This window comes from Misgurnus anguillicaudatus, chromosome 4, assembly GCF_027580225.2.
Source record: "Misgurnus anguillicaudatus chromosome 4, ASM2758022v2, whole genome shotgun sequence".
Lineage (NCBI taxonomy): Eukaryota > Metazoa > Chordata > Actinopteri > Cypriniformes > Cobitidae > Misgurnus > Misgurnus anguillicaudatus.
The window spans coordinates 13,463,761-14,039,214 of record NC_073340.2 but is presented as its reverse complement, the minus strand read 5'-3'; the positions used below and the strand labels follow the sequence as shown (position 1 = coordinate 14,039,214).

Genomic DNA, 575,454 nt, shown 5'->3' with positions numbered 1-575,454 from the left:
TAGCAGCTCAAAAATTGTAAATATGCAATGTCTATTAACTGTATTGTCAAAATTGCCAAGTTTATGGGACCATAACTTTAAAATGCTGCTGTAAATAAGTCTGATGTTTGGTATATTGATAGACAGGAGCACCGACTGTGACCCTGCATTGAAATATTAAACGCACCCCAGAGGACAACTGAGATATAGCACCACAAATATGGTTAAAATGCAATGTCTGTAACCGTATTGTCAAAAATGCCCAAGTTTATGGGACCATAACTTAAAAATGCTGTGGTAAATTATTCTGATTTTTGGTATATTGATAGACAGGAGCACTGAGTGTGACGCTGCATTGAAATATAGCACCTCAAATTTGGTTAAAATGCAATGCCTGTAACTGTATTGTCAAAAAATGGCAAATTTATGTGACCATAACTTTAAAATGCTGCAGTAAATATGGCTGATTTTTGGGGTGGTGATAGATGGGGGACTTAGTGTGAGGCTGCATTGAAATATTAAACGCACCCCAGAAAGCAACTGAGATATAGTGGCTCAAAATTGTAAATATGCAATGTCTATTAACTGTATTGTCAAAATTGCCAAGTTTATGGGACCATAACTTTAAAATGCTGCTATAAATAAGTCTGATGTTTGGCATGGTGATAGACAGGAGCACTGACTGTGACCCTGCATGAAATATTAAACGCACCCCAGAGGACAACTGAGATATAGCACCTCAAATATGGTTAAAATGCAATGTCTATTAACTGTATTGTCAAAAATGCCAAGTTTATGGGACCATAACTTTAAAATGCTGCTGTAAATAAGTCTGATGTTTGGCATGGTGATAGACAGGAGCACTGACTGTGACCCTGCATTGACATATTAAACGCACCCCAGAGGACAACTGAGATATAGCACCACAAATATGGTTAAAATGCAATGTCTGTAACTGTGTTGTCAAAAATGCCAAGTTTATGGGACCATAACTTTAAAATGCTGCTGTAAATAAGTCTGATGTTTGGGATGGTGATAGACAGGAGCACTGACTGTGATGCTGCATTGAAATATTAAACGCACCCCAGAGGACAACTGAGATATAGCAGCTCAAAAATTGTAAATATGCAATGTCTATTAACTGTATTGTCAAAATTGCCAAGTTTATGGGACCATAACTTTAAAATGCTGCTGTAAATAAGTCTGATGTTTGGTATATTGATAGACAGGAGCACCGACTGTGACCCTGCATTGAAATATTAAACGCACCCCAGAGGACAACTGAGATATAGCACCACAAATATGGTTAAAATGCAATGTCTGTAACCGTATTGTCAAAAATGCCCAAGTTTATGGGACCATAACTTAAAAATGCTGTGGTAAATTATTCTGATTATTGGTATATTGATAGACAGGAGCACTGAGTGTGACGCTGCATTGAAATATTAAACGCACCCCAGAGGACAACTGAGATATAGCACCTCAAATTTGGTTAAAATGCAATGTCTGTAACTGTATTGTCAAAAAATGGCAAGTTTGTGTGACCATAACTTTAAAATGCTGCTGTAAATAGGTCTGATTTTTGGCGTGTTGATAGAGGGGGAGACTTAGTGTGAGGCTGCATTGAAATATTAAACGCACCCCAGAGGGCAACTGAGATATAGCAGCTCAAAAATTGTAAATATGCAATGTCTATTAACTGTATTGTCAAAATTGCCAAGTTTATGGGACCATAACTTTAAAATGCTGCTGTAAATAAGTCTGATGTTTGGCATGGTGATAGACAGGAGCAGTGACTGTGACTGTGATTCTGCATTGAAATATTAAACGCACCCCAGAGGGCAACTGAGATATAGCAGCTCAAAAATTGTAAATATGCAATGTCTATTAACTGCATTGTCAAAAATGCCAAGTTTATGGGACCATAACTTTAAAATGCTGCTGTAAATAGGTCTGATTTTTGGCGTGTTGATAGAGGGGGAGACTTAGTGTTACGCTGCATTGAAATATTAAACGCACCCCAGAGGGCAACTGAGATATAGCAGCTCAAAAATTGTAAATATGCAATGTCTATTAACTGTATTGTCAAAAATGCCAAGTTTATGGGACCATAACTTTAAAATGCTGCTGTAAATAAGTCTGATGTTTGGCATGGTGATAGACAGGAGCAGTGACTGTGACTCTGCATTGAAATATTAAACGCACCCCAGAGGACAACTGAGATATAGCACCACAAATATGGTTAAAATGCAATGTCTGTAACCGTATTGTCAAAAATGCCCAAGTCCACGGGACCACAACTCAAAAATGCCGCGGCAAATTATTCCGATCACTGGCATACTGATAGACAGGAGCACCGAGTGCGACGCTGCACCGAAACACCAAACGCACCCCAGAGGACAACCGAGACACAGCACCTCAAATTTGGTTAAAATGCAATGTCTGTAACTGTATTGTCAAAAAATGGCAAGTTTATGGGACCATAACTTTAAAATGCTGCAGTAAATAGGTCTGATTTTTGGCGTGGTGATAGACTGGGGGACTTAGTGTGAGGCTGCATTGAAATATTAAACGCACCCCAGAGGGCAACTGAGATATAGCAGCTCAAAAATTGTAAATATGCAATGTCTATTAACTGTATTGTCAAAATTGCCAAGTTTATGGGACCATAACTTTAAAATGCTGCTGTAAATAAGTCTGATGTTTGGCATGGTGATAGACAGGAGCAGTGACTGTGATTCTGCATTGAAATATTAAACGCACCCCAGAGGGCAACTGAGATATAGCAGCTCAAAAATTGTAAATATGCAATGTCTATTAACTGTATTGTCAAAATTGCCAAGTTTATGGGACCATAACTTTAAAATGCTGCAGTAAATAGGTCTGATTTTTGGCGTGGTGATAGACTGGGGGACTTAGTGTGAGGCTGCATTGAAATATTAAACGCACCCCAGAGGGCAACTGAGATATAGCAGCTCAAAAATTGTAAATATGCAATGTCTATTAACTGTATTGTCAAAATTGCCAAGTTTATGGGACCATAACTTTAAAATGCTGCTGTAAATAAGTCTGATGTTTGGCATGGTGATAGACAGGAGCAGTGACTGTGACTGTGATTCTGCATTGAAATATTAAACGCACCCCAGAGGGCAACTGAGATATAGCAGCTCAAAAATTGTAAATATGCAATGTCTATTAACTGTATTGTCAAAATTGCCAAGTTTATGGGACCATAACTTTAAAATGCTGCAGTAAATAGGTCTGATTTTTGGCGTGGTGATAGACTGGGGGACTTAGTGTGAGGCTGCATTGAAATATTAAACGCACCCCAGAGGGCAACTGAGATATAGCAGCTCAAAAATTGTAAATATGCAATGTCTATTAACTGTATTGTCAAAAATGCCAAGTTTATGGGACCATAACTTTAAAATGCTGCTGTAAATAAGTCTGATGTTTGGCATGGTGATAGACAGGAGCAGTGACTGTGACTCTGCATTGAAATATTAAACGCACCCCAGAGGACAACTGAGATATAGCACCACAAATATGGTTAAAATGCAATGTCTGTAACCGTATTGTCAAAAATGCCCAAGTTTATGGGACCATAACTTAAAAATGCTGTGGTAAATTATTCTGATTATTGGTATATTGATAGACAGGAGCACTGAGTGTGACGCTGCATTGAAATATTAAACGCACCCCAGAGGACAACTGAGATATAGCACCTCAAATTTGGTTAAAATGCAATGTCTGTAACTGTATTGTCAAAAAATGGCAAGTTTATGGGACCATAACTTTAAAATGCTGCAGTAAATAGGTCTGATTTTTGGCGTGGTGATAGACTGGGGGACTTAGTGTGAGGCTGCATTGAAATATTAAACGCACCCCAGAGGGCAACTGAGATATAGCAGCTCAAAAATTGTAAATATGCAATGTCTATTAACTGTATTGTCAAAATTGCCAAGTTTATGGGACCATAACTTTAAAATGCTGCTGTAAATAAGTCTGATGTTTGGCATGGTGATAGACAGGAGCAGTGACTGTGATTCTGCATTGAAATATTAAACGCACCCCAGAGGGCAACTGAGATATAGCAGCTCAAAAATTGTAAATATGCAATGTCTATTAACTGTATTGTCAAAATTGCCAAGTTTATGGGACCATAACTTTAAAATGCTGCAGTAAATAGGTCTGATTTTTGGCGTGGTGATAGACTGGGGGACTTAGTGTGAGGCTGCATTGAAATATTAAACGCACCCCAGAGGGCAACTGAGATATAGCAGCTCAAAAATTGTAAATATGCAATGTCTATTAACTGTATTGTCAAAAATGCCAAGTTTATGGGACCATAACTTTAAAATGCTGCTGTAAATAAGTCTGATGTTTGGCATGGTGATAGACAGGAGCAGTGACTGTGACTCTGCATTGAAATATTAAACGCACCCCAGAGGACTACTGAGATATAGCACATCAAATATGGTTAAAATGCAATGTCTATTAACTGTATTGTCAAAAATGCCAAGTTTATGGGACCATAGCTTTAAAATGCTGCTGTAAATAAGTCTGATGTTTGGCATAGTGATAGACAGGAGCACTGACTGTGAACCTGCATTGAAATATTAAACGCACCCCAGAGGACAACTGAGATATAGCACCACAAATATGGTTAAAATGCAATGTCTGTAACTGTATTGTCAAAATTGCCAAGTTTATGGGACCATAACTTTAAAATGCTGCTGTAAATAAGTCTGATCTTTGGTATATTGATAGACAGGAGCACCGACTGTGACCCTGCATTGAAATATTAAACGCACCCCAGAGGACAACTGAGATATAGCACCTCAAATTTGGTTAAAATGCAATGCCTGTAACTGTATTGTCAAAAAATGGCAAGTTTATGGGACCATAACTTTAAAATGCTGCAGTAAATAGGTCTGATTTTTGGCGTGGTGATAGAGTAGGGTACTTAGTGTGAGGCTGCATTGAAATATTAAACGCACCCCAGAGGACAACTGAGATATAGCACCTCAAATATGGTTAAAATGCAATGTCTATTAACTGTATTGTCAAAAATGCCAAGTTTATGGGACCATAACTTTAAAATGCTGCTGTAAATAAGTCTGATGTTTGGCATGGTGATAGACAGGAGCAGTGACTGTGACTCTGCATTGAAATATTAAACGCACCCCAGAGGACTACTGAGATATAGCACATCAAATATGGTTAAAATGCAATGTCTATTAACTGTATTGTCAAAAATGCCAAGTTTATGGGACCATAACTTTAAAATGCTGCTGTAAATAAGTCTGATGTTTGGGATGGTGATAGACAGGAGCACTGACTGTGATGCTGCATTGAAATATTAAACGCACCCCAGAGGACAACTGAGATATAGCACCACAAATATGGTTAAAATGCAATGTCTGTAACTGTATTGTCAAAAATGCCCAAGTTTATGGGACCATAACTTTAAAATGCTGTTGTAAATTATTCTGATTTTTGGTATATTGATAGACAGGAGCACTGAGTGTGACGCTGCATTGAAATATTAAACGCACCCCAGAGGGCAACTGAGATATAGCAGCTCAAAAATTGTAAATATGCAATGTCTATTAACTGTATTGTCAAAATTGCCAAGTTTATGGGACCATAACTTTAAAATGCTGTTGTAAATAAGTGTGATCTTTGGTATGGTGATCGACAGGAGCACTGACTGTGACCCTGCTTTGAAAAATTAAACGCACCCCAGAGGTCAACTGGGATATAGCACCTCAATTTAGGTTAAAATGCAGTGTTTGTAACTATTTTCAAAAATTCTAAGTTTATAAGACCATAACATTAAAATGCTGCTGTAAATAAGTCTGATGTTTGGTATGGTGATAGACAGGGGCATTGACTGTGACCCTTTAGTGTAATATTATACGCACCCAAGAGGACAACTGAGATATAGCACCTCAAATATGGTTAAAATGCAATGTCCGTACTTGTATTGTCAAAAATGGCAAGTTTATGGGACCATAACTTTAAGATTTTTTCATGAGGATAGACAAGAGCATTGAGTGTGATCCTTCAGTGAAAGTTTAAACGCACCGCAAAAATCAGCTCAGATATAGTGCCTTAGAACTGAGCTGACTATGCACTGAGTCTTTAAAATAAATCCAGAGTGCTATGTAATAAGCAATAATTTGTATAATGAATGGACATTAAAAATTGAGTTTTTGTTGTGTCATAACGTCTTGTAAAGTATAAATTCAATTCAATTCAATTCGTCTTACGTCTTGTATAACGTCTTGTAAAGTATAAACAGCTACAATAAGTATCAGAACCAGAATCAGAATCAAAATTAGCTTTATTGGCCAATTGTGCACACATGCACAAGAAATTCATTTTAGTTTCGTACTTACAGACATACAGTAAACTTAAATGGCAAAAAAGCAAAATTTCATGGAAAATTGAAAATTAAAACAAATAATATAGATAAGAAGCAAGTGAGAGAGTTATTTACAGATATCCAACATACAGATATCTTTTTACAGAACTACTGTCTATAAAACTGCATATAATGTACATTATACAAAATGTATTTAAAGAGTTACCCTGTTAAACCCCATGGGACATTGCAATATTCAATACTTTAAAACAGCAAGGTCGGAGCAAATGCGCCACTGCAACTGCCCAAGGCGAAGACGTCCCGCGGGAAAAATTTTCCGGCACAGCAAACCCGAGAATGGTGAGAGGGAGTAATAGGGGCTCTTCAGGAAATCTACTCTCATCTTTACAGTTTGAAGCAGCCAGCCTCACTTCTGTAGTAGATTCATCATTTCTAGAGTCATCTGCAAACATCAAACACACACACACACACGCAAGCAAGCACACACGCACCCGTGCGCCCGCACACATACACGCACACTCGCGCGCGCGCGCACACACACACACGCACGCACACACGCAAGCAAGCACACACGCACCCGTGCGCCCGCACACATACACGCACACTCGCGCGCGCGCACGCACACACACACACACTCGCGCGCGCGCGCGCGCACGCACGCACGCACACACACACACACACACACACACGTGCGCCCGCACACATACACACTCGCGCGCGCGCACACACACACACACACACACACACAAGCACGCCCCGCGCGCGCTCACACACACACACACACACACACACGCAAACATCACAAAGACATACATACATATCGGGATCATTCACCAATGCAACACAAAGATGACACGTTTAACAATTTAATTTTACATTAACATATTTAGTGTATCTTTACATTCTGACACTATATTTTCTTTCATAACTCTGTTCTTCTGTTTATTTTCAAATGTATATTACTCTCAAAGTAACAAAATAAACATAATCACTCAAAACAGCACGAATAAGAGATAATGGGCTACGGTCCCTAAGCTGTGCGTGAAAAAGAAACTGCTAACGCGGAAGCGTCGCGTCTTTTAAGGTGGAACGAAAAGCGTCAATAAGAAGCTGCGAATAAGAAGCTAGATTCAGCCTCGTCAGAGAGACTGTGATTAAAAGCACCACTAATATTGCATCAGAAATGACACAACAGTATACAGTAAGTTACTACATTTTACTTTTGCTTAGTAAGAGATCGCTTGATATGTCCTGTTGTAACATCAGTGTCTAAACACGTATATTTGACTGTTTTAATTTATTAAAAACATTAAACGATTAATAAAGGTGCAACACTTAACAATACGACTGTAATATAATGATAGAAATATACAAAATTAACAATAAAGAAGGACTTATCAGGCGCAATTTAGATTCTGATGCCCGCTTGCGTTGTTGTATACAGTTGAGATTAAAGTTTTGTATCTACTTTACTATACGTATTGTCATTTATGTGTATCATCTTTAGCACGCAGAATCTTTTCGTGGCTCAAACATATTTGTTTTCGGCTGCTATTTTTACAAATATGTTTTTAAAACATTTCACCACATGTAATTATGGGGAATGAAGCCATCCAATCATAGTAGTGGCCGTTTACGGCCAGGTTTCAATGCGGCCCACTCCTTTAAGCGAAACTTTTCTCCAGACAGCATCAGAACTATGTTACAAAATAGCCTATTACTTGTTGCTTTTGATGTTTTGATTGTTAAAACCACGCGAACATCATAAGTAGACCTCAGACAACAGTATAAAACAATAAAATTAACAGATTCATAGCCCCTTTAAACTCAACTCCAATATATAAAACACATAGTTTGCAGTCAAAATACTTTATTAAATCATTGAATAAAATTTTAAAGTTAATAAGAATTAAGAATGCTGAAAATGTTTGTAATATTAATGTGCCTTCACATCATTCATAGGTCGTGTGCGCTGGGCATTTGTGCTCAATGTCCTCTCTTCTTTTTCTCTGGTACCTGGGGATTAAAGAGAGACATTATTTTGTGATGCCTGTGCGTTTTACACAATACATTAAAGCTGCAATCTCTAACTTTTGCCTTTAAATTACCAAATCTTCTTGAAACTAAGTTCAGGTTAATTGGGAGTCGTTTTTTGCTTGCATAGAAGTCAAATGAAGATTTAATATTGACTGATTTATTCAAATGTATTTCTCTGGCGCCATTACTGTAGCATTTGCACATTTAGAATAAAATACTACTATTTTACGCTGTATTACACTTCAATTGGGTTGAGGTTTGGGTATAAGGATGTACAGGTTACATTGTGTAACACACACACACTTATTTTGTCTTACCTTTCTGTGGTCTCTGCGGAGGTTCTCTCAATCTCAGTGATGCACAGTGATCTCCCTCAATCTGTTCACAAACACCTCGTCCACATTCATCACATCTATTAAAAGCAGAACTGGCATGAAGGCATCTACAATTTTCACATAGGTCAGGTTGTTCTCCTAGTCTAGCCTGATGATATTTTGCTAAATGATTTCCCAAAATCCTCTTTTGGGTATCGTGGGCTCTCATGACATCCTGCTTAGCCTTGTGTTTGTCAAATGTCTTCACTACAGCGTCCTCTTCTCTTCTGCAGCAAAGAGTGTCTGAAACTTTATGATGATCTTTTCCTCTGGTCTCGTTTTTACAAGAGTAGCGTGAGATTTTTTCCTCCAGCGAGAAATGAGAAACCCAGTCAGACCTCACGCCTGGCGCCAGACGTCTTGGGCTGCAGTGTGCTGCTGTGCTCTTGCACGAATGAATGTGATCCGAGGTGCCAATCCTGACTTCTGGTCTTTGGTTCATCATCTTCATCTTATGTCCGAGCAGAGCTAACTCGGGACCGATGGCCTGCTTACCTTCAGGCAAAGGACTTTCAAGGGCCGACTTATGTCGCTTCTTCTCTGGAGAAAAAAGCTTTTGCTTTAAAGCAGGTAATTTACTGTAGTAGTATACATTACCAAAATCAGCCAGCCAGCTGGTCGAAGGGCGATATGGCGTGCGTGACTCACGGCAGATAGACGAGTTTCGACTGCGAGGCCGACTGGACCTGCAAATGTGTAGATTGTCCCCTACAGGAACAGCATCATGTTGACTTTTCTGAGGGGTCACGAGACCATTCTTGATCAGCTCCTCTTTGGATGGCACATAAGGCATCAGAGACTCTACCGACCAGACCGATGCCTCTAGCTGACATGTCTGCGTGTCGAAGGGAAGCCGAAGATCTTTCTGTGGACTTTTCTGAGGAGTCACAAGACCATTCTTGATCAGATGCTCTCTGGATGGCACATAAGGCATTAGAGACTCTACAGACCAGATGGATGCCTCTAGCTGACACTTCTGTGTGTCAAAGGGATGCCCAAGATCTTTCTGTGGACTTTTCTGAGGGGTCACAAGACCATTCTTGATCAGATGCTCTCTGGATGGCACATAAGGCATCAGAGACTCCACTGACCAGATGGATGCCTCTAGCTGACATGTCTGTGGGTCAAAGGGAAGCTGAAGAGCCTTTTGTGGACTTTTCTGAGGGGTCACAAGACCATTCTTGACGAGCTGCTCTCTGGATGGCACATAAGGCATCAGAGACTCCACTGACCAGATGGATGCCTCTAGCCGACACGTCTGCATGTCGAAGGGCAGCCGAAGGATCTTAAAGCAAACATTATGGGAAGAGTTTCCATCGGGCTTGCCCTTTGACGAGTCGGAGGCTCTCTGAAACTTCGAGCTTCTGTGTGCTTCAAAACTCTCAGCAACATTTGATCTGCTTGGTTTAGGACAAGATTCAAAAGCACCACAAGATGGAGACATCCTAACCTTGGCCATTTCCTTACAAGGAGGAAGGCAATGCTTTGAGTACCTGAGGTTTCTAGCTTTAACTCCCTGTTTCTCTTTTCTAAAAGCTAATGACTGATAGGAGCATGAAACTACATCCTCGGAGCGTATTGAGCCCAAACTGCTTTGCAAAAGGTCACCAGCATCTTGACTAGCTAGCTCAGAGTTCTCATTGCCGCCAACAAATTTGAACCTTGGAGTTTCGCTGAATTTCATTTGGACCCGTTCTGTCTGAAGGAGGATTTCGCTTTTGTGAACCGCAGACCTACCAGAAGTGTTGATAGTATTGGTGGCGACAACTCGGTTACGAGTGAACACAGGCGTATGTTCAGGGCAAGCTACAGATTTGTTTTCAGAGAAGCTGGCCGACACAGAGATTGGAGAGTCGCAGCCCGTTCCTCTGCCCGATTCGGAGCCCGCATTGGAATTCTGTGTAGAACTACGACCCAGGGGCTCGGTTTGGACCTCCGAGTTGACCATCACCCGATTGGCGGGCACAGCGTTGTGAAAGCGGAAGCGATGGGCCTGGAGGGCGATATTTGGAGCCGTGATGGGGTTCGTCACACGTCTGTAGTCCAACATGTTCAGCGGGGCATGAGGAAACATGTACCCAGGGACTTCCAGACAGGGAGGGAAGAGTATTGGTGGCGGCATCACCATACCATAACCTTAAAAACAAAGAATACTGTAGTTTACCGTGTTATTTTCACTTATGTGATTTAGTCTGTAAAAACCCAGCAAAAGTCATTGGGGCGGTTTCCCGGACAGGGGAACTAAGACCAGCCTTACTTGTATATTAGGAGATTTAAGTAGTTTTTACAACAAACCATACAAACAAACAAGAATACTGGTGTGCATCTTAAGACAAAACAATGGCACTGAAATATGTTTAGATAGATCATTACAAGATGTATTTAAAAAAAACATGCATTTTAGTCTGGGACTAGGATAAGCCCTGTCCGGGAAACCGCCCCATTGTGTTTTTGTGCCTTTCTCTTCTACATAAAGTCATACTACATTTTTTTTGTTCAATAAAACACCATATTATTGGGTTTTGCACACTTAAAGCAACTTTAAACAGCCAGAATGAATTTACATGCCATACATTCAACAGATGGACTAACAGTTGTAAAAAAATCAATATGCCACAGTGGTTATTATTGACCTCATAAATAGGCAAATAATACTACTATCCTATTGTATAACAGAGATGGAAGAGTTTGCAGTGTCAATTTCTGATGTTGACAAAATTATCAGCAATAGTGAGAAAGAAAGCTAAATTACACAGAAAAGAGGCTCTAAAAACCAAGTTTAAAAAACTACCTGCAGAAGTGTAATGCAGGTGTCTCAGGACAATAATCAATGATAAAAACTATGAGTAGATTCTTCTATTGCTGAAAATGCATTGCATTAGACAACATACCCAAGCCAGTGTAGGGCATGTAGGGAGCAGACAAGGGCCACTGCTGTGGCAGGACAGGCTGAGGATTGGGAAAATAAAAGGGCTGGTGCCGTTGAAACTGTTCATCGTGTTGTAAAACTCTGGAGGTAGGAGGAACAGTGTGACGTGGTGCCTGTGAATGCAGATCTGACAAACCTCTGGTGGACTCTTGAGCAGCCATGACTGCAATACGACACAGAATTCAATTTTAGTACCATACAATAATAAAGCAAATAAGCCAAGATCAGTTTATAAATCTTAATACAGCTGAACTTCAAAGTCAAAGGGTTGGGCTAAAATAACCTCAACAACTGCAATAATACATGTTAGTGAAGTGAACACACAATCAGCATGAGCCCATTACATTACAGGCCTGTCACAATCTAAAAACATTGATCCACACACACATCATTAGATTTATGATTTGCTAACATTACACCAAATAAATACAAAAGAAAGTTTGAAGACTGATTTGAAGCTACAATAAAGACTGATATCATTGATCAAATGTTTTGTGTAATTAATTGATTTGATTAAACTACCACAATTCCAACTAAATGAACTTGATCTTATTTGAATTATTATTGTGTTGATGTTGTTGCTTATCTTACCAAGCTGTATTCAACAAAAAGAAAGTATTTTACCAATCAGAAAAACAACCAATACGATTTCCCCTTTAAGTTTTAAATCAAGAGTGTGTTGTGAACCCACAGGAAACCACACCCATATAATTAGACAAGTTAATTAGGATGAGGCATTGCCTGATTAGGCACTACTAGCTTAAACATAATGAGAAATGAGATCCAATGCAGTTAGAGAGATCACATATATATCATGTCAGCTCCTTTATGTATAAATGTGTTGACATTAGTAAAGTTTGTACTTCATGTAATAATAAAAATGATGATAATGAAGAAACTTATGATTTATTTATTTTATGATTTGTGTAAAATTCTGATGTATGTGTCATGCATGCTAATGAAATCTTTGATGATTCAAGGTCAGTTGAATTGGACAACAGCACCCTTTGTGGTTGTTCTGCTGTCTTAAAGGGGTCATAGCGTAAAATTTTACTTTTTCCATGTTTAAGTTTTATAATTGGGTCTCCAGTGCTTCTATAGTAGTAAATATAGGGGCCATATTGTCACATAAAAATGATTGATGGTGCCCTTTGACCTTAGGGGAGGGGCTAACCTTTTGACCTCAGGGGAGGGGCTGACCTTTTGACCTGCGAGGGAGGGGTGACCTTTGACCGGACCTCCCACGTCGTGAACCTTTGACCTCCGGGGAGGGGCTAACCTTTGACCGGACCTCCCACGTCGTGAACTTTTGAACCGACCGCCCACGCAGCGTTGAACTTTTGAACCGACCGCCCACGCTGCGCTGAACTTTTTACCGGACCGCCCACGTAGCGTTGAACTTTTAACCGGACCGCCCACGTCACGTTGAACTTTTAACAGGTACGCCCACGTCACGTTGACATGTTTACGTCCGGGGTTATCTCCGGGGCACGTTAAATCATGTCCTCCTACGATAAAACAATAAAAACAGTGTTTACACAAGTGGTCTTCATTAAAACACATTCCATGCTCCCATCATAATTTATATAAGGTGGGGCCCGATATGTCTAATAAAAGCCGGGAAAATCACAGTTACGAAAATCACAAACATGGATAGGCCATGATATGGCGCCGAAGAAATTTGACTTTTGGCATGCATTGGAGTTTTGACATGCACCGTTTTGGAATGCGTGGCATCGTTGTGGTCTGCCATGCTGGCGTTGAAGTGTTGCGAGGTCCTCTCATTGATTGGCTTCATTGGGCACAGTTTTTTGTGTGAAGTGATCAGGTGGGTTGAGTGTTCTTTCTTTTCTTTTGGACGTCATCCTGGCTTATAAGGCTATATTCATGGCGAGAACAAGCTGCAACTATACAAAGCAAGATTAGAAAAGATGCCCAAAATGAACCCTCTCCAACAATCCCAGCACCATGCATGGACACGACCGACCAAAAAACATGTTCAAAAGTATCAACACAATAAAAAAGGCTTCTCACAGCGGCAGATGAAACACAATCCAAAAGAATAAAGAACAATGAATTCTGTCAAGATGAACATTTTGTAGGATTTTCTCTAGAGAGTAAAAATTGATGTGTAATTTTTAAATGTCCTATTCGGCATTTTGTATAGATGACCTGATTTTCAAAACAGAAATTATGTTTTTACAAATAAACTGTTCAATACAAAGATATGGTCTTCTGCCACTTACACAGATCGTAGTCCTTTCCTTGAAGTTCCATTCCTGAGAGATGCTTCCACTCCGAATCGTAAATCGTTTTGGCAGTGCCCGTGTGAGGACCGAGATATTTTGTTTTTTAACTCGTAAAGCATGTCCAGTCCTCCTGCGATAGCAGGACAATGTTTATACAAGGGGCCTGCATTAATGCAGCTTGCGTTGCTTTCATCATACTAATAAGTACAGCATAAGTAAAGACAAAAAGACACATATTACAAAACATTACCTGTCTAAAAACTGAGACTTTTAACTTTAGGTTATTAGTATATTAGGTTTAGTATAGTTTTCAGACTTTCAGAAAGAACTCATCAACTTAAAGTATAAAGCACTTATCAATTACATTTATTTTAATCTCAAAAACTCAAGTTTTCGTCTAGTATTTATTATTGCACCTGAAATACAATTACCTGAGACATGCTCACACTCCTTAGCCAAAACACTAAAACTTTTAGTGCTTTTGTATTTAATATAATATTTAATAATATTTGACAAATTACTCCATACAAGACAATCAAATTATATACATTCAATGAACACAACATACAAAGTCTAACTTCATCACATGCTTTGATGCACTCATTTCTCTGTCTCTGTTGTTCTCAGTTCTCAGTTATATGTTTTTTTTTTTTATAAAGTGTATTAAACTCACACTACTCTTTACCCAGAATAACATGTACTTCTTCCGTGGTGACAAAGCGAGGTACATGATTTATTCAATTTATAAAAACACAAGTAAACTTTTTATTTGAAAATAGTCAAATAAAATAGTAAGACATAGGCTAACTGAGGATCCTTACATATGAAATACCCGCACAAAATCATCTAGGTATATTCTTAAAGCGACGTTGGTTTTATTACACCATAATATAAGAATAATAAATCAGTATAAAGATTCACTTTCCTATCATTTCCAACTAATGTTGATTTATTGTGTTGTACTCAAAACATCTGAACTTCAGTCAGCTTTTTGGGGGGCTGAGCATTAATTTACTTTTTAAAGATTCCAACATCTAGTTGATTTTTAACCCTTACCTATACATGTTGCTTGGCTCACTGTAAACCCGGCATGCTTACCGTTATGTTTACCTTTAAATGACAGAGAATATAACAGCACCTACCCCACAAAAACAAAAAATGTCACCACAGAAAACAGCAACAAACCATCTGGTCAATCGAGTGTTGTAGAACAACGAGTGAAATCTATGTGTTAGTTCAGATTAAAAATACCTCGCTTCACTATACACAGCTCCACAAGGCAAAACAAAGATCCCACGCAGTCCATCATGTTACACCGGCAGTTTGATTATTGTGACTTCCGTGTCCTTTAGTGCACTAGGGGCATTATGGGAAATGTAGTCATTTTCACAAGGCGAATCGAACGCTGTATATGTTAAAGGTGCATTGTGCTACTTTAAAAAAAAGACAAAAATGCTAAATAATATACATAACTATATTATCAGTGGTGTATAAGGACCTTACATAATGAACTGAATTGTTTCTATTACCTAAGAACGAGCCATTTTCATCTCCATACACCGCGGGTCCCCTTATACGGAAGTCACCGTCATATCTCTACAGTAGACCTAAACGTACAAACTGGTCTAAAGAGCACGTTTCTTCCCTACGTTGTCTCAGACGATGACATGTTTGTCGTGCGACAGCTACCATATGCGTTTTAAAATTGAAGAGTGAGTTGTCTGTGGCAATTCACAATCTCACCACTAGATACCGCTAAATTCTACACACACCGCCTTTAACTGACTACTGTTTCCAAGATGCATTACGATCTAAGCCATCGCACTGGGAGAGAGAGTACATAGTGAGACATATTATTTACCATTTTATTTGTTGTTGACACAATTTAATGTAGGGTGGAAGATCTTATTAATTTATAAAAAAATAACAGCTTAAAGATAACTATTAGGGCTAAACTAAAAAAAAAAAAACCCTCATATTAGCTGTGTACATTATGAAACTGATTTTATTTCACCTGTTTTACAAGTTAAGAAAAATTTAAGCGTTCCACATAAGAAGCAAAAATTCCTTTTCCTACGGGTGCGTAGAGCGGAGAGGATGATAGAGAAAATACGTGGAAAGACTTTTCCCACTGACACTTTAATATTCTATAGCTTCATAACTCACACCGATGACTATGTGATGAGGGGCGTGTGAATTGCTATGTTTAGAGGGGACGGGTCAGGATTTTTAGGTTACAAATCAGAGCCTGAAACTCAGCGCTCTCACACCTCAGATACGACGCTCTGGCATGTTCATTTAGCGGCAAATTTGAAGGCTACTTTCAGGAATTCTCCATTAAATTGTTTAAAGCAAAGTTTTTAACACGGCATAGCTCAACTGTGCAGGATTCAAGGAGTTGCAGACGCTATTTTTGAGGACGGTGCAAGCACGACCGGAAGCTTAACAAAATCAGGGAGAGACTTGTGGACATACATCGTGTAAAGTTGTCTACTACGCTGCAGATTCTTGAAATGTCACTTGAGCGTGATCACAAACGCAAGATGCCGTACGTGTGCGGACCTCCAGTTTTTAAAGAAATGCTTTCAGAACACTGCAGGAGTGAGCTGGTTAATATTTTTTATGCGGTAATATCTGCAAATGCTGATGTGTGCTTGCCGCAAAATTACCGCGAAACTGATGCCGTGCGCGTAACCAACCTCAAGAAAAAAACAGATGTCGTGAAAAGTCTGGACAAATCTTTTGATAAGATGGTTCAAGTGTCTGTTAACGCCGATGAACCGATCAATGTGTTCATCAAAAAAGCCCTAGATGCTATGTATGAATGTGATGATGAGGAGGAGTTTGACATTGCTAACATCCTCCTCATGTCTGCATATGTAATAGATGTATGTGTTGCCATAGCGACAAAGAAGGACCAGATCAATGTGCGTGAAATTGTTGAAATTGCTGCTGACTTTCTGATCGACAAGAGTCTTGGCACATGCCTACACTTTCTATTGTATCTAGACAACATCATAACCTTTGGTGATGATTGAAAACAATGCGAGTTCCTGGGACACCTCGTACACATGAAAAACATTCACTTTTTTCACGACCCACCTTTAAACATTTGAACATGGTCTTTTAATTTTTCTTCACCTTCTCTCCATCTATAGCCTGCTTATTTGATAAGTTCTGGTTTCAGCTCTTAGAAAGTTCGTGATAAACGTTTGTGTGAAATGTTACCACTACATTCGGTCATTTGGACTTGTAAACATCTTGTTCATACAAAGTGTGACACTTATTATGTTATGTAAAAATAAAAGTGACTTGCATCAGTATGAAAAGCTAAATCCGTATGCATGACCTGATACAAATTTGGTGATTTTGTAACTTAGTGATTTTTACATAGACACGTCAGTTACTTTGCATAACCTGTACAACTCCACGAAACGCGTCCCTCAACAACTGAATCATGCCAACATTTTTACTCAAGAATTTCAATACTTATCAGGACCATTTTAAGCACATTACAATATACCAGCATTTATTTACCATTCGTAAAACATGCGTAGTTGCAACACTACCATTCAGTTAGACTTTACATTTCTAGACTGTGTTTTTTCTCAAAGGCGGCTTATAATTACAGACAACACACTACACCTAAGTGTATCTTAACAATGGCAAACAGGAATACCAACGTTTGCAAACAAGCGTAGTTAAGCACTTTGATTTTCGACACAATTCACATAAATCAACAGTGAATCACCAAAACGTTGCTAGTTTTTTTAGTTTCCGAAAGTTTACATTTTTACTTGCAAACAAACCAGGAACATTATTCATCTGAACACTTTCACCAAACCTATGTCTTTGTTGTTTTTATTTAGACAATCTTTTGTTTTCATAGTTTTGATCTGTTCATGTCAACTTTCTTCTGTATATCTTTCTCAGATTTCATAAAATCACGCATTTACCTTTAAAACCTTCTTAATGCCATCAATGTATTTATTACTTATCCGCTATTTGTTATACTGTATGTCATATTTTTGAGTTTATACCATTCATTTTTATAGAAAGTTTCAGAAACTCACATTTACATGGAATTATGATACATTTTACTTTTAATGATCTCCGGGAGTCAGTGCTGGTTTAACAGGGGTAAACTGTTATCATGCCACAATCCTGAAGTTTTATAATCCAAACAAGAGCCCTTCAACACCTCAAACACTATACTGATTTCGTTTAACTGAAAACTGTAAAATGATGTACAGACGAGTTCAAATTATAAAAACAGTAGTAAGAAAACTAATAATGTTTAACTAGTACAATCGTCACTTATAGTTTTGGCATATCATGATGATATGATGTTTCATCTTTCAGGTGTTTGTTGGAGTATTTTGGCACAACTGTTTATTCCAATCTTTAATCAGCCATACATGGCAAAAGTTTTTTGTTTTGGTTTATTTTAGTTTAACTCATCACACTAATTTATGCAAACAGAAATTGTCAGATTTCACGTTTTCAGGATTCAAGTGCACAACACATTGCGATTACTGTCTCAACTCGTTCTCTGATTTATCTAGAATATCTACAAAGTAACGATTGTTAAGATCTTCATGCACAGAGTGTTTGCTCTGGTCTCATAAAAACAACCATTTACACTCAAAACCTATGGCTTCTCTGTCTTAATGTCATCAATTTATTCTTTTGTCTACATCATCACCAAAATGTTTCGCTATAAGAGTGTGCAAACTGTTTTACTTCGGTCTAGATTTTTATAGAAAGCTTCAGAAAATGTCGGGATGCTAACATTTACAAGAATGATGAAGCATTTTACCTTTAAATGGTCCAAAGAGTATGCGTTGGTGTACAAGCACTATCTTTGTTGCAACCATCAAGAATATTATGTTCGTAACAAGAATTATATCAACTATATGTTGCGCGTGTTCTAAACGATGATATTGCAGAGAAACTATTCAAAAGAGAACCAACTTTAACGTAAATTGTATATGGCCCCTCGATTTTTAAAAACAGCAAGCTGTACCCAGTGTTTCTAACAAACAGTTATAATCACATCACAAGCCTAAATGTTTAGAAACATAAATCTTTTTGAAGACCTCACACAATAGGGATTTCATCTATCTGGAAAACTTTAAAAAATATACGCACATGAGCTCAAATAGTAAAAACAGTTGCAAGATATACTATTAATGCTCAACTAGTACATTGTATAAACTGTTAGTTTGTATAAATGACATGTCACGTTTGTAGGGGTTGTTGACGTATATCGGCATTAAGGAACGGTACTGAAATGCTAAAACTAGGTAGATACAACTTCAACAGAATATAGATGTTTTTAATCTATTGGTACCTATTTTAAATGTGTCCAAACTATTTCAAACATTACTAAGTTGTAGATGTTTGCATCTTAATTTACAAGGTTTTTAACAAACCAACACACGTTCCTGTTTCGTCATGCTCTGTTTCATAGCATTGCAACTACATACTTAGGTACACCGCATTATGTTGAAAGGATTACTAAGTTAAAGCTAAACAATCTTTATTATGCTGTAGACGTTTGGCGTATATTTTCTATGGAATTGATGAATTTACATATTCAAACATTAAATTTTTCCTATATTTACTGTATCACGGTGAAGGTTTTAGTAAGTAAATCTAAAACACACTTCACTGTGTTGCTGTGTTCCCTTAATCGTCTAGCAACAATTTTCAAGAGATTACCAACATGTATGATGTGCTAACTGTCAGGGGATCTGAGATGTACTTTATTATTTTCTGAAGTAATAAAAAGTTAACTATCTAACACTTAACTGCACAATAACTTAAGCGATAAAGAGTTTGACAAATGTTACTTAACCTATAGAAACGAAACCAACTGAATTACAAAGTCACTGACATAAAGTTTACACTTACAAAGAAAATAATAAAGTACATCTCAGATCCCCTGACAGTTAGCACATCATACATGTTGGTAATCTCTTGAAAATTGTTGCTAGACGATCAAGGGAACACAGCAACACAGCGAAGTGTGTTTTAGATTTACTTACTAAAACCTTCACCGTGATACAGTAAATATAGGAAAAATTTAATGTTTGAATATGTAAATTCATCAATTCCATAGAAAATACACGCCAAACGTCCACAGCATAACAAAGATTGTTTAGCTTTAACTTAGTAATCCTTTCAACATAATGCGGTGTACCTAAGTATGTAGTTGCAATGCTATGAAACAGAGCATGACGAAACAGGAACGTGTGTTGGTTTGTTAAAAACCTTGTAAATTAAGATGCAAACATCTACAACTTAGTAATGTTTGAAATAGTTTGGACACATTTAAAATAGGTACCAATAGATTAAAAACATCTATATTCTGTTGAAGTTGTATCTACCTAGTTTTAGCATTTCAGTACCGTTCCTTAATGCCGATATACGTCAACAACCCCTACAAACGTGACATGTCATTTATACAAACTAACAGTTTATACAATGTACTAGTTGAGCATTAATAGTATATCTTGCAACTGTTTTTACTATTTGAGCTCATGTGCGTATATTTTTTAAAGTTTTCCAGATAGATGAAATCCCTATTGTGTGAGGTCTTCAAAAAGATTTATGTTTCTAAACATTTAGGCTTGTGATGTGATTATAACTGTTTGTTAGAAACACTGGGTACAGCTTGCTGTTTTTAAAAATCGAGGGGCCATATACAATTTACGTTAAAGTTGGTTCTCTTTTGAATAGTTTCTCTGCAATATCATCGTTTAGAACACGCGCAACATATAGTTGATATAATTCTTGTTACGAACATAATATTCTTGATGGTTGCAACAAAGATAGTGCTTGTACACCAACGCATACTCTTTGGACCATTTAAAGGTAAAATGCTTCATCATTCTTGTAAATGTTAGCATCCCGACATTTTCTGAAGCTTTCTATAAAAATCTAGACCGAAGTAAAACAGTTTGCACACTCTTATAGCGAAACATTTTGGTGATGATGTAGACAAAAGAATAAATTGATGACATTAAGACAGAGAAGCCATAGGTTTTGAGTGTAAATGGTTGTTTTTATGAGACCAGAGCAAACACTCTGTGCATGAAGATCTTAACAATCGTTACTTTGTAGATATTCTAGATAAATCAGAGAACGAGTTGAGACAGTAATCGCAATGTGTTGTGCACTTGAATCCTGAAAACGTGAAATCTGACAATTTCTGTTTGCATAAATTAGTGTGATGAGTTAAACTAAAATAAACCAAAACAAAAAACTTTTGCCATGTATGGCTGATTAAAGATTGGAATAAACAGTTGTGCCAAAATACTTCAACAAACACCTGAAAGATGAAACATCATATCATCATCATATGACAAAACTATAAGTGACGATTGTACTAGTAAAACATTATTAGTTTTCTTACTACTGTTTTTACAATTTGAACTCGTCTGTACATCATTTTACAGTTTTCAGTTAAACGAAATCAGTATAGTGTTTGAGGTGTTGAAGGGCTCTTGTTTGGATTATAAAACTTCAGGATTGTGGCATGATAACAGTTTACCCCTGTTAAACCAGCACTGACTCCCGGAGATCATTAAAAGTAAAATGTATCATAATTCCATGTAAATGTGAGTTTCTGAAACTTTCTATAAAAATGAATGGTATAAACTCAAAAATATGACATACAGTATAACAAATAGCGGATAAGTAATAAATACATTGATGGCATTAAGAAGGTTTTAAAGGTAAATGCGTGATTTTATGAAATCTGAGAAAGATATACAGAAGAAAGTTGACATGAACAGATCAAAACTATGAAAACAAAAGATTGTCTAAATAAAAACAACAAAGACATAGGTTTGGTGAAAGTGTTCAGATGAATAATGTTCCTGGTTTGTTTGCAAGTAAAAATGTAAACTTTCGGAAACTAAAAAAACTAGCAACGTTTTGATGATTCACTGTTGCTTTCTGTGAATCGTGTCGAAAATCAAAGTGCTTAACTACGCTTGTTTGCAAACGTTGGTATTCCTGTTTGCCATTGTTAAGATACACTTAGGTGTAGTGTGTTGTCTGTAATTATAAGCCGCCTTTGAGAAAAAACACAGTCTAGAAATGTAAAGTCTAACTGAATGGTAGTGTTGCAACTACGCATGTTTTACGAATGGTAAATAAATGCTGGTATATTGTAATGTGCTTAAAATGGTCCTGATAAGTATTGAAATTCTTGAGTAAAAATGTTGGCATGATTCAGTTATTGAAGGACACGTTTCATAGAGTTATACAGGTTATGCAAAGTAACTGACGTGTCTATGTAAAAATCACTAAGTTACAAAATCACCAAATTTGTATCAGGTCATGCATACGGATTTAGCTTTTCATACTGATGCAAGTCACTTTTATTTTTACATAACATAATAAGTGTCACACTTTGTATGAACAAGATGTTTACAAGTCCAAATGACCGAATGTAGTGGTAACATTTCACACAAACGTTTATCACGAACTTTCTAAGAGCTGAAACCAGAACTTATCAAATAAGCAGGCTATAGATGGAGAGAAGGTGAAGAAAAATTAAAAGACCATGTTCAAATGTTTAAAGGTGGGTCGTGAAAAAAGTGAATGTTTTTCATGTGTACGAGGTGTCCCAGGAACTCGCATTGTTTTCAATCATCACCAAAGGTTATGATGTTGTCTAGATACAATAGAAAGTGTAGGCATGTGCCAAGACTCTTGTCGATCAGAAAGTCAGCAGCAATTTCAACAATTTCACGCACATTGATCTGGTCCTTCTTTGTCGCTATGGCAACACATACATCTATTACATATGCAGACATGAGGAGGATGTTAGCAATGTCAAACTCCTCCTCATCATCACATTCATACATAGCATCTAGGGCTTTTTTGATGAACACATTGATCGGTTCATCGGCGTTAACAGACACTTGAACCATCTTATCAAAAGATTTGTCCAGACTTTTCACGACATCTGTTTTTTTCTTGAGGTTGGTTACGCGCACGGCATCAGTTTCGCAGTAATTTTGCGGCAAGCACACATCAGCATTTGCAGATATTACTGCATAAAAAATATTAACAAGCTCACTCCTGCAGTGTTCTGAAAGCATTTCTTTAAAAACTGGAGGTCCGCACACGTACGGCATCTTGCGTTTGTGATCACGCTCAAGTGACATTTCAAGAATCTGCAGCGTAGTAGACAACTTTACACGATGTATGTCCACAAGTCTCTCCCTGATTTTGTTAAGCTTCCGGTCGTGCTTGCACCGTCCTCAAAAATAGCGTCTGCAACTCCTTGAATCCTGCACAGTTGAGCTATGCCGTGTTAAAAACTTTGCTTTAAACAATTTAATGGAGAATTCCTGAAAGTAGCCTTCAAATTTGCCGCTAAATGAACATGCCAGAGCGTCGTATCTGAGGTGTGAGAGCGCTGAGTTTCAGGCTCTGATTTGTAACCTAAAAATCCTGACCCGTCCCCTCTAAACATAGCAATTCACACGCCCCTCATCACATAGTCATCGGTGTGAGTTATGAAGCTATAGAATATTAAAGTGTCAGTGGGAAAAGTCTTTCCCCGTATTTTCTCTATCATCCTCTCCGCTCTACGCACCCGTAGGAAAAGGAATTTTTGCTTCTTATGTGGAACGCTTAAATTTTTCTTAACTTGTAAAACAGGTGAAATAAAATCAGTTTCATAATGTACACAGCTAATATGAGGGTTTTTTTTTTTTAGTTTAGCCCTAATAGTTATCTTTAAGCTGTTATTTTTTTATAAATTAATAAGATCTTCCACCCTACATTAAATTGTGTCAACAACAAATAAAATGGTAAATAATATGTCTCACTATGTACTCTCTCTCCCAGTGCGATGGCTTAGATCGTAATGCATCTTGGAAACAGTAGCCAGTTAAAGGTGGTGTGTGTAGAATTTAGCGGTATCTAGTGGTGAGATTGTGAATTGCCACAGACAACTCACTCTTCAATTTTAAAACGCATATGGTAGCTGTCGCACGACAAACATGTCATCGTCTGAGACAACGTAGGGAAGAAACGTGCTCTTTAGACCAGTTTGTACGTTTAGGTCTACTGTAGAGATATGACGGTGACTTCCGTATAAGGGGACCCGCGGTGTATGGAGATGAAAATGGCTCGTTCTTAGGTAATAGAAACAATTCAGTTCATTATGTAAGGTCCTTATACACCACTGATAATATAGTTATGTATATTATTTAGCATTTTTGTCTTTTTTTTAAAGTAGCACAATGCACCTTTAACATATACAGCGTTCGATTCGCCTTGTGAAAATGACTACATTTCCCATAATGCCCCTAGTGCACTAAAGGACACGGAAGTCACAATAATCAAACTGCCGGTGTAACATGATGGACTACGTGAGATCTTTGTTTTGCCTTGTGGAGCTGTATATAATAAAGCGAGGTATTTTTAATCTGAACTAACACATAGATTTCACTCGTTGTTCTACAACACTCGATTTACCAGATGGTTTGTTACTGTTTTCTGTGATGACATTTTTTGTTTTTATGGGGTAAGTGCTATTATATTCTCTGTCATTTAAAGGTAAACATAACGGTAAGCATGCCGGGTTTACAGTGAGCCAAGCAACATGTATAGGTAAGGGTTAAAAATCAACTAGATGTTGGAATCTTTAAAAAGTAAATTAATGCTCAGCCCCCCAAAAAGCTGACTGAAGTTCAGATGTTTTGAGTACAACACAATAAATCAACATTAGTTGGAAATGATAGGAAAGTGAATCTTTATACTGATTTATTATTCTTATATTATGGTGTAATAAAACCAACGTCGCTTTAAGAATATACCTAGATGATTTTGTGCGGGTATTTCATATGTAAGGATCCTCAGTTAGCCTATGTCTTACTATTTTATTTGACTATTTTCAAATAAAAAGTTTACTTGTGTTTTTATAAATTGAATAAATCATGTACCTCGCTTTGTCACCACGGAAGAAGTACATGTTATTCTGGGTAAAGAGTAGTGTGAGTTTAATACACTTTATAAAAAAAAAAAACATATAACTGAGAACTGAGAACAACAGAGACAGAGAAATGAGTGCATCAAAGCATGTGATGAAGTTAGACTTTGTATGTTGTGTTCATTGAATGTATATAATTTGATTGTCTTGTATGGAGTAATTTGTCAAATATTATTAAATATTATATTAAATACAAAAGCACTAAAAGTTTTAGTGTTTTGGCTAAGGAGTGTGAGCATGTCTCAGGTAATTGTATTTCAGGTGCAATAATAAATACTAGACGAAAACTTGAGTTTTTGAGATTAAAATAAATGTAATTGATAAGTGCTTTATACTTTAAGTTGATGAGTTCTTTCTGAAAGTCTGAAAACTATACTAAACCTAATATACTAATAACCTAAAGTTAAAAGTCTCAGTTTTTAGACAGGTAATGTTTTGTAATATGTGTCTTTTTGTCTTTACTTATGCTGTACTTATTAGTATGATGAAAGCAACGCAAGCTGCATTAATGCAGGCCCCTTGTATAAACATTGTCCTGCTATCGCAGGAGGACTGGACATGCTTTACGAGTTAAAAAACAAAATATCTCGGTCCTCACACGGGCACTGCCAAAACGATTTACGATTCGGAGTGGAAGCATCTCTCAGGAATGGAACTTCAAGGAAAGGACTACGATCTGTGTAAGTGGCAGAAGACCATATCTTTGTATTGAACAGTTTATTTGTAAAAACATAATTTCTGTTTTGAAAATCAGGTCATCTATACAAAATGCCGAATAGGACATTTAAAAATTACACATCAATTTTTACTCTCTAGAGAAAATCCTACAAAATGTTCATCTTGGCGGAGTTCATTGTTCTTTGTTCTTTTGGATTGTGTTTCATCTGCCGCTGTGAGGGGCCTTTTTTGTTGTGTTGATGCTTTTGAACATGTTTTTTAATCAGTCGTATCCATACATAGTGCTAAGATTATTAGAGAAAGTTCATTTTGAACATCTTTTCTAATCTTGCTTTATATAATTACAGCTTATTCTCACCATGAATATAGCCTTATAAGCCAGGATGACGTTTAAAAGAAAAGAAAGAACACTTAATTTATTTGATCATTTCACATAAAAAATTGTGTTTAATGAAGCTAATCAATGAGAGGATTTCACAATATTTCAATGCCAGCATGGCAGATTATAACGATGTCACGCATTCTAAAATGGTGCATGTTAAAATTTCAATGCATGTTAAAAGTTAAATTTTTTCGGCGCCATATCATGGCCTATCCATGTTTGTGATTTTCGTAACTGTGATTTTCCCGGCTTTTATTAGACATATCGGGCCCCACCTTATATAAATTATGATGGGAGCATGGAATGTGTTTTAATGAAGACCACTTGTGTAAACACTGTTTTTATTGTTTTATCGTAGGAGGACATGATTTAACGTGCCCCGGAGATAACCCCGGACGTAAACATGTCAACGTGACGTGGGCGTACCTGTTAAAAGTTCAACGTGACGTGGGCGGACCGGTTAAAAGTTCAACGCGACGTGGGCGGTCCGGTTAAAAGTTCAGCGCAGCGTGGGCGGTCGGTTCAAAAGTTCAACGCTACGTGGGCGGTCGGTTCAAAAGTTCACGACGTGGGAGGTCCGGTCAAAGGTTAGACCCTCCCCGGAGGTCAAAGGTTCACGACGTGGGAGGTCCGGTCAAAGGTCACCCCTCCCTCGCAGGTCAAAAGGTCAGCCCCTCCCCTGAGGTCAAAAGGTTAGCCCCTCCCCTAAGGTCAAAGGGCACCATCAATCATTTTTATGTGACAATATGGCCCCTATATTTACTACTTTCTATCAACCTAGAAAATGTGATAAAGACCAACCCAGTAACTTAATTTGAGTAAGCCATTTTCTGCAAGCATGTGAAAAATTAGGTCATTCAGATTTCGCCTGTTTTGTGAGGTAAGTAGCAAGGTGAATTACAATAATACCGCCCCCTTTATCTGCAATATCCAACCACAGCACTGCCATTTAGTGCAGAGAGAAAGAGGGAGAAAAGAAGAGGTGTGTTCAACTTCATGCGGCGCTGCGCAGACCGATCGGCGGCCGACCTGAAGCAGTGCACTCCGGTTAGCATTTTTGTCCGACTCCAGCTGGCGCCGCAGGCATGTGACTGTGTCATGTGGTTTTTAAGTCCCGCGAGAGCGATTCGAGATCAGCCGCCTGAGTTAGCCAGCGCAGCTCGCGAAGAGGAGCTGCACAGGCTGTAACGACGACACAGCTGTTTCGCCATTGGTCGGATTCACCACATGACAACAATCACGTGGGTTTCGTGCTTATTTTCACGCCCTCATTTCCACAAATGCTCACAAATCTGTATTTTTATAACAGTTAAAGCTCTTTTCATGTAGTCGCAATGTTATATTGTGTCATCTTCATCAAAATAAAATGGAAATACAAATGAAAAAAGGTAGACCCCACTTCATTGGTATTTAAATAATTTATGCTTATTTTTAACTTTATTCTTGTAAAAACAGATGCTGTAAGCCTCTTCAGTTCCACTCATGCTCATACACGGGCATTCAAAACAGTATAATTCACTTTTTATGTAGTTTACATCTTACAAATCATGTTTATTGCGATAAAGCAAGCAAACGGCATGTGATCAGCCATGCATGACGTAGATGCCGCAAACTACGGGAACCACAGCGCGTTCGACTTCACGTCTCCGTTTTCAGCTCCTCCTCGCCTGCACGCGGCTAATCTCGCCGATCGGTTACATCCAGCCGCAGCCGATGTCGAACACACCTAAGGACTTGACAGTTGGTTTTTAATTACAACAAACCACCATTATTGTGATCAGTGTTTGCATTTCATCTGCTCACTTGCATTTTAAACGACACAACCAAAAACGGCACACTTTTGCTCAGGCCTACAAATTTTAACATACTATAATAAATTATCTGTGGGGTATTTTGAGCTAAAACTTCACATACACACTCTGGGGACACCAATGATTAACAGGTTTGACCTACTGAAAAACAACTTGCACTGACAGCTTTTCAGTGCCATTGGTTTGTCTAAAGATAAACACCAGTAACATCTTTTTCTAAGGCATGTTTATAAAAGATGCGTAAACCTCTTTATTTAACCAAGGAGATTTAATTTAACCATTCAACTATGTTCTTCGACCATTGCGACACGATCTGCTGACTCTGTAGTAGTCTTTAAGAAAAGGCTAAAAAAAACATCTCTTCCGCCAACACCTCACTTGCTAATACCTTTTCTTTTTTCTATCTTTATCTTTACATTCTCTGTCAAAATAAATAAATAAATACTAATCCTTGGCTATGTATACTGTGTAAGACTTGATGAGACTAGTTCTAGTGCACTTATGTATTGCTGTTCTTGTGCCCAAATTGCTTCTATTGTTACCTCATTTGTAAGTCGCTTTGGACCAAATGTAAGGCCTAGTCCTGGCTTTAGCTAAGGCTTTAGTGAATCCAGGCCATAGTCAGTTAATATGATATTGCAGAGGATTTGTGTATGTTCAGACTAAAAGGAACTGCAAATGGAAATGTACTTGCATAAAGCAGCGCATAAAGCTTGGATGATATTATGTTTCATGTGCACAGCTGATTTTTGTAACATTTGCTCTTGTTTATTTTTATTTCATGTTATAGAGCAGATTCTTTATAGACGGTTTCATCGGACGCAAGCACGCTGTTTCAGTTTCACAAGTGACCTTGAACTTCTGGTCTGTATTTATTTATCAGTCTGGCTAGTGGCTAAACTGATCTCTGAAACAAATGCCTTGTTGAAAATAAAATATTTTGTTTGGCTAAAGATTAAGGGAGATGGCTTTGAGGAGAGGTTTGGCAGCCAGGCAATATTTCAAGGACCTGTAATTAACATCGTATACATTCATTTTGCACAGTTATGTTAGTTCGGTCTACTTGATACGTGTTATATGATATATGAACTAAGGTAATCTACTTGTCATTTATGTCCCTTGTTGTCAGAAATAACCTACTGTAAAGGACTCTGTTGTTATTGATTCATGTGGAAGTCTACCGGAAGTTGCGTTCAGTCCACAAAAGCCATTTGTTTATGTTGTTGCTTCTGAGACCGTCTATATCTGTCACACATCTTTACATCTACATTCGGGTGATTCTCACGAAAACTTGGTTTTAAAAATGTCAAGCATGAAAATGTAAAAATTGCTTAATTTTTTTTTCCACCAGACATTGAAAAACAAAGTCTGGAGTAAATGGGAGCATTAATTTAAAAACTTTTACTTATCATTTAACACTTTTTGTAACATAATTTAAAAAATTAGTCCTAAAAAATCTCATTACCGCAACAGTCAGAAAACATCAACACTGACATATTTTCAAAATGACATGACAAACCTGAAAGAACATAATTTGGAGATTCCGCACATGCATTTAAAATCAAAGTATTATGCTTCTATTAATTAAATTAACATTTAATAAGCATCTGTTGCGGTAATGATAATCAAAATGTCGTGTAAGCATTCTGACAAGACAATATTTCAAATTAACTGTAAAAAATGATCTTACCTGGTAGCCATCTTGAAGTAACTGGTCCATGTGCTTGGTCACTCAAAATCAAACTTTATTAAAATTCTGTATGTGTGCTTAAACTGTTCTCAAAAAGTGTTGCGGAGGATGAGAACATCAGGCATGGACACATCATTTTTCTAATTTTTCTTCATTATAATTATACATGAATATTCAGTAAATATTTTTTCTCTAGTAGTCTAGCAAAACATCCATTTATTTTTTTCTTAATATTTTTGTGTTAATTTGATTAAATTACAACATAACGCATGTTCAAACACAGCCGGACACATTGCGGTAATGAGAATTTCAGCAGAAAATGAGGTAAAATTTCCAATTAAAAATTCTTATGTTGAAATCACACATTGTGCAAGGTAGAACACAGTATTGTGTTTGATGCTTTTTAATGTAACTATATTACACATTTTAAAGCTAAAATCATTAGTGCCGTGGTGTTTCAATGGTTTCGTGAGAATCACCCATTCACTGTGGCCTCTTAACATGATAGTCTTGCTTTCTCAACTCTTTTTCTGTAAACATAAACATAAAATACTAGTTTATATTTTGCAGTAATACAGGTTTGTCAGTAGCACTGGATTGTGTAAGGAATGCTAAGGCAAAAAACGAATATACCACATATAGATAGATAGATAGATAGATAGATAGATAGATAGATAGATAGATAGATAGATAGATAGATAGATAGATAGATAGATAGATAGATAGATAGATAGATAGATAGATAGGTCTTCTTTTTGTGTTTTTTTAGTATTGTGTTTCTTTTTTTACTTAGCTGTTTATTTATTATTATTATTATTATTTGTATCATTTTCATGATCATTGTTTCTTTATTGTTTTTAATGTTGTTGTTACTTTGCATGTTGTGTAATTTGCCGGTCCGCGTCATCTCCGGTGACCAATTATAGGCAAACCGGAAGTGTCCTGGCTACGTCCCTTTCGGCGTCTGCTGCTCTCGCGTTTACTGCTGCTCAAATTCTCGCACTGTTAGCATTCGGCTACTTTGGCTGAACGAAGCAACTTCTTAAATTAGTGTCCCTCGGTCGTCGCATGTGTGTATATTCTTAACTAGTCACATCGCTGTCAGGTACATATTGTTCGTGCTTTATTTCTAAAGTGGACGCGCGGTTCTGTTGGATGTATTTATATCGTTCTGTTACGTTACAGTGAAGTTTTGCTGTTAGGATGCGCGCAACCGCGGCTAGCAGCTTCGCCATGTGTCATATGTGCTTATGCAGGTATATTTAAAGCATAAAGCAACAGTGATCAGGAGGTAACATGCTTTTGAGTTGAAGTAACACGTTGGGATCAAGATCAGGACATCGGCCTCTTTGACCTGAGCGAGTAAAGTATCGGGGCCGAGCGTTGCTAACCGCCAGCGGTGTTCGTGAACGCGCTTCGGCTTTGTGTGTTTTGATCGAGGAGAAACACAGCAGCAGCTCATCGGAGGTAAGGTGACCTCTAACAACAACACTGTCTACACGAGCACCACGGTCAGTTTTACTGACATCATCACATATCAATATGATGCATTGATTCAGGTTGAGATCAAGTTAGGCCGATAAATATGACAAATTCACTAACATTAACTCTTCAACGTTTCCTACTGCTGGCACAGAAAATGATATGACTAATGATGAGTTTCACCGGAAACGACTGCTGTCCCGCCAATTTAAATACCTCATAGGATGACGCGTGTAAATGCATTTATAAGATCCGCTATGTCACGGTCTGTGGATTGTGCTCGCCCGTGTTTTAGAGCAGAATTGTCGCTGTGAGTTTTTTTGCTTCCGTGTGTTTGACGCGATTTCTGTCACTGCTCTAAAGATACGAAAACATCTGCTGAATCATGTTTTGAATCGGTTTAGTGAAGTGATTCAGACTTGGCTAGTTTGCATCTGATCTAGAAAATTATTTATGGGGTGGCATGAGAACTAGAGGGGTGGCAATGAAGTAAGCATCCTTGCATGGTTTTCGTGGATTTAAGAAATTATATACTGTATATACTATACTCTGTGTATACACTGGAAATCAAATTTTTATAACATAAATAAACGCAACAACAAATGTTTCTATAAGTAACGTACCCAAGCAGCTACCTTTAGCATCTCTACTGTAGCCATAGACATTATATACGTAGACACCTCATGACGTGCTGGAACGCATCAAGCGTCGGCGCCATATTGGATGGGTCTCCTCACTGTACGCCATAGATATGTACACTATTGCTGAGTCCCAATTCGCCTACTTATACTACGACCTAAAAGTATGTACTATTTTTATGAGGAAAACGTACATACTTTTGAGTGTGTAGCAAAAAATTATGCACGTTCTGGGTCTGGGACATACTTCGAAGACGTTATGCAACGTGAACGATAACGTGGTTGCCTAGTTACGCGCACCACGACTGTTAACAATATTTAATTCATTCTTATAACTTATGTCCAATATAATTTTATTTACTATTCCCATCTTTTTCTAATTGTTTTTTTCCACAATACATTTTACAATGTGTTCTACCAAGTTGAGGAGTAAACGGTGGCGGTCCTGGCTAGATTTACGCCCTGGGCGAACCATCCCTTCGCCGCCCCCAGAAAAAAAAATTACCCCCAAATCCCGCCACCAACATGTATTATTTTATTTTATACAACAGTTCTCTCTGGCTCTCGAATCTGATTGGCTAAGAGCTATACGATATTGTACTGATAACGGCACTGTAGCCGCTTCACCTTTCGTATTATTCCGCCACCTAGTGAATGGAGGTCCTAAGCAGGCTCATCTCTGAATGGAAAAACACAGACGCGCTGTTTGAATCACTCTCCGTGTGTGTGTCTCATTAGTTTACTAGCTCATAAATCAGTCTGTGAATCCCCAATCAGAAGTATTATTCCGTCAAAGATCAGCGCTCTTGGATGTTACGTTACAGTTAATGGGAGAAATGTCTTGTCACATCGTGTGGACGCTTAACACTTGGAAAGAGGAATATAAACACTCGTTTTTTTCTGGAGCTATATCTTTTATCAGAACGCGAAAACACCGTGGAACTGCAGGTAAGCCCCGCAGCTTTTAAATGTGGACATTGATCATTTACTTTATCGTGACGTGACTATTAAAACATGTTATGAGATATCGCCACTGGTATATTTATAAGCAGCATGCAAAAACATCTCTCTGACACTTATAAAAAACCGTTTTGTATAGTACTGACAAGAACAAAGTTTAATAATAATAATCAAGTGCTCGTATCGCGTTAAGAATACATGAGAAAGCAATAGTAACGTTTCACAAGTATAGTTTTATTAACTTTTACCTCGCGCCAAAACAATAACAACACAAAAGACACTAAATATGAATAAAAAAACAAGTACAAGTTTGATCATGACACCAAATACTGCTGATTTGATCTCATTTTGACGATCATCATAAACAAACAAGGCCAACATGAGAGCCAGGGAATCCCTTTCAGAAATGTAGCCCAGAGAGGGCGGTGGTCAGCGGGGCGAGTGAACACTGATGTCCGCTCATGCTTTGGTTCTCATTTGTACCGAATCTCACTAAGCAAACGTTCAAACAGGCGCTATCTTTACTAATCGACTGCAGATTTAAATATAATACAGATACATTCTCGACTGAACTAATCTTAAAACTACACTTTGTGACCAAGAAACAGTAATATAAAGAAACGGCTTTTCCGTCCATTGAGTTGTTATGAGCTTCAAAGCAGCCGAAAGTTTTACCTGTCATTCTGGCCGCCCTCAAATCCGTGGCGGAAGAAGTAGTTCTCAAACAAAGAGGCTTTTAAAATAACTCCGTTGTTGTTTTCTAGTTTTCGTTTTTCAAACGTGTGCCGTCGAACTGTTGTATAAAAGCGATATCGCTCTCGGAGTCGTGTGATATAGCTCTATATCATCACGGCTGTGATTGCCTCCGGCACTCGGCCTGCGGCCTCGTGCCTCTGGCCTAATCACAGCCGTGATGATATAGAGCTATATCACACTCCTACTCGAGCGATATTGCTTAAATATATAATCTTAAATACAAAAAGGTAACAAGAACAGAGAAAAACAAGATAAATAAATGTAATACAGTATATAAACACACACACACACACCTCATCAGACTACACAACCATGTCTGTTGGCCATGGCTGCTGCGGAAGTATCTGACTCCTAATTTTTGCCAGTGGGTGCTCTTACTCCAAAATATTTCAGAAGTGCCCCTGAATTTACAATTAAGATACAATATGTAAGTTAGATACACTTACATCACACATGCATCAGTTACCCAATTAAAATGACCATAACACACATTTTATTAGTTTATAGGATGTTAACAAATGCTAAGCTTACACTACAAATTATTTAAAAAGCTATATAGCGTATATAGCAATAAAAAAGGACAAAGTCAGGAGGTCTGTGTGAGTTTGCACTTGTTGTTCGCCTGTCAATCAACCTGTGTCACGTGACGTGAGTCACGTAGATGACTCTACAGATTTTTTTTCACAAAATCCAATTGATAACATGTTCGTAGGTATATGGGTCTATGTTAATTTTAGGAATGAAAAATACAATTTATTTGGAAGCAGACGCAGCAGTTTGTGTTGTGTGGCCTCTGGCCTGGGATCAGTCTATCCCTCGCTCGCCCCCTATATGGCGAGCGAGCGATTTGCAGTCACAAGTTGGCCCGCCCCTTTCTCCCGTGCCTCTTCTGACACGCACACAACCTGTGTATGACTCTCAGCACTAACTTGACATGGAAATGAGCGTTAGTCTAAAAAAACGCTTTGATGTTGTTGTTGTTTTTTTAATGCGCTCGTGCGCCCTCACATAGATTGCGCCCTGGGCGTTCGCCCACATTGCCCATAGCAAAAACCGGCCCTGGGAGTAAAGCACAGAACTCACAAACACAGGTCGTTTGGGAGGCGAGTGGTTCTGACGTTCATGTGCATGTGTGTAACGAAAGCTACTTATTTTAAAGTCAAAATATTTAAAGTGTAAAGTATAACTATTGTTTAACGTATTTATATTTCATTTTATACTTATGTTATGTATATAACTCAAAAATACCCAGATGAAAATGAACCATGCTTTTACTATAGTAAAAGTGTAGTAACCATGTTTCTTTCGTTGGACTAATAAAGTTAACATTTGTACAGCCACAGTATTACTACAAATAAGTCAGTGTGGTTAAGCTCCTCCCTCCCGCACGCAATGGGTTGTGGGCAATATTAGCCGTTAGAGTGTGCATTGATCTGCACTTCGAATTCTAACCGGAAATAGTGGACCATCCGGGTATCTTTGGCATACTCATTTCAACATACTACGATTTGGGACGTACTAATTCTAGTTTCGAATACTATTTAGGACGGATAGTATGCGAATTGGGACTCAGCATAGATGTCGCCTTGGCTACGGCAGTTCATTGGACCAAATGCGTCAACTAGAGCCGCCATCTTGAAACAGGGGAATCCCGCATCAGCGTCATTGTAGGCAATGGTGTAACCGAAATAAAATCACCATATATCGTCATGAAAGCGATTTTCTTTTGGTTCGTTTCAACAGTCAGACATGTATTTAGCATTTAGTACAGGAAAAAATAAAAGTTTTGATTTGATGAAAATTTACTTTTTCTAACTGTAATGCATAGTGCTAGTAGCCCTAACATCCATACGCAGCACAAAAGTCCAGTATCGTTCATGAATTCGAAGTACAGGCGGAGATAGCAGCTTTACCTAGATACTTCCTATGACAAGACCCCTGTTCTAAGTTGGTGGCGGTTTTGACGCATGCTCAGAGTCCCAAGGGCGACATCTATATATCTACCGGTATGTCTGTAAGCAAGCACCAGAGTCAATCGGAGTTAACGGAAAGAAAGCAACTATGCCCGTATTTTGTGCAGCTTCCGGTTGCAATAACCGGCGCAGTATTGATTCCAGATCACATGGGATTACATTCACAAGTTAGATTGAACAATCATTTTGGTTATTTTACGTTATTATTGGTGCCGGGCAAAGATTAATCGCGATTAATCGCATACAAAATAAAAGTGATTTTTGGCATAATATATGAGTATGTGCTGTGTGTAATTATTATGTACAAATAAATACACACACATTCATGTATGTATTTAAGAAACATTTACATGTTTAGATATATTTATTTATATTTTTATATATTCTATATTAAAAATAAATTTTAAAAAATTATATATAAGTAAAACAATTCTGAAATGAATATATGAATGTGTGTGTGGTTAAATATACACAATAATTAGACACAGTACACGCACATATATTATGCAAATAAATCACTTTTATTTTGTATGCGATTAATCGCGATTAATCTTTGCCCAGCACTAGTTATTATTTATAATATTATGTCAATGTTCAGCAGGAACTTGAACTCTCTTCCCAGTGATACAGGCATGAGGAGGCAATGGGAAGTTGCTATAAAACGGGAGGGTTTTGTTGTGACAGAGTCTTCAAAGCTCTGTAGCAACGAGTATAGAACAGGGATGGGCAACTTCGGTCCTGGAGGGCCGGTGCCCTGCAGAGTTTAGCTCCAACCATAATTAAACACACCTGAAGCAGCCAATTAAGGTCTTACTAGGCATACTAAAAACCTTTAGGTCCCTCCAGGACCGAAGTTGCCCATCCCTGGTATAGAAGAACAAGAGGGGAAACTCTGATTCGTTTTTGGCAACAGCCACTACATGGCGCTTCAGTAGCGCGACCGCCATTTAGGAATGAAAACGCTCACAGCCAATTCATTCTCAATTCATTCATATTAAAATTAATTTAATACCTAATTACATAAAATACCTAATTATGTAAAAATTACATAAAAATTGTGTACTAAAGTACTTTTTGCTTAAGTAAAAGTAAAAAAGTAGATGTTTAATGTACTTAAATATTAAATATAAACCAAAAACTTGAAATTATGAAATGTAGTGGAGTAAAAATTATGATAATATGCTATTACAAGTTTTCCAGAATTAATACTGATAAAATAGAGATACTTGAAAATTTACTTTTATGTAGAAAGTAAAATACTTAAGTAGTGTCTGCTTCTGTCAATATGCCATACTTAAAGAGCATAATACAAAGTATTTTAGCATGAAAGCAGTATTTTTCAATGTGTGACATCGTCCTGTATCATAACTAAATCTCTGCCGCTTATAACAACTCAAACCGTGTGAAAATCCGGTAAAAATTAGGGGAGTTATGATTATTTCTCATTAGAAATGAATGCAAGGGAGCGCACTGGAGACCCATCCAAGATGGCGGCCGCACGATGCGTCAGCTCCAATAGGCAGCTCTACGAGGTGTCTACGTATATAATGTCTATGACTGTAGCACCCTTTGTCTTACTAAGTTAATACATAGCTTACATCTTACCAATATCTATAAACACTGACTGTAACCACGATGAGCAAGGTTGAACATAATGGTATAAAGACTCTTATATAAATAAAATAGGTTTGCCTAGTTTATATTAATGTAAAACATATTTGAAAGGCACACATCTCTTTCTCTCATAAACCTCTTCTTTAATCCTTTCACTCACTTCATGATGGAGTTCTGTCTCTTCACTTCTTTTGAGCTCTTTGGCATCCATTTCTATGTTTCTTTCTTTAATGACTTGATCTACTCCTTTCCCTTCCACAACATATTTTTCTGTTTTATTTGTACCTTCCACTCCCATAGTATTTGATTTTTCTATTATTTTTTGTTAAAAAAAATGAATATCAGCCTTTCTTTTCATAGTATCCTGGAAAATGCAGCATTAAGTTGTCTTTCAAGCTTTCTAAACATACACAACACTGAAGTTTTGTCTCCTTAATGAAGACAAATAAAAACATTAGGCAATATCATAACGAGCGATTTCATATGGAATATTTTGATTGCTGCAGTAGCTAACAAGACATGACAGGCGGCTAACACTAGAAAGAACTGCTTAAAAGATATTTACTGCTTACACTAACCTGCAGTTCAGTTGTTTTAACTACCAAGCAACTACCTCAGGCAATATTAAACAATCAACAGTTTAATTTTTGTATTTTTATCCTGATGCAACATTTATCTGTAAAATATGACCGTATTCAGTACTCTGATTTGCTGATGATGTGATGCTCAACTTAATCACTTAAAGACACTAAAGAGAAACCACTAATTTTTTGCCAGCATGTGATGATGTGAGGTGCTTTATTGGATCAGAATCACTTGCTACAGACATGAAGAGACTCTTTCTTCATGCACATAAGTTTGCACGTTACATAAATATTCTTGCCTTTCACCTCAACGATGGAAAACTTTTTTTACACTGTAAAAGACTCTGCTCGGACTGACTGTGCCAATCATCATCCGCTATGTTGTTGTCCCACCCCCTCTAAGACACACACACACACAAATCTTCGTCAGGTATGTCACCAACCCCCAAACACACGCAGAGAAAAACTACATTGCCTTTCTGGCTAAAAGAGCCTACTCGGGTATATATTATATATATTGGGATACCAGCACCTGGGTGCCATATGGGGTGGGCAATGCTTTTATTTAGGGTGGCAACTGCCACCCCGGTAGATCCGCCCCTGATCTGATGAGTCATAGTGAAGCGAACCAGATTAAAATGATTTGCACAATTCAAGAGTCCCTGATGGCCCAGGGTTGACAGAACCGTCACTTGCCCGATTGGCCAGTGCTGCATCGTCACAAAAGATTCTCATGTGAACATGATCTAGATCAGGGGTGGCGAACGTTGGTCCTGGAGAGCCGCAGTCCTGCAGAGTTTAGCTCCAGCTCTAATCAAACACACCTGAACAGGTAATCAAGGTCTAAAGAGTTACTAGAAACCTTCAGACAGGTGAGGTTTAATCAGGGTTGGAGCTAAAAACTGCAGGGCTGCGGCTCTCCAGGACCGACGTTCGCCACCCCTGATTTAGATATTTAAGGGTGTTTTCACACCTAGTTCGTTTGAGCCCTCCAAACGCTCTCAGAGCAGTTCAGGGTGTATATGTGAACAAACCAATGGCGCTTTTCCATTGCACAGCACCCCACGGTCCGGTCCAGTCCGGGTCGGGTCAGCTCACTTTTGGGAGCTTTTCCATTGGGATCACTTCGTAGTACCCGATACTTTTTTTCGTACCACCTCGGTTGGGGTTCCAAGCGACCCGAGCTGATACCAAACGTGACGCGTAAAGACTGTAGATCACTGATTGGTCTGAGAGAATCGTCATCGGCGTCATCCTATTATGTAAAATATTAGCTTTAGCTTACTGCTAGCTTGCGCTGTCTCGAGCAAACAGGTAGTCATCTGTGCTCTGCTATAAGTTTCCAAACACCCTTTTAGCGATGAAAAACATCCACAGGTTGTGAATCAGGAACACATAACAGTTTTTTCCAGACTTGCAGTTTGTGGCGGCACATTCGGGACGTGCACGTCAGTATTATTTATGCTTTAATGCAACTTCATTGAGGCTCAGCGGAGCGCCGTCGACTGACGCCACGGGTGTTTGAACAGAAACTGTCATGTGAGACAGAGGTAACGTTAGTGATAAACGCGATGTGCAAACATCTATTTGTGGTGGCCAATTTTAATTTTGTGGCGGACTGATAAATAAATAAATGTATGGGAATGTACAAGGACGCTCTCACTTGTATGATGTCACAGCCTTATGCAGCGCAAATATAACGACACGCCTATAATCCCTTCCACTGCGAAGTGATACTAAACTCAATGGAAAAGCTAACCACGCCAAAGTGAGGTGAGCTGACCCGACCCAAACTAAACTAAACCGTGGGGTACTATGCAATGGAAAAGCGCCACAAGTGATCTCAGACCCCCCTAAAAGGACCCAAAAGCGAACCGAACTCAGACCACATCCAGAGGTGGTCTGAGTACGGTTTGCTTTTGGGTTCTTTTGTGGTTCGATTTCTTTTTGATATGTGAAATCAATGAGGTCCCGGTCCGCTTTACGTGTCGTTTTGACATTGTATCAAATCAGCTGTTGCACAGAAAGCTGGGATCTAAGTTCTTATGAAGTTGTGATGTGAACAAGAAAGGGTCTGAGATCACTTCAGTTCTGAAGAGGACCAAAAAAAGAACTGGGTCCTCTTTTGAGTCCACTATATTGTGAACACCAAAAGGACTGAGGTCACATTGGACTAGTTCCTTTTCTGGTTCACTTTAAGTGAACTGGGTTTGGTTCTTTTAAAATGAACTATATGTGAAAACACCCTATATTAAAGAGCAAGAAGAACCCATAAAGATTTCAATGCGCTGCTTTGGCCCTGATAAGTTCTGTGTGTAGTGTGTACGCACATCCAATGCCCGCTCCCGGAAAGCCGCATATTAAATCTTCAAAGTTCAGATAACGTGCAAATATGCACAAATTATTTAGACACTGCGATAATACTGAGGGCTTGTTTAACATTATAAGAGCATTTCGTTTTGAATAAAAACAATTGTCAACGGACAATTGTCCGTTTCAATTGTCATGTTTAAAATGTTTCACGCAGATTTTGATAATGACAAATAAGCATATCTAAATGCCAGGGTGAACAAAGACAACTGTCAGGCCGCATCCAAAGGAAAAACCCTGGCACCAGTATTACCAAAACAACTAGGGCTTACAGGACTGCATTTGTGCTGCTCTAGATACTGGGTTTATTAATGCTTCTCCAAAAAGTGTACTAAATTTTGTCGCTTTTTAATCCAGGATAACGTGTAGTAATAAACCAACCTCATTATAGGTACGGTGCTGCAGGATGTTGAACACATCTAGCTTAACATCGAATCTGCCTTTATAGAGACTAAACGTTTATTCATCAATAATGATTGCCACCTGAGCACCCTTAGAATTGAATGTAATCCATGTGTCCATTTGTTTCACAGGTACACTGGAGTACAGATGCTGTGACGTAAACACCTCTTCCTCTACTGTACACTTTACATTCTTTACGTCAGCAGAACTCTGGACGACTTCTGTAAACCCTGTCATTCAGAGAGGTTAAGGATCATCCTTCATCTCTAAGCAGTAACCAATACGCTCTGGTCGCAAACTCATGGGATACGATGTCGGAGGTCGTAGAACGCCGGCCAGTCAACACGGACTATGCTGTTTCTGTGTTGGAACAGCTAAAGTTCTTCTATGAGCAAAAGTTGTTGACTGACATCACCCTGCTGGTTGAGGACAGTGAGTTTCCCTGCCATAAGATGGTGCTGGCCACCTGTAGCTCTTACTTCAGGTATGTGGAGCACATGTTGCTGTTTAATTTGTTTTAAAGGGGACATTTCACAATACTTTTTTTTTAAAGATGTCAAATAAAACTTTGGTGTTCCCAGAGTACGTATATTATTATATTTATTTCAGCATATTAAAATTTGACACTTTGTAGGTGTGAGCAAAAATGAGCCGTTTTGGGTGTGTCCTGTTAATGCAAATGAAATGGCAGTGCAGTGGTTGGATAGTGCAGATTAAGATGCGGTATTAGCCACCTGCCACACCCAGGTGCCAACCTTTGCCCAGACATAATGGCCGACGACTCTGACGTATGTGTACCAACTTTCAAGGGTTTTTGAGCATGTTTACGGCCCCAAAAAACATGAAACCGTGAAATCTTATTTTTTTCGCTTACTCCTACACCAAACATTGCATAATAAAATGAGTCTCTTCACAGGAACTGTGGCCATGCATTTCTTTATAATATTCCAGGATAGGGGATCATTCTTCCCCACATCTTTTTGCATAAAAGTTTTAATCCATGAAATTGGTGCATTTTCCTTTCAGTGAGGTTTGTTTTGATCAGGATATGTATTGTGCTCTCGTAGGGCCATGTTTATGAGTGGACTCAGTGAAAGCAAACAGACGCATGTTCATCTTAGAAATGTTGACCCTACCACGCTGCAGACCATCATAACCTACGCTTACACCGGCAACCTTCTTATCAGCGACAGCACCGTCGAGCCTCTCTACGAGACGGCCTGTTTCCTTCAGGTTGGAAAGCCATGTTTGCACTGACATTTATTTATTTTTGTTACAATAAAAGATGACTGTTCAGAAAAAATCGTAATGTACCTTTCTTAGTAGCAAAACTATTTATTCATGATAAAACTGACTTAATTCTACATTTTGAATTCCATTGAAAACATACTTTTAAGAACCACTCATCAAATTTGGCTTAGATTATCTTTGGACCATGATGGCTGAAAATTATTAATTTCTTTGATAAAGGCAAGTTCTTGTGATGCACAATAATGTCAGACTGCGTTCCTGCCAACTTTTTTTTACCCTTTCAGGTAGAAGACGTTTTGCTGCAGTGTCGAGATTACTTAGTCAAGAAGATCACGGCCGAAAACTGTGTGCGGATGCTGAGCATCGGTGACTTATTCAGCTGCAACGAGCTTAAGCAGAGCGCCAAGCGCATGGTGGAGCACAAATTCCCCGTTGTGTACCGACAGGACGCCTTCCTGCAGCTCTCACACGAGCTACTGCTGGACCTCCTGAGCAGCGATAATCTCAACGTGGAGAAAGAGGAAACGGTACGCGAAGCAGCCATGCTGTGGCTGGAATACAACATGGAGGCGCGTTCGCAGTATCTCTCCTCGGTCCTCAGCCAGATTCGTATCGATGCTCTCTCTGAAGTGACCCAACGGGCCTGGTTTCAAGGACTTCCTCCCAATGACAAGTCAGTGGTGGTACAAGGTCTGTATAAGTCCATGCCAAAGTTTTTTAAGCCCAGACTGGGCATGACCAAGGAAGAAATGCTGATTTTCGTAGAGGCCGAGGCGCCGGCCGAAAGCCACCCGGTCGTGATCGGGCCACGGCACGCGGTAGTCTGTTACAGCCCACAGGCAGAGAAGGTCTATAAGCTGAGCAGCCCGCCTGGAGACTTGCAGAAGTTTGGTACGTTGGTCACCCCGGACAATGATATCTTCATTGCTGGTGGTCAGATACCGCTGAAGAGCGCTCTGGCCAGTCACGGAAGCAAAAGCGGCAAGCTGCAGGCCGCCTACTGTTCAGTGGACAGCTTCTACTGGCTGGATGCCCAGCAGAACGCCTGGGTAAGCAAAACGCCCATGTTGTGTGCCCGCACAAAGCCATCGTTGGTCTACTGCCAGGGCTTCATCTACGCCATCGGTGGCGATAACGTCGGTGGCGAGTTGAATAAGCGCACAGTGGAGCGATATGATTGTGAGCGAGACGAATGGAGCATGACCAGCCCTCTTCCCTGCGCGTGGAGTTGGAGTACAGCAGTGATGGCCCGCGACTGCATCTACGTTATGACCCACGACCTCATGTACTGTTACCTTCCCCGAGCGGACGCTTGGGTGGAAATGGCCATGCGGCAAACCAGTCGCTGTTTTGCCTCTGCCGCCGCCTTAGGAGATCTCATCTTTTATATCGGCGGTCTGCACGTGGTGGGCAACTCAGGCTTGCGTCTGCCGACAAGCACCATCGACGGCTCATCTGTGACTGTGGAGATCTACGATGTTAACAAAAATGAATGGCGCCTCGCCGCCGACATCCCAGCCAAGAGATACTCAGACCCGTGCGTGCGTGCGGTGGTGCTGCTCAACGCGCTGTGCATCTTTATTCGCGAGACGCACTTGAACGAACGGGCCAAGTATGCTTTGTATCAGTATGATCTGGAGCTTGACCGCTGGTGCTTGCGGCAGGCCGTGTCCGAGCGAGTTCTCTGGGACCTCGGTAAAGATTTCCGCTGTGCTGTGGGAAAACTTTATCCATCCTGCCTCGAGGAGTCGCCTTGGAAGCCTCCGACCTATCTGTTCTCCAATGACGGAGCTGAGGAGTTTGAGGTGGAGGACGACATGGTGTCATTGCCTCACGTATAACTGATAGCATCTAGTCAGAAGCAAACCTGTAATTTATTCATTTGTTCTAGAATAATGATCTTCTATATTATTGGACCTATCAGAAAGGTGAATGAACTGGTGGATGTTCTGGACAACTCAAACCTGGCCATAGAGATCAAAAATGTTGAATATGACCCACCTCAATAAGCCACTGTGCATGTAGAGTTATGGCCTCTTCTGAGCTCGAGTGATTGTGCACACACACAAGCGTTGTACATCATAGATCGCTAACGGTTTTTACCCGTCTCTTTTTACTGTAAGTTGAATGATGTAAACTGATGACAATGTGACGGTATGATTAAACCTTCATTGGTTCAAAATGGCAACTGTACACACATGCCCTTATATTCTTCTCTATTCCAGGAACGACATGTATGGGTGGGTCGAGGGTTGCTCCTCTTTCTTACTGGGTGTGTGTCATTTGACGTTTAGGTTGTCCGCTGGTCCGGTAACTTGCTTGACTCTTTTTGTTTTTGTACATAACTCTGTATTATCATAGTCGTTCTTGTTCTCTTAATTGACCCTTGATTGATCTGGTATCTTCTGACCATCAGAAGTTTCAAATACACAACCGTAAACCCTCTATAATTAGCTCAGGGTGCCTTCAGTCTGGTTTCTTACTCAATAAAAAAGTCTTGAATGAGTGGTTTGAAAGTGCTTCTGTATTCTGTACTATGACTATGGCTGGATTTACACTGCATAACTCTGATATGTTGACTATATGCTTTTTTTGGACGACCCACTTGTATCCGATATCAACCTTTACATAAAACACTTGGTGAAGCAATTCAAGGTAGACACAATGACCTGGAGCAGCTTTAACCGCAAAGTTAAAGGTCACAATAAGCAATCGACAGAGACGAAATGATTGTACGATATTTAAATATAAGATTATAGAGCTTTATAATACGGGTCTTTATTCTGATTGGCTGAGAAATGTTCTATGGGTGTTTCTGGAAACCGCACACCTAACTTGTCAAATGTCTTAAAATAGGCACCAGAGCAATATTTGTGGTAACCGTGGTATAAGCGGAATAATCGACTCCGGTCCTTTGAATTATTTGGAGAATATTGGAGTCTTTTTGCTTTTTCCTCTTCCTGTGTCATATCTGATCTGTGCCATGTGAGGGAAATAAATGTGAATTTGTTTCACTTAAAATGTGCATTGTAAATTCGGTCAAAGTGGCCAGACTGTAATGGACAATCTTTTTCTGTTTGTTTTTCATAAGAAATGTGATTTTGCTATCATTCTTTGTTTTTCTCTTGGAGAGGATTGCGATGTTTGTTAGAAAACTAATTTGATTGAATAATTATATTTGTAGGGCCAGTGTAGGCATGCTAAATTTTATCCAGAAGGGCACTACAACTAAAAATGTGTTAAAAGAATAGTTCACTAGAAAATTCTCTCATAATAGGCTTTATGCCCAGCTGCACTACTTCCTGAACTTCAGCCAGCTCCTTGTTTCCTGACTGCCATTATTGGACAAACTGACCAATCCAGGTGTGCCTGACCTCAGTAGTCACAACAACAATAATCAGACACATCTGGATTAATCAGTTTGTCCAACAAGGGCAGACAGGAAACAAGGAGCTGGCTGGGGTTCGGGAGGTAGTGCAGCTGGGCATAAAGCCTATTGATTTACCATGATGCCAGTTGAGGTGTAGATGGCTGATTTTACTTCAGTTGAACACAATCTTCTTGTGTTATGCCAGTGCATACATTATACAGTAAAGGTTTTGTGCAACAGAAAGGTTCTGTGGATGTCAAAAGTTTTTCAACAAATAACCTCTTATGAACCTTAATTTTTAAGAGTGTACGGTCAGAAAGTATTATGAGAACATACAGTACTGTGCAAAAGTCTTAGGCCACCATGCCAGAATTAGATTCGTTGTTTTTGCAATGTTATAGTGATCATATATAATTGTTTCTTAATCTCTTTAATAGAATACATCCAGAAAATATAGGAAATGTGTATATAGTATTAAAAACTGGATAAAAATGTAAACTGATGTGTCAAGTTTTTAGGGTAAACTCCCCTTCCACTTGAGCAATAGCAGGAAACGCTCTTAAACCTAAATAAAATTAAATCCTAATTTCTCATTTCAAAGAAATAAGTCTTTTTACTTCATTCTGCTCAAAAACCCTTAAGATGTGTTCAGTGCCAAGAGAGGTCACATTAAACAAGACGATGCCTAAAGACGACATTTAGTCCTAACATTTTTTTGTACATAATTTCCTGTATTTTCTGTTTGTATTTTAATAAAATGTATTGAAAAATAAAAATGGATGGACATTAAAACTTCTAAAACAAGTCTGGTAGTGGCGGCCTAAGACATTTGCATACTACTGTATATTTTAAATAAATGACACCATTTAATGAGAGAGATATGCGTGATATTACTTGCATAAAGCCTTAGTATCAGCAGAACGACCCAATCTGGTTTATTTCCTCAAAGCTTCCAGCGACAGTGAGCATCGGTGACAGGAAGTGGGTGTGTCCAAGCGATGCAACAAAGTTGAGAAAAGTCAACTTTATGCAAATGATGAGTGACTTTCAAGACCGACTACCAACGAGAGTGAAACGGTGGAGCTGACATCATCATCCATCTCTCATCAGTAACTGCAGTTGATGGTTACTCGTTTGTTTATAAGAGTAGGACAACCAGATTTAGGAACGCCGCATTTTTTTACCTTCATGAAAGCTAAATGTGATGTGCACTTCAATGGTGATATGAGCAATATTCCCACCACTTTAAAATAATAAGAACAAATTCATGAAAACTTTGACTGGTACAATTTTAATCCCATTTTCACTTATGAAAGTGAACCATTGGTTTATCACAGTACATGTGTATTTTATGCATATCGATGATTATCATTTATAAAATGTTTTACTACACGACTCAACCTCTCGATTGTTCAGGGCTGTTAATCGATTTCATATGTTTCTCTGTGCGCGAATGGTCACGTCTATTTATCGATGTCACATGATCATCTGTCAGCGATTATTTGGGTCTATTAAAATGGCGGCAACCGCAACAACGAATCCTTCCCAGCTCCTACCACTCGGTATGTGTGAGTTTTTATTAAATGAATCATTTAGACAGCCGAATGAGTCCTATATCAGGTTTTAATCATGCAAGTAGACAATAACGAGTTTCCGAAAGCTTCTGAGGATTGAGACCGCTTTCAGCTATGAAGCTTTAGATCTCCAGCGAGGTTCACAGTCCTGTATAGTTTGGCTCCAAATTCAATTAAACACACCTGAAGTCAAGAGCTCATCACGATCTTTGACACTGCTTGAAACATCCAGGTAGATGTGTTTAGAGATGAATTGTAAAGGACTGCAAACCTCAAACGTGGACTGGAAACATCTATCTTAGTTAGTAACCATAGTAACGCGAAGATAATAGTTATTTTGAATTGGAGACACTAATGCTTAGTCCTGGTTAAAGTCTCATCATCTAATGAGATATTTTTACAGAAATATTACACTTTAAAAATACTTTATAGTTAATTTTATTTTCTTTATAATTTCTTTATATTTAAAACAAAAACACTGGTATTTAAATAATTACATCACATCGATTCATTAATGGCGCTTTATTTGTTTTTTAATTAATTATAGAGAACTCTAACCACCACCAAATTGCTTACAGTATGTACAGAGGGAAAGTGTTTTATTTTGAAGTCAAAAACAGTTTTTCCTACAATTTAAAATCTGATAAAGAATACATAACTATCAAATATATGATGTAAATGAAAAAAAAATGATAAATAGATATTATAAATTATATAATGAAAGTAGTTGCACTTCAGAGTTGTCACTGGTGTTACCGTTTTAAAAAATGTTTTATTTTGATATAAAAATCACACTGATGACATCACCTGACCTAACCTAACCACCTTCTTCCCATTTCCTGAAGATGTTAAGTCCACTGTCTCTTTTTAGTTATGAGAAATTCTCATGATTTCATTTGAAGCTTTTAGTTAAAGTCACTAGTATAACATACTTTATTGTAAATATATATATATATATATATATTATACCAATTGGTTAAACAGCTTAATTTGGTGAGTATACCATGATTGACAACATGTGGTTTGATACCTTGCAGCAGCCATTTTGTACACTGATTTTTTTTATTGTCTCTTCCACTAACATATTAACTTTATTCATTTAGTTATTTTGCAATATTATTATTTTTTAGCACACCTAGTCATAATTACAGAAAAATATTTTATTTCATATTGCCATAAAAGTAACACCAATGACAAAAAAGAAAGGGTACATGTGGTCTTTAAATAAATGCACCAAAAATGTATGTGTTAATAAACTATGGACCGATTTACAATAAGCAGATAACGCATGAATGAGCCATAAAAGAGCAATGCCATTGATCACCGCTGTTTCATGGGAACCAATCAGAGAAGTCCCACGGCTGTAAGCAAGTTTGCCTTTCTGAATTATTGAATTGTCTGAAATTCATAAATATTTGTATTCCCTTTATTGTATTATTTATATCTAATGTTCAAGGGATTGTTTGTTATTGAGACTATAATACTGAAGTTTAACACCGTGATAATACCAGCGTCTATCGTAATAAAAGCTTTATCAATTACCACAACATGCCATCAGCATCCTAATCCAGAGCTCCAGAGTTGAGTTGAGCAGAAACATGAAGAGCCCTGATAGAGATGTACATGACAGTCTGCTTATAAACAGCCCATGTGTCACACTTGAACATCACTGACCAGTGTGATTTCACTTCAGTATTCCCCATACCATCAGCAAAATCCCCTTTTGTTATATTTTCTTTATTATGATCTAATAAAAATCAATCTATAAAGGTAAGTAGTGTCAGGTATGTTCAGATTAGTGTCAGGGAATCCAGATGTTATCATGAATACAGAAGATTGAAAGATTTCACACATATACAGAAGAGGTAATATATGTTAGATTATCAGATGTCATGCTATCATTTTGCGTCATGGTTTCTTTAATGTTTTTCAGAGCTGGTAGATAAATGCATCGGCTCACGGATTCACATCGTCATGAAGAATGATAAAGAGATTGTTGGAACTCTGCTCGGGTTTGATGATTTTGTCAGTATCCTTTAAGAGTGATGTCAGCGCCAACAGGCAATGATGTCATTTAGTTTGATGACGTCATTGATGATAAAGCATTCTGTGTGACATAATCTTAAGGTTTCTTAATCAGTTAATCAGACATGGTCCTTGAGGATGTGACAGAGTTGTAAGTATCTTTGCTATTACACATGTCAAATATATATCTCATATAGTGTATTTGGTTATAAGTGCAGCACACATGGCAACACTAAACACACACATATTGATTTTTTTACTAAGAAATGTTTGAGGGAGTAATCGTGTAATATTTTGTTTCTTGCTGACTAACAGTGAAATCACTCCAGAGGGAAGACGGATCACAAAACTGGATCAGATTCTACTCAATGGCAATAACATCACAATGGTAAAACAACCATAGCTCTTCACAACTCATCCTACTTTACAATTATTTATATGTTCTGAGAAAATTTTCTTGGTTATAGATTTTGTTAAAGGGATAGTTCACACAAAAACTGTTAATTTACTCACCCTCATGTCACGTAAGTCAGTTTTTTAACTTTAGTAGAGCAGGTGTTTTTAATGGGCTATGATGATTTCATAAATTTTAACCCTTATGTGTTGTTGGGGATGTTTTCATCCACTAGAGGGTTTTTTACTCTTAATTTGGCCACAACTTTCTGTTTCAGAAAATTTAATGATTTTTGGTGACAAATATATTTACATATATTTTAAGAAATTGCTTTTTTTTCAAAAACTCAACGATATACCGTGGGCAAATTTACAACACTTTCGTGTTGTTAGTAGATGAAAACATTCACTGAATTTAACGGCTATAAAAATGTATCGGCTGAATATTTTTTTCCAAATTTTTTCAGAAATCTGTTAATCAACCTCAGTACTGATCAAAACTACGAAATCTTCACAAAATGACAGATTTTCAATATATAAAGTGATTGTAAACTGGATTTTTGTTGACCTTTTTCACAGTCTTGTAACATGTCAAAGATTGGTAAAAGCATTGGCTTTTATGCATTTTTAGTTTTTGTGTAGCATCAGTTTTTATTTGTCTCCCTCATTTATTGTTAGTGGCTGTTTTCGCCCCATTGACTTCCATTATAACCACATTTTTTATTGCAGAGCTATGACAGCTTTTTATCATGCATTTTTTGAATGTTGGTGTTTTTTCCTTTTGCTAAGGGGTCAAATTTGTCATTTTTACTGTGTTTACCATGTGGCATTATTAACCCTTTAGTAGGCCTATTCAAAAACAGAGCTTAATTTCTGGCTTGTACATTGTTATATGAAGTATAACTTCATAATAAAAGCATATTATTGCGTGTGTATGTGAAAAAAGATTTTCTGTAAAAATCTTCTCTGCATTAGATTTATGAACATCATTTATTATGAACATAAGTTTTTTTTAATGAAAAAAATGTGAAAAAAAAATTTATCTGATACATCTTTGTAGCCGTTTAATTTGGTGTGTGTTTTTATCCACTAACAGCACGAAAGCGTAGTAAATTTGAACAATGCACAAGGGTTAAGTCAGTGGTAATTTATAGTTCTGCGTAGGGTCTAAGTAGCGCAATCTTTCTGTCATACCCGTGATCAGATCATGCAGGTGTCACGTCTCTTACCCAAATACTTGAGATCAGATCACATGAAATGGATCTTCATACCAGCTCAGAATGAGGACACGGTCATGTCATCTCTCACTATCGTTTACTTTCTTTACTAGAAAACAGCTTTGAGTTATTTTGTGTCATCTGAATACATGTCTGAATGCATCTTTTATGATGAGTAATGAAGATCTGAGCGATAAAGCCTTCAGAATTTCATTACAGCTTATAAAAGCTTTTGTCGTGTATTTCTTGTGTATTGTTAACATTGATGTTTTGCTCTTTTATAGTTGATCCCAGGAGGAGAAGGACCAGAAGTCTGAGAAATGTGAAACACCTTCCAGAATAAAGACATCATTTACGTTCTTGTATTTCATGGCAGATTCCTGTGCTTTAAAGATTGTTTTTATTTTATAAGGATGTTGGTTTTTGTTTTTACAATCTGTTTATTCTTTAAATCTAAAAGGTTTTTGTAAACACTTGTTCTGTGTTACAATAAAACAAAATCAGTTGCTCTGTGATGTTATTTGTTATAACACCATTAAGTCTTTCACATTTGAATATTTCACATTTGACATTAATAAGGATTTGACACGCCATGTGAAACAAATTGAAAATATTTATTATTGTTTTAATATGATATTCACCATTTTAAGAATGTTTCCTTTAAAGTATTGTCAAACATGTGAATGTGTTATTGATAGCTGCTCCAGAGTATCCACATTGAACGTCTCAGTACATGGACGGTTTCTCTTCTCCTTTGGGATTCACCACCTTTTCCAGATTCTTACTGATGACATCATAGAGCTCAGCCTGAACACAGACCAAACAAATGGGGATTTCAAAATAAAAGCACAAATAAATCAAATCAGTGTATTTATAGTAAACCTCACATCCCAAAAGGACTGTTTAAGTAAGTCCTCTTAAATATATAACACTTGATACGGTAGTGACCTTACTGATTTAAAAACATCTTTATCAGTGCAGTGCACACACTGTTAGTTGGTTTTCGTTTTGTCATTGGACATTAAACAGTCCCCCATGATATAAATGCCATGTTATAAACTGCTTTAGGAGCGGTGTTGTTTTTAGTAACGTTTTATTCTGCGTATTAAACATTTAGCACAAAACGTGGTGATGTATCTGTGACAGAGCAGATGTTTTTATCCTCTATCTTTATAGCTTGTAGCATTGTTTTATTAAAAGCTTTCTGCTTAATGAATGAAGGTAAATGACTCACATAAAACCCACGTATATCAAGGACCATAACTCGAATCTCAGAATAAATCGCTTCATCCTTCTCGTGTACTAGAGAGCGATAATCCATCTGTAAAAGAAAAACACACTTTATGACGTATACTGTAAGAAAACTGTGATCAGTATACTGTATAAAATCCATGCAATGATACTAACAATCCATTTACACAAACAATGTAATGTTGTATGACAGTAAATAAGTGATTGGGTTTGTGCCTCTCACCACATGAGTTTCTTTAGAGGCTTTGGCCACTGCATCGCCCCTCTCAGAGAAATATCTGTCAGTAAATACACAAACTCTTATCAGCGCACGTTTACGCTTTAATAAAGAGCAGCTGAACTCATGAGACTTTCTCATACTTATTAATGTTGGTCTGAAAGGTCTCCAGCTTTGTCTTCACAGCTGTAATTCTCTCAAGGATTTTCTCCTAAAACAAGATTTAACAGAATGAAACATCATGTTAGATGACATTTCTGTCATTGTAAAAAATAAGACTCGTGCAAGTTACCTGAATTGCGACTCCAAAGTCATTTCCATCCTCTATTTTTGGAATTAGATGAGAAATCCAGCAAGAAACCTAAAAAGAAAAGAGTGCCAGACTCTCATCATTTGACTGTTTATAGAAAAAAATTTGACATTTGCTTTAAATTCATTTATGTCCACCTACAGTGATACAGGTCTCCTTCAGAGCAACGATCTCTGGTTTCACAACATCCAGCAACTTCACGATTCGCTCATTCCCTTTGATGAAGCCACACTTGGGAGCTGGCACAAGAGAAAAATCCTTTAATAATTTGTCTCAAAATCTAAAGTGAGTGCAAGTAGATGACTAAATAACCTTTTTTCTTTTTCTCATCATCTTCATTCTTGTCCGTCTCCATCTCCTGTATTACAATATAAAATGAGTATCAATCCAGAAGTGAGGAAAAATCCAGAAGCGTTATGATGACATGCTCACCTCATCTTCAGGAGCAGGTGGATCAGGGATGGGAATGTCCAGAGGTGCATGAAGAGACTGAAGATCAGTAACGCTCAACTCATCACTCTTAAAGTAAAACAGACTGAAGTGTCATCTGCTTCTCTCACACACACTGAAAGATGTGTTTATATCAAAGTATCATATATTTATTTCCTTTACATTATAATGTCGTGTAAAGCATCATGAAATGAATTAACGTAAATGTACCTTAAGCAGATTGTCAAACTGACATATCTTCAGAGGAATGTAATTGGAGAAAAGCTCTTCTGCCTACAAATACACACACATTATTTACAACAATAGCAAATATACACATACATTTAATACAACAATAGCAAATATAAACACATTAATTATTATTACAAATACAAAGAATTTATATACCTGCTTATATAGAGACTGTCGGTAGTTTTCAATCTGGATGTCGATCACAAACAAAACAAAATACATGATCAAACCGTGACATATGTTTACTTTCACTTTAAAACACAGAAGGAGGAAGAGTGACTCAGGTATTTATATTTCTATACAAACAGACTTTTCACCAAACAACCGACATCATGCATTTGATAAACGTTTAAAAAAACACCACAAACTTTCTGAAACACATATAAATAAAAAATGAGGGTTAAGTTTGTAAAAACTCATGTTGGCTTTATCAACAGCGTGTCGTCAAAGCTGAAACAGTGAGCGCACACGGTCGGTAAGATTGATATTTTACCGGTATTTACAGATTATAGTGCAGTATAAATAGAGTAATGTTATCTTACCCGGACTGCATTATCAGTGTTTATCTTCAGTACTTTTGTTTTGGACATTTTGATTGCAACAGCAGCAGCACAATGTTCAGCGGTCGTTTTAACGAAACACTTCACCTACACTTTCGATTTCATCTGTTGACGCCCACAATTCATGACACAATAAAAGTAAAGCTTTATTTCGTTATATATTTGTTTAAAAAAAAAAAAGGTTAATGCTCGTTGCATGTTGTCTGCTGAGAGAAACCCTAAACTCACTCGCCCACCATGAGGCTTTTAACAAGTGCGCGTCCACGAGACCGAGCACAAACCCTATTCTTTAATTCTGTTATCATTATTATTAATTTAATTTGTTGTGAAGTGCAGTCAAAGGTAATTTTTCAAATGATCCGCTCTGCTATATTCATGTCAACTATTAAACTGACACAAATAATAAAATTATATTAAGTATAATGACCAGACCTTATTGTCTCTCTGACTCTGACACAAACTGACTGAATTCAATTAATCTCTTCTTAAACCGAAGGCTCACATTTTAACTCAGATTTTCAACAGTGTGTTGCAGATGAAGGAACGTGTTGTCATCGTTTTTATTAGTATTTTTGAGGTGTGCTCAGTGAATATTAACACACCATCACATAAAATAAAGATGGAAATTATCACTTTAATTTATTATGATACATTTTATATAAAATGTATTATAATTAATTATATATTAAATATTACATTTGTATTCATTAAATTGTTATGAGGAACACATAAGCAGGAGTTAGATGTTTGTTTTATTTAAGTTTTGTGTAAAATCCTTTTAAATAACAGGTTAGGAATAAAAGCTGTCCAAATAAGAAAAAATAGTAAAATGGGTTTAATGTCTTAGGTGGGCAAATATAATTTATTTAGAGTTTGATGTTTCTAATTGGGTTTAGAATTATTCTGAATAATTCTGTGGTCACCTTGGTAAAATTATTTTTCAGGTTTGTTCATTTTGCTTTAGCAATATAGTTTGCTGTAACACATTTATTTTGAGCTCAACGCGTAATGCTGACAAAAACAAGTCTTCATTCTTCAAAACAATGTTTTTTCTGCTAGTTGCTCTGATGACTTAGTGATTGACAGTAAATATTCAGATTAAGTGCTAAACTTACTGTATGTGTATTTTGAGCAGACATTGTTTATCATAATGTGATGTTGAAGTTCAGAGGGTTTCTGTTAGGGTATGTATGAGTTTTTGGGGATTACCATATAGTGGTGAAGGTTTCACTCAGGATGTTGGCTTTCTGTCATGAACACAGCTTTACTCAGTAAGGAATGAGGTAATACTGTGCAAATACTCATGCAGTAAACTCTTAATGCTTTAGTCTGACAAATGTTTAAAAATAATAATAGTTTTTTACATGTGCAATAAATGGTGATGTTAGGAAGCAGTAAAGTGAATTGCCTCCACACAAATGAATGTTATTCTTTTAAAAATCAACAAAATAAGTTGAGTATTATACTTACTTTTATTATATTTACTTGTACAATTCACCCCGTTTATGTTCAGAAACCAGAAAATGCCAAGCTCAACAAAATATTCCGTATTTAATGTTTCCTCTCACTCCTGTCCAGTAGGTGGCAGTGTGCACGTGTACACGGATGCAGTTCATTTATAACCCGACAATAAATCCACAGAAGAAGAAACCTGAGTCTTGCCTGTATGCTGCTTTATTCACTGCTTAACTCAGACTGATGATATAAAGTCATATTTATTGTGTTTTTCACGTTGTTCTAAGGAAAACAAAGGTAAATATTTTTTCTGTTAGTTTATGGCGTTTATTGTTGATTAAAGCGACAGTATTGATAGATGTTGTATTCAATGGAGTTGTCACTTCTGTGTTTCGCGTTTATGCATTGCTTTCGACGTAACGTTATAGTATTTAAACAATGGGAAATCGTGATGTGATGTTCAGTTATGATTTGTTTGACGACGAAAGGTTTTAGGACAGTCATGGTTCTTGTGCAGAGTTACAACACTCGTCTCCAGTTCTCCATTAAGGGTTTTATTTAAGGATAAATACTCCAGTGTTGTATATCACAATAATATATACTGTTTACTATTTTATATGTTTATTTTACATATAATTTACTTCCTTTGTATCATGTATAATGTCACTGTTAATTTATGTATAAACTGTAGATTTGATTTACAAATTGATTTACATATGCAAAATCTCACATTTGTCCTCTACCAGCTCATAAAGGTCTTTATCACAGGCACATCAAGATACCAAAGATTTTCCAGTATGTGTTGTTGTGTTCAGGTTATAATCTATAGTGTGTGTTTTGTGTGTGTTTTTTGTGAGATGGGTGAGGTGGAGTTATCATGTCTGGCCTATGTGAAGATGTATCTGCACGCCAGTCAGTTTCCCCGCAGCAGTGTTAATGGAGTGCTGTTGTCCTCCAATCCTGCAGGAGGCGCTGCTCTCTCGATTACAGACTGTGTGCCACTGCTACACACTCACCTGTCTCTCACACCCATCACACAGCTCGCCCTCACACAGGTATTACATCAGTCAGCTCAACTTTATTAATACAGCATTTTTTATTATGGCCACAAAACTGGATAAAAGAGGAATACCTGACACTTTATTCAGAGCTGTATATGTTCATATATATATATATATATATATATATATATATATATATACAGCTCTGATTCTGAATAAAGTGTTTCTTTACATTCATTTAGTTTCAGCTGACTTGCCAGTTTTGCGGCCACACATCCGGTTTATAGAATTATGAACCTTATTTTGATGTTATTTTGATCAAATGTGTCTCTTTTATCTCTTTTAGGTGGATGTTTGGTGTTCACAAACGCAGCAGAGGATTGTGGGGTATTATCAGGCGAATGCTTGTGTATCGGACAGCAGGTATTCCTTTATTTTTTATTATTTTCTTAATTTCATTCTAGTCTGTATTGACTTACATAAACTGTGATTGTTTTTCAGTCCAACACCTTGTGCTTTAAAGATCGCAGACAAGATCTCAGAGCAGTGTAACAATGCTGTGCTACTCATGGTAAATTTGAAGTTTATGACACATTTGCACAAAAACTTAATTTATTAAGTGATTTAATTAATATTAAAGAAAACGTGCATTTTAGATTGATGGAGAAAAGATGTTTCCGGACTGTCGCGTGCCTCCGATCATCATGTATGAGCGTAAAGACTCTCGCTGGGCTCTGAAAGACAAACATACGTAAGTGAATCTCCATAGGTCCATTTGTGTTTCTGTGTATAAATGTTTCACATTCAGATGTTAATATATCACATGTTTGTGTTAGAATAATGCTTCGACAGTGGGAGGAAACTTGTTCAGTAGCTCGCCAGCTCTTTAGTTCTGGCGATCAGAAGCTCTTGGTGGATTTTGACAGTCATTTGGACGACATCACAAAAGACTGGACCAATCAGAAACTCAATGCCAAGGTCATGGAACTGGTCTCTCCAGCCAATGGAGTTGTGTAAATACATGTGTGTAACAATAGACTCGATCATTTTTTGTTAAGCAGCTAATGTTATAGGTGTGTTAAGATTATTTGACACGCAGTATAGATGTGAACGTTCATGATCGGGTTCTAGATGATAAATAACTAAAAGTACCTAACAGCATAAATACTGTACATGCTACAGCAACATTCCCAGAAATGCACAAACAAGTCTTTCAGTTTTATTATTTAATGAATTCATTTAATTGAACTATTTTAAACTATTTTTCTATCTAACTATTTTTTTTACTAACATTTAGGTATTCCCATAGTCTGATAAATCATGTTACATTTCATTTTGGGTTTATTTATTCTATTGGAAGACATGTTACATTAATGTTTTTGCTCATGAAAACAAAATGAAGGCGCGCACACACATGCAAACTATAACTTGTTACACTAGGAAAATATATTAGAAGTCTAACACTGAGACTGGGTTAGGTTTGTTTATCAGTTGTCAAAAGATGCAGTGGATTGATCAACTCAATAGATTTATTTGTTTTTGGTACAGTAACAACAATGAAGACAAATCTGCTCTGTTGTATAAAAGGAAAATCAAAATGTGATTCAGTTTTCCACACAATTCATTTATTCGGATGTTCACACCCACTTTGACTTTACTGTGAATAATTGAAATAATAAATGGCTGCTGATCAGTAATTCAGTTCTAATAAACTCTGATAATAACTTGTATGATCTTGTTTAATATTTCTGGTTAGCTGCTGGTTAGAAACTGTAATCATTTTAGAGAATAATTAAAATGATTTTGAGAAGTGTTATCATCCTCCTTAGGTATCAAGTGTCATGTGAATATTGTTGTCGTCTCTTTATTCTTTTAGTCACTGCTTCAGACTCACGCCATAATATCAAATGTGTGTTTTTGTTAAAGGGGACATTTCACAAGACTTTTTTAAGATATCAAATAAATCTTTGGTGTCCCTAGAGTGCGTATGTGAATTTTGCTCAGACTACCATGTAGATCATTTATTATAGCATGTTAAAATTGCCACTTTGTAGGTGTGAGCAAAAATGTGCCGCTTTTGGGTGTGTCCTTAAAATGCAAGTGAGTTGATATCTGCACTAAATGGTAGTGCTGTGGGTGGATAGTGCAGATTAAAGGGCGGTATTATTCCCTTCTGACATCACAAGGGGAGCCAAATTTCAATGATGCTTGCAGAGAATGGCTTACCAAAACTTAGTTATTGGGTTGATCTTTTTTTTGTACATTTTATAGGTTGATACAATCACTGGGGACAAGCACTTAAACATAGAAAAAGTCAGATTATCATGATATATCCCCTTTAATATTTAAAAGCTCTTTTTAACAAAAGATCACAAACATAATGACACAACGCAAGTAACAACATTTAAGGTTTATTTCCATTAATTAATGCAATCTTACAGAACATATAATACAAAAGCATTAAATACGAGTCAAGCATATAATATTAGCGTTTTATTTAAATTCTCTATGTAAACAGGCTAGATTTTATGGATAAAAACAAGCATCAGAATTTAACTTTCCATGTGTAGTTAACCATGGTTTGTCGTTAATGCATATTATGAATTTGATATAGTGATTATTTTAAATGAATGACACATTTAGAGGACACATTTGACTTGACCGTATCTGAATAAATCCAGCGGCCTGACTGATAGAAAAACAGAGCAGGTGCCTTGATGCTTTACGTCATTTTTAAAGCTAACAGCTATAGAAGTATAATTCAAGGAACTGCTGATGATTATGATGTTTTTTCCATTAACTACTTACTGGTTACATGTATATTGTAAAGTCACAGATAATCCAGTTATGTTGTCGTTGTTTACAGAGCAAACTCTTTTCTCAGGGGTTTGTTATGTGTTGTTCTAATACATCCACAATGTTGAGCGTAACCTCTCCTGTAGATGATTGGCTGGCCAAGCTTATAAAGTCTCTTATGGCCTGGATCTCCCCTATCTGTGACTTAGCCCACGGGAGGCTGATCTGGAGAAAAGAAAGCAAAAATAAATGAAAGAGTGGTTAACCCAAAAAAATGAATGTCCTGACCACAACTTGCATCCACCTGAATGAGACCAGTTTGTCTTTACCTTAATGATAATGTGTTTCTCAGACAGATCATCTCCATCCAGCAGCTCTTCTCCAAAACAAAGTGTGATGTCACTCTCAGGTGGATCTCCTCCTTGGCGGAAAGAGTCTAACTCTGTGAGGAAGACAACAACTCGAAATATTTGAAATCTATCATTTCAACAGCATCTGATTCTTGACATGTTGTATAGATGCTCTCATTGGATGCATGCACGTCTGACGGGAACTTAACTTCTGGGGCCTTATTTATAAAATGCTGCGTAGAAACCATCCTAAAATTGATCTTACGATCATTTATCAAAAATGCGTACGTGTGATTCAAAAACCGAACTTATGCACAGAAAATGCGCGTACTCCTTTCTTTCAGATGTGAAATTTATAAATTGCAGATGATCTTGAACTTGTGCCCAGTTGAGCAGTTTCAGACCTCTGCCTTTAAACAATGCCTAATTAATGTCATAGACATATAAAAGAGCGCTAGTCAAAGTTTTAACCCAATTTCGAGCAGCAAGAATGGCTTATATATCCAAAAACCTGCAGCAATCGGACAAGCAAAAGTGCGTACGTATGCTCAGACCCTGACGCAGCACTTTTCCACGTTAAAGACAATTTTTATAAATATGGACTTTGCCGTTGATTTTTGCGTACGCACGCTTTATAAATGAGGCCCAAGTTTTCTGTTTGTTTTGTTTATTGGTTTGGTTAGTGGCTAAACTCAACTCTGGAACAAATACCTCGTCGAAAATAACACATGTTTTGTTTTCCTAAAGCCGAGGGGAGATGGCAATCATGGATCACCCCTATGTGAAGCGAGGTTTGGCAACCGATCTGTAGTTAAGATTGTTAACATTATATAGTACACATTTTACACAGTAACGTTAGCTCAGTGTAGTCTTGCTGGCCCCCTCACAGTTTTAACTTGAATCTATTGAAGTAAGAGAGTTATGCAGGGCTAGTCAACTGGGGTCCCGCGGGCCAAATGCCAAATCATTATATGGCCCGCCGGTCATCTTTGTATGATTTAAAATCAGTGTGTTTACTTTAATGCCGCCTTTCCACCTATCATGACAAATAACGTCCGATAAACAGGAAGGAGAGTCGGAAAGGGACTGCGTAGGTATCAACCCTATGTGGTGCGCAAGTGTTTTCAGTTTGTGTTGTTTTCACTACCAAAGGATGAAGATATGAAGAATCAGTGGTTAAAATTACTTTTTCAAGGAGAAAAGATACCCATATGGTACAGTACCCACTTTATTTGGAACAACATGCGTCTCCTAACCACAACCTGTAAGTTGCATACTTGTTTAAATGAGTGTAAATGTTAGTTTCTATCATCGTTTTTATTGGTTGGGTTAATGATGAATGATGTGTATTGATGTCGATAATGTCTTTTCAGTAAATCATTGTTAGCACTGGGTCAATAAATGTTGCACTATTGTTTGTCTGTGCCACTGATCTGCGGTCTGTGCGGAGACTCTGCCAGTTAACCAATCAGAGCAGGCTACTGAAAGTTCGGGTTTAGGCAGACTGAGTCATTGAACAGCTTCACACGAATCGTTTGGGGATCTCTAAGAAATGGGGTAATTTTAAATGTATACTTTGAAAAAATTACAGTGTTTTTTGACCTCGCATGCATTTAAACCTGTTGTCCGGGACTTATAAACAGTGATGGGACGCTTAAAATTTGCATCTTACTAGCTCTTTAAAATATTAAAAAATATATATGGTTTTTATAGTAATTAAAAAGCAGAATACTGCTTACAAGATGTGTGCATCTCTTTTTGAAAATGCATGTTTTTAATATATGACCTATAACAAAAAGTATAACAAAAATAATAAAAAATAAAAATTATTTATAAAAGATATATAAAAGGTAAAAATAGGGGTAAAAGTTTGGCCCGCATAATATTTACAATTTTAATATCTGGCACTTGAGTAGTTGAAGACCTCTGGAGTAATGAATGCAATAGACAATAAATGAATTGATTTCTGAATGTAATTATTAACCTTTCACAACTCATGAACAGAACAGAAACATGATTGCTCTCATTTCATTCCACAGCGTGAATGTAAGTTATGCTTGTGAAACACTCACCCTGTCTGAACAGGTCATTATTAAACAGTAGGGTGGGGTCGCCTGCGCGCTCCATTTTACACGGCTCTGTGGTGACGTTATGAGGTCCTCTCCAGAACACTCTGCCCTGACAGAAGCGTTTGGCGTATATGCCTGCTCTCGTCGAGGTGAGCACCACTCCACGCTCCATGAAGGGCAGCAGTTTAGAAAGGGCGAGCATGCGCGGGGCAAGGTCGGGGTCGGAGGTCATGTCCGAGGGAGGGTCCGGGAGAGGGATCCGAGGAAAACCGGTGCCGTTCAGAGACGGTTGGGAAGGGGGGACGGGCGAGGGTGGGAGGTAAGCGATCCGAACGTCTTTACCCACGATCTCTCGCCTCAAAACCTCCTGACCGATGTACTGCACGCTCACAGAGAACGAATGAAGATCTGAGGAGAGAAGCAGAGAGAGTCAGTGAGTCAACTGTTAGTTCATCCAATAAATCAGCTGAACCTAGTTTAAATACCTGTACTGGCTACTGACAAAGGCACCGCCTCGATGGTGACGTTTAACTGAATATCTGAAAGACACACAAAGAATAATACATCAAACATCAGATCCAGTACTGTTCTACCAATGTGTGAACCCTAACTGGAAAATTAATAAGAAATTTCCCAAAAACAGCTCACAGTCAAACACAATGTTTACTTCAGGAAAATTAACGTGGCTCACATACAGTTGCTATAAGAAATTATTTTTTATATAGAAGAAATGAGACATTATTAGCGTTGCAAACATCTCTCTCAATCTACAAAATTCTCTCATCAATAACCTTTCAGAAATATGATTAATATCTTCACAATTTCTTATTAGATCACTCAGTGGTCACCAAACCTGTTCCTTGAGATCTGCCCTCCTGCTTACTTTATATCAGCACACCTGCCTCTCATTCTTAGTTTGCAATGAAAAGCTTGATCAGCAGGTTCAGGTGTGTTTGATTGGGGTTGGAGGTGAACTCTGCAGCAAAGTAGATCTTTAGGAACAGGGTTGGTGACCACTGGTTTAGTTATCTTCTTCAGAGGAAGAAAAGTCCAATCATGAATTGACCTCTTGTCTCAATCAATCAACATCAGTGATCAACTTAAACAAGACAATCAAATCAATCACTATAACTATCCACCTTTTTCTCGAACGAGAAAAGTAAGTGATGTGACGTATTTCCTTTTCGGTACGAGACTTCCGGTTCAATAGCCAGCCGGTAGAAAGCAGTGTCGTGGGAGCACGCATAAAACATAATTTAAACAGTTAATATTTACTACACCTGTCATGTATGAACCAGTGTGAGGATGAAATTAAGAAGTGGCTTGATATATGAAGATATATTCAATCATTTTGTGTTGTTAATTAAGGTGACGAGTCTTAAAGGTGCAAATATAAAAGCACAGAAACATACCAGTATCTTTACAATGGGAAAGTCAGTCGAGAGTTTGTACATGTAATTTACCAAGACTTTGTGTTTTTAACTTTTCAGGGGCTGGTTTAAAATGTCACAACTGTCCCTCTGGTATGAGGTTTTTTTAAACGGGAAATTTTAATAGACTTGTTTATGGCGACACGTCGAGCTTCACGCAGTCCAACACAGTCAGCAGTATCATTCAACACATTGTAAGTTATTTGAACAAACCATAATAAACATATTAAACTACTCCATGTACTGAGTATTGTTTTCGTTTTATGAAAATATTATTACATCGCTTCTTACGCACTAGGTGGAAGACATGAGCTTATGAAATTATTTGCTTACTTTTCAAAGTATTAAAACATAACAAAAGTACGCGCAAACACATTACAAACTATTATAAACATTAACTAAGCAGATTATGTCGTATATATTCTGTACTGTAATCGCATTTTTGTAATAATATATAGTAGCAGAATAAATAAATCAGTTAAATCAGCATATTTATATCAACATAATATTAGTTGTTTTTAAACAATTATTGTATTTATTGTTTACTGGTAGTTTCTATGAAACGTTTTACTGGATGGATTTGTAAATGCAGATCATAAGTGCATGTGCGCCACATACACATTCAGTTTTTGTGAATGGATTATGGTTAAAACAAATGTTTTTTAGATTTACTGAGTTTGTATTAGCTATTATGGCAACCCCTAACTGCACAAATTATGTCGGTCTTCCTGGATTTCATATAACATTAAACAGCCAGTCAAAACGGCACACTTGTGTCCTTCGCAATAGACTAACATTAGCTTTAGTGGCTCACCGGAAGTCATAAGCAGGAAAGCTCAAAGATGGCGGCACCCACATTTACGTCAAGAAACAGGTTGATAAGTCCAAAGGTTTCTTGAGACCTCTTCGAATGAAATGTTTCCATCACACAGGTTTTAACAGCATTTTGTATCGCATGATGGAAACTATATGGGGCTCGATGTAGTCTTAATGCCCTTGCTGCTAATGCCTGCATCAAAAATTCTGTATTCCTTCTTCTGTGCACAGCATTCATTTTGGCAATTACAAGCTGCACTGCTACTGCTAGTAAATGTATAACTTGCTTAATCATAACTAAATGCAGTCCTGTCTCCATTGTCCAAGCGTGCCTTGATTTATTTACTGTTGGTTACTGAGTTACTAGTCTCGCGTAGCCAGACCTTCAATACTGAAGGTCTGGTGTTTTTCGCTGCTTTTTCTGGACAAAGCCCGCCCACGAGGTGTTTGATCAACATGTCAAACAACCAATCACAGTTTGTTTCGTCTAGCGTCACGTTTCGGACTCCCCACAATAATGAGCCGGCTGGCAACAAGTCAGTTATTGAAATAACCAGCTGCAATCGAATAGCATCTAAATAAACAACATTACTCACCATAGAACAACGTTGTGCACTTCATCAACAGCCACACCAATGAGACGCTCTGAAGCATATCTCTCCACTTTTTAACACATACAAGCAATTCAGGTGAACCAAACTTTTTGACTCCACTAACTGCCTCAAGCAAAACTCTTGGACGTCTTTTAGAGAGTCTATGCGGCGAACTTTGCATATTTTTTAGAATCCAATGTTTAGCTGATCATGATAACTGGTCATTATTATCCACGTGAACACGACTGATTCTCTTCCTCAATGGAACGTCAGAGCTTTGTTTTCCAGGGACCGAAACTAATCGCGACACTCGCGTCTCCTGGAAATCCGGTTTATTTTAACCAATCAAAGACGACTTTGACATTCTCACAGGGTTTCCAGAAAAGTGTACGAAAAACATCAGACGTTTAGCCAACAGTCTGTGGGCGTGACGTCTGGGGCTGAGACTACTGAGTTACCAATATCACTGTCATTCATTGATGAAAATGCACCTAATTTGCATTTGTTTGTTTTTCTTTTTCTTGTGAAGTTTGAAAATATTAGCTTCGCTTTTGGATTGAATTCCAGTTACTGATATGTCGAGTGATGAATGTCTGGCTAATTGTGCTTTGTGCAGGTCAGAGCAGAACTAAAGTAGAGCAGGCAAACCCATGAAATCAAAGGGGCTGTCCGCCAAATCTAGTTTGTGTTAAGCACGTAAGATTCAGAAAGTAAAATCAAACATTACTGTTGTCACTTTTTGAGGGCATTGTCTCCACTTCTGCATGAAGTGTAATCTCATGCGCTGTATGTGGAATTGCTGGCATCTCCTGTAAACACAAAAGACAGAACTTCAGATGAATAGATGAAGCTGTCTATCATATACTGAACACACATACACTTCTCATCTCAGTGCTTATGTAATGTATGCATTTATTTACTGTTAGCCTAATCATAAGCTATGATTTGTTGTTAGTGTTTACCGTAGTGATTGGCTGGGGTGTATCAAGCTCCTCTTTAATCTTTTTGCATGCAATCTGTTCTTCATTCTCGGTTTGGCTGCGTCTCCTCCTGGTGCTCCTAACTGATTTCTGACCAACTTCATTTTTTACTTTCACAACTCCTATGACAGAAAGGAAAGGTTTGCATTATCTTAACTAAATTTTACAAAACAAGTTATTCCCTGTAATGATATTACAAATCAGATCTGTCCTGTAATGAAGGTGTTATTTTTTTTACCTTGTTCTTCTAGCGGTATGAGACGGTAAACCTTATAAGGTTCTGAGATGTCCAGCTGTGACCTCTCAGTGACTTCACCGAACTCTGGACTTTTGTTAAGGGCGCATCGAAGTCGAGTTTTCCAGGACGCAGGGTCAGAACTTCCATTCTCCGCAAGTTTCCCTTTGAACTCAGCCCAAGCCTATTAACCGGCAATGTAAATAAAATCAATAAATCCTCAGTGAATAATCCTAAACCTGTTTAAATATTTAGGCATGAACACGTCTGTTATTTTATGTGACTATATTGAATGGTGCACGTAAATGTATCAAACGAGAGAAAGACTCATGAGGACTCTTAAAAATAGCGGCATCTTCTTCACTCCGGAAATCCTGTTTTCCCGCATGTTTCCATGGAATACGGAACATGGTCTTTTCAGGGTTGTCCCACTCCAGTCCCCGATATTTCCCACTGTTCACCTACATCCCAAAACACAAACATCATAGTCAACACAACAGGAAACAGCAACTGTATGAAACACAACACTGGGTCTGTGTTGATCCATTTTCAGATTTGAGTTTTTGTCTGTATTTTACCATGAAGGTGCTGGCAGTAAGTAAACTGAACTGTTGGGAGAATTAAATTAATTGTTTTTTTATGTTTTTATTTTACATTAATGTACAGTAGTGTCTCTGCCTTGTGTGACATGCATGTGAATATTTATGAATTTCTTTATATGATTGTTATTCAAAGAAAAATAGTACAACATAATTGTGTCTGCATATTGTTAATGTAAATGTGTATTGTATTAATCTTTCTATTTGAATGTGGGTTAAGTTGAAACGAAATATTTCTTATAGGAATAATCCAGATAATTTACTCACCACCATGTCATCCAAAATGTTGATGTCTTTCTTTGTCCAGTCCAGAAGAAATTATGTTTTTTGAGGAAAACATTGCAGGATTTTTCTCATTTTAATGGACTTTAATGGACACCAACACCTAACACCTAACTCAACACGTAACAGTTAATAAACAATCCCAAACGAGGAATTAGGGTCCCCTCCAGCGAAACGACTGTCCTCCCTGACAAGAAAAACAACAAATATACACCTTCAAACAACAACTTCTCGTCTTTGTCCGGTCCTGAAAGCGTCAGCGCGACCTCACGCAATACGCCATGACGTCAAGAGGTCACAGAGGACAAACGCGAAACTCTGCCCCAGTGTTTACAAGTGTGTTGAAAGAGGACCGTTCCGACGTTGTTGTATGTGGAATGATACTTATTAATGTCTTTGTGTCAGTTTATTGTTTACAATGGTCCGCAAACACGTGACCTCCCTACGTCACCACGCATTTACGTTAGGTCGCGCTGGACCGGACCTAGACGAAAAGTTGTGGCTCAAACGTGCAGAATTTTTATTCTTCTTGTCAAAACTGACAATCGCTTCGCTAGACAAGACCCCTATGCCCCGTTAGGGATCGTTTATAGTCCTTTGAAACTCTGTTGAAAAAAACTTTTACGTGTTGAGTTAGGTGTTAAGTGTTGGTGTCCATCAAAATGAGAAAAATCCTGCAATGCCCTCCCCAAAAAACACAACCTCCTCTCAACTGAACAAAAAAACACATCAACACCTCGGATGTCATGGTGGTGAGCAAACCACCCGGACTCTTCCCCCAAGAAAATTGACCATTCCTTTAATAAATCAAATTCAAACAACATAAATGAGAATCAAATCAAACTATTGTCAATAGCCAGCCCTACTTTCAGACAAATATTATCAGTATAATAAAGTCAACAAGTACTGATTCCACTACAGACATATTAATCCTAATTTATTCTATTCTACTTGAATCTGCTCTATTTTACAACTTGCAGTGCACCATTACAGATACATATAAACACATGAACATTGAACAGAGGAACATATAAACACACGAACATATCAACCCATGAACATTGAACAGAGGAATAAACACATGAACATATAAACATGAACATTGAACTGAACATATAAACACATTAACACATGAACATATAAACACACGAACATTGAACTGAACATATAAACACATTAACACACACAGACCTGTTCCACTATCCATGAGCGGAGGCGGCGCGTAGAGCGAATTTTGCCGGACGTCATCTAAAAAATCAATTTCATTCGGAAAGTCACATATAACTTCACATCCTGAACAATGCTATACAGAGGCGGTAGTTTAGAGTAGTTATCTCGAACTGTCACAAGCTGGTCTTTATTGAAAATTGGTATTACTACGTTTTAAATCATGGCACAATAACACAGAATGTGGTAACTATCAGTCTATAATACCACCAAAGTATTTTCTTTAAGTTTTATACATTTATTATCTGCTAGAATCAAATCCGAAATGGGAACAGAGGCTTTGGTCTTCTGTAGATGTCAGAGGTGTGCAGGTAAGTTTGTTTATGGTTTTATTTGCCTTCAGTTTCGTGTGTGTTGAGTTCCGCGGGGAAGCTCGTGTCAAAGTGAAGAGAATCCTTCACGCCTGCGTGCGGCGCTCGACGGCTCAGAGATGCACTTTACTTTACTCATGTAAACATTAAAATCATCATCTGTGTTATAATATATCAACGTCTATTTGATGAACTTCAAATTAATCGAGACAGACATAATAAATGATGTGTTGCTGTCTGTCACACTTTACTAGAGACGCGGCATGTCACGTGAGTACTCATGTTTTTAACTTATTAAATACATGCAACTTAGCAGAGCGTTAATGAATAAAAACACGTTTAAAGCACTTTAAAATATGAAACTATCAACTTCTGCGTCGATCGCGTAACCGGTTTATGACGCGCTCAAGGGTTAGCGTATTCATATCCGACCAATCAGAAAAACGTCCGGGACGCCAAACCCCGCCCACAGCGTCTCTTCCGTCATCGCTTCGGTCTCTTCTGTCAGTTTCATTTCCGCGAGAGAAACGATCCCGTTTCCCAGAAATAACGTGATATCACTGATGAGATTTACAGATGTTTTTAATAATACATTTTTTTACATATTAATAGTATATATGCTTTTTACTTAAACATTTTGTATAAAAAATGAATTATTTAATTATCACTGCAAGACGACTGCTTTTTTCTGACGTCACCAAATGAATCACGACAGCCATAATAAATTCCTAGATATACTTGTATGTTTTGCTGTTTAGAAGTAGAATCCATAAAACGTCTATTTTATCAATGTATATTAACTCAGTCTTTTTGGATATATGTGGAATATATGTGAGCAAATAACAAACCTAACATCATATTATTTAAAAACAGAACTAAGACATTATGTTGAGAGTGAGAATCTTGGAAATAAAAAGGCAAAACGAAGTTTAACATTTTCAAACCTTTTCTTTTATTGATTTATTGTAAAATATCCTCTATGTTATGATTTGTCTAATTTCTTCCTTCGTTTTTATCCTTTTGTTGCTATTATAATTATAATACTATAGTAAGAACATTGTGATCTATTTATGTATGTTTAGGATTCTGTGTGTTTATTTATTTCATATGTAATCAACACATGTGTCTGTACTCTGTACTAGGTGTGAACCAGTGCCTCATACAGATGTATGGCCTATAGGAACTGATCAGTGCAAATAACACCATTCCTCAGGGTAGACCAATCTCATGTATCCTAACAGGTTTGTATTGTTGTTTGTAGCACTTTTGTCATCACATGTAAAGGTCTGTCACACACACAGGACTTGGGGTTAAGATCGAGAGGAAGGCAATGCTACTTTAAATGACTCTCATCAATAAACTCTTTTCCCATTAACTTTTTCTCAGATCACAAATTAAATCTTTAAAACTTTGTTCAACCTCCACATCATCAAGTCAGTTGTGCAAATTTTGCACCCGGAATTTGAATGATTTGTAGATTTTAAAGAAGTTGGTCATTCATTCATCAGGCTATCACATATCAACCTTAGCTGACTCCACAGTAGGCAGGCCAGGATGACCGCAAGCCACCTGCAAATGTTGGCACGTGCTTCCATAGATAATCAATATTAGCACAGCAATTCCAGTTTTAGCATAAAACAACCCAAACAGGGACCGGACATCATCTTTGACTGAAATAACCACTCGTTACAACCGAGGTATGCAGCAAAGCATTTGTGAAGCCACAACACGCACAACCTTGAGGCGGGTGGGCTACAACAGCAGAAGACCCCATCGGGTACCACTCATCTCTACTACAAATAAAAAAAGCTCCCCAAAATTGGACAGTTGAAGACTGGAAAATGTTGCCTTGTCTGATGAGTCTCGATTTCTATTGAGACCTTCAAATGGTAGAGTCAGAATTTGGCGAAAACAGAATGAGAACATGGATCCATCATGCCTTGTTACCACTGTGCAGGCTGGTGGTGGTGTAATGGTGTGGGGGATGTTTTCTTGGCACACTTTAGGCTCCTTAGTGCCAATTGGGCATCGTTTAAATGCCACGGCCTACCTGAGCATTGTTTCTGACCATGTCCATCCCTTTATGACCAACAGTGCCCATCCTCTGATGGCTACTTCCAGCAGGATAATGCACCATGTCACGAAGCACGAATCATTTTAAATTGGTTCCTTGAACATGACAGAGGCTGAATCCGAAATCGCATACTCACTTTGTAGGTACTGAATTTCACTGAGAACCTACTTAACGTGCGCTAAGACAGTACGTACGTTCACATTAAGTATGGACAGCATCCGCCATGTTGACGTTATCATGCGACCTATGAGTAGACTTGTTTGAGTTCATGCGGAACCACAAGAACCGACAGAAGATTGACATCACAATACCGCAAGAGCGACTCGAAATCAGACTTCTCCATATGATTTCTGGAATCGCTCTCACGGTACTTTGATGTCATCCACCTGTTGTTTCTTACAGCGGTGCAAGAACTCGAACAAACCTAATAACAGACATGAAAACGTATGCGTATGTATGAGGGACAGGTGCACTAACACCTGATCACATCAGTAACTTGACAACTCTACTACAGTCTCTGTCAGTGTTACAGATATATTACACATTAATTTTTAGTGGACAAAAATAAGTAAAACAAGCAGATTGTAACATAATATCTATTGTCAGACAACAGCTGTGCTTGAATATAAACTAGACAATGCAGGCCATGTGATTATATACATTTTAGTGAAGCAATCTTTTGTATTTACTTAAAACAACAGGAAGAATGAATAAAACCATCACAATAAATGAAAACGTATAGAAGTGAATCCCATATGAAACAAAACTTTATTCAAATGTATTTTTCTAACAAACCATCACATATTTACTGTCATCTCAACACAGCTGTGATAATTCTACAGCTTTATTTTCATGAATCAGCTGAGCACTTTGTGGTATATCCTGACCGGTCTGTGCGTGAAGTCAAGGTGCTGAGGAACAGCCCTGTGTGTGTATCAAAATCACCCGATTGGCTGGTCTCCGGTCGATTGCTTTGCTCTCCCGTGGCATCATGGGATAGAAGTGTCCATCCGATGCACGCCTCAGAATCTGGGCGGACTCTATAGGGCATCCGGGGATTTCTCGCCTACTGATTTTATTGATACTGAGTATTCGGACATACTACTCTGTTCACGTACTGTTTCTCCTACTACATTTTCAGTAAGTAGGCGGTTTCGGACAATACTTAAGTACACGTGAAGTGCACTTCTGAATCTCGAGAGCAATAGTCCAAAATCCCGCTAATTCTCGCCTACCCTTTTACGTATACTGAGGTTTCGGACATACTATTCGTTCGCCTACTGCTTTTTGCCTACTATATAGTATGGCAGTATGCGGTTTCGGATTCAGCCAATGAGTTCACTGTACTAAAATGGCCCCCACAGTCACCAGATCGCTACCCAATAGAGCATCTTTGGGATGTGGTGGAACGGGAGCTTCATGCCCTTGATGTGCATCCCACAAATCTCCATCAACTGCAAGATGCTATCCTATCAAAATGGGCCAAAATTTCTAAAGAATGCTTTGGGGACCTTGTTGAATCAATGCCATGTTGAATTAAGGCAGTTCTGAAGGCGAAAGGGGGTCAAACACAGTATTAGTATGGTGTTCCTAATAATCCTTTAGGTGAGTGTAGTGGCAATGGTTGACTTGAAAGGAGAAAGCTATGAAACAGAAAGAGGATACACAAATGTCTTTATTTCATTTGTAATCCAAGATGATCTTATATTCAAGAATGCTTATATCTCTCGTAGAGCACGTAATGATACAGTACTAATCAAAGACATAGTGCTCACATACAGTAGTGTACATTTTTCCCAATTTTTACAAGACTACATTTGTTTCGTTGAATAACTACAAACTTCCATTTACTCTCAACATACAACGACTCAAATTTAAAGGAACAGTATGTAGGATTGTGGCCAAAACTGGTACTGCAATCACAAAACTTGTGTCTGAAACTGGTACTGCAATCACACAGCTGGTGGCCAATACACAACATGACAACATAAACATCAGTTGAGGGCTGCAACTCCACTTTTTAAATGACAATATCCTGGCCAGACCACTGTTGTCAGTAATATAAGTATTTGAAATGAAAATGATTTCTTAATGTCTAGTGACATATCAGGGCCATTTTATGACTAATTGATATAAATTTCTTACATACTGTTCCTTTAACAAAACAAAAATCTCCTTTAGGTAAAATTAGATTCAACCCTACTAACACTTCAACAGAAGATTAGCTTTTCTATGATTCTGCAGATTTATTGATGACCAAAAACTTCTTCAAAAGTTTCTCTCCAGTGTGCACTCTCTAGTGTACTTCAGCTGCCCTAACACAGTACAAGTCTTTCTACGGAACGAACACCTAAGGTTTCTCTCCCGTGTGAATTCTCATATGCAGCTTAAGGTGACCACTTTGGATAAAACACTTTTCACACTGTTGGCATGCGAATGGTTTCTCTCCGGTGTGAATTCTCATGTGTCTCCTAAGATTACCTGTAATTGTAAAACTCTTTCCACACTGTTGGCATGCGAAAGGTTTCTCTCCGGTGTGAATTCTCATGTGGATCTTAAGGTTAGCTTTATCTGAAAAACTCTTTACACAATAATGGCATACGAATGGTTTCTCTCCTGTGTGAACTCTCATGTGGATCTCAAGGTTTTGTTTAAATAGAAAATCCTTTCCACACTGACTGCATGTGAAGAGATTATCTCCAGTGTGAACCCTCATGTGCATCTGAAGGTACCCTTCACTTTTGAAACTCTTTTTGCAATGATGGCACGTGAAAGCTTCCTCGCCCGTGTGAATTCTCATATGCAGCTTAAGGTGACCACTTTGGATAAAACACTTTTCACACTGTTGGCATGCGAATGGTTTCTCTCCGGTGTGAATTCTCATGAGTCTCCTAAGATTACTTGTAATAGTAAAACTCTTTCCACACTGTTGGCATGAGAAAGGTTTCTCTCAGGTGTGAATTCTCATGTGGATATTAAGGTTAGCTTTATCTGAAAAAATCTTTCCACACTGTTGGCACGCAAAAGGTTTCTCTCCTGTGTGAACTCTCTTGTGGTTCTCAATGTTTTGTTTAAATAGAAAATCCTTTCCACTCTGACTGCATGTGAAGAGATTATCTCCAGTGTGAACCCTCATGTGCTTCTGAAGGTACCCTTCACTTCCGAAACTCTTTTTGCAATGATGGCACGTGAAAGCTTTCTCACCCGTGTGAATTCTCATATCCAGCTTAAGGTGACCACTTTGTTGGCATGTGAATGGTTTCTCTCCGGTGTGAATCCTTATGTGAGCCTTAAGGCTGCTTATAGATGTAAAACTCTTTCCGCACTGGTGGCATATGAAAGCTTGATCTCCATTGTTAATATTTATGTGCGTCTTAAGATAACCCTCGCTTGTGAAACTCTTTTGGCAATGATGGCACGTGAATGGTTTCGCTCCATTATGAAGTCTCACATGTCTCTTAAGGTAATTTTTACTTTTGAAACTCTTTAGGCAGAGATGGCACATAAATGTTTTCTCTCCGGTGTGAATTCTGGTGTGCTTCCTGAGGTCTGTTTGATCAGAGAAACTCATTCCACATTGATGGCACGTGAATGTTCTCTCTCCAATGTGAATGTTCATGTGTCTCTGAAGGAGTGATGGTTTTGGGAAACTCTTTCCACACTCAGCAGAATTGAAAGACATCCTGGCTTCTTTTCTTTTGTGCGAAACGCGCTGTACTTTCACCTTTTGGTGTTTCTCATCAACTTCTGTTGCATCTAAATGAATAGAGTAATTTATTAAAAGGCTCAATTCAGGGGCAACTAATCAAAGTGAAAGATTACCAATTGAAAAGCATGGTTTAACTTAAAAGTGTTGTTTACCATGCGTTTAAGTACAATTCCACTAAATCTATTGCACATAAGGGCTATTATTTACATGCATTTTTGTTCATTTTTAAAATTTGATTACGATCGGTTAATTGAATGAAAAAAGATTTAGACGGTTTCAGCAGTAGGCTAACAACATAAACAAGCGGCTTTCGTGGTCAACACGTAACTTTCGGTAAACTCCGCTAAGAATAAATAACAACAAAGTACTTTAAACGTAGTTTATTTAACGTTATATAAGAAGCAAAATAAACAACACGTAGATTACATAGGAAACCAAAACATTCGTTATTTTCGACGAGGTATTTGTTCAAGGGTTCAGTTTAGCACCTAGTCAGACCATTAAATTTAAAAAACTGAAACCGGAAGTTCGAACCAGACGCGTATCGCGTCACCGCACGTGCGTTCGATGAAAACATCTGAAACACACGTTTGAGCTGTCTCAATTGAAAATAACTTGCACGTTCAGATCTTAAAAAATGCAAGTGTCTTTGATTTGTCTCAAGATACATTTATACACCAGTAATGTCTTTTTCTGAGGCATGTTTATAAAATATGCAGACATATCTTAATTTAGGCCTAGTACCAGCTGCGCCTTGTCTGTGAAGGCCTATAATAATAAAACCAACCTATGAAGATTGAAAAACAGACACAAACCTCTTTGTTCCTTAGCACCTTTATTTTCTAATCTGCATGGCTCTGAATCCCTCATGTCTTCAAGTTTCTCTTCCATCAACAACAGCCGGTCATGAAGATTTCAGCTGGATTCACTTCTGTTTGTCTCCAGTATTTATTGGTGAATGGCTGTGTGGGAGGAGCTTGAATAAAGGTGTGAATTATTTTCACTGTTTGGGCATGATGAAGATGTTAGGGAGGTAAACATTGTCATTAAAACATTCATACTATAAGCATCTGTTTAAGACCATTTAATGTTACACCAACAGTATTTGGTTTATTTATGAGCAATAAATATTCACTAACCATGCAGCTTACATTCAAAGAAGATTTTACTTCTAACTTTAACCAGCTGATGTTATGCTAAGATTGACTGTGTGCTATTAATGTATTTAGATGAGTTTCAACTATTGTAACACAAAGTAGTGATGCACTTTACAGAAAGACAGAAATGTGCTTTGTATTCATTAATGTAACAATACAAAAATAATCAGTATAAACCATTAGTTGGAGGACTTAACTGTACACAGAATCTTCTTATGGGGAAATTCACTGCATTTATGCATGCTTTTATTCTGTAAGGTACCTGCTCAAAACAGTTCATGACGCCTTTACACTAAAGCATAAGTTTGATCTCATTTGAAAGCAAGCACTTGGAAGTTTATTGTAAAGTCAGAATTTTTGTCACAATGAAAAAAAATATTAAATGGCTTAAAATGCATTTCTAATAATGTGATATGTACACTGTTAAAATTTCTGTAGAAATTAATACAGTATTACTGGCAGCTGTTTGCCAGTAACTTACTGCAGATTTAAATTTATATTATTTACAGTTTGTTCAAAGTTAAACGAACATTAAACATTAACAAGTCTTTACAGAATAAAACTAAAACAACAGCCTCATGCAAAGCATTCGGGGAACCAAAATCTGAAGGAAAAAACAGAAAAAGGTCTGGTTCCCAGATTGCTTTGCATGAGGCTGTTATTTTATAGTTCTATTTTATAAAGACAAAGACTTGTTAATGTTTAATTAACATCGAACAAACTGCTGCCAGTAAAAAGCATTCATTTAAATCTACAGCACATTTTTTACAGTGCATTTATGACTCTTATGAAAATTAACCATGGTTCCAAAAAACATGGTTAGTGTAGTTAAACCATAGTTTTGCCAATAGTAATCAATACATTAAAAAAACATGGTTACTACACTTTTATCACCAAAATACACAAGGGGAAAATTAATTTGATACTGGCCCTGTATTAATCTAAAAATGCACAGCAGCTAAAGCCACAAGTCCGTTTTAAATCTAAAGATGATACCTAGTATAATTATGTGAATTTATTTAGAGTTGACTTTAAATTGCTAATGTTCATTTATTTACATCCAAGCATCCATTTAGTGCATTTTCTCTATTGTTTTGTGGCTCAAACAGCCCCATTCAAGTTTTAATGTCCCCGGCAGCAAACATTCACACCTCTTGAGTCTGGTAATGGATGTCTAATTATTATTCTTTTGTCTTAGAAGTACTGAAAACGATCTATTCACAGTGTTTTAATCCCTCTTTTCTTTGATCAAACATCTCACTTCACCTTCTTTGACTTTGTGTCAAATGCCTCTCTTACAAAAAGAAAGATTTTAATGAGCTTTTCACGTTAAAATCATTTCTAAAATATATTTTTTATATCTCAAGACAGTAAATCTACTTTTTTATGGTATTCTGCACAAGTCGATTAGCATTACATTATAAATGTACTGTATTATGAAGAACATACACTCTAAAAAAAAAAAGGTTCTATATAGCACCAAAACTGTTGCTTTGGATCGTAACGATAGAAGAACCATTTTTAGTGCCATATAGCACCAGTGAAGAACCAGTGAAGCACCAGTGAAGAACCAGTGAAGCACCAGTGAAGCACCTGTGTAGAACCATATAGTGCTATGTAGAACCATATGTGGTGCTATATGGCCCCTATATGGTTCTACACTGGTGCTTCACTGGTGCTTCACTGGTTCTTCACTGGTGCTTCACTGGTTCTTCACCGGTGCTATATGGCACTAAATGGTTCTTCTATCGTTACGATTGAAAGCAACAGTTTTGGTGCTATATAGAACCGTTTGTTTTTTTAGAGTGTACTGATTTTGAGCAGGACAATTTCCTTATCACAGCATTAAAAATACAATGGGTAGCGTATGAGCTGTCTGAAATGTGGACGTATCTCACGATCATAACCCTGCTTTTACTGAACCCCAGTAACACAAACACAGTAAACAGATATTATTACATTAGAGATGAGAAATAAATCTATGCTTAAACCCTTCAATTCTTTCGACAATATAAAAAGCAGAATGACATCATAAAGTCACAGCCATATTTCCATTGAAGCCATTTTTAAAAACAGAAAGTTTGTTACTCACACATACAGGAAGATGAAAAACCATTCACACACACTGGATCACTTTTCAGTCATTTACCAAATATAACAACAGTGACTGTGTGTGTGTTTGTTTTTGTGTCTGTTTGTATGGCTTCTAACACAGTGTTATAAAATGATGTATTTACAAATGCAACCTAGTAGTCATCAAAAAAGATGTTTATGATGACTAGTTAAGACAATGTTTTTAAATTGCTTATAATGTGTGAACAGATTTAATGAACATATAATACAAGTTTACATCGTTTTAAGCATCTCAGTTTTTATTTACATAAAAACAATTCTGAATGAAAGACACGCACGCACGCAAACAAATATAAAAATGGAGCTCTATTCCTGATGGTGCTGTTGTAAGATTAGCCTTCATCACTTTCTCTCTCCTGTCGCTCTCGTTCTTGTCTCATCTCTCTCAGCTCTTGTCGGTACTTCCGCTCGATGAAGCGTTTCTGATGAGCCATCTGAGGAAAGTTATCTGCAGAAGACCAGAGGGACATCATCTTATTTCACATTGAGCTTCAGTTATTGTCAGTGCAACTTTAGGTAGATGATGGAGAAACTTTGTGAGATATTGAGATATTGTTTTGTCCCCTCCATTCAGAAATGCCTCATTTAAAAAAAAAAAAATTATTTGTGTTTTTACTGTCTTCATTGTCAACATGCTATTCTATATACTTGAAAACTTTTAAAACGGTAAACCTCGATATAATTGTATTTTAATGTAAGGTATTTAAATGTTCAGTTAATACACTTCTTGATATAAAAAAGAACACAGTGAAAGGTGTTTAGAGTTTATAGCTGCTATAAGCTTGAAGAAATGATTGATCATTTTACAGCAAAAAAAAAATAAATATATATATTATCACGTCTTACATTTCTCCAGAGCATCCATAGCTGCACCCATCTCTGCCTGTTGAATGCTGTTTGGATAAATAAATGCTCATTTCAACTCATCATCAAGATTAAATCTAGCCAATGAAGTTTAACATTTGATAAAGGTTTAACTCTTCAACTCTCAGACATTAGTAAGCTGATATTTAGTCAGGTTGTAAATATGCACTTAGTGTATTACTACCTGGGCCCTTTTCCACAGCCGATTCGTTCACCTTTGAAGTACACGGCCACTGTGTATGTCCGGGCGTGAGACGGTCCCACTGTCTGAAGTGTCCTGTATAACAAGATGAACAAGTGTGAAAAAGTCATGGATGGAGCAAATCTTCATTTCACTGGATTGATTCACTAACAGTAATAAAATAAAACACAAACATTCTCAACATGAAAACAATATATGCACTTATTTCTAAACACAAACACACTGGGAAGAAAGAGTTATGATGAGTGACAAGTCAATGCCTCACTAAAAGAGCCACGCCTCCTGAGGGGAGGAGCCTGAAGATACAGGAAGTGGGTGACATGGGAGACATAACTACCCAGTCTCCTGAGGATGCGTATAAATAGCACAAAGTGTAAAACTCGTGCAATACAAACGCCAAATTCCACTTTGGCGTGCATATGATACGCAAGTCCTTCCCATTCACTTAAACGGGGCATCTTTTTTGTCGTTTTATTTATTGGTTTCTCAATTTTTTTCTGTTTTTTAAACCATTTTCGCTTGGGTTTAGGGTAAGATTTTAGATTTGCTTAATGAGGTTATTTAATATACAGGTTTCTCCATGTTTTTGTCCATATTTAAGCCATGGTCGCTTGGAGTTGGGGTTAGAGTTGGGGTTTGGATGTCATTTTTATATAACAAAAAGTTATTCTAACCCTAAACCCAAGCGAAAATGGCAAAAAAATTGCTAAAAAATTGAGAAACCAATAAATAAAACAACAAAAAAAGATGTACCGTTTAAGTGAATGGGAAGGACTTGCGTATCATATGCACGCCAAAGTGGAATTTGGCGTATGTATTGCATGAGTTTTACACTTCGTGCTATTTATACGCATCCTCAGGAGACTGGGCTCGACATAATGATAACTGATGAGTGTCTGAATAGCTGGTATAATGAATAAACAGTGAAAGTATATTGTGTACGGTGGAATACAGGTAGGCTTTAAACTGTGGGATGCAGTCACGGGTATGTCCCAACATTATATCAATATTTCACTGATTATAAACCAGCATAGACTGAAGCAGACGTGACTGACGCATTAAAACAAACCAGAGAGTAAGTGTGAAGCTACGTCACTGTACTATAAAGAAAACAAACCCTGTCTTTATTGGTTTGTAAACATGAACGAGAGACTGTTCTTACTTACTTATAGAGAGGAATATCAGGCTCTTTACCCTCCGTTCTCAAAGTGAGACAGCACTGCTGAAGCTGAGATTTAGGATCATTCCAGTCCTGATTCAAAATAAACTCCTGAAAGAAGAATTCAACTCATCAGAGAGTTTTACTCTATAGTCTACACGCCAGTGAATCTATTCAATATACAGTCAATGTCATCAGGACACAAACAGACAGTAAAGGGTGGCGCTTTTCTACTGTGTGGTACGACACGGCACGGTTTAGTTCGCTATACTTTGGCTTGGTTTGCTTTTTCATTGCAGTTTAGTGCCGCTACAAATAAAGTGGGATTATAGACTAAAACCCCGTCCACACATACACAGGTATTTTCAAAACTGTACCTTTTTCAATGCCGTTTGGCTGTTCGTCCAAACAGGTGACTAAAAACAAACATTTATAAAAACCTTTTAAAAACTCCGGTTGCAGCGCTGTCGTGTGAGTTTTTGGCCTGTGATTTGCTGAGGGAAAGCTCTGCAATGGCTTCTGATTGGCCAACATGGCTTTATGGTTAGGGATATATCACCATCTGTTGGTCTTGAAAGTGCTTCATCATAGAAGGTTATTGCTTGTTTATGTGGACGCAGAGATTTTTTAACGAGAGACGGAATATACCCGTGTACGTGTGTGGACTAGGCCTAATAAAGTTATATAAAAAAAGCGCACAACACCGGAGCAATGGATCATGTTGATGTAACAGTGATCTTGATTTTTAGCATGTGAATGTTTTTCACAGATATATGTTTTGGGAACTCGTATGACAAAGAGCAGAAGATGACATCACTTGGTTTCCTCGACAGTGCATGAGGGAGATAATAATAATAATAACTTAGACTTATATAGCGCCTTTCATGATACCCAAGGTCGCTTAACAAATTGGGGGGGGGGGTTAGGGGACAAAGTCAGTGCAAAGAAATAAAACAAATATTAAAGGCTATTGAAAGAAGGTTTTTTATAACATAAAACTTGATAAAGACTTTAATAATAATAATTTTGGTACTGAATTGGTAGCCAGTTTAAAGAGATCGGAATGGGCGTAGCGTGATCGAACCTTCATTTGCCCGTTAGCAACCTAGCATCGCAATTTTGAATGATTTGTAAGTGTCTTAAACAAGTCTGGCTTATGCCATAGTATAAAGAATTGTAGTAGTCAAGATGAGATTAGATGAACAGATGAATAATCGGTTTAAAATGTTTTGCTGAAAGGAGACTTATTAACAGCTTGCTCCAGTGCAATCGCCTCGATTGCTGTTAAAAAAAACGAATGTCAGGATTGCCCCTCCAGATACGGATTTTAACACCTCTGATTCAATAATGGCGCAAATAAATACCAGTAAATTGATTGTGCACAAACATTTCACCCTTCCTACAGTCTTCCCAAGTCCCATTTTTACTGTCGCAAAGAAGTCTGCTGCAAACCCAGAAAAAGTGTGCATCAAGGGTGCATATCAACTGAAAAGGGGGTGCTCATGAGCACATTTTTGAAACCTAAAATGAAAAACGGGACACTCTACAATCTTGTGGTATAATAGACGTCGGCCACTGTAAGTCCATGTGAAGTGCACCAATTGGAACTAGGGCCAGTAAATCACATTGCGTGATTCATTTAAAGAATGCGCCTGAAAGGGAAACGCCTACAAAGGCAAGTACAATAGTCACAGTTGTTAAAATTACTATGTCCACCCATACTGAGCGCTATTTTTTCACTGTGTGTCTTAAGTTAATCCTGACAGTAGTTTTAATGGCAAAAGATTTTAGTAAATCTGGCCCTAAGTGTGAATATCGGTAAAAGAAAATATCAGTCCAGTGAATTATCAGTCAATCGCTGTTAAGCTTGACTTTACCTTGAGTCGTGGAAAGAAGCAGACATTCATAAATGCGTGGACGTAGACCAGGTCTTTATCTATGTACAGAGCTGCAATAAATGCTGGAATAAAAAAGAATAAAGGTTAAAGTTTGATGAGTAAGACAAAAACACGCATACGTACGCACGCACGCACGCACATAAACACGCATGCATATGCACACACTTACACTCTAACAGATCAGCCAGAGTTTTGGTCCGTAGGGCAACAGGTCGTTTGGTTTTGTCATTGGTGATGGCGTATTCCTGCATGCCCAACTCTTCTGCAACCTTCGCCTGAGTGCGATTATTCACCAAAGAGCTGCGCAGAAGCTGAAAACACAACATCTTTTAAATATGACAACTAGGTCTTTCACAATTAACACGTTAATAACTTGTTAACGTAAATTATTAAAAGACAATAATTTTATTAACGGGTGATTAACTCAATGTGCAATTTCTTTATGACCCTTGGCCTAGCCCATAGTTTAACAAATTCAGACGCATCCTTAGAAAGTAAATAGTCTTCAAACGTCTAAGATGGTCTTTATTTGTACGTTTTCTGAAAGGTGTACGTCCTAACCACTGATCTATATAAATGACTGGATTGCGCATAGAACGCTTAAAGTAACAGCGTGAGGTGAAGTCAGCGCAGAGTTCGAGCCGCCATCTTGGTATACCCAACCGGCAGAGAGCGTCATTGACTTCCATTCAAAATCATGTTTTAAATTCACCCGCTTTACAGCGTATCAGTCACGCAAGATTAATTTTTAGGATATGTGTACGTAAATTAACTGTTAATTCTGGTGTTATTTGCAATGTTTATGTTTTAATCGGGCAGGAAAATGAATTTATAAAAAAACGTTAAGGTGAGTGTGTCTGCTGCATTCTGTTAATGACACGGGTATAAATAAAGTTTTTTTTGACATTCAGCTACACGGTCAGCGTTATTTCTCTAAATAAGTTTAGGTAACTTGTAAGTTTAAATAACATAATACAAAACCAGGAAATTATTGCATACATATATACGGTACAAAGTATGATTATTTAATTAGATTTCAGAATGAGCACGTTTGTCAAACTAAATATGCTGCGTTCTGTCTGCTGATCTGATACTGTAATGAAGATGAATGTATAATAACTGATTAAACTAAAATGTACAACTTTCAGTAAATAACTATGTACATGTATAGGACGTTTGTGTTGTAATAATGTACAGGGTAATTTCAGATATAAAAACGAAGACAAGTAAAGTGGTGTTTTATCATTAAAATCTGATCGCGTCCATTGATTTAATAGAATGTTTGGGTATACCAACATGGGGGCGCGGTGGCTTCACAGTTGTGACGTCATGCGCAATCCAGTCATTTATATAGATCAGTGGTCCTAACTAATACAAACAATGTGAGTACATCCACATGCGCGTCTGACATTTTGGTTTGGGTTTTAGGAATTAGAAAATAAAGTGCAGGACTTGTTTGATGTTAAAAGAATTATTAAGAGCGACAAGACTCGAAAACATTGTAAAACTATATTAGATCCTTGCATTACAGTAGATCTTAAACCTGTCTGTTTCTCAATGTCAATCAAACAATAAAAGAAAGAAAAAAGTTGAACATTGAATTTTGTTTTAGATTTTATGTGTGCCAATTCTATTAGTTTTACCAGTAATTTTAAGGTATGGATGCAGTGATTTTGTTTTTGGACCAAGCTTAACTATTAATAAACATACATTTGCATAAAGAATCCATATTTGTCACATACACGCAAACTGAGACACTCACTTTCTCTTTACTTTTAAACGAAAGGCAAGAAAAAACAATGTCCAAAGCAATACGGACTACACATCCGGGAACTTGACTGTAAATTTCGTCACCGCCCCTTTTGGGGGGGGGGGGGGATAAACCAGACCTTCCATTGACTTCCATTCAAAATAGCGGAACAAAGCAACGTTTTTACACAGCCGGCAGGCGTAAATAACTTATGAAATCACTCAGATTAAACATGTTGAGTAATTATCTGTCCACACTGCCTGCCATAGAGCGCGAAAGATACATTGACACATTTGGATTGGTCAATATAAAGACATGTCCCTTTCATTTTCCCAACGTCAAATTTGTGTAACAACTTTATCCAGTGATTGCTGGAAATTTCACTAAGGCTAGTTGTATGGCTAGACAGAAAAGTGCACTCAGTACTATATAGAGACATAATATATAAACACGAAGTAACTTTCAATACGAAGTAAAATAATTCACTGGCTTCTCTGTTGACTCGATGAGGTACGAGTAGATGTCCGGGTAAGACACCTCTGGCCAATGGGGAGCATTGTTGCACAAATTTGACGCTGTGAGAATGAAAGGGACATGTTTTTATATTGACCAAATTAAATGTGTTGGTGTATCTTTCGTGCTCTGTGGCGGGCAGGATGGACAGATAGTTGCTCAACATGTTTAATCTGAGAGATTTCATGGGTTGTTTGCGCCTGCCGGCTGTGTGCGAGCGTTGCTGTGTTCCGCTATTTTGAATGGAGGTCAATGGAAGGTCTAGTCTGTTTTCCCCCAAAAGTGGGCGTGAACCTGTTCAGAGACATTCTATGACGTTGCGCCGGTTGTGCGTATTTAATATGCACATGTACGTATGCACAGCAAGTTATATGCTTATATCGTTTAAGTTGAACGTTGTGATGAAATGGAGGTGTAATGAAAGATCTACTCACGGTAAGATGTCCTTCATGATGATCTGGAAAATGAATGAACAAATATTCGGTTGCCACCAACTGCATGATAGAATCTCCCAAAAACTCCATCCGCTGATTGTGGCCACTGCAGACAAATGCACATGACACACGCATGATACACGCATGACAGACACCAGCAGCACACACTGGACTGAAAACAGCAGCGGTTCAACAATTTATTATCTTGTAGAACTAAAAATTTAGTAAAAAGCAATGATCCATTCAGGGTGAATGGTATGTTTTGTCTGTTTGAGATTTGTTGTCATTCTGTACTTACAGGGTGAGGTGATTGAAGCCCACTGTCCTCAGAGTAAAGGCTCGGGCCAAGAGACGCACATGAGTGAACAGCACTCCAATAGAATCCTCGAAACTGGTGAGTTTCTGCAGGACTGGAGACGACTCGATCAACTGTCTGTCTGTCAGAGGCTCTTGAATCTGAAAATACAGCAGAACTCAACATTCACACCAACGTATAGCAGAACTAAACAACACTTTTTCAGTAATTCATCTTCAATCTCTGATAAAAACACTTCTCATTTATTTACAACACAACCTGCCACAGGGGCTCTTCAGTTCTTCATAGTTATATTTTAGGAGCTTATATGTGTTTATTTGGATAGAATAGTAGGAGAGCGTTAACAGGAAAGTGTTGGGTGGAGATAGGGAAGCGGGATCGGAAAAAGGACCGCAGGGACCGGAATCGAACTCAGGTTGCCGTGAGCGCAATGTCGGGCGCACTAACGACAGGACTATCACAGCAGATGGCTCTTCAGTTCTTTTTCATACATGACTGATGTTGTCCATATCTATAGCTAATATCTGCAAAAATGTTTTTGTAAATAATTAAATTAAGTAATACATGACAGCATTAGTACAGTATGTGCTCATACCTGTAAAGGATGAGGTGGATAGTTGAGCCAAACCTCCCTCAGGTCCTGTAAGAAACAGAGAAACCGAATGAAATATGAGATAAAGTTCATCTTCTGTGGGACAGATTACACATGAGCACAATTTACAGACCAAACCCTGATCTCTCAGAATTATATCAGATCATTCATCTCGCAAATAACGGTGTGTTATCAAAATGAGTTTTAACAAACAAAGTGCTCAACTGTCTTTTGAGTGAATCAAAAAAATGGCATGCACGTATCACGTAGCAAATCTTTTCTTTTTACATCAGTTTTTCTTAACTGCATGCATGATTCTGATGATGTGAGATATGTAATCATCACAAAGTAGACCTGGTCATCTGATAGCAAGTGCAAACTTAATCAAGATTAAGTGCCGAGACACAAATCAGACTCACGTCAATGTTAAACAACAGTCTGCCAAACAGCTGCTTGGCTTCCTCTAATCCTCCTTCAAGATAAACTGCCCCTGAACCAAAGAAAGAAAAAATATCACAGCCACATACATAACACATACAGACCCCATAAACAATAGTGTTAGATTATAAAGGGCCGTGTACACCAAAGTGTTTTAACACCGCTGAAAATGCAGACGCCAACCGTGTTACGTTGTTGTGATATTTGTCCCGCGACCTCCAATGTGACTGGACGGCTGAGTGAAAAGTGACATTGACGAGCGGAGCGTTTCAACCCAATTTTTCAATTCTGGGCACTCAGCACTGAATGCAAAAAAAAACTTTGTATGCAAAACAAAAAACTGGCAGCTGCTGGTGTTTTTTTTAAAGTGCGGTACATTTATTTACTGTACATGAGTGAGGATGTATAAAGTGGACCAGGTGCAAAAGCACACAGTTGAGGAAGTAAAGTTTTATAGTATGAGAGTGTTGTTTGCATATGAACACTAACAGAAAACCTCCAGAGAAATACCATAAGTTTATTCTACATTAAAAAGTCATCATATTCAACTGTGCACCCGTCATTATCATAAAGAAATACAGAAATGAATACAAAAACTGGATGAATTTATTTTTGTTGTCATGTCTCAGTGAATGTCAGCATGCATGTTTTATGGTTACAGGTATGGTGTAGTGGCAATAAAGTTGAAGTTTCTCAAAGTTGTAGCTTTATAAGAGGTGTGTTGTTCGTCTTCATGTGGCGCTGTGCAGACTGAAGCAGTGAATGCCGGTTAAAAATATCGTCTAACTCAAGATGGTGCAGACGCTCGGAATTTTAGCCCGAACCCAGAGTACTCCCTCCTCTTTAACTGGGATAGATGAAACTAGCTGAGTCTTAAGGTGATGGGGTGGAAGAGGGATGCTGCAAAAAACTGTAACGGGACAGAGGTGAATGACGGCTATTTATAGGCACATCTTCGTGCTGATTGGTTGGATCACACGATCATGCTCCTCCCAAACTTAGTTAAATAAACAATTTAATCAATATTTAATGTTTCTTACTTTACTTATGAGGTTAATATCCGTGTAATAAGTGGGATAATGTACAGGAAGCAGGTTGTTATAAGACCCTTCAGTGTGATACAAGACCTGACACGAAGTACACACTGTCCGGGATTATTTCTGCGATAACAAATGGCTGCCTGTACATTATACCTTACCTTACATTTCACAATAAATTTAAAATTGTGCAGGTTTGGCTTCTCTGTATTGAACTACTAAAGCAAGATTAACTCAAGATGAATAACACAGCACTCACCTATCAGAGCTTCAAAGCAGTTGGCCATTGCATGTCTGAGGTCTGATTCTCTGCACAGATCCGGCCCGTGAGCGTACAGCATAAACCGATCTAACTCCAGTTTCTTAAACAAAAAAACTGTGATCAGTTACTAACATATACCACATTAAGTGATATTACGCAGCAGCTGAAAGTAGTCCCCTTAGTAACTTTCAATAGCAGGGGACTATTATCGGGCACTGCGTAATATCATTGCGCCTCCTGCAGCTATATTACGGCAGCAAAGTCCTTGATTATTACGCCAGAATAAGCGTATAGTTCTTAGTCATATCTGCCTAGAAAATCGTAACTTTTAATTTTCCGTCGGTCTTAGTACACAATGTAACTACAGAAGAGTCAACTTTTAAATAGGAAAAATATCAAAACTCTTTGGTTATTTTTTAGCACAATGCTATAATCAGATTCAATGGATTATGCTAAGCTATGCTAAAAGTGGTACAGCCAGAAACGGAGATCAGCTGAATGGATTCCAAAATGGTAAAAATCAAATGTTTATGATGTGTCCATATAAAACTGACTGGGAAGACGAACTCGTGAAATGAACGTTTAGGACGAATTATAGACGATACTACAGTTTAAAAAAAAATACAGTGGCATCGGCAGTATTTTGAAACCTTGGCATCGCAATGCTACCGCAACACCGGTAGACCGTACAACCCTAGTCATGTGGACACAGAAGTGAAGTAAATTAAAAGACACAAGACATGAGAACAAATATACTGAGTGAATATATTATGTAGCCAAACATTCACCTTCGCAAGCATAGCAAGATGTTGGTTTTGAACGATCGCTGTACGATATGTGGCGAGTCCGCCCTCCTCCAGGCTTGGAAACAGATAATAGAGATGCACGCTGGTAAAAAAAAGACAACACAACAAGCCTGTGACTCATGTTTTCTCATGTTTGAACTGTACATCATCATCATCATGTGTTCTTCAACAATGCTTAGCTGCTTGCAGATGTGCCTGCCTATTAATCGGCCTAATTTGCAGCACAATTGGCCAAAGCCGTTTTTTTTAGTTATCGACCGGTCGATCAATCAGTTGAACTCTATTTGTTTCGTCAAAGTAAACATGAATGCTAAGTGTCATACCTGGTCAGAAACTCAACGACTGCATCACCAAGAAACTCCAGGCGCTCATTATGATTAATTCTGGTAAAGAGACAAGAATCAAACCTTTTATTGGTCATTGTAGTTATTGTTATATGAGAACCGTTATCATTTACAGCAAACACAGACAAATGACTTTACTAGATAAAAAAAAAGACAAACCTGGAGGGAGATGGGTCATCCTGCCCCAGACGTGACATAATATTGATTAAAGTGTTTATTCCTTAAAAAAAAAAAAAAAAGAAGAGAGATGTTAGAGGTGTACATCTATGTTTGTCTTTAACTGTCAGATTGGCTCTGATATGAAGAATAATGCTTCGAACCCTTCTTCCTCATGTACATGTGATGCACTTTCCGGTCTCCATACTTGGGCTGCCGTATGCCGCAGTTGGACAGAGAATTCCGGGCATGATCGGGATTCATCCCGAAATTCAGATGATGGCTGGGGTGAGTCATGGCCAACTGAAGCAAAAAGAGGAGAATAAAGTGAGACTCACAGCTGCCAGAACACACAGAAGTTTAAGCTTTATTCAGTTCAGTATAAAACAGTGTTAATCAGTGCTTCAATGCTAAAATGCATTTCATTACATCAAAATACTTTCATAGACATCTGAATTAGATAATGTATATAAGCCATAGTTTTGTGATGGAGGAGGATCTTATTATTATTCAGAGATGTTATGATATTATGCTGTGATTCTGAAACAGAGTGGACTATAATTTACCTGCAGCAGGCAGCGTTCTTTAAATGTGTATCCGATCAGTTTGTCCAGATGCATCAGACACCGATGGTACCGGATGTGATGGGTGAGAACCGGCAGCATCATGGCGTGCTGTAAACACAAACACTTGTGAGCATGTGCAGAAGAATCACACAACCACACAAAAATACAAATACAGGCAACACAAAATTATAAGGGAACATCAGGCAGTCAGTCAGTCTGTGTGTGTGTGTGTATTGACCTGGCAGATATCGGATCGGATACCGGTTCTCCAGAATCCCTGACTGCTGAGCTCCACCGTGACCTCTCGTCTCATTGTATTCTTTTGACGGATCTTTTGCAGAGCTTCCTGTAACAATTGTGTAATAAAACACAGTTAAGACACTGAAACTAGTTTCACTTATCTTATTGTCATGCAACATTTTAAGACATATTGACACTTACAACAGCATTTATTAATCTTACTTAATATTAATTTTAGTATTTACTAACGTATTTTATATATAAAGGTTGTATCTGTTAACATTATATAATGCACTATAAAATAACATGTTATTACGCAGCGCCTAAAAATAGTCCCTTTGGTAACTTTCAATAGCAGGGGACTATTTTCGGCCACTGTATAATATAATTGCGCCTGCTGCAGCTATGTTACGGCAGCAAAGTCCTGGATTATTACACAAGAATGAGACTATAGTTCCTAACCAAATCTGCCTAGAAAATCACAACTTTTAATTTTCTGTCGGTCTTAGTACACGATGCAACTACAGAAGAGTCGAGTCTAAAATATGAAAAATATAGAAACTCTTTGGTTATTTTTGAGCGGCATGCTAATGGTCTAATCAGATTCAATGGATTGTGCTAAGCTATGCTAAAAGTGGGAGCGCCAAACCCAGAGATCAGCTGAATGGATTCTAAAACGGTAAAAAATCTGTGGAAAAAAAAGTGGAGTGTCCCTTTAAAAGTTAATATGGTATAAATAAATTCAGGCATTTGGCAGATGCTTTAATCCAAGTGACTATTTTTTATTCATATGTGCTGTCTGGGAAATTGAACACATGATCCTTGCATTGCTTACACATTGCTTTACCAGTCGAGCTACAAGAACACATTAGTTTGTCACATTGGCTCTATGTATATATATATAAATATAAAGCACATACACACTTACCTCTCGTTGTGTTAACTTCTGTTTGTCAATCTGTTTCACCTTTGGGCTGTTGGCCAGCAGGTGGCGCAATTTCACATAACTCTTCCACAACTTCTGATATCTGCAATCAAAGTTCATAGTTAATAGTTAATAGTTAATAAGTGAAAAATAGAGGCTCGATGAAGTTTGACTAACTTTATTAGCATTTCAAATGTGTTCATTTACACACAGCAATTGGTTGATGATAAAAACCAAAAACCACCAACACGATAATACACTGGACCGATGAGTTGGGTACAGATGTAACTCAAGTCACCGCTGGACTCAAATGACTTTCACACTTACTGCGGGTCTCCAGCGTAGCTGAGCTGAGCAGGCCGGATCCCGAAATGAACGATGATGGGGAAAGTGATAACACTGGAGTTAAACTGCTCACGATCTAACTGGTCGATCCTCACCGAGCTTGGTTTCTGTGAGTACAGTGTGAGACACAGACACAAACCTTTAGTCACATATTTAAAAAATCATGTTTCTCTTGACAGTAAAATTATTCACGATGTACACTGAATGTTGCTGATGCATTGCTTGATGAAACATTCTGCCCCATACTTATATTCATGTAACATTAAATAAATCAACAGCATTAAGGTGTTTCAGTGTCACGTTTGTGTATTTTACCATGCCAGGGTTGGTGACGATCATGCCCTTGCACTCCTCAGCATATTTCTGCCACTCCAGTTCCTCCCACTGTAGCATGTTAGCAATCTCCTCTGCGGGAACCAACGGCTTACTGCTGCGCAGCAGATAAAGCAACACCTGGTGCATGGACAGCACCTCCTTACCACCATCTGACACACATCACATCAAATACTCACATCAACTCTCAGACTTTTGTTTTTTAGAAAAGTTTTTAGACACAAATTAAATCTAATTAAAACTGATTAGCTTTTCAAGCCATGTGATATTCCACCCATATCACCAGGGGAACATAAGTACTGTATCTATAGTACAGTAGTAACAGAGAGTGATTTAGATTAAATAAGTGTTTAATTTATTAATGTTTTATGAGCAGATAAAAAGTTAATGTTACCTGGGAGGAAACGAACGAACCGTGGCATGAAATGAAATCTCTGACAACCTTGAGGTGTCTCTTCATCAGGATCTAAAGGAAAGCACACAGTATTACTGCGGATAGAAGGTAATGCTTGTGTCCACCATACGTGTTAGAGATGTATATTCTTTTCAATGTTTCATTTCGAGTACTCCATATATCTTACAAATGAGTCCTCAGGGGTGGGCATGCACATGGGGCGGGGTGTACAGATGTTAAAACACGTTATAAATGTAATACTGACTAAATTATGACAGAAAAATGAACACTGCTAGATCATTAATGATCAATTATTTTGAATAAATAAGCCTCTAGCAGGAATAGATGAGTGAGATGAAACTAAAGAGTTAAATCAACTGAACACATTCTACATAATAGCCTCGATACACAATAGAAATGTTACATTACAATGTTCATCCGTATGCACAAAAAGCAAGGCAACAAAGTTACATGCTGTTTTTTTACAGCCTAATAATCTTGCACTTGATTGCATTTTTACATTACAATGCCTAGTATGTCTATTTAGTTGTCACGGGTGCAGGGGAAGTTGTAAAAATAGATACGGTGCAGGACAGGCTAGGGCTTGCCAAATAATTTTATAAAAGCGTGACCCGCGGGTTGGAAAAAACCCAGACCCGTGCATCACTAATCCCTAATCTACGTGTGTTACCTGTAAGGTTCCAGTCATAGAGCTCCAGGATGTCTTTGAAGAGATACGAGGAGAAGAGCTCCAGACCTTTCACACAGTAGTTCTGTAAATACACAACAGAGATCATCATGTCTATCACTCACTCTTGAGTTTACACCATCTGTGGGTCTCACTAACTTAATGCTCAAGATTTTTTTATCAAAAATATCAATAAAAACATGTGATATTTCTTCTTAAGTTATTCATTTAATAATCTTTATAGCAATTAATGCACAATAACAAAATCCATTTATAAAAAAATTAAATAATGTTTCGGATGAAACTGAATCAGCAGATTGTTTTGAGTTGATATTTGACACAGGTCTGATAATGATTTTGAATGTCGCTGACCTCAGGTGACATCTCTTCTATAAAGTGAATGGTGTAATCAATGTTAAAACGAATAACTCGACACAAAGGAATCTGAAAGAGAAAATAAAGAGACATTAACAGTTATCAAGATAATTCTGCTCTTTGAATCGTTTTAACACCACAAAGTTTTTTACATAATTAAAAATGTTTCAATTGAAACATTAAATCTTTGTAAGATAAAGCTCGGTGGATGACCACTACAACAGGTTGATGACACCTGATGATTTCCATGGTAGGACAAACAAATACAATGGAAGTCATTAGGTAGAGGTGAGAAAAAACGCTGGGTTAATTGTAACACGGTTACTTTACATATTTATACTGCATGCAAATTATCACACATCCCTAGTGTGTAATGTTGCTGTTAGAGCACAAATAATACCTGTAAAATGATAAAGCTCAAAGTTCACTGCCAGGCGATACATTTTTTTTAACAGAATTCCCCTTTTAAAGCCTACAGCGAACGGCCAGTTTGGACTACACCCCTCTACTTCCCGGTTGAATGACGTCAATATAAGAGTTTTTGACTAATCTCCGTGCACAGGAATACGTCAGTCGCCAGCTAAGCTCAAACAGCTCTGCTAAGCTACTGTCGAATCAACAAACTACACAATCAGAACTTGTTACATATTTCTGAAGGAGGGACTTCATAGGACAAGTAAGACATCAGCCCGTTTTTTTGGACAGTAAAAGCAGCAGTACAGAGATAAGTAACTTTTTTTACACGTGTTTGAAAAAACAAAAACAAAAAAGTGTATTTGCACAACTTTCATGAAGTGAAATCACTAAAAGTATTCCTTCCACTGTAAAAAAAAAAGAAGAAAACACTACCTAAGCTACTGTGAACAGTTTCACATATTTTATATTGCTAAGAGTGCTGTGCAATCAGCAAAATTAGATTTTATAACAAAAAAATGTGTATCTCACTTTTAGAAATTCCTAAAACACTGGAGTGGAATGAGGTTATTTGTTTTGAATAGACTTATGAAAGGTTGACCCACACTTACATTGGTGAGAGGTGTATGAGAGAACAGTGAGAAACCTTCAAACAGGTACTCATGATCGTCATATTCAATCACTGTTGGTCTGTCCGTCTAAAAGAGACACAACAACTTTCATAGACAGTAAGAATACAACACAAACAAACAAACAAACAAACAAACATGCACGCAAGCGCGCACATAGACACACTCAGTCAGAAGAGATATGTACCAGGAAGTTGGTGGGTGGAGACACAGTGATTCTGTAGTGGAATAGTTTGCCAGCGTTGTTGTTCATTGGCCGACACTGTTTCACCGGCTATGAGGAAAATACAAACATGGTTTAAACATTAAAATGTTTCGGAGACTGTCTGCTTTTTAAAACATCCCTAGATAGATGACGCGATTAAATAAAACTATACCTCTTCACCAGGGTAAATACTGTGACGGATTCCAGTACGTCTGGCTTTAGCGCTGCATTTACACAATGGACCATCATTCATCTGAGTTTTACACAAATGACAAAAGAAATAAATAACATTAGAATATAACATAATATAATAAAACAAAGAACACAAGCAATAAATCAATAAGACCGTGCCATAATGACTTTAGGACTATACAGAAGTCCATTAGTAGTCTTGTTAGGGCTGCAACAACTAATCAATAAAAATCAATAATGAAATTTGTTGTCAATGGATTTCATTATCGATTAGTTGGTCTGTGACAATACATGCTCACGCACCACCATCAGACTTTAAAATAAGTGAGTTTGGGGACATTTCAAAAGACTTTTTAAGATGTCAAATAAATCTTTGATGTCCCCAGAGTACATAAAGTTCTAGTATAAAATATCATATACATTTATTATAGCATGTTAAATATGCCACTTTGTAGGAGTGAGCAAAATGTGCTGTTTTGGGTGTGTCCTCTAAAATGCAAATGAGCTGATCTCTGCACTAAATGGCAGTGCTGTGGTTGGATAGCGCAGATTAAGGGGCATGATTATTATAAGATCCCCTTCTGACATCACAAGGAAAGACAGATTTCAATGACCTATTTTTCACATGGTTGCAGAGAATGATTTACCAAAACTAAGTTACTGGGTTGTTCTTTTTCGTGTTTTCTAGGTTGATAGAAGCACCGGGAACCCAATTATAACATGGAAAAGTCAGATTTTCATGATTGATGTGAAAATCTAAATGAGTAATAGTTATGTTTTTTCTCTGTTAAATTGATTAATCTGAAAAAATAACCAACCGATTAATCGATTATAAAATAATCTTTAGTTGCAGCATTAAAGGATTACTCCACTTTCTTAAAAAATCCTGATAATTTACTCAGCCCCATGTCATCCAAAATGTTTATGTCTCTGTTCAGTCGAGAATAAATTAAGTTTTATTAGAAAGACATTCCAAGATTTTTCTTAATTTAATAGACTTTATTGGATAACAACAGTTTACAGTTTAAATGCAGTTTAAAATTCCAGTTTCAATGCAGCTTCAAAGGGCTCTAAACGATCCCAAACGAGGCATAAGGGTCTTATCTAGCAATAAGATTATACCCCATCATCACTGAGGACCATCATTTCATCTAAACCTGTTCTTTAGAGGTCTACTGAAGAAACAATAGCCTCTTTCACACAGTAATTCTGGTAAATTACCATGAATTTACCAGAATGAATTTACCAGTAAATACAAAAATGTGCTGTTCACACACGCAGTGGCGTTCCGTTATTTTACCAGTAAGATATCATTCACACATCAGTATCAAAATACCGGTAAATTCGTTGAGAAAGCGGAAGTACCTGTAGCAAGCGCCGCGGCGAGCTCAGTGTTGTATTTGTAAACAATCCACGTCGTTCATATCCACGGTCCGTATTTTGCTGTTTTCACGTCTGTGGTAAACAGTCGCGAAGTTGCTCATGACCAAACAACATTGAATGAGACGACGTCAAACCGAAAATGCGTTTTTAACAACACTACTGTTTGCACGTTAGGCTTCACAGTGGGCGTGCTAAGGACGTCGGCAATTCGGCGGTAAGCTGTTTTAAACAACTTTGGTAAAGAAATGTGGACGTAAACTTCAGGTGTGCTCATCTTTCAAGCAGCATGTGTGTGAAAACGTCCGTAAACAGTGCGGGGGTAAACGCGTCATCTGTATTAAAACGCTATGATTGGCCCGAAGCTGTCAGCACAGTCTGTCGTCGTCCGTTCTAAATGCCGGTAATCCTATAATTTTCGTTCACACATAGCGCTTACCGGTAAATTACTGGTAATCTTACAACCTGTCTTACTGGTAAATTGGGAGCACAGATTTACCGGAAAGGTTTTGTTCACACATGATCTGTTAACTGCAATTTACCAGTAAATTACCAGTAAAGACTGTATGTGTGAAAGGGACTAATGTCATCTACATCCTGACTGTACTAAGGATGGATAAATTAACAACAAATTTTGTTTTATTTCAGGGCTTTTTTGTGGTGGGGCCAGAGAAAATTTCGGCTGAGCAAGTAAAAAATCTCAACCACTGGCCTAACTGAACAATAGTAGATTTTTTTTGCATTCTTCGTCTGTTTTTGTTTTTCACATCATTGCTGAAATATGAAAATGGGAAAAGTGAAGATGAAAGTTACCTGTCCTGGGTCATTGTACCACAGTTCCTCATGCAGACGATCAGGATGAGCTTTCTTCCTCTTGATCTCAGCGATGACATCAAACACCTCAGAGTCTGAGCTGCTAGAGCAACTGCTACCACCTTCATCAGACTCACAATCTGATTCACTGGAGCTCTCATCTGTGCACAAACACACACACACACACAAAAACACACACATCTTCACTCAGACTAAACACTGAGACACTGGAGATCTTATGTGTACACAAAATCCCTTTTCACACAGACATTCCGAAAAATACACGAAATATGCATCCTGGATTTTTCCGGGATCGTTAGATTTTTTGTTCATTCACACCGCCATGATTTGCCTGCATCTGCAAGGTCCTGGAAAGACACGTGACCTGTTGAAAGTCCTGCCCTCTCTTCTACGCAGCGTCTGAAGTTTGTATATTATTTATTATTTCTCCCTCCAGAAACCACTCGCATGCATTTTGGTTTATGATAAGACTATAAAGGAGACATTTCTCATCGTGACTGTTTATATGCATTTAAAACCCACATTTTGAGGAGCTGAATGATATCTTGTTAGGATGACGGGCGGGCATTTTTGTTTATTATAAGCTCAAATGAGCATGTAACGCTATATTCTTTATGCTGCTGAATGATCTCCGTTTCAACGCAGTAAGTGACGAGCTAACTTACCTGATATCTGCTTCAGTCCAGTTTGCTGACATTTCTTGTCGTGAATGTTGTAAATCCCTCATTTTTAAGAGTTGAACCAACTTCATGTTGCCATGACACGCGCGTCCTCACTACGGCATGCGCGTCATTGTTTATGCGTCTCATTTATCATTTCCTGATAACTGCATCAATATAGTTTGCAACATTTCTCATGGTGAATGTTTATATGCATGTTATCTCTCGTTTTAAGGAGCTGAACTATAACTTTGGTTGTGATGACACGCGCGTCCTCACTACGACACGCCCATTACAACATTGTTTCGGCTTCTTGTTCACACAGAGGGGTTTCCGTGTATCTGACTAGGTCCTCTTTCCGGCAACGATCCCAGAAGGTTTACGGGACGTGTTTGCGTTCACACAGATGCTTGTCTGGCAATTTTACGGGTATTTTCTGGGACCAAAGGTCTGTGTGAATGGGGTTAAAAACACACAGACACTCCTCTGTACACAAATATAAAGACCTTAAGAGAAGTAGACATGATACCTTCATCCTGGTCCAGTTTGGTTTTAGGCGGCTCCCATTTTGGTCGGCTGGATTTGGCGCATTCTTGTCTCCGGCCGAGTTCCTCTTCAAACCGCTCATACAGATCTCTCAACTTGCTGGTACCCACAACAGTAGAGTCACCCTATAGACACATTCAGTGTTGATCAAACAGATCAAATAAACCAGAACACATCTGATAGGCTTTGGTTATCATGACTCAGAAATGTACAAAACTCATATTCAGTACGTTGATGTGAGCACAGTTTTGTGGACAAGCCACAGGATGATTCAAAACTTCTCTTTTAATTCAATGGATCACATTTAAAACAAACAACATTATACACATATACATATATATATACACATACATATATACATATATAATTATAGCACTTAAAGTTGGGGTGCACAATTTTTGAAAAAACGCTTTGGAAAATGGAGTCAGGCCGACTACTAATACACACGTGTAGCCAATCAGCTGTAACTCAGGGGTGTGTCTACTAACCAACATCGTTGCCTGGGTTGCGTATGTGTGGGGCGGGTTTATCAAAAGAAGGTCCAGATTCTATTGGGGTGATATTGTGCATGATAAAATAACGCATTGTAACCTCCATATTTTATTATTTCTTTATTATTTAGAAATAATAAATAATCTATGGATGTCTATGGATGTTAAATAAATCCTCACATTTTTTGGATGTTAAAGTGCTTCTTGTTTCTCTGTTTAATATGCAGAGTAAAGTGTAAATTAGTTGCATAATTCTGGGGCATGGGTAGCTGTTTGTCTGACCAATGGCAGATGGGGAGGTGTTTATGTTCATGACGGTCATACCACTTGGTCCATGGGATCATTGGAGTAGTAGCTCTCTGCATGCGTGCAGCGGATCCAAACGGGTTTCAGCATCTCCTCCTCTCCTTTCTCCTCCACATGGCATTCACTGGACGTTGTCTCTTCGGAGTCTCTGCTCCTGCTGACGCTCACAGTTCTCTCTCTACTGCTCGCTGCTTCACTTGTTCTCCTCTCTTTCTCTGGCTCCACGCGCCGGCGTTTCCTCTCCCGACTTCTGGAGCGAGTTCGAGCGTGCTTCCTGTGTCTGTCTGAGGAGGGAGAACCTCTCTCGTCTCTATGGCGATAATGCTCTCTGAAAGATGAAGAAAGTGGTACTTTGGTAAAAATTCCAGAATGCACATCACGTGGGCATCATGTTACATCGACACACTTAATAAATGTGATTTCTACATTCTGGAATATTGACAAAGCGAAGAGTAAACTTCAGGTGCACAGGGTAAAAATCCACTGTGTCAAGAGTCACATTTCGGTCTATTCATTTGATGAGCTTGGCTTGAACTCATTCTTACTGTTTGAATGTTGAGTGTAAATAAGTTCTTTGTGATTACTAAACACTGCATTTCAAAGTACATATTAAAGTCATTTCAAGCTTGTAATGGATGGGTCTGTAATGTTATAATGCCATATAAAAGGTATTAAAGCCAGTTCTAACAGTACAGAAGTTTAGAATTTCACAAGATTCACGTTTTTAATGTCCCGTCCCAGGCGAGTCTGAATATTTAAAACTTCTGCTGTTTCACGACTTAGTATGATGTAGGGTTGCTTGATTTGGTGACATAATCAAATAACCTTTCATATGACACTTTATAGAAAAACATCAGAAGTAAATGTATTACCTGCTGCGATGCCTCTGTGACCCGCAGCTCCTGTCATAGTCTCCTTTATACCTTGGGCTGCCTGACCGTCTGCGCTCAGGACTGCGCCCTCTGTCCCTCTTCTCTGATCCAAATTCTGCATTGTATCGGCCTCCATAAGCTCCGTAGCTGTGCCCCCCGTGACGGTGGCCCTCATGGTGACGGACCCTCTCTGGCGAGCGGGGGCAGCTGTCTGACTTGTAATGCGGAGGCGGCCGGGTGGTGTGCTCGGGTTTGAACGAGCCCCCAGGCTGAGCGTAAGTGGGATTGAAGGTGGGTGGAGGAGGGACTTGGGTTTGTGGAGGGTAGCTCATCGGATATGAAGGCGGGTAGGACATGGGGGGTAAGGGTGGGGGTGGCATCCGCGTCAGGGCCATTGGGGTGACCGGGGGCATCATGTAGGGGTAGGTGTTCTGAGGGGGCACCGAAGTAGAGGAGTCCGAACCATGAAGAGCAGGTGGGGGGAAAGGCGGAGGCTCTGGGAACATGGGAGGTCGCATAGGACACTGGGGCATGGCATTTGAGCCTTGTTGTGGCACAGGAAAGTGAAAAGGAGGAGGAGGCATGTAGCCGCTGGTGCCTGGATGGTTGTATACAGGAGCAGGGGTGTTTGTCATATCATAGTGATACCGCGGAGGACTGGGACGGTACATCTGCCCTGGCGCTGCTGGTCTCCCCCTCGGACTTCCCCGACCATGATATGACATCTGTAAGGAAAATTATAAAAAATCCAGTCAGAGGATTTTTCATCAGGAAAAACTCTGATACTGTGTGTGATGAATCCACATAAGAGTGAGAGGTATTCAGTTCTCATTATAATGTCTCTCACAAAAGATTCATTTTAATAATTAATGGTACAACAGAACCAGGAATCCGAGACAATTCAAACCTGATAATCAACCAAGCTTTATTTAGAGATATTTAAAAAGATGTCATGAAGAGCTTAACTTGAGTATACAAATACAATTTATTATTGCTCGCACTAAATTAATTCCATGCCAACCCAACAGCGCTGTACCTACGCAGACAAAATGTGTTTTCTGGATAATCAAACTCACCTTTAGAAGCCTTTAAATAACACGCAGGCATATAGAGCGGAGATTGAACACTAAAACATGCAGTTTGTTTATAAGATTAAGGTTTACCGAGGTAAATAAAATGCTCCGTTTCTCGAGAACAAGGGCTCTACTGATGCCGTGTGTGCTGCAGCCAATCAGATTCAAGCATAATATCATGTAGCCAATCAGAACGGGAGAAATAATGCATCGCTGAAATAGTCCCCCAGAAACATGAGCGGCAACCTCAAGTACCATACGCAATACAAATCGACATAAAACACCTTAATAAATAAAAACTGCATATTTGCAAGGTTCTGATATGGCGAACTAAACTCTAATCTGGTAAGTGTGGACGAGCAAAGTATAATGAATTAATTGAACAATACGGAAAAACACACATTTTATTAAACATACACATTTGTTTTGTACTATTCAATTTCAATTTCATTTTGTACTATTTAACATAAATGTAATTTATTGCTTAAAGCCTTTAAGATAACTATATAAGATAAATAATACATTTCATGTGACGTGATCAATCCATCAGGGTTTCTGAAGTTCAAAATAAAATGGATATAACGTAACAGGTCCCGAACAGAAAACATGCTGACGTCGTTTTGTCACAACTTCCCTTCAGTTTGTTAACACTGTGATAATAATTGAGTACACAATCACGCAAACATCACATTTGATAGTGTATTCTCAATCAAAATATACAGCAGCCACTTATACCACACTTAAAATGGCATTTTAATACATTTATTTAACTTATAACAATAATGTCATTGCGTGACAGATAATAAACCTAGTGGATATAATGTGACTAAAACCACAGATTTTCTTATGGCCGTTTATTAATCCGACCGCTGCCTGCGGAGGTTGCATATGCAGGCTGCATACGTCATCAAGCCTGGTTTATTTCTGTTAACTAAGCATTACATTCGCGAGTCATGAGCATATTATAACAACTTATAATTAACTTAGAATAATAGTCAACTTTATAATTGTTAATATTCTGAAATAAGACAATCTTGATGACGTATGCAGCCTGGAAATCCGACCTCCGGAGGCTGCAGCCTTCGAAACGAGGCCTATGTACTATGACTGAAACGTTTATGCTATTAAATGAAGCCAGATGCCGCTATGCATCCATACACCCAGTCCAGTGACCCAGTCTCATCGATATCGGCACATTAAAAAAAAATTGGGACAGACGACGTACAGGTAGCTTTGTGAAACGCGCCCATTTTCTGCTGTTGTTGAAATTTGTGTTGAAAGTGTGTTTTAATCTTTGAAAAGGTTTCTCATCTGAATGTCATGTAAGTGTCAGCATGTTGTTCAACCCTTCCAGGAAATTTGCAACATTACTATGTGTGTTTTAAGTGTATTACATTTCTGTTCAGCTGTCTGGTCTAGTACAGCGACCGTGTGCATGCGTGCGTGCGTGTGTGTGTGTGTGAAAAAGAAAATATTGTAGATTTCTAAGATTTTTTATGATAAACGGTTATTATTAAACGAACACATTAAAAATTAATTAAACCCTTATTAATGAATACATGATTAAAAATCGACCCAAAAGTTAATTTGAAAGAACTTTTAAACGCGTTAGCTCGCGAGTCCACGCCCGAAAATTAACCAAACTTTCACTACAGTTAAAACCAAACTGGTTTTGCTAATAGTAATCCACCAAAAAAACATGGTTACTAAACTTTTACAAAAAAAGTAAAGTGTGGGCGTTTTTTATATTCTTTAGTGATTATTAAAATTTGCTATCCTTGCTGAGCTGGTGTATGTTTTTGTTAACCATAATAATTTCTCAAAGCTAAAATTATTTGCATTTTGTTTTTGAATGCTACTGCTTTAGGGAATGTATGTTAAAAAATTAGCTTTAAAACTCTTTCTGTTACAGGCATGTGCTTAAACTAACAAAATTATTATTATTCATTGTGCGTGCGTGCGTGCGTGTGAACGGAGGTTCTCGTACCTGCGGCAGAATCTAAGGTTTCATTGAGCGCATGCGCAACAGCAGCACTCGCACTAGAGCTCGCGCTCTCTGTGCTGAAACACACAGCACAGCAGCACACAGTGAACCTGGAGGAAAAGTCTTAACAAAGCAGATCTTGTGGAAATATTGATCTCACAAGGTAAAGCTGTGCTTTACAGCACTGCATGATGCAGGTGATTGTCTGTATCTGTGAAGGTGCTTTTGTTCCCTGTTGAATGTTGAAGTTGATCTTTGCTGACTCAGTGTTGACTTAATTCTTTATGGGGCGGTTTCCCAGACAGGGCTTAAGTCTAGTCCCAGACTAAAATTCATGTTTGAGCTGCCTTAATTTAAAAAAAACTTTGCACTGACGTATCTTAACATTTATCAGTGTCATTGTTTTGTCTCAAGATGCACACCAGTAATGTTTTTTGTAAGGCATGTTTGTAAAACTACTAACGTGTCATAATATAACTAAGGCTTAGTCCTGGATAAATCTAAACCCTGTTTAACTACCCCAACATGTCCTTCTGTTAATGGTCATGTGTCAATGTCCTGAGCACAGTTTTTGGCTTGCTGAGATATTTGATATGGATAGATAATAAAATATGGATATATTTGTATTTATAAATTAATCGCTGACGACTTTATCTTAGGAACAGAAAAGCTACTGGAAATAAATTAATGTAGAGGCTTAGCTGAGAATGCAAAAGCTCCATTTAAGTGTTCAGTAGCAGAAAGGCAGATGAGTTGGATTTCATGACCATTTAAAATAAAAATGCCATAAAAAGAATACGTTGTATAGATCACTCTTAATGGTGAACTGTTAAATGCCTTGTGTATTTTATCCCATATATCATGTATTGTTGCGGCAGATGCTGACTGTGCAGTAGTGTATGGAGTCTGGGATAAATATAGTTTGTGTCTTCATTTCAGTGCTGGGCTGATGATGCGAGCAGCGCTCACTTGTACCCCACCATTCCTTCAAAGTTAATCCGTGTGTCCCAGAGCAGAGGTGTAGGATAGTAAGAGTCCCGAGGCGCTCATCACAAGCACAGAGATCAGGTTTTGCTTAACTCCTTACTCATAAGCCTCCTTTACTTTATCACAGAGATGCATACAGTAAATGCCTAATTCCTTCATTCAATTAGTTTGAAACTGGTTATTTCTCTACTGTTCTCGTCCCCAGGTTATATAAGTTTGGCCTGAACTGGTTACCCGCTGAGTATGTAGCTTTGCTAAATAGTCACAGCGTCACGTACAGTGTATGATACTGTAATCGATATGGATATTTGAACGGAAGAGCTATTTGTCATGTCTTACAGTGACATTAGCCTACTGATGTTTTGGGTGGAGGTTTAGTTGAAATAAAGGGTTCTGTGTCGACGGTGTGTCTGTATGTGTGTGTGTCTGTGAGTGAGTTCTCAGCATCACATGTTCTTGGACGCAGAAGGTGTTGGTTTTAAATTTCTTTCACCGATGAAATCATGTGATCTTTTGGCGATCCCCCTACCAGCAGTCTTACTAATGTGTGCAAAAGGGATCTTACTTTTGCAGGTGCAAAGTAAAATTTTGTGTTTTATAGACACAATCCATTTTGTGTATACTTTGTTGGAATTTAGGTTTGATATGTGGTGTATGCATCAAACTGCACAATATGTGAATGATCAATGAATTTTCTTTGAGGTCATAAAAGTCCTCAAAGAGATGTTCCTGTGGAGATGATCACTTACTTACTCTCGTGTTGATCTAAAAACCTCATAATCCGTCACAGGAGGTTGACATACACAAATATGTTAATTTTATTTCAGAGCAGAGTGGAAAGATTTTCAGCTAGTCAAAATTCCCCTTCTGTTCTTCACACAAATCATCCATGTACTCTACACTGTTTTGGGTCGCATATAAATTTTCCACATTTTTAAGTAACACTTATGGATAACTATGATATGTAAAACTATGGAATAACACTGGCAATTTTTCACCCATCCATTCTCCAAACTCTCTTGACCTCTGCCGGATCTCAATGGGGCTAGAGTCCATCTCAGTATCACACACACACACTGGTTTACATTATTTGTGGGGACATTCCATAGATGTAATGGTTTTTATAATGCACAAACTGTATATTTTATTCTCTTCGCCTAACCCAAACCCTAAACCAAGCCATCACAGAAAACTTTCTGCTATTTCAGATTTTCAAGAAACATCATTCTGTTTGATGCTTGTTTCCTCATGAGAACCTCAAAATATTCCCAAGAGGTCAAAAATTTACTGGTATTCCTATCTTGATAGTGATAATTACAAGATACACACAAACACCTTTACCTAATATCAGTTTATATAATCCTGATCAGCTCATGAATGTCTGTGGACTGTGAGGGAAATATTCATTTGGAATTTGCAGAAATGTTCTCCTGTCATTTTATTTTCTAAATTTGAGTAATTTCAAACATTCAGACACATGGCTTTAGATCTTCAAACATTTATTGAAATTTGATAAGAACTGAAATGAAAAATTTTTAGTCAATTAAGCCTACACTGTAATGGAGGGATTGGAGAGGGGGCGGGGCTTGGAGGTGTTGGAGAGGGGGCGTGGTTCAGAGATATTGGAGAGGGGCGTGGTTTTGGAGGTATTGGAGATGGGGTGCGGTTCGAAAAGGCTTATAGTTGTGCATACGTCTTACAAGCCGCAACGGCGTAGGATACGCGCCGGGCCGCGTTTTGGAGGTCAAGGACATAGATATGTATAATAAACAGGGTTCCCATGGGTCCTTGAAATCCTTGAAAGTTTGTAAATAAGGGGAAAAAATTTAAGGCCCTGGGAAGTTTTTGAAAATATACATACATAGATACAGGTCATTGAAAGTGCTTGAATCTATTTAATGCAAGTTTTATGGAAAAAATCCATATTATTCCCTGTGTAGTGTAGGATAATATCATAAAAATTCTAGACTTTTTAAGCACACGTGCTAAACTGTTCGCTTTAAATGGTTATATCTTTTGTATGCGAATGTTGATTCATACCAAAATGCTTTTTTGCATAGTTGTGTTTGACACATGAAAACATCTCGGGTTACGTATGTAACAGTTTTTTTCTGAGAAGGGAACGAGACGCTGCATCTCCCTTTGCCATACTTCCTGCGTCCCTGTAACGCCATCTTTGGCAGTATTTCAGATAGCGATATACTTCCGTGTCACCCTGTCTTTGGTTGAATTTGATATACACACTCAGACGAACTTACCTTTGGACTCGGAGGCGTCCCCAAAGTGTCACCGCAATGACGCAGCGTGAGTTCCCTCGAAAGGGAACTGTAACAATGTATCTTAAAAGGTAACACAATGTAACCTTGCCCTCACTTAAAATGTGTCCCCACATTAAGTCTTTGAATTTAAGGGTATTGGACCTGGATAGTCCTTGAAAGGTCCTTGAATTTGAAGTTAAGGTGTGGGAACCCTGAATAAAGGCTAGATGTCTTACAGCGGAGTCTCTAACGTCATCACCGGCAGCCATCTTGTCTCAGTTAGCTCACTCACTCCAGAGCACGTCTGAAACAAATGGCATTGTTTTTTTTATATTGTGCTTTGTCAGTATTAAAATACCTTTGGTATAATGTCATATTCATGTAACTGAAGATAGTTTATAAACACGAGGCCGAAATGAAATAAATGCTACGAAATGGCGGCCTGACACATGAATATTTCTGTGTGAACTCTTTTGAGAGCTGCAGTATGTGAGTTAACTTGAGTTACTGTGAGGTACTAGAGTAATCCTCACAAGTTTGTCTTCATGGACACAGTTGTTCATTGCTCTGACACATTTATTCATGTCTTATGGGCTGGAGCTGACAGGGGTCGGTGTGTCTGACTGATGTTTTGATGCTAGCTGAAACATGAATCTGCCAAACCTACTTTCAAAGTCAACTTATAATGTGACCTTAACAGATACTGAAAGCCTCAGGTGTGTTTTATAGTTGAATAGAGGAATTACAATCAGTAAATGTTGAACATGGGTTTATATAAAAATACTTGTGATTAGATATTACAGATTTTATGAATTTTTTTGTTTAAATATAATATATAGATCACATAAGTCTCACTGTTCAGTGTGTGTATGTTTCTAATTGTTTTCATCTACCTGAAACAGATCAATCTCCAGCAGATCTGAAGTACTGTATATCATAGTGTACATGTGTGTTTTTAATAATTATATTTACATTATATTCTTGTCTATCAGGAGAATCCCCGTGAGGTGGCGTCTCCTCGCGATGCCAAGATGGCAAGCCTGCTCCCTCGCACAGGAGTCAACGCGTTCCGTCGCTTCACACCGGAGTCGCTGGCAGAGATCGAAAGGCTCATCCAGGAGAAGAGCGGCAGGGAGGAAGTAGATGGAGATGAGGAGGAACAACCGGTGCCCAGCAGTGACCTGGAGGCAGGGAAGAACCTCCCCATGATCTATGGTGACCCACCAGACGAGTTCCTCAACACCCCTTTGGAGGACATAGACCCTTTCTACAAAGCCCAGAAAGTCAGTCTCTATCTCACATGTGTTATTCAAGTGCTGTTTGTCTGTGAGTGTGTATTAACCTTTTATCATGATGTGTAACCCCTGCGTTTATCTTGTCCTCTGCAGACGTTTATTGTCATAAGCAAAGGAAACACAATCTTCAGGTTTTCTGCTGAACCAGCACTTTACTTTATCAGTCCATTTAATCCCGTCAGAAGAGGAGCCATCAAAATCCTCATACATTCATATCCTTCCTCATGATGCCAGCATGACAATCAATATTATTAAGGCTTATACACACTCACCTAAAGAATTATTAGGAACACCATTCTAATACCCCTTTCGCCTTCAGAACTGCCTTTATTATATGTGGTATTGATTCAACAATGTGCTGAAAGCATTCTTTAGAAATGTTGGCCCATATTGATAGGATAGCATCTTGCAGTTGATGTAGATTTGTGGGATGCACATCCAGGGCATGAAGCTCCCGTTCCACCACATCCCAAATATGCTCCTTTGGGTTGAGATCTGGTGACTGTGGGGGCCATTTATTACAGTGAACTCATTGTCATGTTCAAGAAACCAATTTGAAATGATCCGAGCTTTGTGACATGGTGTATTATCCTGCTGGAAGTAGCCATCAGAGGATGGGAACATGGTGGTCATAAAGGGATGGGCATGGTCAGAAACAATGCTTAGGTAGGCTGTGGCATTTAATCGATGCTCAATTGGCACTAAGGGGCCTGAAGTGTGCCAAGAAAACATCCTCCACACCATTACACCACCACCACCAGCCTGCACGGTGGTTACAAGGCATGATGGATCCATGTTCTCATTCTGTTTACGCCAAATTCTGACTCTACTATCTAAATGTCACAACAGAAATTGAGACTCATCAGACCAGGCAACATTTTTCTAGTCTTCAACTGTCCAATTTTGGTGAGCTCATTCAAATTGTAGCCTTTTTTCCTATTTGTAGTTGAGATGAGTGGTACCCAGTGGGGTCTTCTGCTGTTGTAGCCCATACGCCTCAACGTTGTGCGTGTTGTGGCTTCATAAATGCTTTGCTGCATACCTCGGTTGTAACGAGTGGTTATTTCAGTCAAAGTTGCTCTTCTATCAGCTTGAATCAGTCGGCTCATTCTCCTCTGACCTCTAGCATCAACGAAGCATTTTCGCCCACAGGACTGCCGCATACTGGATGTTTTTCCCTTTTCACACCATTCTTTGTAAACCCTAGAAATGGTTGTACGTGAAAATCCCAGTAACTGAGCAGATTGTGAAATACTCAGACCGGCCCGTCTGGCACCAACAAACGTGCAACGCTCAAAATTGCTTAAATCACCTTTCTTTCCCATTCTGACATTTAGTTTGGAGTTCAGGAGATTGTCTTGACCAGAACCACACTCCTAAAGGCATTGAAGCAACTGCCATGTGATTGGTTGATTAGATAATTGCATTAATGAGAAATTAAACAGGCGTTCTTAATAATCCTTTAGGTGAGTGTATTTTCCAGCTGAAAAAAGCGGATTTGAAGCGAAGGTATTTGAGGAACGTATATTACATGCAGAGAGCATTCAGTGAATATCATTATCTCATTTTTGATGAAGGTGGCGGTTAAAGGCTTTTGAGTTCTTCATTTATTTGATGATAGTCATAATCAAACTGAATTGTTAGAGTAATGAGATATATGCTGTATAAACCTTGACATGACTTTAGAGTTTTCAGCATGTTCATTATGATCACCATCCTGTCCAATTGTGTCTTCATGACCATGAGTAATCCTCCAGCTTGGAGTAAAACTGTGGAATAAGAGTGTTTTACTCTCGTTTTAATATACATTTACATAAGACATTTCCTTGTCAGATATATTGATACTGAGTGATATGTTGTTGTAGATATGTCTTTACTGGGATCTACACCTTTGAAGCATCCATCAAAGTTGTGTCGCGAGGTTTCTGCATTGGACCTTTTACATTCCTCCGTGACCCGTGGAACTGGCTCGATTTCATGGTCATCAGCATGGCGTGAGTACTCCTCATGTTTGTCAAAAAATAACATTGATTTGATTTCTGATGGAAATGTCTGTTTGGAGTCATTCAGATGTATTCTCAGTGATTGACAGCTAACTCTGTCCACAGTGCATCATAATTAGCACATATAAAAACTTAACAAACAATACATTATAAACATTGTGTAGCTTGAACGCTTTGGATAAAGACACCTGTTAAATGTGCAAATGTAAATGAATATTTTCGATTGGTATATGTTATGATGTTTTGGTTTATCTGTGTTTCCAGGTACGTCACAGAGTTTGTAGATCTTGGTAATGTTTCAGCACTGAGAACCTTTCGTGTACTTCGAGCTCTCAAAACCATCACTGTTATTCCTGGTATGTAATAGTAGTGTGTAATACCTAATAGGGTGGTTTCCCGGACAGGGATTAGACTAAAATAAATGTAAGAGCTGTCCAAACTGAAAACAACTTGGGTAACACTTTACTTGAAGGGGTGTTCATATGACTGACATGACACATTCATAGTCATGACATGACACAAGCTATGAACTTGAAGAAGATTTTATTCACGTTTATGACAACTGTCATTAAAGGACAACGCCCAGATCTTGGGAATTTAGCTTATTCACCGCATCCCCCAGAGCTAGACAAGTCCACACATACCTTTCTAATCTCTGTGTGGGCTGTAACTCTGTCTGACGGAGCCCCCGCTAGCAAAGCTTAGCACAAAGTCTGGAAGCGAATGGCTCCAGCTAGCAAACTGCTCCCAACAAGCGACAAAACAACGCAAACATTCTCCCACTTATGTGTTGTGACCTGCACAGTCACACCGTGTACAAACAACAAGGTGATATGAGAGACAGTGATCTTTTAACAGTAAACATACTGGGAACTAAATTCGCAGCACCCGAGAAGCTCCTAGTGAGGAGCAGAGAGTTCGCTCAGAGTTGTGCAAATCACTCCGCCCATGTAGCGGTTCTTCGCCTTCTGAGAATATAGTTCCCAGTATGTATACTGTTAAAAGTTTGCTGTGTCTCATATCACCTTGTTATTTGTACACGGTGTGATTATACAAATCACAACACATAAATAGGAAAATGTTCGCGTTATTGGGAGCCGTATGCCAGCTGGAGCCATTCACTTCCAGTCTTTGTGCTAAGCTAAGCTAGCGGGGGCTGCGTCAGACAGAGTTACAGCCCGCACGGAGATGAGAAAGGTATGTATGGACTTATCTAACTCTGGGGGATACGGTGAATAAGCTAAATTCCCAAAATCTGGGCGTGTTCCTTTAAGTGTAATTTATTCAATTATGTAATTTTTAATGCGAAGATGACATTGTTTGACATGTCTTTGTTATGACAACTTGACATTACCAGGACAACATAACTGAACACTTTTTACCAGTGATACAAATTGAATTTGTCATTAAAATGTCATTAATTGTTAATACTCAAAATAGTGTCACATAGTTGTATAACAACATCATGAATATTTTTCAGTTCATAATATTTTTTTCAATGTTTCCTCCATGTATTTAACAAATAAAATAATTCAATAATAATAATAATAATATAAAAATTTTATAAAATTATATTTTATTGCATTTGAAGACTGATTCCCATAAAATTAAATGAAACCAGTACAATAATGGGTTAAGCCATGCAGCGTTGGGTCCATATAACTGCAAAGTTAATTAAATTAAATTGATTAAATGTTTTGTTTGCTTTTCTTCTATGTCAGAAAATTTCAGAACCCTCTGTGTGAGGAAGAACAAGTTCTGTTAGTTGTCAGTTTTTATGTATTGTTAAGTATAATATTTTGACATGTCTGTTGCATTGTTAAGGTATTTAAAATTATTTGACAGTATTACCACTTAATGACATTTAAAGGTGCAGTGTGTAATTTTTAGAAGGATCTCTTGACAGAAATGCAAAATAATATACAAAACTACAGGGAGTGCAGAATTATTAGGCAAGTTGTATTTTTGAGGATTACTTTTGTTATTGTATAACTACAGTGCTCTTGGTCAATTCAAAATGTTAACAAACCCTCAAACCTGAACATTTAAGTAGTAAAAGTGAAACTTTGGCTTTATTAAGAGAATATTTCTATGTACATCATTATTAGGCAACTATTAGTGTGCAGAATTGTTGGGCAACTGGATGAAAAACAAAGATTTGCCATCTCACTTGTTTTTTTTTCGCCTGTTGAAGTGAGAATAATAAACAGACTCTATATTTACAAAAAAAATTAATAAAACAATAAAAAATAAAAAAAGATATAGACTCAGTGACCAGTATAGCCACCCTTCTTTTCGATAACAGTCACAAGCCTTCCATTCACGGATTCAGTCCGTTTCTTGATCTGATCTGAACCAACATTTTGTGCAGACGCAACCACAGCCCCCCAGACACTGTTCAGAGAGGTGTAAGGTTTACCTTCACTGAAAATGTCCTGTTTAAGAAGGGATCAAAAGGTCTTAATAGGGTTTAAGTCAGGTGAATAAGGGGGCCATGTCATTAGTTTTTCATCTCTAAGGCCTTTACAGGCCAGCCATGCAGTGGAGTACTTGTGATGTATGTGCTGAAGCGTTGTCTTACAAAATAATCAGTCTTCTTGAAAGATGCAAACTTTTTCCTGTACCACTGCTTGAAGAAAGTGTCTTCTACATTACAGACAGGCAGGCACAGACAGGTATTATTAAACATGAGCTTGTTGGACCTTTTTTTAGGTTGAAAATGGAAATAAAAAACAACTCTCAGACCTACTGCCAATTTTTAGAGGACACTTTCTTCAAGCAGTGGTGCAGGAAAAAATCTGCATCTTTCAAGAAGACTTTTTTATGCAAGACAACGCTTCAGCACATGCATCAAAGTACTCCACTGCATGGCTGGCCAGTAAAGGCCTTAAAGGTGAAAAACGAATGACATGGCCCCTTCTTCACCTGACTTGGACCCTGTTGGGACCTTTTGGTCCCTTCTTGGGCAGGACATTTTCAGTGAAGGTAAACAGTACACCTCTCTGAACAGTGTCTGGGAGGCTGTGGTTGCGTCTGCACAAAATGTTGGTTCAGACCAGATCAAGAAACTGACTGAATCCGTGAATGGAAGGCTTGTGACTGTTATCGAAAAGAAGGGTGGCTATACTGGTCACTGAGTCTATATCTTTTTTATTTTTTATTGTTTTATAATTTTTTTGTAAATGTAGAGTTTGTTTATTATTCTCACTTTAACAGGTGAAAAAAAAACATGTGAGATGGTAAAATCTTTGTTTTTCATTTAGTTGCCTAATAATTCTGCACACTAATAGTTGCCTAATAATGATGTACATAGAAATATTCTCTTAATAAAGCCAAAATTTCACTTTTACTACTTAAATGTTCAGGTTTGAGGGTTTGTTAACATTTTGAATTGACCAAGAGCACTGTAGTTGTACAATAACAAAAGTAATCCTCAAAAATACAACTTGCCTAATAATTCTGCACTCCCTGTATATTATCAGTGGTGAATAAAGACCTTTTTATAATGAACCGTTATGTTTTTATTACCTTAGAATGAGACGTTTTTATCTACATATATCGAGGGTCCCCTTACGTGGAAGTCGCCATTTTGTGCCGCCATGTTTCTACAGAAGCCCTTAACGGACAAACTTTTTAACTAAGTTGTCTCCGTTGATGACATGTTTTTACACTGGCGGCTACCATCGTTTAAAAAGCGAGGGGTGAGCAGTGGATTGAGCCGTTGGTTGCAATTTTCAACCACACCACTAGATGCCGCTAAAATTTACACACTGCACCTTTAAATGACGTTTAATGTAATGTTAACCCATAAAGCTAGGTAGTTTCTTAAAGGTGCAGTGTGTAGTTTTTAGAAGGATCTCTTGACAGAAATGCTAAATGATATATAAAACTATATTATCAGGGGTGTATAAAGACCTTTCACAATAAACCGTTATGTGTTTATTACCTTAGAACGAGACCTTTTTATCTACATAGAAAGAGGGTCCCCTTACATGGAAGTCGCAATTTTGTGCCGCCATTTTTCTACAGAAGCCCTAAACGGATAAGTTTTTTTACTAAGCTGTCTACGACAATGACATGTTTGTCCGGTGGCAGCTTCTCTGTGTTTCAAAAGCAAGGGGTGAGCAGTGGACTAAGAGCATACGCAAACCTCACCACTAGATGCAGGTAAAATTTACACACTGCACCTTTAAGTTTAATAATTATTCTGCTATGTCATGTTTACGACAGATTTATGACAAGTTATGATGTATTGGTTAATGTCAAGTAGTCATAACAAAGACAATTCAAACAATGTCATCTTTGCATTAAAAATGACATAGTTGAACAAATGACACTTAATGACAATTGTCATAAATGTGCATAAAATCTCCTTTATGTTCATGGCACGTGTCATGTCATGCTTATAAAGGTGTCATGTCAGTCTTATAAACACCCCTTCAAGTAAAGTGTTTCCACAACTTGCACTGACATATCTTCAAATTCATCAGTGCTCTTTCTTTTGCCTCAAACTGCACACAAGTAATCTTTTTAGTAAGGCATGTTTGTTAAAACTAGCTGGCTTAAGCTAATCCATGTCCGGGAAACCACCCCTATATTAAAGATCTTGTAAAATCAATCGACAGTCATTTGTTCTTTTTTTTCTTTTTATATTTGCGTATGCTCTTTACAACATGTTTATTATCATTATAATAAAACACACCTGTGTTGGACATTGCAGCATGTTTTATGTAAGATAAACACAGCTAGAGATCAGCAAGTATCTGTCTTTATTTTTTTAATTTTAAATGAGGATGATAGTATCATATTCTCTTCCCCTTACAGCTACTTTAAAAAAGTGTTTGGACACTTAAGTCACACTTTAAAAATGTCTCAGTGATACTAAATATTATATTTTTAAATAACAAAATATTACACACATATGAAGTGCATATATTGTGTGTGAGAATGTGCGTCCGTGTGTGCATGCGTGTGTGCTTGCATATGTCATATGTGGGTTTTTTTTGGGGGGGAGGCGTGTTTTGTTTAAAGTTTACTTTTCTATATTTCTTTCAAATAAAGGCACCTTGGTTTAATATTATGAAGACATTCATAGATTGTAAAATGTGGAGTAAGTGCCCAGATCAAAGTATATCCATACAAAACAAGAATTCATGTACAATATGAAAAATTATTTAAATATTTGTCAATGTCTTAAAAAGTTTTATTGTCTCGTCTCAGGTTTAAAAACCATTGTGGGGGCTCTGATCCAGTCTGTGAAGAAGATGGTGAACGTGATGATTCTCACCGTTTTTGCGTTGGCCGTTTTCGCACTCATCGGTCTGCAGTTGTTCATGGGCAATCTACGACAAAAGTGCATTCGCTGGCCGATCGACAACAGCACCATCTTTAATGATGACTACAACTTTACCATGACCAATGTCACCAGCTTCAACCAGACTTTTGATTTTAACGCTTACATAAACAATGAAGGTGAAGTCAGGTCAAGGTTATTAAACATTTTCCATCTTCACATAACATGCATGGTTTTTCATTGTTGCATGAGAATGATATGAATGATGATGATAAGATATTATGATGATATAAGAAGATTGACATTGGCACTGTTTTGTACGGTTGTATTACCGAAGTGTAAATCAGTGGAAGTGTTTATATATTGTACTGTACGTTGTGACCTTTTATTGGTTTGTGTTACTTTTTGCAGATAACCAATACTTTCTAGATGGAAGTTTAGATGCTTTATTGTGTGGTAACAGCTCTGACGCTGGGTAAGTTTATCAGAAATGTTGATACTGAGATTCATAAATGACAGAAAGTTAAAGGTGAATGTTGTGGTAATAGGAAGTGTCCAGAAGGATACACGTGTATGAAGGCCGGCAGGAACCCAAACTACGGCTACACCAGCTACGACAACTTCGGCTGGGCATTTCTGGCTCTCTTTAGACTCATGACCCAGGACTATTGGGAGAATCTCTTCCAGCTAGTCAGTTATCTTGTCTTTCATGTCTTGTTATCAGTTTCATAGTTTAAGTGAATTCACTTCAGCCCGTCTTTCTCCTGCTCAGACTCTTCGTGCTGCTGGAAAGGGCTACATGATCTTCTTCGTTGTGGTCATCTTCTTGGGCTCTTTCTACCTCATCAATCTGATCTTGGCTGTTGTCGCCATGGCTTACGATGAGCAGAACGAAGCCACAATTACTGAAGCTCGTGAGAAAGAAGAGGAGTTTCAGAGATTGCTGGAGCAGCTCAGGAACCAAGAGCAAGAGGTCAGGTGATGTTAAAATAACCCTATCACTTGCTTTCTGTTTAAATCTATTTATATGCGGATAATCACATGGGACAGCAAAAACAAAAGCAAAGAAATTGTTTGTCCTCCCTTATTTGCTCAGATTCTAAAGTAATTTCACACGTAGCCTACCTTTGGATCCATTAATAGAGCATTGCAAGGTCATGCACACATAATGAAAAGACACAGTGATAATTTGTGATCTGTGCTGGCAAAATGAGTCAGAATGCTAGAGCTAGAAGCAAAAGAAAGTATAAATGTATAAATTTTGGTTGAAATTGAGATTTTCATAAAAATAAGTACATTAACTCTTTCCCCACCAGCGTTTTATTTTAAAGTTGCCAGCCAGCGGCAGCATTTTTTTGTGATTTTCACAAAAGTTTAATGCCTTCCAGATTTTTTTTTTTTTTAGAACTTTTTATTTGTATTTTTTTATCTTCGCACAACAAAACCACAAAAATATTATCTGAGGCAAGTGATAAAATAAAAATAATAGATTTCCCTGGCAGGGAAGCGTTTTCTCTTAATTGACGAGTTAAGCCATCATCTAGGGATCTAAATGCTCTATATTTATTTGTCCATATATTTATAAATATAGAGGAACTATATTTATGGCGTAATAGCACTTTTGGGAGTGCTTCGACTCGCCTAAAAAGTCCGCTCCCCTTCTCCCTCTCATAATGGGAGAGGGAGGGTGTTACTGCGCCGAGTCGAAGTGCTCCCAAAAGTGCTATTACGCTATAAAATGTAGCTCCTCTTTTAAATCCACTTAGAAAAGGGCTACGTTTTATTTTGTACCACCAAACTTGCTCGTATAACTACTCGTCTTAAATAGGAAAAACGTTGATGTGTTTGGTCACTTCTAACTTTATCTCTAAATGGTACCATTGAATGAATGGGGCTAAGCTAAATGCTATCGAAGCGTCGCGGCGCGCTCCAGTGCTTGCGTGCACGCACACAGATGATAGAGGGATATATCAACAATTTTTAGTTAAGGTAATAACATATTTTAATATTTATAATGAGTAGACTATTCCTTTAACCTAATACAAATAATGCGTGTACATTAGGCATGGGCTGTTATAAGATTCTGGCAGTATGATAACCATTAGCAAAAATACCTTGGTTTCATGGTGTTGCGGTATTGCCATTGCAACACTAAAATGTGTATATATATAATATATAATATATATAATATTAATATATAATATTTTCGTAATGTATATTACATTTAAACATCAAATCAATCACATGACTTAATGATTTAACCCTGGAGAACCCAAATTTGGCCAATGTTAATTGCTGCTAAGAGGGGTTCTGGGTTCTCCAGGGTTAATGAATTTTGTATAAACACAGCTCATACCTTGGAGACGATATCACAGAACATTTTAGTGGTTTCAAACCTTGACTGTTTAAAACCTCGGAATATCTCGAAACAGGTAACCGGCCCATGCCTAGTGTACATCCACATGTGCGTCTGACATTTTGGTTTGGGTTTTAAAACATGCAGGAATTAGAAAATAAATTGCAGGACTTGCTTGGTATTAACCATTGTGCATTGTTCTAATTCACTACCCTTTCTTGTAAAATGGCCACTAAATTAAACGGCTGTAAAAGTTTATCAGATGAATATGTTTTTCACTTTTTTTGCATAAATCTGTTAATCAACCTCAGTACTGATCAAAATTACCAAATGTTTACAAAAATGTCATGATTTTAACTAATTGCCAAGTTCATAAGTGATGCCACTGATTTGAGGGGGAAAAAAAACACAAAATGAGTTATTTTCCATATAAAAAGTGATTGTGGACTGGATTTTTTTCACAGTCTTGGGCCTGCCAAAGATTAGTAAAAACATTGCCTTTGATGCATTTTTAGTTTTTGTGCAGCTTCAGATTTTATTTTTTTCTCCCTCATTTATTGTTTGTGGCCATTTTTGTCCCATTGACTTCCATTATAACAAAAGTTTTTGATTGCAGAGCCATGACACCTTATTATCATGCATTCTTGATTCTTTGTGGTTTTTCCTTTTGCAAAGAGGTAAAATTTGTCATTTTTACTGTTGAACACCACGTGGCACCATTAACCCTTTAGTAGCCTGTGCAAAAAACAGAGCTTAATTTCTAGTTTGTACATTGAGTTTTATGCGTTTTATATCCAGATTTATGCAAAAAAATTGGATACATCTGTTACATTTTTACTGCAGTTTAATTTAGTGGCCATTTTTGAAATATAGACATCTAAACAGAATTACACTTTTAAAAATATCTGTTTTGACAAGAATTCATGCAGATATAATCTGTTATGTCTTTAGTGAATGTTTGGTTAACTGTTGGGAATAAATCTCTCATGTGTAACATTATATTAGATCCTTGCATTACAGTAGATCTTAAAGCTTTTCACAAAACTGTCTGTAGTGGAGATAATGGGTAAACACTCAGTATAGGTGCTAATTCTGGGTTTATCACCAGGTTCACACAGGTGTGTCGGCCAGAACACTCCTTAAGGCCAAATATTCCAGAGTATGCAATAAAGAGCTGAGAGATATTCTTAATGTTCTGTTTATTCTCCTTTGAGCGAGTTTAAATGCAATTTTGAATATGTGTGTGGTTTCTATAAAGAGAGAAACAAAATACAAATGAATAAGGGAAACATACATATACTCATTCCCCTCTACATTATAATATAAAATAAACAATAATCAGAAAACATGACTATATATCTCTAAAACTTAAGAAAAGTATGCAAAGAGAAAGGATTTAAACACTTCTAATATTATCTACCATACATTAAGTTACCAATAACGTAACTATAACATACTGTCATTTATAACATACTTTAAAGCCTTAATAGCAGTCCAGATAATAATATTTAACACCACATAAAACTTTACTCAGCCACAATAATGAACATTTATAACAACAAGTGTTAAATAAAGCAAACATGTCTCAACCCGATATGAAATATTCGATCCGACGTATTGAATCAGGTAGATATAATTAACACAACGGTCGTGTAGCGACCCCTAAAAACTCTTAATTAACATATCAAATAACAGAAATAACAGCGCCAAAAGTACAATATCACGAGTAATGCAGCAGATATAACTTTACTTACTTTTCACATTCACGCACACTCTGAGGAAAAATGACACCCGCCATTATGTCCGAACCGACAGACAATCTCTGTAGTACTGAATATTAACTGTAATGACGAACGCCTATCTCTATCATACTGCATACTAACTGCGTGACATCAGATAAAATACACAAACCAGTGCGCACTTTCCTACTCTGTTACAAGCACTGAATAAACGGCAGAAAACATGAAACATAAAGCATGATTGAATAAATAATAACAACTCTAGCATAACTTTGGGGCCTTTTCTACAGCCGCCCCCAAATGTATGTGATACATTTGCTCATCACTAAAGACAACAAAGTTCTATGACTGGGGCGTAGTAGCAGGAGCGGAACCGTCTTCTTCTCCAGAAGGGAGTGCAGGGAGGACAACCAGCCTGGCAACTGGCCGGGTGTAGATTTTCTCCTTCACCTTTACATCAGCGGACCTGATGTGCCCATCAGGACTGGGATAGGTCTTGACTACTTTCCCAATGGGCCAGAGGGCCCTCGGAAGATGTGGATCAGCAATCATCACTACACAGTCCCCTGCAATATCAGCTGGTGTAGTCTGCCACTTCTGGCGAGCTTGCAAACTCGGCACATAGAGTCGGATAAAACGGGCCCAAAAGTGATCAGCCAAAATTTGGGAGTGTCTCCAACGGCGGCGACAGATGAGCTCACTTTCGGGGTAGACTACCTGAGGTAGTGAACCATCAGGCCGCCCCATAAGAAGAACACTGGGAGTCACTGGATCTGGGTCCCTGGCATCTGAAGACACATAACCCAAGGGCTTACTATTAAGGATCCCTTCAACCTCAGTAAGTACGGTCCGAAGCACTTCTTCTGGAACGGGCTGAGCACCAACTGTGGCATAGAGTGCACTCTTAACTGAGCGGATCTCCCTCTCCCACACCCCTCCGAAGTGTGGAGCTGCTGGGGGGTTAAAGTGGAAGGAGATCTTCTGTGGTGCAAGGAGATGTTGTAGTTCTTCAGACATTCCAAGGAAGGTCTCACGAAGTTCTCGCTCACCTCCCTTGAAATTCGTCCCCTGATCGGAGAACAGTTCTGCGGGCATTCCTCTACGGGCAATAAACCGACGAAGGGACATCAGAAAAGCATCCGTATCGATAGAGGTTAGGAGATCCAAGTGCACTGCCCTGGTTGTGAGGCACTTGAAAATGATCCCCCATCCCTTCTCACGGCGCCGGCCCACTTTAATCTCAAATGGCCCAAAGCAGTCCATGCCCGTAGAATAGAAGGCAGGCTTGAAAAAACGCAGACGGGCTGATGGCAGGTCTGCCATCTTCGGTACTGCAGGTTTTGCCCTCCATCGCCGACAGTCAGCGCAGTTATACTGGTAACGCCGGATGGCCTCACGCCCTCGCAGGATCCAAAAGGAGCGTCGAAGCTCAGCGAACACCCGTTCTGGGCCTGGGTGACGGAGGCGATTATCAAAGTCTTGAATCAAAAGCGTTGTCACTCGATGACCTGGGTCTAAGATGACTGGATGAAGAGGGGTCAGTTCCAGGCCTTCTGCTCGACGGAGTCGTCCTCCAACACGAATGAGCTCTCCCTTTTCATCCAGCTCAGGAGACAGCGTACGAAGTCGACTGCTGCTGGGAACAGGTTTACCAGCTTTCAGGAGGCTGTACTCCTGCTGAAAACTATCCCTCTGAGCTCTCTGAAGTATTAACTGTTCAGCCTGTCGGTAGTCTTCAGCTGTAGGCTTATCATTAGAATTGGCCGCCCCATGCAGCTCCTGCACTGTCCCTTCCAAAAGCTCCTTCCACGAGCCATATTGGGCCAGGTCCAAAGTTGACTGGCTGGATACAACAGCAGCGACCCCACAGAAGATAGACTTACGCAGCTCTGAGGTATCTTCTGTTTGGTCAACAGTGGGGTCCTCTGGCCATGAGTCTGGACTGGTCAGGAGGAAGGCAGGTCCCAGGCTCCATCTATTTGGCTGAACAAGCTCTTGCAGCTTCTTTCCCCGTGTTACATCATCAGCAGGGTTTCTGGCGGTATCAACATATCTCCAGACATGCCCGTCTGTCAGCTCCTGTATCTCGGCCACGCGGGTGCCAACAAAGACCTTGAACCGGCAGGATTCAGACTTCAGCCATGTCAACACCGTTGTGGAATCTGACCAAAGGGTTGTCCGATCAATGTGGATGGTAAGTTCTCTCTTCAGCACCTGTGAGAGCTGTGCACCAGTAAGGGCAGCACAGAGTTCCAATCGGGGCATAGAGTGAAACCGCTTAGGTGCAACTCTGGAACGGGCCATCAGGAATGACAGATACACTTCACCGTGTCTGTCAGTGGTTCGCAGATAAGCCACCGAACCATAAGCCTCTTCTGAGGCGTCGCAAAATACATGCACCTCTCTCTGAAGACCGGAGATGTCCACAGACTTCGACAAGTACGGTCGGGGCAGGGTGACTTGAGGTAAGACTTGTAATTCTTCCTCCCAGTCTTTCCACTGTTGCAGAAGCTCCTGCGGTAGTAGTGGATCATCCCATCCCCTGTGTTTGTCCCAAAGGTGTCGGACGATTATCTTAGCCCTGGTGGTGTAGGGTAGGATGAAGCCCAAGGGGTCGTACTGACTCGCCAGCACCTTGTAGATATTACGCATCGTGAGGACACCGTACTCCACATGACGATGCTTATAACCAAGAACATCAGTGTGAAAGAGCCAGCTTAGCCCTAGAGTAGATTCTGGGGTATCTGTCTTGTTCTGAGCCAGCCATAGATCAACACCAGCAGAGCAGCTTTCTTTTGGTAGATGACTTATTACACCTGGTTCATTGCTTGCCCACTGACGTAGATCGAAGCCTGCAGACGCAAGAAGGGCTCGCAGTTTGTCAACCAGATGCCTCGCCTCAGCAATTGTGGGAACACTCTGTAGGCAGTTATCCACATAAAAGCATTTCTGAACTGATGTCCTCACATCTTCATCTGGCTGGCTGTTGTCAGAGACATGGCGTTGTAAGGCGAATGTGGCGCAGCAAGGGCTACATGTTGTATCAAATGGTAGCACCTGCCACTCATACACTGCAGGAGGTCCTTCTTGACTGATGTCACGCCAAAGAAATCTGAGCAGAGCACGATCCTCTGGGAGGAGGCGAATTTGGTGGAACATGCCTCTGATGTCTCCACTAACCGCAACTGCATGCTCTCGTAATCTTAGCAGAACTCCCAGAAGTGATGCTCCTAAGGTTGGCCCAGGCAGTAGATAATCATTGAGGTTCTGCCCTCGACACTGATAGGAGCAGTTAAACACCAGCCTATTCTTGCCATTATGATTCACCATATGGTGAGGGATATACCATTCCTCACAACCTTCCTTGTCTGAAGCTTTCGGTTCACACTTGATGACAAAACCCGCATTTATAAGCTTCTGCATCTCCACTCTGTAGGCTTCTGCCTTTGCAGGATCTTTGGCAAGTCGCCTCTCTACACTCCGTAAACTGGGCATGACGGCTTCTCTGGTAGCCTGTAAGAGCGGCATGTCTTTCTGGCGGAGCAGCGGGGTGGCGTAACGGAGAATGCCATCAACCTCTACCCTGATGGTTTTGGTCTCCAGGATACTGATAGCCTCTTGGTCCTGCCTTGAACGAGTAACTAGTTTCTCGCTTCTGAACGGAACAGTGTCGACCTGCCATAATCTCTCAACGTGTTTCATCAGCTCGCTCATCTGGGGTGTTACTGTTGTAAATAGACACTGCTGTGGTTGGGCGAGGTGACGGACTACACTCGCTGGGCCCTGCAGAGTCCAGCCTAGTCTGGTGCGGATGGCAGCAGGTCCACCTGGAGGTCCCAATCTGACAGGTTCAATGGGAGTGACAAGATGGGGATGGTCACTTCCAATGAGAAGCAGGGGTTTGACATTCATTAAAGTCTGTATGGGAAGGCCAGTGAGATGCTTATAGGTGTTTCGGAGTTGCTCCATGGGGTAAGTATGAGCCGCTAGTCCAATACGACCACTGGTAAATGCACCTATAATCTTGTACTTGGTCTTTGGCTTTGATGGCGAAGAAATGAAGAACGACACTGATGCACCATGGAGGGTTTGCACTTCCTCTCTAATTGTGCGTAGTGGTAGGTCCTCTGGAGTCCCCTGCACCCCTAGCTTCTCTGCAGCATCTGACAACAGCATAGTTCTCTCTGAACCGTCATCAAGTATGGCATAGGTGTTGATTGATTTATCACCATGGTGAATGCGGACTTTGACAACTTTCAGAAGTACCCGACTGCCTTGAGTAGGTCTGTCTAGATACAGGACCTCTGTTGTGCCCCTTATACCTTCACTCTCCGCTGCCGGTGTTGACACTGCCTCCTTGGGTGACCTCTTATTCACCTCATGCAGAACCTGGAGGTGTTTCCCTTGGCAGAGGCTGCATAGTTTCCTTAAGTTGCACTGAGCCGCCTGATGTGGCCGTGCACATCGCCAACACCTCTTGTTACTTTTTATCCATTCGATCAGCTGATCCTTTGTTAACCTGGATACCTTTGTACACTGGCTAAGGTAGTGTTCCTCATTGCAGAATGGACAATATGGCTTGTTCTTGTTTCCTTTAAAGGAGCTGCTTGGCACTGGAGCCTCAGATCTCTTTGCAGTGTCCTTCACACCATGGAGGACAGTAGTAGGCTGCTTACTTTTCCTACCTTCATGCCTGAACACCGGCTTCTCTCGAGCTCCTCTCACAGCTAACTGTCCTTCAGAGTCCTGGCACCAAGACTCGTATTTCAACCAATCGGAAAGATTAGTTAATGTGTGGGTTTGCGTGCCCTGATGGTACATGCAGCGGCGAAACTCTGCTCTCTGTTCAGGCGGCAGCTTGCTCAGCAGACGAGCAACATGTGAGCCACACTGTAGTTCCACTTCACCCTCGTGGCCTATTGTCTTCAGCATCCCAACCAGTGACTGTATCTGGAGTGCAAACTTCTCAAATGCAGCAAAGTCTCCCCGCCTTATGTCAGGTGAGTCCATCACAGCAGCAATACGCCTCAGCGCTATCTGATGTGGCTGGCCGAACTTGTCATTTAGGGCAACCATTGTGTCTGAGAAGGGTGTTGGGGAGTTAAGGTAAGCATCTGCTATTAACCTGGCTTCTTCTAGTTGCAGGTGATCAACCAACACTTGGTATTTGAACAGCTCAGATGCATCATGTGGTAAGAGGTTCTCCAATGAGATCTTGAGCCGCGCGAACTCACTTGGGTCCCGACTTGAGAAGCTGCGGATTGTTGGGTGTGGCCCACGGTAACTTGGCTCTGGGACGCTGTAGTTATGACCTTGAGGTGAGCTAAAGGGCGGGGCCTGTGTCCATGCCATGCCTGGAGGTCGCTGTTGGGGCGTTAGGTTGTAGCCAAGCTCATTTCTTTGACCACCATAAGCCGTAGTATACTTAGGCTCAGCTGGAGGTAATCCATGTGACTGCTGCGGCAACTGAACGGGTTTGAACCAGGGCGGTGGATGACATGCAGTGTCTTCCCATGGCCTGGCAGGAGGAAGGGCCCCACGTCCTGAGTGATTAACTTGTGGCTGACCCACAGACAAATCATGAGCTGGGGCTGACAGTGCTTCTTTCTTAATCTTTGGAACCTCATCTATTCTACTGATAAGCGAATGTGCCATAGGCGGATCACGAGGGATAAGCTTATCCATTTCTGGGTCTGGCCATGGTGGTGGTGCAGGCCAATCATCCTCTTCCTCAGCTTTAGGTTCCTTTTCAACATGTGTCAGTGGCGACATCACCGTTAACTCTGGCTTTCTGGTATGAATAGAGGTTGGACTCTGCAGGTTGCGAACAGCATCTATTAACTGTTTCATGTCTGATCGCAATTCTCTTAGCTCTACTAAATCTGATGCCATGTGCCGCTGTGTCTGCTGCAGAAGGTGTCTTTCATGACGAATGTCATCTAAATCTACTCGGTTCTTCTCCTGTGTATGTATGGGGTGCAGCGATGACGGTAGAGGAGTAGAGTAATCTCGTGGCTGTTCCCTAAACTCTCTATCTGGCAACCGCTGGGGGGCTAGCTGATTCTCCTGGCTGTGCTGTTGGCTCTCTGCCCTATAGCTCAGGTCCATCTCCTGAAGAATAGCATCCCGCCTCTGCGGGCGAAGGGGAGAGTCATAAGGGGAGGTGAGGGTTGTCTTCCTGGCATTTCCCTCCTGGTGAGTACTCTCTAATTGGTGTCTGTACCTCTCACCGCTGTAGCCTCTATAATCGACCTCATAGTCTGCATAGCGGACAGGTGGGCGAATGTGCCGTTTGGGACGTGCACCGCAAGCATCATACTCTGGATGTAATTCCATCTCTGACGTAAACCCAGTGATCCGGCTCGAAGGACCATCAATGTAGTGGAGATAATGGGTAAACACTCAGTATAGGTGCCAATTCTGGGTTTATCACCAGGTTCACACAGGTGTGTCGGCCAGAACACTCCTTAAGGCCAAATATTCCAGAGTATGCAATAAAGAGCCGAGATATATTCTTAATGTTCTATTTATTCTCCTTTGAGCGAGTTTAAATGCAATTTTGAATATGGGTGTGGTTTCTATAAAGAGAGAAACAAAATACAAATGAATAAGGGAAACATACATATACTCATTCCCCTCTACATTATAATATAAAATAAACAATAATCAGAAAACATGACTATATATCTCTAAAACTTAAGAAAAGTATGCAAAGAGAAAGGATTTAAACACTTCTAATATTATCTACCATACATTAAGTTACCAATAACGTAACTATAACATACTGTCATTTATAACATACTTTAAAGCCTTAATAGCAGTCCAGATAATAATATTTAACACCACATAAAACTTTACTCAGCCACAATAATGAACATTTATAACAACAAGTGTTAAATAAAGCAAACATGTCTCAACCCGATATTGTTATGATTTCGGTCTTGTTGGCTGCTTTGTCTTTGTTTCGCTGTGTGTTGTGTTTTTGTTTTGGCAGCTCCGCGCGTGCGCGTCTTCCACCTGGTGGTTTCATTGCCTCTGGCTTCTCTCGCCTGCGGCCCGCACCTGATTCTCATTGTTGTCCGGTCCGGTTTGGTTTGGATTCCCCTCGTTTCCTTTGTTCTTTGCGGGTTCGTCTTTGTGTGTTCCTGCCCGCTAGCTCTGTCTAGTTCTTGTCGAGTCTAGTTCTTGTTGTGTCTAAGTTTATTCAAGTTTATTTCCACCGTGCTCTCTGCTGCCTTTGCCCCGTTAGATTTCCCGCCCTGCTGTCAGTCTCTCCCGGTTGGTGTGGCATCTGTCGAGTCTTCGGATACTCCCGGTCAGAGGAAACTCCTAGCAATATCTACATCTTACGTTGTCCAGCCGCAGTGCGCTCATGAGCGCGTAATTCTGCTGAAGACGCTGACAGCCGCAGTGCGCTCTAGCGCGTAATTCTGCTCTACTCCCTGACTGCCGCCGTGCGCTGTCCAGCGCGCGTACTGCTGAAGATTCTGACCGTCTCTCTCTCTCTCATGGTCCCGCCAAGAAGCTCTCTCTGTGTCCTGTGAAGATATTCAAGTGTTTTTCAAGTGGATGTCCTTTAGTGTTTCCCACTTTGTGACTTTTGCATTTACACATACACACACACACCATTACATGAAGACATAGTTTGTTTGTTTGATTATACATACCCACTGATTTATTCATTAAAAAAACCCTCTGCATTGGGATCCTTGACTTTTGTGGTTCCTAACAGGACGAACTTGCCAGTATGGATCCCGCGGAGGTTGAGGACTTATCTGCCCGCATGTCGGATCTTTCCTCACGTTTGGACCAGCTCAGTGCCGATGCCACCCAACTCAGCCTGCCATCGCAGACGGAGCCTTATGTTACAGCCCCACCTCCATATGATGGTAATCCTACCTCCTGTCGGGCTTTTCTTACACAATGCTCTTTGGTTTTTGCCCTCCAGCCCTGCCGCTACTTCTCTGAGATCACCCGGGTTGCGTTTGTGATCACCCTTCTGATTGGCAAGGCACGCGAGTGGGCTACGGCCGTGTGGGATGCCCGCGATCCTTGCTGTCGGACGTTTCATGAGTTTCGTAAGGAGATGGAGAAGCTCTTCGACCGTTCGGTGCGTGGGGACGCCGCTGCGGCTCGGTTGGCACATCTGGTTCAGGGAAGACACACAGTCACCGAGTACGCCATTGAGTTTAAGACACTAGCGGCCGCCTGCCAATGGAATGAAGCGGCTCTCCGAGCGCAGTTTGTCGAGGGGTTGTCAGATGTTCTCCAGGACGAGATCGCTGTCCATGATCTGCCTCCCTCACTTGATGCCATCATTGGTCTCGCTCTCCGGATCGAAGCCCGGAGATTGCTTTACAATCAGCGACGCTCCATTCGCCAGCGAGCGTTTTCGGACGAGACCACCACTTCTCCCTCCTCATCATCTTTACCTTCTGCCGTGCCTGAGCCCATGCAGCTGGGGCGCATGCGCCTGTCACAGAGAGAGAGAGAAAGACGCTTGCAGAAGGCTCTGTGTTTGTATTGCGGTAAGCCCGGACATTTTGCAAAGGCTTGCCCGTTAAAAGGTCGCTGCCCATCAGTGAATACGGGAGTCCTGGTGGGCGCCACTTCCTCTAAACTCTCCCCTGTTTCCAGTACCCAACTCCCCGTCATGTTGTCCTTCGCTGGGCGTGATCATCCGTCCACCGCCCTTCTCGACTCTGGTGCGGAGGGCAACTTCATTGATGAAGGTCTGGTTCGCGCCTGGGGTATCCCGATTGTCCCTCTCCAATCCCCTTTGGATGTCTGGTCCCTTAAGGGGCAGCAGATGGCGCGGATTACACATTGCACTTCTCCTGTGAGTCTTTCTGTGTCTGGTAATCATCGTGAGGAGAGTGTGGTGCATATCCTTCATGATTCTCTATCTCGTATTATTTTATGTCATGGATGGTTAGCTCAACACAATCCTCACGTTGATTGGCAGCATAGTATTATTTTGTCTTGGTCTCAGTCTTGTCATGTGTCATGTCTTGGTTCTGCTGTTTCTGGTTCTGTTCTTTCTCTTCCTCAGGTTCCGGCGGTCGATCTGACCGGGGTCCCGGCGGAGTATGCGGATATCGCTCAGGTGTTTAGTAAAGCCCGGGCCACCTCCCTTCCTCCTCACCGGCCATATGATTGCGCTATTGAACTCCTCCCCGGCACTTCTCCGCCTAAGGGTAGACTTTATTCTTTATCGGGTCCTGAGAGAGAGGCTATGGACCAGTATATTAATGATGCTCTGCGTGCCGGTCTCATCCGTCCCTCCACATCGCCCGCAGGGGCGGGGTTTTTCTTTGTTGAAAAGAAGGACGGCTCCCTGCGTCCTTGTATTGACTATAGGGGATTAAATGACATTACTGTTAAGAATAGGTACCCCCTTCCTTTAATGTCTACTGCGTTTGAGCTTTTGCAGGGAGCGCAGGTCTTTACTAAACTAGATCTACGCAATGCCTATCATCTGGTGCGTATAAGAGAGGGAGATGAGTGGAAGACAGCATTTAATACCCCTACTGGACACTTTGAGTACTGCGTTCTGCCTTTCGGGCTTTGTAACGCTCCCTCAGTCTTCCAAACTCTGGTGAATGATGTGCTGAGAGACATGATTAACAAGTTTGTCTTTGTGTACATAGATGATATTCTCATCTTTTCCCCCTCTATGCAGGAACACACTCAGCATGTCCGCCGAGTCTTACGCCGGTTGTTAGAGAATAAGTTGTTTGTTAAGGCGGAGAAGTGCGAATTCCATCGTAAGTCAGTTTCATTCTTGGGTTTTGTTGTTGCCCCAGGTGAGATCCGTCCCGACCCAGCCAAGATCAAAGCGGTTGCCGAATGGCCAGTCCCCGAGTCCCGTAAGGATTTATTAAGATTTCTGGGTTTCGCCAATTTTTACCGGCGATTTATCAGAAATTATGGTCAGGTTGCTCAGCCTCTTACTGCTCTCACTTCCACTAAGGAGAGGTTTGTCTGGAATTCTAGTGCTCAGGAGGCCTTTGATAATTTAAAGTCCCGGTTTATCTCTGCTCCTGTTCTCTCTATTCCAGATCCGGCTGCTCAATTTATTGTGGAGGTGGATGCTTCGGATGTCGGGGTAGGCGCCGTTTTGTCTCAGCGGTCTGCTAAGGATGGCAAGGTGCATCCCTGTGCCTTTTTCTCCCATCGGTTAAACCCAGCAGAGCGAAATTATGACATAGGTAATCGGGAGCTGCTGGCGGTCAGACTGGCTTTGGGTGAGTGGCGTCACTGGTTGGAGGGGACCTCGGAGCCCTTCCTGGTCTGGACGGATCATAAGAATCTCGAATACATCCGTTCAGCCAGGAGGTTATCTTCTCGTCAGGCTCGTTGGGCACTCTTCTTTGACAGATTTAACTTCACCCTCTCGTACCGGCCCGGTTCAAAGAATACCAAGCCCGACGCTCTCTCTCGTTTGTTCGAAAGTCCCGGTTCTGATAGGGACGAAACCATCCTCCCTGAGGGGCGGGTGGTGGGTGCCCTGCGCTGGGGAATAGAACAACGGGTGAGACGGGCCGGCCGGGAGGGGGAAGTGCCAGAGGGGTGCCCAGCGGGTCGATTGTGGGTGCCGAATGCGCTTCGCTCCGAGGTCATCCGGTGGGGTCACGAGTCCAAGTTTGTTTGCCATCCGGGGGTTCGGAGAACGTTGGCTACCGTACGTCAGCGTTTCTGGTGGCCCTCTATGGGTCCTGATGTCAGACAGTTTGTGTTAGCCTGTCAGGTTTGTGCCCGCAATAAGGCCTCTCATCAAGCCCCTATTGGTCTGCTTAAACCGTTACCCATCCCCTCTCGTCCTTGGTCACATATCGCCATCGATTTTGTAACCAATTTGCCTAGTTCTAAGGGAAACACTGTTGTTTTGACCATTGTGGACCGCTTCTCCAAGGCGGTTCATTTTGTCCCTTTGCCCAAATTACCCACTGCCAAGGAAACTGCCCAGGTAATGATCGAACACGTCTTTCGCTTACATGGTCTGCCCACAGACGTTGTTTCAGATAGGGGTCCTCAGTTTATTTCTCGTTTCTGGCAGGAATTTTGTAGACAAATAGGCTCCACAGCTAGCTTGTCTTCAGGGTATCATCCTCAGACCAACGGGCAATGTGAACGGGCTAACCAAGATTTAGGTAGAGCTCTCCGCTGTCTGACATCGCAATATCCGAGCTCCTGGTGCCAACAGTTACCTTGGGTTGAATACGCCCACAATTCTCTTCCTGTTTCGTCCCTTAACATGTCCCCATTTGAAGCGTCCATGGGGTTTCAGCCCCCTTTATTCCCGTCACAAGAACCTGATGCGGTGGTTCCGTCTGCACTAGCTTTTGTCCGTCGTTGCAAACGCACCTGGAGAAAGGCTAGATTTACGTTGCGTCAGGTTTCCAGACGAACCAAAGCCGCGGCCGATCGTCACCGTAGAACCGCGCCCCGCTTTATCTGTGGGCAGAAAGTATGGCTTTCGTCCAAGGATTTACCTCTCCGTGAGCCTTCTCGCAAGCTGGCTCCACGATTCCTTGGGCCATACAGCATTGTTAAGGTCATTAATCCCGTGACGGTCAGGCTCAGATTGCCCCCAGCACTCGGTCGGGTTCACCCAGTTTTTCATGTGTCTAAACTGAAGCCTGTGTATTTTTCCCACCTTAATCCTGTTCCCTCTGCCCCCACCCCTCCCACCCCTCAGCTTATCGATGGTGCCCCTGTGTATTCAGTTAAGTCTTTACTGGATGTGCGTCGCCGGGGAAGGGGATTTCAATATCTCGTAGACTGGGAAGGATATGGTCCGGAGGAGAGGTGTTGGGTACCGGCCCGGGACATTCTGGACCCTGGGCTGATAGAGGATCTCCGCCGGCGACGGGGTGAGCCTCCTCATGGACCGCCCGGTGGCGGTCGTGGGGGGGGAGTCCTGTTATGATTTCGGTCTTATTGGCTGCTTTGTCTTTGTTTCACTATGTGTTGTGTTTTTGTTTTGACAGCTCCACGCGTGCGCGTCTTCCACCTGGTGTTCTCATTACCTCTGACTTCTCTCACCTGCGACCCGCACCTGATTCTCATTATTGTCCAATCCGGTTTGATTTAAATTCCCCTCGTTTCCTTTGTTCTTTGCAAGTTCGTCTTTGTGTGTTCCTGCCCGCTAGCTCTGTCTAGTTCTTGTCGAGTCTAGTTCTTGTTGTGTCTAAGTTTATTCAAGTTTATTTCCACCGTGATCTCTGCTGCCTTTGCCCCGTTAGATTTCCCGCCCTGCTGTCAGTCTCTCCCGGTTGGTGTGGCATCTGTCGAGTCTTCGGATACTCCCGGTCAGAGGAAACTCCTAGCAATATCTACATCTTACGTTGTCCAGCCGCAGTGCGCTCATGAGCGCGTAATTCTGCTGAAGACGCTGACAGCCGCAGTGCGCTCTAGCGCGTAATTCTGCTCTACTCCCTGACTGCCGCCATGCGCTGTCCAGCGCGCGTACTGCTGAAGATTCTGACCGTCTCTCTCTCTCTCATGGTCCCGCCAGGAAGCTCTCTCTGTGTCCTGTGAAGATATTCAAGTGTTTTTCAAGTGGATGTCCTTTAGTGTTTCCCACTTTGTGACTTTTGCATTTACACATACACACACACACCATTACATGAAGACATAGTTTGTTTGTTTGATTATACATACCCACTGATTTATTCATTAAAAAAACCCTCTGCATTGGGATCCTTGACTTTTGTGGTTCCTAACAGGTATGAAATATTCGATCCGACGTATTGAATCAGGTAGATATAATTAACACAACGGTCGTGTAGCGACCCCTAAAAACTCTTAATTAACATATCAAATAACAGAAATAACAGCGCCAAAAATACAATATCACGAGTAATGCAGCAGATATAACTTTACTTACTTTTCACATTCACGCACACTCTGAGGAAAAATGACACCCGCCATTATGTCCGAACCGACAGACAATCTCTGTAGTACTGAATATTAACTGTAATGACGAACGCCTATCTCTATCATACTGCATACTAACTGCGTGACATCAGATAAAATACACAAACCAGTGCGCACTTTCCTACTCTGTTACAAGCACTGAATAAACGGCAGAAAACATGAAACATAAAGCATGATTGAATAAATAATAACAACTCTAGCATAACTTTGGGGCCTTTTCTACACTGTCTTTGCTGACTCTATCAACTTTAAACAGGTGTAGCTCTGTCATTTTTTGTCAGATTCCAACAAATTATACATCACTTTAAAGTTTTCTTAATAGAGAATGTCAAAATATACTATATAACTATCCTCTATATATAACTCATGTTTAGCTTATTCCTACTCAATTTGCACAATTTGGGTCACAGATGTATAACAGTAAATGCACTTTAAAGGAGCATTTCACCCGTAGAAACATTAATCTTACATGAAAGTGTGTCATATTTGTAGTCGAAATATAACATACATTTTGAATTTGGTGCCTATTTGACAGAGAAAAGGAGTGTTTGTAGTCTCACTCCCTCAACAAAGATATTGGACTTCCTGCTTTCAATGATGCAAAATGATGATTTTTACATCATTGAAAGAAGGAAGTGCAACACTAAAATCTGTATTTCTCCTGTCTCAGTGGCAACTGGGGAAATGATGCACGACCATTCAAAAACATGACTGGGGTTCTAACTATACAAAGCTTAATGCAAATGGGTGAAGTGTCCCTTTAAGCCGCTCTGCCAAATGTGTAAACTCAAAAACTTTCTGTTATGCATGGCATTAAGTTGAAAATATTACATTGATACATATTTATCTCTGCCACAAATTACAGGCAGGCAGTAAAGCATCTTTGGCCAGCCAGACGACACAAAGTCGAGGTTCAAACAGGACAGGTTCACTACAGAGTCTTCGAGACTGTAATGGCAAAATAATTCCTCAAGTCAACAGTGTCCATCCTGACAAAGAGGTGATTACATGAAATCAATGTGATTAAACAGTCTGAAAACCCTGAGTCTCAGTTATATTGGACTGTAACTAATAAAAACACTTTTTGGTTTCAATGACATCAGCTGATGATCTGTGTTTTACAGTCTGATGTGAGCATAGTTCAAACAGCAGCTTATGTGACTCAATGGAAACAAGAAAGCTTCTGAGCTTGTGTGGTTTCAGACGTTTGGACCCTTCATCTGCACCATACATGTCCAGTTTCATTATGTTTATTATGCTTCAGCTGTGTAAAAGGAGCTTTTAGTTTTCATACTAGTGCTGTTTTCTGATCTCCGTCTTTATTTTTCAGATATCGGCTGAAGATGAGCACAGGTCTGTGAGTATACAGGATGAAGATCAGTGGAAACTCTCTAAAAGAGCAGCCAGTGCTGTCAGTGTACTCACGGGGACCATGGAAGGTACGGTACAGTCTCGCTTTATTATTATCATCATTCTTCATCTGCCTTCATTATTTATGAGGACTAAACTGTCTTTCATACAGTAGCACTTTTAGTTTTTCCTCTTATCTCTTGAAGTATGTGAGAGGATATCCAGGCAACTTGTCTGTGTTAAAATTTACTTACAGATTCCCTAGAACTGTGTTTTCTTCATGTTTATAAGTCAATTTGCACGACTCATTGGAATACTTACTGTAATTTTAAAGCGACACCATGTAATTTTTCAACCTTCATAATACATTTTCAAGACCCTTGTGATAGTACATCGACTTTAAATAGGTTGAATGACATGTCTACCATAGCCTGGCGGGGTCTGTATCGTTTTTACTCGTACTTTAAAACTTAGGGTTTCAAAAAAAACTACAAAATTCGACTGCTTTATGGCATACGTCACTTCCTCCACACAATTTTTTTTACGTAAATTTTGCTGGAGGCTACTTAAGGAGTGTAGAGAGCAACTTCTAATATGTGACTCTGTGGCACCGTGTTAGTGCCACGGACCTATGACATGGGCGACCCAGGTTCAATTCCCCTTTAAGGCAATTTTTTATATAAACTCACGATCTTGATTCATACATAAATGCGATCTTCTTTATAAATGACAGCGATTATCTTGCATATATTTACCTGTATTTAGATGCTGCATTCACGTGTTCACATATTTACCTTTCTTTTACTGTCTATGGTATTTACATTACAATCTAGGATGCTATAGCAGTCAAACTTGCTCAAACTCACACAGTGTAAAACCAAACCCTATTCATTCACCAATCCCTATTTATTCACTAATCAGATCCGAGCGTTTCTCTCTTCTCTCTTCCTCATTTGCTGCGTTCCGCTGTCACTCACGTGAGTGACGTATTACAAAGCGGCAGACCTAAACACATCGGTTTACTTGGATTTGGAGCGACAATTTTCACATAAAAGAGAGGAAATACGAGTGCCATTGCGGAAAATCCTGGTGGCGAGGGAGAGAGAGACGATGCAACAATATTTGTTTGGAAAAAGGCAAGGAAATACTTCTGGTCGTTTCTCAATTGGAAGGCTGCAGCCTCCGGAGGTCAAATATGTTTATTAAGGTAAATGAGCATTAAATTCGCAAGTCATAAGCATACTGCAACAATTTACGATTAACTTAGTTAATTTACGATTCTAATTTACGATTAACTAAGTTATCGTAAAGTTATCGTAAAGTTAACTAAGTTAACTAAGTATAACAGTCAACTTTATAATTGTTAATATTCTGAAATAAGACAGTCTTGATGACGTATGCAGCTTAGAAATACGACATCCGGAGGCTGCAACCTTCAGATTGAGAAATGGCTTCTGCCACGAGTTCCTCATCAGATAGTTGTAACATGACTGCGTTTCTCTCTGATGCCTCAAAATGTTGATCGTTTAGCGTTTGAAAGGTTTAGTTTAGTTTTAAGGTTGGCCAGTTCTTTTCCTTTGCGACAGTGCTGCGGCGCTTGTGGCCTCTAGGGGCGCTAGGCGTGAAAAATACATGTCTAGCGCCCCCTAGTGGCCAAAAAGGTTCCGCGGTGTGCCTTTAATTGGCCAGTCATGACATTTGCAGACTTGTTATTCTCAGATAACAACCGCCTGAAACTAATAACACATGGCTGCAAATCATTTTGACGGGCACAGTTTAATATTACACAAAATTAAATATAAATATGTATTTTAATAACATATATGACATTATGGGCCAGATTTACTAACAGCTTGCGCCAGGGCAAACTATCATCTTGGCAATAAAGAAAAGGTGTTGTCTAGTTATTTTTGCGACTGACCTTATGACATATGCATTTCTTGGAGTTTCCCTTCAGACGCAAAATTTATTGGAGGAGATTATTTAAATGATTCACGCAATGCAATTTAATAATTTTCTAATATAACAGATATTTTGCACCATTATTTTATGCTGAAAAATAAAAAACTAGGAGAAGTCACACAATACCAGATGTTTTAACATTTCTTGTAAACCTTCATTTTTTTGTCGTCCAGTTCTTTTCAGTGTACTATGGCTTAATTAGCTGTGATGTCAACGGTGCTGAACTCAAGCACATCAGGCGTTAGTAGATCCTCTGCACCTCATCAGCTCTGCTTATTTGCGACCCTGAACTAATTTGCGCTGCTCTTAGTAGATTGTGTTGGTCATTGTGGAAATCAGCTGTTGTACCTGTGTTATTTAATCTGCGTCTTTTTAGTAAATAACCCGCAGATATTACCACTCCCATTGGCTTTTTTTTGGAATTGCGCTCTCGCGCTAACTTTCCCCGTTTAGTAAATCTGGCCCTATATTTACAAATGATTAAAACAAATAGTGTGTTTGTGACATTTGAACGTCTCGTCTTATCTTAAAATCGAAAGTAAACGGGTGTTCCTTGCGGAAGGTCTGCATTTGTTAAAAATTAACAAAACAAATATATATCAAATCAATATTTAATGTTACTTACCTTACTTATGAGGTAAATAGCCATGTATCAAGTGAGACAATGTATAGGCAGCAGGTTGTTATGGCAAAATAAGCCCCTTTAGTGTGATATAAGACTGTGTTTGTGCATGTGTTTATTTATCTCTCTCTTTCTGTTGGTCTCCACAGATATAGAAGATGCTCAGAGGCCTTGTCCTCCTGGCTGGTATAAGTTTGCTGACATTTTCCTTAAATGGGACTGCTGCCCTCCATGGCTCATTTTTAAGAAGTGGGTCCATTTTATAGTGATGGACCCATTTGCCGATCTAGGTATCACCATCTGCATTGTGCTCAACACGCTTTTCATGGCCATGGAGCACTACCCAATGAGTGAGGATTTCGAACACGTTCTCTCAGTGGGCAACTTGGTTAGTGTTACACCCATACACTTCTGGAGGATTTACTCTGTTGATAAGAGCAGCATCACCAGTATATGTTATGTTTTGTATTTTGGTCTTCAGTGTGGTATGCTGAGATATGCTGGCATCTCTGCAGGGCTTTTACATGGGCTTACCCAGCATGTTTCCCCCGGTCTATCAGCATTGCTTCACTAAACTAGCATCAATGCATCTACATCATAAGTCAGTATGGAGTGAAACATGGATGCTGCTTTTAGCTGATCTGAGTAATCCATTAGATTAATAAATTACAGCTTAAGCACTTCACATTACGGTTGCAAAATTCTGGGAATTTTTAAGGCTGGAAACTTTCCATGGGAACTAATGGGAATATATGGGAATTAACATGAATATAAGGGAATTTATGGGAATAAACTGGGAATTTGCAATCCTACTTCATATTCAGTCAAACCAAGCTGGATTTGTGATATTGACACATAGCACAGTACAGGAGATTTGATTTCATTCACTTTTTTTTCATCTACAGATATTTACAGGAATCTTCACGGCAGAAATGGTCCTCAAGCTTATTGCACTGGACCCTTATTATTACTTCCAGGTGGGCTGGAACATTTTTGACAGCATCATCGTCACGCTCAGTCTGGTGGAGTTAGGACTGGCCAATGTTCAGGGTCTCTCTGTTCTCCGCTCTTTTCGTTTGGTAAGCTCGAATCTCAACAGCTCACTTCTTCTCTATCATCTTTAATAGCTTTGTAAACTTGTTTAACTTTCTCTTTCTCTGAGTAAACTTTGGACTTTGTTTAAATGGAGGTTATTTTGTGTTTCCGGTCATATTCGTGTTTGTTGGACGTGCTGAAAGTAGCTGCGTGTCTTCAAGCTGGCAAAATCTTGGCCCACCCTTAACATGCTGATCAAGATCATCGGAAACTCGGTGGGTGCTCTGGGGAACTTGACTCTCGTCCTGGCCATCATCGTCTTCATTTTCGCCGTGGTGGGCATGCAGCTGTTTGGCAAGAGCTACAAGGACTGCGTGTGTAAGATCTCTGAGGACTGCGTACTGCCTCGCTGGCACATGACCGACTTCTTCCACTCGTTCCTCATCGTCTTCCGAATCCTGTGTGGAGAGTGGATTGAGACCATGTGGGACTGCATGGAGGTCGCTGGAACCGGGATGTGTTTGGTGGTCTTCATGATGGTCATGGTCATTGGTAACCTGGTGGTAAGTGAAGCGGAGATTGTATCACACACACTGTGAGACTGTAACCCTGCTAAAGTCCTCGCTATCGCATGGGTGTCTTGTTTGGTATTGACCACAGTGAAAATGCTGTGCACGTAATAGCTTCGTGATTCATCATTGTTGTCTTTAATATTGCATTTGTAAAACCAAATGAAGCATTGGAACAGTGCGTGATGCATCAGGCACAGTTTAGCTGCAGAAACCATGGATGTGGAAAGCTTATATTTAAATCCTGTAGCTCAGCATGAAGGTTGTGAGGGTTTGATTCCAACAAACACATTCCCCTAGTTTCACAGACAAGGCTTAAGTCTAGGCCTGTTTAGAAAGGATGCTTAAACTAGAGGTCTTCACGGGTCCACTTAGATTCGAAAACCCAAGGTCCGACCTGAGACTTGAGCGGGTTTGTGTCTAAAAGTTTCACGTGTGCCTCGGACCAACCCATCCTCTGTTTGCCAAGAGTTCTTGTGACATTGTGTGCCTGGTGGTAGGTTCATTTTCATAGAGCCAGACCTGCCAATCAATTCTGAATTTTAGCGGTGACCTTGATGTTGTTGTCACATAACAAATGACAATAAATAAAGCAGTGGGTCAAATTGGTTGCGATTGATGCATGTGGGGCTGCAGACTACACATATGTCTGTGTTGTTTACATATGTGTCCGGGTCCGACTCGGGTCTAATTTTCTTGTGTTTGTCTCGGGTGGGTTTTTTTTTGTAAAAAGGCTTAAACAGTGACATTTCCACAAACTGTCCTGGGCGTCGGGCAATTCGGACCCTATGTGGGATTTTTATGCAAAATAAGTAGTAGTTGCTTATGCATCCGATCCATTAGTAAACTGTAATACATGTACTTACGTTGTGTTGCGGACTCATGTGTAGGCGTAACACCTGTGAGACCAGCCGGCCCTGTTGTATGCTACTGCATTTTATTATGACGGCCATCTGTTGTCACTGCTAAGCTGTTAATCTGTATAAATGCTATTGTTAAGCTTTAGTGATCTGAAGCTATGGCACGACAAGTCAAGTTGTTGAGCACAGCTGAAGTCTGTTGTTGACACGCACAACTGTTAGCAGCAGAGCTCTGCAAATATCCAACATCTAAATCAGGTGTTAATATACAGTAGGTGAGAACATTGCCAAATGTCAGACACTAGTCTATGTTTAAATCTTTATAATGTACACACGTGTGATGTATTTTTTGTAAGACCATCGGAGTGAGGAAAAACTGAGTGAGGACAGGTCTTCATTTTTTGGCAACTCTTGAAAGGACTGTTTGATGCAGTGATGTGGTAGTGATGCACCGATCTGATACACGCGGAGGTGAAAAGATTAATAAAATATTGTACTCAAGTAAAAGTACAGTTACTTTAATGATATTTTACTTTAGTACAGTAAAGTTACTGGTCTAAAATTCGACTTAAGTAAAAGTAAAAAGTAGGTCATTTAAAATGTACAGAGTTACATACATTATTTCAATAAACTATATGTACATATATTCCTTTATCCTTTACACGTTTATATTGTTCTATCTAGTTCTCTCTCTTGCTCTCTCTCGCTCTCATCTTTCTTATCCTTTCATCTCTCTCTATCTGATCTTTGCAATGTCTAATGACCTGTGCATTCTCAAGGATGTTATAAAGTTGTACTTGACTTCACACAAAGCTGCATAGACCTCGAAAGATAATGCGTATGGTGTAAAAAACGATTAACGTGTTGTGCAAATGAGCGGTAAAAACCCAATCAGCAATTCCATTTTTGTCACACATGCACTGTATTCACGAGTGTGAAACCTACCTTCAATAGAAATGAAAAAAAAAAAGAAATGAACACTCGCTTCGCATCAGTGCACACGCACCAGCGGGCACACTGGCGCTGAGCAGAAACAGACCTTCAGCCTTTGTGCCCCGCCCAATTTAAACCCTGAGTATCCCTAACTTACCTGAACATGCTTGTGCAGTTTTGATGTTGAGTTTTTATAAGATGCAAGTTTAGTCACCTTGGGCATACACAGATAACACTGCATAATAAAGCTTTTGCCTTTCTTGCACTTGTAGTCAAAGTGTTTGCATAAATATGGCCAGGGGTTTCTCTCATGTCTTCTTCGTCTGTCTTGTCCATGGTTCTTTTTGTGAGTTTAGTGCGTACCTCCGCCCATCAATCAATCAGGATCCGTGGCGCACCTTTATAACCTTGCATTATTTTTTGTATATTTTTTTAATTCAGTAACAGATATGATTGAATTTGTAGCGAAGTACAATACTTTACACAAAACAAACTTAAGTAAAAGTAAAATTACAGATTTTAAAAACTACTTCAAAAAGTAGAAGTACACAAAAAACGACTCAATTACAGTAACGTGAGTAAATGGATACTCAATAAATTTGCTGAATATTCAGAAACAGTTTTGGGTCCAAACCAGAACTTTTTGCTGGATTGGGTATTGGGACCAATCCAAATTCAATACTGTGCGTTACCCTTGGTTGATACTGTCAAGCTATTAAAAGCATAGGTGTAGAATACACGGGGGACATGGGGGACAAGTAGGGATGTGGGGGACATGTGGGGATGTAGGGGGCATGTCTAAAATAAAGACGATTCTGTCCCCCGCACCTTTTCAACTCACCACCACCATTCCAGCTTATGTTCTTTGGTTTATTACTTAGATTTAATTGAATTAACATTAAGCCAAACACAGGTAAATGTTATCATCTTTTCATCAGTGTCAAAGCTCATGCAGCTGTGGCTAAAAACAGGGCTTATGATATTAACCCTATACATCCATAAGGATATGTGTTAGAAACAAGCTGGTATAGTCTCGATAATCTATCACAAATTTACAGGGGGGGCGCTAATTTAAAATAAGTGTTCGGAGTATCATGTGTGTGGTTCCTTTTTTCAAAATATGTGTTTGTTGTGTCATGTGAACCATGTGCATCACGTATTTTGTCAAAATAAGTGTCTGCTGCACACGAGTGAAAACGTTTATGATAAAAGAGACGCTTACGTTCACAAAATACACACAAGACACTCCCTTAACAGAAAACTTTGATTACGCATGAGGTTATGCGAGTATCTGGCAAACGTGAGGTGTGAGCATCTCTTTTATCATAAACCCTTTAGACGCATCTGCACTTATTTTGACAAAACACGTGATGCACACAGGATCTCTCGAGGCGCAGAACACATATTCAAAAAAGGAACCACACACATGATGGGCTACATGCATGTTGTGATGAACTTCGCATCGAGCGCCCTTGAAAAAAGAAGTCACCGTCCGCCACTGCATTTTATATACTTTATTTTTTATATATAAAGTACAGTATATGTAAGGAATAATAGATGATGGGCTGTTGAATTATTCAAAAATGATGCACAACGTTAATGGTTACACTGCGGGTGTGCATTATTTTTATATGATTAAACGGACTGGAAACAATTATTTAGTTACCACACAAAGACATTGTTTGAATGCTATTATGAGTAGTATGGAGGACGAGAAGTGCAAAAATTATAAATAAATAAATAAATACATGTACAAATACATGTACAAACATAAATAAATAAATACAAAAATAAATAAATAAATGTGGAAATAAATGCATGCCATAATAAATAAATGTAAAAATAAATTAACAAATAAATAAATAAATGTAAATATAAAATAAATAAATTAACAAATAAATAATAAAAAAGACAAAATTAGGACTTAAGCTGTTAAAAATTAATTATATTTGTTTTGTCAAATTTATTTTTGTTCACATTATTACATTTGTTTATTAATATATTTATTTATTTTTATATTTTTTTACATAATTACATTTATTTATTAATATATTTATATATTTGTACATGTATTTATTTATTTATTTTTAATTTTTGCACTCCCAGTCCTCCAAAGAGTAGGACTCTTTTCTTACACATCTTATATAAAGCCTCCATCGCTATTTTCAAAACATAATTTTACAGTGAGAGAAAGAGAGAGAGAGAGGAGGGAAGAGAGAGAGACTGTAGCACTACTTACCCGCGCACATTGCTTTTGATGTAAAGTGTTTGCACGTGATGTGTGTTGACCTATCAATATTTCTATAATATTTTTTCTTTAGCATTTATGTATTTATTTATTCTAGTTTTCTATATAATTAGGAATGGCGCAAAAACAAAACTGAACATTCAGGCAATCAGTGTTTATTTACTGTATACATTTTCTTCTCTTTTGAATTTTTTTTTTTTGCTACACTAAATAGTGCTAAAAGCTCGTAATCATAGGGGAACCATTTTAAGTGCTATTTAGCACCTATGAAGCCCCTATGAAGAACCATCTGGGGATGATATAGCACCACTATAGCACCAGATATGGTTCTATATAGCACAATATGGTTCTACACAGGTGCTACCAGGTACTACATAGGTACTATATGGCATTTAAAATGATTCCTCTATGATTACAAGCCAGTGAACCACTTTTAGTTTGTTTTTAGAGTGTACCACACATACATGTATGCTTTATTTGTTGAATGCAGTAGTATTGGTAGTAATTGCATCGATTGATAATCAGAAGTCTGGTATTAAAATCGGATCGGTAATGGAAAAAGTGCTTTTGGTGCATCCCTAGTTTAAAGGTGATGACTTGGTTTAGAGAAGCATTAGTAATCAACAAGGTTAACAAACACTTTGTGTGCTTGTCTTCAAGACAAACCTCATTGTGAAGCACATGTCGTCTACTGTATTTACGTCAGATGATTATAGACAGCAAACGGTGGTTCTGATCCGGCCTGCGTGCAAACATGAAACAAACATGAACAGCTGAAGTACTCTGATCTCTGCCAGCTTCTTATCATTTCTTTGCTTTTCATTCGGTTAAGAATTTCATTGTGCAGAATAATCAGATTTGTCAAAGGCTTTAAACGCAATGCTTTTTATATTCACTCACAAAATTGTGCAAGGCGACCCATGAAACACATGAATTATGTTTGTGTTAATGTATGTTAACATGTAAAACGATATTAGATGCAGACTTCGTTTATTTTTTGATGAGGCAAGCGTGCTGTTTATTCACCGTAGTGTTTTTTTATAAATATAAAAGAACAATTGTCTTCAGCATTATATATTTTTATTTACTTGAGTGTGATAAACACATGTGGCCATTACTTTGGTGTCTGGAGCAAATCAGCAGAAGTCTCAGATGATAAATGACAGACACGAGCTGCCCAACTGAGATTATAGCACAGGAAACCAAATATCTGTGGCCTCATTTAGTGTGTATGAAGATCTGATATGCTGTTTGAAGATCACAGCACCTGCTGCTTCTGCTTCATATCTGTGTGTTTCTCTTCTATAAGACTGATCTGAGGCCAGCTGCTCTGGCTATATGACAGATACTGTAATGGAGAGGGTAAATAATGAGACAAAATGAATTTGTGAATACGTTTTCTTGTTTTGGTCAACGGGTGTCCATGTAAAATAAGAAATGAATGCACTGGTGGCAGATTTCCTCTGTATTGCTTAATGTTAACACCTCCCAACAGTGGTCTTATTAAAATCTGCCATTACAGCACAGTTATATGTTGTTGATAGAGAGTTACAGCATGAGTAGTTTAGTGCTCTTAGACACTAAAGATAGCAGCAGTCATCTAGACAACGTTATATTTATTAATGCTGCGTTATGACAGGGCCACATAAACCTGATACTGCCTATCTATAGAAGGGAAACCGAATATTTGTGTGACAAAGATGAGCTTTTATTACTCATGTTGGACAATTTTTCCAAATGCGGACATTTTGCACATATACATATATATGCACACGTGTCATTGTCATTAAACATTAAATTCTTTGCAAAAACACAAAAACATTTTAAAGTCCCCCTGTGGTCAATCATGTTATCAGTTAAAATGCGTATTTGAGCATCATAATAGCATTTTAGGGTTGTGCCAATAGACGATGCTATTGATGATAGTCAAACATATGGACGATAGTGAGCCTTCATGATGATAGTTGGCATGTTTGCCAATTATAGTTTTAAATTAATATTATGCTATTATTATTATTATTGTTATTTCACAGTAATATTCATTGCACTAGAGAGGTTGTTAGGCCCGCAGGGGGTTAAAATCAGTTTGTAAGTTGTAACCACTCCTTGGCACGCAAGTGTTTTGTACCTGGGCATCAATGATGCGCTCGGATTAATGGCATCATGTTTAAGAAGGTTGCTCATGTGTTGCCAGCTGCCCTTAGAGTTAAGGCTGTCACAAAGATTAAATAATCGTCTTATCGGGAATGTTTAACCTCATCGCGGTGATTTCAAATCACCGCAATGATTACATATCTTTTAAAAAAACACAAGGGGGAGCTGCAGCGGCTGTATAAATGAGAGACGCTCTGACAGTGTAACGCAATACATTGAGATAAACTGCAAAGAATGCCCACAATGAATATCTGTACCTACAAACTCCTAAACAAATGAATTTGCAAGTCTATGAAACCTTCTCCTATAACATAATATAATATTTAAAAAATGGTATACATTTTTAATTTGTATTTAGCCTTCATACAAAATGAATGGTAAGCTCACTGTCAAATAAACATAGGTGTGGGATGTTGTATTATTATTTATCTACAGTAGTGCTTTATTGTCATAGTGCTAAGTGTTGTGTGTTCATCATTCAGGTGTTAAATCTCTTCTTGGCCCTGCTGTTGAGCTCATTCAGCGGAGATAACCTGTCTGCTACTGAAGAAGACGGTGAAATGAACAATCTTCAGATCGCCATCGCTCGCATCACCAGGGCTTTCGATTGGCTCAAAGCCTTCATTGCCAGAAAGGTGCTGCAGATTTTTGGGAAGAAACCTCCTGATGTGAAAGAAGAGGAAGCGGAGAAAGACACAGAACTGTACTCAATAAATCACCTGCAGAAAGAAACAACGACAGATGCCCAGACAAACTGTTTAACATCTTCTGTACCTATTGCCCACTGTGAGTCTGATGTTGAAGAGGACGAGGAGGAATCTTCTGATGAAGATGACATAAAGGTAAATGAGCAGCTCTGGCTTTCTCTTTTGTTGTCTAACTCTGAGGGCTCGTTAAATTGTTAGCTATCAGTTGATTGAAGTATTTAAAGGAAAACACAACCGTTTTTCAATATTTTACTATGTTCGTACCTCAACTTAGATGAATTAATACATACCTATCTTTTTTCAATGTGTGCACTTAATCTTTGTACAGCACGTCGTGAATGTGTTAGCATTTAGCCTAGCCCCATTCATTCCTTAGGATCCAATCAGGGATGAATTTAGAAGCCACTAAACACTTCCATGTTTTCCCTATTTAAAGGCCTCGTACACACTGCAAACTTTCAGGAGTGAAAACCGCATTTAAATGCGGGAGTGAATCCCCTAAATGTGATGATTGACACAGAGATAACCATAGCAACGTTCTGCCATCTCGCATGCTTATCACTCATAGCTTTGACCAAAGTGATTTAACAGCATTATGTTTTTTTTGCAATTAACCTCTGTCTTGGTGTTGTGTATTGTATGCATTTTCTAAGGCTGCCCCACAGCACACTGTTTTGCAGTGTTGCCAGGTCCTCATCTTTTTGTACTTACATACTATATCATTGTGGTGCTTGACAGTTTATGTCTTTTGGCTAATGAAGTGATCAAGTTTTTGGTGTTATTAAAGTCAGAAGGTAACGGTCCCAATAATTTGATCTTTGAGGTAAAGCATTTGGATTTATTTCGGTTTATTATTGGATTTTTCTTGTTCGCTGTTTTTTTTTTGGTGATCTGGCAACACTAGTCAGCAAACGTTCGTGCTTCTGTCATTTTCTGCACTGCACATACAGAACACTTTCCCCCCTTCTAAGCATTTATTTTTTCAGAAGAGAGACCTGTCATGTCCACGATGCACGCTTAAACACTTTTTTATCTAATAGTTGTTCAGTTCGTTTATGTAGGCTACACACTATGGAGAGTTTCTGTAAATGCGGTTGTCAATACCTGCATTTTGCGGGAGTTAATTAGGTTGTAGAATGCGGTTGGGTGATTCTCACGAAATCCAGATTTAGGTGTCAGCATCAGAATTTTTAACAAGCCCTTGAAGCCAATTTTTTTGCACATATAAGATTAAGGTCTGAACTTAACCATTATTTTTAGAGGATTTAAAAAATATTTCCTATAGAATTATTTACATTTATAGATCATTATCAAAAATGATCATTACCGCAACATGATATTACATTAAATATATGCATTTACAAACTCATGTTTCGGTAATGAGAACTAAAAAGTTGTCTAGGCACTATGACATACAAAATTTCAACTTTTATCTGGAGAGAAAAAATAAAAACTGCTTACCTGGTAGCCATCTTGAGTGTCACAGTCACATTTTTTTTGGGGGGGGGGGGAAATGTTAGTTCATTGAGGGCTTAAAATGATTGAAAATCGTTGAGGAGGATGAGAAAATTTCTTTGGACACATTTATATGCCTTATTATTGTCTATTTACCAATGATCACCAAATACCATATGTTTCTTTACTGTAAATGTTTATAGTATAACATGCACTTTTTATTTTTTAGATTTTTTAATTATAAATAATTCCATGTCAAAGAACCCAAATACAGTCATGGACACTTTGTGGTAATGAAGATTTCCCCTTAAATGTGGAAAAAACAACAAAATTGGTATGATGTCATTTGAAATCATGTGCAAAATAGTACATGAATAGATGTTTGTAACTGTATACTTCTTATTTTGATACTTTTCTTATCCAAATGTTTCATGACATCTCATAAGTCTAATTTCGCGAGAATCACCTGGTTGTCAGTCCCGTAAATTACTGAACTGTGTGTGTACAGTACAGGTTTAAGCATTTAAAGGTAAAGTGACAACCGAATTAATATGCAGTGTGTACGGGACCAAAGACAGTTACATGAGTAGTTACACGAGTAAGTATGGTGGCACAAAATAAAACGTGGCGATGAGAACTATATTGTACAAGTAATATTGAAGGAAGTTTGAGCGAGGGGGGGAGTAATCAGGAGTGATGATGTTACTGAGGTCGAAGTGCTGCAAACTAAGTGCTCTTCCTCCATACAATATAGTTCTCATTTTTTATTCGCTTAAAAAATCGTCACGTTTTATTTTGTGCCACCATACTCGTGCAACTACTCATGTAACGGTCTTTAAATAGGGAAAACATGGAAGTGTTTGGTGGCTTCTAAATTCATCCCTGTTTGGATCCTAAGGAATGAATGGGGCTAGGCTAAATGCTAAAACATTCACGACGCACTGTACAAAGATTAAGTGCACGTATTGAAAAAAGATAGGGATGTATCAATTGGTCCAACTTGAGGTAAAAACACAGTAAAACATTGAAAAACGGTGGTGTTTTCTTATAATGAAATATCTGTATAATTAATGAAGTTTAAAGTTGTGTTTATGTCTTTTGTTAGTGTTTCATCCTTTGTTTAAGAATAAAATGAGCTGAAAGCTTTTAAAAGTACAACATCAGGTATCTGACAGCTGTGTTACTATAGTCCTTTTCACAAAATACACGGAAAATGCGCCCAGGATCGGTTAATTTTGGCTTATCCACACTGCCCATGTGACGTATTTAAAGTCCTGCACTTGGCTTCTCTCTGGAGGAACCACGCACATGCATTTTAGTTTACGACAAGATTATAAGGAGCGTGTGATGCACTGTTCTGTCATGCTGGTGAATGATCTCAGATTCAGTGCTGATAGTGACAAGCTCCCTGATCTCTGCTTCAGTCCAGTTTGCCGATATTTTTTCGTCGTGAATGTTAATCTGCGTTCAAAGAGCTGAAACATATCTTCTTGTTGCGATTATACGAGCATCCTCACTGCGGCACGCCCCTTACAATATTATTTCTGTGTCTTGTTCACACAGAACAATTTTTTTGTGTGAATGTTTTGGCAATGTTACTAGATTCTCTTTCCAGGAGCGATCCCAGAACATTTAAGTTTGTGTTCACACAGAAGCCAAATTTACGAAAATTTTGTGCTGTGTGAATGAGGTTTCTGTCATGTTTTCAGGTGGGTCTTGATGATGACTTGTCAGTGTGCAGTACGGCGGACTATCAGCCTCCAGAACCTGAGCCTGAACCTGAGGAAGAAGAGGAACTGGAACCGGAGGAGCCACAGCCCTGTTTCACAGAAGGTCCCGTTCATTCAGCAATCATAAGCAGTGTTAATGTTTCTGAAGGACCTCACTCAGTCTTACTCTGATTGATTTCTGCCTAGGTTGCATTAGACAATGTCCGTGTTTGAATGTGGACACCACAGAAGGATGGGGGAAAAGGTGGTGGAACCTCCGGAGAACTTGCTTCACCATTGTTGAGCATGACTACTTTGAGACCTTCATCATCTTCATGATCCTCCTGAGCAGTGGAGCTCTGGTGTGTGTCTCAGTACCATCTCACTCCAGTCACGTGACGTTTATATTTACTGCATTATTAAAGTTTCACTCACATTCAGGCTTTTGAAGACATCAACATTGAGCGCCGTCGAGTCATCAAGATCGTCCTGGAGTTTGCTGATAAAGTCTTCACATACATCTTCATCTTGGAGATGTTATTGAAGTGGGTGGCATATGGTTTCAAGACCTACTTTACCAATGCATGGTGCTGGCTAGACTTCCTTATTGTTGATGTAAGTTGACTTTTGCCCAAACAAAATATTTCAGTGACTCTTTCAACTCAACAGCAGACATCTGTTGAAGGTTTTTCACCTGTGGTTTTGTTTAAGGTGTCGATCGTGAGCTTAGTCGCCAATTTATTGGGTTATTCTGAGCTGGGAGCGATCAAATCTCTCCGAACGCTCAGAGCTCTTCGTCCGCTTCGAGCCCTGTCAAGATTTGAGGGAATGAGGGTATGTATTTATTTGTGGGGGTTTTATAGTGATCAAGATTAAGTTTTGTTCTGAGTTCAACACTAGAAGGTTGAATTGATGAGAGGGATTTGATATGTTTGTGTCTCTGTGATTCGCATCAATTTATACATTAAGTCATTACAACCACACTATAAATATACAAACAACTGACAAATACCACCAAATTTATTCAAGTTTAAATTCATGTTCACTCACAATGCGATGCATGGAGATGCATTTAGCTGTGTACGTACAAATTTTTTATCGAATCGTTTTTTTTTTTTATCATGCTTATTCTCTTATTGTGTGTTTATTTCTTTATACAGGTTGTGGTGAATGCACTCATTGGTGCCATCCCATCTATTTTTAATGTGCTGCTGGTGTGTCTGATATTTTGGCTGATCTTCAGCATCATGGGAGTCAATCTGTTTGCTGGGAAGTTTTATTACTGCATTAACACCACCAGCGAAGAACGCTTTCCTATGGATGTTGTGAACAACAAGAGCGACTGCATGAATCTGGTGTACACCAATGAGGCGCGCTGGGTCAACGTTAAAGTCAACTATGACAACGTGGGGATGGGTTACCTCTCTCTACTGCAAATCGTACGTTTTCAATCTGCACATACAGAAATATAAATGTAAAACATGCGATGAGTTTACTGTAGACACACATTACACATGAAGCCTATTTACAGTCAGACAATTTCATTTAATGTCATTTTATTTAACTGCTTCAGAGGAACCACAGGTAATGGCGTATATGACCATCCATCAGTATAAAAATATTTAGACTTGGTTGAATATTCTGATGTTCAAAGAGTCTGTCTGTCACACAGGCCACATTTAAAGGTTGGATGGACATCATGTATGCAGCAGTGGATTCAAGAGAGGTACATCATCCCTCATGAACTATCATCGATGCAGATTCTTCAGAAAGTTGTTTCATAAAAATATTTTAGATTACCTCATGTGACTGTACCGGTAAGCTGAAGGGTTTGACTGAAAAAAAAACTTGTTTTTGATTGTTTTGTGTCAGGTGGAGGATCAGCCATCCTATGAGATCAACCTCTACATGTACCTGTATTTTGTTATCTTCATCATTTTTGGCTCATTTTTCACCCTCAACCTCTTCATTGGTGTCATTATTGATAACTTCAATCAACAGAAGGCCAAGATAAGCATCAGAACTTTTTCTATTAACATCCAATAAATTTCTAGCGTTTATGTCTGTCCTGATGAATTATATATCATCTGTTTGTTTCTCTTCTGCACTTTGGAGGTAAGGACATCTTCATGACAGAGGAACAGAAGAAATACTACAATGCCATGAAGAAGCTGGGAAACAAGAAACCCGCTAAACCCATCCCTCGTCCAGCAGTATGACACGTTTCACTTCACCTCGTGCTTTTAATATGTGAGAATGTTTTATGGGTCGCTGTATATAAGCTGTGTTGTGTTTTCAACAGAATAAGATCCAGGGCCTGGTGTTTGATTTAATATCACAACAGTTCTTTGATATCTTCATCATGGTCCTCATCTGCCTCAATATGGTGACCATGATGGTGGAGACGGATGACCAGAGTGCTGAGAAAGAGGAGATTTTGTACCTGATCAACCTGATCTTCGTGGTGGTCTTCACAGGAGAATGTACGCTCAAGCTGTTGGCGCTCAGACAGTATTTTTTCACCAACGGCTGGAACGTCTTTGATTTTGTTGTTGTGATTCTGTCTATAGCAGGTAGGTGCAAGATGAGAGTTTGGATAAAGTTGAATCAGTGGTTCTCAACTGGTGCCAAATATGCCTTGGAGACAAAAAGGAAACGTAATTGTGTGTTTGTTAAACTAGTTGAGGGCCGCTGAACTACACTATTCGCACTTGTCTGTTTACAAGACCACCAATCTGCATCACATCAGTACATCACACCAGAGGCTTTATCAGTGTGACATCACAATAAAAGAGAATCAAAACAACGTGTCTAATGAGACTGGTCTAATAGGGATTAAAAAAGAAGGAGAGGGTGGATTTTTTCCATTGTAGGGTTGTTGTGTTCACACACTGATATCACAAATGTATGTCCAAACACCTTAAAAAAAGTGGATTTTGCATAATATGTGCCCTGTAACGCTAACAGTGTCCGAATGCTTCATAATAGTCTGTGTCTCATCTTATTCCAGGTCTAATGTTATCAGACATCATCGAGAAGTACTTTGTGTCTCCCACCCTGTTTCGCGTCATCCGACTGGCTCGAATCGGTCGTGTGCTTCGTCTGATAAGAGGGGCGAAAGGCATCAGGACTCTTTTGTTTGCCTTGATGATGTCACTTCCTGCTCTCTTTAACATCGGACTGCTTCTGTTCCTCATTATGTTCATCTTCTCCATCTTTGGAATGTCTAACTTTGCCTACGTGAAAAAGCAGGCGGGCATCGACGACCTCTTTAACTTCGAAACGTTCGGCAGCAGCATCATCTGCCTGTTCGAGATCACGACCTCGGCGGGCTGGGACGGCCTTCTGCTGCCCATTCTGAACAACGGCCCTCCGGACTGCGACCCCAACGCCGAGAACCCCGGGACTGAGGTCAAGGGTAACTGCGGCAGTCCCGCCATTGGCATTGTGTTCTTCAGCAGTTACATCATCATGTCCTTCCTAGTGGTGGTGAACATGTACATTGCCATCATTCTGGAGAACTTTAACGTCGCCCAGGAGGAGAGCGGTGACCTGCTGTGCGAGGACGACTTTGAGATGTTTAACGAGACGTGGGAAAGGTACGACTTGGAAGCGACGCAGTTCATCGATTACGACCACTTGTTCGACTTTGCCGACGCCTTGCTTGAACCGCTACGGGTGGCCAAACCCAACCGCCTGAAGCTGATCGCCATGGATTTGCCCGTGGTGACGGGCGACAAAATCCACTGTCTGGATATTCTTTCGGCAGTGACCCGAGAGGTTCTGGGCGATACCATAGAGATGGTCGCCATGCAGAGCAGCATCGAGACTAAGTTCAAAACCAACAACCCCACCTCCGCCTCTTTTGCACCCATCGTCACCACGGTCAGAAGGAAAGAGGAGGAGCGTGCCGCTATCATAATTCAGCAGACGTACCGCAGACATCTGCTCAGACGCGCCGTCCGTCACGCCTGCTTCATGCACCGGTCAAAGAGCGAAATCAGGAGTCGGGAAGATGAAGAAGCGCCCGAAACCGAGGGCTTGATCGCCCGGAAAATGGGCGCCCTGTACGGCAGCAACCCCGAACTAGCCATGGCTCTCGAGCTGCGCGTTAGACCGATGCCAGCTGATGCTGAGCGGCTGCCCAAAACGACCTCGGTCGTACAACACGGGGCTTCAGCGACTTACCCTCGACCTCAGGGACAACTCGTAGTGCCGGTTGAGCTCACGAGTGAGGCTGTCCTTCGCTCCGTGCCCACATCTGTACGTGCTTCAGAAAAGCTTTACATTAAAGAGTCAGTTGTGTAACTGCTGGACAGACGACTATAATAATCACTCTTACATGTGATGTGAGCCGTTTATAACTGAAGGATTATGTGTAACAACAGGACAGCACTGGAATGCTATTCATTGGGATTAAGCTTCTTTTTATAAACTTTTAAAAAGACCTGATCTCAGTTGAGTTCTTCTGATCCTATGTTAGTCACATCATAATAAAGATAAATGAATGATATTGAAGGATAACTCTACACTTCCTTCTGAATTCAGCTTTATGTGTCCAGTGAGCATTCTTGGGCAAAATATTGGAAATGTCCTGAATGATTGACACAAAACTACAACCCACCGAACAGCTGTTTGTCAGATTAATATTGATTCATGTTAACAATGAAATGTGCGGGCCACTTCTGTGTGATTAAATATTGACATCTTCAGCTCTTTTTAATGCACAGATTCTCATTTTACAGCTTTATCATACTTTTTATTACTAATCTCTTTGTGCACTTGTTAGGAAGGACATCAGTCTGTTTAGCTTCAGCCTGTAAGTATTTTAGACTTTCTCCATTGAAGGGATGGTTCAGCCAAAAATGAAAATTACTCCATGATTTACCCTAAAGCCATCTCAGATACATACATGTATGTTCATGATATATTATTGCAATTATCGACTATTGCAATTGACCCTTCGCTAAGCCACGCCCGAAAACCACCACAGGCCAATCGTGGTTTAGCAACCGTAACTAGGTGCGCGGGTCTTGTTTTGAGCGAGGAAAACATGCCGAAGCGTTGTGAATACGGATTGTGTAAATCTGATACCCGGTATCCTAAGAGTTTGGACGGGGTGGTGGATTTTTTCCCTTCCTGAAACATAAAACCCAATGGGAGAAATGTCAGACGTGGATCAAGCAGTGTAGAATTCACAACTAAATATCGACAGGATTAACAAAAACACATACGTTTGCTCCAATGTAAGAGCATGCTAATGTTAGCTAGCTAGCTAACTCAGTACATTATTGCTTGCAAATAATGACGGTTCTTTGTTCATAATGCATATATTTAAATGTAAAATAAGACGATTAAAGGAGGCTGACTGACATACTTTAAAAAATATTTTAGCATTTTGTGAGTACCCCGATCCGGTCGCGGCTCTCCCAGGGTTAGTTCTATAAGTGGGGGAATGTTATCATTGCAACGTGGTCAGACGTGTCTTGTGTTTATTCCACTGTTTGATTTATAATTATTAAATTATTTTCACAAATTTGACTTACCCTGCTGTGCATGAACAAAGCTGTTCCTCAATTTGTGTGTTTCCCATTCGAATAGTCAGTTTATAAGGTGGCTGCTGCTTGCACTGAGACCTAACATTTTAGGCTTTAGCTTAAATTTTGATCAAATTATTCTCTAATCGGTTGCATATTTTGTCGTAGATATATCCCTTGAATGCATAATGCAATCCCTTTTTTCTTGCTCTCTCAGATTTTTTACCGTTTCGCCTGGTGACTAATATCCCCTTTGGAATGTCTGACACCGGTGCATACATACTGCCAGGTGCAAAAGCTTGACAGGCGTAGCAACAGTAACTAAGGAGGGCGGGGTTTAGCAAAGGCTCAATTCTCTTCTCATTAAGACGCAGATTCTTTTCTGCTGCAAGACTAGAAAATTCGAACACATTACCCCATTTCTGCATGAATTACACTGACTACCTGTCTCAGTTCGTATAAAATACAAAATAATTCTGTTGACTTTTAAATGTCTTAATGGTCTTGCCCCTCACTATCTGTCAGATTTATTGGTCCCCTACACTGGTCATTCGCTTCGGTCATCCGACTCCAAACTGCTTAAAGGTGCAGTGTGTAATTTTTAGAAGGATCTTTTGACAGAAATGCAAAATAATATACAAAACTATATTATCAGGGGTGTATAAAGACCTTTCATAATAACCCGTTATATTTATGTTTATTACCTTAGAACGAGACCTTTTTATCTACATACACCGAGGGTCCCCTTACATGGAAGTCGCCATTTTGTGCTGCCATTTTTCTACAAAAGCCCTTAAAGGACAATTTTTTTACTAAGTTGTCTCCGACGATGACATGTTTGTCCAGTGGTGGCTACCGTAGCTTCTCTATGTGTTTCAAAAGCGAGGGGTGAGCCGTGGACTAAGCCTTTGGTTGCAATTCGCAACCTCACCACTAGATGCAGCTAAAATTTACACACCGCACCTTTAAAGGACAAGTTTGGTGTTTTGCACTTGGAGCCCTGTTTTCGGATTGTTTGTGGTGAGGTGGAGCGGTTGAGACTGAGATTTGGATATGTGGTGCTGTCCCGAGTATTTTCGGGTGTTTCTTGTGTCGCCCCCGACCTCTGCAGTGGGTTTGTGGGTGCACGGGAACGGTCCTTTCTGGAATGCATTGAACTTTTGTTTGCAGGGACGTGGGGGTCACCGAGTGGTCGGGGATGTTCACTGGTGTGCTCACGCAGGGGTCGCTGCAAACGATGCTTTCCAACAGGTTTTATCGTAGTTTTTGTCCAACTCCATTGACTTGTATTAGATGTGCTGTGTAGGGATGGCTGACGCGAAACAGTCGTTCCGAAGCTTTGCGAGATCCCGAAGCGCAGATGTGTCGAAACATTGATTTGAAGTGTGATTCAAAACACCCATGTCACGTGACTATAACACCACGTTTCACTAAGTGTTTCATCAGGTGTGGTGTGCCGAATCAGCGTTTGATTGGCACGGTCGGGAACAGACAACACAATCGCACATCTGTATAAAAGTGAAATAAATGCATATTGACCTTGTGGGTTTTGTGAGAGGAGTTTTTCAAAGGCTGGAGAAATTATCTGTAAAAAAAGAAGTAGGCTAAGTCCTTCCACACACAGCAGATATTTATATATGACATGGTGGCTTGATATATTTTATTAATTTCTTATTGTTTATGTGGTATTTATCTCTATTCAATTTATTTATTAAATAGACCAGCTTATATTGACAATGATGAGCCTAAAAGCTCATGTAGTTGTCAAACAGATGTTAAAACAACAACAAAAAATATGTAACTTCATTGTGACGACGGTAATAGTAATGCGTTTCGCGGGGTTCGATCCAAAGGGTTAATGTATGAGAGTCGACGACACTATCCACTCTCCCACCTGATTACTTGTGTCAATCAAATCAACATGTGGGATACAATTTGTCAGCGATCGTCTAAAACCTTGTCAAGGCTGCGCTATGGCTATACATGCAAATGACCACTAGGTGTCACTGTGGAGGATGTTTCGAACTATGTTTCGAAGCCTCGACACAATTGATTCAACTGTTTCAGTGTTTCACGAAGCCTCGCTCTGCCCATCACTAGTGCTGTGATGTACGGTATCACTCCACGCCGGGAACTTTGTTTGCATTCTTGCAATTGGCAAAGGTTGATTATCGCCACCAACTGGGCTGGAGTGTCTATTATTCAAGCTCTCAATGGAAGAATATACGGGTGTGAGGCGTTTGGAAAAATAGGTCCACAAGTTTACAACGAATGCTAAAACACCTGTTGGAGGGCATCTTTTGCGGCGATTTTTGTGTGGGCGTGTCGGTGGGCGCCCCTGGCCGCTCGGTGAGTTTCACGTCTTTGTGGGCGAAGGTTTGGTGCATTTTATGAGGGATTGTTTCAGTGCACCTGTGGACCCATTGTGGAGGTGGGAGGTGAAACGCAAGCACCCGAGGGTTCTCGGGGCCGCACCGTGTGTCCGGGTTTCAGTCAAAACCATTCTATTTCATCATAAACAATCTGAAAACAGGGCTTTAAGTGTAAAATACCGAACTTGTCCTTTAATGTCCCTCATTTCTGCATGGCACCTATCATCATAAAGCTTGGAAGAGCAAGGAGATTTTCTAATTTAACTCAGATCGTGTTCGTCTGAATAAAGATAATCATGTACATGGAGAATGGCTTGAGGGTGAGTAAATCATGGGGTAATTTTCATTTTTTGCTGAACTATCCCTTTAATGCCCAAAATCAAACCTTTTCAAACCTGTATGATTTATACTCACACATGTAGTGTTAACATGGCTGTCTTCTGATCTATTTATAATCTGAGTTCACAGTAGAAATATGAAGGGGTAAATAAGAGACATGAGCTCAATGCCATCCTCTCTGTGCTTTATTATAACAGAGGATTTCTCCTGAATTCTGTAGCAACATTGTATTTGTGCATCTTGTAAAGTACAGTTAGTAACCTGATTCTGCCATAAATTTAAATCACTTTCATACAAACATAACAAATGCTGAACCTGTTTGTTTTTAAAACACCCACATAATTCATTTAAACCTCACGATGATCCGCTCATCTTAAGAGAAATGGTTTTGAAACCACCTTTAAATTCTTATTTGAAAATATATATATTATTGCCATGTCAAGACATAGTCAAATTAATTTTACTCTTAATCTATAAATAGCTGTCATGTTGTTAGTGATATAGCAGCTGTATTTATGTATTCAGATATATTTCATACATGATTTGGTGTTCAGCTGTAAGTCTTAATGTGACCTCAAATGTCTTATTTCAAAAAATGTGTAATTTATAAATGAAGCACTTTTGGTTTTTATAATTGACCTCTTTTAGATGTGATTATACAGTGAATGTGTCATTGTGCTTTTATCAAATGTTTGCAGACTAATCCTTTGCTTTCAAATCTCTGAAAATCATTTTTTTATGTTTACATTTTTATTCTTCAGTGCTGAAGTATGCGTGATTGTTTCTTTATTGCCCGTTTGTACATTTGACTGAATGTTGAGGTGTCAGATGTGTTTCACCACTTAAAAACATTTGATGTTGATGTTAAGAGAATAAATGTGATTATATTAAAGTGTCTGCGTGCGTCTGAATGTGACTCTGTGAGTGAGAGTAAAGATATGGTGTGTTGTCATCTGTTTATCTGGAAGTCATTTTTCCATCTGACGACTTTTGTGTGTCACAGCAAATCTCTCTTCTGAGCAGATCGCTCTTCTTGTTTCACACTTTCTATTTTTACCACAGCCTTGAGATGTTTTTACCTCAGGTAACCACCCCTCTAAAGAGCTCTTTACATTGACATTTGTGCTGTAATCGTTTTTAATTGCAAGTTACATAAAAAAATCATTAGAAATGTTATTGTGAAACTGATGGTGGATTAGGTGCACTCACTGTGCCATTGTATTACACATGTTTTACAGAGATGCATCAGTTTAGTCACATTATTCATTGCATTATTGAACATTTAAGGTGAATTGAAGTGAAGTGTTTTGGGCTATGTCATGTAAATGAGCTGTTTCTGATTGACAAGAATGTTCACTGATGGAATTGAACACATAAAGGATGATGCTGTTTATTTTGTCTTTAGACCGTTAAGTTCTCGACATGTGTTAAATTTTAGAGTTTACAATGTGCTGAGTTTTATGGGTCAGGCTGAAGTCTCATCTCTTTAGACCAGTTGTCTCCAACATGGTGCCCATGGGCACCAGGTTGCCCGCACAGAGTCTGTGAGCACATTCTATTAATAGTCTCAATTGTAATATTTATTTATTGCACATTTTTTAATATTAGCTTGGATTCTTTTATGTATGTTAGCATTTTAAACAACAATAAAACATATCTACAAGTAAAATAAAGTAGAGTAGACTATATCAAAAAGTAGCCCTCCAGATTGTTTTATCCATTGAGATAGCCCTTGCTCACAAAAAGGTTGGAGACCCCTGCTTTAGACCACACCTCCTTACCCTCCCCTCCTCAGGCCACACCCCTCACCTTTATACACTGACTGGCGAAGTGCTACACAAAGCCCTTACACTTTTGCTTCCATGAAGAATAGGAACTAAATGCAAAAGTAATGACACATTTGAGGTGAGAAGTGTTATCTGTGTGTCACAGCATTCAGGGTTTCCAGTTGACTGATGTTTCTGCACCCACTTTTATTGGGTGACTGCACAACACAATGTTTGTCTACATGAGGGTTGCTTCTTAATATGCTTCCTCATTTCCTCACTCTTACGTCCTACATCCTACGACCCGGAAACCAGTCGAGCTCTGCCATCTTGTAAGACATCTCAATTCTTTACAGTTTTTCTGAATTGCTAAAACACTAAAGGCCATTCTCTGAATATCCAGTGCCCTTACACCCATTTGTCAAATCATTCACTCTTTTGGCTGGACCTTAAACAAGTTTAGGTAGTTAGACACTGTTAAAGGAAAACACCACCGTTTTTCAATATTTTACTATGTTCTTACCTCAACTTAGACGATTAATACACACCTATCTTTTTTCAATGCGTGAACTTAATCTTTGCACAGCGCATCGTGAATGTGTTAGCATTTAGCCTAGCCCTATTCATTCCTTAGGATCCAAACAGGGATGAATTTAGAAGCTACCAAACACCTTCATTTTAAAGACTGTTACATGAGTAGTTACACTAGTAAGTATGGTGGCACAAAATAAAACATGGCAATTTTTTAAGCGGATAATAAAATTAGAACTGAATTGTATGGTGGAAGAGCACTTAATTTGCAGTACTTCACCCTCAGCATGCAGTAACATCATCACTCCTGACTACTCCCCTCTCGCTTAAACTTCCTTCAATATTACTGCACCCGAGGTTGAAGTGCTGCAAAGTGCGTGCTCTTCCGTCGTACAATATACTTCTCATTTTTTATCTGCTTAAAAAATCACGTTTTGTGCCACCCTATACTAACTCGTTACTTACACTGCACTTTTTTTGAAAATATACTAATTTTCCAGCTCCTCTAGAGTTAAACATTTGATTTAGCTGATCTCAGGTGGCGCTACCACTTTTAGCATAGCTTACCAAAATCCATTGAATCTGATTAGACCATTAGCATTGCGCTAAAAAATAACCAAAGAGTTTCGATATTTTTCCTATTTAAAATTTGACTTTTCTGTAGTTACATCGTGTACTAAGAAGAACGAGAGAAATTTAAAAGTTGCGAGTATAGTTCCTAGTCTTATCTGAGTAGAAAATCACAAATTTAAATTTTCTGTCATTCTTAGTAGGCCTACACAATGTAACTACAGAAGAGTCAAGTTTTAAAAAGGAAAAATATCCAAACTCTTTGGTTAGTTTTTAGCGTGATGCTAATGGTCTAATCAGATTCAATGGATTTTGGTAAGCTATGCTAAAAGTGGAAGCGCCACCTGAGATCAGCTAAATCAAATCTTTAACTCTAGAGGAGCTGGAAAATTAGTATATTTTCAAAAAAAGTGCAGTGTATAGGGTGGCACAAAACTTTAAGCAGATAAAAAATGAGAACTATATTGTATGCCAGACCCGGAGATCAGCTAAATCGAGCATATTTTCAAAAAAGTGTAGTGTCCCTTTAACACTTTGTTTTAATGATGTTTATTAAGCAGTTGTACACAATATAAGCTATCTCAGTGTGTGTGTGTGTGTCGTATGTTTATACCAAAAATGAATGAAAACAATCTGAGAGGCAGATGATGAAGAGTATGATGAAGAGCAGAAGAAAATGCAGTTGACCTGTTTTCTGTGTTGTCAAAAGCGTTTATCCTCTGTTTACTGTACTGGCAAGGGACAAAAAGTTGCCTGCGATGTGGATGAAGGCTTATAGTCAAAACTGATGGTAAGGATGCTTAGACAGAATGATTTTTTTCATTGACTTGGTTTTGCAGTTGCACATTTGTTGAGTCCTGTAACATCATCTTCATTTTGAGTTCTTTGATATTTGGGATTGTGCAGTTGGACCGCTGAATCGTTACTGGATACAAATAATGCATAAAGACATTCAAAACTTATTATTACTGTACTTATAGTATAGCCTACACTATATTTACTAAACTAAACATGGTTGTTCTTTATAAACCAAATCATGCTTCATTTAAAACATTGTGGATGTGGCATTAGATGAAAATGCACCCATGAACTTTGTGTATATGAAATATTAATGAACAATCATTTTGTATTTTTTAGGCTTGAGAACCGAGGTGCGAGAGGACCTTATTGTTCTTCAAGGAGTTATTATTATTAATAACATTATATTTACTTCTGTTGTGTTATTCTTAAATAAGAAAGCTGAGATCTTTCAGCAGAGAGTAGTGTGTATGTACAGCAATGGTAAATTGTGTTGTTCTGTCTATAATGCAGCTCTTCTGGTGGTGTGTTATTGTGTCGAGTTGTGGGTTGTGTGTGTTTTGATTTGCATGTTTCTTTGAAGATGAGCAGAAGTGTGAAGTTTAGTGAAGCTTCTTCTTTCTTCTCTTCTCTCTGCCGTTGATCTCTGATGTTCTGGCGTCATGATTTACTTTCTGCTGAGCTGCTCTGTCATTGCATTGATGGTTATCACAGGTAAAATAATGGTTAAAATTTTGTTTGACTATGTTTGTTCTTTCTGGATTCGTATAAAAGACTCTGGAGTAGATCTGCTCGATGACATGCTTTATAACAATGGCTTTAAATGAAGAAAAGAGAAAAAGCTTTTTTACAGATTCACTTTGAAAATGTTTGTAAACGTTTGTCGTTTAACAGTTAGTGTACACTAGACTTGTTTTCAGTGTTGTTTTTTATTTCCATCTGTGAGTGAAAGAGGAAGTCTCATCACTTCATAACAGCAAATAATATTCAGTCAAACACATGAAGTTTATAATAACACTTTATTCGTTTCATTCATCTGATATGTTTTAGCTGAAGGACAGATCCAGGTGTTTCAAAAACCACGTTTCTATGGTGTTAAAACCGGTCGGACCGTGATGATTTATTGTGTGGCATCAGATCCATCTCTGCCTGCTCGAGTGGAATGGCTGAAAGCTGACAATTACCTAGATACACAAAAAACACTGAAACCAAATGAGAGGACCGTTATGATGGAGAAGACGTCCAAGAGAAACGCCTCCATTACCATAAAGAAAGTAGTTATTGATGACAGCGGCGTTTACTTCTGTAAGCTGAACGAGACGCAGGGACCAGGGACTGAACTGCGGGTGTCCAGTGAGTATCAATTTGTTATAAATGTTAGAGATGATTGATGTCCTCAATACTTATATGATATTTATTCTTCATGCAGGACACGGTGATCCCCAAGCTGTCATGAACAGATCTCGAGTTAAAGATGTTATCATCTTTCTTCAGGGCTTTCTGCTGATTTTGTGCATCGTTGTTCCTCTGGTCCAATTTTTCAAACTGGTAAGAGTCACACAAAGAGTGAATTGTGTCATGAATCATCAGCTGGGTTTTGTTAAAGGAATCATTTCATGTTCTCTATATATAAACTAAACTGAATTAGAAACAAACTCTATGTGATCCGCTTCAGTTGGGTAACAAAATGTTGTCCGGTTGATTCTTTCAAATCAAATGAAAACAGATGTAAGCACATAAAGGCCAATTTTTAAAGGAATGGTTCACCCAGAGCCCATATTTGACTCAAGCCATCCTACTGTAAGTGTTTATGACGTCATTTCGTCGGCTGAAAACATTTAGAGTTTATGTATTCTGACTCTTTGTTATTTACCTCTTAATGTGTTCAGCTGAAAAAAAATGAAGTCATAGGAAGGCTTTAGACTTTTCAAGGACATTATGGGCCCATTTTAATGTGTAGGTGAACTATTTAGAAAACAACATTTTTACATTGTTGACTTTTTTGTTATTGGCACATAATACAAACATTCCTCTCTTGTGTTTGATCTCAGGAGAAGAAAGAAGATGCAGATTATGAAGAACCTAAGGACGATCACACATATGAAGTGAGTGTTGGAGTTAGTTTGGTTAGGTTTGCAGGTTTACGGTTGGTTGGACACTGCAGTTATTGTAGCAGATAAATAACAGGAAGTGAAATCGCACATCCTCTACACAGTTTAATACTTGTGTTGTTTTTCTGATGGGGTTCAGTCTCTCAATTAACATTGTTTGAGAAATGCTTGAATGCTTTATATTCAATATTAATGTGATGAATACTACAGAAGACGTGATAACGGTTATAGAGATGATACACTGATTATGTGGCTCTTTTTTTTAAAGGGGACATATCATAAAAATTTTATTGACTTTTTGCATGTTTAAATGCTATAATTGGGTCCCCATTGCTTCTATCAACCTAGAAAATGTGGAATCCAGTAGGTTTGTTTTGGTAAACCATTCTTTGCAAGCGTATGAAAAATTTGGCTCCCCTTGTGATGTCAGAAGTGGATAATACTGCCCCTTAAAGGGATAGTTCACCCAAAAATGAAAACTCTGTCATCATTTACCCACTTTCATGTTGTTACAAACCTGTACACATTTCTTTGTTTTGATGAACACAAAGGAAGAAATTTTGAGAAATGTTTGTAACCAAACCGTTTGTGGACCCCATTTGCTTTCATAGTAGGGTCATTCTACAGAAAAGGTGGAATTCGGGTGATGAAAATCTGCTTAAATGAACTTCTTTCAACATACCCAAAACTTCTTTAATAGCATTAATTAACTTGTCAAATCTATGAATCCGCAAAACGGTGAGCTTAATTTATTTTTAACGTTTTAATACATTTTAATAAAGAATCCATGAGTCATTTATTTGTCATTTGTGTTACCTGTGATTTAAACAACATTAATGTTGATACTAAATATTTTTTCTCACTATAGCTTGTGTATTTAGTTAAAGGTTGAGTAGAGGAATGATAACAGCAAGAAAAATTATTGATTATTATTATTGGTTTAATTAAATTCTTAATCTTTACCCAGCATTGTATGAAATTATTTGATTCTCAGTTTGACTTTTTTCTTTAAAACCAACAAAACATAAATATTCAACCAAAAAGGCTTTGATGCAAAGACTGAAATATCAACAATGTCTTACATCCCATAACAACAACAAAATATTACTAGAAAGTACAAGAAAATACATTCATAACACCAAAACTTGGTTTAACACCAATGACACAATGTAACACCAATGACAAAATTAGAATATAATAATAGATAATGAATATGATAAAACTTAAAAAATGTTCCATCTTGTTTTGTTTTTATGCTTTTATGTTGGTCAGTTAAAGGAATAGTGCTTAGGAAGTACTCATTAGAGAAGTAACACCAATTACGGTAACACCAATGACGGCAACACCAATGACAATTTACAAAAAAAATTATATTTTAACAAAATGGCTGCCATTAGCCATGTGCTATTTCATCAGAGATGTAACAATCACATACTTATTCAGTATAATGTATTTTTAATGTAAAGATTAACACTCCCAGCTATAAAAAAAAAAGTAACACTAATGACATCCAAAAAAACTTATCTCAAAATTCTTAGATATATCATGATATTTTAGACAAATAAGGTAAGACATCTCACAAACCTTTTGCCTTCCTCCACTGCACTTCTTTCACTGACCTCTTGACCCATGAAAAACTTCAAAGAGCTGATGCATTGTTTCAAAATAAAAGTGCTTTGGGTAGGGTAACACCAATGACATAAATTTGGTGGACAAATATTTATTTGATATTATTCATATTAATAGTGTATTTTTTACCATTTCAGTGTTGTAGTAAATTCATACAGGGTTAAAGGTAAATGTAAATTAGGTTTGTTTTATAAAAAAACATGGTTTTAAATAATAAGTACACAGTTCAACTTCCATGTTTGATCAAAGAGACAGGGCAATTTTCAGGACCAGACATTTAAAAAAAAGGAAAAAAAAGGAAAAAAAAAGAAATTTAAATAAATAAACTCTCTCATCGTTTTAAGGATATATTTATTAAATATATATCATTATGGGATTATTGGGTCAAATTAAATGATTAAGGCGTCTGCAAAAGCAAGGGACAAGCATTTCCACCTTTTTTGTAGAATGACCCAGTAGGAATAAAGCATACTATGGGGTCCACAAACGGTTTGGTCATAAACATTTCTCAAAATATCTTAATTTCTGTTCATCATAACAAATATATTTATGCAGGTTTGTAACAACATGAGAGTGAGTAAATGATGACAGAATTTTTATTTTTGGGTGAACTATCCCTTTAATCTGCACTATCCAACCACGGCACTGCCATTTAGTGCAGAGATCAGCTCATTTGCATTTAAAAGGGCAACAACCAAAAATGGCACATAGTGGCAATTTCAACATGCTATAATAAATTATCTGTGGGGTATTTTTAGCTAAAACTTCACATACGTACTCTGGGGACACCAAAGATTTATTTTAAATCTTAAAAAAGTATTTTATGAAATATCCCCTTTTGAATATGTTACGTGGCTTATTGTTTCAATGTGTAGCTTTGAAGAAACATCATGTGGTTTAAATGTGTTCTTCCAGGGTTTGGAAATTGAACATTGTGGTGATGTGTATGAGGAAATCAATGCTGTGGCGGCTCAAGATGCAGATGCAGATGCAGATGCAGTCTGGGAAGTTGAGTCTCCAGACCAAGAGTGAGAAACAGAATTTATTGATCCACAACCGCCAGCACCTATAGGACTTTTTATTATTTTTACACAAGCCCAATTCTTATACATTTATATGCTAATACATGCAATGCATTCAACTTTTTTTTGTATAGGAAATGTTTTTACTGTTTTATTCTTTGTGTACTGTATGATGATTTGTGTCTGTTAATGTGTCATTATGAATGGTGCTCTTTGCTTAAATCACTATAGAGGATTATAGAGTTTGTGTGTGTTTAACATCTCTACTTTCATGTTACATAACTGTTAAAATAAAGAGAATCATAGACTCAGATGTTCATCATATAAATCCAGTTATTAGCACTGATAATACTGAATCTGTTTTGCATGATAGTGACTCCTTCTCAGGTTTGTGCCGATGATCTCTGTTTATCTGAGTGAACCAGAAACAGTGAAGAGTTGCAATAAATATTCCTAGATTAGAAGATGTAAACGTACAAAGTGATAAATATGAAGAGGAAATAGGCATAAAGTGAAGTAAAATGAAAGAGCGCCATCTAATGACGATTTAGACAAAGCGACAGTGGTGATCATAATCACCTCTTTAAATTTCCTAAAGAAATCTCAAAAGAAGATATTAAAAAATGTAAATGTTTATTAAATGCCAGCATTTTTTAAAACATTATTAATATATGACAAAATATTGTTAGTACATTTATACAACAAAGCTAAAATAAATAAAAATTGAAATAAATAGACATAAATAACATGAAATTATTGCACAAATAAATGAATAAATACAAATAAATAATTTGCATAAATATAAAGTTTAAATTATTTGAAATGTTAATTATTAACAAATTATTAATACGAATAAAACTAAAAAATAAGACAATAAACAACAACATGTAACAATAAATAAAAGTAAACAATGCATAAAAGTATTTTTGATGAAATGTTCCTATTAAACAAACTACTGCATCATAATAAAGAGAAAAGTAAAACCACTGAAATTATTGTTTTTTTTTCTTTAAGTTATCTTAAAGTGTGTGTAAAGAGAAAAACTCCAGCTGTTTTAGGAGGCTTATAACTCTCCTTCTGATGATCTCCCAGCTTTTATCTGAATCCTCCTGATAGAGTAAAACAACATCATTAACATCACTTTAACTGTACATGAGCTGATCATTCATGCTAGATACTACACTTACCGTCTTCACTTCAGTCATTTGTCTCAGTCTTATAAAATACAGATGCAACTTTTTGTTCCTCTTCATTTTAAAAGTGCCCTGCATAAAGGAGAAACATTCAGACATATGGTGAGCTATACTTGAACTAGTGTCGCTGATATAACACCTATGGATTAAAAAAGAAGACATTTTTACATGAATGTTTATTTCATACTCACACATGATCTCAGTCCATTAATCTGCTCATTAATGATATTTAAGAAATCATCTATTATTTTATGATCCCAGGGTGCAGATTCAGCATCCTCAAAAAGACCAGCGATCTCCTCTAAAGTCTGAATAATGAAGAGAAGCTGTTTGTCGGGCTGAGGAGAAAAAAACAACAATTCTCAGGATTTGTCCACTGATCATAATTCATTTATTCAGTCTTATTAAAGCCAAAAGTTTTACTGACCTCTGCAGTCTTTTGGTTGTTCAACAGTTCATGTGGGATGGGGTTAATGCCTATATGGCCCTTAATGATCCTCTCCCCCTACAAAACATTTAGAAATGTAATGATGAACTTCAAATGAAAGTATTTAATGCAGACAGTATCATACAGTTTCTTACAGTAAATCCCATTGGGAATGTATGAGTTACTGACAACTTCTAGACTTTTTCAACACTTTTTCAACATACTGTAAAGAGTTTTAAATGCATATGACCACATACTCAGCTTGGACTTTTTGACATTTCATGACAATTCCCTTTAATCTAATATTGATAAGAAATTGAAATCTATTAAAGTTAGAGTAACACTCACCATCTTTTCAATCAGATGTAAAGAGACTGTTTGATGCTGGAGGTATTTGTGTTTAATCCACATACAGCTCATCACAGGACAGATGATGCACACTGACAGCATGAGACACAAGAGCATTGAATGAGGAGACATCCTGAATCCACTACACTTCACTCGATACTCCTAAATACATGCTACTGTCTTTTTATGCTGTCTGACAGCAGTTTGGGATTTGCACCTGAGATTTCGCTTTTCAATTATAAGGTCATTAGGCTATAGCTACTAGAAACTGAAGCGTGCGGTCACACCTGAGTGACCACGTTGCGCAACACCCTTCTTCAATACTGCTCAAATGTGTACAGTTTAGTATAAAATGCGCAACACTTCATTTCTTTATTGATGCATTGTAAACAAAATACGAAATGGTTATATTTATTTTCCTTAAATCTAATAGATATCGTGTCTCGCGAGATATAAAATACAAAATACTGTCATGCTGTACACAACTTATTGGTACATACATTGTATTGTGGATATTTATTTTTTGCAGCCTTATACTGTTGTTGTTGTTTTTTTATTGAATATCATTAACAAGTATAAAACACATTTTTGTTCAATGCCACATGAACATGAGGTATTGCTCACACATTGTTCACAAGTTATCAGAAAAGAAAATAGAAAAAAAATTACAAAAAAATGAGTATTTTTAAAATATTATATGTTTTCTGAGCTTTTTTGTTCTTAACTTTTTTCAAAGCGGTACTGTATAATTTGAAATCATTTATAAAATGTGACAGGTTTGGTTTACAGAGGGCCCATTTTGTATGATACTTTCCTAATACAATAAATAGCTGTATAATATATTGTTTATTACTTTCCAGATGATCTCTCTCAAAATAAAAAAAACACATCAAACACATCAATTTCTACCACACGACCCAATTTTCTGCTAATATCATTTTCCACATCTTTCCAGAAAAGTCTTGAGTAGATACAATGCCATACTGTTGTTTCAGTGTGTGTGCGTGCGTGGGAACGTAAATTCCAAAGCTGGAAACGAGAGAAAGTGAAATCGAAAGAAATGACGTAGATCAGTGACGACATATTTTTTTACAACTTTATGGTAAGCTGTTTCTCTAAGACTTAAACAACATAAAAAATGTACGCTACAAAATGTTTTAGATGTTTTTTAAAGGTGCGACTCAAAATTACGTGCTTTTAATATGTTTTACTGAGTTAATATTTCAATGTGTGCAAACCAAATAGTGTTCTTTCTTTTTGTTTTGTCATTGTGATTATTTATCAATGATATGTTTTTCCCTGAATTTATATGTAGGCCTAATACGTTCCCCAATAAAAAAGTTGTAGCATTAAAATTAGAAAATGTAAATAATAAAACACACATGAATTAGATATGCCTCAAATTCTTTACATTTAAGGAATGTTGCTGAGTCTGTTGTTGGAAATCGGCGACAAAATAAAGAAATTAATAAAAAACATAAGAGAGTTTTTTTTAACATAAGAATGTCTGAACATAAGAATAAAAACTGAATGTATTTAAATTAAAAACTGATGACTATATGGCCAACATTCCTGATATGGTCAAGCACCTGATTATAACAAAAAATGCTGTATTTAATAGATTTATGGACTTATGGACACACACACGCACACACACACATTTATATTTATTTTAATCCCACACGCATTAAACATTACGATATGCATAATAGTGTCTTTAAAATAAATAGAGGGTATACATGACCGTCGGCGAAAGGGACTGCGGTAACGCCCACTGAGTGGCAAAAGACAGAGCGGCAGCATTTGAGTACAGCGTGACATCAACAAAAACACGGTGAAAACGCGTCTAAATGGGGAAAAGTTGTTGTGCGATATACTGTACTAACAGATTAACAAGAATTCGGAGCTATCGTTTTACAGACTGCCAAAAAACACCGAAAGGAGAAGTAAATTGATCGTTCATTCCAACATCCACAGACCACAGGTGGGTTGACAAGTTGCTAGCGTCACTATCAAGCAGAGGTTTTACTTTCTACTTAAACGTATTTTTTTCAAGTATTAGTTTTTTATACGTGTTTTTCTTTGGAAAACATACATTCCAAAGCATATTATCATAATTTTTACTCTATTACATTTCATAAATAATACGTTTTTGTTTTACATTTAATATTTAAGTACATTAACGTACTTTACACAATTTAAATGTAATTAGGTATTAAATAAATTTTAATATGCAATATTAAAGAATACACAGTATGATTCTATGCTTTAGAATATAGTGAAGTAATGTTTTCCCAATACAAACACCCTAATAAAGCACAGATGCTTGGTAAATGTAACTAAGTATTGTCCACCTCTGCTATCAAGTCCAACTAAATTCAATTTAAGCTGATAATAGTCAGTTTTACTGGCATTTTCGCTGCACCCGATATGAAAACCAGCCATTTTGTTGAACGTTTGCCACTCAACAGGGCAATTTCCGGGCTGGTCACGTGGATAAGATTTACTCCTCCCACTCTTGTGTCAGTTCTGTACAGTCAATACTGCGTAAGAGTTGCGCAGTGATCTGTTCGTCTTGCGCTATTTCCCGTCATGCCTTTCGCGTCAGCTGATCTGAAAACATTGATAGCGCAGCGGGTGGCAGAGGGTGACAGCTTCAGCTTCACAAATCACACGAATAGAAATGATTTCATAATACAGACGACACACAAACAGATCAAACATGGTGAGTGTGCGAGTTTATAAGGAACGTGTTTATTGATTATTGAGTCAATGCAGTTTAGTTTTATAGTTCGATGGTTTACTAGAGACCGAGTAATAAATAATTTGTAAACACCAGTCTGACACACAGTGTATGTTGTCGAGTAACATTGTAAAGAAGTAAATGTCATAACATGAATGTGCGTGTGTAACAAACACACACGCGCAGTCTTCAGTGGACTGTAATGAAGTTTCTCGTTGGTTTAGTGCAATTTCAGGAAGTTTTGTCATGCCAGATCCGCCTGATCTCTCTTCTACAGTGAACGACACAAATGACTGAGGTTTGTGAAAACTGCTGTTACAACATGAGCTGTGACCTGTATCACTTCCACTATTTCTCCTTAACAAAGATTGATTTGTAAAGCATTTCTTACTCTCACGATATAACCTCTCTTATTATATTTTAGTCTGTTTGTCTTTTGCAGTGTGTAAAGTGGGAAAAACACAAAGCTGAAGAGTCATGCTGGCCACCCAAACAACTGACAACAACCCAGAGACCAAAGATATTAAACAGGTTAGTAACTTCCTTGTCTTTAAAATGTTAGTTTGACGGACATTGGATCAGGGATATCTTCCCGTTCAGCAGGTTTGTAAAGCTGTAGTTTGACTTTGGCGTTGACAGCTGGCGTGTAAATAATTTAATTGTTGTTTCCATGTCTGAGATGAAATGAACCCTTTGTAATCTTTATATATCTATTGTTTAAAATCTTTATTTCATCATTCTTTGTTAACCAATCAATTCCTCATGCAGTAAATCAATAAATGTTTTGTTGAATACTATCCTGTTTTCTTCTGAAGTCACCTTATGAAGTTAAATGGGTTGTAAATTACCATTCAGTTTGTGATGAGAAGCCATCATGAGTGATTATTTATAGATGTGAAGACTCCCATTAAAAGCTGTTGTAAGAAAAGAGATTCGTGTCGGCACTAAACTGCAGTTCTTCAATATAATACAGTATTTTTAAAATATATCACATAGTGTAGATTCAGAAAACTGAGTTAAATGAAGAAGTGGATGAGGAGAAGTAGAGTAGTTAAGTTCTTTCTTCTTTGGTTATATACAAGTTGTTTGATTTGTTGTTGTAGATAATAATGTAATATAGTTTCTAACTGGTTGGCTGATGGCCTTTATAAGCATGGGTTCATAGCACTGGAAGACATGAGTAATAACACCTGACTTGACTCATTACACAGTTGCCATAGTGAATTTCCAGAGCTTTGATTGGCAGCTGTTTTGATCAGTCAGCTGATATCAGGTGACAGTCTGAAGGATTGGCTCATGTACACATGATGTAGACGCTAAATGTTGAAGTGTGTTTCTCTCAAATATTGCATGAAGTTGTTTTATTCGTCGTCTTTTGCTCGGGTTTGCCAAAAAAACCTTGATGTCAGATCTGATTTTCATTACCTCATACTGTATGAATGATGCCTTGTGATTCCTGGTACAGAATATGGTTGTAATGATAAGATTATCATACCATAGAGGTTTGCTTATCCAAGATTCAGGGCTGGGTATCGATTCAGATGTTCCAGATCGATTCGATTTTGATTCACAAGCTATCAAATCGATTTGATTTCGGTTCTCGATTCAATTCCGATTCTCGGGCCGACTTTTATACTCAATTTTCGATTCAACTCAATGAATATAGATTATATAGAATAGAATATTTTATTATATTAGAATATTATAATATATTATATTATATTATATTATATTAGAATAAAGACTGAATGAATGAATGAGAGGCTCGCCTCTCGTTCCTTGGTAACATCGCACATGGAAAAAAGAGGGTGACATCTAGTGGAGAAGACTAGTAATTAGATTAACGTTAATCTTACGTTCAATAGACCCCTTCACGGTTCACATCACCGGCGGTTCCCACTGCGCATGTCGGGGTCAGAAAAGTCATTACAGCAGATTGAGTAGCGTATTATTCGGTATAGTCAAAAATGCCTACTCACGTCGTGGGCTGTGAAAATCGGACCAGGTCTTCCGTTAAGTTTTCGTGATTCATGCAGAATCTCAAAATCAAAAAATACAACATCTGCGTCTGCAAGCAATTAACGTGCAGACTGGAACAATGCAAATATCGAAGAGGCTTGTGTTTGTAGTGCTCACTTCATTTGAGGTAAGTCATCATTTTTCAGCCCTGTTAGATTAAATTAGAAAGCCTGGATGGTATGAACAGTTTGACCCCATGCTGCGCGCGCAAGGTTTGTTAATACTGAATGACTATCGGGTGCGCGCGCAGCATGGGGTCAAACAGATGTTGTATTTTTTGTTTTTGAGATTCTGCATGAATCGCGAAAGCTTAACGGAAGACCTGGTGCGATTTTTACAGCCCACGTCGTAAGTAGGCATTTTTGACGATACCGAATAATACGCAACTCAATCTGCTGTAATGGCTTTTCTTACCCCGACATGCGCAGTGGGAACCGCCTGTGACGTGAACCGTGAAGGGGTCTATAAAGTTAAAATCTTCAGTATGGGAATGGGAATACTAGTTTGGGTGTCCGAAAATGGCCCTGCACCTTTTTTCTCCCATTCATGCTGTTCATTAGGAAGGACTGTTTGGTTTTTTCTTGTCTAATCTAAAGATAAATAACTTATTCCTTATTTTGTTCAAATGTCAGCTTTATTTTTTCTTTATTTTTTTTAAATGGTAGACTCATACTTCCATGAAAAGATGTATTTTTCGTTTGATAAATATCAAAAACCCCTTTTCTGTTTTCATTTATTTAAAGGTCAGTTTAGCTGATGTTTATAAAAATAATGATTGTTTTATAGTGTATAGCTTGAAACCGTGAAACGATAATCATGCCATGCAAATCTCATACCGTTACAACCCTAGTACAGAAGTTAAGCTGCTGATTTTGCCAAGCAAGCACCCATCAGGATGTCTAAATACATGCTGAATTCAGCGCATACTTTACAGAAACGCTAACCCATTTTGTGCTTCACAGTGGATCAAGGAAAAGATTGCACGGACGCTAAAGATCCTGCAGAAGCGTTACATTACCACAGAGACGGTGGTCACCAGTGAGGACCTGGAGGCAAACCTTCTGTGTTGTGCTCTAGAAGCTGTCTTTATTCACGGCATTAAGAGCAAGTTCATTCGATTGGATGGAGGGCGTAAGGCAGGGTCACGAGGCGCTCTTCCTCAGCCTGTTTTCTGGAACCTGCTTAAGACTGTCACCCACAGGTGAGTGCCGAATTCAGCCTTTTAAACTTAAACTAAATGTATTGCAACAATGATTCATGCCGAATGATTAATTTTAACCGCCGTTTCACACCCTACTGTCAGTTTTTCTGTCACTTGAAATGGATTAACCAATTCTTCTGAAATTTCATAGCTGGATCAATGTGACACTACACAGACCAATGAGCAGGTATCTGAACACGATATACGCTAGATTAAGGCCGGGGTATACCTTTTTTCCGTGTCCGCGTCCGAGCAGCTTTCCAAGTATACTCCCCACGGCTACACGCAGATGGCCGCGGTCGACACTATACGCAATACTAATGATTTCTTATTCAAATCTTATTCAAGTCTAACAGGCCGTCAGGGCAGCACTGATTTTGCGACATTTACAGTACAATAAAACAGTAGGATAGGTGAAGAAAAGTAACCGATCCACCATTGCAAACACAGTTTAGAACAAACAACAAGACAACAAAGAAAATGCTGTCTATTTCCGGTGTATAATTGTTTGTAGTGGAGTGCACTGTCCGCGTAGTCTCAAATTTTGGGTTGCACGCGGACGGGCCGACCGCGGACCCTCTTGATGACGAAAATGACGTCATACGGAAGGCGCGCATACGCGGACGTCCCTAGTATATTTACGGCTTTAGACTGCTCTGTATGCTTTCAAAATGCTCTTGCGGTACTTTATCATGTGCTGATCGGTTTGCAATGCGATTGTTATGGGGGAAACTGCTCGACATTTATTAAAAATAATATACGTTTAAAATGTTAATTTGAACAAAATTCAGGTCCTCTCTGAGGACATAGAGGGCCATGACGGTTCGCTACTGGTTGAAAAGCAGCTTAAAGGGGCCATGGCACAAGACTTTTTTAAGATGTCAAATAAATCTGTGGTGTCCCCAGAGCACATATGTGAAGTTTTAGCTCAAAATACCTTACAGATAATTTATTATAGCATGTTAAAATTGCCACTTTGTAGGTGTGTGCAAAAATGTGCCGTTTTGGGTGTGTCCTTATTAAATGCAAATGAGCGGTTTGTTTCAATTGAAACTCAATTGTGCTGTGAATTATTTTCTCTCTCTCTTTTTCTCTGCACTTAATGGCAGTGCTGTGATTGGATAGTGCAGATTAAGGGGCGGTATTATTATAATAAGAGCTCCTTATGACATCACAAGGAGAGCCAAGTTTTAACTACTTATTTTCTCATGTGCTTGTAGAGAATGGTTTACCAAAACTAAGTTACTGGGTTGAACTTTTTCACATTTTCTAGGTTGATAGAAGCACTGGGGACCCAATCAAAGCACTTAAACATGGAAAAAGTCAGATTTTCATGCCATGGCCCCTTTAAGAGTAAATTCGGAGTAGTATAGGCAGCCTAGTCATATAATAAAGAGGCTTATAAAATATTGAATATACAAAATAGATGTACATAATCAGGACCAACTGCGTGGACATCACTTAAAGGCCGTTTACCTTATTTTAACAATAACTATAGTTATGAACAATAACTATACAGCCAGTCAAATCTATTTGAATTGTGCTCTGTTTAGACTTTAAAGTTTAAAGTGCTCGCGTATCTGAAATGGCAGATGGCACTGTGGAGAATCTGTTCACTGAGGTCCAGAAAAACCCAGCAGCAGTGTGTGATAAAACAAATCCTTTTTTTTTTCAAAGATGGTTTAAAGAAAATCGATATCTAGAAAACCGATTGAACCATTGGAATGAATGGTGTGCATTACACAAACTAGATTCACAGTTTAGAGATACACGAAAAGCCACTGTATATGCGACATGAACAGCATATTTACATGTTCAGTGATATGTAAACAATTGCAAAAGTTTTTATTAGAGAAAATTCACAATATCAGTTAATGCCATTAAAGCTATTTGCAAGAATACTGTGGTGCATGAGTGAATTAATAGTATAACGTTATCGTTGTCATCAGGTGGTGTGGACTTTAATGATAACAATAATAGAATTAGCTATATTAATGTATGAACAACCCTTTATGCTGCAAGTCACTTATGTTTCTGAAAAGGTTACTTTTTAAGCTATAAACTCAAACGGGTTTCCTGTTCTAAATCCCTAAAAATCTTTCCAAATGAGCAACTAATCACTGTGGAAAAATGTCTCATGGAAAGGAAACTGTGTGTGAGGATTGGGGCAGGATTAGTAGGATCATGTGAGTTTGTAAGGAACATAAGTCAAGTGACACTTACTCTGATATTTGAGGATTTCCTGACCCTTAACCTGGTGTTGACCACCATGTGTTTCAACCATTATATTGACGTTTGCAGAAAATTTGGCCAAGATTCACAATGAAATTTTTTGTGTATTCATATGCACTCATATTTACTCTTACAGGATGTTTTTAAAGTCTTTTGTTATTTATGCCTACAGAGATGTTGTTCAGGAACTAGAACGTCTAAGCTTTATAAACACAGACATTGGCCGCTGTAGAGCATGGGTTCGACTAGCGTTGAATGATGGCCTTCTGGAATGTTACCTGACTTCACTGCTCCGTGAGGGGTCCAACCTGGGATCCCACTACCAGCCCGGAGCTCTTCTTCTGGACCCAGAGGACCGTGAAGTTCTGCTCACTCTGCTGCAGGGGTTGTCCTCACTGACCTTTCAGCTGTCTTACAAATCAGCTGTGCTAAATGAGTGGACAAACACGCCATTGGTCCTCGCAGGTCTTTGCCCCCCTACACCCGCTGACGAGCACCAACTGTGCCCCAAGCGCAAGGAGTCTTGGGACACGGTCTCCCAGTCATCTGGAGGGTCTGGAAGCTCAGATTGGGCTCAGGAAGTGCTTCACATTGAGCCAAGAAAAGAGCAAAATGAAGGTGGTTATGCTAGTACCCCCCCAATGTCATGGAACCAGAGCCTGGATACATCAGGATCATCACAGCTGTCCACAAGCTTGAGCTCTGATAGTCTCTTGCAGGGTCAGGATCCCAAAAGTCCTGAGAAGGAACGGTGGATTAATGATGCTGATATCAACTGTAATGCAGAAAAAAAGAACTCACTGACAAAGTGAGTAAACTGTGCTATAGCCTGTAGAGGAATAGCCTGGATAAATAGAGTAGATGGGTCTAGCCTGAAAGAGGAATAGCCTGGATGAATAGAATAGAGAGGTCTTTCCTGAAAGAGGAATAGAGTGAAGGGGTCTAGCCTGATAGAAGATTAGCCTGGATGAATAGAGTAGAGCAGGGTTTCTCAAATCTTACCCTGGAGTGCCGGAGCACTGCTGAGTTAAGCTTCAACCCTAATCAAACACACCTGAGCAAGCTAATCAAGGTCTTCATGATAACTAGAAAATCACAGGTGGGGAAGTTTGATTAAGGTTGAAGCTAAACTTTGTAGTGCTCCGGCCCTCCAGGGTAAGATTTGAGGAGCCCTGGAGTAGTGGGATCTAGCCTGATAGAGGAATATCCTGGAGAAATAGAGTATAGGGGTCTTTCCTGAAAGAGAGCTAACCTGGATGAATAGAGTGGAAGGGTTCAATCCTAAAAGAGGAAGAATAGCCTGTATGAATAGAGTGGAGGGGTCTATCCTGATAGAGGAATAACCTGGATGAATAAAATAGAGGGGTCTCGCCTGATAGAGGAATTGGATGGATGAATAGAGGGATCAAGCCTGATAGAGGAATAGTGTAGAGGGGTCTATCCTGAAAGATTAATAGCCTGGAAGAATTGATTGGAGGGGTCTAGCCTGTTAAAGTGGCAGTGTGGGAGAATAGAGTACAAGGGTCTGTTCTGCTTGAAGTCCAGATGTCATGGTTAGCCCCCTTTAGCAGAGGTCTTCAACCATTCTCCTTGGGACCCATTGTCATGCAAAGTTTGGTTCCAACCCTGCTCCAAGACACTTGTCTGAGTCATCCGATGGACCTTGATTAGATAATTCAGGTGTGCTTGATTAGGTTTGGAGCTAAACTCCGCAGGACATTGGGTGCCCAGAGGCAGGGTTGAAGATCTTTGCTCTATAGCACTACTGTTAATATGCTAACTCACTCTAATTTTCCCCCTCAGTTCTCCTACATTTAGATAAATTCTAGTGAATGTAATTAACTAGTCTGTTAATAATCCAGAGCAATCCATAGTTTTTATGTTATTCTGAATTGCCAAAGAAACATCTTCTTCTAGGAGTTTGTAGGTGTTTTTTTAAGGTCATTGTTTAATTGTAATTCATATTTTTGGTTGTTTGTTTCAGAGAGAACAGCTCCTCTAGTCAGAACATGATACAAGAGGGATTTGATGAGTTCATACCTGTTCCACATGATCTGAGCATAACTGCCACACATGGCGTTACAGATACCAACATGCACACTCCTGATTCAGAGGACATGCACCAAACCCTTGCATGTTTTACAGAGGCTTCTGAACTGTCAGAAGAGAAATCAGAACAGAAGTTGCGGGCTACAGACAAAGAAATATCAACAGTATCTGAGACTCTAGTTAAAACCACAAGACTTAAAGTTAAAAATACAGTCCATGAGACTTCAGAAAGGGAGATAAAGAGCAAGAATACAAATTCCTCCTTTATGCCCTCTGGAGTTTGCAATCTTAATGAGACTGCTGAGAAGACCTCTTACCTTCATTGTCTGACTTCAGAGACCTCCGACCTTAAAGAGCTTCATCCTTCAACTACTAAAACCTCTGACCTTAAAGAGCTTCATCCTTCAACTACTAAAACCTCTGACCTTAAAGAGCTTCATCCTTCAACTACTAAAACCTCTGACCTTAAAGAGCTTCATCCTTCAACTTCAGAGACCTCTGGCCTTGAAGAGGTTCATGCTCCTACTTCAGAGACCTCTGACCTCAGAGAGGTTTGTGCTCTTTCTTCAGAGTCCTCTTTTGGACATTGTCCAAATGAACATGGCAGAAACGCAATGCTCAAACACTCCACAAGTGTTGTGAGCAGGAGAACATCCACAGACTCCTGTGTGAGTGTTTCATAGATTCTTTTCACAGATTTTTGTGTTGCATTTTATCATATAAACCTTGAATTGGTCCACTGAAACTGTAATTGTATTAAAACATCTACACAAAATACTAGATATTAACATACAGGAGATTTCTCCAATAGGTTTATTTATAAAAGAGTGTTTATAAAGATTTGATATGTAAGTGTGTTGATGATAAACTTTTTCAAGTATAAAGCAAACTGCCAAGCAATACAGTACCGTTGTGGCATGTGTGTAGTTAGTTATTTTACAACAGCTAATTAACTTCAGAGTCAGAACTAGTCATTTAAATATGTCCTTTTATGCCTTTTAGAAAGCCACATCTTGGATTTCACCGGAAGACTTCTACGAACCTGAAACAAATGGATATTCTGAAGAAAATACCAGTGTTAACACCATGCAAATAAATGCGCAGATGCTGGCCACACCTATACCGGACAGCCTCCAGTTACCACCTAGTGTCGTTCATCGGAGACCAAATGGTATAGAGATATATACTGTACATAGAAGCTGCCTATTTTTTATTGACTTAATTGTCTTAATATTTTAACATTTAATTTTTGGCTTGTTTTCTGAACTCTGGCCCACGAGGTTCATGTTCCTGCAGAGTGGCAGTGCACAGACCAATCAGCGCATGATTTTACATTACCACAATAGCAATTTGAAAGCATAGGGAGCAGTCTGCATTGGAATCGTTCTCACTGTGTATTTTAATGTCATACAGTGATTGGTCTGCGTGGCTGAACACACTTATTACTATAAAGTTAGAGACAGGTGAGTTTGATCAGGGTTAAAGCTAAACTCTGCAGGAAAAACAGACCTCACAGGCCACTGTTGAGAACCTCAGCACTAATTAGCATTTACCTTAATTCCAGTCAGGTATTACTGTGAACAATAGTCAGTTCTTCCTCATGTGACCTGAATTTTAAATCGGAGTTCTGGCACCTTTCACTGTCCAAGCCCTGATCTGCAGAGTTGTAGATTAAAATAAGGCTGCATTTGTTGCCGTTTTACTTTGTTGTTGACGACTTCCTATTTGGTGCCATGCAGAATAACCACCTTTATTTGCTGACTTCCCTTTTCTTGGTTTCACACACTTGTCTGCTTGAATATAATTATTAACATTTTAACTGTCAGTATGTGTTCTGAGTCAAGGTATGCTTGTGTTTACAACTGCAAAGCTTTTCGAAGGGATGAAAATGCTTTCATTTTTTGTTGATGTCAGAAGTTAGACTTTGTGGTACTTTGGCTTAAAATGCCCTGTCACTTGTTAGATGCTACCCAAATTAGGTAGACACCAAGCCTGACATTTTGTATGTCCGGACTGCATTCATTTCAAGTTTGGTTTTGGATCATAACCTCTGGTTTCCGAGACGAAAACTTAAAAGATTACTGCATATGATAACGTGAAGTATTGTTTTCAAAAAAGATTGTTGAGATTCACGCAAGTGAAACTTTGTCTGTCTCTGTAAGGTCTGTCTAACCCGTTCAGGGGTCTTCTGAAGATGGGTCAGCTTGAGAGACGCAGAGCCGTGGGCATGTGGTGGGATTATTACTGCGAGCTCTCCCCATTTGAATTACGGCTTTATGTGAACGCAGAGGAGCGCATCTGCTACGAAAACATGTCCCTGCTGCGCTGCGAGGACGTCCACCTCTCCTCTGGTTCTGAGGGATGTTTCCGGCTCTCCTTCCAAGGCAAGAAACTTTACCTGCGCGCATCATCTCGAGGGGAGGCCGAAGACTGGGTCGATCGCATTGTGGAGGCCATCTCAAAACTACGACCCCTGGTGAAAGACGAGGTGTGGGAGGTGCTACAGCCATCGTCTTCAGACTCCCCATCATCTCCAGCTCCTTCAAGCCTGGAGCACGCCATCCCAGAACTTCCAGATCCTCTTCAATTAGACTGGAGTCGTCACGCAGACCCAGAGCCGGATGCCATAAAGGAAGCCGTGGTCTATCAGAGCATGGAGGAGAAAGGTTGGAGGTCTCTGGTGCTCTCGCTGTCCCTGGAGGCCCTCAGGGCTTACAGGGTTCAAGAAAACATCAAAATGCCCCTCTTCTCACACTCTATAGGGACCATCAGAGATGTAGTTCCACATGTTTCTCTAGGTAGCCCTGCATTTTTTAAGGTCCTGACTGCACGAGAGACTCTAATTATGAGGGCAGAAAGTGGCGAGGAAGCTCGAGGATGGCGGAGGCTGATTAGAGAAGCTCTGGATTCGTATCTGGAGACTGAGGATGATGGAGGACTTGAGGATGTCTCGTCGTCCAGCGGAGGGCAGGGTGGCAGTGTTCACAAGCTAGTCCAACACAGACTAAAAGGTGATGGCGCGCTGCTGTCTTACCTGTCTGTCGTCCCCAAAGAGAGAGGATTAGATGCTCAAAATTACAAATGTGCAGGTACGAGATTCTTGTTTACAACTATATAACTTTTGTGTATTTTACACATAAAGAAAATATGAAGAGCTCACATGCAAAACCCAAGTTTTCCTGTATTTGAGCATTTTTATGAATTTCTTAATGGATTCAACAACAAACTTGAGATTTAGAGATTAAGTGGATTTCAAACACAAAAGTATTTGATGAACGTATAATACGTGCCGAGAGCATTCGGTTAATAATATTGTTAATATCATAGCAAAAAATAAATGGTATAATATGTATTTGCTATATATTATTATAAATAAATATATATAATTTTTTTCCATGGAATCATGATAGCTATGTCTATCATTGACTCATGAGCCACATATAAAGGTATGAGATCAGTGAAGCGCTGTATACTTCTGTGTTCATTAAGAGATGTTGTTTGTTCAATGTGTTTGTAGGTTGCTCACGACAGATGAGTGTATCTCACGGCAGACCTCGACTCTGTGAGTTCTCGGCTAAGTACTACTGTGAGTCCTGTCACCATGGAGACATGAGCATCATCCCATCACGCATGCTGCACAACTGGGACCTAACAACACGTGAGGTCAGTGCTTCTCATGTGAATTAGTTTCTTCTGAAACTGTAGAAATCAAGCAGCAAATAGTGTGATCAAAGAATTGTAATACATTTTTATGAGAAAACGCAACAAATAAAGGAACAGTATGTAGGATTGTGGCCAAAACTGGTACTGCAATCACAAAACTTGTGGCTAAAACTGGTACTACACACAACTGGTGGCCAATACACAACATGACAACATAAACATCAGTTGAGGGCTGCAACTCCACTTTTTAAATGACAATATCCTGACCGGACCACTGTTGTCAGTGATATAAATATTTGAAATGAAAATGATTTCTTAATGCCTAGTGACATATCAGGGTCCTTTTATGATTAATTGATATACATTTCTTACATACTGTTCCTTTAAGTTCCAAATACGAAAGGGGAAGTCATAGCTAGTATTTAGGTAACAATACCTGTGCTGATCTGTAAAAACACAACACACACTCACACTAACATACTGACAGACACACTAGGGCTGGGCGATTTTCCAGATTTTTTTCTTCGATAAATTCGAATTTACGTTTTACGCGATTTTATTTAAATCAGGGAATGGAGATTTTGAATGGAAGTTCATTACAGTCTATTATAAATATATACCTATATAATTTTTGCCAAATCGCCAAGCCCGCACACAAACGCAGACAGATAGCACACATACATGCACAGGGCTCGCAGAATTTTAAAATCCCTGGTAGCCCTTTTAACATGCAATCTTTAATTTTTGGTAGCATGAAATGAATGCAAGTAACTCAAATAAAAAATTTAATTTGTTATTAATGTAGAATATTGAGACAAAACATCTATCAAAACACAAATAATAGTCATTTACAACTGAACTAAACATTTCTATACACTTTATTCTGAATCTGAGATATCAACTGAAGTCACAGATAAGATAGCACATGGTTCCTCAATTAGTTTTCACCACAAGCCAAATTTTGCCAACAATACAAAGCCAAAGGCCACTAACCGCAATGTTTGCTCTGCTACTCTTGTAGTTGTTTTTGGTGTGGGAAAAATCTAAATTAAAATGCAAGCCAACTGTTCCCTGCTCTTCTCCACACTGGATCTCCTCACAACTTAAAACTTTTTTAAAAACTTTTTAGGAGCAAGTTCTGCACGGAGCCACATGTCCTAATGTCTCTAATCTGAATTTTTAACTTAATGTTCGCTTCAAGACATAAATAATTGTTTTTTAATAGAATACATGTCGCTGAGTTTGTTTTGTGTGTATCTTTCTGGTAAAGACATGGAATAGAAAGACATTACGAATGGAAAGTGAAACTAATAAGCGAGCACGCTTTCAAGCGTGATTTTAATAAACGATGCACAAATTGCATAAAACATACCCAACCTAATCTGTGAGAGAATGCAAAAGCATTAAAATATATTTTTCCTTCCTAAGATAGCCGACGAGCAGGGCAGAGATTAGATTTTGGTAGCCAGACTACAAGGTACAATAGCCCTGGGACGTCAGGTTAGCGAATTTGCAAGCCTGATGCATATACACAGACACACTCTGATGGTTGTTTTGATTCTGGTTGATCTGCTTGTTCTTCTACATTTTTTTTATCTGGCTTGAGTTGATAAGAAGAAACTGATGGCATTGTTAGTGTTTACATCTTAGAATCTGAAACTTGCAGTTGCAGTAAAAGGGTGGGACATTTCAGTGTGTGACCAATCACAACAGACTGGAAGAGCTTGACCAGTCAGTGTATAGCGAGTGTTTCAGAAGAGACGGGAGCTATAGCAGAGCGAGTAATGAGAATCATTTTAATCATATCAGGTGTAATCTAATAGATCCCATCTTAAATTATTAACTGTAAATAAGTGTGTTGTGGGCTCTTTAACCATTTTTTTTGTAATGTGTAAAATATAAAAAGATGTGATTTTGTGATTTATATTCTTTAACCATGTGTGTGTTCAGGTATCAAGAGAAGCTTTGCGCTTCATGGATCAAATCGAAGCCGAGCCGCTCCTCAACATCAACGCTTTAAATCCTAAACTGTTTGATCACAGTGATGTCATGTCAAAAGTACACAAACTCAGACAACAACTGCGTTTCATTGGTGACTACATTCTCATCTGTCGCAGTGAAGTCAACAAACAGATACAGCCCAGGTGTGTGTGTGTATGTGTGTGTGTGTATGTATGCATGTGTGTGTGTGTGTGTGTGTGTGTGTGTGTGTGTGTGTGTGTGTGTGTGTGTGTGCGTGTGTGTGTGCGCGTGTGTGTGTGTGCGTGTGTGTTTGTGCATGCGTGTTTGTGCATGCGTGTTTGTGCATGCGTGTTTGTGCATGCGTGTTTGTGCATGCATCTGTGTGTGTGTGTATGCCAGGGTTCCCACAGGTCCTTGAAATCCTTGAAAGTTTGTGAATCTGGGGGGAAAAATTCAAGGCCCTGGGAAGTTTTTGAAAATATACATGCATAGATACAGGTCATTGAAAGTGCTTAAATCTATTTTATGCAAGATGTTTTCTGAAAAAAATCCATATTCCCTGTGTAGTGTAGGATAATATCATAAACTTTCTAGACTTTTTAAGCACACGTGCTAAACTGTTCACTTTAAATGCTTATATCTTCTGTATGCGAGTGTTGATTCATACCAAAATGCTTTTTTGCATAGTTGTGTTTGACACATGAAAACGTCTTGGGTTACGTATGTAACAGGGCGCTGCGTCTCCTTGCCATACTTCCTGCGTCCCTGTAACGCCACCTTTGGCAATATTTCAGATAGCGATATACCTTCTGGCTCCCGCGTCACCCTGTCTTTGTTGTTAAGCCTCACCATTTGTTGAATTTGAGATACACATTCAGACGCACTTACCCCTGAAGGCGTCCCCAAAGTCTTACCGCAGTGACACAGCGTCAGTTCCCTCAAAAGGAAACTGTAACAATGTATCTTAAAAGGTAACACGATGTAACTTTGCTCTCACTTGAAATGTGTCCCCACATTTAGTACTTGAATTTGAGGATATTGGACCTGGAAAGTCCTTGAAAGGTCCTTGAATTTGAAGTTAACTAAGGCAGTGGTTCTCAAACTTTTTCAGCGTGCGGCCCTCTTTGTGTATTGTGCATTCTTTCACGGCCCCCCCAAAGAAAATTTATGACAAAAAATAGTTCTAAAACTTCACGTTTAAATTAAACAAAACATTAAATTATACAAAGTAGTGCTGCCTTATTTTTTTTAGGTTTAATTTCACAGAATTCATGATAAATTAATGTATTTTATAAAATGTCATAAAACTGGGGCCCCCCTGGCACCATGTCGAGGCCCCCCTGGGGGCCCCGGACCCCAGTTTGAGAACCACTGAACTAAGGTGTTTGGGAACCCTGGTATGCGTGCGTGCCTGTGTGTGCATGCGTGTGTGTGTTTATTGTCTGGTTGCAATAGTTGTGTAGTAATGATGAAGGTTTCTATGTTTCAGGCTTCAGCAGAGGTTTTATTTACTGGAGAGCAGTGATGTGTTCAGTGTACTGGACCTGCAGCAGGTGTCTTCCCATTACATCTGTCTTTTCTTCATGTTTATTAGTTATAAAACAAACTTTAGGTTACTCATATTGAGACTCTGATATTATAAAATCTTATCTCTCTCTCTCTCAGATAGCAGATGGACATTATGAGTCTTACCTTCAGTCTCTGGTTCAGCTCGGCTCAAAGCATGTACTTCACTGTCATGTCTGCACTCAGAGAGGTTTTATCTGTCAGATCTGTAATGCTGATGATATCATCTTCCCCTTTCAGTATGACAGCACGTGCAGGTCATTACATTTCAGATCCTCATACTCTTTCTGAGCTTCTGTTTCTGATGTCTGAATGTGAATGCACAGCATGAAATTCAGTCAGATGTTGCTGTGGTCATAAACTACAACATCACTATATTCTCATGTATGACTTCCTTTCTTGCTTGATGCATAAAATAACTCACTCTGTCTGTCTCTCAGGTGTGGCATGTGTAAGACGGTCTTCCACTCGTCCTGTAAGGCTCAGTGTCCAGATTGTCCACGCTGTGTGAGAATACAGAAATACATGGAGAGGGATTTGGAGGATTGACTTTCATAAGGGTCCTGTTTGCAAAAATCTCTTTCTTCATTAGCATTGTTCTCTTGTTTTATACATGTATAGATATTTTTACTTGGCTAAAGCTAAATTGTGTAAGATAAAAGCCTTGATATTATTTACAAGAAATTATTTTTTTGTTTGTTTTTGGTGTACAGGTTTTAATGGAGTAAAAATAAACTAATTCAAGAGATGACATCTGAAAACAAGCCTTAATATTTTATGCAATTTTGATACTAAAGTTTTTACTGTAAAGCAAGAAAAAACTAGTGATCAGGATTTTTTTTTTTTTTTTTTGCTGTGTAGATTGAAAGTTTAATGTTGTTGTGTAATGTTCAGTGTTTATTAACTCTAGCTGTACCACTGTAAATAACATTACTAAAGTCATTTCTCTTTTATTGGACTTTATTGGAAGAAACCTTAAGTGCCCTTGTTTACATGAATGTTGAAATTGTGTACTGTACATACAGATGTGTGTGTTGATTTCACAGAAAGTGTTGAGTCAGGTTAGGTTGGGTTATATTTATAATTACCATTGGACAACTGAATGCTGAGGATTTTTTTTTTTTAATTAATAGACTCATGTGTAATATTATTTTTCTTATGAATGTCATGCGCCAAGTTTTTTTTATGAAGTATTACAAGTTTACAAAGCGAATGAATCGTATGCATTCATAGTAAAGTAATAAAATCATTATTAAACTTATGCAATCTGAAGACACTTACGATGTACTTAAATCATTTTGTAATCCTGTTTCTGTAAACTGTGCCTTTATTTTTATTCTGCGGATTTATTTCATCACTAACATGAATCATGCCAAATATATCTTATTAAGATATTGTGAATTTAATTCTTATTTTTACAGAGCAGCTTTCATCTTATGGTTGTACTATTATGTTTTTTAACACATGTTTCTATCTAGCCTATGACATCCTTTTTTTTAAAAGAGTTTTTAAGTACTGGACATAATTTTTGCAATTGTAAAGTGTGAAATAAGCTAAATGAGTCAAAAGTCAACTGGTTTCATTTATAGACGGTTTCAGCATAAACAGCTTTTGTGGACTAAACATAACTTCTGGTAAACTTGCGCACAGAATCAATAACAACAGAGTAGATTATTTATGATAACAAGCAAAATAAATGACCATGACCACAATTTTTTTTTTATTCTTGCCTGGCTGCCAAACCTCTCTAGTCAGACCGATAACGTTACTTCTGGCCAGTCGCGTAACCGAGGCAACGCGCGTGCGGCCGATAAAACCGTTTGCATCTGTCCTGAATTCGGTCTGCGTTGGTTTTTATCTGCTAAAGTGACCTCTGGAACAAAAACGTGCTAAAGACGAGGAGAGACAGCTAGTGAGCATCTATAAACGCTGTGAAGAGAGGTTTGGCAGCCAGGCAAGAATTTAAGAATCTGTAACGTATCTAGATTAATTTTACACAGTGACGTTAGCTCAGTGAAATGGTCGATACGCTTGGACTTTTTAATTTATATTAGAAATAGTTTACTTTTTATTGATTCTGTGTGGAAGGAAGTCAACCCAGAAGTTAACTAACTTACGTTTGTTTGTGTTGTTGCTGCTGAAACCGTCTATGCTACACCAGTGGTTCTCAAACTGGGGGTCACGAGGCAAGGTTTATGACATATTTTAAAATATATTAATTTATCATAAATTCTGTGTAATAACCAACAGCAATACGTTGTATAATTTAATATGTTTTAATAAAAAAATATATTGGATTCACGCCGATAAAGTCTGAGAACCACTGCTTTTTACTGCTTATTTATTTATTATTTATCTGGGTTTGGACATTGACATGACACAGCTTATATATGCATCAAGTATCAGTTTTTCATGACAAAATCTGTTTATTTATATTGCCAAAGCATTTGCAGAAAATAAAAATAAAAAGATATGAGATGTATGAAGTTCAAAATTAAAAGTGAAATACCAGTTTTTTGAAAACATGTTAAACATATATAAGAGTACAGCGTAAACAAAGATTTACAAAACCAAAATACAAAGTTAAAGAACAGAATAAGGTAACACTTTACAATAATGTTGTATTAGTAAACATTAGTAAATGCATTAACTAACATGAACAAACAATATATTATTACGGCCAATCAGCAGTAAATATACATTCACATTATAAGCGACTTTGGGGCTGTTTACACTTGGTATTAAGATGTTTTTTCGTCGATCGGATCACAAGTGGACGGGTAGACACATTACGTTTACACCTGGTATTTAAATCCATCTCTTTTGTCCACTTTCAACCGCTTCTGTCCTGAATCCTTTGAGGGTGTGGTTTGTGGAGACTGTGGGCGAGTCTCTCTGCTGTCATTTAAACGCAAGCGGGAGTAATTAAGAGTTTATATGGACGCAAACTAATATTATGTCGGAGTCCACTGCTTGTGTAGTAAGTAAACATGCTGCACAGTGTTTTGTACATGAATATGTATATTTCTCTTATATTTCAGTGCAATTGATGAAATAAAATTGCACATCTTTCACACGCTAGCTAAATGAAACTATGCGGAAATCAGTCACTTTAGTTTGATCAATGAAGGGCTAAAAATAGCGCTGTTCATTGTGTGTTCGCGCCAGAAGTCAGAAAAGACGTAAAACGTTGTGCTCAGTACCTCTGATTAGATAAATGGGCGGAGAGAAGGCGGTCCGTGTGGCTGTTCGAACACATTCAACCACATGTGCGTTTACACTACAAAAGCAATCCGATCGAAAGGGTTTTCAACTACCTCTGAAAGTGGTCGAAAGGGGACGAGCTCTTTTCGTTTTGAACACTGTTTACATTAACGTCGTCCACTTGTGATTCGATCGACGAAAATGCATGTTAATGCCAAGTGTAAACAGCATCTTTTTGCTATGTGTCGCTTGTCTCTTTTAAATGAGGCATTTCTAAATCTGGTTGGCATTAACAAATGAGTAACGTCCACTCCAGTAACTGACGAGAGACGGATGACGTAAACTCCACTGCTTCGTTTTCATTGGTAGTCGCTGCCGAAAGTCGCTCATAATTTGCATAAAGTTAAAAATTTCTCAACTTTGTCGCGTGACTGGACATGCCCTATCCAGTCGCAAACGGTCACTGTTGCTCGTGTTGCCAAGCTTTCATTGAAATCAATGACATTGCGTCTCTCTGCTACTACTAGTCGCTGCTAGTCTGAATGCAACTTAAGGGGCGTGTCTACTAAGCAACATCGTTGCCTGGGTTGCGTATGGTCTATCAAAAGAAGGTCCAGATTCTATTAGGGTAGGGACGTGTTTGTTTAGGTGATTTCAAATGTCAACATTGGCTTTCAGAGATCATACACCCTGCCTTTAATGTCAATACAGTTACTCATGTTAGTTCATGGTGCATTAACTAATGTTAACAGATACAGTGCTTGATTTTTTTTTAAATGTACTCGTAAATGGTAAAAATGAACTAAGATTAGTAAATTCTTGTAAGAATTTATAGACAGATTCCACTCCAACTTAGATGTTAAAATAAGCTCATCCCCCTAAAAGGCTTGATAATTATAGAGGTAATCTCAGTCCATGAAATACAGTACGTGAGCAGAAGTGAGACTTGAGAACTAACACAGGCCAATAAGGGTCTGTGATAATTAAAGATATCTGTATACACATTATCCAATCACTTTGGTGAGCACTGTAGTCTAATCAGATCAATCCGACCATTTGATTAAGCACACCTTTGGTGAATGAATGTTTTCATAGATTATCTGTAAGATGTTTGTTTGTTTGTTTGTCAGTGTCTTAAACATCTGACTTGTTCTTCCTGTTTCTAGAGCTCCTGGCGCTCTTTTCTGACTCCCTTTCATCTTCTGTATGAATTCACACAAACAAGTTTATATCTTCGGAACAATGCAAACACAAATGTTAATTCAGTTCTTCAGTTTATTGATGATACTCTAGGTATAGCCTATATTATCACATGTATATATTATTATATTCAATGTAACCAAACTGAACAAACACTCAAATATTACATGAAATGTGTTTTACATTTTGATTTTGATTTTCTCTTCAATAATGTCGTTTTCTATCTTGTAATGGTGACATTTCCTGCAGATTGCACAGAAAGTAAAAGCAAAACTAAGTTTTGGATGAAGCTGACAGCTTTCTTCAGTATACGGTCAGAGACAACACCCTTATATTGACGCATGTAGACAGAATAACTCAAGAGTCACATGGCTGAAAAAATAACATTGAATGAAAGAAGTGCAGCATTCATCGCATCTGTTTTTTCATGTTTTCTTCTTCTGTTTTTCCATCTCTAACAGTTCCTCTTGACGGTTTACTGAATATCCTCTGTTTTTTTTTTTTAGTGTGTGTGTTTATTATCAGACACAGCACCTGTCTGTCACGCCTCACACAAACTCGTCGAGCAACACAAATCTGGGCACATTTTTCTCTTGCGAAGACAACAACACGAGAGATGTGCAGTGGATGAGATTGAGATCTGCTGGATTCATAGAAGAGGTGATGAGTTTGCTCTTAAAGTAAGTGAATGAATTTGCTGACAGCGTGTAGATGAAGGACTCGAGGCTTTATGCTGTTTATATATGGTAAGTGTCTTTCAGATGATCTCATCCGGTCTGTGCGTTAACTTTAATTACAGTAAGTGTCTCTGCTGGTAAACATTTGCATGAACTTTGTTATTAATATTGCCGTTGGCATCATTTATTGTACTTCAGAATTGATTAAATTAGTAATTAAGTTGTGGATTGATGTGGTAGAACGTGTTCTGCGCAGATGAAACTTTCCAAGAAAAATACTGAGTCAGTTTTCAGTTATACAGTATGTATACAGTACAGTACAGTACATTGATTTCTGTAGGCGTACAACACGGCTATAAAGCACTTAGCTCACATAAATTATTCACATAATTTAAATGATCTAAGCTGCACATGCTTAATGAAACAAAATAACGATGTATGAATCCAAATTAATGATTGAATATTTTGTGCATGATTTCATACTGTATGAGGTAGATCACATGCGTGACCCAAACCCTAAACAACATTAAACTAAATAAAGCAACAGACTGTGTTGTTTTCTGCCATGAAGCTACAGACGCTCAATGTTTTCCATTCACACAATCAACAGTTTATAGTTTAAATGTCAATGATTGCAATAATAGCAGTGATGATGAAGATATCAATGACTATTATTTTTGCTTTGTTGTCTGAGCTTTACTAATGGCAACATAATGTTTAATAAACCCAACACGTTCACCAGTGGTTTGGACAGATTTTTCTTGCTGTAACAGAAACTTACCACGCGTGGTCAATTTAATTTAAGCAGATTTAACACACGAGTGCTGAATCCAAACACATGTTGTATTGCAGGGGCTGTGGACGTTTTCGTGATGTATTAATGAAGACTCCTGCACACAAACATTATGAGTATTTTGTAAAAAGGAAATAGAGATTGACTGTTAGCTGACTGCTTAGGGTTTCCTCTATTTTACTGTTTCATTTCTTCCTTTGTAGGTCTGAGGTTTGTATCGTCACTTCCCGTCATATCGGTGTTGTGCCTCATGCTCATGATGTAGTTTGTAGTCTGGTGTTTTCTCTATCTTCACATCTGTATCTTATGAAACCCTTTATGCTCTCATGAAAGCAGACAGCAGATGTGATCGGACGTGTGTGTGCATTTAATCTGATTGGCCATCGTGATCAGTGTCTCATTACTGACGCACCGCTGCTGTTCTTCTTGTCTGTCTTCATTCCTCAGCATCACAGATATTTGATGTGTTGTAAATGTGACAGAAACAAACGTCCACCCTTGCGAAAGTGTCTGCAAACATATGAGCAACATTTCATCTGTATTCATCATCAGATCCTTCACTTTAATGACCTCAATCTGACAGTCTGATGTGAGAATATGCAAAACAGCATTCAGTGGACTTCAATGGTTTTTTTTTGTCTTAACACTTTCTGTTCAGACTGTCAGTTTGTTTATAGTCTTTTGATACCTGCTATATAAACTGATTTAATCTTTGCATTTTTACAGACCTGCTCAATGATTTATTATACATATAAATATTCTGTTTAGTGTTTCTCGGAAGTGTCCTGTGAAGAGCCTGACATTATTATGTTGAAGTGAAGCTATAAATGAGATGTTATGTAGCTGTGCAATATAAAAAATAATTCAAACAAACATCACTAATGATCTAAAGTTTAGTTTTTCGTTCCTTGTTTTCAGATCTCATGATGGTTATTTCAGAACCGTGATCATCTGAGAACCGGCTGAGGCTTCATCAGAACCGAGTCAACATGTCTGTACCACAGCAGGTTTTGGTAAACTTTGAATATAATTATACAGCTCGAGACGGCAGCACGGTGTCCATCAAACCCAATGAACACTACATCCTGGTGTCCAAGACTAATGATGCCTGGTGGCAAGTTCGTCGGGATGAGACGGCCAAACCTTTCTACATCCCAGCCACGTATGTGACAGAACTTTTACCTGAGAACAGCCAGACTCCGTTAGATCCTCCAGAGGAGTTCAGTGGATTTGACTTCCCACAATTGGAAACCCCAGACAGATCCGAGTCTGCTGAGATCCTGACCACTATAAAAAGAGACACTGAGAAAGACGGACACAGAATATCAACGTACATTATTCCAAAGGAATTATTTGAACCGAAGGTTTCGAAAGCAAAGTCCATACAGCCTGAGAACGAACTTAAGGTCTACAACACAGAAAGAGGCATAAACCATGAAACATCTTCTGATCATTCTCCTTCATCACACTTTATGTTATCGCCTCATATCAACACAGTTAACGCACAATCTGATACAAACACGAGTATGAATAAGTCAAATCTTCAGGTGGACTTAAAAAGTTTGGATGAAGATCTGCAGATGTTCATAGGATCTGAGCAGAGACTCCCAGATAAAGACAGCACAGATATCCAGAAAAGCCCAGAATCTCCAGAAACTGACAAAGGTCCGGCAGAGATGATGAAGTCGTCATGTCCTGCTACAGGTCCAGCCTCTCATCCAGCTCATGAAGTCACAGTAAGCATCAACATTCAAACTTACAATCCTATTATATATTAACCCCTTCAGACCCCCACTGGAATTGACATCATCTCAATTGTGTTGTTTTGTGGTTCAAACCAATAAATCAAACCAATCAAAATAAGTCACACTGATTAAAAACTGGAAAAATCAGGTCTGAAGGGGTTAAACCCTTAAAGACCAACAGGTTCCTGTTTTATTTTAATATCTAATAAGGATATCACCCAATTTCATTCATTGCTTTCATTCACCACATGAGGGCGCTGTATGCAAATGGTTTTCCAGTGTAGCCATTCCTAAAAAAAACCCTGGTCTAAGTATGGATATGTACAATCACATCACAGGTTTACCTATTTACATACCTTTTATGTATGTAAATAGAGCCAGAGGAGGCTGAGATAAACAGACAGACACTAGTTGCCATACAGTATATGTGTTTTGTCATGAGATACACAAGAATCAATGAGGTTAAATGTTATCTTTGAACCGACCGCGCTGTATTTTGTCATGGATATGATGTATCATTAACTAAAGAAGTTTATAATATTAATAGGTTTCTTTCACAAACATATCTAAAGTCATTTATTCATGCACTGGATTCATTAGCTTCACCATGCTGAGTCCAAGCATATAAGAAGATAACAGGAATGGCATGTTAGTTTGTGTTTAGCTGAAGAAAGGAAAGTTGTATATGCTTGATTATGAGAGAATTTGTATTTTCATATTTGGTTGAATTATTTCTTTAAGGACCTGAGAGGCGTGTGTGCATTTCTACACAATTTTGCACCTGTGAATGCTGATATGTGACAGTATAATTAAGTGAGATGGACCTTTAGTGTGCATGCAGCCGACAGAGTGAGGAAATGTCCTGTTTCGACAACTTAAACCCCACAAATTCATACAGCAAAGACACATTTTTACCATTTAGAGTTAGCTTGTTATTAGTTACTTACTGTAAAACCTTGAGGCGCTCATCATGAGCATTGTGGTCTGCTGCATGACAATCTCATCACAGTGATGGCAATGTCATGATCTTCTGATAATAGGATAAGGTTGAGCTGAGTCTAAATAACATCTTAATATTTAGAGACAACTCCCTCATTTGTTAATCTTTCTTGAGCTGTGAGTTTCTCCATTATTGGCAGAATTTACTCATCATTATTAATAATGAATCACTGCAAGTCCACGCACATACAAAAGAGTTTTAGGGTGTTTTCAGACCTGTAGACGGTTTGCTTTATTGCGAAACAAGGATTAAAATTGTTACAATGAAACCCTTTTTACTTGGTTCAGTACATGGCAAAGTATCAAAAATTGACCAGAATTTGACACGGTTGATAATAGCAGGACTGACTGGTTTGTGGCCTATATGAAGCAGAACGCTGGCAAAATTGTTTTCCTTTATATTATGACATATACAGAAACCAAAAGCTTTGTCATAAATAAACTGGTGTGCACAGCGGTGGAGGTTAAAAATAGAAATACTCATCATAGTGTTGAATGAATGTGACAAGGCCAGAAATGTAGTGAACAATAGTTTGTTTCCAGCTCACATTCAGATTCACATTCATTATACAGTAATGATGACAGACCAGCGCTACACCCTCAAGTGGGCACAACACGCGCGCGCGCGCACACACGCACGCACTCAATACAAATACATCCACTGTAAACCCACATAAAAATACTATAGTACACTACAGTACTACAGTAATGTGTGTAGAGTTTACTGTCGAGTACCTGAACGTGAAGACAACAAAAATTAACCATTGGAATCAATACATGAAACTCGTGCGGTACACCATAATTCTGTATTTGTGAGGGGAACAGAGAGCGAGCGAGCAAGCGAGAGAGAGAGAGAGCTGCCTTGGACTGAACCTGAATCTAATATAATCGTGTTTATTTGAATGTGAATGAGAGGGGAATCAACAGGTTAGGCGAGTCGATGCGCCCTACTGTAAATGAGTGTGACTCTTTACTGTTTAAACTCCTCCTGTCTAAAACACAACACCTGCTTTTATCATAAAGATCTGTGGATTATCGTCATATCGTCATCAGTTATGCGGCTGGATGTTTCGTTTGAAGACGGAAGATTATGAAGTGAGGTATGAATAATCGATGACATTTCTGACAGAATAACACTTAATTTATTATTACATAAAGTAAAACACAAGAAAATTTTGATGTTATATGACTTTTTAGCCATTTATCTGTATTTAAGTAGCTAAACTGGCAAGTTATAACCTGTTTATAAACTTCGCTAACACGCAATGTTTTCTAAATGAATATGTCCCAGTTCTATGGTTTATAAACAAGATTTTCATTACGGTGTCGAACCATAGCATCTCCAAATCATCACCACAGGACTGTAATGTGTTAACATTAGTGCACGAGACATTTATATCTATTAACATAAACTTACATTATAACTAACATCAACTTTTCTCTACTATACGTTTATACAAGAGATATTAGAGGAGAGAGAGAGAGAGAGAGAGAGAGAGTATGTGTGTATTGTGTTTGGTGGGACAGCAGTAGTGATGTTGGATATCTGCCAGTGGTTTCCACAGTGATGTCAGGTTCAGCAGTGCTATGGACTCTCAGTGTTCAGATTCTTATGTGTAGTTTATGTGCAGGAGTAATAGTTTAAGAAGATCTGACTCCATTTAAGTACTATTTGATATCAGAACTTTGGAAAGTGTACTGTGGATCAGAAGTGTTCTGTACTGTACACTTGTCTAGACACACACACACACACATGAACATCAATGTGTTTTATTTTTATGTTGTATTATGAGTTTGGCGTTTTTATGTTAAGTCACATATAAACGGAAGTGTTTGATCCACAACAGATCTGGAATATTTAACCAGGGAAATAACTGGAAAATAAAGATCTGGTTTGTTCTCGGTCTAGATCTGTTAACTAATAGTAAATACTTAACACGACCTTTAGTTGTGTTATTGGACTCTGCTATTCAAACTGTTTTTGAATCATAATAAAGTTCATACTCTGTTGTTTTAAAGTTTTGTTACTGTAGCCTAATACAGCTGTGGTTTCTACACATTTCTAAAATTGAAGATGAATTCTGCGACTTGACTTGTGTGTTGTGTGGTATACTGTAGTCTATCTACACTAAGAGTCCAGTGTTTTATATAGTTTCTGTATTCTGTTAAGTTTAGTATCTCATCATCACTCACATATCCTTTAATACATCAGCTGGTTTAACTAGACAGATATAAGACATAGAAGAAGAAGTTTTATTTATATACCCCTTCCCATAGTTCAAGGTCGCTTTACATAGCAATACAAGAAATTAACAACTTCCAAGTTGGAAAACATCTCGTACGACACAAATAAAATTATATTACAGAGTTTGTTCAAAATGCAAGTTAAAGAGATACGTTTTCAGCTAAGTTAACGTGGGGACAGACAAAAAAATGCTGTCCCACCAAACACACACAATGCAAAACACAGGAGAGTAGATGTGAAGTCATTCAGAAAGATAAGGAGGTGCAAGACTATTTAATGCCTTTAATGTAAGTAGTAAGATCTTAAAACTGTATACGTGATGCCACGGTAACCAGTGAAGATCATGGAGAAGTTATGTGGTCCATGCGCTTAAACTGGACCACAGAACTTTAACTGCTGGGTTTTGAACACACTGTAACCTAGCAATACAGTTTTTGTGGAGACCAGAGAATAGAGCATTACAGTAATCCAGACGTGATGTGATAAAGGCATGAATAAGGATTTCAGTATCGGTTACTGTTAGAGTTAAAGAAGATCGAAGACGTGCAATATTTCGAAGATGAAAACATAAGTTTAACAACAGCAGAAATGTGAGAGGTAAAAGAATGAGATAATTTTTCAGAGCCAATCAACAATATTTCAGTCTTGTTTAATTTAAGAAAGTTCAAAGACAGACAGTGCTTGTCCCTGTTGCAGGAAATAAATAATTCAAGAAGATGTGGCTGATAGGAATTGATAGTTAGATAAATGTGGATATCATCAGCATAGCAATTGAAGTCCATGCCTGCGTAGTATGTCACCAAGTGGATATTTGTATATGATAAACAGTAGTGGTCCAAGGGCCGAACCTTGAGGAACACCATGTGAAACTGGAGTTGTGTCAGATTCATACCCCTGTATGGTGATAATGTGTGTAATCTTAGAGTTATAGAGGAACATCTTAACAAATCTCAAACTATGATATTTTTTCTTAAACAACTTCTTAAATCAAAAGTCAAAGATTTCAGTCTTTTTTCAGAGTTGATTATCTGGTGTATGGCATGATGTCTTGAGCTAAGATTTAAAGGCATTCATGTTTTCCTCTGGCCATTTCCTCCATGGTTAATTTCCTTGACCAAATATCATCTTTAAAGTTGTCTTCTCTTCTCTGTTCATGTTTTTAAATCAAATATTATTTTGACAGATCTTTACTATCCTTGTGTTAAGCAGAATTAGGAATGTTTTGACTCCACAAAATGAAACCTGCTTGTCAACGCTCGCTGTAGTCAGTCATTCACAATAGATTTAGATAACAAAGCGTCTGCTTATTGATTCAAAAGTCAAACAAATGAAAACAGTGGGTGGAGTTTGTAAGCCTTCATTCTATAGTGATTTACATTTTTATTAAATGACCAATACAGATTCATTTCAAATGAATCAAACACACACACACACACACACACACACACACACACACACACACACACACACTCCATTTGTAGTTCTCTTTAGGTTCTGCCATAGATCTCTTCAGGTTCTGCCGTAGGTCTTCTTATGTTCTCTTTAGGTTCTGCCGTAGTTCTCTTTAGGTTCTCTTTAGGTTCTGCCGTAGTTTTCTTCAGGTTCTGCCAAAGGTCTCTTCAGGTTCTGCCGTAGGTCTCTTTAGGTTCTGCTGTAGATCTTTTTAGGTTCCGCCGTAGATCTCTTCAGGTTCTGCCGTAGTTCTCTTTAGGTTCTCTTCAGGTTCTGCCGTAGGTCTCTTTAGCTTCTGACAAAGGTCTTTTCAGGTTCTGCTGTAGTTTTCTTCAGGTTCTGCCGAAGGTCTCTTCAAGTTCTGCTGTAGGTCTCTTTAGGTTTTGCCATTGGTCTCTTCAGGTTCTACCGAAGGTCTCTTCAGGTTCTGTCGTAGGTCTCTTCAGGTTCTGCCGTAGGTCTCTTTAGGTTCTGCATTAGGTCTTTTCAGGTTCTGGCATAGGTCTCTAGGTTCTGCAGTTGTTTTCTTCAGGTTCTACCGAAGGTCTCTTCAGGTTCTGCCGTAGGTCTCTTCAGGTTCTGCCGTAGGTCTCTTTAGGTTCTGTAGGTCTCTTTAGGTTCTGCTGTAGGTCTCTTTAGGTTCTGCTGTAGGTCTCATTAGATTCTGCCTTTGGCCTCTTCAGGTTCTGCCATAGGTCTCTAGGTTCTGCCATAGGTGTCTTTAGGTTCTGCCGTAGTTCTCTTTAGGTTCTACCTTTGGTCTCTTTAGGTTCTGCCATAGGTCTCTTTAGGTTCTGCCTTAGGTCTTTTTAGGTTCTGCCATAGGTCTTTTTAGGTTCTGCTGTAGGTGTCTTTAGGTTCTGCCATGGTCTTTAGGTTCTGCCATAGGTCTTTTTAGGTTCTGCCGTAATTCTCTTTAGGTTCTGCCGTAATTCTCTTTAGGTTCTGCCATAGTTCTCTTTAGGTTAAGCCTTTGTTCTCTTTAGGTTATGCCGTAGTTCTCTTCAGGTTCTGCCTTTGGTCTCTTTAGGTACTGCCGTAAGTCTTTTGGGTTCTGCCATAGGTCTCTTTAGGTTCTGCCTTTGGTCTCTTTAGGTCCTGCCTTTGGTCTCTTTAGGTCCTGCCTTTGGTCTCTTTAGGTCCTGCCTTTGGTCTCTTTAGGTCCTGCCGTAGGTCTCTTTAGGTCCTGCCGTAGTTTTTTTTTAGGTTCTGCCGTAGGTCTCTAGGTTCTGCCGTAGGTCTCTTTATGTTCTGCCATAGATCTCTTTATATTCTGATGTAGGTCTCTTCAGGTTCTGCCATAGTTTTTTAGGTTCTGCTGTAGTTCTCTTTAGGTTCTGCCGTAATTCTCTTTAGGTTCTGCCTTTGGTCTCTTTAGGTTCTGCCATAGGTATTTTCAGGTCCTGCCATAGGTCTCTTTATGTTCTACCTTTGGTCTCCTTAGGTTCTGCCGTAGGTCTCTTCAGGTCCTGCCATTGGTCTCATCAAATATCAGTCACACTGAGGATGAAATAATTCAGTAAATTGGATCTGTCCTCAGTGTAATATAGACACATATAGATAATGCAGCTGTCTATGTTTCAGAAACTATTGTACAAAAGTAACAGCCCAAATCCATATTTTTTTGCCTAGAACAGTTGTTCCCAAAATGTGGGACGGGGAAGATGATTAATTAATGTATTTTATAAAATGTCATAAAATTCAAAAAGTCATATAACACACACCAACCATTGAAAACCATTGGCCTAGAAGTTTCTCCTTTTGAGTGCATACTCTATAAAACATTTAAGTAAGCATGATGGACTAAAAATGTCATGATAATTCTTTGTATTAAAGGGTCTGGAGATAGATGGAAAAACACATTTTAAACATGTGTATCAGTGCCTGGCCAATCACCCAAAAACCATCCAGAAGGCTTTATAAAGCACATAACAATACTCTATACTTGAGTTCTGTACAGCTCACAATCTTATTAGTGTTTGGTATCGAGAGAAACATTTATCATTTCTTGAGAGTTCAGATGAGTTTTAGTACAGTTGAATAAGAGTTTTAACAATTCAGAGGAGTGAAAGAGATTCCTCAAGGCTGAGAGTCTTCTGTTCACACACATTCAGACCTTTAGTATTCAATGAACTCATCCTGGATTCCAGACCATTAGTGATGATGTAACAAAGACGAGAGAAGAGGAGAGGAGGGGTACACCCAATCCTGTGAATGAACCCTCTGTGTGTGTGTGTGTGTGTGTGTGTGTGTGTGTGTGTGTGTGTGTGTGTGTGTGTGTGTGTGTGTGTGTGTGTGTCTGTATCTTTGTGAGAACCAGTGTTTTGTATGACCATCGGAGTGAGGACGAATAAAGTGAGGACATTTTGCCTGGCACCCCTTAAAAAGGACTGTTTGAAGGTTAAGGTTTAGAATTAGGTTAAGGTTGGTGTTACGTTAAGTTTAGGTTAGGGTTAAGCACTTAGTTGTGATGGTTGGGTTTAGGGTAATGTGGTATGGATTGCATTACTGTCTATGAGTGTCCTCACAAATATAACTCTGTGTGTGTGCGTGCGTGCGTGTGTGTGTGTTGCGTAATGTCATTGATTGAACAGTAATGAGGTTTAGATAATGAACAGTCTGTTGTCTCCTCAGTCCCACAGTCATATCTCTCTGATTCATTATAGCTGTGAATTTATTCCCTGTCAGATAGAGATAGACATTTTGTATCTAACCTTCGCATTAACATGTAATCAATAGGAAATGAGATAAAGCATATTTGGTGTGCTGTCCAAGGGAAGGGCTCTAAATTTTAGCCTAAACCCAGAGCACTCCCCCTCTGTAACTGGGATACAGTGTTTCCCGCAGAAAATTTGTTAGTTAAGGTGGTAGGGTTGGGGGGGTGGTTGGGGCCGGGGGATGGCAATCAAAGGGGAGTCATGATGAAAATATTTTATTAAAAACACTCAAATAAAACTTAATTTTAAAGAAATTATCACAGAAAATGAACACATACTAGATTATTAATGAATTATACCACGGGTCTGTTGAATGCTGCATTCTGATTGGCTGAGAAATGTTCTATGGGTGTTGATTATTTTTCTGTAAACCGCACACCTATCTTTTCAAATGTCTTAAAAATAGGCACCAGAGCAATGTTTGTGGTAACCGTGGTATAAGCGGAATAATTGACTCCGGTCCTTTGAGTTATTTGAAAATAATGCACACCTGCGGTGTAACGGCACTCCGCTTCGCGTCGTGCCGCATTACCACCTTGGTGTGCATTATTTTCTTATAATTCAGTGGCCCGTCGTCAATTATTCCTTACTTAAATGTTTTTAACAGATACCTCTAATGGGAAGTGAAAGGGTTAATTAACACAAACTGAAGCAGATGTTGTAGGCCTTTTGTGCAGCAATTATTATTATTTTTTTTGGATGACCTAGTTAAGGTGGTAGGGTTTCCCAACATAGGTGGGCCGCCCGAACTGCAAAGTGCTGCGGGAAACCCTGGGATAGATTTACTAGCAAAGAATGAAGGATGCTGCAAAAACTATCATGGGACAGAAATGAGGAACGGCTATACATAGAGCAGGGGTGGGCAACTCCTGGTCCTGAGGGCCGGTGTCCCTGCGGAGTTTGGCTCCAACCCTAGTCAAACACAGCTGAAAAATCTAATTGAAGTCTTCAGGACTGTTTGGAAATGACATTCAGGTGTGTTTGATTGGGGTTGAAGCTGGGCTCTGCAGGACTGTGGCCCTCGATGCCCACCCCTGACATAGAGAGACTTCTGCACGCTGATTGGTTGAATTGCATGACCATGCTCCTCCCGAACTTAGTTAAATAAACTTCATTTAAAGTGTAATTTGTGAAAAATCTGTTAACACATGTAAAATAATATTTTTAAATAAAATAATAATTGGCACATGTATTGTGTTCATAAGTTGTGTTGTTTTCATGAGCATCAGTGAATGTTTGTATCTATCGTAGTGATTGTGTATGAGTCTCTCATTTCAACATTCTGACCCCTGTTTAAATGTTTATGTAAACGTATGACCACAGCTATGTATAGAGTAGTTGTTTAGAAGAATCCTTTAACTCGGTCACACGCTCACCTCAGCTCTCTAGACTATCATACGAAAGATTTGAATAACAAAACATGTTGTGAATAATAATTTGTATGGCTTGTGTGTCTATGTCTTTCCAGCTTGTTCCAGGAACTTTAAAATTCCTCTCTGTGTCATTGTGTGCTAAAATGAGGAGAAACCAATGATAGCCGATGTACTGTATGATGTTCAGCGCTGAGGATAAAAGCAGAATTTAAGTGAAATGTCACAGGAGGAAGCTGTTGTGTGGATGTGTTGAGTAATTCCTCCTTTCCTGAAGATGCAAATGTTGCTAACCTTAAACTCAAGCCTTCAGATAGATGTTGTTTTACCATCAAACTGAGGTTTGTTAACGTGTGTCGAGTATCAAATGCTATGAACCGGCAAATGATCTGATCTTTATTTCTTTCACTTTTACTGTAGAAATTACAGTATTACTGGCAGCTGTTTGCCATTAACATACTGTAGATTTAAATGTATGTTATTAGCCTCATACAAAGCATTCTGGGAACCAAAAACTCAAGGAAAAAACAGAAAGAGGTTGATAAGGATTTCTGGTTCCCAATATGCTTTGCATGAAGCTCTTATAGTTTAATTCTGTAAAGACAAAGACTTGTTCATGTTTAATGTTCATTTAGCTTTGAACATACTGTTGCCAGTAAATAACATTAATTTAAATCTACAGTAAGTTGTAGTTTTACAGGAGAAAACCGATATATAACTAAAACATTATGAAGTTATGAAGGGTCAGCTAAATGACAACCATCATTTCTGGTTTGTTTCGGAAAAAAATGTCCCTTTAGAGGTGTAAAAGTGAAAATGAGCGATCGAGAGGTAAATGAGGAAATGAGATAAAGTCTGTTGGCTCTGTTTCAGTGATGGAGTGAAAAAGAGGAAGTTGTTTACACTTTTCAGTTGTACACATAGACTGTGTTTGTGTGCTATATTAAAGCTCATATGAGTCTCAGTTTGTGTGTCTCCACCCTCAGCGCAGCAGCACGTTCATGAGTCGCAGTATCAGCTGCAGAGGTGTTGATGCGCGCGCACATGCGTGTGTGTTCCGCTGGGTCAGTCTGTTAACCAGCATGATCTCTGTTAGATAAGTTGTTTGACTGCAGCTGTAATGCCGTGTCGACCGGTCAACACAGAAACATGATGGATTTTTACTCTAAGATTCAGTCCAACCATCGACCTCGGAGCGCCATGCCTCTCACACTGAACACACAGGTATGGAGACGCCTCAGACTGAATCTGATATATAAATAAATACTGTGAGGTTTATATGACTCGAGTTAAGACTTGTTGTTGTGTTAGTTTGGGTTAGTTTGGGCTTGATCTTGTTGTGTGTTGTTCTCAGATAGGATGTCAGCTCTTCCTGTTTAGAAACTCCCTGAATGAGCTCTAATATCACTTTGAACTTCATTATGATCAAGTGTTTGTTTGTCAAAAAAATGTTGCACGAAAATGATCTTTATCTTCAGTAAGAGCAGGAAACAGCAGCGCTCTTTTTAGATGTTTATCAGGGTCACAGCGTGAAATGCTCAAAATAACCTCTACTAGTCTAGCTTTCATTACAAACTAATTCTCCTGTGTTTTACTTTAATCATGGCTCCTCGTCTCAGTGGATGTATGGGGTCAGTCGGTCTCCATCAAGGTGTCACACGTGTACATCATTGCATTTCAAACTCTATCTGTAGGAATTATTTTCTGATTTCTGTGTCTTTTATCACGTAAGCCTGTTTTGTACCTAATGTAAATGCATTTTTTTAAGAGCTGCATATCATTTACGGGCATCTTCAGATCGTGTCTCAGTTAGCCTACTTGTCTTATAATGGTTGTCTCTGTTGGCCAGCGCATTCAGATCACCTAATTTTATCTCACGAAAGAATGACATAGATTTAAGTCTGTGGACGTCATTGCTCCCTCACTTAAGTGATCTTAAACTTTCTGTGTCGCTGTTATTATTGATCATAATAATAATTATGATACAAACCCAACTTCCTGTCAGTTGGTGCCTTTTGGCATTTGAGGTTCATTGACACAGTTGGTTTGTTTAAATATAGCCACAGGATATAAAGCAGCAGTGAGACTCGATTGTTTCTCTTTGTCTTCTTTTGTCTCTCTCGCTCTCAGACGTTTCTCAGGAGAGGCGTTTCGGCTCACAGGCCTCTCATGAGGATTCAGGTGAGCCGAGACTCAGGTCCATGTCTTGATCCAGGTCTTCATTGTACTGTTTGCAACTCAAACAAATACAAAACACTAACACACAAGTGCTCACATTCACATGCAGTTCTTCAGAATCACTGATGGCTTTGGAAACGAAAAGTTCACTCATAATGAAAGTTTTGAACTCTCCAGGGAATATTTATATGAATTGTCCATCAGCTCTTTTGCTATAAAAGCATACATACTGATATAGCTGTTATGTAAGGAATATTTGACAACGGAAATATTTGAAAATAATGCACACCCAAGGTGGTAATGCAGCACGACGTGAGGCGGAGTTACACCGTGGGTGAATGCAAACATCAACACTTCAAAACCATCACAACACAATTTGTGTCGCACCTGTGTTTGTACATTCATACATATTTCAGATGCTTTTATCCAATGTGACTTGCAGTGCATTGAAGCTATACATGAATGTGTGTGTGTGTGCATGTGTGTGTATGTGTGGGTGTGCGTGTGTGTGCCAGAGAGAGAGAGACAGTGTGTGTGTTTCCTGAACTCATGCACAGGAAGTTGTGTTTCTTTGCACTGAAGTCCACATTAACCTTATTACTTTGAAGACAGATATTTTTGCAAAAGGGCAGATGACAGTGTAATGTGAAGTTACTCAAGTGTTTGTTTTGTTCTTTTGTATAAACGTTTTGTAACATCATTTACATCTACCCTTTACACATAAACGTTTCATTTAAAGCATGAATAAGCATCATGTCATCAATAACATTATTACGTTTTTTCATTTGGCTAATATAAGTTTTTGTTAATGTTTGCTTATAAGAACACACAGACACACACGCACACACAAAAAAACCACATCATTTAAAAATACAATTAATTGAAACCAAAAAAGTTTGCTCCAAATCACCACTTGAGGTTAAAATGGTCATGAATGAATATATTTAGTTACTTGTGTCTACTGTAGATTTATATAGTGTGTTTTAAAATAAAAAGCACAAAGTTAGTAAAAAGCAGAATATATACCTTGTTTTCTCCAAACAAAAGTGTTGACAGTTGTTATGAAATGATTACAGAAGTCATATATACGAATACTGCAGGCACATTGATGATGGTTTTGCTAATAGTGAATGGGTTACAGATGCGTGAGGTGAACTTAACCACAAATGAAGGTAAAGACTGAAATATGAATCATGTGTGCATGGGCTTATTATATGCATATGATTCAGATTTCATGCTGTTTTAGCACAGTAACATTGTGCATGCATATTTGACAGATAAAGTAAACAATGGAGAATATATCAAAACTTTTCATATTCATTTCTCTAAATCCTCTACAATGCTTATATAGCAGTTTAACACTGTTCTTTAGAGTAACTTCATCACACCGTGGGCTCTGTATACAAACATATCAGTTTTGAATCTTTTGGAGTAAGTTCATGAACATGTGAATTTGTCATGTATTTGTTTACATGCGAGTTTATGACGTGTTCATGTGTGTTTTTATTCTCATCATCAGGTGGAGGATGACAACCCACTCACATCTGTGTATGTGAACATCCCTCGCTTACGTCGCAATACCATCGACACATCCCCTCCTTTGGTTTCTCCACCGCGTGAGCTCGTGCCGGATCCTCCTGATACTTTGCTTCTTGATTCGGCAGGATGGGAGATTCACACTGACGACCAGAGCGGTCAGGAGTTTTATTATCAGCCTTCAACGGGCCGCAGCACCTGGGAATATCCGCTCAGTACGTCTATGGAGTCATCGGTGAGGACAGAAGAGACTCTGCCATCACCGCCTTCATTCTCACAATCCCCCACCTGCTCACCTATGGGTTCATCTCCAAGGAGATTGAGCTCAGACTGGGAGAAAGTGTTGGATGAGAATTCAGGGAGACATTATTTCTTCAACACTGTGTCAGGACAGAGTTCATGGGATGCTCCGGAGGATAACGACAAATCGGATAGCGGGGATTTTCTGAAAGATTGTCCGGTGGGTGGAAGTTTTTTTCATATTTAAATTATGCTTTTAATGGAAACAAGAAAATCTGAGCTTTTTTATAAAGTTCAGTTGTTTAATATCACAAATGTACTTAGATTTGATAAATGACCTAGAAATAGTCTATTTTCAATTTTCAAGAAAACATTTTCTTAGTATTTTTGTCTTCTTTTCAGTAAAAATATCTAAAAATTCTTAAATTAAGATGCTTTGTCTTGATGAGCAAAATGACCCAACAAAATAAGTCTAGTTTTTAGACCAAAAATATCAAATTTAAGTGATTTTGTGCATGAAACAAGCAAAAAAAATCTGCCAATGGGGTAAGCAAATTTTTCTTGAATTTTTCTTGAATTTTGTGTTTGAATTTAAGGTGTTTTTGCTTACCCCATTGGCAGATTTTTTTTTGCTTGTTTCATGCACAAAATCACTTTAATCTGATATTTTTGGTCTAAAAACTAATTTGATTTTAATTTGATATTTTTGGTCTAAAAACTAGACTTATTTTCTTGGTTAGTTTTGCTCATCAAGAAAAACCATCCTAATTTAAGAATTTTTAGATATTTTTACTGAAAACAAGACAAAAATACTAAGAAAATGTTTTCTTGAAAATCATTTTTTGCAGTGTATATATTTAATTTTTAGATGATACCATAACTTTCTTAACTTTTTATTTGTTAGGCTTAAATACAACAAAAGTATTCTTAATTTGGTCTCAGACTTTTGGATCTCGCAGTGTTAATGAGTGATGCATAGCATATCTGATAAAAATAATATCATCGTAGTTATTTGTTAGATCAGATCTCAGGCAAACTGTCAACACTGCAAAAAAATGACTTTATTCTAGGATTTTTGTCTTGTTTTCAGTACAAATATCTAAAAATTAAGATGCATTTTCTTGATGAGCAAAATGATCTAAGAAAAAAGTATAGTTTTTAGACAAAAATAGACCTTTTAAGTAAATTTGTGCTTAAAGGAATAGTCTACTCATTTTCAATATTAAAATATGTTATTACCTTAACTAAGAATTGTTGATACATCCCTCTATCATCTGTGTGCGTGCATGTAAGCGCTGGAGCGCGCTGCGACGCTTCGATAGCATTTAGCTTAGCCCCATTCATTCAATGGTACCATTTAGAGATAAAGTTAGAAGTGACCAAACACATCAACGTTTTTCCTATTTAAGACGAGTAGTTATACGAGCAAGTTTGGTGGTACAAAATAAAACGTAGCGCTTTTCTAAGCGGATTTAAAAGAGGAACTACATTTTATGGCGCAATAGCACTTTTGGGAGTACTTCGACTCGCCTGAAAAGTCCGCTCCCCTTCTTCCTCTCATAATGGGAGAGGGAGGGTGTTACTGCGCAGAGTCGAAGTACTCCCAAAAGTGCTATTACGCCATAAAATGTAGCTCCTCTTTTAAATCCGCTACGTTTTATTTTGTACCACCAAACTTGCTCGTGTAACTGCTCGTCTTAAATAGGAAAAGCGTTGATGTGTTTGGTCACTTCTAACTTTATCTCTAAATGGTACCATTGAATGAATGGGGCTAAGCTAAATGCTATCGAAGCGTCGCAGCTCGCTCCAGCGCTTACGTGCACGCACACAGATGATAGAGGGATGTATCAACAATTCTTAGTTAAGGTAATAACATATTTTAATATTGAAAATGAGTAGACTATTCCTTTAAAACAAGCAAAAAAATCTGCCAATGGGGTAAGAAAATAAATGTACTTTTATCTTAAACACTTAATTCAAGAAAAAAAACTATTTTTTAAAATGCATCTTGATTTAAGAATTTTGAAATATGTGTACTGAAAACAAGTCAAAAATTCTAGGTAAGAAAGTAATTTTTGCAGTGAAAAATTATCCATTCTGCACTGTAAAAAATACTTTGCTGCCTTAAAAATTTTTGTTAAATCAACTCAGATTTACAAGTCATGTCAACAGAGATGAGTTGTCACAACTTATAAAATATAGTTTAGAAAAGTCAACTTATTTTATAAGTTATAACAACTCACCTGTAGTTATAACAACTCATTTCTAGACAAGATAAATAATAGTAAGTTAAATCCGAGTTGATTCAACGAAAAATTATTTTACAGTGTGTGAGATCCAGGTTAAAGGGGTGGTTTCCTGGACATGGCTTACCCTAGTCCCAGACTAAAATGTATTTTGAGTTGCGCCTTAATTTAAAAACATCTTGCTCTGACATATCTTAAAATATATCGGTGCCACTGTTTTGTCTCAAGATGCACACCAGTAATGTTTTTTGCAGGGTATGTTTGTAAAAACCACTTGAATGTCCGAAAATAAATAAGACCTAGTCCTGGATTAATCTAAACCCAGTCTGGGAACCTGCCCCATTGTCTTATAATCTTATGATGAGGTTGATTGCCCTCGCTGATTTCAATCTTTGACATGATCTCACTCAGTCAATATTAAACATATCAAGACTATATTTTCACAGAATGTTTCACAGAGTTGATGTATAGGTTTTCAGAGGCAGGGTCACAAATAGGAAATTATCAAATGATTATGATGATCATAGATCTTGTACAGTAATATATCTTTAAATTGTCAGTAATCTGAAGCATCAACAATGTTGCGCTTATGTGAATCTTTTCTTTTTCAATTAGTTGACTAGTTACCATTAGTTCTTATTATGACATAATGTGAATTTCAATGCTCATCCGAATTGGTTTGTGCTGTGCTGGTCTGTGTGTCAACATAAAAATTGTCATGCGGCAGGCATGATCCTTCTCATGAAGCTGGTCATTCATGCTGGTTAAGAACTCAAACAGTCGAAATAACATCATTTTTTCTGTAATAAATCAGCCTCTTCCTGAGGAAGATTATCCTTCATATCCTGCAGAGTATTCACTGATCCATGTGAAGAAGGTTTCTATACCCAGAGGAAATCTGGATCAAAGCAGTCCACACGGCTGGACCCTCAACATTGATCCTGATGGAGTTTGGGTATTCACGAATGATTACACACAGGAACAGGTACAGACCGCTGAACCTCACAATGTCCTCTTTATTATTTAAGCGTATTAACTGTCTATTATTATCTGGGTCATTTCTTTAACTCATTGAAGTGTTTTGTTAACAGTGGATTAAATCACTGGATGATGCGGGACGTACATACTACTATACGAGAGACGGTACAAAGTCCCAGTGGAACTTACCGGAGGTTAGAAAACTTTTTCAGTATTTGTCAGATGCTGCACAGTTCATTTTTTCATGTGATGATTGAGTGATGGGAATGATTTAAAGTCGCAATAAAAGTTAAATTAAAAACTGTAATTTGTTTTGGAATATTGTGGTATTTTTACAAATGAGCTTCATTATAAATAAATGTGCTCTCATAATCTTTAATCAAAACGCAAATCTCCTCCCCTTCTGGAAACGATCTCTCTTTAGTTCTGGTCATATGGTATGGCAGGTGGGCGGGGGTCCGGGAAAAAATCGCAGAGATTAGTAAATAGTAACATGACCCAACTTCAAACAATCCAATAAGTTCTCGATGGAAGAATTCAAGTCCAGCCCTGCCTTATTTCATTTCAGAAGCTGTTTCTCTCGGATATACGTCACGACAGGGAAAATAAGACAATCCCTACTTCCGTTTCATGGCGACTTTACCTGTCTTACTATAAACTGTTCGACTAACAGATTATGGGTCAAATTTACTAAATGGGACGAATTCCAAAATTCGTCTGTGGGTTATTTACATTTAAAAAGGCGCAAATTAAATAACACAGGCGCATCAGCTGATTTCCATAATGACCAACGCAATCTGCTAAGAGCAGCGCAAATAAGTTCAGGGTCACAAAAAGCGGAGGTGATCCTCCTCAGGTGTGGGTGATCTACTAACACCTGATGTGCTTGAGTTCAGCACCACGGATATCTCAGCTAATGAAGCCATAGTACACTGAAAAGAACTGGAGGACAAAGAAATAAAGGTTTACAAAAAGTTTTGAAAAACATCTGTTATTGGGTGACTTCTAGCAAATAAAAATAGATCTCTTAGATTTCCTCCAGCAAATAAAAAATAACATGGCTTGGCATACAATATTTTCAAATAGGGCTGGGCGATTAATCGAAAAATAACCGAAACCGAAATTCAGAACCTCTAACCGACATTATTTTATCATGTCGATTATTTCGGTTTTTAATCCTGTTAATACTTTCCCTTTAAAAACAAACTGCTGCGTGTGATGTTGCGTAACTCCGCCCCGTCCTGTCAGTGGCACAGCGAAACATGGAGGAGAACTCACTGTTTAACTGAGCAGCAGGATCATCTAGTGCCCAAAAGAAGCACAGTACTTTTTTTTAAGAAGTACTCGCGAATGTGCAGGCACCTGTGAAAAAATACGGAATGCGCGATCGGGTTTTTACCGCACACGCGCTCAGTTTAATCTACCGATGGGTCTCTAAGCAGCCCGGGTAATGTCATCACATCTCACTCACTCAAAACCGCGAAAAGACGCGCCCGCGTGAGTTTAATTAGACACTTCAGAGATGACGGAGAGAGAGAACGGGAGAACTTCTAGTCTACATTAACACCAAAAGCATTACAGATGAGAATAAATGTCTTAGACATCAGTGCCCAGTTAAGAAAAAATGGATTGAATACAAGAAACGTGTAAAGGATACAGTCCAAGTTTGTATTTTGCCCTACTCATCTCATTACAATATGCTATCTGGATACAACTTATTATGTATGTATCTTATGTCTATAATTAGTCATGGGGGTTGTATGATTCTTTGGTTCATAACTTCCCATTCTGAAAGTTTCATCAATTGTACATAATGACATGCAACATCTGCATAGAGTTAAGTCTAATTAATATTTTTCAGTAATGCAGTTATTTTGGGAAAAATGTGAATAATTGCATTGCAGGCTGATTTAAGGTGTGCCCTAAACTTTCCAACCTTGTCAGTGAACTATGAGGCAAAAAAATAATCGTTTATTAATCGTAACCGATGTCAAATGTTAGATTAACCGAGGTTTTGATTTTAGGTCAAATCGCCCAGCCCTATTTTCAAATAATATGTTCCTCTGGGATTCCAAATAAACTGTTATGTGTGGAAAAATCCTCCACCATGTACCACACCCTTTCTGATCTCTGTGATGCCTCTTTCTATCAGTAGCAATTGCAGCCATTTCAAACACAAAATGATTTAAAGCTCATGTAACACACGCTGTTTCTGCATTTCTGATGTTAATCTGAAGTATCTATAGAGTAGTATGACATACTTTATATCTCCGAAGAGTCTTTAGTTTAATCAGATTTATCAAAGAAAGATTAGCTTTACCGAATCTTTCCGATAACGTACGAAAAACTGAAGAAGGAGGAGTTACTACCGCGGGAGGAGCGAGTACGAGTCATGTAACACTATACAACACTTATAACTTATGATTCACTACATGTTCGTGTCATTTATGTAATATGCACGCGCCTATTTCCAACATAAGACAGAAGTCTTACTTACCGCATGCAACTCGTGACCCGGTTGGGAAAATCCAGCTCATCAAACACACACGCAAAACTCCGCTACTACCCCGGATAATAAACTATATCCATTGTTTTCTTAAGGCTGTATTTTTTCTCCTTACATCCAAAAACAAACTTCTTCTTTCGTGCCATTGTTGAGTTTTGAAATTAAACAAAGCTGTGTCGCGTGGTTAAGATGTTTGCAAGTGCTAGCGTCTCCCGCTGATTGACGGGTGGGCGGGGTTTTCCGGGGGGAGGGGCCATATAAAGAATTGATACATATAGAAAACCCCTGAAACGTCAGTTGGACCTGTAATCAAAAAAAACTTTCCGAAACTTGTACGAACCCTGGCGAAGTGCATTCGGCAAGAAATACTCTGTTACACACCCGACTGCTTTTTTGACACTTTGCCTACGTTTAGCATGAGGAAACAACTCTATAACTGTGTTAATAAGTCAGAATGCTTGAAATACCATTAAACCCCCCCTTTAAGACATGTTTTTTTTTGGAGTTAAATAATGGCGCAAATACCAGTAATATCACACTTGCAAATATTAGTAAATCGCATTGCGTGAATCTCCTCCCATAAATTTTGGTCTGAAAGGGAAACTCCTAGAATATGCATATGCAAGAAGGTCATTCGAAAAAATTACTAGACAACACCTTTTCAGCGCTAATTATCCACTGCGCGTCTTTAGTATATCCCGACATTGTTATTTAACGCCAAAATGATAGTTTGCGCTGGCGCAAGCTGTTAGTAAATCAGGCCCTAAATTTAGTCTGAGATGTAATTTACTGAACTGCTTAACGGTGAAATTATTGTATAAAAGCATAAAAAGCCAACTCAGAATCATATTAATGTTGTGAATATCAGCACAGCTTTTACTGTCACAGAGTCATGTTGATATTCCTGACATAAAACATGCATACAATGATTTTCTGTCTGTCTGTCTAGAACACTGACGATGTAGGACCATATGCACTGGGAAACGGGGCTTTTGATGAACTGGAGGGAACTGGATCAATGCAGAACTGGAGACACAGTTTGGGACACCAGGAGGAAGTACGTACTCCAAATTATAAAGTCACTACATGTTTTTTAGTAAAAAGCAAGGGAAGTAACACAAGGTATTTTTTACACTTCTCATCAGTATGTGATGACCTAAGGCACAATAATATTGACAGAAGTTTGAGTGAGAGTAGTCAGGAGTGATGATGTTACTGCGTGCTGAGGTCGCAGGGCTGCAAACTAAGTGCTCTTCAGCCATTGGTAGCTTCTAAATTCATCCCTGTTTGGATCCTAAGGAATGAATGGGGCTAGGCTAAATGCTAACACATTCACGATGCGCTGTACAAAGATTAAGTGCATGCATTGGAAAAAGATAGGTATGTATTAATTCGTCTAAGTTGAGGTAAAAAGATAGTAAAATATTGAAAAACTGTGGTGTTTTCCTTTAATCTAGATTTAAAAGTGTCTACTGTTGAAGATGCACAACTTATCTTTTCTGGATGCTGATTCCAGCTACAGGTGGCATAATAGCTAAATGCAGATGCACCTTGTTTTAAGTGAACCCTTGGTATTTCTAACTGACCTGATCATAATGATCTGAGTAATCTGTTTGGTTTATATTCAGTTAGCATATAAACCAAACAAGTCAGTGTAAGGACCTGAGGACTGGAGTGATGTGCTTAGATTTTTTGGTTGTGGTCAGCAGCAGCGTTCTGTATGAGCTGCAGTTGTCTAATGGTCTTTTTGGGGATCCCAGGAAGGAGTCCATTGCAATAATCTACCCTGCTGGTGATGAAAGCGTGAACAAGTTTCTCTAAGTCCTGTCTTGAGACAAAACATCTAATTCTGGCTATATTTTAGTAAGCAGATTTGCTTATTGCTTTCACATGACTACTGAAATTAAGATCAGACTCTTAAGATTACACCCAGATTTCTGACTTTATTTTATGTCAGGCCCCTAGAGTCAAGGTGTGTGTTAACCTTGAGAGTTTCACCTTTATTTCCAAATACAACAACTTCAGTTTTGTCTTTGTTTAACTGGAGGAAGTTTTGACTCATCCAACTGTTCATTTCATCAATGCACTGACATAGAGAGTCAGTTAGGGCTGTAGTCATTGGGTGTATCTGGGTGATTCTCACGAAATCCAGACTTAAAAGGTGTCCAGCATCAGATTTTTTTAAAAAGCCCTTGAAGCCAATATTTTTGCACATTTAAGATTAAGGTCTGAACTTACTATTACAATTATTTTTAAATTTTTTAGATTATCATTATAAAAAATTATCATTACCGCAACATGATATTACATTAAATATATGCATTTACAATCTCATGTTTTGGTAATGAGAACTAAAAAGTTGTCTAGGTACTATGACAAACAAAATTTTAACTTTTATGTGGAGAGAAAAAATAAGAACTGCTTACCTGGTAGCCATCTTGAGTGTCACAGTCAATTATGTCCCTTCCAACATTTTTTTTTTGAAAATTTTAGTTACTTGAGGACTTAAACAATGATTAAAAATTGGTGCGGAGGATGAGAAAATTGGCCTTGGACACATTTATATTCCTTATTATTGTCCCTACATTTACCAATGATCACCAAATACCACATGTTTCTACTGTTAATGTTTATAGTAAAACATGCTTTTTATTTTTTTTATTTTTTAATTATAAATATTTCCATGTCAAAAAACCCAAATCCAGTCATGGACACGTTGTGGAAATGAAAATTTCCCCTCAAATGTGGAAAATACAACAAAATTTGTTTGTATGATGGCATTTGAAATCATGTGCAAAACTGTATGCTTCTTATTTTGATACTCTTAGTTTGCATTTACTTTTTTTATCAAAATGTTTCATGACACCTTATGACAAGTCTAATTTCGCAAGAATCACCCATCTGGGTGTCATCTGTATAGCTGTGGTAAGCGATGCAGGTGTTGGGTGTTGATTCACAATCCAGCTGTAGCGAGGTCTGTGGGCTAAGCCTGAGCTGTGTTCGTGAACAGTAGTTTTTGTGGCTGCAGAGTTTTATCCTTGTCTTCTGAATGTCCATCCCAGTGCTGATTTGAAATCCTGTGGTCATTTAGGCCGTTCATAAGTGGACTGCCACACTCAGTTGATGAATGTCTTTAAGCAAGCTAGCACCTAGTTTGTTTGGGTGGAGACCATCTGACCTCAGGCTGGGAGAGGTCCACTGATGAATGACTGAACTTTCAGTCTTCCAAGTGTTTCAAAAAGTTCATTGAAATCACCAGCCTTATGTTAAGGGGCACCACAATGAAGCTCTGCTGTATGTTCTGGCAGTGTTGGCAGCACCACTAACTTTGTTTGGAGAACTGCAATCTTGTGTAGAAGTCTGTGGCAGTTTAAGCAGGCATTTTCTCTTCTCTTTGACTGTGGGCAGTTGTGTTGTCCTGTTTTAGGAATTCAAGATTCAATATATGTATGTATACTGTTTTCTTATATGTAAGTATAGAGTGGGAAGTTAGAAATATAGACTATGTACAAGATGTCTATATATGCAAATGTGCAGTATTAACAGTTTAATAACAGTATTTAAAGTATTAACATGTGTGCAAAAGAAAAACAGTAGTGCAGTATCAAGTACAGAGTAGGAGTAAGGATCTGGAAATAAAAGTAACACTATGCATGATATCTATATAGGTGATAGACAGTATTAACTTGTGCAAAACAGAAGTGCAGTGATGTGCAAGTGAGTGCAAATATAATATGGCAATGGCAACAAGGTATTTAAAGCAGAAATAACATTAATAGATGTGCAAAAATTGAGATGGAGTGCAAATATAATATAATATTGCAAGGTAGTGCAAATAAATATAGCAATGGCAGAAATAATATTAACAGATGTGCAAAATTGAGATCATGGGGCTATGAATAACATTAGCAGTACATAATGGTAGTGGCAATAGCAGCAATAAAAATGACAGACTATTCACTAAAATGGGTGGCTGTTTAAGAGTCTGATAGCTAAAGGGAAAAAGGAGTTCTTTAGTCCGGTTCACTCCTGTAGGAATGTCAACTGCCAGGAATATCAAACTGGTAGACTGCTATGACAAATTCCCCAGATGGTTGAATATTCCAAATATCAATATAGTTCCAAGAATTTGTAGTTTTAGTGTAAGTGTCCAATTGTTTAGTTTAAGCACTGTGCTGAACTGCTTGTAGTTAAATCAAAAGATGAAAGCAAAAAAGCAAATGTGCAAAGTACAGAGCGCAAGTAAAGGCATCTCTGAACAGTAGCGAAGCAGGAAGTTAAGGGATACACCCATGGATATGTATAATAAAGGCTAGATGTCTTACGGCGGAGTCTCTAACTTCATCACCTGGGTCATTCTACAGAAAAGGTGAAATTCGGGTGATGGAAATCTGCTTAAATGAACTTCTTTCAAAACACCCAAAACTTCTATAATAGCATTAATTAACTTGTCAAATCTATGAATCCGCAAAACGGGGAGCTTAATCTATGTTTAATTTTCAATACATTTTAATAAGGAGTCCATGACGTTGTATCTTCAATACCTGACAAAATGAGAATATAATAATAGATAATGAATATGATAAAACTTATAAACTTAAACATTTTTCCATCTTGTTTTGTTTGTATGCTTTTATGTTGGTCAGTTAAAGGAATAGTGCTTAGGAAGTACTCATTAGAGAAGACGGTAACACCAATGATGGTAACACCAATGACGGTAACACCAATGACGGTAACACTAATGACAATTTACAGAAAAAAACAAACATTTTAACAAAATGGCTGCCATTAGCCATGTGTTATTTCATCAGAGATGTAACAATCACATACTTATTCAGTATGATGTATTTTTATGTAAAGATCTTGACACTCCCAGCTATAAAAAAAGAGTAACACTAATGGCATCCAAAAATGTTAGATATATCATGATATTTAAGACAAATAAGGTAAGACATCTCACAAACCTTTTGCCTTCCTCCACTGCACTTCTTTCACTGACCTCTTGACCCATGAAAAACTTCAAAGAGCTGATGCATTGTTTCAAAATAAAGGGGCTTTGGGTAGGGTAACACCAATGACATAAATTTGGGGGACAAATATTTATTTGATATTATTCATATTAGTAGTGTATTTTTTACCATTTCGGTGTTGTAGTAAATTCATACAGGGTTAAAGGTAAATTTAAATTAGATTTGTTTTATAAAAAACATGGTTTTAAATAATAAGTACACAGTTCAACTTCCATGTATGATCAAAGGGACAGGGCAATTTTTAGAAAATTACATAAATAAACTATCTCATCATGTTAAGGACAGTCTATATTTATTAAATATATATCATTATGGGAATATTGGGTCAAATTAAATGATTAAGGGGTCTGCAAAAGCAAGGGACAAGCATTTTCACCTTTTTTGTAGAATGATAATTCTGGATCCTTTAACATGTTTCATGAAAATTATTCATAAGTATGCAGCGTCATAGGTACATCTCTAACGTTTATAACAAAGCAAACCGTTTGAAAATCAATAGAAAATTTAGCAAGTCATGGCCATCTAAAAGTACCTGCACCATTAAAACACAATGCTACGAGTGAACGAGCTGTCTGTGGTAAGATGGCCGCCAGATGTTGATGTCGACCTCTATTGGCCAGCAGCGCGGGCGAGACATCTAGCCTTTATTCTACATATCTATGGATACTCCAGCCAAATATCAAAATATCAGATTTACTTAACCGACATTGTTCGTGCTTAGATGAGACTGATGCAATGGCTTCTGATTGGCCAACATGGCTTAACGGTTAGGGTTATATTGCCATCTGTTGGTTTTGCATGCTATTGATAGCGCTTCATACTGTGTTTTTTGCGTTTATGTGGACGCAGCGATTTTATTTAAAGAAGGAGGAAAAAAACCTGTGTATGTGTGGACTAGGCTGAAAACTGTCATCATTTACTCACCTTTATTTTAATGTGAACAGTGTCTTTAAATGTTCATGTTTGGCTCATAATTCATCCCACATTGTTTGTGCTTCATGACATTTGACATGCTTGATTCTCAAATCACATGTGTTGTGTGATCAAATATTGAATGTTTTTACTGCGTATGATGAAATAAAGACCTGAGCCATATCTAATGAAGTATCATAGAGACTCGGTATGGGCCGCTTTTGACCTGGGCCTTATAACAATCACCCAGAACACGCTCACTGCAAAAATGACTTTCTTCCTTAGTATTTTTATCTTGTTTTCAGTACAAATATCTAAAAATTCTTAATTCAAGATGCATTCCTTGATGAGCAAAATGATCTAGAAAAATAAGTCTAGTTTTTACACAAAAAATACACAATTTAAGTGAATGTGCGCCTAAAACAATCAAATAAATCTGCCAATGGAATAGGACAAATTTTTTGACATAAATTGACTTTTTTCCAGAAGTAAGATGTAAGTTACAAAATGTTAATGTCCCCACAAAACATGGAAACCCGAATGTGTGTGTGCGTTTGTGTATCTATGTGCGCGTGCGTGTGTTTGCGTGCATGTGTGTAAAATTTGCAGGAATGTTATGTTACCTGATGACTGGTGTTGTGTGCATTTGTCATTTCACACTGAGACTGTTAACATTATGTGTTGTCTTTCCTCTTCTTCTTCTCTGTGGCTTCAGCATTCATTATTTGTTCATGTGTGTTTGTGTGCTGTAACAGAAGATTCATTCATCATCATACGGTCAGAATGTATCAGACAGCGAATCCTCCGGCTCTCATGAGATCTCAAACAATGTAAGATCTTCTGCTTCACATCATTTTATGTAATGATAAACAAAGACAAACACCAGGTCCAAGTGTTCTCATTTACATTGAACTAAAAGCTCACAGATATGACTTCTACATGTTTCAGCCTTTTATTTATTTATTCATTACAGGGACAATGCATATTAATAAACATTTCAATGTCATATTAATAAACATGTCAATATGCCAGAGTTTGCCAGATGGCTATTTTTCACCTGTAGTCCCTAGACAGACGGTAATAGACACCCTAAAAGAAGATAAAAGTACATAAAGCAACTAAAATAGTATGATTTAGTAGTATTTACATTTATTTATTTCAAAACTTTTTTATAAAATGAAACCATTATAGTGTTAGTTATAGTTATAAGGAAAGGGCCAGTTGAATGAACACTGCGGGATCTTGCTGGAGGTAGTAGGCCATTTGGTTACTTTTTGCCTACTGTTTTTGTAATACTATGAATTCAGACATACTACTCGCCTCGCCTACTACTTTTTGCCTGCTGTATAGTATGGAAGTAGGTGGTTTTGGACGCAGCGAGAGTCTGTAGTGATGTTATGTGTCAGATCAAATCTCTGTTGTTGTGTGCTCAAACACATGAAGAAACATTTGATTCAATATTATAATCTTACATTCAGTCTGTCTGCAGTCGTGCTACACAAATAGTTTGGACTGATATTATGAAAACATCTTACTTTATTATTTATTTTGAACAATAATTATATAAATTTCAAATTTATAAGAATCACTGTACTGTATTAGCACTGCTGTGGGTTTCTGTACAGGTTTTGTCGTACAGATATACACACCTGTTTTATTTCATATTTATCACATAGTTCTATGTTACTTAACAATTGTAAATACATAGTGTAACATGGAAGTTACACCCATGGTACAACTGCTTGTGTTCATTGCTTTATTAAAAATGATTTTCAAGAAAAAGATTTCTTAGTATTTTTGTCTCGTTTTCAGTAAAAATATCTAAATTTCTCTTAAATCAAGATGTCTTTTCGTAATGAGCAAAACGACTCGAGAATATAAATCTAGTTTTTAGACCAAAAATATCAAATTTAAGTGATGTTGTGCTTAAACAACCAAAAAAATCTGCCAATGGGGTAAGCAAATTTTTCTTAAATTTTTCTTGAATTTAGTGTTTAAGAAAAAATGTTCAAGATTTTTTTGCTTACCCCATTGGCAGATTTTTTTTTGCTTGTTTTGTGCACTGAATCACTTAAATTTGATATTTTTGGTCTAAAAACTAGACTTATTTTTTGGGCGTTTTGCTTATCAAGAAAAAACATCTTAATTTAAGAATTTGTAGATATTTTTACTAGTTAACACACTGCAAAAAATGACTTTCTTACTTAGTGTTTGTGTTTTGTTTTCAGTAAAAATAAAAATTCTTAAATTAAGATGTATTTTCTTGATAAGCAAAATGACCTAAGTCTAGTTTTTAGACCAAAAAATATAAACTTTAAGTACATTAGTGCTTAAAACAAGCAAAAAATATCTGCCAATAGAATAAGATTTTTTTTTAAATAAGTTTACTTAAGAAAAAATGCAAGAAATTCAAGAAAAATTGTCTTATACCATTGGCAGATACAAAGTAAGAAAGTCATTTTTTGCAGTGGAAGCAGCAGTTAAATGTTTATATTAAAAGGTTTCAAGTGATAAATTAATATTATACATCTGGCTTATTCTGCACCTCAAAGCTTCAGATTTATTGCAGTGAGATGTTATTCTTTCTCTTTCTGATTTTAACAGACGCTTTATTAACCCTATTCATCATCTTCTCAGGTTTCCAACTTGGAGAAAGCAGGAATCCTGAACAAAACAAAGGTGTCTGAAAATGGCAAGAAAGTGAGGTAAAGATGATCTTCATGAGTTTTGGAGCTGTTATAACTCAAGTTTGTAAACTGATGTCAATCCTTCTGCAGAAAGAATTGGGCTCAATCCTGGACGGTTCTCCATGGAGGAGTTCTGACGTTCCATAAAGACCCAAAATCTGCACCAGGCAGTGCATCGGTTAGAATCAGATCGCGTATAAAACATTATTGCAATTATGAAATCTGATTTCATTGTGTTCTTAACACTCAACCTTTGATATTATATAGAGCAAGACCAATCAAATAGTCCCAGAATTCAAAGTGGATTTAAAAGGAGCAACAATTGGCTGGGCAACAAAAGAAAAATCCAGCAAGAAGAATGTTTTAGAGGTATGACGGACACTTCCTTAAAAATACATTCACTTTTAGTGCTGATATTTGATTCACTTTGTTTGTGTTCAGCTGAAGAGTCGATCTGGAGCTGAGTTCCTGATCCAGTATGATACTGAGAGCATTATTAGTGACTGGCATAAAGTTATTATAGACACCATACGTCAGCTGGTGAGTCATACATCACACATACTCTCTAACTGTGTCCTGATTCAAAAGATGGATCCTTCAAAGGTTGCATCCTTTCAAAGCGAGGACTCGCTCTTTGAAGGATGCAGTCTCTGATGTCCAAGATTCAGCCTACGGAGGATCCTCAGCTGCATGGGTGTCAGAACCATTATATGTGGGAACAAAACCCACCCACTTTTTAAGACCAATGATATTGGACCCACTCACTTTTTCTTTGATTTAGCGCATATATCTGTTTACTTGTCAGAGCCCCGTCAGTCAAATCCATTGCAGACGAATGCCCTAATAAGTTAAACACTTTTAGCTACAGCCTTGACTTTTACGCTGCTGCTTCCTCAAATCAATTCAATTTAAATCAATTTTATTTTTATATCGCTTTTTTAGGGCTATATGGTATTGAAAAAAATGTGATTTTGCTGTTGTTGCGGTAACAATATTTCTTGAAATCTATACTATACACACTTGAGAAATGTTATTTTTATTAGCTATTTTTTAAGTAATTTAGATTTGTAATTATTATACTGAACTAAACTGCTGATGTAATAAAATCTAAAAAAAAATTTTAATTTAATAAAAATCGAATTAAATTATTTTTAGGAACAAGTTTGTTGTCCTTGCTCGTGTCTATTCCTGCCATATTTATTTTCTACTCCCTACTTTTAGCCACTAGGTTCACCTTTGCGCACACGGTCTAGCCAAATACAATTACAAAACATTTTTAAAAAGTAGAGAAATTATAATTAAAAAGAAGAATTAACGATAAAACGTTCACTTAGAATAAAGTAAGAAGTACAATAAAAATAGTCCCTAAATAGTGCAAGCAATTTACTATGAAAGAAAACCCGTATTAAATATAGACATTTATGTACCAACTGCAACATTTCAGTGGCAACACTGTAGTGCAATTTTGCAAATAAAGTGATAGTATTTTTTAAATGATAAAGTGACATAGTAGTATGTCTAAAACTGTACTAAAGCTTTCTAGTCCAATGAATATGAAGTTGGGTAAGAAGCATCTTTACATTAATAAGAACAAGAGAAAACATGGAAAAATCAGAGGATAACAAAAGTAGCAAAATACATCGCCTAAGTCAGTGGTTCCCAAACTTTTTCAGCGTGCGGCCCCCCTTGTGTACGGTGCATTCCTTCGCGGCCCCCCAAAGAAAATTTGTGACAAAAAAGTGGTCTAAAACTTAACATTTTAATAAAAAAAAAAACATTAAATTATACAAAAAGTAGTGCCTTTGGTTAGTAGCCTTATTTTTTTAGGTTAAATTGCACAGAATTCATGATAAATTAATTTATTTCATAAAATGTCATAAAACTGGGGCCCCCCTGGCACCATCTCGCGCTCCCCCTGGGGGCCCCGGCCCCCAGTTTGAAAACTACTGGCCTAAGTAATAATATATTAAGTATATATGATATAAGGGGAGTAATAATATATAAGTAACATATAGAAGAAAATTGTAAGTCAAGCCAATATCAGTAGACTCCCAATGGGTTAAAAAAACTTATAGGAAAAAACACTGTGGAAAAAAACCCTGAGAGAAAGACAGACATAGCTGATCCTATTGAAGATATACTATATATTAAATACTATATTTTACAATTTAGGGGAATAAAATTTTTTGGTTGTCGCTGGGCAGACTTTGGCGATTCAGTAGCAATATATATATATATATATATATATATATAAAATTAATAAATATATATAATACTATATATTAAAAAATACTATACTATAAGATTTAATAACAATAAACATTTGTAGAAATTATTCCACAATAAATTAAACTCCATTTCGTGTTTTCACTACTTTCCGCAACTCTACTCCGGCGACTCCACAAGGCTAAAAGCAATTGTTTAATTAAATAATAATTGATGCCCATGCATAGCTGCGTTACGTGCTGTTCCCTCCCACCGTGCCTGTCAGTGGGTCACAGCAGAGACCTTTGTGACTTATTCAAGTAAATATGGAACCAGAAAAAAAATTATAATTATGTTGTTACAAACCTGTATACATTTCTTTGTTCTGATGAACATGAAGGAAGGTTTTCTTTTTTCCTACTATGAAAGTGAATGGGCCTCATAATCGGTTTGGTTACAAACATTCCTCAAAATATCTTCCTTTGTCTTCATCAGATCAAAGAAATTTCTTCAGGTTCATAACAACATGAGAGTCAGAAAATGATTACAGAATTTGCATGTTTGAGTGAACTATCGCTTTAAGCATCCTTCGAATTGGGACACAGCTTATATCTTGTGATGTCATTGAGCTGATGTCATCTGTCTGTCTGAATGTTTGTGGTCTGTCAGGATTTGGATCAGCAGCACTCTGAAGATGAGGAGGAGATGGGTGAGAAGGCAGATAAAGAGGAGAGATTTCTTGAAAAAAGGACTATGAGCAATGGTAAATATTCACAACAAATATTCAGAAGAGAAAAGTCCTTTCATTGCCCTTAAACATCAGCAAATAACTCATTCACTCTGTTCTTTACTTAACCATATAGTGTGACATCAAACATTCACCATAAATTCAGTAATTTGACTGATTCTTGAAAGTGTTTGTCTTAGTGCTCTTCAGCTGAACATCAGATTTACTTTTAACCATCAGATCTGATAAATATACTAAATTAATGGAAGAAACAACACAAGTTAATGTTGATAGAATGAACAGTTTCATACTCATAGTAAATTTTTTCAACAACTTCTTTGTTTCTGAGCTTTGTATGTTAATGTGTCGAAACCCTTCTTACTCTTTCATCAGCAACTCGACAGTCCGTATCCAGCTCAACATCTGAGGCCGATCAGAAAAAGGCCCGCACCAAACTAATGAAGTTTCTCCTCAAGCGGCCGACGCTTCAGTCTGTCAAAGACAAGGGCTACATTCGAGGTGTGATTGGAATGCTTTTACAACCTTTTCATAGTGTTGATAGCAATTTTAATAATGGGGTGGCCAAGGCTACATTGGGGGGTCCATAGTCCTTATAAAAAACGATGTGTAACAAAAAAGCAAATGGGAAGTGAATTACTGAGGGAGTGAAAGTATAGCACATTAAATTTGGAGTGGCCAGTCAGATGTCGGGGGTCCAGTGCCACCTCACACACCCCTCTGGCTCTGCCACTGGCTGATAGTCGGAATTGATTTGGGAAATGATCTGACACTTTGCCTTTTCTCCATCAGAAAATGTCTTTGGATGTCACTTGCACAATCTCTGCACTCAGGAAAAGGCCACAGTGCCAAGCTTTGTGGAAAAATGCATTCGTACAGTAGAGAAAAAAGGTACAATACTGAACACTGAACATGTTGTTTGTTGTCATAGTAAAATATTCCTTACGTCTTCTGATCTCTTATGTCAGGTTTGGGGATTGATGGACTCTACAGAGTGAGTGGAAATCTGGCTGTCATTCAGAAACTGCGTTTTAAAGCTGATCATGGTAAATCTCAGCAGCATTTATATATTGTGAATGAATCATGTGTGTGTCACTGAGTCATGTGTGTGTCTCACTGAATCATGTGTGTGTGTGTCACTGAATCGCGTGTGTGTCAATGAATTGTGTGTGTCTCACTGAATCTCATGCGTGTATCACTGAATCATGTGCGTGTTTCACTGAATCATGTGTGTTTCTCACTGAATCATGTGTGTTTCTCACTGAATCTTGTGTGTGTGTGTCTCACAGAATCTTGTGCGTGTCTCACTGAATCATGTGCGTGTCTCACTGTATCATGTGCGTGTCTCACTGAATCATGTGCGTGTCTCACTAAATCATGTGCGTGTCTCACTGAATCGTGTGTGTGTCTCACTGAATCGTGTGTGTTTCACAGAATCTTGTGCGTGTCTCACTGAATCATGTGCGTGTCTCACTGAATCGTTTGTGTATCTCACTGAATCATGTGTGTATCTCACTGAATCATGTGTGTGTCTCACTGAATCATGTGTGTGTGTGTCACTGAATCATGTGTGTGTGTGTCACTGAATCGTGTGTGTTTCACAGAATCTTGTGCGTGTCTCACTGAATCATGTGCGTGTCTCACTAAATCGTGTGTGTATCTCACTGAATCATGTGTGTATCTCACTGAATCATGTGTGTATCTCACTGAATCATGTGTGTGTCTCACTGAATCATGTGTGTGTGTGTCACTGAATCGCGTGTGTGTCAATGAATTGTGTGTGTCTCACTGAATCTCGTGCGTGTATCACTGAATCATGTGCGTGTTTCACTGAATCATGCGTGTTTCTCACTGAATCATGTGTGTTTCACACTGAATCTTGTGTGTGTGTCTCACAGAATCTTGTGCGTGTCTCACTGAATCATGTGCGTGTCTCACTGTATCATGTGCGTGTCTCACTGAATCATGTGCGTGTCTCACTAAATCATGTGCGTGTCTCACTGAATCTTGTGTGTGTCTCACTGAATCGTGTGTGTTTCACAGAATCTTGTAAGTGTCTCACTGAATCATGTGCGTGTCTCACTGAATCGTGTGTGTATCTCACTGAATCATGTGTGTATCTCACTGAATCATGTGTGTGTCTCACTGAATCATGTGTGTGTGTGTGTCACTGAATCGCGTGTGTGTCAATGAATTGCGTGTGTCTCACTGAATCTCGTGCGTGTATCACTGAATCATGTGTGTGTTTCACTGAATCATGTGTGTTTCTCACTGAATCGTGTGTGTGTCTCACTAAATCGTGTGTGTGTCTCACTGAATCTTGTGTGTGTCTCACTGAATCGAGTGTGTGTCTCACTGAATCGTGTGTGTATCTCACTGAATCATGTGTGTATCTCACTGAATCATGTGTGTGTGTGTCACTGAATCATGTGTGTGTGTGTCACTGAATCGTGTGTGTTTCACAGAATCTTGTGCGTGTCTCACTGAATCATGTGCGTGTCTCACTGAATCGTGTGTGTATCTCACTGAATCATGTGTGTATCTCACTGAATCATGTGTGTATCTCACTGAATCATGTGTGTGTCTCACTGAATCATGTGTGTGTGTGTCACTGAATCGCGTGTGTGTCAATGAATTGTGTGTGTCTCACTGAATCTCATGCGTGTATCACTGAATCATGTGCGTGTTTCACTGAATCATGTGTGTTTCTCACTGAATCATGTGTGTTTCTCACTGAATCTTGTGTGTGTGTCTCACAGAATCTTGTGCGTGTCTCACTGAATCGTGTGCGTGTCTCACTTTATCATGTGCGTGTCTCACTGAATCATGTGTGTGTCTCACTAAATCATGTGCGTGTCTCACTGAATCATGTGTGTGTCTCACTGAATCGTGTGTGTTTCACAGAATCTTGTGCGTGTCTCACTGAATCATGTGCGTGTCTCACTGAATCGTTTGTGTATCTCACTGAATCATGTGTGTATCTCACTGAATCATGTGTGTGTCTCACTGAATCATGTGTGTGTGTGTCACTGAATCATGTGTGTGTGTGTCACTGAATCGTGTGTGTTTCACAGAATCTTGTGCGTGTCTCACTGAATCATGTGCGTGTCTCACTGAATCGTGTGTGTATCTCACTGAATCATGTGTGTATCTCACTGAATCATGTGTGTATCTCACTGAATCATGTGTGTGTCTCACTGAATCATGTGTGTGTGTGTCACTGAATCGCGTGTGTGTCAATGAATTGTGTGTGTCTCACTGAATCTCGTGCGTGTATCACTGAATCATGTGCGTGTTTCACTGAATCATGCGTGTTTCTCACTGAATCATGTGTGTTTCACACTGAATCTTGTGTGTGTGTCTCACAGAATCTTGTGCGTGTCTCACTGAATCATGTGCGTGTCTCACTGTATCATGTGCGTGTCTCACTGAACCATGTGCGTGTCTCACTGAATCCTGTGTGTGTCTCACTGAATCTTGTGTGTGTCTCACTGAATCGTGTGTGTGTGTCTCACTGAATCTTGTGCGTGTCTCACTGTATCATGTGCGTGTCTCACTGAATCGTGTGTGTATCTCACTGAATCATGTGTGTATCTCACTGAATCATGTGTGTGTCTCACTGAATCATGTGTGTGTGTGTGTCACTGAATCGCGTGTGTGTTAATGAATTGCGTGTGTCTCACTGAATCTTGTGCGTGTATCACTGAATCATGTGTGTGTTTTACTGAATCATGTGTGTTTCTCACTGAATCGTGTGTGTGTCTCACTAAATTGTGTGTGTGTCTCACTGAATCTTGTGTGTGTCTCACTAACTCGTGTGTGTGTGTCTCACTAAATCATGTGTGTGTCTCACAGAATCATGTATGTGTCTCACTGAATCATGTGTGTGTCTAACTGAATCATGTGCGTGTTTCACTGAATCGTGTGTGTTTCTCACTGAATCGTGCGTGTTTCTCACTGAATCATGTGTTTGTCTCACTAAATCATGTGTTTGTCTCACTGAATCATGTGCGTGTCTCACTGAATCGTGTGTGTGTCTCACTGAATCGTGTGTGTTTCACAGAATCTTGTGCGTGTCTCACTGAATCATGTGCGTGTCTCACTGAATCGTGTGTGTATCTCACTGAATCATGTGTGTATCTCACTGAATCATGTGTGTGTCTCACTGAATCATGTGTGTGTGTGTGTCACTGAATCGCGTGTGTGTCAATGAATTGCGTGTGTCTCACTGAATCTTGTGCGTGTATCACTGAATCATGTGTGTGTTTTACTGAATCATGCGTGTTTCTCACTGAATCGTGTGTGTGTCTCACTAAATTGTGTGTGTGTCTCACTGAATCTTGTGTGTGTCTCACTAAATCGTGTGTGTGTGTGTCTCACTAAATCATGTGTGTGTCTCACAGAATCATGTATGTGTCTCACTGAATCATGTGTGTGTCTAACTGAATCATGTGCGTGTTTCACTGAATCGTGTGTGTTTCTCACTGAATCGTGCGTGTTTCTCACTGAATCATGTGTTTGTCTCACTAAATCATGTGTTTGTCTCACTGAATCATGTGCGTGTCTCACTGAATCGTGTGTGTGTCTCACTGAATTTCGTGCGTCTTTGCAGAGGATCTGGACCTGGATGAGGGTAACTGGGATATTCATGTGATCACAGGAGCACTTAAGTTGTTCTTCAGAGAACTTCAGGAGCCTCTCTTTCCCTACAATTTCTTCAATGAGTTTATTTCTGGCATCAGTGAGTCTGATTTAATTAAATTATTAATAAATGAAAACGCTTTGATTGTGTGATGAAGTGATAGGACACACATGAATTGGTACTGTAGCGACAGCAGTATTGTCACTATACACAAACATTTGACCACAGAATGTTGGGATTGAACTATCAGTATCAGTAGTTTAAGTCATTTAGAGAGATTTCCATATCAAATGTTCGTTTATTTTGAATGTGTTTACCTGTGATAAATATATTGTTCTTGTTTTTTATGCAGAAATGGCAGATTATTACAAAAAACTTTCACACATGAAAAATCTGGTGCAGCATTTGCCGTCATCCAACCATGATACGATGGAGGCGCTCTTCAGACATTTACGCAAGTATGTTTATTTTTTACATATAAAAACGACAGAGATGTTTTTGTTTCCTGTATCTACAGATCTGTATTTGTATTTCAGGGTTATTCAACATGGAGATGAGAATCGGATGACCGTACAGAACGTGGCCATCGTTTTTGGCCCAACGCTGCTCAAACCTGAGGTGGAGACTGCAAACATCACCATGTACATGGTCTTCCAGAACCAGATTGTAGAGTTTCTGCTTAATGAGTTTGAATCCATCTTCCACATGTGATAAACATCTGTCATTGTCATGTGATGTCAAAACTGACCTCACTCAGATAGAAAGGTTAAGTTGATAAACTGATCTGAGTTCAGACATGTTTTATGAATGAAAACTATGGCCTGCACATTCACTTATATCTTTAATAAATAGAGATGCTACAAAATATCCATAACAAAAGACTTTAATAGATTAATATCACTCAAACAGAATGAACATTTATAATAGAATCACTCTCATGTTATTTCAGATGTATGACTTTATTTCTTCTGCTGAACACAAACACATTTATATCAGAATGCTGTCATGTTATCTTGTTTTATGGGGCTTTATAGGTTTTGTGAGTCACAAACTTAACATTTCTCTTCAGAAGTCTGCTGGAGTTTTGGATTATTGTAATGATGGAAGGATGGGGTTTTTGGAGATATGGCACATTAAGAAAAATATGATGGTATTAAAAAAAAATATTTGTTTGTGTTCAACTGAGGAAAGAAATGTTCATATTTGGTTGAAGTAGTCCTTTAAACGAGCTGTTAAATATTTAAAGAGCAATAGAGTTGTTTTAATAATATGGTTGAAATGTTTCTGTTTAGACCTGAGGATGTTGCTTGTGAGTTTTATTTGATAAATTTGTTTCTAGCTGTGTTGTTTTTCCTGCTTGTCAAATAAGTCATTATAAGATTTAACTTTGCCTTTTTGTAGATACTTTAGAAACTGGAACGTAGTATACTGGAACGTATAACGAAGGTATATTTCAAAGAAAATGTGAAAGTAAAGAAATTAAGTTGTGAATAACTGCATAATGTTGTTTAGGTCAACTGTTTATTTGTATATGTTTACCTCTTTTAATATATGTGTCTTTAACATAGAAATGTACAAAGTACTGCAGGTATGAAACTGTAAATTGGGAAAGCTAGGGTAAGATTCTTGTATATTGTTATTAGGGAGCAAAGTTTTCAGTACCAAAATGTAGAGTCTGTAAAGTGAAATTTGCACATAGATTATGCATTAATATTTTATGATAAACTCTTACAGTATATTAATCATTGTAATATGTTTTAAAGTATGTGTATATAGAAAAAAGGCATATTTATGCTGTGAATTACCTGGCGTAATAAACTCTTAACTCTTTTATATAAGTTATGCTTTACTGTTATATTTCTGTGATAATTTTCAACTAGGATACATACTGTGTCATAATGGAAAGTAAATATAACAGCATAGTTCAAAAACATTGATGAAGTCTTTATTGGTTCGGGAGATTTACACATTTGTGACTTTGGTGGGCTGATGAATGATCAGTGAGTTTTATTGAATTACAATGTTATTACATTACAAATGCAGTCAATTCACAATCAATTCTAAAAGTTTCACACCAGCCAGATGTTGATATGTTTTGCACGTTTAATAAATTGTTTGGACTGCACAAATTAACATACTTTTTCTAAGAATTGACTGTGTGTAGATTAGGTATTTTTTTCATGTTGAAAAATAAAATAAGATTTACACAGTCTAGAGAAAATATCTGACTGATATCATGACGGTTTCTTTTCTGATAATAATGATTGTAATGTTATTAGTTTTTTTAAACACACATCTAAAAGAATTACTAAAATTAAACCCCTCCCTCCAGTCCCCCCAGTCAGTTTCTGCCATTTTCAGCTCTAGTATGTTCAAATTGCATCGATATCCTAGGAATACGAAAAAAAGTTATTAGTAAACGAGTAATTGCTGTAATCCTTCAATTTGAGAAAAGAAATGTATAATTTTATATTTTATTTATTTCGTAGATTTTGTTTATTGTGTGATATCTTTAATTTTGCCGAAAGATGGCAGTGCAGCAAGTTATAACCCGCATGCGCTGTTCCGTTAAATCCCCAAGATCACGTGATTGTGGCGACTGCGCTGATTGGTTAAACTTTGTAAAGGGGGAAGAGCTTCATCGTTTGAAAAATTCTGTGCTTGCTTGGAAGATAAGCGCCATTGTTGGGAGTTCGGCGCGAAGCAATGATTTAATATAAAATATCGTTTTTAAAGCTTTTATTTTATCGTGGAAAGGAGCAGATTATATCAGGTAGACGTTGCCCAAGTCAACAGGTAAATGTAATCTCGTTTATATTTAAAATGTGTGTGTGTTTACTCTGCGTTGAACGGTGAACAACGGCATCAGTCAGTCATGCAAAAACTGCAGCGTTTATCTGAAACTCTCTGAGACTTTTACGTTTCATACTTCAACAGCAGCAGTTTGTATAATGTGTGTTTTTATGACTGTTGATGTCGTTTTGGTCAGAAGATATGGCGCAGCGTGTTCTTGTGACTGATGGTTCTGCTGCATCCAAACGGACCTCCAGAGTCCGCGTGGCGGTTCGTCTGAGGCCCTACATGGACAAACAAGACGAGAAAGGAGAGGGACCCTGTGTTCGAGGCCTGGGGCCACAGAAGCTGGAGATTATCAACTGGAGAAACGCCACTGAAACCCTTCAGTACCAGTCAGTTATAAATCGTGACATTTACGGTTTCCTCCTCTTCATCGTCAATGTGCTGTGCTGATTGCTGTTGCTGTGTTTGGATTGTAGGTTTGATGCATTTCATTGTGAAAAGACGAGTCAGCAGGAAGTGTTTGTGTCTTCAGTAAAGCCCATTCTTTCTCATATCCTTGGTGGTCAGAACGCCAGTGTCTTTGCTTATGGACCCACTGGAGCAGGTGAGAGGAAGAGTCATGTACTCTCAAACTAGTTGTTGCATCTGGTGTTTTTACAATGCTTGATCAGGATAAGTGATTTAATGATATGCGTTCAGTATGTGATTGTAAATAGTACAGATTGTTATGTGTTTGATTTAGTTCATATTGATCTGTGTTTGAAATCACAATCAATTCTTAAATTAAATTGATGGGAGAATGGGTTTGCAGGATGAGGTCTGAGGATGATTCATGTACGCACACTTGCAGTTGATCTGTGATTTTTAAAGGGAGCATTGCTTTTTTGTCTTAATATTTTTTAGCGTATGCCATTTTTGGCTTGGGTGCGCACAAACTTTTAGTAAAGATCCTATGCACAGTTTTATAAACGAGACCCCAGTTCTCTTTTAAATTCGAATATGCAATTTGTTTGTTGTTTTCTAACTCAAGCTACAAACTTTGGTCCCTTCAGGAAAAACTCACACGATGCTCGGCAGTCAGGAACAGCCAGGAATAATTCCCAGAGCCGTCAGAGAGGTCTTCAATCTGGTGGAAGCACAGGAGAAAGGACGGGATTCTTGGGAATACTCTGTTGGGATGTCATACCTGGAGATCTACAATGAAAAGGTATTGAATCTGTGTATCTAATTAGGGATGATAATTTTTTGTAATAAAATATTTGAGCTAATAAAAACTAATATTCAAATATATATATTTACATTTTTAATGATGTTAATTATGACATAAGTTTTTGAAGTTTTATGTATTTTTGCATTTTGTCACAATTTCAGAGAAGGCTTATAATTAGGTAATATTCACAGCAAGCTAATCTTATTTTATGTATACATGTATTTTTAAGTTGAAAACGGTGTAAAAATATCTTTAAATTCCTTTAAAAAAGCCTACCAAAAAATTGTTAAAACCTTGCGTGGAACACAGGCTGATTCAAATCCTGTTGGTCATTAGTACGAATTTAGTACTGTTTAATATTACAGAAATATATTATACCAAATATTATACCTTAACCCCAAGTTTAAAGTTCGAGGACTTGACAAAGTACGTTATCATCATGTATACCGACTTGAAACATGAAGTGAGAGCCCGGAGCAAATGAAAAAACATAACATAACAGACTGCACAGTCAGCATATAAATATCTTCCTTATTTAGTTTGACATGTTTTTGTGAAGAAAGACAATCATATTTAGCCTTCCTGCTAAAGTTAGGTATACAATATGTCAAATGAAAGAACAGACCCTCTGCTTTCAAAAAAAAAAATTAATCCTATCTTTACTTGTTCTCATTTTTTCACCTCTCAAAAATAAGTGGGTTTCTTCAGAAATTTCTTCCCAAAAAAAGCTGAGATAATTGCATCTTTGTGAAGGACTTTTGATTGAGATCAGGGGCCTCATTTATCAAGCGTGCGTACGCACAGAAGTGTGCGTAGGAACAGTTTTACGCAAAGTGTGGAATTTATCAAATTGCACTTATACGTAGAAATGTGTGTAAATATGCGCACACCTCTGAGTATGCGTACGCAGAGCATCTAGTGGTTGAATAGCGATACTACACAGGATCATCCCCAGTGTGTAAAGAAGTGTGTATTTATCATCCACAAACAGGTGTTAATAATGATGATTTGTGTATAGTTACAGCAAACCAGTGTTGAAGTTAATGATTTATTTGTGATTTGTCGTCAAATTGATGTCTACCACTATAAATGAAGCTCTGACAATGCAGTGCAATGGCTTATCTTGCGTTATTGGAAGACTTGGCAAATCATCCATCTGCCGGGAGCACGTTTCAGATCGCGCCATTGATGCTGATTATATGCTGCTGTCCAAGGTGGAAAGTTCTGTCATTAGTCCCTTTCACACATACAGTCTTTACTGGTAATTTACTGGTAAATTGCAGTTAACATGTCATGTGTGAACAGAACCTTTCCGGTAAATCAGTGCTCCCAATTTACCAGTAAGACAGGTTGTAAGATTAACGGTAATTTACCGGTAAGCGCTGTGTGTGTTCAAAGTTTGTACCGCCGCGGGTGTTTGTACAGTCATGTGACAGAGGTATAGTGATAAACGTGATGTGCAAACATCTGTTTGTGGAGGTCAATTTTAATTTTGTGGCAGACTGATAAATAAATAAATGAATGGGAATGTACAACGACGCTCTCACTTGTATGATGTCACAGCAGGCAGCGCAAGTATAACGACACGCCTGTAATCCCTCCCACTGCGAAGTGATACTAAACTCAATGGAAAAGCTAACCACGTCAAAGTGAGGTGAGCTGACCCGACCCAAACTAAACTAAACCGTGGGGTACTATGCAATGGAAAAGCGCCATTAGACTCACTGGTAACATGTTCCCATGCAGATTTGTTTTCTTTTGTTAGTCATTCCTCGTGGATTAAGTGAACCAAACTCTGGGTTATTAGGATTTAACCTCATCCACCAGTAACTCGATTTCTGTGTCTGTAAGTTCCTATTTTTCGCTCTCTCTGCCATTATTGCGGTGAGGGAAAAACCATAACCACGTGACTTATAACGGTGTTGTCACCATAAATGGTTAATTGGAGGGGTTTTGGAATGCAAATGACCATGAACGTACACGAGCATGGTGCTTAAGAACAAATGGCATTTATCATCAAGGATTACTTACTGATGTGCGTACGAACCACGTGCCCATGTTTGATAAATCACGATTTTTTTTTGTACGTGCGCACATACTAAATTTCATTCGTAGGTAAAAATATAGAAAATTTTTACTCAATGTTGATAAATGAGGCCCCAGATTCAAAGCGATTATCAAAACATACAACGTTTGAACTGTTTAGCCTTAGCGGTTGCTTCTGGGTTTTATAAGATTGGTAAGAGCGCACCTGAAAATTCTTTAGTGCGGTTTTCTATTGAATAGAGGGCTGCAAAGCGAATGTGAAAGTGCCATTCACCCTGTTTTTAGTGGATGAACCACTAAAACTTTTTTGGAAACGTTATTTTAAGGTAAAAAAAATCTGGTGTTGCTTTAAATGAGCAGTAGCCTTAACCCTGCGGTGGCGCATTAAAAACAAACATCATTACAATAGCTTTCTTTCTATTCAAATTGTTATTGAAGATCGAATATTTGCCCATATGTGCACATCGCTATATCTAATAACTGAACAATTCAGTGCTAGTCATTCATTCAATTCTCTTTGCGCCGTCTGGTGCTTGAGGCGACTACAGGGAACACCATTTTATTCTGTCGGTCGCTGTTGCGGGAGCGGTCTGCAGGGTGAGCCCTCTGGACTTGAGTTCTCGCTCCACGGTTCAACGCCAGGTCTGTTTGTGTCGGCTCAGAAGTGGATGAGTACATTTGTCTGGGTAGTAGGGTCTCTACAGATGGAGAATGCACAAGTGAAATCATCACAAGAATCAGCAAGGCCTATCAGGTTTTTGCAATCTGGAGGACAACTAACCTCATCATCCACACGAAGATCCGTATCTTTAAGAGCAACGTGTTAAGCATCCTTTTGTACAGTGCAGAGTGCTGGAAGACCACTGCTACCATCGAACGCTTGAAGCTTGAAGTTTTCCAAACCAAGTTCCTTGCGACGAATCATGAGGATCTTCTGGCCTAACATTATCTCAAATTAGCACAAATTGGCACCAACACCATTGCTGAAACCATAGCAACATGTCGATGGAGATGGCTTGGCCATGTCTGCAGAATGCCCCCTGACTCACTACCAAGGGTGGCACTAAGATGGACTCCACAGGGGGGAAAAATTCAGTGCTAGGTTTTACATTTATTGGCGTTCTAAAAGATGATATTGTGCATTTATCTTAAGTCAGTTTTGAATCAATATTGGGGTAAAATGTTTTATAATAGATTGATGGATGTGTGATAACTTGATGTGCAGCTCATTGGTGTGTTTTGTAGGTGCTGGACCTGTTGTCTCCAGGTTCTCAGGATCTGCCCATCCGTGAAGACAAGGACAGAAATATTCTGATTCCCGGACTAACGCACATTCCCCTCTCGTCCTTCTCTGACTTTGACAGTCATTTTATTCCTGCGAGTTTAAATCGGACCACGGCCTCCACTAAACTCAACCAGCGCTCCAGCCGCAGTCACGCTGTCCTCCTTATAAAGGTTTGAATTTTTTTGGTGTTCACAGGAGATTATTCTCTATTAGCACTTTAAACAGGTCGCGGTTTTTGTGTGGTAGACTGTGATTTGGTAGCTGGTGCTGAAATAAAATCTCTTCCTATAACAAAACCACTGGCTTTAACTGTGTCTGCTGGTTATATCTGGAAGAGACACATCAGGATTTAATGTTTTCCTCCTTAATTTGCCTTCACTTTTATCATGTCTACCTTGACTTGAAATCATTTATGTATACTGTCATATTGTCTTGTCAGTCATACTTGATAAACTTTCTGTGCTCTTCAGGTTGTGAAGTCCCAGCGTGGGCCGCCACACAGACAACAGACAGGAAAGCTTTATCTCATCGACCTTGCTGGATCAGAGGACAACCGGCGCACAGGAAATCAGGGTATTCGTCTGAAAGAGAGCGGAGCCATTAATCTGTCCCTGTTCACTCTCAGTAAGGTGGTGGATGCCCTGAACGCAGGGGTGGGTGGACGTGTGCCCTACAGAGACAGTAAACTCACCCGTCTGCTCCAGGATTCTCTGGGTGGCTCCGCGCATTCGGTCATGATCACAAACATCGCACCGGAGTACAGATACTACTTTGACACCTTCTCCGCTCTTAACTTTGCTGCTAAGTCCAAGCAGATTGTCAATCGGCCCTTTGTCAGGGAAACCGTTTTGGCTCCTGCTATCGGTGAGATGTGTGCACTTGAATATAGACGTGGAAGATTTCAGATCGGTTTGTTTTTCTGAATGATAACGGAGATGTGTTTCTTGTAGCTTCTGTAAAGAGAGCTCGAGATGATCAGGAAGCTGGAGGTTCAGGTGAGCCTCAGCATAAAAAGTCTAAAGAAGTGAAGAAGCCTGAGCAGAGCGTGTCTCCGGTCGCTCATCCTCACAGGTATGACATCAGCAGGTGTTTGTGTACTCCTCATCAGCACTTTAAACAGGTCGTGGTCTTGTGCGGTAGGCCGTGATTTGGTAGCTGGTGCTTAAAGTGAAATTCTCCCTGTAGCGAAAACATTGAGGCTGTTTGTGCCTCTGTGGTCATTGTACAGGAGGACAGATCTGAGCAGTGTAACTTTGTAAATATTTTCTGATGGGTTTCCCATGAAACAAGAAGTCAAGAATCTCAATCATAATATATATTTATATAATGTGTGTATTGTGATGTATACTTTCTCTGTGTGTTAGTTCACCAGATTCATCAGTTCTGGACAGACTTATAGCTCTGGAGAAGATGATGATGGGTTCAGCTGAGAGAGAGAGACTCAATCTGCTCAAAACTGTGGCTCAGTCTCGAAAAGAGATTCAGGTGTGTGTGCGTGCTTAAAGAAAACACACAAATGTGAACACATGTTTTACACTGGTTTTCATTACTTTGACAACTTCTTTACTTTTTGAGCATCTATTTTTAGTCACATAAAAATGGAAAGTAAAGGGATTCCGCCTGACATTCGAGCGGATTAAATGCACTCTGTAATAACACGTTCTCAATAGGGATGCTCATATCAGTTAATTTTCCCGACCGACAACCGTAGCTTCTAAACCGAACATTAACCGTTAACTGATAAGATTTTAATATGAAATTGTCATTGAGTAAAAATACAGTTGACGGTTGTCTGTGAACTAGTAAAAACAAAACATTTAATTTGAACGTGCAAACAGCAGCGACAGATCAACAACAGAACCTGGAGGATTAATACATTATATCAGATATTCACGCAACATTACCTCATTAAAAAGCACGAGATCGGTCCAGAGGATTCATATCCAAAGGGCAGATTGTCTCCGTTTCATCTACCACAGTGGTCATTTCTAAAGCAGGACGCTTTTCAGAAAGTTTTGGTTTTGCGTCGTCTTTCTCTGTTTGTGCAAACAAAGAGATGTTTATGGTTAGGGTCAGAGGCCATCAGCGAACGTCTGCCCAGATGTGCGCGAGGCGAGACGGACCACGTCATCTTTTGCGCGGACACGCGCGTCTCCGTTTAGCTTCCAAACACGCACACAAATGATTTCTCATACAAATGTTTACTTTATCAGACCGTCAGGGCAGCAATCCTTTGTGTCATTTACAGGACATTCACAAATTAAAGATAGAAAAGTGGCAAAATGTCTGTCGGCTCATGACGACACGCACCATGTATTAACATATTTTTTTATTTTAACTGATAATGTTAATCGGTCATAAATTCTTACCTTTGGATAACGGTTAAACGGTCAATGTGAACATCCCTAGTTCTTAATAATTGTAAAATAAAACTTCATATACAAACCACCATACATTAAATGGCAGTATTCTTGTAGTTTTGGTTGAGTTTGAAAGTTTGTGAATCAGGGGAGAAAAAAATTCCAGGCCCTGGGAAGTTTTTGAAAGTTTACATGAATAGATACAGGTCAATGAAAGTGCATGAATCTATTTCATGCAAGAAGTTTTCTGGAAAAAATCTATATTCCCTGTATAGTATAGGACAGGGGTTTTCAAACTTTTTTTGTGTGTGGACCACTATTTGTAATCAAGAATTTTCGCAGACCACCTCATAATACTCATTATAAAATATGTCTACACATAGTCCTGAATTAATCTGCACCTCTAAAAAGGCTTACTAGCACTAAAACTATAACTGGTCATCACATCATTACAAATTCTTAAAACCTATTCTTAAAAAAAATATTTTTCTTAAAAAAATATATTTTATATTTTATTTTGCCTTTACACGGACCACCTGCAGTACCCTCACGGACCACTAGTGGTCCGCGGACCACAGTTTGGGAATGGCCGGTATAGGATATCAGAAAAATTTTAGACTTTTTAAACTGTTCGCTTTAAATGCTTATATCTTCTGTATGCGAATGTTGATTCATGCCAAAATGCTTTTTTGCACAGTTGTGTTTGACACATGAAAACGTCTCGGGTTACGTGTGTAACTGTTGTTTCCTGAGAAGGGAACGAGACGCTGCGTCTCCCTTGCCATACTTCCTGCGTCCCTGTAACGCCGTCTTTGGCAATAATTCAGATAGCGATATACTTCCTGGCTCTCGCGTCACCCTCTATTTGTCGTTAAGCCTCACCATTGGTTGAATTTGATATTCACATTCAGATGCACTTGCCCCTGGAGGCGTCCCCAAAGTGTCACCGCAGTGACGCAGCGCAAGTTCCCTCAAAAGGGAGCTGTAACAATGTATCTTAAAAGGTAACACTATGCAACCTTGCTCTCACTTGAAATGTGTCCCCACATTTAGTCTTGGTGTTCACAGATTATTCTCTAATAGCACTTTAAACAGGTCGCGGTCTTTGTGTGGTAGACTGTGATTTGGTAGCTGGTGCTGAAATGAAATCTCTTCCTATAACAAAACCACTGGCTTTAACTGTGTCTGCTGGTTTTATCTGGAAGAGAGACATCAGGATTTCATGTTTTCCTCCAATGACAATTCTTAATTTATCTTTACTTTTATTGTGTGTTATTTTATTATGTGTGGGGTAGGGCTGTCAAAATTGCTCAAAAATGACATTCGAATATTCTCCCTAAAAAAAACCCACGAATATTCGAATATCTGGTTGCCCATTTTTTTCAACGACGTTAACGACGTTTGATGACGCATTACGTCAATAACAGGACAAATTAATATAAAGAGACATAACTACTTCTATAGGTAGTCTATTTAGGTTTAAACATATTTGACGACGTATATTACATACACAAAACAAGTAAATCAAGAGACATCAAAATGATATGGTACCTCGGTTACATTGCTTGACAAAACTCCCTGAAGCCTGCTCCATCCACGACACTGATCGGTCTCATGTCCTTACAAATGAACGAAATGAATTTCTCCGTTATGACCTCTTGTCGTGTTGTAGACAAAGAGCTTGTGGAGGCGATGTAAAGTACGTGTTAAGACGTTACTGTTTAGCTGGAGTTCCACACATTGTGATCTCGTACACACTGCAAACTTTCAGGAGTGACAACCGCATTTAAATGTGATGATTGACACGGAGATAACCATAGCAACGGTCTGCCGTCTCACGTGCTTATCACTCACAGCTTTAAAGAAAATTTTTTAACAGCATTATGTTTTGCAATAAACCTCCGTCGTGTCGTTGTGTATTGTACGCATTTGTGAGGCTGCGCGCGCTCTTGCAATGTTGCCAGGTCCTCGTCTTTTTTGTACTCGCATACCATTTTAGCGCTTAAAGGGACACTTCACCCATTTGCATTAAGCTTTGTATAGTAAGAACCCCAGTCATGTTTTTGAATGGTCATGCATCATTTTCTCAGTTGCCACTGAGACAGGAGAAATACAGATTTCAGTGTTTCACTTCCTTCTTTCAATGATGTAAAAATCATCATTTTGCATCATTGAAAGAAGGAAGTCCAATATCTTTGTTGAGGGAGTGAGACTACAAACACCCCTTTTCTCTGTCAAATAGGCACCAAATTCTAAATGTATGTTAAATTTCACCTAGAAATATAAGACACTTTCAATAAAGATTAATGTTTCTACGGGTGAAATGCTCCTTTAACCGTTTATGGCTTTTGGCTCATAAAGCGATCAAGTTTTTGGTGTTGTTAAAATGTGAAGGTGCCAGTCCCAATATTTTGATCTTTGAGGTAAAGCGTTTGGATTTATTTAGGTTTATTATTGGATTTTTCTTGTTCGCTGTTTTTTTAGTGCAATATCTGGCAACGCTGAGCAGCAAACGCTTGTGCCTCTGCCATTCTCTGTATCGTGCATATAGAAGACTTTTCCCCCTTCTAATAATTTATTTCTTCAGAAGAGAGACCTGTTATTATGTCCATGATGCACGTTTAAACACTTTATTAACTACTAGTTGTTCAGTTCGGTTATGTAGGCCAGCGGTTCTCAAACTGGGGGCCCGCGAGATGGTGCCAGGCGGGCCCCAGTTTTATGACATTTTATAAAATAAATTAATTTATCATAAATTCTGTGGAATTAAACCTAAAAAAATATGGCTACTAACCAACAGCACTACTTTGTATCATTCAATTTGTTTTGTTTAATTAAAAGTTGAGTTTTAGAACAGTTTGTCATAAATTTTCTTTGGGGGGCCACGGAGGAATGCGCCGTACACAAGGGGGGCCACACGCTGAAAAAGTTTGAGAACCACTGATGTAGGCTACACACTATGCAAAGTTTCTGTAAACGCGGTTGTCACTGCAGTTTGCGGGAGTTAATGCGGTTGTAGAATCCGATGGTCAGTCCCGCAAATTACTGAAGTGTGTGTGTACAGAACAAGATTAAGCATTAAAAGTGACAAACGAATTAATATGCAGTGTGTACAAGGTGCCATGCTCATTTGGGTGCACATTTTCGAGATGTGACATCATGTTGCTAGTGGTCGAATGGTATGCTAACAACTTTATCTCGCGGCTCAACAATTTTACCTCCTACCGACCAAAATCCACAGTACTTCCAGACATAGCTTTTTAGATTTTTGGGGGGTTAAAATCGTTTTCTCTTTTAACAGTGACAGGCAGTGTGACTACTGTGACCTGTCCCTGAACCAGGCGCGCTAGTGCGCCACAAAGCAGACAGCCACGCCTCTACTACCGGGGGCTTAAAAAAATAATTTATTAGAATATTAATTTTCATATTCGAAATTCGTTTTTTTTTTACTATTCGAATATATATTCGAATTTAGAATATTCGTTGACAGTCCTAGTGTGGGGTGGGTCTATCAAAAGGTGGTCCATATTCTATTGTGGTAGGGGCGTGTTTGTTTGGGTGATTTCAAATGTCAACACTGGTTTTCAGAGATCATGCACCCCGCCTTTAATATAGATCTCTTCTGAAATAAAAAAAAGATGTTTGTGAGTGAAAACATGAATATTTTAAGCATGTTTAGCCAATGGATATGTATGGCATATTAATATATAAAATGATCAGGGTTCCCACGGGTCATGGAATTTCTGGAATATCATGGCTTTCCAGACTTTGAAAGTCAGGGTTGAATTTAATGCATGCAGTAAACTAAAGCATTTTCATTATCTAAAATGCATTTGACAGTAATATTTATTTTTCTTTAGTGAAAAAACTTAAATGCAGCCACAAATCTAACTGAAAGGGTATTTTAGTTTTAGAATATAACAATACAAAACAATGCAACAAATAAACAAGGAATATATAAATTATTATATATAAATAATATAACAAAATAATCTTTAAAACTTAAATGTTCAGAAACAATTTTATTTAATAAAAGACATTTCAGATTTTAAATACAAAAGTCATTTTTAAAACACTAAGTGTAGCAATAATGTACTGAAATAAGATACTTGAGTGAAACTATTGTTTTTTTTTTCTGGGGTTGACGCATCTTCAAATGCTATATTAAGTTACTCGTTTTAAAGGGATAGTTCAGCCAAAAATGATATTAAACTAGGGATGTAACGGTATCAAAAAATTCACGGTACGGTAGTATTTCGGTATGATGCCCACGGTACGGTAATTATTAATACATTTGCAGGAAGGAAAAAACAAATGAAGACTTGGAAAAACTGCCATAAGTGTTTATTAAACAAGACTGAACATTACAATGTACAAAGTGTAGTGAAGTGTTTACAATTTTCATAAAAAGGACAAAAAATTGAGTTTCAGTTTAGTTTGTCAACTTTAAACAACTCCCAATCAGTCAGGTTTTAAGAATTGAGTGACTCCCTCAATTGACCTAGTTTTTATTATTATTAAAATTAATGCTAATGCTTGGTACTCCTATGAAAGCAACGGTTGTGATTTGTAGAATCAAGAAAAGATGATGGGTTTTAAGATGGGTCAATTCCTGAAAACAAAAACAACCCAGTAAAAAATGAAAATTGCTTATTGTAGCTGGACCTAGAGCTGAGGTCAGCTCACTTAATACAGGGGCGCATTTCCCAGTCGGAGGTCTGCAGCCTCTATGGGTCGCATTTGTAGGCTGCATACGTAATGAAGACCGTCTTTTTTCATAATATAAACATTTTCAAGTTGACTCTTATTCTTATTTAATCGTATATTATTGTAACACGCTTATGACTTGCGAATGTAATACTCAGTTAACTTAAATACACCAGGCGTGTAATGACGGATGCAGCCTGCATGTGCGACCTAGGGAGGCTGCAACCTTCTAATTGAGAAAGGCATACACACTGTGCTCATTCACGGAGTTACTCACTCGTTTTTTGAATGTCCATCACATTTTGTCCTTTCTCGTTTCTTGTCACAGCGAACGCAAACTTTTTCGACACATCAGATTTAAAATTCGTGTTTCTTTTGCTTCCGCCATTGCCGCTCCACTTGTAGAGAGGTGTCAGAGTAGCACGCATGGGATTATGGGAATTGTAGCTCCCGCGTCCCTCCACTCGCTCCACTTGTCTGGAAAAAAACTACACGTGTTGCCCGGAAGACCTAATGTTTTACTGATCATGTAACCATGGTGGTACCGGGGAAATTTTCTACCGCAATACCACGAAATTTATAATATCGTTACATCCCTATATTAAACCTATGTTTTACTCACCCCAAGCTGTCCGAGATGCATATGTCCATTTTTCGGACAAACACATTTTCAGTTATTTTAGAAAATGTTTTAGATCTTTTAGTCGTTAACAGTGCGTATGTGCACGTGCACATGCACATTGATGCATATAGGTCTTATACATAATGATACATATATTTTGAGAAATAAAAATTATAAACGAGGAACAGATATACAGTTTTTAACAAACATGCGTGTTCATAGGTGCCAAATTGTTTCTCCGCCGGTCGGTGCTCGTCACAGCGTCAAGCAATGCATAGCAAGGAAAGATGCTCTGAAGCGCCAACGCACTTTGAAGAGGAGGAAAGCGCCGCGGCTAGTTTTCTGCGTGGTTTTAGACGCGACATGTGAAGTAAATGTGAAGCAACTGTGCATATGTGCTTGGCCATTTTGGTGGATGCTCGAGCCGAGCCCAGGAGCACCCAGGGGATCGCTGCATATCTGCGTGTTTGTTGTAGCACTTCCATCTGTGAAACAACAAGTGAGAAACCTTTTGGGGGTTATAATGTTTCCAGCCGCGCTGAAAACGCGTTCTGATGGTGTACTGGTAGCGCAGATTGACACTTTGAGCGAACAAGAGAGAACAGCTGTTTCTCAATCCAAAGCCTGCAGCCTCCGGAGGTCGCATATGCAGGCTGTATGTCATCAATCCTGGATTATTATTTTTATACATTTGCAAGTCATAACATATTACAAAAATGTATGATAAACAAAGATAATAGTCATCTTTTAACAAAGATAGTAGTCATCTTTATAGTTATTAATGTTATGAAATGAGACTTGTAAATGCGACCTCCGGAGGCTACAGCCTTCGGATTGAGAAACGGCCAATAGCTTGCCTCATTGTTCCACCCCCAAGCCAGCGGGTCATCACTGATATCAGTTGCCTTCCCTTGAAAATAGCGCATTAACTCTGCGTCTGCTGGCTGTTTGCGTTAACACGAACCTGAAGACATCTCAATGGGCGAGATTGTACTTTATATTTTTTATAATTTGTGATTGTGCACACCACCGCGATGGTAATTACAACCGTCACAGCCCTACAAAGGTCTTCTGAGGGTAATCCGCACGGTGGTGTTGTAGAAATATCCACATTTAAAACTTTATAAACAAAAATAACTAGCTTCCGATAACACCGCCATCTTGGACTCCTCTGTATTCAGTAGAGAGTATCATTGTACGCTAGGGCTGTCGCGGTGAAGGAATTTCCCTTGCGGTGATTTTGCGTGGCTCACCAGCGCGGTATGCGGTTTTACCGCCTTCATTTACTAAAATAAAAAAAATTTTAAAATCCAGAACAATGAGGTCAACTAATAGATGAAGGGTAGGCTACATGTATTTCCCCTTATGAAAAAAGATGAACACAAGCTATACTAAAGCTAAATATATTTTTGAGAAAACAAAAATAAATTGAAGAACATCATTCACCCCCCAGTCACATTAGCTACAAGCGACAGAGACAGAGCGACAGGCTACCATTCATTTTCAATGGAAGTGGCCGTTTACCGGCGACAAGCTCGCCGCTGCACGAGCAAGATGGGGCCAAAATAGACAAGGCGGCTATTTTATGCAAATGCTGAGCGATGCAACAAAGCGACTACCAATCAGAGTGAAGGAGCAGTGTGACGTAGGTCTGTGGTCGAGTCTGAGAAAATAATTCAAGATGGCGGAAACTGCGTATTTATGTATATATCTGATAAGTTTGGCATTTTATCTCATATATTTTGTTACTTTTATCGAGAAATAAATACTTTTAAATCCAAAAACACCGTTCTTGTAACTTAACAATACCTCCAAAGTGACTTTTGATACCGCTTTGAGAAACTAGCCAAGGAACGCCCATCAAGCAAGTGCGTGTCGCTCGGTGTCATTCACTTTTGTAGCTAATGTGACTGTAGGGTCAGGCTTGTTAAGCGCAAATTAACAGAGCATCGGTCAATACAGAACACAGCAGTGTCTTAAAGAAATTAAAATTAGCCAGTATTTGTGCACCTGTAAATGTACAAAACGAATGCAATACAGAAGGCAATGCATAATAGTTTAGGGCATTTTTAATAATATATTAGTAGATAAATTATATTATAACGTGTATAAAGTATGAAAACGAATGTATCATTATTTTGGCTAAATTAAGCTGGAGAGGTCATATTTAGTCACAGATTTGTCATCATTTCAGAACAAGCTTAAATGCTATCTATAATAACTTACATTATATGCCGTCTCTTCCTTTGTCAAAAAGATGTAGAAATATATGCGAGTAAAAAAGTGAAAAGCGGAAACGTTTAGCTCATGCGGAGCGAAGGAAAAGCCGTTAATAAAGCAGACTCTCCGTGTATAGAGGATGTGATGAAACAGTCGAGTCGGCAGATGATTATCAATGTCCGTTTCACGCAGATACTGTTGATGAAAAACTTGGATATTTAAATGTGAAAGTCAAGTGTGCAGTCAGTCAGTTCACAAAAGCAACCGCGGCGTTATATTGGCTGCATCCACGGGGCGGACGCTGCAGATGCACAAAGAAAAAACCTATAAAGGTCTTTTTTATGAGGTTTTAATGCTGGTAAGCAACCAGTTATATTTTGGCGTTATTTTGGTTGATCAGTTATATTAAAGTACTTTTAATCTTTAAAACTGCATCTAGAGGGAGACGACGCCACAGTTATTCTGTCATCTTAGTTTTACTTTTTTTTTCACTATGATTTAACGAAATATGAAGTATTACATTTTTATTTAAAATTTACAAAAAAACATTGGCCTACTCTCTTAACTCTTGACAATCTATTTGGCCTTTATAATACATGTACTGCATGATGTGAAAAACAAGGCGGCATATAGTTTCATGAATTTAACGTGAAAGGTGCGGTTGTTGCGGTTGCTTTTTTCCATGCGGTTGGGCTTGTCAGTAGCGCGGTAATGCGGTTACCGCGACAGCCCTATTGTACGCAGTTTTCTTAGTGACGTATGACAAATGTGAAGAGCGAGGACACAGAGCAGCAGCAGAGAAACTTGAATGCGGACGCGACTAAGATGGCGTTGTTATCAAAAGCTAGTTATTTTCGTTGATAAAGTTTTAAATATGAATATTTTTAAAACGACACCGCACGGATTACCCTCAGAAGGTCTTTGTTTATCATCGTACAGCCGTTTGGATTTCTTTGGGGAAGGATATATGCAAATTTTTTTGGACTTGAAAGACGTGGACCCTTTAACTTAAAGGAATAGTCTACTCATTTTCAATATTAAAATATGTTATTACCTTAACTAAGAGGAGTTGATACATATCTCTATCATCTTAGTGCGTGCACGTAAGCGCTGGAGCGCGCTGCTACACTTCGATAGCATTTAGCTTAGCCCCATTCATTCAATTGTACCACTCAGAGATAAATAGGAAAAACGTTGATGTGTTTGGTCACTTCTAACTTTAAGACGAGTAGTTATACGAGCAAGTTTGGTGGTACAAAATAAAACGTAACGCTTTTCTAAGTGGATTTAAAAGAGGAACTATATTGTATGGCGTAATGGCACTTTTGGGAGTACTTCAACTCGCCTGAAAAATCCGCTCCCCTTCTCCCTCTCATAATGGGAGAGGGAGGGTGTTACTGCGCCGAGTCAAAGTACTCCCAAAAGTGCTGTTCCGCCATACAATATAGTTCCTCTTTTAAATCCGCTTAGAAAAGCGCTACGTTTTATTTTGTACCACCAAACTTTTTCGTATAACTACTCGTCTTAAATAGGAAAAACGTTGATGTGTTTGGTCGCTTCTGACTTTGTCTCTGGGTGGTACCATTGAATGAATGGGGCTAAGCTAAATGCTATCGAAGTGTCGCAGCGAGCTCCAGCGCTTACGTGCACGCGCACAGATGATAAAGGGATGTATCAACTCTTCTTAGTTAAGGTAATAACATATTTTAATATTGAAAATGAGTAGACTATTCCTTTAACATTTGATTAACTGAACAATCTAAAACATTTTCTAAAATAACTGAAAATGTGTTTGTCAATTTTTGTTGTCTTTATAGATGTTAAAGGAGAAACAAAAGGAACTGGAGAATAAGGCCAACATGTTTAATAAGAATGAAATGCATGAGGAGTCCAGAGAGGTGTCGCTCTTCAAAACCGATCTGCCACCACTGCAAAGGAAGCAGTCCACAGCGGCACGACCTCGCAAACAACAGGCTGTGGTGACTCCTCTGCAGGGTAATGCCTGGAAAGCATCCCACACGCTCCATCCCAGCACACACTCTGTACATCATGTACAGATTTTGAAAGAGTTGCGTTTGTCCATGTAAAATGTTTCATTCATTACTACACTAAAGTATTCAGATTACACTGTTAATATTACACACTGCTTCAGTCCCTCCAAAAAAAGACAATATATCTTCATAATATATCTTAGCAGAAAGTTGAAAAATTTTGCATTTCCTTCACACATGCGCAGCCATGTCCCCTGTTGTCATGGGAATGTTAGGAAGTGATGTAATCATGCAGCGTGAACATAAATTAAAAGCTGCAAACAGTTTTTGCAAGTTCCCGCAATTTTGGCAAGTTCCTGCAATTTCATCGCATAAATATTCCGTATATTCCAGAGCATTTTTAAGAAAATGTGCTGCAAGATCAAGGATTTGTGCCCGCAACAATCACAAAAAAACTCTGCGTTTTCCTGGAAGGACTGACTGCTTCGTAAAGTACTGTTCCCTTCATCAACTGGGAAACACTGGTTTACATGAAAGAAATCAAATTCTGCCTGATGACTTGTACTTGACTAGTTGTGGTGATTAATGTGTAGTTAACCATTGAGTAAATTAATATGTATTTAGAGTGGATTTCTTTTGTGAGAAACGAGATTGGTGATGTTTCTTTAGTTCTGCTGATCATCTCATGATTAAGTACACAAACACACACACACACACACACAGATTATTGGGAATCTATCGTCAGGATCACTTGTTGTCTGATTTTTAACTTGTCATCTTTATCTTTGTGTCACAGTTTCTCAGGTTCAACCTTTACAGTGTGCTGTGTTGTGTAAACCCTCACAAACTCTGGACAAGAAGAAACGTCTTCAAAAAGTGGTCAGTTTTATTTTTCCTCATTTCTGGTTTGGGATGTGAAGTAAAAAATGCAGGAATGTTATAAAGGGATAGTTCACCCAAAAAATTCTGTCATAATTTACTCACTCTCATGTTGTTACAAACCTGTTTAAATTCCTTTGTTCTGATAAACACGAAGAAAATTTGAGAAATGTTTGTAACCAAACCGTTTGTGGACCCCATTTACTTCCATAGAAGGAAAAATGAATACTATGGAAGTAAATGGGGTCCACGAACCAAACCCTTTTCTCAAAATATCTTCCTTCCTGTTTTTAAGAGCAAAGAAAATTTATACAGGTTTGTAACAACATGAGAGTGAGTAAATTATGACAGAATTTTCATTTTTGGGTGAACTATCGCTTTAATAAATCTGTAACATTTTTAGTATCAACTCAATTTGCCATAAGCTTTAGTTTTTAATAGTGCTTTGTTAAAGTCTTTTACCATTAAAACCTTTTAATTGTGTAAATCATAAATATATGATATTACACATTATTAAAGTTTGGTCAGTTAGTTAACATAATTTATTACAGTGCATTGAAAATGCGCTGTACTGTTGTTACTGGGCTTTTTATTATTATTATTATTATTATTATTATTATTCTTCCAACCAAATTTCCGCAATTAATACGGCTCGAACCGTTTAACTTAGAAACTTCATTCAAACTCTCAAACGTGCGGACTATTCGGGAATACTGTGCTATGACTTTTATAAGCGATCGGAGGTACGGTCTTCGCCCCAGGGGCGAAAAAGCAGCCGAAAAATCCTATTGACTTAACATGGAGACAAACTTTGACGATTCGTAGCTCAGACCTAGAATTTCACAGAAACTTGTGACTTGCCACATTTGAAGAGGCTGGCAGGCTCTGTAAGAACATACCTCACAATGGGGTGTAAGTTGTACCCCTGGGGTGTAAGAGGCCCCCAAATTTCCCCATAGACTTATAATGGGGCAGGAATCATGCCCATATAAGGAAATAAAAACGTCCCAGATGGGATATCTTTGCAACGCAGTGTCATAGAGACATGGGGGTGGGCTCATTTTACTCAGGCATCCAATCAGTCCCTTAGGATCCTTATTGAGCTATTAAGCCACGCCCCTAGCAACCATTTTGGGCACCCTAGCAACATTTCCCATAGACTGCCATTATAAAATGCCCAAATTGATATCTTTGCAGCACAGTGTCACAGAGACATGGGGGTGGGCTCATTTTACTCAGACATCCAATCAGTCTCTCACCATCCTTATTGAGGTATTAAGCCACGCCCCTAGCAACCACATATGAGCAGCCTAGCAACATAATAAACAAAGCCTTATATCTCTGGATCCGAACATCATAGAGACATGGGGGTTGGGTCTTTGGGTCATATTAGCTTCATGCTAGCTTCATGCTAAGTCATACTAGCTTCATGCTAGTTTCATGCTAGCTTTATGCTAATTTCATAATAAATCTTGCTAATTTAATGCTAAATCATGTTAGCTTAATGTTAAATCTTGTTAGCTTCATGCTAAATCATGCTAGCTTCATGCTAATCATATTAGCATAATGTTAGCTTCATGCTAATCATGCTAGCATCATGCTAGCTTCATGCTAATCATGCTAGCATCATGCTAGCTTCATGCAAATCATGCTAGCATCATGCTAGCTTCATGCTAATCATGCTAGTATCATGTTAACTTCATGCTAATCATGCTAGCTTCATGCTTATCATGCTAGCATCATGCTACCATCATGCTAATCATGTTAACATCATGCTAGCTTCATGCTAATCATGCTAGCATCATGCTAGCTTCATGCTAATCATGTTAGCATCATGATAGCTTCATGCTAATCATGCTAGCATCATGCTAGCTTCATGCTAATCATGCTAGCATCATGCTAGCTTCATGCTAATCATGCTAGCATCATGCTAGCTTCATGCTAATCATGCTAGCTTCATGCTAATCATGCTAGCATCATGCTAGCTTCATGCTAATCATGCTAACATCATGCTAGCTTCATGCTAATCATGCTAGCATCATGCTAATCATGTTAGCATCATGCTAATCATGCTAGCATCATGCTAATCATGCTAACATCATGCTAGCTTCATGCTAATCATGCTAGCATCCTGCTAGCTTCATGGTTATCATGCTAGCATCATGCTAACATCATGCTAATCATGTTAACATCATGCTAGCTTCATGCTAATCATGCTAGCATCATGCTAGCTTCATGTTAATCATGTTAACATCATGCTAGCTTCATGCTAATCATGCTAGCTTCATGCTAATCATGCTAGCATCATGCTAATCATGCTAACATCATGTTAGCTTCATGCTAATCATGCTAGCATCATGGTAGCTTCATGCTAATCATGTTAGCATCATGCTAGCGTCATGCTAATCATGCTAGCATCATGCTAGCTTCAATGCTAGTCATGCTAATCATGTTAACATCATGTTAGCTTCATGCTAAATCATGTTAGCTTCATGCTTAATCATGCTAGCTTCATGATTATTCATGCTAGCTTCATGGTAAATTATGCTAACGTCATGTTTAATCATGCTAGCTTCATGATAAATCATGTTAACTTCATGGTAAATCATACTAATGTCATGCTAAATCATGCTAGCTTCATGCTAACATCATGCTAGCTTCATGCTAATCATGCTAGCATCCTGCTAGCTTCATGGTTATCATGCTAGCATCATGCTAACATCATGCTAATCATGTTAACATCATGCTAGCTTCATGCTAATCATGCTAGCATCATGCTAGCTTCATGTTAATCATGTTAACATCATGCTAGCTTCATGCTAATCATGCTAGCTTCATGCTAATCATGCTAGCATCATGCTAATCATGCTAACATCATGTTAGCTTCATGCTAATCATGCTAGCATCATGGTAGCTTCATGCTAATCATGTTAGCATCATGCTAGCGTCATGCTAATCATGCTAGCATCATGCTAGCTTCAATGCTAGTCATGCTAATCATGTTAACATCATGTTAGCTTCATGCTAAATCATGTTAGCTTCATGCTTAATCATGCTAGCTTCATGATTATTCATGCTAGCTTCATGGTAAATTATGCTAACGTCATGTTTAATCATGCTAGCTTCATGATAAATCATGTTAACTTCATGGTAAATCATACTAATGTCATGCTAAATCATGCTAGCTTCATGCTAAATCCTGCTAGCTTCATGCTAAATCATGTTAACTCATGCTATCTTCATATTTCATCATGGTAACTTTTTTAAATCATGCTAGCTTCACACTAAAACATGTCAACAGCCAGGTAAACTGCTAGACTAAATTTCTTTAACATTTCTGTCAATCAACTTTTTTTGCATTTTCATGCACTGGTAATTCCTTGGGAATTGCATATCTAGTTAATGTTTAATTTCTTTCATTGCAAAACAAATGGATGAATTGGACTGAATAATGAAGTAAAGCAGGTAATAAGAGATGGGAAGTGTTTAAAAGCCACACAAGAGGCTTTTAAAGACCCTCTCTTGTTGTTTTTGATTTATCTACACATTTTTGCTGTCAAATTGTTGTGTAAACGCAATATCGCTCCGGTAGTCATGTGATATGGAGAGAGAATAATTGCATAAATATTCAGAGTAAATGTCTGTCTGTGTATGATCCGTAGAGATCAGATTATAAATGCGTAAGATGCCGATCTTGGGGTTTTGAGTCTATAAGACTTTCAGTTAGGCCCACACTTTTGTTGCACAGCACCACACCTTTAGTATTTTTAAGAGTACTCCCTCAACACCATAAAAACGTTATTGCGTATATATCTAATTATATTGAGTAATCGTGACGTCCCTTACAATGAATTTTTCCTGTAGATGGGTGAGGGGAAGGAGAATGGAGGTACAGATCCTCCTCATACTGAAGATGTGAACTGGGAGACTCGTCTGGATTCAGAGATACTGGAACGGTCCAGGACGAAAATCCTACAGACCCTTAACTCCGGCTCTTTGAAAGAGCTCAAAAGCCTTCAGCTTATAGGAGACAAGAAAGCCAAGCTGATCATGGGCTGGAGGGAGATTAATGGTGACTTCACACAGGTATGATCCACAATGATGATGGACGTAACAGAGCAATGAGAGTAAAGCACATTTATAAATTAAGTTGTTTGGTTTAATCTTAACGCTCATCATCTTGTCTGTAGGTGGATGACCTGAAGAAAATTGAAGGCATTACAGCAAAACGCTTCTCGTCTTTCATAAAGGTTTGTGACTTCTGTTGTTAAATCAAAAGAATTATTTAATTATATGAGCTTTAATAACCCTTAATGGTTTATTTGCCAATATAAATATGTGTGTGTATATATACAGTGAAGATTTCTCTCTCTCTCTCTCTCTCTCTCTCTCTCTCTCTCCAGGCTAATATTCTCAGTAGTCTGGGGAAGTGAGGTGTGGATGGATCTGCTGTCATCAAAGAAGCATTTGTACAGACTTTGTGTTTTTATTTTTTTATGCACATTGTGTACATTTATTTTTTATTCTAAGCTTTTGTGTATACTTTGGTCTTGTTTTCAGTGTTTTCTTATATCTTTCCTGCATACATATGCAACATTTTCTTAAGTATTTAACTCTCATGTATTTTTTTTTTTAAGAGTTTTGCTTCATTGGTCATGTGGCACTGAATAAATGCTGTCATGATACTCCAATGTGCTTCAGGTTTGATTTTATCATGTTTGTAGAATGTGTAGAAAGTGTTTAGTTTCTATACATAATTTTTCCTAAAATCATCATAGTTAAATCCAGATTTGGCTATGAGATCAGGAATAGTTTAATGATCCACTGTTTTAAGAATGTTGCATGCTAATGGTAAAGATTTTAATTGATATGGCCATTTCTCTCTTATTAAAGACCTTCTTTGTGTTTTTGAAGCTTTGATTGTGTTTACAGTGCGCAATAATGTGTTCATGTTTCACGTCACAGGTTAAAAAATAATTATTTCACACAATTATCGCTATTGCGCTGTTTTCACTGTCCTAAAAATGGGCTGATGTCTTCTATGTTCTATGAAGTTCCTCCTTCAGAAATACGTATCGAGTTCTGATTGTGTTGTTTGTTTAGTGTGTTTTGATATTTATGCTCTAACAGCAACATTACAAACCAACTTAAGTTTGAAAAATGGGATCGGGAAGAACATGACCTTTTAAGGAACAAACTAAATGCAAAAAATTAACTGCATGCACACTGAAACATTTTTTTAACTATGTTGCTTTACTACCGACTATGAAATGGTGTAAGCGTTGTGTAGAGAGATATATATACATTTAATTCTCAACATGTTTTAATGGGTTTGTTTGTGATTCTGAACCAAAATGGAGATTTTTAATTTTTTATACTTTTTTTAGTTTTTTGTTTATGGCAGTGGATTATGATCGACTGTTGTCAAACTTTAAAAGCCAAACAACTCGTGCTTCATATTTCAGGTGTTTTAAAGACGTGTATGTGCTTGATGAAAAACAACCAGAAAATACAATTCAATTTTATTTATATAGCACTTTGCACAATTGGTAATTGTTTCTAAGCAGCTTTACATTAATAGAAGCAGGAAAAACACAGAAAATTTGACAGATAGCATAACATAATACAGATAGCATAAACAGCAGAATCTGCTGTGGTTATGAATCAACATTATAAGTGAGCGTATTAGTAATGTAACATATAGAAGAGGGTGCAAAGTAAAGCCAAAGAAGGCTGACCCCCGGGTTGAAATAATCCCTAGGAGAAAAAACCCTGGACTTTTAGCCGGGGACAAAAGTCCTAAGAGGAAAAACTCTTGATATATATATACACACACACGTACATACATACATACTGTACAGTATATAAACATATACATACATAGACACATTCATATATACACACATACTGCACATATGTAAACGAGTAAGGAGATTAAACGGGTTTTGCCGGTGGTCGTTGGTCAGGCATCAGCTGGGCATCACGTTGAAGGACAGCTAGTAAATCAGGGATGGTCCGACCTTCACATTTACCGGAACTGGGTCTGTTTGTCTCATTGTCATCGGGATCGAGGACGAGATGGAGAGAGAAACAAAATTCTATTAGCGTAGGGGCCGTTCACATGTAATGCAAGTGTCACACAGTGATGTGGTTTAAGTCAGCTCGGTTCCAGACAGGCTAACTTACTGCTTAAGTGTATTACCCATAGTTGAGGATTTAGCAAGTTTGTGGGCCCAGGGCAAGTCTATGTATGGAGCCCCCCATCTGATCTTTAAAACAGAAACGCGTTTGACTAAGGCCAGAAGCCACACTGCCGTCATTAATACTAATGTACAGTGGCAAACGGTTCTGTATGACATACTATTCTCAAGATCATGGGAAAATGCCAAAGTCGCAACCTGACCAATCTTCATTTTGGTTCTTGCTCATGTTGTTTTTGCAAGTACACGGCTAAGTATAAACAGTATAGCAGGAGTGGATGAAGTTACGGCAGGATGGACGTCAAAAATCGAAAAATCTTCGTCAAGTCAGCGTTGAGACGTCTACACGACTTCGTCAAGACATCAAGTCAGCGTCGAGACGTCGACACGATGTGGTCAAGTCAAGACTTCGCCAAGTCAGTGTCGAGAGGTTGACACGGCTTCATCAAGTCAAGACATCATCAGGTCAGCGTCAAGATGTCGACACAACTTCATCAAGTCAAGACTTGCGTCGAGTCATTGACACGACTACGTCAAGTCAAGACTTCGTCAAGTCAGCATCGGGAAGTCGACACGCATACATCAAGTCAAGACTTCGTCAAGTCAGTGTCGTGACATCGACACGACTTCGTCAAGTCAAGACTTCGTCAAGTCAGTGTCGAGAAGTCGACAAGACTTCGTCAAGTCAAGACTTCGTCAAGTCAGTGTCATGACATCGACACGACTTCGTCAAGTCAAGACTTCGTCAAGTCAGCGTCGAGAAGTCGACAAGACTTCGTCAAGTCAAGACTTCGTCAAGTCAGCGTTGAGATGTCGACAGAACTTCTTCAAGACACGACTACGTCAAGTCAAGACTTTGTCAAGTCAGCATCGGGAAGTCGACACGCATACATCAAGTCAAGACTTCATCAAGTCAGTGTCGTGACATTGACACGACTTCGTCAAGTCAGTGTCGAGAAGTCGACAAGACTTCGTCAAGTCAGTGTCGTGACATCGACACGACTTCGTCAAGTCAAGACTTCGTCAAGTCAGCGTCGAGAAGTCGACAAGACTTCGTCAAGTCAGGACTTCGTCAAGTCAGCGTTGAGATGTCGACAGAACTTCGTCAAGACCCGACTACGTCAAGTCAAGACTTTGTCAAGTCAGCGTCAGGACGTCAACACAACTTCGTCAAGGCAAGACTTTGTCAAGTCAGCATCGAGACGTCGACAAGACTTCGTCAAGTCAAGACTTTGTCAAGTCAGCGTCAAGATGTCAACACGACTTCGTCAAGTCAAGACTTCGTCAAGTCAGCATTGAGACGTCGACAGAACTTCGTCAAGACACGACTACGTCAAGTCAAGACTTTGTCAAGTCAGCGTCAGGACATCAACACGACTACGTCAAGTCAAGACTTTGTCAAGTCAGCGTCAGGACATCAACACGACTTCATCAAGGCAAGACTTTGTCAAGTCAGCATCGAGACGTCGACAAGACTTTGTCAAGTCAAGACTTTGTCAAGTCAGCGCCGAGTCATCAACCTTACTTCGTTAAGTCAGCGTCAAGACGTCAACACGACTTCTTCAAGACACGAATACGTCAAGTCAAGAATTCATCAAGTCAAGACATTGTCAAGTCAGCGTCGAGACGTCGACACGACTTCTTCAAGACACGAATACGTCAAGTCAAGAATTCATCAAGTCAAGACATTGTCAAGTCAGCGTTGAGAAGTCGACAAGACTTCGTCAAGTCAAGATTTTGTCAAGTCAGTGTTGAGACGTCGACAGGACTTCGTCAAGTCAACACTTTGTCAAGTCAGCGTCTAGAAGTCGACACGACTTAGTCAAGGCAAGACTTTGTCAAGTCAGCATCGAGACATCGACACGACTTCATCAAGACATGACTACATCAACTCAAGACTTCATCAAGACTATGTGAAGTCAGCGTCGAGACGTCGACAAGACTTCGTCAAGCCAAGACTTTGTCAAGTCAGCGTCGAGTCATCAACTCGACTTCATCAAGTCAGCGTCAAGACGTTGACACAACTTCGGCAAGACACGACTACGTCAAGTCAAGATTTTGTCAAGTCTTGCACCTGGTAAATAAAATCATTAGTTAGGTTGTAATTGATTTGCAGGTAACATAAATTATATCCAGTGTTATCCAGATAGCATTGTAATGAGTGGCATACTTTTTGCCTTTACATCGTATTAGGGTTGTTATATATCATTGTTATATAGATGTGCCTGAGCAGGAACCTTTAAGAGCTATCACAGAATGCTATTGTTAAGTTTAGTCAGTCATTATTACAGTAGCTGTGGGCACGTGTCCTATTAACCTATATTCCTGTTTTTGGCGCACAGCCCACATTTATTCAATAAGCAGATTTTGATTAATAAGAGCTTTTTATAGCTCATTGAGGTGTAATTGCACGCGCGTTTATTCCCCCCGGTGTTCTCCTTCCGTCCAGTGTGCGCACTGCAGCTCGTGACCCCTCCACACACATCTCACATAAACACAGCGTCACTGCACGCGCTGTACACATATACAGAGAGTGAGTGAGATAGAGAGAGAGATTTAACAAAACACTATAATATCGACTCTTTTGATTTTAAAACGCTGTTGTTGTGCTGATGGACTAGGCTACGCTACGTGCGCGTAAAGTCACACAGAGGAGACGCGCGCGCGTGCTTGTGTGAGGTAGGTGATGTGTGTTATATTTATTACATGTATATAGAGATATAACGCGTCGCGTCCTTTGTGTTAAGAGAAAACAAAGAAGCGCTGTTTGCGTGAAGACCATCTGTACATTAACACGCTGTGTGTAATTATTTGCGCATCTTCTGTAAAATAAGCATTATATAAGGGGTTCATTCTCGCGCTGTTCTTTTGTTTATCTCAGTAAATTTCATCGTGCACCGATTTGTCTTTGTCTGTTTGTCCTCGTGTTCGATACGGATTCATTTTCACATTAAATTTTTATCTGTAAACATGTTGTTTTGTTTAATTGAGGTTAGTTTAATCACATTATACTAGGTTAAAATGAGAGAAACAAACAGTTGCGATTGAATTGATTCAGCATCACTCTTTAAAGGTGCCAAAGAATGCATTCAAATTATCTGTTAAATTGTTCTCTAATATATATGTATGTGGTTTTATTAAGTGCAAAAATTATCTAGAGATGGTTTTACATGTCCATTTACAACCCTAGGATTTTCCCTCAGAAGGAAATGGTCTAACCTTATTTGAAATGGTCATGCTTAATAATATTGAGCTCTGCTCAGATTGGCTGTTTCGAAGAGCAGCTCCTTCAGTAGCTCTCTGTGTGTGTAAACACTTATTATTCATCTATGCCTACGTTAAAACAGTGTTTTACATTCTATGAAACCTTTAAGTGAAAATGAAGGGATGTGGTTGTGATGGATGCAGGATTGTAAAGCATGTAATTTGTAGATGATGCAGATGTTTCTGACACCATGCATGAGCTGAAGATGTGAGGATGCATCTCTTTATGTGTTCAATGCTGATTCAGATTCATCTTCCGGAATCCTGTTTCACCAGATTTTTCCTTCTGTTTTAGGCACACAGGAGATCATTTACATCAGCATCAGTCACCTTTGAACCGTTCATTGTCTCTATGGAAACAAACTACCATCAGGCATCACTCGGCTCTCTGGTTTGTGATGAAAATGGTGAAGCAATGAGCAGTCAGACACCGGGTCCTGTTATATTTCAGCCGGGGTCGCCCGGACAGGACTCTTTCCCGTGTCTGCGCCCTCTTTCCCTTCCTCAGAGGACCAATGTGGAGGCACATTGCTCAGGAGATGTCACCGTTATGGTCAAGGAGAAAATAGAAAATGGTAATACATTACTTTCTCAGTATTATGTGTTTTTTTTATCCAGGAGGATTTGGAGAAGATTAAATTGCTATGAATTCATCTGCTTGTCTCAGTAGCGCAGAAACAGTGTGGATTTTCATTTCCTGCTATGTTCTGCATACAGTAATCTAAAAAATGACATCATAATCAGCATAATGTTCAATAACTACAATAAAACCTATACAGAAAAGGAAAATGTGAAGCTTTAAAGTTCAGATGACAAGATTAAATATTCTGCTGTATGTTTATGTGAAGTACTCTAAAGTATTACTATTACTTATAACATCAAGTACAGAAGTAGCTGTACATGTCATGATTTCTTCACAGTAAATATTGAAAAAGGGTTTTTAGTGTTTAATTGGTCAAAAGTTAATTTACATAAGCAACACATTTAGCAAAAGTAAATCGAAATATCTGTTAGCTACAGAGACTTCTCTGCTCTACTTAGATCTAAAACAGATTATTATAAATTATTCAAATCTTAGATAACAAAGCGTTCTGTCCCTTCATTTATATTTCTAGGTCATTTAAGGGAAATGCTGGTGCTGTTTTTGCTTAGAGCAATGGTTAATTTTAATGAATAGAAAAAGAAAGATATATTTTTATTCAGATTTAATAAAGAATAAAAAGGTCTAAAGTTTATTACTTTTATTCGTAAGTGACTTTAGATTAAATCATCTGCTAATTGAATGAAAGCAGTTGTCCGACTGATGCTTTGGAATAGCCTTCCCTTATCCTTGAGATCCGTAACACAAATTCAGATTTAAAGGACACATATTACACCCCTTTTTACAAGATGTAATGTAACTCTCAGGTGTGACTAGAATGTGTCTCTGAATCCTGACAGCAGGAGGTAGATTAAATTTTTTTGCATGCTGTCACCTTGGATTTTATCATCATCAGATTTGAAGAAATCATGTTGAGGTGTGGAGATAAAGATTTCAGCAGTCATTCTTTTAATACATGTCAGGACTTGACATTAAGTATTGTCATGTGGTTGTCATTTGAGTACATTTGAGATTCAAATTTTACACTACTTGCTCGAAGATAAAAATAACATTTCAGCCATGTCAATTTGGTTATACCTGATTGGTATAGAAGACTATTTTATTTTTCTTTATTGCGTTGACATTTCCGCAGTGGCGGCCAGTTACTTCTTTTCGAGAGCACACAATGCTCGCGTTTGCCAGATACTCGCTTAATCTCATGTGTAATCACAGTTTATTGTTAAGCCTTGCAAGTTTTTTTTGAATGTTACACTGTAAACACTGTGGCATTTTCAAGTTTACTAGTCCGGTCGGGCAAGTAAAACTTTCTCTCACTTGACCATCCAAAACATTCACTTGTCCCAAACAACTGTTAATTTCAAGTCCTGCCTGTCTACATTAAGTAAGCAATAATGTACAAGAGGTTGTGGTGTATGGTAAATAAATCACAGCGAAAGTGCTTTGACCCCTTCAGTCACAATGCAGCGTACTTTTTTGCTTTTATACATCAGTTATCACAGAATATGAACAAAATACTAAAGCAAAAAAAAGTGTGTCAATGCAACTTTGATAAAGTGACATGATTTTGATAAGTCTTTCTTCGGCTGGATAAAATATTCTCTGAGAGCGACTGTAAACAGTAACAGAATGTCTTGCATATGTTTACATTGCTAAGGGTGCTGTGCAGTAATACAAAAACAGAATGATTGAGTATAGCAGTCATAAGTAAACCACACCACAGCTACTGACCAATCAGAATCATGTTAGTGTTCTATTAGGTTTTGCTTACAAAAGGCAAAATCGTGTCATGATTTACTCAGGCACACAACCCTGAATGTCGTGAAACACAGAAGATGTTTATAAGAGACATAGCTGGTAAATTATACTCTCAAATATAGCATGAAAGGAGTCAGTAATAGTTCATAGGTTTTTAAGGCCTTATGACTGCTTTGTGTGAGAAACAGACACACAACTTGAACACAACTTTTGTTTCTTTTGTCAGGTCATGGGATTTATTCTGGTCTTGTTGATGGTCCTGTTTGTAAACCCATCCTGTCCTCTCCTCCTCGTCGTCATCATTCTCTGCCTCATGCACATCATCCTCCTTTGGGGCGTACGCGGGCGGGCAGCAGGTCCAGCTCCATCGCTTATACGGCCTTTTCACCGAGACCTTCCATCTCACGTCACTCCAGCATCGCCACCAATCCACCGATGGACCGTTCCAAACCCAAAGACTATCTCATCCTCGCTGTCATCGCCTGCTTCTGTCCCGCCTGGCCCATCAACATTGTGGGATTTGTTTACTCTATAATGGTATGTTGAAGACTGAAAAAGAAATTATCATAATTGATTTTGATTTCATCACACAGACAGTATTGAGGTTTGTTATTGACTTTGATATTTGATCAAAGTGTTTTGGGGCTAAATTAGCTTTTGCATTTGCAATGATAAACATTAGAGAAGAATAAATTCATTAACACTTCAATTACTACAGAAACATTTGTGTTTACATAAAGTTGGTTAGATTCTTTGAAAATGTAAAATGATTTTGACTCCTCCGAGCTCACTGTCATGTTCCTTTATGTAGTCCCGTAACAGTCTGGAGCAGGGCAACATTGATGGAGCCAGACGTCTGGGTCGAGTAGCAAAGATGCTGTCTGTAGTCTCACTGGTCGGAGGAGCTCTCATTATTATAGCATGTGCAGTTAATCTGTCAAGTAAGAAAACCATCACCTTACACACACACACGCAGACAATCATGCACAAACGCACAAAAACACTTGTATATGTGGTTTATTCCCCCTATACATGATAGTTTTTATAATGTACTAACTGTATATTTATCCCCTAACCCAACCCCTAAACCTACAAGGACCCAGGTAAGTATAAAAAGTTTAGACATTTACATTTAGGGGTGGTTTCCCAGACAGCCCTACTGAAAAATCCAGCTATGACCAGCATAAGCTGGTGAGCTGGTTTTGTGCTGGTCTCCCAGCTTGGTTTTAGATGGTATTGATGGTGTAGCAAGCTGGTCTAGCTCTGTTTTGGTCACCTTTTAAGCTGGTCTAGCTGGACTTATCTGGTAAGGCTGAAAGCTGAACCACCAGCTTGACCAGCTTTGCCAGGCTGGGAGGACCAGCTTAAACCAGCTACTGCCACCTTAAACCAGCTACCAGCTTATGCTGGTCTTAGCTGGATTTTTCAGTAGGGAGAGATTAGTTTAAGCCAGGACTAGGCCAAAGTTTAATTAGGAAATATAACTAGTTTAAACAAAGATGCCTTACTAAAAACATTATTTGTGTGCATTTTAAGGCAACACAAAGAGCACTGATGTATTTTAAGATATGTCAGTACAAGTTGTTTTCAGTTTGGACAGCTCTTAAATTTATTTTAGTCTAAGACTAGTCTAATCCCTGTCCAGGAAATCGCCCCATAGGCACTTAGCAGACGCTAAAGTCAAAGTAAAAGAGTGACTTTAATGTATCCAACAATAAAACGATTTTTCATTGGCAGGCAATAATACAAGAAGTGCTTATACCAAGTTTTTACTATATCCCAGAACAATACCAGTTCAATGACTTGACCAAAATTGTGCCTACATATTAAAATTCTTTACAAAACATAATAAACATGTTTAAAGGGATAGTTCACCCAAAAATGAAATTGTGCCCCCCTGACTTCCATAGTATAGTTTTTTCCTACCATTGAAGTGAATGGGGCTTATGATTGGTTAGCTTTCAAACATTCCTCAAAATATCTTTTTCCGTATTTATCAGAACAAAGAAATTTATACAGGTTTGTAACGTAAATGATGACAGAATTTTCATTTTTGGGTGAACTATCGCTTTATTGTGTTTATTATGCTCTTATTTTGAAATGGATGGGATCAGGTTTAGTGAAAATCAATAAGTGTTTAACAAATAGCAGGGGCACGTTCAATCTCACACCGGTGCACAACGTTTTGCTACGGTTTCCGGGTTGAACGACATGTTTCCTGGAAACGGTGTGCAACGGAATGCAACAGGTTTTAGAAGCGTTTTCTCTTGTTTGGTGGGTGTGTCAGAAATGTCGGCCCAATCAGCGGCAAGATGTATAAAACCACGCGGTAGTAAAGAGACAGCTCGCTCAATGGGTTCAAGTTGGAATGTTGTCTTTCATTCTGGACGGCAAGGTCAGTGACTGTAACATTGAGGGTCTTTTACAGTATTAAACACACATTTATAACGATTTCATCAGGCTTCAGAAACATTTTAAAAAGAACACAAAGAATGGCCTCTCAGCTACCGCAGTTGCAACTCTTGCAATAAAATGTGGTCTGAATTTATTTTTCTTTGACACATGAATATTAATCCATTGCTTGTGTTTTATTTTTGTTTTACAGTTAATGTTAAATCCTGAGTATGGTGAACATGTCCTGGATTCAGCTGAACATCACATCGATGAATAAAAATAACAGCACACTTCTTTTATCTTCATGCACTCGATGACATCACCACATACATATAATGTGAAAAACTGTGTCCTTCACTGATCTGAGGTAACTGCATTATGAAATACTCACACCACTTTATAGAGGTAAATTGCTGATAAAGCAAATGTATTTTTTCTCTAAAACAAGAAGAAAAATCTTGTAAAGGTTTGTAAGGAGGCATTCAATGAGAATATTATGGCAAATAAGATGATGTGAAAGAGAACACAGATCAACCAGACAGACTGGATTTGGGATGCTGGTCATATTTACTCAAATAGTTATCTTAGTTACAATAAACTTAACATTGCCATACATTCAAATGTTTTAAACATTATTTTCTCTGAGTTTTTATGACATGACAGATTGATTTCCTTTAATATGAAATGTCTCTTTCATCAAATGACACTAATGATTTCATTAAAGTTATTATTACACTGTTCTCTAACATGACTTATATAAACAGACAAAATGTAGCATATAAACTGAGCTGAAATATTATTTTTTTAAACCGAAAGCAACACACAGGTAAGAGAAAGTGAAAGCAATGAAGGAAACAAACACTGTAATATGCTGCAAACCTTTGACCTGAATTGTGTTGTTGAATTATCTCTATACACTGTGTCACCTGTAGCTAACTGTAGCTAAACACAATCTTAAGATTTATGAAATATTACATTAATGTAATGTTCTGTCCATTCACATGAGATCTTACGATTTGTAATGTTTTTATAACTGTGAAAAATCCCATTCAGAAATCTGATACACACATGTATGGACTATTGTTGAGTTTATGTTATGGTTGTGTATGAATTTCACATACTTATAAATGTGCAACATGCATGGTATATTTAACAAATGTCATTCGGTGAACAACTCGAATTCCTCATCATCACAAGAACACATGAGCTCACATGAAGTGAATCTATGATGTATTTGTATCTCTGAACTATAAGCACGTTCACACATAGATACAAACTCCTTTTATATGTAAAGTTTGCTGATATGTGGCCATATATTTATCAGATTTCTGTACGGGAATGAGGAATGGGGTTTGTACGTTTGGGATTTTCACTGTAATTGAATTTAAATGTATTGCATATGTTGTATTACACATCCTGTGATATGTGAATGATTATATTTCTAGTTGGTTTAGTAGATTACATTCATGTATTTCTTTGTATTGTTTCTGTATGTTTTTTTTAACAATTATTTTTCATACACATCTTGTGGGTTTCTATAAGGCTCTTTATGGCTCATGGGAAAACACTGTTAAAATCATACCTGCAGTAAAATATAACTGTTGTGTAGCCATTACAAACATAGTGCACTTATTTTTGCATGTCACAATATTTTGATAGTCTTGTATTTAACACTAGTTCCCTCTACATATCTCTGAAGGGAAAATAAAATAAAGCATTTCACATAAAGTGTAAATTCTCTCAGTTTTTCTGTTTTTATTCTCAGAATTATGTTTGATTGACTCTTCTGCTGCCAGAAACATCATCTGTCTGTCTTATGTGTGAGAGATGAGAATTATACTGACAAAACAAAGAATAAAAGTGTAAAAACAGTTAAATCTTGATCTGGACTCAATGAAAGAAAAGAGGGAGAGAGAGACATTAATCTCAAATTTTTCTTTTTTTCTCAATACTTTAATGGCTTTTGCAAAACCCTTCACAAACAACTTTCAGGTTTGGCAAAGCAGAGGTTCATTTCACATTCAAATTCTAAATGCAAAACTGTAAACTCAGATCAGCTTATTTGACACTAACCAATATTATCAGTCAATAGACACACTTTATATAACAATGTTTTAAAAAACACAACAACAGCTAGCATGAAACAATGTTTTCTTCTACAAAAGAAGAACACCTTAATGATTTTTTTTTTAATGATGGGCGATTTCGAAGCACTGCTTTTTCAAACGGGCCAAGTCACGTGATTCTAGCAAACGAGGCTTCATTACGTCATAACATCACGTTCACCACTAGGGGGAGTTGATCAGTTTTATTATGCAAGTTCATAAAACATTCATACTTTTGACTGATAACGATACCATTTTGCCTAATTTATGTTTATTTAATTTACAGATTTAATGACAAACATGTGCATAATTCAAAGGGCAGTTAGAGTGTTAATGATCTGTTTGCCCTAAATAAAACTAAAAACCGAATACACGTTTATTTAATGGCTTAATTAAGTTAAATAATCTATTTTCTTAAAAACAAAATGTTTCGAGCGCTTCGACACTGACTCAATCGTTTTTCGAAGCTTCAGTTGATTCAGGTTCAGTTGTTTCATTAATTGTTTTAAGATATTGTTTGATATATTTCTCAATCACACTGACTAGAAACATACAAATGTTAAAACGCATTTACTAGAACTAGTTTTGTACATAAAAGTTGTACATAATCATAACAGCTAAAAATACTCCCAAGTAAAACACTTTCTGTACTCACGCACCATCTGTCGGTGTCCCGCGGGGCGTGCACCGGATGTGACGCAGGACGCGCTGCATTTAAACTTGTTTTGAGTGTTGCGGAAGTAAAACGGACCGTTTCTTTCCTCATTCAAGTATTTGATCGTAAGTCAATGTTCTCTTTCATTTGATCTTTTTTATATTTTAATCAAATCTGAAGCTATGTATTAATATTATTATGAATGACTGATGTTTATCTGTGATATGTGTTGTCTGAGGGTGTTTAGTCATCGAGCAGAGAGAGACAATTCTGTATAAAACCTGTCTGAGATGATAGAGAGTTTGATGACTTTTGTGTTGTTATGTAGACGTCAGTGAGATGGCCGCGCGCGGAGCTAAAGAAGCTCTGGTGAATAAACTGGGTTTTAAAAACAGCAGCTCGAGATCAGCAGATAGTGAGATGGAGAAACTGAAGAGAGAGAATGAGATGTTGAAGAGAAGTGTGGAGCAAATGAAAAGAGCTGGAAAACATTCAGATCCTGACAGAGCCAAACTCCTGGAGGTGACATCATCAACATCATCATACAGACAAATATGTGTTTAAAGCTGATATAGATTATAATTCTGTACTGTCTGCTTGTTTTTAATACACAACACTTTCTTCACGTCTCTAATCTAGAATCTCAAATCATAACATTTAACATAGAAGTGGAAGAATCAACAGAATTAAAGTCCTATGATATAATATCATAGTATTAATAATAATAATGTAGACAGATGAGTGACACAAAGATAAATCTGTTAACTGTTTATTATTGCTTTGTCTCAGAGGATTTTATCTCTAGAGACATTAAGAGAGAAGAACACACAGCAGCTGCTGGACAAAGATCAAGAGATGTCCAGACTGAGGCAACAACTCCGGGAGACACACGGAGATGTGGTGTCCTCACTGCAGGAACAACTACAACACGCCAAAACCAAAGAGATCCAGTATCAGGCCTTAGCGAAAGAGACAGAAGACCTGAAAAACAAGTATTGTGTGGTGTCTCAGAGATGCGAAGAACTCGAGAAACAGAAGACACAGGTAGGGCGTTGACTTTAGACCCTTAACAGAACCATTTACCTAAAAAACACAACAAAGACTGCAGACACGCCCCCATCACAAGAGAGCAGAGAATGCAACCTATTTTTCCAAGATTTTGATATCTTGTTTTATTTACTTGAGATTTTTTCCATCATTCAAATTTGGTTGGGAGGTTAATAACACATTTTTTCAGTGGTTAAAGGTGCCCAAGAATGCATTAAAATAATCTGTTAAATTGTTCTCTGATATTTATAGTAGGTTTGTGGCTTTATTAAGTGCAAAAATTATCTAGAGACAGTTTTACATGTCCATTTACAATCTCGGATTTCCCATTAGAATGAAATGGTCTATTATTACCTTATTTGAAAGGGTCATGAATAGTAATGTTGAGCTTTGCTCTGATTGGCTGTTTCTCAGAGCAGCTCTTCAGTAGCTCTGTGTGTGCAAACAGACTTTATGTTTGAGCCTGTATCAGATGAAGATACAGATTTTGAGGAATAATAAATAGTTTGGAGATTATTTATGTACATTTCTGAGTGGTAAGTTTGTGTTTTTTTCAGTATGGAGTGGCCTGCACAACGTAACTGTAACGTCAATAGTAGAACTAAACGCTAGGGATGCACCAAAATGAAAATTCTTGTCCGAAAACCGAAAAAGAGGAAACCAAGGCCGAAAAACCAAAACACCGAAATAAATAATTATGCCAATTTTTAGTACAAATGCATTTATGGCTATTACTGTGTATTAACTTTATTGGGGGTGTATGACGGTTTACAAAACTCACGGTTCGGATCACATTACAGTTTTTGAGGCACGGATTGGATTATTTTTCGTATCAGCAAAAAGGGGGTGGGGAAATCTAATAACAAATAAAGAAATTGCAAACATTTATAAAAAGAACAAAGTTGCACATTAATAAGAGCTAACATTAACATTAGGTACAGAAATCGAATTAAATGATTCATAACACTGTCTTTGTATTATTTTTAGAGCTACAGAAGTGATTTTCTCTTTGTCTTGGGTTGTTTGATTAACATTAATGACACAAACTAAAGTAGGTTAATTGAGGTTACTGTCTCTTTAAGATAAGCACAAACTGGTTTTTGCCTGTAATCTATACATACACTTAAGACATAAACAAATGTTTTTATTATAAAAAGAATACTGTGGAGATAATTTTGTTTATATGTGTCCTGTCAATAATAGAAAGATTTTATGTTCGCTTGTTTGCGTCTCACTCCTGTGTGCACTATTGAGGGCACTTAAACGCGCGCGCACACAAAGACTGAGGGCGAACAGCGCAGCATAAAAACGTTACGTTGTTTTTCATTGTTTTATTCGGCAAATGTATGTTATGGACTACAGTATGAGACACATTTGCGCGACTCTCTCTTAAGTTTACACATCAAGATTTTGATCTTTGAAGGGCGTACTGTGATGATCACGTCTGGTTTGGACACATTCAACCGCATGTGCCTCTCTGCTTACAGACAACTGTTCACTTTAGCGCCTTTTGTGGTTAAATACATCCACACCGCATACATGTTGCTTCAGACAAGCACGTGCAGGTCTCGGTTTCTGTTTGCGTCATCACAACATTTCGGCCGTATTGTTTCAGTAATAAAAGTCTCTCGGCCGAATACTGAAAATGGGGCCATTTTCGGTCGAAAATTTTCGGTGGCCGAATATTCGGTGCATCCCTAGCATATAGCATTAACTAGCATATAGCGCCGCTAACTCAGCAGTCACAACTTTGTTTTTAGCATTGTAACAACATTGTACTTAATTGAATGTGTAATTTAATGTTGGGGCGTACATCTCGACGACGGTAACGTCACAGTTGGTGTTATGCTGAGATTGGCTTGTTATCCAGCGATCTTTTGCATGCACGAGGTTTACATAGGGAGAAAACAATCGTGTTTGAGGCTCATAATCATCTATCCTGAGGTAAATACAGTTTTACATTCTATGGCACCTTTAATATCTGACTTTACATGTACTTTTAATGGAGATTATGAGATTTAAAATGTTTCTTTTGTTAAATCTAATCATTCATAATATATTCATCTACTTCATAAAGTACAATTTTAAATATTCAGAGTTTTCTCTGTGGGCCAATCAGAAACAAGCAGATCTTTATGGTATTTCTTGTCATTTAGTATTAGGTTATTCAGATGAATGAGTGCATGGTGAAGTTCAGACACTAGATGGCACTGTTTCATCAAACACATATGAATACATACTGAACTCTTCTATACGTCTGTTCATTTATCATAATCGTGTTAAGACAAACCTCACTGATCAAATAATGTTTGATCACACGTAAACGGCTAAACATTAAAACGAAAATTAGATCATCATAAAAAACCAAAGTGTATCAGTTTCATCATTGTTTCATCATTGTATACAGTAGGTTTGTAGATGTTTGTTGTGTTTTAAACCAGTGGTTTTCAAACTGGGGGCCACGAGATGGTGCCAGGGGGGCCCCACTTTTATGACATTTTATGAAATACATTAATTTATCATGAATTCTGTGTAATTAAACCTAAAAAAAATAAGGCTACTAACCAAAAGCACTACTTTTTTGTATAATTTAAAGTTGTTGTTTTTTTTTTTGTTAAAATCTTGAGTTTTAGAACAGATTTTTGTCACAAATTTTCTTTGGGGGGCCGCGAAGGAATGCACCGTACACGAGGGGGGCCGCACGCTGAAAAAGTTTGGGAACCACTGTTTTAAACCATCGTCTATAATCTTAATCTGTGTGTGGTTTATATATGTTATGTCTGTTGTGTTTGTCGTTGTCTGTCATAGGTTCAGATTCAGTCTGGTGAGATGTCTGTGGTTCAGGAACAGCTGAAGGATGTGAGTTGACACTTCAGGATTTCACTCAGATGTTCCTGCTGTGGTCTTCTAGGCTGATGTTCTTCTCTCTCTCTCTGTCATTGAGTTCAGGCTCTGGAGAAGAATCAAAGCTGGTTGGTTTATGATCAGCAGAGAGAGGCGTATGTTCAGGGTCTTCTGGTCAGGATCACACAGCTGGAGACGCAGTTAAATGATGCAAATCAAGCTCTTCAACAACACAAAGAAGCTGATTCAAATGGTAAGCTTGACATGGACAGTGTTTGAAATTCTGGCCTAAAAAATAATTCTCATTTCTTTTTTAGGGGAACTATCCCTTTTAAAGTCATTAGATAAGAAGTTTTGCTAGCATAAGTTCCTCGGTAAAAATATGTTTAAATGTTTAAAAGTGTTTTAATCTTAAAGTTAAATGTGAAGTGTGTCTCTGTAGTCACACCAAACCGAATCGGGCAGAAAGCAGACTTTAAGTTTAGTTTCACTCATTACATTTATTACATTATAATGAATGATGCCATCTTGTAAGAACCAAGCTGGCATATAATAATAGCAGAAATGGTCTGTGGCAGATGATTCATAAGAACGATGTTTTAAACACAGGAGAGTCCGGTCAGATGCTGGAGGCCGAACAGACTCGTGCTGGACGCATTCAGGCAGAACTTGACGATGTGAGGAAGAGGTATGAGGAGAAGAGCAAGGAGGTGACCGAGATCCGGGAGCAGCTGCAGGAGGAGAGGAGGAGCAGTCGAGAGGAGAGAAAGAGTTCAGCTGAACGAGTTAATCGCCTTCACTGTGAGCTGAAGACAAACAATGACAGACTAGAGGAGGAGAGAAAGAGGGTCTCTGAACTCCTACAGCAGGTAACAAAAATCCTCCTACTCATTTTAAGAACTAGAACTAGAATTCCGATCGGAGCCGCTGGTGTATTGGGCAGTGCTCCGACATGTAGAGCAGACATGTCTTGTTAATGACACACGTTTGACTCCTGGCTCCGCGTGCATTGCCGGTCCCGTTTCCCTCTCTCCACCCTGTCCTCTCCTTACTGTCTGTCAATTAAAGGAGAAAATGATCCAAAAATAAGACTAGAATTCCAATTATTTGTAACTTGAAATTCAGTCTGTTTCTCACATAAACCAGTTGAGTATTATATGTATTATGATCAGGTTTAGAATGAGATTGAGGTGAATTGTTCTTTTATTAATGTGAATGTTTTGGAAGGTGAACGTGCTGCAGACATCACTGATGAAACAGCAGGAGGAGCAGAAGAGACTCACTCTTCTTGAACAACAGGTATTTACATCATCAGCAGCACTAGGGCTGTGCAAATAATCGTTTTTGATTTTCAATTTTTGATTCAAACAATTATAAAAACAAGATAATCAAGTTAAAACAATTAAATTATTGTGTGATTAAAATATAAATTGCGTGCCACTGGACCTATGTGTTTGTAAAGCCTTGTTTATACTTGACTTGTTTATGCCCGAGACCTCATTTCGTGTAGAGGTGTGTATGGCAATTTTTGTAACCCCGCGTGCGGCTCCGTATCCGAAAATGAGTGAGCTCGAGGTGATTCTGGCTGGGCAGGCAAGTCTGTGACGTATCTTTTTGATCTAAACACTGCATATACCAAGGGGCTACCTTCCGATCTCTCTGATGAAGTCAATACGAAAGTGACTGCAATTAATTTATGGGCCGCAAGTCAATGCCCTAAGACCCCCATGGTAAATGCCCAACTTTACAGGAGATATAAATATGTTTACAGCCTGGTACAAAAAGTGTTTTTGGTCTATATAGCTAATTTTTCCCTTCATGGCAACTGTGAGGGGGTGACATTTTTTATACCTCATCCGTATAAATTATATTAAGCCTTAAAGTTCTGCATAATTAAGGGTGTGGTCACTTGAGTTACGGGTGAACTGCCACTGCTGTCACTACCGTCGAGAGAGGTGGGTGTGTTTTCAGCAACCAGCCACCTCAGCTTCACCCACGTCCCACTTTACCCATTTTTGGTTATTGGCAAGTGATGCGCGGTGACGCGATGCCAAGATGGCAACAGCAGGTTCTGCCAACTATTGGCTTAAAAAAACTCTTCACAGACCTATGGATGACGTCACAGACACTACGTCCATATTTTTTAGAGTCTATACTCTATAGCATAAACTATTTATCTGACACAAAGTAAAGTATGGAAACTTTGCAACTTAAAACATGAATTCTTTTACATATGATTTAGGATTATTGTCTTATAGTTGTATTGAATGTACCACTAGAGAGGAATAAAATACAAATCTCAAGATTTCTGTATTGTTTGTTTGGTAAAAATGTTAACTCTTTCCCCGCCATTGAGTTAACGTTTCCCTGCCAATGACGAGTATTTCCGGCAATCCGTAATATCGCTATTATCCACCAGGTGGCGCTCTGCTGCAACTTATAAAATCTCAGCTTTTTGCTCAAAATTTCAGAAGAAATCTTGACATATTTGAGAGGTGATAAAAAGAGAACTAATGAAGTAGAATGAAATGTTTTTTTAAAGCAGAGGTTTTTTTTAATTGATATTACATTTTTATATATTTAAAGAAGAACATTTTCTGGAAGGCATTAAACTTTTGTGAAAATCATGAAAAATCCTGGTGCTGACTGGCAACTTTTTAAAAAATCACTGGCGAGGAAAGAGTTAATGAGATTATGTTTAATAAAGAGAGAAAAGAGATTGTTGGTTTATTTATTTCATATATTTATATATCAAGCTTTGCTGTTACAAGCACCGGGGTTGTTCCAGCGAACAACTTCTTCTGAAATAAATGCATGTTTTATGTTATGGTATGTTATGTTAAATAATCATGATTATAATTGTCAAAATAATCGTGAATATGATTTTGCCCATAATTTAGAAGCCCTTTCTGCTGCTTGCGTGAAGCTGTGAATGAAATGGCCGACTTTCTTCCTGCAGGTCAAGCTGTCAGCCAAAGAGTCTGAAAATGAAAAACTGGACCGTCAAACTTTGCAACATCAACTTCACAAAGTCTTGAAGGAGCTTCGCAAGGCCAGAGATCAGATTGCACGACTGGAGTCCTCAGTAAGTTGTGAGATATGATTGCTGAGAGCCTCATGTAATGAATAATATGTGGTGATGATGTGACTTTCTTCTTTAGAAACAGCGAGATTCTCGATTCTCTGAACCCAGCTCTTATAACAGGATGGATTTTGAGAGATTGACGATTGAAGATCGGACCACATCTCCATCTAAAGGCCATAATCTATTAGATGAGAGTATTCTGGAGTGTCCAAACTGTGGTGCTTCATATCCCACCAGTCAGCACAGAGAGCTTCTCGCTCACATCGACTATTGCTTTAACTAACCCACCTGACAAACACACAACACTGTGTTATGCACTCCACTGAACACACAAGCCTGAGCTCCAGTGTTTTTGCTTGATTCCAAAAAATATCTATCATTATTTTTATATAACTTGCCTTTTTATTTTATTTTCTTATGTACAGTTGGTGTCAAACTTTAAAAGTTTAAAGAAACTTTCATGAAGCAAACATAAAAGTTTTTGTTTACATGGGGCACTCATTTTTTGAAAATATTTTAATTTATGAACTTAAATGTGAATTTTATTGTGTTAGTTCTCTTTAGGTGAAGTACTCATATTGACATTCAGTACTCGTATGCTTTTATTTTGAATTTTAATCTTATACAGTATACTGTAGAAATGATGCATCACTGAATCAGCTGCTTTAATGAATAAAAAAATGATAGAATTAAAAACACTGTGCAGTTTCATGTGTGTTTATCTGCTTGTGTAGGGTTATCATCACTTTGACAAACCAGATCAGACTGAAGTACCTTTGAACCCTAGCAACATTATTTCATGTGGTGGCATCATTTGAACTGAAACAGGAAGTCAGTACTGAACTATTGAAAAGACCCTCCCCCATTTTTACCAAAATAACCAATAGCATTTTGTTTATGGCACAGTTCAGCAAAGTCACATTTGACAGCTTGTGTGTGCCACAGTTATATTAAAATAAATTCATGGTTTAGATATAACTGTTATTACAGAATAAACATTGATAAGATTGATGTGTAATTTATATCTAATTGATGTTTGATATCCTCCTTGAATTAAAAACCATTATCGTGCACCCTTATTTTTGAGCATTTTCCAAAAAGGACGTACCCAAATTTAAATCTCTGAAGCTCTTAAGAAGTCCTCATGAAATCAAAATTACACTTTTTCCCTTTTAGACGAAATACACCATCAATGTTTTAAATATAATTTAAACTGTAACATAATGGGTCGGTTTCCCGGACAGGGATTATCTTAAACCAGGACTAGGCCTTAGTTTAATTAGGAAATATAACTAGTTTTAACAATCATGCCTTACTAAAAACATTACTTGTGTGTATTTTGAGGCAAAAAAAAGGGCACTGTTGTGTTTTAAGATATGTCAGTGCATTGTCATTTTGGACAGCTCTTACATTTATTTTAGTTTAGGACTAGTCTAATCCCTGTCCGGGAAACCACTCCAACGTGTAACAGATCAGTAATATACTGACAATGATTTAGCATTTCTTTAATGATTTTTGGTGAAGGTTTATAGGGGACAAATGTGGACAATTATTATGATTTTTTTTATATATTTTTGTTTCTCTTAAAGGGACAGTTCACCCAAAAATGAAAATTCTTCATAATTTCTTCGCACTCATGTTGTTCTAAACCTGCATGAGTTTTTTTATTCTGTTGAACACAAAAGAAGATATTTTGATAAATGATGGTAAGCATAAAGTTGATAGTATTGACTTTCACGGTGTTTGTTAATTTTGGGTGAAAAACATAAAAGTTGATTAGTAATTGAGGTAATGAAGGTATAAACAACTAACAAACAAACAAAAAACACAAAATGCATAGCCTTAAAGTTTTTATATTTAGTAAAATACATATAAATGAAATCACAAAATGCCCAAATTTGTCCACCAACAGCAGATCAGTGCATGTTTTTAATTAACACAACCTGAGAGTTAAGAGTGAAACTTAAAAGATTTATCCAGTTATTAATTTTAATACTGAATATGATATTTAGTATATAAATAATAATCACTGTGATGATATGTAGTGCATTCAGTTAACTACACACCTGTTGACTATCATATGATGTCCTTACATGTGTGTAGCATGAATTATTTCTGACATATGAGTTTGTCATGTATGAATGCTTGCATGTATGACATGAGTATAACACAACATGCATGTTTAAAGGTAGAAAACTTTAAGATTTCTTCAGAAAAGTTTGGTGGCTCTTGAGCTCCTGCGGCCTCATAATATTGATATTGATGTCCATAATTCAACTAAATTCTACACAAACAGAAAGGCAAACATGGTCACGTGACACATGAGTAACTCAAATGACGATTAGTTGATCCATGAGTTAATTGTTTTTCGAAAAGCAATTGATTTCTTGTATCAACATCTTTGCTGGTCATGAAACAGTACTGTTCATAACTTACCTCTCAAAATAACATTAACCCTAAACCTAATCCTGCAACCTTCTTGTTTGAATCACTGTGACCATTCATTATTTCATTATTATTTAAATGCATTCATGAAGATTTTTTATTATTTCCCATTTTCTTCATTTAAATGATTATATTGATTACTAAATAATGATATGTTCTGTTATTCATTTTGCTGTAATATGTAACTTCTCATTCTTCATAGAGTACTCACGTGTTACCTGTCGATTCCAGCAGGTCAGGTTCAGGTCTGAACAATTGTCAGGTTGTGTTCGCTTCATTTGAGTCTGACACAAGATGTTTTCTGGATCATTGAATTTAGTTATTTTATTTGAAAATCCACTATAGGTGACACCATGCACGTATTACACATTTTCACATTTCCATTGTGTTCAGATTCATATGCTGTGTGACTAATCTGTGTATTTACATATTAACTAGAAATATAAAAAGAGAAAAAGATTTCATTTGGTGTGGTGCTCCTGTCATGTTTCAGACCGTGTCACAGAAACCTGAAATATAAAAACAGTAAAACCCATTAGTCCTCTGTTATTTCTATTATAAACTGCTCCCGAATGAACCTGTGCCTCACCTGTGTGCGCAACACGTCTGTATTTGCCCAGCAGACAAATCTCCTGTTTCTTCTCTGTGACAATCCTCTGATCTTCAGGCCTGAGGCCTTCTGGATGTCGGGAAAAGATGAAGGAGTATCCGTCCAGACAGGTGCCATTATAATCCAGTTCTCTACAGGAGTAATGTATGGCGTAATTCTCATAGTCTGTGTCAATGACCCAGTGGTCATCATCTGGTAAAATACACAACAGAGATTGAGTAAACTAATGCGTGACGTCATTCTCATTGGCTAATGGCAGCAAACATCTCAATGGACATTGTACACTTAGTGGTCATTATCACAAAATCAACTCAGGGATTAATAAATAAGAGTCTATACAACAAAAAATATATTTATAATGTTAAACATATTTAAACATATACAAAAATATTTCCTGAAATACATTTTGAAATATGGTTCAAAAAATAATTTTCACCAATATATTTTGAAATATATTTTAACAATAAATATATTTCAAAGCATTTATATTCACATGGCATTGGAAGAAAAACTTTGTTTATGTTATAACCTGTAAACAAAATGGTTAAAATTAAATATATTTTCAACTGCAGAAATATAATTTATACATTTTATATTGTGGCCAGGCAAAATTTATTTCTCCATATGGGTTGTAAAATTAAAAAGGTTTTTGTTGCCCCTGAAATACATTTTGATGTTGATATGAAAGTTAAAACTAAATATATTTTCAATTTCAAAAATATATTTAATAAAGCTTTACTTTCTACAAAATGTTTTTAGCATATATTTAAATATATATTTAATATTTTTTGCCATACATCATTCAGAAAGCTGTGAAATGTTTTTGTATAATGAGTAATAAAAACTGACCCTTACAAAGGCGAACAATTTACTACATAACTTTAATAAATATTTCCCATATATTTATTCATTTATCTGGTAGGTAAATTTGTATATATCTACTCAGACACATTCATCCTACACTGCAAAAAATGATTTTCAAGAAAAAATTCTTAGTATTTTTGTCTTGTTTTCAATAAAAATATCTAAAAATTCTTAAATTAAGATGCTTTTTCTTGTTGAGCAAAACAACCCAAGAAAATAAGTCTAGTTTATAGACCAAAAATTTCAAATTTAAGTGATTTTGTGCATAAAACAAGCAAAAAAAATCTGCCAATGGGGTAAGCAAATTTTTCTTGAATTTTGTGTTTAAGAAAATTTTCAAGATTTTTTTGCTTACCCCATTGGCAGATTTTTTGCTTGTTTTATGCACAAAATCACCCACATTCGATATTTTTTGGTCTTTTTTTGCATTTTTGATATTTTTTGCATTTCTCAAAGTCAATACTCACATCCAGTCTGGAGATACGAAGCAGCTCCCCAGTACCTCAGCTTAAATTTGGCCGGATTTTCAGTATTTTCAAAAGTACCAAACATGTTTGCGCACAACTCCCAGTTACTGTGTTGGAGAACAGTGTTAGGGTTAGTTAAGTGACAATAGCAAAACAACACAAATCCTTTGTGAACTCACTTCAGAATGATAACTCGACCGTTAGCAGCCGCTGTCATGGTCCCGTCCTCCTCTACTTTATATGTGGCCACTATGTTGTCCAGAAGGAAAAGTCCAACCGGGTCTTTCTTGGCCACAGCATACCACGGCCCTTGAAACTGAAGAGCGATTTAAAAACATCAAAACAACAATCATTTTACTCAAATGAGGAAAACCATTTGTGGACTTACTTTATATTTGTCAAAGTCTTGTTTGACGGTAAAGTTGCTGACCAGACATTCTTGTGCCCAACATGTGGCCAACAAACCCAGAGCTACACACAATCTCAGCATTGCTCTTCAATGAGCTGTGAACAAACAGTTATTAGAGAAACAAATCTAATACACATTTATAAACGTTATTATACAAAACTGATAGACACATATGAACATAAGGAACGTACCTTGATCCCAGAATCTGAGAAGAGTTTTGCAGTGAGCTGATTTATATAGCAGATGATTTGTGGGGGACTGAAGATTTCACCTCCAGCCTCTCTGTGATTGGACCGAAGTTTTTACATAACATCAGTGTTTGGATCATCATATATGATCACTACTGACCTCTCTACAGATGCGTGTTTGTCTTCAGGTCATACCTGGATTGTGTAAGAGCTTCTGTTATGTCAAACTAAACATTTTTGATAGTGTGAGAAATATTCATCATGTGTTTATGAAGCCTGAGCTCAACACTCATGAGTGTGTGTGTGTGTGTGTGTTTGTGTAAATTGTGAGTGTTTTATAACTATAAGTTAACGTCAGTGTAACACAGACAATCAGATGTACTGAACACAAGCAGAAGTTATTGAGTCGAGCAAAGTCCAGCTGTCTTCATTCACTTTATCTGTGTTGCTGTTTGTTGTGTAAGAAAATAAACAGATATTCAGCGTTTGTATTTGCTCTTTTGCAGGGTTTTATCACTGATGGAGATTTTGGTGCCTGGGGCTCATACATGTCTGTGCTGGTTTTATGTCTCTCAACACATGTACACACGCACGCACTCTTGAAGGGGGGATTTAATGCTATTTCATGCATATTAGGTCCTAACTGGGTCATGAGTCGCAAGCGGTAAAACTGCATCAAATGTCTGTGTTTTGTTGGCAATTGGCACGTATAAGTACATATAATGTTAATGACACAAACATGTAATGAATTATAAATTATCCAGAGATGGTGGGATAATGTTTTATGTATGCTGCTTGCTCGTGACTCGCTCCTCCCACTGGATGCCTCCAGGATTTCTTGTTTTTCCGTAAACAATCGCTGGAGCTGATCTGTCTTTTATAAATCTGAAAAAAAGTAAAGACTCTTTGGAGATATGAAGGTTGTAATACTACTCTATAGGTACTCAAGATTAACATGAGATGAATAGAAACACTGTGTGTTATGGGAGCTTTAATGTTTTAGGATAATTCAGTTTTTCTTCTGCTAGATATATATGTAATAAATCGTATATTCCTTCATGATGATGCATTTATTTTATGATAATGACAGTACACAAAATTCTTAAATCAAGATGCATTTTCATGATGAGCAAAAATGACCTAAGAAAATAAGTAAAAAAAAAAAAAAAAAAATATATATATATATATATATATATATATATATATATATATATATAATTCATTTAGATGAATTTTTGCATAAAACAAGCAAAAATATCTGCCAATGGGGTAAGCAAGCGTTTCTTGAAATTTTCTTGAATTAAGTTTTTAAGAGAAAAAGTTCAAGATTTTTTGCATACCCCATTGGCAAAAAAACCCATCACAAAATATCTGTCAATGGGGTAAGAACATTTTTCTTGAATTAAGTTTTTAAAAAAAAGCTTCAAAATTTTTTTGCTTACCCAATTGGCAGATTTTTTTGCTTGTTTTATACACAAATTCAATTAAATTTGATATGTTTTTGTCTTAATACAAGACTGATCTCTTAGGTCATTTTGTTCACCAAGAAAATGCATCTTGACTTAAGAACTTTTAGATATTTGTACTTAAAACAAGACAAAATACTAAGAAAGTCATTTTTGCAGTGTATGCAATATACAGTATGATACATAATATTATAATAAAGAGTTCATCACAACACATCTATCAGGAGAATTACTTTCTGTAAACCTTCAAAATTTTACTAAAACCTTAAATTAATTCATGTAGTTTCATTGAAGCCCTAAGGCAAGCAAGAGCAGCCTCCAAATCTTCTGTGCTGATCTTACTGGATCTATCTGTCCCTTTTGACACAGTCAATCACCACATCCTCCTTTCAACCCTCATGGCTATGGATGTCTCCAACACAGCGCTTTTATGGTTCAAGTCGTACCTCTCAGGTAGGTCATTTAGGGCAGTGCTTCCCAACCCCGGTCCTCGGGCACCCCCTTCCAGAAAGTTTTTGATGTCTCCTTATTTAAAACACCTGATTCGACTCATCAGCCTCCTTCTAAAATGATAAACATGTGTCCCTAACAAGCTGATGAGTTAAATCAGATTTAGGGTATCCTGGAGAGGTGACATCTCCGAACCCCAATGTCTCAATAACGGAGTGCCTCAAGGCTCTGTGCTTGGACCACTGCTCTTTTCGATATACATGACATCCCTGGGTTCTGTTTTTCGAAAACATGGCTTTTCCTACCACTGCTATGCGGACGACACTCAACTCCACTTGTCGTTCCACTCTGATGATACCACGGTTTCTGCCTGCATCTCAGCATGCCTGAGGGACATCTCACTCTGGATGAAGGATCACCATCTCCAGCTTAACCTTGCAAAGACACAATTGCTTATCATATCATCTGAATCAAAGATTCAGCACAACCTTTCCATTCAGCTAGGTTCCTAGGCCTTCCATGACAGCCAAAAACCTGGGAGTGGTCATTGATGATCAGCTTAGTTTCACGTCCCATGTTGCCAGCACCACTCGTTCTCGTAGATTCATCCTCTACAATATTAGGAAAATTAGACCTTTCCTAAATGAGCACGCTACGCAGATCCTAGTCCAGGCTCTTGTCCCGTGCTACGCAATGCGCTACTGGCTGGACTTCCAGCCTGCACAACCAAACCCCTACAGATGATTCAGAATGCAGTGGGAAGAGTGGTCTTCAATGAGCCAAAGAGGGCGCACATCGTCACTCCTCTCTTTGTCAAGTTACACTGGCTTCCTATTGCAGCTCGCATAAAATGTAAAGCTCTGCTTCTAGCCTTTAAAACCACCACTGGGTCAGCACCCCCTTACCTTCACTCACTTATACAGCCTTATGTACCCTCTCGATCCCTGTGCTCTGTCACCGAGCGACGGCTTGTGATGGAGCTGTTCCACAACTGTGGAATGATCAGCTGGTCGTGACACAATCTGCTGACTCTGTAGCAGTCTTTAAGAATCGGCTAAAAACCCATCTCTTCCGCCATTACCTCTTTCTATCTTTCTCTATTTTTCCTTTCTCTTTATCTGTACACTTTAAAAAAAAATAGTAACCAACCCTTGGTATACTGTGTTGGACTTGGTGAGACTATTTCCAGTGCACTTATGTATTTCTGTTCTTGTGTTGCTTATAATTGTTTTACCTCATTTGTAAGTCGCTTTGAACAAAAGCGTCTGCTAAATGTAAATGTAGTTGTTTGTTTGTGCGTTTGTGGTGTGTATGGTATTTTTTTCTGGATGATCATTCATTGAAATGAAAGTTGATGAAGTTAAATATAGTCCTGTGGTTTTTGAGGACTCGTGTGAAAGCTCTAATGTTAGTAGAAGCTCAGGAGAGAAGATCCCGCTAATTACTTTTACTTAATCCTGGATTTACACTGACACATACAAATCATGTAAATGTTGTTTAATGTAATTTCATTTTAACATATATGTTACTAGAGAACCTCCTGTCATATGAATACAGCACACAGAGGTGTTTTTATAGGCTGTAGTCGAATGACAGATTGTGTGGATATAAACAGATCCTCAACACACCCACGCCACTTTACTAAAGGTGAAAACACTAAATATAACCTGACTCAGAGAATTGAGCTTCTTACCTGTAGACTCTGACATCTGAAGTAAAGGCCGAGCTGTGTCAGGACAATCATAAACACACACAGAGTGCCATTAGCAATTTGGGGCCCTATGAAAGAATATGAGGTTGGGCCCTCTATCACACTCATAATAGAAATGATATTTGGAGGCCCCAACCCTATTTTTAAATATATTTAAAATAAATAAACTAAATATATTTAAAAATATACAAAAAATGTCCTGAAATATATTTTGGAATAGGTTTAAAATATATATATTTTAAAACATATTTAAAAAATAATTATATTTTATAAATATATATTTAGCCTTCCATATATTTAAAGGTATAGAGGGGGATTTTCTCAAATTTTAGATTCTCCACTTTTTTAAAAAATGCAATTGCGCAACACTCTTGATTGACAACTAGGAGGACCAATAGTCTTGATGATCCACCCGGAAAAAGAAAATCCTCCGCAATACCTTTAATTAAGAAAATATATTCAAATCACATTGGAAGAAAAACTTATGTTTATGTTACAAACCTGTAAACATAACAGGAAAAGGTTAAAATTAAATATATTATATATATATATATATATATATATATATATATATATATATATATATATATATATATATATATATATATATATATATATATATATATCATATTTTTTAATATATATTTTGGCCAAGAATACATTTGTTGGCATATGGGTTGTAAAATTAGAAATGTATTTGCTTGCCCTTGATATATGCTACATTTTGAAATATATGTTGAAGAAGGTTAAACCTAAATATATTTTTAAATTCAAAAATATATTTAATTAAGCTTTAATTTCTACAAAATGTATTTAGCATATTTAAAACATATATTAGCCAGATATTTTTTTTTTTAATATGGGACCTCTGCCCTAGTGACGCCCCTAAACACGTGCACGCGCACACACACGCATTCTTTCCTTCACTGACTGTTTCTTGCTTCTGCAATGTAAAAAAGTAATGTTAAAAAAATACAAATATGAAGATAATACTCTACTATTTCTTTCACCTGTTAAATGTCACCTGTTAAAGGTGTTTTAAGGTCAAGGAACTAGATTTTATTTATCCTAAACTAATCACAAAATCACGCGTCACTTTCCGAGTCCGACTAAGCGATCGGTGCAGACCAGATGACGTTGATGCTGTTAAAATATTTTGTGTTATTTCTCCGCTAGTAAAAACAAGGGTCTTCATTTCTGATCGGATTGTCTACCATAAAATGAACGGAGTGGGATTTGCAGGTTAAGAAAGCTTAGAGGTTTAATGTCATGACGTCACTTTAATTAGCGGTCGCTTTGATCCCTTCAGCCCGTAAGCCACAGTTCTCTGCTGCCGGACCGAGCTGTGATCTCCACACGGGAACCCATCTGTATGCCACTGACAAGTCAAAGTTTGACACTTTTCATCTCGCAAGTAATGAATCTGTGAGAGGACATCCAAAGAAAACCTCAACATGGCAGACAAGGACAGCGTGGAGAAATATCTGGAGAACAATGCACAGTTCGCCAAAGAGTATTTCGATAAGAAAGTGAGGGCTGAGGTGATCGCGGCAGCTTTCGCCGAGAATCTCGAGATCAAAGACACGGCCTCGTTTAAAGATGTCAGCCAAATCCAGGAGGCCAACATCATCTTTGACATGATCAAAGAACTTCATTCACAGCCCGTGATGGAGAAAGCCATGCACAAAGTGCTTCAGAGGATTTGTTTGCTGGTGAATGCTGATCGTTGTAGTTACTTCATTCTCAGAGCCAGAAACGGTATTCCCGAACTCTCCACCTGCCTCTTCGACGTCACACCCACCTCAAAATACGATGCCAATGTGGTGAACCCTCAGTCTGAAATCGTGTTTCCTACCGATATTGGAATAGTCGGGCAAATAATTACCTCCAAAAAGTCCGTCAATATACCTGATGTCAAACAGGTGAGTAAAAGTGAACGACTCTTATCTGTCCACCAGCAAATACATCAGCTGCAGAAAACTGAAGAAAAGTCCAATTAACTCATCTTCATTTTTGGATGATAGTTTTAATTCAGATAGTTGATGCTGTTGAATTATTTTGCTTGATAATCTGAAAATGTGAGTAAACCTGTCACAGTCAGATTGAAGTTATCTTATTATTGTAACGTTAATTGTGTAAGGTTAAGTCTGTTTTTTCTCATTGTGTAGTTTTTTAAGTTTGTCTCTGTTAGTTTGACACGGGATTAAATGATTTCTGTACTCAGATCATCTTGGCTCTCCTGTAGTAAAGGAGCTTAAGTAATTTCTCTATTGAAAGAAGACTTGCTGTCGGTCTGTGTTATTTAGCTTCAAACTAATAATGATGTGTGCACTTTTAATTTGAATGATGTGTTAAACTAAGAGTATGAATGTTACTCTGTGTGTCTTCATATATTTATTCATCTCAGTTGGGTTGTTTTTTTTTACTCATGAATGGGTAAAATATGGACAAACCTAATTGTTGGATTAATAAACCTGTTACCCAACCATCGCTTACAACCCAATGTTTTTAGAGCATACTGTTAAAGGGGCCATTTTACTTGAAATTTCACTAAAGACTTTTTTAAAATGTAAAATAAATCTTTGGTGTACCCAGAGTACATATGTGAAGTTTTAGCTCAAAATACCATATAGATAATTTATTATAGCATGTTAAAATTGCCACTTTGATAGGTGCCAGCAAAAATTTGCCGTTTTGGGCGTGTCCTTTTAAATGCAAATGAGCTGATGAAATTCAAACACTGATCACAATGATGGTGGTTTGTTGAAATTGAAACTTTTTTCTGTCTCGTTCTCTCTGCACTAAATGGCAGTGCCATGGTTGGGTGGTATTATTATAATAAGATCCCCTTATGACATTATAAGGGAGATAAATTTCAATTACCTATTTTTTCACATGCTTGCAAGGAATGGTTTACCAAAACTAAATTACTGGGTTGTTCTTTTTCATATTTTCTAGGTTGATAGAAGCACTGGGGACCCAATTAGGCTATAGCACTTAAACAGGAAAAAGTCAGATTTTCATGTTATGGCCCCTTTAAAGTACTGTTGTAAAATGTATAATTTGTATACATTTGTACACCTGTAGCATGAAGCATCACTAATAGGAAACCTTGGTTTGTTGTATAATTTAGAAGTAAAACAGTAATAACAGATTAAGTTGTGCTAGAAAAAAAATCATCCTTTCGTTAAACATAATAACCAACACGTAAGGAAGAATTGACGACGGGCCGTTGAATTAGGCATTTTCAAAAAAGAATGCACACCTATCTGTACTTTATCAAATACATTTTGAAGCATAATATACTTTTTATTTTACTACATTTCACATCTAATACTTAATAAGTTGCATAAGAAATATAGTAATTAAGTACTTTTACTTAAGTAAACGTTTATATAAAAAAGTATACATAAGATAATACTACATTTTAATGTATTTAAGTATCAAAAGAAAAAAATTGATTTCATGAAATGTAGTATAGTAAAAAAAGTACAGTATTATGTATCGGGATGAGGTGGAGTAAAAGTTTGTCATTCTGATAAAGTACACACACGCACTTGAAAAAATTTACTTGAGTAAAAGTAAAAATACTTGAGTGCACCTCTGCCTTTAAAAGTTTAGACTACTCATGATATGCAGCTGTCACAGGGGAAGAACTGATGTCTATTTAGGTTTCTGTTCATCGTCTTTTTGGTTTTGTTCATTTTAGAATCCAAAGTTTAGTGACTTTGTGGACAAGCAGACTGGCTACACGACGAAAAACATGCTGGCCGCACCGCTGATGCACAATAAAGATCCGCTCGGTGTTGTAATGGCAATAAACAAAGTTGGAGGAAATGAGTTCAACAAAACAGATGAAGATGTGAGTATAAAGAGCTGATTCCTGGTGTATTTGATGACTTTGTAATGTCAATTCTTACGTTTTGCTGTTTTTCAGGTCTTCAGCAAGTACATCACATTTGCCACAGTGATCGCGATCCAGCATTACACCGCATACATGTATAATGTTGAGTCTAGAAGGAGTCAGGTAATGAGAAGGACATTAAATCACATTTGAATGATAGTCCCCAGTATAAATACACCATCACTTCTGCTTTCGCAGGTTCTTCTGTGGTCCGCTAGCAAAGTGTTTGAAGAGTTGACGGATATCGAGCGTCAGTTTCACAAAGCCTTGTACACCGTTAGGACCTATCTTCAGTGTGAGAGATATTCTGTGGCTCTTCTGGACATGACCAAAGAAAAGGTTTGCATCTCTATACTAAATCACATCTTTAACCGAAAGGAGTGATTTTTAGTCTTCATTGTTGATTTATTAAACGCTGTTGTCCCTGTTACTCTTTAGGAGTTTTATGATGAGTGGCCAGTTAAACTGGGAGATGTGGAGCCATACAAAGGTCCAAAGACCCCTGATGGACGAGTAAGAGACCCCTCTCAAAATTCTGTGTCTTTCTGTTTGCACTTTTGTTAAGAGTTTTTGTGTCTTCACAGGAAGTCAATTTCTACAAAATTATCGATTATCTTCTAGAAGGCAAAGAGGAGATCAAAGTCATACCGTAAGAATCTTTCCCTTTTATATGAACATTAGTTAACCAAATGACATTGCTGTCATAAAAAACATGTACATGACAAGGCCAATAGTTTGAGGATCATCCACATGTTCGTCTTTCTGGTGCAAAAAACAACATGTGCCTATTAATACACATGCTTTTAAAATGTAAATGTTAAAGTTGTTTATTTTGTGATCAATGAGTGTCTGTTATCTTGATCCAGGACTCCTCCTGTAGATCATTGGGCTCTTGTCAGCGGCCTACCAACCTATGTGGCTGAGAACGGCTTTGTAAGTCTACAGTAGTAAAACAGCATTTTTGTCTTGTTTTCAGTAAAAATATCTAAAAATTCTTAAATTAAGATGCTTTTTCATGATGAGCAAAATGACCCAAGAAAATAAGTCTAGTTTTTAGACCAAAAATATTAAATTTAAGTGATTTTGTGCATAAAACAAGCAAAAAAAATCTGCCAATTGGGTAAGGAAAAAATCTTGAAAAATGTTATCAAATGCTAAATTCAAGAAAAATTTGCTTACCCCATTGGCAGATTTTTTTTGCTAAGATTTTTTTCTTGAAAATCATTTTTTTGCAGTGTATGGGCCAGAATTACTAAACGAGGCAAATTAGCATAAGAGCGCAATTCCAAAAAAGTGGAGATGGGAGTGGCGATATCTGCGGGTTATTTACTAAAAAGGCACAAATTAAAATAACAAAGGTGCAGCAGCTGATTTTCATAATGACCAATGCAATCTACTTAGAGCAGCACAACTTAGTTTAGGGTCGCAAATAAACAGAGCTAATGAGGTGCGGGTGATCTACTAATGCCTGATGCTCACTCTTGAGTTCAGCACCACTGACATCGCAGCTAAAAAATTCAATGTGTGAAATCCCAGCTAATAAAGCCATAGTACACTAAAAAAGAACCCGGAGGACAAAAAATGAAGGTTTACAAGAAGTTTTGAAACAGCTGACTTCTCCTACTGACTCCTCTTTTATTTCCTGCAGCAAACAAAACATACAGTAACATGGCTTGGCAAAAATACTTTTGAATAATACGCTTGTCTGGCATTCCAAATAAACTGTCACGTGTGGAAAAATCCTCTGCCTTGTACACGCTCTCTGATCTATGCGATGCCTTTTCTATCAGCAACAATTGCAGCCATTTCAAGCGCAAAATTATTTAAAACATGCTTTTTGGCGTTAAATATTGGTGCAAATACCAGTAATATCACACACACAAACATTAGATAATCATGCGTGAATCATTTAAATAATCTCCTACCATAAATTTTGTGTCTGAAAGGGAAACTGCTAGAAATATATATGCAAAAAGGTCAGTCGCAAAAATAACTAGACCACACACTTTCAGCTTTAACGCCAAAATGATGATTTGCACTGGCGCAAGTTGTTTGTAAATCTGGCCCTATGTGTTATAATGAAGTTATTTTGATGCCATCATCATGATGATGTGGTGTGGTGTACTGGTTAATGGTCTAAAGGTTTAAACCTCACCATTGAGTTTGTCTCTTAGATTTAAGATTGTACTGCTGACTGGGAGAGAAAAATCTTTTCATTTTCTTTCTGCAGATTTGTAACATGATGAATGTTGCCGCTGATGAATACTTCACATTCCAGGTATCCCAGAATTCCTTCATGTCAGAGCGGATACACACACAAACCTGAAAGATAAAAAAATAACTTTTTATTTTTGAAAACATGTTGTAATGGTTTATCCTTTTTAGAAAGAAGCTGTGGACGAGTCTGGTTTTATCATCAAGAACGTCTTGTCTCTTCCTATTGTCAACAAGAAAGAAGAAATCGTGGGTATCGCCACTTTCTTTAACCGAAAAGATGGCAAACCCTTTGATGAGCAAGATGAACAAATTACAGAGGTGAGTGATCGTCATTGTGTCTTCATTCTTCTACTGCAGAAATCACAATCATCATCATCTTCTTCTGCTGCTGCAGGCTCTTACGCAGTTCCTCGGCTGGTCGGTACTAAACTGTGACACTTATGACAAACTGAATCGAATGGAGTGGAGGAAAGAAATCGCTCAAGAGATGGTCATGTACCAGACCAAAGCCACACCAGCTGAAGTCCAGCAGATCCTGGTGAGGAATCATCTGATCTTCTACTTTAAGAAGCTGAAGTCTGATTCACTCTTCTAAACGCATATGCTTTCATTCTCTTAGAACACAAAGGAGAAGTTTGATCAAAACCCAGAAGACTGTGATCAGAAGGAAATGTACAAACTCTTGGTAAAAATCTGTCATCTGTCATAAGAATGTTCAAATGATAATATATACGTGACCACAAAACCAGTCATAAGTCACACAAGTATATTTGTAGCAATAATTAAGCAATATCGCTTGAGTAGGAGTGTGATATAGCTCTATATCATCACGGCTGCCCGAGTGCCGGAGGCAATCACAGCCGTGATGGTATAGAGCTGTTTCGCACGGCTCCGAGAGCGATATTGCTTTTATACAACAGTTCGACGGCACACGTTTGAAAAACGAAAACTAGAAAACAACAACGGAGTTATTTTAAAAGCCTCTTTGTTTGAGAACTACTTCTTCCGCCACGGATTTGAGGGCGGCCAGAATGACAGGTAACACTTTCGGCTGCTTTGAATCTCATTATAACTCAATGGAAGGATAGGCGTTTCTTTAACGTTTCTTGGTCACAAAGTGTAGTTTTAAGAGTAGTTCAGTCGAGAATATATATGTATTCGATTTAAATCTACAGCCGATTAGTAAAGATAGCGCCTGTTTGAACGTTTGCTTAGTGAGATTCGGTACGTATGAGAACCAAAGCATGAGCGGACGTCAGTGTTCACTCGCCCCGCTGACCACCGCCCTCTCTGGGCTACATCTCTGACAGGGATTCCCTGGCTCTCATGTTGGCGTTGTTTGTTTTTGATGGTCAAAATGAGATCAAATCAGCAGTATTTGGTGTCATGATTAAACTATTACTTGTTTTCTTATACATATTTAGTGTCTTTTGTGTTGTTATTGTTTTGGCGCGAGGTAAAAGTTAATAAAACTTCTATAATGTTACTATTGGTTTACCATTTAATCTTAACGCGATACGAGCACTCGGTTATTATTAGACTTCGTTCTTGTCAGTACTATATAAAACTGTTTTTTATAAGTGTCAGAGAGATGTTTTTACATGCTGCTTATAAATATATCAGTGGCAATATCTCATAACATGTTTTAATAGTCACGTCGCGATTTAAATAAATGATCAATGTCCACATTTAAAAGCTGCGGTGCTTACCTGCAGTTCCACGGTGTTTTCGCGTTCTGATAAGAGATATAGCTCCAGAAAAAAATGAGTGTTTACATTCCTCTTTCCAAGTGTCCACACGATGTGACAAGACATTAATCCCATTAAGTTTAACGTAACATCCAAGAGCGCTGATCTTTGACGGAATAATAACTTGGTATTCACAGACTGATTTACGAGCTAGTTAACTAATGCGACACATGGAGAGTGTTTAAAAACAGGGCGTCTGTGTTTTTCCATTCAGAGATGAGCCTGTTTTGGACCTCCATTCACTAGGTGGCGGAATGATACGAAAGGTAAAGCGGTTACTGTGCTGTTATCAGTACAATATTGCATAGCTCTTAGCCAATCAGATTCGAGAACCAGAAAGAACTGTTGTATAACCAACAATACATAGCATGGGTCAAAATGATGAAATTTTTATGCTAAAAATCATTAGGGCATTAAGTAAAGATCATGCTCCGTGAAGATATTTAGTAAATTTCTTACCGTAAATATATATAAAAAAATGTTTTATTATTAGTAATATGTATTGCTAAGGACTTCATTTGGACAACTTTAAAGGGGACATATCTTGAAAATCTGACTTTTCCATGTTTAAGTGCTATAATTGGGTCCCCAGAGCTTCCATCAACCTAGAAATAATAAAAAGATCAACCCAGTAACTTAGTTCTGTTAAACCATTCTCTGCAAGCATGTGAAAAATAGGTCATTGAAATTTGGCTCCCCTTGTGATGTCAGAAGGGGATACCGCCCCTTAATCTGCACTATCCAACCACAGCACTGCCATTTAGTGCAGAGATCAACTCATTTTCAACTTGCATTTAAAGGGACACACAAAACGGCACATTTTTGCTTACAGCTTCAAAGTGGCAATTTTAACATTCTAGAATAAATTATCTATATGGTATTTTGACATACGTACTCCGGGATCTTAAAAATGTCTTGTGAAATGTCCCCTTGAAAGGTGATTTTATCAATATTTGGATTTTTTCTCCCTAATTTCTGGTTTTTAAATAGTTATCTCAGCCAGATATTGTACCATCATAACAAACCATACATCAACGGAAAGCTTATTTATTCAGATAATGTATTAATCTCAATTTCAAAAAAGTTACATTGATGACTGTTTTTGTGGTCCACGGTCACAAATATTTCTCTGACATCTCTGTATGTAACTCACAGAGAGCCACCATACCTGTGGCCAAAGATGTCGATCTGCTAGAATTTCATTTTAGTGACTTCCCGTTGTCTGAAGTGGATCTGATCAAGTGTGGCATACGCTGTTTCTTTGAACTTGGAGTGGTGGAGAAGTTTAAAATACCAGCAGAGGTGAAACATATCAGATATCATCACACATCTATTAACACTAGGGCTGTCAAACAATTAATCGTGATTAATTGCATATTAACTACACACAGGACACACACGTATATTATGCAAAAACTTTTATTTTGTATAGCAAAAAATTGTTTGACAACACTATGATCACTATATGTACTAATATGCTTAGACTCACATAATAAATAGATGCAGCTGTTTTGAAAGAGATTTTTGTAGATGAAGAATGAATGTAAAGATGAATGAAGAAGAGAACGTGTGCTGTAATGTTCAGGTCCTGACCAGATGGATGTACACTGTACGGAAAGGCTACAGAGATATCACTTATCATAACTGGAGACACGGCTTTAACGTTGGTCAGACCATGTTCTGTCTTCTCCAGGTGAGTAATATAGCAAAGAAAGACACAAACACACAATGCACAAAAAGGGCAACACAAACAATGTTTGGGTGATTCTCACGAAAACTTGGTTTTAAAAATGTCAAGCACGAAAATGTAAAAATTGCTTAAATTTACTTTTTTTCCCCACCAGACATTGAAAAACAAAGTCTGGAGTAAATGGGAACATTAATTTAAAAACTTTTACTTATCATTTAACACTTTTTGTAACATAATATAAAAAATGAGTCCTAAAAAATCTCATTACTGCAACAGTCAGAAAACATCAACACTGACATATTTTCAAAATGACATGACAAACCTGAAAGAACATAATTTGGAGATTGCACATGCATTTAAAATCAAAGTATTATGCTTCTATTAACTAAATTAACATTTAATAAGCATCTGTTGCGGTAATGATAATCAAAATGTCGTGTAAGCATTCTGACACGACAATATTTCAAATTAACTGTAAAAAAATGATCTTACCTGGTAGCCATCTTGAAGTAACTGGTCCATGTGCTTGGTCACTCAAAATCAAACTTTATTAAAATTCTGTATGTGTGCTTAAACTGTTCTCAAAAAGTGTTGCGGAGGATGAGAACATCAGGCATGGACACATCATTTTCCTAATTTTTCTTCATTATTATTATACATGAATATTCAGTAAATATTTTTTCTGTCATCTAAAGTAGTCTAGCAAAACATCCATTTATTTTTTTTTCTTAATATTTTTGTGTTAATTTGATTAAATTACAACATAACGCATGTTCAAACACAGCCGGACACATTGCGGTAATGAGTATTTCAGCAAAAAATGAGATAAAATTTACAATTATAAATTCTTATGTTGAAATCACACATTGTGCAAGGTAGAACACAGTATTGTGTTAATTCTGATGCTTTTTAATGTTACTATATTACACATTTTAAAGCTAAAATCATAAGTGCCGTGGTGTTTCAATGGTTTCGTGAGAATCACCCGTTTAATGATCATCATCACCCAACAGACTGGAAAGTTGAGAAGATATTACTCAGACCTGGATGCTTTGGCAATGGTGGCAGCAGCATTCTGTCATGACATCGACCACAGAGGAACCAACAATCTCTACCAGACAAAGTAACTCAATATATCTGTCTTACTCATAACCCATAAGGTTCAAAACAGAGATATGCACACAATCCATTCGTTTCCATCACAGGAGCGCGTCGCCTCTGGCCAAACTTCACGGCTCCTCCATCTTGGAAAGACATCATCTTGAATACAGCAAGACTCTTATGGCAGAAGAGGTCTCTCGCATCTTAAAGTACTTGTGTTGATCGGTGCTTAATGTCAGAAATGCTTCAATTTCATCTTCTCTTTCCTCTTACACAGAACGTCAACATTTTCCAAAACCTGCAGAAGCGTCAGTTTGAGACCGTACAGCACTTACATGACGTCTGTATCATTGCCACTGATCTGGCTTTGTATTTCAAGTAAGTGTTTAAGAGCGAACGCTCTCAGCCGAAGCTGCTCGTGAACGTACTGAACTGATCGTGGACGTTTCTTCTCAATACAGGAAAAGAACCATGTTTCAGAAGATCGTTGATGCCACCGAGCCCATGGCTGATGAGAAGGAGATGATAAACTATGTGGCCAACAATCCCATCAGGAAAGAAATCATTATGTAAGTGCAGTCTCACCTCTTACATCCTATAATTTAAAGATTGAATTTAATCTGTATTGTTTGATTCATCAGGGCAATGATGATGACTGGATGTGATCTGTCTGCTATCACCAAACCATGGGAGGTTCAGAGTAAAGTGAGTACAGCTCTTATCATCGGTCAGAGGTTATGAAGGATTAGTTTAGGATGAGTTTATTTCTCTTCTCTTCAGGTGGCTCTTATGGTAGCAGCTGAATTCTGGGAGCAGGGAGATTTGGAGAGGACCGTACTGGATCAACAGCCCATTGTGTGTACATCAACATTTTATAGTTCATCTAAATCAGATACAATGTGAAACCAGTTACACCATGCCAATGCTTTTTGTCTTTCCTCAGCCCATGATGGACAGAAACAAGTCAGATGAACTTCCAAAGATGCAATGCGGTTTCATTGACTTTGTGTGCTCATTCGTGTACAAGGTACATCTTATATGTCAATGACATTAAAGGCAGGGTGCACAATTTTTGAGAAATGCTTTGGAAAAGGGAGTCGGGCCGAGTAACAAAACACACTTGTAGCCAAACAGCAGTAAGTGGCGTGTCTACTAACCGACATCGTTGCCTGGGTTGTGTATGTGTGGGGCGGGTCTATCAAAAGAAGGTCCAGATTCTATTGAGGTGGGGCGTGTTTGTTTAGGTGATTTCAAATGTCAACATTGGCTTTCAAAGATCGTGCACCCCGCCTTTAATTAGGCATCTTTTAAAGGCGTAGATTTGAAACTATTTAACAGCGCACAATTTCAATGATTGAGAAATGAACGTGAGATCAAATTAAGGCCAGTTTCTAGCATTTTATAAATAAGGCCCAACGATTTTGTGGGATTACGAAGCATCTTGTTTCTCCTACAGGAATTTGCAAGGTTTCACAAAGAGATCACACCGATGTTTGATGGCCTGAACAACAACAGGGTCCACTGGAAAGAACTGGCTGATGTTTACCAGGCTAAAGTAGATGCTTTGGAGAATGAACGAAAGAGATTAGAGGAGGAGGAGGCTAAGAAAGGTAAACATTTCATTTTTGAACTTTTAGCAACATTTGCCGTCAAAGACGACATATGATTTTTTTATGATTAGCATGTCAGTTTTGTCTCGTCAATGCATGCAGTTAAATGCATGTAGAACAGCTGGTGAATGTGAATACTCTGCAAAAAATTACTTTCTTACTTACAAAATCACCTAAGAAAATAAGTCTGTGCTTAAAACAAAAAGAAGATTGTGTTAAATAGCACCTATGGTCCAATTCACGATTTTACATTTCCTTTGGTGTGTAAGCGTGTATTAGTACATGTTAACAATATGCAAAAGGTACAAACCCCAAAGTAAAAGGATGATGCGTCTCCAACGTAAATCTCTTTTCTTGGACTACAACAAACACAGCAGGGATTGTAGGCAACAGTTTACTTCAAGGGATTGGTGATGTAGTAAAGACCAACATTATCATAATTCATCCCGCTTCAGACTCACAGTCTGTAAGATAACTCCTGTTAGCATTGCATTGTGAGCGAATCTTTCAAACATGGTAAGGAGCGACACATTTCTGGCTGGTATTTAGACTAATCACAACGTACAGATTAGCTGGCCAATCAGGGACACAGAGCTTTTCAAATCCATGCGTTTTTAGGAAGAGACTGAAATCTGGAGCTACAAAAATGTACGGTGTGTGTGGAAAATGTGTTTTTACCCATGAACCTGGCGAACACGTTATTTTAATAAATACACATAATAGCATTGTTTTCAGCAATAAAATAGGTGCTCTTTAAAAAAAGTATACTTATTTTAGGATTTTTTGCACAGTCACCTAAATATTGTTTGTATAAAAAATATTTTTTTTGCTTGTCAAGAAAATGCATCTTGATAAGAATTTTTAGATATTTGTACTGAAAAGAAGACAAAAATACTAAGAAAGAAAGTCATTTTGCAGTGTAACATTTCTTAACTCATTTGACCTCACACATACACTGTCTTAATATTTTTGTCTTGTTTAAAAATATAAAAAAAAAATCTTAAATCAAGATGCTTTTTTGATGAGCAAAAATAAGTCTACTTTATAGTCAAAACATTTGCAAATGGGGTGAAAAAAAGGTTTTCTTTTTTCTTAAACACTTAATTTGAGCAAAACATTTTTCACCCCATTGGCAGATAACTGTGCTTGCTTTAAGCAACAATTCACCTAAACTGCATAGTTTATTTTCTTAGGTCACTTTGCTCATCAGTAAAATAAATTTTGATTTAGGAGTTTTTAGATACTTATTTTTACTGAAAACAAGACAAAAATAATTTAGAGTGTAAACATACATGATCGTTTTCCTTTTCTTCTTCTGTTAAAGCAGGAGGTGGAGATGGGGAAGGAGGAAAATCCAAAACCTGCACCATATTTTAAAGACAATCTATTAGAGAAGCAGACAGACGTCCAGTCGGAGGATTGCAATTTTTTTCAACCTTTCTTCTGCTCCTGTCTCATTTCCTCGGATGGATTTTCTTGACATTCCCAGAAATGGAGAACTGTATGTGTCCCTTTCTGAACGGATGGCGGTGTAAAGCACCAGCTAGAATCTTCAGCACATAGACAACGACACGATCGCTCGCTCTTAACGTGAGTGGAGGAACAACACAACTTCACATCCATCTGCAGTGTGACTTATACATCCATAACACTTCACTCTTGGCTCTCAAGATGTTTCAGTGTCAAGGAAGAAACAAACATTTAGATGTAGAGTTATAAACAAGAGTAACTTTGATTGAAATCCTTAAAGTGAAAAACGTTGATTTGTTTTGATCTATTGTTCAAAGATCTCACATCAACATCAGAGATCAACACTCTTTAATGTTAACTAATGGTTGTGATTATGTAATGGACGTGATATGGGACTTTTAAACAATACAGCTAAGTCTGTATCAACAGACGTGTATTTGTTCAAACTATGAAGACCAGAACTCTGATGATACCTACGCTAAAACTTAGTTTTAAAACATAACGTAATATTGGGAAACCTATAACACCGAGCTTACGTCATTATGTAGATGATCAATTTATAATGTAGTAGACATTATTATTTGTTTGTACAGAGCTTTTAAATGACTTCACAAAGAAATAAGCGGGACAGAATATTTATGGGTCTACATGAGAGGGAACGCTCAGCACTTGTTTAAACCTATAAAGAGATTGACAGGACTGGTGAGATTCAGATGTAATCTTTAAATACCACACACTTATTTAAACCATGAAGACCACACTAAACATCACTTACTTCAGTTTTCATCTCGTTTATAAATAAAACATCCTGAAAGAAGAACGATGAGATGCAAAAGAGAAGATTTGTTAAGAAAAAGATTTTCAGTGATCCACAAACATTAAAAATAGCTTCTGCTGGTGTTTAGAAATAGACATCTAATGACTTAAATGAATTAAAGAAAACACTTTTGTCTTGTGTTTCACAAGAGGCCTTTAAAGGCCTTTAATCCAATAACAGCACAAAACATGAAACTATCAAAACAGCTGAACCCAGATCAGATCAGTAACAAACCGATCATATCTGGTTTATAGTTTATGCAGTTTGTTAGGTGTGTTTATGACACTACATTAATATGTAAAACATGTTTCTGAGTAAATCTTCACATAATGTTTGATGTTCTTCTACAGTCGCACACATAAAGAAAACTGTAAATGATGAAATAAACAGATGATTGGGAGTATTCTTGAGTCTTTATTAATCATTAAACTCAATGTGTTGCTGGTCTGAGGTCTCTGTGACAGTTTGTTTAAAGGACATGTCATGAGTTTCTCTATCGACCTGGGGATTAACTAGTAAAACTGGATTATCTCCAGGTAAAGAGGATCAGGTGACAGCTGAGACAAGTGTGACCTTTACACTGTCAGCTCAGAGTTTCCTCAAATGTTTCATCGTAAACTAAATCTCTATTTTCCTTGTTACATAAACACAATACAGGACTGAAGATCACCTGCACACGCATGTAAACATAAACTGAGTAAATAATCCTTCAGTGACCCACTGATCTCCTCACTCTGTCCTAAAGGACCGCTGACATTTAAACTAAAAATGTAACTATACTTTACAAAACATAACCGACTCAGAGAAACATGTCTTCAAAATACTCATCAAATTCTTCCTCCCTGAAAGATAAACAGAGATGTTGAGGTTAGTCAATGCTGAAGGTTTTAGAAGAAGACTAAATCCCTCTCGAACGGTAATTGTTTGTCATGAGGATGTCTGTAAAAATATATATGCATGCCTTCTCCACTATAAAATGCATTCGGATGAAGATCTATTCGGGGTGGATGTGCAAGTTTATAATTGTATACACCAGGAAATTAGTTGCATGTGTGGTTATTACATAATAATTTACATGACCCAGATACTTGATTATATGTATATGGAATACTGTTGTGTAATTGAATACGTTTAAAATTTGTATTTAGCACTTGTTGCTGCTGATGATAATAATAGACATTTTAAATGTTTTTGTGATTTTCTTGTCTTTATTTATATCAGCTCTCACTCGCTGTAGAAGAGCGATAAAAGACTGGGCCCAAACTACTTATCATTTCAGTCATGAAGATGTCGGTTATGGAGGACCACAAGAGTCATGCAAAATGTAATAAAGCACTTCAATATTTAATAACTACCTGGACAATAAAAATAGCAATTAATAGATTTGTTTAAAAATGCATTAATTAATCTATAAATAAATAGACAAAGTTACAAAAAAAATTATTATGTAACATTTTATTAGGCAATAAAAAGTGAGATTATAAAAATAACGTAGAAATGAAATATTGATCCATTAATAAATAGTTCAAATTAATATAACAATTTACAAAAACAACATAAAACACTCAATAAGTTCATAATTTTGAGTTGCATTTACAAATTCTTAATTTAATAATGGAATTTTCAAAATGTATTTCAAAAAGTGATTTTAAAAGAGAAATAAATAACTGGATTTATAAATTGAACTACAAATACAGGTTTAAATTAGGCATTTAAAAGAGCATTTCCGTTTAACATTTCGGTTTTTATTTCCTGATGGTTCTCCTTATTCTTTTCGCAATTCGATTTGCTTTTCGTTTTAGCTTCTCTATTTAGCTTTTCCGTGACTCTTTGGTCAAATGAGAAATGCAAATTAGCTATGGCCAGGTGAATGTAACAAGCTCGCTGATTGGCTCTGATTGTACGTCATGCACAGCTTTATAGATCTCGAATGAGGACCCAAAAGGGTCACGGAAAAGCTAAATAGAGAGGCTAAAACGAAAAGCAAATCGAACAGCGAAAAGAACAAGGAGAACCATCGGGAAAATAGAAACAGAAATGGTAAACGGAAATGCCCTTTTAAATGCCCAATTTAAACCTGTATTTGTAGTTCAATTTATAAATCCAGTTATTTATTTCTTTTTTTAAAATCACTTTTTGAAATACATTTTGAAAATTCCATTATTAAATTAAGAATTTGTAAATGCAATTTAAAATTATGAACTTATTGAGTGTTTTATATGTTGTTTTTGTGAATTGTTGTGTCGATTTGAACTATTTATTGGTGAATGAATATTTCATTTCTACGTTATTTTTGTAATCTCACTTTTTATTGCCTAATAAAATGTTACATAATAATTTTTTTTGTAACTTTGTCTATTTATTTATAGATTAATTAATGCATTTTTAAACAAATCTATTAATTGCTATTTTTATTGTCCAGGTAGTTATTAAATATTGAAGTGCTTTATTACATTTTGCATGACTCTTGTGGTCCTCCATAGTATTTTTGTCTTGTTTTCAGTAATAAAAAAAGTATTAAATTAAGATGCATTTTCTTGATGAGCAAAATGACCTTGGAAAATAAGTATAGTTTTTAGACGAAAAATATCAAATTTAAGGGAATTTGTGCTTAAAACAAGTAAAAAAATCTGCCAATGGAATAAGAAAAAATTTAAACTTATTTCAAGAACATTTTTCTAATTCCATTGGCAAAATGTTTTGCTTGTTTTAAGCACAAATGTATATATTTTGTCCAAAACTATATTTTCCTAGGTCATTTTGCTCATCAAGAAAATACATCCTAATTCAAGAATTTTTAGATATTTTTACTGAAAACAAGACAAAAATACTAAGTAAGAAAGTCTTTTTTGCAGTGTTGGTGTTTTTCAAAAACTAAAAAATAAACTAAGTTATCGGCTGGATAATTTTTATGCGGGTGGTCGTACACTGCAAAAAATGATTTTCAAGAAAAAAGTTCTTAGTATTTTTGTCTTGTTTTCAGTAAAAATATCCAAAAATTCCTAAATTAAGATGCTTTTTCTTGATGAGCAAAATGACCCAAGAAAATAAGTCTAGTTTTTAGACCAAAAATATCAAATTTAAGTGATTTTGTGCATAAAACAAGCAAAAAAATCTGCTAATGGGGTAAGCAAAAAAATCTTGAAATTTTTTATTAAACACTAAATTCAAGACAAATTCAAGAATAATTTGCTTCCCTTATTGGCAGATTTTTGTTGGTTGTTTTATGAAAAAAAAGCACTTAAATTTGATATTTTTGCTCTAAAAACTAGACTTATTTTCTTGGGTCGTTTTGCTCATCAAGAAAAGGCATCTTAATTTAAGAATTTTTAGATATTTTTACTGAAAACAAGACTAAAATACTATGAATTTTTTTTCTTGAAAATAATTTTTTGCAGTGTAGAAAAACACTTGCGTACTGGATTCATCCGGCAATAAAATCACTGACTACCCCCTGTAAATGATGAAGATACTTCCCCACATCACCACGAGAAACAATTACTGTTCGAATAGGGCATAACAGTATTTTTTATCTCTTAAATCTCCCGTGATTTTTCATCGACAGCGGGCGCTGGACCCTTCCAATGTTCAGATTCTGAAGGACCTTCATCTTCTTCTTCCTCCTCTTCTTCATTCTCTGTGTGTGGAGAATATACATCATTATCATCAAGATGATTGTGTTTAAGGAAAACAACACCGTTTTTCAATATTTTACTATGTTCTTTCATCAACTTAGACAAATTAATACATACCTATCATTTTTCAATGCGTGCACTTAATCTTTGTACATTGTGTTGTGAATGTGTTAGCATTTAGCTTAGCCCCATTAATTCCATAGGATCCAAGGAGGGATGAATTTAGAAGCCACCAACCACTTCCATGTTTTCCCTATCTGGGGACTGTTACATGAGTAGATACACGAGTAAGTATGGTTGCACAAAATAAAAAGTGGCCATTTTTTAAGCGTATAAAAAATGAAAACTATATTGTATGCCGGAACAACCTCGGCGCGCAGTAACATCACTCCTGACTACTGAATCGCCACGTTTTATTTTGTGCCACCATACTTACTCGTGTATCTACTCATGTAACAATCTTTAAATATATGGAAAACATGGAAGTGTTTGGTGGCTTCTAAATTCATCCCTGTTTGAATCCTAAGGAATGAATGGGGCTAGGCTAAATGCTAACACATTCACAACACAATGTACAAAGATTAAGTGCAAACATTGAAAAAAAATAGGTATGTATTAATTTGTCTAAGTTGAGGTAAGAACATAGTAAAATATTGAAAAACGGTGGTGTTTTCCTTTAAGAGAAGCAAAGGTTTACATTGGCTGAGGAAAACCTCAGTGATGTTTGACCTTTAAAAATGTAAAACTGTGATGTTATAGAGATGTAGATGGGTGCTACTGTATGCGGTTTCTTAGATCTGTTGATACGCTATTGTTAGATGTTTGATTAAGTTAAAAGAAAAGTGCCTCAGTTATACATCAGATCTCAATCATCATCAGCTTTTGGACTAAAGATCTACTGAAGAATAGCCTGCTTAAAAAGTTTGAGCTTTATTTCTTCTCTTAACTGTACGCATGATCAAAATGAGCTCTTGCTGTAATATTATTTGACATATCAGCAATTTTTCTGAGCTGTATGAACTTAATGACCTCAGCTGGAGTTATTAAAGTGATAGATTTACAGTGACAGGAGAAATATTCAGCCAGCGGGTTTATAGATGAAGATGAGATAGAGAGATGGAGTGACCTTCATACCTGAGTCTGATCCCTGAGGCTTCTCTGAATCTGATGAGGTGAACTCTGTACACAAAACAAATGAGATTTACATCGCTTGTTTTAAAATATCTCAAGCATTAAGCATGATGTCCTTTAGACATCACACTTTAATACACAATACAGATGCACACGTACTGAAAAGATGCAGTCCCACAAACATTGTTTATTAAACCTGAAAGAATTGTACCTTTGCGTCTCTTTTTGTGTTTCCGTTTGTCTTTGCGTTTATATTTTCTGGATTTTTTCAAGTGTAACTCTTCCACGTGATCTTTGGAAGGCCGTCTCTTCTGAACTTTGATTTCTTTTCTCCTAGAACAGAAATAATGAGAGACGTTGAGTGTTGAGTCTCTTCAGGTCTTCATATGTAAGAGTGTTGAAATGTTCTTACTGATGATGATAGTTGAGTTTGAAGGAACATTCTGGACAAAGACCTAAAAAACATTATGACATAAATCTCAATAGCTGATTTTTAAGGTGAATGTAATGAACAACACATTTCAAATGTCATAGAGCTTTAATTAATCTGGGTTTCCATCACGCTGATTTTACAGACATTTTGAAGTAACAAGAAACAAGTGATTATGGATGGGACGATTACCGGTTTCACAATTAACCACGATAAAATGTCTTGACGGTTAGTATTATCGTTTAAAATGTAATTATCATTACAACCATGTTTGATTAAATAAATTTTGAAAACTAGCAGTAAATCCTGTCCAGACAGAATCAGTTTGACGCAGGCGCGCACATGCAACATAGTTTTTTGCACAAGGCGCATTTAAGGAATAATGTATTGTATTAATTCACGGTAAACTTATTAGACAGATTTTTTTTTACCACAGAAATCATTTCAGGGACATGAAATATTAAATTAAATTAAATTCAAATTGTGATTTTCAAAAATAAAACTTATTCAAATGTTTTCAGTGTGTGTATCAGTTTTAACATTTCCATCTCATTTTAACCAAACCATGTAATATAGATAACCGCGATAACTTTGGTCACTATAATCACTATTATCAAAAGTTTTTACGCTCATTTGAGGTGGTTTTTGATTTATGCAAGAAAGAGTAAATGCAAATAATCATTTTTTTCTGTTTTTTACCATTGTCGCTTGAGTTTCCTTTTATTTATTTACTGTTTGTTAATAGGTTACTAATACCACTATCAGTCGCTCAAACTATTTGATGGAAACACACCTAATTCCCATTTGTTTGTTTTCCTTTTTTTTGAGAATTTTGAAAAGATTCACTTCCCGTTTGGATAGAAACCCCAAAACAATGCAAACTTCTCTATTCTCATTTGAATCAAGTTCAAATTAAAGTTGTGTATTACTTTGTTTCAATGAAAACCCATCACAGGTGCTCTTTGTTAACTATTGTTAGCTTCATACTTCATCGCTATAGCAAGCAATATGCAGTCATGCACACATATAGACAGACAGACAGACAGACAGACAGACGTGGTCTTCCTCAAATCCTCATTAACCTCTATGAGATAAAAGCCTGAAGGTTTTTGATGAAGACTTACGCAGTTTCACCAGGGCGTTTCTTTTCTCTCCCTGCTCTACGTATGCAAAGTTTACCTCCCAACTCTTCAGACCGTCCTTCATCTCACAACGCTTGTTACCACACACAAACTGACCTGAGGACAGAACGACAGATATTAAGTAACTGTAGATACTAAACACAAAGCTTCACACATCTGTGTGTGTGTGTGTGTTAAATATACAACGGCGTGCCAACATTTAGTACTTTTGCTTTAAATCACCAGTTAAATTTTCCTCCAGCACTATGAATGTTAAAAGGGTGTTTGCAAAAAACACACAAGAAACTAGAATTATTTGTGTGTTGTCAGCTAATGCACATTGTGTTTGTCTATTGTTGTGACCTAGATGAGGATCAGCTAACATTTTATGGCAAATCACTGTAGAAAACCAGTTTATTTCTATGGGTTCACATACTTTTCTCGACACTGTATGTGTAGTATGTATGTGTAGTATTTTACTGTGTGCAGAATAAATCACTTTATACACATCCAGTTATTCACACTGCCATTCAAAAGTGTGTCGACTTCTAAAAACATGCGCCGGCCAGTGCCTTATCCTCGTTTTCCCTAAACTAAACTGTACAGAATCTGTCACAGGGGGAGATGTTGTATCTTCAATACCTAAACTAACTCTTTCTTTTTCTCTCAACAGGTATTGTTTCTGGGATAGTGAAAACTTGTACCTTGGTATAAAGCACCTTTTGTACTATTGCCCCCATATGACACATCAGGCTCTATCTTACAATCGGCGCAATGCAGCGCAATGCGCGATGCAAGTGTCTTTTGCTAGTTTCCACCCTGCGCAATTATAATTTTCACGTTTAGCGCCAAGTTGTTTAAATAGCAAATGCTTTTGCGCCCCCTTTTGCGCCCATGAGCGTTTTGGTCTGAAAACGAGGTGTGTTCAGGCGCATTGTTGGCCCGTTGCTATTTTGAGGCAACTAAAATAGACTACGCCATTGACCAACAAAAACCTGCTCTAAAGTCTAAAGTCAATATGTTTTTTTTGTTATTTAAAGAGCGCATTAGTAATATGCGCCTAAACTGGACGACAACGCGGGTTTGCTTATCACATGCATGAATGCGCAGCAGCACAAAAACACTTTTAAATATGAAAGATTAAATGATTGAAATGTAAAAGATTATTATTGAGTCTCTTGGACATAAATGAGGACTAATTATAAGACGTTAGAAGGTGCAAAGAGCTGCTTCACCTGTAGCCTGGTAAGTAAATAAATGCTTTGCTTGAAACAAATGCATCTGTTTTTAAATGTTTTTTTTTAAATGCTACCTCACGGATTTATTGTATATGATGACTCTGTACCTGTGGATATGGTGAGATGAGAAACATTTTTAAGTATATAAAAAAAAAACTTTTGACGCTGTCCAAGTGCTGAAACGTGCGGAGAGCTGTTTGTAAATTCTTTATCTCCTGTTTGTTACAAATAAAGTATTTTTAGAGTACAAACAGTACAGTTTTTGATGATATTGGATAGCCATACATTTAAAGCAACGCCTGCTTTTTTACTTCCATGACTAAAAGAAACGGGTTTTAAAGGTTTTAATAAAAAATAACAATTTCAATACAAGTGAAAAACAATTATTTAACATTAATCTTAAACTGGGGATCTTCTTCCTCCGCTTAGTTTTTCAGTTTACAAAGTCTGTCATCTAAATAGGGATTAAACATAGCGCCAGCGCAACTGGCTTTTAAAGGGGATGTGAGCTGAGACTGTCATTGGTTTATTGCACGTTACGCCCAAAATACTCCCATTACTCATTAAAAAAAATAGGACCAACCCTTTTTGACCGTGCACTTGGCGCACAAACCATTTCCCGTTGTTAAATTAGCAAAAGTGGATTTGGACACGCCTATTTAGACATTGCGCTGTGCGCTTTAAACAATGGGCTTAGATCGTTAAAATAGGGCCCATCGTGTTTATTGTTTCCTAATCTTTTTAAGTCGTTTTGGACAAAAGCGTCAGCTAAATGCAATATAAGACAATATAAGTTAAGTGTGCTCATGATGAGATGTGAACATACAGTAATAGAGAGTAAATCTCTCCTCTCATGACCTTTACTATGGGCCGGTCAGTGTTGACCTTAGGGAAATCTCCTGCAGGATTACAGGGGAATCCTTCAGATTAAAGTCCAACACAGCGTGCGTCATCATCAGTGACCTCATACAACACACCTCCAACAGTCTGGATCAGATCTCAATATAAACCTCAGCTCTTTACGCCAACTTTAAAATATCAAAGTTTATGTTTAATCCTCTCACCCTGACTGAGACACATAACTCTTTTTATCCAAAGTCAACCGAAATATCTTTAATGTAGACACTTATTGTTAGTAGCTCATAATGTCACTAACTACTTTCTTAAGTAAGAAAGTAATGATTACAGTGTGAGCTAAAGACAGAGAGAGCGAGACATCAGAGTCACGTTGAGGATTAACGTCACACTGAATAATCTCTTCTGACGTACATACAACCACTTAGATCTCCGGCTAAACTCACGTGAGCTCTTAAAGACACTGAAGATGATGATGATCACCCTTAAACCTCTATTATCTTCAAACTCATTCACAATACTTACAAAACAACAACAATATGCCAACAATACACAAACAACTAACGTTTTTTCACTTAGTGTGTGTGTCTGTGTGTTGCATCACATGCGTGTGAGCGATTGTCAAGCTGCAGCTTAGAGTTTAGGAAACACCTGCTGGCTGATGGTACACTAACACGCACACATGCACGCAGACACACAGATTAAATTAAGTTTAGTTTCTACGGAGAGAGGTGTATGACAGCGATGTAACGATATTTATAACTATAACAGAAATCTTGCTGATTTGCTTGTTGTTTTAGAGTTTCTAGATTACTCATTACAGTCCAAACAGCCAACAGCGCTCAGCTCATATACAGTGATCATAAGTTTACATAAACCTTGCAGAACCTGGAAAATGCTAAACATTTTGGAAAAGAAAATAAAGGTTTCACATCAAAAATGTTTAAAGAAAGCTTCTCCTTTTTAAAAAGAACCCAGTTCAAGTTTACATACATGTGTGTATGAGTCTCTTGATTGTCCTCGATGTGAAAAGATGAGTCTCAACATCAAACAGTCAATCGTAAACAGGGTTCAAATATTCTGTCGATGCTGAAAAGTAAAGATCTTGAGGATTTTTTGAAGACCAGTGAAGAGATTAATTAACTCAAGACAAGCAAGAAACCCATAAACAACATAACAAAACATAAACACTGTCACACAATAGTCAGGGCTCCCACACCTTAGTTAACTTCAAAACCAAGGACTTTCCAGGTGCAATACCCTCAAATTCAAGGACTTTTGATGATTATTTAATCATTGTGACCTACGTGTTACCTTTTAAGATATATTGTTACAGTTCCCTTTTGGGGGAACTTGCGCTGTGTCACTACAGTGACACTTTGGGGACGCCTCCAGGGGTAAGTGCGTCTGAATGTGTATATCAAATTCAACCAATGGTGAGGCTTAACTACAAAGACAGGGTGACGCAGTAGCTAGGAGGTATCGCTATCTGAAATATTGCCAAAGACGGCGTTACAGGGGCGTAACCCAAGACGTTTTCATGTGTCAAACACAACTATGCAAAAAAGCTTTTTGGTATGAATCAACATTCGCATACAGAAGATATAAGCATTTAAAGCATACAGTTTAGCACGTGTGCTTAAAAAGTCTAGAATTTTTACGATATTATCCTATACTACACATGGAATATATGGATTTTTCCCCAGAAAACTTCTTGCATAAAATAGATTCATGCACTTTCAATGACCTGTATCTATGTATGAATATTTTCAAAAACTTCCCAGGGCCTTGAATTTTTTCCCCAAATTCACAAACTTTTCAGGGTTCCCACGGGTCCTTGAAATCCTTGAAAGTACAGGAAACATTGAATCAGGTGTATGTAAACTTTTCAACTGGGAATTTTTTAAAACTATGCTTTTATTCTGTTGCAAACTTTTTCTTGATGATTCTCATGTGAAATAGCTTTGTTCAAAGCAGAACTAAATTTAAAACAAAAATCCTCTTCTTTTACGAAAACTTTCAGCATTTTCCAGATTCTGTGAAATTTTGTGATTCTGGGATTTTCAGATTCTGTGAAGTTACTGATCCTCAAGAAACATTACTATCTCAAACAAAAGTACAAGCATTCATTTCCAACAAAATACTGTACAAGCTATGTGTTTTTTTGTATGATGTTATTTATCATTCAGAACATTAACACAGAAGTGTACATGAGGTGAAACTGCATCACCATCTAGTGGTAAATCAAAGGACAGTAATGTTTTCCAATAATATCCATCAGACTTCAAACACAGTCCCTCCAATTATGTCCATTCAGTAACCAAATGTGTCTATGCATGTAAGAGCATGAGTGATTGTAAAATAAATATTTTTCCATTACCTTTTCCAGATATAACTTCATTTTCAATGCGCCACCTAAATCCAAACTAGTAAACAAAATGTAGATGCAAACATGAAAGATCATCATATATTTATTTTAGTATTTATTTTCAAGTGTTTATTATAATGCTGAGAAACCCAAGAGAGAAAAGACAAACCTTGTTTTCTTTGTATCTGCTGAGGTCTGAGATACAGTACTCTTTAAAAAGTTTGTCATAGTATTTCTTTGCCAACTCTTTCTCCCTGAAAATGTCACAGACTTTGTTTAATGGTGACGGCACAGAAATCAGAATGAGAGAAATACAGAAATAAACTATAGTGAACCAGAAATGAGTGGTTATTACCATGTCATCTCCTCCTCATCCTCATCTCTCCACAGGAATCGATGGTTTTCTCTCACCACATCCAGGTCTGTCTTATCTTTACACCTACAGACAGACAGACAGATGTGTGCTGCTCAGAAACCATTTCCCAAATCTTGTGAATAAATTGTAATGAAACTAAAGGTAATATATAAGGTATAAAGTTTTCCACAGATTCTTTATCTTTCATAAAGAAACCAACAGTTATGCTGTATAATGTTGATGTAATAGGTGTATTTGAGCGGCTCAGACACACAGTCAGGGTTCCCACACCTTAGTTAACTTCAAATTCAGGACCTTTCAAGGACATTCCAGGTCCAATACCCATCCAATAGCATTTTGGTATAAATCAACATTAGCATACAGAAGATATAAGCATTTAAAGCGAACAGTTTAGAACGTGTGCTTAAAAAGTCTAGAATGTATATATATTTTTTAAACTTTCCAGGGCCTTAAAATTTCCCCCCCAGATTCACAAACTTTCAAGGACCCGTGGGAACCCTGCACAGTGTCAAATTTTAACAATACCACACAGACACACGTGTTATATTTCAACACTTACAGTAAGTCTGAAGATAAAGATGAGATAGTGGGACACACATTACCTTTAACTACAGAGTAAAAGGGTTTTTCTAAAAGTAGAATTCTTACATTGATCGTCTGAAGTCTTCAATTTTCCCTCCATAGTAGAGTATGTAGTCGCTGACAAACTTCTTGTGACGGTCAAACTTACGGCATGTTGTTAGGGAACTCTTTACAACTCTTTTAAATGGATGAAGTGTGTGATGTCATCAGCTTTAAAATACTTTATACATCTGGAATCTTCTGCAGACCAACATGATGCATCTTTTTTATTTTTATACAAATGTAATTCAGTCATACATCCTTAAATTATTTTTTCAATCTCCGAGTCTCAATAGATTAAAACATACAGGGGAATTGACATTTAAGTCGTTTTTACAAATTAACAATATAAGTGTGCATCTTGACACAAAACAATGACACTAGTGTATGTTAAGATACATCAGTGCAAGATGTTTGTAAATGAAGGCAGCTCAAACATGCATTTTAGTCTGGCACTAGGATAAACCCTGTCTGGTAAACCGCCCCATATTATTTTAGAGAGAAATGGACTCAGGATACAGCATTCATCGAGATGAGGTGTTGTCTACGGTTTCTGGCTTCCTCTCTGCAGTAAAACAGATCATTAGTTTTTCATTTATTCCGTTTTTAATAAACAGTTAAAGGTAACAATTGTGTTTATTTCTACCTGTCCCATTCAGCTGCAGCCACATTCTTATGAGCCACACTTCCGTCTTTTCCTTTCTGAAAGGGCTTACGTAACAGCTCATCTTTACCAGTCCTAAAAACACAAAGAGACTTAATGCCATATAGATTTTTTATATATATTTCACTTTGTGAGATGTTCAACATAAGATAAACATTTCATTCATTTTATAAATGTGTAAATTGCAAAGGATCAGTAAAGTAAAATCTGAATGATTACAATGTATTAGCATGTAGTGTACTACACACACCTGATCTCCCCGTATTTAGACTTTTCTCCAGCATCATCTTCATCACTAAAGTCTGAATCATAACCTCCACCTCCATGAACCTATCATCACAGAGCAAAAACACAGTACGGTATTACCATACTACGAGAACATGAGTGTTTTATGGCACAAAAGCCGAGAGTCAATCATTTACCTTCAGAGGTATCCAAAACGGCTGTCTACATCATGGACAAATGTCAAACGACTACATTATGAGACACACTAGTTTACAGTGCGCAGAACAGATGCGCACTGAACATTATATTCCGTTTACTAAATATCACTATCCGCGAGAAACCATATGCGATATAGAGATCTAATTTTATAAAAACTAAGATTAGTGTACTACAGTAAAACTTTATCTAATGACAGAACATGATTTTCTTTTAATAGAGCAATATTTTAACAGCTAATTCACTTCTGAAATGAAAAGACTATGCCTTTATCAAAGTAAATAAAGCGTCACTTCTGACACCTCTTAATGTTATTCAGTGACTTGGTTTGAATACAGATGTGCTGTAAATAATAATCTCTTGTAGAAAAACACAATAACGTTAACGCACCTTAACAAGATCTAAAACTCTGTCCTGCATCTCTTCTGTGTTTACTGCACGCCACTCTGGCGCGCGCTGATGACGTCATAGAACACACCACGCACGCCACTTGTTTTATGTAGTTTTATTTTCATTTGCTTCCATCACAGTTCACTTTCATTTGTTAAACATTTTAGACACATTAAACACGTTTAGTATAAGACACAGAACATTGTGGAATATCTTGAACAGTTTTTTTAACATGCACGAAGGCACACTAGAATACACACAGACCTCGTTATGTAAGAAGATCCAACAATGGCCGTGATTTGTAAGAGCAAAGGATAACAATTGTATCCCTGCATAGCCGCTAGTGTTACTCTGGCCTAATGACGCCATATTCAATAAACTCTTTTTAGTGCAAATGAGAACAATTCTACAAAAAAAACTTTTATTAAGACAATTTGCTGTGATTTCTAAGGAATTGTTCCATGTAGGTGACAAGAGCTTTTGCATCTTCGACGGTCACTGCATTGTACAAGGAAACTCGGATGCCACCCACAGACCGGTGTCCTTTTAGAGAAATCATGCCAAGCTTGGAGGCACCATCCAAAAATGACTTTTCAAGGTTTTCATCTCCCTCCTTTGACCCGATGCGGAATGGAATGTTCATACGGCTGCGGCACGCCACGTCAACAGGGCACGAGTAAAACCCATTAGACTGGTCGATTATATCATTGATCAGATCAGCTTTCTGTTTGTTGAGCTGATCCATGGCATCTGCCCCTCCTTGGTTCCTGATCCACTCCAGAACCAAGCCCATGATGTAGATGCTGAAGCAAGGAGGAGTATTGTAGAGAGAGTTGTTTTCAGCCTGCACCTGGTAGTCCAGTATAACAGGGCACTCTTTTAATGCTTTGCCCAACAAATCCTCTCTTACAATCACAACCGTCACACCGGCACAACCCACGTTTTTCTGCGCACCGGCATATATCAGCCCAAACTTTGACACATCTACCGGTCGTGAGAGAAAGTTGGATGACATGTCGCTGACGAGAACCACTCCTTTGGTGTCAGGGATGAAGTTGAACTCAACACCATGCACGGTTTCATTGCAGCAGTAGTAAACGTAAGAAGCCGAAGGATTTAATGACCAAGTGCTTCTTTCTGGTATCTTGTTGTAACTGTCCAGTTTTGGATGGACCACATTCACTTTTCCATACTTCTCTGCCTCTTTAGCAGCCTTTGCAGACCATGCTCCTGTGACCAGATAGTCAGCACATCTGTCCTCTTTTAGACCAATCAGATTTAGAGGAACTGCGCTGAACTGTCCTGAACCACCACCTTGGAAGAACAGTATTTTGTAGTTTTCAGGTACATGCAGAAGTTCCCGCAGAGCGTTTGCAGTAGTGTTAATAATCTTAGCGAAATCAGATGATCTGTGGCTCATTTCAAGAACGCTTATTCCGGTGCCACTGTAATTTAGAAGCTCTTTTTGTGCTTGTTCCAAAACCGACTGCGGAAGTTTAGCCGGTCCTGCTCCAAAATTGAAGACCTGTTTCCTATCCATCGTTAAAGTTATATGGGTGTACGATTGAAGATCCTTTTATTGACCTACTTGCATCAGATGTTGAACAACCGACACGCCGCTTGTCTGGTACCAGGCGCGGGCTGATGACGCAACAGCAAGCCCCAGTCCCGCCCTCTCAGAGCATCACCGCTGTTCCTTTGTCTCACTCACTCAAATGATTTTAAGAACAATGGTTATTTAGGCGTTTGAAATAATATTTTATTATAAAGATAAAACAAGAGCTTACTTATTTATTGAAGACACCAACAGATTTGCTGCTGATAAAAATAGACAAATAATTCAGTCGTTATTTGTTGTCATTTGTCGTTTATTTGGCTTTGTTCTCTGAAATCTTTATCGATTTCAGCTTCATTATTACTTCACATATTCAGAATTTATTATTCACACGATAAATCAAGTTGTTTTCGTGTAAAACTGGTGCTCATTGAGTGACAGGAGGGGGTGAGGGGCAGAACAACTGCTCTTTTATTCAGAAAAATCCTAAAAATGAATGAAGTGCAAAAAGACTTCCAGTGACCAGGACAGAAACTTACTGTTCTCAGGCTAACATCCAACACATAAACATCCCCAGTCCTTCTTATAAGAATACAGAAAATAAAAAGCTAAAAATTGATATGCATAAATATTACTGATGATATGACATTTAACACAAAATCAAATGTATTATGGCATAGAAACACATCATTATGTAAATTTATTATTTTATTATTAATAGTAAAAAAAAAAAAAATTAAATAACCAAACATAAAATGAATGTATAGTATTATAATGAAATTGTATTCTATATGCAATTATTGATGTATTTTATCAATAATATTTCACGTTTAATAGCAATAATGAATTTGAAATATTGTAATAAATATGTAATAAAAGTGAATCTGCTTTGTGTGTGTTTAGGGTCGCAGGTGCAGGTCCTCACGAGCTCATGAATATTCCCAGCAGCATCACTCATTCATTGGTTCATGCGCGTTCACAGTAATAACACCATTGGACACCAGCTGCTACACAATGATGCCAAACTGGGATTAAAGACGCTGCCTCTCCGGACAAAATATCTCGGATTCAGTATCGATTTCCAGCTTTCATCTCACTTTGTTTAGAGATTGATATTGTTGCTTGTCCCACTCGTGATGTATGAGTGGAGGGTTTCATTACAGCAGTAGGAATCGCCGCAGACACGCGTTATTATTATCAACACTAAACGCTGATCTGGATACAGCGCGACAAGATGGCTTGTGTTAGAGGATACACTGTTTTGATTTGGCTCGTCACTGTGTTGCTGTTGGTGGATGGCAGAAGAGGTAAACAGAGCAGATGCCCCCCTGGATGCACGTGCACTAAAGATAATGCCCTGTGTGAGGATGTGAGATCAGTACCACACAGCTTTCCTCCTGATGTCCTGTCACTGTAAGTTACTCTCATCATCATCATCATCATCATCATCATGCTCTCTCTCTCTCTCTATCTCTCTCTCTCTCTGTAATGGATGGATCATGCATATGTTTGTTTGTGTGTATAGTAAAACAATGCATGTGCTGTAAACTGACATATGCACATATAGTATCTATGTCTTCTTATTCCTAACAGATCATTTGTGAAGTCTGGATTCAGTGAGATTGCAGGTGGAAGTTTTCTTCACACACCGTCTCTTCAGCTCCTGTGAGTTTCTGCTCATTGCTTTATGTTAGGGTTGAGCTGATCATGATGATCAAAGGGCTTCAGTCTTTTTTCCAATTTCTCAAAGCCCTTCAATTAGTGTGAACATTATGCAATGCAGCTGGTGTTGATCAGCGAATGGAAAAAAATCACTGATGTGTGGGTTTGGGTGTTTACAAAACACAAAGCTAAAAAAAACGAATGAAAGTCTTAGACAGAAGGAATGTGTTACTACAATAAATTATGTAAACACACACGCACGCACACACACAGAAATGATTTATGGAAAATGTGGAAAATATCAGTTTTTGTGAGAGTGAAAAAGAGAAAAATGAAAAAGTAACAAGAACTGATGCAAAGTCACATCAGTACAGTATAGACTGAATCAGGTCTGACTGTTGGGTTAGTAAAGAAATGCTTGAGGTATTGTCTTAGTGACAGTTCACCCAAAAATAGAAAAAAATTCTGTCATCATTTACTCGCCAAAGTCCCAATCGGATGATTCTCACGAAATCCAGACTTAGAGAGTGTCCAGCATCAGATTTTTTTTAAAAGCCCTTGAAGCCAATTTTTTTTGCACATATAAGATTAAGGTCTGACTTTACTATAACCGTTTATTTTTAGAGGAATTTAAAAATATTTCCTATTGAATTATTTAAAATTTTAGATTATCAAAAAATTATCATTACCGCAACATGATATTACATTAAATATATGCATTTACAAACTCATGTTTCGGTAATGAGAACTAAAAAGTAGTCTAGGTACTATGACAAACAAAATTTCAACTTTTATCTGGAGAGAAAAAATAAGAACTGCTTACCACAGTCAATTACGTCCCTTCCAACAATTTTTTTGAAAATGTTAGTTCCTTAAGGGCTTAAACAATGATTGAAAATTGTTGCGGAGGATGAGAAAAATTTTCTGGGACACATTTATATTCCTTATTATTGTCTCTACATTTACCAATGATCACTAAATACCACATGTTTCTTTACTGTAAATGTTTATAGTATAACATGCACTGAAGCTTTATATTTTTTAGATTTTTTAATTATAAATATTTCCATGTCAAAGAACCCAAATCCAGTCATGGACACGTTGCGGTAATGAAATTTTTCCCGTTAAATGTGGAAAAAACAACAAAATAGTTTGAATTCATTTGAAATCATGTGCAAAATAGTACATGAAGAGATGTTTGTAACTGTATGCTTCTTATTTTGATACTCTTACTTTGGATTTACTTTGGTTATCAAAATGTTTCATGACACCTCATAAGTCTAATTTCGTGAGAATCACCCAGTCATGTTTTTAAAAACCTGAATGAGTTTCTTTATTCTGTTAAACAAAAAAGATACTTTGATAAATGTTGGTAAGCAGGTAACGGTACCCATTGACTTCTATAGTAGGAAAACAAATACTATGGAAGTCAATGGGTAGGATTATTTCATTTTGTGTGAGCTATTCCTTTAAAGGGGAAATACCATGAAAATGTGACAATTTTAACTTGCCATAATAAATGATCTATATAATATTTTGAGCTAAAACTTGACATATGTACTCTGGAGACACCAAAAATGTATTTGACATCTTAAAAAATTCTTGTGAAGTGTCCCCTTTAAGTGTGCACCATTGAAACTGATTGCTTATTTGTTACATTGTTCCTCGATTTCCCAGATTGTTTACATCAAATTCATTTGAATCGATCAATGAAGATGCTTTCCAAGGTCTGCCCCATCTGGAATATCTGTGAGTTTGATTTAAATCCTTTTGAACTCTCATTCCTTGACATGACATCATGCTAGAAAATCTAAAGCAAATAATCAATTTCAGGTTTATCGAAAACAACAAAATTGAATCGATTTCGCCTCATGCCTTTAGAGGTTTGAAATCTCTCATACATCTGTGAGTACATTCACGTTTTATAATTAAATAGCAACAAAGCGTCTGTATCTATAATACTGACATGATGATAATAAACTATGCTTGATTCTTTGTTAGGAGTCTTGCCTACAATAATCTTGAGACATTGCCCAAGGATATTTTTAAAGGAATGGACTCGTTAACAAAAGTGTATGTATTATCCCAAAAACTTCCATCATTTCTGTTATGTAACATTTATAAAGACAGAATGATTTATAATGGTGTCTATAATAACAGGGATCTGAGAGGAAACATGTTCAGCTGTGATTGTAAACTCAAGTGGTTGGTGGAATGGATGTACAGCACCAATGCAACAGTGGACCAGTTACACTGCAACGGACCTGCGGCCTATCAAGGGAAGAAGATCAATGACCTCTTACCTCAGTCATTTGACTGCATTACAGCAGGTCCATCTACACTCTTTATACCTTTCAATCAAAGTGCTTCAGTTCTTATCGATTGATGATTGGCTCTTTATATTGAAAGATGTGATTTCCATTACTAGAGCGGTCATATTGACCATTCCATTTCCCTCTTCATAGGAATATACCTGCAGGTTAATAGTTAATTCTATTCATTTAGTTGATTCTATCTGTGAGCTTTGTTTTTTTTAGGATTGTGTGAATCTAGAAGGCCAAATATTGCACAATATTATAAAATAGTATAGATAGACGATTTCAGCAGCAACAACATAAATAAACGGCATTTGTGGCTGGAAACTTTTCATGGGAATTAACAGGAATGAGCGCAAATATTTGGATTCTTTGATGAATAAAAAGTTAAAATAACAATTTATTAAAACAAAGAACTATTTATTTAAAATAAAAATGTTTTGTAACAATACACACTGTTCAAAGGTTTGGGGTAATTTTCTTTCTTTTTTTTAAAAAATGTGTATTACCTTGCATGCATGTCTGCTTATGCCAAATAAAATGTTTATTTATGTTTGTATATGATATAGTTTATATAAATTTCTGTAAATTTCCAAATAATTCCCATAAATTTCTGTAAATTCCAGTTAAGTTTCCAATAGGCTTTATGCCCAGCTGCACTACTTCCTGGGCTTCGGCCGGCTCCTTGTTTCTTGTCTGCCATTGTTGGACAAACTGATTAATTCAGGTGTGCCTGACCTCAGTAGTCACAAACAAACTGATTAATCCAGGCATGCCTGACCTCAGTAGTCACAACAACAATAATCAGACACACCTGGATTAATCAGTTTGTCCAATAATGGCAGACACGAAACATGGAGCTGGCTGAAGTTCAGAATGTAGTTCAGCTGGGCATAAAGCCTATTTAGAATATTTCCCCAGATTAAGTTTCCGGAAATTTGCCCCCTTTGCAACTATTTACGGCCCATATTGAACTTCCGGTAGCCTTGCGCATTGAATCAGTGAAAACAGAGTCCCTCTAGAGTAGATTATTTCTGATAACAAGCTAAATAAATAACCAGTAAATTACCTTATTTCAAATCATAGCTTATCAAAAATTACACTGAGCTAATGTGTAGTAGTTGATTTTTATTTTCTACAATATATTTGTTCCAGAGGTCAGATTAGTCCCTACTAGACAGACTGATAAACAAACACAGGTCGGAAGTTATAACTTCATGCCAGGCACGTGACTGTGGCATCGGACGTGCGCCCAATGAAACCACCTATAATTTATGCACATACAAAAGATCCATGAAATGTTTTGACAAACAGTTTTGTTTCCTGTGTTTCAGTAGAACAGAAACAGATGCGGTTTGTATATAATAAGCAATAGATGACCTAAAGTAATGACATGAAAGGCAATGATATCAATAAGGATTAATATCTGATAGCCTGGCTGATTTTTTTCACTTGCATCAAAGCTAACATACTGGAGATATCAGTGAATAAATTATATTGCTTGTTTGTTTATTGCAGAGTATGTTTTAAGAAAGACCCTTACATTCGAGTCCATATCTGTGGAGGCCTTCACATTTGAAAACGATCAGTATGTTGTGTACGCTCAACCCTTTTCTGGGAAATGCAGCTTCATGGAATGGGACCACGTCAACATGGAGTTCAGAGCTTATGACACTATTGAAAGTAAGTATCAGAAATCACATGTCCAACAGCAGAACATCACTGATTATATTGGAAAATCTTGAGATCAAACACACAGAGAAAAAAATCAACAATTAATGATAGATAGAGAGAAAGAAAGTGTAAACATAGCAGGACTTTGCTCTGTTTGTTCAAGAGTAGTCCTCTAATATTAGAACGGACTTGGCGGAAAGTTCATGAAACCTTTTCGATTCAGGTCTGTCTGTAATCCTAGTTTCATTTCACCTTTAATAAAATAATAAGAAACAACACTTGACACATAACATTGAGTCCAAAGCTACTGAAATCTATATCCACAGTTTAATTTAACAGCTGTGATTTGTTTATTCACAGGCACGTCCACTGTGGTTTGCAAGCCAATGGTTATTGAAAACCAACTTTTCATCATCGTTGCCCAACTTTTTGGTGGCTCACACATCTACAAAAGGGACAGTTCTGCCGAAAAATTCATCAAAATCCAGGACATTGACATCCTGAAGATCAGAAAGCCAAACGATATCGAGACGTTCCGTCTAGACGGCGAGTTCTTCTTTGTAATCGCAGACAGCTCCAAGGCCGGCTCCACCACAATCTACAAATGGAACGGCAATGGGTTCTACTCTCACCAGTCTCTCCATCCCTGGTACCGAGACACAGACGTGGAGTACCTGGAGATCGCCGGCAAGCCCCACCTCATCTTGTCCAGCAGCTCTCAGCGGCCCGTTATCTACCAGTGGAACAAAAGCCAAAAGCAGTTCGATAGACGGACGGACGTTCCAGAAATGGAGGACGTCTACGCTGTCAAACACTTTAAGGTGAAGGGGGAGCTGTTTATCTGTCTGACGCGCTTCATTGGTGACTCCAAGGTGATGACGTGGGATGGCTCTATGTTCAAGGAGGTGCAGACAATGCCCTCACGGGGCTCAATGGTATTTCAGCCCCTTTCCATCGGCAACTGGCAGTACGCCATCCTAGGCAGTGACTACTCGCTGACCCAGGTCTATCGGTGGGATGCCAAGAAGAGCCAGTTTGTGCACTTTCAAGAGCTCAACGTTCAGGCGCCGAGAGCTTTTTCGCTGGTGTCCATTGATGACAGAGAGTTCCTGCTGGCCTCCAGTTTTAAAGGGAAGACACAGATTTATGAGCATCTGATGATCGACCTCAGCAGTTAGACGCTGATGTGCCGTGTCGAGGGTTTTGACTTACGCTATTGAAAGTCTCAGTCTATTCTTGTGAAAGATCATGCATGATCTAGTGCTTATGACGATAATAATCATTCCTGACCATTGCCTCTCTAGAAACAACCCTTGTGTCCATCTCTGTTGTCATCATCTGTTTTTCACTTTTCAGTTTCCTCGTTTTTTGTCTCTGTTAACAAAAGCTATTGTTTAGTCGTTCACTAGTGCTTGTCTCACTAAAGAGGTACGATAAGAAAACAACTGTTAACGTAATCTGCCAAAACAAACTGTTTACAATTTTACTGTGATAAACTATTTTTAAACTTTTTTACACAGAAACTAACACGTTGGACAAATGTTTTTCAGAAATAATTTCATTTAATAAATCATAATGCAATAAAGTTAGATTTAGCTCAGATCTCTTTGAGGAAAATTAACTGTGAGAAGGAAGGTTAGTTGTTTTTTAATTGTATGTTTGTTTGTTAGATCAAATAAAACTGATAAAAAATTATTTGAGCTTGTTTTTTTTTAATTATTAACTGTTGATTTTAATGTTACTGTAGCATATCAAAGTAAATTTCACATTTCAATCACACATATTAGCCTAAAAATAAAATTATTAAAATATAAAAAAAATAAACTTTTATCACGAGACAGATAACCACACAAATGAATATAATATAATGGCCATATAAAAAGCATGAACGCATTACGGTAATACGACTTGATTTCATTCGCTTTAATGTGACATTTACCTCCAGGTTTTCGTGAGATTGAGCTCGTGGATCTTATGTCACGCACATGCTCATATATTTTAAAGATTTATGATGTAAACATGAGCCACGTGAGAGATAAACGCAGTGAACGATCATAGTCGTCCCACAGGGCCGCGCTTCTAGAGCACGCGTGCCTCTAGCGGCTGAGTGACGTAACAGCGTCTCTGTGGAGAAGGTGAACGTAACCTGTTGCTCGGGATCATTTGAACCCGAGGTCGTTGCAGAAGGTATGCTAGTATGAGTGACCCTGTGAGTAATAATGAATCTCACATCAGACTACTGTGTGATAAAGAGAACGGTAATGAATCTGCTGTGGAAATCGAGTTACAAACTCCATCAGAAGCGGCGGTGGGTGAGGAGGAGCAGGATGCTACCGGCGGCGGCTGTCGCCAGCTCTGTGCGCGGACCTGCTGCTGGAGAACACGCGAGGATGATGATAATGATGATGGTGATGATGAAGAGCAAGACACAGTTCACAGAGGTAACACGGGAATCCAACATCTGTTTACATTTTATTTATGTCACTGCCACTGCATTACAGCTGTGTCAAGACTCTTAAGCAAACTATTTCCATGGCAACCATCGTTTCCGTACCATAGTTATTACAGTAAAAGTACAGTACAGAACAGAAAAAACTCTTAAAATAATTTAAAGGACCATTATAGAGGTGACAAACCAATGATCCTCCAGGTTACTGTAGCTTCTGTAACAATACTGCGAGTGTTTCTAAGGTGAATCATAATAAATTCATATTTTTTCCAGACAGTCTTAACCTTCAGTCTTTCTCTTCCTTCATCTAATGTTTTAAGGACTATATTATGGTACTGAACTGTTACCATTACTCATGTCCCAGCAAACACGACATTTTCCTAACGGGAAATAACCAAATAATAACGTTCTGGGAACGTTCTTTTTAGGTTTTATTTTTGCAACCATAAAATAACGTTCCCATAACGTTGCAGGGTGGTTATTTTTAAATAACCTTAGAATAACTTGTACATAACGTTCTCTAATGGTTTTCTTTTAGATATACCAACGTTAGGGGAATGTTAAACTAACCTAAAAATAACGTGTTTTTTTTTCGTAAAGAAAACTTTCCTGGCTAACCAAAAACAAACCTTGGAAAATAAGTTCGCTAGTGTACCATGGTGTTCCATTGTTATCTTGGGTATCATAGTTTTTGTTAGTTAAATGCTGAACTGGCAGTTTAAAATGTCTTATCTAGAGGAGGGTGATTCTCACGAAAACTTGGTTTTAAAAATGTCAAGCATGAAAATATAAAAATTGCTTAAATTTACTTTTTATCCCACCAGACACTGAAAAACAAAGTCTGGAGTAAATGGGAACATTCATTTAAAAACTTTTACTTATCATTTAACACTTTTTGTAACATAATTTAAAAAATTAGTCCTAAAAAAATCTCATTACCGCAACAGTCAGAAAACATCAACACTGACATATTTTCAAAATGACATGACAAACCTGAAAGAACATAATTTGGAGATTCTGCTCATGCATTTAAAATCAAAGTATTATGCTTCTATTAATTAAATTAACATTTAATAAGCATCTGTTGCGGTAATGATAACCAAAATGTCGTGTAAGCATTCTGACAAGACAATATTTCAAATTAACTGTAAAAAAATGATCTTACCTGGTAGCCATCTTGAAGTAACTGGTCCATGTGTTGGTCCCTCAAAATCAAACTTTATTAAAATTCTGTATGTGTGCTTAAACTGTTCTCAAAAAGTGTTGCGGAGGATGAGAACATCAGGCATGGACACATAATTTTCCTAATTTTTCTTCATTATTATTATACATGAATATTCAGTAAATATTTTTTCTGTCATCTAAAGTAGTCTAGCAAAACATCTATTTATTTTTTTTCTTAATATTTTTTTGTTAATTTGATTAAATTACAACATAACGCATGTTCAAACACAGCCGGACACATTGCGGTAATGAGAATTTCAGCAGAAAAAGAGATCAAATTTCCAATTACAAATTCTTATGTTGAAATCACACATTGTGCAAGGTAGAACACAGTATTGTGTTAATTCTGATGCTTTTTAATGTTACTATATTACACATTTTAAAGCTAAAATCATTAGTGCCATGGTGTTTCAATGGTTTCGTGAGAATCACCCAGGAGTCTATCTTATTTTAAGGCGAAACAGTTAAATTTATATTATTATAAGGAAGAGAAGTTCCTCATTGTGTCCAGTATTGGCTTTGTGGGAAATCTCAGTGTGAATCACATCAGGAAAAAGAGTGTTGTGTGTCCATCTAACTAGACTGGTGTTATTGAGCGTGTGTTATGTTTCAGGGCCCGTGAGGATTTTTCAAAACCGTTTGGCATTTGTCGAATGTCACGGCCTGATCGAGCCTGTTCTCAGCCACAGGTAGTGAAGTTGTGTACCTTTGGTTACATAATCATTGCCGTCACATGTTGTGAGATCATTTTACCGTAAAACGGTGTGTTGATATTCATGCTGTTCTTCCTTCATATCATCATCTCACATTCAGATCACAGCCCACAAAGCCAAATCACACGCTGCTTCAAATATCTATCATGTGTAAAGGGTTCGACTGCCGAACCTGTGCTGTTAAAGTGTCATGATGTCAAAAGAAACAAACAGAATTCATTATTACAATGATGTGATGTTAAACGCCATTCTTGTTGCTGTCTCCACAGAAAAGACCTCGTGTCCCGGGCTGGGTCTCCTGTACACTTTGTTAGCATCAGTCTTTTTCTCTATTGCTGCTCTTCTCGTCAAGCAGATCGAGGACATGCACGCCATCCAGATCAGTGCCATTCGATGCTTCTTCCAGATGTTGTTTGTGTTGCCAGCTATGATTTATTACAAGTATGAATCTTTCAGTTCAGTTTGTTTTGTTTACTTTGCACGCATTTGAAAATATTCGTTTTAAATTTGATTTTGTTTTGCTCATTTCTGTCTCATGTCATCTTCTGCTCATCAGAAGTGTTACGATACGTAATACCTGTCACATGAGCATGAACGAGTGAACTCAGACACAGGTGTAGTAGATGTGTTTAACATGTTTGCGTGTGACATTATGCTAATGAGAAAAAAATTACATATCTCACTAAATGTGATGCCTTCAGGGATTTTTTTTCCAGAAAAATCAAAAAATATGTTCAATGTCGTTTTTTGGAGGTTGCTTGTCCTCTTTTAACTCTACAAAGACAGTTCACCTATCAAAATGAACCACATAACATGTAGATTGAAGGTGTATCATTGCACACCTCCCACTGGTCCACACAAAGTTTTTTGGGGGCCATTTTTGCCTTTTTTAGATGGACAGGAGAGGACAGGAAAGTACAGGGTGGAGAGAGGGGTAAAAGATCGGCAAAGGACCTCGAGCCAGGATTCGAACTCAGGTCGCCGAAAGTGCATCTGCACTATATGTCGGATCACCGCCCACTACACCATCGGCTCCAAAATACAAAGTTATAATAAGATAACGAGCACATGAGAACAACGAGTGTAAACGAGTAGCTGCCTACTTTAAAGGGAAATTTCTTTTCTAGAAACATTAATATTTATTGACAGTGGGTCATATTTGTAGTTGAAATGTAACATAAATTTAGAATTTTGTGCCTATTTGACCAAGAAAAGACAGAATGTGACTTTAGGGCACATTTATATGGAAAACTACAACTCCCACAATGCACCACAATGCACAGCTCTGCAAGCCACTCCCATTAATCGTAACACTGCTCAGATATGCTATTGTGTACATAAATGCCATGTTAGTATAACAAAGAAACGCAGCCGAAGCCCAGGCTCCGGCCTACTCGTTGGGCTTTTGTTCCTCCATTTGCCTGAGCTCTTTGCTATATTGTAGCTCATAAAGGTGCCATGAACAGCGGATTAGAGCATCACGCTTGCGAAATCACCCTCTTCCATATCATATCGATTACCTTCCGCTATTATTGTAACATTAAGTCTTGATCCCTCCACAATGTCTGTTAGCTTAGCTTAGCATAAAGATGGCGGCTGATCGTTTTTTTTTCCGTATGTGTTCGTATATTTTCGTAAGACCCACCCACTGATCTGTAATAGGTCTGTAGCATGAGTGGGTCCCACCCATAGCCCCCACCTTGGAAAAATGAGGAATGAGTGTCTGTAGTCTTTCACCCTCAACAAAGATACAGCAGTTTCTTGTTCCAATGATGCAAAATGACTATTTTTACATCATTGAAAGAAGGAAGTGCAACACTGAAATCTGTATTTCTCCCGTCTCAGGGGAAACTGAGGGAATGATGCACGACCATTCAAAAACATGACTGGGGTTCTAACGATACAAAGCTTAATGCAAATCGGTGAAGTGTCTCTTTAATGATAAACATGATCGCCTCAGTCTGATCAATCCTGATGATATCAGTGCCCTAAGCAATGTTATAATGGACTATTTTACATTCAGAGATGGGATCAGATTATTGAAAGAGGAGGAGTCCTGATGAAGGTAGCCTAGTCATGCTATTGTCGCGCTGATATTGGGGCAACCTGCACTGTGCTTGATATTATAATGTTAGCTAGAAAGTAAAATAGCTTTTTAGTCAGGAAAAGTCAGGGAATTTGACATAGAGTGGGAACCCTGTTTTATTTTTATTACCTCTCTTTACCTCTCTGATTTTTTTTCAGAACTGGCTTTTTGGGCCCGAGCGATATGAGGATCTACCTGTTCTTCAGAGGCTTCCTCGGATCCAACGCCATGATCTTGTTGTATTACGCAGTTCTGCAGATGCCACTGGCTGATGCTACGGTTATAATGTTTAGCAATCCAGTCTTCACAGCCCTGCTGGCCTGGATTTTCCTTAAAGAGAGGTGCACGATATGGGATGTGTTTTTTACCGCGTTTACCCTGACTGGCGTGATACTGATAGCAAGACCCCCATTCCTATTTGGCGACAGGATATCCGGGATCGAAGGAGACTACACCGATCACGTCAAAGGCACGGTCGCTGCGTTCGCGGGGGCCATTGGAGCGGCCTGCACAATGGTGATTTTAAGAAAAATGGGGAAAAGTGTTCATTACTACCTCTCTGTGTGGTACTACGCTGTTTTGGGACTCATCGAATGCATCGTCGTCCTGCTCGTCATGGGTGAATGGAAGATGCCGGGATGCGGCTGGGACAGGTGGACCCTCATGGCCATCGGGCTGCTCGGAATAGCCGGTCAGACGTTCCTCACCAAAGCCCTGCAGATCGAGAAAGCGGGCCCGGTCGCTCTGATGAGGACGATGGATGTGGTGTTGGCCTTCATTCTCCAGTTCCTCTTCCTCCATCGCACACCCACGTGGTGGAGTTTGGGCGGGGCTTTATGTGTGACGGGCAGCACCAGCGGTGTAGCCGTGAGAAAGTGGTACACCAGCACCAGACGACAGAGCTGATGCTCACAGATAACTGCTCTGTTTTAGTCCAAAGAATCATTTATAGCATTTTGTAGTGTCTTAGAATAGACATTCGTACTCTAAATGAGTATAGTTTTAGTTAAGACTCATGAGATAACACTATTTGACTAAGAGGTTTTTGTACACAAACCTCCGGTTTCACAGACAAGGCTTAAGGCTAGTCCTAAACTATAACACATGTTTGAGCTGTCTCAACTGAAAATAACTTGCACTGACAGATCTTAAAATATCCCAGTGGGATTGATTTGTCTCAAGATACACTAGTAATGTCTTTTTATAAGGCATGTTTATAAATGATGCTTAAAGGGGTCATAGTGTGAAATCTGACTTTTTCCATGTTTAAGTGCTATAATTGGGTCTCAGTGCTTCTATCAACCTAGAAAATGTGATAAAGATCAACCTAGTAACTTTGTTTTGGTAAACCATTCTCTGCAAGCATCAGCTCATTTGCATTTTAAGCGGCTCACCCAAAACTGCACATTTTGCGCATACCTACAAAGTGTCAATTTTAACATGTTATAATAAACTATCTGTGTGGTATTTTGAGCTAAAACTTTACATTCGCACTCTGGGGACACCAAAGATTTATTTTACATCTTATTACGTCTCATAATATGTCCCCTTTAAACATCTTACCGTATTTTCCGGACTATAAGCCGCACCGTAATATAAGCTGCATCATTAAAAAATGCGTCATTAAGACGAAATAACATGTATAAGTCACAGTGGACTATACGTTGCGTTTATTTCAAAACTTATTTCACAAAATCCACGCCGAAGAACAGACATTTAATCTGGAAAGGCGAGTTATTCAACTAAACAATAGCAGACAGAACAGCAGGCTGAATAGATTTCTGTACGTTAAAGTAATATTATCAGTTATTTAAACGATAAACTATTGCAAACAGAACTTACCTGGAAGGTTGAAAAGGCTAAATAAACCGAACAAGCCAACTAGCGTGAAGTTGGCATACTCGTCATTCCGCATCACTGAATTTGTTAAATTACATAAATACAGAAGCAGCATATTGCTGAATCTTGCGGCTGTAGACGGTAATGATGTCTCTTGCCTCATAAATGTCAAAATGAATTCATACTGACAAGTTATGAAAAAAACCGCGGCTTATAGTCCGAAAAATACGTTAATTTAACTAAGGCCTTGTCCTGGCTTTAGCTAAGCCTTGTCTGTGAAACCAGGCCTATACATTTTACTAAACTGCTGGCCAGGACATTAATATTTAAAGAGTGTGGAAATGAAGTTACTAAAGAATTTCTTTAAAAAAACACAACTTTGCACTTTGACAATGTACTGTAGCTTTAAAAGCAAGACAATAATTTTTATAAATTAGTATAAATCGAGCAATATTTTTTCTGAGTATTTTTCGTTACTTCTGGTAAAATGTTACACTTTTTGCTTTAAATATAATATGCATTGGTTCATATGTTGTGATCTTTGTCCCTGTGTACCTTAAACACACACAGTTTTACTGCACTAAATATTTGCCCGAGAGAATGAGTCGATATAATTTATTTATTTATGGAACATATGTCTGACAACAGAAAGGATTTATTAAGTTTAATGACTGAACTGCTGTGATTTAAACTTACTGTGGTTAGTGAACTGAATCTGAATTGCATTTTTTTCCCTTTGCATTTCTTTCATTCGATGATATGTTACAAGTTTCTGTAAAGTGAACTCGGAGAGCTTCACACTGACTTATATTTATTAGGTTAAATAAATGAGTCACAGTTTAGGAACTACAGATTATTTCGATTGGCACCACCTGCTATGACATGTGATTTGAAGTCATAGAGGGAGTTAAAGATGGATTAAAGTTGCATTCTTGCTGTTTTCTTTTTTTCTCTCAGTACTTTGTGATTTTGGGTCTTTGTTTTTAGAACTGGGCCACATACATCACATTATTTATTTGATATAATTTTTGTTTAGTGTTCTGGACAACAACATTTAAGATGTTATTCAAGAAATATTTTTTTATCCAAGATTGAAAAAAATCAACAGACTTGTGAACCCTATCCCTGTGATACATTTAGAAACAAATGTGTCTGTTTTTACTTACACAAATATACAAATTATAGTAAAGTCATTAAAAATTCATCATCCAGTAATATGAGCTTTCTGTGTGATTTTAAGAGGATTGAATTGTTGACTCAAACTATAAAGAGAAACAAATATGTTTTAGATTTGTAAATGTTTATGCAAAACTCAAAAACCAATAGATTTAAATATTTTAAAATTATGAAAAGAAAAGAGTAAGACATTTACAGGATCCATCGATTTGATGATTTCCTTCACAAGGCAAAGAAGGTTTTCCAGGACATTCACTCTTTCTGTCATAACAAAAACAACTGAAGACACAACTTTACCTTCAAACCCTAACTGATCCACAAAACATCAGCACTTAGTAGATATCATTTAAAATCAACATTTCACGTCTGCTCTAGCTTGTGTTTTAACCTTGCCTGTACTATAAACTTAGTATTGAGTACTATGCGTTTTGTTGCAAATTATGTTTCCTTGTATAGTCGTTTCAGATAAAAGTCTCCGCTAAATGAATAACTGTAAATCCAGACAGATAAGCCGCAAAAAGTTATGATAGCACTTTATGTGGCAGTTTCCTTGACAGGGTTTATCTTAGTCCCAGACTAAAATGCATGTTTGAGCTGGCTCAATTTAAAAACATCTTGCATTGACAACTTAACATATAGGCCCATCATTACCATTGTTTTGTCTCAAAATGCACAAAAGTATTGTTTTTTTTGTAAGGTTTGTTTGTAAAAATGTCCTAAAATAACTAAGGCCTAGTCCTGGATTAATCCAAACCCCGGAAACTGCCCAAATGAAGCAAAACACCTGAAGCAAAATTTAAAATAATATCTAAGGTACAAAAATAGTTATCTAGACTATTATTGTGCTTTATGTCAGATGATTTTATCCACTGCATACTCATATTACATAAAGATACAAACATTATCAATCTTTGCATTTCCAGAAAATTTAACCTGGTACTTATTCCACACATAATTGAATTAGGGTCTCTATTATATAGTAACTTGTCACAATTGTGTTGGCAATGCTGAATGAACAATGAAGTTGTGGCTATTGTTGTACATTTGTTACTCACCAATTTCAATATTATAGTATAAATCAAGCTGTATATTCAACCAGTTATAAAGCTGACGAGACTGTGAACCTGTCATTTCTTTGAAATTAATTTCTATAATGTGACACTTCATATTTATTTTATTATCATTGTGTAGGGTGAACTATGGTGGTAGTGCAGTAGATGGCAGTGTTTAAACAAAGATCACGAGTGAATGCGACTGCGTGTTTATTTCTGAAGAAACAATAAGAAAGCAAAAAAAATGTCCTTACATAAATAAATAAATAAAGCTGAAACTGTTTCCATTTCCAGAGGATGATATAAAACACCACAAGCAACAGTTATTATTAAACTTTATCATCTAAATCTGAACCAGTTATGATGTTTTTTCAATCAACTAACGTTACTTACCTTAAAGAAATTAACCATGGTTTTACTACATTTAAAACAAACAAAACATGGCAATCATGATTACCACAAAAACATGGTTAATTTTCGTAAAGGTGCACATTGTCAGTGAAATAAAAACACGATGTTTTCGTACATGTGATAAAACAATGAATACTTAAATCCATACATCCAACAAAAACACATAGATCCTTGACATGAAATTACTAAAGTTCTGTAAAACACAAAGAGTTCGTTGTGTGTCGATAATTTTCCAGTGGAAATCGGGCTGCTGTAATAATATATGGAGAGGGAGAGAGAGAGAGAGAGAGAGAGAGAGAGAGAGAGAGAGAGAGAGAGAGAGAGTAATGTTAACTGGGACTCTGGGAGTGGAGGATTTCCACATTCTTTCTGGATGGCATAAGAGCTGAACTGTCCAAACTACAACAGTGACCTGAATCCAATGCCATTCACTTAATAATGCCATCACTGTACAAAACACAAACATATATCATCATCAAATAACACTAATTTATAGATAAATCCTTCCTGTTTGCATCAGTGAGCATCACTCTATACAGTAAATCAAACAATGATATCAATGAGAAAACCTACATGCATCTGAAACTACATTATGTCATGTCTTTGAAATTATCAGTAAGATACTGTGTCTGTACCATTGTATCAGACGGTAATACTATAGTCCGTGTCTGTTTTTGTCATATTCGTGACCTATGGTATTTCCAAGCTACAGCAAACAGTAATATCATGGTAAACTCTTAAGTTTGTCAGAAGATCCGCTGCTCCTCACGCACGCGCGTGATGTTGCTCCTCCGCGTTTCCCGCGTCCACAGTGACTCAACGCCACATTTTTTTGAGTAGTTACTGTGTGTGTGCAGTACTGCAGTTGAAAGAGTTCAGAGATCAGTATGAAGAAGTTTCACAGGACAGTTTGAAGTTTGTCTTTCATCTTCAGGGAGCAGCAGTATGAAGTTTTGCTTTGACTTTCTGCAACGGTGAGTTAATGTAACGTTACAGTCACTGGCACGTGTTTGTGTTTTAACGTTGCGTTCATTTTAATCGTTTAGTAAATCTTCATCGCTTCTGTGTTTGGTTCAGTGTGTAAAAGTCAACAGGTCGAATAAATGAAGTAAATGTACCTGTGTAACGTGTATTTACTGTAGTAAAGTTGTTATATTTGGTTAGCGTTTCATACGGTGGTATGATGTTAAAATTGTGATGCACGATACTACTGTACTGCATGCCGAACAATAACAACAACAGCATGAAAAACAACAGCAAAACTGCATTGCCATGGCAACATCTAAAAAGAAAACATGTTAATGGTATTTTTGGTAAATGTAATTGCTGTCTAATTATTTGACAGGGAATTTTTTATGTTTGTTACGTTTACCTGTATGTTTGTTGTTTTTGTATGTTTGTTCTCATGTTTTCATGAGTTTTTTGTAGGCTTTATGTTTATTTTTATGTAACAACAGTGTTGATGTTTTTAAATCCCTTCTGTGTGTGACGTGACGTCATCTTCATATAAAGAGAGTTTTTCTCTTTTCTATCACTTAAACCTTTTCTCTCTCTTTTCTCCCTCGCTCCCCTCTCTCTCTCTCTCTCTCTCTCTCTCTCTCTCTCCCTCACTCTCTCCCTTTCCCTGTCAGGCTCCCCCAAGTCTAGTTGTTGAAATCATTCACTAATGGAAATCATATGTTGCTTTAGTAAGAGTTTGTGTGTGTAAGCTGACCATCATCTGTATTCTGTTACCTGATCCTGCACATAGTGATCCAAACTCTCTTTAAATTCACTTTCATTTAGCAGCCTGGAAAATATGAATTGGTGGAAAAATGCTCTGTTTGAGTTGACATGGCACACAGTTATTTTCATGAGAAACTTTATAGAGAGAGCGCTTTAGATGAATTGTGTGTTTTTATATCTGATGCTTATTGATCAGCTGTTAGTATAAATTCAGTTCTGCATTGTGTGCAAAATCGTCCTGCATGCATTTTGAAGGATTGTAGTTTAATGTGCAGGGATCATACAGAATAAAAGTCCTATAAGAGAGGGTTTATTCTTGTAGGAATCCTATAGCTTTGTTAACATCCATACAGGGTCCATGCAGCGTTTATTATATACCTATAGGATTCCTGTATGGATGTTCATTGACATTTCCTAAGATTGTACTTTATCACTGGCCATTTTATTTTTTGATTTTAATTTAACCTAATTGCAGTTATACAATAGCCTTGATGAGTGCATGGTTATGTTGGAAGTATTGTTTACTAGTATGTTACACATGCTTTCTATAAAAATAAATAGTCTATAAGACCGTAAACTTTTGAATAGCAGTGTATAACATTATAGAAAATATAGGCTAAATTGTAAGACAAACCCCTGGTTTCACAGAAAAGAATTAAAGCTAGTCTTAGACTAAAACACATGTTTGAGCTGTCTTAACTCTTTCCCCGCCAGCGTTTTTTAAAAAAGTTGCCAGCCAGCGCCAGCATTTTTCATGATTTTCACAAAAGTTTAATGCCTTCCAGAAAATGTTCTTCTTTAAATATATAAACAAACAATATAATTAAAGAACAGACCTCTGATTTCAAACAAACAAAAAAAGTTTCATCCTACCTTCATTAGTTCTCTTGTAATCACCTCTCAAACATGGGTAGGTTTCTTCAAAAACACCCAATTTTGAGCAAAAAGCTGAGATAATTCAATTTTTGCGAAGGACTTTTTAAAGAGATCAGATGCACAGCGATCTTTAAAACATACATGGAGTTCTTTCTCTTTCACGTGAGGCGCTACTTCCGGGTTGTATAAGTACCTGGTGGATAATAGCGGTATTGCGGAAAGACGGAAAATCTCGTCATTGGCGCGGAAGCGTTTTCTCTTAATTGACGAGATATCTCGTCAATGGCGGCGAAAGATTTCACTTGGAATGTTTATTTCAGTTTTTCCTGACCAACAACTGCAGCTTGTCAACCTAACGTTACCCCGTTAACTGATAAGATTTTAATATTAAATTGTCGTTGAGTAAAAAACTGTTGTCTGTGACCCGGTAAAAGCAATACAAACATTTTATTTAATTTAAACATGCAAACACCTGCAACAGATCAACAACAGGATTTATACATTATCAAATGTTCACACAACATTACATTATCAAGAAGCATGCAATTAGTCCAGAGGTTTAATATCCAAAAAGGGCAGATTGTCTATTTTTCATCTACCACAGTGGCCATTTCTAAAGCAGGACACATTTCAAAAGGTTTTGCTTTTGCGTCTTCTTTCTCGGTTTGTGCAAAATGAGAAATGTTTATGATCAGGGTCTAGGACAGAGGCGTTCAGTGAAGGTCTGTCAGGACGCGTGAGACAGAAACGGACCACGTCATCTTGTGCACATACGTGCAGCTTAAGCACGGACACACATGCAATCCAAATTATTTCTCATAAAAATTATTACTATTAGGGCAGCAATAATTCACCTCATTTACAGGACATTCACAAATTAAGGATAGAAAAGTGGAAAATTGTATTTCTCATCTCTTTGTGACTAATCGTGAACATGGCACATCCATAAAGTATTAAAGATTGTGAATTTACTTACACTTGTCGTCTCTCACATTTTGACCTATAGATGGTTTCAGCAGTAACAACATAAACAAGCGGCTTTCGTGGTCCTCACGTAACTTCCGGTAAACTCCGCTATGAATAAATAACAACAAAGTACTTTAAATGTAGTTTATTTATATAACAAGCAAAATTAACAACACGTAGATTACCCAGGAAACCACATTTGTTATTTTCAACTAGGTATTTGTTCAAGAGATCAGTTTAGCAACTAGTCAGACCATTAAAAACTAAAAACCGGAAGTAAAATTCGGACCAGACGCTTATCGCGTCACCACACGTGCGTCTGGTAAAACCGTCTATACAAACTCTCTTATTGAGCTAATTATTGATAGACTAAAGCCATATTCAGACGGTAATTGTTTCTTGTGAAAACTTCAGGTATTTTCATCTCTTGCACAATCTTTCATCGCTCTTTTACAGCGAGTGGGAGCTGATATAGACGGTTTCAGCTGTAACAACATAAACAAGCGGCTTCGTGGTCCTCACGTAACTTCCGGTAAACTCCGCTAAGAAGAAATAACAACAAAGTACTTTAAAAGTAGTTTATTTATATAACAAGCAAAATAAACAACACGTAGATTACCTAGGAAACCAAAACATTTGTTATTTTCGACGAGGTATTTGTTCAAGAGTTCAGTTTAGCAACTGGTCAGACCATTAAAAAAAACTGAAGCCAGAAGTAAAGTTCGGACCAAACGCTTATCGCGTCACCGCACGTGCGTTAGATGAAATCGTCTTTAAATAAAGAAAATCATGAAAATGTTTCAAATGTCTATTATAAGCAGCAACATGTGCTAAATACAATTTTAAAATGTATTCAATTACACAACAGTATTCCATATACATATAATTAAGTATCCAGGTCACACATCCACCACAAATTTAGCTTCATCAGAAAGCAGGAGTTTTATTGCGGAGGAGGCATGCAAATCTATTTTTTACAGACATCCTCATAAGAAACAATTACTGTCTGAATAGGGCTTAAAGGATTAGTCCATTTTCTTAAAAAAAAATCCAGATAATTTACTCACCACCATGTCATCCAAAATGTTGATGTCTTTCTTTGTTAGGATTTTTCTCGTTTTAAAAAGTTGTGGTTTAAATGTGTATATTTTTTATTTTTCTTGTCAAAAATGACAATCGTTTCGCTAGAGAAGGCCCTTAGGCCTCGTTTGGGGTCGTTTAGAGTCCTTTGAAACTCCGTTGAAAAAACTTTTAAGTGTTGAGTTAAGTATTAAGTGTTGGGCTCTATTAAAGTCCATTAAAATGAGAAAAATCCTGCAATGTTTTCCTCAAAAAACATAATTTCTTCTCGACTGAACAAAGAAAAACATCAACATTTTGGATGACATGGTGGTGAGTAAATTATCTGGATTTTTTTTTAAAGAAAATTGACTAATCCTTTAAGAGACATTTCTTACACTGTGGTATCTTTCCACTTTGGTCTCTAAGCAAGCACACAGTTAAAGAAAGATAAACAAGAGCTGACCGAATTCGAAGCTACAGTACATGTATGTTATGATTAAAGCTGAACAAGCAGTTGCTTATTTCACGTTAGCAGAGTAAAACTAATACAGATGATTCCTCTCTTGGCTTCAGTAGGAGGGGGTGCGGTGGTGGATTTGGGTAGGTGGGAATTCCCGTAATTTCCAAACGTTACAATAGCCTCATGCCTCATCAGACACTAGTATTCCCACCCAACGCTCCGGAGGCACGCCAGCCTCACTCCTGCGCCAGTTTATATTCATAAAAGACAATAATGTCTGTATCATACACCCACTGCAGGCCAGTATAACCTGAACTTTAGTCAGCTGCACGTGACCACATGGAGAGTCGATCAGAGATCCCAGGAGCCTGACTGTTTCTGCTATCTATCTACGATTTCACACAGAGATATAATAATAATGGTGTCTGATAAGGAAATCATCATTTGTGGTATTGTTGTGCAAGTCATCTCTAGGTTTGTGCTTCAGATGTAAATGGTGCAAGAGAAAGTGTTTCTAGATTGAAATAATTGAATCGGGAGGTTTCTCATCATTTTTTCAGGTCACATTGACTCATGTTTATCAGAACACGCAGCGGGTGTGTTTCATTTTTTTTTTACTTATCACTGATCTCATACTAAAGCATGAATCTGTTTCCTTATAGAATCTAGTTTGAGATAAAACTTGTTCAGCGCCTCAGAGAGTTGAATCATCATGTTAAAAACGTCTTTTTTTTTAAAACTCATTTGCATATAGAAATCAACTTTAGTTCAGTATTGTGTAATTGGTTGTGTGTGTTGTGCTCCTCTCTGTGTTAATGCTGTGATTTACTGTTAACTCTGTGGGTGTGTGAACTGAACACTGACTGAATGAATAGAGTCCAAAACTAAAGCCCCTCCTCTCATCCATCAAAGCAAGGATTTACATTCCTGAGACCCTCACATTTTCAATGAGGGTCTACAGACTGTGGTGAGATTTTTGTACAGTTGTGTGAGAGATTTCTCTCGTGTGAATGTCGTGTGCCCTTTTCACAGTTTCTTAGATAGCGCTGAAGCTGGCAGAAAAACCAGTGTGTTGAGTTTCATGAAGTATTTCATAATTCAGGAAACATTTCCAATGCACCGTGTGGTTAGAGAATTTGTTTGTTGACATTTGTTTCTTCCTCCAGTGCTCTAAGCTCTTGAGGTCTTTGGGGAAGAGGTTCAACTGAGGAGGGGTGAATGTTGAGAAGAAACAGGCGTTATTCCGCAGCTCCACCTTCACAGAGACCCACAGCTACCAGAGAGGTCTGCGATCAGGATCATTCATTTGGTTCTTGGTGAAATGAGGATTTGCGTGGAGAGACGAGCAGACGTCGGCCTCATGAGCGCCACGGCTTCGGAGGGTTCTTCTGCTCTGCTCCGTGTGAAAGAGTCTTCTGCAAATGAAGGAGATGATCTCATATCTGTAAATTGCAGCTCGCCTGACAGAGAATCCCCTCGGACCCGTCTCCCGTTCGGTGCTTTGGAGGGCGGCCAGGAAAACTCATCAGGCACAGATCGCAGAACATGGAAATCATTGGATATTCGGTCCAAGAGTTTGGACGGTTTGGAGGAGGCATACAAGCCCAGAAGCTGCCGCTGCGGTGCTGCGAGTTACGGGGCAGAGGGATCGTGCCTTTTCCAGATGTGTGAGTTTTGCGATCCAGTGGAAAGTAAAGTGGGTCATCCAGAGAATGGCTTTTCTGGAAAGGTATCCCAACAGAGGAAAGTCGAGAAGAAAGCAGATAGATTTTCTTCCGATGTATTCCCTGGAGTACGGCCGACGTTACGCGGCTCAGATGGAGCTCTGTGCCGGCCGGAACTTGGCGCGGCCCGGAATGTTGACAAAAACCCATTGCTCCGAGCGATGGATGTGAGGAGATGCAGTCTGCCGGTCTCCTCGCCACGAAGGCCCCATTGCACGAATATATCTGGCTCTAGTGTTGAGATACATGAGAGAGCGGACTTGAAGTGTGCGCTGTGCCATAAAAATTTCTTCTCTAGTCTGGAAAGACTGAATAGGAAAATCAAACCCAAGTGCTATCTGAAGAGATCTGTGCCCGTCAGGTTCTCTGTAGGCCAGGAGTGTAGTGACAATGAGGGTACGGTGTCTGACAGCGAGTTTGTGCAAAGCAGGAAGGAACGCTCTACAGTTCTTGTCAGGAGATACCTGAAGAACAACCAGAAGATAAAGAAGACCGTGTCAACGGGGACTCGGGCTATAGTGAGGAGCGGTCACATCTCTGAAAGAGTCTGGCAGTGGTGTGTTTGTAGAAGAACATGTCACCTGGGTAAGATGTGTTCACATGAGGACAGGAGATACAGCAGGACTCTTCCCAATGTTCAACTACAGGTTGCCAGAGCTCTTCTCGTCTGTCCAGGGTTCAGGTTTACACAGGTAAGGTCACACTAACACTCAGTACACAGTACTGTATGAATGCTTGCTTTATGAGCTGAAGGTTATTCAAGTGTCAGGTCATGAATGTGTTTCTCATTAAACTGGTGCCATGCAGCCGAATGTGTGTTTTGAAATAATCAGAATTGCTGTGTTTACTTAATTCAACACAGAATCATGCTAATAATGTAGGACTCTGTTCTCCTGTATAGCTCAGTGGTAGAGCATTGCGTTGGGTTGTGGGTTTGAATCTAGGGAACAGACATACTGATAAAAAATATAATGCACTTTGGATGAAAGCGTCTGCCACGTGTACATTGTTTGTTTATATATCATTACTCACACTTGTTATAATAGACCCCTTCACGGTTCACGTCACAGGCGGTTTCCACTGCGCATGTCGGGGTCAGAAAAGTCATTACAGCAGATTGAGTTGCGTACTATTCGGTATCGTCAAAAATGCCTACTTACGTCGTAGGCTGTGAAAATCGCACCAGGTCTTTCGTTAAGTTTTCGCGATTCATGCAGAATCTCAAAACCAAAAAAATACAACATCTGCGGCTGCAAGCAATTAACGTGCAGACTGGAACAATGCAAATATCAAAGAGGCTTGTGTTTGTAGTGCTCACTTCATTTCAGGTAAGTCATCATTATTTAGCGTTTTAGATTAAATTATAAAGCAAAAAAGGTATGAACAGATTGACCCCATGCTTCGCGCGCACCTGATCGTCATCCAAAGTTTACAAACCTTGAAGGGGTCAATACGCAGATCACTTTTTAGCTTAATAAGGAAGTTTAAAGCTTCAGGAGGGTCATTCTTCACTGAAAAACGAACTTTTTGGTGTAGTAATATTTATTAGATTAACTCTCATAATTTCTACATAATAATATTAACATTTATTGAGAACTAGATTTTCCTAAGTAAAATGATGATAAATACACAATTAATTCATGTAAAAAATGAACTGTGTGGGAATAGTAAGTCTTGTTAGATATTTTCTTGTATTATTTAACTGTTTTAATATTAAATCCATTAAACTAAAAAATCTAAGTAAAATTTACTTACATTTATTTGCACATGTTGTAAGGAATACCCACAATTCTTTGCGCCTGAATATTTTTATTTTTTAAGCTTTATCACAGAATAAGAACTGATAAGAACTTTAACTACTTAAATATTTGTTAGCAAAATGTCATAAAGGTTTAAGCTCTTATATTATTGATGTTGTTTTGTTGTAAATAATAATTTTGTGAAGTCACCGTTCAGGTGATCAGTGTTTCTTTACATGAACCCTGTTCAGAACATTGTATTGTAATTCTCTCCACAGTGCTGATAATGCATGTCAGAAACACAGTTTGTGTGCGTTTCTGTTCAGAATCAAGTTTATTCAATGACTGACTTGTTGTCAGTCATGAATTTTGTGTTATTATGCCATTTATAACGCTAAAAATAACTAGGTCCATAGGAATATGTTAAAGAAAATAACAAACAGAAAATACGATTTATTTAATATTATTAGGACAGCAATGCTTCAATTTTCAAAAAAAACTAATAAACTTTACCTAAACGATTAAAATAAATCTAACTTCTAAATAAAATAATTAAGTAACATTTAATTAGTTATTTAACATATGTTTTATCATGCAATTTTAAGTAAATTTTATTTGATTTTAGTAGGTAAGTTTTACTTATAAAAAAGCAGTAAATTTTACTTAAAAAAAGTTTGTGCAAATTGTTACGAGGATTTTTTTAAGTAAATTTTACAAGTCGTTTTTTTCAGTGTTGTTTAGGGTAAAAGCAAAAAGGTTTTTAAGTTAAAATGAATTATGAAGTACATTTCATTAAGTCCATGTACTATAAAGGGATGTAAATTGGATAGTTCATTGCAATACGATACATTATTGATTCTTTGCCAATGATAATCAAACATTTCTTCGATTCAATTACAATTTAATGCAATTAAACTATCACGTGCCTAGTTAATAGGGCTGCACGATAAATCACATCCGATATGATAGGAATGTGCATCTCGTCGGTAAAGCCGGTCCCTTGATTAGTAGTAAATCACCATTACCTGCTTTCAGATTGAGCGGCATTTACTACACAAAGCCGTAGTTCACTGACAAGCCATATCGCATACATATGGCAGGCGATACATCCGCAATAATTCAAGCGAAATTGCCCCAATTGTCAGTGAACTATTGATTTGTGTAGTAAATGCCGCTCAATCTGAAAGTAGGGCTGGGAAAAAAATCGATTTGATTTTAAAATCGAGTTGGTAGGTCAAATCGATTCCTATTTTCAAAAAAATCAATTTTTTTAAAGATTTTTTTCTCCCCCTCTGCAGTATAGCACAGTACATACATTTTGCATTCGCCAAATCTTCCTTCATGGTTTCCGTAGCACGCTCCCTGGGGCTCAGCCCTCTGCCCCTCCCCTCTCCCGAGGGCAGCGCATGCATACACAAACAACATGGCAAAAACGAAAGAAAGCAGCTCCTTCCAAAAAAATGCTCTTCGACTTCAGTCGTGTGGAGTTGGTTTGGATTTACGGGAATTTTATGTTGATGCATTTTAATTAAGTATAATAAATATATATTTTTAAAATATATGTACAGTTTGCAATTATTTTCTTTTAAATGGGGTCAGGGAAAAATAATCAAATCGAATCGTAAATCGAGTTTTTTATTAAAAAAAATCACAGATTTTTTTAGGGGGACAATTTGCCCAGCCCTATCTGAAAGCAGGTGATGCCGATTTACTACTAATCAAGGAACTGGCTTTATGACAATCACATGCAATTTATTGTGCAGCTCTACTAGTTAAGCAGTTACATTTTAATAACTCACGAATGCAACCAAAATATATAACATAAACGTTTAATTAAACGCTTTATAAAAGGCACAATCTCTAAAAAAACACAAAAAAGCGAAGAAAGTCACATAAAATCAAGCTTATGAGGGCAACAGTCAACATCTTTAGTGTTTCCGCTTGTGCTGGCAAAGGTTTTCTGCCAATCTTTTTGTCCAATCCATTTTCCAAATCACGTCTTCTGCCTTTTTCCCTGCGTTTCGCTGCTGCATTACATTTACTTGCTGACACTAGCACACAAAATAAATGAAAATGTGTGCTTTGGTGGAAATACGTAGATGGACGTTTCATCAAGGAATGAGGATGCGGAGAGTGTCAGAATAAAGGTACCTGCCTCATATTGATATTTTATGTGTGGCACAGATGCATCTTATCGTTAAAAATTTTGTCGATTAATCGTATTGTTACACCCCTAGTACTATATGGTTTTATTAAAGCTAATTTACTAGTTTTGTTCTGGTTAGAGGACAGAATTGAAATAACAACATTATTTTCACTGGTGTCTGTACTGTACATTATATATGGTGCAGTGCAGTGTGTTTCTTTAAAGGATTACTCCACTTTCATAAAAAATCCTAATAATTTACTCATCCCCATGTCATTCAGGATTTTTCTCTATATAGTGGACTTTAGTGGACCTCAACAGTTTACAGTTTCCAGCTTCAAAGATCTTATCTAGCCAAACCATCTTTTAAACCACAAGTTCTTGTCCTACACTAGCTGTGTGATGCGCCAGACCAACCTTGCGTATTACATAATCATGACGAAAGTTCACGCGTCACATATGTGAAACCATTTTAAACAATAAACTAACACAAATACATTAATAAGTATCATCCCACACTCAACAATGTCTGAGTGGTCCTCTTTCTAAACACTGTAGCAGTAGTTTCACATACGTCACAAGGCTAGTGCAAGACAAAAAGTTCTAGTTAAAAAGTACCTATATATCGATGGTTTGGCTAGATAAGACCCTTTTGCCTTGGTTGGGTTTGTTTAGAGCCTTTTGAAACTGCATTGAAACTGTAAACTGTTGAGGTAGTCCACTATATGGAGAAAAATCCTGAAATCTTTTCCTCAAAAAACTTATTTTTTTTTCCTGACTGAACAAAGAAAGACATAAACATCTTGCATAACATGTTTTTTTGAATGATAGTGGAATATTCCTTTAATGATATACCATGAAATGTGTCATTTCTCCTGTCTTCATTTGTCTTCAGATTGACTCTGAATAATGAGGACAAAGAATTGATTATATCGGAACAGCAATATTAAAGCTTTAAGTATTCATAGAGTAAACCCATAGTAACTAAGGGTTATAATTAAGTCATTTCTTATGGTACTTCAATGGTTTCAGTCTATTAAAGAAATTAATAATGGCCATCACTTAATTTGATAAAGTGCTGTTAGGTGTTCTTTGTTGAAAATGACTTTGACAGATGATTTACTATTCAACTTTATATACAGGTACAGTGAGCCCTTGTTAAAACCATTGCTTGTTGTGTTTAAGGGCGGTTCCAGTAGTGTCTGGCTGAAACAGTGGAGGTCTCTGTCTGTTTTAGACCGTACCCCGGCCTCTCGCCCCGCTGCTTAAACACATTAATGCTTTATTGCTCCGTTGGGCTCTGAGCTTTTTCCCTGCTTCACCTCTTCATTCATTCATTATGGGTTAAAATGAATTCATTGAGGTGGTGAGGCAATGAATTTAGAAGTAGATGTTGCTTGGCCGTCCAAACATCAAACACTTTTGTCTTCACACTTGTATGTGAAACATGAGCGCCTCAGTTTTTATTATAAATAGGATGATAGGAAAGAGTTTTAAAATAAATAAACCTGTTTAGCACATTGTGTAAGTCTCCTTTATTTAAAGGTGCTGTAGAATGTAAAACTGTATTTACGTAGGCATAGGTGAAGAATAAGAGTTGTCATGATAATGACATGTCATTAGCCTCAAAGATGATTGTTTCCTGCTTCTAATGGGAACATCGTCCATACAAAAAAAGCTGGAAAACAGGCCAATCTCAACATAACACCAACTGTGACATTACCGTTGAGATGTATGCCCCAACATTAAATTACACATTAAATTAATTACAATGCAAAAACGAAGTTGTGACCGCTGAGTTAGCACTATATGCTAGTTAAAGCTATATGCTAGGGTTTAGGCTGAAGTTCTACTATTGACGTTACGGTTATGTTTTGTAGGTCCATACTGAAAAAAGGTCTGTTTGCACACACACAGAAAGGAGCTGCTTTGAGACACAGCCAATCAGAGCAGAGTTCAACATTATTTTTCATGACCCTTTCAAATAAGATATAATTTCAGTAAAAAGGCAAATCCTAGGGTTGTAAATGGACATGTAAATGATTTTGCACTTAATAAAGCCACAAACTCTGTAGATATCAGAGAACAGTTTAACAGATTATATCAGTGCATTCTTTGGCACCTTTAACAGATCAAACTCATTGATGTAAATCAGCTTATGAACAGATCAATGTGAGAAGTAAAGACTGAAGCTGTTCGAGTTAAGAAACAGAACACGACTAATAAATATTGGCTAAAGTCTCTCTTTCCCCGCCCCTCTTGTATTTATATTTCATGTATTCAGCATCATGTAGTGTTTATAGAAGTGATATATGTGGGAGATATACAGTTCAGTCCAGCTACAGCTCATTAAACTCATTGTTTTTATTGGTGTTTGCATACATCAGCTCTCTCAGCTGTATATATTAAAGACAAACATCCAGTAGGTGTCTGTTCATTATCTCTGTTGTAAATAATAAGACAAGCAGTCATAGGGAGGATGTTGAGAGTGTTTCTCTTCCCTCAGAAGACGCCACTGGCTAGTAGAGTAAACAGACTCAATGTAGTGCAGCTGTTTATTGACGGTTTCAGCAGTACATAAACAAACGGCTTTCGTGGAACAATTGTAACTTCCGGTAAACTCCACAGAGAATCAATAACAACAACGTCCTTTTAGAGTAGTTTCTTTCTGATAACAAGCAAAATAAATAACAGGTAGATTACCTTAGTTCAAATCATAGCTTAAGCATATGAAAGATCCTGTTCTTCCTGTGTTTTTGAAGCTTTGATTGTGTTTAAAGATATGTGATAGGCAGGGTATTTACCAATAAACTTGAATTATTGGCAGTTTTAAGGAATGGAGTTAATGTTATTGGAAACTTATGGAGTCATTGTTTATTAACTTTACAGTAAGTTATGTATTAAAAAAAAAAGTTAGCAAATGACCATTAAGACAATGCAAAACTGATCTACCGTGTATTGTATGAGCACAACGTTTTCATATCAGTCCATATCAGAATCCCTCTTACATATAACTTAAGACAGTAACAGCATTTATTGAATGTTTCAGTTAAGCGGTGATTTAAGCTTAGGACACAATGGCAGCATCAGTCGTGTCCTGCTTTATATTTTAACATTCATTCATGTTTCTTCGTTGCTTACGTAAGTGCCATAGATAATTCTGTAAGCGTGCTACAGCAAAACTATTTTGTAGGGATGCACCGAAATGAAAATTCTTGGCCGAAACTGAAAACTGAAAAAGAGGAAACCAAGGCCGAAAACCGAAACCCTGAAATAAATTATTATGCCAATTTTTATGCATTTATGGCTATGACTGTACTACCTTTATTAGGGGTGTGAAAACTTACGGTTCGGATCACATTACAGTTTTTGAGGCACGGATCGGATAATTTTTTGGATCAGCAAAAAAGGGGTGGGAAAAAATCTAATAACAAATAAAGAAATTGCAAACGTTTATAGAAAAAAGAACAAAGTGGCACATTAAAGGCGGCGTGCACAATGTTTGAAAAACGCTTTGGAAAAGGAGACGGGCTGACTACCAAAACACACTTGTAGCCAATCAGCAGTAAGGGGCGTGTCTACTAACCGACATCCTTGCTGGGGTTGCGTATGTGTGGGGCGGGTCTTTTAAAAGAAGGTCCAGATTCTATTGGGGTAGGGGGGTGTTTGTTTAGGTGATTTCAAATATCAGCATTGGCTTTCAAACATTGTGCACTCCGCCTTTAAGCAAGGTCTGAAATTAGCATTAGGTACAGAAATCGAATAAAATGAATCATAACATTGTCTTTAAGTTAATATTATAATTATTTTAGAGCTACAGAAGTGATTTTCTCTTTGTCTTGGGTTGTTTGATTAACTGACACAGGCTTAAGTAGGTTAATTGAGGTTACTGTCTCTTTAAGACCAAATAAGCACTAGTTTCTGCCTGTAATCTATACATACACTTAAAGGAATAGTCTACTCATTTTCAATATTAAAATATGTTATTACCTTAACTAAGAACTGTTGAATCATCCCTCTGTCATCTGTGTGTGTGCACGTAAGCACTGGAGCGCGCTGCTACGCTACGATAGCATTTAGCTTAGCCCCATTCATTCAATGGTACCATTTAGAGATAAAGTTAGAAGTGACCAAACACATCAACGTTTTTCCTATTTAAGACGAGTAGTTATACGAGCAAGTTTGGTGGTACAAAATAAAACACAGCCCTTTTCTAAGCGGATTTAAAAGAGTAACTATATTTTATGGCGTAATAGCACTTTTGGGAGTACTTCGACTCGCCTGAAAAGTCTGTTCCCCTTCTCACTCTCATAATGGGAGAGGGAGGGTGTTACTGCGCTGAGTCGAAGTACTCCCAAAAGTGCTATTACGCCATACAATATAGTTACTCTTTTAAATCCGCTTAGAAAAGCGCTATGTTTTATTTTGTACCACCAAACTTGCTCGTATAACTACTCGTCTTAAATAGGAAAAACGTTGATGTGTTTGGTCACTTCTAACTTTATCTCTAAATGGTACCATTGAATGAATGGGGCTAAGCTAAATGCTATCGTAGCGTAGCAGCGCGCTCCAGTGCTTACGTGCACACACACAGATGACAGAGGGATGATTCAACAGTTCTTAGTTAAGGTAATAACATATTTTAATATTGAAAATTAGTAGACTATTCCTTTAAGACATAAACAAATCTTTTTATTAGAAAAAGAATACTATGGAGATTATTTTGTTTGTATGTGCTCTGTAAATAACAGAAAGATTTTATATTCGCTTGCTTTTTGAAACGCGTCTCTCCGTGTATGCACTACTGAGTGCACTTCCAAACGACGCAGCATATACAGTCGCTCCACATAAAAATTACGTTGTTTTTCAGTGCTTTATTCGCCAAATGTATTTTAATGGACTACAGTATGAGAGACAGAAACACAACTCTCTCTCAAGTTTATAAATCAAGAGTTCTGTGCCCGGTTGCATGAAACTCCTTAAGTGAGGGTTTCCCTGAGGGAGAAAAATTCCCTGAGGTAAGGGATTTATTTAAGAGCGTTGCAACAAAGGTCTTAACTGTCACCCTTACCTAAGTGTTTATACTAAGTATTTTACGGTAGTCTCTGCCAAAACACGGCAGCGGAGACGCGGTTGCTATGGTTACAAAATCTCACAGCGGTAACAAATCAACGCACGCAGCTCAACAGACGGCGGATTTGTGTACAATGAAACATCGCAAATAACAGACTGTAAAGTGCTGCGTGTATAAAACCTTAAAGTAATTCAAACTGGAAACACTTTAGATTGACGGACGATCAAACCGCTATTCTCCTAATAAATGCGCATCTTTTTCTCTAGGGATTATTTCGATCGTTAGAAATGTGCGTTTGTACTTCATTTTCTTAAAGCTCACGTAACACACGCTGTTTCTGCATTTCTGATATCAATCTGGAGTACCTATAGAGTAGTATGACATCCTTTATATCTCTGAAGAGTCTTTAGTTTAATCAGATTTATAAAAGAAAGATTAGCTTTAACGAATCTTTCCGATAACGTACGAAAAAATGAAGGAGGAGTTATAACACGGGTGGAGCGAGTACGAGTCATGCAACACTATACAACACTTATAACGTATGATTCACTACATGTTCGTGTCATTTATATAATATACACGCGCCTATTTCCAACATAAGACAGAAGTCTTACTTACCACGTGTAACTCGTCATGACCCGGTTCTGAAAATCCACCGCATCAAACACACACGCAAAACTCCGCTGCTAATCCAGATAATAAACTATATCCATTGTTTCCATAAGGCTGGATGTCTTCTCCTTACATCCAAAAACACACTTCTTGTTGTGCCATTGTTGACTTTTGAAATTAAACAAAGCTGAGTGGCGTGATAAGCTGTTAACAAGCTCTAGCGTCTCCCGCTGACTGACGGCTGGGCGGGGTTTTCCGGGGGAAGTTTTCCGGCGGAAGCCCATATAAAGAAGTGATACGTATCGAAAACCCCTGAAACGTCAGTTAGAACCATAATTGAAAAAAATTAGCCGAAACTTGTACGAACCCTGGCGAAGTGCATTCGGCACAGAAATACTCTGAAACACGCCCAACTGCATTTTTGACACTTTGCCTACGTTTAGCATGAGGAAACAACTCTTTAACTGTGTTAATAAGTCAGAATGCTTGAAATACCATTAAACCCCCCCTTTAAATAACCATAAAATCAGCCATCGCGTGTGAAGTTAAGGGACCTGTTATAGTCCCTTAAGTTTTTAAGGGAAAATGTGACTTAAGGACTTTGTAGCAACGCATAGCAGAACTTAAGGTAATACTTTAGCATTTAAGGGTAAATACTTATTGACAGCCTTAAGGTTCACTTAAGGGTTTTTCTTGCAACCCATTTTTTATTAAGGGCACCCTTAACCTTATATTTAAGGGATTTCTTAGCTTAAGGACTTTCATGCAACCGGGCACTGATCTTTGAAGGGCATACTGTGATGATCACATCTGGACCGGACACATTCAACCGCATGTGCATCTGTGCATACAGAAAGCTGCTCACTTTAGCGCCTTTTTGCGGTTAAATACGTCCACACCGCAGTGTTGCTTCAAACAAGCGCATGCAGGTTGCGGTTTCTGTTTGCTTCATCACAACGTTTCGGCCGTATTGTTTCGGTCATAAAAGTCTTGGCCGAAAATGCTCTTTTTGGCCATTTTCGGCCGAAAAATTTCAGTGGCCGAATATTCTGTGAATCCCTACTATTTTGCTCATGTTTATAATTACTGTATTGTAAGGGTGTCATGATTTCGATTTTAAATCGTAATTGTACAGTAACTTACTGAAGATTTTACATTTATGTTATTTACTGGCAACAGTTTGTTTAAAGTTAAATGAACATTAAAAATTTTTTTTACAGTATTGTATCTTATAAATCATATACTTTGCACACAGTGACTAATAACAGTTGTAACTTCTTTGTAAAACTGCTTTGTATTGTATAAAGCTTACAGGCTGCCACAACACAGGAAAATCAACACTGACTCATCCTATAGGTTGATTAACAGCTGATCTCCAAACAGTTCATGAGTAATGAACACACTGTCAATGACCCAAAAACAACATGAACTGTTAATGCTTTTCATTTTGTAACTTTCATGAGAATTGGTGCTGAAAAGGTGGAAACAAAATATCACTAAAGTAGTGAAGTTCTTATGCAACATAGTTTACTAGACTACAAACTCTTAAGTACTTAAACTACAGTAGGGCTGCAGCAACTAATCGATAAAATCGATAATAATCGATTATGAAATTCATTGTCATCGATCAGTTGGATGCTTTCAGACTAATTTTGAATGGTCATTGGGCTGGTTTTGTTACACAGATTTGGCAACCCCGACAGGACAATGACGGAAGCAAAAGCGCAAAAGATTGCTGGTTAATAAAGGTTTAATTTCATCATTTAATATAAGTGAGTTTGTATTAGTTAATTGTTGTTTTTTTGTTTAAGTTTTCATAAAAATAGTAATGAACCACAAACTAAGCATCTGTTTTTAAGTAAGGGGGAAATCAAGATTTTTATAACTGTAACAACGCATATATATCACTTTCATATCATAATGGCTTATTTATTTTGTTAATAACAAATAATGTTTATTCTCATCAAAAGATAAAGTTGAAGATTAAAATGAGTTTATTAATCTGTGGCTAAATTTCATCACCAGCAAATCCCTGAAGACTCAATACAAAAAAGAAGTTTTTTTTAATATTGACATTTAAAGCTACACAAAATATTTTAAATAAAGTCTTAAAATATGAAAATGAAAAATGATATATTAGTAAAACTCTGTAGTAGTAAAAACCATGAAAACCATAATCTAGTTCCCTATTTAGCTATAATAAGTGAAAATTTGAATTTTGTAAATATTTAAGTTTTTATTCGATTAGTCGATTAATCGGAAAAAAATAATCGCCCGGTTAATCAATTACGAAAATAATCATTAGTTGCACTGCAGTAAGCAAGTGATTATCAGTTGTTCACTGCACTGCAAATCACAAACAGCTCTTTCATTTTCTTTTTAAATACTGTTTAACTGTTTTGATGTAATATATTATTAGTTTCTCTTCAGTGCTGCTCACACAGATTGTCTCAGGAGGAGGATGATGATGATGATGATGATGATGGTCAAAGAATTGACACATTCCCAACATTCCTATCATTCTCTCAAAGCAAAGCAAACAAACAGCATCTAGACATCACTGATGACATCACATCCTGTTTCAGAGTGAATGTCACGTACTGATAACTCTCACACGCTAATCTATGCCTAAGCAAACACAGGATGAGAGAGAGAATACAGAAACTTTATTATTAAGCTTTCAGCATTACTGACTCACAAATATTAAACATCTTTCTTGATATTTGAGCAGCTCTTGTAAAAGTGGAATGATTTTCAGATACGCATTACATTTGGATGTGAACTAAATTATACTGTCAGTTTTGTGCAGTTTTATGTTGACAAATGCTTAAAGGCGGAGTCCATGATGTTTGAAAGCCAATGTTGATATTTGAAATCACCTAAACAAACACGCCCCTACCCCAATAGAATCTGGACCTTCTGTTGATAGACCCGCCCCACACATACGCAAACCGGCATTTGATTTGATTTGATTGGCTATAAGTGTGTTTTGGTAGTCGGCCCGTCTCCTTTTCCAACGCGTTTTTCAAACATCGTGGACTCCGCCTTTAACTGTTTCATTGAAACTTTGATAAATGCAGATTAACTGGTAATGCACAAAGCCAAGTTAATATAAATCAGTGAATATAAGCTTGTTGTCAGGTTATAAAGATGTTAAATACTTTACAATGGGTTTGGCTTATTTATTGGTGAATTATTTTTTGTCAGAAAACCACCAGTACACCAGTTTTTTAAAACCATAAAACTTTTATGGTTAATCTTATATTGTTGAACTTCAAGTTCAAAAGCTGGATCTCAGGTTGCAGAGTTTTAATTCATGTTGCAAAATTTTCGAATGACATTTAAAAAACACAAAAGAGAGACCAGCAGATGTTGATGTAGACTCTTTCAACTAGTGATGCACCGATGCATCGGCCGCCGATATTTATCGGCCGATTTTTGATGAATTTGAAACCATCGGCATATCGGCAATAGCACGAGAAAGGCCGATACCGATTGTTTATTAATTAACCGCATAAAGGCAATGACTTGCATGTCTGTTGTTCAATTAAAATGATTTAATGTTTGGGTGTGCACTAGGACTGTTCCGAATACCATTTGAGCTTCGAAGCTCTAGTAGAAATCAAATCAAATATTCAAAGCTTCGGAAGGAGGAGCTGAACATATTTTTCTCTTTAATAAAGGCAGGAATCTGTGTGTGTATGTAGCGGCGTGCCTGTCACGCGTGCTGCGAGAACAGCATTAGTGAAACAAAACACCAGCAATACTTTTAATAAGGTAGCCTAACATTTTTCTAACAAACAAACACTCCCGTATCAGAAATTAGAAGCATAGTAATTATTTATTACGTAAAGGGTAACTTAGGCCATTTAAATAAAACAACGTAAATAAATGAACGAATTAATGAAGTTCAACAAACTGTAATAAAACGGTAGCATACTTTCAAAATCAAGTTTATTTACTAACACTTACACCATCCAATATGTTTTTTCATCAGTAAACCAATAAAGAAGATATTTTGCAGAAACCCCAGTGCTCCGTCCCAGATAGCAAAAAATATCCGCAGGACTTCTTTTTGCCGCCAGCCCTAAGCTGTCGGCTATAGGTGCGTCCCGCTGGCGGGGATGAAACGTTTGCCGCCGAATACGTCACTCCCCTCTCTTGCGATTTGCCGCCGGCATGCAGCCGGCGGCCCGACTGCTTAATTTTCTCTGGCGGTTGCCTCCGTCTAATAGACCGCGGCAGGCTGGCGGCAAGCCGCTCTGAAATCTTCTCAAAATCAACATTGGCCATTGGAGTTAAAGTACTGACAGCATTTTAACTTTCACATTTGAGCGGTTATAAAATCATAATAGCCTATATATGTGAATTATATCAAATAGGATAGTTGTTTTGCTCCAAAGCAAATATATGTAAGTTATGTTTATACGAATGTGTTTTAAGTTAGTTTCCTTTTTTACACCCTGAGTTCAAGCATGTTTCACATGCATCTAAAGCCAGTAGGGTTTATAACAGATTCTTGAAGTTTTAGGAAATTACATTTAAATTACTTTTAAACTCTGAAGCGATTATACAGTAATATATGTGAAATATATCGAATTATTTTATCACTTAGGTGAACATTTGTACATGTCTTTGATTTATGCACTTGACTGGAAATTTCCTTTATGTCTTTCATTATTTTTCAACATCGATTTAATTTTTTTTACCTTTTACGTGTACAAGGATTATTTTGCGATTGCGACCTGTACAAATTAATTGAGACAAAAAAGAAAGTGTTAAAGCACAAACAGTGAAGTACCGCCACCGGTCGACAGGGGCAGCACTTAAAAAAGACGGAAGAATTGTAAACCGGAAGATAACGTGTCCTCCCAGAGAGCACTCGGCGTCACACATTTCAGTGTTTGAAGAGAGGATCAAGATACAGATTTAAGACAAAAGTCATCAATTACGATCGTTTAAGTAAGTACATGTTTCATTTTTTGTGTAACGCAATTATGTTAATGTATAGAAGTTGTTTAAATTACTTCGTTTGTCTGAACAAGTATGCTCCCCTAGCTAAAGTGGCTAGCAAGTGTAAGCGAACACATGCTGTTTTGCCTTTGTTATAGTACACACGGAGGTTAAGCAAAGTTCTAGTTCTTTTATTTTTTATTTAAAAGTTGTTAGTGAGACTATGTTTGCTCTATGCTGCTTATCCAGTAACTGAAGTTGTATTAACAATGTAGTTTTATTCATATTTTCTTGCAGATAGCTTGCCCAGAGCACAGCATCTCGTGCACAGCATGAAGTTTTCAGCTATCAAGGTATATTAGGCCTGTGTCTTAGTGTGCAGTGTTTTAACAATATTTAAAATAGTGCTTTTAGTTTTGTAGTTTTTTTATATAATGTAGATTTCTAGAGGCTCCAGAATGAAAACCAAGCCCTGCACTGCAAAAAATGAAAGACTTGCTTGGTTTTCTTTTGTCTTGTTTTCTAATATTGGTATCTGAAAATTCTTAAATTGAGACGCTGACTTTGTGGGCAAGTGGCTTGGGATATTGGGTTTTGTTTATTGAGGTAAATGATGAAAATCGGGAGTTTTTTGTTACTTAAAACAAGTAAAAAAATTGCCTGTGCAGTAAGTAAGTTAAAAACTGGAATTTAGTTTATTTTTCTTACTGCATTGGCAGATATTTTGACTTGTTTTAAGTAAAAAGAAAGGCTCTTGATTTTTATCATTTATTTCAATGGCAGGACTTGGTATCTTGAGCCACTTGCTTGCCAGGTCAATGTGTCTCAATTTGAGAATTTTTAGATATTTATATTAGAAAACAAGACAAAAAACTAGGTAAGACAATCATTTTTTGCAGTGTGAGGGAGAAGAACCAAGCCCTGAGGGAACGTAGTGAACGAGCAGGTAAGAACATGCATTCTTTCTTAAATTTTACTTTTTTTGTCTGTGATGTAGGTCCAAAATTCATTTTGTAGCTTCGGATGACAGCGGCTTACTTTTAATGTTGCTTGACAACACTTTGAGGCAGGATAAAATGCTCCAGGAACAATTTGTAAGTGTGCTAATTTTGCCGTAGGGTAATCTAAAAGTAAAATTAAGTTTGTACACTGCATATACAGTCTGAATCCACAGCCTGTCTTACATTTATGTATGAGAAAATTCTGAGAAATGTAATTTGTAACACTTTTTTTGAATTTTCAGCTTTAGAGTATCTTCTCTAATCACCTTTCAATTAATACAACCTGGACTGGTGTAGGGAATCAAGCATGTTTTAGAGACCTGTTTCTGAAGACCATTGTTCAAAGTAAGTTAGATTTTTATATTTAAGTAGATGTGTATGGCCTTACGTTATTCAAATGGAATGACAGTTCTGTATTTTCTACAGGAGCCATCCGAAAGAACCAGGCAACCCAGGATGCCACTGATGGGGCTGTCCAGGTTAATGTTACGCGTAACCTGAAAGGAGCATCTGACCGTGAAGGCGGATAAAGGCGGCACACAGCTGAGAGGGACCCACAGCTGACCCCTTAAACCGAGGCTGACTACTGACACCCCAGCATCACTGACAACTGGAACCCTTTCTTTATCCTGCAGTCAGTAACATCAAGAAGCCTGAAGTGTGACAGTACACTCAACCAATCCACACTTCACTGTGAAAATTACTTTTCTTTTTTTCCAAATTCCCTGGGACCCTGCCTTGATGGCAGCTCCTCGGAAAGATATGGAATGGCGAGAAGGTTTGTCCTTTATACAGGTGCACGAGATAAAGTACTGATCATAAGCGCCTCATGCTTATACATTACATTCATGTGGATCTTTTTTAATGTCTTTAGTGTCTTTTACTGGTTTTTTTTTAGTCATGTGGATTTGTTTTTTTTAATCATTCTGTTTATGTTGATGTGTGTTGTGTTATAAGCTACTGGGACCTTGAATTTCCCATTGAGGATCAATAAAGTATCTGTTCATTTTTCATTCACAAGAGACAGATCATATTGCAGCAAAGTAAAAATATTGTGTCCCAGGTCAGCAATGCCATTATAATAGTCTATTCTAGTCCAGAGCTTTACTCTAAATGATTAACACTTATCCTATTGTTAGAAATTACTATTATTTGGTATGCTGGCCATTCTTTGGTACCAAATATCCTCATTACTTAATATAATGTTTACTGGTAGCCTAATTATTTTCATCTTAGAGCTGACCTCTAAATTATTAACAATTGTTGTAAATGTTCTAATTTGCTTGTAATGTTTTTTTTTTAAACTAGAATTTATTTGAAAACCTGTATGTTTTTTAGTACTTTTTTTATTTTTCAGTTATTTATATTTTAGTGCTCTTACACATCTTAGTTCAATGACTGTTAATGTACTTTGAAATGTGGAATAAAAACTCCAAATGAGAATTTGTCTGATTTGATCAATCATTATTTTTGATAAACTGCATACTAGAAATAGCCTATATAAATATTATATATATACAATAAGCGGCGGCAAATCGCTCGAAAATAGCGTTTGCCTCCGACGGGCCGCGAAAGAGCCGCCTTCAATATAAAGGCGGCCGAACGGCGGTTGGCCGGTGGGCCAGCCGCGGATTGAAGGCGGTAGACAGCCGGCTGCCGCTTTTAAAAAGCGGCTGCCGCCGGCGGACCGCCGTCAGACGTGTTTGCAATTACGCCTTTATGACGCTTCTACTGTCGCCAGAGCACCGCCGGTGGTCCGCCGACTCATTGCTATCTTTTGCTATCTGGGGTCATGCAAGTCAACCGATCCGCCACTTTAAGCATATATATCTAATACAAAAGTAATCCCCCATAACTCCGTGTGACATATTGACGTCTTGTGAAGCAAATCAATCCGTTTTTGCAAGAAACTGAACGTTATTTACAACACTATTAGCGTGAATGCCAAAGCAGGAAGCGCGCTTTCTGTTTGAGGCGATCTCTTCTTCTACTGGCTGCGTTTGATGGCTGTTGGCTATGGATGTTGATATCTCTGCGCCACCTATAGAGCTGGAGCGTGAAGCTCACTTCGTGTTTGTAAAAAGCTCTTAATTAACGTTTTAAAATATATATATTTTCTAATCTCAAAACTTAAAATCAATTGTCAACAAACGTAACTATTATTCGAACATTCTGGTCCAGCCCTAGTGTGCACTATACTTAAGCACCGACAGAAAACCTTTGTTGAGCTGACTCAAATGTCTTGGACAATAAAAGAAACAGACTGCACTTTAGTGGGGCAAGAAGTCCAACTTTTTTTGAAGTAGCAATATTTATACTCTGTTTAAAGAAATAGCACTGGCATTATTTATGTTTATTAAAGAAATCCATTATATGTAAAAATAAATTGTTAATGTTGTTAATAAAAGAAATGCTGAATAGCAAAAACCACCTTTGAAGGTTGTCATGTTGTCTTATTATATTTGTTTTAGCTTAATTTGTGCCTCTTATTATGTTGGTCAGTTGAATGTTAATTAGATACTATCCATGTTCAGTAAAAATAATTTGATGCAGAAATAAACTAGCTAATAGAACAACTGTATAGTGTTGTAAAGTGTTTAATATCGGTATCGGCATCGGTATCGGCCAGAAGTTGTCTGTTTAAATCGGTATCGGTATCGGCCCAAAAAAATCCTATCGGTGCATCCCTACTTTCAACCCATCACAATGCAGCGTATTAATAAAATCAATTGTTTCCTTCTGTCATAGTGATGTACTGGTGAAGTACTGATATTATGATGTTAGCAGTGTTTCTGCCCTGCTAGTACAGATTTAATGGCTGTTTTTAATAAATCAAACCGTGAATGTATCAGGTTTGCAGTTTAAGTGCATTGGATGGCAAAGAGTTAAAAGCTATGTATTCAATAGTGTGTGTGTGTTGTAGTTGAAGGTGTTGTTTAGGTTTGTATTTGATGTTGTTGTGTAGGTTTTAGGGTTGTGACGAGACACTTAATCGACGAGACGGGACATGAGATTGAGTTCACGAGAACAAGAAGAAATTTTTACGCTTTTAAGAAATCCATTGATGAAATAAATGAATGGAAAACTGAAATCACATTATTTTGAAATGTTTTAACTAATCTATGACTGTCCCTAACAATTATTTTGCTAATTGATAATAAAGTTATTTAAAAAAAGGGTAATAAAAATAGACCCAAGTGAGCAATAATCTTAACCTTATATTATTACATAATAATGACAATGCAATAATAATTGGTTCAAATAAACTATCAAAACAAGTATGGCCGAAATGTTGTGATGACGCAAACAGAAACCGCAACCTGCACGTGCTTGTCTGAAGCAACATGTCCGCTGTGTCTCTAGTTCCCGAGGTCGTAAATCAGCATGGATCACGGATCGGCTCGCAAAAAGGCACTAAAGTGAACAGTTTTTTTGTAGGAACATGCGGTTGAATGTGTCCGGTCCAGCTCCAGTCAGACATGATCATCCCTATGCCCTTCAAAGATCAGAACTCTTGATGTGTAAACTTTAGAGAGAGTTTTTCTACTCTGTCTCAACTGTAGTCAATTAAAATACATTTGGCACTGAAAAACAAGTAATGTTTTTATGTGAGGCGACTGTTCATGCTGCACCGTTTGGTATTCGCCCTCCATCTGTGTGTGCACCCGGGTTTAAGTGCACTCAGTAGTGCATACACAGAGAGACGCGTTTTAAAAAGCAAGCGAACATAAAATCTTTCTCTTATTGACAGGACACATTCAAACAAAATGACCTCCATAGTATTCTTTTTCTAATAAAATTTTTTTTTTTATGTCTACTCTTAAGTGTATGTATAGACGGTTTCATCAGACGCACGTGATACACGTCTGGATCCGAACCTTACTTCCGGTTTCGTTTTTTTAATGGTCTGACTAGTTGCTAAACTGATCTCTTGAACAAATGCCTCGTCGAAAATAACAAATGTTTTGGTTTCCTAGGTAATCTATGTGTTTTTTGCTTGTTATATAAATAAACTACGTTTAAAGAATTTTGTTGTTATTTATTCTTAGCGGAGTTTACCGGAAGTTACGTGGGACCGCGACAGCCGCTTGTTTATGTTGTTACTGCTGAAACGGTCTATACATTACAGTCAGAAACCAGTCTGTGCTTATTTGGTCTTAAAGAGACAGTAACCCCAATTAACCTACTAAGTCTGTGTCATTAAAGCTCACGTAACACACGCTGTTTCTGCATTTCTGATATTAATCTGGAGTACCTATGGAGTAGTCTGACATCCTTTATATCTCCGAAGAGTCTTTAGTTTAATCAGATTTATAAAAGAAAGATTAGCTTTACCGAATCTTTCCGATAACGTACGAAAAAATGAAGAAGGAGGAGTTATAACACGGGAGGAGCGAGTACGAGTCATACAACACTATACAACACTGTTTTAACTTATGATTCACTACATGTTCGTGTCATTTATATAATATACACGCGCCTATTTCCAACATAAGACAGAAGTCTTACTTACCACGTGTAACTCGTCATGACCCGGTTCTGAAAATCCACCGCATCAAACACACACGCAAAACTCCGCTGCTAATCCGGATAATAAACTATATCCATTGTTTCCAAAACCCTGGATGTCTTCTCCTTACATCCTAAAACACACTTCTTGTTGTGCCATTGTTGACTTTTGAAATTAAACAAGGCTGAGTGGCGTGATAAGCTGTTAGCAAGCTCTAGCGTCTCCCGCTGACTGACGGCTGGGCGGGGTTTTCCGGGGGAAGTTTTCCGGCGGAAGCCCATATAAAGAAGTGATACGTATCGAAAACCCCTGAAACGTCAGTTAGAACCGTAATCGAAAAAAATTAGCCGAAACTTGTCCGAACCCTGGCGAAGTGCATTCGGCACAGAAATACTCTGAAACACGCCCAACTGCATTTTTGACACTTTGCCTACGTTTAGCATGAGGAAACAACTCTATAACTGTGTTAATAAGTCAGAATGCTTGAAATACCATTAAACCCCCCCTTTTATCTAAACAACCCAAGACAAAGAAAAAATCACTTCTGTAGCTCTAAAAATACTAATTATATTTAATTTATACAATAAAGACAGTGTTATGATTCATTTAATTCTATTTCTGTACCCAATGCTAATTTCAGACCTTACTTAATGTGCAACTTTGTTATTTTTTTTATAAATGTTTGTAATTTCTTTATTTGTTCTTAGATTTTTCCAACCCCTTTTTTGCTGATCCGAAAAATAATCAGATTTGTGCCTCAAAAACTGTTATGTGATCCGAACCATGGGTTTTGTGATCCGTCACACCCCTAATAAAGTTAGTACACAGTCATAGCCATTAATGCAATGGTACTACTAATAATTGGCATTATGTCTTTCGGTGTCTCAGTTTTCGGCCTTGGTTTCCTCTTTTTCGGTTTTCAGTTTCAGCCAAGAATTTTCTTTTCGGTGCATCCCTAAAAACAAGTTAACATTACAGTAATATGTAGGTAGCCTTTGTATTAAAATCAGCATTATGTATTTAACAAATGCCTGCAGGGGGGCTAAAGGACCCGCTTCTGTTAGTTTCACTTTAGAATCTAAAGTTTAGGTGCTTACTTTTAGCCAAACAACGTTTAAATCCATTTAAATCTTTAAAGCAATACTTGGTAGTTTTTTTACCTTTAAATAATGTCTATAAAATTATTTCAGTTATAGAACAACTTTTAACTGGACAAATTGTACTGTTGCTGCAACCTGAGCAGCCTCCTAGCTGCTACAAGCACACTCTGAAAGTGGCGGTGGAGGGTAGAGCACACAGCCCCGCCTCTCCCCCTGCCTGCAGAAGAGTGTCTGATACCAGGCACTGTTGCGCTTTTCAACCACATGGGGGAGCTGTAAGTCATTTTTACATAGAAACTACATAGTGTTGCTTTAATCTTTGTCCAATTCTTTACAATAGAGATGATACAGCCACTGTTATTCTTACACAAGAACATCCAGACATTAAATCATGTAAACATCAAGTGAGGGTTTAATCTGCTGAGACACTTTACATCTGACACTGATCAACAGACATCACAACGTGTTTCAGACGAACATTATTGGAAACCCAAACAAAAAAGCATAAGCAGTAAATGCATTCACATATAGGTTTAGCCAGAAACTTAACTTTATGCTGATATTAGGACAGTGGGCGTTTCTCAAACAGAAAATTGCATCCTCCAGAGGTCGCATATGCAGGCTGCGTATGTCACCAAGCCTGGTTTATTTAAGTTAACAGAGCATTACATTCGCAAGTCATAAGCATATTTCAACAATTTATGATTAACTTAACAATTATAAAGTTTACTAGTATTATATTAATATTCTCTAATAAGACAGTCATTATGAGGTATGCAGGCTACAAATGCGACCTCCAAAGAATGCAACCTTTTGTTTGAGAAACGACCAGCATTTCACCTCCACGAGAAATTTTGTGACATAATTAATTTTGCAATACATATTTAATCTTGCGAGATCTCGTTGCACGAGATCCTGTCACCCCCCCTAGTAGGTTTGTAGTTGAAGGTGTTGTGTAAGTTTGTAGTTTGTATTAAGTTTCGCTGGTGTTGTTTCTGACTGATCAGGTTATGAAACATGATGTCATTTTACATGTGGCAGACACTTTTATTCAAAGCAAGAAGTAAGCACTGGGAAACAGCTAACAAGCAGGAAAAAGCTTAATAGATTTAAACCGAACCACAGTATCACTTACTGTAATAAAATCAGCTAAGATGTGTTTAAAGTGAATCACTTATCTTCTAGCAGCAGACAGCTGTAATTCACTTTCTCTAGTAAAGTAGTACCTGTCATTAGTGTTTTGTTTGTGAGTATTGTCATGGGTGTGTTGTTGGCTGTTGAAGGTGTGGTTTGTGAGGAATGTGCTGGAGAGACAGTTTGTGTGATTCACGCTCCTCTGATCAGAGACAATACTGCAGCTCTTTTCTCAGTCAAATCCTTTATTATTATAATAATAATACTGTCGTGGCTTTTTGTTTATTTGTGTAGGAGTCTGGTGAATACATTCATCAAACATCAAATAATAGTTTCAATAACACATAACAGACAGACAGACAGTGTAAAAGAGTTCAGTGCTGCTTGTAGTCTTTGGTCCAAAAATCAAGGTTAACATGTTTGTGGGGTGTTGTTCTCTTTCTCTCTCTGTGTGGTTGTATGTGTGTGTGTCTGTGTGTCTGGGTCTGTGTGTCCTTGTGTGTGTGTCTTTGTGTGTGTGAGTTATCTGTATGATTATTATAAAACCGGTCACTGTCACAGGTGTATTGGTCATACAGTATGATATCCCAAAAATATAAATGAGAGAAAAAAGTTCCTTTAGAAAAGGAAAGGTTCATTTTTTCCTGTTTTCAATGCTTTGATTGTGTTTATGGTGCACAATACAACATGTGTTCATGTTTCTTGTGTAAAAAAACAAATTTTTTTCACTCAGTTTTCTTATATCTATACCGCTGCTTTCACTGTCTTAAAAACGGGCTGATGTCTTCCTTGTTCTATGAAGTCCCTCCTTCAGAAATACGTAACGAGTTTTGATTGTGTAGTTTGTTTAGTGTGCTGTGATTCGATAGCAGCTTAGCTTAGCAGAGCCGTTTGCGCCAAAGCTGGCGACTGACGTATTCCTGTGGGCAGAGTTTAGTAAAAAACTCTTATATTGACGTTATATATCTGGGAAGTAGAGAGCTGTAGTCCAAACCAGCCGCTCTCTCTTTAGAAAATATAAAAGCCAATTATGTTAAAGAAAATATATCGCTTCGCATTGAACAAGATTGAGTTTTATAATTTTGCAGGCATCCTTTATGCTGTAAAAGCAACATTACACACTAACTAGAACAACGGCACTTTTAAAGAGCACCTAATTCATTGCTAAAAACAACCTTATTTTATGTATTTTGTATAATACAATGAGTTTGCGTGGTTTATGGTTCAAAAACATGATATTTCCCCCATGCCGTAGCTCCAGATTTCCTTCTCTTACTGGAACGCAATGATTTTGTACAACACTCATCGATCTGAAAAGTTCTGTGTCCTTGATTGGCCAACAAATCTGCACGTTGTGATTGGCCTGAATATCTCTGACGTCAGCCGGAAATGTGAAGCTCCGAGTCCTTACTATGTTTAAAAGATTTGCTCACAATGCAATGCTAACAGGAGTTAACAGGATGAGAATCTGAATTATGATAATGTCGGTCTTGTCTACATCACCAATCCCAGGAAGTAAACTGTTGCCTACAATCCATGTGTTTGTTGTAGTCCAAGAAAAGAGATTTGGGTTGGAGACGATAACTCGCGTCATCGTTTACTTTGGGGTTTGTACCTTTTCCATATCGTTAACATGTACTGATACACACGTACACACCAAAAGGGGCGGGGGCGATCAAAGGGGCGTACGCGTCATAATGAAAATATTTTTATTTAAAACACTCAAATAAAACTTAATTTTGAAGAAATTATGACAGAAAATACCCTACTAGATTATTAATGAATTAAATGTTTTTACCTCTAATGGGACTAGCTGGCTGATGAAGTGAAACTAAAGGGTTAATAAACACAAACTAAAGCAGATGCTGAAGAACGTCTGGCGAACGATGATAGATAGCTTAAAAATTGTAAAAACTGATTATTTTCCACTATTAATTACATGATCTTTAAGGAGTGTAACTACTGTAGCATGTAAATAATGCACATAAATAACGTGAGAAATCACCTCCACGCTTTTCTCCGAGATGCACTTGACGGCCTTTTGTACAGTGGATTTTTTTGTGTTTTCATCACCTATATCTGAAAACTTCTTAAGAACAACTTTCTCCAACTCCGTTTTGACTTTAATCTAGAGATAAAGCCTGAACTCGACAAGAGATGATGTGCGCAGCACGGCGTTGCCAAGTCCTCTGCTTTTTTTCGAGTTCAGATTTGTGCTACTGTTTAAACTGTTTCCACCAGTTGTTTTTTCTGCGAGTTAAAGATGAAAGTATTTCGTTCATTAGTTATTGGTATTTGGGCTGTGAATAGTCATTGGGATGCTTTTGGGCTAGTTTTGAAAGTCCATTTAGGATGGTTCTGATACACGAATTGGGCAACCCTGGCTGTGCGCTTGTGCAGCTGTTCGGTTCGGATTCTATGGAATGTACATGTAAAGAAACATTTTAATCAGATTGCAATCTTTAGGGTGCATGTAAACTGTATCATTGTAACCTTCAATCATATTAAATTCAATCGGATTGACAAAATTTGTGCATGTAAACTTAGCCAGTGTGCGTGACGGATTGTATTCTGATAGTAATTCTCTAAGATACACAGTTGCTAGGCCATTTAAGGCTTTGTAGGTAATTAGCAATTGTCGATAGAAAACGACAGTAATCTGTGAAGACATTAATGTTGTTTCTCAACATTCCTGATGGTAACTTGCATTAACACAACAGACCTCACCCAACATCACTACATGTTGCTTCATATTCCTTCAGATCAACTCTACTCAAGTCAACTTTATTTTATAGCATAGCACCACTAAAAACAACGGTGCTGTACATCATTGCACATAATATTAAAAACTAATATCATTTACAACATAAAATACAGGACAAAACACAGAACATTTCGGACACCACACAAATCAGCTACAATTATAAGCCAAGGAAAAAACCAACATCAGAATTTTAAAATCAATTCTGTAACGGATTGGGAGCCAGTGCAGAGATTTAAGAAAGTTTGCGCACACCAGTAAGGTGCCTAGAAACTGCATTCAGCACCGTTTGCAAAGGGTTAAGAGTTGCTTGATTAATACCTAAAAACATGGAATTACAGTAGTAGCCTTGTCGAAATAAAAGCATCAATCACCCTTTCAAAGTCCTTAAAAGAAAGAAATTATTTAACTTTGGCTAGGACTCTTAGATGAAAAAAACTGGTTTGGTAACCATACTAATCTGTTTTTCAAATTTAAGAGTGCTATCGAAAACCACGCCTAGGTTCTTCACAAATAGTTTCACACATAATGAGCCAAAATTTAAGCAAGGGGAGTTAACAGCTTCTGATGGTTCAAAAACTATAATCTCAGTTTGGTTTTCACTGACATGTGTGTTCCCATCGCATACACAACACACCAACCTGTTCATATGATGTCATCATGAAGCACCTTGCTGGTTTATGTGAGTAATAATAACTTTTATTCTTTATGATAAAGTGTTGCGGTCTATAAAACGGCTGGATCTGAACTAGTCTTTTCCCTCATGTGCTTTACCACAAGGAGGCAGTGTAACTACATTAACTACCATTTTATGATGGTTTGGAGGGAGAATATTCCAGTAATTTCTGCCCACTTTTCTTCTGTGTTGTAAAACAGCTTTTGCTTGTAATACAAACTCTCATCCTCTCCACACTTCTCTTTTAATTCTTGTGCCATCTGAAGGATCGTGAAGCACTGTTTGATTTTTTGTGTCCTATTATAAACATCATCTCACAAGTCAAGGGAAAAATGTGTGTGTTATGATGTGATAATGCTGTAGATCTCCATCTCTCTCTACACTATTGAATATATAAGATATAAGACAGAAAAACAATTCTGACTGTATTGTTTCATATTCAGACTATAAAAAGCTAAAAAAAAACGACTCTTAAGAACCTTTCACTGAAGGGTTCACGAGGGAACCAGAATTGCTCCTCTTTGACCCTGCTGTAAAATACCTTTTTTAGCATTGTTGTGTGTTAAATGGTTTTCCTGTTTGTCATCTCTTTATTCTGTGCTCATGTTGTGTTTGTAAGCTTCTGTCTCATGAGGTAAATCACTTGAGATCTGTTCAAGAGGTTCATATGGCAACAGCAGAAAGCTTTTGTAAATGACAGTAATGATGCTGTAATCCCTAGATGAAACACACAGGTGCACATGCGCGCGCACACACACACACACACACACACACACACACACACACTCTGGTTTCCATATTTTGTGGGGACATTTCATAGACGTAATGCATTTTATACCATACAAACTGTATATTCTATTCACCTTACCTACCCCATTCTCTAACCCCAACCATCACAGAAACCCTTCTCCTACTTCACATTTTCAAGAAACATCATTCTGCTTGATTTATAAGCTAGTTTTCTCATGGGGACCTCAAAATGTCCCCACAAGGTCACAAAAATACTGGTATTCCTATCTTTGTGGGGACAATTGGTACACACCAGGTACACACACACACACACACACACGTACACACACACACACACACACACACACACACACACACACACACACACACACACACACACACACACACACACACACACACACATGCACACATCCACACACTTACACACTCATGCACACATCCACACACTTACACACTCATGCACACACTTATGCACACACACACACACACGCACGCACACACACACACACACACACACATGCGCACACGCATTTACGCACACACACACAGGTTCAGATAAGGGTTCATTACATCATTACACAAACAAGCATTTCAGTCCACTAAAAACTACGGTATATCTGAAAATACGCAACCATGCATTTCTCTAATAACATTGTATTTAAATAATTTGTTGTTTTTGTTTTAGTATTGACCGTTTTATTAAATGAATGACTCAACTATAAAATTCATTTGTCAAAAATATATATAAAGAGCTCAGAATGTTATTAATCGAATGCTTTCGTCAAATATTATGCATTCATCAAATACTTTCATTCGTAAAATATCCTCTTATTCACGGCCCCAGGCATTCATTAAATGCCACATAAATTTTTCAGCAAAGTCCTCTAAGTCCACAGAAGTAGAAATTGAATTATTTACAACACGCTTGCGTCACAGACAATGCAAGAGTTTTTTTTACGAGCTTTAAGGAGATTTACCGAATATACAGTACTGTGCAAAAGTAGGCCACCATGCTACCATTAGATTTGTTGTTTTTGCAATGTTATAGTGATCATATAATTGTTTCTCAGTCTCTTTAATATAATACATCCAGAAAATACAGGAAATGTGTATATAGTATTAAAACTGTATAAAAATGTAAACTGATGTGCCAAGTATGGTAAACTTCCCTTCCACTTGAGCAATAGGAGGAAACTGCAGGATCTCTTAAACCTAAATAAAATTAAATCCTTATTTCTCATTTTAAAGAAATTAGTCTTTTTACTTCATTCTGCATAAAAACGCTCAAGATGTGTTAAGTGCCAAGAGATGTCACATTAAATGCTGACCGATGCCTGAAGAAGACATTTAGTTTTGAAAATGTAATTTTTTTATTTAATATTTTCTGTATGTTTTGTATATATCTTAATAAAATAGCTTGAAAAATATATATGGATGGACATTAAAACTTCTAAAACAACAAGTCTGGTGGTGGTGGCGGCCTAAAGGGGGCCGCACACCGGACGCGTAGCTCAGCGCCACGGTGTTCTAAAAGTTCGAACACATGTTTTTTATGAGTATACGCACACCAGCGCCAACAGGTGGGCCTGTCGGCGGCGCCCAGCTTTGACTCAGGAAGTTGCTCAAATCCCTGTCGCACCACTCACATAGTTTAAAATTAAATAACATCATATTTGTCCCAAATCATTAACGATTAACATTGGCTGCTAACATATATTTTGCATTTTGAAGCTATCTGACTAAGCTCACGCTATTTAATGTGCACTTCCGGTTTACAATACCTCCGAGTTGTCCTATACGCGACTCGATGCGGCGCTGCACGGTGCTCATAGATATATACACTAGATGTCGCCTTGGGGTTCTAAGCATGCGTCAAAACCGCCACCATTTTAGAACAGAGGTCTTGTCATAGGAAGTAGCTATAAGCTGCTATCTCCGCCTGTACTTCAAATTCATGGACGATGCTATGCATTATAGTTAGAAAAAGTAGATTTTCATAATATCAAAACTTTAATTTTTTCTGTACTCAATGCTAAATACATGTCTGACTGTTGAAACGAACCAAAAGAAAAACAAGAAAATTGCATTCATGACAAATTATGGTGATTTTATTTCCGTTACACCATTGCCTACAATGACGCTGAAACAGGGCTCCCCTGTTTCAAGATGGCGGCTCTATTTGGCGCATTCGGTCCAATGAACTGCCGTAGCCAGGGCGACATCTAGTGTACATATCTATGCACAGCGCTGAGCTGCGCGTCCGGTGTGCGACCCCCTTAAGACTTTTGCACAGTACTGTATATTGAGAGATTTTTGCAGGCACTTAGAGTGTTTTGCAGCGAAAGTCAGCCTAATTTGTTATATAGCAATAGAATTACTAAACAGAGACTTCAGTTAGCAGTGTGTGCCAAGCAAATATAAAGTTATCATCTAATGATTGTGATCTGGTTCATTACTTCCATAACCACAAGCTATTGAGCCTTAAAGCCAAATAAGGGGAGTTTACCCAAGCCAAGATATGAACACTTCAGTCTTTCTTAAACTACTACAGTCTCTCTCTCTCTCTCTCTCTCTCTCTCTCTTTCTCTCTCTCTCATTGCTGTCTGGGTTTTGTCTGTCACTACACAGTTTTAGGATCATACTGTAGCTGAATGATGCGTTTTGTGTCTGTAATGGGAATATTTGTTCACAGTAAGTGAAGACTTTTTTTGTTCTTCCATCTTTCACTTTTTGGGCAATCGAGTTTGGGATACAAGTTTGTATTTTGCTTTTATGTTTAGCGTATGGTTCAAATTTCTAGTTGAGTCTGTATATGTGTGCGTGTAAAACGGATTAGTTTTATTGTTAGCATGTGTTTATTTGTGTTAGATCATCTGTCGTGAGGCTGCTGAAAGACTTTTCAGAGTAAAAGTTTCATTTTGACATCATGAGAAACAAGATGAGATAACGGCGTCCTTCATTTCTGCTGTCGTCTGAATCACATCCAGCCGCTTTACTCTGTTTGTGTGCTTAAAGCTGAACAACAGCCCAGGAAGTTTGTGTTCTCTTCAGGGTCACACATGTAAAATATATATGTCACATCATTTCAAAGGTTTATTTGATTGTCTTCTTGCCATTAAAGCAAAAAGAGACACCAGTAAATATACCAGTGGGATATAATGATAAAGTATACAGTATGAGAATAGAAAGCAAGGTATTTGGCCTTAAGTGTGCATACTGACTGTAGATTCAGACTCAACAGAACTTTGACTTCATTCTCATGATCTGTTTGTCAGAAGTATAAACAACAGGACTCGTGTGCGATCGCTGGCTCTCTTTTAGTGTTTAAGCAGGCAGGGGGGAGTTGTGCGATACGTGTCGGTGTAATGCTGGAGTCCTGGAGTTTGTTGAGACGACCGCATGTGAAATTCAACATGAGATTATGAAGCAGTCGAGCTCCACCTCTCATTCTCCTGGGACAGTCGGGTCACAGATCGTTCTCATACAGCTTAACCTGCTGCCACACTCCATCTAAACCCACATGTGACTCTTGCGTAAACAAAGCTGCTGCAGACTTTAGGTTTTAGGGATCCAGGGCTCAATAAAAAAATAAACTGAGGTGGATTTTCAGTGAAGACCACAGTGAGTAAACATGACGTCCTTTAATAGTTTTTAAATGTGTTTACATGAAAGATTCCACTTGATATATTTATGGTAAGATTTCTCTGTTATTTTTACCGAATTGAGTTTAAGTCAGATTTGAATAGGGGTCACATCGAGCTCTGTATCAGCGCTCATTGTTAAATGTGAAGTTTCTTGAGCAGATTTAAGGTCCCTCAGTGGTTGATATGAATTGTGGGAAGTGTTCAGCAGCTGCTGTCGGTGACAATAGTCAAATAAGTTTTTGTTTTCGTCTCGGTCTCAGATGTGATAAGCAGCTCTTCTGTTGAAGTGTTTGTTTCTCAGTGTTTAGTGATGAATGTTGTCCAGTCTTCACATCTGAAAAATTTCCAATGAGTGTTTTTCCTGCACTGAAACTTTCTCTGAGGCTTTTAAAGTTGTTTAAAAAATATTTCTCTTTTTCATTAAATTTTTTGTTGGTTGTACAAAGAACCTTGAACATCTGAAGATCCTTTCTGTTACACAAAAGATCCTTTGTAGTAAAAAAGCTTCTTTAGATCCTAAAAATGTAAGAAAGAAATGATTCTTTTGTAAGAACCTTTGACTTGATTTTCTTGTGCAAACTTTTGTGAGTGACAAACGCATTTAAATGCAGGAGTGAATCTTCTAAATCAGTGTTTCTCAGACTTTTTCAGCCCAAGGACCACTTTATCTTCTAATTTTTTTCTGAGAACCACCTAACAGAATCCCACTCTACACCCCCAAAAAACAACAAAATAGGAAGGATAATAAACTAAATTTAAGTTTAATATGCAACTGTTTCAAGTCAAAAACGAATTTTTTAAACACAAATGCAATGCTATGTTCAGAAATTACAATATGAATTTTATTTCACTTGAATGTGAAATGAGTTACAGCTTAATATGAACAACAAACTGCACATATGAAAAAAACTGCAATTAAACATCGTATAACAGCCTAGGTCCCACTTAATGTCATTCCAAAGAGCCATTAGTTTAAAACTGAGGTGTTGGTATATGAAGTCTATTGTTGTAACTATGGTAACAATAAAATGCTGAAAAACATTTCCCCTTAATTTCCAAAATCACTGAAATTACAGGGATTTTACACATGAAACAAAAACTAGTACAAAACTAATAGATCTGTGGATTTTAACTGCTTTCAGTTGACGCTTGATCCTTCTTTTGACTCCTCTTTGGTTTAGCCACCGATCCATTTTTACGTTATTAAAACAGAATGGCAAGAACTGATATCACAGTTTTGCAAGTGCATTAAAAATCTACTTAAATAAGTGATGATTGTATAAACACTTTCCTAGTTTAGGTCATCTTTTGGCGGACCACTAGTGGTCCGCGGACCACACTTTGAGAATTACTGTTCTAAATCAAGGGTGCCCAGACTTTTTTGTATGGTGATCGACTTTTAAAATGATAAACCTGAGAAGATCCACCTGTTAAAAAACATAGTTTATTTTTTTAATAACACTTCAAATGCATGTTAGGACTTTACTGCATAATCTCTACATTAAATTTAGCACTGTCACGATTACCAGATTCTTTTTGGTCCCATTCACACTGCATATCAATTCGGTTGTCACTTCCCCTTTTAATACTTAATCCTGTTCTGTACACACACACAGTTCAGTAATTTACGGGCCTGACAACCGCATTCTACAACCACATTTACAGAAACTCTACATAGTGTGTAAATAACCGAACTAAACAAGTAGTTAATAAAGTTTTTATACGTGCATCATGGACATGACAGGTCTATCTTCTGAAAAAATAAATGCCTAGAAGGGGAAAAGGTCTTCTGTATGCGCGGTGCAGAAAATGACAGAGGCACGGGCGTTTGCTGACTAGTGTTGCACGATAAAAACAGCGAACAAGAAAAATCCAATCCAATAATAAACCAAAATAAATCCAAATGCCTCAAAGATCTTAATATTGGGACCAGCACCTTCACGCTTTAATAACACCAAAAACTTGATCGCTTCATGAGCCAAAAGCCCGCTGTGAAGCAGCCTCAAAAATACGTACAATGTACAACGCCAAGACGTAGGTTTTTTGCAAAACATAACGCTGTTAAATTATTTTGGTAAAAGCTGCGAGTGATAAGCACGTGAGAACGCAGAACGTTGCTATGGTTATCCCTGTGTCAATCATCACATTTTCGGGATCGAGTCTTGTTCCGTACAGACATTTAAGGGACTCACTCCCGCATTTAAATGCAGTTGTCACTCCCGAAAGTTTGTAGTGTGTACCAGGCCTTAGAGTACTTAAAAAAATTCTTGAGTACATGTTGAGTAGGCCTACTCCTTAAAATAGAGGTGTGGTCGCGATCGACCTATTGGGCACCCCTGCCCTAAATGATGTTTCAATGTCTGTACGGAACAAGACTCTCTCCTGAAACTGTGATGATTGACACAGAGATAACCATAGAAGCGTTTTGCCGTCTCGTGTCATTCACAGCTTTAAGCAAAATAATATTACAGCGTTATGTGTTGTACGCATTTGTGAAGCTGCTCCACAGAGCGCTGTCTTTTGCAGTGTTGCCAGGTCTGTCTTCTTTCTACTTAAATATCTTTGTGGCGCTTACTCGCTTATGGCTTTTTGCTCATGAAGTGATCAAGTTTTTGGTATTTTTAAAGTGAGAAGGTGCCAGTCCCAATATTTTGGTCTTTGAGGTAAAGTATTTGGAATTATTTTGGTTTATTATTGGACTTGTTCGCTGTTTTTTGCAAGATCTGGCAACACACGTAAGCAAGACTTTTTTCCCTTCTAGGCATTTATTTTTTCAGAAGAGAGACCTGTCATGTCCATGATGCACGTTTAAAGCTTCATGAGATGATTTTAGATGTTAACAGAGCTAGATGTGTTGCACATCATAGAAAACAATGTTAGCATCTGTTTGTTTTAACAGTGGGAGAAAACTAGCTATTTTGTGATATTTTTGTTTCCCGGGTTAAACACCAAATTGTGTCAACTTGGCAAATCACTATAGACGGTTTTATCGGATGCACATGCGTTGATGTCGTTACATGTCTGGACTTAACTTCCGGTCTCTTGTTTGTTTAATGGTCTGACTGGTGGCTAAACTAAATTTTATAACAAATACCTCGTTGAAAATAATAAATGTTTTGTTTCCTAAAGCCGAGGGGAGACGGCGATCATGGATCACCGCTATGTGAAGGAAGGTTTGGCAGCCGATCTGTAGTTAAGATTGTATACATTATATAGTACACATTTTACACAGTTACATTTAGGGATGCACCGATATGGAAATTTTGGCCGATACCGATAACTGATAACTCTTTATATTTGGGGTCCGATAACCGATATATATATAGGCCGATAAATATTCATATTATTTTCACAATGAAAAACTCCCAGACCGCAGACATCTTGTCTTTGCACTAGACTAGCCTCTTCTTAAGCCCGCAAGACGTGTCATCTTCGTGCTATGTCACAGAAAGCACCAATCAAAACTCCACATGGCCAGCAATGAGCAAGTGAAGTGGTTTAACAAACCAAAATAATCCATCATTTATCGGCTTTCATTTATCGGCCTAATTTTGCTATCAGACCGATAACCGATAATATTAAAAATAAGCAGTTATCGGCCGATAACGATATGTCGGCCGATATATCGTGCATCCCTAGTTACATTAGCTCGGTGTAATTTCAGATTCGCTTTAGCTATGATTTGAACTAAGGTAATCTACATGTTGTTTATTTTGCTTGTTATCAGAAATAAACTACTCTAAGGACATTGTTATTATTGATTCTTTGCGGAGTTTAGAGGGAGTTACGTTTGTTCCATGAAAGCTGTTTGTTTTTGTTGTTACTGCTGAAACCGTCTATAGTAAAATGGTAAGGCGTCGTTGTCTCATAATTATTTTTGAGTTGCGTGTTCTTATCCAATGAGAAGACGTTTCGCGTGTGTGTGTGTGTATAAATTTACAGTGTAAATATGTTGGATGATTTTCGCCACGATACTGTCAGGGCTTGACTCCCCCTATCAGTACTAAGTAGTAGTCAAAATGATATATAGCATCTCATCAATGCACTCAAATATCTATACTTTTCCATAACAAAAACTGTACATATTTTTAGTATAAGCAGGCAGATTGGGATGCAGGCTCAGCTTGTCTGCGGGCGTCTAGTTTGCCATCAACTACGAATTTGCTCGGGAAAGCTTTGAGAGGCAGGTGGACTTTAACCTTGCTCATGAAGGCAGTTTGCATCTAGGCAAGCATACGGTACCCGAGGACTTTTCCTTATTTTCAAACACGCTAGTATTTCAACTACAACAGTTTTACTTGACCTTTGTTTAAATGAAATATTATATTCAGTTTAATTATTCAGTAACTACTACTGTTAACTATCCCTTTAAGCACTTAAAGGTGAAGTGACAACTGAGTATATATGCGGTGTGTATGAGACCCTTTGAGAATCCAAAAAAATTGTTCTTCTGTGACATCAACCTGATTTTGCCAAGTGAGAGATGTCCTCAGGGCAACATATCGTGCTGACCCAAGGACAACATTTTTGTAAAAAAACTAAACCCACAACAAACTCCAACCATAACTGAACCCTAAAATTAGAGGGACAATATAAGTGAAAAACAATGGTCTAAAAGCAGCCTAATCCTGGTTATAAGCTTAAACTTGAAATGCACTGTAAACTTGTTTCGCAAATCTTACTAGTTGATAGAAATGTTGTCCCTGGGTTAACATAAGGTTGCCCTGAGGACATCAACCACTTGGCAAAATCAGGAGAGCTGTGAAGAACCTCCTGTACCCCCTTTAATTTTAATAGGATACTGTTGAGTGTATAAAGGGTTAAATTACTGTAAAATTGTGTGCACAACCCAACGCATTTTGGTGTCGACTCAATCATTCAAACAACATTCGAGTCGGATGAAATATATTTTTACACAGTCAACACACATTGCTATAAATAAACACGTAAAGTTTGTTTCTAATAATGAATAATAAAATACACATCAAAACTTTTCACAAATTCACACGAGATCAGCTGCCGACATTATGCTTCATATCTCTATCTTATACTTTTGTAAGACAAAAACGTATAAATATAAAGTAAATATAAATGTTTTAAGATAAATTCTTTCAGTCATATATCAAACATGTCAAATCAATGGTGGACTTCCCTCCAAGTTTATTACTCGTTGGTTTAATTTACATGTGTTCACGTTTCTGTGTTTTAAGGTTTATTCGGGTTTTAAGCAGGCTTTTTGACCGTAGGATTTCATTTATCCACTGCAGAGGTTTTGTTTAATGCCATGGTCCTTTTCTCATGATAAGAACTGTGCCAAACAAAATGAAGTTGATGTGACGTAGCTTTATCTTGAAAAGAGGACAACACTGGCATGGATACAACATATTGAGTCAGTTATGAAGAAGGCCAGACATTCACTGAAGGGTCCATACAGTAAAAGACCTAACATCAGATCAGATTTGATTGGCTCTCTGCCTGCATGAAAAACTTGTCATGATTAAGACATTTTGGACTCGGGTCAGTCCTGGTTTTAAAGACTTTGTTTCAGTCTATGAATGTACAACAATAAAATAAACAGCATAGTTGCTGTGTGACAGACAAATGCAAGTGAAACAGATCTGAATTCAGGTCCTACAGAATATCTTTGTGTCCTCAGATTAGTTTTTTAGTTTAGTTTGGTTCACTTTACACATTCCATTCAGACTCAGTCATATACAGAATATCTGTAAATATCTAAATCAAACATGATCGGTTAAGGTGTTTACACGAAATCGGGGTAATGAGCAAAAAAATTACCTGTGCCGGTCGTTTTTGCTTACACCGTTTATGGGCTTTCCCTGATAAAAGAAAAACGTTTTACGCATTTACATGATCCCACACATTATCAATTTCTTAAGCATAATCAGCATAAGACTGTGCATGTAAACGCACTGTGTGAAATTAGTGGTTATCTTCTGATGGCATTGGGTTAGTGGTTGCTCCATGTTTCTCATCTGTTTTGTGTTGTATCTGGCAGCGTTAGAGAAACTGCTACACTAGAAGATATTAAACAGATTTGAAGATTTACTGTTAATTTAAACCAAATAATTGTTTTTTTTAGAACTCTGATGGGTAATAATGGGTAACAACATTTACATTTGTACTAAGAAATTAGAAGCATTATATCTGAAATGAATGATTATATAGTAAGTCTTGGTCAATCTCATGAGGTCTGTTCTCATGAAATCTTATCAAAGAAGTTCTGGTGTGATTTTGATCTGTTCTAGGCTTTTTTGGACAGAATTTGTGTTATACTGTACATGTTTAATGTTTTGATGAAACTGAACTCAGTCTAGTCTTAGTCTAGTTTTCACACAATACCTTGCAACCTATTTTAAACTTTGATAATGAATATATTTGTTTAAATCACTTGTGTCTTTAAAAGTGATATTAATGTAGTTTTTCTGTGATAAATGTAGGGTCTTGTCTATAATAATCAAATTAATCTTTTGTCCTGGTGGAATTTCATTTACCGTATTTTCCGGACTATAAGTTGCTCCGGAGTATAAGTCGCATCAGTCAAAAAATGCATCATGAACAGGAAAAAAACATATATAAGTCGCACTGGACTATAAGTCGCATTTATTTTGAAAATGATTATTCTTTTGTTTGTTAAGTCTTTCTCCATTGTCTTTAAGTTAATGTTTCAGTTAAAGGGATAGTTCACCCAAAAATGAAAATTCTGTCATCATTTACTCACCCTCATGTTGTTACAAACCTGTATTAATTTTGTTGTTTTGATGAACACAAAGGAATATATTTTGCGAAATGTTTGTAACCAAACCGTTCGTGGATCCCATTCACTTTTAGTAGGAAAAAAAGAATACTATGGAAGTAAATGGGGTCCACAAACGGTTTGGTTACAAACATTTCTTAAAATATCTTCCTTTGTGTTCATCAAAACAACAAAATGCATACAGGTTTGTAACAGCATGAGAGTGAGTAAATGATGACAGAATTTTTATTTTTGGGTGAACTATCCCTTTAACTGTTTTCTTCAGGGGTAAGCTACAGGAGCAACATATATGGCCCTCTCATGGCTGTAGACGGTAATGTTTTCTTTTGGTTCATGTAAGTCAGTATGAATTAATTTTTGACATATAAGTCGCACCTGACTATAAGTCGCAGGACCAGCCAAACTATGAAAAATAGTAATAGTTTATAAATTTGCCATTGAAAACATATTGGTTGAGTACATATCAGTATATTGGTCTACAATTAAACTGTACAGCTAACTGAGGAAGAATATCATGATAGCAATTCTAAACAATTCATATCATCTCAGTTTCTGTGTCCTTACAACACCGCAAAAAATAATTTTCAAGAAAAAATATTCTTATTATTTTTCTCTTGTTTTCAGTAAAAATATCTAAAAATTCTTAAATTAAGATGCTTTTTCTTGATGAGCAAAATGACCCAAGAAAATAAGTCTAGTTTTTAGACCAAAAAATATAAAATTTAAGTGATTTTGTGCATGAATTATTCTTGAATTTAGTGTTTAAGAAAATTTTTAAGATTTTTTTTGCTTAGCACATTGCCAGATTTTTTTTGCTTGTTTTATGCACAAAATCACTTAAATTTGATATTTTTGGTCAAAAAACTAGACTTATTTTCTTGAGTTGTTTTGCTCATCAAGAAAATACATCTTAATTTAAGAATTTTTAGATATTTTTACTAAAAACAAGACAAAAATACAAATATTTTTTTTCTTGAAAATATTTTTTTGCAGTAAACGTATACAACACTTGATTTTATAAATGTATTAGTAAATGCTGCAATTAACATGAACTTAGATTAATAAATGCTGTTAAAGTATTAATCATTGTTAGTTAATTTTAGCTAATGCATTAACTAATTGTTAACAAATAACCTTATTGTAAAGTGTTGCCAACATATAAATTATCAGAAACGCATTTTTGCATCATATTTGACCTCAGAGTCAGAGCACATGATGATTCCACGCACCCTTTAGTGGTAAATCTAGATATAAACTAGGGATGGGACAGTATGAAAATTTCATATCATGATTATAGGGACCAAAGTTATCACGGTTATCAATATTATCATGGTTTTGTTAAAATGAGATGGATATGTTCAAAAAGAACTGATACACAGACTGAAAACTTTTTTTAAAAGGTTTATTTTTGAAAATCACAATTTAATATTTCATGTCCCTGAAATTATTTCTGTGGTAAAAAAATAAATAAATCTGTCTAATAAGTTTACCGTGAATGAATACAATACATTATCCCTTAAATGCCGCCTTGTGCAAAAAAAACTATGTTGCATGTGCGCGCCTGCGAGTTTTCTAAATCACGCTAATCAAACCCGGTTGTAATGATAATTACATTTTAAACGATAATACTAACCGTCAGGACATTTTATCGCGATTAATCGTGAAACCGGTAATCGTCCCATCCCTAAAATAAACATAAGAAATGGACTTTGAACTCCCATCTTTGTGCACGGTCGTGGATTAACTGTGTGCAATGATGGCGCCAGCACTGTTGCATCTGGCTTTGTATAATTCATTAATAATTAATTGCATCCAGAATGTAGACAACTGATCATATTTTGCCCATGAAGCAAAATGACAGATGAAAAGATGCTTCATTGATTTTGAGGTTGTATGCTAAATCTATTAGGCTTAAAAATCTGCGGGGTTTCAATGGGCATAACGCCTTTGTTGTCATCCAGTGTGTCCAGTAGATGAATAAACACTGAAGTCAGTCATGATTTCATTCATCATTACTACAACACTACACTACTAACCTCTTCACACTGAAGCCTATGTGTGTGCGTGCGTGCGTGCGTGCGTGCGTGCGTGTGTGTGTGACAGCTGCAGCCGTCAGATCATATGACACTCTCAGAGATCTAGAATGATCCTCAGGTGACCTCTGGTGATCTGTGCTGAATCACGACACCTCTGACAGGAATAAATCAAACCTGTTTCCCATCACCAGCATCACTGTTTGTGCTTCTTGTGTACTGTTTCACTTGAGGTTTGATTCAGACGCAGAGGAGCTTCAAAGTAAATCTTCATTGAATGACATGCGCGTCAGATGGACTCTGTCGCTGTCTTCACGAGCTTTAGACAGAAACTTTATATTGAACATTGATCCTCTCTCATCTTACTGCAGATGACACAGACGGTGTCCTTATTATTTGTCTGCCAAATGCATAAATAAAAATAAATTAATAATTTATCTCAAAACATATTTTTTTTCAACCAAAAATGTCAATGGCTATAGTTTTAATTTATCAAAAAGCATACAACAACAACAAAGTGCCCCTCACCTGAGCAATAAGCAATAAGTGAAGTGTATTAAATAATGACGTCATTGATGTCACCACGTCTATCAGAAGAAATTACATAAGATTTATTTACATCAGGGCTGAGCCATCCTGCTCATGGAGCAACAGGTTATATAAATAATGCAGAAATAACGTTTGTCAGGTAAACAAATCCTATGTATGGTTTATCAAGATTTTATATGATGCTGTTGTATGTAGGGCTGTCATAATGATCAAATAATCGTCTCATCAAGATTGTTTCCGATCACCGCAATGATTGCACATTTCTCTAGAAAACACAAGGGGGAGCTGCAGCGCCTGTATAAACGAGACAGTATCAGATTACTTTTAAATGTGTGTTATGTGTATTCATAGCCTGACGTTGTCATATACAATTCTAGTCAGAATTTGAGTCTGATACCGCTCCATTGAGCTAAAATTATGAGGCGTGTCTCAAACGAAAAATGCCTCTGCACTCAATTGGATAGACCTACGACCAATCAGAGCAACGGAGTGTGTGACGTATGTTGAAATTACGTCTTTGCAGCCTGACCGAACTGCTAGTTATTTCGTTACAATGACACTAACATTGTGATTATACTAAGTCTGAGTTAGCGAATGTACATCAACACCTACTTTGTTTACAACATTTAGTTTATATCACAACATTAAGTATTTACTAAGTCATAGAGTAAGACTATCTCTTACCATTTGTACGTTAGGTGAACTTCATCCACGACGATACCCATTACATTGGCGTGAAAATATTGGAGCCTAGCATGTCCCTCCACTGATTCAGCAACCACGATTCCGGGCTTCCGAAAAGAAGCTGGCAACGACCGCTTATTATATCCATCTCGTCGTGCACGCAGAGTTGCATCGCCGTGATAACGTTACCCGTTTCAGTTGCGACCAACTTTTGCCGAATCCCGTGGGAAAGACAGCAAAAACATCAACAAATGCCCTGCTCGCGTTTCTCTGTTCCTCTTTTAAAATCAATGCTCTGTCGATATCTTTTAGAACAGAATCAATGTCAGAATCCACACAGCTGAACTCTACAGCGCAGCCATTCAACACACGCGCTCTTTGGTGACGTGGTTCATTACGTTACTGTTGATTATCTGTCCATCATCGTATAAAGCCCGCCCTGACAATTTGATTGGTTCGACCAGCTCTATTCCTAGCATAGCAGCTCCTCAACGGAGAAACCCCAGACCGATCTTCCCGTTTTCAAATTATTGTGGGCGGGGCTAAGATCGGCTGGCACCCAGGCTAGTGTATTCATATTTACTGCCAGATAAACCTTGCAAAAGATTTAATTTAAATAATCACAACAATGTGTGAACATTTTTTCATGAACATACAAAAAATTGATGAGAATTAAATGTCAAAGCAACCCCCCCTCCAGACAATTAATCGTCATCCAAATTTCTTAATTGTGACAGCTCTAGTTATATGATTTTTGCCTTACAATGTATTGAAAATAAAATCATTACGCAACTTTATTCAGCTAAGTTATGGTGGGGGTGGTGGTCAGTGTAGGGACGGGATGTGCTGCTGAGTACTGTACACGGCTGTTACGTGTCTGTCATTCCTGAAGTATTTCTGTCGTTCCTGCGTGTCTACAGTCTTTGAGCCGGACTGAGCCACTGACCCTCACAGATTGAGTTTCAGACCAACCAGAGATTCGCTTCCCCTTCACAATACACCTGCCGGATTACTCTCCATAGAGAAGCCAAATACTTCAATATCAGTTTACAAAGAGGGCAGAGGAGACGAACGTGAAGTCTGGCTTTGAACTGTGAATATGTGTAAATATTTCTCCTGTTAGAAATGACAAAATCTAAAATCACATCACATATTGATGACAAAATGTATTTAAACATCATCGATCATGTTGACTTTTAACGGTAGTTTAATGTTTGTGTATTGTATTGACGTTTCATCGGTTTCTGCCCAGAGACTGTCAGCACATTCCTCATCACAGGACTGTTCAAGGTGACTGATGCACCTGTTACACAACCAGGACTCAATGCTTGGCCTTTTTATTTTAAAAGGCATGCCATACTCATGAAATGATTTTTACTTTGGAAACTACATGCTGTAATAACCAACCATGTTAACCATGTATAGTGCTGGAGTAATTCCTATGTTACAGTGAAATGGGCTTAAAGTTAGAAAAGCACTTAAAGTCGTTATTTGAATGTGAAACTTGTTTACTTATAATTCTGCATGGATTGGCCTGGAGCACACATTCCAGCTATTCATTGTTTGAGCTCTGTGTTTAAACACAGGCTTTTGTTTATGAATAAGGACATGAATGAAATTCTCAGATTGTGTTGGTGAGAGGTTACGATTATGTCTCTTTGTAAATAGGGTTGTGTCTATAGATGATAGTCAGACGTATGGCCGATAGCAGGCCTTCATGATGACAGTTGGCATGTTTGCCCATTATAGTTTTAAATTATTATTATTATCATCATAGTTTCACATTAACATGCGCATTGCGTGCTTTTCCTCATATGAGAGGAGAGTGTTTGTGGGCTTCACTTTGCATGAGAGAGCTTGTAACATGCACAGATCCTTCGCACATGGACTTGTAACGCGCACGTCTTGGACTGTTGCTCGAACCTGAATACGCACGGGGTGGACTCTTCCTCGCACCTGAACTTGTAATGTGCACGACTCGGACTCTTCCTCGCACCTTAATACTCAATAAATACTCTGACATTTTCTTACACTAAAGAGGTTGTTATGCATGCAGGGGTTTAAAACCAGTGAGTTTGTTGTTCCCACTCCCTTGCACGTAGGAAATTTCAGAGCGCCTGGGCATCAATTACGCGCTCGGGCATCAGTTTTAAGAAGGTTGCGGTCATGACCGTAGATATGTATAATAAAGAGTATAGATGTGTTACGTCATCACCTGGCGGCCATCTTACCTCAGTCAGCTCGCTCACTCGTAGCATTGTGTTTAATGGTGCAGGTACTTTTAAATGACCATAACTTGCTCAATTTTTCATTTTCAAATGGTTTGGTTTCTTACAAATGTTATAAAGGTGGCTATAATTCTGGATGTTTTAACATGACTCATGAAAATTATTTATTAAGTATGCAGTGTCATAGGTACATCTCTGACGTTTATAACAAAACCAAACGTTTGAAAATCGGTAGAAAATTGATCAAGTAATGGTCATTTAAAAGTACATGCTCCATTAAACGCAATGCTACGAGTGAGCGACCCCCCTGTGGTAAGATGGCCGCCAAATGCGGACGTCCACTCATAAATGAGTAAAAATTTAAACAAATAAATAAATGAGTAAACTATTGCCCTGCCCCTTGATACTATTGTGTATTGGTGATCTCACTGGCTGAAGATAGGACGATCTTACAATGGGGCATATCGCCCAACACTACTTTGTAATCAGATGTGTGATTTTTGAGTTGATGTGAAGTGACTGCTCTCATCTTCAGACAGCATTCAAACCGCTCACAGTCCCAACTAAAACTGAAGAAGAGTTTCTTATTCTAGTATGTACTAATCTGATTGGCTGACTTTTAAACCCTGGCAACTTTTTTTTCCCAAAACATTTCAATACTTTTTTGCTGGATTTTACAATGTTTGGTTTTGTCAGTATGCAACTTCAGGCAGTTGGTGAACGTGCAGATTTTAGTCCCTAATGTCCAGTTTAAGTTCTAACATATGCAGACTTAGTTTTTATCATGTGCAGATCAGGAAACCCATCCCATTACAGAGTCATTATGAAGGAGGCTGAGGCTTCTGACGGTTGCCAACTCAGCACAATTATTGTGCTGTTAAAGGGATAGTTCACCAAAAAATTCAAGAAAACGCAAAGATATTATAAAGAATGTTTGGTAACTAAACCAAAAAAGAGAGGCCCCACTGACTTCCATAGTCAGTAGTAAAAAAAGAATACAGTGGAAGTGAATGGGGCTCATAATTGGTTTGGTTACAAACATTCCTCAAAATATCTTCATTTGTGGTCATCAGAACAAAGAAATGTATACAGGTTTGTAACAACATGAGAGTGAGAAAGTAATTACAGAATTTTCATTTTTGATGAAGTATGGGGGTTGTGCACACCAAAACTTTTAAATGCGGCTGAAAACGCCTAGACAACGCTGAATGCCAAATGTTTTTCAGCTGAATTCCAGCTTTCTTCAGCTAAGCGCTTTGGTAGCTCTGATACGTCAGCTGTGAGACGGTTGGTTGCTGTGATACTTGTCCCGCCACTCCTCCACTGTGATTGGACGGCCGCGTGAGAACTGACATTGACGAGCAAAGCTTTTCATACAAAGTTGAACATTTTTCAATTCTCGGCGCTGAGCGTGGAAAAACGTCGGGTGCCAATTTTCAGCGCGGAAGAAAAACGCTAGCTGCTGGCTTTTTTGAAAAACGCTGAGCTTCCATTTAAAACAATTGAAAACATGCGCTGGCCGCGAGCGTAAAAGCGTTGGTGTGCACGCCCCCTATCTCTTTAAAACAGTGTGTGCATATGGCCTGTGTTTATTGTTTTAGGAACATATTGTGGGTGATTTACAGTATTATATTTTATTTGCCAGCCTGTAAAGTGAATAACAGTATATAAAGAACAACTAATGACAGTGTTATTGAAAATGAATTTACTTTCAGTGAGAAATTAATCTTATTGTACATCAGTGTTTAATAATTAAATCGTACAATTGACCATCAGAGCTTTTTACCAGCAGTAAGTTCCTGTAGTGGGACCGCTACACTTACAACAATTAAACCAAATCAATAAATAACTACATAATCTGAATGTCTGTCAAACACTAAATTATTCAGGTATAATTTATGATAATACACTATGACCATGTATAGAATGTTGGTTTATTGTCTGGACTCTAATGCCTGGTTTCCATGGGGTGGTATATTACAATACATTACAGTACACATTTGTGTCTGTTTCCTTTGTTAGTGGTACCGTATTTTTTGGGACCCTTCCTTAAAGGAATAGTCTACTCTTTTGCCATATTAAACTATGTTATTACCTCAACCTAGACGAATTAATACATTCCTATCTTTTTTCAATGCGTGCACTGTACAGCGCGTTGTGAATGTGTTAGCATTTAGTCTAGACCCATTCATTCCTATGGTACCAAAAAAAGTTTTATTTTGTGGCACCATACTTACTGGTTTAACTCCTCATGTAACAGTCTTTACATAGGGAAAACAGAGAAGTGTTTGGTGGCTTCCCTGTTTGGTACCATAGGAATGAATGGGGCTAGGCTAAATGCTAACACATTCACGACGGGCTGTACAGTGCACGCATTGAAAAAAGATACATATGTATTCATTCGTCTAAGTTGAGGTAATAACATAGTTTAATATGGCAAACGGGTAGACTATTCCTTTAAGAGTACCAGCACAGTAGTATGGTACCAAAAGGGTGTAGCTAGATTCACCGCAAAGCATTAATTGGTTGACAGGGAATTGTCACTTGCGCTTGCTGTACTGCAGTGCACGTGAACTGCATTCACTGAATTAAAGTAATTTTTCTGGGTGAAAATGATCACAGATTGACATGAAATCGTAGTCAGGGTTTCCCGCAGAACATTTGTTAGTTAAGGTGGCAATCAAAGGGGTACGTGTCATGATGAAAATATTTTTATTTAAAACCCTTAAAGGTATTGCGGAGGATTTTCTTTTTCCGGGTGGATCATCAAGACTATTGGTCCTCCGAGTTGTCAATCAGGAGTGTTGCGCAATTAAAAAAGTGGAGAAGGTGGTTCTTTTCTAAAATTCGAGAAAATCCTCCGCTACACCTTTAAATAAAACTTAATTTTGAAGAAACTATGACAGAAAATGAACACATACTACTAGATTATTAATGAATTAAATGCTTTTAAGAGATATCTCTAATGCAAATAGCTGCGTGATGAAGTGAAACTAAAGGGTTAATAAACACAAACTAAAGCAGATTTGTAGAACGTCTGGCAAACGATTATAGATTTTAAAAACTGATTATTTCCCACTATTAATTACATTATCTTAAAGGAGTGTAACTACTGTAGCATGTAAATAATGCACATAAATAACATGAGCAAGAGCGCTTAACAATTATATCTAATCAACAGGCACGTGCAACCTAGCTATCAGGTTTCTCAAACAACAAAAATCACCAGCTAACTTACTTTAAATTTGCAAGAACTATAGACTAATACAATTACAGGCTTAAATAAACCCAAAACATATGTCACATACTTACAGTTCTCACGGTCACACGTTTTTTCAACTGCTATCCTCCAGACTGTTAACGGACCATTTCGGCTGTGTGGTGCGCGTGTACGCTCGCTGTGTAAATTATATAATCAATGTATACTGCTTTTCTCACTTTCATTTTATGACTAAAATCCATGGAAAAAGCAAAACACTTATCAGCCCCTTATAATTATGGTTTAATTATACTAATATGGCTGAATTGGAAAAATCTTTTGATTTGATTTGTAATAAAGCAACAACCACAAATTACAGTTATAAATAAAAGTACAGTTTAGTTTTTACGCATATGAAAGAAAATGCCCTACATTTTGGACCAAGAAATTGTACACTGACTGTAATGCATTTTAGTTAAATCAACATATATTTTTATGTTACTTTAATTTTATAAATGACGTCGACTTATCGCGAGTAAAAACCTAAAATAGTTTATTTAATTGAATTGCAAAACTAAGGTAAAAAAAATTATTGACAATTATAGACCTTGAGAAATTGAGATGATTTAGACGTATTAGTGGTTAAGACACATGTTTGGTGCATTTACCTCAGAGAGTTTACTTTTAGAGTAATATTGCTGTTTTTTGGGTAATATTACAGTTTGCATGTCAGTTCTGCTTCCATATATATTTATTCCTGTCATTATGCTGTTATGTGAACTATGAGGATATTTATTGCCATATAAGATGTTCATTGTAGTTTTAAAATACTCTTGTCTTTAATGTGATCATTGCATAAGTGCATTTGCATTCACCTTTCTGTCACAGTCTCTTTGTTTAAAGCGAGAAAAACGAGAAGGAATAATTGACTTGCTAAGCGTTTTCAATGATCTTTCATCTTGGTTGCTGTGGTAATAAGCTCCTTATCCTCAGCAGAGAGAGCGCAGTGCATTGAGCGCCCAATTAGAGCTGATTTCTCCCTCCACATGTTGATCATTTCTCAGAAAGATTATTCTACAACAAACTGAATTTTGCTTAATCCAGACACAAGCGTTTCTCATTTTATATACACAATCTAAATGATCTGCTCTCGACTTTGAGTTCATCTGTGCAATTCATTTAGCCAATGTGAGCGATGCTGGTACTTCAGTAGTGTTTGGTCAGAGAGATGTGGAAGTGAAGCTGGGTCAATAGTTTCTCAGGAAGGACACAGACAACAGCTGTAATGACTTTCCTGGAAGCAGCCAATAGAATTGCTGTGTGTCTCAGTAATGGTAAAATAATGGTTGATCCCTGCAGAGCGAGAAGGTGCGAGTCATGTCACCGAGGAAATCAGTTCTCTCTCTCTGTTTCTCTGTCTCTTCTGATGTAATAGGTAAGTGCCCTCATTGGGAAGACATTTTAAGATGCTTATTCACCCGAGGAGCTGAAAATAAAGATGAAAAAACATTAGTTGTTCTAGATGCTGTCTTGTTGTTATTAAGGAGTAGATCAGCAGGGCTAGTCAATTGGTGGCTCTCCAATCATCTTTATCTGGCCCGCTGGTCATCTTTGTCTGGATTAAAATCAGCGTGGTTACTTTTACCTTTCCACTGTACATGACAAATGACGGTCGATAAATCAGAAGGAGAGTCGGAAAGGGGCTGCATGGGGTGCCAACGATCTGTGGGTGCGTAATTCTTAAAAAAAATTAACTTGTGCAACTACACCGCATGCGACACTCTGACTGGAAGTAAAGTGTGTTTTCCAATCACAACAATGTGTGCAAGGTGAAAATTATAAATCCTAACTTTATCAGTAACACTTGAATCCTTAAAAAACGATTGATTACTGATAAGTAAATTATTAGATATAAATATATTGGTAGATAAAAGGCTCTTTTGTTGGAATTAGCTTCTTGAAGAAGAAGTGTGAGTACAGAGACGTTTATTCAGTTTTCTCCGTCTCTTTTTTCTTTTATAGATTGACCATGTCATTCCTGTCGTGAACGCTGAGGTCTTTCTCCTTCACCCATCCAGAAAGCTTCTGGCTGAAGTGGTGTCATGTTCACCAGTGTCCCAGCAGCAGGAGATCAGATTCTGGGCTTCTTCTCCTAGAACCAACATTGCATCTCATCTGTGTGGAGCCCTGTTGGAGGCCACAGCCGCTCTCGGGGCTCGAACATCTCTGTCCGGCTTCACCGCTGAGCCCACGGGTCGAGCTTTGTGGAAAGGTAAGAGAAATAATGCTTAAACAATTCATGGTTTTTAGGATTTAAAATTTGAGTTTTACTTCAACTGAGCCACCAATATATTTCTAATCCATATTTTGTGTCCAGTGATTACTCGTGTGGCATTAATACAGTCTGTCGCTTGTTATGAGTGAATAAATTCAGATAGTGATCAGGATGATCTGGACTTTGAGAGGTCTTCTCTTATCATTCGCGTGAATGCTTTTAAGCACTGAACATTAAGTAAAACATTGTTTGTTTGTTTGTACGATGAAAAGTCATCGCCACCACCACAGTTGGCAGAGTAATGGAGAATAAAAGAGTAGTATGTCCAAATTCATAGTATTAGAAAAACAGTAGGTGAAAAGTACCCAGATGACCTACTACTTCCGGCAAGATCTTGAAGTGTTAATTTGATAGAGACTTTACTATCCTGTGAGCCAACGGTGAAGAAGAAGGAGAGGTGTTTTTTTATTAAAAAATGTCCAAAAGTGGTAATGTGGCTCTATTCAAATACATATATTAAACAGCTGTCCCTTGTGGTTAAATTGCGCTGGTTTACTGTCATTCCTGTTAATGACTAACTTGTTGTTATGACGACGTAATGTATCAACGTAGCGGATGTAGTACGTACGAATTCATTCATGCTATCCATATTCATACTATATAGCTCTTAGTGCTTTAACAGTCGATGAGTAGATACAGGGAGCGACTTTGTAAAAACTGCAATATTAAAGGAATAGTCTACTCATTTTCAATATTAAAATGTATCAACAGTTCTTAGTTAAGGTAATAACATATTTTAATATTGAAAATGAGTAGACTATTCCTTTAATTTCTTGGTAGAAATGCAATCAAAGCAATTCGACCACACTCGACCAATCACATTGGCACACACACGCATAGAATTGTAGGACAAGATAATGAAGGTATTTCAGCAGTCAGAAAGTAAACCAAATATTGTCTGCGTCCGAAATCTTTGAAATGCTGCCCAAAAAATGGTTCGCCTGGATCACAAATAAAGTTTTATTTTCACTTTTTACACCTTTCAATTTTATTTCTAGTGAGTTATTAGTATTGTAGTTTTTAAATGAACAGTATGTAAGAAATGTATATATATTAATCATAAAATGGCCCTGATATGTCACTAGACATTAAGAAATCATTTGAAGAGTTTCGTTGCAAAACGAGATAACCACCGTTTTTTTAATTGTTCAGAAATTTCGTTTTTTGGTTGTGCATTCCAATTAATTTCAATTCAACTGCATTTAAACCTTCATAACTTAAAAAATACAGCTAAGTAGCCCCATAAAACAAAATAATAACATGATAACATAATAATAAACATGTTTTGACAAAAATGTAAAAAAATGGATTTATCTCGTTTTGCAACAAAACTCTTCATTTTCATTTCAAATATTTATATCACTGACAACAGCGGTCCAGCCAGGATATTGTCATTTAAAAAGTGGAGTTGCAGCCCTCAACTGATGTTGGTGTTGTCATGTTGTGTATGGGCCACCAGTTTTGTGATTGCAGTACCAGTTTTAGCCACAAGTTTTGTGATTGTAGTACCAGTTTTGGCCACAATCCTACATACTGTTCCTTAAAATATGGGATAAGTTATCACAAAGGTGCTCTCTGTTTATATTTCTAACAGAATTCCATTACGCTGGCTATACGGCTGTCACAATGATTAAATAATCGTCTCATCACGATGGTTTGACCTCATCGCGATGATTTCAGATCACCGCAATGATTGCACATCTCTCTAAAAACACAAGGGGGAGCTGCAGTGCCTGTATAAACGAGACAGTATCAGATTACTTTTAAATATGTGTTATGTGTATTCATATTTACTGCCAGGTAAACCTTGCAAAAGATTTATTTTAAATAATCACAACAATGTGTGAAATTTCATGAACAAACAAAAAATGTATGAGAATTAAATGTCAAAGCTAGCCTGGGTTTCCCCATGCTGCCTTGGGCGCAAATTTATTCACGCTGCAAGTCTAGCATGGAAACTATGGCCCTTTTTTGCTCCTGAAATAGGGAACAATCACAAAACGGGGAGGGGCGATTCACCGAAGCAGTTTTGTTATTTGTTATAACACGGCAACAGACGCAAAGTTACTTTTCCTGCAGCCTTAGATAGTGTTCGAAGTAGTTTTGAACGCAAGTTTATTTAAAAAAGAGCAACTTTTGGCGTTAAACAATTTAATATCCAAGAAGGATGTTTGGATATGGCAAGACATGATAACCACGGAGTTATAAATGGTAAGTGGTATTTATTAATATCATATTGTCATTATGCCTGTACTGTGGTTGTCACAGTTCCACTAAAATGTGTTGCTTTTCAATACAATATACAGCTACCGGTTTAGTTGCATAGCTTTCAGCTGTGTGCACATGAATCGATAAAGGTCGTTTACGTTTGAATTTATGTTGCTCTACATACGTCATCTGGTATAATTGAAACGATTGGCTATGAGCTACGTACAGACGCATTCGTAGCGCCCATGGGCGGCTATGGGCATTCGTAAACCATGCCTCAAATACGAGAAAATTAGCATATGGTTCCCAGACCACGTCTCATTCTCTATGATACTGGTCTGGTGTTAGCCAGGCTATGTCAAAGCAATAAAACAGAGAATTAATCATCATAATCGTCACAATTTATTAGACAATTAACCAAATTTCATAATCATGACAGCCCTAGCTGGCTATGAAGCCTGTTCGAATTGTTTTCCAGAGCTGCCTTCATGCCGCCAAAGTCATTGGCTTATGAGGCAGCGAGGCAACAAGTCAGCTGCCTAAGCTTTCTGAGTGCAGCCTTTGGATTCGGGCGTGCCTTGATACCTTCCTGAATTTTATAGATTTCAGATTATTTGTTTTCTGTGTGTGAAATGATGTCTTGGCTTTATGATGAGGTCTCAGGTTATGAACTCTTTGTCTTCTCCGTCTGGTGCTTTATAACGCGAGCGTCTGGCTTCTGCCTCCTCTCCTCCGACAGCACTTTAAAGAGCCCAGCGTTTGCTTTCACTTGTGAATACTTGGACATGGAGAGAATAAAGCGTCTGCTCTACTTTAGTAATTTGATTATAACCACATTACTTTTACTTTATCATCTGGCTCTCATTCACTTATACCCTTTATTTCTGTGTGTGATTTCAGCTGTAAAATGATCCTTTATGACTCAAACCCACCGACCCCTTCAACCCGATCCATCATAACTGTACGAGACCGTGTATGACTCAGTGACTCTGATATTCATAACTTCATAATTAAACACAAGCATTATATTTCTCCGAGCTGAGATGTCTCACAATGGACATTCTTGTCATTTTTGGTCTTTAAAGAAATGGTGAAAAATGTTTGGATAATAAAGTGACTCGTTCTTTATATAAGCTGTTGTCATCTTCACTTTCGACTGTTTGTTAGGTTGAGTGAAATGTTTTTAGCCCAGCAATGCAGTAGGGCACGTGACTGGTATTTTTTTTCCTCATCTTGTTTACATGTTGTTGTCTTTTCTTTCTTGCCCTTTATTTGCTTTTCTGTTCAAGTGCAAATAACTCAGATTTGGTAATGTAAAAACATTGTGTTAAGTGTCATAATATGTAAGCATAATATAAGCTTTTGTGTGGAGTTGGTAACAGTCCAATCCAGCTACTTCAACGGTTTGGTATGGCGGTAGTTTGTTTGAAAACTATTTGAGATTGTTGGTTTCATTCAGGTCCAGGAGTCATTGGGTTCGCCTCTTTTTGAGTGTCAGTAGAACAGATTCAGCGTCACGATTCATCTCTCATCTATCTGTTACAGAGGTTTTCTATTATGTCCATCCACAGGAGGTCGACTTCACTCTTGTGTTGAGCGTAACAGGTGTTGCTCTCCGCTGAAAACTCATTTCTTGCTGAACATTTAATGTTGATTAAAATGAATTTGGTGAAATAAGAAATGGTGCGATAGAAACACTTCTGCACGTAGGGTTAGGTACAACGAATGATGAGAGCGGACAGGAATAGCTTGGGTCAGGTCAGCAGAACTCTCTCATATGTGTCCTGAATGACTGGCAGCTAAGTCATCACAGGAAGAATTCAAACCTAAGACCTTCAGCACTGAGATCATCTGTTGTGTGTTGTTAAACACAGAAATTTTCCTCTGTGTGTGTGTGTACACCTGGTTTTACCTCTTTATTCTTTGTGTTTTACTGTGACAATATAGCACACCAGTACAGTATTACTGTATATATAAGGTTATTTTAAAAGCCTCTGTTGTGTGAAACGCTGATGGGGACACACCAGTGTGTTGATTGTAATTGTTAATGGCTTCTATATGCATCCTGGATCAACCTAAGAACCTTATCTTCACATTATGGATCATAGTGTACCGAACATTAGCCAGTGACCGTTGTTCTTTATAAGGGTTCTTGATCAGGATGTTCCGGGAAGTCTAATGATGGGAATGATTCAGCACATCCCTATAGACCTGAATCCAAATTTACAGCATAAATCATTGTTTGCATATCAAATTTTCTGTGACCTAGTGCTTCATTCTTCTCTGTACACTTCACACTATGTGTTGCTTTCATGTATTTGTAACATGACCTGTCAGGAATGGGCAGCCAATGAAGAGAGAGTAAGTGTCAGTGAGAGAGTGTGTGGACGAGCAAGTCAGGTTGGTGGTAGTACAGAGCACACAGCTGCTGTCAGTGTCTTTTGCCACAGTGAGACAGCCGGCTGCCGCTATGAAGCACACGCAGAGGATGAACTACAGTCTGCGTAGTAAGTCATGTATTCTGTTACTGGTGTGTGTGCTGGTAGTGGTGCCGTTGGTACTGGTGTATTTGCTGGTACTGATTTGTGTGCTGGTTCGGGTGATGTTACTCATGCTGGTTCTGGTGCCTGTACTGATGCGCGTGTGCTGGTACTGACGTGTGTGCTGATACTGACGTGTGTGCTGGTACTTAACACATGTGCTGGTACTGATGTCTGTGTGCTAGTACTGACTGGGTGCTGGTACTGATGCGTGTGTGCTGGTACTGATGCGTGTGTTCTGGTACTGATGCGTGTGTGCTGGTACTGATGCGTGTGTGCTGGTACTGATGCGTGTGTGCTGGTACTGATGCGTGTGTGCTGGTACTGATGCGTGTGTGCTGGTACTGATGCATGTGTGCTGGTACTGATGCGTGTGTGATTGTACTGATGCGTGTGTGATTGTACTGATGCGTGTGTGATTGTACTGATGCGTGTGTGCTGGTACTGACATCTGTGCTGGTACTGAGGTGTGTGTGCTGGTATTAATACCTGTGCTGGTACTGATGTCTGTGTGTGCTGGTACTGATGCATGTGTGCTGGTACTGACATGTGCTTGTACTGAGATGTGTGTGCTAGTACTGACTGGGTGCTGGTACTGATGCGTGTGAGCTGGTACCGATGCGTGTGTGTGCTGGTACTGACTGGGTGCGGGTACTGATGCGTGTGTGCTGGTACTGATGCGTGTGTGCTGGTACTGATGCGTGTGTGCTGGTACTGAGGTGTGTGTTGGTACTGAGGTGTGTGCTGGTACTGACGTGTGTTTGCTGTTACTGACGTGTATGCTGTTACTTACCTGTGTGCTGGTACTGATGTGTGTACTTGTATTAATACCTGTGCTGGTACTGATGTCTGTGTGCTGGTACTGACGTGTGTGCTGGTACTGACATGTGTGGTGATACTGACGTATGTGCTGGTACTGACGTGTGTGCTGGTAGTAACGTGTGTGCTGGTACTGACTGGGTGCTCGTACTGATGCGTGTGTGCGCATGTGCTGGTACTGATGGACTGGTTTATGTGTTGAATCTACCAGTACTATTGCGAGACTTATATTGAGAAAGTCATAGTATTAATATTAATTCAAGAACTCAGACTCTTATGATTGAAATAAAGTAGGTCGGTAGTCTTTTACCGAAGAATTATTGACAGATGAACAATCATCATCAATTCATATTTTCAGCAAATAATGTTTTTCATATACATAAACCATATTCAAGAATGTATTTTATAGATGCTCCAGTAGATTAAATCTCACATCCCTCATTCACATGAACAACTCATCTGTGTTTATTAAGACAGAAGTGTTAATACTGCAGTTTGTTTGTGAAATTCAATGTTACAATGGTCTTCATTTATTGTTTAAGGATAAATGTTTAGTTTTGTTGTTTGTCTTGTATTAACAGCTACAGGTCAGTTATTTTAGAAAAATGCTGTAATTACATGATTGACAGGATACGAGGGACATTACGTAATTTCATGTTAATTGTATTGGTCATAGATCAAACAGGCATTGAGCTTTGTTCTTTCAGACAAAAGATGGTTTCTCCTGAAGCTGATTATAAACACGTGCACTCAGATGTTTAGAAAGTTTATCTGCATAAATTTACGTTACAGTATACCATCATCTGTCAGCCTGTACACATGTTTGCATCACTGCTGCTCTTGGCATGAAGTGAGACACTGGAGGTGACGTGAGACTTGTGCAATAAGACCTATGCATGCAGACCCATGATGTAACATGTTATGTTAGACCCCTGAGGTGAGATCCAAAATGTGAGACCCATGAGGTGAGATGCGTGTAGTGTAGTTAGACCCATAACATGTGACCCACGAGGTGACTGTCCCATGCATAAAGATCAGTGCAGCTAATGAAGTCTATTCATTGCCTTTATTGTGCTTCAAAAGGTGCTGTGTATAAAGAGCAGCTGTGCGTGCGTGTAAAAGCACCTTATTACACTTACATGTATGCATTTGGCAAATGCTTTTATCCAAAGCCACATACAGTGTAATATACATTTTTATTATCTGTAGTCGCTGGGGATTGAACCCACAACCTTTGTTGTGCTAATGCAATACTCTACCCATTGATCTAGAGGAACACACCTCAAAGATGATGATCTCTTTTTGTTTTTTTTTTCCGTGTTGGTTCTGTTTTAAAGCAGTAAGCACAATGTAAGGTATAATAGTCAACAGGTTGCTATCGCAGAAATAACCCCCGACAGTGTGATATTGAAGGACCTGACACGCAGTGGAGGGTCTTGTATCTCACTGAAGGGGCTTAATTCGTGATAACAACCTCTGCTGCCTTTACATTATCCCGCTTATTACATCTCTATTTATCTTATAAGTAAGGTAAGGAAATTAAATATTGATTTGAAAATGTTTAGCTAATTTTTAATAAAATGTAGACCTTCCGAGAGGAAAGACTGTTTACTTTTGGTTTTAAGATTAGACTTTCAAATATCATGAACACACTATTTGGTTTAAAGAGCCAGAAAGATGCAAATTTTAAGCATCCTATCACTGTTTATAAGTCCCGGACAACAGGTTTAAATGCATGCGAGGTCAAAAAACGCTGTAATTTTCTCAAATTATAAATGTAAAATTACCCCATTTTTCAGAGATCCCCAAACGATTTGTGTGAAGCCGTTCAACTACTAAGTCTGCCTAAACCCCAACTTTCAGTAGCCTACTCTGCTCTGATTGGTCAACTGACACATTCTCCGCACAGACCACAGATCAGTGGCACAGACCAACAATAGTGCAACATGTATTGACCTAGTGCTAACATGATTTACTCAGAAGACATTATCGACATCCATACACATCATTTATCATTAATCCAACCAATAAAAACAACGACGGTTGTTGATGTTACACTCATTTAAGCATTTATGTAAGCTAACTGGGTCATAGCAAAATCGTAAGCGCAGCATGCGTTAGCCGCTTACTAACCTGAATCTCTGACAGTATATTAAGAGTTTAAACGACAACATCAATACACATCATTCATCATTAATCCAAGCAATAAAAACGACTACTCGCATTAAAATTTTTACACTCATTTTAGCAAGTATGTAGCTATAATCATACTTACAGGTTGTGGTTAGGAAATGCATGTTGTTCCAAATAAAGTGGGTGCTGAACCATCTTTCATTGGCAAACGTCTAGTAAATCCCTGAAAAAGTAATTTTAACCACTGATTCCTCACAGCCAAATGTTTAGTATATTCTCTCCTTGAAAATTTTATTTTAACCACAGATTCTTCATATCTTCATCCTTTAGTAGTGATAACAACACAAACTGAAAACCCAGCGTGATATGATGTTTACACACTAACTAGCTGTGGGCAGGTCATAGTTTTCGTTTCTCCAGGGCAAGGCTGCAGGCGGAGATTATTATGCAAAGTGTTGGTATTACGTGGATAAAGACAGGCAGGAGATTCAATTCATATGACGACTCGTTTCAGTGATACGGAGTCGACTCCCTACTTTATTAATCGTGCACTTTTTGATTCAACTACTTTGCACATTGTTTACATTGATTGACAGCTACATGACACACTTCAATACAGGTCATTTTCGATTTTGGATCTGTATACTTTAATAAAAGACATAATTTTATTTTAATTTTTTGTAATATTAAATTGTACCTGTCAAAATGATTTGCAGCATTCGGGTTACTGTTTGTTATTAGTTTTGAGCGGTAGTTATCTGAAAAAGCGAACCTTGAAATGTTTTGACTGGCCAATCAGAATCAAACATTTTAAAGAGCCATGTAATAAGTGAGAATACTCTTTTCTGTTCTCAGCTTGAGTGATGTTCATCTCTGAAACAGTGACAGAAAGGGAAAGTTGCCATAATGAGTTTCTCAGCACAGATGAGGTTTGATGAAGAGCCTTTCAGCTCAAAATCACCTGGGGTGAAAATATAAATTTAAGTGATCACTGATTTTCAAGATGTGGTGTGCCAACGTTTTTGCCAATGACCTTGTGTGGTCGAGCACCTTTTTTGAGATTTATGCTGGTTGTCCTATCGGAAGGCTTTAAACAGGACACACAAATCAAGCCTTACTTTTCTCCTCCCATTCCTGCGATCACCGTGACTGCATGCAGGTCTGAAAAAACCTGCAACGCAGCCGGTGACACTGACGCAGTCCAGATCGGTTTGATTCAGAGGAATTATTTTAGTTTGCTAAACTATCCCTCCAGCGCCAGACCGACATACATTTTCTGATGATAATCTCGTGCGAGCAAACAGTGTAGATATGTAAATACACCGAGACCTGATGGAGAAAGAGCGAGTCCAGAGACTGTCAGAGTTTGTGTTGTTGTGAATAAATGTGTTTCATCTCTCAGATAGTTTATGCACTTCATCACTGCTCATCATAACACTGTATATACTCAACTTTATTACCATTCGATTATATGCGCCTGTGTTAATCTTACTAAACACAATTACCACCAACCTGCAGTAAACAGACTGAAACCATCTGCGTGTGCTTGTGTTTGAGTCACAGGGAAAATCGAAATGGTTCAGATAACCGAATAAACATTAACCTTCTAAAGGCACAGAAAACTCTTTCCGTGTCTTCAGTTGTTGACATTGAGTGCTGTGCATGCAGTCAAACTTCATCAATGTAAAATCTCTCTTTCTCTCTCTCAGAACGGCAGTTGTGCAGCTCAATGGCAAACTCCAGCATCATCCCGGCTGTTGTGACGGGCATCAGTAAAGAGCTCGCTGACCTCCGTCATCTCATCCAGTTTCCGGAGGAGATCGCCACCATCCTGACAGAACAGGAGCAGGAGCTGTACCGCCGTGTCTTTCCTCTCGACTACCTCAGCTTCCTCACCAGAGACCTGAGCATCCCCGAGTGGCCCAAACGTCATCCTCACCTAAAGTCTTCATTGTCTGCCCCCATCATGCCCACCCCGAATCCCCTTCACAACACTGTGGAAGATCTCATCACAAGATTCAATGAGGTGACACACACAGTTAGTGCTTGACGATAATTCGATAACGATAATATAACTTTTCTCGATGAAATTATGATGGCGGTGCGGTACACGATCGATAATGTTTGCGCACGATGCGTAATGCTGCACAGCCATTTTGCAGACTGCACCTACTTTAAAGGGACACTCCACTTTTTTGAAAATATGCTCATTTTCCAGCTCCCCTGGAGTTAAACTTTTGTTTTTACAGTTTTGGAATCCATTCAGCCTGTGTCCGGGTCTGGCGCTAGCACTTTTAGCATAGCTAAGCATAATCCATTGAATCTGATTAGACCATTAGCATTGCGCTCAAAAATAACCAAAGAGTTTCCGTAAGGACCGTACCATGGCTGCTGCAGTTGCAATGATACTATGCAGCGCCCGAAAATAGTCCCTTTGGTAACTTTCAATAGCTGGGGACTATTTTCAGGCACTGGCTAATATCATTGCGCCTTCTGCAGCCATGGTACGCCAGCAAAGTCCTTGATTATTACGCCAGTTTGAGAGTATAATCCTAGCCATATCTGACTAGAAAATCCCAGCTTTTGGTTTTCTGTTGGTCTTAGTGCACGATGTAACTACAGAAGAGTCAAGTTTTAAATAGGAAAAATATCTAAACTCTTTGGTTATTATTAGCGCGATGCTAATGGTCTTATCAGATTCAATGGATTATGCTAAGCTATGCTAAAAGTGCTGGCGCAGGACCAGGAGATCAGCTGAATGCATTTCAAAACTGTAAAAATCAAATGTTTAGCTCTGGGGGAGCTGGAAAATGAGCATATTTTAAAAAAGTGGAGTAAAATCTGCCTTCAAATTTGACAAGAATAAGGATTTTGCAGTTATTGTGATAATTCTTGATATCGCTTGTGTTAAATTTTTTGACATTTCTTCTCTCACACATACACAAATTCATCGAGCTGATGGTCTGTGTTGGTTTTATAATCTACTGGAACATCTGATGAATGTGAGAATCTGTTATTTTGTGATTCAAGCACAATTTATGTTCATTTTCTAGTGAGTTGAATGTGTTTGTAAACACCTGAATGTGGGTTTGTTGACAGATCAGGAGAGTCTCTTCTGTTGCCTGTTTTAATGTTGACACTGAATAACAGATGTGTGTTTATTGCAGTTTATTTAACATATTTGATATAAAGAGTGCCATGATTTGTCGTTTGAAAGTAGTTTAAGATATATCATTGATGTTGCAAGGTTGTCTGTAAGATGAGCTGGTTTTGATTTTGAAAAAATAATATAATCTTGTACTGTATACTTGTCCATTTTGGTTTGGACCTGCAACACAAAACTGATTTGATTACATAAGAGAAATATTCTGATGTGTCCTCTGTTACACACAATGCATCTCTAAAGGGTCACCATGTGTCTGTATACCGTGTAGGGTGAGTTGTATTTGTTATGATCATTTGTTTGTGGTTGTTGCACACAGGCGCTTGACAGTTGGACTCATGCTGTCTGACTTTGAAATAAGATTTTAATGTGTCACATCTGTCATGCGTGTCTTTGTCTAGCTGTGCCGCTTAGAACTCAAAAGTGCCGGTACAATGTGATGAGACCCCCGGCCCCTTGCCTTAAACGGCCCCTAGACAAAACTGTTTACATAACTGACTGACTCTCTAAGAGATGTTTTCAACTACAACACACCATTACGTAAATATTTGTGCCCGAACTGACGGCCAGATTCAGTGTATTAATGTTTAAGGGTAAATAATGTTCGTTTGAACAAGGACGTTAAAACACTGTTTATGTATATTTTTATATATAAGAGTGGTATATGTGTGTGTATGACTGAACTATTATAGCAACATACAGCAAAACAAGAAAGTGAAAGTGATTTCAGAAGATTTCAGTCATTGTAACAGACTGATGGATTATTTACAACATATCACAGGCACAATGGTAGTGGGTGCTAACTACTTGTCTAACTACTTGAGTGTTAATGTGCAGTTGCTAGGGTGTTCTTTGTAGTTGTTAGACCCTTCTGTGTGATTGCTACTGTATTCTGCACCATTGCTAGAGTGTTTTCACTTTACAGTAATTGCTACAGTGTACTAAAATTTAGAACATCCTAGCAACCACTCAGAACGCCCTAGCAACCATCTAGAACACCCTAGCAACCACCTAGAAGTTCACCCTAGCAACCATTTAGAACACACTTCCAAGTTCCAACACCTCAGAATAGTTGCTAGGGTATTTTGAATTGTTGATAGAGTGTTCTAGGTGGTTGCTAGGCTAGGGTGTTCTAGATGGTTGCTAGGGTGTTCTAAATTGTTGCTAGGAGGTTCTGAGTGGTTGCTAGGGTGTTTTGAGTGGTTGCTATGTTGGTCTGAGTAGTTGCTAGGGCGTTCTGAGTAGTTGCTAGGGCGTTCTGAGTGGTTGCTAGGGTGTTGTGAGTGGTTGCTAGGTTGTTCTGAGTGGTTGCTAGGTCTGAGTTGTTGCTAGGGCGTTCTGAGTGGTTGTTACGGTATTCTGAAATGTTGCTAGTGTTCTAAATGCTTGCAAGGGTATTCTGAGTGGTTGTTAGGGGGTTGTGAGTGGTTCTAGGTAGAGTTGCCGCGGTGACGTAATTTTCCCACCGGTTAATCGGCGCGTCACAAACTCGGTGATCCCGGTATCACCGAGTGGGAGGGGCTTATAAATGCGCATGCAGACGTGCACATTTTACTTTCACTTTTGAATTACGCAACTGTTTAAATGCAGCACTTGCGTAAGCTGCGATAAATCACGTATGAATTTGCGTGCAATGCGAGTGCAACAGCTGGTTTACTTAAGTGCTTGAGTCAATGTGCGCAGGTAATTCTCAAAGAACCCGCCAGTCCCAAGCAGAGCAACTGGCTACTTCTCCATAAAAGCGCTGTTTGAAAGATGGGTTTAATATTTTTCTTGATGAAAAACACAACCACAAAACGATCTCGCTTATATTAAACATCATATATGTGTATTATAACAAAAACGAGTAAGCACCCAGCTTCTGTCATCATCTGGTCAGTCAGCTCGCCTCGCAAACTCTGAGAGAAATAAATTAAATTCTGACACCTGCGGCTCTGTGACGTGACGCGCTTTCAGCTCCGCTGAATTCAGACAACAGACACAGTCAGTTGTAAGTGTTTGCTCTCTCTAATGAAACTAAATGATTTAATTACACGAAAATATCAAAACGACGGTGAAAGACGGTGTCGCGGTGGGCAAGTGATATAACCGGTGAGAGGCTGAAGCACCGGTTATCACAGTTTCACCGACTATCGCGGCAAGCCTAGTTCTAGGGTGGTCTGAGTGGTTGCTAGGGCATTTTGAGTAATTGTTAGGGTGTTCTGAGTGGTTGCTAGGGCGTTCTGAGTGGTTGCTATGGTGTTCTGAGTGGTTGCTATGGTGTTCTGAGTGGTTGCTATGGTATTCTGAGTGGTTGCTATGGTGTTCTGAGTGGTTGCTATGGTAGTCTGAGTGATTGCTAGGATGATCTGATAGTTGCTAGAGCATTTTGAGTGGTTGCTATGGTGTTCTGAGTGGATATTAGGGTGTTCTAAATCGTTGCTATGGTGTTTTGAGTAGTTGCTAGGGTGTTCTGAATGATTGCTATGGTGTTCTGAGTGTTTGCTACTTGCTAGGGTGTTCTGAGTGTTTGTGTGCTATGATTGCTGATGCTCATATCATTACTATAGCAACTGATATTAAAGGAATAGTCTACTCATTTTCAATATTAAAATATGTTATTACCTTAACTAAGAACTGTTGAATCATCCCTCTATCATCTGTGTGCGTGCACGTAAGCGCTGGAGCGCGCTGTGACGCTACGATAGCATTTAGCTTAGCCCCATTCATTCAATGGTACCATTTAGAGATAAAGTTAGAAGTGACCAAACACATCAACGTTTTTCCTATTTAAGACGAGTAGTTATACGAGCAAGTTTGGTGGTACAAAATAAAACGTAGCGCTTTTCTAAGCGGATTTAAAAAAGGAACTATATTTTATGGCGTAATAGCACTTTTGGGAGTACTTTGACTCGGCGCAGTAACACCCTCCCTCTCCCATTATGAGAGTGAGAAGGGGAGCAGACTTTTCAGGCGAGTCCAAGTACTCCCAAAAGTGCTATTACGCCATAAAATATAGTTCCTCTTTTAAATCCGCTTAGAAAAGCGCTATGTTTTATTTTGTACCACCAAACTTGCTCATATAACTACTCGTCTTAAATAGGAAAAACGTTGAGGTGTTTGGTCACTTCTAACTTTATCTCTAAATGGTACCATTGAATGAATGGGGCTAAGCTAAATGCTATCGTAGCGTCGCAGCGCGCTCCAGCGCTTACGTGCACACACACAGATGACAGAGGGATGATTCAACAGTTCTTAGTTAAGGTAATAACATATTTTAATATTGAAAATGAGTAGACTATTCCTTTAAGATTGATTGCACTGTCTGAACATATAAATCTGATTTGAAGCCTTAGACAGACAGTCTCAAAGATTTAAATTCTAAAACAGGTTTTATGTGCAATGTGAACAGAGTGTTACTGCTGTATTGAGTGAAATTTGTGATGATGATGTAATGTCAGTAGTTGTTCATCAATGTTGTGTTTATTGTGTGTTCAGGTGAGTTCATGGGTGACGTGGCTCATCCTGACTGCTGGCTCCATGGAGGAGAAGAGGGAGGTCTTCTCACACCTCGTACATGTGGCAAAGTGCTGTTGGGACATGGGCAACTACAACGCAGTCATGGAGTTCCTGGCAGGTCTCAGGTATGATGCCTTGAGAAGAATAAACCTCTTGTGTTTAGGAGAGACATTCCTGAGGTGTGTTCATAAATAACTATGAGTTTCACTATCAGAGTCACTTATGGAGTCCACATGCAGTCCTTTCAGAAAAACGCGGATTTTTTTCTGATTGTTGCGGGCAAAAATCCTTGATCTTGCGGCACGTTTTCTTAAAAATTGCGATGAAATATGCGGGATATTTCTGCAATTTTATGCGGTGAAATTCCGGGAACTTGCAAAAACTCTGTGAACTTGCAAAAACAGTTTACTGCTTTTGCAGCTTTTCAATGATGTTCACGTCGCGTAATTACATCACTTCCTAATATTCCCATGACAACAGGGGTCATGGCTGCGCATGTGTGAAGTAAATGCAAAATTTTTCAACTTTCTGCTAAGATATATATAACTTTTTGGTATGAAAATGCGGGGATTATTAGAAATCTGCAATTTATGTTTAAAAAATGCGGCCCTCTGCATAAATATGCAGACTTTGGCTGATTATGCATTGAGGGACCCAGTATAACTCATATAATGTGATGCACTGTGCATCATAATAAAATTATTAATGCAAAAACTGACATGACATGAAATGGCACATGTTTTCTTCTAAAGAAACGATAATCAATAAGCAATGAGAGTAATTTCTCCAAACATAAATAAAGAATCTAATTGATCTCATACAAAAACATACATCTATATACAAAAATTAATAATAATAATAATAATAATAATAAAGATGTAAGAACACATCTGAACATTTGACAGATGCTCACTGTATGTTTTCTCAGGTCTCGTAAAGTGCTGAAGATGTGGCAGTTCATGGACCAGGCAGACATTGAGATCATGCGTAGACTGAAAGATGCCATGGCTCAGCACGAGTCGTCATCTGAATACAGGAAAGTGGTGAATCGTGCACTCAACATCCCAGGATGCAAAGTCGTTCCTTTCTGCGGTGTGTTTCTCAAGGAACTCAGTGAGGTTTTGGACGGCGCCGCCAGCATTATTGGTCTGCGTCCATCTTTTGATTCTCAAGATGATTCTGTTGAGGTGAGGAGGACTGAGGGGAGCAATGATGATAAACACCGGAAATTCAATCAATGTGGTTAAACTTAATAGCCTTTGATGGTTACAGTAATAGTCCTGAAATGATTTTGGGTAGCCACAGCATTGAATATCTTTATTATCAAGCGTTTCATATGGCTGCTGAAAAGTAGATTAATACAACTAGCCCAAGACATTGTCAATCTGGTGACGATTGAATAATTTATAGAGGCTTTTAAAAGTCCAAATCAAATGCTTTTCTTTATAACTGTGCTTATTTTTACAGTTTCTCTCAGACTATAACGGCCAGCAGCATTTTCTGGATAGAGCCGGAAGCGATGGACTCCACAGCTCGGACAAAGAGACGACGGTCAGTAACATACTGCAGACCATTCGTAGCTGCAATCGAAGCCTGGAGACCGAAGAGCCTGAGGAGAAACCTGGAGAAATTAACGTTTGTCCCAAGAATTCCTTCAAAGAGAAGATCAAAAACCAGTGAGTAAAACTCAAGGGCATTTATAAACAGATTTATTCTAAAAGTCACATCAATAGAGAGTGCCAAAAACAATCACTAGAGCCTTTTATAAATCTGATAAAACTAAAGACGCTATGGAGATATGAAGGATGTAATACTACTCCATAGGTAGTCAAGATTAACATGAGTTGTGCAGAAACTGCATGTGCTATGTGAGTTTTAAACTCATGTTTATGCAATAATTTAATGAACTGAAGCAGAGGTACAGGATTTTAGGATACAATTTTCCTTGTTTCTGAGTTTATAATGTATTGAAAGAAATGAGCCTCTTGAGATCGTATCTTCTCCATTAGGTTGTAAGGTTGACTGTGCACTTTGTGCTCTTTGACTGTGATGTTAAACATCCTTGAGAGATATTGTTTATGTATGTTAATCCGTGTCGAGTACATTAGAGATCTCAGGTTGTGTTTTAAAAGAGTTTAGGTTCTGTTAGTGCTCAAATATGCATCTGGTTTTTCATCTTCAGGAAGGGGCTCATGTTGGTTGTTAATATAGTGCCAGGAAGATCTCTGGAGAATATCAGCATCTGTCTCATATAGGCTTTGCCTCTGGTGTTCTCAGACCTTGACTTTCTTATAAATATCTTTGTGTATAACTTTAATTTTCTCATCAGTGTCTTAGAAACATCTTACGTATCACATCCCTAAGTATAAAATGAGAGCATGGTCAAGTTAAAGTTGAGCTTTATTGTCATTTAGCTACATGTGAAAAGTTATAGACCTACACAGCTAACTTGCTGAGAGACTGTACTGACTGTACTTACGGCTATGACCATAAATATTGGGCCAGAGGCAGATTTTGTGTAATTTTAGCTTATATTAGCATATCTTATATGGACATCCAGGACATTTTTGTTGCTGAGCTCACATTTGTGTTATCTCTTTAGTCAGAATGGACCAAATTGTTGATCTGGCCACTAGGGCTGTCACTTTTCGTTCGAAAATCGATTGCACAATCGATCGGACCAACCAAAAAACGTTTCGAAAACGAAAATAGGCAATCGATTTTAACCAAATATGTACACTATTAATTTTAAAAGAATTAAACAGTTAAAATATAGATGTAACAAAACTCACAAACAAGCAGAAAAAGAAAATAAAGAATTCCGAAAGTGCAGTAGGTGTGCGAAAGCTAGACAGAAAATACCCAGCAATTTTACGCACCTATAGTTTCACGCTTTCATTCGCTGCATCTAGTGTTTTGCAAAGAAAATGGAGGACAACGTCAATAAATCTGTGCAACACGAGACAACGTCGAAATTTTGACCTTACAGGAGATGATGAGTTATGACAAGGAGCCACCCTTGGGAGCTGGCAGCGACCCGCTTTTGAGATGGAAGATTGTCAGTACGAAATACGCAGCTGGCAACGAAGTACCCGAGTTTCCCTGGGACATCAGTGCGGTCGGAGTGCGTCTTCTCAACTGATGGACATATAGTGAATGAAAAGCGCTCTGCTCTTGACCCCTAAAATGTTGATCGACTTGTTTTCCTGACCAATAATTTGTAATGGCCCTAGCCTTTTTGCGCATTTCATTATGCCTGCCTAGTGCCGCCTAAGTGTCGTTTACGTTTAATAAAAAAAATGCACAGCATGTTCTCAACTTCAAGTAAGTCTATTTAAAGTTTCATTTTTGAACAGTTGTTTGAAATGGATCGAATCATTATTTAAAATAATTTTTTAATTGCCTAAATCATAAAAGCAGCCGGTTGAACCTGCAGTAATGTTTTTCATTTATGGCATCCATTCTGCATATTTTTTTAGAGAATGTTGCACTACTGTTGCTGTTTTTTATTCTGCACGAAACTTAATGACAATGAATAAGAAATATTGCTGACGTGTGCGTTACAGGCGCTCTCTTTACATTTGTCTGTTATTTGGCGTTAAATGGAAACGTCTTTTTTAGACATGGAAAATCGATCTTACAATCGATTCAATGAACACTTATATATTAAAAATCGAAAATGATTTTTTCACAAAAGTGACAGCCCTACTGGCCACTACTAATCTCTCTGATGGATTTGTGGTGTTTTTAAAACTACCTATGGTCTGTATCACTTGCATGAGGATCTCCCTGAACCATATGATTTGGGCAGAGCCACAGCTTCCAAATGCAAATGCCACACTTAAAACCACTTCAGACCTTTAACATGCTGGACATTATTTAACAAATAGACAATACCTGTCCATAAAAAAGCTTTTAAGTCAACTGTTCCATTACTTTTGACCCCCAGCTAAAAATAACACAATTAAGATGTAAAATAAGTCTTTGGTGTATCCAGAGTGTGTACTGTATGTAAAGTTTTAGCTTAAAATACCATATAGATTTTTAATAACATGTTAAAATTGGCACTTTGTAGCAAAAATGTGCTGTTTTTGGGTGTGTCTAAAATGCAAATGAGATGATGAAACGCAAACACTGATCGCCATGATAGTGGATTGTTAAATTTAATCTCTGCCTCTCTTTCTCTCTCTGCACTGAATGGCAGTGCTGTGGTTGGATAGTGCAGATTAAGGGGCTGTATTGTTATAATAAGATCCCCTTCTGACATCACAAGGGGAGCCAAATTTCAATGACCTATTTTTCACATGCTTGCAGAGAATGGTTTACCAAAACTACGTTACTGGGTTGTTCTTCTTTTCACATTTTCTAGGCTGGAAGAAGAAGCATCGGGAAACCAATTATAGCACTTAAACATGGAAAAAGTCAGATTTTCATGATATGTTCCCTTCAGTTGGTCTGGATTTGAATACCTTCTAAGTAAAGCTGAGAGTGGGCACTTTAAACCAATATTCATTATATAACTGAAACTGGTATTAATTTTGGTTAACAGCTAAAATAACGCAAAATGTGCCTCCTATAGCAATATTTATGGACATAACTGTATACTAAATATAAATAGGTACCTATACATAGACATTATAGACGTTTAATCTTAAATTAAACACAAGCTATATAAAAAATTATCTATTCAAAATGGGTGATTCTTGGGAAATTAGACTTATGAGGTGTCATGAAACATTTTGATAAAAAAAGTAAATGCAAAGTAAGAGTATCAAAATAAGAAGCATACAGTTACAAACATCTCTTCATGTACTATTTTACACATGATTTCAAATGACATCATACAAACCAATTTTGTTGTTTTTTCCCACATATTTAAGGGAAAAAAATTTATTACCGCAACGAGTCCGTGACTGGATTTGGGTTCTTTGACATGGAAATATTTAATAATTAAAAAAATCTAAAAAATAAAAAGCTTCAGTGCATGTTATACAATAAACATTTACAGTAAAGAAACATTTGGTATTTGGTGATCATTGGTAAATGTAGAGACAATAATAAGGAATATAAATGTGTCCAAGAAAAATTTTCTCATCCTCCGCAACAATTTTCAATCATTGTTTAAGCCCTCAAGGAACTAACATTTTTAAAAAATTGTTATAAGGGACATATTTGACTGTGACACTCAAGATGGCTACCAGGTAAGCAGTTCTTATTTTTTCTCTCCAGATAAAGTTTATTTTTGTGTGTCATAGTACCTACACAACTTTTTAATTCTCATTACCGAAACATGAGTTTGTAAATGCATATATTTAATGTAATATCATGTTGCGGAAATGATAATTTTTTATAATAATAATCTAAAAAATGTAAATTATTTTATAGGAAATATGTTTTAAATTCTCTAAAAATAATAGTTATACTGCAGTAAGTTCAGAACCTAATCTTATATGTGCAAAAAAATTGGCTTCAAGTTTTTTTTTATTCTGATGCTGGACATGGATTTCGTGAGAATCACCCAAATGCATCACATAATACTGTGTATGAAATTGTTCAAAGAGAGAGATTTTAAGTCAAGCAGCTAGCTGGAAAATAGTGCAGGAAAGTATTTAGTGCACACTGAAAGAGTAAAGTGTGTTACTATAGGTGGTTTGTACGGCCCACTCATCTGTGTAACCGCATGCTGTCCATCATTTCTCAAACATGTCTCTTTCTTTTGTTGATTTGAAGGAGATCTTCTGGTTCAGATGGTGTTGTGTAAGTTGCACTAACTGGTCAGGTTTCTTTGTAACATGCAGTGTTTTAGTCAATGTTTGATGTGTTTGCATGAAGTTTCTGCTTAGAGCAGACTTAACACCAGACCCAAACAAAGATCGATCTAGATCTGGACATTTTGTTGTGAGAACCCCATTAACTGTATGACCTGAGATTAAAACATCAGTTTGGTTGCAGTGCAGGAATGGCAGCAAGTATGTAGACTAATGCATGTGTTCCCATTAGTATCGTTATGGCATTTGAGCAGTTTCTCATACTGCTTCAGCTTTTGACAATATGCCTCATATCATTTCTGTAGGTTTTTAGTGGGAGATCTCTCCGATTCAGAAGGAGACTCACTTGATCCGGTGAAGGACGTAGACCTCCAGCCCACAGAGGAGGTGCGTGGACCGTTCACTCACGGTACAGAGCTCATACCGTGGTATGTGCTCTCGCTGCAGCCAGATCTCCATCAGTTCCTGCTCCAGGGAGCGACGGTCATCCGCTACGACCCGGAGAGTCACCTCACGGCCCGCTGCCTCCTCCGTCTGCAGCCGGATAACTGTTTCCTTACCTGGACCAAACCTTACAGCAGTTGCGTCCACTTGCCTATGGGCCAACCCGTGCACTGCGGACTGTCTGACGGTCTCCTAGATCTTAATGTAGTGAAGGCCGTGTTCATGGGTCACCCCGCTGTGGATGTTAACTACGTGTGCCTACAACACAAACTGTGCAACATGAACGCCAGTGAAAACGCTCTTACGCTGCTGTATGGACTTCACACTACAGACAACAGACTGCTTCACTTTGTTGCCCCCAAACACACGGCACGTATGATACACGAGGGCATACAGGAGCTGCTCGGAGCCATCAGAAAGATCAGACGTTTTCCTGACCAACGGCTGCAGTGGCTGCGCAGGCAGTATGTTAGCCTGTATCAGGTACACTTATGTTATTCGTTTTGCCAAAGAGGTTTTTTATTTAATGAAAAATAAGACAAGCAGCTCTGTTAGAGATTCTACATTCTGTTCTATAAAATATTTTTTGCATGGAAGTTTAAAATTGTTCAGTAAAAAATAGCCTACTTAATCAGTAGTATGTGAAGGGCTACAGAAAAAAACATCATAATGGTACGTTCACACCAAACGCGGAAGAAGCAACAAGTGCGAGTGATTTACATGTTAAGTCAATGCAAAGACACGAATAGGCATCCTGAGTTAAACAATTTTAACTTTGGCGGATTTTCAAATAAACACCAGATTCAATTCACCGGCCCTCTTTGAGTACTTGATTGGATAAAGAGTAGAGTCTAGTGTATGTGTAAATAATCTTTATTATTAACTTTAAAATATTAAGTATTTTAGATGTTTATACTTGAGGACTTCTGTTATAATGTTCTCTCATTATGACATACATTAGCATATCTCTGCTAACTTCAAGTCAGTTAAAAAACTTGTTTACAGCTTTCACTGTTGCATGATGTTATGATCTGTGTAATGTATATTACTATAAAACCTCTTTATTTTTTCAGGAGGACAGTAAATTTGAAGGACCCACACTGGCCCAGGCCATCGAGTTGTTCGGCGGTCGGCGCTGGAACATGAGCACTGGTGGTCCTGCATCTGTCAGCAAGAGTACAGAGAAGAACTCAGTCCAGAAGAGCAGTCCACTGGGTATCAACTCCAACATGAAGAAGAAGAAGAAAGCCTTAGTGCGGGTGAGCAGATGAAGACCTCCAAATAACACACGCTCATCTGCACCACCTCTTACTGACTCATCTTTTGTTTACAGGGAGACAGTGGAGAAGGAACGGACGATGAGATGGTCTCACGGAAAACCAGGAGCTGTAAAGACTCTATAGGGAGGAGAGACTCGGATTCATTAGAAAGTGTGGAGCAGCAGGAAGCTGGTGAGGAATACTTGAAATCTGTTCTGATTTAACGTTTTTTTGATTTTGTGATGTATGAAGAGATCAGAGACTGTATGATGAGATCTGTTCTGTGATGTTTCAGTGGAGGACTGCAGCTCTTTTCTTGGACCCTTCTCCTTATCTAACAGTAAAGTCCAGTCTCCTGGATCTTCCTTGTCCAACTCCTCCTCATCTTCATCTTCATCTGGCTCCTTCAGCACCTCAACCCCACCACACCCCCATTCATCTCCCATTCTGCCCTGCAGCTCTAAAGGGCAACCAGGGTAAGGCATCATTTACACACTTTATGATAATATCATATAATGACACAGACAGACGTATGGGAACTAAGATTAGAATGTTATTAAAAGCTTATTATTTTTGTTTAATAAGAAACACAAGGTGTGTCTAACTTGTTGACTGGTTGTGTATGAATCATTCATATTTTAACAACAGTAGATGTGATTAAACTAAGTTTTGATGTTGTTTGGTGGTGTTCAGGGCCTGGAGCAGTCGCAGCTGGCACGGCCGAGGGAAAAGCTGCTTCAGGGGTTTCCAAGATCTCATGATCTCTGACAGCATCATGAACTTTGTGGAGTTTGTGGAGCTCTTCAAATCTTTTAGGTAGAACATACACATCTTCAAACTGTTTCCATGTGTTTTAAACAAGGATGATTGTAAAGTTTCCTCTCGTCTGTTGTGTGTCCAGCATTCGGAGTCGTAAGGACCTGAAGGAGCTGTTCGACACCTACGCCGTCCCATGTGGTCGTTCTGGTCCTGATTCTGTCCCTCTCTACACCACACTAAGGATTGATGACAAACTTACAGGACATCAGCCAGATCTCGATCTGCTGACCCGCAATGGTTCTGATCTGGGTCTGTTCATCCGGACACGCCAGCAGATGTCTGACAACCAGAAGCAAATCTCAGACGCTATCGCTGCCGCTAGCATAGTGACCAATGGCACTGGAGTGGAGAACTCTTCACTGGGGGTACTGGGACTGACCATCTCTCAGCTCAATGACTTCTTAGTCAACTGTCAAGGAGAACATCTGACCTATGATGAGATCCTCAGCATCATACAGGTGAGTGAACGAACTGTCTGTCCTTCTGTCTGAGCTTCAAAACTTATAAAGTAGTTTGTAGTTTGGTCTCTCTATTGCCTTCTTTGTTTAAAATGTAAAAATTGCAGTTATTTGCAGAGTAATTTTCTGTAGGTGCGTCACATCACTACAGATGAATCTGATGTCTGTGATCACAGCAATAGATCAGATCTGACTTATTATATATCAACATCACGTTAGAAGTACGTCATACAAGTCATATGTGACCCGTGCTGCGTTCACACCAGCCGCGGTAGAGGCGTCAAGCGTGAGTGATTTCAATGTTCGTCTAGTTTGCGCGAATTGAGCATTGCCGCGGCAAACGCGCTAGTTAAAAAATTTGAACTTTGGCGGAAAAACGCGCCGCGTTAACCAATCAGGAGCTTGCTCTAGTAGTGACATTGATTACAGAAAGCAAGCGGGGTCGCAGAAGCCCCTCCCATGACGCGAATTTTCAGGTGAATGTCTCGATAACTAGAATTTCATGCGCGGCTTCTCGCGCGAATTAAGCCAGTTAACTCAAAATGTTCAAGCGGCAAACTAGATGCAGTAGATGCGATTTTGACGCCTCAAGCGCGGCTGGTGTGAACCCGCGGTAATAAGTACATTAAGCCCTCAACTAACGATCTCAATGCTCTAAATAGTGATAAAGCATCTAAACTTTATTTGTAAGTTTTCTGAGAGGTGTACCATTCTATAGGTTTAACCTATACAAAGATGTGTGTCCATCCACATGCGTGTCTGACATTTTGGTTTTAGTTTTATTACATGCAGGAATTAGAAAATAAAGTGCAGGACTTGCTTGATGTTAACAGAGTTATTAAGAAAGATAAGACATAAAACGGTCTTCCTCACGCTGACTTAAGCATGCACACAGATGCGCAAATGCCCGACACCGATATTTGCACACATAGACAGAATTTCAGTTTTAAAAAGATCTGTTTTGACAAGAATTTACGCAGATATAATCTGTTATGTCTTAAGTGAAAAAATATCTGATGTGTAACATTATATTAGATCCTTGCATTGCAGAAGATCTTTAAACTGTCTGTCTCAATGTCAATCAAACAATAAAAAAGAAAAAAGTTGAACATATATTTTCCCCAATATATATTATTTTTAACTTTTTTTTAAAGAAAATTGCTCATTCCCATTAAATTTTCCAGTCTGGGTGGCAAATGTCTGAAAAAATCTAAAGAAGTAGCATTTTCAATTCTAAAATGCGATGAAGTAACCGACTACTGTTCTTCATTTATGGACGTGACGTGATCACATAAAGATAAATTACGACTTCAAACATTTTTCAGCGAAAAGTCAAATCATTGTTATATAGTTTTGAACACAGACAGTCAGTAACAGATGTTTGTTAATTTTAAACTAAAAAAATTATACGGATTTAAGCAAGGTTTTGTCAGGACAACTTTTGAAGTCTTAAGGGCCGTTCACATTATATCTACAACATTAACTATAACGATAACTATATTAGCGTCCACATTACCAGATGATAACGATAACTATGCTAATAGGCTTTATGCCCAGCTGCACTACTTCCTGACTTCAGCCAGCTCCTTGTTTCCTGTCTGCCATTATTGGACAAACTGATTAATCCAGGTGTGTCCTGTTGTTGTTGTTGTGACTACTGAGGTCAGGCACACCTGGATTAATCAGTTTGTTTGTGACTACTGAGGTCAGGCACACCTGGATTAGTCAGTTTGTCCAATAATGGCAGACAGGAAACAAGGAGCTGGCTGAAGTTCAGGAAGTAGTGCAGTTGGGCATAAAGCCTATTTGTTCATGCCCGCAGCACTCGGGCAAATCACTTGCCTTTAATGGCATTAAGTAATATTGCATAATTCTTGTAATAAAAACTTTTGCAAATGTCACTGAATGTGTAAATATGCTGTTCTTGTTGCATTTACACAGCGGGTATCCAGCAGATGTCGTCAACACGCTGTGTTTCCCGTAACTCTAAACAGTTAATCAATTAGTTTGTGTAATCTTATTTTACCTTTTGACGTAGTCAATGTAGTAGAATAAAAAGCATTACATATTGAATTTCAAAGCAACTGCATCAGCGCTGGATACCTGAGGTAATATTATGTTATAGACCTCAGCAATGAGCTTCTCCACTGTCTTTTCAAATGCGCATGCACTTGAATTTCAAATAGATTTGATTGGCTGTCAATGGTTTATCATTCATCAGGTGGGGAAAAATCGCTCAGCAAGTGATCCCATTGTGATCATTGTATCTTTATCGTTATAGTTGTGGTGTGAACTTCGATATTCTCTTTAATATAAAAGGATTTTTAAAACTATATTTTATATAGTTATTGTTATAATGTGAATGGCCTTTTACTGTCAGAGTAGAAAATTATTTGAAACCTCTGTCAGAGCTCTGGCACAATCTTAAGTGTTGGGTCAGAATTTACTGTTAACAACACTTATACTTATTCTTCCTTTACCAATCATTGATTGACAGTTGGATATTAAAAGTCTCACCAGTTCATATATCACTAGGACATGATACGCATACTAGTGTTATAACATTTCATTTGTTTTTGTTTCCTCAGAAATTTGAACCCTCTTCAAGCATGCGGCAGATGGGTTGGATGTCCTTCGAAGGATTTGCCAGGTTTGGTTTTATTAAAACATGCTTGACAAAATAATGTGGACCAGCAATTTCTCAAATACTGCTTTGGCAGATGATCTTACCAATAATCTGCAGTATTGATTTAATCTTTGCTATAACGCAAAGAAATCCATCTTTAAAGACAAATATTTGACTCTGCAAGGTTTCTGTTGGACAAGGACAACTTTGCCTGTCGAAATGAAGAGTGTCAAGTGAATCTGGAAGAGCTTCAGCATCCGCTGTCATACTATTACATCGAGTCGTCTCATAACACGTATCTGACAGGTCATCAGCTGAAGGGTGAATCTTCAGTGGAGCTCTACAGTCAGGTACATCTCTGTTTATACTGAGTGTGATCCAAAACTATTCATAAATATTCCTGATAATCAGGGCTGTGTAGCGATGACTATAGTGGATCTGTGTGGTTCTGGTACAGGTGTTACTGCAGGGCTGTCGAAGTGTTGAGCTGGACTGTTGGGATGGAGATGACGGCATGCCTGTTATTTACCATGGACATACTCTCACGACTAAGATTCCCTTCAAGGTTTGTTTAGAAATCAACAGAGATGAACTCTTTCCCCACCAGCGTTTTAAAAAAAGTTGCCAGCTAGCGCAATAATATTTTATGATTTTCACAAAAGTTTAAAGGGGACAGAGAATGAAAAAGCATTTTTACCTTGTCTTTGTTGAATAATGGTAGTCTACCCGCATTCACGAACATACAAAAAGTGCTAGTCATGCTAAACATCTCAGTCTCATAGATATTCCTCTTTTAGAAATGTCAGCCAGAAGCTTATGACATCACAGGCATCTAACTGCCCCTCCACTTTAAATTAATTGGCTACATTTTTTGAGTGGCAGCAAAGTCAGCCAATCAGTAATGAGATTGCAAGTTAAGCCAGTAGGGGGAGCCAAATAGGTGCAAAACCACTTGTTTAAAATCCTCCACCCTAATAGAGCTATCTGAGAGAGGTTTTTAGGAAGCTTTTAAGGCATTACAGACCCAAACAAAACATTTTTTGTCTACATGTCACATCACAGAACAAGGATAAATACCCCGTTCAATCATTCTATGTCACCTTTAATGCCTTCCAGAAAATGTTCCCTCTCATATATGGGTATGTTTCTTCAAAAATACAAAATTTTGATAAAAAAGCTGAGATAATTGCATTTTTGTTAGAGATCAGATGCAGATCAATCTTTAAAACATACACAGAGTTCTTTCTCTTTCACGTGAGGCGCTACTTCCGGGTTGTATAAGTATAAATTGTATAAATTCTCGTCATTGGCAGGGTGGCGTTTTCTCTTAATTGATGAGTTATCTGAAAGAGTCAAAGAAAGCTAAAAACATTTTACAGTGTATGTAATAAAAACGTGCACAATGAATGAATGTACTAAAGCAACTAACAAGTTTAAACACCGCTACTCCTTTAAAAATGGGGAGGAGATCACAAGAAACTTGGTGTTTACAGGATAAAACCTGCTCCTGACCAGGTTAAGGTTCACAGAGTAAGTTACTCCGGAAACAGACTCTGAGTATAAGTTACCTCTCCTTCTGAAACAGGCTTTACTTACCCCGCTGTCTCAGGTTTAACCTACCTCTCATTTTGAAACGGAAAACTCAAGAGTTTCCCACATTTCAGGGTTAACATACTCAGAGTTTTCACTTAACCACCTTTCTGAAACGGGCCCCTGATGATGATAATTGCGTACGGCCCAAGTATACTTTGGGCATTATACTCACACATGCATATAGACTCAATTAACACATCCTCAAGACGTCACTGTTATCAACAGATTCACATTTATGTAGAGACAATGAGACATCATTATAAAAAACGTACACTCTTAAAACCAATCTTCAATAGTTGACGTATTCAAAACCCAAAACTCAGTCGATGGTAAACAAACAGCCAAACCACGTGAAATGCTTCTGTTTACGGTTAAAGTCATTGTTGTGTAAAACCGCCCGTTATCATTAATGATTTCAACAAAACAGAACATTCAATATGATTCCAGGGTTCCCACAGGTCATGGAATTTCTGGAATATCATGAAAAAAGACATTGAAAATCAGGGCATTTTACATTATCCAGCATGTCAGACATAGGTCATGAAAATTCAGATTTTTTGGTCAGTGAAAGTCAGGGAATTTGACGTTTGGCTTACTGTACGTTTGGTTTATGAAATCATCTGGAAATCTATCTATAATAATCGAATCTATTAATAATTAGAATAGAAAATATTTAGAGAAGGTTTCCGAAGTTTGGTCGAATTCTGTACCCACTGTGTGTTTCTTATAGCGTTTTCATCACATTACGTTTATAATTTATTTAGAAAGATTAAAGATTGGAATGGGTTATACTAAAAAGCAATAAGGGCAATCCAGAAATAAATCATAATTATATTTTAAATCAATAACTAGTTTAGAAACAGTAGATGTGTGTTTTTATATAATGAGTGTGTTCATTTTGTTCTGGTCTATAGGATGTTGTTGAAGCCATCAATCGCACAGCCTTTGTAAACTCAGATATGCCTGTGATTCTGTCCATTGAAAACCACTGCTCACTACCACAGCAACGCAAAATGGCTGAGATTTTTAAGGTATTTTTGTCTTTATATTACAATCCTGTGACCCAAATACGAGTTTTGTAAATCAAGTGTGATCATTGATGTGTTGTAGCATGACGAGCCTTAAAGGGTTAGTTTCGGCCAAAAATGATATTAAACCCACGATTTACTCACCCCCAAGCTGTCCAAGATGCATATGTCCACATTTTCAGTTATTTTAGAAATTGTTTTAGATCTTTCAGTTAATCAAATGTAAAGTTATGGGGTCCACGTCCTTCAAGTCTAAAAATGTGCATCCATCCTTCACAAAATAAATCCAGACGTCTCCACGATGATAAAAAAGGCCTTCTGAGGGTAATCCACGCCGTTTTGTTGTAGAAATATCCAAATGTAAAACTTCATAAACGAAAATAACTGGCTTCCGGTAATGTCACATCTTAGTCACGTCTGCATTCAAGATGAGAGGGTATGCAGTTCACGGAGGTTTCTCTGCTGCTTCTCTGTGCCCCCCGCCCTCCAAATTTGTCATACGTCACTAAGACAAGTGCGTACACTACGCTAATACTTTCTCCTGAATACAGAGGAGTCTAAGATGGCGGCGTTACCGGAAGCTAGTTTTGTTTATAAAGTTTTACGTTTGGATATTTTTACAACAAAACGGCACGGATTACCCTCAGAAGGCCTTTGTTTATACTCGTGGAGCCGTTTGGATTTATTTTATGAAGGATGGATGCACATTTTTTGGACTTAAAGGACGTGGACGTGTAACTTTACATTTGATTAACTGAAAGATCTCAAACATTTTCTAAAATAACTGAAAATGTGTTTGTCTGAAAAATGATGAACATATGCATCTCGAACAGCTTGGCGGTGAGTAAATCATGGGTTTAATATCATTTTTGGCCGAACTATCCCTTTAATCTGTGTAAACTTTAATGTTTATGTGTTTGAATACACTGTATTTATATTTGTACAATAAATGGTCTCCATCTGTTTGTTTGGTGAGACTTGCATGGGGTTAATCTTGTTTACTTCTTGCATCCTTTAGACGGTGTTTGGAGAGAAGCTGGTTACTAAATTCCTGTTTGAAAGTGATTTCGCGGATGAGCCTCGTCTCCCATCCCCTCTGCAGCTCCGCAGGAAAATCCTCCTGAAAAACAAGAAACTGAAAGCCCATCAGGCTCCAGTGGACATCCTCAAACAGAAGGCACATCTTCATACACTTATTTATTAACGTGGTTTGAGGTAATACAGGTGCAGTTCACATCAGATGATTTATCTGTGTTGTTTTATTCATAAAGGCACATCAGCTGGCTCATATGCAGGCGCAGGCCAACAGCAGCACAGTCACAGGACATAATGACGAAGAAGAAGAGGAAGAAGATGAATATGATTATGATTACGAGTCGTTGTCTGATGGTAAAGTGTTTTTCATGTAACTTTATTTAGGGATGAGATTGGTAATTAGTTCTTGTGTTACTGTTAAAGCATTTCTTTGTTTGTTTGAGCTTCCTAACTAACCAGACAAAGAAACATTGGTTTAACCAATGATGTGAGTTTTCTGTTATATGACCAGTGGCAGATGGCTGGCATCACCACGATCAAACTATATCATCATCAGCTGTGTTCACTTAACACTTTCAGGATCTTTCAATCTGTTCACACATGATGACTCCTCCCTCTCTTCTTCTTCTCTCTTTTCTTCTTTATTCTTTTGTCTAACTATCATGTAGCTGATGTCCTCAGTGCATTTACTGCTTCCTATGGCCAGGAAGGTAAAAAAGTGTGTTTGTTTACTTGTACGGCTATCTTTGTGCGAACCAATTTATAGTAAGACAAATAGAATGAGGACAAAGAGACTAAAATGAGGACATTTTGGCAGGTCCTCACTTTCCGCTGGTCACATATGTCCACATGATACAATCCCGCAGGTCAGAGTTCACCAGAATTGAACTGGTACGCAGCGAAATGTGAATATCTTCACACAAGCTTGTGTTTTCAGTTTGATGAATTCGCATGCAAATTAATGGAAAAGAAAGTGTTGTGTGACCGCCCCTTTAGATATTTTGTTGTGATGGTTGGGGTTAGGGGGTAAGGATTGCTTTATGTCTATGAGTGTCCTCACAAAGATAGCTGTGCAGACGTGTGTGTATGTATGATATTTTATTCAATAGCTTGTGTTTGGTTGTAATGAAATATATTATATTATATTATAATGAGGAGGTGAACCCTGCTGAACAAAACAGCATAGACCAGCATGATTGCCATGCTGGTCCATGCTGGTTTGTTGCTGGTTTAGCTGGTAGTCACCAGCATACCAGCACCAAAACATAACGTATGCTGGTCTTGCTGGTATGACCAGCATGGGGTGCTGGTGCTGGTTTGGTACTGGTTCAGTGCTGGTTTAGCTGGTGCAGGTGCTTGTGCCGGTGCTGGTTGCGTTGGTGGGCAATAGAAAACCAGCACCAAAACACAACATATGCTGTTTTTTTCAGCAGGAAAGTCTAGATGTATTAACATGTCAAACTGGTCCTCTGTCTTCCACGCTCTTGTTGTTTTGGAACGCTTCGACCCTGCTCGTGGCACTGCTCATCGGTGGGGAAAAACAAAGCCATCTGCTTTCTCAGGCCCTGTGCTGCTCTCTCTTTAAAGAGACTTTGTTGTTTCCCATACAAACATCTCAAGAGACACAACTATGAGTTTTGAAGTGAAGTCCATTCACTCGACCTGCTACTGTTACCTTCAGATCTGATCAAATTTATGTGTGGACCTCCATTTAAACTATTTAAACTTCATTTAATCTGTAGTTTTAAGTTCACACTGAATACTGACAACAGTGCTGACATGCGTTTTTATGGTTTTTAAAGTAAGCAAGCAAGTATTTCTGTGCAAAGTAATAAAGCGTAGTATCATTAATTTCATTATTTTTCTTGTTATAAATTAACGTTTAAGGAATTGTATATAAAGCTTAGTTTTAATCATTAACAGTAACAAACTACAGTATATGTCATTTGGCGGTTTTTAATAATAAAGACTGTGACGTGCTAAATCTCAAAATGAAAGCAGATTCCTGAACTTAGCCGGGGCTTCCCAGGCAGGGAAGTTTAGTTATTACAAGTTTAGTTATTGAAAATGTTTTTTGCTATATCTTTGTGTGATCTTCTGTACATCGTGGCTTTAAAATGTAATGAGGAATCATTTAACAAATGTTTATACTGCCTTTCATTTTAACTTAAAAAAAGATAAAAATGCATTGTCAGATTTGTCTTCGTTCATCACTTGAAAGGCAGTTGTGGCACTTTATCAGGAAGTTGTTTCTGTGTGCTGCTTGTGAAAGAAAGCGAAAAGTTATCCATTTGTTGAAATAGATCTTTAGACTATCAGTCGACTGGCAAGATTCCACAATTCTGATTCGAATATGTAAATCTGTAGTCGGGGACACCCCTTATCTAAATATTACTTGCGTATCTTTTTCAGCATGTGCTTGGTGAAGTGCTCGTTTACTGGCTTTTGGTTTTGGACAGGACAAGTAAATGTTCATTGGGTTTTGCTGTAAAGTTGTTTCTTTTTGCAGACAATATTCTGGATGACAAACCCGAGAGCAGGTCATCCACTGAGAAACTTCAGTATGAATCCAATGACGACATGCCCAGACGCTTTAAGAAAGCCGGAAGCAAAGGAAAGGTCCGGAAATAACAAACTTTTGAGTTTCTTTGTATGTTGAATACAAACTGAATGGTCTTTGATGTCGCTTATATGCTGTAGATGTTTGACATGGAGCTGGGAGAGGAGTTTTATCTTCCTCAGAATGAGAAAGAGAGCAGACAGATCGCTCAAGAGCTTTCAGATCTCATCATCTACTGTCAGGCCGTCAAATTTCCAGGTATCTGTTGTTTCATCTCATCCTCACACCAGCTCAAAACTGTGACTTGTTTGGTAGTGTAATCTGGAGGAATGCTTATATCAGCTAATGTATAGGCATTCATAGATTTTAAGCCGTTTCAAAATCCCCCTTATTCGATTAAAAACTTATTTTAGTGTGTTATTCACATGAACTCTTTCCCCGTCATTGATGAGTTATCTCGTCAATTAAGAGAAAACGCTTCCCTGCCAATGATGAGTTTTTATGGCAATCCATGTTTCCGCTATTATCCACCAGCAGGCGCTATTACCCAATGTATAAATCACTGAAGCATTCACTGACCTAAAAAAAGTAAATGATTTGTTTGTTTTGATCATTGTTCTGAATCTGATCTCTAATGCTGCGTTTACACCAGCCGCAGTAGAGGCGTCAGGCGCGAGTGATTTCAATGTTAAGTAAATGTAAAGACGCGTTGACGCGCGCCTGGAGGTCTCGCGGCGCGGATGAGGCGTTTGGCACGATAGACACAATTCCGCCTCATTCGCGCGAATTGTAAATGATTTGTTTGTTTTGATAATTGTTCTGAATCTGATCTCTAATGCTGCCTTTACGCCAGCCACAGTAGAGGCATCAAGTGCGAGTGATTTCAATGTTAAGTGAATGTAAAGACGCGTTGATGCGCGCCTGGAGGTCTTGCGGCGCGGATGAGGCGTTTGGCGCGATAGACGCAATTTCGCCTCATTCTAGTTTTTGAGTGTCTGGTGCTATTTGTGCATTTTGCGTTTAATGCGAAAATGCGGCTGACCCCCGAGTTGAAAAGTTTGAACTTTGGTGGAATTTTGCGCCGTGTAAACCAATCAGGAGCCTGCTTGCTGCTGTGGTGGCAGCCCCGCCCGGAGTCACTCATTCAACATGAAGGAACACTTGTTATTGTCCGTAAGCAGTCACCCAGAGCTATACGACGCAAGTTCTTATTTCTATATAGACAGGAATAAAAAGGACCTCGCTTGAAAGAGTTTCAGTGAGGACATCGGGCAACCTGGTAAGTTGTAAATACACATTTGACTGTTGAGTCACGTGACGTCTATCGACCCGCACCGTTTATTTTCCCCTATAGTAAGGTGACCAAATACAAACTGGTAACTCTCTCGATAAGTGCACGATCAACATCAGCTATCTTGCAAACAGACAACCGCATAGCACTTGCCCCTCCCACAAGAAGCGGATTTTGCCTATGACGCGCATCAAATGCTTGCTTTTCCTGCATGTCTACTTCGTTTTAGACGTGCGAATGCATTCAAACTGTTCAAGTGGCAAACTAGGCGCAGTAGATGCGATTTTGACACCTCAAACGCGCTTGGTGTAAACACAGCATAACAAAAGTCATTTACTTATTTGAGAGGTGATAAAAGAGAACAAATGAAGATTGGATGGAATGTTTTTTGTTTAAAACATACAATCTGTTCTTTCATTTAATACATTGTATGTTTATATATTTTAAGAAAAAAATTCTGGAAGTCATTAAACATTTGTGAAATGCTGGCGCTAGCTAGCAACTTGTTATACAATGCTGGCGGGGAAAGAGTTAAAGAAACTATATTAACCTACAGTATATCACATTAACATTGGCCATTAGTGGTAGTTTTTGGATTAATATGGTAATGTAAAAGCAAACTATCTAACTATCTTTGATGTGAGACGCATGTGAAATGTAAAATTAGTTTAATGTTTGTGAGTTTGTCTTTTAAATTAAAATCAGGTGTTTGGCTCTGTTGGAAACTCTTAATAATCCCAGAGGTAAAGCTTATACAAACAGAGAGACTTCACATATTTGTATGTTTGTGTGGGAACCAGGCCTGTCCACGCTCTCCCCATCAGCCTCTGCGAGGGGAAAGGACAGAAAAAGCCGGAAATCCATCTTTGGCAGCGCTCCTGCCCGCGGGAGCCCCGGGGAGTCTGTGACGTTGATCCGAGCTCCAGGAAAAGGTATGTGCGCGAGGGGCACAGAACACCCACTTAGAGACCCGTGATTGATTTTTTATGCTTGAAAGAGCATCAAAATTCCTTTCTGTGAAATATTTCCAGTGACCGACGCTCTGATGAGAAAATGAGTTTATACAGTTTAAGTAGAAAGGCTTTTATATAGACATAACATATGTCCACACAAACACACAGAATGTCTCAGAAGTGTGCACACTAGAGAAAAGCATGATGGATGTGACTATAATAAACATCAAAGATCGACCGTCGGTCTTTATGTAAAGCTCAGATCTGCAGTGTTCTGCTTCCTTTGCAGCCAGCGTGGACAGCACTCGTATGAGCTGGGAAGATCAATCGCCGCAGGCACTAAGTCCGAGCACATCTCTCAGTGCCATCATCCGCACACCAAAATGTTATCACATCTCCTCTGTGAACGAGAACGCAGCCAAACGTTTGTGTCGACGATACTCACAAAAACTCATCCAGCACACCAGCTGTCAGCTCTTGAGGACGTATCCGGCAGCCACGCGCATCGACTCGGCCAATCCCAATCCACTGCTCTTCTGGCTGCATGGGATTCAACTGGTCGCTCTCAATTACCAGACTGATGGTAAAGAGCTCAGTGATAATCTATGTAGATATCCGAGAACAATTTAACAGATTATTTCACTGCATTCGTTGGCACCTTTAACATCTTGTAGAAGGTGGTAATGATGCTAGATGTCTGTAATAGTGTGTTTTTTTTGTCGTGCTTTCACAGATCTGGCCATGCAGTTGAATTCGGCTCTATTTGAATCGAATGCTCGCTGTGGTTACATTCTTAAACCAGCGGTTCTGCGGGACCCGAGCTGTCCGCTCTATCAGCAGTTCTGCCCACTGGACCGAGACCTGGAGAACATAAACCCCGCCCTCTATTCTCTCACTGTGAGTCCAGAATCATTATTCATCATTACTACTGATCTGTGTGACATACATAGATGTGAGCAGCAGTAATGTCTCTGAATGTCACTCACACCGCTGTAAACACACATGACTGATATTCGGGTGATTCTCACGAAACCATTGAAACACCACGGCACTAATGATTTTTAGCTTTAAAATGTGTAATATAGTAACATTAAAAAGCATCAGAATTAACACAATACTGTTTTCTACCTTGCACAATGTGTGATTTCAACATAAGAATTTATAATTGTAAATTTTATCTCATTTTCTGCTGAAATTCTCATTACCGCAATGTGTCCGGCTGTGTTTGAACATGCGTTATGTTGTAATTTAATCAAATTAACACAAAAATATTACGAAAAAAAGTAAATGGATGTTTTGCTAGACTACTTTAGATGACAGAAAAAATATTTACTGAATATTCATGTATAATAATAATGAAGAAAAATTAGGAAAATGATGTGTCCATGCCTGATGTTCTCATCCTCCGCAACACTTTTTGAGAACAGTTTAAGCACACATACAGAATTTTAATAAAGTTTGATTTTGAGTGACCAAGCACATGGACCAGTTACTTCAAGATGGCTACCAGGTAAGATCTTTTTTTTTACAGTTAATTTGAAATATTGTTTGTCAGAATGCTTACACAACATTTTAATTATCATTACCGCAACAGATGCTTATTAAATGTTTATTTAATTAATAGAAGCATAATACTTTGATTTTAAATGCATGTGCAGAATCTCCAAATTATGTTCTTTCAGGTTTGTCATGTCATTTTGAAAATATGTCAGTGTTGATGTTTTCTGACTGTTGCGGTAATGAGATTTTTTAGGACTAATTTTTTTAATTATGTTACAAAAAGTGTTAAATGATAAGTAAAATTTTTTAATCAATGTTCCCATTTACTCCAGACTTTGTTTTTCAATGTCTGGTGGGAAAAAAGTCAATTTAAGGAATTTTTACATTTTCATGCTTGACATTTTTAAAACCAAGTTTTCGTGAGAATCACCCATTCAGTTTGTCTGAGACTAGCCTTTACCTGTGAATGTAATGAATAGTGAACCTCAGGGTTTGATGAATGTGTTTAATGAATCCACGTGCACACAGATTGTGTCAGGACAGAACGTGTGTCCGGGGAACTCGAACGCCAGTCCTTATGTGGAAGTGGAAGTGTTGGGAATGCCGGCGGATAGCTGTCATTTCCGTACCAAACCTATCCACCGCAACACTCTGAATCCCATGTGGAACGAGCACTTTCAGTTTAATGTGTACTTTGAGGATTTGGCATTTCTGCGTGTGGCTGTGGTGGAAAATAACAGCTCACAGGTGACGGCTCAGAGGATTTTACCCATCAAAAGCCTTAAAACAGGTGAGTGACCTACAGATCCATCCATTACCCTAATAAATCAATGACAGGTACAGCATCCATTCACAGTTCTTATGGGAGTTTAGGAGCGGGTGATGCGTCTTCACTGATGAAGTTGATCATCTCTCATTGGCTGATACTTCATCCTATAGCTAGATAATGAACCGGAACATACTGCTGAAGCAACAGAAAACACTTGTTAAACTAACGGCAAGAGAGAAGTCATGATTCAGTCACCTGTTCTGCTTACCTTATCAATCATGACGTCTGCATGTTGAAGAAGATCCTCAGCACCTGCGCACGTCTATGATCATGCAAATGATTTACAGTTTCATATAAGAGTCGATCTGAAAAAATGCTTTATCTTTGTGTTGATCGTATCAGGTTACAGACATGTGCAGATGAAGAACCAGCACAATGAACCTCTGGAGATCTCCAGTCTGTTCATCTTCAGTCGCAGGACAGAGGAGAGTTCTGCTGGAGGAGCTCAGCCTGCATCTATTGTGAGAGAGAACTTCAAAAGTTCTTCATTTTGGTCAAAATTAAGGTTTTTATAAAAATAAGTGCATTAAAGGAAAACGCCACCATTTTTCAATATTTTACTATGTTCCTACCTCAACTTAGACAAATTAATACATACCTATATTTTATCGATGCGTGCACTTCAACTTTGTACAGTACGTCGTGAATGTGTTAGCATTTAGCCTAGCCCCACTTAGGATCCAAACAGTGATAAATTTAGAAGCCACTTAACACTTTCATGTTTTCCCTATTTAAAGACTGTTACATGAGTAGTTACACGAGTAAGTATGGTGGCACAAAATAAAACGTGGCGATTTTCTAAGTGGATAAAAAAATGAGAGCTATATTGTATGGCGGAAGAGCACTAGTTTGCAGCACTTCGACCTCAGGAACATCCTTAAAATCTGTATCTTTGTCTGATACAGCCTCAAACATAAGGTTTTTTACACACACACAGAGCTACTAAAGGAGCTGCTCTGAGAAACAGCCAATCAGAGCAAAGCTCAACATTATTATTCATGACCCTTTCAAATAAGGTAATAATAGACCATTTCATTCTAAAAGCAAATCCTAGGGTTGTAAATGGACATGTAAAACCGTCTCTGGATATCAATGTAGATATCAATGAATAATTTAACAGATTATTTAAAGGCATTCTTTGGCACCTTTAAGTCGTAGTAGAATATCGCTCACACAAACAGCAGTTTTTTGCCCAATAAATATTTCGGAGCTGGACAACACATTTCTCCTCAGTTTTCGTGTCATTTCCAGAAATCATTAAAATCATATGAAAGTTTCCTGATACCTTCTTGGTCTATAGGATGTCTGACAGATCTGTAATGTCTGTGTTTACTATCAGATGTTCAGCACAGATGAGAAACGAGCCGCTCAGCATCATAAGGTGACGCTTCATGGAGTCCCAGGTCCTGAACCCTTCAGTGTTGTGTCTGTCAATGATCAAACCACAGCTAAACAACTCCTGGAGTCTGTAAGTTCAACACACATCAGCTATATATAACACATACACTGTATACTGTAACAACACCAAGATTGTGTAGATATAAACACACACTCATGTTTTTTTGCTGCTGTCTGAGATCCTCCAGTTATGATTACATTATTATATCTGTTTATAGCTGCATTTCCATTTGCGTAAAACTTTAGCTTTATTTTCTAAAAGTCAAAAGACTACGCAAAATGATGGCATTTTTATTAAACGATGATAATGCGACTGAAATGTCGTTTTTCCTCTCGCAATAAGTCATTCCAGACATCACGTCGAATGATGTTGGTAGGTTTACTAATATCACATGCACCACACTAGGCATTATTTTGTAACCAAAGGAGACGTAAGAATATTATCCAGACATTAATGCCAATGAAAGCCCCTTATATTTAGGAGTGGCAATGTATACAGTAGGGGTGTAAATCGGACAGTTCATTTCAATTCGATGCAATATCAATTTCTCTCTGCTAGCGATGCGATTTTTGCAGATACTATATATTATTTTTTATATTTTTATATTACGTGACAAGTTAGGCAGTTACATTTTTACTTACAAATGCAATCAAAATATATAGCATGAACATTTAATTAAACTCTTTGAAAATTTACAACAACAAACAAACAAAAAGACGCTTTTTTAAATAAAGAAAAATAAATAATGAAGGGCAAAAATTAAATAAAGTTTAGTTTTGCGTGCGCACGTGAAACTATTGTGCTCGCACGTGAAACTACCGCGTTTAGTTTCGCATGCGCACGTGAATCTTTCGCTTTCGCACGTGAATCTTTCGCTTTTACGTGCGCACGCGATAGTTTCACGTAAGCACGCGAAAACTATACTTAAAACAAAAATTCTGTTTAGTTTTGAAAATGCAAATAAACTGTTTTGCGAAATACACCTTTTCCGAATTGCCTGAAAATCTGAGGTTTTGTGAAATTGACTTGTTTGCATAGGCCGTACTTTCAATTCATAATGTAATTTAAAGGGTAATGGAAATACAGCTGTTGTTGATGAATCCTGGAAGCTCATTGGATGAATAACTGTCATTAGGAATCTGTGTTGATCACATACAATCACTCTCACCAGCTGTTTCCACATGGTTCCTCTAAATATTTCCTGATGGAGGAGAGACGGCCGTTGTCTAGAGAGAAGAGAGCGGCTCATGAACGTCCTCTGTCCAGTGATGAGACGCTGTTGAAAGTTCTTCAGAGCTGGCAGCTGGATGATGGATATGTGTGCAGAATAAACCTGAGGACCAGAGAGGAGGTAAAGTGCTATGGTTTATTTATACAGCACCATCTCACATCAACCTTTCTACACTTTGATATCATAGAGATTTGTCTGTGGCACAGATCGATTTATCCATCTTATTTTTAACGCAAATGCCATCTTTTTGATGTAAGACCTCCAGTGAACCACTAAAGCTAATGCTATTCGTAATGTGAGTCACACATGTGTGCCGTTTTGACTGGCTAGTTAATGTTTATTATAAAATCCAGAAAGACCGGCATAATTTGTGCAGTTAGTGGTTGCTATAGTTGCTGGTACAAACCCAGTAAATCTCTACAAAACAGTTTTAACCACAATTCACGCACCAGGTGTTCACAGAAGCAGATGTTTACAAATCTTTGTTTTCATATTCTTGCTCTTTTGCTCCCTCTGGTGGTGTTTGTGTCAGAACATGAATGAGAAGAATGGGTTGCCGGAGGGTACGGAGGAGGTGAGCAGTACAGAGGATGGGACCTTTCTAGTGCAGGTCCATGATGTTTCACCCGAACAGCCTCACACGGTCATCAAAGCCCCACGTTACAGCACAGCGCAGGACATCATCCAACAGGTGAGAAGATCTTCACAAATCTATCTACATTATATGATGTCACTCCTGTCTGCGTCTGCGCAGCTCAGTCTTTTTTCTCTGTTGTAGACCCTGAGCAAAGCCAAATACTCGCTGAGCATCCTGAGTAACCCAAACCCAAGCGACTACGTCCTGATGGAAGAGCTGACTAAAGACGCCACAGGGAAGAAGTCCTCGTCGGGGAAAGCGTGTCAGCGTGTCTTGCAGGATCAAGAGTGCGTGTTTCAGGCTCAAAGTCGCTGGAAAGGAGCTGGACGCTTCATCCTAAAACTCAAAGAGCAGGTGTCTGCTAATTTAAAAGAATCATTACAACCCCCCCCCCCCCTGAAAAAATTGTAATTGTTGTTTTAAAACAACTTTTTTTTTGTTATTTTGTATTGTCGTTGATGTCAGATTGCTCGTGACGACAGACGTAAGGGTGTGTCATTCGCCAGCGAGCTGAGAAAGCTGACAGGCCGAAGTCGTAGTCTGACGGTGAATGCAAACGGTCCGGCGCTTCAAGAGACGACACACAGTAAGGATGAGAAGCTTGCATGTCCTCTGCGTGAGCTCTCAGAATGAAGAAGATGCTACTGCAGTGTGTGTGTGTGCAGTGACTCACAACAGGTATCAACAACACTTTAACACAAACTACAACCTCACATTCACTTTTACTGTCTTACATTTGTGTACAAGTTTATAATCGTACTGGTCTGCAGTCAAAGAGACTCATTACTTACACCATTTAACCACTCAGAATGGATTATCATTGCTGAGATTGTCTGATTATAATCTGAGTCTAACTGTGAAGTAAGCAATCTGATCTGATGTGATGAGAATTAAAGGCATGCTGACATGAATTTATTGTTTATTAATGACTTTATTGCTGATTTACTAACAGTTATTATCAATTGTTAAATAGTAGATTTTGTTCATTGTAAGATTGAATATATGCTGGTTTGGATTTAAGATCATGTGTTTATATTGATCTGTGTCCGGGACAAGTGAATGTTTTGAAAAAGTAACAGGTTGTGTACACACACACCTGTGGCATCATTCGTTGTCTGACCACTCATTTCAGCCGATTATACTTGACAGACTTTCGGTCATTTTCAGATGTGGAGCCATGCGCAAAGCACAAATGTGGACATTTTTGTAACTTGTGCACTGCTCCGCATCCACCTGACCGTATAGTAGTTACCCATGATTATTTAGCCACCCCCTCCTCAGATGGGCTGCCACAAATAAACTGTAAATCTGTGGGGAAAAACGTAAATGTCAATGCAAAAAATAAATAAATAATAAAAATAACTGCTTTTGTTTGTGATATAACATTCTATACCAATGAGCAGTGTTGGGTGTAACTAGTTACTAAGTAATTAGTTACTGTAATTAAATTACTTTTCCTTTGAAAAAGTAAAGTAAGGGATTACTCTTATTTTTCTTGTAATCTAATTACAGTTACTTCTGATGTAACTAAATACTGTGTATGGACTCTAAACAATTATATATACTATAATACAATAGTGGATTAAACTTGGTTTAAGTTTACAATTCTCACTATTAACTGGTTGATTATTAGCATTAATATTAATGAGATGCTGGCTGTTTATTAATACTTAATAGCACATATTAATGCCTGATTCTGCAAAACCTTATTCTACATCCTTAACCCTCCCCATTTCTACCAATACTTAAAATTTATAACTTCTTTAGTATTAGTTGTTGGAGTATATTTAGGCAAAAGTAGTTAATAGTTAGTGAATAGAGAGAATTGGACCCTAAAGTGGGACCATAATAATTGATGTACTTTTATATATTATTTATTCGAGCCATTTCAAGCCTATCCTTGTATCATGTACTAAATAGGATTTAGAAAGTAATTAGTAATAAGTAATTAAATACTTTTTGGAGAGAGTAATTTGTAAAGTAATCTAATTACATGATTGAAGATGTAATTAGTAACTAGTAATTAATTACTTTTTTTGAGTAACTTACCCAACACTGCCAATGAGGCATAACCAAGTTGACAAGGCTGAAATAAAAAAATTATCTAGGCTGGTAACTTTTTTACTTTGACAAGTCAAATGTACTTGTCCGATAGACGACCACATGACAGTGCTTAATGTCTCTCTGATAACTGTGTTGGCCAATTATCTGTATCGGCAGATACATTTTTTTTTTTTTAATTTAGTTAAAGGAAAACACCACCGTTTTTCAATATTTTACTATGTTCTTACCTCAACTTAAATGAATTAATACATACCTATCTTTTTTCAATGCGTGCACTTAATCTTTGTACAGCATGTCGTGAATGTGTTAGCATTTAGCCTAGCCCCATTCATTCCTTAGGATCCAAACAGGGATGAATTTAGGAGCCACCAAACACTTCCATGTTTTCCCTATTTAAAGCGTCATGAAACTCTAACCAACACTTTTTTTAGATGTTAACAAAGTTAGTTGTGTTGCACATCATAAAAGACAATGTTAGTATCTGTTAATTTTAACATTAGGAGAAAGCTAGTTAATTTTAGCTTTTTTGTGATATTTTTGTCTTCCGGGTTTAAACTCAATATTGTGTAAACGTCACTGTGACGTGGCAAATTACTGTAGTACCTCATAACCGTCAGTGTCTCATTAATATTTATAAGATAGTGTGTTCTTATCCAATGCAGAGACGTTTCGCTTTTGTATGTGTGTGCGCGCGTGCATGTGCTCTGTGTGGCCCATAGATATGTACACTAGATGTCGCCTTGGCTACGGCAGTTCATTGGACCGAATGCGTCAAACAGAGCTGCCATCTTGAAACAGGGGAATCTTGCATCAGCGTCATTGTAGGCAATGGTGTAACAGAAATGAAATCACCATAAATCGGCATGAACGTGATTTTCTTGGTTTTCTTTTGGTTCGTTTCAACAGTCAGAGATGTATTTAGCATTTAGTACAGGAAAAAATAAAAGTTTTGATTTTATGAAAATTTACTTTTTCTAACTGTAATGCATAGTGCTAGTAGCCCTTACATCCATGCACAGCACAACAGTCCAGCATCGTCCATGAATTCAAAGTACAGGCAGACATAACAGCTTTACCTAGATACTTCTAGTGACAAGACCCCTGTTCTAAGATGGCGGCGGTTTTGACGCATGCTAAGAACCCCAAGGCGACATCTAGTGTATACATCTATGTGTGCGGCCAAGTCAGCCGGGGGAGGGGTGTCTGGGGCTCAGGATAATCGCACATGAATGCGGTTCTGTATAGTAAAGTAAATGTGACTGCGCCATTACGTAGACGCTGTGAATACGTTGGATGATTTTCCCCACGATGCTGTCAGGACTACACTCACCATCAACTGAATTTGCTCGGAAAAGCTACGGGAGGCAGGTGGACTTTGATCTTTCCTGAGGACTTTTCATTATATTCAAACACGCTATTATTTCAACTATAAAAGTTTTATTTGACCTTTGTTTAAATTAAATATTATATTTGTTTAATTATTTCTGTAATACTGCTATTCTTAGTAAATCTTAGCTTATATCAGTTGCACCGCCCACTCATCGCCGTTCTTCTCACAGCGTCCACGCCCATTTAAGTAGCATTTTTCAAAATGACAGTGAGGTAGACTGAAGCTGAAACAGCGGGGTTTCATGACGCCTTAAAGACATGAGTAGTTACAAGCCAGCAGCTGGCAGTTTTTTTCGCACGCTAAAAGTTAGCGCTCAGCGCCGAGAGTTGAAAAATGTTCAAATTTGGGTGAAAAGCGCGGCTCGTCAATGTCAGCCCTCACACGGCCGTCCAATCACAGTGGGAGAGGGGCGGGATAAACATCACAAAAACCAACCGGCGCATCGTACAACGACTGATAAACAAAACAGAAGTATCACAGCAACCAAAGAGCTCAGCTAAAAAAAGCCGTCAGTCGGTGTCCGCCTGCCGTTTTCAGCCGCGGTGTGTTCGTCCCCTTTTTTATTTTAAAGATTGTTTTGAAAAAGAAATATGATAATTCACCAGAGAAAGTGAACTTTTGTGATTAGTAATGGTGCTGCTGTGATATTTCATACCTTAATCACATGACTTGGAGTTTAGAGGGAGCTGTGCTCATTAAACTAAACCAAACACTCGACTCTCCTCATTTACCTCACAAACTCTCTTTTTTTCTCTCTGTCTCTGTAGGATGTGTGTCGAAGGCTGGACTGATGGAGGAATGCTTGGGTTATCAGAGGCCGTGTGTTTCCAAGTGTGGCGTTGAACCTCCAGCCTCCTCCTGGTTCATCTCACTGCTGTGGAACTGGAAGCTTCACAAATGAATCCAGGACTACAGCAGCAGCGCCCTCTCTAGTGTTCACTACTCTCACATGATGTGTGAGCGTTCACCTGTTAGTGCTCACCACTAAGAACTACACTGTTAAACGTGTGTTCAGAGCATGTGCTTGGATGACTACAGGGCTGGAGAGATGTTTGACCTAGCATGGACAGTCTTCAGTTGAGCTGTGCAGCTAGATGTTCTTCACCTGAGCTGTTGGGTTGGATGTTCTTGAGCTGAGGCTTTTCAGTTGAGCTGTTTGGCTGTATGTTCTTCAGTTGATGTTGTTGGGCTGGTTGATCTTCAGCAGATGTTCTTCAGTTGAGATCCATCTCATTTTGATGGACAGTGAGATTAAAGCAGGAGTTTGCAGTATTATTCTTTTTCTGTGGTCCTGATTTAACAGTACTGCAATGGATCAATGCATTTGTATGCATTACGTTGTATTTTGTGGTTTTACACATTGTGTGTTGTTACTTGGAATAGTGAAATAAATGAAATGTCCCCGGGTCTTCACAGTTTGTTAGAAGAGCTTATAACACTGAGCCAGTTTGACTTTGCACCCCTTTATTGGCTATTTTTATTGGATTGATTTGGTTCAGTGTGTGTACAGCAGCTCATTGAAGTTGTTTTATGTAATGGCACATTTGCTGCATGTTAATGACCAACAGCAGAAAAAAAAGATTTTCTGTTTTTGTGCACGAATGTGTTGGATGAAACCCGTATGTGCTTGTCTTTTCTTGAACTTTTAATTGTTTTTTAACATTTACAATTTTTTTGCACAAACTAAACATGATTGTGAAATGTGCTGTTCAGGCATTCAAATTAAAAGTATAAACTTGCAGTACAATTATATTTACCAAACTAAAACCATCATGTTCATTAAGTTTTTAGGTTTTAACTCGTGTTTAAATAAAGTGCGAGCTTTTTATCCTATAGATCCTCTATAAGAAACAGATGCCCATGATCGTTTCTGTTAGTAATGTCATTTTTTTGTTATTCCCATGATTTTAAGAGTCATCTAAAGTTCAGTGCGCCAGTTTCTTTCTTTCTTTCAGTGAAATATTTCATAATATAATTTATTTATAGCCCAGGTTGGCTGTACATTCAGTGTATATAAATGAGAGGTAATTATGAAATCTACATTTATTTATTTTTAGGGGCATGAATGTTGCTCCAGTCTGTTCATATACTGTATTTATGTATAATGTAGATTTTCAGAGCTGTCTTTAGGTATTAAATACTTTGACTTTAATCGTGTTTATTTTACTGTGGGCCACTATTTTACTTTACATGTTATCTTGTCTTTTCTATGAATATTCCACTACTGCTTTATTTTGACCAAGATCCTTTAAAAGTGAAATGACAGTTTGTCTTATTGGGGTTAAAAAGCAGCTTAAATGTTTTATTGCAGTGGTTTAGCACTTGTAAAATAATGTATTGTCAATTTTGTGATGTCAGTACTGAATTATTATTGTCAACCTGCACCAACTGCTTAATAAAACTTTCTTTGGTGAAACTGGATTTCAATGATGCATATATATATACACACACACACAATGAGGAAAATAAGTATTTGAACACCCTGCTATTTTGCAAGTTCTTCCACTTAGAAATCATGAAGGGGTCTGAAATTGTCATCGTAGGTACGACACGTTTAGTGGAATTATGACCAAAAAGTTTTATTTTGGTCTCATCTTACCACATGACTTTTTCCCATGACTCCTCTGGATCATCCAGTTGGTCATTGGCAAACTTAAGACGGGCCTGTACATGTGCTGGTTTAAGCAGGGGAACCTTCCGTGCCATGCATGATTTCAAACCATGACGTCTTAGTGTATTACCAACAGTAACCTTGGAAACGGTGGTCCCAGCTCTTTTCAGGTCATTGACCAGCTCCTCCCGTGTAGTTTTGGGCTGATTTCTCACCTTTCTTAGGATCATTGAGACCCCACAAGGTGAGATCTTGCATGGAGCACCAGTCCAAGCAAATTGACAGTCATGTTTAGCTTCTTCCATTTTCTAATGATTGCTCCAACAGTGGACCTTTTTTCACCAAGCTGCTTGGCAATTTCCCCATAGCCCTTTCCAGCCTTGTGGAGGTGTACAATTTTGTCTCTAGTGTCTTTGGACAGCTCTTTGGTCTTGGCCATGTTAGGCCCTGTCCCAAATGGCGCACTTCATGTGGACTTTTGGTCTTGTGGCCTTAAATTGCGTGTGCTCACTCAGTCTACGAGTCTGTTGGGTGTCCCATCTGTCAATTTTACACTTTGAAGTGTGCTCATCAGCGCCTCCTTTGCCCCCTTGATGCAGTCTTCAGTGAAGCCCGCACTGCAGCACTTTACCAACCCAGAAGTCCTTGCGAAAGAGCAATCAAACCAATCTGACGACAAAAGGGACGAGTTCACACTGACGGTCAACTTCTCTACCTATTTCCGGTGTGACGCTCGAGTCTGTCCCAAAATACGACTCCGGTGCACCCACGTGGACTCGCATCAAGGGTCCCTAAAGTGTGGACTACATGATGTCATCAAAGTGTGGACTCTGAGGAGGACCACAAGTCCAAAGTGTGCCATTTGGGACAGGGCCTTCGTAGTTGGATTCTTACTGATTGTATGGGGTGGACAGGTGTCTTTATGCAGCTAACGACCTCAAACAGGTGCATCTAATTTAGGATAATAAATGGAGTGGAGGTGGATATTTTAAAGGACTAACAGGTCTTTGAGTGTCAGAATTCAAGCTGATAAGACAGGTGTTCAAATACTTATCTGCAGCTGTAACATACAAATAAATAGTTAAAAAAAATAATACATAGTGATTTCTGGATTTTTTTTAGATTATGTCTCTCACAGTGGACATGGACCTACGATGACAATTTCAGACCCCTCCATGATTTCTAAGTGGGAGAACTTTCATAATAGCAGGGTGTTCAAATACTTATACTCACTGTATACACACACACGGCAAGAATTACAGAAAATACATTTGACCAATAAACAGCAACAAAATGGGTTTTTCAAATATATTTTGTATAGAAGATTGAGATTTTCTTGAACCATTCATACAAACAGATAAAAAACAGCTTTATTTATTTTCAAGCCTTATTTACATTCATACACTCCCATTATTGTGTATGAGGAACGCTAAAGTCTAAACTCATTTCTTCAATGTCTGTGTGAAGAGCAGCGTCGATCTGTCGCTTCAGGTCACAATCCAGAAATGTGTAACCGATGGTAAAATGTTCCGTAATAACAGAAATTCAATTAAAACAAATGCACCACAAAAAAAAGGCACCAAATGTAATCTTAAATCAAACTTTAAATTAAATTAGTTAAATAGTTTGAGAAGTTATATCAAATACAAAGACCTAAAGGTTTCATTACCAGCATCTTATAATTCATTAAAGAAGCTGTATGCAAGTCTTTGATTGCATTAACTCAAGAAAAATACTATATTTGTAGATATTTAGGAAACAGGTTTCTCTGAAAAACAATGCTTTTAGTTATTCTCTTTTTGAAACGCAAAGGATCATGAATGCGACCTCCGGTGGACACAAACACTTAATCGAGCTATAAATATCCAGTGGGTTTGTAATTTGCAATCAACAAAAAATTGCAAACATAAAATTTTGCAGATATCATATGCTTTCCATCGTGAAAAGCTCTCCTGCATATGTCTGGCAACCCAAAAGAGGGGGTGAAGATTAAAAGTGTCTCCAATATTTTGACTGCAATAAAGTTCAGCCACATACAGCACCTTTAACTGTAATCATTCTTGTGAGACAAAATGATATGATCATTATAGATCCTATGAGGTTTACAGCCAGATTTAAAGATTTCTGTGGAAGGAATGAAACCTTATTCTTGGTGGGCGGTCCAGCAACAGGAGGATTAAATGTCATGTGTTTAACACTGTAGTCTTCAAACAGCTGCACTGGAGTCCTGCAAAGAGAATCAAATTTTAATATTCAGACGGACATCATCACAGCCAGTGAATGAATGAATGCATGAATGAATGAATGGAGTTGTCTGTGCACCTTCTGCTTAGTTCAACGCTCAGGGCACCAGAGCCTTCGCTCGGAGCTCCTAACATCAGATGAGCTGCAAACCTCCTCACCATTGGATGATAATGTCTCTAAAACCAAAACACAGAAATCCACATCTTCACATTAGCCTCTTTCAAACAGAATTTTCCATGAATTTACCAGTAAATACAAAAATGTGCTGTTCACACACGCAGTGACGTTCCATTTTTTACCAGTAAGACATCGTTCACACATCAGTATTAAAATATTGGTAAACTCAGAGAGAAAGCGGAAATTACCTGTGGGGCCAGCCGGCGAGCTCAGTGTTGTATTTGTAAACAATGCATGTTGTTCATATCCACAGTTTGTATTTTGTTGTTTTCACGTTTGTGGCAAATGTTGACGGTCGTGAAGTTACTCGTGACCAAACAACATTGCATTAGGCAACGTAAAACCGAAACTGTGTCTTAAACAACAGTACTGTTAGCACATTAAGGGCTTGTTATAGTTGTGCTTAGCTGCGACGGCGTAGGTTCCGCGTCGGTTTTCGTGTGCAAACACACATGCAGACCACTGATAGGCAGTATCCATGCGTGTAACCACAGTAGCAGCACGACCGTCAAAGAAGCAGCAGCTTGGAAAGTTAACACACAAACGAAGAAGAAACAGCAAATTGTTGTGTATGTTTTGAGTAGACCAGCAATGATGGAAGTAAATAAACAGCGACTTTTGTTGCAGTTTTAGTTAAATCACTCCTTGGCCATTCTTCGTTTTTACTGTCGCAAACGGCAATCCCTATAACGCAGTTTTTTTACCTGACGGGAGGGGTTCTGGTGGACCAATCACAGCGCTTGCGGTCTGCGTAGAACTGACGCGCTGTTAAAATTTTTGCGAGTTGCACGTCAAGCTCTACGCCGTAGCTAAGGCGTAGAACTTACGCACAACTATAAATCGGGCTTTAGGCTTCACACAGAGGGCGTGCTAAGGATGTCGGCAATTCAGCAAATATATAGTAAGCTGTTTTAAACAACTTTGGTGAAGAAATGTGGACGTAAACTTCAGGTGTGCTCGACTTTCAAGCAGCGTGTGTGTAGAAACGTACTTAATTAGTGCGGGGGTAAACGCGTCATCTGTATCAAAACGTTATGATTGGCCAGAAGCTGTAAGCGCGGTCTGACGTCGTACCGACTAAATGCCGGTAATCTGTATTTTTTGTTCACACATAACGCTGACCGATAAATTACTGGTAATCTTACAACCTGTCTTACTGGTAAATTGGGAGCACTGATTTACCGGAAAGGTTCTGTTCACACATGACATGTTAACTGCAATTTACCAGTAATTTACCAGTAAAGACTGTATGTGTGAACGGGACTAATGTCTGTCTGGATACATGTTTACCATGATAAAATCTCTCAAAAGTTCAGACAAAAAAAATTAATAAACCACACACAAATGCACACACACGCACACAGTTTACCTTCAGCAGGTGAAGTTCCCACAGGGAGGTGTTTTGAGGATTACAGTATTCAGGTTCATCCAGCTCTGGAAGATAAACCCCACTGCCCTGCATCTCATTATCCAGAAGAATATCACACTTGGGGAAAGTCTAAGACACAATCAGAATCATAGTTAACAACAGAAATAAATCACAAAGTCTTAATCAGATTAAAGGATTAAGATTGTTGTTTGATTGTTACATTGTCACAGACAATAACATAAAATCTACAGCAGATGTGATGATGAAATAACAAATGTCCTGATAAATGTTTGTTGCACTGTGAATAATTCATCCGTGTTTTTCTGAGATATTGTCTTTTAAAGAGTTTTAACTTACAAATCATGATTCAACAAAAACTTTTATACTAAAATTAATTTTAAATGTATGCAAAAACGTAAGAAGAACGTATGCAATAATCATGAACAAGGGAAACAATATATAAAATACATAACACATTTATATTATAGGGTTCTTTTTCCTTGTTCATGATTATTGAACACGTAAGTTGTTCTTACATTTTTGCAAACATTTGGAAGAAATTTTAGTATGAAAGTTTTTGTTGATTCATGATTTGTTAGTTAAAACATCACATTTCACAAACAAATCTGTGCGTACAGATCAAGGTTATTTTCGTAAACGAAAACTGAAACAAAGACTAAACTATCAGCTAAAGAACATTTTCCTTAACTGAAATAAAACTCATAATAAATCAAAAAAACAAAAACTAAAAGAAACTAGCAACAGTTATTGAAAAACTAACTAAAATAAAATAATAATTATCAAAAATAAGTATTCGTTTTCGTAATTAATAAGCTCTCATCCCGTGGCGGAAAATTTGACATGGTTTAGTTTAAAACCAAACAGGCGTAAAAGAGACCCCTTAATCGCCTACGTCACTGTGACGTCACCACTTTAGCGGTGCGCTAAAAGTTTGAGGTTTTGACTAAAAAACGTGCTAGCTTACGCCTCCAGCTAAGCCCCGCCCACCCGGAGACGTTGCAATAGAGACAGAGCGCAGATATGCAAATTTGAAAACCACGCCCACCGGGGGGGGAAAACAGTCCAACCGTCTCCATTGACTTTGTATTGAGAGAGGCTGCCTCCTTGTCATTTCTGGCTTTTAACAAAAAACAGAATAATGCCTAAAAGCTGCTGTGTGACAATATGTACAGCTAACAAGCCAAAGAACCCAGAAATAAGTTTTTATAAGTTGTCGAGCCGTAAAACCCTGCCTTTGAGGAGAAAAAAATGGATCGCCGACTACGTTTCCCCCTAGTGGACACAGTTCTACCAATAGCAGTACTATGAAAAGTTGCCTGTTTCCACTTTTGTGTCTTTAAATGTCGTTTTTTTGCGCTCGACAGCTTATAAAAACTTATTTCTGGGTTATTTGGCTTGTTAGCTGTACATATTGTCACACAGCAGCTTTTGGGCATTATTCTGTTTTTTGTTATAAGCCAGAAATGACAAGGAGGCAGCCTCTCGCAGTACAAAGTCAATGGAGACGGTTAAATTGTTTTTCCCCCGGTGGGCGTGGTTTTCAGGTAATGACGCACTGTGCTCTGTCTCTATGTTTACACACTTTAAAGGGGTCTTTACCTATAGATGGCGCTTTATGCATGTAATGTTAGCTGAGGCTGACAGCAACATAAGTTAACTAATAAATGTGTCAAACAGTCTAGCTGCTGTTAGCTGCTAAACTATAATTACTAAAACTATAACTGAAACTAATCAAATTAAAAACTAAATAGAAATGTGTTTGAAAAAATAAAAACTAAACTAAAACTAACAAAACCATTCATGAAACTAACTAAAACTAAACTTAAATTTAAAGCAAAATTGAAAATGATATTAAAATAAAAACTTATTTAAAAAAGCAAAACTATAATAACCTTGGTACAGATGCTTAGTGAATGAGACCCAATGTCCTTTGTGGAGAAAGAAATCCCATAATGCATTGTGACAAGCTTGATGACAGACATAAGACCGCGTCTCTCGTGAACAGCCATGGGGGTAAAAGGCTTAGTTAACCCAAAAATGAAACTTTAGCCATTGTGTTGTTTAAAAAACAAAGAAAGCCATCAGAGGTCTGAATGACATGAAGGTGAATAAACAATGACCAAACTTTCATTTATGGGTGATGATCTTTGTTAAAGATGATGTGTCATGAAGAAATGCGTTACAGTGATTTACAGTATATACTACTGTACAACTAAACCCACACAACACAGTGAAGGTGTTACGGTCTGGACTTACATGTAGCAGTGTCCTGTTAGCTGCCAGGATTCCCACACACGAGTCGGGCAGCACATGAAGAGCGAGCGTGTCAAGTCTCTTAACAAACGCCTGAGCTCTCTGAAGGGTCACCTGCTTCCTGCGCTTGGCCAACATTACATCCAGACATTGCAACACAATCGACGTGTCTTCGTTCGCGCAACCTGCAACCAATCAAAGAGGGATACGGCGGTGACACGCCACATTAGCTCGAGCACACTGATGTTCTTAACATGATTAAATGACCGAGATCTCACCCGCATGCAGCGTCAGCAGGGTTTTATAAAAGTGACTGTAGAACTTCAAAGGATCGATGTTGAGGACGTCACCTGTGTGGGAATAAAAGCACAGTGAGATGTTTGGATGAGGGCCAGTGCCCGGTTGCATGAAAGTCCTTAAGCTAAGAAATCCCTTAAATATAAGGTTAAGGGTGCCCTTAATAAAAAATGGGTTGCAAGAAAAACCCTTAACCCTATTACTGTCACTGTCCCACAGGTGGGACGTTTGCCATTACATATTTAAAACAATAATTACATAGTCTAAACCTACACCAATCTTGACAAACTATATACCGTTGGAAAGCTCTAAGAATGTAGTTTTAATATATCAACACCATTTTGAAAAAAAAAGTATGTAGTAAGAGTAATTTTCTAAAATGTCGCAGACCAACAAGTGGGCCCAAAATGTTATTACATATTTATTTGTAAATATCCCATTAACCTGAAATAACCTCGACAAACTATATATTGTTGGAAAGCTCAGGGAATGTAGTTTTCATATTTCAAGACCATTTGATGATAGAATTTGTATAGGGACAGTTATTTTGTTAAATGTCACTCACCCCATAGGAATACATATAAATGATTATATATTTATAACACTAATACCCTATAATCTTGAAATAATCTTGACAAACTATATATTGTTGGAAAGCTCTAGGAATGTAGTTTTCATATTTCAAGGTCATTTCATGATGGAAATTTAGTAGCGACAGTAATTTTGTTATTTGTCACTGACCCTGTAGGAGTCCATTTGAATTCGTATATATTCATAATTCTAATATTCTTCAAAATGAATATATGAATCTTCAAAAATCTTGACAAACTATATATCGTTGGAAAGCTCTAAGAATGTAGTTTTCATATTTCAAAACCTTTTTGCATTAAACACAATGCAGAGACAGTAATTTATTAACTTGTGACAAGATATTGTAACTAACCGTTGACACCTAGTGGCCTTGGTTGGTAAAACCACTAAAAGTGTGACAGAAACTTCATTTTTTGTTATTTTCACCTAAAATTTGGTTCAGAACTAGTTGAGACTTGTGTCTTTATTGGTGTGGTGTTTTGAGAGTAAAACATTTTAATTTTTATATACATTTGATTAGAGAGTATATACTTTATTGCATTATTTTTATTATTTAAAATAAATTTAAACGGGTATAACTTTTTTGTCATTTAATATTTACAACTTCAAACACCTCAGTGTAAAACTATAAATTGTCTTCTTAAAAAAGAGACCAAGATTTAGCTTCTAAACCAAAGAATGCTAGAGTTATAGTAATTTTAACATGCAGATCACCTTTTCACCCCCCCACTCAAAAGGGGCGGTGACAGTTATAGGGTTAAGTGAACCTTAAGGCTGCCAATAAGTATTTACCCTTAAATGCTAAAGTATTACCTTAAGTTCTGCTATGCGTTGCAACAAAGTCCTTAAAGGAATATTCCATTTTCTCAAAAGAAAAATCCAGACAATTTACTCACCACCATGTCATCCAAAATATTGATGTCTTTCTTTGTTCAGTCGAGAAGAAATTGTGTTTTTTGAAGAAAACATTGCAGAGTCTTTCTCGTTTTAATGGACTTTAGTGGAGCCCAGCATTTGGTGCTTGACTCAACGCTTGGCAGTTTTTTTCAACGGAGTTTCAAAGGACCACAAACAATCCCAAACGAGGCACAAGGGTCCTATCCAGCGAAACGACCGTCATTTTTGACAAGAAAAACAACAAATATACACTTTTAAAGCACAACTTCTCGTCGTGTAGATCCGGTCGTGATGCGCCAGCTGACCCCACTACGTCACCGCAATACGTCATCACGTCAAGAGGTCACAGTGGACGAACGCGAATCTCCGCCCCAGTGTTTACATGTGTTGAGAAAGAGGACCGTTCCTACGTTGTTGTATGTAAACTGATACTAATTAATGTCTTTGTGGCAGTTTATTGTTTAAAATGGTCCGCAAATGTGCGTTTTAGATATGTAACACGTGACCTCCCTACGTCACTACGCATTTACGTTAGATCGCGCTGGACTGGACCTTGACGAAAAGTTGTGGTCCAAAAGTATATACTTTTCATTCTTCCTGTCAAAAATGACAATCGTTTCGCCAGACAAGACCCCCATGCCTCGTTTGGGATCGTTTATAGTCCTTTGAAACTCCGTTGAAAAAAACTGTTAAGTGTTGAATTAAGTATTAAATGTTGGGTTCTATTAAAGTCCATTAAAATGAAAAAAATTCTGCAATGTTTTCTTCAAAAAACATAATTTCTTCTCGACTGAACAAAGAAAGACATCAACATTTTGGATGACATGGTGGTGAGTAAATTATCTGGATTTTTATTTTAAGAAAATGGACTAATCCTTTAAGTCACATTTTCCCTTAAAAACTTAAGGGACTATAACAGGTCCCTTAACGTCACACGCGATGGCTGATTTTATAGTTATTTAAGAAAATGAAGTACCAACGCGCATTTCTAACGATCGAAATAATCCCTAGAGAAAAAGATGCGCATTTATTAGGAGAATCGCGGTTTGATCCTCCGTCAATCTAAAGTGTTTCCAGTTTGAATTACTTTGAGGTTTTATACACGCGGCACTTTACAGTCTGTTATTTGCGATGTTTCATTGTACACAAATCCGCCGTCTGTTGAGCTGCGTGCGTTGATTTGTTACCGCTGTGAGATTTTGTAACCATAGCAACCGCGTCTCCGCTGCCGTGTTTTGGCAGAGACTACCGTAAAATACTTAGTATAAACACTTAGGTAAGGGTGACAGTTAAGACCTTTGTTGCAACGCTCTTAAATAAATCCCTTACCTCAGGGATTTTTTCTCCCTCAGGGAAACCCTCAACTAAGTAGATTCATGCAACCGGGCACAGATGTTTATAAAAAAAGACACGGAACCAAACTGACCTTGTCCGGATAAAATGTGGAAGGATGTGAGGATGCAGTGAAGACTCTCTCGATACGTCAGATCCTGACAGAAAGTGAGATGTTAAAGTCTGAAACTTTCGATAATCTTGAAATAATGGTTCATATATGGTTTAGATAAACTTACACCTGACACCACCAGAGAATGAAGAACTGTCAGCAGATCATCAAAAAACTCCAAGTTAATCAGATGAGCAAACCTTCAGAGAGAAGATGATTGAGAAACACTGACCGTAATGGCATGAGATCATGCGATTTATGCAAAGTAAACTTCTTCAAAATGACTTTAGGATTATAAGATGTCAGCTATAGTTTTGATGTTCATCGGTGCTTCTCACACAGGGTTCCAAATTTAAGCCAGACGAAAAAATATGGTATAGAAAAATTACATTTTGATAAATAGAAACTAAAATTCCATGACTCGGATGAAAAAAAAATATAGAAAGTTCCCTGACTTTCAATTTCTGGAACAGACCTTTAAAAATGCCATGAAATTCCAGAAATTCGTGACCTGTGGGAACCCTGACAGCTTCACTATGACAAAATCATCATCTGTCATTTACTCACTGAACAGTGTTTTGTCAATGTTAATTAAATGTCTTCTATTATTGAATGGGTATAAATGCATTCACATGTAATGTGCTTCTTACTTTGCAAGTCCCTCTAAAACAGAAGGCAGTAAGACCGACTTCTGAGCTTTCTTCAGGATCCTGAAGTAGATGAGAAACACCATGTTCAACGTCTCTGTGTGCTGAAATCACAAGAGTTTGAGATTTATCACACTGTCATGGATTCATAAGACACTGACTGACCTCAGATCATCTGCTCACCAGTTTGATCTTTCTGTCTTTGTTCTCAGACGCTTCAGCTTCTAGAAGTTCTTTCTGCAGCTTCTCCTCAGCTTTCTTCCACTGTTAAGGACAAGAAGATGTTAAAATGAAATATTCAAACAACACATATCACCACTTTCTCATGAAGTTTTTTTTAAAACGTATTTGCTCCATAAAGACTTCTAAGCAGTCATTAACTCTTTCCCTGCCAGCGTTTTAAAAAAAAGTTGCCAGCCAGCGCCAGCATTTTTCATGATTTTCACAAAAGTTAAAAATGCCTTCCAGAAAATGTTCTTCTTTAAATATATAAACAAACAATATATCAGATGAAAGAACAGACCCTCTGCTTTCAAACAAAAAACAGTTTCATCCTACCTTCATTAGTTCTCTTGTAATTACCTCTCAAACATGGGTAGGTTTCTTCAAAAACACCCAATTTTGAGCAAAAAGCTGAGATAATTCCATTTTTGCGAAGGACTTTTGATAGAGATCAGATGCAGAGCGATCTTCAAAACATACACTGAGTTCTTTCTCTTTCAGGTGAGGCGCTACTTCCGGGTTGTATAAGTTGCTGGCGGGGAAGCGTTTTCTCTTAATTGACGAGATATCTCATCAATGGCAGCGAAAGAGTTAAAAGAGATCTAAGTTTTAAACACACAACACACTTCTAATTTAAAAATGAAATGCACAAAACATTTATCATAAAACACTGTGAATCTCCTCCAATCAGCAATCAATCAGATATAAAACTACAGCTATCAGCTGAACATAATTATACTAAAAAAGGTTCATCACAAATCAATGACCTGTTGATTCTTATTAAGTATCACCCTTAAGTAGGGATGTAACGATTCAATCGCGGTCCTCATTAAAAATGCCTGTCTGAAATCGATTCTGAATCGCAAGGCTGCGATTCTTTGTTTTATGCACAGCTTGTGCCTGTATTACGGCATTTGGTCAGTAGGAAGTCCTTATCAATCTAAAATCATTATGAGTCGGAGTCGTTTATAATGTGCATTTAAAAAAGCAACACTCGTTAAACAAAATCATTCAAAATATTCCTTATTATCATGAAAATACCTGAAATCATTTGAAGAACAGCGATATAAATATTCATGTGTATACATTTCCTGGAATAGCGTTTGTAATGCTACTTCTTGTGTGGCACAAAGGGAGTTTCTGCACGGGAGCGCCCCCTGGTGTTCGGATGTGCCTGGATTTCACCATAATTCATTCAAATTCATTCATTGAGAAAACGCGCATTTGCACGATGAATCGTTACACCCCTACCCTTAAGAGTTTTTTTTTACTCTTTCGCCTCCATAGACGATTTCTCTCATCAATTAAAGGGGGATTTGATGCTATTTTATGCATTCTGACTTATTAACTCTTTCCACGCCATTGACGTGTTATCGTCAATCCGCAATACCGATATTATCCACTAGGTGGCGCACTTCCACAACTTATAAATCCCGAAAGTATCGCCCTAGGGTTTTGAGGATCACTCTGCATCTGATCTCTATCAAACATCCTTTACAAAAATGGATTTATCTCAGCTTTTTGCTCAAAATCTGGTGTTTTTGAAAAAACCTACCCATATTTGAGAGGTGATAAAAAGAGAATGAATGAAGGTAGGATGAAACAGTTGTTGTTTTTTTGAAAGCAGAGGGTCTGTTCCAGAGATGAGACCAAGTCACACATGTGCAAGTCTCAAGTAAGTCTCAAGTCTGAACCTTCAAGTCTCAAGTATGTCCCAAGTATTTTTTTTCTTGGGCAAGTCAAGTCACAGGCTATGTCAAGTCAAGTCCAAGTCAAATCACCTTATTATTGTAATTTTACCTGCAGAATCTGATCTTAATAAAGTGAAAAGACAAGATATACAGTAAGTAACTATTAGTAAATTACAATCATTAGGATTTACATTGTAAATACTCATGTTCAGTAAAATACATCATGGAATCACACAAAATTGTAACTTCATAAATTATTTATTTTTCACTTCTGCCAACCGTGTTTGAAATGACGAACTTGAGCGAGCAAAAGACACGATATGTGAACCGCCCCTAACATTGTAGAATCGAGTCATTTTTCTGTCTGTGTGTGTGTGTGTTCAGGTGGCAAACTAAGAAAAAGTAGCCAAGTCTCGTATCGCTCAGATCAAGGGAAGTTTTTTTTTTTTTTTAAATAAATCAAAATTATTTTGCTCACATTTGTCCCCAACACGGTATGATGAGGGTTACTTTAGCTAACTACCAACTAACCAAATATTAACAAATTGACAAGCACTTACTGGGCAGAATGCCCCTTTAAATGACAGACGAAATTAGAGGTTGTCGTCTGGCTGCCCGTGATTTTAATGTTGCATGTCTTGCAACGCACTGTTCGTCTTTTGCCATCTTGTTGAAGCAAAAATCGACGATGACCCTTGTCGGTACCCCTCCGGCTGACATGTTGATATCTGATCTAAGTGGGCGTGGTGTGCGTAAGTTACGAGAGGGCATGACTGATGTTAGTGTCGTGAAACAGTCATCACAACGCCATTCTCAGCCTTCTAGCTAGGTCAACTTTATTTTTTAAAATAATTTATATATTTTGTATTCAAACTGAAAACATGTGATTAACACTCAAGTCATCGTGTCTCAAGTCAAGTCCCGAGTCTTTAACTTCCAAGTCCGAGTCAAGTCTCAAGTATTTAATTTTTTGTCAAGTCACAAGTCACAAAAATAGCGACTCGAGTCCAAGTCACAAGTCCCCATGTCTGGTCTGTTCTTTCATTTGATATATTGTATGTTTATATTTTTAAAGAAGAGCATTTTCTGGGAGGCATTAAAATTTTGTGAAAATCATGAAAAATGCTGGCGGGGAAAGACTTCACACAGTTAATGAGTTGTAATCTGCATGCTAAACAAATGCAAAGTGTCAAAAAAGCAGCTAAGCGTGTGACAAAGTATTTCTAGGCCAAACTCAAACTTCCTCTTTCATACAAGTTTTCTCTTCTCATTCAAGTTTTGGAAAGTTTTTTTAAACATGGCTACCTGTTACATATCGGTGACCCCATATTCCTTTTATGGGCACTTCCCCCGGAAAAGCACTTTTAATAAAAGTCCTTTTCAAAAATGTATTGTTATTTTTAAAGAAACCTACACATATTTGAGAGGTGATAAAAGAGAACAAATTGAAGGTAGGATGATTTATATATATGTTTATATATTTAAAGAAAAACATTTTCTGGAAGGCATTAAACTTGCTGGCACTGGCTGACAAATGCTGGCGGGGAAATAGTTAATGATTGTGATATCTGAGAAGCCACATTAGCTAACAGTAAATGACATGGCTGAAATGTTACCTTGCGCTGCATTCTGGACAGATTCTTCTTCTTGTCTTTAAAGGTCATGAAGTTCTTTTTGGGCGCTGTATCTTCTGAATCTTTCTTCAGGTCCACCTCTTTTATCCTCAGAGACATGAGAACCTTCAGGACCTTAACGTCCACGAGACATAAACAAACCCTGAGATCAGCACTCAAATGTGGCTTCACCAGGCACCGACACATGACATACAACATTCATTCTAAACTCTTTATATATTGTAGCACCTCTGGTTTGACATCATAGTTTCTGCTCTTCACCAGACCAGAGATGACCTTCACCGCTGCCAGTGACACCTGACCCACTTTATCCTGCCTCAACAGATTCCTGACTGCTTCACAACACATCTCTGATACCTGAACACATAAACACAAACGTCACAGCGTCTGATGATGATGTTGATTCACACAAAGGCTCAGACGGTGAAAACTGTGACGGACCTTCCTGAGAGGCTCAATCATCAGAGGAACGATCATGACGAGAATATTGTTGTGAAAGTTGAAGTGAGGCAGAGCAACCAGAAGTTCACAGATGCACTTGATGGCCACTTCAGCCAGACCTTTATAACAGTGCAGAGAGATGGCACGACTGCTCTTCTGTTTCTTCTGTTTCCAGTCTGAAACACAGTAGCATCAGCTCAGATCTTCATCTCTCATGAAAAAAACTCACATCACAAGCTTATGGTGTAGGGCATAGCTCAACACAATGTCAAACACGCACCAGTCTTTACTACCACAGGTGCTTGTAGTGCTAACCAGACATTCAAATGCCGCCATAACCACAATAAATGAATAAACCCACATGATCATCGTTTTCGTGATCGATCATTGATGCCACATTCGAGTACTCGAGCAATTGAGTACTTGTGCCCATCCCTAGCCTAAAAATGGTGCAAATGATTTTATTGCATAAATAAACCTGATGCATGCTTTTAAAACAAGTATTTTAAAAACATTTGTGATTTTTTTGAAAAAACGTTTTTCACATAATATCGAGTTTATACCGCACCGGACGAAATGTTTTAAGTATATTACCTACCAAGGTGTTTATCTTACCTCGCACTGTCTGCTCCAAATCCTCCAGGTAGAATTTATATTGACTGACCAGACCTTCCTCAAACTCTCGTAATAGCTGTGTGTCTTTCTTAACCTGCAAAGAGAAAAGATCATACATGACATCATTCTCTCTCTCTCTCTCTCTCTCTGTATTGAAGCGTAAATCAGAGTTATTACATGATAGATTCAGAATCAGCTTCATTAAAAGCTCTTTTTTAATTACGGTAAAAGTCTAGAGATCTCAAAATTTGTTTTTATAAAAATTAGTGTATTGAAGAGTTGAGGTCAGGAGAGGTTTTTTTTTTTTACCTTTGTGGCTTTCTCAGCTTCGGTCAGGGGTCGGATCCGATACGATGGAACGATATCTTTAAATATTTCCATGAGAGAAACCATGACTAACTTCCTGACGGTGACGGCGATGCTGGGGTCCGTCTCCATCAGCATGGCCCTCAACTCCTTCAGCTTCTTGATCTGTGACATCAGAGAGATGTTTGAGTGTAATGTACATAACACACTGTCTGTTATAATGAGTTTATTATCATCAGAGCTCTTACATTAACGTGAGGATCGGCCAGTATAGCTGATGCCAGACCTGCTATGTGTAGTTTCTTCGCTTTCAGTTTTTGCAGACGCAGCTCGAGTTGTTCCTGAGGGCTTAATGTTGGGACGTTTTCGGGCTCCTCTGAGCACAGATAAAAATTACATTTCAACAAATTATTAAATGTAGGTCAGCAGAGTTTTATTCACTTTAACCCCTCATGTCTTAATGAGACATCAGTAAAATGTTACTTTTAAGAACGTCAAGAATTGAAAACAACCTTCCTCTGGTTCCTCCATCTCCTCCGGTTCCTGCTCTTCCTCTGGCTTCTGTAACGCTGGAGTGAACAAGCAGATGTTAAGAGTGAATACACAAACATTCAGCAGATGGTCAGAAGCATGCACGCACACACACCAGGTTTCTCCATGCTCTGAGGGATCAGGCCGCTCTTATCTTTAATGGGCAGAAGATGAATGAGCTCCTTCTCTTCCTCCTGCTGCATCTTCCTGGGCATCTTCTCATATTTCTCCACCGGCTGCTCAGATTTACGTTTCTTGGCGTGTGCTGGAGAGCTATAGGAGATCGACAGAAGCACATATATGAGCTAAAAAGCTACTAGGGGTGGGAATCGTTTGCCTTTTGTGAATTGATTCAGAATCAATTCTTAATTTGTGTTCACACCAGACGCAAATGAAGTGAATAAATCACTCGATTAAACATTTTACGTTAACTTGCTTCATTCGTGTGTGAAATTCAGATGTGAATACACTCAATTTGGCATAATATCTGCCAAGGTTAAAAAATTTCAACTTGCGCGATTCACATGTGAAGCATGTAATTCACCTGAGCCACGTCATTCGCCCGATCAGCATCAAACGCCCGAGCCGCGTCAAGCGCCCGAGCCGCGTCTCCCGAGCCGCGTCAAGCGCCCGAGCCGCGTCATCCGCGCTGTGTCAAGTGCCCGAGCTGCGTCATCTGCGCTGCGTCAAGTGCCTGAGCTGCGTCATCCGCGCTGACGCACACAGACGGATCCACAATTCAGTTTGGCAATGCATGACGTCACCCATTAAAAGTGAATGGGAAGAGTTAATGCTGCGTCAAACGCCCGAGCCGCGTCATCCGCGTTGCGTCAAACACCCGAGCCGCGTCATCCGTGCTGCATCAAGCGCCCAAGCCGCATCATTCACGCTGTCACATTTTACCAACTGCCACATTGTCTGATTATCCTCATTACGTCTCTGTTAAAGGGATAGTTCGGCCAAAAACGATATTAAACCCATGATTTACTCACCCCCAAGCTGTCCAAGTTGCATATGTCCATCGTTTTTTAGACAAACACATTTTCAGATATTTTAGAAAATATTTTAGATCTTTCAGTTGAATAAATGTAATGTTACGGGGTCCAGCCATAGTCCACGACCTTCAAGTCCAAAAAAAGTGCGTCCATCCTTCATAAATTAAATCCAAACGGCTCCAGGATGATAAACAAAGGTCTTCTGAGGGTAATCCGTGCGGTGTTGTTGTAGAAATATCCATATTTAAAATTTTATTAACGTAATTAACTACCTTCCGGTAGCGCCATCTTAGACTCAGGAGAGAGTATTAGCGTAGTGTACGCACTTTTCTTAGTGACGTATGACAAATTCGGAGGGCGGGGGACAGAGCAGCAGCAGAGAAACCTCTGTACGCTGCGTAAGTGCTCATCCTGAATGCGGATGGTACTAAGATGGCGGCGCTACCGGAAGGTAGTAGGGATGCATATCAATTAATCGCGATTAATCTATAGCAGAATAAAAGTTTTTGTTTACATAATATATGTGTGTGTACTGTGTATAATAACTTTGTATAGTTAAATGCACACACATGCATGTATATATTTAAGCAATGTTTACATGTGTATATACATTTGTATATTTATGTATAATTTATATTATATATAAATATAAATACTTAATATATAAATATATTTTTTTCTTAAAATTATACATGCATGTGTGCATATTTATATATACATAATTATTATACACAGTTCACACACATATATGATGTAAACAAAAACTTTTATTCTGCTATAGATTAATCGCGATTAATTGATATGCATCCCTAGAAGGTAGTTAATTACGTTAATAAAATTTTAAATATGGATATTTCTACAACAACACCGCACGGATTACCCTCAGAAGACCTTTGTTTATCATCCTGGAGCCGTTGGGATTTAATTTGTGAAGGATGGACGCACATTTTTTGGACTTAAAGGTCGTGGACTATGGCTGGACACAGTAACATTACATTTAATCTACAGAAAGATCTAAAATATTTTCTAAAATATCCGAAAATGTGTTTGTCTGAAAAACGATAGACATATGCAACTCGGACAGCTTGGGGGTGAGTAAATCATGGGTTTAATATCATTTTTGGCCGAACTATCCCTTTAAAGGCAGTGCTTTCGGCAGTACTAATGTATTTCCCTAATGCAGCGCACACAGTGCCTCCATCTGGATAAACTATGTGCACATTTTTAAAGAAGTGTATTCATGTTTTTATGTCTAAACAGTCAGTGACAGGTTTTGGAAAACGCCATTTAAATACGTTTACAATTCTTCCTGAGGCTCACTGAACAGAGAAAGGCAGAGAAAGACAATACCAAAATGTATTTTACATTTTCTGCTGCTTGTGTAAGCTCCACTGTAGGTGTGCCCCTGGTGTGCGCTCTCTAAAACGTCCATGTGCTGCCACACTTGAGTTCTGCCTTTTGGTTCCAAAATCACGTTATTATTGTGTGAACTAACTTAACAAAAAAAAAAAGATTTTTGACATTTGTGAATTCATGCGACTGGCTAGAAGACTGAATCGTGTGAATTGATTTTCCCCCACCTCTAAAAGCTAAACACAAAATCAGAATCCTACAGAGATGGCATCATTTATGGGATTCTGTGACAGTCAAAAAGATGCTGCTAACCATGAGGAGAGGTCTCGAGTGATGAAGGACGCTTTCTGTGCCATGGCTTTCATCTGCTCCAGGTCATCGTCTTCCATCATGTCTATGGGCAGAGACTCCAGGAACTCTTCCTCATCCTCTTCTTCTGTGATCACATGACCATCACATCAGAACAACCTTCAATATGATGAATGTTTAATAGAGAAAAAAAAACAGTGTACAAAATCTCACCCGGTCTCTTCTTATAACGCTCCAGAGGTTTGAGAGTCTGATGGGAAACATCTGTAATGGCCTGTTGTAGTTTCCTCTGCTCTTTGCGATGTTTCTTTGCGCTGCTCTGTTGCTTAAACTGCCGATTCTTCAGTTTGTTCTCGAGCTTCAGGTTACTGGTTTTCAACAGTTTCCTGAAGCTCGGCTTCTTTTTCTTGTTTTTTTTGGAGGTCTTCTGGTTCAATGAAAGCAGAGATGCTATTAAAGGTTATGACTGCAGATAAAGATCATGTTTGTGTGTATTACCCCCCTCCCAAAAAAAACACTGTGAATGATTACAGTAAAAGATTGACTAGTAAAGTAAAGTATTGTGTAGGGGTGAGTTGCGTGTGCCCCTACTGTCTGTGCTACTATTGTAACATCTACTGTAGTCAGTCTTGCACACTCAAGTTTATTTAGTTTATGGTTTCTATAAAAATGCTCAAGATTTGATATGAAAGATAATCTACATCAGTCTGACTGTTTGATGTGTGTATGTTTGTCATTGTTTTCATCAACCTGTAAGATCTGCAGCAGATCTGATGTACTGTAACGTTAAATCATACTGTACTGAATGATGCATTTCACTGTCTGTATGTGGTCTTCTGTTTATTACTGTTAGATGCATTGAAACAATCTGTGTTGTATAAAGCGCTGCACGAATAGATTTGACTTGAACTAAACTCACTGAACTGACTTACACAGGAGATTTTACAGACAGACAGACAGGAGTAAATGGAGAGATATGCAAGATAAACAGACACATACAAACATAAAACAAGCGCACACACACGGTCAGTCAGTCAGTCAGTCAGACAGACACACAAAACAAACACACAGATAAACAGACAGGCAGGCGTGTATGGGGTGATATGTAGCAGATAGACAGTAAAAGGGTTTAACTCACCGGACCCATATTGAACTATAGGCGACGTTTAAACCCGTGAATAAAAATAAAACAGAGCAGCGGTGTCTCCCTACACACGCAGCACGTGGATAGGAAGTAAAGTTTCGCTTAACGGAAGTACGTCAGTGTGGCGAAAGAGACTCTTAGCGCCACCTGTTGACCTGGAGGAATAGACACAGTAATGTCTAAATACACCAAGCTTTTACTCATACAGTCATCCAATATATTCATAAAAACAATCACACAAATGTCATAACGCTGTTTTTTATTTTTTTTTAAATATAAAAAACTTTATTTGTTTTCGTTATGCATGTATTTGTCAATTTTGTTCGTTAATATCACCTTTGCTCTATTGAATATAAATTGAATATAAAATAATTTTTTTTTACATAAAACCACGAATTTTATAAAAACACAGTAAAAACCAACCTTTCACCGTTGTTTTTAGTGACATCTGCTGGAATGAAAATAGCAATCACATGTAGGCTAATTCCAATGGCTGTACCACTCACTGGTTGCATAGACTGAAATCTATAAACTAATCTAAAAAAAAAAAAAATGTTGGGTACGACTGTGCAAAATGCCATAATATTACAGACAAATATGACGGTGTTATAAGAAAAATACAAAGTACAAGAGAGAAATCATTAATTTGCAGCAAAATAAATAAATAAATGAATAAATAAAATAAAATTTCAAGTACAAAATACAGAGATCGATTGGTTAGGAGCCTTATTTTCTGAGGTTTAATCACACAAAATGTATGATAAATTAATGTATTTTATGAAGTAATAAACCTTGCAAATCTCATGCCCCATAGTATGAACATCACTTTTGTATAGGTTCACCCCTTCATTTATGTGTATCATATGTATGATCTTTATTGTGTTGGATTTATTGATGGTTATTAAACAAAACAATTTTAGTCTCAGCCATTCATTTCCTATGGGTGCCCACAAATGGGCCTAACAGCTCAATGACTTTTTAATTTAACATTTTTTTATTTATTTTAAAACTTAACCTAGTTAAATAAAGCCCAATGTTTTTGGGTGTGCTTATAGGTTAACTTAGGAAAAGTAGCCCAAACAACCAAAAAATGATATTGTCCACATTAGTCCCCAACACAACTTAAGGCTTAAAGAGGCCATTATGTGCTCTAAAGCAGATTACGTTAAAACTGAAATGTGCTTTATCATCATTAAACATCCTAAAACAAGACATTTTACCTCACATTAGTATAAATAGATGATAAGAACAAAGAAACAAAAACAAACAAAAGAATTTCAGTCTCAAATTTATTTACAATTAAATTTGATGGTGTCATTTGGGTCAGATATTTACAAACCTTCACTCGAGTATGAAAACTGTACAATAAAACCAAGAGTGTTTGAATGACACAATTTACATTTCAAATCAAGAGTCAAATGTTTACATACCCAATATAAACAGACTGTGTTTCAAATCCACACTGAGAATCAATGTATTCATCAAATAATTTAAAAACAAACTCAACATACAAAACATGACAAACAGAAACCATATTAATATTATACAGCCACAAATCTCTGAATCTGCTGTGATCTGTGGGCTTCAGGAGTAAGCTACATATTAGTGTTTTAAAAGAAAACATTTATAAAGCAGAAGATTTTGATTTGGATAAATAAATGAAGAGTTCAGATGCAAAACCTTCTTAAATGTGTCTGACATGTTCTTTTAATGGATTCTGCCAACAAAGCGTTATTTTCTAAATGACCTGAGGCTAAGATTAGGCGGATTTAAAGTGAAAGTGTTTGATGAACGTTTAGTATGTGAATGCTGAGAGCATTCAGTAAATCTCACATCACATTTTTGACTGAGGTGACGTTTAGCAGCTTTTGCATCTGAACTCTCAATTTTTCAGCAAGAAGCAGCAAGATGTTACGAAACATTTAAACACTTACATACATTATTTGTGAATGGCTCAATAAAAACTTCTTTTAACAAATACACTTCACTTCAATAAAGTCTTGCACAATAAAAGAAAAGCACTTCAGAAATAATCACATCCTTCACTTCTATAACTCATCATGAATAGTGTCAAATGTTCAAGTCACAAGTGCATTTAAAGGCTCAAAATGAAATGATTTTAAAACTTGAACAGCATATAAAATGGTTGTATTGTTAAAACACATCAGTCAACGATAGATTTCCTTTCGATAGAAACCCTGTTGAACTGACGCTGGTATCTGATACAGTACAAGACAAAGCTGGTGGACTTTTTTCAAGTGTTTATGATAAATGTTTTGATTTTTCATCATTAAAGTGTTATTTTGTCTTTGTGTCTGTAATACTGACAGAATGCATCTATAGCTGTGTCTTCTTCATAATCCTGTTCAAGTCTCAGATGCGATTCAGAGGTTTTTCACTGCAGGACTGCTGGTCTTCTCCATTTCTTTATCCTTCACGAGGAGATTAAAAACCTGGTGAAGAGCCAGAGAAAATCATATAAACAAAGATTCAGTTGTTTTACTGTAGGTTTAATCTACAGTAAATTAATCTTGCCATCTACTTAGAATCTGCATGTAAAAGAACTGACCTGCGTCCACTTCCTGTTACAGCTGATCATGTGAGTGTTGGCGATGGAGCTGAAGAGGCGTTCAGGGGACGTCTCATCTGGCAGTCTGCCGAGAAACTGAGCGATATGAATAAAATCCATCTGAAGCAGAACCTCCTCATACAGCCGCAGGATCCCCAGACCCGTCCGGAAGAGAAACTCCTCACCATCTCTACAGAACACGTCCCATACCCGACACGCCACGTCTAACGGTAGAGACTTACTGTACAGCGTAAAGATCCTGCACACACACATGATTTTAAATATTAAAGGACATACATGTATTATTATGTTAATTCATTTGTCTGAATGTTTACAGACTCACCAGTCTATCAGATACAGATCAGGTGTGAGGTTGTAACTCTTGAAATGATTAAAAAGTCGGGGCAGGTTTTCTTCAAAAAACACTTCAAATGCTGCAAAGTACTTCAGCATCTAAGAAGCAAAAGACATGTTTATAAAAACCTTAAAACATTTTTTAAATTCATTTAGAGGTTGCGCTATGACTGACCAGCTGTGTGCAAAAACACCATTCACATTTAAGTCGCTGTAAACAGGAAGTCGCGATCGACTTTACACTCGTATTGTGATGCACTTCCGAGCGAAAGGGAATATCATGCAAGGACAATAGCGGATGTGGCTTGTGTTCCCACTGTGAATTGATTAGATATAAAAATGTAGGGGTTTCATTCAGAAATGGAACTCGCATCAGACTGACAGTTTGAGGGGGTGGGGTTAACAGATGCTCCGCCCAAGAGGGCAGAATAGAGACAGAGCGCAGTTATGCAAATTTGAAAACCACGCCCACCAGGGGGAAAGCGATCCAACCGTCTTCATTGACTTTGTATTGCGAGAAGCCGCCTCCTTGTCATTTCTGGCTTATAACAAAAAACTGAATAATGCTTAAAAGCTGCTGTGTGACAATATGTACAGCTAACAAGCCAAAGAACCCAGAAATAAGTTTTTATAAGCTGTCGAGCCGTAAAACCCAGCCTTTAAGGAGAATAAAGTGGATCGCCGACTGCGTTTCCCCCTATTGGACGCAGTTCTACTAATAGTATTACAATGAAAAGTTGCCTGTGTCCATTTTTGTGTCTTTGGATGCTCGTTTTTTGGGGTCACCAGCTTATAAAAACTTATTTACAGATTAAACTTAAAAACAGATTAATACCTAAAAGCTGCTGTGTGACAAGGTGTACATCTAACAACCCAAAAAAACCAAATACGTTTTTATAAGCTTTCAATTTCAAAAAAACGAGCGTTTAAAGACACAGAAATGGAAACAGGCAACTTTTCATAGTACTCCTATTAGTAAAACTGCGTCCAATAGGGGGAAACGTAGTCGGCGATCCACTTTATTCTCCTTAAAAGCTGGGTTTTACGGCTCGACAGCTTATAAAAACGTATTTCTGGGTTCTTTGGCTTGTTAGCTGTACATATTGTCACACAGCAGCTTTTAGGCATTATTCAGTTTTTTGTTATAAGCCAGAAATGACAAGGAGGCGGCTTCTCGCAATACAAAGTCAATGAAGACGGCCGGACTGCGTTCCCCCCCGGTGGGCGTGGTTTTCAGGTTATGACGCGCTGCGCTCTGTCTCTATTACATTTTCAGATTTTGACTAAAGTTTATGAGTGCACAAAAATTGGTTCGTTGTAATTAAAACATTAAGCATTAAGGGGGTGGTTTTCTTAATTTTCACGCTATGACCCCTTTAAAAAATATAAGAATTGTCAGTTTTGATTTTATGGGGACTTTAAAGACGCCGTGTGTAGATTTTAGTGGCATATAGCGGTACAATTTTGAATTGCAACCAACAGCTCAGTCCACAGCTCACCCCTCTCTTTCAAAACGCATACTGTAGTAAAGCTACATGAATCCAGATGTACCAGCTCATGATCCACTCTGAAGAAAGCCATCTGACAAGGTTTATTCAGGAGATTGGCGAAGGAGATAAAAGCATCAGCTTCATCCAGATTCAGAATCAACACTGCAGCTATGAAAGACATTCCCTGAACCTACAACCAAAATAAATCCTCTGTAAATATCTGACAGACGCAAACAGTATGAGGACAACACATCTGAATAATCAAACAAATGTAGTCCTTCAGTTCATAGATGAGGACAATTCTAACACACAGCTGTACTCTCTCACCTGTTTAAAAAATAAATAAATAACAACAAAATATCATAAACAACAAGCAAAAATTGAATTGTACTTTTTTTGCAAAATCACAAAAATCCTTGGTTTAAAAAAAATATTTCCCCAAAAACACTGTACAGTTGACCTTCTTTGTCAGATGAAGTGGACCTGTGATAATTTTAAGTTAAAAACAAGTAAATATTCGAAGAGTTTGGTTCCAAAACGCAATAAATCCATTTTGACGAATTTTTCTATACAAAAAAAGTGACAAGATGAAAACCACTATTTTCTGTTACAAACTTTCCCAAAGCATCTTCAGGTTATAATAACATAAAAAATTCAAATCCATATTTTTTTTCCCCAAAATGCTATAAATCTATTGAATCAATATATAAATGTCTATTCATCTTTGCCATGTTTTATTCATTTAGTTGACTAGTGGTATCCACTGATTAAAAAAATAAACATTAATGGCATTAATCAAACACTTACTTTGTCATATTAAGAACACTGTCATTGCTGCTGTTATACTTGACGTTGTCACTGAACTTTTTGACAGCGATCAGCTGTAAAATTTTTTGATCCAGCTCAATTTTCGTTGACTTCGAGTAAAATAATAGAAAATTTTTCATAAGATACACTGGGGTCAATGTGTTAGCATGACAGAAGCTTGATGCTGTCCTGTGAGAATAAGCGACAGCTAGCCTGGGTGCCAGCCAATCTTAGCCCCGCCCACAAGATTTTGTAAACGGGAAGATGGGTCTGGGGTTTCTGCGTTGAGGAGCTACTATGCTAGGACAAATGCTGGTCGAACCAATCAAATTGTCAGGGCGGGCTTTATACGATGATGGACAGATAATCAACAGTAACGTAATGAACCACGTCACTAAAGAGCGCGTGTGTTGAATGGCTGCCGCTGTAGAGTTCAGATGTGTGGATTCTGACATTGAGTCTGTTCTAAAAGATATCGACAGAGCATTGATTTTAAAAGAGGAACAGAGAAACGCGAGCAGGGCATTTGATGATGTTTTTGCCGTCCTTCCTATTCGGCAAAAGTTGGTCGCAACTGAAATGGCTAACGTTATCACGGCGATGCAACTCTGCGTGCACGACGAGATGGATATAATTAGCGGTCGTTGCCAGCTTCTTTTCGGAAGCCCGGAATCGGGGTTGCTAAATAAGTGGAGGGACATGCTAGGCTCCAATATTTTCAAGCAAACGTAATGGGTATCGTCGTGGATGAAGTTCACCTAACGTACAAATGGTAAGAGATAGTCTTACTCACTTAGTAAATACTTCATGTTGTGATATAAACAAAATGTTGTAAACATAATAGGTGTTGATGTACATTCGCTAACTCAGTATAATCACAATGTTAGTGTCATAGCGAAATAACTAGCAGTTCGGCCAGGCTGCAAAGATGTAATTTCATCATACATCACACACTCCGTTGCTCTGATTGGTCGTAGGTCTATCCAATTGAGTGCAGAGGCATTTTTCGGTTGAGACACGCCTCATAATTATAGCTCAATGGAGCGGTATCAGACTCAAATTCTGACTAGAATTGAGTATGGCAACGTCAGGCTAAGCGACAGCTGGCATTTTTCCTTTACGTTTCTTCCCTGCCACAGAAAACCACCACAGGTTTATCAATGCCATCATAAGTATTATTTGTTTTTGTTTGTTTGTTGATCACGAAGTACAAATTAGGATTCCATGTGCATTCAACATGCCGCCATTGATGTTTTCAATGTGTGGAATTGCAATGCGGTGCGCTGTGATTTGTTGAGCAGATTTATTGCATTGTGCAGAGAAAGAGGACTGCAGTTTATCGCATTTTGAAAAAAAAAGATGACAGAATAACATGCCGGATATTAGATTTTGTGTAAAATTAAGAATTTACTTTTTAATACTGACCTGATACAATACTGATTATATTGGTAACTTACTGCAATAAAAAATGGTGTTTATTGCGTTTTGTAACCAAACTCTTCATTTTCATGGTATAAGCAGCAGACTAGAGATTTTGAAAGTACTCACATATCCCACATCAGGTCTGTAGCAGGTGTAAGCACCCAGTACACTGTGCAGGAGGTCATGGTAGGGTCCACCCTATCAGAAAACAGACCAATAACAATCATCAATCTGTTCATGTGTCCTGTAGTCCTGATGCTGTCATGCAAGAATCTCATCAAAATAATACCTCAAGTGTCACAGCGAGTGAATGCATAAGGGCTTTACCTTCTGGAAGATGAAGAGAGATGGAAACGTGCGGGAGATGTCCAGCCTGATCAGATCCAGACTGGACTCACGGTCGGCTACTGATGCCCCATTATCAACTGTCAATTAACAAAACACTATTAACAAAACTTAATCTCAATACAGACAGAACGCTGATTCACAAAACTACAGGCATCACTGATCCCTTTTAAAAAAAACCAACAGCAATAGTGAGCAAAAAATAATGCTCTATTTCACATTATATAGTAGATTAATATGGGGTTAATGAATGTAAATATATATACTGTAAGAGAGAGTTCTCATGAGTAAAATAACAAATCACAGAGAGTCTGTAGCTCTGCTGGTAAAGCACTGCATGCAATGCAAATATTGTGGGATAAAATAATGTATAGCACCGAGTTGTTTTTGATCATTTCTAATAGTATTTCTGTGCACATTTATAATTGTCTTCATCCTTTTGCAAACGTATTTTTTATTTCTAGTTAACAAAGTATTTCTGCATGCTTTTTCATTATCTCCCTAGTTTTTGTTAAGATAATAAGTTGCCTAAGATACTCACCGTCTGCCTCCAGCTCACTGCCTGTCTCCCTGAAACTCCTCCAGCGCTCTTTTGCTCGTGATAGGAAGATCTCATACAGATCTGAACAAGAAATACAAAGATTTACATTTCTCTCAGACAACTACATATAATTTTACAAAAGACTCTTGTTGTCTGATGAAAGCTTTCCTTACAAAGCAATTCTTTGAAAATAATGAAATCATCTGTTTTTCATAAAGACCTCTGATGTGCCGGCACAGCAGTGAGCAGAAGGTCATTGATTTATCTGAGTAATACAGAAGAATCCAGTAATCCTGACACATTCAGTGAAATACCTGAGGTTATGTTAAGTTCATTCCCTATGGCCAGACTCCAGACTTTACCCCTCACACTGGGCGGCAGGCCCTGCCACCAGAGATCTCTCGCGCGTCGCGTCCCACGCCTGATGTTTAACACACCGATACAGGTGTTAATTCAGGATTATACAGACATACAGCACAGACTGACAGATTGTGATGGTCTTACATGTTCTCCCAATTGGGAAGAATCTCATTGTTCCACACCAGCATGGCGTTAGCGATGCTCTCCTCCTGTTTAAAACGCTCCTTCATCTGCTTCTTCTTCTTCTGAGCATCCTTCAGCTCTGTAAACAAACATGTGATGTCACGCAAAGGCAACTTCACATTTTTCACATTAACTGGCCTTATCACACACATTAAATATGAATGAAAATCCCCTATTAACGTATATTCAGTAAAACTAAATCTAATCGTGAAGTTATTATTTTATTACAAGCACATACATGACAGTAAAAAGGATCAGTACTATAACTAGATAAAAAAAGTTTATAGACAAACTTTATGTTGGCTTGACAAAGCCTGGCCTGAAAGTTTAAAACAGATTGACAGAAATTTGAAAGAAGTTTAGTTTAGTAGTCTACCTGGGTGTTAACATGTTTAGTCGGAAGCTAGCATGGTTACCATGATTTAACATAAAGTTAGCATGGTTTAACAGAAAGTTAGCATGATTTAACATGAAGCTACTATGATGATAGCTTGATTTAGGAAAAGGTTAAGATGATTTAACATGAAGTTAACATGATGTTAACATGATTTATCATAAAGTTAGCATGATGCTAACATGATTTAGCATGAAGATAACATGATTTAGCATGAAGATAACATGATTTAACATAGCTAACACGAAGAACATGATTTAGCACGAAGCTAACATGATTTAACATGAAGCTACTATGATGATAGCATGATTAACCCAAATGTTACAAAGATTTAACATGAAGTCAACATGATTGTAACAGGATTTAACATGAAGTTAGCATGATGCTAACATGATTTAGCATGAAGCTAACATGATGTAAACGTGATTTAACATGAAGCTAACATGATGTTAACATGATTTAGCATGAAGCTAACATGAAGCTAACATGATTTAGCATCAAGCTAGTGTGATTTAGCATGAAGCTAACATGATTTAGCATGAAGCTAACATGATTTAGCATGAAGCTAGCATGATTTAACATGAAGCTAACATAATGCTAATAGGATTTAACATAAAGCTAGCATGATGCTTACATGATTTAACATGACGTTAACATGATTTAACATTAAACTAGTATGATGTTAACATGATTTAGCATGAAGCCAACATGATTTAACATGAAACATATGCTGCGTTCCAGAGCCCATCCAAACCAGTGGGACGTGGGACTTATCCTTCTTGAAGTGTCCTAGCTCCTACTTCAAAGCGTTCCAGGCATTTGAAGTGGAATGTAAACAGAAAACATGGACGACCGACCGGTCTTCTTAAGGCTCGTACAGACTACATAACTTTTAAACGTCGGTCCGAACTGTGCAGTTCACACTACAGTAAAACATCAAGTTAAACATCTTTACAAAGTGTTCTGGAGCCATTATATAAAAGCGCTGCATGTCGCTAAGTAACTTGGTATATTTTTACCGTAGTTTCATGATAACAGATAATAACGACATAATTTCACGCCATAATATAAAAAACAAGTTGTGTTAAAATTACAGTGTCTAAAACAACCCTAAAAGCAGAGAAGTACAATTTATAGTCTATTCCTTGAAGATTTCCTCTCACGACGACGCGATCTATGGGCGCCGCCATTGTCCTCCGACATATTTTTCTGAAGTCGGGGTAGGTCGAACTCCCCCGAGTTCGCCGGTAGGAGGTTCCACTTCGACAGGCATTCCAGTACACTTTTCCTAGTTGGAGGTAGGATAAGTCCTACATCTCACCTGTTTGGATGGGCTCTGGAACGCAGCATAACATAATGCTAGCAAGATTTAACACGAAGCTAACATTATGTTAACATGATTTAGCATGAAGTCAGCATGATGTTAACATGATTTAGCATGAAGCCAGCATGATGCTAACATGATTTAACATGAAGCCAACATGATGCTAACATGACTTAGCATGAAGCTAACATGATTTTACATGAAGCTAATATAATGCTTACATGATTTAACATGAAATTAACATGATGTTAGCACAATTTAAAATGAAGCTAACATGATTTAGCATGAAGCTAACATGATTTAGCATGAAACTAACATGATTTAGCATGAAGCTAACATGATTTAGCATGAAGCTAACATAATTTAACATGAAGCTGACATGATTTAACATGAAGCCAACATGATGCTAACATGACTTAGCATGAAGCTAACATGATTTTACATGAAGCTAATATAATGCTTACATGATTTAACATGAAGTTAACATGATGTTAGCACAATTTAAAATGAAGCTAACATGATTTAACATTAAGCTAACATGATTTAGCATGAAGCTAACATGAAGCTAACATGATTTAACATGAAGCTGACATGATTGGTAACAGTAACAAGCATCACTACGGAAAACAGTAATAAGCTTCGGTAGGTCTGTACTCTACCTCTCTTCTTCACCTCAGCCACCATGTCTTCATACTCCTGACGATGGCGCTGAGTCTCTTCCTCTGACTTAGCAGGCAGGTTCCTGAATAATAAGCAAAGCAAAACACAATTAAATGACTTAAATGCTAAGTCTGAAAATTTGATGTGTGCCCAAACAAACTTCTAATGAAGATTTTGCAATCACTGGTTTACAGTTGGACTGATGTGCTCACATTTCACTGGTCATTTATTCTTAATAAAGACTCGGAGGCCGATAACACCTGAGTGGTGAAATACAATACAGTCAGTGCTAAGCCCTTTATTTTTAGTCCTTTGTTTAGGTAAGTTGAGCCTCTTAAAGTTTGCTAGGAGAGACGTAACAAAGATCAGCAGATACAGAGAACATCACAAGAGTTGATCATGTGACTGTAGGTCCATTTACATGCAACCAAATAATCAGTTTGTAATCGTATTGATGGCTCAATCATATTGAAAAGCCTTCATGTAAACACCTTAATTAACATTATTGAAGGTGGAGGTGTTATCCGAACTGTGATCTGATCATCAAGAGAAAAGTATGCATGTAAACGTCAGCAGCAAAAATACCTTGTGCACATGCGCAGGAGACTTGTGCTTAAGTTCATGTCTTATATTTAACTCTTTGGGATGCTTTTGGGCTAGTTTTGAATGTCCATTTTGAATGGTTTTGATACGCGAATCTGGCAACCCTGGCTACGCGCTTGCGCAGACGATTGGTTCGGATTATATAGAATGTACGTTAACAAACATTTTAATCAGATTGCAATGTTTCGGGTACATGTACATGTCGTAACCTGCAATCGGATTAAATTCAGTCATATGGACAAAATGTATGTAAACATATATGTATATGTATTTATGTATGTGATTAACCCGATGTGTGTTAAAGTTGGACTTACGCAGGGCGGTCTTCAAGTATGAGCGCAGTGGTGGATAAAGGTTCAAACTCTAGGTTCTTACGTCGGCTCTGAGAGGGCAGGGATGGACTCTGGCTGGATTTAGCCGCCCTGGCTTCATACTCCTGTGAAAAAGTTAAGAAGTTAAAGTTTAACTGTGTGCTGTCTGAAAGCAGAGAGTTACTGAATGGTAAATCACATGACAACATTGAAGCAGGTGATGGACAGGTGATGATGGAGGCGTGCTGAGGGTGGTTCCTGGGCAAGTCACTGCCATGAAGGACGTTTATGAGAAGACTGCTCATTACAAGCTTGACCCTTTAATTCATCTATCATTACTGTCTGAAGAGAAACACAAAGACTCCTCCTCATGTGTCTGTAGGAGCTACAGTAGATATCAATGGATATATTGTGTTTGGTACTTATTTCACATATGTGTTTTCAAACAGTACAAAAACAAGATGTGTGTCCGCATGCCGATTGGTCAAGCTGGCATGTCACGTGATGGGAAGGTGATTGAAATGACCATGGAAATTGAAATGGTCCTGGTCTATGCACAAAAGAGCTGGTGAGGATGACTGGGAAAACGTGAGGGCATACCGATGAAGTTAAGAGATCAGGTGTAGATACAGATGTGAGATTGCCTGGGTTACTGTCCTGAAGAAAGGAAATACAGAGAAATACAGTAACACACAGACTGCACTGATTCTCTGTAAAGACTCGCTCGACTTACTCGACTCAATGCTAACCGATTCATTCGAAGAACCAGATAAAAAGAATGATTAATTCACTAATGAGATGTGTGAGCACTGGGTTTAGTTACACTTCTTTTAGTGTCAAGTTTAAATCAATAAAGAGACGAAACTTACGAGTCCATCTAACTGAATATGTTAAAAACTTTGACAAAAGATAAGCTGAGTTATATGAGATAATATGATGCCCCACTCAAGCTCTCTGACTCTGTAAAGGAAAAAAACAACGTTCACATGTTTGTGCATCCTGACCAGACCTAGTAAAAGACCAAACCAGGACTTCAGTCATTATGCTGAAACAGACGGCTATCTAGAGCCTCCATTATGCACACCGAACATCAACCTGAGATGTACATCCAAAGTGAAGGTGTTTCCTGGTTAGACAAGCATGGATGACAGTAGCTGGGTTTCCAAGCAAACGTGAAGTGAATCTTTTCAAAAATTCGCACAAAAAGATAAAGGAAAAAATGTGAATCAATGCAGCTGGGCGCGGAGATAAAGAGTTTATTTTGATCACGGTGCCACGATCGCTGGATAATTTTGTAGTTGTTTTCCAGAAGCCTACAATAACTTTTCAGTCATTTGCGATGTCACAGAGCTAGCACAGAGAGAGAGAGACATTACGTAGCTATTATTCACATTTTTTTAAGGACTTTCGTGAGACCCAATGACAATTTGTTGTTGACCTGGTACTGGGTCACGAACCGGTGGTTGGAGACCTCTGTGCTAGGCGATCAGTCTCGTGGGTTTAATGTTCGCTACGTCTGAATTTATTCTGCAAAGCATTTCCATCTACCACTATTCACATTTACTCTTTTTCGCATAAGTGAAAAACCACCTCAAGCGAGCGTAAAAATTAAAGGACTTTTCCCCCGAAATTTGGCATTTTCATCACTTGTTTCTTATGCAATAAAATCAGTGTGATGGAAACCCAGCTAGTGATCACTTCTGCAACATCTGTCTCTTCCCCTTTAACTGTATCAAAACGTAATGTGAAGAATATACACCACAAAGGATGCTTGTGTGTTTGATATGAATCCTCAGCGAGAGTCCTGTACTCCTCTTAAATCAGTGCTGAAATTTCTTATGACCGTTTCTCACAATTTCCTTATATAAAATCTAGGGATGCACCGAATCCAGATTTTTTAGGTTCGGCCGAATCCCGAATCCACCGTTTAAGATTCGGCCGAATCCGAAACCGAATACCGAATCCTACTCGCATACTTATTCCATTAACACAGTAAAACACATTAATGAAGTAAACAATGTCCACAGCAGTGTATTTTTCATTTTATTTAATTTTAACTGTACATTATGCCAGGATGACAAGTTGGAAAAACTATTTTGACAATATCCATAAGCCTATGCATAATGAAAGCGAAGCGTTGCGACACGCTCGTTTTTCCAACAAGCAAGCAGCTCCGCGCTGAAAACTATATTTAACTTTGAGTGAGAAGCTCCGCTCGTCAATGTCAGTTTTCACACGGCCGTCCAATGAGGAGGGGCAGGACATTACCACAGCAATCAACCGGCTCACAGCTGAAGCATCACAGCTACCAAGTGCTCGGCTGAAAAACAGCTGGCATTTGGCGTCCTTCAAGGCGTTTTCAGCCGTGTATAAAAGTTTTGGTGTGTCCAGCCCCTTAGGCTCACCGAAAGAAAAAGCTCATCTCCACGTCAGCACCCGATGTGTGTAATCAACGGCTGCGTGACGTCGACCAGCGTAGCGCAAGCTTAGGGTTCGGTTCGGTGGAAAAAAAATCTAGGATTCGGCCGAACCCGAACCCCGTCAAAAAGCCCAGTATTCGGCCGAATCCGAATCCTGGATTCGGTGCATCCCTAATAAAATCTAACAAAGCACTAATTCAGGTGATGATATTATTTGTTAACCTTATTTATCTGTTTTCACAGCATTGATAACATCAGCAAAACATAAAGAGCAAGAAGTTCATTTGATTTTGATCAGAAAGAGTTTGAAAACATTTCTCTGGATTACATACAAGCAAAGTGATAACAAATCCTGTTTTTAAACTAGAGGGTAAGAAAATAGTGATACATATGAGCATCATGCTATTTTGTTTGGCAATACTGAATCGATTATAAAAAAGCAATATCGATAAAATAAAAATCATACAAGATTCATGGCAGTTGTTTCGTTTGAAGTTTACATCCCGACCAAGGGATCTCATCTCTGAACTTAAACAGTGACAGGAAGTACTAGCATAGGGGCGCACCACAATTACTTTGCTAAGGCTTGCATATAGTGATGTGTTCTCAATGACAGCTTTCTTAAAACAGAAATTATCCGCATTTATTGACTCAATTTATAGTACCGTGATGTATCGTATCGCGAGATTCTTGCCGATACACAGGCCTATTTTAAACAGCTTTGAATGTACTGTAATTCATGTAAAGCTTATAGCAAATAAAACAAACACAGCAGGTATGAGTTGAATGAATGAGATATGAACAGACCTGCTTAATGGTTTTGGAGTCTTTAGGTGGACTCTCTCTCAGAGGAACTTTACCAAACAGCTTCCATCCGGGGGCACTCGGGGTCTCTCTCTGCTTTCTGGAGAACAGATTTCTGTCAAAAACACCATCACAGATTATCTGTTAAATACAGCATTTGCCCCTTACAGGAGATCTACGCGTGGTTTCTGAACACTTCTCTGGGTTTAAGTGATGGACTGTAGTGTGTGTGACTAAAGCCAGTGAACTGAGTTGATGTCTGCAGATGAAAAATCCTTACAGCACCAGTAATGAACAAAAATATCACTTAAAGGTGTGGTTCATGATTTTTGAAAAACACTTTGGAAAAGGGAGTAAAATACACTTGTAGCCAATCAGCAGTAAGGGGCGTGTCTACTAACCGACATCGTTGTCTGGTTTGCGTATGTGTGAGGCGTGTTTGTTTAGGTGATTTTAAATGTCAACATTGGCTTTCAGAGATCCCCGCCTTAAAAAAAAAAGGTTTTATGTGACCCTCACCTGTGACATCACAGATGACCCAATGTAACTGTATCTCAGCCAGGACACTGAATACATTTCACTGAAGTGCACTATTTAGGTTCCTGTTTCTTTCTTTTGATTTAATCTTTGAAAGCTTTAATTCGGATAAGTAAAGCATAACTAATAACAGACAATTATCTATCACGTTTAAGAATGTGGAGCATGAACTTGAGTGTAAGGAAATAAGTGTAAATGATTCATGACAGTACCTGCTGAACATCTCAGGCATGCCATGCTTTCGCTCAGCAGCGACACTTATGGCCGCAGGGATGTTATCTGGTGCGCTCTGACGTCGACTGATTTCATACGTGTTCCTGGAGATCAGACTCACATCCATGAAAATTGATCCGTCCGGTTTGTCTGAGTTGAGAAATATCTCACCATCATCTGGACTCAGAGACGTGGATTCAGAGCTGAGAAGTGTGCTGGAGGAAAACGTCCTGAGTGAATGTGACACAGCAGCTGATGGACATCCTGGGGAGTTCCTGTACGGTTCTGCATCAGGAGAACTTCTGCCCACATCGCTGGGATCAGAAACTGAATTTTTAGGATAGGAATTATGCTTTGACCTGGTTGCTCTGTTGTCACGAGTATCTTGAGCTGGTTCTGTTACTTCAGAATGAGAATTTGACTGACTGGATGAAGGGGTGGAGGGAGAGGATTCAGTCCCACCATCATCATCATTATTGATCAAAGTGCTATCTCTGGTGTCTGCAGACACTTTACCATTCACACAGTCATGTGTTAAATTACAGCAGCTTCCTGAAAGATGAGATGAGTTTGGAACTTCATCCTCGCTGTGTCCGTTTGGTAGATTTGTGCCGTGCGGTGTGGATGAGTCCTGGCCTGGACAATCCTGCTGATTATCTGGAGCAGAGCACAGAAGATCCTGGTCCTGGCCAGTGTGTGGTTGACTTCTCTGTCTGTGTGATGTGTCAGTATTGGAGATGATGCCCTGCATTATGTTCTCTCGTGTGTCCGTGACATCATCAGTGATGTGGGGAGGTGGTCTGCTCTCCTCAGCACCCCTGACTCCAGTGGATGTTGACTCCACCATCAGCTGCTTCACACCAGACGCTACACAATGATCTGCAATAATGTGGCTCTTCTGGACCCCAGTGGGTGAATAACCTGGGGTACAATAGTACAATTAAAATTAATTCTAATCGCACATAATGCCTACCTAGTAGACAGCATATTCACAACAAACATAAGATTGTCCGCCTTTTTAAACACAACATTTGAAAGTGATGACGTGTAATGCCACAAAGTGTTTTGATTGGGAGCTCACTAGAAACAGAGACCAGTAATGTCTGAAGTGTCTTGACATAACGTTAACGTTACCCATCGACCAGCAGCCCGAATCCTAAAGCTCCCCTCCAGAGAGGATGTTGACCCGCCGGTTCCGTCTCATATGAAGGGCATAAATGTGTCCATCATCGTCTCTTCTCGTTTAAAATCCTCTCCTGGACCATCAGCATAACATCTCTTCAGTCTTTCAATTCAACTGCATTTTTACAAGTCAAAGCCCCTTAGACAGTCGGACCGGTCCGGCAGATAACATCCTTACTGCGACCTGACGCCATCTTGAAATTCCAGTGACGTCATTCGCTGACGTAATGCAGTGCTAAAGACTGCACGCGCCCCCTGCTGGACACAAATTAAAACTACTTGTCGTGTGTGTAAATTCATGTGTTTTATTTTATTTTACTACATTCTAATTTTATCTTGTCCGTTTTAAATTTCTATTTTACTTATGAATTTTATTTATTTATAATTTTTTGTTTTAACCTTCATATATCAACATATATTTCAAATTGTATTTCAAGGGCAAGCAAATACATTTTTAATTTTACAACCCATGGCAAGAAATGTATTCTAAAAATATATTTTAAACATATGCTAAATACAAGCTTTTTTATGAAGTATATATTTTTTAAACCTTTCCAACCTGTTATGTTTACAACAAACATAAAGATTTGAATATATTTCCTTGGATTTAAATATATGGAGGGCCAAATATATATATTTTAAATACTTTAAAATATATTTATTTCTAAAATATATTTTAAATAGCAAATATATTTTTTGGCCCTTCTTTGTATATTTTGAAATATACTTAAAAATACATATTTTTACCTTTCATATTTTTTTACTTTTACCTATTTATACATATACGTTATAACTTATATGTTATAATGTTATGTTGTTTTTCTTTATATTGTATATTAACAATATAAATATTTTATATTATATTTAATCCTTTAAAAACAATTGCAGTTACATTGCAAAAGCCAAATGTTAATAGTTCAACAATGAACATTGCACAAAAAAGTGCAAGTGTAAATAATCAACATATGTAGAGCTCTTAAACTTCTTTTGTTCATAAATTGTTACATATTAAATATTCACAACATAAAGCCAGTCAGTCTTCTCCTAATGACTAAAATTGCACTTCATGTTTTCTTTTTTAATATTTAACAGATAGACATACTACCCTGCCTTTCCAGTCACTCGGACATGAGTGTCTGAGTTCGCCCCCTAGTGGCAGTCATAATGAAATTTCAGTTTAAAGGTGCAGTGTGTAATTTTTAGAAGGATCTCTTGACAGAAATGCAAAATAATATACAAAACTATATTATCAGGAGTGTATAAAGACCTTCCATAATGAACCGTTATGTTTTTATTACCTTAGAACGAGATCTTTTTATCTACATACAAAGAGGGTCCCCTTACATGGAAGTCGCCATTTTGTGCCGGCATTTTTCTACGGAAGCCCTTAACGGACAATTTTTTTTACTAAGTTGTCTCAGACGATGACATGTTTGTCTGGTTGCAGCTACCATAGCTTCTCTATGTGTTTCAAAAGCAAGGGGTGAGCAGTGAACTAAGCCTTGGTTGCAATTCGCAACCTCACCACTAGATGTCGCTAAAATTTACACCCTGTACCTTTAAGTGTAAATTCGTTCCAACATGATAGTCTAGTAGCCAACTAGGTGAACCCGGAAATGTTGAGTGCACCAGAGTTTTGTTGCAGAGATGTGAAGTGTGGGTCCCCAGCATGCAGAGGCTGCCGGATGCTGATTTGCATATGTTGAGCAATTTGCATGGTTTGCATAATTGGCAATATTGGCTTAGTCGTCCATTTTGACCACGTGTTTTGCACTAAATGGCCAATTTCTACAATATGTGAGTGGTTTTAGAGGTTTTAGATGATGCTGATTTCATTTCTGGCATTTTCAGATTTTAAAGAGCTAATTTTATTACAAATTTTGATTTATTTATTCAAATTTTTATCACTTTCAGTCATAATTTTGGGTTATTTTATGGTGAATAAAATAATCTAACATTTCAGAATCATGAGTGCACTTATAAATGTTGATTCATTGTTTACAGCAGTGTTTCTCAAACTTTTTCTGCAATTCCCCACTTTGGAGGTAGGGAAGGGTTCCGAGCCCCACCTGTCCCCAATCGCCCCAACAAAATGGTAATCAAAATGGTAATCAACTAGGCTTCAAGATTAACTGTTGAAATGTATTAGTCACATTATATTTTAAAACATTACAGCATTAAACACCTGCAAAAGAGAAAATAAACATGCAAATGTTTTATCATTTTGCATGAAGTAAAACTTTGTGACCAAATTTCCTCCCGTTTGTCACGCCCCACTTGTAATGTTCCTATTCCCCACCAGTGGGGCCCGCCCCACACTTTGAGAAATGCTGGTTTACAGGGTATAGTGAGGCTGAATCCCCTCCTGACACTTTTGAAGATTCAAAATAGCTTTTTGGATAAACAATGAATCTTTGTTAGGCTGAATGTTATACATTTCTGGATGAAAAAGCAATGCGGGTATTTGACATAACTTGGATCCTGGAACTGTATGATACATAGTAATCGGGTAAACTAAAACTTCGCCAGACGCAAGAGTTAAAACTGAGTCTGGGCAGCCCGGGTCAGCTCGCCAAACGCAAGGCTAACCAAGAGGGCTTCACCTCTGCACCAAGGCAAACATGTAAATATACAACATATACATGCCATACAAGACAGGCCCCGCAAGTCACTAGGGCCATGCCAGAATGGCAGATGTGCCTTCCAGGTTGGTCCGCAAGTCGCAAAATCAAACGAGGACCCAGTTAAAACTCCGCCAAACAGAAGAGTTAAAACTGAGTCTGGGCAACCCGGGTCAGCCCGCCAGACGGAAGGCTAACCAAGAGGGCCTTACCTCCGCACCACACAAAGCACACACTGGCTACCACCTTCAGGCAAACTGCTATGCCTCACAGTTAATAAAAAGGCAGCCTCATCATCTTCACTATTCTCTTCTGTTCTGTCATCATCTTCTCCAGACCCTTCATCTCTTTCTTTGTGTTCTTGGTGTTAAGTAAGTATGTTGCAGTATATACCATCATTGCCTTTGCAGGAACAATAACTGGTACAGCCCAGACCTGCAGCTACACAGCTGCACTTTGCTGATGTACAAGGTTTCAACACAGCTTTGAAACCACAGCTGACAACATCTAACAAAGCAGGAGGAGCAACTGGACTTGAATCCTGTGTGGGCATAAGCCGTTCCTCTCCTTCCTTTAGACCCATCTTCTTGTCCCATCCAAACAAGTTGATATCCACAACCGGTGGATCAGGCTGGTCAGCTGATTTTTATAGTAGCACCTGTAGGTGGGCACGTCTTCCATGAAGGCGCATATTACGTTCTGTAGGAGGTAGTGCTTTCACTGCTGGGGGCCTTTTGCGCTTTCGGTAAATTTTTTATACGGGCTCCATCCAAGGTTACAGAGTTCCTCTGATTGTAAAGATATTTTAAAGTCGCTATTTTTGCCACTGCATGGTGCAAACAGACACTTCTTTCCTGACATTTCGACTTGATCAAAACGTTTCTCTTTGTTTTGAAAGTACTTAAAGGACAAGTTCGGTATTTTACACTCAAAGCCCTGTTTTCAGATTGTTTATGATGAAATAGTGAAATAGCATCTTTTGCAGCGATTTTTGTGTGAGCATATCAGTGAACACCCCTGACCACTCGCTGAGTTTCACGTCTTTGTAAACGAAAGTTTAATGCATTTTAGGAAGGATTGTTCCAGTGCACCATTAAACCCATTGTAGAGGTGTGAGGTGAAACACAAACACCCAAAAATTCTCAGGGCAGCCGCATATGTCGAAATTTCAGCCAAAACCGTTCTATTTCATCATAAACAGTCTGAAAACAGGGCTTTGGGTGTAAAATACCCAACTTGTCCTTTAAGCCTAGATCCGAATGGTTAAATTAATACTACACGACAACTTGAGAAAGCAGCAAGAACACTGAATATCAAATGTTTTTAATCCATTCCTGATCAAATCACAAGAAGTCTGAATTAAAAAAAAGAAGAATACAAATTTTTTTAATAATGGTAATTAATTTTTGAACACCAGATTCACTCACAAAATGGATCTGAATAGAAATTCACAATGTACTGAACAAAACTGTCATTATAACTCATTATAACCTTTTATCTTAATGTGAAAACATAAATATGATATAAGAATATAAAAATATCGGCAAGGATAATTTCGACTTAAAAAATAGACTATGCTCCTTTGCTTCACAACATACTTATTGTATACAACAGCTCACTGCAACAGCTTATTTGCATAAAAACATGACCAGACCTCAAGAAATGTAAACATATTGAGGTTATCAACATTCACATCAAAGAGCATGAGTTCTTGTGATTCTGAAATGTGAGAATATAGTGTTTACCATAAAAATAACCTAAAATTTTGTTCGGAATTAATAAAAAAGTGTCTAAATTAATCCAAATCTGTTATAGAATTACCATTTTGAAGTCTGAAAGTGGCAGAAATGAAATCAGAATCCTCCTAAACCTCTAAAACCACTTACATATTGTAGAAATTGGCCATACAGTGCAAATATGTGACCAAAATGGACAATTAAGCTAATATTGCTAATTATGCTAATTATGCAAATTGCTCAACATATGCAAATTAGCATCCGGCAGTTTCTGTATGTTGGGGACCTATGCTTCCCATTCATGCGGTGGAACTTTGGTGTGCTCAACATTTCCGGGTTCACAATGGGGCTCTATGGGCTGGCTACTAGACTATGAGAAAGAAGCTTCCAGCGCAAGAGCCTTTAATCTACAAATATTTTAATTAATAATTAACTTGTCAGTAATCAATCGTTTTTAAAGGATTTAAGTGTTACTGGTAAAGTTAATCAAAAAGTATTAATAATTAATAATTTTCAACTTGCATGTTTTGATTGAAATACATTGAAATATATCACTTCCGGTTGGCATGTCACATGCGGTGTAGTCGCACAAGTTAATTTTTTTATGCATCCAAAACTCAAATTGGATCCGATAAATATGCACCAGCAGATGATTGGCACCCCACGCAGCCCCATTCCTACTCTCTTTCCGGTTTATCGGCCATCATTTGTCATGTACAGTAGAAAGGTAAAAGTAACCACGCTGAAAAGTGCCCACGCTGTCTTCTATCTCCAGCATGTTAAGCATAAACATACAATTCTGATGTGTTGTTACGGTAGCCTATGTGGTGAAGGTTGACAAAGGAGACGAGAATGTAATCAAAATAACAGATTTATTAAACTAAAGACAATGACTAATGAACACACTAGCAACACATGACAACAACAACAGATTATATATATATAGACATATAATGATGATGATTGATGGCAGATGAGGATAATGACAAAAACAGTTAAGGTGATGGGAGAGGTAGTCCGGATGAGTATCCTTGACATTGAGAAACAGCCAAGCGCTCGAAACTGCCTACTTCCATACCTTACCTTAGCAAGCGATTTTATATATTAATGTTATTATAAGTAATATAATTAATTACACAACAAAGTACTGATTTATGTAATTCTCTTATTGTGAGTATATTTGTTTTATTAAATAAATGTAGATTTTACACACCTTGATATGCTTTACTAAAAAAGTTATTCATAGCATTATGCTATAAAATATCAACTCTTTAATACTCTTACACATGCAGCTAAAATTCAGCATTTAAAATTGGGGAGAGGAGGAGGTGGAGGAGGAGGTGGTATACATTTCCCACTGGTATTAGGAGGGGGAGGGGGTGGTGGCACCACAGGCAAACTTTGGAAAGGTGCAGGGGACGTGGGTCCCGACAAGCCACTATATGTTGAGCTAGAAAAAGGTGGAGGAGGTGGTGGAACAGCCATGTTGCCCTGATTGGGAGGTGGAGGAGGAGGTGGAATAGCCATGTTGCCCTGAGTTGGAGGAGGAGGTGGAGGAGGTGGAATAGCCATGTTGCCCTGAGTTGGAGGAGGAGGTGGAGGAGGTGGAATAGCCAAGTTGCCCTGAGTTGGAGGAGGAGGTGGGATAGCCATGTTGCCCTGAGTGGGAGGAGGTGGAGGATTTGCTGAAGTTGCAGATGTACTAGTTGGTAATGAAGGCAAGTCGCATTGAGATGTAGAGAAAAGAGGAGGTGGGGGTGGAGGTGGAGTGTCTTCCATTTCATCATCTGGGGGAGGTGGAGGAGGCAGCATTGATAAATCTGGATAGCCATAGGGAGGAAGAGATGGAGAGCTGTCAGACATGACAGAAGGAGATGGTGAAGAAGGAGAAAGGTCAGGAGGTGCTGTGATGTTCAATAGCATCCCATCGGGCACTGTTGGAGGAGGAACTGCAATACCCAAAAAAGACCTGAAACAGCAATACACACATCAGTTTTTAGACATTATATCAATAATGGACCATCACATCAGTACTGGACCATCACATTAATACTGTGATGATCACATCAAAACTAGACAATTTCATCAATACTGGACCATTACATAAACACTGTGATCACCATGTCAATACTGGACCATCACATCAATACTAAACCATCACATCAGTACTGTGATCATCACATCAATGCTAGACCATCACATCAATACTGTGATCATCACATCAATACTAGACAATTTAATTTATACTGGACCATTTCATAAACACTGTGCCCATCATGTCAATACTGGACCATCACAACAGTACTAAACCATCACATCAGTACTGTGATTATCACATCAATACTAGACCATCACATCAATACTGTGATCATCACATCAATACTAGACAATTTCATTTATACTGGACCATTTCATAAACACTGTGCTCATCATGTCAATACTGGACCATCACAACAGTACTAAACCATCACAACAGTACTGTGATCGTTGCATCAATACTAGACCATCACATCAATACTGTTATCATCACATCAGTACTAGACAATTTCATATATACTGGATAATTACATAAACACTGTGATCATCATGTCAGTACTAAACCATCACATCAGTACTGTGATCATCACATCAATGCTAGACCATCACATCAATACTGTGATCATCACATCAATACTAGACAATTTCATATATACTGGATCATTACATAAACACTGTGATCAACATGTCAATACTGGACCATCACATCAGTACTGCGATCATCACATCAATACTAGACCATCAAATCAATACTGTGATCCCATCAATACTAGACAATTTCATCTATGCTGGACCATTACATAAACACTGTGATCATCACATCAATCTAAACCAGGGATGGGCAACTTCGGTCCTGGAGGGCCGGTGTCCTGCAGAGTTTAGCTCCAACTTGCCTCAGCAAACCTGCCTAAAAGTGTCTAGTATGCTTAGTAAGACCTTAATTGGCTGCTTCAGGTGTGTTTAATTATGGTTGGAGCTAAACTCTGCAGGACACCGGCCCTCCGGGACCGAAGTTGCCCATCCCTGATCTAAACCATCACATCAATACTATGATCATCATTTCAATATTGGGATCATCACATCAATACTAAACCATCACATCAGCACTGTGATCATCACATCAATACTGGACCATCACATCAATACTGGACCATCACATTAATACTTAAACATCACATCAATACTGTGATCATCACATCAATACTGGACCATCACATCAATACTGTGATCATCATATCAATATTGTGATAATCACATCGACACTGTGATCATCATTTTAATATTATGATGATCATATCAATACTGTGCATCACATCAGCACTGTGATAATCACATCAATAATGTGATCAGCACATCAATACTGGACCATCACATCAACACTGGACCATCACATCAATACTGGACCATCACATTAATACTAAACCATCACATCATTACTGTGATCATCACATCAATACTGGACCATCACATCAATACTGTGATCATCATATCAATATTGTGATCATCACATCGACACTGTGATCATCATTTTAATATTATGATGATCATATCAATACTGTGATCATAACATCGATACTGGAGATCACATCAATACTTGGCCATTACATCAATACTGTGATCATCACATCAATACTAGATCATCATATCAATACTAGGATCATCACATCAATACTGGACCATCACATCAATACTGTGATAATCATATCAATAATGTGATCATCACATCAACACTGGACCATCACATCAATACTGCAATCATATAAATATTGCGGTTATCACATCGATACTATGGTCACCATACCAATATTGTGAATATCATATCAATACTGTGATCATCACATCAATACTGGGCATCACATCAGTACTTGACATCACATCACTACTTAACTATTACATCAATATTGTGATAATAACATTAATACTGTGATCACATCATCAATACTGGACCATCACATCAATACTGGACATCACATCAATACTTGACCATTACATCCTGTCACATCCCTAATTTTCAATATTTTAGTATTTTTAGTAGTAGGTTGGATATTATTGTATTATATGTATTGTGCCCTTATCATTGTATGGTTAACTTGAAACCACTCACTCACACTGAGCATCCACTTAAATTCATTGTTGCAGTGTAGAAGTAATCATTTGTAATGAGGTTTTAAATCATTTAAAATAGAAACCATGTCTAGTACATACCAGCTGAAGGTGCTGGTCTCTTGTGTGCTGATCTGTTGAAAAGATTCTATGTTGTCTGTTTCTGCTGGATCTTCCTTGGATTTCAGAGAATGGAATAATGAAGAAAAATTATTTTTTCTCATCACCAGTAGAGGGTTAAAAGCACAGTGTTTTGATAAATACCCCTTATCACTTAAATATCATTACAAAATCAAAAAGGTCAGATTTTCTCTGTATTGTTGTTAAATCAAGACAACAGCGCTCAGTTTGACATTAATCAAAACTAGTAAAATACCTCAATCAAATGTGTGAGGATATATTTGCTTACATTTTTATTACTCTCCCAGTGGCCGTGGCCCACTTTGTCTAATGGAGTGTATGATATGGGGGCGCGTCTGTACACTCGAAACGGTTCGAGTCCACCTGCTGGAGGGACTACCTTCTGAGTTCGAGGAATCTTTGACTGCTTGGTCAGCACTCCAATCTCTCTGCGCGCTGTATTCTCTTTGTAAATGTCAACTGTCTGTAAGTAAACATTAAAGTTTATATATGATGACACTTACTAACATAACTGTGATGATTTATGATTAGTACTCAAGAGCATCAACTGGGTGAGTTTTTCATGTATTTCTGGCATTTTTTTTAAAAATGTAATTCTATTATAAGAGATTCTGGTGCCATGCAAACATCATACAAGCTCACCAGACTCAACATGTTGACAGAGGACTCCATCTGTTTCAGCTGAACAGTCTGAGCATCTAAAAGCTTCAGTAGAGATGTGGCCAGATTGTTGATCTGATATGTGACGCTGGCCAGGGCTTGAGTGGTGAGAGCTTTAGACTCTTCAGTGACACTTCTGCTGTTCTCCACCTTCACGTGAATAAAGACAAACAACCTGAATGCATAACATTCATATTTCAAGTAAGAAGTGTTGTAAGACTTAAGTGCTTTACATGCAAATAGACACACAATGAGTTCCAAAACCTGAAAACCACTATCCTGAATAAAAATAAAAAAACCCAATGTAATTTCAAGAACTTGTTGATGACTAGGTGCCTTCATCTGGTTTGTTTAAGATCACTTCCTTCACTGTTTGTGATATCCCACAATCCTGTGTGTGTGCAGCTTGCCAGCTTGAAAGAACAGAAATGGCATGTGATGTAGTCTATGGGCCTTTTTAGACCAGGGCTGGGTTTCCCGATAACGATTGAACTTAGCACTTTAGAGCGCTTTCTACGAGCTACTTAACGAACATTCGTTGTTCATTTACGTGCGTTTAATAATTTGTGCATAATGAAATATTCTTTTCCGTATTTAGTTAGGACTCGTCCCACTCGGAAATGCCTTCTGCATTTCTATTATAGTTTAGATTATTATTATTATATGTTGTTTATTATCTATGTTTATTTATTATTATGGATTATTGCATTGTACCGTAAATATTTTTTTGTTTCTTTAATTAGATGCCATTTCCCTTCAAAACTCTTTTTCAATGAATTATAGCTGCAATCGGTAGGAACCATTTATCAATTTGCTACCAACTTTTACCAAAATACAAAAAACTTTTACCAACTTGTACAAAATACGTTTTCCTTCTTTATTAATTTATGTTTAGTCATTTAAATTTGATTTCTCATTTGAATTTTAAATATATTATATTAAAGTAATTTAAACAAAGAAAACCCCAATATATAAATATAAAACATTACATTATCGTTATTGCAGGAGTGCAATTTGCTGGTTGTCCTGCAGGTTATTTTGTAACTCTATTGTCTTACGATGCACTTATGAATGAACGATTACTCCAGACAGAGCACTCGTAGATCTATGATGATTTTCAATTGCTACTTAAGCTACAAAGCTTTTGGGAAACGGCCCGTAATTCTAAGATGATTCGTACAATCGTTTTTACGATCTACTTAGCCTTACGATGCTTTTGGGCCCTGGTCACTTCATGTGTTTTCTCTGATCGGATAGCTATCTGATCAGAGAAAACGCTTGAAGTGACCAGGTGTTAAAAGCCCCTATGTTTATAAGCTACAATTTAATCTAATGTCATTTCTGCATCTCATATTTTATCTGCAAAAAGAAATGTAGACATCATAAAACCTCATCACAAAATATCAGTCATAAAAAATGAATAATAAATGAATAAATAAATGAAAGACCCATGCAGACCTCCAAAACACAGAGCTAGATTCCTACAGTAGATAAACATGTTAAGAAGAGTTTTATGGAGACATTCCAGAGTCTTGTTAAGACATGTTTACCATCAGAAAAAGATCAAGCCTGAAGGAAAAGATTTTACTAATCCATGAAAAGAACTGATAAACAACAAGAATGAGAACCTTAAAATGAATTGCAAGCATTATTAAAACCCATAACATGTTATATAAAATACTTAAGGGACCAATGCAATATACAGTATAATGTATGTATAAATTACAGTATGATAAAATAAAAGTGTTCCTGTAGTTCAGCTAGTAAAGCATTGTGTTAGTTTTGCAAAGGTCATAGTTTCGATCCTCAGGGAACACACATTTTGATAACATGTTCAGCTTTAAGTTGCGCTGTAAGTTGCTTTGGATAAAAACATCTACGAAATGCAAGAATGTAAATAAGGTAAACATATCTCATTGTATGTGAAAAGTAAAAAAAATCTCACATTGAAGTATTTGTTCTGACAGTAATCCGCCACCTTGTGCAGATTGCTGTGGTTGTCCAGAAGATTTTTCCTTGCAGCCGGAGCATCGTGAAGAATTTGGTCTATGGACTCTCTCCAACTGTTGTCTCGCATCCTGCACTTTTCCACAGATCTGAATAAAACAGACTTTGGTTATAGAGTTTTTCCACTCGCTCTGTGAAACAAACCTGTGCTAGACTTTTGAGGGACTGAGGTGAAGATGACAGGCACATACATGTTGAGAGAGTGGGTGTGTAATGCATACCTGGGCAGACTTGCAGAATAGCAATCACTGTCTTCAGGGCAGATGCATGCGTTTGTATTTTTGCTTTATTATTGGCACTCCATCAAACAAGTGCATACAATTTTACATGCAATATTACATAAAAAACATAAATCATTTAAAAATAATTTGATCATGTAACACTTAAATTTTAAATGTATTAAATTCAACAAAGCAGTTAAATAAAAGCAACGGGCGAGAGTGAGTGCACCTCCACCAGCGACGGGCGAGAGTAAGTGCACCTTCACCATCGACAGGCACGGGCGAGAGTGAGTGCACCTCCACCAGAGACGGGCGATAGTGAGTGCATCTCCACCAGTGACGGGCAAGAGTGATTGCACTTCCACCAGTGACAGGCGAGAGTGAGTGCACCTCCACTAGCGACAGGCGAAAGTTAGTGCGCCTCCACCAGCCAAGGGCAATAGCAAATGCACCCCCACTAGCGACAAGGGCGAGCGAGAGTAATTGCACCTCCACCAGAGACGGGCGAGAGTGAGTGCACCTCCACCAGTGACGGGCGAGAGTGAGTGCACCTCCACCAGTGACGGGCGAGAGTGAGTGCACCTTCACTAGCGACAGGTGAAATGAAGTGCGCCTCCACCAGCCAAGGGCAAGAACAAATGCACCTCCACTAGCGACAGGGGCGAGTGAGAGTGAGTGCACCTCCACCAGAGATGGGCGAGAGTGAGTGCACCTCCACTAGCGACAGGCGACAGTGAGTGCGCCTCCACCAGCCAAGGGCAAGAGCGAGTGCACCTCCACCAGCAACGAGTGAGAGTGAGTGCACCTCCACCAGCGACAGGCGCAGGAGAGAGTGAGTGCACCTCCACCAGTGACGGGCGAGAGTGAGTGCACCTCCACTAGCGAAGGGCGAGAGTGAGTGCACCTTCACCAGAGACAGGCGCGGGCGAGAGACAGGGGAGAGTGAGTGCACTTCCACCAGTGACGGGCGAGAGTGAGTGCAGCTCCACCAGTGACGGGCGAGAGTGAGTGCGCCTCCACCAGTAACGGGCGAGAGTGAGTGCGCCTCCACCAGTGACGGGCGAGAGTGAGTGCACCTCCACCAGTGACGGGCGAGAGTGAGTGCGCCTCCACCAGTGACGGGCGAGAGTGAGTGCACCTCCGCCAGTGACGGGCGAGAGTGAGTGCGCCTCCACCAGTGAAGGGCGACAGTGAGTGCACCTCCACCAGTGACGGGCGAGAGTGAGTGCGGCTCCACCAGTGAAGGGCGAGAGTGAGTGCACCTCCACCAGCGAAAAGAGCGAGAGTGAGTGCACCTCAACCAGCGAAGGGTGAGAGTGTGTGCACCTCCACTTTGGACGGGCAAGATTGAGTGAACATTCACCAGCGAAGGGTGAGAGTGAGTGCACCTCCACTAGCGAAGGGCGAGAGTGAGTGCACCTTCACCAGAGACAGGCGCGGGCGAGAGACAGGGGAGAGTGAGTGCACTTCCACCAGTGACGGGCGAGAGTGAGTGCAGCTCCACCAGTGACGGGCGAGAGTGAGTGCGCCTCCACCAGTAACGGGCGAGAGTGAGTGCGCCTCCACCAGTGACGGGCGAGAGTGAGTGCACCTCCACCAGTGACGGGCGAGAGTGAGTGCGCCTCCACCAGTGACGGGCGAGAGTGAGTGCACCTCCGCCAGTGACGGGCGAGAGTGAGTGCGCCTCCACCAGTGAAGGGCGACAGTGAGTGCACCTCCACCAGTGACGGGCGAGAGTGAGTGCGGCTCCACCAGTGAAGGGCGAGAGTGAGTGCACCTCCACCAGCGAAAAGAGCGAGAGTGAGTGCACCTCAACCAGCGAAGGGTGAGAGTGTGTGCACCTCCACTTTGGACGGGCAAGATTGAGTGAACATTCACCAGCGAAGGGTGAGAGTGAGTGCACCTCCACCAGCAAAGGGCAAGAGTGTGTGCACCTCCACTTTGGACGGGCAAGATTGAGTGAACATTCACCAGCGAAGGGTGAGAGTGAGGGCACCTCCACTAGGGATGGGCGAGAGTGAGTGCACCTCCACCAGTGACTGGTGAGAGTGAGTGCACCTCCACCAGGGCCGGGCAAGAGTGAGTGCACCTCCACTAAGGATGGGCGTGAGTGAGTGCACCTCCACCAGTGACTGGCGAGAGTGAGTGGATCTCCACCAGCGAAGGCCGAGAGTGACTTTTGGGTTGAAGCGTCACAGACACATTCTGAGCACACCTGAGACTTATAATACACCTTGTTAAAATGGGCATAATAGGTGCCCTTTAAAGATCTAGTAGTATATTTAACTCATATTCAATCCCAACGTGCACCAAAACCATTGTGTGTGTTTGCCACCTAAAAGTTTATTTTTTAGTTTCAGGTGTCAACTGCATGAGAGCCAAATATTTTACCAAATAAATTAAAATTTTAACTTTAGTTTTCCCCCCATCAAATTTCTGCAATTCTCGCAAATTCTCCAGCTGTGTTCTTTGGAGATTTTTTTTGGCCACTCTAACTGTTCTCCTCATTTAAGATAGGGTAGGCAATTTCGGAAAGGCTAGCCATAGCAAGCAACCTTTGAAAGCAAAAGACCCACCCTCCCTTCAGAGCACTCTTCCAACCATGCCTCCTCTAAAAACACAAACTATTAGCTATTTATTGATCCTGTTGCTCCCATTTTATTCTCGTGAATCCTTGTTTCATTTGCTCCCTTTCTTTCCTCACATCTTAACTCCACTCCCTTAGGATGCGAAGTAAGGATGTAAAAGTCTTGATAAAGTTAGAAACTTAATGGAATTCAAAGTAAGTAACAGAGACTTGGGATCCCAAGAGGAGATAAAATAATGAATTAATTTAATTTTGTTTAGTTTTAATTTCAGTAGGCCTACACTAAATGTCAGTGTTTGTCCAGTAGAGGGCAGAATACAGCTGTAGATTGTGTGAGTGTCAGTCTACCTTTCATGTGTATTTATGATCAGGTGTGTAACGATTACTATGACAGATTTTTCAACACTTTTAACAATTTTCCAAAACTCTTAACACAGTTAGCACTACATCTGCCTGTGTAAGCTGTTCAGCGTTTTTCAGTTGCTAGCAAGCATTGTTCAATACTGAATACACTCAAAACTCTTCACACACGAAACAGAAGTCAGTGCAGACCAATCTGTGAACCATTTTTCCATTGCTTTCACACATCTCCACAACAGACTGGATAATGAAGAAGCATCAGATGACAATGAAGCAATTTTAGAGGAACTCTGATAGAGTGAAAGAGCTGCGGTACAGGTACCAATATGTACATCTAAGTCTGGTTGTCCTTCATTATAACCTTTTTACAAGTGGTTCCCCAATTTTTTTGGCTTCAGTATCCACTTTACCTGATTTGTGTATCCAGTTATGACAGTTATGTAACTGTGTATGACTCTTCTGTATGACTGATTTGATGTTTTCTTTTTTTACGTTATTGTAGAGAATAATTGCATTAAAAGGAAACAAGACCCCTTACTTCCTCGTGTTTGTGGATGAAGCTGGCTTCAACCTGGCCAAGGGCCGAAAGACGTGGCCGCAATATTATTGGCCACCGGGCCACGGTGGATGTCAGGCCAGGGAGGGGGCAATATAACTATGTGTGCTGCCATATATGAAAATGATGTGGCCACTCACATGCCCATTCTTGGCCCATACAATTCACAGAAGCTCCTTGGACCTTCTTCATTTTGATTTGATCCCTGAAAATGAGAAAGGTCTCATAGGGCCTTACCTACCAAAACATGTCATTGTATGGGACAATGTGAATTCCCAACGTGGCCGCTCATCAGGGCCTGGTTCACTACTCATCCATGGATGGTCATGGTGTTCAAACCACCTTACTCTCCTTTCCTCAATATTATTGAGGAGTTTTTTTTCTGCTTGGAGGTGGAGAGTGTATGAGCATCAGGCTCAAGATCAATGGCCCTTGCAATGAATGCTGTGTGTGAAGATATTACAGGAGATCAGTGTAAGGGATAGCGACATGGACACTGTATAGAATATACGGGAGAATATACGCTGTGGATGAGAATCTGTGGCCAGACAGACAGCAGCGTGTGGATGGCCAAGAGGGTGAGGACGGTGTCCAGGAGAGGGAGGGTGAGGACGGTGACCAGTGAAGAACTGTTTTCGAAACCCCAGCTTAATTTACAACTCTGATGTATGGAAGTTACTTTATGTGTGTGAATTATAATGGTTATAATTTCCTCGGCAGTATGAGTGCAATGTGTGATGTTATACCTTGGAGGCTACTCTTACCCTAAAATCCTATTTCTTTTTTCAGTTTTATACACAATTGTATTCTGTTAGCTAGACAAAAAACAGTATACTAACCATTTTCAATAAAGGACTAGGCAAAGACTGAAATGTGGGCATGAGGGATATTTCAATGGTCCTCTGCCATAGTGACAAAACATCAAAACATTTTCACTTGCAGTGCTTACACAATGCCAAAGGGACGAAGCATTTTGGGGGCACTGGCTGTTTAATGAAAAGGAAATTTTGTTTTGACACGAGTGAACTGTTTGGGAGAGGTACTGTATGAACCATCCGAGCCATCCACATTATTTTGGCAAAGCACCAAGAGTGTTGAGAACGGCCAATCTATTTCAAGAATTGAGCCAAAGCAATTACGAAGGACCTTTGCTATTTCCGTGGCACTGACTTTTTATATGGAAAAGGAATTTAGTTTTAAAGTATGAGTGAACAGTTTTGGGAGAGATATGAGCTTTTGCAAGTGAGCTATAGTGTTGTGCTGAACTGTTTTGCCATATGATCTTAGAGTTTTGAGAATGTAATTTCTGTTTCAAGAAATGATCCAAACCAATGGAGAAAACCTGAATGCATAATTACAGTTTTTTTTAATGGTGTGGCTTGGTTAAAGAAACTAGGATCCACTCACTTTTCATCATCACTATCTCAGCAAAGCAGAAGACACGTCTTGCAAATGTGTTAACTCTTTCTCATTGGATTGACACATTTTTTCCACCCTTTTGCAAAACAGTTAACACAGATGTCATTCAAGCAGTCCAAACTCCATTCTTTTGGTAGCCAAACCTAAACCATCTATTCCTAACTATTAGAAACTACCTAGATCAGTATGAACTCACGGAAGTACTTGTTTGACACTCATTCACACAAATCTTGAAATAGCTATCAGTCTGCAGGCCTTATAAAGAAAGGTGCCATGTCTGTGTTGTTCTTTGCCAGCATGGATGGAGGAGGTCTAAGCCTTTCCACCACTCTTGCCTTGTCAATGAGTGGTTTGGGGTACACCCTCATATGATTATGCTATTCCTTCCAGCATATTCCTCATTTTTAATCCCAGGGAGGAGTTCTTCAGTGCTTGGAGGTGGAAGGTTTATAATCACCATCCCTATGAGCAAATGCCCTTGCAATGACTGCTGCTGCCCAAGAAATAGATGCAGAGGAATGTCAAGGTAGGATAAAGCCTGCAAGATGGTTTTTCCCTAGGTGCATTGCAAGAGAGGATATTGTATGTGATGTGAATGAGGCCATGTGGCTAATTTGACACAGCCTATAAAGAAAGACAACAAATGGCACTGGTAGTAGGCTACATGGACAGGCAATGGTGCACTGATTTTGTAATTTGTTGTCCACTGTGTAATGATTGACTTCAAGAGCTCATATACTTGTGTGCAAGTTGTGTTGTTTGAAGGCAAATGTGGCTTTTGTTGCATAGTTAGAGTCTTTTGCAAACAAAATGTGTCATTTTGACCATGAGGGCCACTGTTTAGGACTGTTTGTTAACTGTTTTGAAAATGTGAAGTTTGAGTTGACGACTGCATCAAAGCAATCAAGAAAAACTGTAACACAAATTTAAAATGCTTTGAATGCACAAGACCAAAGCAATAGATTTTTAATGACAAATGTACAAATGCTTTCACACAGCATGCCAAAACAGATAACATCCTGTGCTAAACCTGACTTGTAGGCTAAGGTCAAAGTGAACAGCTGTTCATATTATGAAAAATATATCCCATGTATTTTATTCCACTGGGAATTGAAAAACAGCTGAATGAACCTATGCAAAAATATAAATCACAGCTGATTCTTATCTAGGACACACTCTCAGGTTTAATTGCATGGCTATAGTATACAATACAGTAAGACCTCTTTGTGTCAATCTTGTGTGGAAAAGAAACAATATACAGCAACACAAAAAAGTAAGATAAATGCCTGCATGAGTCAGCGGAAGACCACCAGGACAAGGGAGAAGTTTTCCTTCAGTCCCACGGATGCAATAGATGTGCATTCCCAGACAACACAACTGACAATGTCATGGTGGATAAGACATGGCAAAGGATTCTTCACAAGATGCCTTGCCAGAGAAGATATCAGGTGTGATGTAGATGAGAACATTTGGCTAAATAGAAAGGCTATAGATTAGATGATATTTTCTTTTTTACTGTATTCGTCTGTCTGTTTGTAATTTTTCTATTTTTACTTTATACTGTAAATGGCAGTAATAGTGAATATTTTTGTTACCTTGCAGTAATGTCCTGTTGTAAATACTGTAAAGCCTTTACTGCAGCAATTCTGTTTCTGTGTACTTTTATCATAAACTGTACTCTGAGATGGATAATTCATTGTTTGTCTTGAATTTCTCCAGCAAAACAAACAAAATGCACACATTTACTTAACCCAACCAAAAAAATGTAACCCTCATAAGCCCCTATTTCCTGTATCGTTAGACTTAAAAAATATATACATTTTTAATGATATATGATTTTTGGGTTTACTTGCCATCTATACATTTATGCTTTGTTTTGGGAGATATGAAGTACTTTTGTACTTCACTAAATTCCTCAATTACACCAACTTGCCTGTAAAATATCTAATTTTTGTGAAAAAAATCACATAAATTATAATCTAAATTTGATTTAAATTGTTTTTAGATATTGATCTCGATGTTATGTGTTGAATTCGGCCATCAGGTGTTTAGAAAAAAAAAACATAAAAGAATTACAGTTTAGGAAATAAATCATTTCGACCAGCAGAGGCCCATAGAGACCCATTCATTTCACTGGATGAGGCCAACTGCTCAAATCACCACTTTAGTTTCACATTAGAAAGGACATAAATAAAAATTATTTCAAATAGTAGATTTTTTTGCAGTTTTGATGCATTTGAAATGTCTGTTTTTACAAAATGCCACAGAAATTTGACTGAATGTAAGTGTGTGTGTTTGTGTGTGTCTCTGTGTGTGTGTGTGCGCACGTGTGTGTATGCGTGCATGTGTGCGCACACTTGGGTGAGCATTAGAGCCCCAAATTATCTTATTATTAATTAAATCTTTAGAACGATTGAATCAAGCCCAGTTTTTTATATAAATATTGACAGATAATGTAGAAAACTCACAAAATCTTATTCCACTGAGATGAAAGGAACCATTTTTTTAACTTAAGAAAAGTGGCTTGGGGGTAAGATTGACCCCAAGGGACTTATAAACACTACTCAATACTATATCTTTGTTGTATAAGGTCAGATCAACAGATAAAACAATGCAGTTTCTGTTTTTTCATCTGATGTTAGTGTTTTTTTATGACAGTATGTTATGATTGACAAAATGTTTCTGTTGGATTTGTATAACTAATTCTGAGACATGTTTGCAGTGTTTTGGTAAACAAAAGCCCTATTCGGACGGGATTAGTTTTACAGGGGGACATCTGAGAAAATCGTGCTTCTCAGAGGTCCTCTGTGTTTTTAATCCCATCCGAATCGGCCATGTCTGTGTTTTTCTCTGACGATCTCCGTAAAAATTCCAGAGCAATTTACCTACTGTTTTTCACCGAACTCAGAGGTCCTCTGAGAAATTTAATCCCGTCCGAATGCAAATGTCTGTGTTTGCCCGCAATATCTTTTGAAAACGCGGTTCATTTCGTGTTTTGGCCAACGTGATCTCCCGTAAGGTCTTACTAATGCGCATATATTGTATTTCCTGAGTCCCATTCATTCAGATATGAATGTTTTTTCGCATTCGGCAAAATAAAGTAATTAAATCAAGACGAGCTCAATATCATACACTGTTAAGACTAAACACTGTAATATCATTAACATTATAAGAAACTCCGTTCAAAGTTCTTCAACTCCGGAATGGTAATGTTAATTAATAAAGATATTACATTTTATTAATCATTATGTCTTCATTACTTTGTGTTTGTTATAAGCAGTTATATAAAACACGTAGGCTAACGTTACTTTAGTAGGATTTGTATATTTTATTTTATTTGTTAAAATTAAATTAATAAATTACATGTTCTGTCATAATTTTACATTTAAAGCAAAATATGAAACATTACAAACATGCGTATCCAGAGCACGTGCTACTGGAACGCCCAAATGCATGAAACAGACACTCCCATCTCTGGAATAGCCTGCATCATTTTAATCCCGTCCGAATCGGTACATAAAATCACAGACGTCCTGGGGGACACGCTGAAACTCAAACGTCGTTTGGAAAACTAATCCCGTCCGAATAGTGCTAAACTGTGTGAAAGTTTAGTTTACAATGTGTGATTTTGAGCATGAAATTAACGATTTTGACCAGTGCCGGCCCGAGCCTCTTAGGGGCCCTAAGCAGAATTTGTTTGGGGGCCCCCCTTCCACCACATTTTTTATAAAAAAATAAAGAAATTACAAACATTTATAAAAATAACAAAGTTGCACATTAAGTAAGGTCTAAAATTAGCATTAGGTTCAGAAATCAAATCAAATGAATCATAACACTCTCTTTATTGTATGAATTAAATACAATTATTATTTTTTAGAGCTACAAAAGTGATTTTCTTGTTGTCTGGGATTGTTTCATTAACATTAATGATAAAGACTTAAGTGGGTTAATTGGGTTACTGTCTCTTTAAGCAGGGCCGGAGTGGGGCCACTTTTCAGCCCGGGAGTTTCAGGCCCAAGACCGGCCCACTTTTTCCATAGTGTTATTCCAAATTAGCACTTTTTTCAAATTGGATAAATAAAGCAACAGTTCAGCTCTTACTATAGTTTTTATTAATATCATGGTTCAACAAACAAGGTAAAAGTTAAATAATATTTCACTTAAGATGAGAAGTTAACAAAAATATTCCTCTACACTCTAAAAAAAGCTGGGTTATTTCTGACCCACAATGGGTAAACACTGGACAGAACAAATGCTGGGCCAAAAATAACCCAATGTTGGGTTGTTGTTATGCAACCATGGATCATAACAACCCAACAGTTGGGCCAAAACAACCCAGCATTGGGTCAATTTTAACCCAGCAGCGTGTTCTGTCCAATATTTACCCATTATGGGTCAAAAATAACCCAGCTCTTTTTAGAGTCTATTCCACAAGGAAAGGTTGATAAATTATTAGCATTGCTAATGCTATGAGGGCTATGATTAATCAGATGCAAATAGAAATATAAAACCCAGTCCTAATTAAAAAAGAAAACAGTTTGACAAAAAATATTGAATTCAATATTTGGTAAATATATAGCATAAAAAGCTTTTTTTAGGCTGTTCATTTTTGACTGGGGAACACAAGAGGTGTTATAGGGTTCTGAACACAACCTGAGGGTTAAATAACTTTAATTCATATTGTTTACTCATTGCCTCCTCAGTTTCAGCGGCGAACTGGCTTATATGCTGCTCAGAAGCTGCAAAGTCTATGAATCGCATACACAAAAGGCTAATATTTTAACTAAAAAAATGTTGGCTTGTAAATAGTTTGAAAACGGTATTAGCCGAATAATTACGTTGCTAATGCTAACCATTACTAAGCTTATTTCTCTTTAAGTTACCTGTTATCACTTTTGTTTGTCCTCTTGAAAATAAATCTGTAAGTTTGGCACATTTGGCAGCATCCTCCTCCTCTCAGACGCGTATTGTTACGGTAGGGCCGGTGTTGTGTCGAACTCAGTTCCCCCTATGTTTCCCTTTAGTGTAGTGCTTTTATAGCGTTTTCATCACGTTACATTTAGAAAGATTAAAGATTTGAATTGGTTATACTAAAAAGGCATAATATCATGTATTTTATAATACAATTTATTAAATATTTCATACATTTGACAGTTTTCTATTAGGGCATTTCTTTTAAAATATAGCCTGTCTTTTTCTTTTTTTTCCTTTACTGGTTGTTTTAAAAATGTAATGTTTGCATACATAATTAAATAAATATTATACATATAATATGATTCATACTGTAAAAATAATTGACTTACCATTAAGAACAATACAGATACGTTACAGAAATGCACACATATACATCTCAGTAGCCATTAAAACTTGAAATATATAAATAATAAAACCTATAACGTGATAAAAACGCCATAAAAACACTACACTGAAGGGAAAAATAGGGGGAACATACTTCGACACAACACCGGCCCAGCCTACCGGAGAAAAGTTTTGGAAAGACGTGCTATGGACCGAACCAACTCTATGGGAGGGGAGGGGGAAACTCCTTCACATGGTACAACCCATGCAGAGGCTGCACGCTGCAGTGTCAATGCGAAACGCGTGAATTGTGTCATTTAAAAGAAGATAGACTCACTAACGTGACAAATGCAAAAAAAAAAAAAAACTCGACCGGCCCAAAAGTGAAGCGGCCCACCGGGAATTCTCCCGGTTCTCCCGATTACCCACTCCGGGCCTGTCTTTAAGAGAAGCACAGACCTGGTTTCTGCCATAAACAAATGTTTTATTGGAAAAAGAGTACTGTGGAGATCATTTTGTTTGTATGTGCCATGTCAAGAACACAAAGATTTTATGCTCGCTTGCTTTTTTTGCTTTGCTGAAACGCATCTCCACATGTGTGCACTACTGAGTGCACTTAAGCGCGTGCGCACACAGACGGAGGTCGATTTACAAACGGCACAGCATAAAAACGTTACGTTGTTTTTTAGTCCTCTATTCCTCAATTGTATATTAATGGACTACAGTATGACACATACATTCATTCATTTATATTTCTTGTATAATTTATTTAATTGTAAAAAAACGATTGGGGGCCCCTTGGTGGCCACGGGGCCCTAAGCAGCCGCTTAGTTCGCTTATGCCTCAGGCCTGCCCTGATTTTGACAGTTGTGTGTTGTAGGTGTGGTGGTGCATTAATAGTTTGAAAATTATTTTATTGGAATTATAAAAAACTGACACGTGAAACTTTGTTCATGTGATGTTCAGTCCTACACCTCAGCAGTGATCTATTACCTATGCGAGTTAAATATTAAATATAACAGTTCCACAGGTCATAAAAGCTGAGCATGTATCAGATACTTTCAAAGGGTATCTGTTTATCCGCAGGCCTCATAACTGTGTTTGAGCAGTTAAATGATAATCGATTACCCGTATCTGCATCACGTTTTTTAACATCTTGTTGTGAAATAATACCTAGAAAAGCACGTTCACTCTGAATTAAAGCTTATCAGCCCTTCAACTATTCACCATATAACTAATATATATATGGGAAAAAGAAGAAATTTGTGATCTCTCTCATTAGCGCTTGTGCCATTGGGAAGGTGATTTTATCTTAGGGAAAATCTGCATTGTTCCACAGGAAAAGAGTCCAGTATGTAGATGGAAAAAAACACTGAAACAACACTATTGTTTTTGTTAGGGGGATGCCCTTCAAGTGCTGTAAAATTATCCATCTGACCTTTAAACGTAATTACACTTGGGAGTTAAATTCAGCAATATAACACAGTTGAGCACATTCATAAAGGGAATCTCAGTCTGTAACAACATAAAAACAAACCTATCAGAATAATTCAAGCCTTTCATTTTAGGAATGACAAACATATAGTACAGGGCTGGGCTATATGGCAAAAAAAAGATCAAGAAAATGTTTTCCATATCAGTCGATATTGATAATTATCATGATAAAAAACAAATCTTTATTCCTGTCAAATTTAAAGGCAAATTTTTGCTCCTGAATGAAAATTGTAAAAACCAGACAGTTAATAATGTCAGAACATGACAAATTTAAATACTAAAATCTTGATTTAATGTTCAGGCACTGTATTAAATGTAAATATATTTGTAAATGATAATTTCTGACACAGAAAGCAGCAGGCTACTGTCACTTTAAGACCCAAGACAGACTGCTTTAAGTTTCAATATACTGAGTAACATCCAGCTGTTTTCGTTCACTTAAACCAGAAAGAAAACTTAGTTCAGTGATCACGCGTGTGTTATACATATACGAGCTATACACGCTGATAAATGGATGTCAAGAGCGTCATGTTGCTGTGGGAGCACACACTCATACAGTATATTCACTGCAGTGGTGGATCTGCTGTTTTTCCTCAGTTTTGTAAAAAAAAATTCTCAGTCTTGTAAATATACTTTTAAAGCTTTGCGTATTGTTGTGTAGTGTAGTGTATTGTTGTGTAGTGCAGGGCAGTGTATTGTATTGTTGTGTAGTGTGTAGTATATTGTATTGTATTGTATTGTATTGTATTGTATTGCATTGTTGTGTAGTGCAGTGCAGTGCAGTGCAGTGCAGTGCAGTGCAGTGCAGTGCAGTGCAGTGCAGTGCAGTGCATTGCATTGCATTGCATTGCAGAGTATTGTAGTGTATTGTTATGTATTGTTGTGTAGTGTAGTGTATTGTTGTGTAGTGCAGGGCAGTGTATTGTATTGTTGTGTAGTGTTTAGTATATTGTATTGTATTGTATTGTATTGCATTGTAGTGTAGTGTAGTGTATTGCAGTGTAGTGTATTGTATTGTATTGTAGTGTAATGTAGTGTGTTGTTGTGTAGTGCAGTGTATTGTAGTGTAGTGTAGTGTAGTGCAGTGCAGTGCAGTGCAGTGCATTGTATTGTATTGTATTGTAATGTAGTGTATTGTTGTGTAGTGCAGTGTATTGTAGTGTAGTGTATTGTAGTGTAGTGTATTGTTATGTATTGTTGTGTAGTGCAGTGCAGTCTCTTGTAGTGTAGTTTAGTGTAGTGTTGTGTAGTGTAGTTTAGTGTAGTGTAGTGTAGTGTAGTACAGTGCAGTGTATGGTAGTGTAATGTAATGTAGTGTAGTGCATTGCATTGCATTGCATTGCATTGTATTGTATTGTATTGTATTGTATTGTATTGCATTGTATTGTATTGTTATGTATTGTTGTGTAATGGGTTGTAGTATAATGTAGTGAGTGTATAATGTAGTGTATTTTAGTGTAGTGTAGTGCAGTGTAGTGTAGTGCAGCGTATTGTAGTGTAGTGTAGTGTAGTGTAGTGTAGTGTAGTGTAGTGTAGTGTAGTGTAGTGTAGTGTAGTGTAGTGTATTGTTGTGTAGTGTAATGCATCTTTCTTTAACATGATCAAACATGTGAACTTCTGCTATATCAGTAAATGTTATCACATCTGGCGGTCTGATTACCACCCCATGAGATTTATTATTCATGTTGGAAAAATGTAACAAATCATTCCCCCCTCTCAGGTTTAATATATATTTGATAGTTCGAGTGAAATCACATTTCAAGTAATGTCTAAGGAATCCTGTAGTTTTATGTGAAAGACACTGATGTAATGTGCAGAGGCAGTCGTTGGTATGAGATGAGATCATTTAAGGAATATTTTTACATAAAAACGTATCTTCCCGCATAATTGATTGCCTTATGTCATAACAACAAATCATTTTATGTTGAAATGCTGCTCAATACTGCAGAATCGTGTTAAATTCAAACACTGCAGTATATGACAACTAGTAACCAGACAAACATGAACCAATGAGATTTAAAATAATCAACATGCCACAATATTTGTACCTAGAGTGAATTTATGCCAGGCATCTGCACAGGGTGCTCAAACTACTGTATAAAATATGCAATCTGTGAGCAATGAATCCTCACGACTCTATCAGAATCACAGAAGAACAAGAAGCAATGAAGATGATAAAGAGCAGGCAGAAGAAATCAGAAAAGCATTCTTCTGTGTGAAGATCACAGGAGAAGTTTGCCGGTCAGATAGACACATTGGCTTTAGTGTGGTGTCTTCTCTTACCACTGCAGATTGAATATTGTACACAATCAGAGTTCTGACACACCTCACAGAGTTTCATTACAGCTGGAGAATTGAATTACCCAGACTGAGACTGAGAGTCATTCTGTTCAAATGCCCATCTATTCTTCACTTCAGCTTTAATACCAAGTCACATAGATGGAGGCATCAGTTTAACACAATGCTTACAAGAACATAGACTCAAACAAACCCTATTCATAATCTGACATCTTTCAAAGTCTTGTCTTTGTCTGTTCACTGGTGGATTTATATTGCGCTGTTAACAGCATGTCAAAACTGCTATACAAATTAATCGGATTGAATTACAGTTTTGTTATTGAGAGTAGATTCATTTTACTAACATTTTCTCACTTTTTGTTGTAATTTTTGTGCATTAATGCTTTTAAGTCGAGAAATGTCATTGGTGATTTTGCAGTATATGCACCGAAAACCACATGTGTTTTGTTATGTTAAGTTGTTAAGTAAGGGATAATATACAGTCAGCAGGTTGTTATCGCAAAAATAAGCCTGGCAGTGTGATCTTGTACAACCTGCTGACTGTACATTACCCCGCTTAATACACAGCTATTTATCTGATAAGTAAGAAAAGGAACATTAAATAAATAAATATTTTATTTGCAAATTTTTAACGATGCAGACCTTCCACGAGGAAAACCCTTTTACTTTCGACTTTAAGATAAGAGAAGACATTGAAGTATCATAAACACACTATTTGGTTTAATCATTTGTAAATATAATGTCATATTAAAAGACATATTTATATTTCATTTGCAGCATCTGGGTTACCATGTGTTATTAGTTTCATCTCGGAATAACATTACTTGGAATGCTGCGACTGGCCAAACAGAATCAAGCATTTTAGAGTAATAAAGTTTTTTATTATTACTATTTGCAATCTCATAAAAGAAGATATTTGGATACTAAAAGGGAATAAATGCAACACATAAAAACATCTAGCTAGGTTAACTGTATATTATAAATGTTTATAGATATTGCCAGCACAGTTCATGCTCTCGCTAATGTTTTCTCGACAAGCGGAAGCAATGAGACATGTTTTCCTATATGTTTATATGACAAAAAGCCTATTGAATCCCACTAATGCATTTTGATAAGACAATGAAAGAATGGAATGCTTTCCAACAAAACATTGTTTTTACTGTACAATGAGAGGAAATCCCTGATTCCCTAATGAGAAATGTTGTGCTTCTATACATTTGACGAGAGAGAGAGAGAAAGAGAGAGAAACTTTGTAAGGAGAGTTTGTAAGGATGTAATCTCTGATACTTTCCTGTAGGATAACATGTATTCTTGTGAGTTATTGCTCATAAACCCATGTCAGATTATTAATGTGTCAGATGTTATTTCAGACGTCATGAGCTCAACAGGAATTCTGTCCTTTTACATTACTGATTAGATGCGATATTATTTTAATGACATTATAAATTAATTTACGAGTTCATGAGAGCAAGAGCCACTGTTGTTTGACATGTTATCTATTTACCTATATCAGTTTCACCTTGGCATTTATTTGTTTATGAGAGGGGTGGGCAAACTTTTTTTGACTCAATGACCACATCATGTTTTGACACACAGGTGAAGGCTGCATATGTGCATGAAAATTTAAGCTTTATTTATTTATTTATTTATTTACAACACTTAATTAGCCTACTGAGCTACACACTCTTAAAAAGGATGAGTTAATTTTTTACACATCTTTTTGTGTTAAGATTTTAACACATTAGGTGTAATTTTGTGTTGATTTTGTGTTAAAATAAACACAGGTTTTGTTAAAAGTAACACAAAATGTATATTTATGTAAACATAATGATGTAAACAGTTACTGTAATAAGCAGTGCTGAAATAAACATTTGAATATTAAATCTATTATAGTCAGCCATATTTACACTTATCACTATTAAAGCAATAAGCCCCAAGAAGCAGTGGGTTACCAGTGCATTTTATAACAGGTAATGGGCGTTGTTAGGCACAACGCGAAGCTAAACCCCCTTAGCTGTTATAAAATGCACTGTAACCCCACTGCTTCGAGGGGTTTATTGGGTTTACAAAACGGTTACTTCATATGCATAGCAGGATTTCATAAAATAAAACACAAATAAGTTGTAATTATATTAGTACAAATATTACTCTTCCGCCAAACAAAGTAGTTCCTCAGAATCAAGTGTGGCTGCAGCAGAGCGCAGTTCACAAACAACACAGACGCAGCAAAGACACAATGAAAATGATTAAAGACTGTGGTGTTTATTTTCATTAATCAACATTCATCTAATTTATACATTAACATTTATAACGTGCAACTGTTGAAGTGATGATCAAATATGCTTGGAAGCATGCTTAATCTGGATATCGCCATTAATTGTGCAATTGTAGACAAATTAAAAATAATATGATTAAAGACTGTGGTGTTTATTTTCATAAATCAGTACACAGCAACATTAGCGCATGATACTTATGTAATGCTGTCTGAACCGTGGATTTACTGGGGTATTTTATCACGGCTTAGAATGTGTTTCAACCAATCAGAATGAAGAACCAGAACTGCTCGTTTTATAATAGGAAAATAAACCATAGTTTTATTAGTGAAGTAACCAATTAATTACCATTTGGAAAAGATGACAGAATAACACAGCGGATATTGGATTTTGCGTAAAATTAAGAATTTACGTTTAAATACTGACCTAATATAATACTGATTTTGGCAGTAACTCATAAAAAAAAAGGAACCAAACTCTTCAAAAGTATAAATGCGAATCAGATAATAAGTACTCTTTTATACATTTATAAACAGCCTCATGGTTTGTCCACCTCTGGTTTAGCAATGCTTATATTTGACTTTTTACAAGAGTGTGCTTGAGTTCTGATTGATTGAAAAATGTTTCACAGGTATGCATTATTTCTCTAATGACCTGAATGGTCAAATGTCTTAAAATAACCACCAGAGCAATGTTTATGGTAACTGTGGTATAAGAGGAATAATTGACTTCGGTCATTTGAATTATTTGAAAATAATGCACACTCGCAGTGTAACGCACTGTGTAACCTTGGGTGTGCATTATTTTCAAACAAGAGAATCACAGAGAGAATCTAAAGATATCAAACTACACAATCATTCAGATTACAGTAAGTGGTCAGATGACATACTGTAAGTTCCGATGACCACCGCAGTTTGTTGTGTTTTTATGTTAAGATTCATTTGTGAAGGCTGATATTAACAGACGGGTGTGAAAATATTTTCTTTAAAGGGGACAGAGAATGAAAAACCATTTTTACCTTGTCTTTGTTGAAAAATGGTAGTCTACCTGCATTCACGAACATAGACATGCTAAACATCTCAGTCTCATAGAAATCCCTCTTTTAGAAATGTAAGCCAGAAAACAGCCCAATCTGAAAAACTGATGCTTATGACATCACAGGCATCTCACTGGCCCTCCACTTTAAAATGATTGGATACATTTTTTGAGTGGCAGCAAAGTCAGCCAATCAGTAATGAGATTGCAAGTTAAGCCAGTAGGGGGAGCCAAATAGGTGCAAAACCACTTGTTTAAAATCACCCACCCTAATAGAGCTATCAGAGAGAGGTTTTTAGGAAGCTTTTAAGGCATTACAGACCCAAACAAATACATTTTTGTCTACATGTCACATCACAGAACAAGGATAAATACCCCGTTCAATAATTTTACTTCACCTTTAAATGTTTTCACTACAGTGCCATCATTTTAGAGTTTTGAATTTACTGGCCAATCAGATTGTAGGACATACACAAGTTGAAGGAAAGGAGTGCATGTTTCATAAACATCTGAGCTATCCAAATGTTTTTGTTCATGCTGTTCAAACTGAATGAGGAGTGTAAGCAGATGTGGACAGTTTGTCACCTCTGGACATGATTTTGATATAAACCTCCTTCTCTAAAAATCCCACAGCACAAACAGTGCACATTCCAGAAGAATGACATGGTTTGCTCATGGATTGAAGCTTCTCAAATATGCTCAGCTGGACAATTGATTACAGCATGAAGTTAAAACTATTTGGTTTTGCAAGTCAATTCAATCTATTATTTTAAGTGACATAACACGTTGAAATTGTTTAACTTAATTTGTTAAGTAACATAATAATTTGTTGGTTTGACAAAAATGCTTCATTTTTTATACAGTGCATGATTGTATCAAAGGCCGAGCTAATATCCTCAAACAGGATGCTGGCACAGATCCCTGGTCTTACAAGATAATGGGTATAATGCAGACCCATGTTAATAACATCATCCACTGATCTGTTTGCCCAATAAGCAAACAAAAGAGAGCCTATCAAGGGACCAGTGATGTTCTTGAGGTGGGCCAACACCAGTCTCTCAAACTACTTTTATAACCACAGATGTCAGGGCAACAGGTCTGTCATCATTTAGCCCTGTGATCTTAGGTTTCCCTAACACAGACACAGGGATGATGGTAGAGCATTTAAGGCAGGAGGGGACCATGCACTGCTTCAGTGATGTATTAAAGATCTATATGAAGATGGTTGGCAGCTGGACAATGCAGATTTGAGACAGGCAGGTAGACACCACCTGGGCCTTTTGCTTTCCTGATTTTCTGCTTCGTGAAGACCCGGCACACATCCTCTTCATGGATCTTACTGTAGAATAAAGGGGTGCAATGATAGGAGAAAGGGGAGCAGGAGCTAATGGTCATGACTGAAAAAGGTCAAAATAGGTTTGGGGTGTGAAACATGGCTCTTCTTCGTTTATTTCTAACTCCATTCCTGCATCTACAGCTATATTCATGGCCATACACAGGTTGGGGGAGGGACAATTTGGCATCTCCAATTTGTATAACTTGCATGTTTTTTGGCCTGTGGGAAGAAACCGGAGTACTCAGAGTAAACTCACGCTGACACAGGGAGAACATGCAGAAACATGGCTTTTTAAACCTGCAGTAAAACCCATTCAGGTCTACAAGTTTGCGTGGGAGTTATCGTATCTGAACATAAATCACAATTAGAAAATCTAACAACCAGAAACAGAAAATAAAAGACATCCAAGCAGCAACAATACCAGAAAACCAAACACAAGAATCACAGGTGTAAATATAGGGAGATTCATTAGGGTGAACAAGTCACAGATTAGCACAATTAGGGTGGGGACACAGGAACAAAACTATAGAGGGTATGTACGTGACGTCACCCTTGACAAAAGTGACTGCGGTTACGCCCACCGAGTGGCAAAAGACAGAGCGGCAGCATCTGTTCGTGCGGCTCCACATGAAGTCGAACAAGCCTATTTGCTCCAACCCTAATCAAACACACCTGAGCAAGCTAATCAAGGTCTTCATGATCACTAGAAAATCACAGGTGGGTATACGTTTGCTCCAGCCCTCCAGGGTAAGATTTGGGGAACCCTGAAATAGATCGTTCATGCCAACGTCCATAGACCACAGGTTAGTTGACAAGTTGATAAGGTCACTATCAAGCAGAGGTTTTACTTTCTACCTAAAACAATTTTTTCAAGTATTTGTATTTTATCCGTGTTTTTCTTTGGAAAACATACATTCCAAAACATATTAACATAACTTTTACTCTATTACATTTCATAAATACAAGTTTTTGTTTTACATTTAATATTTAAGTATTTCTACTCAAGTAAAAGTACACAATTTAAATTCAAGTAGGTATTAAATACATTTTAATATGCATATAAAAGAATACACAGTATGATTCTATGCTTTTGTCATGAAGGTTGCCAAATGCAAGCAGTCAGAGGCAGAAGATCCATGTGCAGTATATTTATTAACAAAAGTAAAACAAAACAGGCAGAGATAAACATAATTCAGAACTGGAACGTATAACAACCAACATCCGACCAAGCAAACACTGGGGTTAAATACACAGGATAATCAGGGAGAAACAAGATACACCTGGGAAACAATCAACACAAGGACCAATGAACAAAAGGACTACAAAGGACTACAGACATGGCAGACAGAACAGAACTTCAAAATAAGAGACATAACAGGGGAGACACAGAACAGGATCATGACAGCTTTAGAATGTAGTGAAGTAAAAATTTTCCCAATACAAACACCCAAATAAAGCACAGATGCTTGGAAAATGTAACTATTGTAACAAAGTGTCCACCTCTGCTATCAAGTCCAACTAAATTCAATTTAAGCTGATAATACCAGCCATTTTGTTGAATGTTTGCCACTCAACAGGGCGTGCTCCGGCCTGGTCACGTGGAAAATTGAAGTCAATGCATACCCTCTATTATGCTGCGTCCGAAACAGCCTACTTCCATAGTAAGCGAAAAGCAGTAGGCAAGGAAACAAGGAACAAGGAAACAAGGAAGTCAAGACTTAATGCTGAGTACACACAAAAGATAATCGGGCTGATTTTGGGTGGATTTCCCCACTTCCGACAATCCTAGCTGTGTCCCAATTATCTTGATGGTTCTACAGATTATCTTATCAGATTTTCCCTTGGTGTGAGGTGAGTTCCCTTGGTGTGAACCTGATCGGAAGAACATCAGAGCCGCCCTGATCGCGAATTGTAAATATTCAACATGTTTCATATTTACAATCAGAAATCCTGATGTGTGAGGGGGAACCCCAAGGACAAACCCATGCACGCTCTTGAGATTATCACGTGAAACGAAACAATATCCAATCATAGAGCGAGATGATGGAAGAGGGAAGCAGTCATGGTGCAGCACAAAGTGACGTTGATGTAGACAGCAGAGATGGACCATGTTCCCGCTGCCTCCTTGACTTCACGCAAACCCTTGAATTTTCTGTGAAAATAATTTTAAACCCTATTACTGAAATTTCTTCCTGCATATCGTCTGCCATGCTTGTTCTGAAGTCTCATGAGATTTTGCGAGATTTCCTGTGTTCACAGTCAAAAGACCAGTTGAAAATCTGTTTGTGTGTGGTGTGCTGTCTTTGACACATCATGGCACACCACACACTATAGGTGCAAAACGGTTAAATCTGGGATTTTTTATCCTCATGTTTGGGATCTATCACATTTTGAAAATTTTATAAAATGTCAATTTTTTTTGCTGTCACATGAAACATAAAAAGACACACATGGCTGACAGGATCACGACAGTTCACCACTAAAACAACAAACTTGACTATAAGCTTAAATCTTTAAATGTCATTAAATTAGATCTTCTTAATTGTAAGTAAAGGCGAATCATATGATGCAATGTTGAAATGGAATCGTGAATGTGTTTAGTGCAAGATGCTTTCACTTCCATCACATCCACATCAGCACTTTGAGATTTACTCAGTGAACTGAAGGAAATAATCTCTCTCTCTCTCTCTCTCTTTCTGACTGAACAGTAATTGAAGAGTCTTCTGGTTTCAGGTAGAGAAATCAAGCGTGTCCTCTTTACTCTGCAGGTAAAATCATTACTCAAATGTTGCTCTTTCAAAGCCTGGGGATTTTCATTTACTGTATCCTTTGCTTAAAATTGACGTTTGTAATTTCTGCACAATTGGCAAGCTGCAAACATAACAACTGTTTCCTGAATATCCTGAATATCGAATATAACAAGATTGAGCAATGCTATTACTTTGAATATGGGACAATGCAACGCTCAATATGGCTGCTCTTCTGCCTTCCAGTTAAAAGAACTAATCAACAATCCATAAAGACTTTTATACACAGACACTTGACAACATGTGCACGTGAACATATCTGTCTTTCCCCATTCAAGTAGATAGGACTTGTCTTACATGACTTAAATAACAGCCCAGAGGTGTTGCAATTATGTCAGTCTAGTGGCGTGACTTCCCTAAATGGACTTTGATGTAGCAATTGTCAGACAGACTGTCCGTCCACATGATGTTAAGTCAGATGGAGATACGCACGCACGCACGCACGCACACACACACACACACACACACACACACACACACACACACACACACACACACACAGACACACACACACACAGGTTTCCATGTTTTGTGGGGACATAACATAGACGTAATGCATTTTATACCGTACAAACTGTATATTCTATTCCCCTTACCTACCCCATTCCCTAACCCCAACCATCACAGAAACCCTTCTACTACTTCACATTTTCAAGAAACATCATTCTGTTTGATTTATAAGCTTGTTTCCTCCCCACAAGGTCACAAAAACACTGGTATTCCTATCTTTGTGGGGACAATTGGTCCCCACAACGTGATAATTACCAGGTACACACACACACACACACACACACACACACACACACACACACACACACACACACACACACACACACACACACACACACACACACACACACACACACATTAGCAATGCGAAGCGGCTTTTTATATTGCTAGGCAACCACAGAGTCCACTGTCTTGTCAATCAAATATTGAAGCGTGAGCACTCTTTTGTAGCAGCATTCCAAGGCAGGAAGGCATCAAGGCATGTCTGAAACCAATGTTAGGTTTACTTCCTGACTCCTGAGTTACCTTCATTGTCCTATCCCACAATTCTACGCATGGGTGTGCACAGGGAATGTAATTGGTCAAGCCTGGTTGAGTTCGAAAAAATAAAATGGCGGCCAAGAAAGTGGCTGGAGCACAAATAAAAGTATATTTTCACTTTTTACACCTTTTAATTGCATTTCTAGCGAGAAATTAATATTATAGTTTTCAATGTGATTAGGTATCACAAAGGTTCTCTCTGTTTATATTTCAAACACCCTGCCTATGAAGTGTGTCCGAAAGCGTTTCTCTGACCTGCCTTCAGGCAACAAGCAGGGTTCCCACAGGTCTTTGAAATCCTTGTGGATCTGGGGGAAAAAATTCTAGGCCCTGGGAAGTTTTTAAAAATAAACATACATAGATACAGGTCATTGAAAGTGCTTGAATCTATTTTATGCAAGACGCTTTCTGGAAACAAATCTGTATTATTGCCTGTGTAGTGTAGGATAATATCATAATATCAAACTAAACTGTTCGCTTTAAATGCTTACGCAGCGTCTCCCTTGCCATACTTCCTGCTTCCCTGTAACACCGCCTTTGGCAATATTTCAGATAGTGATGAGCCGTTTCTCAAAACCAAGTACGCCGAACTCGGACTTGTGTTCTTCGTAGTTCGAACTTGCAAGTTCAGACTCGGAAGAACGAACTCCTGACGCGAAATGCATTCTGGGAAACTTCGCTGTCATAAGTCCACACAAGTCTCCTCTGATCCATCCTCGATAAAATGGGCGGATCAAGAACACATCCGGGGATTTTATGTGAACTTGGGCTTGATGCGGATGTCACCAGGTGACTACGATGGGGCGGAACCAAGGGTGGCGGAGAAGGGTTCCGCCTGAGGATGGTTTCCGCCCGGGCCCGATTTTTAAAGCACCTTTCACTTTTTAGTCTCCCTAGCAACACAGATCATGAGGAAACGAGCAACAGGTGTGGCGAATGAAGCTGGCAATCCATGATTGGAGGAGAGGGAAAAGGCAAGACATATAAAGAGGCCAAAAGATGCACGAAGGACAAGAGTTGTTGCGGGCACGAGCTCCTTTTATTTGCCTAGGGCAGACCTGTTCACACGCTCCGTCCTTAGAGGAGCCGGAGGGCGCCGTTGATCCACGGAAGCGCTTATAGCACGAGGAAAGAGTGCGGCAGCCCAGAAAAGCGAGAAGGACGGAGCGGTGAAAATTAAAGGAGCACTACACCGGAGCGTGTGGTTGGTGGCACTTTGTGCATACGTTGCTTGTGCTCGTTGTGACGGTGGAGATCGGCTGGGTTGACTCACATTTATCCCTCAGGGAAGACGAGAGGTTGGAAACGTTGGAATAAGGAAGTTATCATGTGATTTGGATGTGGAGAAGCAAACACGACGCTGGTGGATGTATATTGGGAAATCGGTTGGACAACCAAGCGTGAGTAAACAATCACAACGAAATGCTCTGTGTTGTTCAGAAGAGGAGTTACTATTATCTTTTTGGGGGTGTTGAAGGTTACCGGCCCTGCGGAGATTGAATGCGTAGGCGAGCCGAAGAAGTAACCGGAAGACATAGAGGGGCGTTGTGAACATATTTACCTGTGAAACCTTTTCTCTTTCTCTGGCGTGTACAACGCCCAACCCGCCTCTCAAGCAGCCAAGACCTAGGCGGCCCAGCCTTAACTTCACATGGAGTGCGTGTGCAGAGTGCTGTGGTGAGTGTGACTTTTATCGTGTGTTTCACTAAGCTTGCTGTGTGTGTGCTGTATTGACAGTAACTGAAGCCAGTAACCTACCTGTGCAGTATATCGCTTACCTGTGTTTGCAGCAACGCCTCGAAGAGGACCAAGCAGTGTCAGTAGTGAGAAACCTCCTACCTCTGCCCCGACGTATGCCCTGGAGGCGAGAAGAGGAAGATTGTTTTAAACTGCCCTTCTCCTTTCCCCTTATGTTTTAATTATTTAATAAAAATTCAGTTTTGTGGTAATTCACGTGTCTGTCTGGTCATTGGGGTGGTCTTGGGAACCTCCTCGAGGTGGGAACTAGAGAGGGGCGTGACCCTTTAGTTCTCTTGGGTCCGCCCCGGCCGTGACACGAACTTTGAATTGGAACAGTACTTGGGCCGCGACTGATGACGTTTCACAAGTCCACAAGAACGCAAGTACAGACAAGAACACATATTGAGAAACGGCTATATACTTCTTGGCTCCTGCGTCAACCTGTCTTTGTCGTTAAGCCTCACCATTGGTTGAATTTGATATACACATTCAGACGCACTTACTTCTGGAGGTGTCCCCAAAGTGTCACCACAGTGACGCAGTGCGAGTTCCCTCGAAAGCGAACTGTAACAATGTATCTTAAAAGGTAAAACCATGTAACCTTGCCTTACTTGAAATGTCTCCCCACATTTAGTCATTGAATTTGAGGGTATTGAACCTGGAAAGTCCTTGAAAGGTCCTTGAATTTGAAGTTAACTAAGGTGTGGGAACCCTGAACAAGTCACTGCCTAAGTTTTCGGATGCAGCCTTGTATAAATAGCAAGCAGTGTGAAAAGTTGTGCAATACATACACCAAATTCCAATTTTGCATGCATATGATACGCCAGTCCTGTTCACTTAATCTTTTTTCTGTTTTTTACTGTACCATTGTCGCTTGGGTTTGGGGTTATAGCAACTTTTTGTTCCATAAAATGTAACCCCAATTCTAACCCCAACTCCAAGTGACAATGGTTTAAAAACTGACAAAATATTAAGAAACCAATACATGAAATGACACAAAAAGATGAGAATGCCGGTTGCATAAACATAACCGTGAAGTTAAAACAGTCTTACTTTTGGAATTTTAATTAGACTGATCTACTTTTTATATAACATGCTTAAAACAGTTGAAGAAAAATTCATGACCAACTTTTAAGTAGCGCCACAAGTCATTTGGTCTTAGAAGAATTTAATGAAAACATCTGAGGTCACAATACATTTTTGGGCACAGTCTGAGACATTGTGTGAGAAAACAGAAAACACATGTGAGATTGCCATGGTTTTTATCCCCAGCATGAGATTTCTCAGTTTCTAATGCTGTGTAGGAGAAACATGATTAAACAGACTGCAAGAAACTAAGTCAAAAGAAACTCACAGGTAGCCAGAGAAGCTTGGAGAGAAAGGAGGCAGAAAAAAGAGAAAAGTGGGAGGAGAAGCCAGAATATATGTGTGTTCAGGAGAACATGAGGGTTGGGTTCACTGTCACTTTAAAAGAGTCGGCTGTGATGTGTGTGTGTGTGATTTGAAGAGGGAGGAGGAAGACGAGAAACGTCTGTACAGGAGCATCCAGCGCTGAGTGTGTCATTCATTCTTCTGTTCAGCTGGACTCCATCATGCAGCGGGCAGCAGTCCTGCTGGCTCTCATCAGCACGAGCTCAGCTCTCAGACCCGAATGGATACCGAAAAACTATCCCATGACCGATGCAGGGGCTCTGAGTTTTGTAAACGACTACAACTCAACAGCTGAAGAAGTATTTTACTTCAGCACAGAAGCCAGCTGGAACTACAACACCAACCTGACGGAGCACAATTCCCAGCTGCAGATAGAGATCCATGCTTTTTACAAATACACCTGAATGTGCTTGCAAGACACATGTTGCCATAATTCACACTTAAGGTTCCTGCTTTATATTTTCTGTACTACTTTGTTTAGTCATGCAACTGTTCAAAGTGTATAATGCATTTCCATGCGGTCCGATTGAATGTACGCTGGGAAAGGTGAGCTCTTTATGCCTCCCAATAAGTTTTTAGTTTGGTTTTAATTTGTAGTTATGGGACTTGAAGAAAGTTTCCCAGCAAGCAAATTTGTCTAAAACAATAAAATTTCGGCTGTCAGTGAAGGTCTAATAAATGTCTAACCATAGCCCAAGAATAGAAGATGCATATACATTTAAAAGAAATAAAAGCAAACACCTTGAACACCTATTGACTTTGCCTACATGATGAAATATCACACATCTCCCATTTATTTTGGCAACAATGGCATGTAACCAAATTCAAGGTTATTTAGGGTAGATGTGGGTTACTCACAGCTGGACTTTATTAAGTCTATAGTTAGCCGTCATTTCACTGTCTTGGTTTTTGCTTGCTGGGAAAGAGATGAATCACGAGTGATCGTCACGGAGGAAAAGTTCAAGACACATAATTATAAGCTCCAGAGACGTGAGCTTACACATCTTGTTTTTAATCTCATTGCTATCTTAAAAAAAGCTCATAAACTCATGTTATGCAACATTGTCAGTTGTTGGTGAGAAAAACTAGAATCGTCCCAGCGTGTAGACGCGATGCTCACCGCATCTGCTGTAAGCTCAGTATCAGAGTAGCAGCTGTCTCAACACTTTCGCAGCTGTCTCAACACTCACAAACGCTCCTCGGCACAACTCACTGCACAACATCTGAGCAAAACCTCATTGAAAAGCTGTTCAGAACCCGAGCGATGCCTGCAGTGAAGTCTATTATTTCAGACACATCAAACGAGTTGATCAAAGCACCTCGGCTGTTTCGGGCGTCTCCTTTGGAGGTGATGGCCGGCGCAGGGCTGGGACTTAACCTGACTGCATGGGATTATGACAAAGCAACATTGTTTTATAGTGACTGTTTGGAGACCATACGCTACCATCTATATACCTGTTAACTCATTGATGAATGCAAATCTGTTAACATGAACTTCAGATTAATGACTGTGTGCAGTAATGCTGTTTGTTATTACATGAGAATGATTTACATTTAGGGATTTATTTAGCACACGCTTTTGTCCAAAGCAAAAAAAAAAAGAAAGGAAACAATAAAGCGCTTTGTCATAGGGAGGCAGTAATACAGGAAATGTTTATACCAAGTTACTAGTTTCACAATTCAAACAATATCTGTTGAGAAAGAGGGAGAGAGAGAAAGTTTTTTTGTAGATCGAAGAGCAGTCAACATCTGATCTTATACTGTAAAGTTTGAAGCGTGTCACTTTAAACATTAATAGACATTTCCTCATCATAACAAAATGGCTTTTTGGCAAACATTTTCTTTTTCATAAGGCATTTGTTCCAGATGTCAGTTTAGTCGTTAGCCAAAATGAAACACAAGCAGAGACCGGAAATTAATTTCAGTCCTAACGCGTAACCACAGCAACGCGTATGTGTCTGATGAATCCATTTATATGCAAGACAGAATATTTATTTATGTATATGATAGGTAATAATAATAATAGCTAACTTTATTTTGTATAGCCCCATTAAAAGTAATTTCTCAAAGTGCACATGTAGCACCTCTTACCCAAATGCTACCCTAAAATAATACATTTTAAAGGATAATTTAAACATTTTCAGGGATGCTGCATTTCTAATCTCGGAAGGCAGAGAATTCAATAACTTTGGGGCAACTGAGGAGAATGCCCTATCACCCATTGTTCTTAAATGTGCGACAGGAACAATTAAAAGACTAGCATCTGCACAGCAGAGTTTTGTACCCACTGTAGTTTATTCAGAGAAGTTTTACAGTAGATGCTCCAGCTAACAGAATATTTGTTAATGTATATGATAGATGACAGAATAGGTAACACTTTACTTGAAGGGGTGTTCATAAGACTGACATGACATCTTCATAATGACACGTCACGTATCAAAAACATGAAGAAGATTTTGTGCACATTTATGACAACTGTCCTTAAGTGTCATTTGTTTAATTATGTCATTTTTAATGCAAATATGACATTGTTTAACATGTATTTGTTATGACAACTTGACATAAACCAATACATCATAACTTGTCATGACAATTTGACATTATCAAGACAACATAACTGACCACTTTTTTACCAGTGATACAAATTGAAATTGTCATTAAAATGTCATTAAGTGTTAATTATCTGTCATATAGTTTTATAACAGTGTCATGAATATTTTTCTTGACCTCAGCTACAGTGGTACAAATATAATTTGTCATTAAAATGTCATTAAGTGTTTAATACTTTGTCAAATAATTTTATGTTCTTCTTTAAATATATAAACATACAATATACCAAATGAAAGAACAGACCCTCTGCTTTCAAAAAAAAAAAAAAAAACGTTTCATCCTACCTTCAGTGATTCTTTTGTAATCAGCTTTTGAATATGGGTACACTCTAAAAAACAAACGGTGCTATATAGCACCAAAACAGTTGCTTTGGATTGTAACGATAGAAGAACCATTTTAGTGCCATATAGCACCGGTGAAGAACCAGTGAAGCACCAGTGAAGCACCTGTGTAGAACCATATAGTGCTATGTAGAACCATATGTGGTGCTATATGGCCCCTATATGGTTCTACACTGGTGCTTCACTGTTGCTTCACTGGTTCTTCACCGGTGCTATATGGCACAAAAATGGTTCTTCTATCGTTACGATCCAAAGCAATTGTTTTGGTGCTATATAGCACCGTTTGTTTTTTTAGAGTGTAGGTTTCTGCAAAAACACCACATTTTGAGCAAAAAGCAGAGATAATTCCATTTTTGTGACAGACTTTTCATAGAGATCCCGTTCAGAGTGATCTTTAAAACAGAAACGAACATGCAGCCGCTTGCCATAGGGCAATACTTCCGGGTTTATCCACCTGGTGGATAATAGCGGTATTGCGGAAAGACAGAAAATCTTGTCATTGGCGGGGAAGCGTTTTCTCTTAATTGACGAGATATCTCGTCAATGGCGGTGAAAGAGTTAAATGAAAACAGTACAATGGGTTAAGCCATAGCACTGGGTCCATATCGCTGCAAAAACAGTTAATTACCTTAATTTAATTAATTAAATATTTTGTTAGTTTTTTCTTTTATGTCAGAAAATTTCAGAACCCTCTGTGTGAGGAAGAACAAGTTCTGTGAGTTGTCAGTTTCTTATGTATTGTGCACATACATAAAATTAAGTATAATATTTTGACCTGTCTGTTGCATTTTGTTTTAAATTATTTGAAATAGCATTAACACTTTGTACCACTGTAGTTGAGGTCAAGAAAAATATTCATGTTGCTGTTATAAAACACTTAATGACATTTTAATGACAGTTTAATGTAATGTTAACTGATAAAGCTAGGTAGTTTCTTAAAGAACAAGTTCGGTATTTCACACTTAAAGCCCTGTTTTCAGATTGTTTATGATGAACTAGAACGGTTTTGACTGAAATTTCGACATATGCGGCTGCCCCGAGAATTTTCAGGTGTTTGTTGTTTACCTCCCACCTCTACAATGGGTGTATAGGTGCACTGGAACAATCCTTCCTAAAATGCATTAAACTTTCGTTTACAAAGACGTGAAACTCATCGAGTGGTCAGGGGTGTTCACTGATATGCTCACACAAAAATCGCTGCAAAATACGCATTCCAACAGGTTTTATCGTAGTTTTGTCCAACTCCATTGACTCCATTGAGATGTGCTGTGAGGTACGGTATTACTCCGCGCCGGGAACTTTGTTTCTATTCTTGCAATTGGATTAGCACCACCACCTGGGCTGGAGTGTCTATTATTCAAGCTCTCGTCAGAAGAATGTACGGGTGTGAGGCGTTTGGAAAAATAGGTCCACAAGTTAACAACGAATGCTAAAACACCTGTTGGAGGGCGTCTTTTGCGGCGATTTTTGTGTGGGCGTGTCGGTGAGCGCCCCTGGCCACTCGGTGGGTTTCACGTCTTTGTGGACGGAGGTTTGGTGCATTTTGGGAGGGATTGTTCCAGTGCACCTATAAACCCATTGTAAAGGTGGGAGGTGAAACACAAACACCTGAAAATTCTCGGGGCAGCCGCATATGTCGAAATTTCAGTCAAAACCGCTCTATTTCATCATAAACAATCTGAAAACAGGCCTTTAAGTGTGAAATACCGAACTTGTCCTTTAAGTTTGATAATTATTCTGCTGTGTCATGTTTATGACAGATTTATGACAAGTTGTGATTTATTGGTTTATGTCAAGTTGTCATAATAAAGACATCTCAAACAATGTCATCTTTGCATTAAAATGACATAATTGAACAAATGACACTTAATGACAGTCATAAACGTGCATAAAATCTCCTTCATGTTCATGACACGTGTTTAGATGTGAGGTGACTTGATGTCAGGTACTGTATGTAATATAGGAGTTATGCTGCATCCCAATTTCCAAATTTTTACTTGGGAAAGGTAAAAATTGAACTTTTGTTGACTTGCGCTGTATGATGCCAATAAAACATCACTTCCATCAATTGAGAATATTTTTGGAAGTTGACAGTTTGGTGCCAAGATAAATACTTTAAACGTCCAGTTAAAATGCTTTAACGAAAGAGGGTTTTGATTTTATCTAAAATAAAAATTAAATTATATGGGACATTATGAGAACAGGGTGGAACTGCTTCCCCCAGTGTTATTAAAGATAAAGCAATATTACTAGATTTTAATTTTTTTTTATAATTTCATGAAATTACTCTATAAAAGAACACCACAGAAAGTTTGAGTAATTTATCTATTAGGTCCAGCCTTGAACCTCGTGCCCTATTACAACTTAAACGCTAATCATTTTAACATTCTTGCGACACGGCAGAACGAGCAGGACCTTGGAAGAAGAGGTGTAAAAATCTCTCTATCTTTGCTGTGTGTGCATGAAAAGGAAGGCAGCAGATCAAGAGTTTGTTAATCAGTGTTAGTGTGAAACTAAAAGATGAGTTTAAACTCATCTGACAGAAGTCCTGTGGTTATCATAACAGAGGAGCGATGCTGGGGTCAAAAGACCACGACATGCAGGTCCCGTTCAACACCAGGATACAACTTTAGTGTGTAACTCACATTTTATTTATTTATCTAACAGACTTTTATCCGAAGCTATTTACAAATGTGTGAGCATTTAAGATTTTGTCTTAAGAGCCATAAGCATATTACACAAAGCTATGTTTACAAAATGTACATTTAGTCATGCATTTGGCAGATGTTGAAACACAAGGGAAATATTAGAAATGGCAATAGTATTGAAGGTCAGAGTAAAAAAAAACTGTCAGTAATGTTAAACAGTGAGTTGAAGTTTGTGGGTTAGTTAAGTTTATGCAGAAGTGTCTTCATTTGTTTTTGCTTTTTGAAGAACTCTATGTTCACAGCTGTTTGGGTGGCGACTCATTTCACCAGAAAGGAACAGAATGGGTAAATGTTTTCGAGATTGATTTTGTGCCTCGCTGTGAGAGAACAATCAGACGTTGCTTGTTTGCTGATCGTAGATGTCAGGATGAAACCTGTAGGACTGATATGTAGTATAAAGAGCTACATCAGACAAGACCAAGTAGGTGTAGTTGCAATATGGGTTGTGAGGTTCAGTTGGTCATCAAACACCATTCCCAGGTTCCTAACAGATTCATGTTGAAGATCCAGCTTAAAGAGTAAAGTTGTGTAGAGCTGATGGGTTGGCATGATGTCTAGAAATAACAGAAATCAAAGGCAAGTAAAGTCGAATGTCTTTTGCGTAGCCATGTTGATGAATGGACATAAATATCTTGTGTATATTGGGAATAGGAGGTGAGCAAGTATGGATCCCTTAACCCGCAGTAGTCAATTGATGTTATGTGGAAATCTCTCCTCTCCTCCCAGGTCTTGCCTTTCAACAACAGATAGGAGGGTAATCTCTACCAAAGTAATAATCCAGAATGTTGACTGTCTGGTATAGTGTTAAGTGAGAGATAAGCAGATAGTCTTTCTCAAGTCTTTGAAAGGAATGGTAGGAGCGAGACGGGTCCATTACTGTTGACCTCTAAGGGTCGAGTAACTGAGCCTGCATGAACAAGGTGGGATCGTTTCCTGTGGTGCAGGATTTGTTTATTATGTGAGTTCAGGCAGAGGTGATGGAGATAGCTTGCAGGAGATGGGAAAGAATTGGGTCAAATATGGATAGGGTCAATCAGGGTGCTTTCACACCTGCCTTGTTTAGTTCGATTGAATCTTACCAGAGTTCGATTGCTCAGTTGGTGCGGTTCATTTGGGCAGGTGAGAATGCAGCAATCGTACTCTGGTGCGCACCAAACAAGCGGACCGAGACCACCTTGAATATGGTGGGAACATTTTTAAGACAAAAAAAAATCATGTGATGGGGTACATCTGTATGTCATTCAGAAAGAATCCCTTCAGGGCTTGACCCTTGATGACAGGGCAGGAGTGGGACTCATTTTTAGCCCTGGAGTTTGATGCTTTAGACAGGCCTACATTAGTTCATGACAGACTACATTAAAGTAATATAATTAAATCCTCAGTAGGATATAAGTATGCAATAGTGCACTGTCTCTAAAGCCTTGCAATTCATTGTATTTTTTAAATATATCATTTACAACACAATGCAAATACAGTACCATAAACAATTATGATTTTGCCATGCAGCCCTAAGGTATTTTAATATTATTCAATTAAACCTTTTCAAAAACTACTGAAAGAGAACAAATGTATTTTTGTTTTCTCCTATATTTCTATTTCCTTTTGGGTCTCAAGATTACCTATTGGTTGAAAAAGCTTGGAAACCACTCATATACAATACACAAGCAAGATTTATCAAGTATGCAGGGAAAGCAGATGGAAAAATAAAATCTTTATCTTAATTTTTTAGATCATGTATATGGTCAAATAACGTAAGGTAGGCCTAACTTGTGTCAAATACATGCATTTTCAACATTTTGTTTTACTTGAAAAAACATCATATTCATACTGTCACGGTTAATCCGTGTCATGTCTTGTCTCTGTTCCGATTGTTATCACCTGGACATTCATTGATTAATTACCTGCCTCATCACACCTGTTTGTCATTTAGTCTGTGTATATATACCTCTGTCTTCTGTTTGCTCACTGCTGGATCATTGTCATTGCTACCTCGTCTGTTCCCTGTGTTGGATGTTCCTGTGTTCACTGTATTCACAATGTTATCCGTCGTGTTTTATCATTAAATGTTATTTATTTTTGAACTTTGCGTTTGCGTCCTGTCTCTCCTACCGTGTCATGACAGAATGATCCAGCCAAACTGGACGCAGCAGGTTCACGGAGGGTGGCTCCCCCAGGAGTTTCGTCGAGGGGGAGTAGTGACATCGGGGTTCATTCCCCATCAGCCCTGATGTCTCTTGGGGACCACCGTGAGCGATCGCTCGCTCCTGCGGGAGGAGGATCGGCCCAGGCGGTCCCCCAACGGTTGAGTCGTCGTCGACGGTCCCTCGGAGGACCACCATCCTGCTCGCAGGGGGATCCGGAACGAACCACGCCCGATCATTTCCCCGGGGTGGCTACCGAGGGTCTCCGTTTCCGCGAGGGGATGGGAGATGATTTTCGGGGGCATTTGATCGTCGACGATTCCCAGGAGGGGGGTAATTCGTCTGCCTCGGTTCTCTGAGCGATCGCTCCGGTTCTCCTGGCGCAGTCCGGCCAACCGTCCTGTTGGTCTCATCCCGGCGGCTGCCGGCTTCGCCAGGGTCCCCAAGCCCTCCACCCCTCCCTTGGACTCTCGCTACCAGACGGTGTGTTTGTTGTGTTTTATGTGAGTGTCTGGTAGCCACTCGTAGAGGGGAGGGTAATGTCACGGTTAATCCGTGTCATTTCTTGTCTCTGTTCCGATTGTTATCACCTGGACATTTATTGATTAATTACCTGCCTCATCACACCTGTTTGTCATTTAGTCTGTGTATATATACCTCTGTCTTCTGTTTGCTCACTGCTGGATCATTGTCATTGCTACCTCGTCTGTTCCCTGTGTTGGATGTTCCTGTGTTCACTGTATTCACAATGTTATCCGTCGTGTTTTATCATTAAATGTTATTTATTTTCGAACTTTGCGTTTGCGTCCTGTCTCTCCTACCGTGTCATGACACATACGAAACTTACTTTGAGATGAGTTTAGATTTAAAAATTAATAATTTTTAATAGTAAAATAGGATAAAGGATAATTTTCCTTTTAGAGGCCATTCGTATGAAGTCGCGCTCAAGTTTATTTTAAATCTAGACGCGCTGCAAGCGCACAAATGTGTCTAAAACTAAACTCGTGTTCACAGGTGAGCGCTTTAAAAAGCAGAAGACGCGGTGCATCTCCGTTTTCCATGCAGATGTTAATGAACCCTAATGCAAGAATTCTTCCAATAAGTGGTTGGGACTCGGGACACAATCAACTTTGGCATAAAGTGATGGCGACATCTTTCCCCCGCAAATTACGTGAGTGGGGCTGCTTTAAGTACTGGCAGCTTAGGGACAGCAGCAACCTTCAACCTGTGGCGTGACAACACCGGCCCATGTGGGCAAAAAAACAGACTGCCCACCGGGAATTCTCCCGGTCCTCCCTATGGCCAATCCGGGCTTGCTTGATGAGGTCATTAATGAAATCAATAATAACACAAAAGCACAAAGATTGGGCAACGGAAGACAATTCAGGCAACTGTTGTCTATGAACTCATTCAGTCAGATTGATGTTCTAACAGCAGTGAATAATAAAGATGTATCTTTCTCTCAGATATCTGCATCCTTAGAAGAGCAGGAATTCACAGAAGCATGGGGCAAAAAAGCAAAGGACACATTTTCTGATTCTTTCATTGAAACCTTAAATCCTGAACTGCAGAAACTTCTCAAGAAGATCAAAGTGCTGGGACCTGCCAACCTCCCAACCTCAGATAGAGAGAAAGTGAGTTTTCATATCCTGTACCATTAAAACTGAGGAGATAAGAACTTGTAATGGGTTGTTATATTTGTTTTCTCAGTATAACACCATTCTGAGCCAGATGGATAAAATCTACTCGACTGCAAAGGTTTGCCCCAGTAAAGAGGAATGCTGGTCTTTGGAGCCCGGTAAGAAAGCTTCCTTCATGTGTGTCAAAACAAAGGCAAAAAGTTCAGGAATTAATTTTACACAGAACACCAAGACTTTATCAAATTATGATGATGTTTGTTTCCTGAGGAAATACCAGGTCTCTACAGTGCGGCGTGAGTCTCGTCTTTAGGGTTTACATGCAAATCTCATGCCTTCTGTTCCCCCTTTGCCGCTACAGATGATTTATTTATATATACAAATGAAATAACAAACCAGTTTTAGTTTAGGTTAGATGAGAACCAGCTGAGATTCAGTATGCAGATTATGTAACTGCAGAAAGAATTCGAATGAAATATAAAATTACTTTCAACGCCACTGAAAGATAGACAGGGTATGATGTCATGTTTCTTTGTATTGAGCCAAGACAAAAAATAAGCTTGATATTTTAAGAGTTGCCCTAATCACAATTAAAAAACATTTATTACTGACATCATTCATCACGAAAAACATGCGCGCTGCTTGTTTAGATGAAGGCATACAGTTAGGGGCGGTTTCCCGGACAGGGCTTATCCTAGTCCCAGACTAAAATGCATGTTTAAGCTGCTGTAATTTAAAAACACCTTGTCCTGTTTAATTTGAACATATTTTGTTGACATTGTTTTGCCTTAAGATGCACACCTGTAGTGTTTTTTGTAAGGTATGTTTGTAAAAACTTCTTAATAAGGCCTAGTCCTGGTTTAGCCTTAACCCTGTCCGGGAAACCACCCCTTAATGTTTTGCATGGTGTTGTTGTTAGGTCTTGTTTACATCAGAAACAGATGTGTGTTGTTCTGTATACACAAAACATACAGCAGAAAATATCTTTCTGCGACTGCGCTGAACACAGTTGGAACAAAAGTTGTAAAACACAAGGCATTTGATCATCTGGGGATTTGGACTCATTTGCTAAATTTAAACCACATCTCAAAAATCTAAGGAATTACTGTAGAGTTAGCTTGAGTTCTTTACAGCTCATTGAAGTTGTTTATTTGTCATCTCAGAGCTCACAGACATCATGGCTACCTCAAGAAGCTATAAAAGACTTCTGTATGCCTGGGAGGGTTGGCACAACGTCTCTGGAGTTCCTCTCAGAGAACACTATCCTGGGTTTGTGGAGCTCAGCAACAATGCATCCAGGATGGATGGTGAGCATGTCATTCTTTTGGATGAATAGAGAGTGGAAAGAGATAATAAAAAGTTTGTCATTATCTGATTCTCACCTGTTCTCCCCAGGCTATAAAGACACAGGCGATTACTGGCGTTCTTGGTACGACTCTCCAACATTTGAGCAAGATCTTGAGAACCTGTTTAAACAGCTGGAACCCCTTTACCAAAACCTGCATGCCTTTGTCCGTCGCAAGCTTTACGATTTCTATGGTCCTAAGTACATCAACCTCAAGGGTCCAATTCCAGCACATCTCCTGGGGAAAGCCCATAACATTGTGAAAAATATAAATTTCTGACACAAAGGCACATTTTGTTGTAATAGTAATACTACTCATACAACCAGAGTTTTAAAATGTTAGGGGGAAACACCCACATTTCTATGACTTTCTAAACTTGTTACTAGGAGCTTTTTGCGCTAAAATTTTTCATGAATATGGGCCCCTTGTAAACTTTTCTCTCCTTTCCTCCAACTTTCCACCAAACCATTCAGTTCAGACTGAAACCAACTGATTGATTTGAACCAGATCTTTCCATTTCTGAATGTGAAGTGCATTGAACAGTTAATTTATGTTACATTTTACAAAGGAATGGCAGGTGCTTTTATTCAAAGTGACTTACGGTGCATTACAAGCTCCCTGGAGATCAAACCCACAGCCTTTGGACTGCTAAAGCACTGCAATACCAATTGAGCTACATGAACACTCAGCCTCTGTGAAAACAGTTGTAAATATGCTGTGTATTTGATTTCAGGGAACATGTGGTCACAGACTTGGAACAACATCTACAGTATGATGATTCCTTTTCCTGGCAAGCCCAATGTAGATGTGACCGACGCCATGGCTGCTAAGGTAAGCTAACAAACCTAAACCTGAATTTCAAAATAATATTCCTCAATGAGACCAAAAAGGTATAAACGTGCTTTTCCCCATAGGGCTACAACGCCACTCACATGTTCCGGGTGGCCGAGGAGTTCTTCACCTCTCTGGGATTGATTTCCATGCCGCCTGAGTTCTGGAAAATGTCCATGCTGGAAAAACCCACTGATGGAAGAGAGGTGGTCTGTCATGCGTCTGCATGGGACTTTAGCAACCGCAAGGACTTCAGGTACTCAAGTCTCATATGCTAATGCAAGTCTTAATGGGGCACAGGGCTGACTTAAGTTGGAGCATCTGATGTCTTTTTGTTGATTAACAAACAGGCTGTCCTGCCCCTGTCCATGCCTTGGGATGAGCTCATGTTACAATGTGTGTCCAAACAACTGAAATACTGTTTGGAGCCACAAGTATCCTGTAACAGATAGTTGAAGTCTTGCATCCCTGATCGAGCCAGGGGCGTTCCTGGACATAAAGCTTTACTGGGACTCGTGCCCCCCTTATTTTTTTCTTATACTTTTTCTTAAAAGCCTGATGTGTGAACTGTGCAGCCCATTGCTTGCTTAACCCACTATCCCTACACTGCAACAAGTACAACCCTGCTGAAAAAACAGCATCAAACAGCATGGGAATTATGCTGGTCTATGCTGGTTTGATGCTGGTTTAGCTGGTGGTCACCAGCATACCAGCACCAAAACACAACATATGCTAGTCTTGTTGGTATGACCAGCATAGGATGCTGGTGCTAATGCTGGTTTGTTCCTGGTTTAGCTGGTGCTAATGCTAGTTTGGTGCTGGTTTAGCTGGTGCTAATGCTGGTGCTGATGCTGGTTTAGGTGGTGTTCACTAGCAAACCAGCACCAAAACACAACTTATGCTGGTCTTGCTGGTATGCTGTTTTTTCAGCAGGGAAGGAAAGGTAAACATGTATGCATTAAAATACTTAGGTTCTCAGCCAACTGTTTATGAAGTGTCCTAAACTAGTGAATAAAAATTAATTTCATATTTAAAAGATTACTTCATTGTTATAATACACAATCAAAGACAGTGCAGAACACAAATGTGTTGTCTCAGCAATAAATGCAATTCAATAGACTTGCCAAAGGTTTTCCTGAGACTTTTTCACCTAATATCTAAAACTGACCTGACTAGTTTGTTTATTGTCATGGTTCTGCCATCTTGTCCTTTGTTTAATCTAGTCTTGTGGCAGAATCATGACAGACCCATGTTTTGTGTGGGTTCACGTGGTCTTAGTATTGGTTTACTGGACCACGTGTTCCCTGTGTCTTGTCTCTTTTACCCCGCTCCCTTGTCATCCTTCTCATTATTGTTTGATTTATATCACCTGTTCCCCTCTTGATTTGTTCCCCTATTTAATCCTCTTGTATTCATTGTCCTGTGCTTGTGCATTGTGTTCCAAATACCTGTGAGTATGTTGTTATAGTAAGTCTAGTCAAGTAGTGTTTATTGTCAAGTTCATTGTGTAGTGTCACCCTGTTAAGTGTAGTTACAGTCTAGTCTTGTTTAGTGTTCACTTCCTCTGTTTTAGTATCTTGTTTATATTGTTTTGCCCCCTCGTGGGTTTTGTTTTCTGTTTTGTACATTTAATAAAAGTCTTATTTGAGTTATCTCTGTCTGCACTTGGGTTAATCCACCACCATCATAACAGTTTATGAACTCTTACCTCCGTCAAACTCATCTTTCCATCTGGTTCTCTTTCCCTGCTTTGCACAAAAAAATCAAATGTCCAACTGAGCCAATATGATCTAGCTTAAAATAAGATTATTGATATTTATTAGAAACTGACTTTAGCTTTGTCATGTTTCATAGCATACAGTCCCTCAATCACGTGCTGTCAACTGGACTTCTGTGTGCAGGGCTATGTGGGTTGCCAGATCTGCGTAACAAAAGCATCCCAAAGACCCTTCACAGCATTTTTAACTCAGCCTAAAGGCTGCGGGACAGGGTTAGGGTGAATTGGGTCACTACTACGTTGCAATGCATACAAATTCGAGATTTTTACTGGGGCACAACAGATTTACAATTGGGCATGTTCCCTAGTAAAAGGGGTCTAGCGACACCCTTGGGTTGAGCTGATATTGCTGTCTTTAAAGGAATCAACCTACAATTTGTTTGCCATTCCAAAACAATGTGATTCTGTGATAGTAAAGCTGTATGTGCGTTTGTCATTGGCAGAATCAAACAGTGCACCATAGTGACCATGGAACAGCTGTTCACGGTACATCATGAAATGGGCCATATTGAATATTATCTCCAGTACAAAGACCAGCCGGTGAGCTTCAGGGGAGGAGCAAATCCTGGCTTTCATGAGGCCATAGGTGATGTTCTGTCTCTTTCTGTCTCCACACCTAAACATCTGCACGCTATTGGACTTCTGGACCAACTGACCGAAGATAATGGTGGGTGAAAGACATTTAGAAAAAATTCCACCAAACTCTAAAAAAACAAACTATTACTAATAACAAATAAAAAATAATAACAAATACTAATGCGGTTGAAATTGTGTAGAAAGCGACATCAATTACCTGTTTAAGATGGCTTTGGAGAAGATTGCCTTCCTGCCTTTCGGATACCTTATTGATCAGTGGCGCTGGGGAGTTTTTAGCGGACAAACGCCGCCTGAACGCTACAATGCAGACTGGTGGCATCTCAGGTAAACTGCCAGCAGTTACTTAAGCTGATTATTGTGGAAACCAATAGAGTTTTTTCAAGAGACCATATGTGCTGTCCTTTGTATCAGGACAAAGTATCAAGGAATCTGTCCTCCAGTCAGACGTACAGAGGAGCATTTTGATGCTGGAGCAAAATATCACATTCCTGGAAACACTCCTTACATCAGGTGGGAATCTTATCATGGCCTGTAAAGATGTGATGCATACATTTACATGAACAGTACTGTATGCATTTGTCAGACACACAAGAGTACAGCATTTGGTGTATATGATTGGCATTTGGTGTTCTCACTAAGAATCAAACGTATGGTTTTAGCTGTGCTACAGTTTTGCTACAGAGAAGATAATTTTGTTCCAATTGTTTCATTGGTAGATACTTTGTAAGCTTCATTCTTCAGTTCCAATTCCATGAGAAATTGTGTCAAGAAGCTGGACATACTGGACCTCTCTACAAGTGTGATATCTACAGATCCACAAAGGCCGGAGCTGTTTTAGAGTATGTGTTGAGCATTAAGACAAATGATACTCATAACATTACTGTACTGTCATTATAAGATAAGGTTCATTTATTGTGTGTAAACATTAGGAAGGCTGTGTTTTGGAACTAAATGTTCTAACTTTGTGTGTAAGGAAACTCCTGAAGACCGGATCTTCAGAGGAATGGACGAAGGTGCTACAAGAGGCTGTGGGCACTGACAAAATGGACGCCAGTGCCTTGATGAAATATTTTGATCCCGTTATAAACTGGCTGCAAGAACAGAATAAGAATGAGACGTTGGGCTGGCCTGATTTTAATTGGGTACCACCAGTACCAGAAGGCTATCCTGAAGACATAGGCGAGTTCATCAACAAAATCAGATGGTTTCATCTCAAGATTATACAACAGAAACTGTCGTGTTGAACATAAAAACCTTCTCATTCTTTGTTTTTAAACATTTCAGGTAAGATAACAGATGAAATTCTGGCAAAAAAGTTCTTGGATGACTACAACAGCACGGCAGAGAAGGTTTGGAATGCTTACACTGAGGCTTCGTGGACCTACAACACTGACATCAATGAAGCCAACAAGCAGAGCATGCTGAGACCCCAGACGTTCTGTACGTACACTCATACAGCAAAACTTTCTCTCTGTGTCTCATGCTGACATTTCTGGCTTTAGCTGATGAAGAACTTGGAGATGGCCAATCACACAAAGATATATGGGCTAGAGGCCCGCAACTTTGATGCCAGCGATTTCCAGGATGAAAATGTCAAGAGAATATTGACTAAACTGAGTGATCTTGAAAGAGCTGCCCTTCCTGAAGAAGAACTTAAAGAGGTAAGAGAGATAAACCCATGCATCTCCAACCAGCCCTACACAAGCTGGTTGTTTCAACAAATAGCGTGAGTTTGGGGCGCGGCTATATCCTTTGTATGACCAGTAGCAGATGGGAGAAGTACGTAACACATGAGTAGTGTAGAAAAGACACATATTAGTTTGAATTCAAATACAAAAATACTTTGATCAACTTTATTTATTTGAAGTGCAAATTAAACAATTTCAAATGCTAATCCATGTTATGCCATACATGCTTAATTTTTTTTAAAACTTTACCCAAAAGTGAAAGTTCTGTCATCAATTACTCACCCTTATGTTGTTTTAAAGGCAGGATAGGCAGGAATTATCTAAAAAAACTTTTTTACAAATTTGTTTAAACTGTCTTTATATACCAATACATAAGTAAAATGTAAGTACTCTGAAAAAGAGAGCATAAAACTCGAGCACAGCTAATTATTTCCATTTGGGATGAAACAAATAATTGGCTTGCACGACTCTCACTCTCTCTCGCAACCATGGCACCACCCCTGTTGCTATGGGATCTGCCCACACATGCGCACACCCAATTGATTTGAACGTGCACAAGGCACTCTAGGAAGAGCAAAAGTACGGCAGAGAAAGAGCATTCAGAACTTACAGTACCTACATGTGCAGTCAGCGAAGGCAAATGAGGCAAAAAAAGGAATAAACAAAGAAATCAAACGAGAGTAAATATCGCATGGCTTTTCCCCGAGTCGACGATGCGGTAGTGGTATTGTCTCCGGAGTGTAGTCCTCATCAGAGTCAACAATGCTTCTATCACGGAAACTCTTACATGCAAAACACTGTATATTTTATGAATCTTCCACGAAATTCACCTTCATCACAGTGTAACTGATGGTAATAAAAAACTTGTATCAATGCAATCTGTTTTTAGCTTTTTGTCTTATAAATATAACTAGCTTGTTTGTTACCGAATCAAACAAAATAAATTTTAAACTTTACCAGTATCGATATGCTAGCTTAATAGTGAGTACTAAAAGCCATCCTATTTGTTTATATTCATAGTGATAAAGTTAGGTGTATTATTACATGCATAATGCATCCTCTCCGCTTGTCTGAGGAAAATGCTTCTCCCAGCAGAGCCGGTCAGCGTCGTGCGTTCATGTGTTTTGGGGGCGTGGCTTTAGAAGAAACCCAGAAGGGAGGGTGTGGAGTGAATGGAAAAATGAGCTGTGTTTAAAACAGTCGTGAGAGGTCTACAGACACTAGATTTTTATACTCTCTTTTTCAGAGTACTTACATTTTACTTATGTATTGGTATATAAAGAGTTTAAACAAATTTGTAAAAAAGTTTTTTTTTAGATAATTCCTGCCTATCCTGCCTTTTAAACCTGTATTAGTTTCTTTGATAACCTGTATACTTAACTAACGGTACCCATTAAGTTCCACAATAGAAAAAACATATACTATGGAAGGCAATGGGTACAGTCAACTGTGTGCTTACCATCCAAATAATCTTCTTTTGTAATCAACAGAATAAAGAAACTTATACAGGCTTTAAGCATATTATGGAAATTTGTGGACTATGATCAAATATGTTCTTATGTTTTTTATTTCTAGTACAACAATTTGCTAGCCTCCATGGAGACCTTATACAGCGTGGCAACAGTTTGCAAAAGTAAATCAGATTGTCTGTCTTTGGATCCAGGTGAGTTCATGTTGAACTTTTTATACCTGTACAGCACGCTTGGCAGACACTTTAGGCAAAGATATTTAATATTAACAAGATACGTCACTGGTATTGATATGAATAGGGAAAATCGCATTTAAATGATATTTAATACACAGTGCATCAGATTTAAAGGGATACTTCACCCATTTAGCATTCAGCTTTGTATCTGTAGAAACCCGGCAGTATTACTGAATGACCATGTTTCCCTCCCTCATTTCCCCCTGAGAGGAGAGATATCTGCATTTTGGTTCTGAAAAAAGTCCTCCGATGATGTAATATGACGATTTTTGCATCATCGGAGGACTTTTTTGCAGAACCAAAATGCAGGTATCTCTTCTCTCAGGGGGGAATGATGGAGGGAAACATGGTCATTTAGTAATACTGCCGGGTTTCTACAGATACAAAGCTGAATGCTAAATCGGTGAAGTATCCCTTTAAGATGTTAATACATTGAGGTGGACACATAAAGTAAGTATCACACACACATGATCTGTAGACAATATTAATACTTTATACGACAGGGCTATTGAATACTTTATTCTGATTGGTTGAGAAATGTCCCACAGGTTTTGATTATTTTTAAACGCACACCTGACCTGTCAAATGTCTTAAAATAAACACCAGATCAATGTCTGTAGTATTCGTGGTATAGGTGGAATAATTGACTACGGTCCTTTTGAATTATTTGAAAATAATGAAATTATTTGAATAATTCAACGGCCCATTGTTAATTATTTCTTACTTATACTATTGGTCCATTGAATGCTTGAATCTGATTGCCTGATGAATGTTCTGAGGTGTGCAATTATTTTCTGGGAAACGCATGCCGAACATAGTTCCAGGCAGCTCTCTTGACCGCATTACAGTTCCATATCACCTCGCATAGTTAACTGTAATAAAGGACGAAACAAAAACAACATGACAGACAATTTTCCGAGGCAATAACAGCACTGTTTAGAGACGCACAGAGGTAGCCTTGTTCACACATCTCTCTCTTTCGTTCTCTTTCTGTCTTTCTTTCTGTGTCTCTGTTGCTCTCTTTCTAATAACTTCATTAATAACTGCATTAGAATGCTATCAACGGCTCAAGCCTCAATTGCCAGCTTTAAAATGACGTTTTGGAACAAGCAAAAGAGCCGTTGGATGAGACGCGGAAGAAATAGTCCTACTCACAATAGCGATTTAAGTACACCGGAAGAATCCCTTTAAATATATCATCTGATCGATGTCTTGAGGTGCGTAGTATGAGCGGAATAATTGACCCCAGGCTGTTGAATTATTGAAAAATTATTTTTCTAATAATTCAACAGCCGTCGTCAATTATTCCTTACATAATCATTCCGACTACAGTAGCCTTATGGCAGTGGTTTCCAACCTTTTTCACTTCAAGGACGCCTAGTTGCCCACAACAATATTTGAAGGCCCCCCACTCACTCAAATTTTTTCACATAAAATTAAACAGAACTTGGAATGACTAGACCGATCTATATTTGCTACCAAAATGGCCAAAAAATAAGAAACATCTTGATCTTTGCTTGTTTTAGCTTATTTTAATGCTTCTTTTGTCAATTTTTAATAATTTTAAGTCATTTTGAGGCCCCCTTGGAAATCTGCTGAGGCCCCCCTCGTGGGCCCAATCCCTCTGGTTGGGAAACACTGCCTTATAGCACCATGAAACAATATCCATACTATTTACATCCCAAAACTTAGAAAATATACAGAACTCACTAGGGCTGCACAATAAATCGCATGCGATAGTCATGCGGATCTCTTCAGTAAAGCCGGTTCCTTGATAAGTAGTAAATCACCATCACCTACTATTCAGATGCAGCAGCATTTACTACACAAATCTGTAGTTCCCTGACACATATCGCACACAAATCACAGGCGATACTTCCGCGATAATTAATGTGAAATTGCCCTGTTTGTCAGTGAACTGTGGCTTTGTGTAGTAAATGCTGCTCCATCTGAATAGCAGGTGATGGCGATTTACTACTTATCAAGGAACTGGCTTTACTGAAGAGATGCGCATGTCTATCGCATGCGATTTATCGTGCAGCCCTAGAACTCACTTTGAATAAAAACATATTTAAAGGGGCCATTTAAAATGTCCGCCAAAAAAAAAAAATTTATACTCCACACTCCAAAAAGATGGGGGCAGTATACCTACAGAAAGTGAGTTGGTCTATTTTAATTTAGCAGCATATATCAAGTTTGTTTTACATTAGCAACTAAGTAAGTTATCACAAAAAAAACCATTCGGTCTCATTAACATTGCAATGTTTTCCGCTACGTTTCGTGCGTCCATTTGGTGTTCATTATCATCGAAGACATTTCAAGCTTCTTAGCTAATGTTACATTTTAGCATCAGCTTGGTAGATAACGGGTGAAAACCGGATCGGATCTGTGGGTAGAGCTAACTGTTAAACGCTAACAGCTAAGGATGCACGATAATTTGCATGCGATAGTCATTGCGCTTCTCGTCAGTGAAGCCGGTTTCTTGATTAAAAGTGAATCGCCATCAGCTGCTTTCAGATGGATCCACATTTACTGCACAAAGCCGTAGTTCATGTACAAGCTGAGCATAGGTTATCGCAAGGCCTATTATAAGTGAACTTCTAGCGAAATACTCACAGCATCTTACTTACCAATCGAAAAGAAATGTTGTCATTTCAGAGTCGAACCTCATTTCTTTCATGTCCATTAGTTGTCTCCTCCATCTATGAAAAGCAGTGCCAGTATTTACTCTGGTTCGGTTCCTTTATTTATCAGATTTTATTTGTGATTCCGAGCGCGTTGTTCCCTGCAGCGAATGGTTGTGGTAGTGGTAAATGTCTCTTGCTTCAGCCATTCTTCCGCTCTCTTCCCTGAACTGAAATGCGTCCAAAAACCCTATTGCAAGGCAGGAAGGCATCAAGGCATGTCCAAATCGCATTTCTCTGAGCTGCCTTCATGCCTCTTAAGTCAACAAGTCAGCTGCCTTAGTTTTTTGACGCAGCGGTAATAGTGGGCTGTACTACCCACACGTGGGACTTATTCGTGTATTGCAGTTTGGCTAGCGGTTATGTACGTGGCCCGCATACCGCCTCCCATGGTCGAAACTGGTGTTACGACACCTGTCGGGCTGTAGCTAGTAATTTAGCATGCTAATTCAGATTGATATCTCTGCAGCACTATACCTTGTCATTTTTTATGACATCTTTGCCTTTATTTCTTCTCATTCTTTTGATGCGTGTAGCTCATATTTTAAAATCTTTTACCTCAATTCTTACAAATGGCCCCTTTAAATCACATTTTACAGTGTCAAGGATGATGGGAAATGGAAATTTCACTGCTCAGCTTAAAATAAAACACAGTGAACTTGTAACGATGTAACGATTAATCGTGCTAATGCGCATTTTCTCAAATAATGAATTTCATTGAATTACTGTGAAATCCCAGCACATCCGAATGCCAGGGGGCGCTCTCATGCAGAAACTCCCTTTGTGCCACAGAAAAAGTATCATTACAAACGCTATTCCAGGAAATTCGACAGGAATATTTATATTGCTGTTCTTAGTTTCACGTATTTTCATGGTAATAAAGATTATTTTGAATGATTTTCTTTAACGAGTGTTGCTTTTTTAAATGCACGTTATAAACGACTCCGACTCATAATGATTTTAGATCGACAAGGACGTCCTACTGACCAAATGCCGTAGTACATGCACAAGCTGTGCATGAAACAAAGAATCGCAGCCTTGCCATTCAGAATCAATTTCAGACAGGCATTTTAATGGGACACACGATTTAATCGTTACATCCCTAGTGGAGGATGAACATTTTCATTTTTTTTTTTCAGAAAATGTCTGTTGTCCCTGCTAAAAAACTAGAGACACCATCACAGAAATTGTATTGGTTTTATTGGGAATTTTATTGGTTCTAATGGAATATGGCCCAAACCACACTACAGTGTGGTTTTTGTTGGTCTCTAATAGTATGTATTGGTTCTATGTATTGATTCTAATGGAATATGCCCCATAACACAGTGTAGTGGTTTTAATAGTAAAAGCTAATGGTTCCTATTGGTATTTTATTGGAAACCATTAGAATTTTCTGTAATGGTTTTATTGTTTTTTTCTTTTTTTCAGCAGGGGTATGTGAATGAGATTTTTTTGAAAATGTTTAAAAGTTGTGTACTGTTAAACTAACTGTAATTAATTGGCGCGGAATGAATGAATTCTGCCTCGCTTATGCTTTGATCTTCTCGCATGTGTCTTGTGTTTCAGATCTGAATAAGATCATGGCAGAGTCCAGGGACTATGATGAACTGCTGTTTGCCTGGCAGGGTTGGCGTAACGCCTCGGGCAGAGAACTCCGCAGCAGCTACAAAAGATATGTTGAGCTTGCCAACTTAGCTGCACGGAGCAATGGTAAATTCCTCCAAATATAGTAAAAGCACTATTTGTATAAAGCCTGATACAATACTGGAGGTGTGATCAAATAATTTTCACTCTACTGACATAATTATACTACAGAACTTTCCTGAGAGCTTTGAATGTTTTTTCATCGTTATAGGTCACACAGATAATGGGGCGTTCTGGCGTTCTCTGTATGAGACCCCCACATTAGAGCAAGATCTAGAAGCCTTGTGGAAAGATCTAGAACCGCTCTACCTCAATGTTCATGCTTATGTGCGTAGAGCCCTGTACAAGAAATATGGAGCAGAGCGCATCAATCTTAAAGGACCCATTCCTGCTCATCTTCTTGGTAAGAGCTGAAACATATGAATGAAATTTCTTCTTTTTTCCTTTGAAATATTCTTTATATGTGAAGCTTCAGTTATCCAGCTTATGTCTATAATTTCCTGATACTGTACCTGAAAGACATTTTTCATTAACACTAAGGTTGTATTTGTTAAGTAAGGAATAATTGACAACGGGCCATTGAATTATTCGAAAACAATGCACACCCAAGGTGGTAATGAAAATGAATTTGAATATACTGTATGAATTTCTCTGAACTAACATTTTAATTCTGTTTTGTTAAAGTCAAATGACATACATCTGAATCTGAATTCAGCTGTCCACAAACAATCCTTAAAATAAAGCTTAAAGTCACTGCTCACTGGACTGTGGCAATGTAACACAAACTAAATACATGATACAGTGAGATCAAAGCAAACTCCTATCATAGTTGAGAGGATTTCGGCTAAACACTAAAGTGTGGACTTCTTTTCTGCAGCAACTCCAAAGGAATCAACAGTATTGAATTATCTTTCAAAATCATTACGCATGACTGAATGTGTGTTTGTAGGTGTATTAGTGCTTGTGTTCGGGGAAGCGCGTGTGGGAAACTGTGTGCTCTTTGTGTTATATGAGATGATTCCACATGACTGAAGATTCAATGGCTTGGAATTTCAAGGCCAGTGGTTTTCTTCAGTGGTCAGAGACACTAAACCATCTCCAATGTAAGATGCGGTTTCATCTCTTCTGCTTTTTTAGGAAACATGTGGGCACAGACGTGGTCCAGTATTATGGATCTTGCCATTCCATACCCTGATGCTACACAAGTGGACGCCACACCAGCCATGATCGCTCAGGTAAGAACAAGACAAACGCACTTTCCAACTACTACCAGATCCCACAGCAAGTCTGTCAAGTCTAAATATTCAGACACTGCATTTAAAAGTTGTATACTGTGACCTCTGACAAGAAAAAATGGTAATACACTTAAGGGATAATTGGCGATGGGGATTATTCGAAAATACCATGTTGGTAATGCAGCACGACATGAAACAGAGTACCGTTACACCCCGGGTGTGCATTGAGCTAGAGGTCTTCACGGGTCCACTTAGATCCCAAAACCCGAGGTCCGACCCGAGACCCGATCGGGTTCGGGTCTAAATGTTTCACATGTGCCTCGGACACGGGTCGGGTACAATAATAGCGGCATCGGGTCTCAGGTAATTTAAAAATGAATGTGTTTTTTCTGAACGAACCCGAGAAGACCCGAACTCTCTCGCCTTTGTGCGTCAATGTCCTTTTCAAACCGCTCATCTGTTTGCCAAGAGCGCTTGCGACATTGTGTGGTTGTCGGAAGGTTCATTTTCGTTGAGACAAACATGTCAGTCCATTATAAATGTACATTTTAGCGGTTACGTTGGTGTCTTCGTCAGATAACAAAGTAAAACGAATGGAGCAGCTCGCCAAATTGGTTGCAAGGCCACCGGAGTTTCTTTCTGTCTGACTGCTGCGCGTGGGTCTGCAGAATGCACACACGTCAGTGCCGTTTACATTCGGTTCCAGTCGGGTTAAAAATAAAATTCACTAGTTCGGGTCGGACTCGGGTCTAATTTTCTCGGGTTTGTCTCGGGTCAAGTCTTTCTTTAAAATTTTTTTATTTATGCACGTCGGGTTCGGGTATGAAGAGATTCGGGTCATTTCGGGTCGGGTACATTTCTTTGGACCCGAGAAGACCTCTACATTGAGCACGGGTGTCAATTATTAATAAAATAAAAATAAAAATAATAATATAAATAAAAATAATGGATGACCGCGAAACATTTCACAACCAATCAGAATAAAGCATTTAACAGCCTCGTAGTATAAATGTATATATTTTGAAATTCAAAGAAGAGGTTATTCCTTTTCCCATCATGACCTTAAAATGATGTTAATATAATGGTAACAGGGTTAAAACTGAAAACAACAATTCTTCCTGCATGTAAAATTAGTATAAAATAAGGGTGCACATTAACTGTGATGTGATCTTTGGTTCCTCAGGGTTGGGACGCCAGGCGAATGTTCAACGAATCAGACCGGTTCTTTACCTCACTGGGTCTTCTGCCCATGCCGCCTGAGTTTTGGGAGAAGTCCATGCTGGAGAAACCCACAGACGGCCGTGAAGTGGTGTGTCACGCCTCCGCCTGGGACTTCTACAATCGCAAAGACTTTAGGTGCCCGTCTGATATTACATCAACTTACTTCATACTGAACGACAGCAGGACTGACATACTGTACTGGTTAGATAAGAATTGCTGTGAAATCAGTTGCAGCACCAACTGAATGGTTTGGTCAATTCAAGAACAAATGTTAGATATCAAAATATATGTGTGCATGTCTGCTATCTATGTAGAGGATTTAAAATCTATCGTTATCTCACATGAGGTTCCACTTTACTTATGGGGCTTTTCCATTGCATAGTACCCCACAGTTTGGGTCAGGTCGGGTCAGCTCACCTCACTTTGGCTTGGTTTGCTTTTCCATCGAGTTTAGTAACACTTCGGAGTGGGAGGGATTATAGGCGTGTCATTATATTTGCACTGCCTACTGTTGTGACATCATACAAGTGAGAGTATTGCCTACTACGTAATGCACCCAGTGAAAAGTCCCCAAATATAAGCTGACCCGACCCAACCTAAACCGTGGGGTACTATGCAATGGAAAAGCGACATTAGAAGGCAGCTACCTACAGGTACATACAGTTAGCACTAGACAACAAAACAGCTCACTTTGTTATGGGATCAAGTCTCTTTGGCTTTTTGGGGGCCTGCAGAGTTTATTTCTTCCAGCAGATAAGATACTAAACTCTTCAGTATTGGCTGCAAATCACAGGCAGGATGATGTTTGTCCAGGACTGGACTTGACTAAACTGTTATCATGTAAATGTCTGCCAAGCTAAACAAACCAAACCACAATCTCACATTCTAGTGTCTATAAGATAAACTAAGAATGTTGCACTGAATCAACAACAAGCATGCCTTTTCCTTCCCACGTGTTATCTTGCACACCTTTACGTGAACCTTTTTCATCTTCCTGTCATCTCTAGGATAAAACAGTGCACGGTGGTAACCATGGATGACCTCATCACTGTTCATCATGAGATGGGCCATGTTCAGTACTTCCTACAGTATAAAGATCAACCCATCTCCTTCCGTGATGGTGCCAACCCTGGATTCCATGAGGCCATTGGTGATGTATTGGCCCTGTCGGTGTCCACACCTAAACATCTGCAGAGCATCGGTCTGCTGGACAAGGTGGAGGACAACAAAGGTAAAACAATCCCCAACATGTCAAAATTAACTAGTTGTAATAACATCATTGTATATAACCTATATAACATCGTTATTACAAACATAAAACCAATTTGCGTTATTACAGTCAAATGCTGTCTTCAAGACATTTAAGAAACACACAGTTCTCTTGTGGATAAACACTGTGTTTAGTCATTGATCTTTAATGATCTGTAGAGAGCACCATTAACTTCCTGATGAGCATTGCCTTGGATAAGATCGCCTTCCTGCCGTTCGGTTATCTGATGGACCAGTGGAGGTGGAAAGTGTTTGATGGCCGGATCTCAAGCTCAGAATACAACAAAGAGTGGTGGAACCTCAGGTGACAGAAGTCTTAACATGTTTAAACAGGCCCTGTTTACACCTGTAAAAAAGATGGTCAATCTGATCACAAGGGGACAACGCTATAACGGGGTGTGAAATGTTTTAAGCTCGTTCACTTTAGCCCACATTCAGAGAAAGTCGAAAACGCATTTGACCGGATTTGCTTTTATGATGTAGACGCTCATGTGGTCGAACAGCCACAAAAGACTGATTATTGTTTTAATGATGTACCAAGCACAATGTTTTTACAATGGACATGACTTCTAGCACAATCCCACCGCATTTGGCGGCGTTCCTTGATAAAACTGCTTTGAAGTTCTGAAACTGATGGAGTTGAACTCTCACTCGCTCTGTTCTGATAAACCATTGATAATCAGTTGTATTATAATAAACTATGATATCTCTATCCACTCTTTCAGAATGAAGTACCAGGGGTTGTGTCCACCTGTTCCCCGTACTGAGGAAGACTTTGACCCTGGTGCAAAGTTTCACATCCCAGCTAACGTGCCTTATGTCAGGTAGAGTTCAAATGAATCAAATTATATCAGACAGATATATATCAGATTTTTTAAATAACTTTAAAGCGGACATTTTTCCTGTGTTTTCGAAGCTTTCATTGTTTACAGTGCACAATATAACGTGTTCATGTTTCACGTGTAAAAAAAACACATTTACTTATCTGTATAGCGCTGTTTTCAATGTTCTAAAAACAGGCTGATGTCTTCCTTGTTCTATGAAGTCCCTCGTTCAGAAATGCGTAACAAGTTCTGATTGTGTAGTTTGTTTAGTGTGTTGTTATACTGCAGTAGCTTAGCTTAGCAGAGCCGTTTGAGCTTAGCTGGCGACTGACGTATTGCAACATGGGATAGTCACGGAATTTTTTGCTCATTTTTCCGTGGCATTCTCACGGATCTCCGCATATTTACGGTTTAGGGTTAGATTTGGTGTTTGCGTTATTATGTCACTTTAAGTATTGGTTTATTTTTTCTGATGTATTCTTTTATATTTTTTAAACTTTAATCAAATGTCGCCTAGCGTTGGGGTTAGAGTTAGGTTTGGGTAGGGACGTCAATTTATGTAAATCTAACCCTAAACCGAAGCGACAATGGTAAGAAAATAGGAAAAAGCAGTTGAGTAACCAATCCGTGAGACTGCCACGGAAAAGAAAGTCCGTGGCAGGGCCACGGAACTATGCGGAGATCCATGAGAATGCCACGGAAAAATGAGCAAAAAAGATCAGGTTGCGTATTCCTGTGGGCGGAGTTTAGTCAAACACTCTTATATTGATGTAATTCAACCAGGAAGTAGATGGCTGTAGTCCAAACCAACCGTTCTCTGTACTCCTTGAGAAGCAAATTATGTTAAAGAAAATATATCACCTGGCATTTAACTTTTACAGGCATCATTTATGATCTAACAGCAACATTACACACCAACTAAAGTTTGAAAAATGGGATCACGAAAAACGGCCGGCTTAAACATGCACAGTAGAAAATCTTGTGCACATTTTTTTTTAAATGATTAAAACTTGATAATCAATAAGTAAATAGTTAAAAGTGTTTTCTCCTCTATTGTTCATGAATGTGTTCAAGTCTTCTGAGTGGCTGTTGATTTGGTTTGGCTCCAGGTACTTTGTGAGCTTTGTAGTCCAGTTTCAGTTCCATAAGGCCCTGTGTGAAGCCGCGGGTCAGCCAGCTCCGCTCCACAACTGTGACATCTATCAGTCGAAAGAGGCAGGAAAACTGCTGGGGTGAGTGAATCATTCAGAGACTCTTTCTGTTCTTCACATGGACACCGACGAATAAAAGAGCAACGTTTGATGTGGTCTGTCTTCTGCCCCACAGTGATGTGATGAAGATGGGCTTCAGTAAACCCTGGCCTGAAGCCATGACTCTCATCACCGGCCAGCCCAAGATGTCCGTCCAGCCTCTGATGGAATATTTCCAACCTCTCATTGAATGGCTGAAGGAAGAGAACCAGAAGAACGGAGAAGTGCTGGGATGGCCCGAATATGATTGGACACCGTACAAAAGTAAATGAGTTCATGCATGTTGGTTTGCAATGTACTGTTTGTTTGAAAAATAAATACCATGTGTAGAAAATCAGTCTGATGAATTGTAATAAAGCTGAAGTCAGTTGATTTTGTTTTGAATCAAATGTGAATAATAACCACTGTCCCTGATGATGTCCACTTAATATTTAATGTTCACGGGAATAAAACAATGTTTCTACTTTCTAAGAAATAGATTATGTTAGCTTTATACTTATAGTTCCCATTCAAGGGAACTTGTGCTGCGTAGCCTTTTGCGTGTTTGCATCTGACGAATGTATACAAAATCAGTCCAATGTTGAGACAACATGTCATAGGCAGGTGACATAGGAACCAGGAAGCTGTAAAACCGCACCCAGAAAATCCAGCTTCAGCTTTTTGTGCCTTAGCAAGCACGTGCTTGTAAGTCTATTTGTTTCTGGGGGTGGGGGGGTGCATTGCTATGGTCGGATGTGATGAGGGGCTTAGCCACCTGAGAAGTCCCCAAGGTCAATTTTTTTATGTTTTTCTTTTTCCCTCACTTCTGCCTGTTATTTCCTCTGTAATGTTATGGGACCTTTGTGCCTGAACAGGCAAATATGAATATTTGGTGGTACAGTTGTTTTATTTCTACCTAATAAAAGCTGATGTCAAATGACTTTGTGTTGTCAACAGTGCCACCTGCAGGGCAGAACAGATTTAACAACTCAACACATACAACGAACTTCACAGATGCTTTAACAAAATAAATCATGTGTAAAATATGCGCTGATCTACTGCAAACAGACTGAATTTGTGTACTAAGAAAACACATTCAAAATAATAAGAAGTAAATCAATAGAATTTGTGAACTAAAACCGTTTTTAATCATCAAAAGATCACAGTCTTTTGACAATACATAAGGGGCTTAGATTCCTATAGCCCCCCTCACACCGGCACTGTGGCACTGTGCACGGTGAGCTTTTGAGGGGACTGTCTGTGTGCATTGTGTGAGGCTCCACTCCCGCTGTTTGGCCGTTGGTTCCCCAGGCTCTGGATCCGCTGCTGATTAAGCAGAGCATAGGCTGAGATTGTGGGGATCACAAATGGGCCTTGTCGGTCTACTACCCTCGGTGGGGGCAGATAGAAACTCCAGCCCCTGTCAATATTGTTCAGGGTGCGGATGAGTTTTAAGCTGTACATCAGAGACCAGCCTCGAGAGACTGGTTCCCCTTATAGACAATTTGGCAGCGTGGAAACTTCTGCCAAACGCGTCTCAGTGGATCCTGCACACTATAGAGAGGGGCTATAAAATTCAGTTCTGCTGTCGCCTTAATTTAAAAGGTTTATTTCCACCGTGGTGGGCCTTCCCTACTTGAAAAATCCAGCTAAGACCAGCATAAGCTGGTGAGCTGGTTTTAGCTGGTCTCCCACCTTGGTTTTAGCTGGTGTTGCAAGCTGGTCTAGCTGTGTTTTGGTCACTTTTTAAGCTGGTCTAGCTGGACTTAGCTGGTCATGCTGGAAGACCAGCTGACCCACCAGCTTGACCAGCTTTGCCAGGCTGGAAGGACCAGCTTAGACCAGCTACTGCCACCTTAAACCAGCTACCAGCTTATGCTGGTCTTTGCTGGATTTTTCAGTAGGGTTAAGCAGGCTCTGATAATGAAACAAGTAAAAACTCTCGTGCTAGGAGGCCATAGAAACTTTTCCTTCTCACAACAGGGAGTACAGCTTTTACAGCCATTATTTCATCATTCCAAAGAACCTTGGGGGTTGTGTCCCATTCTGGATTTATGTCAGTTTAATTGCTCGGTATTAAAATTCAGGATGTTAACATCAAGCAGATCTTCGCACAAATCAGGTCCTAGGATAGGTTTGTCACTTTACATCTGAAAAACGCATATTTTCACATCTCCATGCTTCCCTAACCCAGGAAGTTCCTGAGGTTTGCTTTTTTGGCAGCGTACCAAAAATCGGGTGCTTCTGTTTGGTCTAGCCCTCTCAACCCGCACTTTTACACAATGCGTGGATGCAGCTCTGGTTCTGTTATGACTTTAGGTTATCTGTGTTTTGAATTACATCAACAACTGGCTAATGTATGGGATTCAACGACAATGCAGGCTCGGTTGTCTACTGCTCGTATAGAATCCACTCGTATAGAATCCACAATGTGGCTAGGCCGGTCACACACTGCGAAACAGTTTCTGAGTCTGTTAGGCCTCATTGCTCCAGCATTCAATGTTACAGTGGTGGTTTAAAAGCCCAAGGTTTTTTTTCCCGAGGAGCAACCCATTTTGCATGATCAAGTTCAAGCGCATTATACTCGTACCATAGTATTTTGGAAGAAACAATGGTTCCTTTACCAGTGTTGGGGGCTCAGTTTCATTGCGTCATACTTGCAACGGATGCATCCCTAATGAGCTGGGGAGTGATTATGGAAAGCAATGTATACATGCACAGGTGTCTGAATCAGGGAGCAGAAAGGGTCAAGCCTCCACTCCCCAGGCATCAGCCCCTGAGGTGTTGAAGCTCATCATGACAAGATTTTACCTGGTGAAAGTGGATCTATTCACCATTTAAGAGATGACATGTTGTTCACTCTGGTTTTACCTCACCTATGGTACAGCCGTGGCTCTTCCTGTATGCCTTTCCCCAGATCGCTCTGCTTTCAGGAGTTCTGGAGAAGGCATGTCGTGACATGGTCACATTCTGCAGGTAGCCTTGTTCTGGCTGCGCTGGATACAGTTTACAGACCTGTTGTCTCTCCTCATCAGCCCACCTTGGGAGATATCTGTAAGAAGGAACCTTCTGTACCTGTACATATGACCCAGTTGACAATTGGTCAAAATTCTTTGCAAGGTTATATCCTTCTTTGTGAAGGTTTGTGATCTGGCTTTTGCTCTGGACAGTTTGCCAATGGGCCCGTTTGTGCCCATTGAGATACTCAGTATTTCTGTTGGCAATCGCATCTCTGAGAAGAGTGGGTGACCTTTAAGCTCTTTTGGGTACCCCAACGTTGCTTTAATTTTCATCTGGTATGGTTAAGGCTTTTTTTTACCCGAGACCCGGTTATGTGCCTAAAGTACTGGCCAATGTGCCACCGCCTATTGTCTTGCAGGCTTTCTCACCTCCTCTGTTTATGGATCAGAACCAGGAGAAGCTTAATTTGGTGTGTCCAGAGCTCATTCTACTTAGGGTATGGCAGCCTCTAGGGCAGGGTTCCTCAATAGGCGTCCAGTGGGCCAAATCAGGCCCACGAGTAAAAAAAATGTTGGCCCGCTAAACTCAAATATCATTGTTAAAGATTGATCTGTCACGCCTTGCTTCTGCACTATTTAAGCTGAAGCCTGCTTTGCCAGATGTGCAAATAGCAAATCGTTTTATGGCTTCCTGGATCTCACGTCATCTGCCTGTGACGTGTCGTCTGATCCTTGGACTGATTTCACATACATGTTTTAGACACAATCATGCAAAAGGCATAGCTTCGGCAACACAGCATCTCGTTCCCTTCTCAGGGAATCATGGTTACATGCATTACCTGAGGCGTTTTATTGTGCATATTCCCCCTTTTTTTAGTGTTGCATTTGCAAGGCATTCTTTATTTTGAGTTTGTCCTCTAGACAGATTTTTTTTATCTTTCCCTCTCTTACAAATTTATTACTCTGTGTCATTGCTTGTATTTTGTTAATCTTTTGATTTTAATAAATTCATATTGATCTATTAATAAATGTAGGACCTATTCAGAACATGTAAAGGACATGTTATAAATGCTTTAATACAGATGAAATGTGAAGAATGACCTGCAAATGTTTTTGTTAAAATGTTCTTTCACATTGACATTAATGAAGCTCTAATACACATTTGTTTGTCATCTGCAGTGACTGTAGTACAGGACGAGAAGCCGACAACTGTAAATTTTCTTGGTTTAAATGTGAGTGACGCAGGTGCGGCTGCCGGTCAGTGGATTCTTCTGGTTCTGTCTCTTGTCTTCCTGATCAGCATCATATTTCTGGCTTATAAATACAGCAGATCTAAACGTTTACAGGATAAATCCATGTCTCAGATGGAACTCAAGTAAAATCGCTGAACAATAGAAAATATTCTGTTCTTACCTTACAGTCATTAAATTTGTTGATTTTTTTTGAAGGAAACAAATCTGACTCTTTTTGAATGTAATGTATATTTATTTTCTGGTCACATGTGACTATGCAATGAATGCTGTTGTAATTTATTTGTACAAATTTTAAATGTTTGCCAAGTGTTGAATATTTTCTGTTATTTCTATGGTTTTAACTTTGTGCATTTATGACTAATTTTACTACTTTTGACTTTATAGAATATAAACAAATGTACAGACATTCTGGCTTTGTTTGTCGTTTTGAATGTCGAGACTTTTCACAAAAATAGCTGTTATTTCCGTTTGACCGTTTTCACAGTCAAATAAACGGTTTAATAACAATATAAAACAGGACTTATGTCAAGTTTTTTCTCACACCACGTGTTTGGCCATTTCAATGGTATGTATATATATATATATATTTTTTTCTTAATCTTATTTTTTATTTAAACCTTGGTTTATTAACTCCATCATCTGCAAGCACTATACTGGGGTGCGTTTCCCGAAAGCATCGTTAGCCAACTACTGTCGTAAGTTTCATCATTAGTGACAAAGTTCAACAATTTGGTGTTTCCCGAAACCATTTCAAACAAACATTCGCAAGTTGCATAGCAAACCTGTCGTTAGAAGCATCGTTCCTTGTTATTATAATATGTAGACTTACGTTGATCATGCTTTTGAACAAAATAAGCAAAAACCATGTAGTACAATGTATATCCATCATTCTAAATATATAAAAATTTTATTTTACATCGTTAGGTTTGTAAACAGAATTAAAGCGCTGCATTTGAAACTGCGCATGTGCACAGAACTACGAGCTTTAAGACCCTGGGGAATCCCTGGGAGGAGTGACGTATGAGGGAACTTGCGCACGAATTAAATATCTTGAAAATGAACAACAGATAACTAAATCAAGATAACAAAATCAGTCTTCCGATGCAATATGTTATTTACAGCAATAATCTGACATTAAATCGATTTACACAGACTAATTAGTACTTCACCTCCCCCGTGACATCATCAACTATGTTGTTAAACCGACATGGTTCAAAAACGAATGTGCGACAAAGTTACTACGCTTTCGGGAAACATTCGGTAGTTTGTTTCTCCAACTATGCATCATACTATGTTGGTTCAGCAGCGAGTTACGTCGTTGTTCGGGAAACGCACCCCTGAACAATCCCATGAACACATGACATTATTTATACTTTTTTTATGCGTCCCGGACGCATTTTCCATAATCTCTTAAACCACAGACAAAGTAAAATGTCACGATATGCAATGGATACAGGCGAAATGATTATACAATATTTAAATACAAGATTATACTTAAGGTCCTATTTTCATAAAGAAAACGTTCCTGGCTAACCAAAAACAAAACCTTGGAAAAAAATGTTCTGGAAACCAAAAAATACTCTTAGGGGAACGTTTTGGAAAACAAAAATTGTTAGCTGGGTCTTAATATATGCGCTTTTTTCCCTGTTTACATATCCCTGGTCATATCTGATCAGTGCCACATGAGAGAAAAAATCAGTCACTTCAAACATGGGCTAATATTCACTGACATTATATCTAACAAAGACATTAAAGTTAAAGTCTTAAGGACACTATAGCCCTATTCACACAGACCTTTGGTCCCAGAAAATACCCGTTAAATTGCCAGACAAGCGTCTGTGTGAACACAAACACGTTCCGTAAATCTTCTGAGATCGTAGCCGGAAAGAGGACCTAGTAAGATACACGGAAAAACCCTCTGTGTGAACAAGAAGCCGAAACAATGCTGTAATGGGCGTGCCGTAGAGAGGACGCGAGCGTCATCACAACAAAAGTTATGGTTCAGCTCTTTAAAACGAGAGATTTACATGTATATCAACATTCACAACGAGAAAAACTAGATTGAAGCAGTTATCAGGAAATGCTAAATGAGACGCATAAACAATGAAGCACGTGCCGTAGTGAGGACGTGCGTGTCATGGCAACATGAAGTTGGTTAAACTTTTTAAAATGAGGGATTTACATGCAATACAACATTCACTATGAGAAATGTCAGCAAACTGGACTGAAGCAGATATCAGGTAAGTTAGCTCGTCACTTACTGTGCTGTAGCGGAGTTCATTCAGCAGCATAATAGAATATTGCATCACATGCTCATTTGAGCTTATAATAAACAAAAATGCCCACGCTCATCCCAACAAGACATATCGGAGGTTTTAAATGCATATTAACAATCACGATGAGAAATGTCTGAAAACTGTATTAAAGCAGAGATCAGGGAGCTCGTCAAATATCCACTTTGAAGTTAAGATCATTCACCAGCATAGAACTGTGCGTTCACGCGCTCCTTTATAGTCTTATCATAAACAAAAATGCACGCGAGTGGTTTCTGGAGAGAGAAATAATAAATAATAAGACGCTGCGTAGAAGGACTATCAACAGGTCACGTGTCTTTCCAGGACCTTGCAGATACTGGCAAATCATTGGTAGTGTGAATGAATAACAAATCCAGGATGCATTTTCCGTGTATTTTCCGGAATGTCTGTGTAAGGGCTTATTAGTATAAAGACATGCAAGAACATGGTGAATGGCACTAACAAAGTCAGGCTCCTAGTTCACCCCTCCATCCCACAGCCTAATTCTCATCACTGTAATGTAAAGAAATAATACTAGTTAACATTTTATTTGGATCAGAAAAGCTCATCAAAGTTGCTCTAAAGAACGGGCACTGGTTTAAATTCAACTTTTATGAAAGGTTTTAATCCACTTCAAAAGTTGACTAGTGTATATTGCACAAAGTACATTTGTGAATACAAACTACCAGTATTTGACCTCTTGTTTGCACTTGTTTTTTAATGTTCAATGTATTTTCTTCAATCCCAATTTAATATGTACACACATAAACACATATAAGCTGTAGCTTAAAGGGACACTTTTAAAAAAATATATACAAATTTTCCAGCTCCCCTAGAGTTAAACATTTGATTTTTACTGTTTTGGAATCCATTCAGTTGATCTCCGGGTCTGGTGCTAGCGCTTTTAGCATTGCTTAGCATAATCCATTGAATCTGATTAGACCATTAGCATCGCGCCTATTTAAAACTTGACTCTTCTGTAGTTACATCGTGTACTAAGACCGACAGAAAATTAAAAGCTGAGATTTTCTAGGCCGATATGACTAGGAACTATACTCTCATTCTGGTGTAATAATCAAGGACTTTGCTGCTGTAACATGGCTGCAGCAGACGCAATGATATTACGCAGTATGGGAAAAATATGGGAATATTTTCAGTGCAGTGTCCCTTTAATGTGTGTGTCGAATGGATGCTTGAATATCCCATGAGACCACCTTCATAAAGATTAAAAAGTTCGTGAATTGTCTTGACGGTTTTAGGGTTAAATATGGACCTTCACATGTTTAATGCTGATAGGAATCACACTTCCTCCACAGGAGGACTGAATGGCAGTACAAACCGAAAAAGCATAAGCATTACAGAAGACATTTTGCTCTAACAGAACCAGGCTGTTTCCTCAGTAGGGTCTGATCAGAACTGGTCTCAGATCAGTTAAAACCAAAGCAAAAAATCTGATATAGCAGACATCTTCTGACTTCAACACACTGTAATGTGCAAAGTTAGTTTCGAAATTTGATTTGGAAAAAAATGTTACTGTTGAAGAATGAGAAATCATGATACAACAAAGCACACACTTAAAACTGTCCAAGGCTAAAAAAATAATTACAAACAGTAGCAATATGAAAAGAAATGAATACATTAAAAGTACATCAGGTTTGATGATCTGTCAAACAGAGGCGATATAGCACACAGGCCACAAACATACATGAAAAAGCTCACTCTGTGATTGACGACTCCAAAAGCCAACATCCAGTGTCTGTTTAAGGTAATTAAAAGTCCTCCAATCAGCTCACGCCTCTGGCTCTGTGGGCGGAGCCTGCTGAAGAGTTCAGTAGTAATATTGATGCATTTCTGTCCAGTTGGTGACCCAAAGTTTCTTACCGAGTTCTTGCTCAGGCTGTAAGGCCTTGTTAAACTCGTAGCGCTGTTCTCTGCGAACTTTCACAGCGTGGTACTTTGGCATTATCCTGTAGTAAACAGTCCTCTTAAAGAAACCACACTGCTCAAGAAAATAAAGAGAGAAAACATTAAAATTATTTAGAACTTTAAGTTCAGCAATATAATAAAACTTTACAGAATTGTCTACAAACAGTAATAAAGATCATAAAGCAAAATAATCTCCCCCAAAAATAAATTCTGTCATTATTGAGCGACCATCATAATAATCTAAACCCGAATGGTTTTTAATTTTCTTCAATAATGACCACATCTGTTAAAAACAACATAAACAGCTTAGGACTTATATTCTAGAGGTTTTAAAGCCTTTTATGAAAACATACTGTATGTACAGTACAGTCGACACCCCAATTTTCAAAACAAATTTACACCTTTACATACATGTTAGACACTGCAGAAACACTAAAATCATCTTTAGACACAAACCTATGTACATCTATCTAAAAACCCTACAAGACTCGTGCTTTGTGCCCTGATCACCTTGTCTAGGTTTATTCTGTGATCATAACCTTCTGGATGTACGTTATCTATCTTTTACTTAAAGGATTAGTCCATTTTCTGGAAGGGATCCGGGTAATTTGCTCACCACCATGTCGTTCAGGATGTTGATGTCTTTCTTTGTTCAGTCGAGAAGAGGTTGTGTTTTTTGGGGAAGGGATTCCAGGATTTTTCTCATTTTAATTGACTTTAATGGACACCAACACGTAACAGTTTTAATTGCAGTTTCACAGAGTTTCAGAGGACTCTTAACTTTGTCTAGCGAAACGATTGTAATTTTTGACATAAAAGATGCACTTTTGGGCCACAACTTCTCGTCTTCCTTCGGTCCTGTGATGCGCCAGTACGACCTCACGTAATACGTCATGACGTCAAGAGGTCACTGATGACGTATCAAAACTACGCCCCAGTGTTTACTAGTGTGGAGAAAGAGGACCGTTCGGATGTTGTTGTATGTGGAATGAGACCAATTAATGTCTTTGTGTCAGTTTATTGTTCGCAAATGTGCGTTTCATATATGTAACACGTGACCTTTCCACGTCATTACGTAATTACGTGAGGTCACGCTGGCGCGTCACAGGATCGGAGGAAGACGTGAAGTTGTGGTTTAAAAGTGCATATTTTTTATTTCTCTTGTCAAAAATGACAATCGTTTCGCTAAATAAGACCCTTATGCCTCGTTTGGGATAGTTTAAAGTCCTTTGAAACTGCAATTTTAAACTGTTTGAAAATTGGGGTCCATTAAAATGAGAAAAATTCTGGAATGTTTTCCTAAAAAAACATAATTTCTTCTCGACTGAGCAAAGACATCAACGTTTTGGATGACATGGTGGTGAGTAAATTATCTGGAATTTTTTTTTAAGAAAATTGACTAATCCTTTAACATATCATATGTAGATGAATTGGTAACGCTTTACTTTACGTGTTCATAAGACTGACATGACACCTTCATAATCATGACATAAACACACTATGAATATGAAGGAGATTTTTTGCACGTTTATGATAACTGTCATTAAGTGTCATTCATTCAATTATGTCATTTTTAATGCAAAGATAAAATTACATTGCATAAAATTGCATTTGGAGACCGATTCACCCAAAATTAAATGAAAACAGTACAATAATGGGTTAAGCAATGCAGCGTTGGGTCCATATTGCTGAAAAAAAACAGTTAATTACATAAAATTAATTAATAAAACTAAGAACCCTCTGTGTGAGGAATAACAAGTTCTGTATGATGTCATTTTTATGTATTGTGCACATACATAAAGTTAAGTATAATCTTTTGACGTGTCTGTGGCATTTTGTTAAAGGTGCAATGTGTAATGTTTAGAAGGATCTCTTGACAGAAATGCAAAGTAATATACAAAACTATATTATCAGGGGTGTATAAAGAGCTTTTAATAATGAACCATTATGTTTTTATTACCTTAGAATGGGACGTTTTTATCTACATACACCGAGGGTCCCCTTACGTGGAAGTCGCCATTTTGTGCCGCCATGTTACAGAGCCCTTAACGGACAAACTTTTTTACTAAGTTGTCTCCGACAATGACATGTTTTTCCGGTGGTGGCTACCGTAGCTTCTCTATGCGTTTCAAAAGCAAGGAGTGAGCAGTGGTCGCAACCTGACCACTAGATGCCGCTAAAATTTACACACTGCACCTTTAAAATGAATGAATTTAAAAAAGCATTAAAAATGACATAATTGTACAAATGAAACTTAATGACAGTTGTCATAAACCTGCATAAAATCTCCTTTATGTTCATGACATGTGTCATGTAATGATTATGAAGGTGTCATGTCAGTCGTATGAACACCCCTTCAAGTAAAGTGTTGAATTTAACTTCTGCGCCATGCAGCTTAACAGATGTGGTCACTATTAAACTGTTGTTATATGGCAGTGTTAAATAAAGATTCATCAAAATCTCTTCTAATGTGTGCCAGAATTGTTATTTTTGGGTGAAGTTTTCTTTTAATAGAAGCAGACACAACGTTGCTCAAATATATTAAATGTAAAAGATGAAAAGAAAATCAATATGACTGGAAACATGAAGATTCTGATCAGCACAGAGTTAATAGTATAAACCATTTCAAAAGATGTAAACAACGCTGGTCCAGAAACACTTCCTATTTCACACATATTATTAGGCTATATTTAAGATTGCGTGTTTAACTTTTTGATTCAGTTCTATATATTATGTTGGTTGTATTTTATCCCAACGTTTATCTAGTGTTAAAAAACTGAAACAGGAAGTGCTTCTGGACCAGTGTTGTTTACATCTTTTGAAATGATCTATAGGAATAAACAGGCTGGGATTAGTAAGTGTTACAGTAAATAACTGAGAAATGCATCCAGAGTATAGAGTACAGTAAAACACGGTATCTGTGAGAGAGGAGGTGTTCAGTTTATTAGGCATATCAAGAGAAAAAGTCAGAAGAGGGTACTAAAAAAGTCATCATTGTGCAGTAATTTACCGATGGGCCGTGCCCAAATATCCCAGCAGCAGTATCAGTATTCCTCCGTCAGCCTCTCTGTCTCAGAGGGCTGGATCTTAATTTCAGCCTTTTGGGATTTAGCCTCATACATCTCCCTCCTGCTGGCCCGTCTGAAGAAACCACACTGTGGAGCAGGGGCGGAGCCCAATTATTACCGATTTACATAATGAGAGGCGGAGACATTGACATTAGAAGTGTGCGGTAGAAAGCTCATGGTTGCTGTGGTTTTCCCTGCAGTGACTGTTCTTGGTTAAGCTGCAGTTTATGGATATTCATTCATTTTATTATAGCATTTAAAAAAACAAAATATTTTTTATATAAATAACCATACGCCAATGTTTGAATAATCAAGAAAATTAAAAATTGTAAAGAGGTCAATTGACATTGCGAAAAAGAATGTATGAATTTTGTGTATTTGGCAGTGGTGGCTCGTGACCCTCAATCCTAGTGTGATCTGGATTCATGGGATTTTGAAGGAAAGTTGAGCAGATGAGCACATTTACCTTCCACAGAATGAAACTGATGATGCCTAATAACACGATTCCAGCGACTGCTGCCACAATAAAGATCCACAGAGGAACCTCATACGGCGTCTCTTCTCCCAGAACCGGATCGATGTTTACTAAAAACTACAGGATGAGCATTTAAAAAGGTTTTAGCCATCAACACCTACTGTAAATGTAATTGCACAAAACATGTGAAGATGAAGAATTCTGACCTCTCGGGTCTGGCTGTCCATGTCAATGGCCGGTTTATAAGTCATGAGTCTCAGTGTCGCCTGTCCCCTTACCTGCACTCGTAAAGCATTGCTATAGTCCTGATAGATAAAGAGATACAAATATATGAGCAACATGTCACAGTTTAAACGAAAACTATTTAAATCGGATCAACCGATCACCTCCAGCATGGTGCTGTTCCACACACGGGATCTGACTTTGATCTCTGCCTGGGTGGACATGTTCCTCAGTGGGCAAGAGAACGTCACACAGCGAGCGGTTTGCTTTGAACACTCCTGAACAGATAAGAGATTAAAACCCATTGGACATATGAGTGACGCAGCAGAGGTTTGTTTTAAAAACTGCTGGAAAAAATCTCACTAGGGTTGCAAACTTCTGAGAATTTTCAAGGTTGGAAACTTGTTGTTTATGATATACAATTTTCAAATAATTCCCCTAAACTCCCGTTAAGTTTCCAATTTGGAATATTTCCCATGGAAATTAACCGGAAACGCTTGCAACCCTACTTCTCGCGCAGCAAACCTCACCAGTAAATGAGTCACTTTACGAGGTGTCAAAACTTTAATGGCAGCTTCTGCATAAGGAAAACCGCCGTCCACGTCTCTTCTGAATCGCTTCGTGCCCTGATCTGACAGCTGGAATAAGAAGATAAAGTGCAGTAAGGGATTGGGTTCAGATGAATTACTGTAGGCTGCTGTATGTCCTTACACTTACTGTGAAGTTGCGCGAGTTGACAATATTGCCCGGTGGGATACATCGTGATTCAGACGTTCCTTTGATTACAATTTCTGTCAGATACAGCAGCCATTTCCCATTGGTTAACTCGTACGGCCATTCAAAGTCAATCATTAGAGTTCCCATATTTCCCAGCGGTTCTCCCAACACACGGACCTGAAACATGTGTGATGTTGCATTTTCAACATAAATATTCACAAAAATTGAATGGTACAAAACTGCACTTGTATAATGTATAATGAGAGTGAAGTCAGGCGGGTGTTTAGGGGAGTGCTTGGGAATTTGGATTCACACAACATTCACGTTTTTGTACATTTTTTACTTAGTTTCAGTCTGAACAGTGGTATTAAATGTTTTTGTTCTCCAAGGCATGGCATGTAATGTTTACTATTGTGTATTAAACTCACACGAAACACAAACTCCAACGGACTTCCCACATCATTGGTGTTTGTCATGGCAGATTCACCAATCACAGTTCCACTGAAGGATGTGTCCACCACTGACTTCTCTCTGCATAACACAAGGGGTTTGAAAGATGTTAAAATATAATATCTGCAGACTTGATGAACTGATCGAATTTCCTTGATCTGTTGATATTCTGGTGCAATATGGCTGCCGTCGCATCATCCATATTTAAAATAAATATGGATAAAATCACACTGTAACAGAGAGTGATTTTCTCTTCTTTTCTTATTTAGTTAACTTTAATGACAAAGACTTCAACAGGTAGGCCTACTACTGTTTACATTTGGTTAAAATAATCAATTGTTTACTATGATACTCACTGGGACAGTTATTGTGAGACAGTGATGTTTACAGTATGTGTATTTGTCTGTAAACCAAACAGACAAACATGATTTTATCTTATTTAACTTATTTAGCTCTGTGTATGTGTGCTATTGTTGGGTAGGGTGGCCATTCGTGCCAGTTCCGCCGGACACGTCCCGAACATGTTTTGGGGTTCGTTCTCCGGAAGTCGCGTTGCTCGACCGCATAAGTCATCAAGGTTTAATATTTCGGGTTTCATTTCAGAAAAGCAACCGTTACATTTCAAGGTAAGAATGAAACTACAATGATTGTATATCTTAAAATAAATAAATCTTAATTTTCTAATATATTTTAACTGAAATGTGAGAACCTCGATGACGTATGCGGTCGAGCAACGGGACTTCCGGAGAACGAACCCGAAAACATGTTCGGGACGTGTCCGGCGGAACTGGCACGAATGGCCACCCTATTGTTGGGTAGAAAGCACATGATGTGTGTCCCATTTTAAAGTTCAAGGCGGCAGTCCAGTCCAACACAGTTATCTCATCATCATACAGTAAAAGATCACTTCAAGAATAAAAACATAGCATTGAGTTCTGTTGTAAAACAGTACAAAGAGAAAAAGAAAGCTATAAGCATAGCCTTTATTCACTCCACAGAAAGACAAATACCAGCACCATCTTCCAGCCTAAGATGAAATCATTATTTAAAATTTGCAATGTAGGTTAATATTTTCTTAATATTTGTTTGTAACAATGTGCTGTGCTGCCGAAATAAACATGTTGATTAATAGGAAATAATTTATTGGACGGAATGAAAGTAACGCATTAAATTTGGACACCCCGGACACCCCTCTAGCTCTGCCACCTTAATGGAGTATTCCACTAGTGCATAGATAGGCTATAGATGGGCTGAACGCGCTGAAAGCCCTGCTGCCATTTTCATATGGAATTTAGGGAACTGAAGCGATCACGAATCCGAATAGAAATTTCTTTCTGGTGGGGGGGGGGGCTTATGCCCCCATAAAAATTGCTTAATGACGGCCATGTATGCCATTACAAAGCTAGAAAGAGTCATTTGATGCCAGTCTTTTCTTTCATTTGATATTTTATGTTTATTTAAAGAAGACAATTTTTCTGCAAGGCATTAAACTAGAACTGGGTGGCAACTTAAAAAAAAAAAAAACGCTGACGGGGAAAGAGTTCAGCATGCTTCCAAGCATATTTGATCATCACTTCAACAGTTGCCCGATATAAATGTTAATGTATAAATTAGATGAATGGTGATTTATAAAATAAACACCACATTCTTAAATCATATTTTCATTGTGTCTTTGCTGCATCTCTGTTGGTTGGGAACTGCGCTCTGTTGCAGCCACACTTGATTCTGAGGAACTACTTTGTTTGGCGGAAGAGTAATATTTGTAGTAATATAAATACAACTTATTTCTGTTTTATTTTATAAAATCCCGCTAAAGTTATGCATATGAAGTAACCGTTTTATAAACGCAATAAACCCCTCGAAGCGTTGGGTAACCAGTGAATTTTATAACAGCTCCGCTTCGCGTCGTACCTCACAACGCCCCATAGCTGTTATAAAATGCACTGGTAACCCACTGCTTCTTGGGGTTTATTGCTTTATTATAACTCTAAGTGTGTACAGCTGAAGAAAGAAATTTGTATATACACCTGTGCCATCAAGGAGAGGAAATTATGTAAGTTTGCGGTGTATAAAGAAATCCTATATTATATCCCAAAAGTCAACAAGTGTCTTTTGTATGTCATTTCACTTTAGTAATGTATGTGTTGAGTAACATTCAGGATATTCACGTATAAAGAAATGTTGGGTGGGACTTTCGAATGGAGTCAGGTTGACTAAAACAATGCTGAAAGCTATTTGAGCACTTCATTCAACATCTCTAAAAACATGCTTTGACCAAGGTGACAAAAGACATTTCCTGAAGGAAAATGATTATTATGGTTTTTACATAAGAGTGTTTTGGAGTGTTCTGTTTTCTATTTGGGTGTGTTAGTCAAATCCAACATATTATTTTAAACGATGTGTTGTTATCTAAAACATAACATTTTGAAACATGTCAGCAACTCATAGTAACTGATAGCTGGGATTGAAAACATTTTTACACAGTGTGGTTAGTTGTCACACAGTGTTACAATTAAGCCTCAGGCATACAATGATAATGAAATGAAAAAAATGTAAATACTATTAATGAAAATAATAACCGTTAATACATTATCAGGGAAAATAACTCACAATTATGATTTTTTTGTCTTCCTTTAAAAAAAAAACTATTTATATTTATTGATTCATAATACAAGGATGGTAAGATGAATGATCATGGATGGATAAATGTGTGGATATCTATCTATTATAGGCAGATATATAAACAATATTCACCTTTAGTATATAGACAGAATAGTATTAAATTATTTGTGTTTTAAGAAACTTCTCAAGCAGGTGTTACAACAAACCCTCTATTTGTTACAATGAACCCCACCTATTTTTTTGGGTAAGTTGTAACGTTTGCACTCCTGTCACTTTCAGTGTAATTGTACGATAAAACTTCAAGTGTTCATTTGTAGCAGAGATGTGTGTTGATTGTGTAAAAATATATAAATCTATATATTTATTTATATAAATGTATTTTTTGAATGATAGAGCCAAAACCAAAAAACGTCACTTTGTGCCCCATTCTCCCTTACTGTTTTAAATAAATATGACACAATAAGTAAATACTTACAAGGAGAATGAAGTGAGGATTGTGTTCTTCACTTTAAGGCTCACGGGAACAGGATGAAGATCTTTCTGCTCACTAATGCTGTAAACAAACACAAACACACAATCAACAACCATAACTGTGTGAACACTGGGATGTCAGTAGAGAGCATTGGGCTTACGTGGAGAGCTGAAGCTGAGATTCAATGAGCTCGGTGTAAAGTGTGATACCAGACGTTTCAAAGATGATTATCAGTGAAACCTGCGAGAGGAAAATAAAGTGATTCAAGCCTGGGATCTGATTAGTTGAGTTGTCTTAAATGAGCCGTAAAAATGAGCTTCTCCGACATTTTCTTCATTTACATGCAAATCTTTATTAGTACTGTAGAAAAGGTCACACGTGTGTTTTCAGAAAGAATAGAGTCTGTTACCTTCTGATTGCTTTTAAATGGGTTTCCCAGGTCACAAATAATAACTTCATCTGCAGTGCACTCGATATCAAAACCAGACTGTAATAAAAACACAAACGAGTATTATATGTTGCAAACAGTAATATTATCAGGAAACAGACTGCAATTTCAGAAGATACATAGAGTTTCCAGATAGGCACAAAAATCAGACTATTGTTGATATGAAGTAAGAGTAGTGAAGTGAAACAGCGCCCACATATGGTCTTACCGGAGTTCGCACCCCCGAGTACCTCAGTGCAGTGGGTATGGTGACATTGAGCATCGCCTGATGGGCGTCTTCGGCCTCTCTGTCTACTTCTGGCATGTTTGTGACCTCCACCATCATCACCACCTTCTTTATGTTACTGTTAAACTCCATCGTGTCACTGTGAACAAACCAGCACATCTATAAGTGTGTATTTACTCTACATTATCCATGGATCTAATCTCTAAACTCGCTTGTCCTCTATCAACAGATTATTCAGATTAGGAAAATAATCTTGTTTGTGGAGTACTGTTATCATCATAAAATATAGCTTTTATTATTAGTAATTAGATCAAACAATTGCTGTATTCTGAACAGCCTGTTGTAGGCACACAAGCGAGTATTATATCAACTGATGAGAATATTCAAGTGACCTGTGTGAATGATTTACACATCTAAATATTCATTCATTTAGAGAGCCGTGCTGTTTGAACACATTTATCTCATGTATGACACTCACCCGGGAAAGGGAATATTTTTCTCATCAGTAAACATGGCCTTCAGCTGCAGGTTACTGCTGCATCTGTTATCAGCACCACACTCTTTATGAAAGTTAATCTGAGAACAAACACATCAGAATCACATCAATATAAACTTTTAATCATCAATGATGCTCCTACTTTAGGGTTTTTTGTGTGTCTGTGTCTACATGTGTGTCTGTGTATGTATGTATGTATGTATGTGTGTGTCTGCACGTGTGTGTGTTTGCGTGTGTCTGCTTGTGTGTGTCTGTCTGCATGTGTGTCTGCGTGTCTGTCAGTCGGTGAGTGTGTCTGCATGTGTATCTGCATGTGTCTGTGTGTCTGTCTGCCTGCGTGTGTCTGCGTGTGTGTCTGTGTGTGTATGTCTATATGTATATGTCTGCATGTGTGTGTGTTTACATGTGTCTGCTTGTGTGAGTCTGTCTGGGTATCTGTCTGCGTGTGTGTCTGTGTCTGCGTGTCTGTCTGTGTGTGTATGTCTGTATGTGTGTGTGTGTTTGTATGTGTCTGTGTGTCTGCTTGTGTGTGTGTCTATCTTTCGGTGTGTCTGTGTGTGTATCAGCGTGTGTCTGTCTGCGTGTCTGTCTGTCTGCGTGCGTGCGTGTGTGTGTCTATCTCTCTTTGTGTCTGAGTGTGTATGTCTGTATGTCTATGTCTGCATGTGTATCTGGGTGTCTGTGTTTGCATGTGTCTGCTTGTGTGTGTCTGTCTGCATGTGTGTCTGTCTGTGTGTGTATCAGCGTGTGTCTGTGTGCGTGTGTCTACGTGTGTATGTCTGCGTGTGTATGTCTCTTTGTGTGTGTGTGTGTCTGCGCGTGTGTCGGTGTGTGTGTGTGTATGTCTGTATGTCTAAGTCTGCGTGTGTGTTTGCATGTGTCTGTGCATTTGCGTGTCTGTCTGTTTGTGTGTGTGTCTGTGTATTTGCTTGTGTGTGTTTGCGTGTGTCTGCTTGTCTGAGTGTGTCTGCGTGTGTGTTTATGCGTTTGTGTGTCTGCATGTATGTCTGTCTGCGTGCGTGTTTGTGTCTGTATGTCTATGTCTGCATGTGTATCTGCGTGTGTGTGTTTACATGCGTCTGTGTGTCTGCTTGTGTGTGTGTGTGTGTGTGTGTGTGTGTGTATCAGCATGTGTCTGTGTGCTTGTTTCTGCGTGTGTATGTGTGCGCGTGTCTTTGTGTGTGTCTGCGTTTGTGTGTCTATAGCCTCTTTCACACAGTAATTCTGGTAAATTACCATGAATTTACCAGAATGAATTTACCAGTAAATACAAAAATGTGCTGTTCACACACGCAGTGGCGTTCCGTTATTTTACCAGTAAGACATCATTCACACATCAGTATCAAAATACCGGTAAATTCGTTGAGAAAGCGGAATTACCTGTAGCACGCGGCGAGCTCAGTGTTGTATTTGTAAACAATCCACGTCGTTCATAACCACGGTCCGTATTTTGTTGTTTTCACGTCTGTGGTAAACAGTCGCAAAGTTGCTCATGACCAAACAACATTGAATGAGACGACGTCAAATAGAAAATGCGTTTTTAACAACACTACTGTTTGCACTTTAGGCTTCACAGAGGGCGTGCTAAGGACGTCGGCAATTCGGCGGTAAGCTGTTTTAAACAACTTTGGTGAAGAAATGTGGACGTAAACTTCAGGTGTGCTCAACTTTCAAGCAGCATGTGTGTGTGGAAACGTCAGTAAACAGTGCGGGGGTAAACGCGTCATTTGTATTAAAACGCTATGATTGGCCCGAAGCTGTCAGCACGGTCTAAATGCCGGTAATCCTATAATTTTCGTTCACACACAGCGCTTACCGGTAAATTACTGGTAATCTTACAACCTGTCTTACTGGTAAATTGGGAGCACTGATTTACCGGAAAGGTTCTGTTCACACATGACATGTTAACGGCAATTTACCAGTAAATTACCAGTAAAGACTGTATGTGTGAAAGGGACTTATGTCTGCATGTGTATCTGCATGTGTGTGTTTACATGTGTCTGTGTGTCTGCTTGTGTGTGTTTTTTGTGTGTGTGTGTGTGTGTGCGTGTCTGTCTGTGTATCAGCGTGTGTCTGCCTGTCTATGCGTGTGTGTGTGTGTGTGTGTGTCTGTCTGCTTGTGTGTCTGCGTGTGTCTGCATGTCTGTCTATCTGTATGTCTGTGTGTGTGTGCGTGTGTGTGTCTACTTGTGTCTGCGTGTGTGTGTGTCTGCGTGTGTGTGTGTCTGTCTGCGTGTGTGTGTCTGCATGTGTGTGTGTCTGTCTGTCTGTATGGGTGTGTCGGCTTGTACCTCAGTTTTGTCTGTCAAGGTCTGCTGGCCGCTCAACACTGGAAAAGCGTTCAGGTTCTGTACTGTTTGTTTTGCTGTTGTTTTCTCCTCATTAAGAGTCACATTGAGAGTGAAGGCTATAGGCTGTAGTTTGTCCATTACAGGGCTCTGAAGAGAAGACAAAACACTTCAGCGATGGCAAAGACATTCTTTCATGCTACTTATACTATTTCTAAAGTATGTTTATAGTGTACTGTGCACTATTTCACAATCAAAAAGGCTTTTAATCGCAAGTATGTGTACACATTTGTTTAAGGAATTTGTTTTGTTTTTGGTGAAACATCCACAGCGCAAACTGAATGACAAAAATAGACCTGATGAATATGTACAGGTAAATTATATACAATAAAGGAAAATAAATAAAAAGAACAGTGTGCTAAGTATAATGTAATGTACCCATGAAACACCCAGATGATCTTTACCTGCTAAAAGTGTTACTGTTAAAGCATGAAATTATTACCAAAATAAACACACACAAAACTGGATTAAAGTCAGACTAAAGAAGTCAGTAGTGAGTTTGTGTGTGGTGAAGGTCTCACATTAACACTGAGTTCAAGCTCTTTACATGTAGGATCAGAGAAAGAGAGAAGGTCTGTAAATGTGCTCTGCTTGTTGTCAAGGAAACGGACTCGAGCAACCCGGCGATTATGGTCAGCATCCACCGTGTACCTCACAGCTGGAGATAGAGGAAACCAACAGCACGCAGTTAATCCAATAAAACGGTCTGCCCCACACGTTCATGAATGTAACAGATGACCTGTAAACTTACTTATGTCCTTCTTGAAGGCTTTATTTCCATTGCTGAGGTTGTAACTAAAACACACCTTCATCTTTATACTGTTAAAACAGATATTTGTTAGATAAGACAACTGTAACTGATGTGTCGAAACAGCTCCTTTGTATGGATGTCCTCTTACCAGGCCTTAACACACTGGCTTGGAATCACAATCTTTGGCTCGACTGTGAAGTTTTTCTTGAGGTGGATGACCGGACGAGCCCTGAAAATCAAGAATAACACATTTAAATAAAAAGTCACACTGTTGTTCATCAGGACACTCTAGTCACTGCCATTACAAGTTTAAAAACCATATTAAGGTTATTAAAACAATGAAATATCACAAAGGAAAATAATAATAATGTGGATATTAGAGAAATAAAGTATAGTTTCTGCCTGTTGCTTCTGTGCTAAAAAAAAGGAAATATAAAAAATCCTGAATAAGATGAATAGTTAAAAAATACACCTCAAAAGAGCAACACGATCATCAAGAGAGCCCACAACAATGTCAGGATAATCATTTCCATCCATATCCATTCCTCCATTGAGAGAGTAACCAAACGTCTGGAAGCCGTTGGCTCCTAATGATTTTCCCTCTATCACCTAAAAGGAAGTGACATCACAGATTACAGGGCAAATTCTGACAACCGGACACCGCAATGGATTTTTAAGGGAAAAGACAGATTTCATCCCTACTAAAAAAAGAGCTAAAACCAGCATAAGCTGGTAAGCTGGTTTAAGATGATATCCCAGCGTGGCATTAGCTGGTTTTGCTGGTATAGAAAGATGGTCTAGCTGTGTTTTGGTCACTTTTTAGCTGGACTTAGGAATAGGAAAACCAGCAGAGCTGGGCAGATTACTCATGAATTGTAATCCATTACTGATTACGAATTACATGACAAAATGTGTAGTCAGTAATGTAATCTCTCATCATTGGTAACGTAATCTGACTACTTTTGGATTATATTTAGGCAAACTTTTGACAAATCTTATTTGATTTCAAATATATAGAGAGGAGAAAATATATTCAAATCTATTTCACCAACTAATTTTTAAAGTGCAATGTACGGACAGTTAATACAAAATACTAACACAGATTTACTTTGTTAATTTAGATTTGTTAACCATTTGTGTACCACCTATAACGCTTTTTTACAGAACGCAGTTGTAAAAGATTGAATCTCATTTAACTGATTCATGGGTAAATAAATGTAAAATAAAATAAGTAATACGTAAAAAACACCAGTCACAGACAGACATCAGTGGTTGTATGTATACATAAATTCATTGTTTGGTTGAATTTATTTATTGAAATTATTATATAATTTGTTTGGACAATTCAGTGTTCCCTGGATATTGTTAGGGACATGTCCCTATAGCGTCCCTACCCAAATCAATGCCTTTGCATCCAGTGTTCAAACAACACTGAGTGCTGCTCCATTTTGCATCTTTATCGTTGCTCCTGTGCGTTTCCACACCCCTTCCCCTCTCCCCCCGAAAAACTCAAACAATCACAAACGTATATAAGCGGAAGGTAAAGTTATTATGAAATAAAAAAAGAAGATTTACAAAATTGTGAAGATCATACTGCCATAGTGTGAATAATATGTAATTGTGTAATCCATAAAAAAGTAACAGTAGTCTGATTATGAGTATTTTAAAATGTAGTTTAATCTAATTACAAATACTTGATTTTTGGAATCTGATTACGTAATCCAGATTACATGTAATCCGTTACTACCCAGCTCTGAAAACCAGCTGACCCACCAGCTTTGCCAGGCTGGGAGGACCTGCTTAAACCACCTACTGCCACCTTAAATCAGCTAAAACCAGCTATCAATTTATGCTTAGTAGGGATCTGTTTAGATTCAATGCTTATTTTGACTAGATATATCATACGGCAGTCATGGTCATGTTCTCATGGGACCTAAAATAACTTCTAGAGACCGAAGATGTGGTCAGAAAAGATTCACAAAAAAATGTAAACGTGAATTAAATAAAACATGAAAAAAGTGTACACAAAAACGAACATGCAAAATGTTTAGAAAATCTCATGATGTTGTGTTGTACCTGGCTGGGGTCTTTAGCGATTCCTTTTATACCCCCCATCCAAATAAAAACTTTTCCAGAATCGTGGAATGGAGCACCAACAGCAAAATCTGAAGGAAAAACCCAAGACATGAAATAAAAAAAATTGATAAATCAGCCACAGCCTCTAGATGGCATCACTGTGACACGAAATGAATCCCTCACACTCTGATAATAATTTCACATGTGTTGGTTTATAGCAGAATAAGTAATATAAGGATGTTTGTACAGAATACATTTTTCCGCATAATTCCAGTTGCATGTGTTTTTGTGTATCTGCTCCACCTTGAAATCCATCTTGATTGACGTCTCCCACCGCGGCAACAGCAAATCCAAACGCAGATCCTTTCTTTCCCTTCAGAACTATGTTGGCTTTGTCCCGGAAAGAACCGTTTTCATTCATGAAGATATAAACGGCCCCGCCCTCCTCCTTGTAGCGGTCGAAGTAGAACGGTGCACCGACAATCAGATCATTCCAGCTACATCACAACCAAACACAGCACATTCTCATCCACATACATTGACCTCTTTCTTTTCATAGATTTAGGAAAGAATAAGCAACCTGCCATATCCATCTGTTTACATGCCAATAAAATATCTTTTACAGTCGTATGCAAAAGTTTGATGACCATTTGACCACAATTTAATCAATCCGATTATTTCAATTTAACTCCCGATACCGATTATAGGTTGATACATTGGTGTGTCCTATAGTATAAACACTCCCTTAATGACACAGCAAGGTAAACACAGTGACCTACTCATCATTATTGAGATCTGTCACAGCCAGACAACTGCCGAAATACGACCCGATTTGTTCCCCTGAAATGATGAGCGGGTTACCAGTCAGGTCTTCTTTCTGTGCCAAAATGACTGAACCTTTAAAAGCGTCTCTGGGAGCTCCTGTAACTACAGTATACTCGGTGCGATGCAGTAGTTTTGTGTCCTCCAGCACTGAGTAACCTGAAAAACATCATGAGAATTATTCAACCTGTGGCCATCAACGCTGATCTGTGACCTGTGTTTCAAAACACAATGTGGAAAAACATACCTATGTAGATGTTCAGCCTGTCCTCCTCACCCAGCTTTCCGAAGCTTTTGTCATCAGTGTCCCCTGCGAAATCTGAGTTGGGGTCTCTGCATTTCATATGAACGTTACCTGGTAAAGAAAAGAAGACCACAGTCATATCACATTACCACACGGGTAACCGGGCCTGGCTCCAAATGGACTGTGGGAAATGCAACAATATAACCCTAGGGGTGATTTTTATATTTGATACAGCGTGTAGACACACCCAGTGCATTTTCCACCTGAACCATATTTCAACCATCCCATAATACTTCTGGTGCTTACCCTGCCACACGAAGCTGCCCGGAGCACCGAAGTAAATGTCGTTTTCTGTCATTCCCGCCGAGATTCCCATGTTACACATTCCCTCCAGATTCTGGTCGTAGTTAAAGTCGCACTGCTCGTAAGTGTCAGACTGCCAATAATCAGACGAGTCGTAGGTCAGGTCATTGCCCCGCACGTAACATTTACCCACCATACGCTGCTGTTCTTCTGCACCCAGAAGTATTTTGACATAACGATGACCACATGCCTATGACATGAAGAAAGAAAGAACAGAGGTTCAAGTCAAATAACATAAAGGGGCAGTTTTGCTTTGTTTTTTGATTTCCTCCAAAAACTTAATTTCTTCTCGACTGAACAAAGAACATAAACATCTTGATTGACATGGAGTAAATTATCTGGATTTTTTTATGAAAGTGGAGTAATTCTTTAAAGCGGACGTTTTTTGTGATCCCATTTTTCAAACTTTAGTTACTGTGTAATGTTGCTGTTAGAGCATAAATAATACCTATAAAATGATAAAGCTCAAAGTTCACTGCCAGGCAATATATTTTCGCCTTTCAAAGCCTACAGTGAACGGCCAATTAAACTACAGTCCTCTACTTCCTGCTTTAATGCCGTCAGTAGAACAGTTTTTAACTAAACTCCGCCCACAGGAATACGTCAGTCGGCAGCTAAGTTAACGGCAAGCTAAGTTGCTATCAAATCGCAACACACTAAACAAACTACACAATCAGAACTCGATACGTATTTCTGAAGGAGAGACTTCCTACCTAGAACAAGGAAGACAACAGACCGTTTGAGGACAGTGAAAACAGCGCTATACAGATAAGTCAACTGTGTGAAAAATAACGCTTTTTTAACACGTGAAACATGAACACATGTTATATTGCGGACTGTAAACACAATCAAAGCTTCAAAATGACAGAAAGAACGGACCTTTAAGATGATAAAGAATAAAAGATGTTTCATCTCACCAGCACTCGTCCTCCAATCCTCTGACTGGCTACAGTAACTCCAAGCCACATGCCCTCTACCATCTCTGTGGACTGAGCTACAGGAGAGAAAACACAGAACACAATCGAAGATATATCTGCTGTCTTATACTTTACTATGAACACTAAGAGGTCAAGTAGAGTACCCATACGGCAAAAAATATATATTTTCAAATATTTTTTTAATATACTAAAAAAAAGAAAGGGCACCTATTTCATTGCTAAAAACAATGTTATTTTGTGTATTTAGTATAATACAAAGAGTTTGCGTGGTTTTGGTTCAAAACACACATTATTTTCCACATACCGTATATATTTTTGTAGCTCCAGATATACTGCTTTCCTCAAACGCTCTGATTTTGTACAAAGCTTACTAATCTAAAAAACGCTGTGTCCATGATTGGCCCGCTAATCTGTACGTTGTGATTGGCCTGATAACCTCTGACGTCAGCTGTAAATGTGACGCCCCTTACCATTGAAAGATTCACTCACAATGCAATGCTAACAGGAGTTAACTTATAGGCTGTGAGTCCAAGCAGGAGGAATTATGATAATGTCGGTCTTGTCCACGTCAACTGGCCCAGGAAGTAAACTGTTTCCTACAATCCGTGTGTTTGTTGTAGTCCAAGATAAGAGATTTACGTTGAAGATGATAACTCGCGTCATCATTAACTTTGGGGTTTGTACCTTTTGCATATCGTTTACATGTTCTAATACACACTTACACACCATAGGAAATGTAAAATCCACCATAGGTGCCCTTTAAAATTGGCCCAAAAATATTTGTACTGAAATATACTTTCAAAATTTATTTTTTACCAATACATTTTTTGGCAATTTTTTACAGTTTGAAATATATTTTAAAAATAATTATATATTAAAGCATTTATATTCACTTCGCACTGGAAGACAAACTTAACTGGTTAAAATTAAATATATTTTCAACTGCAAAAACATACTTATGATTGTATATTTTATTTAACATATATTTTATACAAACTTATATATTTTGGCCAGGAAAAATATATTTTTTGCCATATTGTTTATACAATTAGAAATGTATTTGTCGCGACTGAAAACATTTTAAAATATATTCTCATTTATGAAGGTTAAAAACTAAATATATTTTTAAATTTAAAAATATATTCAATTAAGTTTTACTTTCTACAATGTATTTAGCATATATTTAAAACATATTTTGGCCAGAGAAATTTATTTTTGTGCCATATGAGTACAGAGTCTTCCGACACACCAAAAGAGAACGAGGACAAACAATAAAGTGGGCGGCAATTTACAGTAGTTCAATTCAGCCAGTTCAGATATTACTTTACATTTAACCAGATCTGTAATACCAAAGGACATTTATAATCTACTACTACTACACTTACACTTATTACACTTATTGTAGTATAAATTTTTATAGAAATAAGGAAAGCTAAAGAGGAGAGTAGCTCATGTATGTGCTGAATATCTCAAACAATATTAACACAAAATGATATGACAGAGTGCACCTGATGAGACAGCATCCAAACAGATGGATTTCATCAATGCTATAACGGGACATATTTGAACATCACCTTTTGGCTAAATTGGTAGCAGGGAATTTGGGTAAACATAGAGCAACTGCTGAAGCGTCCACAGGTTTATTATATAGGGGCGGCAGTGGTTCAGTGGTTCATGAAGGTTGTCTACAAATCGGAAGGTTGGTGGTTCAATCTCCAGCTCCACCTGACCAAGTGTCGAAGTGTCCTTGAGCAAGACACCTAACCCAGCTGCGACGAGCTGGATAGCGCCTTGCATGGCTGACACCAGTGTCGGTGTATGGGTGAATGTTAGGCAAATTGTAAAGCACTTTGGATGGCCATGAAAGCGCTATATAAATGCATTCCACTTACCATATAAAGAGTGATAAACAGTTAATTTGTCAAAAACTTCACAAGTAATTGACAGAATCTAAAGCTGACCCTGCACCTTGAATGAATGACCTACAGTATGTTTCTGTATTATTTCAATGAGATAAATGCTTACGTGGAGTAATGAGATCTATGGTCCTGCAGTCATTTGGGTCAGCAGTGATGGGACAGTAATAAACCCCTCCTGTTTGATTAATCTTCAGTTTCATAAGAGAAGGCTGTGCATTGTCTTGTGGAGCTCCGACCAACAGCCTACAGATAAAATAACCAGACACACAGTTCACTTTGATGAAGATGATATCATTAAGATACTACCCAGCAAGCAATAATTATCTGAGACAGTAAAATGACGGCTAAATATAGACCAAATACAGTCTGAGTAACCCACTATATAACCTTGAATTTGGTTACATGCCGTTTTTGCCAAAATAACTTGCGATGGTGTTTGCTTCCATTTCTTTTACACATTCTAAGCATATATGCAGTATATTCATGGGCTACGATTAGACGTCTGTTAGACTTTTACTCAAAATTTTGACTTGTTTTAGCCAAAACTGCTTGCTTGGTATATACAGCAGACATATTAGTCCTGTAACAGAAGCTCTCTAGGTCAACATAAAAAACAAACATAATAGTTTAGCAAAATAAGACCTGCATTAAAGAGATAAATAGTAAAAATACAGATCATGTCATATTTACTTTGAGTGACTAGTATGTTTAGAAAAATTATTTGGATTATTTTCAAATTTAAAGGACCAATTATTTTGCTTATATCACGGTTACCACAGACATTGCTCTGATGGTTATTTTAAGACATTTGATAGGTCAGGGGTGCGGTTTTTGAAAAATAATGCATACCAATAAAACATTTCTCAACCAATCAGAATAGAGCATTCAACATTCCCATGGTATTAACAAAATAGATTCTACTGGTAGTGATTTCTCATCCGTTGTCTCATTATGTGTTTCGGGAGGCTAACTTCTAGCAAGTTGCAAGGCTAAAATCTCTAAACCTCTACACACAGTGATGCTGAACTTAAACCAGTATGGCACAGGTCAGCACACAAACACTGACAGAGTACTGCCAATGCAAACACTCACATATTCTGATATAAGATTTCACTCCTTCTCAGTCGCTTTGGAGCATTTCTCAAATGAAAATTCTTAAGATTTGCAAAATAATTTCTCAGAACAATTTGTGCAGTTTGTACAAACTGTTACTTGTTCAAATCCTAAGTTTCTCTCAAAAGTACATTTTTATGTCAGTCCCATCAAAATGGCAAATTTTTGTGTCATTGTTCATGAACAAGACAGTCAAAATGTTTGGCCATGTAAACAATTATATAGGTCAGTATTTTCTGATGTAAAGTTTATGGCTACAATTTTGATGATGATGATTGTAAATAAACATGGATGCACTTTTTCAATTTCAACAGTATGAATACTCATTTACAGTACACATACAAAATAACAAAACTAGAAAGGTTCAGTGTAAAAAAAATCAAATCTCAACTCAAAAAATGTCTCCCGATGTCCCAGGCTGTCGGGCAGAATCTCATCCACATCACAACAGATATCTTTCCTCGCAATCACGCAGTCACACATTTATTCCCTTTCAGCAATTTATCAATGCAGTTCACATTTGCAAAAGTCTACAAAATAAAATGCAAAAACAGATTTTAACACAAAGGATAACCATTCTTCATGACTCATCGATGACTTATGTCTTATGCGATGAACTACTTTCTAAATGTTTTGAGGTGTTAACCCAGAAATTGTCTTTACTCAAACAATCAAGGAAACATCATTAATATTTTCTGTTTTGAAGCCAAAGCCTAAAAAGTTTAGTTGATTTAACTTTTAAGCTTACAAAATCTATTAAACTAAAACATTCAAGTAAAATGAACTTAAAATTATTAGTTAATGTTGTGAGGAATACCCATAATCCTTTGCGCCTGAATATTTTGATTATTTTCTGCTTTTTCACAAATTAAAAACTGATAAGAACTTTCTCTACTCAAACATTTGTTAATAAAATGTCATATAGGTTCAAGCTCTTATATTATTGATGTTGTATTGTTGTAAATGATCATTTTGTCACCGTTCAGGTGATCAGTGTTTCCGTACATAAACCCTGTTCAAAACATTTTATTGTATTTCTCTCTACAGTACTGACAATGTATGCCATAACACATTTTCTGTGGAGAATCACATTTATTCAATGTTTGACTTAAAGTCAGTCCTTCATTTTAGTTATAATACCATTTATAACATCAAAAGTAATATAAAGTGATAAAAACTAAAGTTATATGCAACGGGTTTCCTCACACATTTTTAGTAATGTCATCTAATCTGGGTTTAGAGTGCAGGAATATTGGAAGAAATTAAAACATTAAGTACATTAAACTTAAAATTAATTGTTATTTCAACCAGGCAAAATTAACTTTTTTTAGGTCAACGAGTTTCCATACATTTTTTAAGTTCAATCAACCTGTATGGGCTTACAGTGTGTAAGACTATTCAACAGAAACCAGTATAATGTATTTTGATAAAAATTACAAAAGCAATTGAAAATGTAGCAACCAGCACACCTTTGTAGATAACCATCTGCAGGATTGTATAATCAAAGCATTTGCAATTTGTCCAAAACAATAAGAATTTGCTTTTATGTTGTGCACAACTGACGTGATGATGTGGAGGTTGAACTAAGTGTTTGTTTCTGAAGAGAAATGAAGGCAACATGGATTAAGAGAAAACAAACAAGCCCAGACCTGAAAGGAGAAAAACTCCCCCCAAAAGCAGACCTCACCTCAGTCAGTAAAGGATAAATGAAATAAGGATCAAATCAATCAGAGATAAGAACCTGCCAATCCAATCCTGTAACTGGATCTATTTCTTTAATATACACTAAATCAACATAGAAATGAGAAATTAAAGATAGTTACGTAATTACTTTTACAGTGTTGGGATCAACGCAAATAATTTTTATACTGGCCCGGTCGGGCCAGTGGTTCAGGTTTTCACTTGCCCTGCCAAAATTTTCACTGGCCCCAATAAAAAAATGTCAGTGTCACATATCGTTAGCCTCATAGCATAATTGCCTAAGTCATATTTCAATGTTTTTGGAAAACACGAAAAAAACCCACAATATTTAAAATTAGAAATCACATTGTTATGGTAAGGCAGATAGTGTTTTTGGATTCTAAAAAGTGTTGTGCTTGGCTAAGGACATAGGCAGAAAGGCAAGATGATGCAGCAGTGGAAGGACAGTTAAAGTAGGCAGATATCACAATTTGGCCAAAAAATGACTTAGGCAATTATGCTATGAGGCTAACGATATTTAAAAATAATAATTCAAAAGTCAAATATAATTGTATACATACAACAGACATGTTCCAACAACAAAAAAAATGCTTCCAACTTTTCTGCTTTACCTGTAAACTGACAGCAAACTGTGCAAAATATTGCATTGTTTCTTTCGTCGTGCTACCCAAGTTAATGTCTGCTTTCCATATGTTAATTAATATACATTGATGAAAATATATTTAGAGGGTGAAGCCCTGGCCCGATTGGGCAAGTGACAATACTTTTTACTGGCCCGAACGTCTCTCACGCTTGCCCCGGGCTACCGGGCAGTCCTTCAATTCATGTGGCAGGGCTCAACATAATGTAAATGTACACTAAAACCCATCCTGTAACATGCCTCGGTTATTTTTGACCCATAATGGGTTAATATGGGATAGAACACACCGCTGGGTTAAAATTGACCAAATGCTGGGTTGATTAAACCCACGGTTGCATAAAAACAACCCAACATTGTGTCATTTTTAACCCAGCATTAGTTTTGTCCAATATTTGCCCATTATGGGTCAAAAATAACCCAGCCATTTTTAGAGTGTAACAACCACACACACACAGTTATCAATGTTAAGTTTCACCCTCTGTGAAGTAGACTACACCATATTTGCCCTTGAAGTGCAGAATTCCAGTTCTTAAGAGCGTGTGAATGATGTCACGACTCGAGACAGGCGAGCTATTTCTGAGCCCTGAGGATACGCTCTATCACCAGGTGTTGACACAAAGTGAGCTTAACAAGAAGAGTCCGAACTAGTAGTTGTAAACTCTCAAATCTCACAGCTCACTGGGAGTAAAAGATAAACTGAAAGCAGTCAGGCTACAATGCTTTTCTTAGACAAACCGTGGGATCTACTTTCCTTCTATGGTAAAGTACCTGTCTGTGTCACAGAAAGTCTCAGGGGAAGACATTTCAATCTGAGTAGCAGACAGTGGCCACCAGAAAGCTGCTGGTGTTCAAGCACTCTTATCTCATGTTCAGACAAGAGCACCCCAGTAAAATGGCATGACTGGAATGTTTCGCAGGTGAGAAAGACAGTATTGAACCAAAGCTACAATCACGACTTACTGTATATTTGACTGTGGTTTTTCCTAAAAATTATGAAAGATTTCATGTACTGTACCTGACTCACGCTTGTACAAGTACACTACACGTTACACAAGTGTTTACATGTGGGAGATATGGGAGGACATCATTCAATATAACACATGCAGAAAAGCTCTCAGTCTGATTTATTACATGAGTTAGGCAGCAAAGAAAGTTATTTTTAATGTAACAACTGGTTTTAATCAAGTTAAACACAAGATACTCCAAATAAATTAATCAACCTGAGTATATTAAAGACCATATAAATTCAGATCTGGAGGTATATGGTTTTAGTTTAAGTCTATTCAAGTTTGTTTAAGCCAGCCTGTTCTCACTGTTAATACGTAGTAGTAATACGTATCTTTCAAAAACAAAAAAACATATTTTTTGTACATTTAATTTATGCTAAAGTGTACAATGTAGACGTATTTGCAACATTTAATTGTAGCATTATTAAAACTACAAAATATAAAACATTTACAATATCATTTTTTTAATATGTAATGTATATATTATGCAACGTAATGGACAGAAATGTGTAGGAAAATGTTTGTAATAATATCACATTTAAAAGATATTTTAAGCCACTAATACAATACCCCAAAACAGTTTAATAAAATCATGTCAAGTTAGGAATAAAAAGTATAACAGACAGACAAATGTAATCACAATAATTTATGCAAATTTTTAAAGCAGTACCCAAAGTAGTTAAAATGACGATGTGTTACAGGTGCGGTCGTCTCTAGAGTATATGATGAAGTACAGAGAAATATTAAAGTTATTGATCCACTAGAACTTAATCCAGCATTTTAAAATTTTTCAAAAGTACATAGACTAAAAGACGGCAATGTCGCAAATCTCAACCCGTTCTCACCAAGATGCGTACAAATGACACGCAGTGTGATTATCGTGCAATAGATACGCTAAATTCCGGTTTTGCGTGCATATGATACGCCAGTCCTTCCCATTCACTTATATGGCGAATCGTTTCGTGCCGTTTTATTTATTGTTTTCTCATTTGTTTTCTGTTTTTTAAACCATTTTATAGTCACTTTATAAATATCCCAAAGTGTCAGATTTAATTGCTAAAACACTACGTCTAAAGATGATATTTAAAAAATGAGATCTGGCAACACTGCAAATTCTTCACCTGCGCCCTCTTGGCTTGAGTCAATATCCGTCATTTTACACTAAACTATACAGTAACCTGTCCAAACTTAATTATATACGTGGATGCCAATATGAGTTTGAAAAAGTAATTAACTTAAAATGTTATTTTTAATATGAAAAATTTATTGAGGTCCAGAGCTCGGTATCTCATAGTTGGTTACGGACATTGTTAGTAACAATAATGTGCATCTTATAAAAAAATGTAATACACATATTGCTTAATAGCACTATATGAATATAACAGTGACTCTAGGTTGAATAGTTTTTATCAGCTCTTCTTCTGATGCAGTCTCTGTTCTAGAAACAGATGGATGAGATTATTGGTGATTGGATTATTAGCTGAAGTTCCCTTCTCAATACATCCCCATAAATTCAATACAAATACCGTAAACAGGGTAATACAACCATTCGGCTGGCATATTGAATCTGACAACACAAGTCTGTAATATGTTTAGCATTGTGTAACTGGTATTATTACTTACTGAACAGGAAAAATGAAACCCGATTATTGAGCATCTATCAATATTATTGCCAAACAACTGTTTATATTTTTACTAGTAAAGAATAATTTCACCAAACTTAAACACTTAGAACTTCAACAGTAAACAAAGTTATTATACACAGTTCACACATATATACAGTGGCAAGAAAAAGTATGTGAACCCCTAGGAACGAACTGGTTTTCTATTTGCCATAAAATGTTATCTGATCCTCATCTAGGTCACAACAATAAACAAACACGATGTGCATAAGCTCACAAGACATAAATAATTCCAGTTTCTTGTGTCTTTTTTGGAAACACCCATTAAACATTCACAGTGCTGGAGGAAAATGTAAGTGAGCCCATGGACTAATTACTTTATTGAAAGCTGGCAAACTGGAGTCCAATTAATAAAATGAGTTTAAATGTGTGGTTTAGTGCAACTTTGATTGATATTAAGACACTCACACATTTTAAGATTGCTGTCCTTAAGAAGCATCAGCTCTTCTGAACCATGCTCTTATAAAGATATCTGATCAAGAGATGTTGCACTACATAAGGCTGAAAAGGGATACAAAACAATCTCAAAATGTTTAGACCTCTATCAGTCTACACTTAGACAAATTGTCTATAAACGGAGACATTAAAATTCTGTAGCTACCCTTCCTAGAAGTGGGCGCACAGTCAAGATGACTCCTAAGACACCATGCAGAATACTCAATGAAGTAAAGAAGAACCCACGAGTAACAGCTAAAGGCTTGAAGACATCATTGGAACGGGCACACAGCTCTGTTCCTGAGTTTCCTATACGCAAGTCTTTGGACAGGCACGGTGTCTATGACAGTACACCACGGAGGAAGCCGCTGCTCTCCCGAAAAACATTGCTGTGAGCCTGAAGTTTGCAAAAGAGCACCTTGGCAAACCCCAGTGCTACTGGGAAAATATTTTATGGATTGATGAAAAAAGTTGCATTTTTTGGGAAAAATGTTATGGCGCAAAACGGGCACAGCTTACCAACATCAAAACATCATCCCAACAGTGAAGTATGGTAGAGGGAACTTCATGATTTGGGCTTGCTTTGCTGCCTCATGGCCTGGACCACTTGCCATTATCGAGGGTAAAATGAATTATTAAGTTAAAAAAAATCATACAGGATAATGTCAGGGTGGCTGTCCACCAGTTGAAGCTCAGTAGAAGTTAGTTGATGCAACAGGACAATGACCTTAAGCATTGTAGTGAATCCAATACAGACTGGCTTAAGAAAAACAAAATGCGCCATTTGGAGTGGCCTAGTCAAAGCCCAGACCTTAACCTGTGGAATGACCTCAAGAGAGCGGTTCACACCAGACATCCTACAAATGTGTCTGGGTAACACTTTACAATAACAGTACATGAATAATCATGTACTAATACATAAATTAATAATTACTTATAATTACATATTAATGATAAGTTAAGCCATGTACTAATCAATAACTAACCATAACTATGTCATGAGTCATATGAATTCATGCATGAATTACAGCCACCTTAACTACACATTAATACATGTTTGTTAGTTAATGCATTAATTAACACTTTGGGTAACCGAAATCAAACATGCTCTAGAACAGTGGTTCCCAACGGTTCGCAGGATCTGATGCTTTGTTTGAGGTCAAATAAAGATGCATAAAATGTTCCACTTATAATTTTAGAAACAAAAGATATTTTTCAAATTCATGTGCTCACAATACCAAGATAGCAGGTAGTTAAAGTATTTTATAATGTAAGATAATTGTTCTCTATTTTTGTGTGCTTGTCAATGTAGATTGCAAAATCAAAAGGAAGGTGGATGTAAACGTTACGGCCTACAACAGGCTGTCCGCTCGTTGCACTTGTGGTCTGCTGCTTTTGGCTCTGTCAAAATATTTCAGTTAAAATCATTCTGACTATTCCTCAGAAATGACAAACATGTTAACCAAAGTCACAATGCCAAATGTATAGTGTTCATATAAAGACCATCAAACCGTCAATCATACCAGTTTATTTGTGAAAGATATCTTGATGTTATTTTAATTATTGTTTATTTAATTTTTCGCATTGTATCAGGATCAGCGTTCAGCCAGGGGCGGATCTACGGGTGGATTGACAGCTTGCCCACCCAATCAGATTCATGGAAATACATTATGTTTTTTCATTCAAACCGTAATTCTTCAACCATTTGAACTATCAAAAAAATTTGAATTGCTCCTAAAGAAAACAAATTGCGCTTTTGGCAATATATGGTTTATTACGGTAATGTCTTGCTTTCCGTCCACCAATCGCTGCTGTCATCTAGAGCGGAAGAGGCGGGTTTGAGGAGAGCGCGGTAGGTTAGATTGCACTGAGTAGCAGATTCGCGTGAACGTGTGGATCACTGCGGTAAAGAAAAGACTTCTAAATAAAAACGGTGTACACCAGCAACACTAAAGTTAACTCGCTCTTGGTGGCTCGGGACTCGACGGCCCGACTGGACTGTTTAAGTTGATTTCAATAAAGCAGTGTTGAATTTTTTGCTTCTGGGTCCTCTATGTTTCAGAACCAGTGCTTAGGGAAGCCACAGGCGTTTAGCTAAATAAATGCTCAATGCTTAAATAGTTAATCGTAAATCGTTGTAATATGCTTATGACTTGCGAATGTTATGCTTATTTAATTGAAATAAACCAAGCTTAATGACGTATGCAGTCTGCATATCCGACCTACGAAGGATGCAGCCTTCTGTTTAAGAGACGGCCGATTGTAATACAGTTAGACTGAATAACGTAATTCCATCTTAAAATGTACAAAACTGACGGAAAAAACACAGTCATTTTATCTTCCCAATTAACGCAAGTTAAAAAAAGTATGTGAATTTTTCTGGCCCGCAGATGTATAGATGCCCACCTATCAAAAACACTTTCTGGCTCCGCCACTGGGTAACTTATATTTTTATTTGTTAATGTATGATAAGGTCATGACTTTACTAAGGGGGCACATCATTACTAACTCATCGTTAACTACTCATAAACTAACATAAATTCATGATTTATTAATGTATGATTAGGTCATGACTTTACTTGAGGGGGCATATCATTACTAACTCATCGTTAACTACTCATAAACTAACAAAAATTCATGATTTGTTAATGTATGATTAGGTCATGACTTTACTTGAAGGGGCACATCATTATTAACTCATCGTTAAATACTCATAAACTAACATAAATTCATGATTTGTTAATGTATGATTAGGTCATGACTTTACTTGAGGGGGCACATCATTATTAACTCATCGTTAACTACTCATAAACTAACAAAAATTCATGATTTGTTAATGTATGATTAGGTCATGACTTTACTTGAAGGGGCACATCATTATTAACTCATCGTTAACTACTCTTAAACTAACATTGTCGTGACTTTGGTTTTTGATACTGCTGTATATGTTCTCGCCATTACTAGCATTGCTAGTTTCCAGTCTTGTCTTGTGTCGATTTCTTGTTTGGATTTATTCATGACATTTGTGCTATCTGCTGTCCAGGATTTATCGCTGGGATTCTGTTTATTCCCTCGGCTCTCTGGACTGTTTCTCTGCTGCCTGTTACAGACTGTCTTCAACCTCAGTTGGATTTACAGACTGGTCTATTACTTAACTGCAGAGGCTCATCGCGGCATTGTCGCTGTCCACCGGAGAGGTCCTTCATCACTGGAGCTGTCCAGCTGCTCTCATCTGTTTCTCTAACGCTCTCTCTCTCTCCCTCTGCCCGCCGCAGGATTTACCCCCTGTCCCAGTGGCTTCCGTGACGCGGCGCTCACGGAAGCGGTCTACGCACCATACCCCGTATCGGGGTCTTCATACTCTCTCCCACCGTTCGTCTGTCTGGCCGGAGCCCGAACGTGTGTGGTTCATCGGTGCGGTGCCAGTGTGTGATCTCCACCCCAGCCGTCTGCCTTGGTGTGGCTTTGAGCCCAGACGTGCTTTTGACATTTTCCTCTCATTATCATTTAAATAAAGTCTTCTGTTATCTGCACTGGGATCTTCTGTTTTCATTGTCTGACAGAACGAACTTGCCATCATGGATCCCGCAGATGCAGATTCCGTTCGTTCAGCGATCGCTCAGCAAGGGGCTTGGCTGGGTAGACACACCGATCAGCTCTCTACTACAGCTCGGGAGATGGAGGATTTGTCCGCTCGTTTTAATGAGCTTTCGTCACGTTTTGATCGGACTCATCATTCCCGAGATTCGGAGCCCCATGTCGCCAACCCTCCACCTTACGATGGTGACCCCTCCTCCTGTCGGGCTTTCCTGTCCCAGTGTTCACTGGTATTTGCCCTCCAGCCTCGCCGCTATGCGACTGAGTGCACTCGGATTGCTTATGTTATCACTCTGTTGGTTGGGAGAGCACGCCAGTGGGGCACCGCTGTTTGGGACGCCCAGGATCCTTGCTGCCATTCTTTCGAGGAGTTCCGTGAGGAGATGGTGAAACTTTTTGACCGTTCGGCTCGTGGAGATGCCGCTGCTGCCCGGTTGGTCCGTCTCACGCAGGGAACCAGTTCCGTCACTGACTATTCCATCCAGTTTAAGACCTTGGCAGCAGCCTGCAGCTGGAACGAGCCGGCACTCCGGGCACGATTTCTTGAGGGTCTCAGCGACAACATTCAGGATGAGATTGCAACTCACGATTTACCTCACACTCTGGATGGTATCATCGAGTTAGCACTGAGGGTGGAGGCTCGGATGCTGTTTCGTGATCAACGTCGCACACTGCGTCATCGTGTCCATCAGAGTGAGATCTCTCAATCCAGTCAGAGCAGTGTTCCTTTAACTACGGAGACTGAGCCCATGCAGTTGGGTAGAATGCGTCTTTCGCAGAAAGAGAGAGAGCGTCGCCTTCAGAAATCTCTGTGTCTTTATTGTGGCAAGCCAGGACACTTTGCCAAGGACTGTCCGGTAAAAGGGGACCGCCCATCAGTGAACCGGGGAGTCCTGGTGGGCGCCACTTCTAGGAAATCCTCCCCGACTTCATGCACTCAGCTACCTGTCACCCTGTCGTATGCTGGCCTCGATCATTCTACTACTGTGTTGCTCGACTCGGGCGCTGAGGGCAACTTTATTAGTGAGGATTTGGCTCATGAGTGCGGCATTCCTGCTGTCCCTTTAGAGGTTCCACTGGATGTCTGGTCCATCAAGGGTCAGCAGATGGCACAAATCACGCACTGCACTCCTTCTGTAAGTCTTTTTATTTCTGGCAATCATCGTGAGGAGATTGTGTTGTACATCCTTCATGCCTCGCTCTCACCCGTTATTTTAGGGCATGCATGGTTGGCACAACACAATCCCCACGTTGATTGGCAACTCAATGTCATTTTAGCTTGGTCTCAGTCTTGTCATGTGTCTTGTCTTGGTTCTGCTGTTTCGGGTTCTGTTTCTTCTCTCCCTCAGGTTTCGGCGGTTGATTTGACCGGGGTTCCGGCGGAATATGCCGATATCGGTCAGGTTTTCAGTAAAGCCCGGGCCACCTCCCTTCCTCCCCACCGGCCATACGACTGTTCTATTGAACTTCTCCCAGACACTTCTCCGCCTAAGGGTAGACTTTATTCTTTGTCTGGTCCGGAGAGAGAGGCTATGGACCGTTATATTAGCGATGCCCTTCGTGCAGGTCTCATTCGTCCCTCCACCTCTCCCGCAGGGGCGGGGTTTTTCTTTGTTAAAAAGAAGGACGGCTCCCTACGTCCCTGTATTGATTATAGGGGTTTGAATGACATTACTGTTAAGAATAGGTACCCTCTTCCTTTAATGTCTTCTGCTTTTGAGCTTTTGCAGGGAGCGCGGTTCTTCACTAAGCTAGATTTGCGCAACGCCTATCATCTATTGCGCATAAGAGAGGGCGATGAGTGGAAGACAGCATTTAATACCCCTACTGGTCACTTTGAGTACTGCGTTCTTCCTTTCGGGCTTTGTAACGCTCCGTCTGTCTTCCAGACTTTGGTTAATGATGTGCTGAGAGACATGATTAACAAATTTGTCTTTGTGTACATTGATGATATTCTCATCTTTTCTTCCTCCATGCAGGAACACACTCAGCATGTCCGCCGAGTCTTACGCCGTTTGCTTGAAAACAAGTTATATGTGAAGGCGGAGAAGTGCGAGTTTCATAAGAGGTCAGTTTCGTTTCTGGGTTTTGTGATAGCCGAGGGTGAGATACGTCCCGATCCAGATAAGGTCAGAGCGGTGGCTAAGTGGCCTGTCCCCGACTCTCGTAAGGCATTACTGCGTTTCTTAGGGTTCGCCAATTTTTACCGGCGATTCATTAGAAACTTTGGTCGGATTGCTCAACCCCTTACGGCTCTCACCTCCACTAAGGAGAGGTTTGTCTGGGGAAAGGAGGCTCAGGAAGCCTTTGATAATTTAAAGTACCGGTTTATCACTGCTCCTGTTCTTTCTATTCCAGATCCTACCTCCCAGTTCATTGTTGAGGTGGATGCTTCTGATGTCGGGGTTGGTGCTGTTCTGTCTCAGCGATCTCGTAAGGATGGCAAGGTGCACCCTTGCGCCTTTTTCTCACACCGGCTTAACCCTGCGGAACGGAACTATGACATAGGTAATCGGGAGCTGCTGGCCGTCAGATTGGCTTTGGGTGAGTGGCGTCACTGGTTGGAGGGGACCTCGGAACCCTTTCTGGTCTGGACGGATCATAAAAATTTAGAGTATATCCGTTCAGCCAGAAGGTTAACGTCTCGCCAGGCTCGCTGGGCACTTTTCTTTGACCGGTTTAACTTCGTCCTCTCGTACCGGCCTGGTTCAAAGAACACTAAACCCGATGCTCTCTCTCGCTTGTTCGATGTTTCCGATTCGGGCAGAGACGAAACCATTCTCCCGAAAGGGCGAGTGGTGGGCGCTCTGCGTTGGGGCATCGAACAGCGGGTGAGAGAGGCCGGACGAGAGGGGGAAGTGCCAGAGGGGTGCCCAGCGGGTCTGCTTTGGGTTCCGAAATCGCTCCGTTCCGAGGTCATCCGGTGGGGTCACGAATCCAAATTAGTCTGTCATCCTGGGGTTCGGAGATCGTTGGCTGCCGTCCGTCAGCGATTTTGGTGGCCCTCTATGGGTTCCGATGTCAGACAGTTTGTGTTAGCCTGTCAGGTTTGTGCCCGCAATAAGGCTTCTCATCAAGCCCCAGTAGGTCTGCTTAAGCCCTTATCTGTCCCTTCCCGTCCCTGGTCTCATATAGCCATTGATTTTGTTACCAATTTACCCAATTCTAGAGGTAACACTGTAATTTTGACCATTGTCGATCGCTTCTCTAAGGCAGCGCATTTTGTCCCTCTGCCCAAGCTTCCTTCTGCCAAGGAGACGGCTCAGATTATGATAGAACACGTCTTTCGCTTACATGGTCTGCCTTCTGACGTAGTTTCTGATAGGGGTCCTCAATTTATCTCCCGTTTTTGGCAAGAGTTCTGTAGACAGATCGGCTCCACAGCCAGCTTGTCTTCAGGTTATCACCCACAGACCAACGGGCAATGTGAACGGGCTAACCAGGATCTTGGTCGTGCGCTCCGCTGTCTGACATCTCAGTATCCGAGCTCTTGGTGCCAACAGTTACCCTGGGTAGAATACGCACATAACTCTCTTCCTGTTTCTTCCCATAAGATGTCTCCGTTTGAGGCTTCCATGGGGTTTCAGCCCCCTCTTTTCCCAGATCAGGAACTCGATGCGGTGGTCCCGTCTGCGCTAGCCTTTGTTCAACGTTGCAGACGCACCTGGAGAAGGGCTAGAGATACATTACTCAGGACCTCCAGACGCACCAAAGCCGCGGCTGATCGTCACCGTAGACCCGCGCCCCGTTTTATCTGTGGGCAAAAGGTATGGCTTTCTTCCAAGGATCTGTCTCTCCGAGGGCCATCTCGTAAGCTGGCACCTCGATTCCTTGGGCCATACAGTATTGAAAAGGTTATTAACCCGGTGACAGTTAAGCTCAGATTGCCTCCTGCTCTCGGTCGAGTTCACCCAGTTTTTCATGTGTCTAAACTGAAGCCTGTTTTCTTTTCTCCCTTTAACCCTGTCCCTTCTGCTCCCACCCCTCCCACCCCGCAGCTTCTGGACGGTGCCCCAGTTTATACGGTTAAATCCCTTTTAGATGTGCGTCGGCGGGGCAGGGGTTTTCAGTATTTGGTAGATTGGGAGGGTTATGGTCCGGAGGAGAGGTGTTGGGTACCGGCCCGGGACATCTTGGATCCTGACCTGATTGTGGACTTCCGTCGGCGACAAGGTGAGCCCTCCCATGGACCGCCTGGGGGCGGTCGTGGGGGGGGGTCCTGTCGTGACTTTGGTTTTTGATACTGCTGTATATGTTCTCGCCATTACTAGCATTGCTAGTTTCCAGTCTTGTCTTGTGTCGATTTCTTGTTTGGATTTATTCATGACATTTGTGCTATCTGCTGTCCAGGATTTATCGCTGGGATTCTGTTTATTCCCTCGGCTCTCTGGACTGTTTCTCTGCTGCCTGTTACAGACTGTCTTCAACCTCAGTTGGATTTACAGACTGGTCTATTACTTAACTGCAGAGGCTCATCGCGGCATTGTCGCTGTCCACCGGAGAGGTCCTTCATCACTGGAGCTGTCCAGCTGCTCTCATCTGTTTCTCTAACGCTCTCTCTCTCTCCCTCTGCCCGCCGCAGGATTTACCCCCTGTCCCAGTGGCTTCCGTGACGCGGCGCTCACGGAAGCGGTCTACGCACCATACCCCGTATCGGGGTCTTCATACTCTCTCCCACCGTTCGTCTGTCTGGCCGGAGCCCGAACGTGTGTGGTTCATCGATGCGGTGCCAGTGTGTGATCTCCACCCCAGCCGTCTGCCTTGGTGTGGCTTTGAGCCCAGACGTGCTTTTGACATTTTCCTCTCATTATCATTTAAATAAAGTCTTCTGTTATCTGCACTGGGATCTTCTGTTTTCATTGTCTGACAAACATAAGTTCATGATTTGTTAATGTATGATTAGGTCATGACTTTACTTGAGGGGGCACATAATTATGAACTACTCATAAACTAACATAAATTAATGACTTGTTAATGTATTATTGTGTAGGCCCTACACAATGACTTTTCTTGGAGGGGTACATTGTTAAAAAGTTATCAATTACACATTCTATACAAATTCAGCTCATCAAAATCCTAATTTTTGGTGGTTTTAAAGGAGAGGAGCAAATGTGAAAATTGGTCAGAAATTTGGAAGGGGTAATAATGGCTTAAAAGAAGAACAAGACAGATACTGTATGTGCATTTTGATAATAAGACGAGCCAGTTCACACAATAACCATCGTCTGTAGGCTAACACTGATTTAAATTTAGAAAGAATAGCGTCTTTCACTCTTAATGGCAGCAGTGGAACTAATTTTAATTATTAATCCATAATTGCACATTTAATGATTAAGGTTAACTGTAAATGTTGCAAGACATCCAGTGCCATTCAATGTTTTTAGCTCAGCTGCAGGAGCAAATGTATAAACAGTTTTGCATTACAAACCTAAACATTTTGCATTAACAAAAGTTATTTTCGTTCTTCTAGAGAGCTTGTTTGATATGTGGTATGCAAAGTGTTAATTAATGCATTAACTAACAAACATGTATTAATGTGTAGTTAAGGTGGGTGTAATTCATGCATGAATTCATATGACTCATAACATAGTTACGGTTAGTTATTGATTAGTAAATAGCTTAACTCATCATTAGTTCATATTAAACTGATTATTAATGTATGTATTAGTACATGATTATTCATGTACTGTTATTGTAAAGTGTTACCCTACTGAAAGCGCTTGCTTGAAATTTTGCTGCCAAATGAGGCTCAACAAGCTGTTAAATCCAAGGGTTCACTTACATTTTCCTCCAGCACTATGTATGTTTAATGGGGGTTCTCAAAAAAGAAACAAGAAACTAAAATTATTTGTGTGTTGTCAGCTTATGCACATTGTGTTTGTCTATTGTTGTGACCTAGATGAGGATCAGATCACATTTGATGGCAAATCAACCAGTTTATTCATAAGGGTTCACATACTTTTTCTTGCCAATGTATGATGCAAAAACTATTTTTTAAATTATTCTGCTATAGATTAATCGCGATTAATCGTTATGCATCCATCCCTATTGTCAAGCATATGAAAGTGTTTAATGACAAGCTAAAATTTACAACACACGTGCAGGTACACACTTTACAACATCAGGAGAATCAGATCTTTTCTGTCTGCATATGATATGCAGCTTCTAGTCACATTAATGCTGTGACATGATGAATCAGATCTCTATTAATATTCAACAGACTACATTGAGACCACACTGACCCGAGCAAAACACATTTCATGGTGACGTGAACACTTTAAGCTCCAGCTTTCTAATCCTTACGAATCAGAAGCTGCTATAAATGGCAGATAAAGAGTTTAACATCCCTCACAGCCCCTATACATTTAAATATCTGATTCACATTTATGATGAATGCTATGGGTGGGTGATAAACCCAACCGGTAGAGCTTTTGGACTATCGTCTCTATCAAGGTTACACGTCACATTGCTGAGTGTGTTTTCACGAAAATGTAATGTTTGTACACGTATTTAAGCACATCAGTTTTAAAACAAGTGATTCTAAGCCATTTAAACAAATACAACAGAGCTAAATGCGCACGCTGTTTCTGTGTGAGAGGAGCGCGCAAGCCGCATTTCCTTATTTCATCACTGTCTGTTTCTCTTCAGTAATCTTGAGTTTTGTTTGTATTTGTCTTCTTTTCATGCTTGTATAAGTTTTTTGTGAGAATTATGAAAATTCTATGGCATGTAAGATTTTTAATATAGAAAAAAAATCGTATTAAAAGATAAAGAAAACTCTATCGTGATACATATCGTTATCATGATAGAAAATAAATCCTATCATGATATAAGATTTTGGTCTTATCGCCCACCCCTATTGAATGCAATGCAGTATTGTGGTCTTGTTGATACAGCACTGGCAGCTCATGGCATCTGCTCACCAAGTGTTGTTTACATGCTTGGAGTATCAACACATAATGCTTTGGATCTACTGTGACATTATCTATTTGCCCATTTGTATAAGGCAACAAGTTATAAGAACATCAAATGACAGCAAATGTCTTAACAAACCATTGTTATTATTATTTATATTATTATAATTATTACAACATATGACTCAAGTGGAACAAAATAAACTCATGGTCAGGGACTCTTGGGTTGTCTAATTTCTGTCTTCATGTACATGTATGCACATCTGTTGCGAGGGCTGAGTAATGATGAACAAGATACCAGATTTTTATTCACATCTCCCTAGATGATCATTTCCACATCTCACTGAGGTACATCTGAGCATTTTCAAATAATCTCCTTAGGATGAGAAAGAAAAGACCTGTTCCCTGATAGTCAGAAGATAGTGATGTTCACAGCAGGTGTTTTTTACGGTTCATGTCTCCTGACTCACTTGAACTGATTGTTAAAACAGATTTTAGACTAAAGCTCTTGTTATTAGTGATGCTTGCTTTAGTACAGTATTAAAAGTGCTTATGTGCTATTGCATCTAAATCATCAGATAATTTCCACTAATGTGGGAGGAAAAGTTCATATAGACTTCTACTGAAGCAGAGATCTGAGGCCTGTCTAGACAAGGCCTGTCTCCACATCGTGGAGATAAAACTAAAACAAATAAACAGTAGCTGAGTTTCCATTGGAAAATGGACTGCATTTATATAGCGCTTTTAAAGCAACACTAAAGAACTCTGGCTCTTTGCTCCCCCTACAGGTTAGAAGCGTAATTGTTCATTACCACTGTCGTAAATACTGCAGCATAGCTGGCTCTGATTGGATTGTAGGTCTGCCGTAAAGCAAGTTTTTGTAGTTTTCACTCGAACTACAGGACCACTACCCGACGGTTGGAAACTTCTTTAGTGCGGTTTTGGCCGATAGAGGGCTGCAAAGCGAATGTGAAAGTGCCATTCACCCTGTTTTGTGTGGATGAACCACTGAAACTTTTTTGGAAACGTTATTTTAAGGTAAAAAAAACTCTTTGGTGTTGCTTTAACAGACATATGGCCATCCAAAGCGCTTTACAATTGTGCCTCACATTCACCCATTCACTCAGTCATTGCAAGGCAAGCAAGGCACCATCCAGCTCGTTGGGAGCAGCTGGGGTTGTCTTGCTCAAGGACACCTCGACACTTGGTCAGGTGGAACTGGGGATTGAACCACCAACCTTCCGATTTGTAGACAACCTACATGAGCCACTGCCGCCCCATTATTCTTTAAATTGTGCAAATTGACATTGCAAATTTATAATACAAAAAACTGCAATGTAAACAGTTTATACATATGTACATATTTTCAGCTACAGGCGAAAGAAAGTATAAGTGTTGATTTTGGTCAAAATTCCATAAAAATAAGTACATTAAGACCATGTCTACCGTTTCCAGTTCTCTAAATAGTTTTTGGTTTTGTGTGTGCTAAATCTATACATTTTTCCAGTGATTTAAAGGTATGGATGCTGTGATTTTGGTTTGAACCCTCAAAATACAAACACATGTCTGTCATGTTTTGTCTGATTCCAACAAATCATACATTGTTTTGAAGTTTACTCATTTTGGAAAATTTGTTCATTCCGACTCAATTTGCCAGCACGGGTCACATATTTTTAGGGTCACCTGATGTACATAAGTAACATAATCATTATTTGAAAATGACGTGGTATGTATTAAAACCTCACAGAAACACATTAACAGGGCTCAACAGAAAGGACTGCCCTGTGGCCCAGGCCAAGCGTGAGAAATGTTCGGGACAGTAAAAAGTATCGTCACTTGCCTGATCGGGCCAGTGCTTTACCCTCAGTCACTAAAATATTTTTTCATCAATGTATATTATTTAACATCTCGAAAGCAAACATTTACTTAAAACATTACGAAAGAAACAATTCAATATTTTGCACAATTTGCTGTCGGTTTAGGTAAAGCAGAAAAGTTGGGAGCCTGTTTTCGTTGGAACTTGTTTGTTGTATATGTATGCAATTCATTGACTTTTGAATTACTTTTTTTCAATATGTGACACTGACATGGAGCCAGTGAAAAAAATTATTTGCGTTGAGCCCTGCATTAAGTTTAATGGGCTTTTCTTGGCATTAATGTTTTGATAACACTCCTACGTCTCCTTCGGTTAAAAAAACTGGCAAGTGCGGTGGATGTGATATTAGTAAACCTACCAACATCAGTCGACCTGATGTTTGGAATGACATATTGCAAGAGGAAAAACTAAGTTTTAGTCCCATATCACTGGTTAGTAGAAATGCTGTCATTTCACAAAAGTTTTTATTGACATTTAGAAAATCATGTTTTGCACAAATCTGTAATGGAAACGCAGCAGATGTTTAGTTTACATAGCACATAATGTTGCCACCATCTCTTAGAAAACAAACATAATTATCTAAACAAGATTAAAAGATTTGTTGTTTGATTCTAAAAACAGCAGCCAGAGCATTTTATCACCTTTTGAATTTCATGAAACTCTCAACATCATAAGAGTGGGTTCACTGTTCCTTTAAGAGCAGTTCCTCTTTGGCTAAGTGCAATTGAATGATCTGTTTCTTTTTACAAATTAAAAGTGAAAAGGAAACACTGTCTGGCAATAGTAGCCGCTGTAATGTCTAATGTTATTATGACTGCATGCAAATCTCATGTATAATATCAGACTCTGTTTTATCAGACATCACTGAGGGTCTAACAAAGCACCCAGCCGTGTCTTTGAAAGGCCCACACCTGAATCAAACAGTCTTAACTGCTGGCCTGAAACATGAGAATGCTGGAGGGATTCTCAAACAAGCAAAAAAAAAACAAGCAAAAAAAAAGTTTGCCAATGGGGTAAAACAATTTACTTTTATATTTTTTGTCTAGGAACTATAGACTTATTTTCTTAGGTATACATCTTGATTTAAGATTTTTTAGATATTTGTACTAAAAAAACAAGACAAAAATACACTGTAAAAATTTCTGTAGAAATTACAGTACTACTGGGTGTTACTGGCAACTAGCTGCCAGTAACTTACTGTAGATTTTACATTTATGTTATTTACTGGCAACAGTTTGTTCAAAGTTAAATGAACGTGAAACATTTTAGTCTTTATCTTCTACAGTAAGTTACTGGCAACCAGCTGCATAATTACAGCAAATGTTTTACAGGGTACGAAGTAAGAAAGTCATTTTTTTGCAGTGTGTGAACAGATTATTCTCTGCTTATTCATTTATAAACAAAGTCTTCCATAAGCCTTTTCTTGTTTAAATACAGAGACATCAAGTATATCTTGGGAAAGTGTAAACATTTGCTCAGGAGAAGGTCATTAATTATTCGTATCTTATTGTACATCAACAGTAAGATTGAGGGAGGTACGACACTGACTGAGGATTGTGGGAGTTGAGAATGAACAAACAGTAAAAAATGGCTGAAACGGTTAGGTATGCGAGAGTAATGTTTGTAAAGGGAGCTGAAATGTTTGTGGGGGTTTTAACTTTCATTAACAATAATTCAGATTACCATTTTCTTTTACTATTATAGAATCTTAAGAAAGAAAAGATCAAATGAAAGAAGTCACAATGCATTGCCTCGAGCAAACAGATGAACGCTCAGCAACTCATTCATCTCTTTAAATAAACGTGTGCCTCAAAGAGAAATGGCTGAGATATACTGATTTGTTCTTAAGCTTTATCCAAAACAAAAGCACAACTGCACTTCATAAACTTTCTCCATCTGAGGCACAAAATGACTGTGCAGGTCTGGAAACAGAGTCTGATCCTCTGTCTGTTTGTGGGGTTCCCATCTCAGTCCTGTCCCAACCTGCAGGCTGGCAGGTCCATTTGAGCCGGGAAAGATGAGGAATTCTCAGCATTCCACAGGGTCACAGCTCTGGAAGAACCAATCACAGAGCAGACTACAGCAGCAGCTGAATGAATGGCCCGTATGAGGTCTACTGTAAATTTGTTTTGTGCCTTGAGGTGCTGCAACCCTTAAAAAGGTCTCAATCTGGGATATCAAAAGCTCAAAAGTCTATTTGGCTAAAGGTCTGTATAGAGTCAATTGCTGGATTATGTTCACTTTTTCACTGATAAACAGTTAGTCTTTTCTAGTATTTTTGTCTTGTTTTCAGTAAAAATATCTAAAAATTCTCAAATTAAGATGCTTTTTCTTGATGAGCAAAACATCCCAAAAAATAAGTCTAGTTTTTAGAGCATGTGTTTTGTGCATAAAACAAAAATTTCTGCCAATGACGTAAACACATTTTTCGAATTTTTCTTGAATTTAGTAGTGTTTAAGAAAAATTTTCAAGATTTTTTGCTTACCCCATTGGCAGATTATTATTATTATTTGCTTGTTTTATGCACAAAATCACTTTTTGCAGTGTAATAACTGTACAAACTTTTTACTTTAGTCTATAAAAAACTCATCTCATGTTTTACACGTCACTGTTTGTTATTAAAATCAAAATTTCATTTGTACATTTGTTTAATGTTGTTGTATATTTAAATAATTTTTACTTTACTATCATAACACATTCTCATTAAGTGCGTATAAATAGCACCTAGTGTGAAAAGTCGTGCAATACATACACCAAATGTAATTTTTGCGTGCATATGATACGCCAGTCCTGGCTCATGTTTTTGTGTCGTTTTATGTATTGGTGGTTTGTAATTTTTTTCTGTGTTTTAAACCATTGTTGCTTGGGTTTGGGGTTAGATTTGGGATTTGCTTTAGAATGTGATTTAATATATAGCTTTCATCATGTTTTTGTCTATTTTTAAACCATGGTCGCATGGAGTTTGGGTTAGAATTGTTAGGGTTAGTCCTTAACTTAGCACATCTTGTGTTGTCCCTTTTATTTATTTGAACTCAAAACGAATGAAATGACCCATGTGTTAAAGGTGCAGTGTGTAATTTTTATAAGGATCTTTTGACAGAAATGCAAAATAATATACAAAACTATATTATCAGGGGTGTATAAAGACCTTTTATAATGAACCGTTATGCGTTTATTACCTTAGAACGAGACTTTTTTATCTACATACACCGAGGATCTCCTTACATGGAAGCCATTTTGTGCTGCCATTTTTTTACAGGAGCCCTTAAAGGAAATTTGTTCACTAAGTTGTCTCCGGCGATGACGTGTTTGTCCGGTGGCGGCTACCGTAGCTTCTATGTGTTTCAAAAGCGAGGGGTGAGCCGTGGACTAAGCCGTTGGTTGCAATTCGCAATCTCACCACTAGATGTCGCTAAAATTTACACACTGCACCTTTAAATAGGATAACACAAAACAATGTGTTAAAATTAACACATCCTTTCTTAGAGTGTACCAGGAACAATAATAAGGTTGCTGCTATGCATAATGTAAAATTTCTTATTTTGAAGTGACATACTGTGTGACCCTGACAGTAAAGTTCACAGTTAAATGTCATCAGCTCACAGATCGTGCAGTTTTTACATGTAAAGCTTTGTATTAACCCACAGCTGGGTCTGCTTACGTTCATCTATAGCCCTCTTGACAGAACTTCTAATGTTTTATATCTTTATATACCAGGGTCCCCATCTGCCTTAAAGTAATGGACACACTCACTATGACATGTGGCCCTCTCTCCGGTTTTAGTGCCTGGACAATATCAGAATTCCCGGAGGCAAAACATCGATCCAGTCCTTCAACGATAACAATGCATTAAGTGCTGAATTTATAACCATCTAATGTACCGGAAAGATCAGAAAAGAAGTGATTACTATAAATAGAGAGTCATTGACAAAAACATGCAACCAATAAGATTCCTGAAGTTCCTTTAGTGACTGTAGATGAAACTGTATGATAGGCTAATGAGGGAAACTCCCTAGCACATTAGATGAGTAGTCCACTTAACTTAGGTACAATTGATTTTCTCACCACAGCGAGTGCTGACCTGTACTTGTGTTGCTAATTCTGGTAGCACACAGCAGCATGAAGGCAGAGGAGCTACTGACAACAGGTTATACCAGCACAGGATATAAGGGCTTGAAAATGCTCGGTCTTACAAAACCCGATATGAACCGTGCACTTCAGCTGATCACAGAAAAAATCTTAAAACTATATCCTAAAGAACAGAATATGTCTTCCTTGAATAAAAGCACATTGATTTACCAGTCCTGTAATCTGCTGTCTGTGTTGTATTCTTCATTTAAATGACCTCAACTCAGATCAAAAACCTGATTCATTTAAACCAATCGGTTCGTTCAGCAGTAGGCTGCTGTCCATTAAATGAATGCCTGTTATATTAAACAGATATTGCTTACAATATTGTCACAGTTTTACTTCTAAACAAATTATCTTGCAGATAAATGATGTTTAAGATACAAATGCTTTGCAAATCGGTTCCTCTGAATCGTTTAAAAAAGAATCGCTTGTCATGAATGATATGAGATCCGTACACAGTTTTGGACACGATTACTTCTTCACTGCAGGTGCGAAACAGATTTTATTCTGATAGATGTAGCTACATTGTTATTCATTTAATAAATACATAAAAGCAGCACCGTGAGGTAAAAACAGCAGGATTGTCGGGTACTTACAGGTTTTGTTTGGTGTTTTTGGTCTGTTTGTGTAAAGCCACTGAAAAGCCGAAGAAACTCCCTTTATTTTTTCCCTCTTTGATGATCGGAAACTGGACGTCAATGTTAAATCCGACAATCGATTCAATCGCGTAAATCACAAATACACACAAGCGTAACTTCTGACAAGCCATACTTTAATCTCAATCTCTCTCTCTCTCTCTCTCTCTCTCTCTCTCTCTCTCTCTCTCTCTCTCTCGCTAATATGAAAATGTTGTCAATCACATGCCATAGAGACGCGATTTAGACTCAAGCTTTGAGCTCCACACACCGGACTGAGTACAGACATCTGATTAGAGAGATCTGAAATACAACAGAAGCCAGGGGTCTCCCGCTCGCTCTCTCTTGCTCGCTCGCTCGCTCACTCTCTCTCTTGCGCGCGCACGCGGGCTCTCTCACAAGCACACACCTGTTGCTATGCTGCACATAACCCTTACGGCAAAAAATATTTTGAAGGATACAAAAAAGGGCAAACAAATATATATGTGCTGAAATATATTCTGAAATGTTTTAAAAAATATATTTTTTCACCAAAAAATATGTTTGGCCAGTTGTATTTTATACACACTTTTATATTTTATACTAGGAAAAATATATATTTTTTGTATACATGGGTTGTAAAATTTGAAATGTATTTGTTGCCCCTGAAATAAATTTTGAAATAAATGTTAATACATGAAGTTTAAAACTTATATTTTCCAATTCAATAATATATTTAATTAAGCTTTATTTTTTACAAAATGTATTTTGCAGATATTTAATATATTTCGTTTTTTTTGCCATATAGGAAGATTTTTTCTAAGTTTTGTTATTCAGGTTTGGCATCAGCTGAGTTTTTCGCTATAGTTACAATCATCTGCTAAATACATCAGTGTAAAATATATCAAAGCTGTTAATAAATAGTTTTTATTCTTGGTTAATAAATAATGTTTAATATTAAAATAACGAATAACTTTTTTGCATACAGGTAACAACAGTGAGATTATGCGTAACTATCATGTTATAAATGTATCAATAAATACAAAAACAAAAATATTCATATGAACTACATTCATATTTCTTACTGTATAATTTACAAGCAGTTTGTTTGTTTAGAGTCTCATAAGAATCTGACTCTTGACTTTCTCAGATGAGCTGAAATCCACAGCACTGCCATGATAAGAGACAAATCTATTAGGTCATACTGACTGACTTATTAAAGGAAAACACCACCGTTTTTCAATATTTTAATATGTTCTTACCTCAACTTAGACGAATTAATACATACCTATCTTTTTTCAATGCGTGCACTTTTAGTCTTTGTGCAGCGCCTCGTGAATGTGTAGGCATTTGGCCTGTCCCCATTCATTCCTATGGCTCCAAACAGGAAAGAATTTAGAAGCCACCAAACACTTCCATGTTTTCCCTATAAAAGACTGTTACATGAGTAGTTACACGAGTAATGGTAGCACAAAACTTTTGTTTGGAGCCATAGGAATGAATGGGGCTAGGCTAAATGCTAACACATTCAAGAAGCGCTGTACAAAGAGTAA

The 575,454-nt window shown here is 38.2% G+C and overlaps 28 protein-coding genes and 1 long non-coding RNA gene across 55 annotated transcripts; 16 read left to right on the top strand and 13 right to left on the bottom strand.

Moving 5' to 3' along the window:
* Positions 1-8,223: 8,223 nt before the first annotated feature.
* Positions 8,224-12,467, bottom strand: buc2l (bucky ball 2-like). Of its 3 annotated transcripts, none has more exons than XM_055176969.2 (4): positions 12,335-12,467; positions 11,673-11,873; positions 8,725-10,917; positions 8,224-8,386 (listed from the first exon to the last, which is right to left on the bottom strand). In XM_055176969.2, exons 2-4 carry the CDS (start codon positions 11,869-11,871, stop codon positions 8,307-8,309), a joined length of 2,472 nt encoding a protein of 823 aa, XP_055032944.2. In that variant the 5' UTR covers positions 11,872-11,873; positions 12,335-12,467; the 3' UTR covers positions 8,224-8,306. The 3 variants fall into 3 exon arrangements, with proteins under 3 accessions (XP_055032944.2, XP_055032943.2, XP_055032945.2); XM_055176968.2 differs by having other exon boundaries at positions 12,302-12,458; XM_055176970.2 differs by lacking the exon at positions 12,335-12,467 and adding an exon at positions 12,233-12,274.
* An 18,039-nt stretch (positions 12,468-30,506) lies between these two features.
* kbtbd2 (kelch repeat and BTB (POZ) domain containing 2) lies at positions 30,507-44,075 on the top strand. The gene is made up of 5 exons (XM_055176170.2): positions 30,507-30,645; positions 30,797-31,007; positions 40,451-40,803; positions 41,387-41,552; positions 41,855-44,075. Exons 3-5 carry the CDS (start codon positions 40,631-40,633, stop codon positions 43,409-43,411), a joined length of 1,896 nt encoding a protein of 631 aa, XP_055032145.1. The 5' UTR covers positions 30,507-30,645; positions 30,797-31,007; positions 40,451-40,630; the 3' UTR covers positions 43,412-44,075.
* A 1,959-nt stretch (positions 44,076-46,034) lies between these two features.
* lsm5 (LSM5 homolog, U6 small nuclear RNA and mRNA degradation associated) lies at positions 46,035-50,657 on the top strand. Of its 3 annotated transcripts, none has more exons than XM_073866742.1 (5): positions 46,035-46,159; positions 48,448-48,543; positions 48,663-48,690; positions 48,855-48,927; positions 50,434-50,657. In XM_073866742.1, exons 1-5 carry the CDS (start codon positions 46,063-46,065, stop codon positions 50,464-50,466), a joined length of 327 nt encoding a protein of 108 aa, XP_073722843.1. In that variant the 5' UTR covers positions 46,035-46,062; the 3' UTR covers positions 50,467-50,657. The 3 variants fall into 3 exon arrangements, with proteins under 3 accessions (XP_073722843.1, XP_055032422.1, XP_055032423.1); XM_055176447.2 differs by lacking the exon at positions 46,035-46,159 and adding an exon at positions 46,349-46,502; XM_055176448.2 differs by lacking the exon at positions 46,035-46,159 and adding an exon at positions 46,722-46,746.
* Positions 50,658-50,744: 87 nt separating this feature from the next.
* Positions 50,745-53,307, bottom strand: psme2 (proteasome activator subunit 2). The gene is made up of 11 exons (XM_055176446.2): positions 53,151-53,307; positions 52,765-52,797; positions 52,588-52,650; positions 52,360-52,446; positions 52,240-52,285; positions 52,069-52,166; positions 51,910-51,978; positions 51,761-51,828; positions 51,624-51,678; positions 51,384-51,470; positions 50,745-50,956 (listed from the first exon to the last, which is right to left on the bottom strand). The coding sequence occupies exons 1-11, from the start codon at positions 53,196-53,198 to the stop codon at positions 50,876-50,878; spliced, it is 735 nt and encodes a 244-aa protein (XP_055032421.1). The 5' UTR covers positions 53,199-53,307; the 3' UTR covers positions 50,745-50,875.
* A 1,452-nt stretch (positions 53,308-54,759) lies between these two features.
* On the top strand, positions 54,760-57,352 carry emc9 (ER membrane protein complex subunit 9). The gene is made up of 6 exons (XM_055177143.2): positions 54,760-54,920; positions 55,481-55,678; positions 55,971-56,047; positions 56,126-56,195; positions 56,281-56,375; positions 56,461-57,352. The coding sequence occupies exons 2-6, from the start codon at positions 55,481-55,483 to the stop codon at positions 56,639-56,641; spliced, it is 621 nt and encodes a 206-aa protein (XP_055033118.2). The 5' UTR covers positions 54,760-54,920; the 3' UTR covers positions 56,642-57,352.
* A 663-nt stretch (positions 57,353-58,015) lies between these two features.
* Positions 58,016-67,792, bottom strand: irf9 (interferon regulatory factor 9). Its single transcript, XM_073866741.1, has 10 exons — positions 67,339-67,792; positions 66,966-67,022; positions 65,234-65,354; positions 64,897-65,079; positions 64,641-64,780; positions 64,406-64,487; positions 61,325-61,378; positions 60,843-61,247; positions 58,750-58,862; positions 58,016-58,645 (listed from the first exon to the last, which is right to left on the bottom strand). Exons 2-10 carry the CDS (start codon positions 67,020-67,022, stop codon positions 58,505-58,507), a joined length of 1,296 nt encoding a protein of 431 aa, XP_073722842.1. The 5' UTR covers positions 67,339-67,792; the 3' UTR covers positions 58,016-58,504.
* Positions 67,793-70,875: 3,083 nt separating this feature from the next.
* On the bottom strand, positions 70,876-75,697 carry LOC129421528 (uncharacterized). Its single transcript, XM_055177142.2, is given in 2 exon segments — positions 70,876-73,142; positions 73,911-75,697. Coding segments are annotated over 2 exon segments (1,482 nt in total). The 5' UTR covers positions 73,987-75,697; the 3' UTR covers positions 70,876-71,736.
* Positions 75,698-76,603: 906 nt separating this feature from the next.
* Positions 76,604-98,796, bottom strand: drosha (drosha ribonuclease III). The gene is made up of 31 exons (XM_055177139.2): positions 98,627-98,796; positions 97,551-98,275; positions 96,697-97,006; positions 95,865-96,006; positions 94,656-94,816; positions 92,443-92,523; positions 92,253-92,339; positions 92,048-92,134; positions 91,020-91,091; positions 90,651-90,732; positions 89,960-90,031; positions 89,548-89,717; positions 89,215-89,339; positions 88,891-88,990; positions 87,961-88,068; positions 87,723-87,830; positions 87,321-87,459; positions 87,160-87,220; positions 86,980-87,039; positions 86,639-86,738; positions 85,848-85,950; positions 84,533-84,603; positions 84,117-84,161; positions 83,504-83,661; positions 83,206-83,311; positions 80,678-80,819; positions 80,488-80,570; positions 78,618-78,721; positions 77,434-77,526; positions 77,232-77,278; positions 76,604-76,833 (listed from the first exon to the last, which is right to left on the bottom strand). Exons 2-31 carry the CDS (start codon positions 98,273-98,275, stop codon positions 76,718-76,720), a joined length of 3,858 nt encoding a protein of 1,285 aa, XP_055033114.1. The 5' UTR covers positions 98,627-98,796; the 3' UTR covers positions 76,604-76,717.
* Positions 98,797-98,945: 149 nt separating this feature from the next.
* Positions 98,946-154,243, top strand: scn4aa (sodium channel, voltage-gated, type IV, alpha, a). Its single transcript, XM_073866739.1, has 26 exons — positions 98,946-98,968; positions 104,845-105,135; positions 105,241-105,360; positions 106,835-106,926; positions 107,016-107,141; positions 107,415-107,506; positions 112,371-112,622; positions 112,855-112,918; positions 112,992-113,133; positions 113,216-113,416; positions 130,346-130,480; positions 130,811-130,919; positions 133,564-133,802; positions 134,320-134,493; positions 134,656-135,012; positions 141,696-142,055; positions 145,085-145,208; positions 145,292-145,446; positions 145,526-145,699; positions 145,796-145,918; positions 146,245-146,523; positions 146,757-146,810; positions 146,957-147,094; positions 147,193-147,297; positions 147,387-147,657; positions 148,095-154,243. Exons 2-26 carry the CDS (start codon positions 104,884-104,886, stop codon positions 149,390-149,392), a joined length of 5,436 nt encoding a protein of 1,811 aa, XP_073722840.1. The 5' UTR covers positions 98,946-98,968; positions 104,845-104,883; the 3' UTR covers positions 149,393-154,243.
* A 3,109-nt stretch (positions 154,244-157,352) lies between these two features.
* On the top strand, positions 157,353-162,389 carry cd79b (CD79b molecule, immunoglobulin-associated beta). The gene is made up of 5 exons (XM_055175220.2): positions 157,353-157,711; positions 158,048-158,350; positions 158,427-158,545; positions 159,049-159,102; positions 161,653-162,389. The coding sequence occupies exons 1-5, from the start codon at positions 157,660-157,662 to the stop codon at positions 161,767-161,769; spliced, it is 645 nt and encodes a 214-aa protein (XP_055031195.2). The 5' UTR covers positions 157,353-157,659; the 3' UTR covers positions 161,770-162,389.
* A 74-nt stretch (positions 162,390-162,463) lies between these two features.
* ifnphi4 (interferon phi 4) lies at positions 162,464-166,205 on the bottom strand. Of its 2 annotated transcripts, XM_055175222.2 has the most exons (6): positions 166,136-166,205; positions 163,728-163,819; positions 163,380-163,457; positions 163,144-163,290; positions 162,947-163,024; positions 162,465-162,868 (listed from the first exon to the last, which is right to left on the bottom strand). In XM_055175222.2, the coding sequence occupies exons 1-6, from the start codon at positions 166,170-166,172 to the stop codon at positions 162,779-162,781; spliced, it is 522 nt and encodes a 173-aa protein (XP_055031197.1). In that variant the 5' UTR covers positions 166,173-166,205; the 3' UTR covers positions 162,465-162,778. The 2 variants fall into 2 exon arrangements, with proteins under 2 accessions (XP_055031196.1, XP_055031197.1); XM_055175221.2 differs by lacking the exon at positions 166,136-166,205 and having other exon boundaries at positions 162,464-162,868; positions 163,728-165,125.
* A 108-nt stretch (positions 166,206-166,313) lies between these two features.
* On the top strand, positions 166,314-182,438 carry plekhm1 (pleckstrin homology domain containing, family M (with RUN domain) member 1). Of its 2 annotated transcripts, none has more exons than XM_055175218.2 (13): positions 166,314-166,452; positions 166,695-166,768; positions 166,913-167,001; positions 169,452-169,690; positions 172,095-172,730; positions 173,907-174,639; positions 174,974-175,142; positions 176,134-177,060; positions 177,489-177,634; positions 179,585-179,778; positions 181,086-181,149; positions 181,262-181,419; positions 181,603-182,438. In XM_055175218.2, the coding sequence occupies exons 3-13, from the start codon at positions 166,948-166,950 to the stop codon at positions 181,709-181,711; spliced, it is 3,429 nt and encodes a 1,142-aa protein (XP_055031193.2). In that variant the 5' UTR covers positions 166,314-166,452; positions 166,695-166,768; positions 166,913-166,947; the 3' UTR covers positions 181,712-182,438. The 2 variants fall into 2 exon arrangements, with proteins under 2 accessions (XP_055031193.2, XP_055031194.2); XM_055175219.2 differs by having other exon boundaries at positions 166,895-167,001.
* A 3,365-nt stretch (positions 182,439-185,803) lies between these two features.
* Positions 185,804-225,307, top strand: arhgap27 (Rho GTPase activating protein 27). 7 transcript variants are annotated; one of them, XM_073866734.1, is made up of 20 exons: positions 185,818-186,312; positions 187,484-187,625; positions 187,955-188,772; positions 199,695-199,745; positions 201,262-201,738; positions 204,579-204,749; positions 204,856-204,936; positions 208,198-208,305; positions 213,946-214,020; positions 215,828-215,895; positions 215,968-216,055; positions 216,145-216,246; positions 216,319-216,417; positions 218,752-218,845; positions 219,203-219,328; positions 219,620-219,718; positions 219,796-219,873; positions 223,440-223,568; positions 223,822-223,927; positions 224,006-225,307. In XM_073866734.1, exons 3-20 carry the CDS (start codon positions 188,026-188,028, stop codon positions 224,178-224,180), a joined length of 2,874 nt encoding a protein of 957 aa, XP_073722835.1. In that variant the 5' UTR covers positions 185,818-186,312; positions 187,484-187,625; positions 187,955-188,025; the 3' UTR covers positions 224,181-225,307. The 7 variants fall into 7 exon arrangements, 6 of the variants coding, with proteins under 6 accessions (XP_073722835.1, XP_073722834.1, XP_073722839.1 ...); XM_073866735.1 differs by lacking the exon at positions 185,818-186,312 and adding an exon at positions 187,096-187,397; XM_073866733.1 differs by lacking the exon at positions 187,484-187,625.
* A 796-nt stretch (positions 225,308-226,103) lies between these two features.
* kif22 (kinesin family member 22) lies at positions 226,104-248,279 on the top strand. 2 transcript variants are annotated; one of them, XM_055175217.2, is made up of 13 exons: positions 226,104-226,265; positions 226,462-226,657; positions 226,745-226,872; positions 227,321-227,475; positions 230,770-230,979; positions 231,280-231,673; positions 231,760-231,880; positions 232,174-232,294; positions 242,536-242,713; positions 243,506-243,588; positions 247,453-247,674; positions 247,779-247,838; positions 247,992-248,279. In XM_055175217.2, the coding sequence occupies exons 2-13, from the start codon at positions 226,464-226,466 to the stop codon at positions 248,019-248,021; spliced, it is 1,896 nt and encodes a 631-aa protein (XP_055031192.2). In that variant the 5' UTR covers positions 226,104-226,265; positions 226,462-226,463; the 3' UTR covers positions 248,022-248,279. The 2 variants fall into 2 exon arrangements, with proteins under 2 accessions (XP_055031192.2, XP_055031191.2); XM_055175216.2 differs by having other exon boundaries at positions 226,105-226,265; positions 226,459-226,657.
* Positions 248,280-252,248: 3,969 nt separating this feature from the next.
* prrt2 (proline-rich transmembrane protein 2) lies at positions 252,249-259,537 on the top strand. Its single transcript, XM_055176741.2, has 5 exons — positions 252,249-252,467; positions 253,348-253,627; positions 255,635-255,945; positions 256,220-256,349; positions 258,014-259,537. Exons 2-5 carry the CDS (start codon positions 253,405-253,407, stop codon positions 258,028-258,030), a joined length of 681 nt encoding a protein of 226 aa, XP_055032716.1. The 5' UTR covers positions 252,249-252,467; positions 253,348-253,404; the 3' UTR covers positions 258,031-259,537.
* Positions 259,538-260,532: 995 nt separating this feature from the next.
* Positions 260,533-268,246, top strand: cep55l (centrosomal protein 55 like). The gene is made up of 9 exons (XM_055176840.2): positions 260,533-260,687; positions 260,891-261,084; positions 261,352-261,606; positions 264,418-264,468; positions 264,559-264,706; positions 265,063-265,322; positions 265,681-265,752; positions 267,413-267,538; positions 267,615-268,246. The coding sequence occupies exons 2-9, from the start codon at positions 260,902-260,904 to the stop codon at positions 267,819-267,821; spliced, it is 1,302 nt and encodes a 433-aa protein (XP_055032815.2). The 5' UTR covers positions 260,533-260,687; positions 260,891-260,901; the 3' UTR covers positions 267,822-268,246.
* Positions 268,247-270,280: 2,034 nt separating this feature from the next.
* rbp4 (retinol binding protein 4, plasma) lies at positions 270,281-272,553 on the bottom strand. The gene is made up of 6 exons (XM_055176899.2): positions 272,525-272,553; positions 272,313-272,428; positions 272,104-272,240; positions 271,925-272,031; positions 270,573-270,785; positions 270,281-270,492 (listed from the first exon to the last, which is right to left on the bottom strand). The coding sequence occupies exons 2-6, from the start codon at positions 272,412-272,414 to the stop codon at positions 270,473-270,475; spliced, it is 579 nt and encodes a 192-aa protein (XP_055032874.2). The 5' UTR covers positions 272,415-272,428; positions 272,525-272,553; the 3' UTR covers positions 270,281-270,472.
* A 4,537-nt stretch (positions 272,554-277,090) lies between these two features.
* Positions 277,091-290,954, top strand: pde6c (phosphodiesterase 6C, cGMP-specific, cone, alpha prime). Of its 2 annotated transcripts, none has more exons than XM_073866729.1 (22): positions 277,091-278,070; positions 279,858-280,010; positions 280,086-280,175; positions 280,251-280,391; positions 280,491-280,565; positions 280,637-280,701; positions 280,919-280,985; positions 282,283-282,330; positions 282,438-282,587; positions 282,664-282,807; positions 282,889-282,954; positions 285,173-285,319; positions 285,603-285,710; positions 286,721-286,830; positions 286,913-287,000; positions 287,086-287,186; positions 287,270-287,377; positions 287,450-287,513; positions 287,589-287,663; positions 287,752-287,835; positions 288,265-288,418; positions 289,743-290,954. In XM_073866729.1, exons 1-22 carry the CDS (start codon positions 277,603-277,605, stop codon positions 289,793-289,795), a joined length of 2,559 nt encoding a protein of 852 aa, XP_073722830.1. In that variant the 5' UTR covers positions 277,091-277,602; the 3' UTR covers positions 289,796-290,954. The 2 variants fall into 2 exon arrangements, with proteins under 2 accessions (XP_073722830.1, XP_073722831.1); XM_073866730.1 differs by having other exon boundaries at positions 277,092-278,070; positions 289,746-290,954.
* Positions 290,955-291,099: 145 nt separating this feature from the next.
* fra10ac1 (FRA10A associated CGG repeat 1) lies at positions 291,100-304,039 on the bottom strand. The gene is made up of 14 exons (XM_073866731.1): positions 303,976-304,039; positions 303,395-303,474; positions 303,127-303,219; positions 303,000-303,045; positions 302,508-302,584; positions 301,839-301,922; positions 301,653-301,737; positions 301,496-301,541; positions 297,026-297,139; positions 295,884-295,926; positions 295,683-295,804; positions 295,475-295,519; positions 294,253-294,342; positions 291,100-291,548 (listed from the first exon to the last, which is right to left on the bottom strand). Exons 1-14 carry the CDS (start codon positions 304,003-304,005, stop codon positions 291,505-291,507), a joined length of 999 nt encoding a protein of 332 aa, XP_073722832.1. The 5' UTR covers positions 304,006-304,039; the 3' UTR covers positions 291,100-291,504.
* Positions 304,040-304,078: 39 nt separating this feature from the next.
* psat1 (phosphoserine aminotransferase 1) lies at positions 304,079-305,653 on the bottom strand. Its single transcript, XM_055175314.2, has one exon. The coding sequence runs from the start codon at positions 305,513-305,515 to the stop codon at positions 304,400-304,402; it is 1,116 nt and encodes a 371-aa protein (XP_055031289.1). The 5' UTR covers positions 305,516-305,653; the 3' UTR covers positions 304,079-304,399.
* A 792-nt stretch (positions 305,654-306,445) lies between these two features.
* lgi1b (leucine-rich, glioma inactivated 1b) lies at positions 306,446-312,876 on the top strand. The gene is made up of 8 exons (XM_055175313.2): positions 306,446-306,943; positions 307,124-307,195; positions 308,870-308,941; positions 309,026-309,097; positions 309,194-309,265; positions 309,353-309,522; positions 311,026-311,190; positions 311,542-312,876. Exons 1-8 carry the CDS (start codon positions 306,765-306,767, stop codon positions 312,357-312,359), a joined length of 1,620 nt encoding a protein of 539 aa, XP_055031288.1. The 5' UTR covers positions 306,446-306,764; the 3' UTR covers positions 312,360-312,876.
* Positions 312,877-313,224: 348 nt separating this feature from the next.
* slc35g1 (solute carrier family 35 member G1) lies at positions 313,225-320,451 on the top strand. Its single transcript, XM_055175316.2, has 3 exons — positions 313,225-313,622; positions 315,837-316,008; positions 317,812-320,451. Exons 1-3 carry the CDS (start codon positions 313,379-313,381, stop codon positions 318,557-318,559), a joined length of 1,164 nt encoding a protein of 387 aa, XP_055031291.2. The 5' UTR covers positions 313,225-313,378; the 3' UTR covers positions 318,560-320,451.
* Positions 320,452-322,910: 2,459 nt separating this feature from the next.
* plce1 (phospholipase C, epsilon 1) lies at positions 322,911-422,508 on the top strand. Of its 7 annotated transcripts, none has more exons than XM_055175758.2 (34): positions 322,911-323,105; positions 328,387-329,636; positions 376,535-376,784; positions 386,257-386,573; positions 391,188-391,333; positions 392,137-392,395; positions 392,676-392,884; positions 396,939-396,965; positions 397,282-397,903; positions 398,494-398,679; positions 398,754-398,871; positions 398,975-399,155; positions 399,373-399,495; positions 399,581-399,956; positions 402,545-402,606; positions 402,767-402,932; positions 403,040-403,147; positions 405,090-405,206; positions 406,222-406,380; positions 406,475-406,592; positions 406,907-406,948; positions 408,748-408,857; positions 408,939-409,056; positions 410,890-411,021; positions 411,332-411,625; positions 411,776-411,939; positions 413,071-413,332; positions 413,714-413,832; positions 414,711-414,839; positions 415,942-416,121; positions 416,534-416,692; positions 416,780-416,992; positions 417,104-417,224; positions 420,860-422,508. In XM_055175758.2, the coding sequence occupies exons 2-34, from the start codon at positions 328,542-328,544 to the stop codon at positions 420,991-420,993; spliced, it is 6,816 nt and encodes a 2,271-aa protein (XP_055031733.2). In that variant the 5' UTR covers positions 322,911-323,105; positions 328,387-328,541; the 3' UTR covers positions 420,994-422,508. The 7 variants fall into 7 exon arrangements, with proteins under 7 accessions (XP_055031733.2, XP_055031736.2, XP_055031734.2 ...); XM_055175761.2 differs by having other exon boundaries at positions 322,912-323,105; positions 417,104-417,316; positions 420,860-420,997; XM_055175759.2 differs by lacking the exon at positions 396,939-396,965 and having other exon boundaries at positions 322,912-323,105.
* On the top strand, positions 342,549-345,912 carry LOC129453797 (uncharacterized). Its single transcript, XR_012369218.1, has 6 exons — positions 342,549-343,477; positions 343,766-343,821; positions 343,909-344,414; positions 344,486-344,562; positions 344,712-344,814; positions 344,896-345,912. It is a non-coding gene; the product is annotated as an uncharacterized lncRNA (long non-coding RNA).
* A 1,543-nt stretch (positions 422,509-424,051) lies between the features above and the next one.
* On the bottom strand, positions 424,052-442,037 carry noc3l (NOC3-like DNA replication regulator). 2 transcript variants are annotated; one of them, XM_073866726.1, is made up of 21 exons: positions 441,879-442,037; positions 440,954-441,167; positions 440,744-440,867; positions 438,199-438,356; positions 438,065-438,121; positions 437,801-437,928; positions 437,556-437,717; positions 437,247-437,340; positions 436,632-436,807; positions 436,419-436,547; positions 436,173-436,304; positions 432,827-432,907; positions 432,647-432,747; positions 432,124-432,196; positions 431,979-432,042; positions 429,046-429,117; positions 428,771-428,952; positions 426,494-426,622; positions 425,026-425,123; positions 424,847-424,930; positions 424,052-424,234 (listed from the first exon to the last, which is right to left on the bottom strand). In XM_073866726.1, exons 1-21 carry the CDS (start codon positions 441,885-441,887, stop codon positions 424,114-424,116), a joined length of 2,388 nt encoding a protein of 795 aa, XP_073722827.1. In that variant the 5' UTR covers positions 441,888-442,037; the 3' UTR covers positions 424,052-424,113. The 2 variants fall into 2 exon arrangements, with proteins under 2 accessions (XP_073722827.1, XP_073722828.1); XM_073866727.1 differs by having other exon boundaries at positions 440,954-441,164; positions 441,879-442,029.
* Positions 442,038-443,157: 1,120 nt separating this feature from the next.
* On the bottom strand, positions 443,158-458,624 carry tbc1d12b (TBC1 domain family, member 12b). Of its 6 annotated transcripts, none has more exons than XM_073866724.1 (15): positions 458,215-458,624; positions 457,221-458,142; positions 456,475-456,586; positions 453,848-453,904; positions 453,251-453,372; positions 452,333-452,415; positions 449,917-450,034; positions 449,727-449,833; positions 449,413-449,493; positions 448,854-448,951; positions 448,653-448,724; positions 446,359-446,487; positions 444,797-444,906; positions 444,454-444,712; positions 443,158-444,337 (listed from the first exon to the last, which is right to left on the bottom strand). In XM_073866724.1, exons 2-15 carry the CDS (start codon positions 458,066-458,068, stop codon positions 444,269-444,271), a joined length of 2,265 nt encoding a protein of 754 aa, XP_073722825.1. In that variant the 5' UTR covers positions 458,069-458,142; positions 458,215-458,624; the 3' UTR covers positions 443,158-444,268. The 6 variants fall into 6 exon arrangements, with proteins under 6 accessions (XP_073722825.1, XP_073722826.1, XP_055032183.2 ...); XM_073866725.1 differs by having other exon boundaries at positions 458,303-458,624; XM_055176208.2 differs by having other exon boundaries at positions 458,356-458,624.
* Positions 458,625-463,908: 5,284 nt separating this feature from the next.
* abi3b (ABI family, member 3b) lies at positions 463,909-469,835 on the bottom strand. Its single transcript, XM_055176451.2, has 5 exons — positions 469,647-469,835; positions 467,684-467,851; positions 467,310-467,504; positions 467,003-467,076; positions 463,909-464,729 (listed from the first exon to the last, which is right to left on the bottom strand). Exons 1-5 carry the CDS (start codon positions 469,776-469,778, stop codon positions 464,060-464,062), a joined length of 1,239 nt encoding a protein of 412 aa, XP_055032426.2. The 5' UTR covers positions 469,779-469,835; the 3' UTR covers positions 463,909-464,059.
* A 25,817-nt stretch (positions 469,836-495,652) lies between these two features.
* Positions 495,653-527,827, top strand: ace (angiotensin I converting enzyme (peptidyl-dipeptidase A) 1). Its single transcript, XM_073866721.1, has 25 exons — positions 495,653-495,987; positions 504,883-505,047; positions 505,124-505,211; positions 506,214-506,357; positions 506,446-506,641; positions 507,134-507,227; positions 507,311-507,483; positions 509,448-509,671; positions 509,781-509,925; positions 510,013-510,111; positions 510,318-510,440; positions 510,575-510,780; positions 510,886-511,026; positions 511,108-511,262; positions 512,865-512,952; positions 517,245-517,388; positions 517,534-517,725; positions 518,460-518,557; positions 519,741-519,913; positions 520,786-521,009; positions 521,207-521,351; positions 521,773-521,871; positions 522,981-523,103; positions 523,198-523,385; positions 527,240-527,827. The coding sequence occupies exons 1-25, from the start codon at positions 495,775-495,777 to the stop codon at positions 527,437-527,439; spliced, it is 3,840 nt and encodes a 1,279-aa protein (XP_073722822.1). The 5' UTR covers positions 495,653-495,774; the 3' UTR covers positions 527,440-527,827.
* A 2,464-nt stretch (positions 527,828-530,291) lies between these two features.
* Positions 530,292-574,276, bottom strand: itga3b (integrin, alpha 3b). The gene is made up of 25 exons (XM_055176674.2): positions 573,884-574,276; positions 550,297-550,433; positions 548,251-548,327; positions 547,277-547,523; positions 546,974-547,081; positions 546,684-546,885; positions 546,208-546,401; positions 545,905-545,993; positions 544,301-544,437; positions 543,977-544,057; positions 543,829-543,896; positions 543,599-543,735; positions 543,021-543,167; positions 540,712-540,809; positions 540,216-540,372; positions 539,969-540,046; positions 539,720-539,799; positions 539,563-539,640; positions 536,444-536,546; positions 536,016-536,192; positions 535,829-535,936; positions 535,463-535,576; positions 535,283-535,381; positions 535,068-535,193; positions 530,292-531,606 (listed from the first exon to the last, which is right to left on the bottom strand). Exons 1-25 carry the CDS (start codon positions 574,054-574,056, stop codon positions 531,436-531,438), a joined length of 3,186 nt encoding a protein of 1,061 aa, XP_055032649.2. The 5' UTR covers positions 574,057-574,276; the 3' UTR covers positions 530,292-531,435.
* Between the last annotated feature and the right edge of the window lie 1,178 nt (positions 574,277-575,454).

Excerpts from the sequence above, each read along its gene's own strand:
- buc2l (XM_055176969.2), bottom strand. The coding sequence starts at position 11,871 with ATGGCTGCTCAAGAGTCCACCAGAGGTTTGTCAGATCTGCATTCACAG. Across the intron at positions 10,918-11,672 it reads CATGCCCTACACTGGCTTGG|GTTATGGTATGGTGATGCCG; the intron begins GTATGTTGTCTA and ends TTTGTTTTTAAG. Across the intron at positions 8,387-8,724 it reads TCCGCAGAGACCACAGAAAG|GTACCAGAGAAAAAGAAGAG; the intron begins GTAAGACAAAAT and ends TTTAATCCCCAG.
- kbtbd2 (XM_055176170.2), top strand. The coding sequence starts at position 40,631 with ATGTCGGAGGTCGTAGAACGCCGGCCAGTCAACACGGACTATGCTGTT. Across the intron at positions 40,804-41,386 it reads ACCTGTAGCTCTTACTTCAG|GGCCATGTTTATGAGTGGAC; the intron begins GTATGTGGAGCA and ends GTGCTCTCGTAG. Across the intron at positions 41,553-41,854 it reads AGACGGCCTGTTTCCTTCAG|GTAGAAGACGTTTTGCTGCA; the intron begins GTTGGAAAGCCA and ends TTACCCTTTCAG.
- lsm5 (XM_055176447.2), top strand. The coding sequence starts at position 46,376 with ATGTTTCTCTGTGCGCGAATGGTCACGTCTATTTATCGATGTCACATG. Across the intron at positions 48,691-48,854 it reads CTTGAGGATGTGACAGAGTT|TGAAATCACTCCAGAGGGAA; the intron begins GTAAGTATCTTT and ends GCTGACTAACAG. Across the intron at positions 48,928-50,433 it reads ATGGCAATAACATCACAATG|TTGATCCCAGGAGGAGAAGG; the intron begins GTAAAACAACCA and ends GCTCTTTTATAG.
- psme2 (XM_055176446.2), bottom strand. The coding sequence starts at position 53,198 with ATGTCCAAAACAAAAGTACTGAAGATAAACACTGATAATGCAGTCCGG. Across the intron at positions 52,167-52,239 it reads TGATGAGAAAAAGAAAAAAG|CTCCCAAGTGTGGCTTCATC; the intron begins GTTATTTAGTCA and ends CTCTTGTGCCAG. Across the intron at positions 51,471-51,623 it reads CCTCTAAAGAAACTCATGTG|ATGGATTATCGCTCTCTAGT; the intron begins GTGAGAGGCACA and ends TTTCTTTTACAG.
- emc9 (XM_055177143.2), top strand. The coding sequence starts at position 55,481 with ATGGGTGAGGTGGAGTTATCATGTCTGGCCTATGTGAAGATGTATCTG. Across the intron at positions 56,196-56,280 it reads ACAATGCTGTGCTACTCATG|ATTGATGGAGAAAAGATGTT; the intron begins GTAAATTTGAAG and ends CGTGCATTTTAG. Across the intron at positions 56,376-56,460 it reads GCTCTGAAAGACAAACATAC|AATAATGCTTCGACAGTGGG; the intron begins GTAAGTGAATCT and ends TGTTTGTGTTAG.
- irf9 (XM_073866741.1), bottom strand. The coding sequence starts at position 67,022 with ATGACGTCCGGCAAAATTCGCTCTACGCGCCGCCTCCGCTCATGGATA. Across the intron at positions 65,080-65,233 it reads AGAAGATGCCGCTATTTTTA|AGGCTTGGGCTGAGTTCAAA; the intron begins AGAGTCCTCATG and ends TTGCCGGTTAAT. Across the intron at positions 61,379-64,405 it reads GCCCTCAAAAAGTGACAACA|ATATTCAGTTAAACGTCACC; the intron begins GTAATGTTTGAT and ends TGTGTCTTTCAG.
- drosha (XM_055177139.2), bottom strand. The coding sequence starts at position 98,275 with ATGTCATATCATGGTCGGGGAAGTCCGAGGGGGAGACCAGCAGCGCCA. Across the intron at positions 89,718-89,959 it reads GTTCGTTCGTTTCCTCCCAG|ATGGTGGTAAGGAGGTGCTG; the intron begins GTAACATTAACT and ends GATGTGTGTCAG. Across the intron at positions 77,279-77,433 it reads GGCTGTGGAAAAGGGCCCAG|CATTCAACAGGCAGAGATGG; the intron begins GTAGTAATACAC and ends TTATCCAAACAG.
- scn4aa (XM_073866739.1), top strand. The coding sequence starts at position 104,884 with ATGGCAAGCCTGCTCCCTCGCACAGGAGTCAACGCGTTCCGTCGCTTC. Across the intron at positions 106,927-107,015 it reads TGGAGTAAAACTGTGGAATA|TGTCTTTACTGGGATCTACA; the intron begins AGAGTGTTTTAC and ends TTGTTGTAGATA. Across the intron at positions 146,811-146,956 it reads CAGCAGTGGATTCAAGAGAG|GTGGAGGATCAGCCATCCTA; the intron begins GTACATCATCCC and ends GTTTTGTGTCAG.
- cd79b (XM_055175220.2), top strand. The coding sequence starts at position 157,660 with ATGATTTACTTTCTGCTGAGCTGCTCTGTCATTGCATTGATGGTTATC. Across the intron at positions 157,712-158,047 it reads TGCATTGATGGTTATCACAG|CTGAAGGACAGATCCAGGTG; the intron begins GTAAAATAATGG and ends GATATGTTTTAG. Across the intron at positions 159,103-161,652 it reads AGGACGATCACACATATGAA|GGTTTGGAAATTGAACATTG; the intron begins GTGAGTGTTGGA and ends GTGTTCTTCCAG.
- ifnphi4 (XM_055175221.2), bottom strand. The coding sequence starts at position 163,859 with ATGTCTCCTCATTCAATGCTCTTGTGTCTCATGCTGTCAGTGTGCATC. Across the intron at positions 163,458-163,727 it reads TACATCTGATTGAAAAGATG|GGGGAGAGGATCATTAAGGG; the intron begins GTGAGTGTTACT and ends AATGTTTTGTAG. Across the intron at positions 162,869-162,946 it reads AAATGACTGAAGTGAAGACG|GAGGATTCAGATAAAAGCTG; the intron begins GTAAGTGTAGTA and ends TTACTCTATCAG.
- plekhm1 (XM_055175218.2), top strand. The coding sequence starts at position 166,948 with ATGCTGGCCACCCAAACAACTGACAACAACCCAGAGACCAAAGATATT. Across the intron at positions 167,002-169,451 it reads AGACCAAAGATATTAAACAG|TGGATCAAGGAAAAGATTGC; the intron begins GTTAGTAACTTC and ends TGTGCTTCACAG. Across the intron at positions 179,779-181,085 it reads AACAAACAGATACAGCCCAG|GCTTCAGCAGAGGTTTTATT; the intron begins GTGTGTGTGTGT and ends TCTATGTTTCAG.
- arhgap27 (XM_073866733.1), top strand. The coding sequence starts at position 188,026 with ATGTCTGTACCACAGCAGGTTTTGGTAAACTTTGAATATAATTATACA. Across the intron at positions 218,846-219,202 it reads AAAAAGGACTATGAGCAATG|CAACTCGACAGTCCGTATCC; the intron begins GTAAATATTCAC and ends CTCTTTCATCAG. Across the intron at positions 219,329-219,619 it reads AGACAAGGGCTACATTCGAG|AAAATGTCTTTGGATGTCAC; the intron begins GTGTGATTGGAA and ends TTTCTCCATCAG.
- kif22 (XM_055175217.2), top strand. The coding sequence starts at position 226,464 with ATGGCGCAGCGTGTTCTTGTGACTGATGGTTCTGCTGCATCCAAACGG. Across the intron at positions 231,881-232,173 it reads CCGGTCGCTCATCCTCACAG|TTCACCAGATTCATCAGTTC; the intron begins GTATGACATCAG and ends TCTGTGTGTTAG. Across the intron at positions 242,714-243,505 it reads TGTGGTGACTCCTCTGCAGG|TTTCTCAGGTTCAACCTTTA; the intron begins GTAATGCCTGGA and ends TTTGTGTCACAG.
- prrt2 (XM_055176741.2), top strand. The coding sequence starts at position 253,405 with ATGGAAACAAACTACCATCAGGCATCACTCGGCTCTCTGGTTTGTGAT. Across the intron at positions 253,628-255,634 it reads CAAGGAGAAAATAGAAAATG|GTCATGGGATTTATTCTGGT; the intron begins GTAATACATTAC and ends TTCTTTTGTCAG. Across the intron at positions 255,946-256,219 it reads GATTTGTTTACTCTATAATG|TCCCGTAACAGTCTGGAGCA; the intron begins GTATGTTGAAGA and ends TCCTTTATGTAG.
- cep55l (XM_055176840.2), top strand. The coding sequence starts at position 260,902 with ATGGCCGCGCGCGGAGCTAAAGAAGCTCTGGTGAATAAACTGGGTTTT. Across the intron at positions 261,607-264,417 it reads TCGAGAAACAGAAGACACAG|GTTCAGATTCAGTCTGGTGA; the intron begins GTAGGGCGTTGA and ends TGTCTGTCATAG. Across the intron at positions 265,323-265,680 it reads TCTCTGAACTCCTACAGCAG|GTGAACGTGCTGCAGACATC; the intron begins GTAACAAAAATC and ends ATGTTTTGGAAG.
- rbp4 (XM_055176899.2), bottom strand. The coding sequence starts at position 272,414 with ATGCTGAGATTGTGTGTAGCTCTGGGTTTGTTGGCCACATGTTGGGCA. Across the intron at positions 270,786-271,924 it reads TTCGTATCTCCAGACTGGAT|ATGATGACCACTGGGTCATT; the intron begins GTGAGTATTGAC and ends GTATTTTACCAG. Across the intron at positions 270,493-270,572 it reads CAGACGTGTTGCGCACACAG|GTTTCTGTGACACGGTCTGA; the intron begins GTGAGGCACAGG and ends TTTATATTTCAG.
- pde6c (XM_073866729.1), top strand. The coding sequence starts at position 277,603 with ATGGCAGACAAGGACAGCGTGGAGAAATATCTGGAGAACAATGCACAG. Across the intron at positions 280,566-280,636 it reads CAAAGACCCCTGATGGACGA|GAAGTCAATTTCTACAAAAT; the intron begins GTAAGAGACCCC and ends GTGTCTTCACAG. Across the intron at positions 282,588-282,663 it reads AAGATGAACAAATTACAGAG|GCTCTTACGCAGTTCCTCGG; the intron begins GTGAGTGATCGT and ends CTGCTGCTGCAG.
- fra10ac1 (XM_073866731.1), bottom strand. The coding sequence starts at position 304,005 with ATGCAGGACAGAGTTTTAGATCTTGTTAAG. Across the intron at positions 297,140-301,495 it reads TGAAGTTATATCTGGAAAAG|GTCAGTTTGTGTGTGGTAAC; the intron begins GTAATGGAAAAA and ends TTCTGTCCTCAG. Across the intron at positions 294,343-295,474 it reads GCCTCAGGGATCAGACTCAG|AGAATGAAGAAGAGGAGGAA; the intron begins GTATGAAGGTCA and ends CTCCACACACAG.
- psat1 (XM_055175314.2), bottom strand. The coding sequence starts at position 305,515 with ATGGATAGGAAACAGGTCTTCAATTTTGGAGCAGGACCGGCTAAACTT.
- lgi1b (XM_055175313.2), top strand. The coding sequence starts at position 306,765 with ATGGCTTGTGTTAGAGGATACACTGTTTTGATTTGGCTCGTCACTGTG. Across the intron at positions 309,266-309,352 it reads ATGGACTCGTTAACAAAAGT|GGATCTGAGAGGAAACATGT; the intron begins GTATGTATTATC and ends CTATAATAACAG. Across the intron at positions 309,523-311,025 it reads ATTTGACTGCATTACAGCAG|AGTATGTTTTAAGAAAGACC; the intron begins GTCCATCTACAC and ends TGTTTATTGCAG.
- slc35g1 (XM_055175316.2), top strand. The coding sequence starts at position 313,379 with ATGAGTGACCCTGTGAGTAATAATGAATCTCACATCAGACTACTGTGT. Across the intron at positions 313,623-315,836 it reads GCAAGACACAGTTCACAGAG|AAAAGACCTCGTGTCCCGGG; the intron begins GTAACACGGGAA and ends CTGTCTCCACAG. Across the intron at positions 316,009-317,811 it reads CCAGCTATGATTTATTACAA|AACTGGCTTTTTGGGCCCGA; the intron begins GTATGAATCTTT and ends ATTTTTTTTCAG.
- plce1 (XM_055175758.2), top strand. The coding sequence starts at position 328,542 with ATGAGGATTTGCGTGGAGAGACGAGCAGACGTCGGCCTCATGAGCGCC. Across the intron at positions 376,785-386,256 it reads GGGTCGAGCTTTGTGGAAAG|AACGGCAGTTGTGCAGCTCA; the intron begins GTAAGAGAAATA and ends TCTCTCTCTCAG. Across the intron at positions 416,693-416,779 it reads CGCAGGACATCATCCAACAG|ACCCTGAGCAAAGCCAAATA; the intron begins GTGAGAAGATCT and ends TCTCTGTTGTAG.
- noc3l (XM_073866726.1), bottom strand. Across the intron at positions 440,868-440,953 it reads GCGTTATAAGAAGAGACCGG|AAGAAGAGGATGAGGAAGAG; the intron begins GTGAGATTTTGT and ends ATGTGATCACAG. Across the intron at positions 437,718-437,800 it reads TGGCCGATCCTCACGTTAAT|ATCAAGAAGCTGAAGGAGTT; the intron begins GTAAGAGCTCTG and ends CTGATGTCACAG.
- tbc1d12b (XM_055176208.2), bottom strand. Across the intron at positions 453,905-456,474 it reads ACTCCAAAACCATTAAGCAG|GACAGTAACCCAGGCAATCT; the intron begins GTCTGTTCATAT and ends TCCTTTCTTCAG. Across the intron at positions 446,488-448,652 it reads ACAGACCTGATGTGGGATAT|GTTCAGGGAATGTCTTTCAT; the intron begins GTGAGTACTTTC and ends TTTTGGTTGTAG.
- abi3b (XM_055176451.2), bottom strand. The coding sequence starts at position 469,778 with ATGCGAGACAACAGTTGGAGAGAGTCCATAGACCAAATTCTTCACGAT. Across the intron at positions 467,852-469,646 it reads GTCAGAACAAATACTTCAAT|GTGGAGAACAGCAGAAGTGT; the intron begins GTGAGATTTTTT and ends ATTCACGTGAAG. Across the intron at positions 467,077-467,309 it reads ACTGGGAGAGTAATAAAAAT|GAAGATCCAGCAGAAACAGA; the intron begins GTAAGCAAATAT and ends CTGAAATCCAAG.
- ace (XM_073866721.1), top strand. The coding sequence starts at position 495,775 with ATGCAGCGGGCAGCAGTCCTGCTGGCTCTCATCAGCACGAGCTCAGCT. Across the intron at positions 509,926-510,012 it reads GCAGACTGGTGGCATCTCAG|GACAAAGTATCAAGGAATCT; the intron begins GTAAACTGCCAG and ends CCTTTGTATCAG. Across the intron at positions 523,104-523,197 it reads GAGGCAGGAAAACTGCTGGG|TGATGTGATGAAGATGGGCT; the intron begins GTGAGTGAATCA and ends TCTGCCCCACAG.
- itga3b (XM_055176674.2), bottom strand. The coding sequence starts at position 574,056 with ATGGCTTGTCAGAAGTTACGCTTGTGTGTATTTGTGATTTACGCGATT. Across the intron at positions 547,524-548,250 it reads GGATTGGAGGACGAGTGCTG|GCATGTGGTCATCGTTATGT; the intron begins GTGAGATGAAAC and ends TTCATGTCATAG. Across the intron at positions 535,937-536,015 it reads TCAACTCGCGCAACTTCACA|CTGTCAGATCAGGGCACGAA; the intron begins GTAAGTGTAAGG and ends TTCTTATTCCAG.